This window comes from Typopeltis vanoorti, chromosome 8 (genome assembly GCF_054136105.1).
Source record: "Typopeltis vanoorti isolate ZY-2024b chromosome 8, IOZ_Tvanoo_1.0, whole genome shotgun sequence".
NCBI lineage: Eukaryota > Metazoa > Arthropoda > Arachnida > Uropygi > Thelyphonidae > Typopeltis > Typopeltis vanoorti.
Window position 1 is genome coordinate 12,459,981 of NC_143556.1, and position 458,401 is coordinate 12,918,381.

Here is a 458,401-nt window from a genome sequence, read left to right on the forward strand (position 1 = left end):
AAAATCATTTTGCCGTGTACAGTTTTTTTCTTGCTTGCAGCATATTGAAAGAACTGTTTTGGATTCTCTTTTGCTTGCAAAGCTAGTTTCCTTTCATAATCCGCTTTTGCTTTTTTTACCACACTCGTTATCTTTCTGGCATGCACTTTATACCGTTCGTGTGCCTGCAGGTCACCCCTTTCTTTAAATTCCCTCCACAGTTGTTTCTTTTTTTACAGCTCAAGCTTAATGGTGTTATTCATCCATTTAACCCCTACTTGTTTTAGTATTTGGACCCTAGGTATACAATCAGCCATTACCTCCTGTAAATGCTCCTTGACCACGTCCCATGCTCTATCGATGTCCAGCCCTTGCAGTTGTACATGACATGGCACTGATCCAAGCAATCTCCTAAGCTTGTCATACTTGCCAGCACGGTAATTCTACATATACCCTGTCTTAATCGAAAATTCCACACCTTTAGCCACCTCCCAGGTCAAGACCTTATGATCACTCTCACCAATAGGTGGCAACATGGTCATATTCATTACAGTCAAATTCTCAGATGCTATTACCAGGTCAAGCACTCTCACACCCCTAGTATTTTCAATTACATGCTGTCTCAGATAGTTATCCCTTAATAATTGAATAAAATCCTTTTCCTTCCTCACATGTGTCCTCTCCTCCTTCCAATCAATGTTAACATAGTTGAAATACCCCATAATAATTACCCTCCTTCCACTCATTTCATCAATTTCCCTATGCATACTATTTCCACCATCTATTCCATCACCTGGTCTATAGCAGCACCCAACTGTAGATTTTATTCTGCCAGTCTCAATCTCACACCAAATAGCCTCAAATGAGCTCCTTTCACTATCCTGCGATACAACTTCAATTCTCCTTGGCTGCAGTTCATCAGCTATCATCAATAATACCCCTCCCTCCATTTTATTCTCTCTGTCCCTCCTAAACACACTATAACCTACACATTCTATCCCACTAACTATATCTTCTTCCGTCAGCCATGTTTCACTAATGCCAGTAACCTGTGGCCAGGAAGAGCCAATCAAGGCCAAAAATTCTTCCTTCTTGTTCCTAATACTCCTGGCATTAGTATACATGAAATGCAGTGATCCCTTAGTCCCACCCCTATATCGATACGTTATTCTAAATGACCCATTCCCATTTTTTGTCCTTAGTGCTGGCTCGGGTACATTATATACATTCTTACACTCATCTGTCTCACTGATGTCTGCATATCCATTCCCCCCCCTCCTTGGTAGTTCTAGTTTCCCTGGTTTTGCACATCCATTTTCACTTCATTCAGCAACACTCTTTCCAGTCTCCGCACACCAAGTCCATTCAAATGCAGGCCATCCATCTTGTATAAGTCCTTTCGCCCTTCAAACTCATTCCACACCACACCGTCTGCATAACCTACGCATAATGTCATTTGCGATTATGGCCCTCCTCCTAAACTCCTCTCTGTCATACCGCGGCAAGACTAACCATTCTAACTCTGTCACTCTTTTCTTTCGCTACCTTTAACAATACTTTCAAGTCCTCTCTCATAAAAAATTTATCACCTTTCAATTCATTCGTACCTGCCACAATTATTAATTCTTTCACCCTCTGTTTTTGCACTCTAATACTCTCACTTACATCCTTAAATTTTGCACCCGGTAAGTACGATTTAGTTACACTGCTATCTATCACCCCTCTTAATAATGAGTCACCATACAACACTCTTTCCTTCATTTCAGAAACTCTCTCATTCTTGCACTGTTTTTTTATGTTAGCCGAATCACTCTGGAAAGAGTTTTGCAGGTGCTCTAATTGCCGCTGCGCATTTTGTATCACTGCACGTAACCTAGCGATCTCAATCATTTAGTGATTTGACTAATTTCTCTTTTATTCCACATAAATTTATTCAGTTGACTTCCTATCGTACCAGCTTTGTTGATTCTGTTGTCTATTTCCATATTTAATTTACGATCTTCACTAAAAACAGTGCCGAAGTAGATGAAATTTTACTTGTTGTATAGGTTCTCGATTCACAATGCAGTTAATATTTTCAATGTTTCTGCCTATTTTCATTGTCTGTCTTTTTTATGCTGACCTTCATACCATTTTATATTCCTGCAATTAAAATCTCCACCAGGATTACCTTTTTTTATGCACAACTAATTTGTCTAAACATTTCACAATCAGTATTAATAAATTTAAAACCTTTATATATTATAACTATAAAGAATTTCAAAATCCTGTGTGGGCTATGACTGCTTATTCATGGCTACAAGCATTGGCAAACAACCTAATTAGAAAGTTTCTCTTAATACATCAGTTATAAAAACACTTTTATTTTCTTAAAATATTACACAACAAATACAGATCTCTTTCAAAGTAGAACAGTTAACAGAAAATTATTTTCATTACAAAGGCAATACTGGAATGTTTAGTATGGACGGAAAACTATCACAACCTGTGCATAGGAGGGGGAAAAAAGAGCATATTTACTATCAGATGCTGGTATATTTTACAGTGGTTAGATTTTTAAGTAACAACCTGAGGACTATAAAACTTATTTACACCATAAAAGAAAAAATGGAAGGCATAAATGGAGGGTTAAACATTTTAGATTACCAAGAATATTTCACATATCAAGAATGTTGTTGATTTTGGTTAATGCCAATATTTTTTTTAATGTGATTTAATTTAACATCAAGAACTAAAGCTTGCAATTTTGGTGCAATGGTAAAATACAACATAAAAATTATCATCAGAAAAGCTCTCACCTACAAGTGTAAACAACATTCTCAAAATTTTCTTATCTTTCAGATAACTGCACAGTACTCTTTACAATAATAATGCAGTGAATTCTTTGTTTTTCTCACAACACTTCATTGTAATAATAACAGAAAATAAAAATACTAAATTAAAGGAATAAAAAGAAAAATTCTCTGCTTATTCAAGATAGTAGTACTTATGTCTTATTGAGATTATTTAATTGGAAGGAGATTGCTAAGTGAAGATAAACTGTACAAATATGTATCTACAGGTAATACATAATTTCAACATGATGGAACTAATAAATAAAACTTTGTGAAGAATTAAAATGGGATGAATCAAGTTAAATAAAATGAGATGAGAACATAAAATTTAAGAAATATGCAAGTCTACATGAATAATTGGAAAAGCATCTGACATTTTTTTTCCTCTTCATTTATTTTGATATGGAATTGTTAGGTTGTGTATTAATTTCACTATTAATTTCGATATGCTGGTTATTTAAATATGCAAGTAGAGAATGCTGGAGTGACAAAAATGTTTTAGAATTACAAGTATTTGCTTAATTAAACTCATAAATATATAATTTTACAGCTCCTATAAACTATTATATAAATATTCATATTATTGATAATATTTTAATATTTGTTTATTACTATTATTATTATTTTGGAAACTGTTAATTGCTAAAAAAACAAAAATTAATTTTTTTTATATAATAATACATTTGTTTCACATTGAGAGTAACATAAATGCCATTTTTGTAAAATATACAGAATTCAGGCACATAATTACCCGAAAAGATTACTATTTACAATCCTGTGAAATATACAATATTTATGGTAACTGGAATTACTGTCGTTATTACTACCACAACTATTATTGTATTATGCTATAAACAACAGTAAATAGACTTAAAACATTAGCTCAAAATTATAGCTAACTGTTCTAATTTTCTTAGGCACAACCAAATGTTATTAATATTGCTATCAAAGACTGGAAATAAAAATGAATGGCAAGTCAATACTTTAAATAATTATAATAAAAATTACAGGATATGTGTGTTCATGTGTCATATACAATAGCTGTCAGTTGTTACAACTTTCAGCAGTACATAGATAAAAAATATAACCTATAATCAGATGAGTAACTCAAGATATTTACAACAGACAACACATAAAAGTCACGGGGTAAAGAGAAAGTTCTCTTTCAGCAAAAAATGCTTCAATATCAACAAATATATCACTATTCACTTGTTTGAAGGCAATGTTTAGAGCATACTGATTTTCTCTTGTGTAAAATTACAATACATGGCAGGTTTCATTTAATCACTAAAAAGATGCTAATCAATACAAACACTTGGAAAATATCAATAAATGTTACACATTAAAAATATAGTTGCTATGTGTGAGTGCAGTTAAAAGTAATATAAATAAAATAAGTGAGGTAAAAACAAATTGTCTTTCCTTTATTTTCACATAATGAAAAGGTCAAACTTAGGATGTTATGTGGATAATCATGTCTGAAAACTGAAGGCATTTAAAAAGTATGGAATTTGTGTTTTCGAACCACAAATTATTGAATTCTTACTAACTTTGATGCAGTTCAATTGATAACTGAGTTCACTGGACGGTAATCTAATGTACTGTCAACTTTTACAAATTATGTTGTTCACCTTTTAATGATTATTTGTGGCAGTTTTCTTCGTGTTTATGAGTCCCCGAAAAATTTTTTCGTTATGCATAATATAAAAATATAAAATTTGTATTTGCATTTAAATCAGCCTTTCTTCTGGTGGTGGCTTCATGACATGATTCATTTCCACACGTGAACCAAACATTTCTTGTCTACTTGGACTGTATGTTCCTCTGGTGGCACGTTTCTTTTTAGCAATGCGCAAGAAAATTATGGCACCAATCAAAAGGCACAAGATTAGGATGCATACAACAGGTATGACTATCATAACAATTAAGTTTTCATCTGGACCAAATGCAGTAATCTACAGGAGGAAGAAATAATATATATATACTGATTATTTATTTTTAAAAGAATTTGTAGAAAAAATTATTTTAGTTACATCTGTTAAACATGCATGCGTTTCCCTATTATAGCCATTTTAAAATTAAAGTTGAAATATAATAAATTTAGTTTAATCCTTTACCCAAGTGTAGCACACTTGGGTAAAGGATTAAACTAAATTTATTATAGTCTAACCAAGTGGAAAATAAACTTCCAACATCTTTCTCTAAATCCAGAGTAAATTAATAATAAGGTGGTACACCTTTTGGCAACTCGTATAAGTAAATATGACCCCTCCATTGCTTCTGCCTTTGTATCAATACTCTGGGTCTGCCTTCCACTGACGAGACCTCAATAAAGGTCAAAACTGGTCTGGGTAGTGGCCCTTCCCTTAATGCATAGCATTATACATGTCTGCAAGGAGATGTGCTTTGCATTATGGGAGATACTGAGACAAGGAGTGATGAGAGCTTGGTCCACCTTTGCTACAAGTTGCCTCAGTCCTGAACTACTTCAAGTGTAAACTTTGTTTGCCTACACTTAGGTAAAGGATTAAACTAAATTTATTATAGTCTAACCAAGTGGAAAATAAACTTCCAGAAAAGTTGAAATAGTAATATCATGTAAGACAATCTAAAACACCTTTCAGGAAAAGCATATTTTGTTCACATGAATTATAGGACTTCAATGAGTTTAGAAAAGAAAATTATTATTATTATTATCATCATTGTTATTTTAATTTACTCATAAGAATTTGATCCTTGTGGTCATTCCGAAATTGGTAATTTTATTGGTCTCAGAGAATAATGGCAACGCTGAAATGAACCTTGAAATGTAAAGATAAGGAAGTCATTTTTCCTCTTTACAAGGCCTTGATAAGACCCCACTTGAACTATTGCACGTAGGTCTGGTCTCCTGGTTTCTGTGGTAATTCTGATACAGTGGAAAGAGTGCAAAGGAGAGTATCAAAAATGATATCAGGATTGTAGAATACAAATTATGAATTTGTAAGCTGCAGAGACACTAGCAAACAGGAGAAAGAGGGGAAATGACAGGAGGGCATCCATGAAGTTGAGAATGAATGCTGTCAAGAAGGGGGGTTAGGGGTAGATTTTTCTCTCATTGAGTAGTGTGTGCAAATGGCATAAATGAATTCAAGAACAGGTATGACAGCTGGTGTGAATAGTATGCCCCCCCTTGCTGAGTTTCTGACTCCCTAGAGGTATGTCTCTCTTAATAAGAATAAGATAAATAAATGAAACTAGTTTTGCTGCATATACTTGTGGTTTCTTCTAGGTTAGGATTAGAATGAACAAAAAATTACAATAAAGGGCTAACATAAACCATAACATCACTAAAATACAATAACATGTAGGAATGTTTATAATAAGTTAAAAAGAGAAAATGTGAAGTGTGGAAGCTGGCACAGCTCAGCTATTGTTCAATGATATGAGCACAATAGTTAGCTGAAAAGCTAAAGTTTGATGTGTGAAAAGATCTAATGAGCAATTTCCAAATATCACATAGGATTATTCCTTGGTTTTTATTGAATGTGCCTCGTGAGGAGATGACCATAGTAGATTATTTCATGCTGATGGCAGCGAAGTTGTTCTCTATGTAAGGCAATGGAGTGTTCATCCCATTCAATGTTATGACTGATGTGTATGTGTATGTGTGAGAGAGAGAGAGAGAGAGAGAGAGAGAGAGAAATGAAAAGCTAGGCCTGAGCTGTCTCCTCAAATGTTACTGATGTCTCCAATATGATCTGCCTGAATTTCAAACTTCCTGATGCCTGTCCTATGTAAGGAAGGCAGCAAGAACATAGAATATTATAAACCCAGGATGTTTGCTGAAGGGACTGTGGTCTTTAGATGCATGTAATAAACCTCATAGAGTCAAAATGGGCTTGAAAGTCACTCTAAGATTTGAGGAGGCTGGCAATCTTCAGAGAAGGTCTACCAATATAAGGAATGAAACAGACGTTCTGTAGAGAATGTCGGGATTTTGTTGTGGAGCAGGAGTAGCGAATGTAATTCTTCCTTCAGTTTGGCTTCATCTCTTGTAACAGAGAATGTTCTTCTCTTGAGCATATGTATATTACCTAGTTTTTTTGTGATATATTGTAAAATCTTGCATGATAAGTTAAATGAGTTAACTTTATTGGACTTGGTTTTACAGGGGTTTCAAACATATGTATATATAATGTAAAATGTGAAATTAAAAGTTAAATAATATTTTATTTCTTGTAAAGTGCAAAAAATAATTCCTGTTGAATGTTGTATGAAACACAAAAGAGAAGGGATTAAACAAGATTAGAAAGGTTAATCAGCAAAAGTAAAAGTTTCCAAGGTCTTGCGAACAAAATTAAGCAGCCACATTAGAGTCGTCCAAAATGAGAGAGGTGAAGTGACGTCATCATGCAAAGGGGCAATCACAAAAACTTCAGTAATGAAACAAAGGATTAGAAAGATATTTAAGAGGACTGAGAGGGGACAGAGCTCTCTCTGGTTTTTGTTTTTGTCCTTTATCCTGCTTGGAGCATCCAGTTCCAATGTGAGGGGATGAGGCCATTCCTGTGGGGTTCCTGCTTCAATGCACGGAAGAATAGGGAGAAGGCTACTACCCAAGGATGTGATGGAGAGATCAACAGTTAATTCCTAGCAACCCGATGGAAGATCGTAGCGGTTGTGTCAATGGGATATCTCCCCAATCTCATTGGACTGTTTCCAGGACGAGACCCTCCACATAGATGCAAGTTCTTCCAGGAAAAGACCAAGTGACCAACCAGCGAGGGTAGAGACAGCCTTCTTCATAGGAAATTTGAAGAAAGGATATCGTCTGCAACCCTAGCTTAGAGCACCGTAATTGTCTATGGAGCACCCAAGCGGCTATAGTATCCAAAAGAAAAAAACACATAGGCCAGAAATCTGGACTGAAATGTTATTCATGTGACTGGATTGTGAATGTAAAAGGTACTGTGAGTAGGTACTCTTTGTTAATGTTTTATTTTCTTAGGTGTAAGTATTAGCATGAGTGATATTTGTGCTTGCAGAAAGGAGTTGGTGTGAACTTGAGTTTAGAGCTGTAGGTATGCAAGTGTAAAGTGTTATAAATATGTGCAAAGAGTGGAAGGAACTAAACTAAATAAAAATTAAGGGGAAGATTGCTCCTACGTTGTAAAATTGTTGAGCAACATCCCAAGATTATGTGGAAACTATGTATTTTAACCAATAATTGTATGTTTGGCCAATTCAGCACAGTTTGGTAAAGAGAAGTAGGTTCCTCCTCATGAATGTATTACTTGTATCCTCTAACTAGTTAGAAATAAACTTGTTTTATTTGATTAAAAACTTTAATTTGCAAATTGGACATATTAGTAACCTTAAAGCCTGCTTTGTACAGCGGGAACTAGGGACAGAGTTACGAAAGGATAAAAAAAGGGTCATGTGGAAAGTAGGATTAGTTAAAGTAAAGTAATAAGGAATTATATTAATAGTCCATTATTGAATTTTCAATGGCTCATTCTAGGACCTAATTGAGAGTAATTACATACGAGTGATTGACCCAACACTTGCAATCCAAGTATACAAAATCTGAGAATAACACATAACAATAACACTTGCGGGATATTTATAACAAACGAAAGTATATAACAATATGGTGCAAAGATTATAAATGCAGGAAACAACCTGTATGAGTGGGCTTATTTTTTTCCTTTTCTTTTTTTTTAAATGCGGGCCCATAAGAGAGGTTGGTTGATCAACCTATAGTACATTAGTACTTTATATGGGTAATGCCATAAATGCAAAGAGAGAAGTTTCCTTTGGCTTATTTTGAAATCAAAACATCTAGGAAAGGTAATTTTCCTTCCCTTTCAAGTTCCGAAATGAATTTTATTTTATGGCAGTAGGAGTTGATATATAAAAGAAAATCGTGCAGCTCGGTAACACTGTATTCCAGACAAAAAGGATGTCATCTACATATCTCCACCATATCAAAGGCTTTTTATTTGAAGATGTGAAGAAATGTGTTCCATGAATAAGTCAACATATGGAGGAGACAAAGGACTTCCCATTGTAAGCCAGATAGCTGTTTGTAAATTTTCCCATTCCATCTGAAATAATTGGAATTGAGACAATGCCTAAAAAGTTGAGCAGAGTCAGGAGAGAACAGATCATCTATAAGTTTCATAGTTTGTCCACCAGAATATTGGTAAACAAATACACAATATCTAGACTTGCTAGAATATCTGATGGCATGATAATTTTAACTTATTGATAGTTCATGTAATTTTTTGTTCATCCTAATCCAAACCCAGAAGAAGCCACAAGTATATGCAGTGAAACTAATCAGTTTCATTTAATTGTATTAATAATAAACCGAATAATGTTCCTATCTTATAATTTGATTTTACTGGTCAAAAATCTACATATTCATCATAGATCCACTGCTGTTTATAAATATGTAATAACATTACATATTATGTATTTGGAGACTGTAAAATAACTTCATTTGTTTTATGGTTTCACAGTGAATAACCAGTCGTTTTTTTCAGGAATTTCAATTTTTCTGCAGTATGAATTTTATTCTCATCTTTAATTTTTATGATTCATGTTGGACTTCTATATAACAAAGTTGGTTTCTTCTGTCTGCTTTCAGTATATTTTTAAACAAAAATTTGATATTTTTGTTTAAAATATAAAATTTGCATCTATCTAAAAGTACTTATATCATATAAATTTCCTGATATATACCCTCAAGAGTGTACAGGCTACTATGACCATGCTACATGATTAATGTTACATTATTACTAGTCTCCTATCAACAATTTCCCTCAAAAATAGTCAACTACTTGTTAGAACTCCAATATAACAAATCTTTCTTTTTTCATTCTGTTTAAATGACCATACCACATTAGTTTAGCCCTACTCACACATTCTTCAATGTCAAGTTCCTTTTTAATATCTCCATTTTTAATATTTTCAGGTTACTATTTTTTCTCCCCCCCCCCAGAACTCTCATATCTCTGGTTTTTAATCTTTGATGAAGTGCTTTATTTCTAACTTAACTCTAAGATCCATAACTTATTTAATTTGCCACTTTCACTTGAAATACTGATAAAATATCCTTTACTTATGAAACATTTCACCCGTGTAAAATGTTTTGTTCTTTAGGTTCTCCATTGACAATGCAGCTAAAGTTTTTGATCATTTTTCAATAAAAAGTGATGTTTTTTTTGCCTAATTTGTTATATATGTTGTTCTGTTTAGTCAAAGAACCAGGGGACTTACAACAATGTGTTGGGGAGTATAACAACATCTCCATAATCCAAAGAAATAATTCTGATATCTATGATTCTAATATCAGATTTATACCACTTTGTTTCATAATGCAACCCATATAGATGATGAATAAGTAGAGAAGATCAGCAATAACAAGACAAAGACAATAAAAATAGGCAGAAACAATGAAAATATCAACTGCATTGTGAATGGAGTTATAGAACAAGTAAAACATTTCAGCTACTTAGGCATGATTTTTAGTGAAGATAGTAAATTAAATATGGAAATAGACAACAGAATTAACAAAGCTGGTAAGGTAAGAAGTCAAGTGAATAAATTTATATGGAATAAGAAAGAAATTAGTCAAAACACTCAATTAGCTGTATACAAGACAGTGTTCAAACCAATTTTCACTTATCACTCTGAGAGTCCTGAGAAAGATTAGAGGGGTGAACAGATGGCATTAGTGACAATGTCATATTAAAAACAAGGGTATTAGGAAAGAACAACATTGTTAGCATCCAGTAATTTGTGTCAGCAGAGCTAATCTCAGATGGTATTGTCATTTAAACCAAGTGTTCTCTGCCAGGCTGGCAGGAAAAAGATCCAGAGGAAGACCAAGATATAGGTGGATTGATAAGGTACAAAGTGCCTTAGACGATAGAAATATAAGATCTGATAATGTTGAAATCTTGACAGGTAACAGATTGATTTGGAGGAAAACTGTAGATAGGAAGTTGGTAATGGTGAAAGTTTTTCGTGCTCCTGTACATCCCTTGAGGGTACATATATCAGGAATTTGATAGTGATAAGTAGAGATAGATGTAACACAAGAGTGCACACTAACTTTACATCAAACCATCTTCTTACATTTGCTTCAATTCTAACAGCTAACTTACAATTTCAATATAGATTATGTATTGCTTTCTATAATATTCCATTTACTCCATATAACTGTAGTATTCTAAAAAGCTTCTTTTCACTGAACCTTGTCCTATGTCTTTTCCAGATATACACAACTTAAGTACAAATCCTTGTTATATTCTCATGATTTTTCAACTATTTATTGTAAAGTGAACATCTGATATTGTTTACCTGTTTCAGTCCAAACAGGTAACCTGGTTGGCCTGAAATCCAGCCACGTTCTTCTTCAAGTTTGACTTCTATAATTTTTCATCATCATCAAATTCCTGATATATACCGTCTAGGGATGTACAAGATATGATAGTAACACATGAAAAATTTATATAATTACTAACTTCCTATATACAATTTTACTCCATATCAGTCTTGTTACCTGTCAAGACTCCAACATTATCAGATCTTATATTTCTATCTTCTAAGGCACTTTTTACTGTATCAATCCACCTATATATTGGTTTTCTTCTGGGTCTTTTTCCTGCACACCTGGCAGAGAACACTAGTTTTGCTAATCTTTTCTCTCCCATTCTGTTTAAGTGACCATACCACATGAGATTAGCTCTGCTAACGGATTCCTGGATGCTGACAATGGCAAATTCTTTCCTAATATCATTGCTTTTAATATGATATTGCCATTGATGCCATCTGTTCACGCCTCTAAACTTTCTCAAGACTCTCATATCTGTGGTCTCTAGACTTTGGTCAAGTGTTTTACTTCTGACTCAGCTCTCAGGTTCATAAGTTAAAATTGGTTTGAACACTGTGTTGTAAACAGCTAATTTAGTCTTTCGACTAATTTCTCCATTATTCTATATGAATTTATTCAGTTGACTTCCCACTGTACCAGCTTTGTTGATTCTGTTGTCTATTTCCATATTTAATTTACCATCTTCACTAAAAATCATGCCTAAGTAGCTGGAATGTTTTACTTGTTCTATAGATTCTCGATTCACAATGCAGTGGCATTTTCAATATTTCTGCCTATTTATAAAGTCAGTCTTTTTAATGCTGACCTTCATACCATATCTATTACAACAATTATTCACTTTAGTCAGGGAATCACGCAGACTTGTACTGGATTTATTTAGAAGTATAACATCATCAGCATAAACAAAAGAGCTAAGATTAACATCTACAATTTTGATATCATAATGTGATCTATATATATAATGAATAACAGTGCATAAGGTGCATCCTTGTACATTAATAAAACATTCTCTGACTAAATTGAATAGTTGTTGTAATAGATATGGTATGAAGGTCAGTAATAAAAAGACAAAGACAATGAAATAAACCGAGGTGCTTAAGGGTCAAAGCTATATAACTGAGAGGAGACCTCCACATAGCCTTTAAAGGAATGCGGAGAACTGACCAGGGCTTCTGACCTAATTTCCAATCCTCACCTTCTCGTGGTGCACCCTGTTGAGTATCTACTGGGATACTGAACAAACGAGGATGGGCTGGCAATTTGGGATTTAGCTGACCAAATTGTATTCTTATTGGTTAAACCAAAATAAAAAATGATGCTACAACATGACAAAATTTCACGCTGGCTGGGGTGTTGCCCAGTTAAACAAGGAACTCCGTTGTTTTCGCCAGGGAACTAGGGTGAACAGCGAAAAGTCAGCTACTGCAACAAATCTGAAAACAAACCCCAACTCAACATCACTAGAGTTAAAGATCGGTACTATCAATGTAAGAAGCCTGAATGGCAAAGAAATGGAGCTAACTGAAGAATTAGATAAGTACCAGATCGACATAATAGGGGTGACTGAAACAAAAAAGACAAAAACTGGTGAGATCTTTCTGAGCAATAAAAACAAAATGTTATATTCAGGCAATGACAATCAAGGAAAAGAAGGAGTAGCCATAGTATTTAACACAAAATACGAGGCTAATCTTCTTGAATGGCAGTCAGTCTCAAGTAGAGTAATGTGGGCAAATATGAGAATGGGAACTGCACAATGAGAATTATTTGTGTCTATGGTCCCACAGAAGGTTCTACTAAGATAGAAGTGGAGGAATTTTTTGAGGCTTTAGAAAAAGCAACTGACACAACGAAAAAGGAAAAGTTGGTCCTTGTTGGGGATCTAAATAGCAGAGTAGGAAATGATTGCGAGACATACAAAAATATTTTGGGAAAATTTGGAGAAAAGAGCAAAGCTAATAATAATGGCAAATATCTGTTAGATTTCTGCTCAGGACATGGACTGGTTATTACTAACACCATGTTCCAACATAAAAATGTGCACAAATTCACATGGAGAGAAGAGACTAGGAATAAGAAAAGTCTCATTGACTATGTTATTGTCGATAGTGATGTTTTCTCCCTGGTGCAGAACACCAGAGTATACAGAGGATTTGAAATTGGAAGTGATCACTATTTAGTCTTGAGCAGGATAAAATTGAATTTCATATTGAAAAGAATAACATGTAAGAAAGTTTTAAAGAGAATAAAAGTTGAGCAGCTCTCAGATGTGAACTATAGACTAAAATACACAAAGATTATTGAAGAAAAAATGAAAGAGTTTGAGAACAGGAATCAAACCTTGGAGATTCAGTGGCAAACTCTGAAGAAAACATTGATTGATTCTGCCAGAGAGGCATGTGGTGAGGTTGTCTGCAAGAATAAAAAAAATCAGAACTCCCTGGTGGACACAGGAAGTTAAAGAGGCAGTGAAGGAAAAGAAGAAAGCATATTAAAAGTTCCTGTCAAATAAGTCAGCTTGTGCTCTTAGAGAATAGAGACAAATGCAAGAATTCTAAACACTGTGTAAAACTGGCTAAACAAAAGTCACGGGAGGACTTTGGCAAAAATATAGAAAATAAATATCAAGAAGATGGCAAAATATTCTGGAGGTTGTTGAAGAAGCTTAGGAATGGAGGAAAGAGTGCTGTAAAAGGAGTTAGAGATGATAAAGGTGACATGAAAACGGGAGAAAAAGATATCCTTGAGGTATGGAGTAATTACTTTGAAAAACTGCTAAATGAAATAAGTAGTGATGACAGCACAGTGGTAAAAAACACTGACCAGGCATGCAGCCAGGAATACATATCCATACTTGAAGTAGAAAAAGCCATCAAAGGCTTGAAATGTGGAAAGGCAGCAGGAGTAGATGATATTCGACCAGAAATGCTGAAGTATGGTGGTATAAGAGTCTTACAGTGGCTGCAGTGCATAGTTCAGAAAGCCTGGACAGAGGGGCGAATTCCCGATGCATGGAGTAGAGCTCTCATAGTACCTATATATAAAAAGGGAAATAAAACTGAATGTGAGAATTACAGAAGTATTTCCCTACTGAGTGTTCCTGGCAAGATCTATGCAAGTATACTTGAGAAACGGTTGAGAAGAATTGTGGAAGAAAAGCTTGGTGAAGAACAAGCTGGATTCAGGCCAAATAGAGGCTGTCAGGATCAGATCTTCACTTTACGACAAATAGTCGAGAAAGCATGGGAATATAACAAAGATCTGTATTTAAGTTTTGTCGATTTGGAAAAGGCATATGACAAGGTGCCAAGAGAGAAGCTATTCAATACGCTGCAGTTATATGGTGTCAATGGGGCATTATATCAAGCAATACTTAGTCTTTACTTGAGTTGTAAGTCAGCAGTTAGAATTGAAGGAAGTACAGGAAGATGGTTTAATGTTAAATCTGGTGTGAGACAAAGATGTACATTATCCCCTCTGTTATTCATTATCTATATGGATAACATTATGAAGGAAAGTGGTATTAAACATGATATCAAAATTGGAGATGTTAATGTCAGCTCTCTGCTTTATGCAGATGATGTTATACTTCTAAATAAATCCGCTACAAGTCTGCAAGATTCTCTGACTAAATTGAATAGCTGTTGTAATAGATATGGCATGAAGGTCAGCAATAAAAAGACAAAGACAATGAAAATAGGCAGAATCATTGAAAATGTCAACTGTGTTGTGAATGGAGAACCTGTGGAACAAGTAAAACATTTCAGCTACTTAGGCATGATTTTTACTGAAGTAAATTAAATATAGAAATAGACAACAGAATCAGCAAAGCTGGTATGGTGGGAAGTCAACTGAATAAGTTCATTTGGAGTAAGAGAGAAATTAGTCGGAACACTAAATTAGCTGTATACAAGACAGTGTTCAAACCAGTTTTAACTTATGGATCTGAGAGCTGGGTCAGAAGTAAAACACTTGAACAAACACTAGAGACCGCAGATATGAGAGTCCTGAGAAAGATTATAGGTGTGAATAGATGGCATCAATGGCAATATCATATTAAAAATGAGGATATTAGGAAAGAACTTGACATTGTCAGCATCCAGGAATGCGTTAGCAGAGCTAATCTCAGGTGGTATGGTCACTTAAACAGAATGGGCGAGGAAAGATTAGTGAAACAAGTGTTCTCTGCCAGGTTGGCAGGAAAAAGACCCAGAGGAAGACCAAGATATAGGTGGATTGATACGGTACAAAGTGCCTTAGATCATAGAAATATAAGATATGATAATGTTGGGGTCTTGACAAGTAACAGACTGATTTGGAGGAAAATTGTAGATAGGAAGTTAGTAATGATGTAATTTTTTTTCATCTAGCACTATCATATCTTGTACACCCCTTGAGAGTACATGGCAGGAATTTGATGATGATAACATTAAACCACCTTCCTGTACTTCCTTCAATTCTAACTGCTGACTTACAACTTAAGTAAAGACTAAGTATTACTTCCTTCAATTCTAACTGCTGACTTACAACTTAAGTAAAGACTAAGTATTGCTTGATATAATGCCTCATTGACACCATATAACCATAGCATTTCAAATAGCTGCTCTCTTGGCACCTTGTCATATGTTTTTTCCAGATCTACAAAACTTAAATACAGATCTTTGTTATTCCCATGATTTGTCTACTATCTGTCTAGAATTTGGCTAGAATCCAGCTTGCTCTTCACTAATCTTGTCTTTCACAATCCTTGTCAACTATTTCTCACGTAGACTTGGATATATCTTACCAGGAACGCTCAGTATGGAAATACCTCTGTAATTCTCACATTCAGTTTTATTTCTCTTTTTATATATGGGTACTATGAGATCTCTACTCCAATCATTGAGGATGAATTCCTGGACAGAAGGAATTCATCCTTCTGTTCAGGCCTTGTGAACTATGCAGTACAGCCACTGTAAGACTTTTATACCTCCACACTTGAGAATTTCTGGTCGAATATCATCTACTCCTGCTGTCTTTCTACATTTCAAGCTTTTGATGGCTTTTTCTACTTCAAGTATGGATATGTATTCCTGACTGTATGCCTGGTCAGTATTTTTTTTACCACTGTGCTTCATCACTGCTAGTTTCATTTAGCAATTTTTCAAAGTAATTACTCCATACTTCAAGGAGATCTTTTTCTCCTCTTTTCATGTCAACTTTATCATCTCTAATTCCTTTTACAGCACTCTTTTCTCCATTTCTGAGCATCTTCAACAACCTCCAGAATATCTTGCCACCTTCTTGATATTTATTTTCTATGTTCTTACCAAAGTCCTCTTTTGTTTAGCTAGTTTTACACAGTGTTTAGCTTTCTTACCTTTGTCTCTGTATTCTCTAAGAGCACGAGCTGACTTATTTACCAGGAACTTTTGATATGCTTTCTTCTTTTCTTTCACTGCCTCTTTAACTTCCTGTGTCCACCATGGAGTTCTGATTTTTCTATCCTTACAGACAACCTCACCACATGCCTCTCTGGCTGATTCAATGAATGTTTTCTTCAGAGTTTGCCACTGAATCTCTAAGGTTTGGTTACTGTTCTCACACTCTTTCATTTTTTCTTCAATCATGCTTGAGTATTTTAGTCTACAGTTCACATCTGAGAGCTGCTCAACTATTATTTGTTTTAAAACTTTCTTGAGTGTTCTTTTATTCAATATGAAATTTAATTTTATCCTGCTCAAGAGTAAATGGTGATCACTTCCAATTTCCAATCTCTGTACAATCTGGTGTCTTGCACCAGGGAGAAAACATTGCTATCAACAATAACATAGTCAATGAGACTTTTCTTATTCCTTGCCTCTTCTCTCCATGTGAATTTGTGCACATTTTTATGTTGGAACATTGTGTTAGTAATAACCAGTCCATGTCCTGAGCAGAAATCCCACAGGTATTTGCCATTATTATTAGCTTTGCGCTTTTCTCCAAAAATTTTCCCAAAATATTTTTGTATGTCTCACAATCATTTCCTATGCTGCTATTTAGATCCCCAACAAGGACCAACTTTTCCTTTTTCATTGTGTCAGTTGCTTTCTCTAAAGCCTCAAAAAATTCTTCCACTTCTACCTTAGTAAAACCTTCTGTGAGACCATAGGCACAAATAAATCTCACTGTCCAGTTCCTCATTCTCATATTTGCCCACATCATTCTACATGAGACTGCCTGCCATTCAAGAAGATTAGCCTCGTATTTTGTGTTGAATACTATGGCTACTCCTTCTTTTCCTTGATTGTCATTGCCTGAATATAACATTTTGTATTTATTGATCAGAAAGATCTCTCCAGTTTTTGTCTTTTTTGTTTCAGTCACACCTATTATGTCGATATGGTACTTATCTAATTCCCCAGCTAGCTCCATTTCTTTGCCATTCAGGCTTCTTATGTTGATAGTACCGATCTTGAACTCTGGTGATGTTGAGTTGGGGTGGGTTTTAGGATTTGTTCCAGTAGCTGACTTTTTGCTGTTTGCCCCGGTTCCCTCTTCTTACAGAAAACAATGGGGGCCTTGTTTAACCAGGCAAAGCCCCAGCCGGCATAAAAACTGTCATGCTGTACCATTATTTTTTATTTTGGTTGAAGCCAATAAGAATACAATTTGGTCAGCTAAATCCCAAATGCCAGCCCATCCTCATTCGTTCAGTATCCAGGTGTATACCTAACAGGGTGCACCATGAGAAGGTGAGGATTGGACATTAGATAATGAGCCCTGATCGGTTCTCTGCATTCCTTTAAAGACTATGTGGAGGTCCCCTCTCAGTTATATAGCTTTGAACCCTTAAGCACCCCTATAATTTTTCAGTCTCTCTCTCTCAATTATGCTTGCATAAACCTTAACTCAGACAATTAGTAGAGAATGTCTTCTGTAATTCTCACATTCAGCTTCATTCCTCATTTTACAGATGTGAACTATGGGAGTTCTACTCTAATCATCCAGAATTCAACCATCTTTCTAGGCCTTCTAAATTATGCAGTCCAGCCACTATGAAACTTTTATACCTTCATATATGGGCATTTCTGGTCGAATTTCATCTACTCTAAGCTGTCTTTCCACATTTCTGGTTTTTGATTATTCCTGAATTCCTGACGGCATTCCTGTTGGGAGTTTTCTACCACTGTGCTGACACTGCTTGTTTCATTTAACAGTCTTTCCAAGTAATTATTCTTGACATCTAAGATATCCTTATCTTTGATTGATTTTGTAGTACATTTTCCCCAATTTCAATAGCCACTAGAACATTTTTCTACCTTTCTGATATTTATCTTCTACATATTCTTACTGAAATCTTCCCATGACCTTCATTTAGTACTTTTACACATAGCCTATCTCTCTTACACTCTGTTGTATTTTCTCTGTATTCTTTTAGGGTATCTGCCAGTTTATATGCTAGAAACATTTGGTATGCTTTCTTCTTTTCCAGGACTACTTCTTTAATTTCTTGAGTCGACCATGGAGTTCCTACATCATTAAGAGGACATTATAAAAGAAATATAAAGAACAAGGTGCCCTTCACCAGCATGAGGAGTATAAGGCACAGGCTAGGAAAGTGATAAGTGCAGTGACGAAAGAGAAATTGTCATGTGAAAGGAGACTGGATGAAGCAGTAAAGCAAAATCCCAGAGAATTCTACAATTATGCTGGTAGCAGAAGTATGGAAGAGTGACATCAGTTGATAGAGATGAAACATGGGTCACATCTGCTGACAATATAGTGGAAATGATTAATGAGTACTTATTTCATTAGTGTATTTCATGTGTGTGTGGGGGAAAGGCTTAAGAATAGTGGTAAACAACAATAGGAAAGAGGATAGAAGACTGACAGTTTAAGAAAGGGAAGTGTTTAGAATATATATCAGGTGTAGTGGTGAAGATGTTACAGAGGTTGGTTAGAGACAGAATACAAACTTGAATTGAAGGATGGAAATCTGTTGAAAGAGAAGCACAGGTTTGTTATGTGGAGGATATGATTTAGTAACTTTAGGTTACATTTCATAACAGGGTGACCAGTATAATGGACGGACGAGATGCTCATACGGTGACTGATCTAGATTTTGCTAAAGCATTTGATAGCTTGGTTAGAGGGATAGTTGAATGTTAGGAGCCAGAGAGTTGGATATAGGGCACAGTGTCCCAAAATAGGAAGGTGATGAGTGGAGTATACTACAAGGTTCTGTTCTAGGCCCATTGCTATTTAATTTATATATCAATGGTGATATAGTTCAAGGTGTGAGAGGAGATATTCAGTTGTTTGCTGATGATGCTAAATTAGGATGAGCAAGATGGACACTATGGTTTAAAGAAGCATTAAAGTGCTTAGTGAAAAAAAAGAAAACAGCATTTCACAGATATCTATAAAATAAATCAAATACCTCAATGCATGAAGAATATAAAACTATATAAAATAAAGTAAATAATGAGATAAGTTATTCCAAGAATACTGGAATAACTACTCCAAAGAATTAGAACACGATTTTCATGATACTCGAAGAAGATTATGGAGAATAATACAAACTCAAAAGAAAGAAATGAAAGTATAAAATTAACAAATATTGGCTTGAATAAATAGAAAGATTATTTTCAAAACGTATATAGAAAAAGAATAAAGATAATATAATCAAAGATATGTTTATGAACAGAATAACATACTTTGGAAATAATTCTTTTTCTCTCTCTCTCTCTCTTAAAAACAGAAAATCAGTTGGAAGAGATAAGATACAAAACGAACTATTAAAATATGTTGGGAAACAATTAGCAAAAAGAACGATGTGATATTCCAAATATAGTATTTAAAGAAAGAAATACCAAATGACTGGCAAAAGAGCTTAACAATACCTATTTTTGAGAAAAGAGAGAAATTCATAGAACCAAGAAGAATAAATCTACTCTGTACTACATTAAAATTATACACAAAAACAATTTGAAATATAATAAATAATTTGATTAAATTATCTAATTAGCAAACAAGGATTTAGCAAAAATATATCAGCAGTATATGGAATATTTATATTATATTAAAGCAAATAATAGAGAAATCATTAGAATACAATAAACTTCTTTATATGTTAAACTGTTAAAACTGAGAACTTTTATCGTTAAAAGACCATATTTAATGATTACAAATACAAAGGGCCAACAAGTTTCACTTCTAGCATTTTCAAGGCTGGTGTGAAAACAAATGCATCAAGTTACATGAAAACATATACTTTAGTAACTGTTAAGCCGTTACATTTGATAATTTGTGTTTGATGGCATGCATGCGTTCGAATGCTTCAGTGAGAATCCTGTACATGACCACATGTTGTGTAGTTTTTCGCATATTGTAGTTCTGTTGTTACACCTGATATCTTAAGAATGTAGAATTCTCAGCTATCATGGTGTAACATGAAAAATAAATAAATTAAAAACCCTGCAAAAAAAAAAAATAATAATAATAATAGATGAATTATTTAAAAGAAAAAGAAATATTCTTGCATCCAATAAAATATATAAAGGTGTTTGTTAAACTAACTAACAAAAAAAGAAAAGAATATATTAATGTTGTAATATGGTATAAATGAGAAAATTTAACTGAATAAGACAGAAAAGGATTAGTCATAAAAGATGGTATGTGAGAGGCTAGAGATTAAATTAACATTGTTAAGAAACGAGATAAAGTGTCACGACTGCAACATTGTTTCACTTTCAGACATATTTTAGTTCTTTCTTCTTGTTTTTGTATATAATATCTCAAACTAAATATCCCAAAAGGCGCAGTATAAATACAAATATTAGGGGTACTAAGGGGAGAAATAACTTAAGTAGTAGTAAAAATTTTGGTGATATCTCGTGCGTAGATAATAGTTGAACATAGCTAAGCAGAATTTCTCTAATTGGAATAAAAATCATAAATTGGGACACAACACTGTTGAGCTGAGAGAATTGATGAGATATTTCCATGTCTTTAAGAATAGCACCTTGATTTCTATTAAAATTATTGCCTGTGCATAGCACCACTGCTGCTTCTTTGAAAGTTCTGTGTCTGTAGTCATTCTCGATGTAAGGCACAGAACTGTTTTTCCAATCTATAACGTGATTTGATGTTGAGAAATGATGAGCTAAACCAGATGTGATGATTCTATTGCGATTGACATCCCCCACATGTTCCCTCTGTCTTATTTCAAAAGTTCTAGGGGGCTGTCCAATGCAAGAAAGGCCACACATGCATGGAATTTCATATACTCCAGGAAATATGAAGAAAGGTACCTCATCTTTGGGAGATCTTAAGACTTGCCTGATCGTAGTAGTTGGTTTAAAAACCACTCTGATGTTATGAGCTTTTAACATTCTCACCAATTTTGTGGAAACTGAATTAATATATGGAATGACAGCTGTGAATACATATTGGGACTCTGTTCCACATTGTTGGGGATTGTCTTTAAAAAGCAATTTGTTTAAAATGTTAGAAGGGTATCCATTCAGAGATAGAGTGTTAGCTATTTGTGACAGTTCTCTCTGTACATCTCCTTCTTTCGAAATAGACCTTAAGGCTCTATTACGGAGCATATGAATGATGCTGTGTTTTTGTGATCTATGATGGCTAGACGAATAATGTAGATATCTACCTGTATCTGTGGATTTCTTGTAAACGAACAGTTGGACATTGTTATCTTCTCTCTTCACTAGTATGTCAAGGAAGGGTAGTTCTTTGTTCTTTTCCAGTTCCATAGTGAATTTGATCTTATTATGTAGTGAGTTGATTTTATTAAGAAAAACAAGAAGGTTTTCCATGGTATCCTTCCAGATGACGATGAACACGTCATCGACATATCTCCACCAAATCGATGCTTTAGGTGAAATGATGGAAAAAATATCCTTTTCAAGTTTTTCCATAAACTGGTCTGCGCATGGTTGTGAGAGGGGGGCTACCCATGGCTAGACCTTCTGATTGTTTGTAAACTATGTTATTTACTTTGAAGAAATTTGATTTCAGGCAATGATGAAACAACTGGGTGATGTCCTGAGGGAAGAGATCTTTTAGAATGCTGACCACCTCTACAGCCAGTACATTAGTGAATAAGGACACTACATCTAAACTAGCCATAATGTCAGTTTGTGATATTTTGATTTTTTCCACAAATTGTTGAGAGTTTTTTAATGTAGGTCTCTGTTTGTCTAATTTTTCCTTTCATTAAATTTGCCAGATGCTTTGCTAGTAAGTAGGTGAGGATCTTTCATCAACTATTGAACGAAGTGGTACGTTTTCTTTATGAATCTTAGGTGCCCCATAAAGGTGTGGAGTAATAGGGTGTAAGGATTTAAGTTGTTTTTTTTAGTTCATTCGACCAACTGGTCATATTGCGGATAAGAGCGTTAGTCTCCAGGTGATTACTCATGGGATTTTTATCTAAGACTTGGTACGTGGAACTGTCTGCTAGTAACAAGTTAATCTTATTAAAGTAATCTTTCGAGTTGAGAATGACTGTTGAATTTCCTTTGGTTATTATAATGTCTTTGTTGTTACGTAAATTGCCGATTGCTTTCTTATCATCTGGAGTAGTATTAAGTGTTGGTGGTTTTGCTGAGGCAAGAAAATTGTACTATTGAATCTGATAGTATTTGCTGTAGCCTCTGGAAGATGATAAAGACTTTTTTCTATCCCACATATGAAATCCATTTTAGGAATAAAATTCGGGGTGATAGCAAAGTTAAAATCCTTTTTAAGGATTTCTGATGTGGACATATTGGAACGGAGTCCCAATATGTGTCCACAGCTGTCATTCCATATATTAATTCAGTTTCCACAAAATTGGCGAGAATGTTAAAAGCTCATAACATCAGTGGTTTTTAAACCTACTACTACAATCAGGCAAGTCTTAAGATCTCCCAAAGATGAGGTACCTTTCTTCATATTTCCTGGAGTATATGAAATTCCATGCACGTGTGGCCTGTCTTACATTGGACAGACCTCTAGAAGTTTTGAAATAAGACAGAAGGAACACGTTGGGGATGTCAATCACAATAGAATCATCACATCTGGTTTAGCTCATCATTTCTCAACATCAAATCACGTTATAGATTGGAAAAACAGTTCTATGCCTTACATCGAGAATGACTACAGACACAGAACTTTCAAAGAAGCAGCAATGGTGCTACGCACAGGCAATAATTTAAATAGAAATCAAGGTGCTATTCTTAAAGACATATGGAAATGTCTCATCAATTCTCTCAACTCAACAGAACTACAATATGCAAAAAACTACACAACACGTGGTCATGTACCAGATTCTGACTGAAGCATTCGAACGCATGCACGCCATCAAACACGAATTATCAAATGTAACGGCCTAACAGTTACTAAAGCATATGTTTTCATGTAACTTGGTGCATTTGTTTTCACACCAGTAGTACAACCTTGAAAATGCTAGACAGTGGCTAGTGAAACTTGTTGGCTCTTTGTATTTGCAATCATTAAATCTTATGGTCTTTTAACAATAAAAGTTCTCAGTCTTATATGTGTTGGATTGATTTAACTAATGCATAAAAAATGTGAAAAATACCAAAACAAATTTTAGAATTAAACTAAGAATAGATATACCAATAACAGTTCTATAATTAATAAAGAAGAAGTCAGATTGAAGACATTAAAATAACCAAAGGAATCAGTCAAGGCATTAAGTCCCACCTTATTTAATTTAGTGAAGGATGAAATAATAAAAGAAGTAAACAAATGGGGAAAATATGGAATACAAATTAAAAACGAAAAAATAAGAACTGGATATGCTGATGATTATAATTTTACTAGAAGAAAATAAAGATGATCTATAAAGATTACTAAATACATTTAATAATGCAGAAGAAAAAAAAAAATGAAGATATCAACAAGGAAAAAATGTTAACAATAGCAGTTGCCAAGGAACTAATTAGAAATCAAAGGGTAAGTAATTGAACAAATTAGTAAGATAAAATATTTAGGAATAGAAATAAACAACTATGGCATCACACAAAATGAACTACAAAAACAAGCAATAAAAAGCTAGTAGAATATCTGAATGTCTCAACATTCTCATCTGGAAGAATAAGAACATAAACAAAGAAACAAAAATAATAACAATCTACAAAGGAGTAATCAGATCAGTACAGCCAAGAAATGATTGAATCCAAAAACAGAAAGAAGAAGAATGAAAAAAGCATATAGAAAGAATATAGGATAACAGATGGACAAAGAAAGTAAAGAACTGGATATCAAAGGAAAAGAGATGCAGAGGAAGACCGAGAAGATGGGAATGAATGAATGAGTTAAAAGAATGACAATTTTTTATTTAGAAATCTCCATGGTAATATTTCTGTATATTTGTGTTTATTGTATCAATCTGATGAAGTACACAGTAGTTATGTACAAAACTAGTCATTAAATTTGTTTTACTTTTTTTATGGTTTTTAAGCAGAATTAATTTAAAAATACAGGTACTACTGCAAGTCACAGGAATATAATCTCTATAATACTTTATATTCTAAACAAACATTAGTTGAGTGATCTAAATGTGGGATTTTTTTTTTTTTTTACTTTTATATTTTTGTCACTGTATTATAAATTAACTAAAAAATCTAACCACTGACATTTGTTAGGGCTGCACCCAAAAATACTTTCACCACTCATGCATGCATCAATACATGTTTAACTGTGTCAGTATTCATTACAATATATTCACTAATTTTTTTAAAAGTTTCACGTCAGTAATTTATTATGATGCAATTTAAAACATAAATAATTATAATTATTAGTTGAATGAAATATTATAATTTCTAAACTGCCTTTCCTGTTACTAAAATTTTAAAAGGGGAATGCAGAATGGCTTCCAGTATATCAAAGAAACATAACAAAGCTTAATGTTTGTACACTACTACAACAAATTGCTAATTGCAAAAGAAACCAGATAGTAATAGAAAAAAGGAATTGTTCTAACTTAATATATACAAAAGGTTTAATTTATACATACAACCTATATATATATATATATATATATATATAGGTTGAATATACAGGGTGTTCGGGATAAATTTGACATATTTATAATTAATTATATTTTTCCGTAAGTTACATGTATTAACACACACTTCTCTTCATTTAAAAGTTTGGACCCTTCTTCATTCATATACAAGATGTCAGAAAGGATGGATAGCTGGAACCCACCTGAATCATGGAAGAGAATAACTTGTATCATGATGATTTGTGCCCGCCATCAAAATAAGGATATTACGACTGCTGCCCAATGCTCCCTGAATACAGTAAAAACAATCAGGCATGAACTAGAGACTTGCAATGGTGACTACGAGGATGTAGCAAGAAGAAAGATCCCTAGCAGACGATCTGATTGCGTTCGTACAGCAGAATTCCTCGCAAATCTGCAGGAACAGGTGTTGAAGAACCCTGGCATTGGAATTCGGGCTTTGTTCGTGGAGTTGCTAACTGTAGTCAAGCCCTGGATAACAAGGGTAGCCAATGGTGGGCCGTATGTATGGCAGCAGGATTCGGCCCCTTGCCACACCTCTGGGAAAAGTCAAAAATGGTTGTCTGAAAATTTCTACGACTTCACCAGTCCAAATGTTTGGCCTCCAAACTCCCCAGACCTTAACCCCATGGATTATTTTGTATGGGGCGCAGTTGAAAAAGACACCAATCGCACTTCCAGTAATACAAAAGCCCAGTTAATGGATAAAATTAAAACAGTTTTTGCGGCCCTTCCCAGGGAGACTGTAGCATCAGCTTGTTCGAGGTTCTGAAGCAGAATTGAAGCTGTGATCGATGCTAATGGTGGTTATTTTGAGTAAATCTTGTTGATAGTATTGTAATTAACTCTGCCTGTAATGTTTTTTTGTCAATTCATTAAATTTAATAGATACAAAGAAGATTTTCTTTTTCCTTACGAAACTGTCAAATTTATCCCGAACACCCTGTATATATATATATATATATATATATATATATATATATATATATATATATATATATATATATATATATATATATGTCATAATTAACTATAGCAAAAAAGTACCAAATTAATATGAAGAAAGAAAAATAAATTGAAATATATATATATATATATATTCAAAGAACTGCAAATAAAAATGGATAAATTTATATTAAAGATTACCTTTTCAATAAATTCGTGTAATCATCCTTATCACGTGAAAAAGAAAAATTATGTTTAAAAAAAGTATAAATTATGTCTTGTTATTTCATTGCGAGAACACTATTCTGTAAAATAAATAAATTGAACAGGTCTTACCTTCTCATCACAAAATTCTCCACCATAATTACTTTTACATCTGCATATAGTTCCACTCGTTTCTTCTTCTTCATTGAATATATTAACGCATTCTGAGTCATGCTTGCAAGGAGTGAATTCTGAGCACCAATCTTTTCCTACGCAGTGCATTCCATCATATCCGGTTATGCATTCACATCTATAATTTCTATTATTACTGGTTTCATTTATGCATTTACCATAATTACCACAAATATTTTCTGCTCCTAAATCATTACAATGGGCTATTCCTTCATCACAGTTAGTTCCTTTGAAACCTAAAAGAAGCAAGGCAATGGAAATAGCTGAAGTAACAAATCATAAGTAATCAATATTTGAAAAGCAACTAAGTAAACAACATATCTATTTGTGACAAGACAAATACAACTGTAGATTTCTTCAGCTTTATAAAAAGTTACTGATTACAAACAATCATAAAATGGTATAATTATGTATACTTATTGTATACATAATTGTACCATTAAGCCATTATGTATACTTATTGGAGAGTATGTTCTTTTGCTTCATTCTGGCATGAAACGACAACTTTTGTGATTCTAAGTACTAATTTCATTTAATTCCTATCATGCCAAGCGTTATTTATCATATGGATACTTTCCCTGTATCCATATGATAAATAATGCTTGGGATGCTAATGCTATAGGCCTGGGAATGTGGAAGGTGGTGATGAAGAAATGTATAAACAACTTGGATTAGTGAATAAAGGGTAATTATTATGGGTGATTTTAATTATGAAGCATTTGGGAATAAGGAGATTTTAATTATGAAGAGATAGCATTTGGGAATAAGGAAAGTGAATTTCTCGAGTTCTTGAGAGATAACCATCTCAGGCAGCACGTGAAGGAAGGCACACAAGAATCAAGAGTTCTAGATCTGTTCATTTCATCAGAGGATGTAATTGTTACAGGGGGTTTTGCATTTTCCTCCAGTTGGTGAAAGCAAACATGAAGTAATCATGATCACTTTCGTCATCATGATCAGTTGTGGCTAGTCATATGCAGGCTTTTGTGAGGAAAGGATATATGTGGAATTATAAGGCTGGTGATTATGACAAGCTTAGGAGACAACTTCGAAACTTCGAGCTATAACAGAATAAGGAGTTGAGCGGTAAGGAAATAAATGCTACATGGGAACTTACAAAGAAATACATAACAGCATGAATGTACGAATGTATCCCAAAGGCCAAAAGGCTGAATAAGGTAGGTGTAAAATGGATGAATGTGGAGCTTAAGCATGAAATCTGGAAAAAGGAAAGCACTTTGGAGGAAGTACAAGATGAATAATGGTAATCAGTCACATGAAGAATATAAAGAACAAGTCAGGAGAGTGACTCAGTTAGCAAGGAAAACAAAACTAGAGTATGAGCAGAAATTGGCAAATTAGGCTAAGAAAAACCCTAGAGAGTTTTTTAGATATGTGGCAAGCAGAAGGAAGAATGATCATGGAAAGATGAAGTTAAGGGATGAAAGTGTAGAATGGTAACTGCTGCAGAAGACACTGTTGAGGTATTCAGTGATCAATTTATGAAGAACTTTGATTATTCCACCCTGATCAGGGTGGAATAATGAGGAACTTAAGTGTAGGGGACATGAGGAGAGGATAGCTTAATTGTCAGTGAGCAAGAGGTATTTGAGGAAATAAATAACCTTAATGTTAATAAGGCGATAGGATTTGATGACATATCACCAACATCTTAAGGGAATATTCCAGGGAACTGGCAGTAGCATGCCTGTTTAATAACAGTTATGCAACAGCACAGGTTCCAAGGCAGTGGAAGGAGGGTAAAATTGTTCCACTGCATAAAGGCAGTGATAAGGTTATAGCTTCAAATTATAGGCTGGTGCATATATCTGGTGTTGTGGTGAAGGTCCTGGAGAGATTGGTGAGAAGTAGGATACAGAAATGGGTTGATAACAACAGTATTCTCTGTGGTTATCAGCATGGGTTTGTTAAGGGGAGATTGTGTTTCACTAACATGTACTATAACAAGGTGACAAATACCTTGGACAGAGAAGATGCATATACAGTGATGTACTTGGATTTTGCAAAGGCTTTTGATAGACTGCCACATGAAAAGCTCTTATATAAATTGAAACAGATGGGATTGGATAACAGACTTCTGTTTTGGATCAGTGACTGGCTATCAGATAGGTATCAGGAAGTTGTATATGGGGTTGCAGTATCTTGAAAGAGTTATATGTTATGTTAATGATATTGGGTCAGGTTTAGCTAGTGATATCCAGCTGTTTGCAGATGATGCAAAACTGGGGAGAGCAATGCACAGTCAGGCTGATGTTAATGCCTTACAAGAGGACTTGAATAGATTGCATGAATGGGCAGGTAAGTGGAACTATCAGTTCAATGTTGCCAAGTGCAAGGTTTTGAGATTTGGGATGAAAAGTATACACTTAGTGGGGAAACTTTAACAAAAGTAGAGGAAATGAGAGATCTAGGAGCGATGGTGGACAAGGACCTGAAATTCAGGGGCCACATTGCTCAAGTTGTGAAGACATCACATCGAATAATGGCAATGATGTGGAGAACCCTGACATGCAGAAATAAAGAGGTTATGATTCCACTGTATAAGGCCTTGATCAGGCCTCATATGGATTACTGTGCAGAGATTTGGTCACCAGGTTTTCATGGTGACGAGGATATGTTGGAAAGGGTACAGAGAAGATTCACAAAGATAGTCAGTAGTCTTTGGAATGTGGAGTACGAGGACAGATTGAGAGAATATAAGTTGTAGAGCCTCATGAATAGGAGGAAGAGGGGGGGAGGATGTGATTGAGACATAAGCTGGTCAGGGGTTGTTATCAGGCAGAAGAAATGGAAGAGATTTTTCATAGAATGGGAGAGGGGAGTAGAACAAGAAGCCACTGCTGAAAAATGTATAAGGAGGGTGTGAGAAGAAAGTTCTTTGCATGGAGGGTGGTTGGTCAGCAGAATGCATTGTCTGAGTGTGTTGCGGATGTGGACACATTGAATCAGTTTAAGACACAGTTGGATGAGCATTGTATGCAATAGTGAGTACCTCCCATGAGGAGTCTCTGACTTCATGGAAATCAAATGTTGATAATAATACACCCTCTGTCCAGAAAGAAACCGAACTTTTGATTGAAAATAAAATACAGGCCAATTATAATTATTCAAATCATTTATTTCAATCAGTATACTCTCCGTCAGCTTCGATACAGTATTTGGCATGGTCAATTAATACGTTAAATGAGTTTTTTTTTATATCGGTTTTTGGAATACTGTTGAGGGTTGTGGTTACTGCCACTTGAACATTTTCAATGGTGTCGTATCGCTTTCCTTTCATCAGCAAATGAAATCAGGGGAAAACTGTCTCACAATGTTCGAACGATGAGATGGTGCATTATCGTGCAAAATTGACCAACTGCCTGCATCACGATATTCATGCTGTATGTGATGAATTCTCGCCATCAATCGCTTCAAAACTTCGAGATAAAACTTACCATTGGCCGTTTGGCCATGCAGAATGAATTTTTTGTGGATAACGCCCTTGGAATCGTAGAAAGAAATCAGCTTTACTTTATTTTTTGACTTCTCTAAGTGACTTTTTTTTTTCGGATGTCCCTCTTCTGGTGGTCTCCACTCAGCACTTTGTTTCTGGCTCATACTCAAAATATAATATTTCGTCAACAGTAATGATCGTTTCAAAGAAGTCTGAGTCCTTATGAGCAGTTTTAATGAGATCCTTGCAGTGTTCAATTCAATACATTTTTTGGTCGCCAGTCAACTTGTGGAGAACAAATCGCGAATTCATTTGTGCACAGTTGATTCCCAATTCATCTTCAATCAATCTCATGGATGATTTCGGGTTTTCTTTGATGAAATCACGCACCTTTTGGATATTAACTTCACTCAGTCCAGTTTTTGGACGACCTGGCTTTTTGTCGTCCTCAAGCATCTCGCGACCACTTTGAAATCGCTTAAACCATTCATAAACTTGAGTACGTGATAAGCATCCATCACCATATGCTTTTTGAAGCATTTGATGTGTTTCGGTAAAACTTTTACCAAGTTTAACATAAAAGTTAATCGCAGCTCTCTGTTTGAAACTCATTTTCAGACCGTTTGTCAAAACACATTTTCACTCTTGGCACTATATCTCGGCTTCTAATGAAACAAATGTTATAAACAGTTGACACAACACTAATGAAGGTTGCCGCTTTCCACAACAAAAAGATATAACAGGTGGCACCACTAGTTTCTTCTATTTTTGAAAAGTTCGGTATCTTTTTGGACAGTGAGTGTAATAATAATAATATAATCACATAGCAAAAACATTTAAATCACAAATTTATGTCCAAGTTTATCAGCCACTTGGCTGCCTTTGTCAATACACTCACTAGGTTGAATGGCCTGCAAGGGACGTCTCATAAACTGCATTCATACATGATGAGTCACTGTCTTAGTTGGTGCTTCATTGTTGCAAGCTAGAGTCAAAATGATACCCCAAGAGTGCAAGTGTGTAACACTCCTACCATTCCAGAGATGATTAAGTGTTCACCTGGAATGACGAGGCAGATCAAAGCCAGATGGTCAGCTAGTTGGAACCTTTGCAATTTCCTTGTTGGACAGGATCGATCTCTTTGTTCTTCCATTCATCTTTTCAAGGTATAGGATATACTGAATGCCTCATTAATCAACATTAATCAAACTGTTCCACAGTTTTCAAGCGGGAGTGATGACATCTGAGTCTGCCACATCCTGCCACTTTCAAATCAGTGTGAATCGGCAGTTGTGAATTATTCATAATTTTTTAGTATTCTCTTTTGAGGGATTGCTTCCTACATAAATGCGGTGGAGCAATATTGCTTAAGGCTGGGAACCAATGCAGTGGGTCAATTGATTGTTAAAATCACAAATCTCATGCCGGTATTGAGTATGGCACTGACCTTGGAGGTGGGTGTACTATTCAGCTACATGGGTGCACAATATTTGGAAGAGGCAGGCATAGACCAAGCTGGTAGCTGCAGTCCAAAGCATCTATGCCAGGCTCCCTGTGATATGCCAGCAAGCATCTGAATGATATTATTATGGGATGTCAGTTTATCAATGAGTATTGCAAGATGTTGATGGAATGTTAGGAGCCTATCCAGTGTAGCCCCAGACATTTAGGGTTTGGACTGTACTTTAATGTTTGACTGTTCATCTCAATATTAAGTTTCTCACAAGCCTGCTTATGAAAACACAATGCCTCTATTTTACTTAAGTTTGGTTGCAGTCTGAAATAGATGCTTAGCATAGCAATCTTGTTAATATAGTTTCTGTCACTTTCAGTTGATAATCTTGGGTTGTTATTGCTTAGTCAATGGCAAAAGCAAACATCCTGGAAATGGTAGCAGGCAAGTTACACAGTCCTTCAAAAAAAATATGAAGGGGGTGGGTGTACTATTCAGCTACATGGGTGCACAATATTTGGAAGAGGCAGGCATAGACCAAGCTGGTAGCTGCAGTCCAAAGCATCTATGCCAGGCTCCTATGAGTTGTGAAAAAGTTAAATAGATAGTATAACTTTTTACATGGCATTATGTCATATGCAGCAATGAATACAATAGAGATTTTCAAGCATTTCTGAAAGCTCGCTTCTGTGTGTTGTAAAAGCAAGCACTTAGTGTACACAGCTGTGCCTTTGTCTGAACCCAGCCTGTTCTATGGGAATATATTTTTTAATTACTGAGGTTATGCAATTATAAATGATTCTTTCTAAGATCTTATAGACAGTGGTATAGCTAGAGCTTTTGCTGCCTGGGGCAGTCCCTGAGTTTGCCACCCCTCTCAATACACACCAAAAATACTACAAAAAGTCAAAATGACGTATAGGGAAATAAATTAAAACACTGTTTATTTTTGAAGTAAAACTTTAATTCCAACATTCTTAAATGTTATTTTTCTTGCTTTTCTCTTAGCAAAATCGATGACATTAGCGAAGTCTATTTCATAGTAATATAGGTAATTCTTAATCAATTTTATTTAGAAAAACTCTTCTCACAACTAGCAACACTTACACTTGTGAGGAAAATTCGCAGTAGCATTACAATATTTGGAAATGAGTTCTCGAGACTGTATTTTAGAATTAACTGCAAAAGTTCAAAAAAGGTTCAAACCCACAGCTACGCCTCTGCTTATAGAAGAAGCTAAGCATCTTCAGCAGTAATTTTCAGACCTCACTAGTCAAGATGTTTGAGCCATTCTCAGGCCACTTGCCTTGCATGCCATCTAAGTCTATGGGTTTTCCGCTCCTAATAGCTTGGATTGATTTATCAATTTTGGAGAAGGTGAAAGGATGAGAAAATTCTGATTATATGATGGCTTTGTGATTCACCCAATCCAGTTCCATTTTAACATTTCTCACATGTTTCTTAACATATGTTCTGGAGAGATTAATTATATGATTTACTATTTGGTCCATATTTCGACTTTTATCTGGTATTCAGGGTTTATAGAGGAAATAGCTCTATAATTTTGACAAACTGTTTTGTCATTCTTCTTATGTATCAATCAGATCAGACGTCTCAATTCTTTTGACATTTTTTCTTTATACCATACAGTTAAAATAATGATATATTTTGTCTTCTAGTTGCTTTCAGTAACTGCAGGAATTTATCTATTCCTGGGAATTTGTTCCTGAGTGAATGTATTATATCGTTAAGCTCTTGTCTTGATGGTATCTCTACAGTAGTTAGTATATAATTTTGAGTTAATAGAGGCAGTGCTGTTATTCAGCAATTCATGAAAATATTCTCTCCATATATCTAGCACAGACTTATATCTTCCTTTAATTTGCTTAGCTGTATTATAGACTTGTCTAAGATCGCCCTTGTTTCTTCATTTCTTGTTTCATTAAGGACTTGTCTTTTCTTCCTTTGACAGATTTTATCTGCTTCTTGTCTCTCTTTATATGTTCCTTCTTTAACCCCAGATGTTCCTAGAGTAAATTATTTGCATGCTTTATTTCTTTTTTTTTTATTACTGCTTGAGCGCATTCTTCATCAAATCAGTCTCTTTTCCGTTGCTATTTCATATCCCAGAGTTTCTTCTGCAGTATTCACTATATAATACATACTAAGAACATTTAATACATTATAGTATACTCCCCCATAATTTTTATTTTATAATTCCAATATCGTCTTTGTAACTCTTTTTTGCATCCTCTTTGTGCATGCTACTCCAGGTTTGCTTGTATCCATCTTGTAAATTGGCAAATATCTTTTTATCCTTACTTGTCAACATTTGTTTAAGCCATGCAATCATCCTAATGCTGTACTTTGCAATATTTGCTATGTGACCATTGGAACTTCAACTTCTATCGACAATAAAGGGTTATAGTCCCTGGTCTTATCAGTTTCTCAAGGTATAATCCCACCTAAAATGTCATTGGAAATATCATCATGCCAAAGTGCATAACTTCACACTTGACAGCCATTACCATTTTCCCACAGTTCCAGCCTATTCAAGTCAGACTAAGTGCTGCATATCAGGAATTGCTGGTTGTTCTGTTAATCTTTGCATTGGCAGCAAGTGAACATTTGTCAGGTCTTTCCCAACATCATTAATGTATAGACTGAGCAACAATTCAAGAACTGCTGATCACTGAAATACACTACTGGTCGCCTTAAATATGGCAGAAACAAAAAGAGGAGTCAGACAGGGAAACTCCACCTCACCAAAATTATTTGTTATAGTCCTCGAGAATATGCTATAAGAAAACTGGAGAAAAGAGGACTGAATATTAATGGAAAACACTTAAGTAATCTAATTCCCTAATATCATACTAATAGCAACATCACCAAAAAGAATTAGAACACGTGCTTGTTGAATTAAATGAGTAAGTTTTGGATAGGCCTGCAAATAAATAATATATAGTGAAAATATTCCAGAAAAAAAACAAACAGAAATAAATTAAAGACAAATTGAAATAGTGAGTTTATACAAATCTAGGACATATCATTACTAACAACCATTAAATTAAACTTCAATGATCAGCAGTCCTTGAATTGCTGCTCAGTCTATACATTAATAATATTGGGAAAGACCTGACAAATGTTCACTTGCTGCCAATGCAAAGATTAACATTCATAATGAAATTTCAGCTAAAATAACAATAAAAAATAAATGGAAAAGTTTTATCCATTACAGATGTATTTAAAGGAAAACTGTCATACCACTTAAAAAGAAATATCTACTGTTATAATTATGGCTATTTTGCCTGCTTCAGTTTAGGAGTGCCCCTGTTTAGATGTCATTGGCTATTTGCTCACGGATTCTTAGGGCATTGTAGATGTAAATGTAGCATAAGGAAGAGAAATTTACACATACCTTTTTCTGGGTGTTGCAGCTTTTCCTCTTTCTGCGATGTCAAAAAACTACTGAGTGTGTGGGGGGGTAGGCAATTTGGGAGAATTAAGTTAGAAAAACCTGGGTTTTTTTCAGTAATATATATAAAAACATATATATTATATTCTTATATTATATAGGGTGGAGAAAAGGTGAAAGGGTTGATTTTTTTATATAGGGAAGGGGAAAAGATCTACAACTAGTGTGTACTCCCAGCAATGACTTATGGTAGTGAAACCTGGAGCATGACTAAAAAAATAGCATAACAAAACAAGGAAAGAGTCATTTTTGAGAATAACATAATTAAATACAAAAAATAATACTTGGATGAGGAAGTAAACAAAGGTAATGGACATTGTGTGAATGATAAAAGGCAATAAATGGCACTGGAAAGGATATGCAATGAGAATGTTTCACAATAAACAAAGAACAACAGAATGGACACTAAGAAGTGGTTATCAGAAACCAAGTAGACCAGTGATACAATAGGATCATGAGAAAAAGATGTTATGGACTTTTACAGTGGAGAGATGCACAAGATCGGTCAAAATGAGAGAAGCACAAAGAGACATTTATCCAGCAGGACTAAAGAAAGCTGTTGATGATGATGATGATGATTCACATTTCCCATATATCGCTCTTTAATACATGTCTATCAGCTACACACACACAATTTTTTTTTTTTTTTTTTTAAATGTGGTTCCCACTGTAAGATTGCTACAGTCATCCTACATCTTATTAAGCAAGCAGGTGCCATGGCTGTTTGTTGACTTCTTTCCAAACAGTGCGTGCGTGTATATATATATATATTTATGTTGTGCTCGCCCACAAATGGTTATTAGTAAACCTATAGAACTTTTGTACAGTGAGTGGGCTAAGGATTTTTTCCCCCATTTTTATCAATTTTATATATTTCTTTTTATATAGTCCAGAAACCCTGCTCAAGCCACTTCAGGCCTCCAATAAGCAGGACGTGGTCTCACACTGGGTGATGAAATTCATCTTCAACTTAGAGACAATCACAAATATCCATGTACATAGCAGGATTCAAACCTACAACCTGTTGGTTGGAGAGCAGGTATGCTAACCACTTGGCCAACCAGGTCAGCAGTTGACTTATCCAAGTCATCAGTTTATATTCCAATTTATGCAACAGCCTTTCATGGAGTATTCTGTCAAATGCCTTGCCTGAGAAACCCAACAGTATCATAGTGTATTCATTCCCTTTTCCAAGCCATAACATCATGCATGATGTCACATGACTCACTGTATATATGTATTAAAAAACAGATAATAATAGTAATAATAATAAATCATGTAATACGGAAAATATTACTCAGACCTGTATAGCTATGCACTACAAGATCTTAGTGAATAATTTCAACAGAAACAGAGCTTGAAGAATATTTTATATTAGATTCAGTTTCTACCAAATATTAATCTGTTGTTATATTATTCTCACCTTTCTTATCGAAAGGCTTAGACGTTGGTTATGCATTTTCACTATATAATTTAAGGAAATTACAACGTACTAGGATATACATTAAAATAAATTTTAATATACTTCAATATTTCGGCAATGTCACATTGCCATTTTCAAGAACTTAGGTACAAGACACGTGCACGCAGGCACAACAAAACAATAAGTGAGGAAGAAGTAGAAAGCTATTATTTCTGACCCCAGAATCAAATTCACCCTGGAGGAGGAAAAAAACAACAGCCTTCGTTTCTTAGACACACTAGTTACCCGCCAGCCTGATGGAACCTTGGTTTTCTCAGTCTATAGAAAACCCACCCATACAGGCAGATACATTCACCAACAATCCCATCACCCCTCCTCACAACAATATGGAGTCATTAAGACACTACACAACAGGGCTAAACTTATCTGCTCAAATGACTATGCCTTAACCACAGAACTAAACCACACTCTCAACACTTTCTCAGCCAATGGATACCCCTCCAAAAAATATTGAAACCAGTAAACTACAACCCCCCCTCTCACAATAAGGATTATTCTAAATCCATCAACCATACCCTATATTTGAGGCACCTCGGAAAAAATCACAAAAAATCTTAAAAAAACATAACTTCTTGTTACAGACCATATAAAAAATTGGCATCCCTTATCCGCTCTACTAAAGACCCCCCCCCCAGATCTACCTGGTGTATACCAGGTCCCTTACAGCTGTAAACTGTCCTATTTTGGCCAAACAGGCAGGACAGCAAATATCAGAATTTCAGAACACAAGGACTACATCCGTTTTCACCAATACAGCCACTCTGGTCTTGCTGACCATGTGCTGGATACCTGCCATAGAATACGGTGGAAGAAAGCCAGGATAATACACCGTAGCAAATACAAATATGAAAGGCTTTTCATGGAATCAGCTTCAGCCCTAAGAAACAATCCAAACCTCAACAAATTTGGTTGCATGAGACTGCCTCAAATTTGGGAAACCTACATCAGAAGACCTTCAACCCAATCGCCCAAGAATACCAACATTGCCCACTAGGGGGCACCATCAGGACTTTAGGAGAAATAATAGCTTCCTGCTTCTTCCTCATTTACTGTTTGTTGTGCCTGCATGCATCTGTCTTATTCTTAAGTTTCTTGAAAATGGCAACGTGACGTTGTCGAAATATTGAAGTATATTAAAATTTATTTTAATGTATATCCTAGTTGACGTTGTAATTTCCTTAAATTATTTAGTAAAAATTATTCTCACCTATATTTAGAATGAACTGTTTAGACAATGGGACTTAGCCGATCAAATTGTACTCTCTCTCTATTGGCTTAAAACACAAATGCATATGATGGTACAATATGAAGAGATTTCATTCTAGCTGGAGTGTTGCCCGATTAAACAAGGTCTCTGCTGTTTATGTCAGGGAACCAGGGCAAACAATGAAAAAGTCAGCTACCAGGAACATGCTTTAATTCACCATCTAGAAGAAGAATAAATCCAACATCAGAAGAACTAAAGATAGGAACCATCAATATAAGGAGTTTAATGGAAAGGAAATTGAACTTGCAAAAGAATCGGAAGGCAGTTTCAAGTAGAGTTATGTGGGCAAACTTCAAAATGGGAACATGGAAAATGGTTGTGCTTATTTGCCTATGGTCCCCCCAGAAGGTTCTTCTAAGGAAGAAGTGGAGAAATTCTTTGAGTCATTAGAACCGGCAGTTGACATAAAGAAAATGGAAAAAATGGTCCTTGTTGGAGATCTGAACAGCAGAGTAGGAAATGAATCCCACCAGACATATAGGAACATTTTGGGAAAATTTGGAGAAAGGTCAAAGCTAATAATAATAATGGTAAATATTTATTGGACTTCTGTTCAGGACACTAATCATTACTAACACCATGTTTCAACGCAAAACTGTGCACAAGTTCACATGGAGAGAAGACAAAAGAAATACGAACAGTCTCATTGACTATGTCATTATTGATAGTGATATCATCATGTATATAATAAAATTAGTTTAATCCTTTATCCAAGTGTGAGCAAACAAAGTTTGCGCCTGAAGTATCTTCAGGACTAGGGTAAAGTGATACAACACCAGGGCAACTCGTTGCAAAGGTGGAGAAAGCTACCAACACTCCTAACTCAGTATCTCCTATAATGCAAAACACATCTCCTTGCGGATATGTCTAATGTTATGCATTAAAGGAAGGGCCACTACCCAGACTAGTTTCGACCTTTATTGAGGTCTCTTCAGTGGGAGCCAGGCCCTAGTGGAAATACCAGGCAGAAGCATTAGCAGGTCATCTCCACCTATAGGAGTTGCCAAATGGTGTGCCACCCTTTTTTAATAAATTACTCTGGATTTAGAGAAAGATGTTGAAAGTTTATTTTTTCACTTGGTTAGAGTATAATAAAATTAGTTTAATTATGATACTGAGTTAGGAGTGTTGGTAGCTTTCTCCACCTTTGCAACGAGTTGCCCTGGTGTTGTATCACTTTACCCTAGTCCTGAAGATACTTCAGGCGCAAACTTTGTTTGCTCACACTTGGATAAAGGATTAAACTAATTTTATTATACTCTAACCAAGTGAAAAAATAAACTTTCAACATCTTTCTCTAAATCCAGAGTAATTTATTAAAAAAGGGTGGCACACCATTTGGTAACTCCTATAGGTGGAGATGACCTGCTAATGCTTCTGCCTGGTATTTCCACTAGGGCCTGGCTCCCACTGAAGAGACCTCAATAACTAGGTTTCCTCTAGAATACCTAGAGAATGAACCTGAAGTCAAGAAATTCTTCAGTCAATGGGGGGAAATCCATGAGATTAAAGCACTTGAGCACTCCGACTATAAAGGATGGAAAACAGGAGACGTTGAAATCCTGATTGACATGAAAAAAGAAGTTCCCAATTTTGTTTTTTTGGGGGGAACGAGGGTAATGGTGAACTACCCAGGTGTGAAAAAAAGGTGCTTTAGATGCAATTCGGAGGAACACCTTGGGGCAGATTGCCCTCGAATACAATGCAGAAATTGCAAATCATCAAAGCATAAAATGGAAAGCTGTACAGAACCCTGTATTAAGTGTGGGGCTCTGACCCACAAATTGGACACATGTCCGAACAAGACACACTCAGAAGCAATAGGAGGGACCATAACGCCGATTAGGGCAACGCCCATCGGGAACCCTGAGAAAATATCAAGGAGCGATTTTTCGGAGCTCGGCCAGCAGGCTGAAAAGGAAGCAGCAACGGAAACGAAAACCCCAAAGATACCCAAGGCAAGCCGCCACACACAGAACATCACCAGCATCAATGTGGCAAACCATGAAGCTTGCAGGAAAGAGGAAGAGGTCACACCCAGCGCCCCAACAAAGCGCGCAAGAGAAACGGAATCACAGGAAAAGAAAAAAGCGAAACAAAGCAGCATGATGTCATCGGAGGACGAAACAGAGTACACAGAGACCACAGGTCAACGTCGAACAATAGGCGCAAAGCCCCTCGACAATGACGTTACAATGTTAGAGAGCCTACCCCCAGTAATGGATCAAGTGGCACAACCCCAAGTCCACGAAATGGACTCTGACGAAGACAGGGACTCTACAGACAGGCTCGTCATTGTCTCGGATGCTCAAAGTGCAACCAGCTCCGATGAGGAACCAGAACCGGCTTTCATAAAACAAACAGCAGATAACGCCCCCCCCTCATTCTAACACCACAATGGAAGTTAAAATCGCAACTTTAAACACTAACGGACTATGCAACCCCTTTGCGCAAAGCGCTGTCTGGAGGCTAATGTTAACACACAAAATTAATATCCTCCTGATACAAGAAACCCATTTCTATAAGCATTGGGACGTGGAGAACTTCTCAAGAAGCTATCCGGTCACCAGCTACTGGTGCTTCGGGGACGCTCACTCGCGAGGGGTGGGGATACTAATTCGCCCCCCAATCGCGGGGGGTTCTTCAACGTCCAAAAAGACGCCGCAGGACGCCTAGTAACGGTGGACTGGAAGTACGGTGGCCGTACCATCCGACTTGCTGCAGTTTACGCCCCGAACAATCCATACCACAGAAGTGGTTTCTTCGCTGCCCTTGAAAACTATCTCCTGGGAGCAGAACACCTAATAGTTGCAGGAGACTGGAACTGTGTGGAAGACACACGTCTAGACAAAATAGGCAGGAATGCAAACAACGGAACTGGCGGCATTGCCGCTCTAAATCGATGCTGTATAAATTTTGACCTCGTCGATATCTGGAGGCGGAATAACCCCGCCAAAGTAGAAACTACGTGGGGCCGCGGCTAGATATCGACAAGACTAAACAGGGTGTACGTGTCCCAAAACCTGGAACAATATGTTCAGAGGATACGTCACACCGCAGTGCATAACTTGACAACCGACCACAAGATGGTCATTCTAAAAATCACGCTCCCAGAGGTCATGGAAACAGCCAGAGGTCCTTGGAGGCTCCCTCCCACCTTCCCCAGTCTTTTCAGCGACCAGCTACAGAACCTCTGTGACAGATGGACAAACACCAACTGGGACTGGGAAAACTGGCTGACCTTCAAGAGGCAGGCTAGGGAACTGTTCCAAAAATGTGGACGCGAAAGGGCCTACCAAAAACGCAAACGGCTGAGGGATCTCTACAGGGAACTCGGCTGGTACCGGACAAACGAACGGAGCGGAGTTCCCTGCGGAGATCTCATCAGACAAGTAGAAATAGAACTGCAGCAAGAGCGGCAGAGTAGAGTCGAGGACCTCGACTTTCGAACGAGACTCTATCTCAGACATTTGGAAACACCTTCCGCCGCATTCTACAACCAACAACGGGTGGCGGCTAATGATGAGAAAACGATTCACCAGATCGAGGAGAAGGGCCAGATTTTACGCTCAACCCACGAAATACTCCGTCACTTTCATCAGCAGTATATCGGTATCTTCTCTGACCGGCAGGGCACGGATGACTTCAGTGAGTGGGACGCAACACGTTTTCCCGATCATCTTAGTGCCCTGCAGGACAGGCCGATAACTGCAGCCGAATTAAAGGCCACGTGCAGAATGATGAAAACAAAGAAGACTCCAGGGCCAGACGGACTGGGGATAGAATTCTATAGATCTATCTGGGAATTTGCATTGGCAGCGTTAATAAACATCTTTAACGAATTCCTCACTTCGGGAAACATCCCCGAGGAATTCGTTAAGAGCCACACCATTTTTATCCCCAAGAAAGACCGAGATCGGACTTTGTCGAACAACTGGCGTCCAATCTCCCTAACCAACGTAGACTACAAGATTTTTGCAAAAATTATCTGTACGCGCCTTAAGGGCGGTATCGAAAAAATAATAACAAGCTCACAGGTCTACGGGATCCCTGGTAGATCTATGGAATTCAATCTCTTTTTGTTAAGAGACTTGATCAAACTGGCCAAAGAGAAAAAATACCCCCTGGCACTTCTCTCCACCGACCTGGAGAAAGCGTTTGACAGCGTCAACCACAGGTACTTGCAGAACATCCTACAAAAAACAGGCGTGGGCCCGAGACTTCGGCGTACAATTAAAAACATGTATGTGGAAGCCACGACCCAACTATCTATTAATGGGTTTCTAACAGAACCAATCTGCATAAAGAGAGGGGTTAGGCAAGGCTGCCCACTAAGCCCCCTCCTCTTCTCCCTAGTATTAGAACCTCTAATCAAAAGAATTGATAACACCCCCGCAATTAACGGTATTCCACTGCCCCAAGGCTCCAGACAATGCAAAATAGTGGCATATGCAGACGATGTAGTGGCTACACTCAGAGACTCTGAGTCCATCTATATCTATCTGCACACGCTGCAAAAATTCAGCATAGTCAGTGGTCTTCGCGTTAACGCAGAAAAAACCAAAATCAAAAGTTTCGGAAATTTCCATAGCACTGGACTTCCCTACGGTTTAACGCTACAGACACAGCCTCTAACTATACTAGGCGTGCCCTTTTCAGACACCCTAGCACTACCAATCCAAAAACTGCAGGAGACAAGCAGGGAAAGGATAAGGCTGTTCAAACCAACCTTCTTCTCCTTTTATGGCAGAGCGACAGTAATAAAAACAATCGTCACCCCAATGCTGATGCACACTGTCAATATCACAGGCATCACACTGGCACAAGAAAATAAATTAACCAAAGAACTCCTGGATTTCTTCTGGAATGGGAGAAAACGCGAAGTAAAGAAAGAATACCTACAACTCAAACAGGAAGAAGGGGATTATGCTCTGCCCGATCACAGAAGCTTGCTACAAGCAAACACGTTCAAAACCGTACGGAAGGCCTTAAACTCCAACCACATTTCTGGCCTACTAATTAGATATTTTATAGGACTTTTCCTCCCCCTCTTTGGGATCACGGACTATGCTGGACCCCACGCAAGGGGGGTGCCCAAGTGGTACCGTACAGTAGTGAAATCGATCACAACACTCAGAGACAGAGGAATAGCAATCCTCACACACAAACCCAAAGCAGTATACTGGGATTTCTTCCAACTTTCCAGGCGTGATACACCCAATCTTAGTACAAATAATGAAATTCTCTTCAGAAACATCAAAAATAGCTGGGGACAGCCTTTTCATCGGGATCTAGCCTGGAGAATAGCCTGCGGGCGGCTCCCGGTGAAACAGGTGAAATCCCGGCATGTACCTAACCCGTGCGACCCATTCTGCGATGTCTGCCGGGACGTGGAAACGGTGGACCACTTCTTTTATTTTTGCCCACCAGCCCAACGCATCTGGCGGAGACTCAGCACAGCATTGGGAATTCCCATGCTGACAGTAGAAGAGGTCGTACGACTACAATTCCCGCCACCAGTCCAAAAAACCCAAAAGTTCACTATCTTCCTAATCAATGTACTAAAATATCACATCTGGAAAGTACGGAAAAAATCCCAGGTACGAGACGCAAATTTAATGTATGCAAGAATAAGAAAAGGTTTCTTTTTCTACTTACCCAAATTTCTTGCACAAGAAAGGCACTTACTAGGAGACTTTAAATTTGTGAATCAATACTGCAAACCACCGATAATATGCTTTCTTATACAGGGACGCATCAGGCCCTGTATATCTCTTTAGAACCCAAAAAAACCCACCATCACCCCCCACCCCCCCACCCCAGGAAAAAGAATAACCACTCTGTCTCCCCTAGCCACAAAGCTTTCGCTGGCACGGTTTCTTTACTCCAAACAAGGGGGGGAGAGCTGAGAACCCGGGCGGCGAAGGCTTACTGCGAGGCAGTGCTGCTCCTCGTGAGCGGCATCTCCCGGGCCAGTCTCTTCCCCATTCTAAGTCCCAGTGGTACCAGGTATACAAGTTCCTCAGAAAGTTCCTATTCACTCCTACTTACCGGACCTTAAGTCCTGTTATTTTAGATTTAAAATAAATATTTAAATAAGTCCTATTATTTACATCTTGTTTAAAAAAAAAAAAAAAAAAAAAAAAAATTACCTGGAATAAAAATAAGGATATTATATCTAGTAACATAAAAAGAACCTCCATTAACACTGGAGTAAATCATTACTTTAGATAAAATAATATGTGAACTATAGACAAAAGTCCATCTTTAACCTCTTTTCTGAACAGATAAATTGAGTTATGTTACAGACCAATTAGCCATTAAGGCTAAACAGGTTGACTGAGGCCTCTTTTTACCTCCTACTATCCTACTCTATCTTATATCATACTCCTCTTTTACTGTCTGCTGATCCTCAGCATGCTTTATTCTCCAAAGGCCAATGATGAGAGACATGAACTCCCATTCTACCTCAATAAAGGTCGAAACTAGTCTGGGTAGTGGCCCTTCCTTTAACGCATAACATTAGACATATCCGCAAGGAGATGTGTTTTGCATTATAGGAGATACTGAGTTAGGAGTGTTGGTAGCTTTCTCCACCTTTGCAACGAGTTGCCCTGGTGTTGTATCACTTTACCCTAGTCCTGAAGATACTTCAGGCGCAAACTTTGTTTGCTCACACTTGGATAAAGGATTAAACTAATTTTATTATACTCTAACCAAGTGAAAAAATAAACTTTCAACTTGATATCATCATGCTTGTTCAGAATACAAGAGTGTACAGAGGATTTGAAATTGGAAGTGACCATCACTTAGTACTAAGCAGGATAAAAATGGATATCACATTAACAGTATGTTAGAAAGTTTTAAAAAGAATTAAAGTTGAGTAGCTTTTACAAGTAATTATAAACTCGACTATACAAACATTATTCAAGAAAATGTTAAACAAATTGAAAACAAGAACCAAATCTTAGAGTCTCAGTGGCAAACCTTGAAGAAGACATTGATTGATTCAGCTAGGGAGGTATGCGGTGAAGTGGTGTGCAAGGATAGAAAAATAAGAATACCATGGTGGACACAAGAAGTTAAAGAAGCAGTCCTGGAAAAGAAGAAAGCATATGTCAGCAGATGCCCTAAAAGAATATAGTGAAAAATGTAAGAGAACTAAGCTATGTGTAAAAGTAACTAAACAAAGATAACGGGAAGACTGGTAAGAGTATGAAAAATAAATATCAGAAAGTGGCAAAATGCTCTGGAGGCTATTGAAGCTTATAAATAGAGGAAAGAGCACCGTAAAAGCATTCAAAGGTGACATGAAAACTGAAGATAAAGATATCCTAGATGTCTGGATATCTTTGAGACTGTTAAATGAACCAAGCAGTGACAGAACCATACTAGAAAAAGTTAAAGAGGAATACATATCGTACTTGAGGTAGAAAAAGCTGTCAAACACTTGAAATGTGGAAAGGCAGCTGGAGTTGATATTTGACCAGAAATGCTTAAGTATGGAGGTATAAAAGTGTAGAAGCTCCAATCATTGGATTAGAGCTCTCATTGTATACATCTATAAAAAAGGGAATAAAACAATGTGAGAATTACAGAGGAATTTTCTATTAAGTATTTCAGGTAAGATTTATCCAAACATACTTGAAAATAGGTTGACAAAGATGGTGGAAGAGAAACTAGGAGAAAAACAAGCTGGTTTCATGACAAATAGTGGTTGTCTTCATCAGATTATTAATTTAAGGCAAATAGCTGAGAAATTGTGGGAATATGATAAGGATCTGTATGTAAGTTTTGTAGATCTGGTAAAGGCATATGACAAGGATGCACTTTATCTCCAGTCTTATTCATCATCTGTATGGATCACATGTGAAGAAATTGTTATTAGGTCTGATATTAGAATTGGGGATGTCAAACTTAGCTCTTTGCTTTATACAGATGATGATGATGTACTCCTAAACATATCCAGTTCAAGGATTCCCTAACTAAATATGGCATGAAATTCAGCATAACAAGATCAAAACTACAAAAATAGGTAGGAGCATAGAAAACTTCAGCTATTTAGGCACAGTTTTTACTGAAGATGGCAGGTTAAATTTGGAAATAGATACCAGAATAAGCAATGCTGGTATTGTGAGTAGCCAGCTGAATCAATTTATATGGAATAAGAGAGAAATTAGCCAAAACACCAAACTAGCAGCATACAAGACAGTTCAAACCAATTTTAAGTTATGTATCTGAGACTAGAGACCACAGATATGGTGGTTCTGAGAAATATTAGGGGAGTGAACCAATGGTAGAATCATATTAAAAATGAAGATAATAGAAAGAACTTGACATTATTAGCATTGAAATAGTCAGCAGAGCTAATCTAAGATGGTATGTTCGCTTAAATAGAATTGGGGAAGTGTTTAATACCAAGATGACACGAACAGACCCAGAGGAAGACCAAGGTCTAGGTGGATTGATTTAGTCAGAAGTGCCTTAGAAGCATGAAATGTTAGATATGACAGTATTGAAGTGCTCACAAGTAATAGTTTGATTTGGAGGAAAATTGTTGATAGGAGATTAATAACAATGTAAACTTAATCAGGTAGTGCTGTCATAGTAACCTGAACACCCCTTGGCAATACATATCACAAAATTGATGATGATGTTAGACCAAACAGATTTTATAAATTATATCATCATCAAATTCCTGCCAGGTACCCTCAAGGAGTGTACAGGATATGACAGTATACTACATGAAAAATTTACATCATTACTAACTTCTTATCTACAATTGTAAATTATATACATACTTGAAGTGAAGTCGAAAGAATGCTTGCCTTCTGGAAAGGCCTGGATTTGAATATGGTCTTGAGAACAAATAAACATTAATGTGTTTTCCAACTGAATGTGAAATTACATATGGTGATGGCAGCAGCAAGTTTTGATGTTTGTAGCAGAGCATTGCCAATTCCAACCAATAAATTGTACGTTTAAACTTCACTATGGCATGGGTGTTTATGAAAGTCTTGAAGCAGTAGATGATTTTTATCACCTTGTGTGAGACCACCACCCTAATTATTTTAGAGGCCGGAAGCGACTTGTCAATAAAGCAGGCTTTAAAGATTATATAATTTTTCATCCATCTACAAGTACTAATTGTATTACAGGTTTACATCATCCTTTCAAGGGTCAAATTAACATCACATTTAAAATTTGGTTTAAAAAGCACCACACAAAACAGAAAGACCAACCATGGAGATAGGATTAATTGCCCTACCTAATAAAAATTAGGTGTATAAGCAATCATACTTAATCCACTGCAGGAAGATAACATCAAATATAACTCTCATCATCTTCATATATTTTATAAATGAAATCAAGTATCTACACAATAAACAGATAAATGAATATATTTAAGCAAACTAACCTTTTTGACATATACATTTAGAATTGTCGAGGATACTGCATTTCCCATACTTGCATGGATTCATCATGCAGCGATCAATTTTACTATCACAATTGTAGCCATAATATCCATCATGACAATTGCATTTAAATTTTGGTGGTGATTCAATGATCTCACAAGTTCCATGGATGCAAGTACTGTTAGTACAATAGTTAACTGGTGAATCACATGTTAATCCAGTTTTATCAGGAGGACAAATGCAGTAAAACTGAAATATAATAATGTAAAGAGAAATATAACATACTTAATTTTGTACTAAACATATTCAATGTATTTAAACAACAAGATATTGGCTGAAAAATAGCAATAAAATCACTCAAATCCTTCCTTTTATATTCTAATTGCTTAACCTAAAAATCAAGTTGTTCATATTTAAAACATGAGTTTCCTGCTCTACTAATTTGTCCAAATTAAGGAAGATTATTATCAAGAAATGAAATACTTGTTTAATTCATATATATAATAATATATACACCTCTGAATAAAAAATTAGTATAATCAAAGAAAATGTGTTCAATAATTTGCAATTCTAATTTATTCCATAGAAAATAATTATTATCAAATATGAATTACCATAATCTAAATCTATGTACTTTGTAGATTATATAACCTTGTAAACACATAAAAATATAATATAAATTATAAGAAAACTACTGTTTGAAAATATTCACAAAATTAGAATAATTTTTAAAGTGGTTCAAAATATTAGGATAATGTGAAAATAAATGCACAAGAATTACAAAGGGAAACAACATGATAATTAGTATTTTGTTCCATCCCCCTTATCTTTTATGACTGTTTGTAAATGGCTGGGCATATTATTTACTAGTGGTTCACAGTCTTCAGTTTTTTTTTTTTTTTATAATCAAAACATGTTCATATGGTCTGTAGACTAGAAACAAATTCATTTTTGTCTCTTGGGGTAACTTCTTGAAGATGTTTCTTCATAATTCCCTGCAAATTCTCAATGGGATTTAAATCTGGTGCGTTTGCTGGTCAAGGAATTACACTGATTTGTCTTTCTCTTTCTTTGAGCCAATCTAGTAGTGGTCTTGGAAGTGTGACAAGTTGAATCTTGCTGAAAAAAGAAAATCACCATCACATAAATTGCTCAAGAATTTCTTGGCACACTTTGGAATTATAAATTTCACTGAACGTTTCAAGCATTCTTTATCAACTGCTTCTTGCTTAAGACACTAAACACATATCTCTTGAAGGCCACGGGAAACACAAAACATACTTTCATCACTAAAAAGTACCTTTTTCCGGTCTGACCCCACAACTGTCTGTTCTTACACCATTGCACTCTAGCTGCCTTTTGCTTGGAAGTCATAAGTGACTTTGTCTTAGGCACATGTGATTTAAAACTCAATTTGTGAAGTGGCCTCAACGTTGTAGATTTAGACACATTCACACCTAGTTCTTTCCATCTCCTATGAAAATACCTTACACTTCAGAAGCAGTTTTTCTTTACGATATTCTTCAATATCCTCTCATCTCTTGATGTAGTTATTACCTTTTGATGCTACTGCAGTGATTATTTTGAAAACTCCGGTTATTAGAATATTGTCTGAATACTCTACTCATGCTTACTTGTGAACATTTCAATTCCTTAGTTATAAACTGTCGACTTTGGCCTTCTTTGTGTAGAGACACTATACGAAATTTCTTAGCTTCCGATATGTCACTTATTCGACCCATGTTTGGCAAATGATTAATTGAAATCCACACACAAATGATTCCTCACGCATCTACTGCAATCCCACAGCTACTGAAATATAAGCTATTTCTATGCTCTCCTCAAAACTTATCGGAAAAATCTGGAATATTCTAATATTTTCAACCATGTTAAAAATTATTATAATTTTGTGAATGTTTTCAAATAACAGTTTTCTTATAATTTATATTACCTTTTTATGTGTTCACATGGCTATATAATTGACAAAGCACACAGATTTAGATGATGCTAATTCATGTTTGGTAATAATTATTTTCTATGCAATAAATTAGAATTGCAAATTATTGAACACATTTTCTTTGATTATTCTAATTTTTGATTTGGAGATGTATTATAGTATATTATATAATATTAGTAATAAAATAATATTCATATATATATTATAATATACATACTAGGGGGATCTGCCCCCTGATGCCTATGGTGCCCAACCCCCCATGTCCTGGACTGGTAGGCCGGTTCTCCTGGAATTCTGATGACTCGACACTCAGGGGCTACCCTGAGTGTAGAGTCTTCAAAAGGGGGGGCTCCACCCCCCCGTGTTCCAGAGTGGTATTCTGGAATTCTAATGACTTGACAGTCATTAGAATTCAAGAGTGTCAAAACGTTTCAAATAACTTGACAAAAACGTTACAGCCTAGATCCGTTTCAAGCCGATGTCACGTTCGTTGTGACGTCGTTGCCAATTTCAGCTTATCATTTTATAGTAGAGTAGATATCAGGGGCGAATATTCTGGGTGTGTTAGGTGTGTGGTGCTCATCCACGAAATATCAGTATCACCCATATTATATTTTTGCATTTCTTTCCATTAAAGACTTCCCAATTGTTTGCAGACTTCATGCGATTTCTAAAATTGAACACAATGTACTGTACTAATGCTTCGTTGTCCTCTTCATGAGGATAATAAAGCATGAAGAAGGCACTTTTCGCTGCGTAAACATTGCATCACATTCATGTTAATAGCCCAGGTGTGCTTTCAAAATGTATACATCTTTGAGCCATTTGAAAAGATGTAAAGAGGGCACAGCATGTCAAATTTCAAATTCCTAGCATTGTATTATTTTTAAACCGCTGGGAAGGCATGACTAGGCGAGCTAAAATTTTGAGCTCACTCAGCACCTACCGGCTGTGATTGGTTATTGTGTCAACCAATCCAATTGAATGTTGTCACTTGTCATGAGTTGAGAGATTACTATATCCGATAGCTTTATTACAAACAGTGGTTACACATGTTTTCCGGAACTGAAAATTTGAAAGTGGATGTCAAGAGAAAAATGCTAATTATTTTTTCTTTTGCTTGTGTAGTATAGCATCTGTTGAGGTTGCAAAGTTTTTTAACGGTATATAGAGACATTTTTATTCTAGTCTTCGGAAACAATAGATAGTAAAAAATATCTATTCCTGAATAAAAATGAATATTCTGTGTATTATAAGACGTTGATCTACAACAAAATACCAGCATATGTGAGATTGATAAGACAGAAGAAATGCTGATACTAAAAAAAAAAAAAAAAACTAATGAAATTTAGAATTATAGAAAGAGTGGATAATTCCGATAATGATCAGATGTTATGCATACCAGTCTCAGCAAACAAAATAAAATTCTTGGAAAACAGAAATGTACACAAACCAGAGAAATACACATAACATGTGAACAAATTTTACAAGATGATTTGCTGCTCCATGAAACCATATTTATTCCTGCAATACTCTCTCTCTCTCTCACATAAGATTTTTTTTTAATTATGCCATCATAAATTCGCTTATTCATGTTTAGAATTTATATGATCGTGTTATTTGCTCTACCCGGCAACTTATAGGACACGCATATCACAAATGATAATTATTAATTATTCTTCACCATTAATGAAAGTGTTTCTACTCACATTTATTCTTTCCTTTCCTCACATGTCTTATAAATGATGGTTCACATATTTTCTTCTTTAGGTATTTCAAACATAGCATTTCCTTCATTGTTGTTTTCTAATCAATCCTAAAACAGATTGTTCCCCCACGCAACGCAAAAGTATTCAAAGTTATCCTGCAATTAATTGCATTGGATCAAGTAAAATGAGTGCTGATGCGCTATTCCCTCTCAAAACTTTCGTACATCAATAAAATGCAATCACGATCATGGGCATCCATGGGAGGACACTCCCCCCCCCCCCCCCCCGGGATCAATTAAAAAATCCCACAAATTATAATCGTAAAATTGATTGCGATATGTAATCTTACACCCTTGCCCCTGGGAACGCTTTGTCTGTCTTAAAATTTTATGTGCTGGCCTGTTTCCTCCCAGGATGGGTAGCCATAGAACACCTATTGCAGCAATAAAACGTGTTCCTGTTTTTGGTTCATCTTTTTCTGATTTGTGAAGTGTCTAGTGAGTTACAGAGTGAAGTGTGAATTATAAATTTATAGTGAAGCAAATTTAAACAAAAAATACATTTTTAAAAGGTAAGTAATTTAATATTATTTTACTTGTTAGTTTTATGATTTTTTTTTGCTTTTAAACTGAAATAATTTAATTTAGGATTAATTAATTAGTTGATTTTTAATGAAATATGCCAGTCAATTTTTTAATATATGAAATTGTGCTACAAACTATTAATTCTGAATACCTTTTTTTTTTCTAAAAATAAAAGATCATTAAAATCGATGCAAAATGAAAATAATGTATTTATACTTTACATCGACAAATAATTATATCAAAAAAAGCTAAAAGACGTTTATCGATGTAATTATTTAATTAAAATTAAATCAATAATTATTAAGATTTATTGATGTAATTATTTGTCTCCAAGCTTCCCCCTCCCCGAAAAATTTCTGCGGACATACGTCCATGCATACGGTCAAATCGATGTGAAATTTGTAGCATAACCCACATGACAGCGCACCCAACTGAAATGATCATGCAACGCAACTGATATATATATATATATATATATACGAGGGTGGTCTGAAATGTTCTTGGCTTAACAATGAAAAACAAATTTACAATTTCAAAATTATTTTTTATTTTTCAACATAATCTCCCTTAAGACTAACACATTTATTCCAGCAATGCTCCAGAGCCGTTATCTCACCCTTGTAGTGGTTCTCATTAAGATCTGCAAAATACCCCCTCTAGCTGCAATCACCTTTCCTTTAGTGTTAAATAGTGATCAGCATTCATTTTACACAAATTATGGACTCTACAACCGTGCTATAAATAATTATTATAATTTCCCAATGTTTCGACTTTCATATTAAGGTCATCATCTGGAGTCTTCTTCTTCTTTGGTGCATCAATCCGAAGACCGATAATTATAGCAGCACATCACAACATCCTGTCTTGTAACCTTTTACAGAGATAAATTATATTTCACATAGTATGCTGAAGAGATAATAATTTGATCAATGGTTATTCTACTGGCCTAACCTCCAGTGAAAATAAAATAACATTACAATAAATAAATAAAAAAATTAACTACATCAAAGCTATATTCTATTTAAGACAACATCAGAGAAACATCCTTTCATATAGATAGTTTTGTTACAGTAAAAATTATGTCCTAATTTAACAAGACAATTGTTATATTAGATTTAAGATTCTGGATTACCTATGGTCCTCTTTATAGTTAACTCTTAGGGAAAAAGGTTAAGTGGGTAGAATATGTGCCTTCCATATGCTTGGGATTTTTAGACCATCATTATTGTTAAGATTAGGGAGATTGATAAGAATCTCACAGGCTTCCTTAAATTTATGTTCATAGCATGTTTTGGTGTGATGTAAACAACTGGTGCTTTTCCAGTCAATTCTATGTAAAGTGTTCAGGGCATGATCGGAAAGGCCAGCTTCACCATAGTTATTATGTTTAATGTGTCGTTTACGTTCCTTTTGTCTGATAGGAATTATATGACCTGTTTCCTCTATATAGGTAGAATACAGGTGTAATAAACATGGTATACTCCAGGGTAGGCCGGCGAAGAAGTGGGTCTTTAAATGAGCTGAGTAAGCTCTTTAATTTTGCAGGAGGTTTAAAGGTGGCTTTAAGGTTGTATTTCTGTAGTATTATGTTTATTTTATCTGATGTCCCTTTAATGTATGGAATGGTTACAGTTTTATTGTAGTCTAGTTTATCTTTGTTTTTTAGTGAGGTCTTGTAGAGAATTTTGTTGATAGTATATTGGCTGTAACCATTTTTAGAAAAGTATTTCTGATAACTTGAAATTCATTTTTAAGCACTTGTTCAGTGGAGCAAATCTTCAAAGCACTGTTTTTAAGTGTATTAACCCTCTCATGCATGAATTTCCAAAATGGTGATTAAAAAAATATTTTAAGTATTTTTAGGCTATAAGAAAACACTGTAAATTTTATTTCAATTTTTTTTATACATTGAATCCAATTTTCAATCATGTCCACTGTAGTGGACTATATGCATTTAGGCTTACAGACATTCATTTTTCCAAATGGAAGCTGGCAAAGCAGTCCAGGCACAGTGGTTCGTTGCACTTTACACAAATGTACTTCATTTTTCTTTTGCAGTGTGTATCGTGCAATCTATTTGCATTCTTGATATCTGTCATTTTTTACTAAATAATTTAAGGAAATTACAACGTCAACTAGGATATACATTAAAATAAATTTTAATGTACTTCAATATTTCGGCAACGTCACGTTACCATTTTCAAGAAACTTAAGAATAAGACAGATGCACGCAGGCACAACAAACAGTAAATGAGGAAGAAGCAGGAAGCTATTATTTCTCCTAAAGTCCTGATGGTGCCCCCCTAGTGGGCAATGTTGGTATTCTTGGGCGATTGGGTTGAAGGTCTTCTGATGTAGGTTTCCCAAATTTGAGGCAGTCTCATGCAGCCAAATTTGTTGAGGTTTGGATTGTTTCTTAGGGCTGAAGCTGATTCCATGAAAAGCCTTTCATATTTGTATTTACTACGGTGTATTATCCTGGCTTTCTTCCACCGTATTCTATGACAGGTATCCAGCGCATGGATACCTGTCATAGAATACGGTGTGCGACATCCGGTTTCACCAATACAGAGTGGCTGTATTGGTGAAACCGGATGTCGTCCTTGTGTTCTGAAATTCTGATATTTGCTGTCCTGTTTGGCCAAAGTAAGACAGCTTATAGCTGCAAGGGACCTGGTATATACCAGGTAGGTGTAAGGGGGGGGGGGGGAATTGGTCTTTAGTAGAGCGGATAAGGGATGCCAATTTTTTATATGGTCTGTAACAAGAAGTCGTTTTTTTTTAGGATTTTTGTAATTTTTTCCGAGGTGTCTCGGATATAGAGTATGGTGATGGATTTAGAGTAATCCTTGTTGTGTGTGTGTGTGTGGGGGGGGGGTTGTGGTTTACTGGTTTCAATATTTTTTGGACTTTTTGGGTGGGGTATCCATTGGCTGAGAAAGTATTGAAAATGTGGTTTAGTTCTGTGGTTAGGGCATTGTCATTTGAACAGATAAGTTTAGCCATGTTATGTAGTGTCTTAATGACTCCATATTGTTACGAGGAGGGGTGGTGGGATTATTGGTGAATGTATCTAATGATATCTGTCAGCTTTGCACAGCGATTATCTTCGTGGAATCTTACTTCCGGTGGAGCTTTGGTGACTGCACGTCTTTTCAGACTAGGAGGGATTGAGCTCGGTAGTCTTCTTTTGACTCCTGTCTGGTCGTGTGTGCCGACATTTATTAGTGCTCTTGCAACTGATGTCTTGAAATTCAGAAGGGGTAAATTGCTTCTAGCTGTCCTGTGTAAAAACCAGGCGTTCAAAACTGCAACATCGATGAAATGAAAAAAGCACTGAGGTACCATCGCTTATTGCGACACTGGTGTGGATAGAGTGCTATACAGATACATCGGGTCTACACCTCCAATATGAGTGTTATAGTATGTTACAAAAATGGGCGGGTTTATATTGATTATCTTCTTTTCCTTCTTGCTCCACCATTCAGGTAGGTCTTGGGGATGATATCGGCACATGTTGATGCAATATCGATAGAATTATTATTTACCCACTGCGTAAATGTTACACTGTTCTCATTCGTAACTGATCTGAATGAGCCCCCGGCCTTCCGTTTTCAATTCTTTCTCCATTGACAGTTGTGATTGAGCGTCTCTAATCTGTTGGCCTGACAGGTTCCAGTACCATAAATGCTATGTTTATTTGAGTTCTTCTAGCATGGGAATGCTTGTAAATAAATTATCGAAGAACACTTTGTGGCCTTTATGACGAATATCATCACAGAGATGAAGAACAACATCGGAACACACCAAATTCACTGACATTCTCTCTTCCACCACTCGCTCCTTGGTACACTTTGAACCGATAAACATAACCAGAGCTACCAGCACGAACCCACACTTTTGAGTCCCCATGGTTTAGGTTTCTTTGGCCCATATTGCTTTATCGTGCTTCGACCTTTGAACGGGATTATCTGTTCATCAATTGACCGGGTCAACTGCTCTTAAAAATGAATTTTGTAAGTGATCAAGTACAAACCTGATCTTGAAAAATCTGTCTGTGTTGTTGGGGTCTAGGGCTGTGTTGTCAGTGAAATGCAGAAATCTCATAATTGCTTCAAATCGATTCACTGGCATTGCATTTGTGATCAGATTCATCCTCAGTCCATCATCTGATGATCAATATGATCTAATTCTGGGGTATTTGATGTACGACATCACCAAATTTATTCCCAGAAAAATTTTTAATTTGGCCACTGTAAAACACGAATTCTCTTTCCCGTTCTGTATACAAATTTGTTTCATACACAATGTGTTCTAAAAGTTCTTTGGACACCAATGAAAGAAAGTAGTCGATAGGACTGTCCCCTTGAACATTCAGTGTATGCTTACTGCTGAAAGGCGGAATAGCTCCTGCTAAAGAATTGTCTGTATTGGTCCATGTCTTTTGTCTTCCTCCAAGCACACAGTTCTACCATACGCGGCACAATTCACACTCTCATCGACTTCCTCCTCTGAGCTGGAGCTTGTTTCTGGAATGATAACATTCCGTAGTCTTGAAATATTGAAATGAAAGATAATCTTACATTATCTTTCATTAGCTATTGTATTAGCTATAGTCATTTCTAAAAAATTCAACCACATTTGGTCCACTGAGCAACACTAGAGTGTAAACACTTGGCTTGGTCTTTTATTACCCAACATGCATGCAGTCCACTACAGTGGACAGGTATATATTGTATGATATCAACGTAGTTATAAAGCTTCAATGAAAAAATTACATTTCAGGTAACATTAGATACTATAATAAATTGAAATATATTTATTTACCACACTTGAGGCTTTTCCATAAAATAATCTTGTGGAAAATGTACTGCCATGTGCACCTGCTATCTTGGTATAAGTCCGCCATCTTGGCTACACAGTACAAATTAAAAGCAATTTACGACTGTGGAAGTTGCATTCTTAGCCACTAGGTAACACCACCATGCAGAGGAAATCCACTGGAGTGGACTGCATGCATCAGAGGTTACAAAACATGTCTCATGGAGTTGTGAAGTAAACCAATAGTAGCTGTCCACCACAGTGGACATAATGCATGAGAGGGTTAATGATCCCTAGTTTTTGTGTTAGGTGGTAGGAGTTTTTGTGTATATATTGGCCAGTATGTGTCGGTTTTCAGTAAACAGTGAAGGAAAGACGCAGAAGGAAGAAGTGTGACAAGTGTATCTAGAAACAGAATCTTTCTCTAATTCAGAGTAATTTAATAATAAGATGTGACACCTTTTGGCAACTGGCATATGGAAATTTGACTTCTGCATTGCTTCAACCTTGGTATCACCTCTGGGTCTGGCTCCAACTGAAGGGACCTCAATAAAGGTTGAAACCAGTCTGGGTAATGACCTTTCCCATAAAGCATAGCATCATGGGAAAGTGATGTGAACTCAGTCCACCTTTGCCATGAGTTGCCCCAGTCCTGAAGATACTTTAGGTGCAAACTTTGTTTGCTTACACTTGGATAAAGGATTAAACTAAATATATAATTTATAGAAACAGAGGTGTGTTCTGCTTTTCAATCTCGAATGTGAATTGTATGCATTTGTGTTGTTTGTTTAGGTGGCTGAAGAACGTGTCTAGCGGCCATGGGGTCAGATGACGAAAACATCGTCAATGTATCTAAGACAGACCTTTGGGTTTTAAAGGAGAGGAATCTAAAAAAGTTAGCAAGATGGGGGGGGGGGGGGTGTTAATGGTGAGCCCATGGCTGTCCTTTCTTTTTGTAGGTAGAAAGTGTTTTGCCACACAAAATAGCCAGACCCAGATGTGCATGTATTTTGCCACATGCGCAAAGAGCACTGTGATATCGGGAGGGAATTTTTCCTGAATAGAAGGATTGCGTCATTGATCGGGACATTTGTGAAGATGGCAGAGACGTCAAAACTAACTAATAAATCATTGTTTTCCAGTGTGATGTCTTTGATTTTGTTCATAAAGTGTTGTCTGTTTTTAATATAGGAGGGGAAATGACCTACCAACTCCTTGAGTATTGATGCTAGTTTCTTGGATAGGTGATAATTGGGGCTGTCTACCTTTGACTATCGGCCAGAGTGGTGTGTTTTGTTTGTGAATTTTCCGTAGACCATAAATTCTCGGGGAACAAGAATAGTGAGAAATTAATTTTTAAGTATCTTGCCAATAGTGTTGCCATCTATGGTCGAGATTGAACTTTTCAGATCACCCTCATATATATATATATATATATATATATATATATATATACATCATCAAATTTCTGACATGTACCCTCAAGGGGTGTACGGGATATGATAGTACTACACGAAAAATTTACATCATTACTAACTTGCTATCTACAATTTTCCTCCAAATCAATCTATTACTTGTCAAGACTCCAATATTATCATTATCAGATCTTATATTTCTATCGTCTAAGGCACATTGTACCGTATCAATCCACCTATATCTTGGTCTTCCTCTGGGTCATTTTCCTGCCAACCTGGCAGAGAATATATATATACAGGGTGGTTCAAAATTCCACGTACAAACTTTAAGGAGAGGTAGAGAAAATCAAAATCAACCATATTAACATAGGAAAGCATGACTGGAAACGCCACCAGAAGGTACTAACAAGGACACAAAGATACAGAAATACTACTAGGCAGTAAGTAGTGTATAAAACTTTATTAGGCATAACTGAACAGTTCAATGGTAGTGATACATAAGATGGTTTCACATCAGGTGCTCAAAGTTACGACCGTTAGCAGTGATGCACGCCTGACACCGACGATGCATTGATTGCCGTACATTTTCGAAAATACCTGGAGTTTCCTGGATATTAGCAGGGGCGATGGCAATTCTTGCCACGAGGTCCATGTCAGAGGCATTTCATACACCATGGCTTTAAGGGTCCCCAACAGAAAGAAATCAATGCTTGATAAATCAGGTGAGCATAAAGGCCATGTGACAGGTCCGCCATGCCCAATCCATCAAGCCCCAAAGGACCTGTCCAAATACTGATGCACAGAAATGCCAAAATGAGCTGAAGCCCCATCGTGTTGGAACCACATCTGCTGATGCAGCTATTGGAACATTGTTCAGTAAATCCGGCAGAACTTCTGGGAGTCCAGTTAGGGTGATAACAGGTTTTACACTCAGAGTGCAAAACGCGTATGGACCAACTAAACAGTCAGCGACAATACCTGCCCATACATTAATGGTGAAGTGTTGTTGTGCAGCATGTGATCACACAGCATATGAGTTCCTCATGGGCCCACACATAAGCATTGTGGTGATTGAAGACTCCTTCGCGGGTAAATGAAACTTCATCTGTGAACAAAACACAAGTTGGAAAATCCAGGTTTATGGCACTTTTCTGAAGAAACCACTGCGCGAATTCCACACATCGAGGATAATCTTCAGCCATCAGTAGCTGGACCCGTTGCAGATGAAATGGATGTAAGGACTCAGAGTGCAAAACGCGTAATACACTGGATTGAGATACTCCTATAGCAGAGGCAATGGCACGTGTGCTTGTCTCTGGATTATTGTCCATCACATGCAACACTTCCTCTTCCATGGTGGGATTTCACGTCGATCATGCCTGTGATCCCTGAAGGACCCATAGTCACACAAATTCTGATGCAAATGCTCAAACATTTGGTGGTGTGGTACACGTCTGTTTGGGTACCTTTTGCGATACATTCGTACAGCGGCTTGTCCATTATCATGAGCTAACCCGTAAATGAGGTGCATGTCTGCCATCTCAGCATTCGTAAAACGACGCATGTTCTTCATATGACATCGAAAGCTTGAATGACGAAGCCCCAATTGCTCACCTGGAGCATTGGCAAACAGTGCCACCTATCACTTTTGGGTGGTGTTTCCGGTCATGCTTTCCTATGTGAATATGATTGATTTTGATGTTGTCTACCTCCCCTCAAAGTTTGTATGTGTAATTTTGAACTACCCTGTATATAAGAGAATATAATTTCTTGGCATCTTTAATTTAATTCATAATCAAGTGAAAAAACTTTCAACAAGAAAGATTACAATATTAAGATGTTTTATATACAACAAGAAGTTTTCCTTTGCTGGTGTATCAAGAATCATGGCAGTAAATCTTGACCAAGTACTGTAAAAGTCATCACTGCTACTCTTATTATAAGGATCATTAGGTCAAAAATTGTGATGCTGTAGCTCTGGTTCTAAGTTTAATATTATTAATTCACAGCTTTTATTCTATAGAAGTATTTAACAGCACAAAGTCTGCCCAATAGGAAACATTAAACATCAGTCCCAAATCCTCTCACAAAACAAAGCATAAGTATTCTCATACTAAAATTTAATGGAATGAATAGAGCACATAGAGAAATAATTATAAAGCAGGTTTAATCATTTGACCTCTTCAGGAATACAATATTAATAATAATACACAGAAAAAAAAACAAATAAGTGGAAGAAATTAGACTATTTAAAGCCTAAAGTCCAATGAGTTAAGGAGAGTGAAAGATGACAGTGTGGTAGGTAAGGTAGTCAGAGTGTTGCCCAGGTATGACAATGAATTGAGAAGGTGAGCAAATTATGAATGGTATGCTAGCAAAGGTGTGAAGAGAAAGGAGTTAATTTTTGAATGTGCGGGATGAATATGAGGGATGGATAGAACTGAATAAAAGAAATGGGATACATTTAAATGGATCTGGTGTGAGTCAGCTGAAGAAACTGTTGTTGGAAGAGAAAGTAATGAATGGAATGGAACTGGAGTGAATGGAAGAGATGAGGAAGCCAGATGTGTTATAGAAGAACAGGAGAGTATGGTAGGAGAGTTTGCAAATGGAGAGGGAAGAGGCACAAGTGAAGAGAATGAAACAGAAGGAACACAAGATGGACAGAGATATGGTGAATATTAGGGTGGGAGGTCAGTGAGACACTGCGTGAAAAGTGTATATGATGGTTTCAGGAGTGGATGTGTGATTGTGCAAGAAAGGATTGAGATGGTTAAGGATATGAGGGTTAACACTTAGGTTTGGAGAGAGGTATAATATCAGTGATAATAGATATATAGTAGATATAAGTGATACTGATATCACCTATCTACTATATGAGTTATTGTATATCATTTGAAACAGAAGTATTCAAAACAAGGGGAATGAAACTGTAGCATTGATATGTGTGTGTTTCCTTCGTGTGAAATGAAATATTACTACAATTAGGAATGTTTTTTTGTTTAAAAATTCTAAAAATTAGTATGCAAATTTTATCGAGGAAATTGTCAACACTATATAAATGTAAAGAATTTCTATAATTATCTCAGAAATATAAGAAAACATTCTCTATAATCGTACATGATTTATTTTAAGACTTCATTCATCCAAAAATTGTTGGAATAAGCGAGCGGTAGTTGGATGAGGATGACATCATTCTGACAGGAACAGAGGAAGGATACGTAGTTTTTGGTGAAGATATACAAAGATATACTATCATTGCCATCATCAATGACATGTGTCATTGATGATAGCAAAGGACTTGTGCCCATCTAGGGTGGAGATGCAAGAAGCAAACAGTGACAATGGTTTTGAAGCAGTATGGTATGAAGTAGATGAAATGTTTAGTAGGTATTGCTATAGACCTGGTAATGCGGTGAGAAAGAGAGAGATATATATACATATAGACAAACTGATCTGGCTAATAAGAAAAGGGTGGTGATTATGGGCCATTATCATTATGGTAATAAAGACTGGAATGAAGAGACAGCATCTAGAACAAAGAAAATGAAATTTTTTTGACTTTTTGAGGGCCAACTATCTTAGGTAGTATGCAACAGAGGATAAGAGGATCAAGAGTCTTGGATTTGATTATCTCTTCAGAAGATATTATTGTGAATGAATGAAGTGTCAAATCTTTTTCCAATTGGCAGAAGTGACCATGGGTCACTTTTGTCAATTGGAAAAATGAGGAACAGTGATGCGAACCAAGACATGCGTGTCAGTGGTGACAGGCTATGACATTATGGATGGCATGCCAGCATTCACCAGTACCCAACAACAACTATTCTCCTTGTTTGAGTTCAGTTCAGTTTTTGCAGTCGTGTGAACAAGAAGTGCATTGAATTATTTTGTGCCAGTTCAACAACACTGCTGCAGAGGTAAGAAAACAGTTATTATCAATAAGCAATTGGTTAATACAATAAATAATAATCAAATATTCATTTGATGTTATTGTGTAATTATTACTTAAAATAAATATTTTTCATATCTTGTGAAATTCGTAATTTGTAATATAAAGTTTTTATTTCTTTAACATTCCAGCCCTGTTATGAAGGAACCTCAAAAAAATCCCGACTGAGTGATAAAGGAAGTGGTTGAAGCGTTCAAGAGGCATGGACTGAAAAGTACGGTGTTATTGACAGAAATGGCAAGTCATTGTGCAATGAAACAGTAGTCTGTACAAGTCACAGAGAATAGAGTGTATGCCATATTGTGATATGATGCAAACAGCTGATATGGATGGAATTTTTTTTTAAAAAAAAGTGAGAGATTTTTTTTTTTAAAGAGAGAGAGCGAGAGATATTGTAAAAAAAAGGGAATGGATATAGGAGAAAAAATGGAATGTTGTAAATGATTCCTTTTAAGAAATAAAGAAAATAAATGTAAGGAATGAATGGTGATTTTCGACAGATTCCTTATTTAAGTTCCTTTTGAGAAAATGTATCTTCAGTGTTCTAAATTCTTTTTGACTGAAGACTGGAAAGAAAATTATTATACACTTTATGGACTAACACCTACCAAACACAGTAACATTCCAAAATAGCTTGTGTTCCGTTGATTACTGGAAGCTGAACCTAATGAAATAAACTATTATTGTTTTTGATACCTGCTTTAAATACAAGCTGAATATGCTTACAGTTAAATAAAGTTGAAGTTTGTTAAAGATACAGGTAGGAGTTATTAATTTCTTGTGTAATTATGTGCAAGGAGATTTATAGTCATTTTGTAATCCAATGTTTTAAGGTTTTGAATGCATGTGTGGGTGTGTGAGTAAGTGGAAGAATCACTCTAGTTTTAATATAATCCTCTTTTATATGTTGTGTTTATATATCAGTGGAATCACATGCCCATTTTGGTTGGGTGTGCTGTTGTGTGGCTTATGCAACCCAAGCTATAAAATTCATATCAATCTGACCATATGATTGCATTTTTATCAATGTATGAAAGTGTTGTAAGAGTGCATAGTGCATCAGTGCTCATCTTAATTGGTCCAACATAATTAATTGTAGGTTAACTTTCAACATTCTAATTTATTGATTAATTGTAACCAAATCTGCAAAGAATGGGGATAATGTATTTGTTGATTTAAGATATATTAGAAAACAATAATGAAGGAGAATGCTATATTTGGTTGGTAATATGAATTACAAAGGTGTAAATATAATAGCAAATTTGGAAAAGGAGAATGAAGCTTACCTCCTTTGACTACAATCATACAATCTTCAAACGCTCTGGCAGAAAATAGGATATTCAGTAGATTGTTAGCACTGCTTCCCCATTGTAAATATGGGCAAAAAAAGTTATGAATTATTTATAGAAATTCTATATTAAAAACTTGTGTACATCAGTGTCCTAAACACATCAATTCACACTTCATATATGCAAAGCAAATGAAACTCAGAAAACAAAAACAGCAATTCATGACACAATAACAACTCACAGCCACCTATTTCTGTGAGGTTTAAAACCATTGGAACTCTATGAATTTGACCTGCTGCACCATCTGTACATCTGTTCAAAGTGCTCAAAGGTGTCCATATTTGTGACTGCACACCCAGGCTATTAATGCAAATGTAATGCAATGTTTATGCATCAAAAAGTTATTAAACTCTTCAAAAAGCATTAGTATATTGTGTTTAATTTTAGGAATCACAACAGGAAGCAATTAGGGAAGTCTTTAACAGGAATAAATGCAAAAATATATAGGGCTGGGAATAGAACCTTTAATTAGAAGAAGAGAAATGGCACAGCATGACAAGTTATAGCTTTAACTTTACATTAAATGGCATAGCGCTATAAGATAAAGTTGATAACTGTTAATAATACACTGTATAATGATTCACTGCTTTGTTGACTGGGAAGGAGCTAACTGTTGTAGAACAAAATTCTTCTAAGGATGAAAATACACTCCAGTCAGCCTGATTTATTTTCCACTGTGATATCAGCAGGACTTGGAAATTTTGTGCTAGCTCACCCATGAGACAAATATCTCACTCATCAGATGTTAGCATGGATGTGTTCTAGTCACATAAATAATATACCGTAATCACATGTTTATTCCTGGATCTGGTCATTTTATAAACTTTTATTTGCTTCTAATATTTATGTCTTGAATTGCTTTTATAAAAATAAAGCAAACTTCTCTGCCATTATAAGCAAATGTAGAAAAATTTCAGTGTCATAAAAAACACTATTAATAAAATAAAATGCTTCAATCTTCATATATGATTGAGGATTTAATTGCTGCAATACTTTGTGAGATAGTGCTCAAACTATTAGAAAAGTTGTGAATAGAACCCCCCCCCCCAAAAGGCAACCCAGAAATCAAAAAGTATTTAGATTAGGATCAATATAAAGAAATATTTGGGGAGAATAAATACTATTTTCACAACTTTCTAAGTTTTAATATCTATTATTACTGCTTTTCACTGCACATCTATTCATGTTGCAATTAACTGGTTACCTCACGATATGAATGAGCACACTATAAGATAAAATGGTGCATGTAGCTTATCATCTTAGCAAAGGTTGGGCTATTGGTAGAGCCTCTGCTACTAATGGCTCATGCATAAAATTAAGCAAGTTTGAACATGGTTAGTAGTTGGAAGAGGATCAATTGTTCGATGCTGTTGGCACACTCTTCTTCGATGAGTCTTTGGACTCCCTGGAGGTGTCACATAATAATAATAATAATATTCCAATAATTGACAGATCCTTTATTTGTAATGACCAGCATTCCCCAATAGATGCAATGAGAATGACAAACATACAAAAAAATATTTACAACATAAAGCATGAAAAAGAATGCATGAATGAATAAAATTGATCACTAACTAAACAGAAACTTCTGATTTTTTTTTTTTACTCATCAACTAAAAATTTTCACTCATCGATTATAGACAAGCACATTTTTCAAACCTTCCATAACAGAGATGGAGCACACAGTTGTCCAAAGAAAGTAGTATCACAGGGACATGATTACACCTGTAACAGTGGGAGGAAGGATGGTAAACAAATTATAGTAGTGAATGTATTCACAACTCTTCTAATAGTTGGTGCACTATCCCACAAAGTAGTGCAGCAATTAAATCCCCAAATTAACAGTATATAGATCGCATGGATGGGAAATGAGATGATCACGGATATCCAGGGATATATCTATACCAGGTTATAGTTAGATGCAGCATCTGGTAATATGAGGTCATATTGAGAGGTGAACAGACACTGCTCTATGTTTGTATTAAGTCAGACTTATTGGAATGGGATATCATGGGAGATCACAAGGATGACGTCTCAACAGATGATAGAGATATGTTGCAATGTAGAATCCTCGGAAGTTTCAAATAGGTCTTTTGCCGAGAAAAGCACATAGATTTATGTTTCAACAAGATTTTGATTACCAATGTTGTGTCTCGGAGGGTGCTTAAGGGTCAAAGCTATATAAGGGAGAAGAGACTTCATAGCTTTTATAGGAATGCAGAGAACCGACCAGGGATTCTGACCTAATGTCGAATCCTCACTTTCTCATGGTGCACCCTGTTAAGTATCTACCTGGATAATGAATGAAAGAGGATGGACTGGCAATTTGGAATTTACCTGAGCAAATTGTATTCTTATTGGCTTAAACCAACATAAAAATGATGGTACAACATGACAGAATTTCATGCCGGCTGGGGCATCGCCTGGTTAAACAAGGCCCCTATTGTTAATGCCAGGGAACCAAGGCAAACAGCAAAAAGTCAGCTACTGGAACATATCTTAAAACACGTCCCAACTCAACATCACCAGAGTTCAAGATCGGTACTATCAACATAAGAAGCCTGAATAGTAAAGAAATGGAGCTAGCTGAGGAATTAAATAAGTAACAGATCGACATAATAGAGGTGAGTGAAACAAAAAAACACAATAAACTGGTGAGATCTTTCTGAGCAATAAATACAAAATGTTACATTCAGGCAATGACCATCAAGGTAAAGAAGGAGTAGCCATAGCATTCAACACTAAATACGAGGCAAATCTTGAATGGCAGGCAGTCTCAAGTAGAATGATGTGGGCAAATATCAGAATGGAGAACTGAACAACGTGACTTATTTGTGCCTATGGTCACACAGAAGGTTCTACTAAGATAGTAGTGGAAGACTTTTTTGAAGCTTTAGAGAAAGCAACTGACAAAACTGACAAAGGAAAAGTTCGTCCTTGTTGGGGATCTAAATAGCAGAGTAGGAAATGATTGTCAAACATATAAAAATATTTCGGGAAAATTTCGAGAAGAGAGCAAAGCTAATAATAATGGCAAATACCTGTTGGATTTCTGCTCAGGATAAGGACTGGTTATTACTAACACAATGTTCCAACATAAAAATGTGCACAAATTCACATGGAGAGAAGAGGCCAAGGAATAAGAAAAGTCTCACTGACAATGTTATTGTTGATAGCAATGTTTTCTTCCATGCAGGACACCAGACTGTACAGAGGATTTGAAATTGAAAGAAATCACCATTTAGTCTTGAGCAGGATAAAATTGAATTTCATATTGAAAAGAAGAACATGTAAGGAAGTTTTAAAGCGAATAAAAGTTGAGCAGCTCTCAACTTTTATTCTGTGCTTCATATGAAGCATAGAATAATATACACAAACATTATTCAAGAAAAACATGAGAGTTTGAGAACAGGAACTAAACCTTGGAGATTCAGTGGCAAGCCCCGAAGAAACAACTGACTGATTCAGCCAGAGAGGCATGTGGTGAGGTTATCTGCAAGGATAGAAAAATCAGAACTGCATGGTGGACACAGGAAGCTAAACAGGCAATGAAGGAAAATAAATCAAGCATATCAAAAGTTCCTGGGAAAAATAAGTCAGTTTGTGCTCTTACAGAATAGAGAGATAAATGTAAGAAACCTAAACACTACGTAAAACTAGCTAAACAAATGTCATGGGAAGATTTTGGTAAGAATATAGAAAATAAATATCAAGAAGGTGGCAAGATATTCTGTAGCTTGTTGACGAAGCTCAGAAATGGAGGAAAGAGTGCTATAAAAGGAATCAGAGATGATAAAGGTGACATGAAAACTGGAGTTAAAGATATCTTTGAAGTACAGCATTATCACTTCAAAAAATTGCTAAATGAAACAAGCAGTGATAGCATAGTGGTAAAAAACACCCTACAGGAATGCACTCAGGAATAGATATAAATCCTTGAAATAGAAAAAGCCATCAAAAACCTGAAATGTGTAAAGGCAGCTGGAGTAGATGATATTCGACCAGAAATGCTCAAGTATGGGGGTACAAAAGTCTTACAGTGGCTGCACTGCATAGTTCAGAAGGCCTGGACAGAGGGACGAATTCCAGGCCTTCTGAAGATGATTGGAGTAAAACTCTCATAGTACTCATATATAAAAAGGAAATAAAACTGAATGTGAGAATTACAGAGGTATTTTTCTACTGAGTGTTCCTGGTAAGATTTACGAAAGTATACTCGATAAAGGTTGACAAGGAATTGTGGAAGAAAAGCCTGGTGAAGAACACGCTGGATTCAGGTCAAATAGAGGCTGTCAGGATCAGATCGTCACTTTATGACAAATAGTTAAGAAATCATGAGAGTATAACAAAGAAAGATACGTATTTAAGCTTTGGATATCTGGAAAAGGCATATGACAAAGTGCCAAGAAAGAAGCTATTCAATACGTTACATTTATATGGTGTCAATGGGGCACTATATCAAGCAATACGTAGTCTTTATTTGAGTTGTAAGTCAGTAATTAGAATTGAAAGAAGTACAGGAAGGTGGTTTAGTGTTTCTGGTGTCATACAAGGATGTATATTATCCCCTCTGTTATTCATTATCTATATGGATCACATTATGAAGGAAAGTGGTATTAAACCTAATATCAAAACTGAAGATGTTAATGTCAGCCCTTTGCTTTATACAGATGATGTTATACTTCTAAATAAATCCGCTACAAGTCTGCAAGATTCCCTGACTAAATTGAATAACTGTTGTAATAGATATGGTAGTATGATGGTCATCAATAACAAGAAAAAGAAAATGAAAATAGGCAGAAACATTGAAAATAAAAGATTAGAGCCATGAACAGATGGCATCAATGGCAATATCATATTAAAAATGAGGATATTAGGAAAGAACTTGACTTTGTCAGCATCCAGGAATGCATTAGCAGAGCTAATCTCAGGTGGTATGGTCACTTAAACAGAATGGATGAGGAAAGATTAGCAAAACAAGTGTTCTCTGCCAGTTAGGGGGAAAAAAAAAAATACCAGAGGAAGATCAAGATATAAGTGGATTGATACAGTTAAAAGTGTCTTAGAAGATAGAAATATAAGATCTGATAATGTTGAAGTCATGACAGGTAACAGACTGATTTGTAGGAAAATTGTAGATATGAAGTTAGTAATGATGTAAATTTTTCATATAATACTATGATATCCTGTACACCATTTGGAGATACATGGCAGGAATTTGATGATGATGTTGTTGTTGTCTTGCTTCTAGTTTTGAGACCTTTTACTTTTGTTGGTCTTGGCTTGGATTTTTCCTTTTTTTTTTTTTTTTTAAGAATTGTGGATAGGCAGTGTATCACTTCCCAGGATGCTTGGTATGTACATAGTTTTAGATTTCTTCTGTAAAGTAGAGATATCTATTAGTAGATCAAGAGGCATTTTCATGTTGAGGTGCTCATCCACTATTATAATTAATATAATAATAAATGGAATTCTCATGTAATAGGATCCCTTTTAATGTTGTCAGCAGTATGGCCATTCTTAATCAACCTTCAATTAAATTTTTAAGCTTTGATTCACTCTAGAGAGAGAAACAGAGTAAATCATACCATTCAGAGATTATGTAACCATTGGAATGTGAGACACTCATGCACATTCCACCTCCTCATTCAGCCACAGATACTTTTTTACTGTAATCTTCTCAGAATAATAGGATTTTCCACTAAATATGTGGCATGCCTACTGATACAGAATGTTCACTGCCTTGATCTTTTGAATTTCCTTCTCATTCTTTTACATGCATTCCCTCACAGTTAGTGCATTTAGGCATTTCTGCTTGTGATCTTTGTTTTCATACTATTTACTGCCACATCTAGCAGAGTCACAAGACATAGAGTATGAGCATGATTGATTTTTGTCATAGTACAAAGGATCTGGGATGTAAATCATAACAGGGAAGTTGAGATAATCTGTTTTCACTGATACTAGAGGTTTATGAAAGTTAACATTCAGGATGATATTAATGGTTAATACCAGATCTCCATCCTTACATATGAGAATCTGATTATTACTATCATCACACCTTGATTGTTTAGTTTAGAACAAATCTTCTCATCTGGCATATACTCTATCCTATTCATTTTATTCTTTGTTTCAGTTGATGTGTCAGGTTTCTGAACGGTGTTTGAGCTTGAAGGGAGCAGGTTATGTTAAACTTAAAAATGTCACCATCATCATTATCAAATTCCTGCCATGTACCCTCAAGGGGTGTACAGGATATGATAGTACTACATGAAAAATTTACATCATTACTAACTTCCTATCTACAATTTTCTTCCAAATCAGTCTGTAACTTGTCAAGAATGTAATATTATCAGATCTTATATTTCTGTCTTCTAAGGCACTTTTTACTGTATCAATCCACCTATATCTTGGTTTTCCTCTCAGTCTTTTTCCTGCCAACCTGGCAGAGAACACTTGTTTTGCTAATATTTCCTCTCCCATTCTGTTTAAGTACCACTTGAGATTAGCTCTGCTAATGCATTCCTGGTTGCTAACAATGTCAAGTTCTTTCGTAATTTCCTCATTTTTAATATGATATTGCCATTGATGCCATCTTTTCATTCCCCATAATCTCTCAGGCCTCTCATATCTGTGGTCTCCAGTCTTTGGTCAAGTGTTTTGCTTCTGACCCAGCTCTCAGATCCATAAATTAAAATTGGTTTGAACACTGTCTTGTATACAGCTAATTTTTTAGTGTTTTGGCTAATTTCTCTCCTATTCCATATAAATTTATTCAGTTGACTTCCTACCATACCAGCTTTGTTGATTCTGTTGTCTATTTCCATATTTAATTTACCATCATTGCTAAAAATTATGCATAAGTAGCTGTTTTACTTTCTCTATAAGTTCTCCATTCATAATGCAAGTGATATGTTCAATGTTTCTGCCTATTTTCATTCTCTTTGTCATTTAAATGCTGACTTTCATACATATCTATTACAACAGTTATTCAATTTAATCAGGGAATCTTGCAGACTTGGAGTGGATTTATTTAGAAGTATAACATCATCTGCATAACGTAAAGAGCTGACATTAACATCTTCAGTTTTGATATCATGTTTAGTACCACTTTCCTTCATAATGAGATCCATATAGATAATGACTCTCAGGGGACCCTGTAACCCCTAGAGAGTGCGTCCCCTGGGCGGCGGATAGGGGAGCCCACCATGTGTGTGTGTACATGCGCGTGCGTGTATATATATATATATATATATATATATATATACACACACATGGTGGGGTGGTCCGAATATACTGAATAAGGACTCGTGGACCAACAGGGGCAATCATCTTGATTGTAAGGGAAGCGGCACTCCCATGGACCCCTAGCTGGATCTATCCTCTCTTCCTTCTACTTTGAGGAAGATCCACTTACTTTAATCTTTCCTATAAGGCCTTATCAGCCAACTCTTCTTACTTTATGACCCTTATGCTATTAGAGTACTTGAGGGCCATGGGGTCTTTTCATTTCTGGCCTGACAACTATGCCTTCTCTATAAACCTTACTATATTTCTTCTATAATCTACTCTTTCCCCTCCAATATACCCTATTCCTCCTATGGGTTTAAATTCAGAAGAAGGCTAGTTCAGAAGCCTTAAGGTAGCAGCCCTACCACTGAACTATTCCATCGTCAGGCTAGTCCCCTGCCATGGAGAACATAATCCTACTTGTAAGCTGACAGAAAAAGATAATCGGATCGAATCTATGGGAAACGACCCTGGAATGGAAAAGGGAAAACGAAAATGGAAACGACAAAATATAATACACATAGCAAACTGGAATGTAAGAGGAATAGCATATAAAGAAATAGAATTAGACCAGTTATTAAATGAAAGAAATTTTAAAATAGCAGTAATCACTGAAACAAAAAAGAAATTAAAAGGAACTATGAGAACTGAAAATTTTAATGTGATATACAGAAGAGTCGACAGAGACCAAAGAGCACAAGCAGGAGTGATGATTTGGATTCATAACTCCCTTTCAAAACAGTTAAAACATTATAAATTATGGAATGAAAGAATAAAAATAAATAGAGGCTATTTAACAATAATTAGTTTATATGCCCCAGAAGAAGGAAGAGAACAGGATAATATTGATTTTTATAATCAGCTACAAAACATATATAATAAAATAAATAAAAATGATTACATAATTTTAGCAGGAGACTTAAATGCAAGAATTGGAAACACGAAAATTAATAATAATATAGGAATACATAGAGAACACACTCTAAACAGAAATGGTAAAAAATTGATTGACTTTGTAGTTTATAATAACCTAAAAATAATGAATTCCTTCTATAAACATAAAGACATACATAAATATACTTGGGCAGCAAGAGGATGGAAATCAATATTAGATTACTTCATATTAAATGAAAAGACATCAAAATTTTCACTAGCTGTTAGAGTTCACAGAGGATATGAAATAAGCAGTGACCACTTCCTTGTTAAAATAAAATTAAGATTACCACCTAAATGGCTACAAGTAACAAGAATAGAAAGAAAAATTGAAACATTTGTTTATAAAACTAGACTATTGAATGACACAAATGTACAATGGCTATATGAACAAAGAATTAACCAATATCTAGATAAAATAAAACAAAATGAAGAAATAGAAATAGAATGGCTTAATATAAAAACGATACTAAATGCAGCAGCAAACGAAAGCTTAGGAAAGACCAAAAAATTCAATAAAAGAAAAGAACTGAAGATCTAGGATGATACAATCAAAGAAATAATCAAAAAGAAAAAAGAAGCCTATCACAAATGGTTAAGCAGTAAAAGATTAGAAGATGAAATAGAATATAAAAGAATAAGAGCCATAGTTAAAAGAGAAGTCAGAAAAAGACAGAGAATCATGGAATAAATTTGTTTCTAATTTAGAACATGATTTATATAAAATAAGACCCAATGTATATAAGATTTTGAAACACCTAAATGCAGATACCAAAGAAAACATAAAATTAAACACTGAATTGAAATTAGAAGAATTTCTAAATTACTACACAGAACTGTGTACAGACAAATATTTTAAAAAAGACAACTGGCAAACAATTAACGAAAATGAAAAGGAAATAACTGAAGAAGAATTAGAAATCAGCCTGAAAGAAACAAGAAACGGAAAATCACCTGGAGAAGATAAGCTAGGTTCAGAACTATATAAATACGCAGGAACAAGATTCAAAGAAAGACTCTTATTATTTTTAAATAAAATTTACAACTGGTATCCCCCCAATAGAATGGAAAAAAGCAATTGTGATTCCTATCTTTAAGAAAGGTAATAGAGATGACCCTAAAAACTATAGAGGTATCAGTATACTAAATTCCTGTTACAAAATATATAGCAGAATCTTAAATAACAAACTAATGAAATATACCGAAAACTTTATTCTAGAGGTACAGAATGGATTTAGAAAAGGACGATCATGTATAGACCCAGCCTTTTGCCTAAAATTAATAATAGAGAAAAGAAGAGAATATAATTTAGAAACACATATTGCATTTACTGACTTTGAAAAAGCATTTGACAAAGTTAAAAGAAACATATTATTTAACATATTAAAAGAAAGACAAATACCAAATAATATCCTAAAAGCTATCACAAGTATATATGAAAATAATCAAATACAAATAAGATTAAATCACGAGCTATCATATACAAGAGAGATAAACCAAGGGGTCCGACAGGGATGTCCCCTCTCGGCAACTCTTTTTAATATCTATTTAAATGAAATAATAATAATAAAATGGAGTAAAAATTTACATCAAGATATTAAACTTTCACCTACAGTTAACTTAAACACTCTCCTCTTTGCAGATGACCAAATAATAATTACAAATTCTGAAGATAACTTACAGAAAGCTATTTTAAATCTAAATGAGATATTCAAAGATTATGGTGATAATATCAATGGAAAAATCAAAAACTATGGCCTTTAAAGAACAAGATCCAGCAAGAACTAAAATAATAATAGATAACAAGATCTTAGAACAGGTGAATTCATTTAACTACCTAGGATGTATGATCACATATGAAAATGAAAAAGATATAAACGTAAAAATTGCAAAGTATTTAAAAATAACAGGTGTAATTAACTCTATATTTAAACCAAACCTAGTTCAAAAACAAACCAGGCTAAAAGTATACAATACATTAACCTTACCGGTCTTAATGTATGGAAGCGAAATCTGGACAATAAAACAAAAAGACAAACAAAGATTAACAACAGCAGAAATGAAGTTTATGAGAAAAACTGCAAAGTATACCCTATTTGATCACAAAAGAAACAAAGATATTATGAAAGAATTAAACCAAGAAACAGTAATAGAAAAAAATTAAAAAAATATAAAGATGAATGGATGGAACACGTTCAAAGAATGAAAACAGAAAGATTACCAAAACAAGCCTTAAAGTACAAGCCATTAGGAAAAAGAAAACCAGGACGTCCTCTTAAATGATTCAACGATGACTTCTAAGGCCGGAACAGGCCATGCTAGGCCTAAATCCTTGATACGGATGATGATGATGATGATGATGATATAGATAATGAATAACAGAGGAGATAATGTACATCCCCTTGTCTGACACCAGATTTAGCATCCTGTACTTTCACCAAGAGAGAAGCTATTGGTGCACAAAGCGCCAATAGCTTCTCTCTTGGCGCTTTGTGCACCTTGGCACATATGCCTTTTCCAGATCTACAAAACTTAAATACAGATCTTTGTCATATTCCCATGATTTCTCAACTATCTCTCGTAAAGTGAAGATCTGATCCTGACATCCCTTGTTTAGCATGAATCCAGCTTGTTCTTCACTAAGCTTTTCTTCCACACAATCCTTCTCAACCGTTTCTGAAGTCTATTTTCATAAATCTTGCCAGGAACACTCAGTAGGGAAATACCTCTGTAATTCTCACATTCAGTTTTATTTCCCTTTTTATATATGGATACTATGAGAGCTCTATTCCAATCATCTGGAATTCGTCCCTCTGTCCAGGCCTTCTGAACTCAGCCACTCTAAGACTTGAGCATTTCTGGTTGAATAACTTAAAAATGTCTCTAACTAATATTACAACCTCTTGAAAAGATTTTTTTTGGGGGGGGGGGGGGGAGTTACCATAATGGATATCCCAACCAATGGATGTTTCTCAAAGGGAATGCTCTGAGGGTTTTTGAGAAGCATTTCTACTGTTATAATTCCTGACTGGATTTCAACTGATTTTGGGGAGCCTTCTAATTCTTCTCTAACCTTCTGGGTAAAGAAGAGTGACATTTTGCAAAGAGATTTATGATAACAATAAACTACACTGGAATTGTAACACTTCATGAGATGAAGGGGAGGAAAGCTCCAAAAGAATGGACTGCAAAACTTACAAAACAGTGTAATAAGTAATGTGGGTAAATTACTTATAATATTAACAGAAAGAATAAAAAAAAAAAAAGAAATGGAGAAGATGAGCAAATAGGATTCAGAAGAGATAGGAGTACAGTGCACCAAATATTCATGTTAAAATGGAGAAAATATTAGAAAGGAACTTTCTAATATTTTCTCCATTCTCGAGTAGCACTCAAGAATGTACAAATAGTGCTAAATGAAGATGATAAGGTCACTTGAACAGAATGGGAGAGAAAAGGCTAGCAAATTAGATGTGATTTAGAGGAATGAGATGTTGCATGTGATCATACTAGAGACCTTAAAAATAACAGATTAACCTGGAAGAAGATCATTGATAGAAAGTTAATAATAATTAACCTTAATAACAGCATCCTGTTGACCTCATGATGATACATATCAGGAATGTTGATGATGATGATTCTTAAACAGTAAAGAGGAAAAAAAACCACATTCTTATTCAATTTTTCATCTGCCTAAGCCAATAATTTAATATCAAAATTTAATTTACCATTACTAGTCCATGTTCTTGATTAATGCAAGTTGCTCCTTCTCCACAAGGATTATTGCCACTACTACAATTCTTCATAATCTGGGGAAAAAAAAAAAAAAAAAGCATTAATATTTAAAACTTAAAGCACTGCAAACAAATGTGTTATATTTCAGAAAATAGTGACCTAAAGTATCTATAGTAATCAACACTAGAAAATTTGAAAACCAGTCAATTTCAAGAAGAGTAACGCAAACAAGTTTCACAACACACAATTGAACATTAAGACCTATTGTCAATCACTACTGAAGGTTTCCAATAGAGAAGTGGTAGAGGAATTTCATAAATCATTAGAAGGGGCAACTCACAAAAAAAGAATGGCTGGTTCCTGTTAGAGAAGAACTGCTACTCAGTTCTCCAACAGGTAATTGTTAAGTACCTGAAAAATTTCTATTTGAACTACAGACTAGTCATTACTAACGCTGCATTATATGATAAAATATTCATAAACTCATGGGGAAAGAATACAAATAAAACAAGTAGTCTTATAGAGTACATTATTGTTAATAGTGATATCTTCAGATTGGTACAGGATAGAAAAGTGTACAGAAAATCTGAAACAGGAAGTGACCACCATGTGGTGTTGAGAAGGATAAATAAGAATATCACAAAATATTTACATTTCATTACAATACCAGAAGAGAAAATCAGAATCATGAAATATAATATCTGATAATGTTCGAGTCCTTCACAGGTAACAGATGGATTTGGAGGCAAATTGCAAATAGCAAATTAGTGGTGATGTAAATTTTTCATGCATTACTATCATATCCAGTATACCCCTTGAGGATACACGCCAGGAATTTGATGATGACGACGATAAATTTAAATAAAATAAAAAAAGAAGCAATATGGGTTATTTAAAATCAGACCTATAAAAACCATCTACCACTAAAACACTTTTGTAAATAATACAATTCCACAGTGGAATTCAAGCAAAGCAATCCAAATGCAAAGTGTTGAAAACAGACCAAAACATAGTAACTTGGTAAACAGTCCTCTAATATGAGAAATCTATTAAATCCTTAAATAGCCATTAAATCCTTAAAAGCAACAAAAACAGACTTATCACCAAGGCTGACAAAAAGGGAAGTTACTGTTAAACAGAATGACATACAATGAAAACAATAAACCAATTAGTATCAGACATGCACATAATTAGTAACTTAGAATTCAACCAACAGTATTAAAAAAGTTCAAAAATAATCAAGTTACTGAAAGCCATGTTTTATTAGTACTTTGGTTATCTTTTCTGATGTAATAAAACATGGCCTTCACATCACATTCAAACTGTATGTTAAATTAGCAACTCTGATCTGCTCCCCTAAGGGTGAATTCTATCCTCCAGCATATCCTGGAATGTATGAAGTTCCTTGTGACTGTGACTTAGCCTACTATGAGTAGACAGGAAGATTTGCTAACATCCGTCTTGAAGAACATACAAAATACATCCACTTCTATTATTATGGCATGTCAGGACTGGCAAACCACACTTTGGACACCCCTTCACACAGTATTAGATGGAAAAAAACCAATGTGCTATTCAGAAGTCGTTACAGGTCAGAAAGATTATTTTTGGAGTCAGCCATGGTTATGAAGAATTCTCCTAACCTGAACAAGTATGGCTGCATTAATTTGCCAAAATTTTGGGAGACTTATCTTAAGATTCTACATACCTGTAATACTTTTTATTTTTTTACAACATTAAAGAATGCCAATTATGACTTGAGATATTTTGTCGTTTACAATTTGAATTAATTTTATTTATTCATTGTCATGTATAAACAATAACATGCTGCTCTGAAGATGCTGATTTAAAATTCAGAGAAATATAAGCCAGTTAATAAACATCTTTTTTTTTATATAAAACAGTTCCTTTGATGTTGTTTATACTGTTAAAATAAGTTATGAGTATGTACTCATTAAAATTATCCTTCCCCAGTCATTCTTCCTCCTACTTGCCACATAATTTCCTTTCACCTGCTTGGGCTAATTTCTTCTCATAATCTGATTTTGCCTTTCTTACAATGCTAGTCACCTTTCCTTTTTCCTTATATATCCTCCACAATATTTTCTTTGTTTGCAGCTCAGGCTTAATGAAACTACTCATCCATCTAACTCCTTCGTGATTTAGCCTTGTATCCTTGGTTATACAGTGTGATAATGCTTCCTGCAGATATCCTTCAGGCACTGTGAACATCCTTCTTTTGCAAATCTTCATGCCATGGTGCCTACAAAGTGTATCATAATCACCTGGATTGTAGTTCCAAATTACCCCTACTTAACTGGAATTTTCATGTGTTTTGCTACCCTCTCAAGTCAAGACCACATTATCACTTTACCCAATTGGAGGCAATGTAACCACATTAGTTATGGAAAAGTCTTCCAATCCTATAACCAGATTCAACACACTCGTTCCTCGAGCCCCTTTTGTCACATTCTGTTTCAAGTAATTATTGCTCAGTAAGTATATAAATTCCATTTCTTTCCTGCCATGTAATCTTTCCATTTCCCATCTATGTCTCTGATGTTGAAGTTTCCCATAATAATTACTTAACTTCCACTCACTGCACTAATCTGCTGATGTATGTCTTCCACATCATTCCTGGCACCCACTGGCCTAGCAACCAATTTTATATTTTATTCTTTTGGTCTCAATCTCACAAGAGATTAGCCCGAAAAAACTGCTATTTGCCTGAGTGACTGTCTCCTACTCCTGTTAGTGGCAATATCATCAGCAGTACCCTACTCCCTGTCCGGTCTGCTCAATCTTCCCTGAAAATTCTAAATCCATTGCTATTAACCAAGTCTCACTAATGCCTATAACTTTTGGAGAGGCTGCACTAACCAATGCCAAAAACTTCTCCATCTTATTCCTGATGCTTCTAGCATTAGTATATAGAATTTGTAGTGCATCCACTTAGGCCCCCAACCACTTTAAATCCTGAATTGAGCACCCCAATCCATATTGTTGCCTGAGAGGCTAGAGTCTCTATTTTTTATTCATTCACTCCAATTTCTTTAGTTTTCCTGACTTTGCATTTCCACACTCTCAGTGAACAAAGCTCTCTATAGACACCTAACTCTAAATTCATTTAAGTGAAGTCCATCAGCATTGTACCAAGTACACCCATTAAATTCAGGCCATAGGTCTGCAAATTCTACATAATTTCTTCTGCATAACCTGTGTATTGATTCATTAGCTATCATCACCCTCCTTCTCAGTTTGCCTCTATCTTAGCATGGCAGCAGATTCACAAACTTCACCTTCTTGCTCTTCTTTTTTGCTTCTTCTAATAACTTTTTTCACATTCTCTCTCATATAATACTTCTCACCTCTCAGGTCATTGGGTTCCAGTCAAAACAATCAATTCTTTCTCCTTTCCTTTCTACATTCTGACAACATTGCTAATATTATTAATTTTTGTACCACGGGAAACAAGATTTTGTTGCACTATCGTGAAGTATTCCCCTTATCATAGAATCGTCATAAAAATTAGCTGCTTATGCTCTTTCTCTCATTTATTCTTACAATTTTCTTTTTGGCTTTAGACTTCTTGCTTTTTCTCTTCTCAGTTCAACTAATCTCTTGCTACTTCTGCAGCCTTTCAATCTCACATTTTGTCCTGTGAAGGATTACATGTAATGGCACTATTTCTTTATTAAGGTCTTCTACATTTTTCTGAACTTCTACCACTACACTTTGTATGAATACCAATATTCGAATTTCCAGTGATCCTCTCTACTCTGTAATTTGTTCTCTCCACATTTATTCTCAAAACATTTATTACTTGCTCACCCATTTTGCTCTCCTTCCACAAATTTTACACTGGACAAAATTAAGCAAATTTAACTCGCCCAACAAAGGTGTCTTGGCTGCCACTGTTCTGCTAAGTTATTTATAATAAGTAATAATTAAATAGTATATAACAAGTAATTATCACTAAATAAATACAATTAAAACTTATTTCAAATAAAAAAAAAAGCACTTACACGTTTCTCACAATTTATTCCTTCAAAATCTGGATGACACTCACATTTATAACCACCTACAACCTGTTGACATATACCACCACTCTGGCATGGTGCTGACTCACAATGATCAATTTTAACAGCACAACTAAAAATAAAAACAATAATAATAAATTAATATATATATACAGGGTGTTCGGGATAAATTTGACATATTTATAATTAATTATATTTTTCCGTAAGTTACATGTATTAACACACACTTCTCTTCATTTAAAAGTTTGGACCCTTCTTCATTCATATACAAGATGTCAGAAAGGATGGATAGCTGGAACCCACCTGAATCATGGAAGAGAATAACTTGTATCATGATGATTCGTGCCCGCCATCAAAATAAGGATATTACGACTGCTGCCCAATGCTCCCTGAATGCAGTAAAAACAATCAGGCATGAACTAGAGACTTGCAATGGTGACTACGAGGATGTAGCAAGAAGAAAGATCCCTAGCAGACGATCTGATTGCGTTCGTACAGCAGAATTCCTCGCAAATCTGCAGGAACAGGTGTTGAAGAACCCTGGCATTGGAATTCGGGCTTTGTTCGTGGAGTTGCTAACTGTAGTCAAGCCCTGGATAACAAGGGTAGCCAATGGTAGGCCGTATGTATGGCAGCAGGATTCGGCCCCTTGCCACACCTCTGGGAAAAGTCAAAAATGGTTGTCTGAAAATTTCTACGACTTCACCAGTCCAAATGTTTGGCCTCCAAACTCCCCAGACCTTAACCCCATGGATTATTTTGTATGGGGCGCAGTTGAAAAAGACACCAATCGCACTTCCAGTAATACAAAAGCCCAGTTAATGGATAAAATTAAAACAGTTTTTGCGGCCCTTCCCAGGGAGACTGTAGCATCAGCTTGTTCGAGGTTCCGAAGCAGAATTGAAGCTGTGATCGATGCTAATGGTGGTTATTTTGAGTAAATCTTGTTGATAGTATTGTAATTAACTCTGCCTGTAATGTTTTTTTGTCAATTCATTAAATTTAATAGATACAAAGAAGATTTTCTTTTTCCTTACGAAACTGTCAAATTTATCCCGAACACCCTGTATATATATATTAAATGACTGGAAGCTGAGAGATAAAATATAAAATACTGTTTTTATTCAGCATGACTAGGTTCGTATTTAAGAAGATTTCTTCGGGTACACAAAAAAAGAGAAACAACCAACAAGAACTGTAAAGGAATAAAGCTGAAACCACAAAACATTAGCATGAAAAAAAGCTCAAAATTAAAGCGTTAGCATCTGAATATTTAAAGCTGTTCTCTGTATATAACCTCATTGTTGGGCATGCACATGTGTTTAAGATCTCGTGAACGCCAAAGTTGGATGGCAGCACAACATCTGTCTGAGATATTATAACTAAGGTTGTTGTTAAGATGTATTGGATTAAGGGAGATTTCTTTAGATTCTACTATTCTTCTTTCCAGTTCGTCGTAGCAACGAAAGATTTATCAGAGCACTAGCTCTTGTTCTGCCGTATATAATGTCTCTTTGATGTTCTTCTATGCACAATTCGATGGTTTACCACAGTTACACTAGATCCGGTAAATGCCAGGATATTTAAGATTGTCGTGTCTTTGTTTGGATCGGTTCAGTGCCTCCTTCTGGTCCCTTTCCAATGTCATTGGGTGCAACTTCTGTCCACCAAGGTTTTTTGCCACTCTCACATCTGGATGGTACTATAGTTACCTCGCCTAAAGACAAGGCCAACTTACTGGCATCATGTTTCTCTTCCAATTCCTGCATTGAAGACTGGGGCAAAGTTCCCTCCACTCTACCAAGAACTTCTACCACTACACTTTGTATGAATACTAATATTCGAATTTCCAGTGATCCTCTCTACTCCACTATCATGTAATTTGTGAAGGGATACTCCCTTCATGTCACCTATAGTCTTCTAACAAAAAGAAATCCAAAGAATCTTAAATAACCTGGACACAAGCAAGGCATCTGGTCCTGATGGTATCCCACCTATTGTGTTAAAAAAGTGTGCCCCAGAACTAACACCTATCCTGTAGCACCTCTTCAATCTATCCTACTCAACTAGCATCTACCCTACAATATGGAAACAGGTCCTCATCCAACCCATTCCAAAGAAAGGTGATAAAAGTCAACCACAAAACTACTGTCCAATTGCTCTCACTTTTGTTCTCTCTAAAGCTATAGAGAATGTCATCAACAACATCGACTCTTGAACCAGCTAGAGTTACACCAACTAATCAGTGACCAGCAGTATGGATTTCGTCACTTGTGATCTGCAGCTGATCTTCTTGCTTACACCACTCACCTCTGAACTCAGGCCATGGAGAGATTTGGAGAAACTCACATGGTTACGATTGACAATCAGGTTTGGCACAGGGGGCTGCCTTAACAAACTGCCATCCTATAGTCTGCCTTCCTCACTCTGCAACTGGATTGCCAACTTTCTTAGTGACTGCTCACCACGTGTCATGCCGAATGGTTTACTCTCCTCAGATTTCCCCACTAGTGCAGAGGTACCCCAGTTTTCTGTTCTTTCACCCACTCTCTTCCTCTTGTATAGAAATGAACTGCTCTCTTAGACTTATAATCCTAACCATAGGATTTGCTGATGACAGCACATTTCATTCCTTCTTTTCATCAGCAAGCCTTGCAGTGCTCAAATATTAGAATCCTCAAGATCTATCATGACCAGTGACCTGAACTCAGATCTCCTTGCTATATGTTACTGGTGGAGCAAGGACAACCTTGTAAACTTCAATGCCACCAAAACTCAGTCCTGTCTGATCTTGCAAGAAAGAACTCACATGTCTCCTTTACTGTGATATCCTTCAGTAATACTGTGATATCCAAGCTTGATCAGATGTCTCTTCTTGGTCTCATATGCACTTCAGATCCTTCCTGACTTGTATATGGAAATATTATGACTTCTGCATTACTTCAACCTTGGTATCACATCTGCCCCCCCCCCCCCCAATGAGACCTCAATAAAGGTCAAAACTGTCGAGTAGTGATCCTTCCCACAATGCATAGCATTATACTTGTCCGTAAGGATATGTGCTTGCATTATGGGATACTAAGGCAAATGATGTGAAGTCATTAGCTTCTTTATATGAGTTGCCCAGTCCTGAAAATAGTTCAGGAGCAAACTTTGTTTGCTTACACTTGGATAAAGGATTAAACCAAGAATATAATTTCTTTCCATCTTTAATTTCTAGTATAACCAAGTGGAAAAACTTCCAACAACTATCTCCAATCCAGAATATTTTAATAATAAGGTACGACACCTTTTGGCTACTCATACATGGAAATATTACTTTAAACTTGGTATCACATCTGGGTCTAGCTGCCACTGATGAGACCTCAATAAAGGTCAAAAGTAGTCTGACACATAATGCATAGCATTAAGTCAGACCAGTCATCCCATAATGCACAGCATTATACATGTTGTGCATTATGTGCTTTGCATTATGGGATAATAAGGCAAATGATGTGAAGTCACTAGCTTCTTTATATGAGTTGCTTAGTCCTGAAAATAGTTCGGGTGCAAACTCGGATAAAGGATTAAACCAAGTATATAAGTTCTTGGTATCTTTAATTTATAGTATAATATAACAAAGTGGATAAACTTCCAACAAGGTGTTAACTAGTTTGAAGGCTGTTCTAATGTGGACAGATTTTAATGATTGGGGTATTTTTCTTGATGTGTTGCTAACATACGGTAATGAGATTGTGCCTTTTGTAATGAATTTCCTCATTATCAAAGGATATTCATTGGAAAATAAAGTTTCTTCAGCAACTTTTTTGAGTAGCCATTTTGGAGGAACTTAACTAAATAGAATTTAAAGTTCTTTTCTTTCAATTTCACCATTTGAGTATATTTAAAGCATTAAGAGTTTAATGGAGTGAAATAGCACTAGTAAACAATTAAAAGTAGTAATTAATGCTTCCAATATTCCATCTCAGTTACAGAGACATCATCAGGGAGTACAAAATGAAACTTGTAAACACACACACAGTACAAAACTAACTAAAACACATGGACAAAAGACTACAGTCCAAACTATGTGGGAGTGCCCTTTAAGGACACCTGTCTGGGGCCTAGGATGTAAACTGTCCAATATCTAAAACTTCCACTATTTTTGAAAGTTTTATGCAACCATATTTATTTAAATAAGGCTGATTTTTAAGAGCAGAAGCAGATTCTAAAAAGAGTCTTTCTCTTCTGAATTTACTGTGATGAAGCATGAGCTTTTTGCAATTGCAATTTGTAATCTAGCCTTGCTGATCAAAACATGGTTAGCAAGGCCAGATTGACCTCAGTCATGCCTGAGGATGTATTTTTCATGTTCTTCTATACAGATGGTAGCTGATCTTCTGTCTGTCCATAGTAGGCCAACGTGCATGAACAAGAAACTCTATATACACCTGGAGCTGAGAGGGGAGCAAGTTTTTAAAATTAGCTACCCTGTGTAAGCAGATGGGTAGCTAATTTTAAGTGAGGTTTGAAAGTAGCGCAAAGATTGTATTTCTTTAAGAGTGGATATTTTTTCTGATGTGCCTTGAACACAGGGAATGGTGATAGCATTACAGATTGTGGATTGGGGGAATGACTGATTTTTTTTTATTTATTTTTTTAATAATGTGGGAACTGTAACCATTAGATAGAAAAGTGTGGTATATACGACTGAGTTCTGTTACAAGAGAGGTGTCATTGTGATAAAGGATATAAGCTCTACGCATTAGTATTTTTATTATACCATACTGTTGAGAGGGGAGATGATGGGAAAGTTTGCGAATGTATCTGCCTTTGTGAGTGGGTTTCCTATATACTGAAACAGTAGGTTACCATTAAGTAGTTGGGTGACCAAGGTGTCTAGAAAAGCCAGACTATTTTTAGTTTTCTTTTCCATAGTAAATGGGATTCTAGGATGAAAGATATTGAGGTGACATAGAAAAGTATCGAATGAGTGTGGGCCATGAAACCAAACAAAAAAGACATCTACATATCTCAACCAGATAGAAGGTTTGAGAGGGGGTTGAGTCAAGAGCTTGTTTTTCAAAATCCTTCATAAAAAAATTGGCAGGGGGGGGGGGGAGTGAGAGGGGAGACCCCATAGAGGTAACACTCTATCTGTTTGTAAATTACGATCTTTCAAGAGAAAAAACTGGAATGGATAGCAAAGGAAAAAGAGGTCAATGATATCAAGGGGAAAAAACTTTTTAAAAAGCAATAAGGTGTCATTTAAGAGAATGTTAGTAAACAATGAAATGATGTCAAACTCACTAAGATATCAATATCATTCACAATTATATTTTCAATGGAGATTTTAAAATGGGAAGAATTTTTTACGTATGATGTGGCATGACCAGTAAAGGGGGAATGCAATTTTGCTAACTGTGTGGATAATTTATAGCATGAAGAATCACTATTATCTTCTATGGGATTTTAGGGGAGAATTGGGTTTATGGATCTTAGGTAAGCCATATATCTGGGAAAGGGGGGGGGGTGTTGAGACATGTATGCAGTTTGGTAAAAGTTGATCTTGTTATTTTTCAAAAGGCAATTCCTAAGTCTGGTATATATTATTATTATTTTTTTTTTGGTCTGTAGCTTTTACAATCACTAGGGATTTTGTTAGGTTTTAGTAAGGATATAATGACTGATGTTTTCCAGATTTTTAGTAGTTTTTTTTTTTTTTTAATGTTGGGCCCATATACGAGAGGTTGGCTGGTCAACCTATAGTACTTTAGTACCGTATACGGGTAGTGGGATGGGAAAGGAGAAACTTGTTGACATTCGATTTGAAAGCCTGTATATTGTATTCCTTGGGAAATACATCAGGAGGAAGACTGTTCCACAGTACAGCAATAGCAGGGATAAAGGAGGAGGAAAAGAAATTTGTTCTGTGGGTGTCAAGATGTACTGTGAAGGGATGTTGGGCAGTGGCTGTACGTGTTCCAATGGGTTTAGTACAGAGTGGGAGAATTATTGATGCTGTTTCAGATGAGCCTTTTCCATGAAAATATTTGTAGAATATACAAATTGCAGAGGCTAAACGTCTATATGAAAGGGGGGGGGGGGGGGGGGGGGTGAGTTGGTGAGAGATGGATCATTTATCATTCTAATTGCTCTCCTCTGTATTGAGTCAAGCATTTTGAGGGAGCTTTTAGGAGCCCCAATCCAAATGTGAGAACAGTATTCGATAGCTGGGCGAATTTGCGATTTGTATAAGGTTAACAGCTATTTTGAAGTGAAGTAACATCTTGAGCAAAAGAGAAAGCCTAGTTTTTTGGAAGTTGAGGATGCAATGGTTGTGATGTGTTTATGCCAGGAGAGGCCTGATGTCATGGTAATTCCAAGAAGAGAAATTTCATCTTGTCTGGGAATTTGAGTGTTATCAAAAGTGATACTGTGGGAAAATGGTACTTTTTTGTGGGAAATAAGACAGAACTTGGTTTTATTAGTGTTGAAGTTGATGAGGTTATCTGAGCACCATCGAAGAATGTTTTGGAGGTCCGAATTAAGGGAAGTTGTGATTGATGTTCTGTGGGTTGTAATGAGTTGTGTAGGGTAAGGTTCATCAAATGAAAGGGAGGAGTGCAATGTGCTGTCATATGCAAAATTGTGTTTTGGGTTTGAGATCAACTGAAGTAGGTCATTGATGTACAGAAGGAAGAGGATCGGTGAAAGAACTGAACCTTGTGGGACCCCAGCATTAGTTGGATGGTGGGAAGATGGGGAGCGATCTACCATCACACATCGTGTGCGTCCAGACAGGAAGCTGGCAATCCATCTACAGACTGTCCTGAGACAGTCCAAATGATGGAAGTTTGCTTAGTAAGCCTTTGTGCCAGACCCGGTCAAAGGTTTTAGAGATATCAAGTGCAACTACTTGGAAATTGCCAAATTTTTCTATGGCATATGTCCAGAGATGGGTGATATATGAGAGCAGGTCACCTGTTGATTGGCATCAACGGAATCCATACTGGTGGTCGCTTAATTGCTGGGTACCTTCGAGGTAGAGTAGGAGTTAAGAATTGATGGTTTTCTCCATCACTTTAGATATGATTGAGGGGAGTGAGACAGGGTGGCAGTTAGATGACAGCGATTTGTCACCCTTTTTGGGAATGGGTTGAATATAGGCCAATTTCCAGGCTTTGGGATATATAGTGGAGTAAGAGAGTGTGTACAGATGGCATAGGACAGGAGTCAGTTCTGCTGCACAGAAATTCAGGACAACTGGAGGAATGCCATCAAGGCCAGGAACTTTTTTAGTGTCTAATTTTGACGACAGGTTTAGGATCTCTTTCTGGCAAAAGGATACAGGGGGCACTGTATGTTGGGCAGTTGGAATGACTGGAGGGCATATGTGTGCATTAGAAGCAAAGTGTGAAACTAATCTCCTGGTTTCACACTTTGAGAGCAGGTCAATTTTGCTGTGGGTGATGTTGCACTTGAGTCATCTGGGTATGATAAGGGTGGGAGTAGTGGAGGGCAAAAGTTGTGACCAATTGTTTTGGCAAGAGACCAAAAGGCGTAGCTGCTGCTAGGACAGGCTGCAAGTTTCCTGCTTTTTGCCCGTTCAAATTCTGTTTTGGAATCACTAATAATTTTTTTGCATCTGTTTCGGGCTTCAGTATAGGCACAGAAGGAGGATGGAGTTCTTAATTTGAGTCAGTTGTGATATGACTGATTTTTCATTTGCTGTCTGAATTGCTGTCCGCTATCCAAATCCTGGAGAACCAGGATTTGGATAGCAGATGGCAATTCAGAGAAGTGTGGGGGAATGTATGTTATCATGCCAGTGAGGATTACTTTGGTGATATGTTTGGATTGGAAGACTGCAAACAATAGTCCAACCATGGGAATGGTTGGACTATTGTACAAAATTATAAGTCTTGTTTTGTACTCCCTGATGATGTCTCTGTAACGAGACAAAATATTGGAAGCATTAAATACTACTTTTAATCATTTCCTAGTGCTGTTTCGCTCCATTAAACTTTTATTATTATTATTATCTGAGACCTCCAGGGAGTCAAGGACTCATCGAGGGAGGCTGTAAATTACCCAATCCAGCTATCATACCTTCCCTTAAATTCATTTACACTAGATGCACTCAGTACCTCTAAGGGCAAATTATTCCACTCACTCACTGCTCTCTGAGAGAAAAACCTAGCTCTTGGCTGAGAACAACCTTAATTTTCATGGATGCCCCCGTGTTCTCTCCCCGCCTTCAATATAACGAAAAATTTCATCATTTGAAATACTATAACACCCATTTAAAAGTTTATAGACCTCTATCATATCATATCACCCCTCTTTCTCCTGTTAACCAGAGTCTGTAATCCACATATTCGCAATCTGTCCTCATAATCTAAATCCTAATCCGGATATAATCTTTGTAATTATTCTTTGCACCCTTTCCACAGCTTCTTTATCCCCTTGAAACCTGGGAGACCAAATCTGCAAAAGTTGCAAAAACAACTCAGAGGATAATTTCTATGCTGAAGCGAACCTTGACATGTAAGGATAAGGAAGTAATATTGCCACTTATCAAAGCCTTATAAAGAGGCAATATTACTTCCTTATCCTTACATGTCAAGGTTCGCTTCAGCATAGAAATTATCCTCTGAGTTGTTTTTGCAACTTTTGCTATGTGACCTTTGAACTTTAAATTCTTATCCACCAATACACCAAGATCCCTTGCCTCTTCAGTTTCTTGTAGCATAACCCCACTAATATAATATGCTGCTGGATCTCTAATCACGCCAAAGTGCATAACTTTACACTTACTAACATTAAACTGAGAGCCATTTTCGTTTGCCCAGATTTTCAGTCTATTCAAATCGTTTTGTAATTGCAAAATGATTTGAATATCATTTTGCAATTACAATTAATCAGTATATCAGTAGCATCCCTGATTGCCCTACCTATCTTCGCATCATCAGCAAACAATTGCAAATCTGATGATAGACCCTGCTTGAAGTCATTAATGTATAGATTGAACAATAATGGCCCAAGGACTGAACCCAGAGGAACACCACTGGTTACCTTAAATCTGGAAGATTCACACCCACTGTATACCACTTTTTGATATCTGTCTGTTAACCATCCCCTGATCCAAGTCAATAAATTATATTTCAATCCCATATTCTCCAGTTTAACAGCCTATCGTGTGGTATCCTATCAAATGCCTTAGAAAAATCCAACATTATCATAGTGAATCTATTTCCTTTATCCAACTCGTCCGTAACATTGTTATAAAATATGAGCAAATTGCTAAAACATGACCTTCCTTTAGTAAACCCATGCTGTTCCCTGCAGAGTATAGAATGATTGTCTACCCATTTCTGTATGCAAGCTCTTACTAACTTCTCTAAAATCTTCACTACCACACCAGAAATACTAATAGGTCAGTAGTTAGACACATCAGTTTTTGCACCACTCTTGTGCAATGGAACTATATTACATTCCTTCCATTCCTGTGGGATCATTCCTGAGCTGAGACTCAAGTTATACAAATGTGTGAAAGGCCTAGCCAATTCAGCTGAACATTCCTTTAACAAACGGGCAGATATTCCATCTGTCCCTATTGACAAATTCTTATCCAGGTTATGCAAAAGCTCTTCAACCTCATTTTCATGAACCTCTAACTCTTCATCCAGCATAGCAGTAGCACTGTGCACCATACTACATACACCTAGTTGATATATCTTAGCAAAGTGAGCACTCATTAACTGAACAATCTCCTTAGCTTCCGACACCCATGTACCATCTGCATTCAATAAAGTTATTCTTCCACATTCATTCTTTCTTTTGCTTGCGGCATACCGATAAAATTCTTTTGGATTGCCTTTAGCTTTCATGGCCAATTTCTTTTCATACTTCGTTTTAGCTTTTCTCACAATATTCGTTACTTTTCTGGCCTGAGTTTTATATATTTCATAACTCCTCTCACTCTTATTCTCACGATACTCTTTCCACATCAGCTTCTTCTTGTGGATTTCTAGCTTGATAAGGCTGCACATCCATTTCACACCCAACCTATTTACTCTTCGAACACTAGGTACATTCAGATACCACCTTATTCAAACACTTTTGAACAGATTCCCATGCATTGCTGACATTTTTTCCATTCAGTAACTGATACCATGGGACCAAAGATAATATTCTTCTAAGTTGATCATAATTTCCATCTTTGTAATTCAGCATGTAGCCTGATTTAATCGGAGTTTCAATACAAGTAGATACTTTCCAAGAAAGAACAGCATGATCACTGTCACCAATTGGTGGTGAAATAGCTATATTCTTGACAGAGATCCCTTCTGACACTATGAGCAAATCCAACACTCTTTGACCTCGAGTTCCTTCTTTCACATGCTGCTCGAGAAAGTTATCCCGCAACAATTCAATAAATTCTTGTTCTTTCTGATCATGAGATTTCTCTTCTACCCAATCTATGTTCAGAAAATTAAAGTCACCCATGATGATCATTCGTTTGGTACCCATAAGGTTAAATTGGCGATGCATTTCTTTGTCCCCTATAACTGAGCTGCCAGATCTATAGCAACACCCCACCATATATTTCATTCTGTTAACCTCCACTTCACACCAAATAGACTCAAACTCATCATTACATGGGACATTGTTACCATCATTGTTTTCTTGTATTTCTTCCATAACTGGACTTAAGTCATCTGATATCATTAGTAGCACTCCTCCTATCTCATCTGTCATTCCTAAAAATAGTATATCCATTACACTCGATCCCACTTACCATATCAGATTCTGATAGCCAGGTTTCACTAATTTCAATAATCTTAGGCCACATCGTATTCAATAAAGCAACAAACTCAACCCCTTTGTTTCTAATGCGCCTGGCATTTGTGTATAGACAATAATTTACGACCTAGCCTATTCTTATAATTAGATATGCAATGTATTTGGTCTTGTTCTAGAATTTTCTCTTTTCCCTCCCCAGACATACTTAAAAGGTCTGAACCCAAAGCATATTTTTCCACTCCTACGCCACATACATAACCAAGTTCAAAGGCATTTATATCTTTATCAGGTTTGTATACCATAGCTGAACTTTCACACACATTTTTCCCATTCCTCCCTTGATGTTCTAGTTTCCCTGACTCTCTTGCATTAAGTCTCATACCAAGAAGTAATTTCTCCAGGCTTCTGATGCCAAATGAATTCAAGTGCAGGCCATCATTCTTATACAAATCTTTTCTGCCATCAAACACACCCCACATGTCTAAAAACTCGCATCCATATCTTCTACATAGCCTGCACGTGAAATCATTTGCTATCATCGCCCTCCTTCTTAATTTAGTACTATCACATCTAGGTAGTAATCCTACAATTTTTACTCTCTCACATTTCTTTCTCGCTTCTTCCAACAGACCTTTCATATCTTCTCTCATACTATGTTTGTCGCCACTTAAATTATTAGTACCTACCAGCACTACCATTTCTTTTACACTTCTTTTTTGGTTTTCAATTACATTTGTCATATTTACACTTCTAGTTTCGCTCCTGGGAAACTAGAAGTGGTGACTCCCTCAGCAAGCACAAATTTTAAAATTGAGTCACCATACCATATTACCTCTTTACCATATTTATCATGAGTTCTATTTTGTAAGGTTTTATTGATACCAAATTTTCAATTTCTACTGAAAGAACTCTATGCATTTTGTAGAGAAACTTTTGAACATACGAATTACTCTTTCAAATATATATTAACTAGTTTAGATGTAGTTTCATTGTTTGTAAGCAATGAAACTAGATGTAGTTTCATTGTTTGCAAGCACCTTTGTGGAAGAATCAATAGATATCTTTGCAAACCTATTTTCTCCTGACAATTACACATCTCTTTCATAATTGTCTCAAATCTTCATTCTTTACTTGGAAAGGAAGATTTTACTACCAAAAATATGGTTTAGCAATTGAGGAAGGAACTATAGCAGAGGCAACCCTAAAGCCACAAGTCTGGTAGAAATATATTGATATCTTTATTATGTAGAAGCATGCCCAGAAAAATACTTTGAATATTTTGTACATTTCTTGAATACTCGTCATCCGAAATATAAGAAATTTACAGGAAACATACCTACAAGAGCAGATATTTACATGCAAGTTCTTCCCCTCACTCTCAACAAAAATTAAGTATCGGCAAAACTTAAAAAATAGAGCTTTAAATATACCCGAAAATAATGATATTAAAAGAAAAGAACTACAAATCTTATTTAGTCAGTTCTGCCAAAATGGTTACTCGAAAAAAGCTACTGAAGAAACTTTTATTTTCTGATGAATTGTCTGCTAATAACCTGGAGATTAATTACAAATGCATGGTCTCCTGAAAATAAGTTAGCAACACATCAAGAAAAATAGCCCAATTATTAAAATCAGTCAACATCAGAATTACTTTCAAACCAGTTAACACCTTACAAAGTTTTGTAAGTTCTACTAAAGCCAACATTCCATTCTCCAAACATCCTGGGATATATAAGATTCTTTGTTATATATGGGATATATATAACAGGGAGGAAAGGTGTATGTAAGTCAAACTGGGAGAATTTTGAAATTCATAAAAAAGAACACAAGCAATGCTGAAAACAAGAGAGAAGAAAAAGCAAACTCATTGCACATATCCTCACAGATCATTGTTATTATTATTATTATGGGCTACTCCAAGGATCCTTAGACTCATTAAGGAAGGCCCTAAACATCATGTCAAGAATTATCCAACATTTGCACAGTATCTATCATACTTTGCTTTGACACATTCACAGTCATGGCACCCACAACAGACCCTGGCAACCTATTCCACTAAATCACTACTCTCCAAGCAAAAAACTTCCCAACTACACTCTTACTCAGTTTCCATGGATGGCCCCTAGTTCTCCCCACCACCAGACCTATTCTGAAAAATTTTCTCTGAATTAGTATTGTATAAACCTCTCAGTAATTTGTATGTCTCAATCATATCACCCCAACTAGTTTCCGTAACAGACAAATCTTCAACCATATTCCCGTAAGGTTCATTCCATAGACCTGCTATGCCTCTGGATGCTCTCCACCTCCTCCTCATCACCAAGAAACCCTGGCCTAAATCTGCATGCAGTAGTCAACATAAGGTCTTATCAAGGCTCAATAGAGGAACAATAACCTGCTTGTCTCTGATTGTCAAAGTATCCTTCAGTAATTAAGTAATATGATGAGCTGCTTTAGCCACTTTTGCTATGTGTCCCTTAAACTTTAACTCTTGGTCCATTAACACTCCCAAGTCTCTAGCTTTGTAAATTTCCTGGAGTACAGTTCCACCAATGTGGTATACTGCTGGTAATCTTTTCACTCCAAAATGCATAACCTTACACTTTGCCACATTAAACTGACATCCAATCTCCTTTGCCCAGTCTTCATCACATCCTCACATTGTAAATTGACAAGTTTCCTCCATGCCTTACTCAGAAGAGAATAATTTTGTGAGATTTTCAAGGAGTCTTCTAAGGTCATTTGCTTATATGGCATATTAAAAAGAAACCAAAGACTTGTACTTCATGACATATGGAAGTCATTAATTAGTATATGTAACATATACTAATCAATCTTGCAATCATGTACAGAGTTTACACAATAACGTACAGACTGCAGATGATGTGCTTAATGAACTATCAATCCAGTATTTTTCTTTCAATTTATAGAAATAATGGCTGTTCAGAAAAGTTTGAATTTTTTGTTGTCTTTTGTTTATTAAATATCTTCCTGAAGATGCTGTCAGCCATACAGAGAGAGAGAAACACACCAAAGAAACATTCAATTTTAATGAATAAGAAGTCTACAAGTCAAATCGGGTAAATTATTAAATTAAATTATGATATAGCCAACTGTTCTTGTAATAAGTATGATGCTAGAGTTAACTGTATGTATTTTCAATGATTTCTCAACTATTTGTCACCATCATTAATTTCCTGATAATGTAGCCTCAAAGAATGTACAGGCCACTATGACAGTACTATATAACTAGGTTGTTTACATTATTACTACTCCCCTATCAACAATTTTCCCTAAATTATTATTATTATTATCTGACCACCATGGAGTCAGAGACTTACCGTGGGAGGTACACACAATCACATACAATGCTAATTCGACTGTGCTTTAAACTGATTCAATGTGTCTACATTCACAACACACTCAGGCAGTGTATTCCACTCACCAACCACTCTTGCAAAGAATCTTCTGCTCACACTCTTCTTATACAGTTTCTAGTGAAAGCCTCTTGTTCTACCCCCTCTCCCATTTCATTAAAATTCTGTTCCATATCAACCTGATAACAACCCCTGACTAGCAAATATGCCTCAATCATCCCCCCCCCCCCTATTCGAGAGGCCTTGCCATTTACATTCTCTCAATCTGTTCTCATACTCCACATTCCAAAGACCACTGACCACGTTTGTGAATCTTCTCTGCACCCTTTCTAACATATCCTCGTCAGCAAGAAAACCCAGTGACCAAATCTGTGCACAATAATCCATATGAGGCCTGATCAAGGCCTTATTCAATGTCCATATACTTATTCTTTTTTACTTTCATGATAATGGTTAATGAGATTCAACTGAAATATCTTAAATAAAATCCTTATTTTATACATTAAGTTTCCAAGATGAATTAGAAGACTTTAACACATTAATAACTATTAAAACTAACTTAAGTTATAGTGAAAAACCACATAAGTGTAGAGATATATATATACCATTATATTTTCTATGAAACATGAAGTTTGTCTTCAGAAGGAGTTATGCTACATAATGAAAGAGTTGTAACAACATTAATATAGCAAAGGCCCAGTAATAGTTTCTTATTTGTATAACAAACATTGTTTCTCAGTCTCAATGAGGCATGCAGTGTTATCTCAATGAGACTGAGAAACGATGTTTGATTGTATAATATTCAAGAGGATTTCATTGATTAGAATATCAATAAAAAAAGAGAGTAAAGGAAATAATTTCAATGTCATAATTATTGCTACAAAACAGAAGCAAGTTCACATTTAAATTTAATATCTAGTGACTTTATAACAGTATATATATGTACAAAGAAACATAACACTATTATAAAAATCCACTGATTTCAATGTACTGCTATTAGTAAATTAATAAAATGCAATTTAAAAGAAATACTCACTGAAGTCCAGTAAAATCTGCTGAGCAAAGGCACTGAATATTGTCTTCTGTATGTTTACAAAATCCTGCATTCATGCATGGATTCTCAGTCACACACAAATCAACTTCACAGTACTGTCCTTTATATCCATAAGGACAATGACAATCAAAACTTGACATCTCGTCTTCACAAGTACCATGATAGCAATCATTATCCCAACACAAAATACAACCAATGCTTAATATTTTATTTATTACTGTGAATGGGCTAGTGGTATTAATTAATTCTGATGATGTGAAAAAGGGAAGTAAGATTCCACCAATACGTACTTCATCTATACATCCTTTAAAATATTTTGTATCCTCTGGACCGGAAAAATACCCTAAATATATTGATGCCCCACTATTAATCAGGTCCCCTAAACCATGGGTATAATTATCTTCTGAAAGTCTAGGAGTTAAATTTTCAATAAAAACTTTAACAAAATTCCCTTCGAAAAGTATGGTGACATTATGCCACATTCCATCGGTAACATTCTCAGAAAGATTGCTGGTTTTGATATTCACATCACTTTCACTAGGGCCAAAGTTCCACTGAACAACAAGGGAATCAACAACTTCAACTTTTAAAAAATAATTAGAATTCAATGGACTTCGCAGTTCAAGTAGAGGTCCTGGATTCTGTGTGCGAAATGAAAGAGTGATATTGTTAACAAGATGTCCTAATGGCTGAGCAGAATATTGGATAAAACTACTTCCATTAAATGATGATGATGCAACACCTAAAAAAAAAAGAGAAAAAAAAGGACATTCTCTTAAAATAAAATTATATATTCAATTTTTCATGTTCGAAATATTGTATTCAGACATGTATTTAAATTATACTATAAATTAATTATAGGATGCATTAAAGAATCATGTATTCCTTAAAACACATGAACTTTTATATTATGGGAGAAAATAACAATAAAGATTTTCTTCACTTTGGCAATAGACAAAAAGAATTTTGTATGGAATATTTTTAAATGTATCAACATGTTTCTTCCGTATCGTAAACTTCACTAGTTCCCTGCAGTTTTTATTTTTATTTATCTTATAAGAATTAATGTAGAGAGTGATCCTGATAGAAAGATGCATGAAGAAAAATACCATTCAACTAAAATGAAAAATAACAGTTAGCCACAAGCTAAGATTATGGAGGGACCACAAGATTAGTTTGTTAATGAATGAATTTCTTTTATCATAACATTATATACCTATGGAGCTTTGGTTGGGATTTTTCAATAGTCTGTTGCAGCAGTGTATGCTACAGTGAGAATACTACTTATTAATTAGCAACTGCTCCAAAATAAAGTGTCAGGTCAGGGTATCAAGGCTCTTTTCTTTCTATCTTTCCATGAACACCGTTCTAAGTCAAGTTTCTTTTTTTTTAAATTTTCCTTATTCTCTTGTCTGGTCTCTCCACCTTTTCCACATCTTCCATTTGGCCTTTCTCCTCAATTTTCATTTCAAAAATTTTTCTTTGTCATCATCATCAGCCATTTTCTGTTCACTGTTGGATGAAGTTCTTCATTTATTTCTATCTTGAGCTTTACGATGCTATTGAATTCATCATCTCTTTGGTCTTCCGATACCCCTCTCTTTCCATCTCTGGGATACCATTCAGATATCAACTTTGTCCATTTTTGAGTGTTATATCTTACAATATGACCCCATTGCCATTCGGATCTTTTGATGGAAGGCTCGCCCTAGTCTGACTCTGATCCGAGTACTGCACTTTCTATCTAGAATGGTAATAGTGAGTAATGATCTTTCCATTTTCCTCTGGGTAAATGGAAAGATCATTTTGACACAATTTTTGTGTCAAAGTTCATGTTTTCAGGATGCAATACACCAGAAGTATACAGTTGTCAAATATTTTTACTTTTAAGGCAAATTGGGATGTTTCGTTTAAGTGCTTCATGGTGTTTTCCAAAGGCTATCCAATCAAGTTGAATTCTATGTATAATTTCTTCCTGTAGTCTCCTCCTATGTTTACCACCTAGGAAAATACAGGAGATTACTATATCAATTTCCTGGTGTTCCATTTGTATTGGCTTTTTGGTGATGATTTTATTATAGATTCTTTTTGTTTTGTCTTTGTTTATATGCAATCCTTTCTTTTTACTTTCTGCATTCAATTCACCGATCATTTGCTGAAGTTCTTCTGCAGTTTCCTAGGTCATCAATGAATCATAGGTGATTCAGTTCTTTCCCATTTACCATAATTTCTCTTTTTTTCCAATCGAGGTTTTTAAAATTTTCCTTTAGGGCTGGTGTAAGTAATTTAGGTGAAATGGCATCTCCCTGTCTAAACTTCCTTTCTTATAGGAAATTTTTCTTGGTACACTTTTTAAATTCATTCTCATTATATGTCTAAACCACTTCAAGTGGGAGCGCACCAGCATTTTTTCAACACTTTCTAGTCCCAAAACATTTTTAACATTTCTATGTTTACTCTTTTTCTGCCAACACTCACCTCAGAACTTTAATTTCCAATTGCATTCTGTATATGTCTCTTTTTGTTAGTTTTCATATCTTTGCTATATAAGACAAAATAGCTTAAAAGTAACTTTTGTTAATCAAAAGCTTGCAACTTCAGTGGAACTTCAATGTCCCATTCAATCAACTCTCACTACTATAATGAGAGCTGACTGTATTATATGTTTTAATATATATTAGGTATAATTTCTGTCCATCTGTACTTCCACCTATTTCTTATCCAAATGGTAGTATTGCAATATCATGCAAGAGTAACACTGACCTCTGGCATTATTCTTTTCATCAAAACTCCTATACAGATGATGAAAGCAAATTACCGTATATTATCGCGTATAATGCGAAAAATTTATGGTAAAAAATACTACTTTTAGGGGTTCGCATTATATGCAGATCCTAAAAAATATAACATCTTATTAGACTTGCACACACAATATATACTATCTAATGCCTATGCAACCAAATCTACTTGACCCACTTGCATTCGGCAACAGTGCGCGCATCGTATCTGCACATAAATGTGCGTCGGTTGCCGAATGATAGTGCACAGTGAGATAGATAGAGCACAGTTAGGTATATCGGTTTAACCAGAGTTCATTTTAAATATCATTCGTTAAACAAACCTAGCCTGAAAATGAGCCAACAGAAACATAAACGTTCGTCTTTTGAAGCAGGATTTAAATTGCGTGTTGTGCAGTTTGCAGAAGAAATAATAACAGTGTTGCTATGAGAGAATTTAGTGTAGCAGAGAGTAATATTAGACTTTGGTGTAAGCAAAAAGACAGTCTTGAAAAAATCCCCAAAACGAAATGTGCCCGTAGTGGAGATGTAGCATCCTTTCCAAAACTCAAAGAAGAGCTATATGAATGGATTTTGATGCAATGACAAGATGGCATTATAGTAACAAGAAATGCAATTCGTTTTCGAGCTCTACAACTCAAGAATGGTAAATTCAAGGACACACCAGGTATTTCATCTTTTCTTGCTTCGCCTGGGTGGTGCAACAGATTTATGGAATGCAAAGCATTAACATTATGACACCGAACAAAAATTGCACAGAAGTTACCAAAGCAGCTTGAAGAAAAAGTTCAGTCCTTCCTTAAATTTATCATAAAATTACAGAAGTGTCACGGATATAAACTTTCCCAAATTGGCAATATGGATGAGATGCCCATGTACTTTGATATGCCTGGGAATCAAAAAGTAAACTCAGTTGGTGAAAATGTTGGCTTCATAAAAACAATCAGACATGAAAAAACGCATTTTACCGTTGTTCTAGCATGCATGACAGACTGAACCAAATTAAAGCTGACAGTGATATTTAAAAGGAAGAAAATTCTGAAGCATATGAAATTTCCACCAGGTGTAATTGTTTGAGCCAATCAGAAAGGTTGGATGGATGAAGAAGGTGTACAATTGTGGCTGGATCAAGTATGGAACATACGTCCAGGTAGCTTGTTACATCAACAAAGCATGCTAGTCTGGGATATGTTCCAGGCGCATTTAACGGAGGCAAGCAAAGAGAAAGCACGTGAGCTACGTACAGACCTAGCAGTCATACCGGGTGGTCTAACTTCCATTTTGCAGCCACTTGATGTCAGCTTGAATAAGCCATTTAAAGATCACTTACGTGAAAAATGGAGAGAATGGATGTCATTTGGTTTGGTGAAGATGACAAAGGGTGAGAATTTTCAAAAGCCTGAATCAACCTACTCACCAGCTGAGTTAAAGAAGCATGGGATTTGATACCATCTGAAATGATTCAATGCTCATTTCTTAAATGTGGAATAAGTAATTCAATGGATGGATCCGAAGATCATGTCATATACGAAAGCAAGGATGATGCACAACAAAATGGAGAGCATGAAGACGACGACAACTGCTACACTGATGACGTAATCCCTACAGATGAATTTATAAATGAAATGTTTGATGACTCAAAAGATGAAGAAGAATTTAAAGGATTTTGACATTTTGTTTTAAAATAAATATTTCTTTCGTTAATTCGTATTGTATTATTTATAATGTTAAGGAACAAGATTAACAGATCGCATTATACGTGGACATGGCATTTTAGGACAAGTTTTCAAACAAAATTTCTAGTTTGCATTATACGTGATAATATACGGTACTCTCTTCTTTATCTAGAACACTGCATTACATGCTTTTTGGACCTGATGGAATCCCATGTGCTTAAGAGATGTGTTACTGAACTAAAAGCTGTTCTTTATTATCTACACAATATAATATATTCAGCTGGCACTGTACAGTATGAAAGCAAACTCATATACAACCAATTCCAACTATTAAACTGTTGCTCTCCCATCAGTGTTGTCCAAAGCAATGAAGGACATTAACAACAACTTATTTGACATCTGGAAAACTGTCAACTAATCAGTGACCTTGAATATGGAGTTTGCCAATTGATATCTACAGCAAATCTGCTGTAGATATCAATTTTCTTCTGATCACCAACTTCTGGACACATGCCATGGGAAAGTTTGGAGAAATCTGTTCTGTTGTTGCATTTGACATTTCCCAGACATTTGATAAGGTATTATTTCTAGAAAAATTCCCATGTTACTCCTCTAAGTAAATATTATTTTTATTGCTATTTAGCCTATTTTTGTTTAGGAGTACACCTTTTTTAATGTTATTAGCTTTTACTCGATTTTTAGGGCATTACTGATGTTTTGCTAATTTTACTAATTACTATAGAAATAATTTTTTTTACATAAAAAAGCATTACATATTGTATATAACTCAGAAGAAAATAAAGTGCTCAGCTTGAGAAGATTAACACACTTATGATTTTTTAATGCGCTTTCCTGGCAGAAAACGAAGACAACTTTCAACAATAATTAACACTTTATACGGTAAACAATTGATGCACATGCGTGCTAAAGGATATTTCCTCTAAAATTCGCTACTTCTAACTACACATGCGATACGGGCAGACACAAATTTAACGAAGATAAAATTTGATTTTTAAGTCACACGGTGAAAATTATATGAAAAGATAAAGGATTACTGCAATTTGTAGACCGTGTTATATCGAAACCGCATTGTATAAATACCGCGTTATACGAGGGTTACCTGTATATTGTTTACATATCTTCAGAAATGCTCTAAAAATTGAGTAAAAAGCCAATTATCAACACAATATATTGTGTAGATAACTGTAAGATTAAAAAAGGGGTACTCCTAAGCAGAAATAGGCTAAATAGCCACAAAAATAACATTTGATACAGTTTAGCATCATGGTTTCTCAGCAATCTGAGATCTTAAGGCCTGTCTTCCTCCCTTTATAACTGGATTGACAGTTTTCTTTCATGTTGTTCACAATGTAATAATATTGGAAGGTGTTCTCGCACTTCAGATTTTCTTGTTAATGAAAGCATTCCTCAGAACTATGTTATTTCACCCACCCTCTACTTCTATATATATATATATATATATATACACATACATGACTGATCTACTCTCACTGACCTCAAACCTAATTCACAGTTTTACTGGTGATAGCATACTACACTCATATGACCAACCTTACAGTGATCAAACATCTCAAGCTTCAAGTTCATCTATGATAAGTTGCATTAAACAATGATCATACTATCCCACAATGGGGATGACAATAGCCTATTCACTTTCATTGTACCCAAAACAGTTTTGCCAGCTTTCTCATGAAAGAGATCTTAGTTCTTCTCCACCAGATTTCTCTTCTCAGACTGATTCATACTCCTAGTCTTTCCTGGCATAACCACATCACTTCTATAACATCTTCAGCTTCCCAAGAACTTGGCATCTTTCTTCACTCAAGAAGTTACTTCTCTTCTGTCCAGTTGCTTACCGTGTACAAATTTCAAATCCACCCAACCTTGAGAAAACTGCTCTCAACATTTGGAACAGTGCACTTAACACCTCTCTATAAGTTCTAGATATAGTTCAGAAGAAAGTGATTTGGTTGATTGAAAATCCCTCCTTCAGAGATGCTCTTCAGCCACTGTCTCAAACTGTGAGACAATGTGTCTCTTCTAAATATTTCCATGAGCTCTGTTCACCAGAAATAGCATCCATTATGCCTCCCGTTTCTGCTGTGGAACAGCCTTCTCAATGAAGTATTTCCCAAGGACTACAACCTCCAACTCTTTAAGAAGAATATCAACAGATTACTTTGCTACTGACCCCCCCCCCCCACATACACAACATTTATTTGCTATAGGCTTTGTGGCTTCTTGTCTGTGGGAGTAATAGCAAAGATGGAACTGGACTGCAAGAAACTGATGAAGCTAGGCATTTATGGTAATGGTTGGTAGAGAGACAAAGTTCAGAGGAAATATTGCAAAAGTGGAGAAACTATCTCAAAGGAACACTTGTATGTTAAGAAATATTTGTTAAAAGAAGTCAAGTAAAGCTGGTTCTTGCCTGGCCTCTGTTATTAGGTAATTTTTGGAACTGAGAGATTGTCATCATCATTATCAATTTCCTGATATGTACTCCCCAAGGGGTGTTCAGGTTACTATGGCAGCATTACATGATTAAGTTTACATTATTATTAATCTCCTCAACAATAATTTTCCTCCAAATCAATCTATTACTTGTGAGCACTCCAATACTGTCATATCTAACATTTCGTGCTTCTAAGGCACTTCTGACCGAATCAATCCACCTAGACCTTGGTCTTCCTCTGAGTCTGTTTCCTACCATCTTGGCATCAAACACCTGTTTTGCTAACCTTTCTTCACCCATTCTATTTAAGTGGCTATACCATCTTAGATTAGCTCTGCTTAAACATTCTTGAATGCTAATAATGTCAGCATCCTTTCTAATGTCTTCACTTTTAATATGATTCTGCTATTGATGCCATCAGTTCACTTCCCTACTTTTTCTCAGAACCATTATATCTCTGTGGTCTCTAGTCTTGATCAAGTGATTTATTTCTAACCCAACTCTCAGATCCATAACTTAAAACTGGTTTCAACACTGTCTTGTATACTGCTAGTTTGGTGTTGAGGCTAATTTCTCTCTTATTCCATATAAATTCATTCAGCTGGCTACCCACCATACCATCATCATCATCTTCCTTATACCCTCTTTTACCTTGCGGTGTCGAGGGTCCATTGATCATCGGACCTCACTCCGTTTACAGGATAAGGTGGTCAGCCTTATGCCCCGGTGTATCCTATGGCCTGTAGTGTTGAGTTCTCAAGGCCAGTTTGCCTGCTTTGCGGGATGAAACCCCCCAGAATAAACTGGGGAAAAAACCCTGCTGTCCACGCCCAAGACTGGTTAACTTGGCTATGGCTGAGGAAGATCCTTCAGCTCCTCACGTCACCAACGGGAATCGAACCTAGGACACTCCTTCCCCAGGCATATGGTTGCAAAGGGCATAGCCACTAGGCTAACGCGGACACCCACCATACCATCTTTGCTTATTATGTTGTCTACTTCCAGATTTAACCTACTGTCTTCACTAAAAACTGTGCCTAAATAGCTGAAATATTTTACTTGTTCTATAGGATCTCCATTTAGAATGCAGCTGAAGTTTTCAATGCTCCTGTCTATTTTAATAGTTTTTGGTATTTTTATGGCTGATTTTCATGCCAAATTTGTTACAGCTTATTCAATTTAGTTAACGAATCCTGGAAACTTGCACTAGCTGTGTTTTATGAGTACATCATCTGCATAAAACAAAGAACTAAGTTTGACATCTTAGTTCTTCACTTTATGCAAATGATCTTGTAGTGTAGGATTGTGAATTCCCAAAATCATGCTGTGATGAAGAACTTGACAAATAAAGAGGACACTAAGAAATGTGACCAAGTTACTGCTAGTGGTACATTCAAATGAATTCAGAAAATATTTCCAGTAACAACCGAATAAGCTCAAAAGCATGTAAAAAGCATGTAGCTGCTTAAGCAGATTATTGTGAATAACAAGAAAAACATAATCTCCATATGAAACTTATTATGCAAGTTTGAATGTGAAGAGAGCAGTTCTCAGTTTATTTCTGAGAATAAACTGAAATTTTTATACATCTACATAATTATTCAGTCAATAGTATTTTACTTACATTCATATCCAACTTCCAAATTCCTACATGTAGAACCAGTAGGACATGTGTTAATAGAGCAGGGTTCAGGTTCACTGCAAGTATTGCCTCTGTAGCCTGGTGTACATTCACATCTAAACAGAAGAATTTATTTTCTGAATTAATATTTTATTCTTAAAAATACACAATATCAAAAAACATTACAATTTGCTGTTTTAAGGATACTTGTTACATAAGACTAAATGATACATGCATGTAAACACAAGAAAGATATTTAATTAACCAAATATTTCAGTCTGGAAATAGCAGACCATCCTCAGTGGTATTACAAGAACAGTTTTTTAAAAAATACAAGCTAGAATACTAACAATAATTATACTAATAATTATAGGTTTGAACGTTTGTTCAGGGAAAGCGTGGAGGCCTTGCTCCATCGTCCCAACCTAAATCGCAATGACTGTATATCTATATCAAAAATCTGGGAAAGTCTAATCAAGATTACTCATTAATTTTTTTTTTTTTTTCAGTCATGTCTCTACTTCAAAATATTCCATTTCATACTTAGAGATATAACACCACAAGGCGTGTTCTATTTTTAACGATCTATTGTTAGTATTCTGGCTTGTATTTTTTATATATTTTTTTAAAACTGTTCTTGTAATACCACTGAGGATGGTGTGCTATTTCCAGACCGAAATATTTGGTTAATTAAATATCTTTCTTGTGTTTACGTGGTGCATATATCATTCAACATGGCAATTTGATCAGAAAATTAGATGGTTACAAATGATCACCAATGACAAGTAGTGATAGATGTGGTGTATTTAGTGTTCTTTTTTTTTTTTTTCTTCTTTCATTGCAACTAATATTCATCCACAATATTCAATTGCTCATAAATGAGTATTTACGACTTCTTCAAATGGTTACATACATTACTGTGAATATATAATGGCTTATCATAACATATGTAAAACAAGCAAGTACTACTTTATTACCAATATTTTGCGTCTAGTTAATCAAGCATTTACAACACTAGAGCAAATCATAAAGTGATTAATTGTATCCTGAGTCTAGAGAAGGAAAAGCCTGGATTCAAATGGTAACTGAGTATCAAAAATTGCATTTTTAGCATTAATGCTCTGCTAAATCATTGAGGTTTCTTGACATTTTGAAAATGTTAAGGTTTAATGCTACTAAACAAGATCAATTACTCCCCAAGTGATCCATCTTATGTTTAATATTCAAACAATATTTATGTTTAAACACAACACATTAAGAACAAAAATAAACAAGATTTATTAAGTTGCTGATATTTCACAGGATTTCAAACTAGAATGTTCAGAGCACAAACCATTCCTCACAGTGCAAACACTAAGAATGAAGAGGTGTTGGAAACAATTTCAACTGTAACAGACAAAAGAACAAAAGTCTTATTTTTGTGGTATTCTCTAACATCAGATAAAAAGATATTTACAGCTATTACATTGAAGGTGTTCTTAAAATGATCCCAAATTTTCACTAAATTAATGCAGCCCCACCTGTGGTGATTAGGGAAATGCAGCATGGTGTGTCAGTCTTCTTAATCTGTCATAATGTTACCAGTGAATGCATTTCCTATGTTCTTCAAGGTGGATATCACTCCCCCCTCCTTCCCCACTTCACAATCTGTATATAGTAGGCCTAGTTAAAGTTGCAGGATCACCCAGTTGCCAGAGGATGGAGTCCTCAATGGGTGAGTGCAAGCCTGTGTTGTCATGGAATCAGATTGGGAAAGAGTGATATAAAGAAGCTTTTACAAATCAGAGAGACTATTTTTTTTTTGGAATTGGCAGTGACAAGCTCCAAAACTCAACAGGTGTGGCTACATTAATTTACCAATCATTTGAGAAACAGTCATTTTAAGAACAACTTCAATTTAATCCAACCTATAAACTTCTTTTTGATTAACATTAGAGGGTGCCAAAAAATGGGTTGGTTGGTTTATTGGTGCAAAGACAGTGAAGGTCATACCATGTTACAATTTGAACTGTTTCCAATACTACTTGATCAGTGCATAGCATACTATGACAAGTTGTTTGTGCTGAAGATGGTGGTGGTTTGAAATACAGCAAAATATTAGGAATTCGGTATCTTATTCATTTTTGTTCATATATTGTTCAGTTAAATACTGCAAACACATTCTAACACTTAAGCAATGTTTAAGTGTTAGAATGTGTTGTGTGAGTGTGCGCAGCAATTTGCATGTGTGCAAATTTTGCCTTCTTTTGAAAAGTATGTGCGCACCCATACAAGTCACCATGCTGATCATTTAAGCAATTCACTCTTTACCTTCTGGTGTCAATGGGATGTCAGTCAGGTCACCCCAACTCCCCACTGTGTTCCCACACACGGCAGTAGCCTCCCCAGTAAACAGTCGGAAATCACGATTCACAAGCCTTGGGCAGGACTCGATCCGGGGACTTTGCACATGCGAGGCCAACACGATACCGACTGTACTAGATAGGATTCTAAGTGTGTGTATTATTACCATCACCAAGTAAGTTGTGTAACATCAATCACAGAGCTAACATAAATATTTTATATGTATTTAATATTGATCTGATTAGAAGAAAGAAATAAAGTAAAAAATAAATAAATAAATAACACTAGTGACTGATTGCCTTTAATTATTTCTAACTTTGCAAATAACTGTAAACATACATAATAAAATATTCCCATTACTAATTCTCACCTTGTCAAATATTCATAATAAGTCCGTTACTAATTCTCATCTTGTTTAGTTCTAGCTTCTATCTCTTTGTTTTTTCCTCTCTTCTGTCTTTGGCATTCACCCACTCTTTATACACACTATCTAAATTAATTGAATTTCCATATAATTGGTAACTTTTCACTCTCATTAGCATATCCAAATGACATTCTCCTAAACGGTTTCTAAGTTGGTTTTTTATTTGATTCATTAGACTAAAACCTCACTCACAGTGTGCACTAGATGCAAGGAAGGTTCTTCATCTCAAGGAAGATGCTTTTCTTGATAAAACTGTTTAATAGCTAACACAATGGAGGAGGCATCACATGCCTGCAACTGAATTATTCTGCCAAAATATGTTTTATATTCATTACAATCTTCGTTACAAGCAGTTCGTTTTCGCTTCCTTTGAATTTGACATGGCGCATCAGTTTTTTGCAATTTTGTTATTTGAAGAATGTTTTTTATTGTTTTTATAAATTTACAAATGCACACTATTCACTGAATAACTTGGCAAGGCAAAAGCTGAACCAACACTAAACATTGCTGAGGGCAACTCAAGAGCTAAAAGATATACCTAAAGGCTAGATTTAATTAACTTGGTTGTATCTCATGCATGTACATGAATGTCATTATTTAATCTACTATTTTAAAATTCCTTTTAAGAATTAGAGAATTTTGAAACGCTACAATATTTTTAATTGTACTCTAATTTAAGTTTTTAAAAGTATTTAATTATTTTTATTAAATTTATGAAACCATTGTTTTAATTCGTCATGATCTTGAACTAATTTGATCAGCCAATCACGTTTCAATTTTCCACACCCCCTTTCACTTTGGTCAAATTGCTAGCCTCAAATAGGGTTACAGTTAATAATTTATAAGTTTTGTGCAACTTCGAGAATGTAATAAAAAATGCGAGGTTATAGGCTTGAGCATTGTCGAGTTACCATATTTTTTAAAGAATTTATAGGTTAATGTTTAGGTGGAACTTCTTTAATTAATAAATTTTAATTTCATCTTGAAAATCTATCAGTATGAGCATATTTTTTGCTTTGTGCGCTAGTGTAAAACATGTGTGCGTGCACATGCACACAGCTTAGAGGGAACATTGCACTTAAGCCTGTCTACCTGTAAAGTGAAGTACTGTAACAGCACCCAGGTGCAGTGGGAAATAAACAAGAGTTCAAACATAACTCTGAATAGTTACAGTAAAGAAGGAAGTCAAGAAACTCTGAAAATTAAGACTTAAGAAGTAGTGGTCCTGAACACACAGAAAAACCACTGGAATTTGAAAAGAGGGAAGTTAATGTTTTTAGAATGAAGAATGATGCATAAAGTATTTTGGGAAGAGGATCAGGATAAAACTCGTATGAAAATTAATGAGTAATATGTAAAAGAAATCAGAAAATAGGAACTTGGGATGACAAAAGAAGAAAGTTCAAAAGAGAAACTTTATGGTAGAAGATGAAGTGAAGGAGTCAATTCAAGAAAATAGATGTATTTCAATGAATGGTGACAGGTGACTGAAGAAGAGGATGTGGAAGTATACAGAATGATTAAGAAATTCTTACTCATTAAGCACCCCTCTAAAAGAGGCATGCTTAAGGGTCAAAGCTGTATAACTGAGAGGAGACCTCCACATAGCCTTTAAAGGAATGCGGAGAACCGATCAGGGCTTCTGACCTAATGTCCAATCCTCACCTTCTCGTGGTGCACCCTGTTGGGTATCTACTTTGATACTGAACGAACGAGGATGGGCTGGCAATTTGGGATTTAGCCGACCAAATTGTATTCTTATTGGTTAAACCAAAATAAAAAATGATGGTACAACATGACAAAATTTCATGCTGGGGCGTCGTCCGGTTAAACAAGGCCCCCGTTGTTTTCGCCAGGGAACCAGGGCGAACAGCGAAAAGTCAGCTACTGGAACAAATCTGAAAACAAACCCCAACTCAACATCACCAGAGTTAAAGATCGGTACTATCAACGTAAGAAGCCTGAATGGCAAAGAAATGGAGCTAGCTGAGGAATTAGATAAGTACCAGATCGACATAATAGGGGTGACTGAAACAAAAAAGACCAAAACTGGTGAGATCTTTCTGAGCAATAAATACAAAATGTTATATTCAGGCAATGACAATCAACGAAAAGAAGGAGTAGCCATAGTATTCAACACAAAATACGAGGCTAATCTTCTTGAATGGCAGTCAGTCTCAAGTAGAGTAATGTGGGCAAATATAAGAATGGGAAACTGGACAATTAGAATTTGTGCCTATGGTCCCACAGAAGGTTCTACTAAGGTAGAAGTGGAGGAATTTTTTCAGGCTTTAGAAAAAGCAACTGACACAATGAAAAAGGAAAAGTTGGTCCTTGTTGGGGATCTAAATAATAGAGTAGGAAATGATTGTGAGACATACAAAAATATTTTGGGAAAATTTGGAGAAAAGAGCAAAGCTAATAATGGCAAATATCTGTTGGATTTCTGCTCAGGACATGGACTGGTTATTACTAACACCATGTTCCAACATAAAAATGTGCACAAATTCACATGGAGAGAAGAGGCTAGGAATAAGAAAAGTCTCATTGACTATGTTATTGTTGATAGTGATGTTTTCTCCCTGGTGCAGGACACCAGAGTGTACAGAGGATTTTAAATTGGAAGTGATCACTATTTAGTCTTGAGCAGGATAAAATTGAATTTCATATTGAAAAGAATAACATGTAAGAAAGTTTTAAAGTGAATAAAAGTTGAGCAGCTCTCAGATGTGAACTGTAGACAAAAATAAAGATATATTATTGAAAAGAAAATGAAAGAGTTTGAGAACAGGAATCAAACCTTGGAGATTCAGTGGCAAACTCTGAAGGAAACATTGCTTGATTCTGCCAGAGAGGCATGTGGTGAGGTTGTCTGCAAGGATAAAAAAATCAGAACTCCCTGGTGGACACAGGAAGTTAAAGAGGCAGTGAAGGAAAAGAAGAAAGCATATCAAAAGTTCCTGGCAAATAAGTCAGCTTTTACTCTTACAGAATACAGAGACAAATGTAAGAAAGCTAAACAGTGTGTAAAACTAGCTAAACAAAAGTCATGGGAGGACTTTGGCAAGAATATAGAAAATAAATATCAAGAAGGTGGCAAAATATTCTGGAGGTTGTTGAAGAAGCTTAGGAATGGAGGAAAGAGTGCTATAAAAGGAATTAGAGATGATAAAGGTGAAATGAAAACAGGAGAAAAAGATATCCTTGAAGTATGGAGTAATTACTTTGAAAAACTGCTAAATGAAACAAGCAGTGATGACAGCACAGTGATAAAAAACACTGACCAGGCATGCAGTCAGGAATACATATCCATACTTAAAGTAGAAAAAGCCATCAAAGGCTTGAAATGTGGAAAGGCAGCAGGAGTAGATGATATTCGACCAGAAATGCTGAAGTATGGTGGTATAAGAGTCTTACAGTGGCTGCACTGCATAGTTCAGAAAGCCTGGACAGAGGGACGAATTCCCGATGATTGGAGTAGAGCTCTCATAGTACCCATATATAAAAAGGGAAATAAAACTGAATGTGAGAATTACAGAGGTATTTCCCTACTGAGTGTTCCTGGCAAGATCTATGCAAGTATACTTGAGAAACGGTTGAGAAGAATTGTGGAAGAAAAGCTTGGTGAAGAACAAGCTGGATTCAGGCCAAATAGAGGCTGTCAGGATCAGATCTTCACTTTACGACAAATAGTCGAGAAAGCATGGGAATATAACAAAGATCTGTATTTAAGTTTTGTCGATTTGGAAAAGGCATATGACAAGGTGCCAAGAGAGAAGCTATTCAATACGCTGCAAGTATATGGTGTCAATGGGGCATTATATCAAGCAATACTTAGTCTTTATTTGAGAAGTGAGTCAGCAGTTAGAATTGAAGGAAGTACAGGAAGATGGTTTAATGTTAAATCTGGTGTGAGACAAGGATGTACATTATCCCCTCTGTTATTCATTATCTATATGGATCACATTATAAAGGAATGTGGTATTAAACCTGATATCAAAATTGGAGATGTTAATGTCAGCTCTTTGCTTTATGCGGATGATGTTATACTTCTAAATAAATCCGCTACAAGTCTGCAAGATTCTCTGACTAAATTGAATAGCTGTTGTAATAGATATGGTATGAAGGTCAGCAATAAAAAGACAAAGACAATGAAAATAGGCAGAATCATTGAAAATGTCAACTGTGTTGTGAATGGAGAACCTGTGGAACAAGAAAAACATTTCAGCTACTTAGGCACAATTTTTACTAATGATGGTAAACTAAATATAGAAATAGACAACAGAATCAGCAAAGCTGGTATCGTGGGAAGTCAATTGAATAAATTCATATGGAATAAGAAAGAAATTAGTCGGAACACTAAATTAGCAGTATACAAGACTGTGTTCAAACCAATTTTAACTTATGGATCTGAGAGCTGGGTCAGAAGTAAAACACTTGACCAAAGACTAGAGACCGCAGATATGATAGTCCTGAGAAAGATTAGAGGCATGAACAGATGGCATCAATGGCAATATCATATTAAAAATGAGGATATTAGGAAAGAACTTGACATTGTCAGCATCCAGGAATGTGTTAGCAGAGCTAATCTCAGATGGTATGGTCACTTAAATAGAATGGGAGAGGAAAAATTAGCAAAACAAGTGTTCTCTGCCAGGTTGGCAGGAAAACGACACAGAGGAAGACCAAGATATAGGTGGATTGATACGGTACAAAGTGCCTTAGACGACAGAAATATAAGATCTGATAATGTTGGAGTCTTGACAAGTAACAGACTGATTTGGAGGAAAATTGTAGATAGGAAGTTAGTAATGAAGTAATTTTTTCATGTAGTACTGTCATACCCTGTACACTCCTTGAGGGTACATGGCAGGAATTTGATGATGATGATGAAAAACCATAACCTGGTTTATGATTTTTGAAGCATGAAAATTTGGATACAATGGAAAGTGAAAAGGAAATGGTTAGGCTTGCAAAAATAAGATAAAGGAGTAGAATGTGACATAGAGCATATAAATTCTGTTATTCTTGTAGCAAGGCTTATATGTTGGTCACACATAACTGGTAATTAGCTTAAGGAATTAACAATGCATATAATGGATATTAATTAAAGCAAACTTTAATGAATACCTTCAATATTTCAGCAACGTCACATTGCCATCTTCAGGAACATACAAATATGGTATGTGCACCCAGGCACTAACAAAAGCAAACAAGGAAGAAGGCAAGAAACTAGTATTGTTCCTAGAGTCCTAATGGTGCCCCCTTGGGCAGGCTAATTGGATTGTCTTGGAGTTGTTTTAGAGCTGCTGATGATTCCATGAATAATCTTTTGTACTTGAACTTGCTGCGGTGTATTATTTTAGTTTTCTTCCAATAAATTCTATGGTGGGTATCTAATGCATGGTCTGTCAGCCCAGAGTGGCTGTACTGGCAAAACCAGATGTAGTATTTGTGTTCTGAAATCCTGATATTTGCTGTCCTACTTTGTCCTGTTTGGCCAAAGTAGGACAATTTACAGCTGCAAGGGACCTGGTATATACCAGGTATGTCTAGGTGGGAGTGGTTGGTCTTTGGGAGAGTGGATAAGTGATGCCTTCGCATTGTATGGTCTATGACATGAAGTCAGGTCATATTTTTTGAAGATATTGGTTATTTTCTCAGAGGTGCCCTGGATGTAGGGGATGGTGATAGATTTAGTGCAATCTTTATTGTGGAGGGGGGGGGGGGGTTGTGGTTTACTGGTTTTAGTATTTTTTTGATTTTTTGGGGGTTGTAGTCATTGGCTAAGAAAGTATTGTGGATGTGGTTTAGTTCAGTGGTTAGGGCATCGTGATCTGAGGAGATTAATTTTGCCCTGTTGAATAGTGGTTTTATAACCCCATATTGTTGTGTGTGTGTGGGGGGGAGAAACTGCTGGTGAATGTATCTGCCTGGTGGGTTTTCTATAAACAGAGAAAACCAAAGATCCATCAGGCTGACGAGTGATTCGAGTGTCTAGGAAGGGGAGGGTGTTGTTTTTCTCTTTTTCTAAGGTGAACTGGACTCTGGGGGTGTCGGTTGTTTAAGTGTGTTAGGAAGGAGTAAAGTGTATCTGAGTCACGTGGCCAAATAGCAAACACATCATCCATGTACCGAAGCCAAATAGTGGATTTTTGTGGGGCAGAGTTTAAGGATTTCTCTTCAAAGGTCTCCATAAAGAAGTTAGCCAAGGGTGGGGAAAGTGGTGAACCCATGGATGTCCCCTCTATCTGTTTGTAGAATTTTCCTTGCCAAATGAAATAGCCTGAGTTCATTGTGAATTGAAATAGGGTTGAGATATCAGAAGGAAACTTGGCTTTGATGAGGTCTAGGGTTTCCTTGAGTGGGACATTAGTGAATAGGGAGGAGACGTCAAAACTAACCATTATGTCAGTGTGTTGGAGTGAGAGGTTTCCTATATAGAAGTATAAACAAGTTCAAGTACAAAAAATTATTCATAGAATCATCAGCAGCTCTAAAAAACGTTCCAAACCTCAACAAATTTGGATGCATGAAACTACCCCAAATTTGGGAAGCCTACATTATGAGAACTTCAGCCCAACGGCCAAGACAATCCAATTAGCCCGCTGGGGGCACCATTAGGACTTTAGGAACAATATTAGTTTTTTTGCGTTCTTCCTCATTTGCTTTTATTAGTGCCTGCGTGCACATGCCATATTTGTATGCTCCTGAAAATGGCAACATGATGTTGCCGAAATATTGAAGGTCATTAAAGTTTGCTTTAATTAATATCCGTTATATGCATAGTTAATTCCTTAAGCTAATTACCAGAGCATATAAAGTGTATTAAGAATGAAAATTGAGAAATGCTGATAGAGGAATGGTGAGGTACATACTACTATGAACTTTCTGAGAATGCTGCTTTGATCAAACAATTTGACCATCAAGTGATGATTTGGTAAAGATAAAGAAAAGGAAACCTTTTGGGCTAGAGTGAATTTCTATGAAAGTAATGTGGGACATGGGTAATAATTGGTTGATTACTTTAAAAAAAATGTTACAAACAGGTAAAACACCTGATATTTGGTGAAAGAGTACCAATCTACAAGAATAAGAAAGATATACATCCAGAGTTTCACAACTGTCAAGCCATCAAGGCAATGAGTCATAAAGCTGAGTGGTGGAGAATTTGCTGAAACAAGAATTTGAGATTTCAGAAGAAATATTCATTATTGGGAAATTAGGATAAAAAAAAATCACAAGAAGAAAGGATATGCATACTGATTTTATTGTCCTGCAAGAGAGTTCTAGGGAAGGGTATTGGCAAAGAATTATTTTATGCAAATGTACTCAAATCAATAGTTATGAGAAAGCACAGAAACAGAAGTGTTTCATGCAATGGTGGTTGACATCAAGTATCAATACTGAGCTCGCTCCTACATGTTCATATATGGTTGCACATTCAGATATCCTTGATTCTTTAGCAGGATGTGAATAAACTCATGAATTTCAATCCACCAAAATGCAATCCCACATGAAATTTTCACAAGAAAGAGCTCACTTCTCTTGTTGAACTGATTTACACCTCTAACCTTTCTGGGCACAAACACTTCATAGACTCTTAAAACCTCTAAAAACTAGGTGTCCTCCACTCAACACATTAACTTCTCATCTTTACAAGTTTAATACGCTTATCACAAATCCCCAAACTTGGAATAGCATATCAAAATTCTCCTCTGAGCACTTGATGCTGTCCAGAAGAGGCCAATCCAATTAACCCCTACTAACCACAATGTTTTCACATTCACCAAAATCTGGATGTAAAGCATAAAACATGTTAAAGAAACATGGATAACAAGTGCTAGTATAATTATCTCCATTAAGAGGTGTGATAATCCTTTACACTCAGGAAAACACTTAACCAGATTAATTTACATCTGCGGTTGTAAATTTAAATAGAGATATTAGACTAAATATATAGAGTAGATTTTTATAATTCAAGTTCTTTTATCATATAATCACAGTTTGAATGGAAGGACAAAATAAACAGCCATCGATGGGTGTGGAAAACAGTTGCAATCATTTACTGCATGTAAATCTTGTATTGGAGTGAAAGAAAATGTCACAATTATCTCATCATTATTAATTTTGCCTAATTATGTTAAATAACTCTGCACTTTTTTTCTGTTGTTGTTCTTAAAGAACTTTATTGAAGATAATTACTTTTGTGAAAGAATTATTTTATAAATTAATAACCTATGTATAGGTTTTAAAAAGTGAAGTGCTATGTTTATTTATAAATGTCAGGAGCATCAGAAATAAAGGAGATGAAATTGTTTCACTAAATTTATTCACCCAAAAGTGGTTAGAATAAGTAAAACATGGTCAGATGAGGATGATATTCTGACAGGAATAGAAATGGAAAAGTTTTTCCCCCCCATGAGGATAGAAAGGATAAGAAGGGGGGGGGGGTGTGCTGATGATAGCAGCAGTAGTTTTCATTCAGGTGGTATGGTGTGAGGTGAAGGTTGACCGGAACAGATATTTAGTTTAAAGGTGCTATAGGCTAGGGAATGTAGAGAGCGTGATGAATCAATGTACAGTCAATATGAATTGGTGAACAACAGAAAAGTGATCCTTATGGGTGATTTTAATTATGTTAATATAGACTGAAATGACAAGACAGCATATTGGAAAAAGGAAAATGAATTTCTTGAATTCTTGAGAGAATTATCTTAGGTCGCATATAAAGGTGGGCATGCAAGGATCGTGTCATACATCTAATCATTTCATCAGAGGATGTGATTGTGAGTGGGTTGTCAAATATTTATCAGAGTGATGGCCAGCCATATGAAGACTTTTGTGACAAAAGAATATCTGTGAAACCAAGGCTGGTGATTATGAAAAGTTTAGGAGGCAGCTTGAAATTATAGCATGGAATGAGAAGATAAGTGAGAAGAAGATAAATGCTGCTTTGGAAATGGCCAAGAGATATTTAACAGCATCAATGTGTGAATATATTCTGAAAGTCAAAACACTGAATATGGTAAGTGTCAAGTGGATGGAGAAAGATTAAGCATGAAATCTAGAAGAAGGCACTGTGAAGGCAGCACAAGATGAATGACTTTGGCATCAGAATTCTGGAAAAATTAACTAGTATGAGATTTAACACAGAGAGTCAGATAAACTAGATTATAATGGAATGAATGGTGAGAATATGTGCAAAAGAGTGGCCATATTATGCAATTGTGTTAAAGAGATTATTGCAAAATGATTATAAAGAAAAAACTAATGTGTTCAACTTATTAAACAAGTGCAAGGATGTTGGCATAAGCAAGGCATTATATAATAAAAGTTATCTGCAAATTATTTATCTCCAATTGTAAATAAAGACGACTATAGAAATGATTACACAAAAAAAAAAAAATACAGTTAACTTATTATGTCTGTACACAGATGGCAGTGCCAAGAATATCATAAACAAAGGATTGAGTTTGCTACCTTGGCGAACACATTGGAGTCACAAATAGTATGTATTAGTAAAATCTGGCCATCACAAGAAGATCTACTTACTGGTATCAAGTGTAATGGGTACAGAATTTTTAGGAAGGATAGACAGGAGAGGAGGGACATGTTACTATTGGTACCAGATGATTTGAGTCCATTGAGTGTAGAAAGCAATAACAATAACCTTGCATGTGGGAAACATTTAAATCATGCAACATCAGAATGTGTCCTTACAATTCAAAGAATATAAATGATATTCTGATGTCAGAAATGAGTTTCTGATAAATGATAGAAATAAAATGAATGCGTAATCTTATTAAGCAAGATATTCATTAGAAAAAGATAATGTGGAAACAATGCCATGCCTAAGGATGATGCCAATATGCCAATTATGAAAATTATAAGATGATATAGCCAGAAGACTTACAGTAAAACTGCTATATGGAAAGCAAGCTAAGTCTGAGTATGAAAAGAAACTGGCTCTGCAATCTGAAAACAACCCAAAAGAATTCTATTGTTATGCTTCAAGGACCAGTGATAAACTTAGAATATAGCTTGGAACGGGGCTATGCTAACATCCATGTATTGCTAACATGAATTTGTATAGTTTTCTGTAGTGTGTGTATAGTATTCTGTCAAATAGTATCTTTCCAAGTCTCAGCAGTATAATGGATTAGCCATTCCCTTTATCCAACAGAAGGTTTACTTTATTAGAGAAAGTTAGTAAAGTCCTAAGGCAAGACCTTCACAAACCTTCTAAATCCCAGAGAATACCATATTCCTATCCACACATTCTTGCACTCTGTTATTAATATTTATACACCAATCCCTTGAAATAGGGATTGTTCTGAAATTTGCTGCCTCTATCTTGAAGGCTTTTCTTTTATGCATGGAAATATTTTATCCTGAAATAAGCATGTATATAGACTTCAGTACTGGTTAAAAGTCATTTAATAATTTAATGGAATGAAGACAGCACACAGGAATGAATTAAACATTTTAATGACATTAAAAGATATTAAATGTAGTTTAATTCATTTCCTGAGTGCCATCTTCATTCCATTAAGTTGTTAGTAAAAGTATTTTGCCCTCTCCCACACCTTTAGTGCTTCATCAGAGTTGAGATAAATTAAAAAGTCTGGCTAATTTTGTCTTTTGTTACTATACTGACTACTCTTCTTGCATGTGTTTTGCAAGCATGCAAGAAGAGTAGTTGTTGCAAGGGAATCATGTTAGCAACACAAGCTTGTTAGCATAGCCCTGTTCCAAGCTGTAATCGAAGTTTATCATAATCACTGGTCCTTTAGTAACCATAATTCCCATCCAACACAGATTCCACAACTGTCACTGAGACAGTTCTATAGTATCCTTATCTACAGAGAATGATAACCTCCTGGCCTCTTACTTTTCTTCCAATTCCTGTATGAATGACCTTGACAAATATCCCTAACCACACAATGTCCTATTTAACATTCCATCAGAAAGAAACAGAAAAAATTTAACCAAAAATTTAGACACAAAAAAAATCTCCTGGTCCAGATGGTATTTCTCCAATTGTCCTTCCCTGTGTCACTTTTTCACACTTTCATATTCTACTGGTATCTAGCATGTAATATGGAAATTAACCCATATACAACCCATTCCTAAGAAAGGCGACAAACTACTGCTCAATTTCCCTCACTTTAGTTCTCTCTAAAGTAATGGAGATATTGATTGAATGACTGCTTTCTTGTTTTATGGTGCAAGGACAGCAAAGGTCATACCCCACCAGGACAAGTTACAGAAGTACACAGTGTATTAGGAAATAGTCAAAAGAACCAGTGAATAATATAAAATATATGTACAAATTGTTAAGTATTTACATATCAAAGGTATTAATAAATTTATCTACACTGGGTATTAATAAGTAGTTATAAGGAGTGATAAAGTAAATGTAAAAAAATAGGGTATCCATACATTAAATGTATCATATACAAGATATTCAAAAATAGTTATAAAATATAAACGATTAAACAAAATGTATGTACAAGGTTTAGTATCTACAATATGCATGTAAAAAAAATATAACCAAATGCAATTGAATAAATTAATTCTTTGTAAAAATTTAAAAATATTATGCAGTTTCTCTGAGTCAGATAACATCTGCCTGAGTGTATAGGGCTCAAGCCAGATAAGTGTCATTCCTCTCTCTCTCTCTTTCATGTGAGGTGCTGACACTCCACCAGAATATAACTAGTGGTAAAATGGCTTTGCATTTCTAACACATACCTGGGTCATCAGTCTTCAGAAAAGAATGTGTAAGATGACTGTGACCTATGCAGAGTCTTGCAAGAACAACTTCCTCTATTTGAACTATGCAAAGTCTAGACTGACATAAATTTATTTCTGGTTAAATCTGGTAGAGCTTATTATTAGTCTCTCTGTTTTAAGATAGCTGCCACTGGGATAGGAGTTTATATCTGATAATCTGCCAATACTCTGTGTATGGTATAGCCAGATGGTGGATATTTAAGAAACGAGCTGACATCGCCGCAGTATCTGCATCTTTATTATGCATCTTTGGAAGCAATGGAATCCAGTGTATTTTCATGCAAGCTTTATTGCATACAGCTCTGCTGTAAGGTTGCTACACTCTGGTGGGATTTATGAGAATAAAATGGTGTTCAGAAAGATGGAGAAGACCTACTAGGTCCTCTGATTTTAAGCCATCTGTGTAGACAGGCACAAAATCAGAGTATTCAGTTCTATGAACTTTGAAGAGTTGCTGATAGATGACAGCAGGGAGTGGAAAACTTTGGTGCCCTGCTGAAAGAAAGGCCTACATGCTGGCATGTAAGATTGCCATATTGGAAGTGGATTTAGCAGCATCTGAATTATATTATCTACCACAATTTCTAGAGCTTGTATGAGAGTTTTTATCTGCAAACCAAAAGGTTTTATAGCAGTCTGTTGAAGTGTTGTAGTGATTCTCAAATTGTGGTCGAAAGATGGTAGAATACATGCGGGCGTATGGTAGGGATTTTATTTTAGTTAAGTATACAAGAGACAGCTGTTGGCATCGAAGCAACAAAGCCAGTTTGTTTGCCTCAATGTACAGACTAGGAATAGGTGATGTGCGCAATGCTCCAGTTGCAATTCTGAGAGCTTGATAGTAAATAAAGGTCTAGCCAGTGCAGTGTACTCCCCATGATCAAAATATAGATTTGGGACCAATAGGCAAGTTTTGATCTTATCAATGCTCTGTACAATCAAAATATAGAACATTAGCACCCAGTAGATGGAAGATAGAATGTTCAATGCTTTATGGCATTTGCCCAGTAACTAACATATGTGATGGAGGAAAATGAGTTTACTATCAAATATCAGTCCCAAGAACTTGGCTTGTGGTGCAACTGGGATTACTGATTGTCATAGTCAGAAATCTCGGTCTGGATGAAGACTGCACCTGCAACAAAACTGTACATAAACTATCTTCTGCTGTGAAAATCTAAACTGCAGCAAACCACTGACAGATGGTCAATGGCTTGATGCAGCTGTTTTTCTATGACCCTCATATTACGTGAATGACAGACGATAGTGAAGTTATCCACAGAGAGGACAATACTTCTGCTGGAGGAAGTTGTTCTGTTAATGAGTTGATCTTGATTGCAACAAGTGTGACACTTAGAACAGAATCTTGTGAGACTCCCTCTTCTTGATTATAGGGGAGGGATTAGGCATGGACATGGAAGAATGGGTAGGATAAGAAGTTTTTGATAAAAAGCAGGAGATATCGGGGGGAAAAAAAATAAAGCAGTACTAGATGCTTGTTTTAGGAAAGCATCTCTAACGGATGACTCCAGCCAGAGAAGATGATCAATAGTAGAGTAATATTTTTGGGTGCCAGATTGTGTTCTGGAGAAAAGGCTGTTTCTGGAAAGAAACAGTCTTTTTGCACAAGCAGCTGGAGTAGTTATTTGGGAATTTTGGACCCTGTGCAGCTTAGGCAATGCAATTATAATAATCACCTTTTGCCAAGTATGTGGAAATAAGCTCTCACAGAAAATTCTATTCTAAACATGCAAAAGATGATCCATGGAAATGTTTTAGCATTGTGCAATATTATCAGGTCCAACAACAGTTGGACAACATTTAAGAAACGCAGTTCACTTCTACTTTGGTAAAAGCCCTCTTGTATTCATCTGAGCTATTCAGTAAGAACTGGATGTCGTTTTTCTCCTTTGCTTTTTTGGGAAAGGACTCAGGAGGATAACAAGATACTGCCAATGTTTTGAAAAAGTCTCCTCGAGTGTGTTGGCAATTGTTGCTGGATCAGCAACTGTGCAATCACTGTGCTCAAGAATATAGAAAATGAAAAGCAGATATACCAGAGGGTGGTATATCTGCTTTTCGTTTTCCAGATTTTTTCCCATACTTCTTTGTTGATGGTGAATCTTGATATAGAAGAAGTAAACTGGATACAGGATTCCTTCTGGCTCTGGCGACAGATGTATCTATCTCAAATGTGAATACAGTATGACATCATCAAGGCCATCCTGAGAAATATCTGCAGCAAGAGGGAGGGAAGTAGATGCAGCATACTGTTTTCTGACTGAGAGTCTTATAACAACTGCTTCTATGTTGGTGTTAACGTGGATTTTTTGGAAGGGATTATGGCTGCCCACAATGATGGCAACTCCTGCATGGGCAACTCCATCTCCTACCATGTATTTATGAATAATGGTGATGATCACCACTCAGCTTTAGATATTATTATTATGTGACACCTCCAGGGAGACCAAAGACTCATCGAAGGAGAGTTTGCCAACAGCATCAAATGATTGATCCCCTTCCAACTACTAACTGTGCTCAAACTTGGTTTATACTTCTATGAATGTATTTCCATGTATTACTGAAATACATGGAAGTATTCCAGCAATACATGGAATCGATAATTCCATTATTACTATTACAGGCAAACTCCAAGGAGTCCTTAGACTCATCGAGGGAGGCTCTAAACATCATGTCAAGAACAACTATTCAACATTCACACAGTATCTATCATACATTGCCTTGAACTCATTCACAATTATGGCACCCACAACAGACTCTGGCAGCTTATTCCACTCATTTACCACTCTCCTAACCACACTCTTGCCCAGTTTCCATGGATGGCCCCTAGTCCTCCCACCACCAGTCCTGTTCTGAAATATATCCTCTGAATTAATCTTATAGAAACCCTTCAGTAATTTGAATGTCTCAATCATATCACCCCTTTTCCGCCTATCAACCAATTTCTGCAACCCACAAATCTTCAACCTGTTCTCATTAGGTTCATTCCATACACCTGCTATCATCTTGGTCACTCGCCTCTGAATCCTCTCCACCTCCTCCCTATCAAGAAGAAACTCTGGCGTCTGAATCTGGGCACAGTAGTCAAGATGGGGTCTTATCAAGGCTCGATACAGAGGAACAATAACGTGCTTGTCTCTGCTCATCAAAGTATTCTTCAGTAACCAAGTGATTTCATGAGCTGATTTAGCCACTTTTGCAATGTGCCTCCTAAACTTCAACTCCCTATCCCCCAACACTCCCAAATCTGCAGCCTCGTCAATATCCTGGAGTACAGTTCCACCAATGTGGTATACTGCTGCTCATCTTTTCACCCCAAAATGCATAACCTTACATTTTGCCACATTAAATTGACATCCATTCTCTTTAGCCCAGTCCTCCAATCAATCCAAATCATCCTGCAAAATTTTGACATCATGTGCATTCACTATTGCTCTACCCAACTTTGCATCATCATCAGCAAACAAATGAACAGTTCCTCTCAGATCCTTTCCTATATAGTTAATGAAAAAATTAAATAGTAGTGATCCAAGAACAGAACCGTGTGGCACACCACTAGTCACAGGCAGTCTTTTGGACTATACTCTTGAATAAACTACTCTCTGATATCCCTCCATCAACCACCCAACTATCTATCTCACCAACCCTATATCCATCCCCATATGCTGCAGTTTACTGATTAGAATTCCATGTGGTATCTTGTCAAAGACCTTAGCAAGGTCCAGCAGTATCACTGTAAATCCATTACCCTTATCCAGTTCAGCCGTCACTGTGTTATAAAATGTGAGCAAGTTACTGAGGTATGATCTACCCTTCACAAAAGCATGCTGTCTCCCATACAGTATCCCATTTTCATCTATCCATTCCTGTATTTTTCTCTTGACTACTTTCTCCAAGACCTTGACAACTACTCCTGATATGCTGATCAGTCGGTAATTTGCAACAGCAGTCTTGCAACCTCCTTTATGCAGTGGAACTATTTTCCTCTCTTTCCACCCCCTCGTGACTAACCCAGACCCGAGACTCAAATTAAACAAAATGGTCAAGGGCACTGACAATTCTTTAGCTGCTTCATGTAAGACCCGAGCTGGTATACCATCCAATCCCACAGATGTATTCACATTAAGGTTTTGTAATAGACTATTCACCTCCACCTCATTCACTACAATTCACGTATAAGCTATTGATTCCTTCATTTCTGCAATATCATCGCCTGGATGATATACACTTGCAAAGTGCTCGCTCAGTAATTCCATTATATCAAATGATTCAGTTACCTCCCTACCATCGGCATTCCTTAAAATCATTCTGCCGTATACATTTTAGGAAGAATATTTTTTATGTGAATGGACAGTGTCCATCATTTCTTCTTCTTCTGGAAAAATATCCAAGATGTGATCAAATTGCACATCCTCTAAGAACAATTAGTTGGAACATCCTTGTCAATGTTCCAACTGATTACTGTTGCCTTCTCAGCGTAAGAGGGTTTAGCAGATGTTGTTGCTACTGTGGTATATTGTCTCTTCACCTCCTTGTATGTGATGCATTGTTCTGTTTTTAACTTCTGTATCTCCTTTTCATTTTTTCTTTCCTTTGGTGTTACACGGTGATCAGCATTCATTTTAGACAAATTATTATTATTATGGGTATCTCCATGGGGTCAGTAGACTCATTGCGGGAGACCCAAACTCATATATCTTCTTGAATTCATTTACAGATGAAAAACTCACAACTGAGTTAGGCAATGCATTCCACTCATTCATCATCCTCCAGGCAAAAAACCTCGTGCTCACACCCTTGTTAACCACACTTTTCCTTAATTTCCAGGGATGACCTCTTGTTCTTCCATCACTATCACATAGCTGAAACATTTCCCCTGCATCAATCTTATAAAAACCTTTTAGTAATTTAAATATTTCATATCCCCTCTTCTCTGCCTATCAATCAACCTCTGCAATCCAAAAGCTCTCAATCTATTGATGTAGGGGACATTTTTTACATCACTCACCAACTCAGTCATTCTCCTCTGAACCCTCTCCACAACCTCCTTATCTTCAATGAATTCAGGTGACCAGACCTGAGCACAGTAATCCAAATGTGGAAGTATCAATGCTTCATAAAGGGGAATAATAACCTCTTTATTTCTGGATGTTAGTGTATTCCTCAATAACAAAGTAATCCTATGTGCAATCATGGAAACCTTAGCAATGTGTCTCCTGAACTTCATCTCCCTATCCACCAACACCCCTAAGTCCCTAGCCTCATCAATCTCTTGGAGTACTGTTCCATCAATGTAGTACACAGCTGGTAATCTTTTAATCCTAAAATGCATAACTTTACACTTTTCCACACTGAACTGACATCCATTACCTTTTTCCCATTTTGCCAGTTTATTTAAATCATCCTGCAAACTCTCAACATCAGCTTTATTTTATTTTTTATTTTTTGCTACCCAACTTTGCATCATCAGCAACCAACTGAATAGCTCCCTTTACGCCATTTCCTATATCATTCGTGTACAAATTAAACAACCATGGCCCAAGCACAGAGCCCTCGGGCACACCACTAGTCACCTGCCTCGTCCTGGACTCTGCTCCTCCATATACCATCTTCTGGTATCTCTCTCTGAGCCATTCTCTTATCCATATCACCAGTTTAGTATCCATCCCCCATCTGCTCCAATTTATGGAACAGTATTCCATGGGATATCCTGTCAAAAGCCTTAGCAAAATCCAGAAGTACCACTGTGTAGCCATTTCCTTTGTCCAACTCAGATGTCATTCTATTATAAAAAGTTAATAAATTGCTAAGGCAGGTTGGCCCTTATAGAATATCATATCCTGATCCACCCATTCTTGAATTTTGTCTTTAACCAATAATTTTACCACCACCATTCCTGAGATGATGATTGTTCTGTAATTAACTACCACAGTTTTAGAGCCACCTTTATGCAAAGGAAGTACTTTGCGTTCCTTCCACTCCCTCGGGACCATACCAGAGTTCAAACTTAAACCAAGTAAGAGGCACTGACAATTTCTTTGCACATTCACGCAACACCCAAGCTGATATTCCATCTAAACCTACAGCAGTGTTTGCATTTAAATTTTGCAATATACTAAGTACCTCTGATTTCTTAACTTCAATTCTTACATTAGTTATTGCTACAGGTACAGAGATATCCTCACTTGGGTGATAGACTTTTGAAAACAGTAACTCTACTATTACATCTGAATTTGTCACCTCAATACCATCAGCACCCACTAAAGTTATCCTTCCAAAGTCATTCTTCATTTTACTTGCCACATAGTGAAAGAACTCTTTGGGATTACCCTTGATCTCCTTGGCTAAGGTCTTCTCATAATCTGATTTAGCTTTTCTTACTATGTGGTAACCTTCCTAGCTTGAGCCTTGTACTGCTCGTGGGTGTACTGATCGTCTTTCTCCTTGTAAATTCTCCATAACATTTTCTTTTTTTGCAGATCAAGCTTGATACTACTACTCATCCATCTAATGCATACCTTGTTTGTTTTCCTGACTATGGGGGACACAATATGATACTGCCTTCCTTAGATACCCACTGATTTTATCCCATGCACTGCAAACATCTTTCCCCTGCAATATGTCCTGCCATGGGACAACTGCAAGCTCGCTCTGAAGCTTGTTATAATTACCTAACCTGTAGTTCCATATATATATATATATATATATACACCCCTTCTTAAGAGAGAAATCCACAAATTTTGCAACCTCCCAAGATCCACAAATTTTGCAACCTCCCTCACATGATCGCTCTCACCAACTGGAGGTAACGAGGACACCTTACTTATGCATATATCCTCTGAACCAATGGCCAGGTCCAACACTTTCACACCACGTGTCCCTTCAGTTATGTGCTGTTTCAAGTAATTATCTCGTAGAAGATGTAAGAATTCCATTTCCTTTTTGCCCGTGATATTTCCTCCTTCCAAATGATAACAGCATAATTAAAATCCACCATAATAATCACTAACCCTGAACTCATTGCACTAATTTGCTGATGCATGAATTCAATATCACCCCCTGTACACCCTAGCCTATAGCAGCAACCAACTGTATATTTGGTTGCGTTGGTCACTATTTCACACCAGACCGCCTCAAATGAACTATCATCTTGATATACTACTTTCTTTGGCTGCAACTCATCAGCTATCATCAACAGCACTCTTCCCCCCGTTCTATCTTCTCTATCCTCCCTGAAAATACTGCACTTATCACGTTCAAATCCAGTGACCACATCTTCTGCTAACAGCCAAGTTTCAGTAATGCCTACAATTTTTGGTCAGATTGCAGTGACTAATGCCAAAAATTCTTCCATCTTATTTTGAATGCCTCTTGCATTGGTATACAAAAATTGCAGATTTCCTTCAGTTCTTGTACCAGCTTTGGAACTGATATACATGCTGCTAATTTCAGTAGTCCCATGCCGATTTTTATCCACTCTATTCTGCAATTTATTCTGCGAATAAGGATCAACAAATATACAATCACCGCTAAGTTTCTCCCTCTCAACCTTACACTCAACCTTTTCAATTTTAGTTTCCCTGTTACTTCAACTTGTTCAGAAAACAGTAACTTCTTCAATCGCTTATGACCTTTCATGTTCAGATGCAATCCATCTCTTGCATAGCTGTCTTTTTCCTTCAAACTCACTCTGGACATCAACAAATTTCAGACCCTTTTTTTGGACATTCTTGTATTCATATCATTCATTATCATTGCTCATCTACTTAACTCAAATTATGGACTCTACAATCATGTTATAAATAACTATTTTAATTTCTCGATGTTTCTTCCTTCATATTAAGGTCATCATCTGGAGTATACACACGTATATACAGAGACAACTGAATTACGTTTCAAACAATATGCTAAAGAGACAATGATTCAATCAATGGTTATTCTACTGGCATGACCTCTAGTGAACACAGAATATTAAAAAAAAAATTAAATAAATAATTAATTAAAAAAAATTACATCAAAGCTATATTCTATTTAAGATAACATTAGAGAAACAGTCTTTCATATAGATAGTTTTCTTACAGTAACAATGATGTCATAATTTAACATTACAATTTTTATATTAGATTTAAGATTCCGGATTACCTATGGTCCTATTTATAGTTAACTCTTAGGGAGAAAAGTTAAGTGGGTAGAATATGTGCCTTTCATATGCTTGAGATTTTTAGACCATCATTATTGTTAAGATTAGGGTGGCTGATAAGAATCTCGCAGGCTTAATTAAGTTTACGTTCGTACCACGTTTTGGGGTGATGTAAACAACTGGTGCTTTTCCAGTCAATTCTATGTGAAGTGTTCAGGGCATGATCAGAAAGGCCAGCTTCACCATAGTTATTAGGTTTAATGTGTCGTTTATGTTTATTTTGTCTGATAGGAATTATGTGATCTGTTTCCCCTATATAGGTAGAATACAGGTGTAATAAACATGGTATACTCCAGGGTAGGCCGGCGAAGAAGTGGGTCTTTAAATGAGCTGAGTAAGCTCTTTAATTTTGCAGGAGGTTTAAAGGTGGCTTTAAACCTCCTGCATTTCTGTTGTATTTCTGTAGTATTATGTTTATTTTATCTGATGTCCCTTTAATGTATGGAATGGTTACAGTTTTATTGTAGTCTAGTTTATCTTTGTTTTTTAGTGAGGTCTTGTAGAGAATTTTGTTGATGGTATTTTGGCTGTAACCATTTTTTAGAAAAGTATTGCTGATAACTTGAAATTCACATCTTTGAGCACTTGTTCATTGGAGCAAATCTTCAAAGCCCTGTTTTTTAGAGTATTAATGACACCTAGTTTTTGTGTTGGATGGTAGGAGTTTATGTGTATATATTGGTCAGTATGTGTCAGTTTCCAGTAAACAGTGAATCAAAGACTGCCAGAAGGAAGACGTGTGACAAATGTATCTAGAAACGGAAGTGTGTTCTGCTTTTCAATCTCAATTATGAACTGTATGTGTGTTGTTTGTTGTGGCTGAGGAAAGTGTCTAATGTCTGGCGACCATGGAGCGAGATAGTGAAAACATCATCAACGTATCTAAGCCAGACTTTGGGTTTTAAAGGAGGGGGATCTAGAGTATGTTGCTCAAAATATTCCATATAAAAGTTAGCTATGGGGGGTGGGAGATAATGGCAAGCCAATGGCTGTTCCATTTTGTAGGTAGAAAGCGTTTTGCCATACAAAATAACCAGACCCTAATACATGTACAAAGAGCGCTCATTTTTTCCACCTTTAGCATGCTTGGGAGTATGCTGGAAAGTACAAAAAGGCCCTATCCCTTAGGGCATTTGAATCATCCAAATGATTCAAATGGCTTCAGATGGCTGTACTCCTTGATTCTTAAGTTCGGAACATATCACTTCTTCAGGAACGCCAAGGAGGCCCCATTTGGATACTCCCATTCCCATTCAAGCTATCTCCTATCTAAGAGATTGATGGCATGATTTGTTTCATGGTTAACTATGAGCATTACAACATGTGGTGAGTACCTGTCTCTTCCACATATTGTCATAGGTATTAGTGACTGTAAATCCGTGTATATTCATGAGGCTGGTTGCCTGTTCTGGGGGAAGAAAAACCAGAGTTTCTGGGTGAAAAAAAATGCTATCCCCCATATAAGACTGTTTTCTGTATAAATTACCTTTAGTCAAGCGAGACCAGATAAAATTCCTCATTCCATGGACAGGAATCGAAACCAGGTCTTTCTGACCAAAGGGTTTTGTCTATGCCAAATGAGCTACAGACGCTCTCATTTGGATATTATGTGCATCTAGAAAAGTTTAGTTTTGTATGAGGTGACTGTGATTGATGATAGATGATGCATAGAGTAATTTTTTCCAATTGTCTATAGTTGTTTCAATAACGATATCTCCTGAAAGCGGTTTCTTTACAACTTTTGGAGATCACACCAGACCTTCCAATCTGTTCTGGATGAAGAAAGGTGGCATTTTTCCAATTCAATGTTCACCTGTTGAATGTCATATTAAGAACAGTGATGTATTTATTGCAGCTTCTGATGTTTTTTGTTTCTTACTCTGTTTTTTTTTTTTATGGGATTGATGATAATGTGGTTTCTGAACTTGGTTGGGACTTGCTAAGGACTCCTGATAAACAAGAAAATGAAGAAGTATTAATTCTAAGGAAGTCTTTAGTTTGGTGCCAGGGCTCTCCACCCACTATGGAGCCACATATAGATGCCCTCTGACCTGCAAGCAATGACTACACTCAGAAGTGGAACAACAAGGCTACCCCCACATGCTATACAAGCACCATAGCAGGCCCTTAGGCTCTGTCCCTGGACCACAGGAAAGAAGACTTATTGCAACACCGTTGACCTCTGCAGGCAAGCCCACTAACCAATTGATCCTGGCTGTATCCAGGACTGCCTGTCTTGCCAAAGCAGAGGCTAAAGTAGTGCAAGCCTACCAGCTTCCCCCTTTCTGGATGTTCACTGGTCGCACTACACAGCAAACATGGCAGCAAGACATTGGACCCCGGTGATGGTAGCCTGGAAGATAGGATAGTTAAAAAAAACTCAGAAGTACAGTGTAAAATACAGGAAGAAAAGCAAAGAAAAAAGAAACAATAAAAAGGGCCATTACAACACCTTTAACCTCTGCAGGCAAGCCCACTAACCAAGAGGGGCGAATGCTGGTCTTGAAATTCATGCTTGCTCTTGTTATCATTCAGGCAGTGAGAGGTGTGATTGAAGTCTGATTAGTGGAATAATGAATTACTGACCATTTAAAACTAAATATTTAGAAATTTATGTATATTTAATCATACAAATACAACATTTAGTTTACAAATGATATTCTGTCTTTTTCAATTTAGCTACTTGAATACAAATTCTACTCTACAGTTCTTTTTTATGAACTGGTCAATAACATCATCATAAAAAGTTGGTTGTAACTTAATTTTCCCAAGCAACGTGCACACTTGTAAAGGCTGGCTGAAGCTCACTGGCTAGAGCTATGTTGACTGTATATGGCCTGTATTTAAGCAACAGAGTGAGACGACGTGAAATGGCTATGCATGTGCATGAAATCACAATGCTGCTGTGAGGACCTGGAAGCTCCTACAACCGAGCAAGCCAAGGTAGCTTTGAATAGATGAGCAAGCATCGGCCTTTGATACACAACACAAAGCTCAATTATTGCTGCGCAAGCTTAAGACGTCTTCTGTCTACAAAAATAAAAGCCTAAATTGAATGCTTATAAATGCATGCATTTATTAACAAATAAATATTACTTCTTTCTTAATTAATGAGCTTACGCAGCAAGCATGGAGAATTCGCCCCTGCTAACCAACTGATCCTGGCCAGATCATCCAGGACTGCCTGTCTTGCCAAAGCAGAGGCTGGTAGGCTTCCCTGCTTTCTGGATGTTCACTGGTTGCACTACACAGCAAACACGGTGGCAAGGACCGCGGTGATGGTAGTCTGGAAGATAGATTGTTAAAAAAAAACTCAGAAGTAGAGTGTAAAATGCAAGAAGAAAAGCAAAGAAAAGACAATGAAAAGGGCCAGTACCATCACTGGGAGGTTCCCTCTGCCATAAATAGGTGCCTCACATGGAGGGGCAATGGAGAGAACCATCAACATTCAACTCCTTCATTACATTAAAGCATTCAACAATTAAATGATCATCAATATGGATTTTATCACTATAGATCAACAGGAGATTACTTACCTATGTCATCCACCTCTGGACAAATACCATGAAAAAATATGGCAATTCTCAGATGGTTGCCCTTGACATCTTCAAGGCTTTCAGAAGAGTCTGACACAGAGTTCTATTAAATAAGACTCCATATTTGACCTATCCTTCTATCCTATGACTTCTGCAACTGGATGCAGCTTACATGTGATGGTTGTTATTATGCTAATTATGCAATCAATGCTAGGGTTACACGGGGCTTTGTTTTCTCACCCATTCTCTTTCTTCTATATATCAATGACCTACTCCAGTTGACCATCAGTCCAATACACAGCACATTATGCCACTCCTTTTCATTTGACAAACCATGCCCCACATAAATCACCACAACTTCTACTACTCTAAATTCTAATCTCCAAACCATTGTTTCATGGTGCTTGGACAATCCTGTCAGTTTCAATGCAAGCAAAACAGTTCTGTCTTGCCTGCCATAAAAAATCACCATTTTTCTTCCAGTCTTACTTGACAACATCCAAATCTACAGACTAAATGAGATCTCTCCTATTAAGATTATTCAATCATCAGACCTCTCTTGGCACAGTCACATTACAACTATTGCTGCCTTGGCATTCCAAAAATTAGGATATTTCAAAAGGCATTACTTCACCTCTGAACAGCTAAACCCTATACAAATCATAAATCAGATCAACTATTGAATCTTATTCTCACATATGGAGCAGTAGCTTAAGAGCTTCCTAAAACTGATTCAATAGAGAAGAGCAATTAGATTGATTAATGCCCATGTGTTACCAATTCACTCCACCTGCTCTCACACCAGAACACAGTTTTTGCTGTTTGTCTTCTATAAATACCTGCATGGCCAATGTTTATCTAAACTAGCATCAAATGACTAGAGATTTAATATCCAAATAGCCTCAAATGCTTCTCCCATGTCTTTGCTTTTCTGTTCAATTTCTGCACTTGATGTTTTCAATTCTTACCTCGGCAATATGTTTCCCTCCTATTCACTTTAGAGAGAGAGACTCTCTCTATATATCCTCTCTGAAAATATCATACACCTTACATTCTCACCTATACAATATCATCCTTTGCCAATCAAGTCTGACCAAAGTGAGTAATTTCTGACCATGCAGAACTAATGCCAAAAACTTTTCACTCTTATTCCTGATGTGTCTCACATTACTATAAATGAAGTGCAATGTTTCCATGTTGTGCCCACAACCTGTAGTCTCTCGAATCAAATTTGAGACTGAAGAAACTCCTTTCCGAATTCTCTGATCATTTCTATTTTCATACTCATTAACGTCAAGGGTACATTGCATGCACACCTTTGAATCCTAATATCTCTAGTTTCCCTGATTTCGCACTTCCAATCTCTCAGTAAACAACATTCTCTATTGAAGTGCAAGAATTTCATCCATTTAATTAAGTTCATAGATCAATACATAATGGCTCTTTTACAGTGGCTCATCCTCACAGCCTGAAAACAATATTTAATTATGCTTGCATCAAGAATATATCTTATCAATAAATCAATATATAATACTCCATTACGCTCTCTATCTCAAGTCTGCTATTGTTTTATCTACTTTATCTATATTAGTTTTTTGTTGTATAACTTGTACTTTATGTTCAGACTTTCTTACTATAGCTCACACTCTGTAATTTAATGATTTGTTTAACAATTGCACTAGTTAAATTATTTTTTAAGTGTGAGTTTGCAAGAATCTTAAATGAAGATGAAGCAGATATTATTCCCAATTAACTCTGGCCATTACCTTGTATCGATTATGGCTTAAGCTTATTATTTAGCATATTATAGATACCTAGCCCCCCTCATTAGTCAAATACATGCAGGTTCATAATTATTTTAGAATTAGTGCATTGACAACTCAGCCTCAACATGTTGTTTCACAAGCTAATTTAATTTAGCCAAGAAATCTATTTACAATGTTCATTCTATGGATACAAAAAATTTATCAGTCACAGACAATTCCAATTGAATAGATCTTGAACATAGTTCTCCTATAACCCTGACATTTCTATCTCTTAATATATAATTTAGTAACTCACTAGTCATTCTTATCAATGGCAACCCATGGGGAGGGGGGGCAAGGGGCTCTGCCTCCTCCCCAAAGAAAAAGGGGAAAAAATACTAGAAAAATTTCCAAAAACCTTTTCCTAATTAAAATTAATTTTTTTTTTATTTATGTTGTGTCGTGTCTTCTATTTCTATACTACTTATGAATTAGCGATCATTGCAGATGCTCAGTCATAGGTTGTATGCGATGGGTAGTTTGTATTCTCATATCATCTACTCAACTCGCCCCCAAGATTAAATCCTGAGCGTGCTACTGATGCTTACTCATTAAGCATTAAACTTGCCAAGTATATGCTTAATTAACAATAACTCACATTTGCTATATATAGCAGTTTGCATACTATTATAATAGATACTTATGCAAATACATCATGAATATTTACAAGATCTTAACTGAATATGGAACAAGGACACATTTTTGTGTCCTTGTTCCATATCTCTGTTTCATTTCTTGTGCTGATCTAAGTACTTACGATGAGTTAAATTCCCTATACTTCTTTCATGACAGTTGTTATTCAATTCTTTAGTCTACACGATGATGTTCCTTTTCTTCTGGCTGTATGACTGTTGTCATTGATATTCTTTACCCCCCCCCCCACACACACACAAAAAAAATTACATTCATAAGCAATGTGGAGACCTTGGCCATTTGACAAATGCTTTCTCCACTGAGCTCTCAGTGGCGACTTGTGCTGATCTTTACACACGAGATGATCCGGCACTGACAGTAGACTTCAGATGGCAGTGGACCCTCAGGGGAAAAAAAAAAGGAACAAAAGCCCCATGACACTCTCCTTCCTGACACAATGACTTATATAGTCCAGGACTTCTACTTAGTACGCACGTGTGTCTCTCGAAATTCCCATCTCGGAGAGTCATGTTAACATTGGGAGTACATGCTGACATCACACTTCATGCGACACACATTTCATTAACACAAAGTTTCATAATAGAATTATTACACACAAGGGAAGTTTAGTAATTTTACAAACAATGACAATTCTTTATATACATTTTTCTTCAAACAAAACTTGTAAAATGTACTCGGTACAATGTTAATCATGTGAGATTTTATACTCACTCTCTCTCTCTCTCTTTCTGTTTCTCTTATTATAACCACCTCAACTTTCGTGTTATCAGTATTTTGTTACCTTTCACTCACTCCTTCTGATACATTTTCAAGTTTTTTGTCAGTAATGTACATTATTCTCTGGCTTTTAACATGATCTGGATTTCTGGCATTCAGTTTCAAAATTTAAAAGTATTTTTTCTAATATATCATAAAAAAAATCCAGTACAAGTCTCCAGGATTCTAACTAAATTGAATAACTGCTATAGCAAAAATGATATAGAAGTCAGTGGTAAACAGACAAATACCATGAAAAAAACAGTTGGGATTATAGAGAACATGAACTTCATTCTTGATGAACATGCGCATGTGAATATGAGAGAGAGAGAGAGAGAGAGAGAGAGAGAGAACAAGTACAATATGTCCCCAATTTAGGTACAATTTTTAATGAACGTGGCAAAATAAATATGGAAATATGGACACTAGAATAAGGATCATTTTAAGTTTCATTCCAATCACCGACTAGAGGAACATTTTTCTAAGCTTTTCTTCGAATGGTTTCCAAGTTAGTCAATCTGGCATGGGCAAGCAAGTTTTTTCTCTTAGAAACTTGGGTTTTTCGTCCCACAAATTCAAGAAAATTTACCACAGAACTCCTACTATTTCAGGCATTAATATATTAACTGCATTAGGGTTAGGAACCAGGAGATGGAGACACTTTCCCTTGTTTACCTCTGTTCAATGGATACCATTTATAATTAGTGATAGCTTGGGCCAGCTATTCCTGATTGGCTATCAGTAAAGACTGAAATGCCCTCTTCAGTTTGCAAAAGTTATATATGACTAAAATGGCTTCGTCTACTTCCTATAGGGAGTAAAAACTTTAGCAGATCTCCCGCCACACACATACTAGAATAAACAAAGCTAGTATAGTGGAAAGTAAACCGAATAAATTTAAACAGAATAACAGAGAAATTACCCAAAGCATGCATTGCTACAAGAGGCAAAATACGCAAAATTCAAATGAATTTTAATTTATGGATCTGAGAGTTGGTTAGAAAAGTTCAACGATTTAGATTGCATATGAGAGTTATGAGAAAAAAAATAATAGAAGTGAACAGATATCATTCAAATCAGTGCGAGTAGTTAATCAAAAGTGCTGTAATCATTTTAGATTAACTCTATTACAGAATGGTGTGAAAAAAAATAAAGAAAACAAATAGTACTAAATAACTAGAACAATATATGTTATGAAGTAAACAAGTTTATTAACAAACACATATATGTTTACACTTGATGATATGTATACCTACAACTATCAGTGGAATTTTGGTCGAAAAAAAGCATTAACGATGATAGATTACATGCTTGAAATGGATATCTTGTCTTTCAAGACGGGTTTCGTAGTGCATATGAAGGTTCTGTCATCTTGGAGGACAAGGGTTGGACAAATGTAATTTTATCTCTTAGTTCATGAAGGTTTGAAGGCAGATCATGGTGAAATACCCATTCCTTCAACACACCACCCTCTTCATGAAGTAGGGCCCAATTATGCCATGGCCAGAAACTGTACACCATGCAGTGACCCTCTTGCTGTGAAGATTTTTCTCTTGAACAAATTCTGGTCTCAAGAAACCAAGAAGCTAAATGTAATGGATGTGCTCATTTATTAATGTGCATGCAGTTGAACGGCATACTGCATATACTGAAGGGGGGGTGAAGTTCAGTACTTTTTTTGTGTGTGTGTGTGTGTGTGTGTGTGCATGCCATACCGTATTAACTTCAGTGGTATTCTACTTAAGTGGTGATCATAAACAGAATGGAAGTTTGATACCCATTGATGACAGGCAAAAAGACCTATATTTCAATGAACTGATGCAGTTGGGTGCTTTAGTGCCATCCAGTACAAAAATATAAAATGACTATATTGGAGATCTGACAAATTAATTTGGAAAAATACTGCTGATATTAAGCTAGTAATACTATTATTATTATTATATCACACCTCCAGGGAGTCCAGACTCATCGAGGGAGGGCATCAACTCTACAGCTCTTCGTCTCTCTACTCCACTGATCTTCATCATCTAACATCAACGCCATCTACCGCCAACTACCACCACTAGTACTTTCACAGACAATCACAAACATCCATGCCCACAGCCTTTGGGTTGGAGAGCAGATACGCTAACCACTCGGCCAACCAAGCTGGCTATAATCAGCTATAAACTTAAAATTAAACTTAAACTTAATTATGTCAAAAACAGAGTACATATCAGGAAATGACGATCACACAACACACAAACACAGAAGGTGTGTGTGTGTGTTGTGATATAACTTTTATCTGTCTGCTCATGTATTTTGATTTGAAAGAAAACCATCCTGGAATGCATCTAGTATTAAGGTTATGTGCTTAATTAGGTAGAAATGGATAATTTGTGGAGTCTGTGTGGTTGCCATCCTAAACAGACTTTGGGTAGAAAGTTAATAATAATAAAAAGAAAAATTCTGTAGTGGGTTTGGTTTCATTAGAATTACAGCTAAGACAAAGTCCATGAAGTCAATACATTTTTCAATGTCTGAAAAATTGAGAAAAGAAAGGTTTGCAAAATAGTTTGATGCCATAGGAAAAAATAGGATAGACCTTTATCAAAGTTAACTGATGCAGTTCATAGTAGTCTTTAGAAAACTAAAACACAGAATGACTATAACATGTAAAAGAATAACATGTAAGAAAGTTTTAAAGCGAATAAAAGTTGAGCAGCTCTCAGATGTGAACTGTAGACTAAAATACAGAAAGATTATTGAAAAGAAAATGAAAGAGTTTGAGAACAGGAATCAAACCTTGGAGATTCAGTAGCAAACTCTGAAGAAAACATTGATTGATTCTGCCAGAGAGACATGTGGTGAGGTTGTGTGCAAGGATAAAAAAATCAGAACTCCCTGGTGGACACAGGAAGTTAAAGAGGCAGTGAAGGAAAAGAAGAATGCATATCAAAAGTTCCTGTGAAATAAGTCAGCTTTTACTCTTACAGAATACAGAGACAAATGTAAGAAAGCTAAACAGGGTGTAAACAAAAGTCATGGGAGGACTTTGGCAAGAATATAGAAAATAAATATCAAGAAGGTAGCAAAATATTCTGGAGGTTGTTGAAGAAGCTTAGAAATGGAGGAAAGAGTGCTGTAAAAGGAGTTAGAGATGATAAAGGTGACATGAAAACAGGAGAAAAAGATATCCTTGAAGTATGGAGTAATTACTTTGAAAAACTGCTAAATGAAACAGGCAGTGATGACAGCACAGTGATAAAAAACACTGACCAGGCATGCAGTCAGGAATAATATCCATACTTGAAGTAGAAAAAGCCATCAAAGGCTTGAAATGTGGAAAGGCAGCAGGAGTAGATGATATTCGACCAGAAATCTGAAGTATGGTGGTATAAAAGTCTTACAGTGGCTGCACTGCATAGTTCAGAAAGCCTGGACAGAGGGACGAATTCCCGATGATTGGAGTAGAGCTCTCATAGTACCCATATATAAAAAGGGAAATAAAACTGAATGTGAGAATTACAGAGGTATTTTCCTCTGTATATAGTCGAGAAAGCATGGGAATATAACAAAGATCTGTATTTAAGTTTTGTCGATTTGGAAAAGGCATATGACAAGGTGCCAAGAGAGAAGCTATTCAATACGCTGCAGTTATATGGTGTCAATGGGGCATTATATCAAGCAATACTTAGTCTTTATTTGAGTTGTAAGTCAGCAGTTAGAATTGAAGGAAGTACAGAAAGATGGTTTAATGTTAAATCTGGTGTGAGACAAGGATGTACATTATCCCCTCTGTTATTCATTATCTATATGGATCACATTATGAAGGAATGTGGTATTAAACCTGATATCAAAATTGGAGATGTTAATGTCAGCTCTTTGCTTTATGCGGATGATGTTATACTTCTAAATAAATCCGCTACAAGTCTGCAAGATTCTCTGACTAAATTGAATAGCTGTTGTAATAGATATGGTATGAAGGTCAGCAATAAAAAGACAAAGACAATGAAAATAGGTAGAATCATTGAAAATGTCAACTGTGTTGTGAATGGTGAACGTGTGGAACAAGTAAAACATTTCAGCTACTTAGGCACAATTTTTACTGAAGATGGTAAATTAAATATAGAAATAGACAACAGAATCAGCAAAGCTGGTATGGTGGGAAGTCAATTGAATAAATTCATATGGAATAAGAGAGAAATTAGTTGGAACACTAAATTAGCTGTATACAAAACAGTGTTCAAACCAGTTTTAACTTATGGATCTGAGAGCTGGGTCAGAAGTAAAACACTTGACCAAAGACTAGAGACTACAGATATGAGAGTCCTGAGAAAAATTAGAGGCGTGAACAGATGGCATCAATGGCAATATCATATTAAAAATGAGGATATTAGGAAAGAATTTGACATTGTCAGCATCCAGGAATATTCGCATTAGCAGAGCTAATCTCAGGTGGTATGGTCACTTAAATAGAATGGGAGAGGAAAAATTAGCAAAACAAGTGTTCTCTGCCAGGTTGGCAGGAAAACGACCCAACGGAAGACCAAGATATAGGTGGATTGATACGGTACAAAGTGCCTTAGACGATAAAAATATAAAATCTGATAATGTTGGAGTCTTGACAAGTAACAGACTGATTTGGAGGAAAATTGTAGATAGGAAGTTAGTAATGATATAATTTTTTCATGTAGTACTGTCATATCCTGTACACCCCTTGAGGGTACATAGCAGGAATTTGATGATGATGATGATGATGAGAATGACTATACCAGAAAAAATAAATTAATTTATGAATGAAACCATACCGGTTCTTTCTTTGATAAATTAATTTAATTCTTTTTCTCTTGGTGTTGTTTCTACCATGAGGCACTATTATGAATCTTATGGTTGTCCTTGACAATTGTGGGGTATTTGATTAGTTCTGATACAGAGGCATTCTTAGTGAGTAGCCACCTTGTAGTCTTCCTCATGCCCTTTGAAATTGGATTGCATGTTTCCTCTCATCATATTTCTCTATCAGTGCTGGGTACCTCATGACGCTGTTCTTTCACCCTTACTCTTCCTTCTATGCATGAACGATATTCTCTCTCTCTTTTTCAATAACTTCGGATCCTGTCCAAAATTGCTGGTAACAGTGCACTTCATTCGGGTAACATTATGGTGCTCAAATGATTCAAGCTTCAATATCTTCCATGGCTGATGTTTTAGATACTGATTTCTTACCTTTCTCTAGTGCAGTGAGAATAATCAGTGGATTTTAATGTTGTTTATGTCATCAATTATTTTTATCAGACTGCTAATAAGATGGTCTATGATCCTATTTGTGAAAACCGTTAATCTGATTATATTTATACTCAACATATCTAAAACTACAATTTACAACTGGAAATGAAGTACCTAAATATAGTAAATTTAAATTAATATTTTATTACTTTAAAACAAAAATTTAAGAATACCGGTAATCATTCCAGATGTCATGACATGTTGAGCCAAGTAAACAAGGATTATTTTCACATGGTCTGTCACTAATTTCACCTTCTTTCACATCATTAGAAAGATTAACTGGTTGCAGTGAATCTGGCATTCCTGGAACATTTGTTACATTCAGTGGAAAGAATGCTACGATTTTTTTGCTAATCTGAAATTATTAATACGTTTTAAGTATTATACAATCAGCAGACATAAAAAAAAGACCTCCTTATACTTCATTTATAAAAATAATATTCTTATACACAGCTCTTTAATACTTAAAATGATTAGTTAGCATAAGAGGGTTCAGAAACATAACACTGCCATAAATCACAACAACTGCAATTTGAGGCATTTAGTTGAAAGTAGAGAGTGATTGTTTGGTAGTGTCAAGTAGTAGCAGGCAATATAGAATATGTCAATTTTTTTGTGCAGTGAAATGTTACTAGCACATTACCACATTCACACTGGACTACGTTCTGCATATGTCTCTTCTGTTTTGGATAGGTGGGCACGTTTTCACACACACACACACACACACACACACAGTTGACCCTTGAAGAATGTGGGTCCACTTATATATGCAGATTTTTTTGAATAAATATATCAGAAAAGTTTTTTTGGAGATTTGCGACAATTTGAAAAACTCGCAGATGAACTGCATAGCCTAGAAATATAGAAAAAATTAAGTTAGGTATGTCATGAATGCATAAAATACATGTAGATACTAGTCTATTTTCATTTAATGGCATAAAGCATACACAAATCTATTGTAAAAAAAGTTAAAATTTATCAAAACTTATACACAAACACAGACTGTACACAGTGCCATTTGCAGTCAAGAGAAATGTAAATAAATGTAAAGATGCAGTATTAAATCATAACTGCATAAAATTAAGTTATTAATTAGTTAAATTAATTAATTAGCATAAAAATAAACATTTTATAGCCATACATTCATTAGTGTAGAGGGTTAAGCTATCACAAAGCAATCATACTGATTGTACTAGGCTGCAATAAAGCAACCATGTTGCTTCTTCTTTGTTCTCAATGCATGAATAATTTCTTTTTCACATTAGACATCAAAAATGAAAAGCTAATGTTAATAATATGTATAACATCTAAGTGTTTTGTATCATATAAGACAATATTGATGTAGGTACTGACAGATGTATGATTCATCTTGTGAACAGAAAATGCAAACTTACGGTATTAATAAATGCAGTACAGTACTGCAAAGAGAAAATTTACAGTACCGTACTGAAAAGACAAAATGAAAACTTTTCCTACTTAAACTATTAATTTTCTCTTTACTGTAACAGATAAAGTTCTCTTTACTTATGGTAAAGAGAAAATTATCCAATCAAATATGGACTGTAGATGTAAGTACATGAAAAAGCCAGTAGAACTTGTTATGTCTATACACACAAATATCAGAAGCATCAAAAACAAAGGGATAGAGTTAACTGCCTTAGTGAATATGTTTTGGCCTATAATTAATGGCATTAGTATTCAGATGTCCTAACTGGAATTGAGTGTAAAGGGCAGAGTATTTTTAGGAAGGACAGAAGAGGAGGAAAGGTACCAGTAATGATATCAGATCATTTGTGCTAGTAAGGATAGAAACTCATGAAAGCAATAAGACTGACAATATCCCATGTGGAAGAGAGTTTGAGGCTAATAAGGATGAAATACATGGTGGGCTGTTGCTACACACCTGGTGGTTCAGCTGCTGAGGATGATGAAATGCATCATCACCAAATTATCTTTTTGGGTAGTAAGCAAGTAATCATTTATGGATGGGTTAAATTATCCAAACAATGATTGGGTAAAAGAGAAATCTCATAATAAGAATGAAGGAGAAGTATTGAGTTGTTGCAAAGCAACAACTCAATAACAACCTAAAAAATATCCACCATTTCCCCTGTGGTGGGCAGGGGAAAGTGGATATTTTATAGGTTGAAATGGTCAATAACAACCTAAAAAATATCCACCATTTCCCCTGTGGCAACTACCACCTCTCAGCAAATGCCAATCCTGATGAGGAAATTCAGTGGCATATGAAATGTGCAAAGTGCATTTTTGGTAAATAAGAAAATTAGTCTTTGATGACTGGAACATCTGTGCTACAACTCTTGGTATACAAAACATTTCTCCCAAATTTGTTGCATAGTTGTAAAACACATTACGTACTGCAAGCATTAAAAAAAAAAAAAGAGTATCTGCAAAAACCATTTTGAACCAAATAATAACAAGTGTTGTTGCATTAATTTATCAGAAATTTGGAGAATCACTTTCTAAAACCAACTCCAATAGTTATAAATATCTGTGATATCTATACCTGCATGCTTATAAACTTTTTATCCAACATAAATAGTGGCAAAATAAGACTGATCCAGCAAAATATTAGTAGCTATTCTTCTGGTGTCATTTTTATTACCAATCCAAGATGGATATTAAGTTCAGTTCTTTACTCTATGGAAGTAATGTCATCTTTCTAAATAAATCTGTTTTGAATCTTCCAGAATTTTAACCAAATTAACTTATTGATGTGACAAATCCAGATTAAAAATCAGTCATAAAAAGACAAAAACATTGAAAACAGGCAATAAAACAGAAAACATCAACTACAGTCTCAGTAATGAAGAACAAGTAAGTATGTATGTAACAAGTATGTAGTTACATTCTTCCACTCATTCCAGAATTCTCACTCATTATCAAGCCATGGTTTTTCCAAGAAGTGTGCCAAAGATGGGCCAAAAAAAAAAGCAACATATACTAGTTATTGGCTTCAGATAAAAACAACAGCTTGCCTCCTACACCAACTGCAGTCATGCCTTATGGTCACTTACAAAAGCTGTTGGGCACAAGTTCTGTCTATCTGTGCTCCTGCTTCTCAACTTGTCACTATTGCAACATCACCTAAGATAAAGCTGATATCCTGCATCATTCTGCTTTTCATACAATTTCTGAATAGATGACAAGGTAAATCCTCTGGAGCACTGCCCTTAGAGGTGTAGTAATGCTTTGGCACCAGTGACAGGATAGTTGACCAATTATTGAAATTATCACACTATAAAATGCACTTAGCTATGAATTTGCTAAGCACTCTAAAAGCTTAGTTATGCTCATGATTGCTCTGTATGCTTTTTTTACAGCCTGCTGTCATAAAGACATCAAAAAAATCTAGATCAACCTAGCTACTAAGACTTCTGATGCTGACGGTATCCCAATGATCAGGCTGCACAGATGTTCTCCTGAACTAACACCTGTCCTTTATCAGCTGTACAGTATATAATACTCAGTTGGCATCTGCCCATAACACGGTAGCAAGCCCATATATAGTCAATTCCAAAAAAAAGTATTTACCAAACTCTTGACCTACTGCTCCAAATTCAGTACAGTCCGAAGTAATGGAGAAATCATCAACACCTGGAGAATTGTAATCTAATCTAATCAGTGACCACAAATATGAATTCTTTCAGTCAAGATCCACAACAGATCTCTTTGCCAATGATTTACTTTTGGACACATTCTATGGAAAAGTTTGGAAAAACCTGTACTTATGCTTGATATTTTTAAGGCATCTGACAGGATTTAGCAAAGTGCAACCATATTGCCTACCTCCCATCCTTTGTAATTGGACTGTGTTTCTCTTGAGCCATTCAGTGCATATAATGGTGGAAGATATTCTCTATTCAGTTTTGCCTATTAACACAGGTGCTCCTCATGGCTCTGTCATCTCACCCATCCAGCCTCTTCTTCATATAAATGCAGACTTTCCCTCACTGATATTATGGACCTCATACAGTTTTGCTGATGATAGCACTGACCATTTCTCCTACTCATATGACAAACCATACAGATCTTACTTCTTGGAATGACACTTGTATCTGTGCCAAGTAAGAGTAGAGGTAAATGTCAGTCCATTCTATTTTGCTCAAGATGTTACTTTTCATCTGTCCAGCAATTCATTTTGTACAAATATGAAATGTGCCCAAACTTGGAATAATACTCTCACATTTGGGATGGTACACCAAAAACATCTCTAAAATTTCTTGATGCTATTTAAAAGAGAGCAATTTACATACGTGACCTTTCTTTTTCTCTCTTAAAAACTCCAACACTGTCTCACAGAAACAATTTTCATACTGTGTCTCTTCTACATATATTTCCGTGGGTCTGATTAGTAAGACAAGCATCCACCATGCCTTCCATTTCTGTTAAATTTATAATAATGCAAGAAACAGTTGCCCAATATCCTTTTACAGTTGAACAGCTGACTCCCCAAACCTGCTATTACCATTTTATCTTTCATTCCATCTACCTCAATTCTGTGGAACCTTCCTATGAAGTACTCCCAAGGACTACAGCCACCAGAAGTTTGAAAGCAGATAGAGAGATTGCTTTCACATGATTCCTGTTCACACATGGCATTGATGTACTATAGGTATTTCAGCTTCTCATGTAAGTATAAGAATATTATTAGAATTGAAAAAAAAAAAAAAAAAAAATACTACTACTACTAATAATAATGCTGTTAAGGCAGAAAACCAGACGAATGAAGACATGACAAGAGTAAAGGCAGCCAAAACACTAAACTAGTAATCTAAACTAGTAATATACAGCCATAGTATATTACTAGTTTGCTATATGCTCATATGCTAAAATTGAAGCCAATTTTAGCGTATGAAACAAAGCTATGTTAAAAATAAAACAGTTGAAAAAATAATACTTGAAACAACTGATATGAGAGTATTGAGGAAATTTAATCGAATAAGCAAACTGCACAAATAGCATAACCATATTAATGATATCAGAAAATAACCTTGCCATTATTAATATTTGAGCAATTTATGCAGAAGCAAAATGTTAAGGTCAATCTGATGAAGACCAAAATATACATGGTCTAATATAGTTACAGATACAAGAGAACCATTTAAATTAGAAACCTGAAATTAGGAAAATTAGAAAATAAAATAACAAATTTAAGTATACCTAGCATGTCATTTTTAAATTATTAGATAATTTAAAAACGACAATATACCAACCAGCTTTTTCAATTAGGAAACTATGTATACTGGCTATGATGTACAGATCCTATTTAAAACAAAATTTAATGATTGTTTAAAAAAATATAGTTTTTTAAATAATTTTTTTATACTTACTCGAAGATCACTGATAATTCCTTTAAAATGGGTAACATTGTCTACAGAATAACTGATGACAACTTGAGAATCTGGAAATGTCAAACTTCGTTTTCTTCTGATGCCAGGTATTCCTCCAACATACAATACTTCCATTTCTAAAGTGTCTGATGACACCTCAACAGAATTCTGAACTGATCCATTCACTTTCACTGTCAGCTCTGAGATATTTTTTGCTATCTATAATAATTTAAATCATAAACAAATTAAAAGTGCACCTGTAAAGAAATTATTGTGAAAATACAGAAACAAAGAAAATCCTTGGTTATATATATAAATGAAATGACAAAAATTGTGTTATTTACAAAATCATTTGATAGTTTTAACACCACAGCAAATACAATATGAGAGTCTACTCCTTGAATCTGCATCAGTCCGATTTGGGTGCATGAGACTGCCTCAAATTTGGGAAACACTTATTCTCAGAGCTTCGGCCCAATGGATGAGACCACTTAATCTAGCCCACTAGGGGGTGCTAATTATTACTTTAGATCCAACCTGGTTGCCTTCCTTCATCCTCATTTACCCAGTGTTAGTGCCTGCATGCACATATCATTGTTTTTGTGATCCTGATGATGGCAATGTAATGTTGTCAAATTATAGGAAAGTATAAATTAAGGCATCCTACCTTAACAAGATATTCATAATTTTATATATAACAATTTCACATCTACTGTACCATGTTCATTCAAGCACATGACATGTTTCTTGCTTATGAAATGCATTGTTATTCTACCTTTTTTTGAATTTTTTATTTTTTATCCATTATTATCATGGAAATGAATACAAGGAGAGAACGATTTTGATTCTGTGTTCATCTGGTTCAAAACCATCAAACATGTGCAAAGATGTCTGCATATATAAGGCAGTAGAGAAGAACAGAAATCTGCAAGTTGTTCAACTGGGTCATGCAAACTATAGACAAAAATATGCAAAAGAACATGCAGGTAGCTTATTATGTCTATACACAAATGCTAGGAGTATCAAAAATAAAGGAGCAGAGTTTGTTCATGCCTTGGTCAATATGTGTGGATATCTCAGACTGTAGGCATTAGTGAGACCTGGTTATCAGAATCAGACATTAACTGGTATTGAGCATAAAGAGTACAGTATTTTTAGGAAGAATAGACAGGAAGGAGAGATGGGGAGGGTGCTGCTAATGCTATCTAACTGCTGCTAATCCAGTTAGTGTTGAGACCTATAATTGTAATACTAGTAAGTTTTTCATCTGGCAGTGAGTTTGAAGTCATCTGGTGTGAGAACATGATTAAATACATAATGGGGTGGTGTTACAGACCTAGCAGATTGGTTGCTAGTGATGAAGAAATGTATCACCAAATAAAGATGATGGTGCAAAAAGAATAATAATAATAATGGGGGGGGGGGGGTTAATTATCCAAACATTGATTGGGTAGCAATAAAATCTCATGAGAAGAATGAAATTTAATGAGCTATTGCGAGACAATTTCCTTGGGCAGTGTGTGACAGAAGGAACTCTAAGTCAAAGAATGTTAGATTTGACTATAGTGTCAGAGGGTGTCATAGTTTCAGTTAAAGATGTAACTATTCTGCCTCTGATTGGTGACAGTGGTCATGCAGTACTCACTTGGAAAGTGGCTGAGTTTATGAATGTTTCATTCAGAAGACGTTACATGCTGAACTACAAAACAGGAAATTATGACTAATTATGACCTCAAGCAGGATGCCTGAGGAGTGTACTGAGTTCGATGCAATGGTATTGGTAGCTGGATGGGAAGAATATTAAAAGTCCATGGGAGGCATTTAAAAAAAATACTTGTTGGATACCTGTCGGTGGTCTAGGATGTATCTGGAATCTTGAAGTAGTAGAGTTTCCCTTATTTTGGGAAGTTTTATGTAACCATATTTATTTGCATTAGGCTGATTTTTAAGAGCAGTTACAGATTCTAAAAGCAGTCTTTCTTTTCTAAATTTACTGTGATGGAACACGTTGGTCTTTTTTACTGTGATATATACATAGCACACTTGAAAAATTGACAAAAATTTTAAAGTAAATACAACCTTACAACCACATAAAAAATTGGCATCCCTTATCCACTCCACCAATGACCAGCCACATTCCCTACACCTACCAGGTGTATACTAAGTCCCCTGCCATTGCAAACTGTCCACTATGGCCAAAAACAAGATGGCCAATATCAGAATTTCTGAACACAAGGACTACATCCAGTTACACATTTACAGCCATCAGGACTTGCTGCCCATTCTTTGGACATGCACCACAGGATAAGCTGGAAGAAGGCAACTCTATTATATCACAGTAAATACAATATAAGAGTCTACTCCTCGAATCTGCATCAGTCCTGAGAAACTTTCCAATCCTCAAAAAATTTGGGAAACAATTATTCTCAGAGCTTCGGCCCAATGGCTGAGACCACCTAATCTAGCCCACTAGGGGGTGCTAATTATTACTTCAGATCCAACTTGGTTGCCTTTCTTCATCCTCATTTACCCAGTGTTAGTGCCTGCATGCACATATAATTGTTTTTGTGATCCTGATGATGGCAATGTAATGTTGTCAAATTATAGGAAAGTATTAATTAAAGTTATTGTAATTAATATTTTAGTATACATTGTTATTTCCTGAAAATAACAGTTATGAGTAACCAAAATATAAGCTTGTCTACCAGAATTAATTTTACACTTAACGTGAGAAGCAGCATAATAACTTATGGAAGCAGTCTAGGTATTTTTAGGGCATTTAACCAGATATGATTTTTATGCTGACATTTATTAACATAAAATATTCCTTAACAAAGGAAGGATGTAGTAAATTTGACTATAGAGGAAAACAAATAAGAACTCTGTCATGGTAAAGTGATATTAAACAAGCAATTCATGAAAAGAACTTGTATAAAAAAACTCCAGGTTAGTAAGTATGTGCTATTAGAGAATAGGGAAAAATATATGTGAAAAGTAGCTAAACAAAAGTAATCAATAAATTTTGGAAAGAACATTCAGGATAAATCATGAGGATGACAAAATATTTTGGCCTCTGAATAAGAAACTCACCCACAGTATGCTTCTTCTGATCTTTCATCAGGATATCAGAAAAATACTCAATAGCCTTGATACTAATAAGTTCTCTTGCCCAAATGACATCTCTCTCCAATTGTACTAAGAGCTGTAATCCAGAACTAAGTACCCAGCTAGTAAAGGTGATACAGAAATATTGCAAACTATTATTCTCATCATGCATACCCAACAGCATAGAAACAAGCATTATCCAGCCCTGTTCCTAAAAACAGAGCTAAAAGTCAGGCATCAGTTGTCCCACTGCTCTCCCCCACAGTACTCTCAAAAGTGATTTAAAAAAAAAGTTCAATTAGTTTCTTCCCTACCTAGAGACCAAACAGTTAGTGATCACCAGTATGGATTCTCTCATTCTCATTTTCAGCAGTCCTCTTTGCTACAATTGCCCACCTTTGGACACAGACCATGGAAAGATTTGGAGAAAACTCATGTGGTCATTCTTGATATTTCTAAGGCATTTGATTGAGTCTGGCATTGTGCCCTTCTTACCAAGCTTCTATTGTATGGTCTTTCTCCTACCCTTTGTGATTGTTCATTGCAAGTCGGGGTGAATGGTTTTCTTTTCTGATTTTTTTCATCATTAATGAAGTAATTCAAGGCTCTATACTTGTACATCAATGATCTCTCTCTCTCTCTCTCTCACATCCACTCCACAGCTTTGCAGGTGACAGTACATTCCATTTCTCTTTGTCAGTTTTAAACCATGGCAGCACTCAGATAACCTAAGCTTCAAGATTTTCTGTGACCAATACCTTAAACACTGATCTTCTAGCCTTTCTCATGCGGGAAGAATTTAATTACTTTCGCATCTAGCATAACTTGAATAAGCATATGAGGTTCATAGCCTCTTCGGTCTCAAACATGCTAGGCATTCTTTTTCTTTCTAAATATTACTTCTCTTCTGCTCAACCAATAACACTTTATTGCTTTCCCATAGTCACTTTCAGCATTATGGTTCTTCTACAGTCATCACATCCTTTTTCTTCATTAATACCTCTTTTGGAACAATCTTCCCTCTTACCATTTTCCCCAATGAATACAATCCCAACTTTTCAAGAAACACTATAACAGATATCTTTCTTTTCTCTAATGACTTTTTATATGGAACCCACACATGCAAGGTCACAAGATCTATACAATAAGAGTGCTGCATAGAGAAAGATAGAATATATAATTAACTGTCTATACATGTAAATTACATGATGAAATAAAGAATTTAATATAACTCACTAATATTTTATGATGTATCTCACATCATGAAATATTTTATGCTGACATTTATTAACATAAAATAATGTCTTAACAAAGGAAGCACGTAGTAAATTTGACTACAGAGGAAATTTGACTGCAGCATAAAGAATTTAATATAACTCACTAATATCTTACACCATGAAATATTAGTGAGTATTAGTGAAATATTAGAAACTCACATCACATCATCAGAATGAAACAAAGCAAGAAAAAACTGAGCCAAGGTTAAAAGTGTTTCTATTCTGCCACTCTCCAGCCAGTCACATGTTTACTAATAAGAAAGTGGTAATGTAGCCTTAAGTCATCAACAACTGTAAGCAGCCATAGCTGAAAAGGCAAAGGAGAGTAAGACTACATTTGCTCTCCTTTGCTTTTCAGCTATATGTTTATTTTCTTTTCTTGCATCCAAACTTAGTAGCAAAGTTAGTGTATTTTTCTGTAGTGTTAAAATTCCACTGAGGCCTTTTTATTTCCTGATACCAATAAATATCATAATCAAATAGTTTTAACACACTGTTATCAAAGATAAATATTTTTTAATATAAACTATTAAAGAAATACCAGGTAAAAATAATATATTACATTTTTTCTTTAACGTTTAAATGTAAAATAGAACTAAATTTTTTCTCTTCTCTTATTTCTTTTCCTTTTTTTAATTAAAAAAAAAATTTTTTTTTTTTTGCATAACGTAATTTGCTAAAAGATGTAAAAAAATCCTTAATTAACAAATATTTTAAACTAGTGTCTCTGCTTGTGTGATCCTGAGAAACCAAAAGAAACTAAATACTATGATTTCATGTAACATAGAATAATGCAACATTCAAACAACTTTTCGTAGTAACTAGCACATGCTTTATAATTTCATTTCATCTTTCGCTTTGATCTCAGTTATATATATATATATATAACACAAAGCAATTAACCACAAGAAATAGCTGATTGGGGGGGGGGGGGGAATATATATATATATATATATATATATTTTGGAGTGTTTTCAGATTTTCTCCAGTAGCAGACTTTACACTGTTCGCCCTGGTTCCCTGGCAAAAGTAACGGGGAGGGGGGGGGGGGGCTTGTTTAACTGGGCGACATCCCAGTCGGCATGAAATTATGTCATGTTGAACCATCATTTTTTATTTTGGTTTAACCAATAAGAATACAATTTGGTCAGCAGCTAAATCCCAAATTGCCAGCCCATCCTCAGTCGTTCAGTATCCAGGTAGATACCCAACAGCATGCACAACGAGAAGGTGAGGATTGGACATTAGGTCAGAAGCCCTGGTCGCTTCTCTACATTCCATTAAAGGCTATGTGGAGATCTCCTCTCAGTTATACAACTTAGACCCTTAAGCATCCCAAATCTGAAAACGAACCCCAACTCAACATCACCAGAGTTAAAAATCAGTACTATCGACATAAGAAGCCTGAATGGCAAAGAAATCGAGCTAGCTGAGGAATTAGACAAGTACCAGATTGACATAACAGGGGTGACTGAAACAAAAAAGACAAAAACTGGCAAGATCTTTCTGAGCAATGAATACAAAATGTTATATTCAGGCAATGACAATCAAGGAAAAGAAGGAGTAGCCATAGTACTCAACACAAAATACAAAGCTAATCTTCTTCAATGGCAGGCAGTCTCAAGTAGAGTGATGTGGGCAAATATGAGAATGGGGAACTGGACATCATCATCAAATTCCTGCCATGTACCCTCAAGGGGTGTACAGGATATGATAGTACTAAATGAAAAAAAAATTACATCATTAGTAACTTCCTATCTACAATTTTCCTCCAAATCAGTCTGTTACTTGTCAAGACTCCAACATTATCAGATCTTATATTTCTATCGTCTAAGGCATTTTGTACATTACAAAGTACATAGCAGTCTTTGTATATAACAGTTGGCAGGTCGTTTTGCTGCCAACCTGGCAGAGAAGAATTGTTTTGCTAATCTTTCTTCGCCAATTCTGTTTAAGTGACCACACCACCTGAAATAAGCTGTTAAAGCATTCCTGGATGCTGACAATGTCAAGTTATTTCCTAATACCCTCATTTTTAACATGATATTGCCACTGATACCATCTGTTCATGCCTATAATCTTTTTCAGGACTCTCATATCTGCAGTCTCTAGTCCTTTTGGTCAAGGGTTTTACTTCTGACCCAGATCTCAGATCCATAAGTTAAAATTGGTTTGAACACTGTCTCGTATACAGATAATTTTGTAAATAAGTGTTCTGACCAATTTCTCTCTTATTCCATATGAATTTATTCAATTGACTTCCCACCATACCAGCTTTGCTTATTCTGTTGTCTATTTCTATGTTTAATTTACCATCTTCACTAAAAATCGTGCCTAAGTAGCTGAAATGTTTTACTTGTTCTACAGGTTCACCATTCACAACACAGTTGACATTTTCAATGATTCTGCCTATTTTCATTGCCTTTGTCTTTGTATTGCTGACCTTCATACCATATCTATTACAACAGTTATTCAATTTAGTCAGAGAATCTTGCAGACTTGTAGCGGATTTATTGATAAGTATAACATCGTCTGCATAAAGCAAAGAGCTGACATTAACATCTCAATTTTGATATCATGTTTAATACCACTTTCCTTCATAATTATACATAATAAATAACGGAAAAACTCACATAGAAATATTATTTAATAGTATAATTTTCGCCTACCGAAAATTATACTATTAAATAATATTTCTACGTGAGTTTTTCCGTTATTTATTATGTATAGTTATGTCTACTCACGGTTTAACTCTTTTAAAACTTTTCCTTCATAATGTGATCCACATAGATAATGTACATCCTTGTCTAACACCAGATTTAACATTAAACCATCTTCCTGTACTTCATTCAATTCTAAATGCTGACTTACAACTCAAATAGACTGAGAATTGCTTGATATAAAGCCCCATTCACACCATATAACTGTAGTATTTTTAATAGCTTCTCTCTTGGCACCTTGTCATATGCCTTTTCCAAATCAACAAAACTTAAATACAGATGTTTGTTATATTACCATGATTTCTCCACTATTTCTCGTAAAGTGAAGATCTGATCCTGAGAGCCTCTATTTGACCTGAATCCAGGCATAGATCTTGCCAGGAACACTCAGTAAGGAAATACCTCTCTAATTCTCACATTCAGTTTTATTTCCCTTTTTATATATGGGCACTATTAGAGCTCTACTCCAATCATTAGGAATTCATCCCTCTGTCCAGGCTTTCTGCATTATGCAGTGCAGCCGCTGCAAGACTTTTATACCACCATACTTCAGCATTTCTGGTCGAATTTCATCTACTCCTGCTGCCTTTGATTATTTCAAGCCTCTGATGGCTTTTTCTACTTCAAGTATGGATATGTATTCCTGACTGCGTGCGTAGTCAGTGTTTTTACCACTGTGTTGTCATCACTGCTTGTTTCATTTAGCAGTTTTTCAAAGTAATTACTCCATACTTCAAGGATATCTTTTTCTCCGTTTTCATATCACCTTTATCATCTCTAACTACTTTTACAGCACTCTTTCCTCCATTCCTAAGCTTCTTCAACAACCTCCAGAATATTTTGCCACCTTCTTGATATTTATTTTCTATATTCTTGCCAAAGACCTCCAATGACTTTTGTTTAGCTAGTTTTACACAGTTTTTAGCATTCTTGCATTTGTGTCTATATTCGCTAAGAGCACAAGATGACTTATTTGCCAGGAACTTTTGATAGGCTTTCTTCTTTTCCTTCACTGCCTCTTTAACTTCCTGTGTCCACCATGTAGTTCTAATTATTCTATACTTGCAGACAACTTCACCACATGCCTCTCTAGCTGAATCAATCAGGGCTTTGTTCAAGAATTACCACTGAATCTCCAAGGTTTGATTCCTGTTCTCAAACTCCTTCATTTTTTTTTCAATAATCTTTGTGTATTTAAGTCTACAGTTGAGAGCTGCTCAACTTTTATTTGCTTTAAAACTTTCTTATATGTTATTCTTTTCAATATGAAATTCAATTTTATCCCGCTCAAGGCTAAATAGTGATCACTTCCAATTTCAAATCCTCTGTACACTCTGGTGTCCTGCACCAGGGAGAAAACATCACTATCAACAATAACATAGTCAATGAGACTTTTCTTATTCCTAGCCTCTTCTCTCCATGTGAATTTGTGCACATTTTTATGTTGGAACATGGTGTTAGTAATAACCAATCCATGTCGTCAGCAGAAATCCAACAGATATTTGACATTATTATTAGCTTTGCTCTTTTCTCCAAATTTTCCCAAAATATTTTTGTATATCTCACAATCATTTCCTACTCTGCTATTTAGATCCCTAACAAGGACCAAGTTTTCGTTTTCATTGTGTCAGTTGCTTTTTCTAAAGTCTCAAAAAAATTCCTCCACTTCTACCTTAGTAGAACCTTCTGTGGGACCACAGGCACCAATAAGTCTCATTGTCCAGTTCCTCATTCTCCAACATTACTCTACTTGAGACTGACTGCCATTCAAGAAGATTAGCCTCGTATTTTGTGTTGAATACTATGGTTACTCCGTCTTTTCCTTGAATGTCATTGCCTGAATATAAGATTTTGTATTCATTGCTCACAAATATCTCACCAGTTTTTGTCTTTTTTGTTTCAGTCACCCCCATTATGTCGATCTTGTACTTATCTAATTCCTCAGCTAGCTCCATTTCTTAGCCATTCAGGCTTCTTATGTTGATAGTACCGATCTTTAACTCTGGTAATGTTGAGTTGGGGTGTGCTTTCAGATTTGTTCCGGTAGCTGACCTTTCACTGTTTGCCCTGGTTCCCTGGTGAAAACAACGTGGGCCTTGTTTAAGGCGACGCCATAGTCGGCATGAAATTTTGTCATGATGAACCATCATTTTTTATTTTGGTTTAACCAATAAGAATACAATTTGGTCGACTAAATCCCAAATTGTCAGCCCATCCTCGTTTGTTCAGTATCCAAGAAGTTACCCAACAGGGTGCACCTCGAGAAGGTGAGGATCGAACATTAGGTCAGAAGCCCCGGTTGGTTCTCCGCATTCCTTTAAAGGTTATGTGGAGGTTTTCTCTCAGTTATACAGCTTTGCCCCTTAAGCAACGCAGGGAACTGGACAATGAGACTTATTTGTGCCTAAGGTCCCACAGAAGGTTCTACTAAGGTAGAAGTGGAGGAATTTTTTGACGCTCTAGAAAAAGCAACTGACACAATGAAAAAGGAAAAGTTGGTCCTTGTTGGGGATCTAAATAGCAGAGTAGGAAATGATTGCGAGACATACAAAAATATTTTGGGAAAATTTGGAGAAAAGAGCAAAGCTAATAATAATGGCAAATATCTGTTGGATTTCTGCTCAGGACATGGACTGGTTATTACTAACTCCATTTTCCAACATAAAAATTTGCACAAATTCACATGGAGAGAAGAGGCTAGGAATAAGAAAAGTCTCAGTGACTATGTTATTGTTGATAGTGATGTTTTCTCCCTCGTGCAGGACACCAGAGTGTACAGAGGATTTGAAATTCGAAGTGATCACTATTTAGTCTTGAGCAGGATAAAATTGAATTTCATATTGAAAAGAATGACATGTAAGAAAGTTTTAAAGCGAATAAAAGTTAAGCAGCTCTCATATGTGAAATGTAGACTAACATATACAAAGATTCTTGAAGAAAAAATGAAAGAGTTTGAGAACAGGAACCAAACCTTGAAGAAAACCCTGAGTGATTCAGGCAGAGAGGCATGTGATGAGGTTGTCTGCAAGGATAGAAAAATCAGCACTTCAGGTGGACACAGGAAGTTAAAGAGGCAGTGAAGGAAAAGAAGAAATCATATCAAAAATTCATGGCAAATAAGTCGGCTTTTGCTCTTAGAGAATAGAGAGACAAATGTAAGAAAGCGAAACACTGTATAAAACTAGCTAAACAAAAGTCATGGGAAGACTTTGGCAAGAATATAAAAAATAAATATCAAGAAGGTGTAAGATATTCTGGAAGTTGTTGAAGAAGCTTAGAAATGGAGGAAAGATGCTGTAAAAGGAGTTAGAGATGATATAGGTAACATGAAAATAGGAGAAAAAGATATCCTTGAAGTATGGAGTAATTACTTTGAAAAATTGCTAAATGAAACAAGCAGTGATAGCACAATGGTAAAAAATACTCAACAGGCATACAGTCAAGAATACATATCCATACTTGAAGTAGAAAAAGCCATCAAAGGCTTGAAATGTGGAAAGGCAGCATAATTAGATGATATTCGACCAGAAATGCTGAAGTATGGTGGTATAAAAGTCTTAGAGTGGCTGCCCTGCATAGTTTAGAAAGCCTGGACAGAGGGACAAATTCCCGATGATTGGAGTAGAGCTCTAATAATGCCCATATATAAAAAGGGAAATAAAACTGAATGTGAGAATTATAGAGGTATTTCCTTACTGAGTGTTCCTGGTGAGAAACGGTTGAGAAGAATTGTGGAAGAAAAGCTTGGTGAAAAACAAGCTGGATTCAGGCCAAATAGATGCTGTCAGGATCAGATATTCACTTTACGACAAATAGTCGAGAAAGCATGGGAATATAACAAAGATCTGTATTTAAGTTTTGTCGATCTGGAAAAGGCATATGACAATATACCAAGAGAGAAGCTATTCAATATGCTACAGTTATATGGTGTCAATGGGGCATTATATCAAGCAATTCTCAGTCTTTATTTAAGTTGTAAGTCAGCATTTAGAATTGAAGGAAGTACAGGAAGATGGTTTAATGTTAAATCTGGTGTGAGACAAGGATGTACATTATCCCCTCTGTTATTCATTATCTATATGGATCACATTATGAAGGAATGTGGTATTAAACCTGATATCAGAATTGGAGATGTTAATGTCAGCTCTTTGCTTTATGCAGACAATGTTATACTTCTAAATAAATCTGCTACAAGTTTGCAAGATTCCCTGACTAAATTGAATAACTGTTGTAATAGATATGGTATGAACGTCAGCATTAAAAAGACAAAGACAATGAAAATAGGTAGAATTGTTGAAAATGTCAACTGTGTTGTGAACAGGGAACAAGTTAAACATTTCAGCTACTTAGGCACTATTTTTAGTGAAGATGGTAAATTAAATATGGAAATAGACAACAGAATCAACAAAGCTGCTATGGTAGGCAGTCAATTGAATAAATTCATATGGAATAAGAGAGAAATTAGTTTTAGCTGTATACTAAATTAGCTGTATATACAAGACAGTGTTCAAAACCAGTTTTAACTTATGGATCTGAGAGCTGGGTCAGAAGTAAAACACTTGACCAAAGACTAGAGACTGCAGATATGAGAGTCCTGAGAAAGATTAGAAGCGTGAACAGATGGCATCAATGGCAATATCATATTAAAAACGAGGATATTAGGAAAGAACTTGACATTGTCAGTATCCAGGAATGTGTTAGCAGAGCTAATCTCGGGTGGTATGGTCACTTAAACAGAATGGGCGAGGAAAGATTAGCAAAACAGGTGCTCTCTTCCAGGTTGGTAGGAAAATGACCCAGAAGAAGACCAAGATATAGGTGGATTGATACGGTACAATGTGCCTTAGACAATAGAAATATAAGATCTGATAATGATAATATTAAAGTCTTGACAAGTAATAGACTGATTTGGAGGAAAATTGTAGATAGGAAGTTAGTAATGATGTAAATTTTTCATGTAGTACTATGATATCCTGTACACCCCTTGAGGGAACATGTCAGGAATTTGATGATGATGATGATATATTTTGGCGCACTCATGATATCATTCACACGCACAGTGCTTCATGCCAGAACTAACATTCACACTCAATAAGATGTTGTTTTCTCCATGGTACTGTATTCACCTGAGAAAGTCAGCATTTCCGATGAAACGAGTAGTGAAACCATATTAAATCTCTTGTATTTTTTCTCTGTGTTTAAGTCAGTTAATAATTTTAAACATGTCATTTAACCGGTGTCAATTACTCTGTAAATATATATATATATATATATATATATATATATATATATATATATTAAATATATATATATATATATATATATATATATATATCATTAAAATCTTTATATGTTATCTCGGTCTTGGAGTCATTAAATCTATTTTTTGAAATGTATAACAACCGAGTAAAAACTAATCGCCACATATATATATATATATATATAATATAAAATAAATTATGTATGTTTGATATCATCTGATGTCAAATGTCAATTTGATCACATAATCGAAAATTTTATGACATCAAGGGCTCACTTTAGTGAGTATGGGAGTGACAAACCTAAGGTACATGATGCTGGACCATATATTACTTCACGCAATATATATTTGTTATATTATCTGCAGACTGTATTCTTTCCACTGCTGCATTCTCCATGCTATAAGATTATTTGAGAGTTAGAGGGATGAATCTTTCTTATTTTACTATTTCTTTTGTCTTATGCAGTTGGAATCTGTCTTCTCTTCAAGGTATTTGCCTCACCGAGCAGGCTACGGTTCCAATCCACCTGGCCAATATCTACCCCCCCCCCAAAAAAAAAAAAAGATATGTGGAAAGGGCCTCTGCAACCTACCACTTTTTTTGTGTAGTGACTTCACTCCAAAATCCTAATATGGCTGTGCTTTATAATGTATCTCATGCTGCATCCATTGTGCAGAATAATTAGGGCTGTGTTCAGGGTTTAGACAGAGGCCCCTGTTCAAGAAATATATTATAGTCTCTAGTGTGAATAAGGAATACAAAGGCATGAGATTAACCTTAAAGGTGAACTTTACGTAAGTACATGGAATTTTGTGGTTTACAGATGGGTACTCTTGATATTGTCTGTAAAGTGATGGAGAGGTAAAAATTGACATTCTAAGAATTACAGGGATCAGATGGTAAGCTAGTTGTTTATTCAGGAGGTGATTCATTGTTATTTCCTGAAAGGTAGTAGTTATAAAGTGGAAAAGTAGTGTGCAAGATCACATGAGATGTCCCTTCAGGGATGGTATAAATTGGTCTGAACTGATTCAAATAATCCAACTTCAATGACATATTTTATTCGTTGTTGATATTTATTTAATTGTGCTTTAGGATGATGGTTATAGTAAACTAGTGAAGATTATTACCATCATTTCAAACAACTTTAAAAGAAATTTTAAAATAGCTCTATAAAGATGCTTTTCAAAATGAATAAAATTTTGAGCTAACACAACAAGCAAGATGCAACATTTTCCTATTGCATCCCAAACTTGATTGGGATGCAATAGGGAGTTGTTGACGAGTAGGGGAGATACTTCTGGAGACTGAGGATATTAATTCAATTAAGTGGCTAGCATGCTCCCAGCTCATGTGTGATGTGGCATAGCATCGTTAGCTAAAAAAATGAATTCTTTGCCTACGGCACCACGGAACAATCGTGCATGATGTTGAAGAACTTTGTTGCAATATTGTTTACCAGCCATGGTTCCTTTTTCCAGCACTTGTAGCTCAATGTGTACATTAAGCATAAGACATCCCCATACCATGATTCCAGCCATGCCATATCTATCCCTTTCAAGAAGAATCCTGTGATTTCATGCCAGATCAAGTGTCGCCTAGAATCAGAGGAGAATAAAATGACTCTCATCTGTAAAGAGCATAATTAGCCCATTGGTGTCTTATCCAATTTTTATGGATACAACACCACTGAAAATGTGTTCTATGATGAACTGTGGATAAAAAGATGCAGACTGCAGGCCTTCGGGTGTCTAGGCCTATTTGCAACAGTTTGTTGAGATATCCTCATACCTGTACTTGAATGGAGCCTACTTGCATGCTGACCTGCCGGGGTGTGTTAATTACGTTTTGCTGTTATAACCAAAATCTGTCTTCATGCTCTGTGGTAGACTGAGGATGATCTCTTAGCAAATGTCTGGAACACACTCCACTAGTTTGAAACGCAGCCCAGAGCCTGGATACAAAGCTATGTGAGATTCCAAACTCTATGACAATATTAGTAATCCTGAGGTCTTCTTCAAGCTTTCCAATAATTCTCACCCATATGAAATCATTTAGATGATGTCTTTGAGATATATTACAAGAAATTCAAGTTTGCAACTTTTTTCCTTCACAAAAACAGCTTCTTTCAAATACAATTTGCTTAGCACAGCCTTTTGCCTTTTATCCTGTTGAATGCTACCATATGACCCCTGTGCACATACTTCTAAAATCTGAATGTGTACCCATTTTCTACTCGAAATCATCAGTTACGCAAATTCCAACAAGCTGATTCATCTGAATTTGTGATTGTAATCTTCAGAAATAGTGTTCATCCTTAGGTTGTTTTGGACACCACTTGATGTGTGCTGCAATTTTCCTAAGAATCCAACCCCACAGTAAAGCACACCTGCCTACACAAAAATTTCAAAATTCTATAAACAGTCATAGCTGAAATAAAGAACACGTCCCTAATGATATCAAAAAAGTGTCTTTTAAAATTTTTTTTCTTATTTATTTTTTTTTTATTTTTTGTGCTTGTCTTGTAACATAGTGTTAAGAGAGTCTAAAATGAGTACCTCCAAAAAGTAATAATTGCCATCATCTAGCCTTTTTGATGTCTGTACAAAAACTGGAACATCTGCCTGAATTAGTTTTAGAACAACTTGTAAGTAGCCACCTTCTAGCCTTACAACTAAGAAAGAATTTCCATTTATTGTGCCTTTATAACTCTGGAAACTAGAACCTAAGTAAAGAATGAGACCACTTGCTTCACGAGTTCGAAAGAAAAGACTTATATCAAGATCTGGTTTCTGTAGCAAATCTCGATCTTCTGGGGAAAATTCCAAACTTGCCCAGGTACTTGAATTTTTATATCCAAAAGTAGCAGGAGAAAAACCTAAAAATAAAATAAATTAAAAATTACACTACATAAACCATGACAGAATGAGAATATATATATATATATATATATATATATATATATATATATTCAACTTTAAACGACAAACTCATAAGTATTAAGTTGTTATCTCAATAATAACATTCAACTATTTCTCAAAAAGTTCAGAATTAAGACAAAGAATTCTGTTTCAGTAATTTCAGTGTTGTGTTATGGAATTTAGATGTGTACCAGATGTGTTTACTGGTTTTGCCTGCTTTGCTATTAATGTAGTCGATCGCATATCACCTAATTATTTTCAAACAGCACAGATCTTAAACTCTTAACTTAATATGTAGAATACAGTCAGGTAAATGATTGAACACAGTACAGCATACTACTTTTAAAGCAATTGGTGGTGGGGGGGGGGAGACACACAGACAATTTTAAAGGTTAATCTTTCATAGAAAGGTGCATGTTGGAGAAATGAGATAAAATTTGTCTCAGCGTAAGACTCACTGCGTGTAAGGAACAGGCACATGATTCTTAAGAAACAAACTGACTTAGTTGCAGCATATTAATGATCTTAATGTGACTTGAAATCCAACCAAGGCAAACATCCTGATAGAACAAATACTGGATCTGGGAGAGCATTGGGTGTTGTGGGCATGCCAGACTAAGTACCTAAAGAGAGCTTCCTGAATCAGTAAAAATAATGCACCTGTGATAATGTTTCAATGTTACTGAAATTTAATGATAGCTGTAATGAATGAAGCTCAGCAACAGTGTATATGAAATATTCTGGTAAGATCAAACAAAATATTTCAAATCATATAGATAGATATTAAATCAGAATATTCTGCTTTGTGTGTTTGAAAGAACACTCCTTCCTCTGTTTGCCAGAGGAAGGAGTGGAACATTTAACTATCCTGCACAAGGAGAAGTGCATGATGTGATGTAGCTGTGTAATTGTAATAGCTTATTGCATCATGCACTTCTCCTTGTGCAGGATAATTAAATGTTCACATTTAACTATCCTACACTTTTATTTATTCACATGAAAGGTCACAAGACCTATAGCAGATTAGTGCCATGTATAGGAGGATAAAAAGAAAGAAGAAATCTTGTATATGACCTTTATTTACAATCCATTATTTTTCTAACTTGCAGGGTTTTGATATCGTGGAATTATTGGCATGTCTTCAGGAATGAGGCTATGTTTATTTTTATGAAAAGGTAGGACAATCATGCATGTTAATGAAACTTAGATGTCCCCCCACCTTTTTTTTTTTTTTTACTGTTACCCTACCAAAGAGAGTTTTCCATGAGATTTTTTGTTATTGTGATCTACTTCCTCTTCACTTCTTGATATGGTATGCTCCACTCAGTCTTGACCCTCTGAATCTCCTTTTCATTTTTCCACTTTTGGCATGCTTAAGAGTAGGCTAGTACAAGTTCTCCTCTGAAATATCACATTTTAGTATTTTGCACTTAACTTTTATTAACAGCCATATCAGATATAGATGGTAGAGCCATGACAGGAAGTCTGAACGTAACTACATTTCTGGGATTTGAAGAAATGCAAACACTTTTGGATATAGAGAATAATAGGGCAATTAAGATACACTGCTTTCAGTGATGCCAGGGGATTTGGGGTTTTACATGTAAGGATTCCTGGTGAGTACTTGGGTACAATTCCTATGTAAGATATCATCTTATGGCTGTCACTCTTTGATTTTGGAGTACTTTCTCCGACTTAAAAGATCAAGGAACATCAATGAGGTTCCACTTAAATATCACTCTTCAGAAGCTTTAAAATTTTGTGTGTGTAGGAGAGGGTGGGGGGAGGTATCATAAATGGTATTCCTCCAAATGATGCTGCAGGAAGAAGTTGCTGTGATTGTATGTGGAAAGATGTTTTCATATAGCAGATTTTTGGGATCTTGCCAACATTTCTACTCTTCCAGATAAAGAATGACAACATTTTCCCAATTGGATGTTTGACTATATAATAGGAAACATTTTGAAAAATTATAGAGGCAACTACCGTGTCATAGAGTAAAATTTTAGTTTAATATAAACCAAAATCAACACTCGACGTTTCGACCTTCATATCAAGATCGTCCTCAGGAGCATACACAATATATACAGAGAAACAAACTGCACTACAATCTACATGGTTTGCTAAAGTACTGACCAACCATTACTACATTGGCCTGACCTCTAGTGAAAAAAAAAAAAAAAAAGTGATTATACATATAAATTTCAAACAATTGGTATGGAATAGTTTCCTAAAGTCCTAAAGTATGCTATATACTAAGTGAGCTGAATATGTGCCATCCAAATTCTTGGAATTTTTATGCCACCATTATTGTTGAGATTAGGGTGGTTAATCAGAATTTCATATTCTTCTTTAAATTTTCTTTCATACCAGGTTTTTGTATAATGTAAAGAGCAGATACTTTACCAATCAATTTGGTGTAGGGTGTTGAGAGCGTGATCTGAGAGGCCTGCTTCACCAAAATTGTTATATTTAATATGTCTTTTGTGTTCTTTTTTTACATATAGGTATTGTACGTCCAGTTTCATCAATATAAGGTAAGTTCCAGGTGCAGTAGATGCAATAAACTCCAGGGTGTGCCAATGGGAGGAGAGGATCCTTAGAAGAGTTGAATATGTTTTTTTAATTTTATAGGTGGTTTAAAAGTGGCATTGAGATTATAATGGTGTAGGATTCTATTCATTTTTTCTGATAAGCCTTTAATGTATGGGATGGCTATGGTTTTACTGTAATCTATATTCTTTTTTGATGAAGTTTTATGAAGAACTTTATTAATAGTATTTTTGTTATATCTATTATTTATAAATGTGTTGCTAATAATTTTTAATTCTTGTTTAAGTGCTTGTTGATTAGAGCAAATTGTTATAGCTCTTTTTTTAAGGGTGTTAATGACTCCAAATGTTTGTGATGGGTGGTGATATGAGTTTGAACGTATATATTGGCCAGTATGTGTCAGTTTGCAGTAAACTGTGAAGGATAGACTGCCTGAGGGAAGACGTGTGACCAGCGTATCCAGGAATGGGAGCGAGTTCTGATTTTCAATTTTGATAGTAAATTGCATGTGTTCATGTTGTTTGTTCAGGTGGCTAAGGAATGAATGTGTTTAATGTTTGTCTACCGTGTAGCCAGATAACAAAAACACCGTCAATGTATCCAAGTCACACTGTAGGTTTTAGACTAGAGGAATCAAGAGCACTTTGCTCAAAAGCTTCCATATAAAAGTTAGCAATTGGTGGGGATAGTGGTGAGCCCATGGCCGTACCTTCTTTTTGTAGGTAAAATTTATTTTGCCATACGAAGTAACCGGAACGTAGTATGTGGACAAAGAGGGCCGTAATGTCGGACAAAAATTTGTTACGTAGGAGAAGAATTGTGTCACTGATTGGGACATTTGTGAAAAGGGCAGAAACATCAAAACTAACTAATAAATCATCTTTGCTGAGTGTTATGTTTTTAATTTTGTTTATAAAGTGTTGTGTGTTCTTTATATAGGAGGGGGAATGACCTACCAACTCCTTGAATGTTGACGCTAATTTCTTGGCTAGGTGGTAATTAGGGCTGACTATTTCTTCAACTATCAGCCGAAGCAGAACGTTTTGTTTGTGTACTTTAGGAACACCATATATTCTGGGAGAACGAGCATAATGGGGTATAAGTTTTTTTAATAGTGTCTGATGGCCAAGAAGTGAAGGACTTAAGTAATCTCTCAGTTTTTTTCTTTATTCTGTTCGTTGGATTATAGTTTACAAGCTAGTAGGTGCTGTTATTGGAGACTAGTTTATTCATCTGATGGATGTAAGTTGACCTGTCAAGGACGACAGTGGCATTACCTTGGTCTGATTTTGTTATAATTATATCTTGATTAACTTTCAATGACTTGATTGCTGCTTGTTCTGTTTTTGTAAGATTGCTATATAAGATTTTCTTTTTATTCAGACCATTGCTGGTTTCTAATCGAATTTTATCAGCTATATTAATAAGAAGAGACTTAATGCCTCTTTCTATGTGGTATATAAAATCCAGTTTATTAACAGTTCTAGGTGCTACTGCGAAGTTAAGGCCTTTATCAAGAAGCCAAGTTGACTGTTATTTAAGGTGTGGCTTGATAAGTTGATCACATGGCTATTGCTTGCAGGTAGTTGGTTACTCCTTACTTGTTGTTCACTGTTAGAGCTGTTTACCAGAGAAGAGACATCCTGATTGGCTGGATTAGTATGATTGGCATTTAAATTTCGCCGTTGTTTTAAATTATGAAATTTGGCCTAAGTTTTTCTTTATTATTTTCTAGAATATATTTAGCCGAATTATCAGCAATTCTTTCAAGCACATTCAAAATATCAGAATTCATATAGCTAGATAGTTCAGATTGTAAATTTGAAACCTAATTTTGAGTTATTGCTAAATTTTTGCAGGCTGCTTGAATTTCTCTCTAAGTATTGCTTTCTCTGTGTGAGCATAGATACGAAGTGCTTTAGCAAAAGTAAATTTCTTTTTCGGCTTGATGCAGTTAGGAATAAGTTGTCTCCATAATTTTTTCAAAATGTATTCTGATCACCGTGTAAGCATGAAAGAAAGTATAATAGGAAAAGATGGTATATTCGTAGATATTTCTGATGCTTGTGTTTCTAACTGTTAATTGAAGTTAAAGCTATACTTTAAAGTTATAGTTAAAGCTAAACTTAAAATCCAAGTTATACTTCTTATATGTTGAAGGTATACTATGGTTTCTGTGTACTGATTAGGGCATGTTGAGGGTCTGTTAAACATCAGTGTAAAAGACTCATTCTCAAGTGAAAGGAGAATTCAATGCCAGAGCTCTCCATTCAACAAGCCATGCCTGCACTTGGAAGTGGAATGCCAAAGCTAACTGAGACAGTATACCAGCAGTATGTAAGTCCTGGGCAATGAGGAAGGAGAGGCTGTGACCCCATTGACTTTTTTTGGCAAGCTCACTAACCAAATCATCCAGAGCAGAAAAAAGAAGTGGGATTATTATTATTATATCCCTCTTCCCCCACTTCCTGGATGTGTATGTGTTATAGTGCATTGGAGGAGACCACTGGATCTCTGTAATGGTGGCTCAGAAAGTAGGCCAGTAAAAAAGACTGAGCGGAAGTAGGGAATACAGGAAGAAAAGAAATGACAAAGGTGAAAAATGTAAAGAGCTAGTGCTATCACTGAGAGGTCCATTCCACTCTACTCTACAAAATTGCACTCTACTAGTGCTAATTTTTTCAGCTCATTTAGTAATGCTGATGCCCAAAGGCATCAGCATTACTAAATGACGTGAAAAAAGGAGTGCTGAATCTGATCAAAATCAGAGACATTCACGTCTTTATAGACCAGGTCCTCTTAAAGAGAGAGAGCCTGGTCAGATTGACTTTTGAATGGATGGAGTAGAATTCTCACAGTAATATCAATATAAAAGTGTTATTGCAAGCATACTTAAGAAGAGAATAAGGGGAAAAAAAATTTTATAAGAGATACTTTACTGTCAGGATCAGATTCTTACTTTAAGACAAACAGATGAGAAATTATTTGAATATAATTTTCTCTTGGCTCCTTATCGTATACCTTTTTCAGATTTATATGGAGCAAAGGAACAGTACATATTTAAGTTATAAGTCAGTTGTCAGAAATGAAGGTTATTCAGGAGAATTTGATATAAATCAGGAGAACACGACAAAGACTCCTAACTACTTTTACTGTTATCATTTATATTGGGCATGTTATGAAGGAAAGTAGGTTGTTGGTTATTTGGAATTACAGCCAAACCAACTAAAGCTATGAACTGAGTGTATTATGTCACTGAACTGTGTGTTAAGAATTGTGAATGGTTTACATCATTTGCATGAAAAACATATTTGGAAAGAAACCCTGTCCCAAATCCATAAGATGAACCCATCCTCAGATGAAAATGCAACAACTGTAAAGGTTCTTTCTTTGGATATTAGATGAGATTCCAGAAGATAGCAATTGATTATGGAAATAGACAGCAGAATAAGGAAAGCTCATATAGTGGAGAGTCATGATTATAATCAATTTCCTCATATGCACTCTCAAGGGGAGGTCAGGTTACTATGCCAGAATTACATGATTAAGTTTACATTACTACTAATCTCTTATCAACAATTTTCCTCCAATACTATCATATCTACATTTCATGCTTTTAAGGCTTTTCTAACCGAATCAATCCACCTAGACCTTGGTCTTCCTGTAGTTCTCTTTCCTGCTATCTTGGCATGTTTTGCTAACCCATTCTATTTAAGTGGCCATGCACCTTAGATTAGCTCTGCTTACACATTCTTGAATGCTAACAATGTCAAGTTCCTTTCTAACATCTTAAGTTTGAATATGACTCTGTCATTGATGCGATTGGTTCACTCCTCTAATTTTTCTTAGAACCCTCATATTTGTGGTCTCCAGTCTTTGATCAAGTCCTTTATTTCTAACCCAACTCTCAGATCCGTAACTTACAACTGATATGAACACTCGCAACTTATTTTAATGGTATTAATACCAAATGAACTATTATATATATATATATATATATATATAAAGATGTTTACGAACTGGCATATATATTTCTTGTTGAAAGTTTTTACTTATCATCATCATCATAAAATTCCTGCCATGTACCCTCAGGGTGTACAGGATATAATAGTATTACATGAAAAATTTACATCAAAACAGTCTGTTAGTCAATACTCCAACATTATCAGATCTTATATTTCTATCGTCTAAGAAACTTTGTACATTACAAAGTACATAGCAGTCTTTGTATATAACAGTTGGCAGGTCATTTTCCTGCCAACCTGGCAGAGAACACTTGTTTTGTTAATCTTTCCTCGCCCATTCTATTTAATTGACCATAACGACTGAGATTAGCTCTGCTAATGCACTCCTGGATGCTGACAATGTCAAGTTCTTTCCTAATATCCTCGTTTTTAATATGATATTGCCATTGATGCCATCTGTTCATACCCCTAATCTTTCTCAGGACTCCTATATCTGCAGTCTCTAGTCTTTGGTCAAGTGTTTTACTTCTGACCCAGCTCTCAGATCATCATCAAATTCCTGCCAGGTACCCTCAAGGGGTGTACAGGATATGACAGTACTACATGAAAAAATTACATCATTACTAACTTCCTATCTACAATTTTCCTCCAACTCAGTCTGTTACTTGTCAAGACTCCAACTTTATCAGATCTTATATTTCTATCGTCTAAGGCACTTTGTACCGTATCAATCCACCTATATCTTGGTCTTCCGTTGGGTCGTTTTCCTGCCAACCTGGCAGAGAACACTTGTTTTGCTAATCTTTCCTCTCCCATTCTATTTAAGTGACCATACCATCTGAGATTAGCTCTGCTAACGCAATCCTGGATGCTGACAATGTCAAGTTCTTTCCTAATATCCTCATTTTTAATATGATATTGCCATTGATGCCATCTGTTCACGCATCTAATCTTTCTCAGGACTCTCATATCTGCGGTCTCTAGTCTTTGGTCAAGTGTTTTACTTCTGACCCAGCTCTCAGATCCATAAGTTAAAATTGGTTTGAACACAGTCTTGTATACAGCTAATTTAGTGTTCCGACTAATTTCTTTCTTATTCCATATGAATTTATTCAATTGACTTCCCACGATACAAGCTTTGCTGATTCTGTTGTCTATTTCTATATTTAGTTTACCATCTTCAGTAAAAATTGTGCCTAAGTAGCTGAAATGTTTTACTTGTTCCACAGGTTCTCCATTCACAACACAGTTGACATTTTCAATGATTCTGCATATTTTCATTGTCTTTGTCTTTTTAGTGCTGACCCTCATACCATATCTATTACAACAGCTATTCAATTTAGTCAGAGAATCTTGCAGACTTGTAGCGGATTTATTTAGAAGTATAACATCATCTGCATAAAGCAAAGAGCTGACATTAACATCTCCAATTTTGATATCAGGTTTAATACCACATTCCTTCATAATGTGATCCATATAGATAATGAATAACAGAGGGGATAATGTACATCCTTGTCTGACACCAGATTTAACATTAAACCATCTTCCTGTACTTCCTTCAATTCTAACTGCTGACTCACAACTCAAATAAAGACTAAGTATTGCTTGATATAATGCCCCATTGACACCATATAACTGCAGCGTATTGAATAGCTTCTCTCTTGGCATCTTGTCATATGCCTTTTCCAAATCGCCAAAACTTAAATACAGATCTTTGTTATATTACCATGCTTTCTCGACTATTTGTCGTAAAGTGAAGATCTGATCCTGACAGCCTCTATTTGGCCTGAATCCAGCTTGTTCTTCACCAAGCTTTTCTTCCACAATTCTTCTCAACCGTTTCTCAAGTATACTTGCATAGATCTTGCCAGGAACACTCAGTAGGGAAATACCTCTGTAATTCTCACATTCAGTTTTATTTCCCTTTTTATATATGGGTACTATGAGAGCTCTACTCCAATCATCGGGAATTCGTCCCTCTGTCCAGGCTTTCTGAACTATGCAGTGCAGCCACTGTAAGACTCTTATACCACCATACTTCAGCATTTCTGGTCGAATATCATCTACTCCTTCTGCCTTTCCACATTTCAAGCCTTTGATGGCTTTTTCTACTTCAAGTATGGATATGTATTCCTGACTGCATGCCTGGTCAGTGTTTTTTATCACTGTGCTGTCATCACTGCTTGTTTCATTTAGCAGTTTTTCAAAGTAATTACTCCATACTTCAAGGATATCTTTTTCTCCTGTTTTCATTTCACCTTTATCATCTCTAATTCCTTTTACAGCACTCTTTCCTCCATTCCTAAGCTTCTTCAACAACCTCCAGAATATTTTGCCACCTTCTTGATATTTATTTTCTATATTCTTGCCAAAGTCCTCCCATGACTTTTGTTTAGCTAGTTTTACACACTGTTTAGCTTTCTTACATTTGTCTCTGTATTCTGTAAGAGTAAAAGCTGACTTATTTGCCAGGAACTTTTGATATGCTTTCTTCTTTTCCTTCACTGCCTCTTTAACTTCCTGTGTCCACCAGGGAGTTCTGATTTTTTTATCCTTGCACACAACCTCACCACATGCCTCTCTGGCAGAATCAATCAATGTTTCCTTCAGAGTTTGCCACTGAATCTCCAAGGTTTGATTCCTGTTCTCAAACTCTTTCATTTTCTTTTCAATAATATTTCTATATTTTTGTCTACAGTTCACATCTGAGAGCTGCTCAACTTTTATTCGCTTTAAAACTTTCTTACATGTAAGTTAAAACTGGTTTGAACACCGTCTTGTATACAGCTAATTTAATGTTCCGACTAATTTCTCTCTTATTCCATATGAATTTATTCAATTGACTTCCTACCATACCAGTTTTGTTGATTCTGTTGTCTATTTCCATATTTAATTTAGCCCCTTCACTAAAAATCGTTCCAAAGTAGCTGAAATGTTTTATTTGTTCCACACGTTCTCCGTTCACAACACAGTTGACATTTTCAACAATTCTGCCTATTTTCATTGTCTTTTTATTTCTGACCTTCATACCATATCTATTACAACAATTTTTCAATTTAGTCAGGGAATCTTGCATTGTCGCAGATTTATTTAGAAATATAACATCGTCTGCACATTAACATCTCCAATTTTGATATCATGTTTAATACCACTTTCCTTCATAATGTGATCCATATAGATAATGAATAACAGAGCGGATAATGTACATCCTTGTCTCACACCAGATTTAACATCAAACCACCTTCCAGTACTTCCTTCAATTCTAACTGCCAACATACAACTCAAATAAAGACTAACTATTGCTTGATATAATGTCCCATTGACACCATATAACTGTAGCATATTGAATAGCTTCTCTCTTGGCACCTTGTCATATGCCTTTTCCAGATCGACAAAACTTAAATACAGATCTTTGTTATATTCCCATGCTTTCTCAACTATTAGTCGTAAAATGAAGATCTGATCCTGTCAGCCTTTATTTGGCCTGAATCCAACTTGTTCTTCATCAAGCTTTTTTTCCACAATTCTTCTCAACAGCTTCTCAAGTATATTTGCATAAATCTTGCCAGGAACACTCAGTAGGGAAATACCTCTGTAATTCTCCCATTCAGTTTTATTTCTCTTTTTATATATGGGTACTATGAGAGCTCTACTCCAATCATTGGGAAATCGTCCCTCTGTCCAGGCCTTCTGAACTATGCAGTGCAGCCACTGTAAGACTCTTATACCACCATACTTCAGCATTTCTGGTCGAATATCATTTCCTACTCTGCTATTTAGATCCCCAACAAAGACCAACTTTTTCTTTTTCATTGTGTCAGTTGCTTTTTCTAAAACATCAAAAAATTCCTCCACTTCTACTTTAGTAGAACCTTCTGTGGGACCATAGGCACAAATAAGTCTCATTGTCCAGTTCCCCATTCTCATATTTGCCCACATCACTCTACTTGAGACTGCCTGCCATTCAAGAAGATTAGCCTCGTATTTTGTGTTGAATACTATGGCTACTTGATTGTCATTTCTCTGAATATAACATTTTGTATTTATTGCTCTGAAAGATCTCACCAGTTTTTGTCTTTTTTGTTTCAGTCATCACTATTATGTCGATCTGGTACTTATCTAATTCTTCAGCTAGTTTCATTTCTTTGCCATTCAGGCTTCTTATGTTGATAGTACCGATCTTTAACTCTGGTGATGTTGAGTTAGGGTGTGTTTTATATTATAAATTGAAGATGCCAAGTAACTATATTCTTGGTTTCATCCTTTATCCAAGTGTAAGCAAACAAAGTTTGCACATGTAATCACTTCAAGACTGGGCTACTTGTATATAGAGACCAAACACTTCACATCAATGCCTTAGTATCCCATAATGCAATGCACATATCTTTATGGACATGTATAATGCTTTGCATTATGGGAAGGATCACTACCCTTTATTAATGTAGAAGTCATATTTCCATATATAAGTAGTCAAAAGGTGTCCCACCTTATTACTAAAATACTCTGGCTATAGTATCAATATCAGGTTCAGAAAACTGATATTGAGAGGATAACCAGAGTAATTTGAAAAAAGCTGTATTGTATTCCCAAATGAACTGTATATTAAACTCATAGGAACAGAACTATCTCAAAATCAAAAAATTTGGTTACATGAAACTGCCTCAAATTTGAGAAGCACTCAGAACTTTAACCTAAGTCAAGAAAACTCATTCTAGCCAATTAGTAAAAACTATTTAGAATTTTAGGCTCACCCTTGGTTGCTATGTTGTAGTCTCACTTACTCAGTGTACTGCCTGTGTACTATCAGTTTGTTTATAGGCTATTTTCAGATTATAGCAATTTTGGAATATCCGATATATTATTCACCAAAAGAGTGGAATTAAATTTATTGTATATTTCTACACAACCCTATTTCTTTTGATTTTTTTTTTTTGATAATTTATTATAATGGTGTTTGCTATAGTGACAGTCAAGAGTAATAATCTAAAACTACAGATAATTTGTAATGAGTACATACAGTCATTGAAGTTAAATTGCAATAAAGTGCACTAAAAATTACACTCACTGAATTTACAGGTTTCTCCAAAATATGGCCTGTAACATATGCAAAGATAATCCATCCAAAGATCTTGGCAGAGCCCACCATTTGAACAAGGATTTGGAAAGCACTGATCTTCTCTCAAACATCCTACTGTGACATTCCTGATCAGTGGGCTATGTGCATCAGGAATCATCATAATATCATTCACTTTAACTTCCTGCATGCATCCTGTGAAATCTGGGATTTGTGAAGGAAGATAATGCCTGCCTGTTGAATATGCTGTCGAGCCATGACCAAGTTGAGATGAGAAAATAAGTGATTGTAGTGATACCTGAGCTTCACTAATCACTCCAGAAATGTTTAATACAACTAAATAAGGACTGAAAGAAACTTCCAAATCCTTCCAGTTAGAATCATTAAGACCATAAACAGCAGAAATTAGTTCCATTACTTGTCCTGAATCATTATATATATTGAGGTGGATTTTTCCATTTAACATATAAAGAAAATAGGTTAAATGAGGATGAGCAACAAATCCCTGGGCAAGAAGTCCACTTGGTAGAGTTGTTCTAAATTGCATTTGAAGGTTATAATTATCGGTAACAGACACAGAAGAAAGCTGCCACGTTCCAGATCCATAGAAGGATGCTGTGGTGACTGTATCACAAAGTTCTCCAAAAAAACCTTTGGGACATATGCAGTCATACTTATGAAGTCCACTGTCTGTCAGATATGGTTTACAGATGGCATCATTCTTACACTGATTATTATTACACCCAATTAAAAGAATGCTACAGTTCTTGCCACCATAATGAGAAGGACAGTGACACCTATAATCAGCAATAAGGTCTTCGCAAGTAGCATCATTTTCACAAGGTGTATACCTTTCACATTCATTTATCTCCTCTGAACAAGTTTTTCCTTCATAGCCAGGTAAACATTTGCAGATATATTCATTGATGCCATCAACACATTCTCCACGATCACAAATGTTATTTTCACAGTCATCAATATTAACTTCACAATCCTTACCAGTAAAACCTTCTGGACAGAGACACAGGTAACCGCCTGCTGTACTATAAGAAAAATAAGGAAATAAACCCATGTAATTCATCTCATACAGGGTAGCATTAGATTTTTCAAGACAATTTCCACCATTCTGACATGGAGCAATTTGACATTCTGGAACATCGATTTGACAGTTTTTACCTTCATAACCCACAAAGCAGTGACAGGAATAATCTTTGATTAAATCTTCACATTCTGCTCCATGCTGACAAGGATCTGATTCACAGTCATTAATATTTATTTCACAATTGATACCCATAAATCCTGTATCAGTGCAATTACATATATACCTGGAAAGAGAAATTCAGAAATGAGATTATCAATTTTTATCATTTAAATTAATAAACAGATGCAAATATATTTTACTTCAAGCAAGTAAAAAATTACAGTAATACCTCTGTTAACACACCTCTTTTATAACAAAGTTAGCAACTAACATACTTTGGTGTGTCAGTCAACAGCACATTTTTGATGTAATTATTGTTATTATTCATTGTTCAATGAAAAAAAATTAATCTGAAAATTAAAATTTGGAAAGCTAAAGTTGTCCAGTGTTATGGCCCAACTGTAAATGCATGTTTTGAAGAAAATATGCATTTACAGTTACTATAAAATAAAAGTTTTATAGTCTGCTTGATAAAACCTTTATGATAATGCATGGTAAAGAAAGTAGACCTCTCATGGCCAACTTCAATACTAAAGTTGGTATAAATATTGACGGTCTGAAGTGGCTTAAAGAAGTTCCATGTTTGCTCTCTAGAACAAGATTTGATTTTGCGACTATATAAAAAATAAATAAAAAATGCATAAAATATATAAAATTAATAAAAAAAAAAGAGAGGAAAAGAAGTCCTTAGCCCATCCACAGTACTAATGTACTAGAGGTTACACGAGCAGGAGCCACATAAAAAAAAAAAAGAACATAATGAATAATCATGGTTTGGGAAAGGGAGAGAAAGAGAGAGAGAAAAATATAGATGGTGAATTACTGGTGGAACTGTGTGGCAAATAGACCTTAGTAATACGTAGTACAATCCCTTCCAACAGCCGGCAAAGGTTGGTCGATTTGTAGCGCCTCTGCTACTAATGGCTCAGTTAAATAAGTTTGAGTGCGGTTAGTAGTTGGAAGGGGACCAATCGTTCAATGCTGTTGGCACACTCTCCCTTGATGAGTCTTTGGACTCCTGGAGGTGTCAAATAATAATAATAATAACATAAGAGAATACATTAAGTAACCTGGGTGACACCAGATTACAAAACACAAACCAAACAGATGACATTGTAATCAAACAAAAATGCAGGAAAATGTTATTAGATGTGCAAAATAAAAGAAGTGCTGATACTGGATCAGATCAGCATCTAATAATTAGATCTATGCAGTTATATATTCATAAAAAAATCAAATACAGGGGAAAATAGTTAATAGACACAATTTGATATTGCTAAATTACAAAATATTGAAGTCTGTAAGTAGTTTAAAATAAAGTTAAGGGAAAATATAGATAGCAGTAATTTTGATGAAGACGAGAATATGAAGAATGATGATTTAGAGGCTAGATGGGGAAAAAAGTTATTAATGATACAATAGAAGACATTTTAGGAAAGAAACATAGATAACCAATGTTGTTTCTTTCTTAAAAGAAAGAAACAAGCATGGTTATCAACAGAAACTTAGACTAGTTGATGTAAGGAAAAATATAAAGCTGTAATAATATGCAAGAAATCATCTCCATGAAAAAAATGAACTTAATGATAAATATAATATTTTAAATAAAAAATTTAAAAGAAGTGTTAGAAAGGATAAACAGCAATGGTTCAAAGAACTGGCATCAAGCAAAATATGCTGCAGACAAATATAATGATACAGAGTTATACAGCACCATAAGAAAACTTGCTGGGGAAGCTGTGCAAAAGAATTTCCCAGTGAAAGATCTAAATGAAAAAATTCTGGTGTCAACAGAAATGACAACTGGAAAGGTGGTGACAACATTTCATTCAAATCTTAAATAAAGCATTAACAGAAGACAAATTGCAATAAAAAAAAAAAATCATATCATAAATTAAAGATACCATGAAATAATATTCTTGGTTTAATCCTTTATCCAAGTGTAAGCAAACAAAGTTTGCACATGGATAAAGGATAAATCTTCATGACTAGGCTACATATATATATGGGTTAATGACTTCACATCAATTGCTTCAGTATCCCACAATGCAAAGCATACATCCTTTCAGGTATGCATAATACTATGCATTATGGGAAGAGCCACTATCCAGACCATTTCAGTCTTGATTTAGGTCTCATCAGTGGGAGCCAGACCCTGGAAGGGATACCAAGGTTGAAGTAATGCAGAAGTCGTATATCCCATACAAGTAGGGAAAAGGTGTGTCACCTTATCATTAAATTACTCTGGATCAGGGCACTATGAAAATCAATGTAAAGTCATTAACCTCTATATACAAGTAGTACAGTCATGAAGATAAGCATGCATTAGTCGTTTACAGAATAGCTGTTAGTGGATAACTGGAATGCTAGTCAGCAAAGAGTAGGCAAGTAGGGAAGGAAAGCTGAAAAGGTCTAATAAAGCACCTAGTTCTCTTATTTCAGAAAAGATTTTATATGCATATACTCTCCAAGGATAATATATATCAGGCCTTCATATATGAGAAGTGATATATGTTCCAAGGAGTAAATTAGAATCTGCAATAAAGTTCTTTTTATTGAAAATGCATTTGGAACTGCTCAATTAATGTACTCCTATTGTTTGAATGATTATTCTTCATGCCCACTTCAGGAATTTGAAAGAAAGATGCATTAAGGAAATTAGAAGACCCATCCAAGTATACTAATCAAGTGACATTTTTAGTTCTTGTATTTAAGGAATTTAAGATAAAAAACAGATTCTGTAACAGAAATTTCCATTTGGCCAAGTGAAATTACTAAACTTTCAGCTGAATGCTATGTTCAGTTGTTTTTTAAACTATTCGATGTTGTCTTTCAGAATTATATCTAAGTATGAATCAGAGAATGGAAAAATAAATAAATTTATTGAGCTCATCCACAAGAATGTGATGTCTGATCCAATATACAGGGTGTTCGGGATAAATTTGACAGTTTCGTAAGGAAAAAGAAAATCTTCTTTGTATCTATTAAATTTAATGAATTGACAAAAAAACATTACAGGCAGAGTTAATTACAATACTATCAACAAGATTTACTCAAAATAACCACCATTAGCATCGATCACAGCTTCAATTCTGCTTCGGAACCTCGAACAAGCTGATGCTACAGTCTCCCTGGGAAGGGCCGCAAAAACTGTTTTAATTTTATCCATTAACTGGGCTTTTGTATTACTGGAAGTGCGATTGGTGTCTTTTTCAACTGCGCCCCATACAAAATAATCCATGGGGTTAAGGTCTGGGGAGTTTGGAGGCCAAACATTTGGACTGGTGAAGTCGTAGAAATTTTCAGACAACCATTTTTGACTTTTCCCAGAGGTGTGGCAAGGGGCCGAATCCTGCTGCCATACATACGGCCTACCATTGGCTACCCTTGTTATCCAGGGCTTGACTACAGTTAGCAACTCCACGAACAAAGCCCGAATTCCAATGCCAGGGTTCTTCAACACCTGTTCCTGCAGATTTGCGAGGAATTCTGCTGTACGAACGCAATCAGATCGTCTGCTAGGGATCTTTCTTCTTGCTACATCCTCGTAGTCACCATTGCAAGTCTCTAGTTCATGCCTGATTGTTTTTACTGTATTCAGGGAGCATTGGGCAGCAGTCGTAATATCCTTATTTTGATGGCGGGCACGAATCATCATGATACAAGTTATTCTCTTCCATGATTCAGGTGGGTTCCAGCTATCCATCCTTTCTGACATCTTGTATATGAATGAAGAAGGGTCCAAACTTTTAAATGAAGAGAAGTGTGTGTTAATACATGTAACTTACGGAAAAATATAATTAATTATAAATATGTCAAATTTATCCCGAACACCCTGTATATAAAAAATGGTGTTCGGCAAGGGGATGGCTTAGCTTGCTTCCTGTTTAATATAGCACTTTAAAATCTTTTCAAGTACTATTAAACAGCAAAGATGATGGCATTAATATAAGGGGAGCTATTTTCTACAAATCAGTACAAATTCTGGCATATGAAGACAATATCGATATTATAGGAAGGACACACAAAACAATGAAAGAAACTTTTATTAGTTTAAAAAGGTAGCAAAGAAGATGAATTTGCAGATTAACCAAGAAAAAGCAAAGTATATGCCAGTAATTAGAAAGATTTGTGATAATGATCCCTCTCAAATTGAAATTGGTTCTTATAAATTTGAAATTATACATAGTTTTATATATTTGGGATCAGAAGTTAATTGTAAAAATGATATCAGCACTGAGATTCAGAAACATATTCTTTCTGCAAATAGATGCTTCTGTAGACTTAGGAAACACTTAAAGTCACATCTGATTTCAAGAAAAACAAAGATAATGATGTATAAAATACTTGTAAGACCAGTGTTAACCTCTGAAAACTGGGTATTATCAATGGCAGATGAACGATTGCTATGTCTGTTTGAAAGAAGAGTTCTGAGATATATTTTTGGAGCAGTACAAGAGAATGGTGTGTGGAGGAAAAGACACAACTATGAACTATATAGATTATTTAATGAGCCAGACAGTACTAAGTACATAAAAATAAGTAGATTAAGTTGGGCTGGACACATTATACACATGGACAGTAAGAGAATTGTTAAGTTTAATGCTAAGCTGGAAGGAAAAAGGAAAATTGGAAGACGTGAATTAAGATGGGAAGGTGGAGTGATGCAAAATATTAAGGCTTTAGGAGTCAAAATTTGGAGGAGTTTGGCATTGAATAAGGAAGGCTGGCAGAAGTTTCCAAAGAAGGCCAGGGCCTGCATAGGGCTGGCAAGCCAATGATGACTATGATGACGATGAGGTATAATAAACTGGCCTTCTTCCAGTGGATTCTGTGGGTGGGTGCCCAATGCATGGTCAGCAAACCCTGAGTGGCTGTATTGGTAAACCAAATGTAGTCCTTGTGTTCGGATATCCTGATATTGGCTGTCCTGCCTGTTTGGCCATAGTAGGAGAGTTTGCAACTGTAAGGGACCTGGTATACTCCAGGTAGGTCTAGGGAAAGTGGTTGTTCATTGGTGGAGTGGTCAAGACATGCCAATTTCTTATGTGGTATGTAACTAGTTGTGAGGTCATATTTTCTTAGGACTTTCATTACGTTCGTTTTTTGGATGTACCCAGGATATAAGGGAATGGTGATAGATTTAGAGTAATCTCTGTTATGAAGGGGGGGTTGTGGTTAATTGGGGGGTTGTAGTCATTGACTAAAAAGGTGTTATGGTTAAGTTGAGAAACTGTTATCTGAACTGATTAATTTTGCCCTGTTATATAGGGTTTGATGATCCCATATTGTTGGGGGGAATGGATGACTGCTGGCGAATATATTTACCAATGTGTAGGTTTTCTGTAAACAGAGAAAGCCAGAGATCCATCAGGATGGCGTATAATCAGAATATCTAGGAAAGGGAGAGTGTTGATGTTTTCCTTTTCCAAGGAAAATTGAATCCTGGAACGCTGATCATTCAAGCGTGTTGAGAAAGTGTGGTGTGTATCCAGGCCATGCGGACAAATAGCCAACACATCATCCACATAGCACAGCCAAACATTATTGGCTTGGATGAGGTCAAAGGTATCTTTGAGTGGGACATTAGAATAAAGAGGAGACATTAAAACTGACCATTATGAATTATGAATATGAAAACCTCTCACTCCAACATAAGTTGGAGTGAGAGGTTTTCTATACTGGCTTTAAAATGGGCAAAGTTTTTTTATGTGTGAAGGTGTGTTGCAGTAAATTGTGTGAGCACATTGGCTAAATGTATGACTATGGCAACACACCTAGCAAACTGTCTTCTGCTGTGGAAAACTGAATCCATTTTGAGGGAGCATCAATAGCCTGATCCTCTCTCTTTCTCTGGCTTGCTGCAGCTGTCTTTCTAAGACCCTCATATTACATGGATGACAGAAAATGAAGTCGCTCACATGCAGAATATTACTTACTGTTGAAGGAAGTTGTTCTGTTATTGAGTTGATCCTGATTGCAAAAAACCTGACACTGAATCTTGTGGGACTCCTGCCTCTTCCTTATAGTGGGGAGAACTCCCACTCAGACTTGGAAGATTCGGTTATATAACAAGTTCTTGATAAAAACAGAAAGATTCCCTCTAAGACCAAAACTATGTAAGTCTTACAGTATTCTATATCTCCAAGCAGTGTTGTATGCTTGGAAAAATCCATATAAAAGAAAACCAATACTTAGATGCTTGCATTTTAGGATGGCATCTCTAATGTTTATCTCTAGCAGTCAGACCAAATGATCAGTAAAATGGTATTTTTGGAAGCCTGATTGTGTTCTGGAAAAAAGGTTGCCTCTCTTCAGAAACCATAGGAGAGTTTACCATTTTTTCCAGAATCTCTGGAAATATGTTCTCACAGAAAATTCTTTTGTAAAGGTGCAACAATTAATCCATGAACAATGGTGACTGATGTTTAATAATTTCATAAGGGATACCATCAGGCCCAATAGCAGCTGGACACAATTTAAGCAAACCAGCTTTCATTTCTTCTTTGGTAAATGGCAAGTTGTATTTTTTTGATGCCATTCAAAGAAAACCCTTTTTTCCCCCACTATTGAAGTTGGAAAAAAGGAAGACATTTAACCAGTGCATACTTCCTGTCATCTCAAGCAGTTGTGAAACTTAGTCTCTAACAAAAGTCAGTGATGTGAGTCTGGCTTCTTATCCAGGTGTTTCACCTCTTATCTTTTAATGTGATGCATAGTATAAACCTCTCCATTTTTCTTTGAGTTGTTGTTAGTTTATTTCGAGTGCTTTCGTTAGCTACTAAGTTTCACAACTGCATGAGATGACTGGAAGTATACACTGGTTAAATGTCTTCCTTTTTTAACAGAGTGGGACATCATTGTTTTGAAAAATGCTTTTCAATTTTCTGAATGCACTCCAGGCAAGTTGAACTCTCCTATTTATTTCCTTTTGGAGTCCACAGTTTAGATCAATGAGATGGCCTAAGTATGTATATGAAGAGACTCTTTTCAAGAAATTGTTTTCTATTATTTTAATTGTTTTATATATAACAGAAAAATAGAAAACAATAACTGTTCTACTATAATGTTTAAATTATATATTGCTCTTTGTAAATTGTCTTCCTTATCTGATATTATTACCTGATCATCTGCAAATAATAGTGTATTTATTTTGTTATTCCAGGAAATTTCTATACCTGGATTGTTTAAGGTGCTCCACTATATTAATATTTCATTATTATGAATATTGAAAAGTGCTGGAAACAGAGGGAATACCATCTTACTCTTTCATTTATAGATTGTTTTTTAGATTTTTTTTTATTCATTATCTTTGCAGATATTCAATATTGCATGCAGTAAAATATTAGGCATATTTATTCTTTGTAATATATCAAACATTATATATCTTTTTTGCTTTGTCAAATGCTTTTTCATAATCTATAAATAAAAGATGAGTTTCTACATTAAATTATCTTCTTTTTTCTATAAGTAGTTTTAAACAATAAGCTGCATCCACTATAGAGACTTTTATAAATCCATTTTGACATTCTAATAATATTTTTTTGATGTATATTTTCAATTTTTCAATAGTGTATTATTGAGAACAGCACTACTGTTCTTAATCATACACTATCCTGAACAATCCCCAATGGGAGATTGGAGCTTGTTGAGGATCCTGTTAAACAAAAGGATGAAAAATTATTCATTCTCAGGAGAAGTGCGATTCAGTGCAAGAGCTCCACACCCACTTTAAAACAAGCAGTGACTGATCGGGAGATGAAAGTGCAAAAATAATCATAATTTAAAATTCTGAATATTTTTACATATGGTTTATGTTAGTATGTTTATTAGTTTTAGTTTCATAACACACATTGTCGGCACTTGCGATGTGCCCATTATTAAAATTATTTTGTCAAAATGAAATATAAAGAAGTTTAAAAAATTGATGTATTTACAGGATTTGATATTTGTATTACTTAAAACAATTTTATTGTAGTTTAAAATATTAAGTTGCGTGTTTTATGAAGACATTCTCTTGTAGCTAACGGAGATGTGTCAACCATTATACCCAGTTTCTCATTTGCCATTTTCAAGGAGTGCACATGCTCGCCGAGAAGTTTGATGTGTGATTGACAGCTGACAAGAGGCATTCGGTATCAGAGTAACGGGTGTAAACAAGAGCGTTCGGCAAGAAATAAGAACACAAGCCAGCACATATTTAGAGTTGGAGGAATTTGAGATTTTTTATGTGACAGTCGGAGGAAAATTAATAGTATATTCCGAAAAAGGAATCATGGAACTATGAAGTTTAAAGTGGAATAAGTATTGATAAATAAAAGGGAAATATTGGAGGAAACGCTAATTGGAAGATTTATAGTAGGTTCCGAAAAGGGAATCATAGGACTGTGAATTCTTTTAAAGTGGAAGAGTTAAGACTGTCAATAAGCATTAGTGAATAAAAGAAGAAGTTGCTATTTATGTTCTAAAGGAATGTTCAAGAAAACTCCGATTTGGAAGTTTCATCTGTATTAAGGATGCTGGATCTAACTATTATTTCTACTGGGAAGGAGACAGAATTGAGTCAGGAAGAATTAATGTGTGCTACAAAAGTGATGAGAAAGGATCCTGTGAAAATGAAGAATAAAGTCATATATCTTCGGAAAAGATTGACAGAGAGAGAAACTGACTATGAACATTTTGTCATTGTGCAAACGGTGTTTTTAGTCTAGTCTTAAGTGTAAGTTTATTTTTAAAAGGCCTTGGATCCAATTAAATTTGTATTTAGTTATATAATATTTGCTTGAAGTGTATATATATCGTTTGTGTTTTATTAAATGTGTTTATTTTGTATTTTGGTCTTGAGTCAGTGATTGTTTGGATTCTGAAAGAAATAGTAAAAAAGAGGTCATTGCACCAATCGGAGTGAACCCTTGTGCAATAAATAAATATAATAAAAGCACTCAGAAATTAAAAATAATTGTTAGAAATACAGAGATTAAATAAAATGAATAAAAATCCTATATATAAACAATGGTGCAGCCAGTAGGATTAAAAAAGATAAAAATCTCCTTCAATTAACAAAAGCATGTCCGGACAATTCATCATGGGGACAACTCATTGCATGGAAAATTAATCATGAGAAAATTCTTCGCAAGAAAATTTTAAATCATGTTTCATGTCATTCCCATATATGAAAAAAAAAAAAAAAAAAGAAACATTTTATGAATGATTTAATATTTCAATTATACTTAGCGTTGTGAAATTTTTTATTCTGTATAAAGTTATTAATATTCATTCTTACTACAGGCCGTGCAGATGGAATATTAATTGTTACAAAACTGGGATAGGATAATTAGGGAAAAAGAGCACCATATTAAAGAATATTTAAAGATAATAGTCATATCCAACAAATATTAATAATTAACTATTTATAAATTCCTATTAACTTGATAACTAATAATTAAGGAATTGACAGTGTACACTAGAAATATAAATTAAATATAAATTTAATATATACTTTCCGATATTTCGGCAAATGTCACGTTGCCATCTTCTTGGGAACTTAATACAAAGACAAGTGCACACAAGTACTACATAACAGCAAATGAGAACCAAAGCTAGGAAGCTAACGTTTTCCTAAAGGAATAGTAAAGCTCAAGGCTTGAGTATTAGATCAATCCACTTACCTCCCTATTGAATACAATCCCACCAACTTTCAAATGAGAAAACTCCATATTCTCCTTAAGAAGGTCACTTCTTAGCCTGTGGAGATTACCAACAGACTGAAACCCTATAACTCTAGACCTCCCCCCTGCATATATGGGCTCCCAAAAATACATAAAGAAAATGTGCCATTACGTCCCATAGTGGATGGCATTTATTCCCCCACTTACAAACTAGCCAAGCATTTACCCAAAGCAATCTCACACTATACTGGCAACACACCATCACACATAAAAAATTCAGCCCACTTCAAAGCCAGTATAGAAAACCTTACACTCCGACATAATGACATAATGGTCAGTTTTGATGTCTCCTCCCTATTCACAAATGTCCCCCTCAAAGAAGCCTCAGAGCTAATCCAAGCTAAATTTCCTCCCGATATCTCAGTCCTATTTCAGTTTACAATGAACTCAGGCTATTTCGTTTGGCAGGAAAAATTCTACAAACAGATAGAGGGGACAGCCATGGGTTCACCACTTTCCCCACCCTTGGCCAACTTCTTTATGGAGACTTTTGAAGAGAAAGCCTTAAACTCAGTCCCACAAAAACCTACCATATGGCTTCGCTACGTTGATGATGTGTTCGCTATTTGGCCACATGGCCCAGGTTCACTCCTCTCCTTCCTAACACACTTAAACAACCAAACACCCTAGAATTAAGTTCACCCTGGAAAAGAGGAAAACAATAACCTCCGCTTCCTAAACACACTAGTCACCTGCCAACCTGATGGAACCTTGGTTTTCTCAGTTTATAGAAAACCCTCCCATACAGGCAGATACATTCACCAACAATCCCATCACCCCCCCCCCACACACACACACACACAACAATATGGAGTTATTAAGACACTATTCAACAGGGCAAAAATAATCTGTTCAAATGATCAAGCCCTAACCACTGAACTAAATCACATCCGTGATACTTTCTCAGCCAATGGCTACCCCCCCCCCCACAAAAAAAGAATCCAAAAAATACTTAACCCAGTTATCCACAACCCACAATCTCTTCCCCTCCACAAAAAAGAATACTCTAAATCCATCACCATTTCCTACATCCGAGGCACTTGGAAAAAATCAACAAAATCTTAAAAAAACATGACTTGACTACTTGTTACAGACCACATAGAAAATTGGCATCCCTTATCTGCTCCACTAAAGACCAACCACTTCCCCTAGATCTACCTGGTGTATACCAGGTCCCTTGCAGCTGTAAATTGTCCTACTTTGGACAAACAGGCAGGAGAGAAAATATCAGAATCTCAGAACACAAGGATTACATCCGATTTCACCAGTACAGCCACTGTGGGCTTGCAGACCACGCTCCTCTGGATACTTGCCACAGAATAAGATGGAAGAAAGCCACAGTAATACACCGCAGCAAGTTCACATATGAAAGACTATTCATGGAATCAGCCTCAGCCCTTAGGAACATGCCAAACCTCAACAAATTTGGGAAACATTTATCAGAACTTCAGCCCAAAGGCCAAGAACTACCAATATAGCCTGCCTGGGGGCACCATCAGGACTTTAGGAAAACGTTAGCTTCCTAGCTTCGGTTCTCATTTGCTGTTTCGGAAAGTATATATTAAAGTTTATTTAATTTATATTTCTAGTGTACGCTGTCAATTCCTTAATTATTAGTTATCATGTTTAACCAGCATATAAGCCTCTCAACAAGAATAATTCGTATTAACTGTTCTATTAATAGTTAGAATAGTTATTAGAGAGAGAGAACAAAATATTTAAGAATATCGATTCTTCTAACAGTTCACTATTTTTCTGTTCTGCGCATTTAGACATCCATCCATGTGTGATATAACTTTTATATGGACTAATTCAGAAGGTGACGCGTTTCAGTTATTGAATAAAGTGCATTTTGAAAATCACTGCACTTTTCCTGCATAGTAAAGACATCTTTCACGCTGCTATCATTTGCAGAGCTAGTTTAAGATCATAGGTGCAATTTTGTTGAGCATTAGCTAAATTGCCATCTGCGGTTGCAATACTAGTCTTTACCTTTTCCTCCAATGCTAGTATTTTCAGACAAAATTCATCTCTCACCTAATAACAATTACAAACATCAATGCCTATTGCGAATTTTGAATCCACAGCTCTCTGGTGAGAGAGGGTACGCTATCTAGTCAGATGTTCATCATCATGGTTTATTTACAATTTGTAAATAGGGATACAAACTAAATAAATAGGAATAAGAAAAAGTTAATTATATGTAGTTTTACAGGCATCGCTGTTTGAGCCAGTTGAGTTATTTCTTATGGAGAGAGAGTATCTGTGCTGATAACGTGGTTAATATACTGCTAGAATTGTTTAGTTTAATTTTGAGTAAAGATATTAAAGAAAATGATAATAAAATTATGTAAATGCTATCATCATCATCAAATTCCTGCTATGTACCCACAAGGGGTGTACAGGATATGACAGTACTACATGAAAAAATTACATCATTACTAACTTCCTATCTACAATTTTCCTCCAAATCAGTCTGTTACTTGTCAAGACTCCAACATTATCAGATCTTATATTTCTATCGTCTAAGGCACTTTGTACCGTATCAATCCACTTATATCTTGGTCTTCCTCTGGGTCATTTTCCTGCCAACCTGGCAAAGAACACTTGTTTTGCTAATCTTTCCTCTCCCATTCTATTTTAAGTGACCATACCACCTGAGATTAGCTCTGCTAAGGCATTCCTGGATGCTGACAATGTCAAGTTTTTTCCTAATATCCTCATTATTAATATGATATTGCCATTGATGCCATCTGTTCACGCCTCTAATCGTTCTTAGGACTCTCATATCTGCGGTCTCTAGTCTTTGGTCAAGTGTTTTACTTCTGACCCAGCTCTCAGATCCATAAGTTAAAACTGGTTTGAACACTGTCTTGTATACAGCTAATTCAGTGTTCCGACTAATTTCTCTCTTATTCCATATGAATTTATTCAATTGACTTTCCACCATATCAGCTTTGCTGATTCTGTTGTCTATTTCTATATTTAATTTACCATCTTCAGTAAATATTGTACCTAAGTAGCTGAAATGTTTTACTTGTTCCACAGGTTCTCCATTCACAACACAGTTGACATTTTCAATGATTTTGCCTATTTTCATTGTCTTTGTCTTTTTATTGCTGACCTTCATACCATATCTATTACAACAGCTATTCAATTTAGTCAGAGAATCTTGTAGACTTGTAGCGGATTTATTTAGAAGTATAACATCATCTGCATAAAGCAAAGAGCTGACATTAACATCTCCAATTTTGATATTAGGTTTAATACCACTTTCCTTCATAATGTGATCCATATAGATAATGAATAACAGAGGGGATAATGTACATCCTTGTCTCACACCAGATTTAACATTAAACCATCTTCCTGTACTTCCTTCAATTCTAACTGCTGACTTACAACTCAAATAAAGACTAAGTATTGCTTGATATAATGCCCCATTGACACCATATAACTGCAGCGTATTGAATAGCTTCTCTCTTGGCACCTTGTCATATGCCTTTTCCAAATCGACAAAACTTAAATACAGATCTTTGTTATATTCCCATGCTTTTTCGACTATTTGTCGTAAAGTGAAGATCTGATCCTGACAGCCTCTATTTGGCCTGAATCCAGCTTGTTCTTCACCAAGCTTTTCTTCCACAATTCTTCTCAACCGTTTCTCAAGTATACTGGCATAGATCTTGCCAGGAACACTCAGTAGGGAAATACCTCTGTAATTCTCACATTCAGTTTTATTACCATTTTTATATATGGGTACTATGAGAGCTCTACTCCAATCATCGGGAATTCGTCGTTCTGTTCAGGCTTTCTGAACTATGCAGTGCAACCACTGTAAGACTTTTATACCACCGTACTTCAGCATTTCTGGTTGAATATCATCTACTCCTGCTGCCTTTCCACATTTCAAGCCTTTGATGGCTTTTTCTACTTCAAGTATGGATATGTATTCCTGACTGAATGCCTGGTCAGTGTTTTTTTTTATCACTGTGCTGTCATCACTGCTTGTTTCATTTAGCAGTTTTTCAAAGTAATTACTCCATACTTCAAGGATATCTTTTTCTCCTGTTTTCATGTCACCTTTATCATCTCTAACTCCTTTTACAGCACTCTTTCCTCCATTCCTAAGCTTCTTCAACAACCTCCAGAATATTTTGCCACCTTCTTGATATTTATTTTCTATATTCTTGCCAAAGTCCTCCCATGACTTTTGTTTAGCTAGTTTTACACACTGTTTAGCTTTCTTACATTTGTCTCTGTATTCTGTAAGAGTAAAAGCTGACTTATTTGCCAGGAACTTTTGATATGCTTTCTTCTTTTCCTTCACTGCCTCTTTAACTTCCTGTGTCCACCAGGGAGTTCTGATTTTTTTATCCTTGCACACAACCTCACCACATGCCTCTCTGGCCGAATCAATCAATGTTTTCTTCAGAGTTTGCCACTGAATCTCCAAGGTTTGATTCCTGTTCTCAAACTCTTTCATTTTCTTTTCAATAATCTTTCTGTATTTTAGTCTACAGTTCACATCTGAGAGCTGCTCAACTTTTATTCGCTTTAAAACTTTCTTACAAGTTATTCTTTTCAATATGAAATTCAATTTTATCCTGCTCAAGACTAAATAGTGATTGCTTCCAATTTCAAATCCTCTGTACACTCTGGTGTCCTGCACCAGGGAGAAGACATCACTATCAACAATAACATAGTCAATGAGACTTTTCTTATTCCTAGCCTCTTCTCTCCATGTGAATTTGTGCAAATTTTTATGTTGGAAAATGGAGTTAGTAATAACCAGTCCATGTCCTGAGCAGAAATCCAACAGATATTTGCCATTATTATTAGCTTTGCTCTTTTCTCCAAATTTTCCCAAAATATTTTTGTATGTCTCGCAATCATTTCCTACTCTGCTATTTAGATCCCCAACAAGGACCAACTTTTCCTTTTTCATTGTGTCAGTTGCTTTTTCTAGAGCGTCAAAAAATTCCTCCACTTCTACCTTAGTAGAACCTTCTGTGGGACCATAGGCACAAATAAGTCTCATTGTCCAGTTCCCCATTCTCATATTTGCCCACATTACTCTACTTGAGACTGACTGCCATTCAAGAAGATTAGCCTCGTATTTTGTGTTGAATACTATGGCTACTCCTTCTGTTGCTTGATTGTCATTACCTGAATATAACATTTTGTATTTATTGCTCAGAAAGATCTCACCAGTTTTGGTCTTTTTTGTTTCAGTCACCCCTATTATGTTGATCTGGTACTTATCTAATTCCTCAGCTAGCTCCATTTCTTTGCCATTCAGGCTTCTTACGTTGATAATACTGATCTTTAACTCTGGTGATGTTGAGTTGGGGTTTGCTTTCAGATTTGTTCCAGTAGCTGACTTTTCGCTGTTCGCCCTGGTTCCCTGGCGAAAACAACGGGGGCCTTGTTTAACCGGGCGACGCCCCAGCCGGCATGAAATTTTGTCATGGTGTACCATCATTTTTTATTTTGGTTTAACCAATAAGAATACAATTTGGTCGGCTAAATCCCAAATTGCCAGCCCATCCTCGTTTGTTCAGTATCAAAGTAGATACCCAACAGGGTGCACCACGAGAAGGTGAGGATTGGACATTAGGTCAGAAGCCCTGGTCGGTTCTCCGCATTCCTTTAAAGGCTATGTGGAGGTCTCCTCTCAGTTATAGAGCTTTGACCCTTAAGCATCCTGTAAATGCTATCATAATGATGTAAATCAGAATAATTAAATCTGCTGCTTCAATTTTTCCTCCAATACTAGTATTTTATGACACTAAGAAATTTTACATTTTATATTTAGTCTTTTTTTTTACTGAAAAAAAAAATATATAAATGGATGCTCCCAAAGTGAAATACGTAATTAATTACTTCTCTTGTGAACCATTCAAAAGTAAACTCTAATCAGAAATATCATGTTGTTAACAACTGACTCAACCGGCTAACAACCTCAGCTATGCAGATGATATAGTATTAATAGATTCATTTTAGCTAAGGTGCAACAAGACTTTGACAAATTATGCCAAACTGCAAAAATATTTGAATTGACAGTTAAATGAATTAAAACTAAAATACTCACAAATATACTACAAGGGTCCATCATTACAGAACACAACCAACTTTTAGAAAGAAGTACACTTCCAATACTTAGGGACTCAAATATAAATAATAGTGTAAATGACATATTATTAAGAAAATATAAACTCTCAATCAACACAGGAATCTAAGAAATATATCGAAATCACCCCTCATTACCTTGGAAACAAAAAATTAGGCTTTCAAAGCAACCTCTCAGGCTATCTTTTTGTATCGTGGAGAAACATGGGATGGTTCCAACCAAAAAGCAATAAAAACCATTAATAGCTTTAATACAACGTGCTTAAGATTGTTACTTGGCTACTCTTGGAAGGATCATATTCATAAATCCAGTATTTTAGAAGAGGCAAACCAAAAAACCCTTGAATGAAACCCAATGCAGATGTCAACCTGATTGGCTTGGACATTAACTGAGACATCCTCCTCCTCCTCCATAATTTGACATCTTATTTTTATATGCCCCCTCAAATGGACAAAGATGGAGAGGAAGACCAACTAAACAATTCTAGCAGTATATTAACCACCTTATCAGCACAGATACTCTCTCTCTCTCTCTCTCTCCATAAGAAATAACTCAACTGGCTCAAACAGAGATGCCTGGAAAACTACATATAATAATGAGCTGTGGATTCAAAATTCGCAATAGGCATGGATGTTTGTAATTGTTATTAGGTGAGAGATGAATTTTGTCTGAAAATACTAGCATTGGAGGAAAAGGTAAAGACTAGTATTGCAACCGCAGATGGCAATTTAGCTAATGCTGATTTACACCATTATGATAGCATTTACGTAATTTTATTATCATTTTCTTTATTACAATTACTCAAAAGTGAACCTATGATCTTAAACTAACTCTGTTAACGATAACAGCGTACAACATATCTTTCCTATGTAGGAAAAGTGGAATTATTTTCAAAATACACGTGTATTCAGTAACTGAAAACACCTCATCTTCTGAATTAGTTCAGATAAAATGTGCATATACTATATATGACATATGGATGGGTGTCTAAGTGCACAGAAAACCAGTGAATGGTTCATATAAATATTCTTAAATATGGTGCCTTTTCTTCCTAAACCACCCTATTCCAATTTTGTAAATATTAATATTCCATAAAAAGGCGTTAGCTGATTTTTTTTTTTTTAATATTCCATCACAGGACCTGTAGTATCAAAGTAAGAAAGAATATTTATACCTTTTAAGACAAAAAAGAAATTAAGAAACTCCCTGATCAATAAAATATTACTTTCACTATATAAGAATAAAAATATTATAAAAACCTAATTAAAATCTAAATAAATAATACATAGATCTTTCCCTCTTTTACAGTGTCAAGGGTTTCTATTCTTACCACAACCGGTATATGAGGATAAAGTGGTGTTACACCTGATATCTTAAGAATGTAGAATTCTCAGCTATCATGGTGTAACATGAAGAATAAATAAATTAAAAACCCTGCATAAAAGATGAATTAATTAAAATAAATATTCTTGCATCCAATAAAATATATAAAATATAAAGGTGTTTGTTTTCCCTTTTTTGTTTAACTAACAAAAAAGGGAAAGAATATATTAATGTTGTAATATGATATAAAAGAGAAAATTTAACTAAATAAGATAGAAAAGGATTAGTCATAAGAGATGGTATGTGAGAGACTAGAGATTAAAATATTAAGTAAGTTCATAGAGAAATTTTGGAAAGGGGATTAAGTAAGTTAGAGGCTAGCAAAAGAATTACAAAAGACTATCGCTCAGGGCTGATTCCCGAATTGAGACATCGTTAAGGGCTCGCCGACCAAAGGACGTTTGGCAGAAAAACGCCACCCTAATCGGTCGGTAAAGTCAAGTCAAAAAGGGGGGGGGGGGTGGAGAAAAGAAGTTAAAGAATGTGCCATTAGGAGAGAGGGTATAAAAGGGTTAGAACCCCTTTTATACTTGGGCTTTTGGTTTTTGGTTCTGTTCCAGGAGAGTTCTTCATGAGCTGCTTCATATGGGTTTCACGGTGTTTTCCTGAGTGGCAAGATTGGAGTTATATCACCATCGTCACAACACGGAAACAAAAGTGAGCGGAATTTCGGTTCCGTATTTCCTATGTAAGAAGCGAAGAATGCCATATAGTCGAGGAAAAGAAAGCATATTCTTTGTGTTTCAACTTCAGTGACAACCACGAAAAAAGGAAAGCTGTAAAGAAATCGATATCCACGTCGCGAGTTGCACAGCCGTCATTTAGACGATTCAAAGTGTGTCCTGAATAACAAAAGGTAAAGACTGCGTAGGCATAGTTCAATTTAAAAGGGAACATATGAGAAGCAGATTATCGAAGAGGTTATACCAGGATATTATAATCAAAAAAAGATAGAGGCCCATATAGAAAACTCAGGAAAGAAAGGTACTGTAAATTATATCTCGTGTTAACTAAGATTCGTCTGTATTAGTTATCATTATTCTAATAATGAACTGTTGATGTGACCAAGAAAACAATACTAGGACTTTAGTATCTGACAGAATATATTGAAAGTAAGCTGGCTAGTGTTAATGTTATATGAGTAATTAAGTGTCCTGAGAATTTTGCATGTCTATTATATTGTATAAGAAAGTTTAAATGTCATAGTTATGTGTTAGTGCAGGAAATGGTTTAGTTAAGCTACTTAAGTTTGGATAGTTAAATAGTGTGAATTAATCTTATATGCTCATGTCATATGAAGTTATGTGTTGAATGTGTATGGCGGCATGATCATAATACCCATTAAAGGATCATAGCTTAATGTCAGTTTGTAAATATTTAGTATAGCATTGAATTGAGTAATAACTAAAATTTGAATTGTACCATGTTAAGGAATTTAATAAACCTTTTGTCCAATGATAAAACAGTTGTCTGAAATTGCTGTCCAATGCACCACTTGAAAATTTACGAACCTAATCATGTGGGAAATTAATGTGTTAAGAAACGAGATAAAGTATCACGACTGCAACATAGTTACACTTTCTGACATATTTTAGTTCTTTTTTCTTGTTTTTGCATATAATATCTTAAACTAAATGTCCCAAAAGGCGCAGCATAATACAAATATTAGGGATACTAAGGGGAGAAATAACTTAGATATTAGTAAAAATTTTGGTGATATCTCGAGCATAGATAATAGTAGAACATAGATGAGAAAAAATTATTGGATAGAATAAAACTCATAAATTGGGACACAACAGTGGTTGGCCCTATGCCTCCCAGTGTATCCTATGTCTGTAGAAGCATTACGTTCTCAAAGCAGGTTTGCCTGCTTGTGAGAGGAAAAATCCCTGATAAACTGAGGAGAAAAACCCTGCAGTCCTCAACCAAGACTGGTTACTTGGCTATGTCTGAGAAAGATCCTTAGCTCCTCATGTCAGCGAAGGAATCGAACCCAGGATACTCCTTTCCCCAGGCATATGGTTGAGAACAACCAGTCACTTGGCTAACCACATGAACTAATACATAGATACATAATAAAATCATATTTTGTGAAATTTATCTTGCACTCATTTACTTTTCATATATCGGTATCAATGCAATATCATTTCAATTTTTTAGCGAATAACATTTTCCATTCTCTATGTTGAGGGATCACATTTAAGATTGTATGGGCACCTGGTCAGAATGCCAGAGGGTGGGAGGCCATGAAGAAGGCCAAGGACTCGCTGGATAGACTATATCCAAAACCTTGGGTGGACACATCTTGCAGTCCCACCAGAACGCCTGAGCTTGGTGGTGGAGGATCGTGACCATTGGAGGTCTCTCTTGCAGCTGCTGCCCCCACAACCCAATTAGAGGAAAGGTGGGCCTTGAAGATAGATGGATGGATGGATAACATTTTCAGTGAATTTTTTCCACGATCAATAGTTTTCTGTGATGAATTTTCCTTGCAATGATTTTTCTCCTCGATAAATTGTCCGTGAACCGATGAAAGCAGACTACTTAGAAAACACTCATGTTCCAAACATTCATCTCCAAGATGAGAACTTCTGGGCTTAAAGCAGCCAAACACTGATTAACACTGCTGACAGGAATGAATACATCCGTGGGTATGAAGCTAAAACTAATGCTTGTTTACCATTTTTGAAATACCTTGTGCTATGAAAACTTAACAGAAAAAGGGTAACAAAGGATTTGATTACCATTCAATGTTATTGTGAATGATATAATTTCACACACAAAGTACATTTAATACTGGAAAAATGCTCGGTATCAAATTATCCTTCAAACCTTGACTTCACACATGAATCCCTGTGAAGTAATGTTTCTCCCACCAAACACAACTTTGTTACAACAACCAATGTACCAGGGTGTTAGAGCAGCTTATAAGGCCTCTCACTATCCAAGAAGCTTTCAGTAAAAATGATTGAGGCTAACAATGGTCAACGTGATTTAAGAACTTCTGGAAAATTAACCACATTAAAGGAATCAGCAATATCAAAAAGGCTGAAGTGAAAATTCAGTGTCTTAATAACATCTGACCACATGTCTGGCGCAATGTTAAAAAAACGTGACAGAAAAGAATGCTAAATTCCTGCAATCAGCATAGAAGTTGTTCAAATGCATAGACCAGGGCTGTCCAACCTTAGGTAATCTGAGGGCTGCATTAAAAAAAAAAAAAAGATTTATCCGAGGGCCATATCGCGATGCATATCTAGTAATTTGGTGAGCAGCAGTGACTAAACCTCGAAAGCTGAAGAAACAAACAACACTAACTGCACACTAATGGTGGGAACGAGAGCACCCGGAGCATGAGCATTGGAACAAAACAGTGTAAGAATGCTTCTTTGACACATCTAATATTTGAAAAACATGTGGGTATATAGTGATGTCAAAACACCAAATAAAGTTACTGACATCAAGATTACCGATTAGTGATAGAATTAAAATATCTAATATGCATTCGATTCAAATTGGTATTTTATTTTTTCACTCATGAAAATCAAAACCCACAGGCTGGCAGCACACAAAATCGCACAGCAGGCCACATGCAGCCCATGGGCAGTACTCTGGACAGCCTTGGTATAGACAATAGGCTTTGAAGAAGCTAACATAGTAGACATTTAGGACTTGTTAATCAGCTATGATGAGACACTAACAAATGAGACTTGCTTCTTCATTAACAGTTAATGAAGCAACAAGTAGTATATGGTTCAGAAAATAATGAAAGGGCTCCCCAGAGAGGATATTAACAAGGGATTTCTCTAATGGTTTAAGTGAAGTGACTCGTGATGACATCTTATTGGAAAATTATCCAATTTTGGACAAAGCTGCCTACCGAAAAGGTATCTACTTTAAGCACTTTAAACTCTTGTAGTGAGAGTGATTCTACATAATCATGAAAAAAAAAAAAAAAGTAGGACAACCAAACCCAAGATTTTTCTTTTTGAAAAAGTTTGCAAGGATTGTTGTTCAGTGTTATTTTTCATAATACATTTTGAGTTTACTCTTAACTTGTGCAAAGTCTCTTTTAATATATGTGATTTTCATTTTAGGTATATGAATACACAATATCCCTGCTGTGGTATTTCATCCTCCAGTAATGAGGTCTCTTATAACAAACTAAAGTTCTGGAACACATCTACTTCATTTGCTGAGGTATTACTGTAGATTGCAGGATGCATTCTTATACCAGCCTTCACTGTCACAAGATTACATCCTGTGGCTTTGCATGGCCTGCAGTTCATGTATAAGTTGATTTTCTACCTAGTGCTTCATTCATAATGTTACTACTTGGAAAGGATGATATTTAAAACCTTACTGACTAGGCCAAGAAATATGGTATACAAATGTGTTTGTATACCATTTAGAGCCTCCATAGCTTGGTTGTTATAGATGAAGCCCTTTGGTCAGAAAGACCTGGGTTCTATTGCAGTCAGTGACATGAGGAACCTTTATCTGGTCTCTTTCAATGAAAGGTGAGTTAGCCAGTCTCATGTGGAGGTAGGGATTTTTTAACCCAGAACAGGCAAATCAGCCCCGTGAACACGTGCATCTACAGACATAGGACATACTGAGAAGCTTAGGGGTCAATTACCTTATCCTCGAGACAGTTGCAGTTAATAAAAAAAACCTTGACATTGTAAAATGTAGAAGAGAAGGATTAAGAAAGAAAGAATTGTATACCATTTAAAATTATGTTGCAATTATAGAATTTGAATAATTTCTACTACAACAGAAACTGAAGTGAAAATGGCTTTAGGAGGAAGGATTTTTATTTTGGTAAAGATATAGCAGTGGAAATTCCAATGGATATACAGTTTGTTTGAGTACAGGTTTAATGCACTGAAACTTTCCTAACAATTTTCCTAACAGGGAGCCTGGGGGTTTTGATTTCACACAGTAAACTAAATGCAACCATTTTAGAAATTATGGACTTTACAACCGTGCTATAAATAACTCTTTATTTCCCAACGTTTCAACCTTCATATATACGAGGACAAGCTGAGTTGCATTTCACACAGCTAAAAAAAACAATCATTTGATCACCGGTTACTCTACTGGCATGACCTCTAGTGGGAAAAAAAAAAAATACAGATAAAATTACGAATTAACTAATTAATTAGAAACTACATCAAAACTAAATTCTATTTAGAATAACATGAGAAAACCATTCTTTCTTATAGAAGGTTTTCTTGCAGTAACAATGATGTTCTATTTTTAACATTACAATTGTTATTTTAGATTTAGGATTCTCTTAGAGAGAAAAGAGAAAGGTTCTGTGGGTAGAACATGTGCCTTCCATATGTTTGGGATTTTTAGACCATCATTATTTTCAGATTGGAGTGGTTGATAAGAATCTCACAGGCTTCCTTAAATTTGCGTTCATACCATGTTTTGGTGTGATGTAAACAATTGCTGCTTTTCCAGTCAATTCTATGTAAAGTGTTCAAGGCATGATCAGAAAGGCCAGCTTCACCATAGTTATTATGTTTAATGCGTCGTTTATGTTCCTTTTGTCTGATAGGAATTGTGCATCCTGTTTCCCCTATATATCATATATCACAGATGCAATAAATACGGTATACTCCAGGGTGGGCCAGCAGAGGGAGTGGGTTTTTGGATGAGTTGAGTAAGCTCTTTAATTTTGAAGGAGGTTTAAAGGTGGCCTGATGTCCCTTAAATGTAAGAAATGGCCACAGTTTTATTGTTGTCTGGTTTATCTTTGTTTTTTTATTGAAATCTTGTAGAGAATTTTTGTTAATAGTGTTTTGGCTGTAACCATTTTCTAGAAAAGTATTGCTGATAACTTTAAATTCATCTTTCAAAGCATGTTCATTGGAGCAAATCTTCAAAGCCTTGTTTTTTAGAGTATTAATGACACCTAGCTTTTGTGTTGGGTGGTGGTAGGAGTTTATGTGTATATATTGGCCAGTATGTGTTGGTTTCTGATAAACAGTGAAGGAAAGACTGCCAGAAGGAAGACATGTAACAAGTGTATCTTGAAACGGAAGCATGTTCTGTTTTTCAATCTCAATTGTGAACTGTATGTGTTTGTGTTGGTTGTAGGTAGCTACGGAAAGTGTCTAGTGTCTGGCAGCCGTGAGGTGAGATAGCAAAAACATCGTCAATGTATCTAAGCCAGACTTTGGGTTTTAAAGGAGAGAAATCTAGAGCATGTTGCTGAAAATGTTCCATATAAAAGTTGGCATTCTCGTAGATAGGCTTATATGTTGGTTATGCATTTCTAAATAACTTAGGGAATTGAAACAACGTAGATGTGAATATAAATTAAATAATACTTTAATAGATATCTCCGATATTTCGGCAATGTCTCATTGCCATTTTCTAAGGAACTTACAAAAGGCAGGAGCACAACAGGCTCTAACAATATAGCAACTGGAAATGAAGATATGAAGCTATCTTTCTCCTAGAAGTCCTGATGGTGCCCTCTGGTGGGCTAAGTAGGCATTCTTGGCCGTTGGGCTGAAGGTCTGCTGATTTATGCCTCCCAAATTTGGGGCAGTCGCATACAACCAAATTTGTTGAGGTTTGGAGAGTTTCTTAGGGCAGAGGCTGATTCCATAAATAATCTTTCAAATTTATATTTGCTCCGGTGTATTATTTTTGCTTTCTTCCACCGTATTCTGTGGCGAGTATCCAGAGCATGGTCTGCAAGACCAGAATGGCTATATTTGTAAAACCGGATGTAGTCCTTGTGTTCAGAAATTCTGATATTCGCTATCCTGCCTGTTTGGCCAAAGTACGACAGTTTACAACTGCAAGGGACCTGGTATACACCAGGTAGGTCTAGGGGAAGTGGTTGGTCTTTGGTAGAGCGGATAAGGGATGCCAATTTTCTGTAAGGCCTGTAACAGGAGGTGAGGTTATGTTTTTTTTAGAATTTTGGTAATTTTTTCTGAGGTGCCTCGGATGTAGGGAATGATGATGGATTTAGAGAAATCTTTTTTGTGGAGGGGGGGGGAGGAGGGGGGCTGTGGTTTGTAGGTTTTAATATTTTTTGGATTTTTTTTTGGGGGGTAGCCATTGGCTGAGAAAGTGTTTAGGATGTGATTTAGTTCAGTGTTAAGGGCTATGTCGTTAGAACAGATTAGTTTAGCCCTGTTGTATAGTGTTTTTTACCACTCCATATTGTTGTGAGGGGGGGGGGTGAGATTGTTGGTGGATGTATCTGCCTGTATGGGTGGGTTTTCTGTAGACTGAGAAAACCAAAGTTCCATCAGGCTGGCGGGTGACTAGTGTGTCTAGGAAGGGGAGGCAGCTGTTTTCCTCTTTTTCCAGGGTGAACTTGATTCTGGCGTGTTGGTTGTTTAAGTGTGTGAGGAAGGAGAGGAGTGTTTCAGAGCCATGTGGCCAAATAGCGAACATATCATCAACGTAGCGAAGCCATATGGTTGGTTTTTGTGGGGCAGAAGCTAAGGGCTTTTTCCTCAAAGGTCTCCATAAAGAAATTGGCTAAGGGTGGGGAGAGTGGTGAGCCCATGGCTGTCCCCTCTATTTGTTTGTAGAATTTTCCCTGCCAAACGAAATAGCCTGAGTTCATTGTGAACTGAAATAGGGCTGAGATATCGGGAGAAAATTTAGCTTGGATTAGCTCTAAAGTTTCCTTGAGTGGGACATTGGTGAATAAGGAGGAGACGTCGAAGCTGACCATTATGTCATTATGTTGGAGTGCAAGGTTTTCTATGCTGGCTTTGAAGTGGGCTGAGTTTTTTATGTGTGATGGTGTGTTGCCAGTATAGTGTGTGAGCTCTTTGGCTAAATATTTAGCTAATTTGTATGTGGGGGAATCAATGCCATCCACTATGGGACGTAATGGCACATTTTCTTTATGTATTTTGGGGAGTCCGTAGATACGGGGGGGGGGGGGGTATAGAGTTAAACGGTTTTAATCTGTTGGTAACTTCTACAGGCCAAGAAGTGACTTTCTTAAGGAGGCTGTGAAGTTTTTTAATTTGTGAGTTGGTGGGATTGTAATTGATAGGGAGGTAAGTAGCCCGATCTAATAGGAGAGCATTCAGCTTACCTTTGTAGTCCTTTTGGTTAAGTACTACAGTTGCATTTCCTTTATCCGCTTTGGTGATAACTAATTCTTTATTATTTCTCAATTCCTGTAGGGCTTCAAATTCCTTGTTGGATATATTGGTTTTGGGTGGTTTTGCTATGGAAAGGACACAAGCTACATCCAGTCTTACACTGTTGGCGATTTGATGTGGAAGGTGGCGGATTCCTCTTTCAATCTGGATCATAATATCCTCACTTGGTATTTTTTTGGGATCAATGGTGAAGTTGTGGCCACGTGAAAGCACGTTGAGAGTTTCAGGGTGACTGAAGAAAGGTTGATTACGGTGTTGGTAGCAAGTTCTGGATTGACGGTGGAATTCTTTTTTATTATTAATTTATCGAATTTTTTCATCTGTCGGCTTCGTATCTTTTCAAACTCTTTGTCTGCGGAGGTACACGAGACGTCATGTAAAATTGTCCACAGTTCTTGATTCAAAGTGCACGAAAGTTCCTCTTCGAGGGTACGAATAGCTTCGTTAATTTTGGCTGAGCCTAACCGCGTGGCGGTGATTTGTTCGCGTAGTAACGCGTAGCTAGCGCGGTTGTATATACAGAGCGCTTTTTGCGAAACAAAACGGTGCTTCAATTTCACACAGTTCGGGATTACCTTGTTATTCCAAAGACCAACCACTTCCCCTAGACCTACCTGGTGTATACCAGGCCCCTTGCAGTTGTAAACTGTCGTACTTTGGCCAAACAGGCAGGACAGCGAATATCAGAATTTCTGAACACAAGGACTACATCCGGTTTTACAAATATAGCCATTCTGGTCTTGCAGACCATGCTCTGGATACTCGCCACAGAATACGGTGGAAGAAAGCAAAAATAATACACCGGAGCAAATATAAATTTGAAAGCTTATTTACGGAATCAGCCTCTGCCCTAAGAAACTCTCCAAACCTCAACAAATTTGGTTGTATGCGACTGCCCCAAATTTGGGAGGCATACATCAGCAGACCTTCAGCCCAACGGCCAAGAATGCCTACTTAGCCCACCAGAGGGCACCATCAGGACTTCTAGGAGAAAGATAGCTTCATATCTTCATTTCCAGTTGCTATATTGTTAGAGCCTGTTGTGCTCCTGCCTTTTGTAAGTTCCTTAGAAAATGGCAATGAGACATTGCCGAAATATCGGAGATATCTATTAAAGTATTATTTAATTTATATTCGCATCTACGTTGTTTCAATTCCCTAAGTTATTTAGAAATAAAAGTTGGCAATAGTAGGGGATAATGGCGAGACCCATGGCTATGCCTTCTTTTTGTAGGTAGAAAGCATTTTGCCATACAAAATAACAATGTAATACATGCGCAATGACATGACAATGTATCACTCTGGAAGTTGTGAAAACAACCATCAAAACGGAGTTGGAATAATAATAAACAAAAATATCAATAAGTCACTGTTGAGCTACATCCCTTACTCAGATAGGATGATGTTATTAAAACTGAAAGGACAACCACTACATGGTAATCTTATACAGATCTATGCCCCTACTGCTGACAAGAGTGATACCGAGATTGAAGAATTTTATGATCAATTAAAAGAACTAAGGAAAAAACACAAAAAAAAGCATGATATTAACATAGTTATGGGTGATTTCAATGCTAAAGTTGGGAAAGGCAGAAGTGGAGATGTAGTTGGCGAACATGGACTGGGCACAAGAAATGAGAGAGGTGACTGTCTTTTTCAATTCTGCCAGGAAGAGGAGCTAATAATCACAAACACATGGTTTAAGCTACCACGTCAAAGATTGTATACTTGGCGATCACCACAGGATAATAATGGGGAAATATAGTCAGAAACCAAATTGATTACTTGCTAATTAATTGATTTCGAAGTTCTATAAAGAGTACAAAAACTTATCCTAGTGCAGATATTGCTTCTGATCATAACCTACTGGTGGCAGAGTTACAACTTAGACTGAAAGCTATACTTAAGAAACATCAACAAAAAAGGTTTGATTTGGGAAAATTAAAAAACACAGAGATAAGAAGCAAATTGAGTCAAGATCTGAATCAAGAGGTAGCACTTATCAAGAATGATGACATCATGAGGGTTGATGAATCGTGGGACAAATTGAAATCTGTCTTCATAGAGAAATGTACCAATACCTTATGTCCTAATAGAGCAGTAAAAAAGAAAGATTGGATGACTGATGAAATTCTTTCTTTCATGGATCAATGCAGATCATATAAAAATCATGATCCAACAAAATATACAGAGATTCAGAAAATTTATTAAACACAAGATCAAAGAAGCAAAAGAAATCTGTATGAATGAAAAATGTCAAGAAATAGAAATTCTACAGGAAAAAAGCATCACAATTTTAATCTACACAAAAAGATGAAAGAAACCTCAGGTATATGGAAGAAAAAAGAATTTTGTATCCTTCGAAACAAAAAGGGAGAAATTATATCCAAAAAAAGGATGACAAAATACAAGAATGGGTGAAACATATAGAAGAACTCTTTACTGATAACAGACAGAACCCAGAAAATACTTATGAACATATGGAAGGTCCATGCATTCTAAGATCAGAGGTAGAATGTGCACTAAACTCAGCTAAAAATGGTAAAGCCCTAGGACCAGATAGAATACAAGCAGAAATAGTAAAGTTATTAGAAGGTGACAACATTAACATATTAGTAAAGCTATTTAATAAGATCTACGATACAGGCATAATCCCTCAAGACTGGTTACAGTCGACCTTCATCATGCTACCTAAAAAAATAAATGCGAAAACTTGTAATGACGATCAGCCTAATGAGTAACGTTCTCAAAATGTTTCTGAAAATAATTCAAAAAAGAATATACAGAAAATGTGAAGACACCATCAGTGATACCCAATTCGGCTTTAGAAATGGCTTGGGAACAAGAGAGGCCCTTTTCTGTTCTTAGATCTTATTTCAAAAATGTATTGACCAAAACAAGGTAATATTCATTTGCTTCATCGACTTCGAGAAAGCATTTGACAAAGTCCAACATACTAAAATGATTGTACTATTAAAAAGAATTGGATTAGATAGTAAAGACATCAGGATCATTGAAAACTTATATTGGAACCAAAAGGCATCTGTTCAAGTTGATGACGTTATTACAGACTTCATTAACATCAAACGAGGAGTAAGGCAAGGATGTGTGCTGTCACTTCTTCTTTTTAACATCTACTCAGAAGCCATATTTCAAAAAGTCTTGGAAGGAAGAAAGGAAGGGATTAGTGTAAATGGTGAAATCATCAGTAACATCTGATATGCCGATAATACAGCTCTTCTGGCTGACAATATTCAGGATCTTCAAAATCTTTTGGAACTAATAAATGACGAGAGTGAAAAAATGGGATTAAAAATAAATATCACCAAAACTAAATTCATGGTCATAAGTAAAGAAACCAATTCTTAATTTAGCACTTTCTTTAAATAGGAAACAAATAGAAAGAGTGGCAAGTTTAAGTATCTCGGATGCTGGTTAAATGAAGATTGCAATCCAGAAATGGAAATAAAAGTTAGAATTGAAATGGCAAGAAAAAATTTTCTCTTGATGAAATCGACACTGTGTAATTGCAGTTTAAACTTAGAGCTTAGAGTAAGCATGGTTAAATGCTATGTATGGTCTGTACTACTGTACGGTGCAGAAACTTGGATGTGGTTATACAGACGAATATTAAAAATCCAATGGACAGCAAAAACGTCCAATCAGGAAGTACTGGAACAAATGGGGGAAATCATGTGAACTTTTAGATACCATAAAAAGAAGGAAAACTGCATATCTTGGTCACCTACTTCATAATGAAAAATATAAGATACTTCAACTGATTATAAAAGGGAAGATAAATGGAAGAAGAGGGACAAGGAAGACAAAGAAAATCTTGGCTGGCAGACATCAGACAGTGGACTGGTATGAACTCTGAGAGACTGCTCAGAGTAGCTGAGAATCGCTCAAAATTTGCCAAGGTGGTCGCCGACCTCCGATAGGAGATGGCACTCAATAGAAGAAGTTGGATAGCTTTCTGAAGTTGCACCAAGTGCACCGCTAGCTATTGGGATGACTTTGGTATGTTTAAGCCACAGTTGATCAACTTAGATTACCAGATCTTGATATTTAGTAACTTTTTACCAGTTCTTTGTTATTATCACTGGGTACCGCGATATCAATAATCCAAACCTGTCGTGCTCGATAATTGTGATGTCAGGTCTATTGTGTTCCAAATGCTGATCACTTTCTATTCTAAAGTCCCAGAGAATTTTTGCTGTTTCGTTTTCCAATACGGTCTTTATTTTATGCTGCCACAAGTTATCAGAAGTAGGAAAGCCATATTTTTTGCATACATGCCAATGAATTATTTTGGCCACTTGATCATGGTGGTATTTATAATCAGTTTGAGCTATCTTGCTGCAGGCACTGATTAGATGTTCTACATCTCATCTTTCTGATCACATCATCTGCATTTGCTGTTATTATCAATGTTCAAAATTTTTGCTTTGATTGCATTAGTTTGTAATGCCTGTTCTTGAGCTGCTAGAATAAATCCTGTTTCTTTTTTAATGTATCTGTATTTTAGCCATTGCCACGTCAATTTTGTCCTCAGTATCTCGATGAAATTGACCATGCAAGGGTTTATTTTTCCAGCTCACGTATTGGTTATTTTGTTGTTCCTTTTTGTGATTGGATTTGTTTCCTGTTGCTTTTAGAAGGACCTCTTGTGCAATTGCTTGAAGCATTGGCTCAGAGCTATTATCGTTGTAACTTTTTAAGGCTAACTTCTTCTACTTCCACAGTCTGTCTCACTTGCAGCAGAACCAGTCCACCTATTGTCTTCGGTATGTACAACCAGTCAACATCACTTCATGGACGTAATGCATATAGTAATAAATTTCTAAACCGAATATAGTGAACTATAAAAGTATCGGCAACTACTGGCATAAGCTAAAGGCATAGTACAAAGTAGGGGCAACTCGTAGCAAAGGTGGATAAAGCTCGATCACTATTCTTAGTATTTCCCATAATGTAAAACCCATCTCCTAGGAGATGTATGATGTTATACATTATGGTGGGAGGTCACTACCCAGACCGGTTTCGACCTTTATTGAGATCTCATCAGTGAGTAGGCAGACCAAATTAATATTAATACAAAGGGTATAGCGAAAAGAACTTATATACTTTGCTATACGAGTTTTCAAAAAGGAGCACCCATTAAATTACTTAAATATATATAAAGAGTGAATAGGCTTCACATGAAGCCTATTGGCTCTTTATAGGCTCTTTTTGACAACTCGTATATCAAAGTATATAAGTTCTTTTTGCTATACCCTTGGTATTAATATTAAATTGGTCTACCTACTCACTGATGAGACCCCAATAAATGTTGAAACCAGTCAGGGTAGTGACTTCCCACCATAATGTATAACATCATACATCTCCTAGGAGATGAGTTTTATATTACGAGAAATACTAAGAACAGTGATCAGAGCTTTATCCACCTTTGCTATGAGTTGCCCTACTTTGTACTACGTGCTTTAGCTTACGCTAGTAGTTACCAATACTTTTATAGTTTACTATATTCGGCATGAAACTCTTTGATTCTGATCTTTGAGTTTCTTATTTGGTTTTGAAACAATGTGGGGTGTAATATTCCCTTAATTTAAATAATGTTACATAGCCGAAGTGAAGCCTATTGGCTCTTTATATATATTTAATTAATTTTCTAATTTTGCGGTCTAGTTTGTCCAGATCATCTTTTGTCCAATCTATTATGCCAGTTGTGTATCGGATGACTAGTACAGCCCAAGAATTCATTGCTCTAATTGCATTTAATCCATTTAATTTTGTTTCCAGAATATTTCTAACTCTTTTGATTTACTCTGATGCTGCATATTGTTTAACTTTCGAGTGGAGAATATCATTGGCTTCTAATATTCCTAGGTATTTATAGTGTTCGTCAGCTGAAATTGCTTTTATATACTTCTCTTGATCAAAATTAAAATTGCTAGTGTCATTCATTTTTCCTTGCTTAATAGATAAAATTGCACATTTATCTAAACCAAATTCCATTTTGATGTCCTCACTGAAAATACGAACTGTGTTCAGTAAAGAGTCTATTTGCTGGGTTGATTTTCCATATAACTTCAAGTCATCCATATATACAATAGATGGGAAATTTCAATTATAAATTTAGTTTAATCCTTTATCCAAGTGTAAGCAAACAAAGTTTCCGCCTGAAGTATCTTCAGGACTGAGGCAACCCGTGGTAAAGGTGGACCAAGCTCTCATCCCTCCTTGTCTTAGTATCTCCCATAATGCAAAACACATCTCCTTGCAGACATGTATAATGCTATGCATTAAGGGAAGGGTCACTACCCAGACCATTTAGGAATTTCATATCCAAGTTTTCTTTTCCTCAGAATCATAGATAAAGATATCAAAGAAATGTTGAAGAGCAATGATGACAAGGAATCACCTCCACGTTTAATACAGATATCTCCAAATCGTTCATTATTCATATATTAAAATTGTTTTCCATGATTTCATAGCAGCAGCCAGAAATGAACATATGTTTTTGATAATTCCAAATATTTGTAGTGATTTTAGGATCCAGGAGTGTGGGAGGGAATCAAATGCTTTCTTATAGTCTATACATGCCATGTTTAAGTTATTTTTTCGTCTTTTTGAATTTCTGAGAACCATTTTATTAATAAGGATCTGGTCTTTTGTTCCTCTGGATTTTTGAAAATTGCTTCTTTGTTCAATTGGATAAATCTGATTATCTGATAAGTAGTGGTATATGGAATTTGCTATGATTGCAGTGAACAGCTTAAACATAGTTGGTAGGTATGTTATTGGATGATAGTTACTTGGGTCTACACCCTTATCTTTCATGTAAAGAAAAGTGCACCCAGATATCATCCAGTCTTCCACTAAGCCTGACTGCAACAAATAATTAAATTGTTCTGCCATTCGATCATGTAGGCTAGTTAGATGCTTTAACCAAAATCCATGTAGTTCGTCTTTGCCAGGTGCACTCCAGTTTTTTAATTTTCTAGCTTGTGCATTGACTATTTGTTTAGTGATAATGACATTTTGCATTTGTTATGTTTCATTTCTGATTCTATTTCCTTAATCCATGAGGCAGCTTTACTGTGTTCAATAGGATTATCCCAGATTGCCTTCCAAAGTTTGAGTGTTTCTTCTTTTTCTGGTGAATGATTCTTTGCATTTGTATTTCTCTGGAGAGACTGAAAGAACTGACGTTGGTTCTGTCGAGATTGCATATTTTGCACACGTTGGTTTATTCTTGCTTTCATATCTTTTAATTTTCTGTGCAGCTATAATTCTTTGTTTTGGCTCTTCGGTAACTTCAGCAATTGTTTTGATGACCAAATTATATGTATTAATCAGTTTGTTTTTGATGTGATTAATTTTCAGCCGCCCTTCTTTAAAACTGTTTAAGCTGCTCAAATCAGCTCGGAAGTTTGTTGACTTTCCAAATGGATGCAGATTGTTTCATTCTTGGCTTTTGTTCTTGCGGTTTGCAACCACGCTTCACTGTAACGATATAGGCTGTGCTGTATAGGAGTTTGTTTGTTTCCTTTATGCTGTTGGTAGTGATGGGTTTAATCACAGCATTTGCATCAAAGATAAGTGGTGGCTGTTCTTATACGGTCATTTATGGAGTTCATATGTTCCAATATCCCTGACTTAATTTTACACTGCACTATTATTATTATTAATTACAGTAATACCCCGAAGTCATGTGGTAGGTGGGACCAACAAAAAGTGCGTAAGTCGAATTCATGTAACTCGGGGTATAATTTTGCATGTATGTTTATATATACAAACATACAATTGGGGTCAAAGGTTTACAAAAACACCTATGTTTTTTAAAAAATATAATCATAATTGTAGTTTTTCATACATAAAAAAAGAAAGTTTTTTCGATATCAATGGTCTCATAAAATCTAATAGATTCATCTGATGGCATAATGTCTTTTTCTTGTCACGCAAAATTTCTTCACAGCAAGCTAATAATGTTTTTATTCCTTGTCTTTTGGCTACAATTCGTTCCTCATTAGAATCTATGTCCTCCGAAATCTGTAAACCTTTCTTTTATGATTGTTCTTACTGTGGATTCCTGTAGATCAAACTTCTTTGCTAGCTCACAAATTTTCATTCCGCCTTCAAAATCCTTAATAATGTTGAGTTTTGTTTCCAAAGTCAATGTTTTTCTTTTCTTGCTAGCTGTAGAAGAATCGGACTTGCTTCTTTCGGACGACATTATTATTTTTATGTGATAAAATTTTTATCAAGAACATAACATTAAACAATCGTAAGGTTTGTAGACTATAAAAATTGTATACGAATGGAGACCGTGCGAAACACGTCAGTGCTTGTTCGCAGCATGTGCGACACTGGCAAATGCAGCCGGCACCAGAAAGATACGACTAGTGGTGAGGCGTGAAGTGGGACAGGAATATGTACACATAAGAAACCGCATAACTGCAGATTCGTGTAAGTCGGGGTATGACTGTACATTATTATTATTATTAAGAGAAACCTCCAGGGAGTTGGGGACTCATCAAGGGAGGACACATACTTCACGCACATTCTTGAATTCATTCACACTGCTTACACACACAACATCCAATTACATTATTATTATGCACCACCCTACGAGAGAAAAATCTAGCCCTCACCCCCTTCTTAGTGGCATTCATTCTCAGCTTCCAAGGATGTGCTCTTGTCCTTTCTCCGCCCTTCATAAATTGAAATCTTCCATCAACTGAAATCCTGTATGACCCTTTCAGAAGTTTGTAAGTCTCAATCATATCACTCCTCTTTCTCCTGTTTGCTAATGTCTGTAGTCTACAAATTCTCAATCTATCTTCATAATCAGTATTCCGTAATTCCATAAAATATTCCACATCCTTATCTTTATAGGTGAACGTTCATTTCAGCATTGCAATTATCTTCTGAGTTGTATTTGCAATCTTTGCTACATGGCCTCTGAACTTCAACTTCCTCTCTACTAACACTCCAAGATCCCTAGCATCATCAGTTTTTTCAAGCATAATCTCACCAATATAAATGACATTGGATATTTAATCACGCAGGAATGGACCTCAATATCATAGGTTGGTCATCATAATCAGGGAAGTGTGGAGGTGGAGCAGAAAAGACTGTACTCCAGAATTTGACAAAATCATCATGTAAGTCTGCTAGAGGTGGAGGGGAAGCACCATCAAGTATGGTTTTGGCACATTGTCCTCTATTCTTTTTATAGAGGGCCTGCATACTGCATAGGCCCTTCAATTCTAGCCTGATTTACAACTTAAATATGAATTGTGTATTTCTTGATAAATGTCCCATTTACACCATACAACTGTAGCAATTTGAACAGCTTTATTCTTGGCACCTTGTCATATGCCTTTTCCAGATCTACAAAATTTAAACACATATCTTTGTTATATTCCTATGATTTTTCAATTAGTTCTCTTAAAGTGAAAATCAGATCTTAACAATCTCAATTTGGCTGAATCTAGCTCGTTTTTCTCTAAGTTTCCTTTCCACAATTTCTCTCAGCCTTTTCTCAAGTATGCTTTCATAAATCTAACCAGGAACACCAAGCAGGTAAATTCCTCTGTAATTTTCACATGCAGTTTTATTTCTCTTTTTGTAGATGAATACTTTGAGAGTTCTTCTCCAATAATGTAGAATTCATCCCTGTAACCTGTCCTATTGCAAACCAGGTCCTGTAAAACTCTTTCTACCTCCATATTTGAGAATTTCTGTTAAATATTATCTACTCCAGCTGCCTTCCCACATTACCGTATTTTGTCATCTTTTCCACCTGAAGTATTAATACGAGTGTATATATACCCCCCCCCCCCCCAACTGCATTCCTCTTTAATGTTTCCTACCATTTTACTGTCACTGCTTGTTTGATTTACCAATCTGTCAAAATAATTACTCCAGAATATAGACCATCTTAATCTTCAGTTTTCCTATTACCTTAATCATCTCTGGTTCCCTTTATGGTTCTCTTTCTTACATTTATAGGCTCACTCTCCTCCTACAGTTCACCACTGAAAGCTACTTGATTTTGATTCTTTATGAAACTTTTGCACATACTTTCCTTTGGAGAAATTCATTCAAATGTACTGACTATCCTAAATATTCAAATATTCAAGATGTTTTAATGTTGTCCACATCAGCATAATATTTATAAACTTATACAAAATACAAGGAGGCTTGGCTCCATTATTAGGAAGAAAAATATGAGTTATAAATCAAATGGCATGAAATTGTAAAAGTTTATAAGAAACTCATTATTACTTACCCATTTATCAAATCTATGCATACACCACTGCTAAGACATGGTGAAGATTCACATTCATTAATATTAACTTCACAGTCACCTCCAGTGAATCCTAATGGACAGATACAACGATATTCATTAATACCATCAATACAGGTTCCACCATTCACACAAGGCAGAGGAGAACATTCATCAATATTTACTTCGCAGTTTCTTCCAGTAAAACCAGGAGCACAATCACATCTGTAATCACTGATAAGATCAACACATGTTCCTTTGTTGAGACATGGATTAGAAAGGCACTCATCAAATTCAATATGACAATTATGACCAGTAAAACCAGGAAGGCAATAACACAGATATGAACCATGATTGTTTTTACAAATACCATTTTTACATGGAAAATCAAGGCACTCATCAATATCAACTTCACAGTTTTTTCCAGTTAGTCCCTGTGGACAAATGCACTCATAGTCACCAATTTTATCATTACATGTGCCATTCAAACATGGACTGCTTTCACATTCATTTATTTCAATAGAGCAGTTAAAACCTGTATAGCCATTACGACATCTATGGTGAGAAAAAAAAAAAAAAAAAAAGTAAATGAAATTTGTTGAGGCATATGTATTATTTTCTTAAAAAAACTATTATTATTTTAAAAACAAACAATTTTCCAAACAAAATCTTTTTTTTTTTTTAAAAAACTTTAAGAAAACACAGAAGAATATGCATAATATAAAGGACTATTCTAGTAAGAAAAATAAATATAACAAATTATATTTTCCAAAAAAAAATCCATGTTTTTACTGTTTTTCCTATTATCATTTAATGACTACTTCTTGGAATGGTTCTTAGACACAGAAATATTCTGCACACAATACAGCACCACTAATCAGTTTATGAAACTCCTATTGACTTATTGGAACATATCATGAAAAAAAAAAAAAAAAAAAAAAAAAAAAATGGAGGTGATTTTGGGAATGGAAATTTTTTTTTCATGGTGAATGTGACTTTGCATAATTTGTCAAGTCCTGATAATTCAACTTTTACTAGATAAATATTGTGAAGGGAAATTCATATAGTCAAAGTTGCACATGAACATGAACGACTCTTGATAACTTTTTTTATATATAAAAAATTGCAGTAACTAATGCAGGTACAAGCATTTAGTAAACATTTACACTGCATTCATTTTTTATTCTTCTCAAAAGAGTACCATATAACACGAATTATTAATAAAGTAATCAATCATGCATGAATTGTAATTTTTACCATTGATTATTATATTTGATTAACGCGATTTTGATATAAGCGGTAACATTGAGGGATTAATCAATTGCGTTAATCAAGGGATACCTGTACTTGGTTTAATCCTTTATCCAAGTGTAAGCAAACAAAGTTTGCACCTGAAGTATTTTCAGGACTGGGGCAACTCATAGTAAAGGTGGTATGACTTCACATCACTTGCCTTAGTATCCCATAATGCAAAGCACATTTCCTTGCAGACATGTATAATGCTATGCATTATGGGAAGGGTCACTACCCAGACCAGTTTCAACCTTTATTGAGGTCTCGTCAGTGGGAGCTAGACCCCGCAGGTGATACCAAGATTGAAGTAATGCAGAATTCATATTTTCACATACGAGTTGCTAAAAGGTGTCACACCTTATTATTATAATACTCTGGATTAGAGACAGATAGTTGTTGAAAGTTTTTCACTTGGTTATGCTATAAATTAAAGATACCAAGAAATTATATACTTGGTTTAATCCTTTATCCAGGTATTTCTTGGATAAAGGATTTCTTTGTTTGCACCTGAAGTAGTTTCAGGACTGGGGCAACTCATGGTAAAGGTGGTATGACTTCACATCACTTGTCTTAGTATTCCATAATGCAAAGCACATCTTCTTGTGGACATGTATAATGCTTATACCACTACTTGGATAATAATATTATACCACTGTACTTGAATTAAACCAAGTATATCATTTCTTGGTATCTTTAATTTATAGTATAACCAAGTGAAAAACTTTCAACAAATAAGGACTGTACTACATCTGGCACCATATGGTCACTCAGAACTTGCTGACCAAGCTTTGGACATTCACCCATGATAAGCAGAAAAAAGGCACACTTTACTCCACCATAGTAGCAAATATAAAGACAGGAGACTATTCCTACAATCTGACTCGGCCTTAAGGAACTACCCAAACCTCAACAAATTTGGTTGAATGAAACTATCTCAAATTTGAGAAGCTCATTCTCAGAACTTCAGCCTAACAGCCCAAAACACCCATTCCAGCCCACTAAGGGCTGGAATGGGTGTTTTGGGCTCTTAGGCTTTAAATTACAGGCTTTAAATAAACAGTGACAGCAGGTTTAATGATCCCCCACCACACCCTGCCAATGCAGTTTATTTACAAGGCATATTTATATCTGATTTTTTAAATTATAAAATGTGGTATGGTTTTATTTTTCTTAATAAAATGTAGTAAATATATAATTAGCAGCACTCAGAATACATACGAGGTATGGCTATTAAATAGCGAGACTGGTTGTAAAAATGTTTTATTGTTACAATTGTGCAACTTAATTGTAATCCCCTTCGATATACTCCCTCCTCTATCTATACACTGTTGCATATGAATTTTCCATTGTTGGAAGCAGTGTTGCAAGTCATCAGGTGTTATCTACTTCAGTAGTGCTGCCGTTTTCTCCTTTACCTCATCCACAGACTGAAAATGGGTGCTCTTCAATGTGGATTTCAACTTTCCAAAAAGGTAAAAGTCGGATGGAGCTAAGTCTGCGAGTAAGGTGGTAGCATTTGGTCCAACACTGGGATCTTCTTATCAGCCAGATATTGCTTTACAGACAGTGCACTGTGGGCTGAAGCGTTGTCCTGATGGAGAATCCAAGCGTTGTTTTTCCACAGATTGGGTCTCTTCATCTTCACTTGTTCTCTCAGCTTGGCCAGAACCTCAAGGTAATAATGTTGGTTAACTGTTTGACCCTCTGGTACCCATTCAACCATTATCATGCCACTGATATAAAAAAAAAAAACTATTAGCATTGCCTTCAGTTTTGACTTGCTCATTCTTGATTTTTTTCATTCTCGGTGACATGGGAGTTTTCCAGTGCATCAACTGTCTCTTTGTTTCTGGATCGTACTGGAAAATCCGTGTCTCATGACATGTGATGATCTTCTCCTGCAAGTCTGGTTCCACTATCAGCCAGACTTGCAGTAGATGAGGTAAAGGAGAAAACAGCAGCGCTGCTGAAGCAGATAACACCCGATGACTTGCAACACTGATTCCAACAATGGAAAATTTGTATGCAATGGTGTATAGATAGAGAAGGGGAGTATGTTGAAGGAGATAACAATTAAGTTGTACAATTATAATAATAAACCACATTTTTGCAACCAGTCTCGTTATTTAATAACTATACCTTGTATATTTATTTATTTATTTATTTATTTATTTTTGCTGCATGAGAGAGCCAAACTGTGAGGCAGGAAAATTATTAAATATGTATAAGCAAATTATGTAACTAGCATGCCTTTAAGTAACACCTACTCATCTTACATAAGTCACATGAGCAAAGAGTTCTGCTCAGACTGCATAAGCAAACAAAGCACAGAACAATTACACCATGATCATAGATATAGTAAATAAAGTTTCTCTTTCTTGTCAATCTATAAAGGCAAAATGCAGTGTGAATTGTTATTTAACAGTTTAAGACAGTTGTATGTAAGAAATGAATTAAGAAGCACTAATGTTAAGGTGGCAATTTTTTTCTTACACCTGAAAATCACTGTTATGGAATTTGCACAATAAAAATAACAGGGCTTAAAGGAAAAATAAGGTTGGTGCAGAGCATTCAAAACCTTGTAAGTACTTACACTAAAAAGTAAGAAAAATCCAATAAAAATTCTACTACAGTTTTTAACATTTTAAATTCTTCAGAATAAATAAAGCATAAAATGAGACACTTCTGCAGGATTTGGAGATTTTCTTCCATATGATCTTCATATATAACTAATACTTTCTCTTTGTGAAAAAGCTTTTGATAGACTTTTTATGTCTACAAAAGTGATGGGATGTTAGGTGGATTCTTTTAAGTCTGTTGCTCTTTCGCAATATCATATGTTTTCCCGTTTCATCAAAATATTTTATTTCAAGTTTCACTTTAATATCTAAGGTTTTTTCATTCCCTACATTGTCTTATAATACACGAAGACACTTACTCATATATGGAATGCTGTGTTAAATAACGGTATGAAACTAAAATTGTTGAAAATTATTACATGAATATAACATCTTGTATTTGTTCTAAACAACAAATACAACATGTATTTATATCCAGGCAATAACAATCAGGGAAAAAAGGAGTAGCTGTAATATTAAACAATAAATATGAGGGTAATCTTCTTAAATGGCAGGCAATATCAAGTAGAGTGATGTGGGCTAGAAAACTTCAGCTGCATTCTGAATGGAAATCCTACAGAACAAGTAAAATTCAGCAATTTAGGCACAGGTTTTAGTGAAGATGGCAGGTTAAAATTGGAAATAGACAACAGAATAAGCAATAAGCAATGGAGGTAGCCAGCTGAATAAATTTATATGAAATGAGAGAGGAATCTGTCAAAATACCACCAAACTAGCAGTATTCAATCACTGTTAACTTAATCACTGTTATTAATCTGAGAGTTGGATAAGAAATAAAATACTTGATCAAAAATTAGAGACCATAGATATGAGGATACTGAGAAAAATCAGGGAAGTGAACCAATGGCAGAATCATTAAAAATGAAAATGTTAGAAAGAAACTTGACACTATTAGTATCCAAGAATTTGTAAGCAGGGCTAATCTAAGGTGGTATGGCCACTTAAATAGAATGGGTGAGGAAAGGTTAGCAAAACAGGCATTTGATGCCAAGATGGTAGGAAAGAGGCCTAGAGGCAAATCAAGGTCTAGGTGGATTGATTCAGTCAGAACTGCTTTAGAAGAATGAAATGTTCAATATGACAATATTGGAGTGCTTACAAGTAATAGATTAATTTTGGAGGAAAATTGTGGATAGGAGATTAATAATAATGTAAACTTTAATCATGTAGTGCTGTCACAGTAACCTAAATACCCCTTGGGGGGTACATATCACGAAATTGATGATGAGGGCGAATATCAGAATGGGGAACTGGATATTGAGACGTTTTTGTTCTTATGGTCCCACAGAAGTTTCTATGAAGGAAGAAGTGGAATAGTTTTTCGAGGCATTGAAGAAAGCACCTGACACACAACGAAGAAAGAAAAGTTTGTCCTTGTTGGAGATATAAATAGCAGAGTTGGAATTAATTACAAGACATACATGAATGTTTTGGGAAAATTTGGAGAAAAGAGCAAAGATAATAATAACGGTAAGTACTTGCTGTATTTCTGCTCAGGACATGGACTAGTTATTACTAACACCATGTTCCAACATAAAAATGTGCACAAATTCACAAGGAATAGGAAAAGTCTCATTGACTAAGTTATTGTCAACAGTGGTGTTTATTATTATTGTTACATGACACCTCCAGGCAGTCGATGGACTCATCGAGGGAGGGCACTTGCTCTACAACTTTTTTTCTCCATCACCAACTCCATATACAATGAACTGCATTTACACGAATGCCATCTATCGCCAACCACCACGACTACCAGTATTTCAACAGATAATCACAAACATCCATGCCAACAGTAGGATACAAACCTGCAGCCTTTTGACTGGAGAGCAGATATGCTAACCACTTGGCCAGCCAGTTTTCCCACTGGTTCAGAACACAATAGTATATAGAGGATTTGAAATAGGAAATGATCACCATGTAGTGTTGAGCAGGATAAAACAGAACTTCATATTGAAAAGAAAGGTGTTTCTGAAACAAATCAAAGTTGAAAACATCTACGAGATGTGAACTGTACACTCAAATACACAAGTATTATTCAAAAAAAAAAAAAAAAAATACCTGAAAGAGTTTGAAAACAAGAACTAAACCTTGGAGATTCAGTGGCAAATCCTAAAGAAAACTTTCATTGTTTCAGCCATAGAGACATCTCGTGAGGTAATCTGCAAGATTACCTCGCAAGAGTTACTGAAATTTTCCTGTGCTTCTCAGTTTTAAACTTCAGTGTTTTTATTGCTGTTTCCTATTTTTAGAAGACACCTGAAGAAGGCTATCAAAAAAGAACAGAAAAATCAGAACTCTATGGTGGACTCAGGAAATTAAAGAGTTAGTCAAGGAAATGAAGAAAGCATGTTGAAAGTTCCTGACAAATAAGTGACCTTGTGCTCTTAGGGAATACAGAGAAAAATATAAGAAAGAAGCATTGTGTCAAATTAGGTAAACAAAAGTCATGGGAAGACTTTTGTAAGAACATAGGAAATAAATCTCAGGAAGGTGACAAAATATTCTGGAGGCTATTGAAAAAGCTCAGAAATGGAAGAAAGAGAATTAAAAGGAATTAGAGATGATAAAGGAAACATGAAAAGTGAAGATAAAAATATTTTTGATGTATGGAAAAATTAATTTCAAAGATTGTGATATGAAGCAAACAGCAATAACTGAACAGGAATGTCATCTGGAATATCCATCTGTACTTGAAGTAGAAAAGGCTATCACAAACCTGAAATGTGGACAGGCTCTTAGAGCAGATGATATTCAACTAAAAATGATAAAATATGCAGGTATAAAAGTTTTACAGTGGCTATACTACATAGACAGTGTTCGAGTGGAAAAATGGGTATAGGGTTGTATACTGTCACCCTACCTTTTTTAATATTTATAGTGAACATATTATGAGAGTGGCTGATTTAGACAAAGATCCATCTGGAATTAGGACTGGTAGCAGAAAAATAAATAATTTAAGATATGTAGATGATACAACCCTCTTCCTTAGCATAAACTAAGGAAGACCTGGAGCTATGGATTCTATTTGTTAAGAAAGAAAGTAACAAAGCCAAGCTTAATTTAAACATCTACAAAACAAAAGTGATGGCTTCTGGCAATTTAAATGAATTTAAAATAGAGGAAGATAAAATAGAAATCATTGAAAGTTATGATTTAGTGGGGTCCAGAATCAGAAATTATGGTAAATATGAAGATGAAATTAAAAGAGGAATAGGTATTAAATCTGGAATGAAAGGTTCAATTTGTTATTGAGCATTTCATTCAGGATTTTACTAGGATCTAAAAACTCTATAAGAGGGAATGCTTGTACATAGGTGTAAGTGAAAACTTTAATGTATTAATATTTTATTAACGGAATTTTGTAAGTGATAAATTGTAAACTGTCTTAGAAATAATATACCAGCGTTTAAAAGGTCTTAGTGAAAGTTACTTTAGAAGGAGAAAATTTAAGCTAAGTCCACTTTAGACTAATTGGCTTTTCGACATAACCCCGGGGCATCGCAATGTGAAGTCTGAGACACGTGTATGGCACCCACATGATGGGCTGCATATCGGGGAGAAGCGTAGTGGTTTCCGATGGAAGCAGTTCGTGGCGATAACTAGAAGGAAGGTCAATGATGGCTAAAAGTCAGATAGTGATCCGCTTCAAGCGTAGCAACAGCACAGCTATGCAGCCAGTGGAGACCGCAGCCTTATGCCAAGTCGTACATGCCTATCTGTCGAAGCAGTGTCATTAAAGTTATAGGAATAGCGGTGATTTGTGATCGTAATCACAGGTGGTAAGAAGTCAGAGGAAATTATAGATAGCAGACCTAGGAACCTAACCGAAAGGAATCAGCAAAGATTGATGTTATGCCCACGTGGTAGGTAAAGTAGAAACTTTTATTGTCTTTTGTACTGAGAGCAGGACTAGAGCGAGTGAAAGTGCTAATCGTGTATGTGATAGGACCTTTTTATGACTGTCTGGACTATAGTGTTTTACTTTGTGGCTAGATGTTGTATTTCCAGAAGTTCATTGTTACTAAGTTATGCCCATAATAGAATTTTGGTATACTGTAGTCTAATCTGGGAAGTTGAAGGACTGTTCATTTATATAACTGTGATAAGTTAACGAGAATTAGATTAACTGATCTGTTGGAAATATATTAAGTGACTACTTAGTTATAATTAGATAGATTGTCTGAGAAATTTTGAGATATCCTTTTATGAACAAGTTATTATAGGTCTGAAGCAAAATTTTGATCTCTGCAAAATAAATGGTTTTTTTTTTTTTTTTTTCAGTCTATACCTAAGAAACTTGCCTGATTTCTCATGCCAATGTACCACTTGCTAAAATTAGAACCTGTGTAAATTCAATTGTGGGGGTGCGGGGAAGAAAATTTGGTTACGACTGGTGATTAAGGAATAAACTAATAGGGTATAAATAAATAATAGATTCTAAGGTCGCGTGATTATCTGTGTGTTAACTCTCTGATAGGAATATCCTTCTTGTATAGGAATCAAGCTGTATTAACAAATAAATTTTTCTTGATTCCGAAAAGGAGCGAACTCCAGATCTACAACAATAGAAGAATTTGGTTCTCGCCCGGAGCATTCTCTTTGTCTGCAAGAATAGTACACGTCATCCATTAGAAAGAACAGTGTCTGATAGAAATCGGTTCTAATTAAGACTAAGCATTGCATATTAGCGGCTGGAATAGGAACAGCAGAACAATCGGTAGAAAGAATAAAGAACCATACATAAGATTTAATAAAGCAAAATATAACGAAATAACAACAATTAAAGAAATGTCAAGATATAACATAGGTATGAGAAAAAAGAGCGATGTTAAACCTAACAAAAATTATGAAAGATAGAGGTGTGAGTAAGGCCACGAAAGTTAGAATTGTCAAAGCAAAGGTATTTCCAGTAGTAACGTATGGATGTGAAAGCTGGATTATTAAGAAGAAAGACAGAACGCGAATTGATTCATTTGAATTATGGGTGTCGAGGAGGCTATTTATAATCCCATGGACTGCAAGAATGACCAATAAGGTTTTAGAGAATATAAAGACAGAATGCTCTTGCAGGAAATGATCGCTAAACAAAAGTTGATGTACTTTGGACATATTGTGTGAGCTAATGAATCATTGGAAAAGGCAGTTATGTTAGGGAAGACTGAGGAAATGAGAAAAAGTGGAAGACCACAAAAGAGTTAGATGGACAACATAAAAGAACTTGCCAACTGGAACTTACAATTACTTAAAGAAAGGACAAGATAATAAATGGAATGGAGATTTTTTTTTTTTTTTTTTTTTTGCGCAAAATCACTAAGAGTCGAAAATAGCTAGATGACACACAACAAGAACAACAGCAAGTGCTATATAATTCAGAAGACCTGGTCAGAGGATCAAATTCCAGATGATTGGACTAGAGCACTCATAATACTTTATAAAAAAGGAAATAAAACTGAATGTGAGAATTTCAAGAGGACTTTCCCTACTGTGTGTGACCAGTAATATTTATGCAAGTATTCTTGTGAAACAGCTAAGAAAAATTGTGAAGGAGAAGCATAGAGAAGAACAAGCTGGGTTCAGGCCAAACAGAGGTTGTCAGAACCAGATTTTCACTTTAAGACAAATAGTTAAGAAATCATTATGGGAATATAACAAGGATCTCTATTTAAGTTTTGTATATCTGAAAAAGTACCAAGAGGAAAGTTCTTCAAAATGCTACAGTTATAAGGTGTAAATGGGACACTATATCAAGCAATACTTAGTCTTTATTTGAGTTGTAAGTCAGCAGTTAGAATTGAAGGAAGTACAGGAAGAGCGTTTAATGTTAAATCTGGTGTCAGACAAGGATGTACATTATCCTCTGTGTTATTCATTATCTATATGAATCACATTATGAAGGAAAGAGATATTAAATCTGATATGAAAATTGGAGATGTTAATCCTAACAAAACATCTGTTCACTATCTCCATTCACAAAGCCTACCATTCTGAATTGAGAACCTATAGAACAAGTAAAACATTTCAGCTAATTAGGCATGATTTTAGTGAAGATGTTAAATTAAATATGGAAATACACAACAGAATCAACAAAGCTGATATGGTTGGATGTCACCTGAATAAATTTATATGGAAGAATAAGAGAGAATGTAGTCAAAACACTAAATTAGCTGTATACAAGACAGTGTTCAAACCAATTTTAACTTATAGATCTGAAAGCTGGGGTTAGAAATAAAACTCTTAATCAAAGACTGCAGACCACAGACATAAAGAGTCCTGAGAAAGATTAATATACTGAACAGATGGCATCATTGGCAGCATATTATAAACAAATATATTAGGAAAGAACTTGGCATTGTAAATATTCAAGAATGTGTTAGCAGAGCTAATCTCAGGTGATATGGCAACTTAAACAGAACAAGAGAGGAAAGATTAGCAAAACAAACGTTCTTTGCCAAGATGGCAGGAAAAGATCCAGAGGAAGACGTAGATGGATTGATACAATAAAAAGTGCCTTAGAAGACAGAAATACAAGATCTAATAATATTGGAGGAAAATTGTTAATAGAAAGTTTGTAATGATGTAACTTTTCATGTATTACTGTCATGAGATCCTGTACCCCCCCCCCCCCACCACCACCACCATTGAGGTTATGTGTGAGGAATTTGATGATGATGTAACTAACTGTACTTGTAAACAAAAATATAAAAGATAGTGCTAATAGATATTATCTGCTATATTACTCTTACAAAAGCCTACTCAGAGGATTGTTGCAATACTGAGAAGGACAAAACAGTTGTTGCTGTCTTTTTCAGAAGACATAAAAAGATCATATCACCAGCTTTTTCAAAAGAGTTTAAGATTGCAAGGTTTAAACAGCAAGTAATATTTTCAAAATGAAAGATTTACAGACTGAATTTTCAAAACAAAAATGTTGCCATATGAAAAACAGAACAGTATTGCATCATCATATCATCCTTATGTGTGCCCTCAAGGGTTGTTCCATCTATGACAGCACTACATGAGAAGTTAATAATGTAAACTCCTATCCGCAATTTTCCTCCAAATTAGTCTATTACTTGTCAGCATTCCAATATTGTCATATCAAACATTTCTTGCTTCTAAACCACTTATTACTGAATCAATCCACCTAGACCTTGGTCTTCCTCTGAATCTATTTCCTACCATCAAACACCTATTTAGCTAACCTTTCCTCAATATACTATTTAAGTGGCCATACCGCCTTAGATTAGCTCCACTGACACATTCTTGAATGCTAATAATGTCGGGTTTCTTTCTAATATATTCATTTTTAATATGATTCTGCCATTGATGCCATCTGTTCACTACTCAAATTTTTCTCAGAACTCTCATATCTGTGGTCTCTAAGTCTTTGATCAAGTGCTTAATTTCTAACCCAACTCTCAGATCCATAACTTAAAACTGGTTTAAACACTGTCTTGTATAATGCTAGTTTGTGTTAGCTAATTTCTATCTTATTCTATATAAATTTATTCAGCTTGCTACCCACCATACCTTTGCTTATTCTGTTGCCTCTTTCCAGATTTAACCTGCCATCTTCACTAAAATCTGTGCCTAAACAGCTGGAATATTTTACTTGTACTATACTCCATTCCCAATGCAGCTGAAGTTATCTATGTTCCTGCCTGTTTTCATAGTTTTTGGTTTTTTTATTGCTAATTTTCATGATGAATTTCTTACAGCTATTATTCAGCTTAGTTAGAGAATCCTGGAGACTTGCAGTAGGTATATTTAGAAGTACAACATCATCAACATAAAGCAATAAGCTGAGTTTGACATCTCCAATACTAATATCAGGCCTGATGCCAATTTCTTTCATAATGATGTGATCCATATAGATGATGAATAAGAGTAGAGATAATGTGCATCCTTGTATTACCCCTGAGTTTATATCAAACCATCTTCCTATATTGCCTTCAATTCTAACCGCTGACTGATAACCCCCATTTACTCCAACAGTAATGTTTTGAAAAGCTTTTCCCTGGGTTGTCATATGCTTTCCAGATATACAAAAAATTAAGCACAGATCATTGTCATATTCCCATGATTTCTCAACTGTTTGTCTTAAAGTGAAATTCTGATACTGACAATTTCCATAATTCTGATACTGATAATTTCCACGCTGAGTTCAGGCCAACCTCTGTTTGGCCTGAACTCAGCATGGAAATTTGAACTTAGAATGAGAAAATTTGTCCAAGTTTCTGTTTCACAATCTTTCTCATTCTCTTTTCGAGTATGCTTACATAAATCTTACCAGGAACGTTTATTGGAGAAATTTGTCTGTATATCTCGAATTCAGCTTTATTCTTTTTTAAATAGATAGGTACTAAGAGAGCTCTACTCCAATCACCAGGAAGGCCATCTGAATTATGCAGTGTAGTCAGAACTGCAGAACTTTTATACCTCCACACTTAAGCATATCATGTCGAATGCAACAGAATGCAACATTCAACATCAAAAGCTTAGGCAAGATAGAAATTACTTCACATTGGTTCATGGCCTTTGAATTTACTGCAATTCAGTTTAACTGGAACATTTCTTCAAATACAGGAATGGAAATTAAAAACAAAACATATTACAAAATGTGAAGAGTTGCAATCATCAATCTGGTTTTAAACAACTGCATACATGAAACAAATGAAATGACAGGTTACCACAACCAATGCTGGGAACAACATGCCTCTGGTTTTGAATCAAGAAAGTAGGCACATCTGACATTTGTTTCAGTTATATGAGGTACTTGGTTAAATGATTTTGATAGCACAAAAATCGCTGTACTTTTTGTAGGTCTTTGCTATACCAGTTATTGTGACTTTTACTAGAACAAAGCAGAAAATATAAAAGTAACAGTAAAATTATACTTACCTGCATTCATAACTATTAATTAAGTCAAAACATATTTCTCCTGTAGGGCATATGATTCCTTGGCAATCATCATAGTTTATTTCACACATAGGGCCAAAAAAACCATCAAGACAAGAACAACTAAAATCTTTGGATGGTGGCAGAGTATGACAGTTTCCATTATTCTGGCATGGATTAGAAAAACAAGCATTATAGATTGCAGAACAATTCTTTCCCATATAATCAGGTAAACAATTACAAGTGTAATCATTGATAAGGTCAGAACACTGGCCATCATTTAGACATGGATCAGGATCACAGTCATCAATGTTTTCTTCACAGTGATACCCTGCATGATATAAAATGGTTTAATCAGTTGATTAAAAAAATAAATAATTAAATAAATAATTAGATACAAAGGTGGGGGGACTTCTCCAATGGAAGAAATTTCTGAATCTGTAATAAATATCACTACATTACACTTGTTCCCATCACTACAGAAGGGAAAGAAAAAGAGGAAAAAAATTGCAGTTTTCTGCATTTTTTTTTCTTTTCTTGGAATAAACCACTCCATATATTATTACATGACACCTCCACAGAATTCTAGGTTGCATCACAAAGGTCACTTTACAATACATTGTAGTGTATTGTAGATAGTATTTTGCAGAATACTATCACCATAAACTACAGCATTTCGGTCTATTAATTGCTTGTGTTCAATGGTAGCTTGCCTGTTTATTGGGATGGAAGACTATGCTAAAGTATACGATTGACTAACTTACCTTTAACTGAGAAAAAAAGAAAAAAGCCTACATAAAGATTCCTTTCATCATGATGAGAAATCAAATCCATATCTTTTCTAATCAAAGAGCCCAAGTCCCATCATTCTAACAACATTATGGAAGCAGTTATGTAATGAGATCTGATCCAACTAATGTTCCTGAACGTCAACTGCAGCGATGATTTTTTTAATTTTTTTATTATTTTTTTTATCTGATCCACAAAGAAAAGGCCTATAGCACATTGGTGCCATGTGTGAATAAGAGGAACAGAAAGAAGGCAGAGAGGGGAAAGATTGCTCTGCAGGACAGATTCTTTCATTCCATCTACTAATGGAATGATAAAATAACGTGATGAATAAATAATATGAAAGCTATTAATTCAATCATACAGAACCAGAACCAAATTGCAAAAGAGGTTGTCATTTATGCTATAAAATTTTGTTCTCAAAACATTTTATACCAAGTTCAATAGGAATATGATTAGAATAGTACAGTAAGTTATTTTCTCATCTTGTAATGAAAAATATTTATGAACAGAAGTTATCCCTGCTCAAACAAAGACTTGAACCAATTATAGTATTTCAGAAGTACTAGCAGTGCAGTTTAAGATTGGTCATCTCACACAAAAATAGCAAAGCAAAAATCATAACTGCATCATAACAATAAATATCTCCTCATTACATGAATTAATAGTTGTAATAATTATATGAACAAATTTGTATGGATACATAGCCACTTATCACTCATGTTGAAGTTTAACACATATTATAAGTTAAACTTCAAAGATATGAACAAATAATGATATATTCTTAGTAAAATCAATTCCAATCTATTCAATAAAATACTTATGTTTCCCACTCATGAAAGGTTGCAAAACCTAGAGTACATCATTGGAGTGAACAGGCTATGGATTTTTTTTTAATCTTTTTTTTTTTGTTTTGTATATTTTAATATATATATATATATATATATAAAGTCAGCAGGAGTAGATGATATTCGACTGGAAATGCTGAAATGTGGTGATATAAAAGTCTTACAGTGGCTGCACTGCATAGTTCAGAAGGTCTGGATAGAGGGACGAATTCCAGATGATTAGAGTGGAGCTCTAATAGTATATAAAAAAGGAAATAAACCTGAATATGAGAATTACAAAGGTATTTCCCTACCGAGTGTTGCTGGAAAGAGATCTATGCAAGTATTATTATTATTATTACTACGGGCTACTCCAGGAGTCCTTAGACTCATCGAGGGAGGCCCTAAACATCATGTTCACACAGCTGTTCAACATTCTCACAGTATCTATCATACCTTGCCTTGAACTCGCTCACTGTCATAGCACCCACAACAGACTCTGGCAGCTTATTCCACTCATTTACCACTCTAAAAGTAAAGAACCCAGCTCTAACACCCCTGCTAACCACGCTCTTGCCCAGCTTCCATGGGTGTCCCCTAGTTCTCCCACCACCAGTCCTGATCCTAAAAATATCATCTGAATTAATCCTATAGAATCCTTTTAACAATTTGAATGTCTCAATCATATCTCCCCTTTTCCGCCTATCAACTAGTTTCTGCAACCCACAAATCTTCAACCTGTTCTCATACGGTTCATTCCATAGACCTGCTATCATCTTAGTCACTCGCCTCTGGATCCTCTCAACCTCCTCCCCATCAAGAAGAAACCGAGATGACCAAATCTGGGCACAGTAGTCGAGATGAGGTCTTATCAGGGCTCGGTACAGAGGTACAATAACTTGTTTTTCTCTGCTCGTCAAGGTATTTTTCAACAACCAAGTGAGTTGATGAGCTGATTTAGCTACTTTCGCAATGTGCCCCCTAAACTTCATCTCCCTATCCAACAACACTCCCAAGTCCCTGGCCTCATCAATCTCTTGGAGTACAGTTCCACCAATGTGGTATACTGCTGCTAATCTTTTCACTCCGAAATGCATAACCTTACATTTTGTCACATTAAATTGACATCCATTCTCCTTAGTCCAGAACTCCAATCTATCTAAGTCATCTTGCAAGACTTTGACATCTTCTGCATTCACTATCGCCCTACCCAACTTTGCATCATCAGCGAACAAATGAACTGTCCCACTTAGACCCTTCCCTATATCGTTAATGAACAGATTAAACAGCAGTAGTCCAAGAAAAGAACCCTGTGGCACACCACTAGTCACAGGCCGTTTTTTGGACTCTACTCCTGAATAAACTACTCTTTGATATCTCTCCATCAACCACCCAGCTATCCATCTCACCAACCCTATATCCATTCCCATATGTTGTAGTTTACGGATTAGAATTCCATGTGGTATCCTGTCAAACGCCTTTACCAGGTCCAGCAGTATCACTGTAAACCCATTTCCCTTATCCAGTTCAGCCGTCACCTTGTTATAAAACTTGAGCAAGTTACTGAGGCATGATCTACCCTTCACAAAGCCATGCTGTCCTCTGTACTGTATCTCATTTTCATCAATCCATTCCTGTATTTTTCCCTTGACTACTTTCTCCAAGACCTTGACAACGACTCCTGATATGCTGATCGGTCGGTAATTTGCAACCATAGTCTTGGATCCTCCTTTATGCAGTGAAACTATTTTCCCCTCTTTCCACGCCTTCGGGACTAAGCCAGACCTGAGACTCAGATTAAACAACATGGTCAAGGGCACTGATAATTCATTAGCTGCTTCATGCAAGACCCGTGCCGGTATACCATCCAATCCCACAGATGTATTCACATTAAGGTTCTGTAATAGACTATTCACCTCCACTTCATTCATCACAATTCCCATATAAACTAATGGTTCCTTCATTTTTTCAATGTCACCACCTGGATGATATACTTTTGCAAAGTGCGCGCTCAGTAACTCCACTATATCGACTGGTTCAGTGAACTCTTTACCATCGTCATTCCTTAAAATCATTTTGCCATGTACAGTTTTTTTCTTGCTTGCAGCATATTGAAAGAACTGATTGGGATTCTCTTTTGCTTGCATAGCTAGTTTCCTTTCATAATCGGCTTTTGCTGTTTTTACCACACTCATTACCCTTCTGGCCTGTACTTTATACAGTTCGTGTGCCTGCAGGTCACCCCTTTCTTTAAATTCCCTCCATAGTTGTTTCTTTTTTTGCAGCTCAAGCTTAATGGTGTTATTCATCCATTTAACCCCTCCTTGTTTCACTATTCGGACCTTAGGTATACAATCAGCCATAACCTCGTAAATGCTCTTTGATCACTTCCCATGCTCTATCGACGTCCAGCCTTTGCAGTTGTACATGCCATGGCACTGATCAAAGCAATCTCCTAAGCTTGTCATACTTGCCAGCACGGTAATTCCACATATACCCTGTCTTAATCACAAATTTCACACCTTTAGCCACCTCCCAGGTCAAGACCTTATGATCACTCTCACCAATAGGTGGCAACATGGTCATATTCATTACAGTCAAATTCTCAGATACTATTACCAGGTCAAGCACTCTCACACCCCTAGTATTTTCAATTACATGCTGTTTCAGATAGTTATCCCTTAATAATTGAATAAAATCCATTTCCTTCCTCACATGTGTCCTCTCCTCCTTCCAATCAATGTTACCATAGTTGAAATCCCCCATAATAATTACCCTCCTTCCACTCATTTCATCAATTTGTTTATGCATACCATCTCCACCATCTATTCCATCACCTGGTCTATAGCAGCACCCAACTGTATATTTTATTCTGCTAGTATCAATCTCACACCAAATAGCCTCAAATGAGCTCCTTTCACTATCCTGCAATACTTCAATTCTCCTTGGCTGCAGTTCATCAGCTATCATCAATAACACCCCTCCCCCAATTTTATTCTCTCTGTCCCTCCTAAACATACTATAACCTACACATTCTATCCCACTAACTATATCATCTTCTGTCAGCCATGTTTCACTAATGCCAATAACCTGTGGCCAGGAAGAGCCAATCAAGGCCAAAAATTCTTCCTTCTTGTTCCTAATACTCCTGGCATTAGTATACATGAATTGCAGTGTTCCCTTTGTCCCACCCCTATCTTGATGCGTTATTCTAAATATCCCATTCCCATTTTTTGTCCTTATTGCTGGCTCAGGTACATTATATACATTTTTACACTCAACTGTCTCATTGATGTCTGGATGTCCACTCCCCCCCCCCCCCCTCCTTGGTAGTTCTAGTTTCCCTGGTTCTGCACATCCATTTTCACTTCATTCAGCAACACTTTTTCCAGTCTCCGCACACCAAGTCCATTCAAATGCAGGCCTCAAGTATACTTGAGAAACGGTTGAGAAGAATTGTGGAAGAAAAGCTTGGTGAAGAACAAGCTGGATTCAGGCCAAATAGAGGCTGTCAAGATCAGATCTTCACTTTACGACAAATAATTGAGAAAGCACGGGAATATAACAAAGATCTGTATTTAAGTTTTGTCGATCTGGAAAAAACATGACAAAGTGCCAAGAGAGAAGCTATTCAATATGCTACAGTTATATGGTGTCAACGGGGCATTATATCAAGCAATACTTAGTCTTTATTTGAGTTGTAAGTCAGCAGTTAGAATTGAAGGAAGTACAGGAAGATGGTTTAATGTTAAATCTGGTGTGAGACAAAGATGTACATTATCTCCCTCTGTTATTCATTATCTATATGGATCACATTATGAAGGAAAGTGGTATTAAACATGATATCAGAATTGGAGATGTTAATGTCAGCTCTTTGCTTTATGCGGACAATGTTATACTTCTAAATAAATCCGCTACAAGTTTGCAAGATTCCCTGACTAAATTGAATAACTGTTGTAATAGATATGGTATGAAGGTCAGCAATAAAAAGACAAAGACAATGAAAATAGGCAGAATCGTTGAAAATGTCAACTGCGTTGTGAACCCGTGGAACAAGCAAAACATTTCAGCTACTTAGGCATGATTTTTAGTGAAAATGGTAAATTAAATATGGAAATAGACAACAGAGTCAACAAAGCTGGTATGGTAGGCAGTCAATTGAATAAATTCATATGGAATAAGAGAGAAATTAGTCAGAACACTAAATTAGCTGTATACAAGACAGTGTTCAAACCAGTTTTAACTTATCGATCTGAGAGCTGGGTCAGAAGTAAAACACTTAACCAAAGACTAGAGACCGCAGATGTGAGAGTCCTGAGAAAGATTAGAGACGTGAACAGATGGCATCAATGGCAATATCATATTAAAAACGAGGATATTAGGAAAGAACTTGACATTGTCAGCATCCAGGAAAGCATTAGCCGAGCTAATCTCAGGTGGTATGGTCACTTAAACAGAATGGGCAAGGAAAGATTAGCAAAACAAGTGTTCTCTGCCAGGTTGGCAGGAAAACAACAGAGAGGAAGACCAAGATATAGGTGGATTGATACGGTACAAAGTGCCTTAGACGATAGAAATATAAGATCTGATAATGTTGGAGTCTTGACAAGTAACAGACTGATTTGGAGAAAAATTATAGATAGGAAGTTAGTAATGACATAAATGTTTCATGTAGTACAATCATATCCTGTAAATCCCTTGAGGGTACATGTCGGGAATTTGATGATGATGATATATATATATATATATATATATTTTTTTTTTTTAAGAATTCATTTTTACTCGGAATATTATGAAAAAACTTTATTGACTGATACCGAGAGACAAAAAAAAATGACATGTATATTTTGAAAGATACTACAAGTTTACTAGTTTTGTTGAATTGATCAACATCTTCAGGTATCACAATCAAAGAAATATATAAAGAATTACAGAGACTTAAAATTGTAGTAACAGAACAAGTACAAAAAAGACTCGCATGTTTGAAAACAAAAAGTGAGCTTGAGTTCCAAATAAACATATATTATGCGCTGTCGCGAGTGCGCCAATACTGAACAGAGGCAACGTGTGCATCAGAGAGATTGAAACTTAGGATGTTATTGATATGAGAAGAATCTAGAGAAATTTCTCTAGATTCGACAATCTTTCTCTCGAGTTCATCACAGCACACATGGATGTTAGAAGTTCGAGTCCAGTTCACAATGTGTTGGCGACCTTCGCCTGAGTTACTGAAAAGAGAACGTGGCTAGAGAGAGAGAGAGCAATGGCTCTAGTCCTGTTATTGGATCTCTAAGGTGTTCTTCCAAACATAGAAGGATGGATTTAGCAGTCTGGCCATAGTATGGCTTTCCACAATCACATAAAATCTTGTACACTCCTGGAAACTGAGTTGGAAGATGTTTCTCTTTAGGTTTACTAAGTATTGACCGAAGTTTTGGGAGCGTAGTGAAGCAAGTTCTGAAGTTAAACTTCTTGAGAATTTTTGCCAGTTTTGGTGAAAGAGAGCTGATGTAAGGCAAAGAGATGAAGGCTCTGGGGGAATCTTCAGAAGTAGTTGAATGACTGGGGGAAAGAAATTTGTCAATTTTCTTAGGAGAGAAACCATTATTAATAAAAGTTTTTTTAAGAAAAGGGGGTTCATTTTCAATTTCTGTTTCTTCTGTAAGTAAAGATTTTGCTCGGTGAGCTAAGGTGGAAATAATACCAAATTTTTTTTTGTGGGGGATAGTAATGGGAGGAGGCTTTCTAAAAATTCAGATTTTAATACTCTCAGCACATGTGGTAAGTTTCAGGTCTAAAAAGGGGAGGCAGCCATCGGATTCCAGTTCAAAGGTAAAAGAGATTTTTTCATGACACTTGTTTAGGTGGTCTAAAAATAAATTGAGGTTATTGACACTACCTTCCCAGATGAGGAAAATATCATCAATATAGCGATACCAGAATTTCGGTTTAAGGTGGAAGGAGTTAATAGCTTTTTCTTCAAAATCGTTGAGAAATATATCCCAGAATTGGAGAGCGGGCTGCCCGTGGCCAGACCTGAGTTTTGTAAGTAGATCTTATTCTCATATTTGAAGTTTCCAGACTTTATGCAATCCGAGATTGTTGACAAATGTGAGATTGTTATCAAAGAGTTTTTTTGATAATTTGTTCTTGAGAAGATCAAGGACTTCTTGAGCAGGTACATTTGTAAAGAGAGAAACAATATCGAAACTGGCCATTAAATCTGTTTTTTTAAGTTTGATATCCTTGATTTTAGAAACAAAATATGCAGAGTTTTTAATATGTGAAGAGGAAATTCCAGAAAGATTTCTTAGAAAACTCGCGAGATATTTGGAGGGGATATAGGTAGGAGAGTGTATGCCCTCAACTATAGGCCTGAGTGGGCAGTTTGTTTTGTGCGCATGGATAGGCTTATGTGTTCGTCAGACATGTTGTAATAGGTTTCACGGTATAATAAGAACACATTGCTCTCACTGCTGAACTTTCTCACCTACGTCAAACCTTCTTAATCAATGGTTATAATCCCCGTAAAATAGATAACATACTAAATGCTACCCATAAATCCCCTCCATCTACCACAGAAGAATACAACAAAACCATTACCATCCCATACATTAAAGGCACATCTGAAAAGATATCTAGGGTGCTTAACAAACACCAACTACGCACAGTATTTAAACCTTATATAAAATTAGCAACTCTCATCCATTCACCTAAGGACAAATGCACTCCTTTATCACATCTAGGAGTCTATGAAATGCCCTGTTCTTGCCATCAAGCCTACTATGGACAGACAGGAAGAAATGTGGACATCTGCCTCAGTGAACACAAAAAATATATCCAACACTTTCGCTATGGTAAGTTGGGTCTGGCAGACCATGCTTTGGATATCCCTGCACACAGAATCAATTGGAAAGAAACAAAAGTAATGCACAGAAGCTTCTACAAGTCAGAGAGGTTATTCCTGGAATCAACAGAAGCCTTAAAACATACTCCAAACCTTAACAAGTATGGCTGTATAAATCTACCAAAGATTTGGGAGACAGTCATCCTAAGACCAAATTAATATTTATTACTTTTATTTTTTAATTTATACTTTTCAAACTTTTTAAGACTATCATTTGGACTACTATTTCAAAACTTTGATTTTTTTTTTTTTTACTCTAGATGGCGTCATATTAGGACTTTAGTCTTGTGTTGCATGCTGCAATCACTTTTACTAGCCCCATTAAATTCTGTTACACCGGATTGTGGTTGTCTTGCCTTTGTAACAAACTTTGTGTTGTGTGCTCTGAAGATGCTGGATATAATACCAGCGAAATATTAGCTTTTAAATTAATAAATAGTTATTTTCTTAACCATCTGTGTTCTTATTATACCGTGAAACCTATTACAACAGTTTGTTTTGTGAATCTTGGGGAGACCATACAGTCGAGGGATCAAGGGATGAAGTGACCTAAGAGAAAGACGAACGTTTCCTTGTAACTCCAAGGTGGTTTTTAATAAATTATTTGTTCTATTGTGTAGTTCAATCGTAGGGTCACTATTAATTTCTGAGTAAGAATCACTGTTTAAAAGTTCCAAGATTTTATTATGGTAATCAGACTTGTCTAAGATGACAGTCACATCCCCTTTGTCACCTGGAAGAATAACGATGTTATTATTATATTTTAAAGACTTAATAGCTGCTCTTTCAGAGTAAGAAATGTTGTCTGGTGGAGGTCTAGCTTTATATATGGTGAAAATGGCTTCCATACGAAGGAGGTTAGCTTCTTTGTTAAGAGATGTTCTTTAGGAATGGATGTAGGAGCAGTGACAAAGTTGAGACCTTTAGCAAGTATGCTTTCTTCTGCCAAAGATAGTTGATGGGAAGACTTATTGATAACAAATTTTTTTAAATAGGTAGAATTAAAATGAGAAGTATGGCTATCCTGTATATATTTAAGAGACTCATATTTTCTAATGAGGTTGATTTTATTTTAATTCTGTATTTTAGAAGCTTTAAGAGTGCTAATTTCTTTTATTTTGTTTGGAACTCAAGCTCGCATTTGTGTTCAAACATGCTACTGTCTTTTTTGTACTTGTTCTGTTATTACAATTTTAAGTCTCTGTAATTCTTTATATATTTCTTTGATTGTGATACCTGAAGATGTTGATCAATTCAACAAAACTAGTAAACTAGTAGTATCTTTTCAAATATACCATGTCATCTTTTTTTCTCTCAGTATCAGTCATTAAAGCTTTTTCATAATATTCCAACCGAGTAAAAATGAATTCTGAAAATATCTACTTTCCTGATGACGAGGAATTAAATTCAATTCAATTCAAAGTGCAATTCTATTATTCCACACTTCCTAATTTTAAAGAATTGATAAAAACTGCTAGAGCTAAAAGGATTTACAGGAGAGCAAAACTGGATCTTTTATCAGAATGCATTTGTAATACCAAACGTTGTCTTTCTGCTTATTTCTCTATGAAGACCTATCATGAAACGCATTTATCTCATTTTCTAGACAGTTCATCTTGGACCTATTTAAAAGAAATTAGCACTCTTAAAGCTTCTAAAATACAGAATTTAAATAAAATCAACCTCATTAGAAAATATGATTCTCTTAAATATATACAAGATAGCAAAACTTCTCATTTTGACTCTACTTATTTAAAAAAAGTTGTTATCAATAAGTCTTCCCATCAACTATCTTTGGCAGAAGAAAGCATACTTGCTAAATGTCTCAACTTTGTTACTGCTCCTACATCCATTCCTAAAGAACATCTCTTAACAAAGTTAGCAAAGGCAGCTGCTTTATTACCTGACAAAGAAGCTAACCTCTTCCGTATGGAAGTCATTTGCACCATAAATAAAGCTAGACCTACACCAGACAACATTTCTTACTCTTAAAGAGCAGCTGTTAAGTCTTTAAAAGATAATAATAACATTGTTATTCTTCCAGCTGACAAAGGGAATGCGACGTCATCTTAGACAAGTCTGATTACCATAATAAAATCTTGGAACTTTTAAACAGTGATACTTACTCAGAAATTAATAGTGACCCTACGATTGAACTACACAATAGAACAAATAATTTATTAAAAACCACCTTGGAGTTACAAAGAAACATTCGTCTTTCTCTTAGGTAACTTCATCCCTCGACTGTATGGTCTCCCCAAGATTCACAAAACAAACTGCCCATTCAGGCCTATAGTTGAGGGCATACACTCTCCTACCTATAGCCTCTCCAAATATCTCGCAAGTTTTCTAAGAAATCTTTCTGGAATTTCCTCTTCACATATTAAAAACTGCAGATTTTGTTTCTAAAATCAAGGATATCAAACTTAAAAAAGCAGATTTAACGGCCAGTTTCGATATTGTTTCTCTCTTTACAAATGTACCTGCTCAAGAAGTCCCCGATCTTCTCAAGAACAAATTATCAAAAAAACTCTTTGCTCTACTCTCCCATTGCATAAAGTCAGGATACTTCAAATATGACAATAAGACCTACTTACAAAACTCAGGTCTGGCCATGGGCAGTCCGCTCTGTCAGATATATATTTCTCAACGATTTTGAAGAAGAAGCTATTAACTCCTTCTACCTTAAACTGAAATTCTGGCATCGCTATACTGGTGATATTTTCCTCATCTGAGAAGATAGTGTCAACAACCTCAATGTATTTTTAGACCACCTAAACAATCATCATCAAATTCCTGCCATGTACAGGATATGACAGTACTAAATGAAAAATTTACATCATTACCAACTTCCTATCTACAATTTTCCTCCAGATCAGTCTGTTACTTGTCAAGACTCCAATATTATCGGATTCTATATTTCTGGTGTCTAAGGCATTTTGTACCCTATCAAACCACTTATATCTTGGTCTTCCTCTGGGTTGTTTTCCTGCCAACCTGGCAGAGAACACTTGTTTTGCTAATCTTTCCTTGCCCATTCTGTTTAAGTGACCATACCACCTGAGATTAGCTCGGCTAATGCTTTCCTGGATGCTGACAATATCAAGTACTTTCCTAATATCCTCATTTTTAATATGATATTGCCATTGATGCCATCTGTTCATGCCTGTAATCTTTCTCAGGACTCTCATATATGCAGTCTCTAGTCTTTGGTCAAGTGTTTAACTTCTGACCCAGCTCTCAGATCCATAAGTTAAAACTGATTTCAACACTGTCTTGTATACAGCTAATTTAGTGTTCCGACTAATTTCTCTCTTATTCCATAAGAATTTATTCAATTGACTGCCTACCATACCAGCTTTATTGATTCTGTTGTCTATTTCCATATTTAATTTACCACCTTCACTAAAAATCGTGCCTAAGTAGCTGAAATGTTTTACTTGTTCCACAGGTTCTCCGTTCACAACACAGCTGACATTTTCAACAATTCTACCTATTTTCATTGTCTTTGTCTTTTTAATGCTGACGTTCATACCATATCTATTACAACAGTTATTCAATTTAGTCAGGGAATCTTATTTAGAAGTATAACATTGTCTGCATAAAGCAAAGAGCTGACATTAACATCTCCAATTCTGATATCATGTTTAATACCACTTTCCTTCATAATGTGATCCATATAGATAACGAATAACAGAGGGGATAATGTACATCCTTGTCTCACACCAGATTTCACATTAAATCATCTTCCTGTACTTCCTTCAATTCTAACTGCTGACTTACAACTCAAATAAAGACTAAGTGTTGCTTGATATAATGCTCCATAGACACCATATAACTGTAGCGTATTGAATAGCTTCTCGCTTGGCACCTTGTCATATGGCTTTTCCAGATCTACAAAACTCAAATAGAGATCTTTGTTATATAATTCTGTTATATATTATAATTCTGTTATATAATTATATAACAGAATTATAATATATTATATAATATTATATAATTATAATATATTATAATTATATAATTCTGTTATATAATATAATTCTGACACCCCTTCCTTTCATAATCTCATCTCAAAATCACCTGACTTCCCATTAGAATGCAACACTAAGTTAATGATAAGTGTTGAATATCTTCCAAAGTGATCAACTTTCATTTGTTAATTCTGTGTGTAAGAGAGAGAGATTCTGACACAGGATGCTATGCCTTTGATGAGAGCCAACAGTTCAAATCAACTGCCAAGCCAGTGTAACCTACTCGATGCACTAATAAAATGCAAACACAAGGGCTACTGAGCATAGCTCGTGTCTTTTAAGTAGTGCATGCAATGCAGAATTCAATGCAAGGACTCTATTCTCATAAGTTCTCTAGTACATTTTTGAAACTAAGTTTTTATATATTCAGCTATAAAATAAGGACAGATTATACCCACTATATCTATTATTTTATGATTGCCAAAACAGTCATTTAGGCTCTTTTTCACTTAAAATAATAAAAAAATACATATATACATAAAATAAATGAGCAGGAATAATATATTAAAATAAATATCAATGATACATAATAAATATAGTGTTTAAAATAATGGGGTGAGGGAATTTATAGACAGACAGACATCATAATGATATCTGTGAAAAATTTACAGATTTCAAAAATATCACATTAAACAATAGTGGTTTTATTAATTTTTATTAACTTTATCAAAAGTTAAGTTGTTTTTCATAATGCAAGTTCATGAAAAGTTATTTTTTATGCAGTATCAGGGGACCTGTTCCATACCAACAGAACATGCACCACACCATAATACCTCCAGAACCTTGAGTTGTATTTACAACACAAGCTAGGTTCATTGCTTCATGGAGCTCCCAGCAAACTCTCTGCCTACTGTCAGTACAGAACAAGATTCACTGTGACTCATCGGAACGCATGAATTCTGTGACTTCAACACTGTTGATGATTACTGACCAGCAGTATTCTTGAAAAGTTGCCTAGAACATGTGGTAATGGATGTGACCAAGCATTTTGCATATATGCTGTGTAGGTGACATTTACATATCTACATAAAGGTTTCTAATTCAGTGGCCAGTATGCCTACTTTAATTATAAAGGAATAAGAGGTGCTGAAATTGCAGACGTTTGCAAACTTATTTTACAAAGTTAATTTTTCAGTTTACAATTTTTACAAAACAGTTTGACAACTTTCATGCTCTTTTAATATCATGAGATGCTGTATTCTATGGTGATTTCTAACAGCAGGAAGATAACATAGTGATATTTAAATTAAGCTCATAATTTATGGGAAGAAAAATTGTAACAACTCAAAGTTATAATCCACATTTGGCTCAGAAATGAACAACCTTAATTTCACAGTATACAGTGACATGAAATGTTGAAGAACAATGAAAGGTTTGTTTTAATTAAGGGAGCCATTTCCTACAGAAATGGCTCCCTTAATTTTTTATTTTTATTAATTTTTGTTAAATAAAACCATAATTTTTGTTAAATAAAACAATTCTTCTTCCTCTACGCATTTATCCTGCTTCCAATGCAGAGTCCACGTGTTACATTTTTGATGCGACTTTTTGTTAGTACAATTTCCAACCGGCCTGCCGCTATGGGGTGAACATAGAACATAATTTCTATGTTCACCCTATCCCAAATTATTCTCTGCCCACCTTTAATAATTTAAAAAAAAAAACAAAAAAAAAAAAACAGGTTTTTCAAAAAAAGTTCAAAAAGTTCGTATACCTCACCAATAATTCTCCCACATCTCTCAACCCCCACTTTTCTGACCCCCCCCCCCTTCCGTTCAGTCATACTTTCTTCCTTCAACAATGAATATATATTGCCATACGCCTGGATGCCACTGAAAAAGAAGACAGCCAGCAACATCCCACAAAGGTATATCCGGTTTTTATTCTTCCTATTTTTTTTCTTCCTACATATTTTTCATATATCTCTCCATATAAAGCATGTCATAAAAATAATAAATTAAACCATCTTCCATCTTCAATTCTAACTGCTGACTTCTCAAATAAAGACTAAGTATTGCTTGATATAATGCCCCACTGACACCATACAACTGTAGCATTTTGAATAGCATTTCTCTTGGCACCTTGTCATATGCCTTTTCCAGATCTACAGAACTTAAATACAGATCTTTGTTATATTCCCATGATTTCTCAACTATTTGTTGAGAAATCATGGGAATAAGCCTGTCAGGATCAGATTTTCACAAAGTGAAAATCTGATCCTGACAGGCTCTATTTGGCACAAATCCAGCTTGTTCTTCACCAAGTTTCCCTTCCACTATCCTTCTTAACTCTTTCTCAAGTATACTTGCATAAATCTTACCAGCTTGTCCCTCTGTACAAGCTTTCTGAACTATTCAGTGCAGCCACTGTAATATCATCTACTCCAGCTGCCTTTCCACATTTCAGGCTTTTGATGGCTTTTTCTACTTCAAGTATGGATATGTATTCATACTTGAAATAGAATTGCATACATGTTGAGTGTAATAAATTTAGTTTAATCCTTTATCCAAGTGTGGGCAAACAAAGTTTGCACCTGAAAGTATCTTCAGGACTGGGGTAAGGTGGTACAACACCAGGACACACTCCTTGCAAAGGTGGAGCAAGCTACCAACAATCCTATCTCAGTATCTCCCATGTTGAGTGTTTTTTACCATTGTGCTGTCAATGATTGTTTCATTTAGACATTTTTCAAAATTATAACTCCACATATCAAGGATATCTTTTTCTAAAATTTTCATGTCACCTTTATCATCTCTAATGCCTTTTACAGCACTCTTTCTTTCATTTCTGAGCTTTTTCAACAACCTCCAGAATATCTTGCTGCCCTCTTGATATTTATTTTCTATGTTCTTACCAAAGTCTTCCCATGACTTTTTTTTAGCTAGTTTTACACAGTGTTTAGCTTTCTTACATCTGTCTCTGTATTCTTTAAGAGCACATGCTGACTTATTTGCCAGGAACTTTTGATAAGCTTTTTTCTTTTCCTACACTGCCTCTTTAACTTCCTGTATCCATCAAGGAGCTCTGATTTTTCTATTCTTGTAGACTTGGCTGAGCGCTTGCCACCGAATCGTCAACATTTGGTTGCTGTTCTCAAACTCTTTCATTTTTTCTTGAATAATGTTTGTTGTGTATTTTAGTCTACAGTACACATCATTGTGAGATGGCAAATTAAATATAGAAATAAAAAACAGAATTAGTAAAGATGGTATGGCAGGAAATTAACTGAATAAATTTACCATGGTATACCCCCTTATCCGAAGGTTCTCTTTCCATGGTTTCAGTTATCCACGGTCAACCCAGGCCTGAAAATATTAAATGGAAAATTCCAGAAATAAACAATTCATAAGTTTTAGACTGCACACCACCCTGGGTAATGTGATGAAATCTCGTGCTGCCCTGCCTGGGACATAAATCCCTTTGTCCAACATATCCACGCTGCACTGTATACACTACACACCTGTTAGTCACTTGTACTGGATCAGAAAATTGTAGTTCTGAGTAGTTTAGTTCTTTAGTTATCAGATCGACTATCACAGTATTGCAGTGCTTGTGTTCAAGTAACCCTTATTTTTCTTAATAATGTCCCCACGTGAATAGTGATGCTGGCAATTCAGATATGTTAACGAGAAGTTGTTAAATGCTTCCTTTTAAGTGAAAAGGTGAAAGTTCTTGACTTAGTAAAATAATAAATAAATAATAATAAAAAAGCATGTGCAGAGGATGCTAAGATTCCATTCACATTCATATAACTTTTATTGCAGTATATTGTTATAGTTGTTCTATTTTATTATTGTAGTTATTGTTATTAATCTCTTACTGTGACTGTATAGGAAAAACACATAGCGTATATAGGGTTCGGTACTATCTGTGGTTTCAGGTATCCGGGGGGGGGGGTCCTGTGGATAAGGAGGGGAGTGTATATGGAATAAGAGACAAATTAGTCAATATACGATATAATGCTCAAACCAACTTTAACTTAGGGATCTGAGAGTTCTCTGAGATTAGTGAAGTGAACAAATGGCATCAGTAGCAGTATCATATTAAAAAAAATGTGGATATTATGAAAGAATTTACATTTGTTAGCATTCAAGAATATGCTAGCAGAACTAATCTCAGATGGTTTGGTCACTTAAACAGAATGGGAGAGGAAAGATTAGCAAAACAAGTGTTCTTTGCCAGGCTGGTAGGAAAAAGATCCAAAGGAAGACCAAAATGAAGGTGGATTGATAGAGTAAACAGTGCCTTAGAGGACAGATATATAAGATCCGATAATGTAGGAATCTTGGCATATAAGAGATTAATTTGGAGGAAAATTACTGATCAGAAGTTAATAATGGTGTGACTTTTCACGTAGTACTATCATAATATCCTATACATCGCCTGTGGGTACATATCAGGAATTTGATGATGGTCATGATAAAACTGGTTATTAATCATTAGCTAAAAATTAAAATTCTGAAACTGGCCAGAAACAACAGCATTATAATGGGTATTTTTCTGTAATAGCTTAAGCCTGACCAACTTTGGATAGCAGATGCACTAATATACTAGTTTGATTATATTATTAAATTGCAATATATTAGATGCACTATTATATTACAATTTAATAATGCATGAATGAAATTTTATTACACAGGTTTACAATATTCCAAGCACTGAGACCTTTAAAATTCTGCCAAAATGGAGAACTAAAATTAACTGCGTACACCTTACCAGTATATCCAGGGTCACAAGAGCAAGTATAATTATTCAGAAGATCAATACACTGGCCATTCAAACAAGGTTGAGAGCTGCATTCATCTTGATTAATGTCACAATTTCTGCCCTGCCAACCAGGTAAACATTCACAAAGGTAGCCATTAACCTAATTTTAAAACAGATATTGCATGCATAAGCAAATATTGGAACTTAATTATTAGCTTTGAATACCATGCCTTTCAACATTCTACATTTAACAAATGATAGAAAAAACAGGACACAATAAATTCACAAATGATTCAGACTACAGGCATATGCATTATTAATAAAACTATAGTAATACACAAGCAGGTAACAATTATTAATACAAATAACATGAATTTTCATTCATCATCAGATCATAGCTACATACTTTAAAAAAAAAAAAATTGTAGCATTTTACTATTAATTTCTAATGATATATATATACTATTAAAATTTCCAAACATAAGATTTTGAAACACTAAACACAGATACTAAAGAAAACATAAAATTAAACACCGAATTGAAATTAGAAGAATTTCTAAATTTCTACACAGAATTGTAGACAGATAAATATTTTTTTAAAAAAAAGACAACTTGCAGACACTTAATGAATATGAAAATGAAATAACTAAAGAAGAATTAGAAATCAGCCTGAAAGAAACAAGAAACGGAAAATCACCTGGAGAAGATAAGCTAGGTTCAGAACTATATAAATACGCAGGAACAAGATTCAAAGAAAGACTCTTATTATTTTTAAATAAAATTTACAACTGGTATCCCCCCAATAGAATGGAAAAAAGCAATTGTGATTCCTATCTTTAAAAAAGGTAGTAGAGATGACCCTAAAAACAATAGAGGTATAAGTACACTAAATTCCTGTTACAAAATATATAGCAGAATTTTAAATAGCAAACTAATGAAATATTCTGAAAACTTTATTTCAGAAGTACAAAATGGGTTTAGAAAAGGACGATCATGTATAGACTCAGCCTTTTGCCTAAAATTAATACTAGAGAAAAGAAGAGAATACAATTTAGAAACACATATTGTATTTATTGACTTTGAAAAAGCATTTGACAAAGTTAAAAGAAGCATTTTATTTAACACATTATATGAAAGATAAATACCAAATAATACCCTAAAAGCTACCATAAGTATATATGAAAATAATCAAATACAAATAAGATTAAATCATGAGCTATCATATATAAGAGAGAAAAAACAAGGAGTCCAACAGGGATGTCCCCTCTCAGCAACTCTTTAATATTTACCTAAATAAAATAATAATAAAATGGAATAAAAATTTCCATCAAGGTATTAAACTTTCTCTTGCTGTGAACTTAAACACTCTCTCCTTTTTGCCGACAACCAAATAATAATTACAAATTCTTAAGATAACTTACAGAAAGCTATTTTAGATCTAAATGAGATATCCAAAGATTATGGTATGATAATATCAACAGAAAAATCAAAAACTACGGCCTTTAAAAGGACAAGATCCAGCAAGAACTAAGACAGTAATAGATAACAAGATCTTAGAACAGGTGAATTCATTTAACAACCTAGGATGTATGATCACATATGAAAATGAAAAAGATATAAACGTAAAAATTGCAAAATATTTAAAAATAACAGGTGTAATTAACTCTATATTTAAACCAAACCTAGTTCAAAAACAAACCAGGCTAAAAGTATACAATACATTAGCCTTACCAGTCTTATTGCATGGAAGTGAAATCTGGACAATAAAACAAAAAGACAAACAAAGATTAATAACAGCAGAAATGAAGTTTATAAGAAAAACTGCAAGAAACAAAGAAATTATGAAAGAATTAAACCAAGAATCAGTAATAGAAAAAATTAAAAATATAAACATAAATGGATGGAACACGTTCAAAGAATGAAAATAGAAAGATTACTAAAACAAGCCATTAGGAAAAAGAAAACCAGGATGTCTTCTTAAACAATTCAACAATGACTTCTAAGGTCGGAACAGGCCATGCCAGGCCTAAATCCTTGATTATGCATGATGATGATGATGATGAAAATTTCCAAACAATAACTCATCAATTTAATTGCTGAAAGGCATATGTGAAACTATGTTAATTACTTAAAATACCATCAAGTGAAAATCTAACATAATGATGAGTAGAAAACATGCAAAAAAAGAGATGAGTTAAGATACTAAAAGATACACACACATGCCAAAAAGAGAAAAGACCAAATAAATTGGGGGTCTCAAGTAGTTATAAAAGAAGTTTGAGTCAATGTTGTGTGGTATCATTCATAATTTTACTCTATTGCTTAAGAAGAAATTCAGCAAAGAGAATCTGGATGTAATATGAAAAACAACTGAAAACTGAATTTCAAAATTTCGTACTGAATTATCAGTAAATTATCAGACAAGTAGTACATTGTAGCATTTTTGAGGATAAATACCCAACTGCAGGTTAATGACCATTAAATTCTAAGAAAATAATTCTTTCTTCTGTACTGACCATATATAGATAATTATAAAAAATTAATACCTAACCAATCGTGGATAAAAAAAGTTAAAAATTTATCATAGAGATACATTTTAAAGGTGTTGCTTAAATCAATTTACTGGTATGCCAAATGATACCTGTTATACTTGTTCATGAATGTTGATGATATGAACACATAATCATGCATTTTCTATAATTATTGCTTCTTGTGCAATGTTTTCTGTATTTGATTTTCTTTCTTCTCCCCAGAGAAAATGGAAATAACAGAACCAAAGTGACACTAACATTATTGTCTTGGTTAGATCAATTAATGGTCATTATAATATGTGCACTTCAAACAATACAGCTTTATAGAGCTCAAAAAATTAACAAGCAAACTGTACAGTGAATTAATTATGTCTCTTATTCCAGCATATAAGCATGGCGAATGAAGAAAAGATTTCTTGCATGCATCACATCTATGACATGCAACACACACACACACACACACACTAATTATTTCATTAGGCACAAACTTTTTCAGCAGCAAATGTGAAAAGAATAACTTGATACTGTGATTCTTACCATATGGAAAGAAAGATAGCCTGATGACATTTCTGACCGATGTATTCACTTCACATTACGAGGTATCATCTATTCAAAATATGATGTTTCAGCAGAAAAACCAAAACTTCCAAAACTTCCCTATCTCTGTTTTTTATCACTATACCTCTTGTGCAACACTAAAATCTTGTATCAGGATTCATCAATCTTAAAAAATGTTACTAAATTTTAAGAAACACTACCTTTAATACTGAGATTCAGATTTAGCATAAATAATTCTCTTAAACTCTTACTGACTGAAATTATTTAATTTGATTTATAAAAAAAAAAAATAAAAAACATAAAAACAAGTTCAAGACAATAAAATTAGCAATTCTAATATAAAATCTATACTTTCATCCACACTTGCTGGGTTAATGAACTGACTTTTATATAAACAATGCAACTGAGCATTTAAGACAATATAATTCAAATGTCTTAAAGATGCAATAATATACTCCTTAAGAGATTTAAAAAGATTAGACTGATTTCTTGAACAAATGGATATAAAACTGCTTAAACTTTAGCATGAGTAACTAATTTCAAATCTAATCACTGAGTTTATGTAGTTCAGTTAGTAACAACATTGTATGACCAGAAAGAACCTTATTCAAATCCTGTCCAGGATGTGAAGAAGCTTTATAAGAGGTTTCCACTGAAGCAAGTCAGCCAGTCTCATACAGAAATAAAATGGGTTTTTCCTTCACAAAACAGGCAAACTGAACAGAACAACAAAATTAATAGATATAATGCACTGGCCTGTAAGATTGGCTACTTCAACTATAATTCCAAACAACTGACTAACTCACTTCTAAGTTCAATTCAACCAACTACGGATTATTACAATTCAAGATAATTCTTCATGTCCCACAGATGCAAGGAACCGAGGGTTCATTTATTTGTTGTTGTTGTTGTTTAAGTGTCTTCAAAGAACATGGTGAAAGTATTGAATAGCAAACTTTATATAACGTAAAGATTTAAGCATCAATACAAAATAAATCTACCATACATACATAAAAAGATAAGCTAAAATGTCACGTTTTCCATGTCACTTTATTTAAAACGTTTAGAAACTCAGGGGCTACCCTGAGTGTCGAGTCTTCAAAATTCGAGTCATCAGAATTTAAGGAGAACCGGTCTACCAGTCAGGAAATCGAGGGGTTAGGAGCCATAGGCACCAGGGGGAGAGCTCCCCCCCCCCCCCCTTGAAGACTTGACACTCAGGGGCTACTCTGAGTGTCGAGTCCTCAAAATTTGAGTCATCACCGGAACATGGGGGGTTGGGTGCTGTAGGCGCCAGGGGGGAATAGCTTCCATAGTAAATAATAAATAAAATACAAAGATGTCAGTTATCTTTATCTTCTATGTCTAAACACACCAAAATTATAAATGTTACAAAACCAACACTCGAGATATTCAGAACCCTTAATTGATGTTTCTTATTATACTCTAACATTTGTATCTTTCTTTTTGACTCATTTGATCATAGTTAGAGCTGGCAGTGAAATTTTATGACCGAATGCCGTTCCTGACGTCAACCCTTGCCATTTATCCGGGCTTGGGACCAGCACTTACTGGGGCTAGCTTGCCCCCTTCAGTGGCTGCAATAGGCAAAATGACAAAGCAAGATAGGAAAGATTTACCCCTAATCCTCAAATACACTAATAGCATGCATTGGGAATAAGGAGTGCAAGAAGAGAAGAAAGAAGGGGAGAGGACCAGTCTACAGATAATATAACAGATGTATATTACATGAAGTAAAGCATGGTCCAGCATCAGGTACCTTGGGTTTGAGGTACGCGCTTCCTCTTCCTCGGGGAAGAGGAAACGCAGATGGCCAAAGAAGAGATGGAGGGAGATGGTGGAGAAGGACTTGAGGATGAAGAACTTGGATGTGGCTACAGCCCAAGACAGGAGGTTGTGGAGGAGACTCACCACAAACAGCGACCCTACTTAAGTGGGAAAAGCTGCAGAAGAAGATTATACTCTAACACTTAACTTGAATTTCCAAATATGAAGACATCTAAATTAAATTAATTTTACATAGAATATGTCTGATTCTGTGTAGAGAAATTCTCTATAAAAACAATCTTATTTCATTTGATATATTCTGTTCTCCCAAAATCTAACAGCTTATATCAGTAGAAATACATTATGTGGTGTGCTCATTCAACAATGCACATGTTCTAACAGTATGCTACAATATGAATCAATTAGTAGTAAATTTGGCATACGTTCAGATTTATATATGCCAAATTACTAGTGATTGATTCATATTGTTTGACATACTTAACATATGAGATTTCTTATAGCTCAAAGCCAAATAACCAGAAGACCCATAAGGGTTCTGACAGCAACAGTAGATGGATACATCTTAATGTCAGAAATGACTGCCTGTTCAGAAGAAAATTCAGTTGTGAATGCATGACTCATTTCTTTTTTTGACATCCAACTGTGTTTGTGTGGCTAGTGCTCGAGTGTTAAATTCAGTGCGACTGTGTCCGGGTGAAATGGCTGTCAGAAGGAAACTGACAGGCTGTCGGTCGCTACATTCAACATGTCATCGGCCAACATGTTGAATGCAGAATTCCAGGCATCAACTGGAACACAAATCTGCACGAAAGCATTCAAAACCGAGGCTTACAATGTGGCTTACATAGTAGGATCACAATATGCAAGCCCTACATTGCCCGAACCAACATGTAGCAGCATCATCTTCAGAAGAAGAAGAAAGTGTGCAGTGAGAAGCTTGGAAAGCTTGGAAAGCTGTTATGAAGTGATGAATCATGCTACACCCTCTACTAAGCAGATGCCTGGTGAACATCACTTACCAGAGTGCAATAACCCCAACTATGAAATTCAGAGGTGGTTGGTATGATGGTATGGTCCTGTTTTTTCTGGTTTGGCATTGGACAGCTGTTTATGGTGCCACAAACAATGTTCTCCAAGGGGTATCTCTCAGAACATTCTAGACAACTCAATGCTTCATACTTTATGGCGTTTCTATGGAACTGATCATTGTCTCTTTCAGCAAGAACTGTCATAAGGCTGCTGCTGTAACTGTGTGGTTTGTGGACATGAACATCACCAAACTTGACTGGCCTTCACAGAACCATGATCTCAATCCTAATGAACATCTGTGGGATGAACTGGAGCACTGGGTAAGATCAAGGGACGTTCTCCCCATAATAGTCCAGGACCTCATTACATGCATACAGGAAGAATGGTCCAAAATTCCCACTGATCACTAACATATGCTTGTGAAATGATTGCCCCCATAGGATTGCTGCAGTCATCACAGCCAAAGGAGGTCTTACAAGTACATCTTATTGAGGTGGGTGCCATGGCTGTTTGTTCCTCACACTATGGAAGACATTGACTTCTTTCCAAGCAGTGTACGTGTAGTGTGTAAAACCTAATTTAATTAGGTTCAAGGCTATACTGAGTAAGAATGAATTAAAGATGCCAAGAAATTATATTTTTGGTTTAATCCTTTATCCAAGTGCAAGCAAGGTTTGCACATGAAGTAACTTCATGACTGAGTTACTTGTATGTAGAGACTAATGACTTCATATCACTTGCTTTAGTATCCCATTATGCAAAGCACATATTCTGGTTTCAACCTTTATTGACACAAGTCACAAATGCAAGAAAAGAATTCTGGAAGTGAGTTATGAATGCAATCGATAAACAAAAAAAAAAAAAAGAAAAAGAAAAGTAAATGAGATAGCTGGGGTCATAGGAACAAATGCTTTAAGTAGTGATAAATACAGTGTGCGAATATGAAAATATTGCTAGAAAAGTGACAAAGGAGAGAGAATTGCCAGTTAAGGCAATTCTTTTCTCTTTCATAGTCCTCTTTCTGAACTCAGTTAAGAAAGAGGACTATGATAACAAACTTTTTAATGTCAGGTAGCGTTGAAGAAATGGGTGTGAGATTTTTGATTTGTGGAGTGAGTTTGATGGTATATAAGAGAAATGGACAGACTGAAGTTGAATGGATTTCACGTGAAGAGACTGGAGAAAATATTTACTGGGGGTGAGACCTAATGCAGAGAATGAGAAAAACTAGATCTTCGTGAGATGTGTGTGGGTGGATGGGTGAGTGGGTGTAAGTGCTGCTAAGTAATGCAAAAGTGATATAAAATAAATGGGCATAGTAATGAATCTGTTGAAGGGAAGTACTTGTACACAATGGATTTGGATGTATTGAGGAAGGGAGGAAATACAGGAATTGTGAAACTGGGTTAAGTGGACTGCAGATGTATATAAGTGTTCTTTTTTTTTATTTGTTTAATTACAAAAAATATTATACGTACCTTATATTTTTGTTTTGATCCTTCACTCAAACATAATTTTTTTATTATTACAGATTTTTGGTGTCGAGGCTAGCTGGTGAACGGACGTGCTATCGGAGAGCTCCTGAGAGATTTGTGATTTTTGTTGATTTATTGATGTTTTGGATTCAATGTAATGGACTTAAGTGTGTAATTTTGGTATATTATTGGAGCTTTATTAGCGTGGTTAGGGTACTAAAGTGTTTTATAACATAATCCATGTCGGGAAGTCGCCGCTAGATGAATTCGTAATGTGTAGTGTTCGTGCAAGCTCCAAATAAGATAAGTATCATTTTCAGTTATCGATACAAATTACTTAATATTGTGTAGTTTTGTTTTGTTTGCCTTGCGTATTTTAGTGCGTCTGTTTTTGGTGTGTTATAACGAATAATTTGACAAAACACGTTGCAAATAAGTATGGCACCTGTGCGAAGGAAAATGGCAGCCAGTAATGAAGGTTCGCCATCCTTATCAAAGAACGGTACTATAAACGAAATGAGTCAGTGTACTAGCTGTGAAATGTACGCTTTGCGGAGTGTGGTTAGATGATAATAAAGGATTGAATGTGTGTAGAAAATGTAGGGAGAATGAGGAATTGAAGTGTATTTCGGATCGTGAGTGTGATATTTTTGTCAACCTTCAGAATGAAGGAAATAGGGATATGACAAGAAACAGCACGGTTGTACATGAAAATTGTGAGAGTGTGAATGTAGAAAGTGTGAATGATAGTATAAATAGTTTCTCAGAGAATAAAAAAGATGAGATAGATGCATTGAGTGAGATCGTGTTGTTGAATAGTGCGATAGAAAGAGCAAAACAGCAGCTAGAGTGCATGAACAAAAGTAGACTGAATGAACCAACCAATAATAAAAGGTATGACAGGAAAAATAGACGTATGAATGTGAACATGAACAAAATGAAGGATAGAGTGCTGTATGGAGACTCGTTAGTACGAGGTGTGTTAGTAGAGGATTTGACAAAATCGTACCAACCTGGTGCGACCATAAAGGACGTAACTGAGTCTATTAGAGAACAAAAGGAAAGGGTGAAAGAAATGATTGTTGTGGCAGGTACGAATGATTTGAAAGGAGATAAAATGGAAATGATAGAAGACCTGAATGAATTGTTTGAGGTAGCAAAAGAAAAGAGTGAGAGAGTTAGAATGATTAGTCTTTTGCCACGGTATGACAGTGAAATGTTTAAAAGGAGGGCCATAATTGCGAATGACTTTATGCCAGGGTTATGTATGACGAGTGGTGTGGAATTTGTGGATGTGTGGAGTGAGTTTGATGGGCGAAAGGATCTATATAAGATGGATGGCTTGCATTTGAATGGTTACGGTGTAAGAAGACTTGAGAAAGTGTTGCTGAATGTAGTGGATGTGCAAATTCAGGGAAACTAGATTTGTTAAGTGGGGGGGGAGTAGATATACAGTCCTTATGGAGGCAGTTGAATGTAAGAATGAATATAATATGCCAGAGCAAATAAGGACAACAAATCTGAGTGGGATAGTTAATATAAGGCATCAAGGTAGGGTTGGGGCTAATGGGGGTCTTAAATTCATGTACACGAATACTAGGAGTATTAGGAACAAGAAGGAAGAGTTTTTGGCCATGGTTGGCACTTCCAGACCACAGGTTATAGGTATTAGTGAAACATGGCTGACTGTAGATGATATAACTAGCGGGACTGAATGTGATGGGTATAGTGTGTTCAGGAATGACAGAGAGAATAAAATGGGGGGAGGAGTATTGTTGATGATAGCTGATGAGCTCCAGCCAAGGAGAATAGAAGTTGAATTGCAGGATAGAGAAAAGAGCACATTTGAGGCCATTTGGTGTGAGATTGTGGCTAGCAGAACTAAATATACAATTGGGTGCTGCTATAGACCAGGTGATGGAAAAGATGGTGGTGACAGTATGCACAAGCAAATAGAAGAAATGGGTGGAAGGAGGGTGATTATTATGGGAGATTTCAACTATGGTCGCATTGATTGGAGTGAGGAGAAGACACATGGAAGGAAGGAACTGGATTTTATGCGGTTATTAAGGGATAACTATCTGCGACAGCATGTAATGGAAAATACTAGGGGTCAGAGAGTGCTTGACCTAGTAATTACATCTGAGGATTTGGCTGTAACAAATATGACCACATTGCCACCAATCGGTGAGAGTGATCATAGGGTCTTAACTTGCGAGGTGGCTAAAGGTGTAGAATTTTCAATTAAGACAGGGTACATGTGGAATTATCGGGCTGGAAAGTATGACAAGCTTTGGAGTTTGATTGGTTCAGTGCCATGGCATGTACAACTGCAAGGACTAGAAGTTGATAGTGCATGGGAGGTAGTTAAGAAGTGCTTGCATGAAGCAATGGCTGACTGTATACCTAGAGTCCGAATAATAAATCAAGTAGGGGTTAAATGGACCATTAAGCTTGAGCTGCAAAAAAAGAAACAACTATGGAGGGAATTTAAGGAGAATGGTGACCGGCAGGTACATGAACGGTATAAAGCGCAGGCCAGAAGGGTGACGACTGTGGTAAGAAAAGCAAAAAAGGATTACGAAAGAACATTGGCCATGCAGGCTAAAGAGAATCCTAAACAGTTTTTTAGATATGTAGCAAGTAAAAGGAAAAATGTACATGGCAAATTGATTTTAAAGAATGCCTATGGTAGGGAGGTAACTGAATCAGTTGAGATAGTTGAGTTACTGAGTGAGCACTTTGCAAGAGTATATCATCCAGGTGGTGACATTGCAGAAACGAATAAACCAGTAGATTATACGGGAATTGTGGTTAATGAAGTGGAGGTGAGTAGTCTATTGCATAACCTCAATGTCAATACATCTGTGGGATTGGATGGTATACCAGCTCGTGTTGTACAAGAAGCAGCTAAAGAATTGTCAGTACCCTTGACCATTTTGTTTAATTTGAGTCTCGGGTCTGGGTTAGTCCCGAGCGGGTGGAAAGAGGGGAAAATGGTTCCACTGCATAAAGGTGGTTCCAAGACTGCTGTTGTAAATTACCGACCGATTAGCATATCAGGAATCATTGTCAAGGTCTTAGAGAAATTAGTCAAGAAAAGAATAGAGGATAGATGAAAATGGGATATTGTATGGGGGACAACATGGTTTTGTGAAGGGTAGATCATGCCTCAGTAACTTGCTCATGTTTTATAACACAGTGACGGCTGAACTGGATAGGGGTAATGGGTTTACAGTGATACTACTGGACCTTGCCAAGGCCTTTGATAGGATACCACATGGAACCCTAATCAGTAAACTGGAGCAGATGGGTATAGATATAGGGTTGGTGAGATGGATAGGAGGGTGGTTGAAGGAGAGATACCAGAAAGTGGTTTATTTAGGAGTGAAGTCTAAAAGACGTCTTGTGACTAGTGGAGTGCCACAGGGCTCTGTTCTTGGACCACTGCTTTTCAATTTGTTCATCAATGATATTGGAAAGGATCTGAGAGGAAGTGTTCACTTGTTTGCTGATGATGCAAAGTTGGGTAGAGCAATTGTGAGTGCACAGGATGTCAAAATTTTACAGGATGATTTGGATAGTTTGGAGGACTGGGTTAGGAAAAATGGATGTCAATTTAATGTGGCAAAGTGTAAGGTTATGCACTTTGGGGTGAAAAGAATAGCAGCAGTATATCGCATTGGTGGAACCGTACTCCAGAAGATTGATGAGGCCAGGGATTTGGGAGTGTTGGTGGATAGGGAGTTGAAGTTTAGGGGGCACATTGCAAAAGTAACTAAAACAGCTCACCAAATCACTTGGCTTCTGAAAAATACTTTAACATGCAGAGACGAACAAGTTGTTGTTCCTCTGTATCGAGCCTTGATAAGACCCCATCTGGACTTCTGTGCCCAGTTGTGGGCACCAGGGTTTCTTTGTGATGGGGAGGAAGTGGAGAGGGTCCAGAGACGAGTGACCAAGATGATAGCAGGTCTGTGGAATGAACCTTGTGAGAATAGGTTGAAGATTTGTAGGTTGCAGAAATTGGAGGATAGGCGAAGGAAGGGTGATATGATTGAGACATTCAAATTACTGAAGGGTTTTTATAAGATTGATCCAGAAGATATTTTTGAAAATATGACTGGTTGTGGGAGGACTAGGGTCATGCATGGAAGCTGGGCAAGAGCGTGGTTGACAAGGGTGTTAGAGCTAGGTTCTTTACTTGGAGAGTGGTAAATGAGCGGAATAAGCTTCCAGAGTCTGTTGTGGGTGCTATGACAGTGAATGAGTTCAAGGCAAGGTATGATAGATACTGTGTGAATGTTGAATAGTTGTTCTTGACATGATGTTAGGGCCTCCCTCGATGAGTCTGTCAACTCCTTGGAGTTTCCCCGAACAATAATAATAATAATAAGCACACAAAGTTTGCTTATGAAGCGTTTTTATTGCTAGTCTACCAGTATATATATACATACTATAGAGGTTTGACTTCATATCAATTGTCTCAGTATTCAATAAAGCACACTTCAGCATGCATATATTGCTATATATCATGGAAAAGGTGCACGAGTTTCAGGTCTCAGACTCTGTGTGTAGTAGACTGTGCTCAGAATAGTGAATAGAAGCTACAGGCTTTAAATTTGATATACCTAAATTTGGTAACAACATACTGTAAAAGATCTAGTACACTGCATGCTAAATATTTCTATAAGAGCAACCTAATCCTTCAGCTTTTCTGCATTATCTTCAGCAGTGACATTTTGAGGACATAACGCACGCTTAAACTGCTAATGTAATATTTCTAATATTAATGCTTTAATATTAGAAACATTACAATATTATAATATTATAATATTAGAAGTATTAAGTTGGAATGGGTTAATGTTGGAGTGGAAATAATGGAGAAATTACTAAATAAAATAAGTGACAACCATGATTTTATCATATAATTCATTCTTATGGTATGTTCAAAAATTACTGACTGTAAATTAGAAATTCTGAAAGCAAAAATTTTGTATGAGCAGTTACTAGGCACCTGTGCTTCTTTTTTGACTGGTGATGCTCACACATGCATACAGCTTAGAGGAGAACACTGACTCAGACTATTTTCAGCCTTTAATGAGGCTTCACTAGCAGGAGCTGGACTCAGTATGGACTACTGAGGCAATGTTGATGTAACATCAACAGCTGATATATATACAAAAATGGTTGCATAAGTTTCCAGACTGATTAACTTTTAGAAGTGATAGAAAAAAAACAACTGTGTCACTTGTCAACAAAATGTCCCTTTACTTAAAAGTGTGAAAAATGTCCCTTTGAAGTAAAGGGACATTTTTCACACTTTTCACGTCTTTGAATTAACATTTCTACACCTTCGAAAAAATAGTCTGTACTTTTCTCTGCAAAATGGCCTAAAACTGCACCTTTCACCTCATTGTCATCTGCAAATTTTTTTCCTCAAAGGTCTTTCTTCAGTTTCGAGAAGAGGTAGTAGTCACTGGGTGCAAAATTTGGCCTGTAGGGTGGGTGCTCAATCTCCTGGAAGCCACAGTCCTTCACTGCAGCATTTGCAAAATAGCTGTATGGACTGGAGCACTGCTGTAAAGCAAGCAAACACCATGACTTAGCATTCCCCGTCTCTTTTCTTTTATGGCATTGTGCAGGAGTGCATTCTACATTCACAGTGGTATTCCTTTCTTTGAAGTCAATGAAGAAAATTCTCCAGCAATTCCAAAAGATTGTTGCCATGATCGTCTTGGCGGATTAAGTAATGATCTTGGCTTTTCTCTGCAGTGCTTTGCTTGGTTTTTACCACTCCATGGATTCCCTTTTAGAAAGAGGATCATACTAAAGGAGCATGGTTTCATCCCCAGTGACAGTGGATTCCAGCACTTCTGATACTCTTGACAAAGTTCTAAAAACTTGTGGGAATAGGTCACACAATGCTCCTTCTGAATTGAAGAGAGAAGTTGGGGGGGGGGGCACCTTGCACTGACCTGTGTCATGTGAAGCTTCTCATAAATGATGCGAAAGATGGTTGTTATAGAAAGCCCTAACCTTGCTGAGATTTCTTTGAGCTTCAGCCGTTTGTCATTGAGCAGTTCCTCGTCAACAAGAGAGACATTTTTCTCAGTCATCACTTCCACAGGCCAACCATCACGAGGATTATTGTCGATGCTTTCTCTTCCTAGGCAAAACTGTTCAGCCCATTCCTTCATGGTGGAATATGAAGGCCCCATAAACAACATTCACTCGCTCTTTGATAGCATTTGGAAAAAGTATCACAATGTGGTACTTTATTTTTAGCATTACAGCCACTTGGTGTGCTACATATTAAATCAGTGCCTCCAACTGAATGATGCAGGTAGAGAGTTGGAACTGGCACACTAACCTTCCCGTGGATGGTGCTATATGTCACGCATGCCCTTTTGAAATTGGCATGCATTTTTGCATGTCAGGCTGGAAACTTTTGGAACCTCCCTTGTACAAGTAGACTTGTCATGAAGATACCTCCCATGCAAACTTTGTTTACACTTGGGTAAATTATTAAAACAAGAATATAATTTTTTTTCATGTATAATATACTTTGTAGCCGTGTGAAATAAACTTCCTACAACAATCTGTGATCTAGAAAGTATTTTTAACTTGGGTATAGTTATGTTAAAGATACTAAGCAATTTTAAACCTGGTTTTACTCCATTTTTTCCAAGTAAGCAAACAGACAAATGTCAAGTTTGCGTCTGCAATTTATGCAGGACTAGCTGATCCCACAGGTAGTGCAAGACCAAGGCAACTCGTGGTAAAAGTGGAGCAAGCTCTGATCACTAATCTTAATATTTACCCTTAATGCCAAAACACATCTCCAAGAAGGGGATGTATGATGTTTTGTATTAAAGGCAAGGGGCCACTACCCAGACCACTACCCTGATGAGACCTCAATAAAGGTCGAAACTGATGAGACCTCAATAAAGGTCGAAACTGGTCTGGGTAGTGGCCCCTTGCCTTTAATACAAAACATCATACATCCCCTTCTTAGAGATGTGTTTTGGCATTAAGGGTAAATATTAAGATTAGTGATCAGAGCTTGCTCCACTTTTACCACAAGTTGCCTTGGTCTTGCACTACCTGTGGGATCAGCTAGTCCTGCATAAATTGCAGGCGCAAACTTGACATTTGTCTGTTTGCTTACTTGGAAAAAATGGAGTAAAACCAGGTTTAAAATCTGTGATCTAGACTATTTTACTAATATGGTGATACATTTTACTACCTGTATATGGAAAATAAGTGATTTACACATTGATTTAACCTTAGGATCTTCCTTCACCAATGAGACCTAAGTAAAGGCCAAAAACAATCTGGGTAGTGGCCCTTCCCATAATGCATAGCAATATACAAGTCCAAAAGTAAGTGTGTTTTCATTATGGAATACTGTGACAATTACTGTTGAATTTGTATATTGAGGCTGTTGACTTAATTGTCAACAGCCTCAATATACAAATGTGAAGATACTTCACATTCAAACTTTGTTTACACTAAAGTAAATGTTTAAAATAAGAATATAATTTCTTGTCAAATTCAATACACTGTAGATGTAACTATACAAAAATAAAAAAGCCAAGAGGTAACATGTTATATCTATACACAAATGCCAGCAGCATCAGTCTTAAAGGGATAAAGTTTGTTACCTGAGTGTAAAGGATATAATATTTTCAGGAAGGACAGAAGAGATAGAAAAGGTTTAATAATGATATCAGACAATTTAAATCCAAGTAGCATAAAAACTCATGCAAGCAATAATGTTCCATGCAGCAATGAGCTTTAGGCTACCAGAGTGTGAAATGGAGATTAAAGACAAAATATATCATTGTGTGTTGCTACAGATCTGATGGATCAATTATTGGGGTGATGAAATACACCATCAAATTAACCTAATGGGTACTAAACCAATGCAGATAGATTTCTCATAGCATGGATCTTATTTAACAATGAGCCTGTTTTGCCATCAGCTTGTGATAATAATCATGCTGTATACTGACCTGGTAGTAGCTAAGTACATAGATGTTCCAATCTAGATAGGATACATGCTGAATTACAAATAAAAATTATGGCAAACTCAGGAGAATACTATGTTCAGTTCAATGATATTAGTTACTGACTGGGAAGGAATATCAGTAATGCATGGAAAGTGAAAAGATGCTTAAATGATGCAGTATCTAAATCTGTTCCTGGAGTTTGAACAACAAATAGGTGGGCGTAAAATGGATGTGCAATCTTATCAAGCAAGATATACATACAGAAGATGATATGGAAAGAATATTGTGAAAATAAGATCCAAGGAGTACCAAAATATGTTAACCACAGTCAGAAAAGTAGCACGTATTGCACAGAAACAAAGTTGGAGTATGAAAAGAAACTGGCTAAGCATTCTAAAGACAACTGACAAGAATTTTATCATTAATTAGCAGGTAAAAGAAAGAATGAATATGGAAGCATATTTTTAACAAATGCAGATGGTATGCTTGTGTCAGATATCATCATCACTGTTCAAATAATGAGCACCCACTTTCCCAAGCTCTATCAACCCTGTGCATGCAATGGTTCCCACCACTACAATGGATAAAAACAGAAATGCATAAGTAGGATAACCTGGATAAGAGTAATTTGGGATATCAGCATGTATTCTAAAGAAATGTTCGGCTGAACTGGTTAGGCTACTGACATGGTTGTAATTCATGTCCCAGTTTAGGAAAGAATACACGATAGTCGTGACCATGTCTAACTACTGATCTATCAGCATCTATGGAGAGGCAGTGAAAATTTTAGAGAAGTTGGTAAGAACTTATACACCAAAATGGATTGACAGAAAAGCTACATATTTTATAATAATGTTATTGCTTAGTTGGATAAAGGAAATGGATACTGTTGGACTTCGCTAGGCATTTGACAGGATGCCACATGAAAGGTTGTTGCATAAACTGAAGAATACAGAATTGGAATATAAACTATTGACTTGGACAAACAGTTGGCTGATGGACAGGTATCAGAAAGTGTTATACAAGATAAGGAGGGAAAGGGGGGGTGAATCTGCCAAATTTAAGTTGATCAGTAGCATTCCTCAGGAATCACTTCGTGACCACTGTTGTTCAATTTATGCATTAATGATAATGGAAAGGACCAGACATGTCCAATTGTTTGCTGATGATGCAGAGATAGGCAGAGGGATAAAGGATGCTACTGATATACAGCACTTACTGAATGATATGGATGGAACTGTGGGAAGTATAGATGTCAATTCATTGTTAGCAAATGTAAAGTTATGCACTTTGGCATGATGAGATTTCCAACAGAATATTGAACAACAATCTCCATTGATTGAAGAAATTGATGAGTCTAGGGTTCTTGGGGTTATGGTGGCCAAGAAGTTGAAGTTCAAAGGTCACAAAGTAAAAATTGCAACCACAACTTAGAAGATAACTCAGAATGTTGAAAGGAACATTGACATGTCATGGTAAGGAAGTCGTTTGCTTGTTTACAAGGTATAGATGTGACTGGACATGGACAATTGTGAGCAGATTTGAACTCCTGGGTTCTGAGGGATGACGAGGCAGTGAATACCATACAAAGATCAGCTAAAAAAAATAATGAGTATTAGATGTAGACTATGAGGAAAGAGAGAAAGAATATATAAACAGGAAAAAGAGGGATGATATCATAAGAAATTTATAAACTAATGAAAGAATGTTATAAAATACCAGCTGATGAAATTTTTTATTATATGGAAGGTGGTGAGAGGACAAGGGGGAAATCTCTGGAAATTGAGTTTGTATGTGGTTAAAAACAGGGATAAGAGCTGGATTTTTCTTTTTCAATGAGTCCTTGACTCCCTGGAGGTCTCTGATAATAATAGCAATAATAGTATTGAAGAGATGATAAAATACATCTGATACCAGCCATACTGCTCACAATTGTCCATGTCCAGTCACATCTATACCTTGTAAACATTTCCTGATAAGTGTTCTAATTTGAGTGCTAATTTATTTCCTACACTGAACAGACTGGGAGGTGGTCTGGTATATTTAAATTAGCAAAAAAACTTTTTTTTTTTATTAAATAGTAATAAACTCCTCTTGTAATAAACTTTTTACTAAATTTGAAAAGAATTTCTCTAATTTTTAAAAGCAGATATATTCTATTTGGCTCTTTACTTTAAGCAGATGATATTATACTGCTAAATAAATCCAGTGTAAGTCTTCAGGACAAAAGTGAACAACTATTTAACTAAAGTGAACAACTTACTGTAAGAAATCAGCCATGAAAATCAGAAATAAATTTGTTAATTTAATTCTGATTTTCAAAAAAGTTTATTTGCTAATTAATAAGATATCAACTCAAATTTGGAAATCGATCTGGGGAAGTGAACAGATGGCATCAATGACAGATTCATACATCTTCTGTCCAAAAAAGAAACCAAACTTTTGATAGAAAATAAAACACAGGCCAATTATGCAAATCATTTATTTCAATCAATATACTCTCCCTCATCTTCGATACAGTGTTTGTCAAGGTCAGTTAAGTCGTTAAATGAGTTTTTTATATCGGTTTTTGGGATACTGTTAAGGGTCATGGTTACTGCCGCTTGAACGTTTCAATGGTGTTGTATCGCTTTCCTATCATCAGCAAATGAAGTCGGGGGAAGAGAAAGAAGTCACAGGGTGCTAAATCAGGTGAATACAGCAAGTGATCCAACACACAAACTTGGTTTTTGCTCAAAAACTGTCTCACAATGTTCGAACAATGAGATGGTGCATTATCGTGCAAAAGTGACCAGCTGCCTGCATCACAATATTCATGCCATATGTGACAAATTCTCCCTATCAATCGCTTCAAAACTTTGAGATAAAACTCACCGTTCGTGGTTCAGCCAGGTGGAAAGAATTTTTTGTGGATAATGCCCTTGGAATCATACAAACAAATCAGCATTATCTTAACTTTTGACTTCTCGAGCGACTTTTTTTTTGGATGCCCCTCTTCTGGTGGTCTTAACTCAGCACTCTGGCACTTTGTTTCAGGCTCATACTCAAAACACCACGTTTCGTCACCAGTAACAATAATTTCAAGGAAGTTTGAGTCCTTACGAGTGGTTTTAATGAGGTCCTTGCAGTGTTCAATTCGATACTTTTTTGGTCGTCAGTCAACTTGTGGGGAACAAATCGTGAATTCAATTTACGAAGGCTCAAACTCTCGGTCAAAATGTTGTGCACAGTTGATTTTGGAATTCTCAATTCATCTTCGATCAATCTCATGGACGATTTCAAGTTTTCTTTGATGAAATCACGCACTTTTTTGGATGTTAACTTCGTTCAGTCCAGTTTTTGGAAGGGGCTGGCTTTTCGTTGTCCTCAAGTGTCTCACGGCCACTTTGAAATCGCTTAAACCACTAGCAAACTTGAGTACGGGATAAGCATTCGTCACCATATGCTTTTTGAAGCATTTGATGCATTTCAGTAAAACTTTTACCAAGTTTAACACAAAATCAATCGCAGCTCTCTGTTCTGTTTGCAACTCATTTTCCGACCGTTCATCAAAACACACTGTCACTCTTGACACTATAATTCAGCTTCTAATGAAACAAATGTCATAAACAGTCGACAACAACATAATGAAGGCTGCCGCTTTTGACAACAAAAAAGATACAACAATTGGTGCCACTAGTTTCTTCTATTTTCAAAAAGTTCAGTTTCTTTTTGGACAGAGGGTATATTAAAAATGAAGATATTAGAAAGGAGTTTGAGTATTAAGTGCTCAAAAAGGTATGGGTGGACAGAGCTAATTTAAAGTGGCATGACAGCCCACAAAGTATATGATGCCAGGAAAAACAAATAGAGGAAGACCAAGACAAATACAGCTAGGAATGCCTTAGAATAGTATCTCTTGATACTTTTCTGATCCCAGCCACTTGAACAAGGCATGTAACTCAGCAATCAACTACTCCACCATTTACCAACAGGTGATATTTACAACCTTACATTACACAACATACACGACCATAATATTTTTCAGCAAAAAATTAAGTCTAGTGGAAAATTATGATAGCATTTCTAAGTGCATTTCTCAACTCACCATAGCAACAAGTGGCTGATTTTATGTACCCACTACGCTCATCTACTGAGATATACAGAATGTGGCAAAATATTATGCATGTTATAATGAAATGAAATAAATTATCCAAAAGAGCTTTTTAATATGTATTCCTGTGGTCCACTAGGAAAACCATGCAAGCCGCAAAAGTTGACTGTCGACCACATCTTTGAAAAATGTTGCCTTAAAAGGCTGAAATGAAAATCTGACAATATTAGAGTCCTAACAAGTAAATTAATTTAGAAGAAAACTGTAAATAGTAAGTCAGGTAGTACTACCATACTAACCTAAACATCCAATGACAGTAAGTGTTATGAATTGTATGAGATATGCTTATATGTAATACCTAAAGAACTTGTATATGCTCATAAAATTGCCTATATATCTATATGCATGTATATGATATTGTAAACAGTTTAATATGAGCATAATTATTTCATTAAACATATTACAATCAAGGATAATTGGCTGACTTACCAGATCTGTACATCGAGAACTGTTTCGGCATGGATTAGATGCACATTCGTTGATATCTACTTCACAATTCATTCCTGTATAGCCAGGTGGACATTCACAACTATAACCTGGGGTAGTGTCTATGCACCTAGACAAAAGTATTCCAAATTTATCAAGAAGATAATCAGTGTTAAAACTATGAAACAAATGAGAATGCATATGTAACCTTTGTACTGCAATAACCTATTTCAGTAGTACAAGAGGTTAGTATAAAAATGCATAAAAGCATAAAACACTTCAGGATAAAATTTGCAAACACTCTAATCTGATTTCTGCTTTATTGTAATAGCAATAAATCATACTGTCATTTTCAGAAAACAATCTATAATTCTTTATTTTATAATGAATTGTTTGTTTGTTCAAGATCAATTATCATTAACATCTTGGAAAATTTTCAGTGCCATATATTTGAATACTTTTTTATTTTTTTAGAAAACAGAGTACTTTTTATTTGTGATATAACTGAATATTATAAATAATTTTTCACTCATCATTTGTAAAACATCAGCTACTTTTTATTATTATATGACCCCTCCAGGGAGACCAAAGACTCATTGAGGGAGGGTGCCTACTCTACAACTCTCCATCTCCACCAATGCAAATACCTTCATCTACACAAGGATTTCTCAGATTTTTCCTATGATGGAACACTTCACAAATCCTGAAATTTTTACGGAATACCTTGGTTATTTTGTTATGTATTAATAATTATGTCATAATTAATTTAATCACAATACTTTATGATTATGCCAGAATTATCATGGCATACTCATAAAGAGTATTAGTACACTTATGTATACAGTGTGACATGTTGACAAATATAAAATTACATTTAAATCAGTTATCAATCACTGGACTAATGAAATCTTATAGCATATTGTAGTTTCCTCAGGCTGACATCATTAAATTAATTTCTGCTGATTTTCATTGACATATCCCATTCTGATCACCAAAAATTTATAATATTATTATAAGTACTTAAGAGTGAATGCAGACTTTTTCTCCTGTGTGCTGATAGTTATCCCCTCCTTTTGTACATCCTGGAGATCGCTTTGTAGGCTGGAGATGGATGAATCACTATCTGTTGCATCATAAACACCTTCAATAAGAGATTTCTTAAGATCAAAATTAAACAAAGTCCCTTGTCACTTATTCATATTAAAATTTAAATCTGTAGGCCTATTACTTTTTAAAAATCACAGCACTATGGTTTTGAAACAAGCACTTTCACCCTACAATACAAACTTGCGAAGAAAGTATTCAGTATTACTAGATTTGAGAACTGGATACAGACTACCTTGATCTTCCATTTCAGTGGAAAAATTTTCTTTATACTTCCTTGCTGATTGGTCACTTTGCAACACAGATGTTGTTTCGTTCAGTTTTGAGAACAGAGGATGTGTCGTCCATTATTGTAATCAGCTTGCAGGCAATTTTCATGACTGGTCATAAACAGCGGTATTCTCTTTCCTGAATTACTTCCATGTTTAAAAAAACATGGCTCAGTCACTGACATCACAGAACACTTATTCACTTTCTGCAGAACACAATTTGGAAAACCCTGATCTACGCCAACGCCAACTGCTGATCACCACCACCACTAGTATTTTCACAGACAATTTCTCTTGAAATTTGGATACACTTCTAGCATGGGAAGCCATTTGGGATTCAGCTTGCAGAAAGTAGAACATTAAAAGGAGCCAACTCTCACTATACCAAGAAACTGTCATTAGCACAAACCACTAAAGAGTCCCAATGAAAGCCCATAGGCACAATGCAATTTTAAAGGAAATTCAATATAGCAAAATACTTCTGTAGTCTCTACAAGTTAGCTATAATGAGAATTAACCATGTATGTAATAACTAATATTTAAGGAATTGACAGCGTATACTGGAAATATAGATTAAATAAACTTTAATATACACTTTCCGATATTTCGGCGAACGTTACGTTGCCATCTTCTTGGGAACTTACTAAAAAGACACGTGCACACAAGTACTAATACAACAAATGAGACTGAGGCTAGGACGCTAGCGTTTTCCTAAAGTCCTGATGGTGCCCCTGGCGGGCTATATTGGTAGTTCTTGGCCTTTGGGCTGAAGTTCTTTTGATAAAAGTTTCCCAAATTTGGGGCAGTTTCATGCATCCAAATTTGTTGAGGTTTGGCATGTTCCTAAGGGCCGAGGCTGATTCCATGAATAGTCTTTCATACTTGAACTTGCTGCGGTGTATTACTGTGGCTTTCTTCCATCTTATTCTGTGGCGAGTATCCAGAGCGTGGTCTGCAAGCCCAGAGTGGCTGTACTGGTGAATTCACAAGAAAGCCACAGTAATACACCGCAGCAAGTTCAAGTATGAAAGACTATTCATGGAATCAGCCTCGGCCCTTAGGAACATGCCAAACCTCAACAAATTTGGATGCATGAAACTGCCCCAAATTTGGGAAACTTTTATCAAAAGAACTTCAGCCCAAAGGCCAAGAACTACCAATATAGCCCGCCAGGGGGCACCATCAGGACTTTAGGAAAACGCTAGCGTCCTAGCCTCAGTCTCATTTGTTGTATTAGTACTTGTGTGCACGTGTCTTTTTAGTAAGTTCCCAAGAAGATGGCAACGTAACGTTCGCCGAAATATCGGAAAGTGTATATTAAAGTTTATTTAATCTATATTTCCAGTATACGCTGTCAATTCCTTAAATATTAGTTATTATGTCTAACCAGCGTATAAGCCTCTCAACAAGAATAACCATGTATGACTACTACAGAAAAGGGAGAGAGGGATGGAGTTTGAAACTTCAATCTGAAAAGTTCATAGGAACAAGTGTGTATTAAAACTAAGAACTTTTATTGTTAAAAGACCATAAGATTTAATGATTACAAATACAAAGAGCCAACAAATTTCACTAGCCACTGTCTAGCATTTTCAAGGCTGAACTGGTGTGAAAACAAATGCATCAAGTTACATGAAAACATACACTTTAGTAACTGCTAGGCCGTTACATTTGATAATTCGTGTTTGATGGCATGCATGCGTTCGAATGCTTCAGTCAGAATCTGGTACATGACCATGTGTTGTGTAGTTTTTCGCATATTGTAGTTCTGTTGAACTGAGAGAATTGATAAGATATTTCCATATGTCTTAAGAATAGCACCTTGATTTCTACAGAGTAACTATGGAGAGACTGATTGGAAGTAGGAAACATCACATGGAAGAAAAGAAGTGGAATTCATTCACATGCTAAGAGTTAATTGCTGAAAAAGCATGTTAGGGACAGGACTCAGGGTTTGAGAATATTGGATGTGGTCACCTTGGTTATGGATCTTCTGATTAAGATCAGAAGATCCATAACCAAGCTGGTCGAGTTGCCTCCAATTGAAGAGAGAGAGTGATCATGCAGTCTTGACTTGGGGAAAATGTGCAGAGCATAAGAACTGTTACTTATATTTTTTTATATAAGTAACAGTTCTTCTAGTTGAAGAAGTGAATAAATTTTATAAAAATTTTGAAATTTTATACGTGGGACATCCAATACAGTCTACAACTGGCCTTAACGAAATACCTGGTTCAAGAACTTTGGGAAGACCAAAGAGGATTTTAAGTGTTTTTTTTTTATCTTCATTCCATGTAGATACATTATTGATAAGAGAATTAAGTCTGTTCATTTGACTACCAGTAGGATCCGAGTGAGAGGCCTGTAAGTTGAATAGTCTTAGAGTAATAGAGGTATTTTTCTCTCATATTCTCTTCTATCCTGAATAACAACAGCCTTTCCCTTGTCAGCTTTCATAATAATTAAATTATTATTATACTTCAGTGATTTCAGTGCTTTAAATTCAGAATAAGATATTAGGATGTGGAGGCTTGGCATTAGAAAGAATTTTTGCACATTCAAAACCTGTTACAGCCCACCGTTTGTAGGTCCCTGTTTCGCGTCTTTCCAAGAATAGTCGATTCATGCTGAAGGGGAGAAAGAAATGAAGGACGTCTGAATTGGTCACCAACACGCGAAATCACGTGCTTTACAGGTAAAATTTTCCAACTGTTATACAAGCAACATAGTTAACTACAATAATAATAAAAGAGAAGTTAATTTTCCGACTGGTAATAATAAACAACTCATTCCACAATACAGACTGATTACCCTATTATCGGAATGGATTCTCCTTTTTCTGAGATGTGCAGAAGTGTCGAAGGATCTCTAATCGGTGGGCGAACTATACCTGCTTTTTGGGATAAGGATCAAATACCTTTAGTATATGAAATATCTATAAATATATAGATATTTCATGCTATAGATCAAATATCTATAGTATGAAAAAAATTCATTGCTCCTTCTTTGAAGCAATGGCAAAATTATGTCCTTTTGATAAAACAAAATGTTCATTCTCTGTTAGTGGACAGCCAGAAATACTGATGACTAGTCTATCCATATCACAGACATTAGTACTAGTACTAAAGTAGCTCACCAGCTTTAACTTATCACAAGAAAAAACCTTTAGGTATGAAGTCAATGATATACATAAAATAGTGTTAAAAGTTTCACCCACTAATACAGATTTTAAGGGATTCTTGATATAAACAATTTCTCTATTTAAGAGGGCTAGAGATTTTTTAGCTTCATATAGCTGATAATTTAAAAGTGACCAAGTAGCCTTTAAATAAATCCGATTAGCTTTATGAAACCTAATTTTTTTTTTTTTAAATTTACAACAAGTAGAAATAATCTGAGCTATCTTATAGTGCTTTAGGAATATTATTCTGTTAATGCATTTAGCCTTCTTTATAATACTTTACCATATCTAGCACACTGTTTGGAAGTAGACTCTACGTCAAGTCTTGATACGTGTTTCAATAAGGAAATACCGTGAGTAGGCATATGCAAATCAATTATAATACTGGAATAAACTCACATAAAATATTATTTTATTAGTATAATTTTTGCCTAAGTATCAAAGGCATCTTCAGTACAAACCTAATCAATAACTAACAATTCCAAAAGGCGCAACCTAAGTTAGCGAATGTAAGATGTAAGATTTTTATATAAATTTTATTTTATTTATTTATCTTTTAACTGTACACACACACACACACACACACACACACACACACACACACACACACACACACTAGTGGCCAAAATTGTGGAAACCTTTTGGAAAAAGGTTTCCACAATTTTGGTTATGAGGTTTGATGACTCATAACACCACTTTTTTTTGGTGTAATACCATAAAATTATATATCAATGGAAAGATAATTTAATCAAGAATGTAATGCAGCTAAGTTCGTTCAATTTTCTGTATTCTATGAAACGTTATAGTCAAATAACCAGAAAAAAGAAGCACAAGTTGCTTAGGTTGATATGAAGTAGCTTTCCTTCATTTGAATGTAACCAATGAGCATGAGTGTTTAGAGAGCCAATCAGGTGTCATCTAGTTTTGGCAATGAGCCAATAACGTTACAGTAGGATTCAGCTATTGATGTCATGTATTGGAGCTGAGAGGAGGACATTTGTCAGTGTGTTATGTGATTGCTATCAAGTTGGTTGGTTTTTTTTTGTGTTCTTTCATTTAGTGAGCTTGTAAAACATAATAAAATTAAAGAAATGGTGCAAAGAGTTGACTGGTCACCTAGAAAGTGAGGTAAAATAGTACTATTAAGTGAACAAGGCTAGAGTTATGAAGAAATTAGAAGAAAAATTGGTGGAAACTTAACCAAAGGTGGCATTTCTAAATTTTTGAAGCAGTATAAGGAGACTCAGTCACTACAAAACTAGACTGGTAAAGGCAGGAAAAGGTGCACAGCAAGTGATGATAGAAGAATTGAGAGACTGTGCCTACATGATGGAAGAAAATCATCTGAGTGTATACAAGATGAAATGGCGCAATACAATGTGAAGTTGAGTGCAAGGACTATTCGTCACAGACTGCAGGAATTTGGTCTAAATGCTAGAATTCCAGGAAAAAAGCCATTTTTATCTCTCAAAGAAAGGTTGAAAAGATTAAACTGGGCTAAAGCCCATGTTAGCTGGATAGTGGAACAATGGGACAGGTGCAATACAATGTGAAGTTGAGTGCAAGGACTATTCGTCACAGACTGCAGGAATTTGGTCTAAATGCTAGAATTCCAGGAAAAAAAACATTTTTATCTCTCAAAGAAAGGTTGAAAAGATTAAACTGGGCTAAAGCCCATGTTAACTGGATAGTGGAACAATGGGACAGGAGTGATGAGAACAAAATCTCCCTGTTCAGTAGTGATGGCAGCATAAAATACGTAAGGAGAAGAATCGGAGAAGATTTGCATCCTGATTGCATTACTTACTGTGAAACACCCACTTGGTGTTATGATCTGGGGTTGTATGACATTAAAAGGTGTGAGCAGAATTTGCATGATTAATGGGAATATAAATGCCCCAAAATACATAAATGAAATACTTGAGCCCAAACTGGAGCCTTCCGCACGTGATTTTTTCCAAGATAATGAAGCATTTGTATTTCAACAGGATTCAGCTCCATGTCATGTTGCTGCTGTGTGCAAAAAGTGGTTTCAAGATAATGATATTCCACTGCTGGAATGGACTGGGAATAGCCAAGACCTTAACCCAATTGAAATCTATTGAGCCGACTAAAGAAACTTGTTAGTCAGAAGCAACCCACCAATAAAACCCAATTAATAGAAGCAATAATTCAATCTTGATTTCACATTATAACAGCTGCAGAACTAAAAAAACTTGGTTCACTCCATGGGAAAGCGTTGTAAGGCCATAATTAATGCTAAAGGTTACCCAACTAAGTATTAACTCACATTGTGAGAATTTTTGTATATCTCATTTTTTCTGTGTTTCACTTTTCTTCTTTATAACTGCTGTTCTAATAAAAAAATCCTTCATAAAAGTTATTGCATTACATTCTTGATTAAATTATCTTTCCATTGATATATAATTTTATGGTATTACTCAAAAAAAAAGGTAGTGTTATGAGCCATCAAACCTCAGAAATACACTTTTTCCAAAAGGTTTCCACAATTTTGGCCACTAGTGTGTGTATATATATACACACACACACTAGTGGCCAAAATTGTGGAAATTTTATATAAAATTTAATTAAATTATTTATTTCATATTTTATATTTATTTATATGTTTTTAATAAGTTAGGAAATTTAATGACATTTTTTAGTTATCTGTCAAAAACTAATTTAAATTGCTTGTATTCTACTTAGTCTCCATGTCTTTGCTCCAAAAATCAAAATGGGAAAAATGCAATGTTGGTTATTCAAAGGACCTATTCAGTTGTTTGCTAAAGATGTGAAATTGAGTAGAAAACTCATGTTTAAGTTACTAAAAGGGTTTTATAGGATTGATGAGGAGGAAATATTTCAACGTCTGGTTACAGGGGGCAGAAATTAGCAACAGTATAAGAACGAGAATTTTCATTTGGAGAGTGGTGATTAAGTGGAATTGATTGTGAAGTTTAGTTGTGAGTGCTATACTACACCATAAATTCAAGGAAGGGTACAACAGATACTGTGTGGATAGCTTGGGTTTGCTGCAATGTCTTGAGATTCCATGAAAGTGCCGATGCAAAATTATAATAATATAAATCACAGTAAAACAACAATAAATTAAAATTAATTCCAAATATTTTGTTTTATATCTTGTAAAAGATCTTTAGTATCTGAAGAGGACGAACAACAGAAATCTTTTATATGCAGTCCTTTTATATAAAGTATGACATTATTGTAATTTAATAATTCCAATAATACACCATAAAAACTATATCTGTTAACTGTACACTAATGGTTACTATCACTTTCAAAGTAATTCCTTCCTATAGGCAGCAATGCAGTTAGTCAGATGATCTGCCATTTTTCAAAAAAAATTCTCGATTTAGTCTTCTGGAATGCTTTTTATTAGTCACCACATGACAATGGAGGTCAGAAATGACCTCTTAAGTTTTCAAAAACCCAAAGTTTGCAAGAGGCAAACTGGTGAATGCGGAAGATGGTCCAATTTTGCAACTGATTTTTTAGTAGAAATTCACAGATGGCTACTGCATCAGGAAATTGGCATGACAGATAATCCAAATGTTCAGTGAAAGTTCAAGTCCCTTCTTACAAACAGCTTCATGCAACTTTGAAATAACAAAGCTGTTTCACCGTTCGTCCTTGTTTAATGAATTTGAAGTGAACTAAGTCTTTACAATAAAAAATTAAAAATGAAAAAAAATCAATGTCTTGGTCTGCAGTTCACATTCTTGCCTTCTTTTGGTCTTGATGGTGATGTTTTCTGCTGCATGCTTTTAACATTTTATTTCACAATCATACTGAAAGCACCAACTTTCATTACTAGAAATTATCAAAAAGAGCCTATCGTAAAGAAAGATCAGAATAAACAGCAAGCTGTCACTGCTTCAGATCTTCATTCAAAATTTGCAAAATCATCTTTGTAGAATTCTTTATTTTAACATTACAATATTAAAATATGACAGATGGAAGTATATTGGGAACTACCCTTGTAACATTTGAGGTAGACATCTGAAAAGAATGTTTCGCACAACTCTTTTCACAGATTACTTATGGATTTAGAAAATTGATTATTTAAGAAAGGATTGTAATTAATAATCTGTACATCACCAAATGGCAAAAAACAGCACCAACATAAGAAATCCTGACAAATGGTTTTGAATTCTATTGCTGAAATCAGAAATAACAAAGAACACAAGGAAGATCCTTTTATTTGTTCAAACAGTTTGTACATCCAGGTAAAATAAGAATTAATAAGCTTGAATACTTTTACAATGTCCACTGAAAAATCAATGGATAAAAATTCTGCATTGTCTATAAATAGAACACCAGCAACAAGGGAAGTAATATCAAAGCTTACCACCATACTAGAATGATCAAGTAATGAGTGAGGTCTCCTTCCAAATGACTAGGAACCAAAATGAGATCTGCATGTTGTCTTTAAGAAATGAGAAATGCACAGAACCAACTGGGGCTTCTGACCTAACATCCAATCCTCACCTTCATGAAATGTGCACTGTTATTGGTATCTGCTGGGTACTGAATATGAGAGAATGGGCTGGAAATTTGGGAGTCACCTGACCAAGCCACTGCAGTTTCTCTCAGGACACCAGGGAGAACAGTGAAAAGTCAGCTGTAGGAACACCATCAAGAAGAAGAAGAGCAAACTTACAGTCAGAAGAAATGAAGACAGAATGCATCAACATAAGGAATATCAATGGAAAGAAAACTGAGCATGAAGAAGCACTGGAAAAGTACCATGTGAACATAACTGGTGTTACTGAGACAAAGTCGACTAAAACAGGTGAGATCCTATTAAATACTAAGTATAGGAATTATACTCGGGCAATAATGATCAAAGAAAGGAAGGAATAGCGATAGCACCAAATGTAAACCAAGTGGAAATGTAAACAGCAGAGTATGAAATGAATTCCACCAGGAATATAGAAACTCTCGTAGACAGGCTCATACGTTGGTATGCATTACTAAATCACTTAAGGAATTGACAACGTAGATATGAATATAAATTAAATTACACTTTAATAAATATTTCCGATATTTCGGCAACGTCATGTTGCCATCTTCAAAAGGAACTTATAAAAAAAGGCACGTGCACGTAGGCACTACAACACAGTAACTGAGAATGATGTGATGAAGATATTGTTCTAAATTCCTGATGGTGCCCTCTAACGGGCTAAGTGGGTGTTCTTGACTGTTGGGCTGGAGGCCTGCTGGTGTAAGCCTCCCAAATTTGGGGCAGTCTCATACACAAAAATTTGTTGAGGTTTGGAGAGTTTCTTAGGGCTGAGGCTGATTTCATAAATAGTCTTTTGAATTTGTATTTGCTACGGTGTATTATTGTAGCTTTCTTCCACCGTATTCTGTGGCGTGTATCCAGAGCATGGTCTGCAAGACCAGAATGGCTGTACTTGTGAAAACGGATGTAGTCCTTGTGTTCCAAAATTCTGATATTCGCTGTCCTGCCTGTTTGGCCAAATTAAGACAGTTTACAGCTGCAAGGGACCTGGCATACACCAGGTACGGCTAGGGGAAGTTGTTGGTCTTTAGTGGAGCGAATAAGGGATGCCAATTTTCTGTATGGTCTGTAACAGGAGGTCAAGTCATGTTTTTTTAAGATTCTGGTAATCTTTCTCGAGGTGCCTCAGATGTAGGGAATGGTGATGGATTTAGAGTAATCCTTGTTGTGAGGGGGTTGTGGTTTGTAGGTTTCAATATTTTTTTGGATTGGGGGGGGGGGGGGGGGGCATTGACTGAGAAAGTGTTGAGGATGTGATTTAGTTCAGTGTTTACGGCCATGTTGTTAGAACAGATTAGTTTAGCCCTGTATTGTTTTCACCACCCCAATTGTTGTGGTTGGTGGTGGTGGGGTGGGGGGGGGGGGGGATTGTGGTGAATGTACCTGCCTGTATGAGTGGGTTTTCTATAAACTGAGAAAACCAAGGTTCCATCAGGCTGTCGGGGCGACTAGCGTGTCTAGGAAAGGGAGGCTGTTGTTTTCCTCTTTTTCCAGGGTGAACTTGATTCTGGGGTGTTGGTTGTTTAAGTGTGTTAAGAAGGAGAGGAGTGTATGAGACTCATGTGGCCAAACAGCGAACACATCATCAACATTTTTTTTGTGGGGAATAGGCTAAGGGACTTTTTCTTCAAAGGTCTCCATAATGAAATTGGCCAAGGGAGGGGAGAGTGGTGAACCCATGGCTGTCCCCTCTATTTGTTTGTAGAATTTTCCCTGCCAAATGAAATAGCCTGAGTTCATTGTAAACTGAAATAGGGCTGAGATATCGGGATAAAATTTAGCTTGGATTAGCTCTAAAGTTTCCTTGAGTGGGACATTTGTGAATAAGGAGGAGACATCAAAGCTGACCATTATGTCAGTATGTTGGAGTGTAAGGTTTTCTATGCTGGCTTTGAAGTGGGCTGAGTTTTTTATGTGTGATGGTGTGTTGCCAGTATAGTGTGTGAGCTCTTTGGCCAAATCAATGCCATCCACTATGGGATGTAATGGCACATTTTCTTTATGTAATTTTTGGAGTCCATAAATACGGGGGGGGGGGGGGGGGGGGGGGGGGGGGGGGAATAGAGTTAAATGACTTTAATCTGTTGGTAACTTCTACAAGCCAAGAAGTGACTTCCTTAAGGTGCCTGTGAAGTTTTCTGATTTGTGAGTTGGTGGGATTGCATTCGATAGGGAGGTAAGTAGCCCGATCTAATAGAAGAGAATTAAGCATACCTGTGTAGTCCTTTTGGTTAAGTACTACAGTCACATTTCCCTTATCTGCTTTGGTGATAACTATTTCTTTATTATTCCTCATTCCTTGCAGAGCTTTATATTCCTTGTTGGATATGTTGGTTTTTGGGTGATCTTGCTTTGGAGAGGACACAAGCTACATCCAGTCTTACACTGTTTGGCAGGGAGAAATTCTACAAACCGAGGTGACAGCCATGGGCCCCCCACTCTCCCTACCCTTGGCCAATATTTCTTTATGGAGACCTTTGAAAAAAAAAGCCTTAGCCTATGCCCCACAAAGACCAACCATATGGCTTCGCTATGTTTTCGCTATTTGGCCCACATGGCTCTCATACACTCCTCTCCTTCTTAACACACTTAAACAACCAACACCCCAGAATCAAGTTCACCCTGGAAAAAGAGGAAAACAACAGCCTCCCTTTCCTAGACACACTAGCCACCCGACAGCCTGATGGAACCTTGGTTTTCTCAGTTTATAGAAAACCCACCCATGCAGGTACATTCACCAACAATTCTTCCCCCCACACAACAATATGGAGTGGTGAAAACACTATACAACAGGGCTAAACTAATCTGTTCTAACAACATGGCCCTAACACTGATCTAAATCACATCCTCAACGCTTTCTCAGCCAATGGCTACCCACCAAAAAAATCCAAAAAATATTGAAACCTACAACCCCCCTCTCCCCCACAACAAGGATTACTCTAAATCCATCACCATTCCCTACCTCTGAGGCACCTCAGGAAAGATTACCAGAATCTTAAAAAAAAGGCTTGACCTCCTGTTACAGACCATACACGAAAATTGGCATCCCTTATTCGCTCCACTAAAGACCAACCACTTCCCCTAGCCGTACCCGTTGTATACCAGGTCCCTTGCAGCTGTAAACTGTCTTAATTTGGCCAAACAGGCAGGACAGCGAATATCAGAATTTTGGAACACAAGGACTACATCCGTTTTCACAAGTACAGCCATTCTGGTCTTGCAGACCATGCTCTGGATACACGCCACAGAATACGGTGGAAGAAAGCTACAGTAATACACTGTAGCAAATACAAATTCAAAAGACTATTTATGGAATCAGCCTCAGCCCTAAGAAACTCTCCCAAACCTCAACAAATTTGGTCGTATGAGACTGCCCCAAATTTGGGAGGTTTACATCAGCAGACCTTCAGCCCCAACAGCCAAGAACACCTACTTAGCCCATTAGAGGACACCATTAGGACTTTTAGGAGAACAATATCTTCATCACTTCATTCTCAGTTATTGTGTTGTAGTGCCCTACGTGCACGTGCCTTTTTTTATAAGTTCCTTTTGAAGATGGCAACGTGACGTTGCCGAAATATCGGAAATATTTATTAAAGTGTAATTTAATTTATATTCGTATCTACGTTGTCAATTCCTTAAGTGATCTTAGTAATGAATATTAGAAACATTTTTAGAAAATCTGGGAAAAAGGGAAAGGATAATAAAAACAGTAAGTACCTGCTGGACTTCTGCTAAGGATACAGACTACTCATTGCTAACACCATATTCCAACATAAAGATGTGTATAAGTTAATGTGGAGTGAAGACACAGGATATAAAAAATCTCCTTACTGACTGATATCCTCATGATGGTTCAAGACACAACAGTATAAAGAGATCTGAAATTGGAAGTATTATCACTTAGTTTTGAGCAGGATAAAAATGAATATCCCATTGAAAAGAACAATATCTATGAAAATCTTAAAAACAATTAAAGTTGAACAGATTTTCCAGGTAAACCATAGACTCAATTTTATAACATTATTAAAGAAAAAAAATGAAACAGTTTGAAAACAAGAGCAAATCCTTGGAGTCTCAGTGGAAACTCTGAAAAAAACATTAACTGATTCATCTAGAGGGGCATGTGGTAAAGTTGTCTGTAAGGATAGAAAAATGAGAACACCATGGGGAACACAAGAAGATAAAGAAGCAGTCAAAGAAAAGAAGAAAGCATACCAAAAGTTCCTAGAAATAAATTGGCAGGTGCCCTAAAAGGATAAAGAGAAAATAAATGTTAGAGAGCTAAGCTATTTGTAAAAGTAGCTAAACAAAAGCCATGAGAAGGGAAGTTGATAAGAACATAGAAGATAAAGTCAGGACGGTGGCAGAATGTTCTGGAGGCTATTGAAAAAACTTAACAATGGAAGAAACTGTACTACAAAAGGAATCAAAAATGATCAAGGTGACTTAAATATATTCTATATGTAAAAAACAATATCAAATTCCTGAAATCTGGGAGAGCAGTTGGAGTATAAGATGTTCAACCAGAAACTCAAATATGGAGGTATAAAAGGTTTGCAATGACTATACTGCATAATTCAAAGGGTCTTGTCAGAAGGTCAAAGCCATATGATTGGAGTAGAGCTCTCATAGTTCCCATCTATAAAAAACAAGAAACAAAGCTGAATGCGAGAATAACAGAAGAATTTCTAAAGTGTACCTAGTAAGACTGAGAAGAGCTTGAGAAAAATTGCAGAAGAGAAACTTGGAGAAGAACAAGCTGAGCTCAGGCCAAACAGACTGTCAAGATAAGAATTTCCCTTTACGAAAACAATTGTAAAACTGGCAATAAAACTGAATTCTGTATTGTGGAAAAGACATGTTAAGGTGGCAAGAGAAAAGCTGTTCAAAATGCTACAGTTAGCTAGTATAAATAGGACATTATATCAGGCAATACATAGTCTATATTTAAGTTGTAAGTTAGCAGTTAGAATTGAAGGAGGTACAAGAAGATAGTTTAATGTTAAATCAGGTGTGAGACAAGGATACACATGATCTCCACTATTCTTTATCATCTATATAGATCACATTATGAAAGAAAGGGGTATTAAACCTTATATTCAAACTGGAGATGTTAATCTCAGCTCTCTGCTTTATGCAGATGAGGTTATACCTCTAAACAAATCTGATACAATTTTGCAGGATTCCCTGAATAAATTGGATAACTGCTGTAATAAATTTGATATGAAACCAGCAATAAAAAGATAAAGAGAGAAAAAGCAGGTACTAGTTATATCTTAAGTTGACTGTCTCCCAGATCTTAGGCTAATTTACACAGCCATATTTGTTGAGATTTGGAATCTGTTTCAAAGCTTCTGTTGCTTCTAAGAACAATCTCTCTGACTTGTAAGAGTTTACGTGCAGTACTTTTGTTTTCTTCCAGTTGATTCTGTGTGCAAGGGTATCCAAAGCATGGTCCGCTAGGCCTTACTTCCCATAGTGATAGTGCCGGATGTATCTTTTATGTTCACCGATGTGGATGTTCACAGTTCTTCCTGTTTGACCGTAGTAAGCTTGATCACACGAGCAGGGTACTTTGTAGACTCCTGGATGCGATAAAGGAGGGATGCTGTCCTTGGATGAACGGATGAGAGTTGCTAATTTGACACACAGTCTGAATACTGTGCATAGTTCATGTTTATTAAGAATTCTAGATATCTTTTCTGATGTGCCTTTAATGTATGGGATGATGACTGTTTTGTTGTAGTTCACTGTGGTGGATAGTGGGAGGGGTTTGTTAGGAGCATTTAGTATTTTGTTCATCTTATAGGGATTATAGCCATTGGCCAAGAATGTGTGATGTAAGTGAGCCAGTTCAGCAGTAAGAGCATTGTTATGGGAACAGATTGCTCTTGCTCTGTGGGTTAGTGTTTTTAAAATACCATGCTGTTCAGAAGGGTGATGATGTGATTGTTTGTGTAAATATCTCCCTGTATGTGTGTGTTTTCTAAAAACTGAAAATGATAAGGAAAAATCTGAAAACGTGTGATAAGTGTACCCAGGAAGAGCAGACAGTTATTAGCTTCCAGTTCCATTGTAAAGTGGATTTTAGGATAAATTAAAGACTTAATTCTGTATGTTAGTCAAGTAAATATTAGTTTAATATCCAACATATCACTGACTGATATCTGTCAGCATTTTCAAAGGAATTCACTGGTAAGTAATAGAAAGTAACAAAAACTATCCCATACATTAAAGGCACATCAGAAAAGATATCTAGAATTCTCAATAAACATTAACTAAGCACAGTATTCAGACTGTGTGTCAAATTAGCAACTCTCATCTGTTCACCCAAGGACAGCATCCCTCCTTTATCACATCCAGGAGTCTACAAAGTACCCTGCTCATGTGATCAAGCTTACTACAGTCAAACAGGAAGAACTGTGAACATCCGCATCTGAACATAAAAGATACATCCGGCACTATGGCAAGTCGGGCCTAGCAGACCATGCTTTGGATATAACTGCACACAGAATCAACTAGAAGAAAACAAAAGTACTGCACATAAACCCTTACAAGTCAGAGAGATTGTTCTTAGAAGCAACAGAAGCTTTGAAACATATTCCAAATCTCAACAAATATGGCTGTATAAATTTGCCTAAGATCTGGGAGACAGCCATCTTAAGACATAACTAGTACATGCTTTTTCTCTCTTTTTTTTTAGGACTTTAGTCTTTGTGTAGTAACAACAATTTTGTTAAACTAGTCCGTTGATTACACCATGTTGTTGTAGTCTCGCGTATTGTGACAAACTGTGTTTTTGTGCTCTGAAGATGCTGGTTATAACACCAGCGAAATATCAGCAATAAGTCAATAAATTATTATTTACTTAAAATTTTGTGTTCTGATATATACTGTCAAAAATAAAACAACAAAAACATAAAATGAATGAGAAATGCAGAAACATTGAAAATATTAACTGCATCCAGAATGAAGACCCTAAAGAACAAGTAAAACATTTCAGTTATTTTAGACACAAGTTTTAGTAAAGATGGCAAATTAATTATGGAAACAGAAAACTGAATTAGCAAAGCTAGTAGAAGGTAACCAATTTTTAGTTATGGTTCTGAGAGCTAGATTAGAAATAAAACACTTAATCAAAGATTGGGGAACACAGATAATTGTTCTGGGAATGATTAGGGGAGTAAACAGATGGCATCAATGGCAATATCATATTAAAGAGGATATCAGAGAAAGAACAATGTTTTTTGAATTCAAAAATGTGTTAGTAAAGCTAATCTCAGATAGTATGGTCAACAGAATGCGAGAGGAAAGGTTAGAAAACAGTCTCCCCGACACACACACACAAATCACCTCCAAGATGGTAGGGGGGAAAAAAAGAAAAGATCAAGATCTGGGTGGATTAACACAAAAAGAAGTGCTTTAGAAGACTAAATATAAGATCTGATAATACTGGAGTCCTGACAAATAACAGATTAATATGAAAGAAAATGTCAATAGGAAGTTAATAATGACAAACTTTTTATGTGATAATCTTATTATATCCTCTACAACCTGTGAGGGTACACATCAGGAATTTGATGATGGTTATGGCAGTCTTATGAACTGGAATATATCAACATTTTAAAGTTTGTTTGTCATAACAGGATGATGAATAGATCGTAGTCCTGCCAATAGCAAAATTGCAGTATTTTTTTAAAGGTTATTGACAGAAGTTGTATGAGTGAACGTGGTCTTTAAAGTTTGAGTATAAGGTACTTCAAAGTATAAGGCCTTAATCAGACAGCATATGGACTATAATACACAGATTTGGTACCTGGTTTTCAAGGGGATGAAGATATCTTCTAGAGGGTCCAGAGAAAATTCAAAAAGCCAGTTCTCTTATCCTACATTTTACAGAATGTGGGATATAAGAACAGGTTGAGAGAATGAAATTTGCAGAGCACTGTGAACAGAAGAAGGAAAGAAGACATGATTGACTGGCACAGGTTGTTACCAGTTCAATGTGGAGATTTTTCATAGAGGGAGATAAAGATTAAAACAAGAGGATATCACTAAAAGCTATATAAGGAGGATGTGAGGAGTAGGGTCTTTGTTTGGAGAGCAGAATGCATCTGCTCATGTTAATCTGTTTATTTATTATAATTTTCAGAGAATTTTGAAAAACAGACTATACAATTAATTTAGGCTATTATCACTTTATTATGCAGTTAACTACATGGTACTATGATAAATATATTAGATGTTATCCTTTTAAGTTTATAAATATGCAGAGGGAGATGGATATAATTAGCTGACATAAGAAAGATAAAAATCTTGGCTTACCTTCCTCCATTAACACAGGGATTTGAAATGCAATCCTTCAATGTTTCATCACAGATGCTACCAGAATATCCATCTGGACACATACAAAGAACTCCACCTACTATAATAATAACATGTGTATTGCATTTCTGTTAAAGTTATCAAATGTGAAAAGCATATATTAAGTTTTATAAAATGATGAAGTGAAACCAAACCTTGTAGTCTCAGTGGCAAACTCTAAGAGAATGATTGATTCTGCTATGGAAGTATGTGCAAGGATAGAAAAATAAGAACACTATAGTGGGCACAAAAAGTTAAAGAAACAGTCCTGAAAAAGAAGAAAGCATACCAAAAGTTCATACCAAACAAGTCGGCAGATGTCCTAAAAGAATACAGAGAAAAATGTAACAGAGCTAAGCTATGTGTAAAAGAAGCTAAACAAAAGTCATGGTAAGACTTGAGTAAGTGTATGGAAAATAAATATCAAGAAGGTGGCAAAATATTCTGGAGGCTATTGAAGAAGCTTAGAAATAGAGGAAAGAGCATTGTAAAAGGAATCAAAGATGATAATGGTAATGTGAACACTAAAGATAAGAATATCCTAGATGTCTGAAGTAATTATTTTGAAAGACTGTTAAACAAAATAAGCAGTGAGAAAAACCATAGTAGTAAATTTTTCTAGAGGAATGCAAAGAAGAGTACATATCCATAATACTTGAGTTAGAAAAAGCCATCAAACACATGAAATGTATTCGACCAGAAATGCTTAAGTATGGACATATACAAGTTTTGCAGTGGCTACACTGCATAATTCAGAGCCTAGTCAGAAGGATTGAATTCCTGATGATTGGAGTAGAGCTCTCACAGTACCATCTATATATATATAAAAAAAATAATTAAAAAAAAAATGGAATAAAGCTGAATATAAGATATACACACAAATTTCTCTAATAAATGTTCCAGGTAAGATTTATGCAAGCATACTTGAAAAGAGAATAAGAAAGATTGTGAAACAGAAATTTGGACAAGACCATGCTGAATTCAGGCCAAACAGATGTTGTCGGTATCAGAATTTCACTTTAAGACAAACAGATGAGAAATTGTGGGAATACGACACGGATCTGTGCTTTATGTAAATCTGGAAAAGGCATATAACAAGGTGCCCAGGGAAAAGCTTTTCAAAATGCTACTGTTCTATGGGGTAAATTAAAATTTACTCAAATGGAACAGTAGTTCTATGGGGTAAATTAAAACTACAGGGCAATAAAAAGTCTGTATTTAAGTTGTCGGTCAGCAGTTACAATTGAAGGAAATATAGGAAGTGGTTTGATGTACAATTAGGGGTAAAACAAGCATACACATTATCTCCATTCTTATTTATCATCTATATGGATCACATTGGGGCGCTTAAGGGTCAAAGCTGTATAAATGAGAGGAGACCTACACATAGCCTTTAAAGGAATGCAGAGAACCGACCAGGGCTGCTGACCTAATGTCCAATCCTCACCTTCTCGTGGTGCACCCTGTTGGGTATCTACTTGGATACTGAACGAACGAGGATGGGCTGGCAATTTGGGATTTAGCCGACCAAATTGTATTCTTATTGATTAAACCCAAATTAAAAATGATGGTACGACATAACAAAATTTCATGCCGGCTAGGGCATCGCCCGGTTAAACAAGGCCCCCATTGTTTTCGCCAGGGAACCAGGACGAACAGCGAAAAGTCAGCTACTGGAACAAATTTAAAAACAAACCCCAACCCAAAATCACCAGAGTTAAAGATCGGTACTATCAACGTAAAAAGCCTGAATGGCAAAGAAATGGAGCTAGATGAGTAATTAGATAAGTACCAGATCAACATAATAGGGGTGACTGAAACAAAAAAGACAAAAACTGGTGAGATCTTTCTGAGCAATAAATACAAAATGTTATATTCAGGCAATGACAATCAAAGAAAAGAAGGAGTAGCCATAGTATTCAACACAAAATACGAGGCTAATCTTCTTGAATGGCAGTCAGTCTCAAGTAGAGTAATGTGGGCAAATATGAGAATGGGAAACTGGACAATGAGACTTATATGTGCCTATGGTCCCACAGAAGGTTCTACTGAGGTAGACGTGGAGGAATTTTTTGATGCTTTACAAAAAGCAACTGACACAATGAAAAATGAAAAGTTAATCCTTGTTGGGGATCTAAATAGCAGAGTAGGAAATGATTGTGAGACATACAAAAATATTTTGGGAAAATTTGGAGAAAAGAGCAAAGCTAATAATAATGGCAAATATCTGTTGGATTTATGCTCAGGACATGGACTGGTTATTACTAACACCATGTTCCAACATAAAAATGTGCACAGATTCAAATGGAGAGAAGAGGCAAGGAATAAGAAAAGTCTCACTGACTATGTTATTGTTGATAGTGATGTTTTCTCCCTGGTGCAGGACACCAGAGTGTATAGAGGATTTTAAATTGGAAGTGATCACTATTTAGTCTAGAGCAGGATACAATTGAATTTTATATCGAAAAGAATAACATGTAAGAAAGTTTTAAAGCGAATAAAAGTTGAGCAGCTCTCAGATGTGAACTGTAGACTAAAATACACAGAGATTATTGAAGGAAAAATGAAAGAGTTTGAGAACAGGAACCAAACCTTGGAGATTCGGTGGCAAGCCTTCAAGAAAACACTGACTGATTCAGCCAGAGAGGCATGTGGTGAGGTTGTCTGCAAGGATAAAAAAATCATAACTCCCTAGTGGACACAGGAAGTTAAAGAGACAGTGAAGAAAAAGAAGAAATCATATCAAAAATTCCTGTCAAATAAGTGAGCTTGTGCTCTTAGAGAATACAGAGACAAATGCAAGAATGCTAAACACTGTGTAAAAATAGCTAAACAAAAGTCATGGGAGGACTTTGGCAAGAATATAGAAAATAAATATCAAGAAGGTGGCAAATTATTCTGGAGGTTGTTGAAGAAGCTTAGGAATGGAGGAAAGAGTGCTGTAAAAGGAGTTAGAGATGATAAAGGTAACATGAAAACAGGAGAAAAAGATATCCTTGAAGTATGGAGTAATTACTTTGAAAAACTGCTAAATGAAACAAGCAGTGATGACAGCACAGTGATAAAAAAACACTGACCAGGCATTCAGTCAGGAATACATATCCATACTTGAAGTAGAAAAAGCCATCAACGGCTTGAAATGTGGAAAGCTAGCAGGAGTAGATGATATTCGACCAGAAATGCTGAAGTATGGTGGTATAAAAGTCTTACAGTGGCTGCACTGCATAGTTCAGAAAGCCTGGACAGAGGGACGAATTCCCAATGATTGGAGTAGAGCTCTCATTGTACCCATATATAAAAAGGGTAATAAAACTGAATGTGAGAATTACAGAGGTATTTCCCTACTGAGTGTTCCTGGCAAGATCTATGCCAGTACTTGAGAAACGGTTGAGAAGAATTGTGGAAGAAAAGCTTGGTGAAGAACATGCTGGATTCAGGCCAAATAGAGGCTGTCAGGATCAGATCTTCACTTTACGACAAATAGTCGAGAAAGCATGGGAATAAAACAAAGATCTGTATTTAAGTTTTGTCGATCTGGAAAAGACATATGACAATGTACCAAGAGAGAAGCTATTCCATATGCTACAGTTATATGGTGTCAATGGGGCATTATATCAAGCAATACTTAGTCTTTATTTGAGTTAAGTCAGCAGTTAGAATTGAAGGAAGTACAGGAAGATGGTTTTATGTTAAATCTGGTGTGAGACAAGAATGTACATTATCCCCTCTGTTATTCATTATCTATATGGATCACATTATGAAGGAATGTGATATTAAATATGATATCAAAATTGGAGATGTTAATGTCAGCTCTTTGCTTTATGAGGATGATGTTATACTTCTAAATAAATCCGCTACAAGTCTGCAAGATTCTCTGACTAAATTGAATAACTGTTGTAATAGATACGGTATGAAGGGCAGCAATAAAAAGACAAAGACAATGAAAATAGGCTGAATCATTGAAAATGTCAACTGTGTTATAAATGGAGAACCTGTGGAACAAGTAAAACATTTCAGCTACTTAGGCATGATTTTTAGTGAAGATGAATTTATTCAATTGACTTCCCACCATACCAGCTTTGCTGATTCTGTTGTCTATTTCTATATTTAATTTACCATCTTCAGTAAACATCGTGCCTAAGTAGCTGAAATGTTTTTCTTGTTCCACAGGTTCTCCATTCACAAACACTGTTGACATTTTCAATGATTCTGCCTATTTTCATTGTCTTTGTCTTTTTATTGCTGACCTTCATACCATATCTATTACAACAGTTATTCAATTTAGTCACAGAATCTTGCAGACTTGTAGCAGATTTATTTAGAAGTATAACATCATCCTTTTTTATTTTCCTTTTTATATATGGGTACTATGACAGCTCTACTCCAATCATCGGGAATTCATCCCTCTGTCCAGACTTTCTGAACTATGCAGTGCAGCCACTATAATACTCTTATACCCATACTTCAGCATTTCTGGTCGAATATCATCTACTCCTGCTGCCTTTCCACATTTCAAGCCTTTGATGGCTTTTTCTACTTCAAGTTTGGATATGTATTCCTGACTGCATGCCTGTTCAGCGTTTTTTACCACTATGCTGTCATCACTGCTTGTTTCATTTAGCAGTTTTTCAAAGTAATCATTCCATATTTCAAGGATATCTTTTTCTTCCATTTTCATGTCACCTTTATCATCTCTAACTCCTTTTACAGCACTCTTTCCTCCATTCCTGAGCTTCTTCAGCAACCTCCAGAATATTTTGCCAGCTTCTTGATATTTATTTTTTATATTCCTGCCAAAGTCCTCCCATGACTTTTGTTTAGCTATTTTTACACAGTGTTTAGCATTCTTGCATTTGTCTCTGTATTCTCTAAGAGCACAAGCTCACTTATTTGCCAGGAACTTTTGATATGCTTTCTTCTTTTCCTTCACTGCCTCTTTAATTTCCTGTGTCCACCATGGAGTTCTAATTTTTCTATCCTTGCAGACAGCTTCACCACATGCCTCTAGCTGAATCAATCAGGGCTTTCTTCAAGGCTTGCCACCGATTCTCCAAAGTTTGAATCCTGTTCTCAAACTCTTTCATTTTTTCTTCAATAATCTTTGTGTATTTTAGTCTACAGTTCACATCTGAGAGCTGCTCAACTTTTATTTGCTTTAAAACTTTCTTACATGTTATTCTTTTCAATATGAAATTCAATTGTATCCTGCTCAAGACTAAATAGTGATTGCTTCCAATTTCAAATCCTCTGTACACTCTGGTGTCCTGCACCAGGGAGAAAACATCACTATCAACAATAACATAGTCAATGAGACTTTTCTTATTCCTTGCCTCTTCTCTCCATGTGAATTTGTGCACATTTTTATGTTGGAAAATGGAGTTAGTAATAACCAGTCCATGTCCTGAGCAGAAATCCAACAGATATTTGCCATTATTATTAGCTTTGCTCTTTTCTCCAAATTTTCCCAAAATATTTTTGTATGTCTCACAATCATTTCCTACTCTGCTATTTAGATCCCCAACAAGGACCAACTTTTCCTTTTTCATTATGTCAGTAGCATTCTCTAAAGCCTCAAAAAATTCCTCTACTTCTACCCTAGTAGAACCTTCTCTGGGACCATGGGCACAAATAAGTCTCATTGTCCAGTTCCCCATTCTCATATTTGCCCACATTACTCTACTTGAGACTGCCTGCCATTCAAGAAGATTAGCCTCGTATTTTGTTTTGAATAGTATTTTTCATAATTTTATTAATTTCCTACCTATTTTCATAATTTTATTAATTATGAAAATATGTAGGAAATTTTCATAATTTTCATTTTTAGAAAATGGGAACATAGAAAACTTCAGCTGAATTCTGAATGGAGATCCTATAGAACAAGTAAAATATTTCAGCTATTTAGACAGTTTTAGTAAAGATAGCAGGTTAAATCTCGAAATAGACACCAGAATAATCAAAGCTGGTATAGTGGGTAGCCAGCATTATAATAATAAAATTTAGATGGAATAAGATAGTAATTAGCCAAAACACCAAATTAGCAGTATTCAAGACAGTGTTCAAATGTTTTAAGTTGTTAGTGATAACATGGTGTTAAAAAAATACCTAAATAAATTAGCTTATCATAAGTAATGAGATCCAAACGGGCAGTTATTGTAACATTTTATTAATTCAGTGTATTGCTATTGGCTAAAATGCATGTTTTTTGTAATAAGTGTACGCTCTTTGGCCAATCTGTCTGTCTTGTGCGGTGTAACCCCAAGTTTCCAGGTGGAAAATTCTACCACTTCCATATGAGAGGATAACTCATATCCTCAGTTGTTAACAAGTGAGCTATGAATGAACACACACACATACACAAAAAAAAATTACCCAGGAAATGCATACAGAGAATGAAGCACACGATACTTGTGATTAAATATGACCTGAAACTTCATTTTTTAGAGTATATATATATATTGCAAAATTCCAAATATAGCTGAAGGTCAAATTCCAGATGACTTTAATAAATCTCACAATGTATGAATATGAATTTAGGGAATATAAGCGCCTCCGTAGCGCAATTGGAAGAACGACGGTACATTGCGCCCTTCGATTGGAATAGGCCTAAGTTCGATTCTCGTCGCGACGGGAGGAATCTTTATCTGGTCGATTTCAATCGAAGGTGAGTTAGCCGATCTCATACGGAGGTAGCAGGGTTTTTTCTCCCGGAAACTCGGGTTTTTCATCCCGCATACATACAAATCGGCCCTTCAGAACACACGCAATTTACAGACAAAAATTACTAGTTGTGGTGGTGTTGGAGGTGGGCGGCAGATGGCGTTGATAGAGATGATTCGTAGTAGAGGTTAGGTGCAGAGACAGTTGTAGATGTCCTCCCACGATGAGTCTTCGGACTCCTTGGAGGTATCAGGAATAATAATAATAATAATAATAATAATGAATTGATAATGACAGCCAAATGACCATACTGAATGTTCTATGCAAGATTTTATACAAGGAACAGGCTTTTAAATAACCCATGTTGAATACCACTGTTAAATAATTAGTAAATTATTTTCTATATTAATTACTATATTTAAAAAGTAATAATAAATAAATTCTTCAAAATTCTGGATTTCATTATTCCTATTTTAAGTGCATATTTATATCATTAATTTTTTTTTTCCAATTAACTATTATTTTCAGTACATATTTATAAACATATATTGTTAGCAACTTTTTTTTGGTATCCCATATATGATATATGAGTCTTCTAGGTGGGCATCCTGTTTTCCAGCCAACCATCTGGATGGTATAATAAAGTATTTACCAAGTGCAAAATGCTAATAAGCAGTAATAGGACTAATAGTGTAATGCAAAGGGTAAAAAAATAAAATAAAATAAAATAAAACTGAAAAATAAATAAACCAAAAACCCCTAAAACATAGCACTTCTCAGAGAATTTTATTTGACTAATTGTATTTAGGGAATGGATGCTGTTGAATTCACATCCATTCAACAGCATCTATACAGAAATAAACCCAGATGTGAAGACACTTCTTCTTTAAGTGCCATATCCTATCAGAGGTCAGACCACCTTGGCAAATTTTGAGCGATCCTCAGCCACTCTGAGCAGTCTCTCAGAGTTCATGCCAGTCCACTGTCTGATGTCTGCCACCCAAGATTTTCTTCATTTTCCTTGTCCTCTTCTTCCATTTATCTTCCCTTTTATAATCCATTGAAGTATCTTATATTTTTCATTACGAAGTAGGTGACAAGATATGCAGTTTTCCTTCTTTTTATTGTATTCCAAAGTTCACGTGATTTGTTCCAGTACTTCCTGATTGGATGTTTTTGCTGTCCATTGGATTTTTAACATTCATCTGTATAATCACATCTCAAAAGCTTCAAGTCTTTTTATTGATATTGTCTTCAAGGTCCAAGTTTCTGCACTGCACAGCAGTACTGACCATACACAGCATTTAACTATGCTATGTTAAATTACTCTAAGCTCTAAATTTAAATTGCGGTTACACAGTGTTGATTTCATCAAGAGAAAATTTTTTCTTGCCATTTCACAATTCTAACTTTTATTTCCATTTCTGGATTGCAATCTTCATTTAACCAGCATCCGAGATATTTAAACTTTGCCACTCTTTCTATTTGTTTTCTATTTAAAGAAAGTGCTGAATTAAGAATTGGTTTCTTGCTTATGACCATGAATTTAGTTTTGGTGATATTATTTTTAATCCCATTTTTTCAGTCTCTTCATTCACTAGTTCCAGAAGATTTTGAAGATCCTGAATATTGTAAGCCAGGAGAGCTGTGTCATCAGCATATCGGATGTTACTGATGATTTCACCATTTACACTAATCCTTTCCTTTCTTCCTTCCAAGACTTTTTGAAATATGGCTTCTGAGTAGATGTTAAAAAGAAGAGGTGACAGCACACATCCTTGCCTTACTCCTTGTTTGATGTTAATGGAGTCTGTAATAATGTCATTAACTTGAACAGATGCCTTTTGGTTCCAATATAAGTTTTTATATTGAAGATATATTTATATCTCATATTGGAGTAGAGTTCTCAAACAAGAATATATTTTTGTGCCTATCATAATTTATAGTGACTCTCCATTGCACATCATTTCCTTGGAAAGGACTTCTATCTGATGACTGTCATAATGTGAGAAATCTTTACATGGCTATGAGAAAGCATGGGAATATAACAAGGATTTGTATTTAAGTTTTGTATATCTGAAAAAGGCAAATAATAAAGTGCTAAGAGAAAAGCTATTAAATTTTCATTATATGGAAGGTGGGAGAGAAAATGGTTGAGGGAACATCCTTCAAAGTTAAGTTTGTGTGCAGTTAAGAAAGGGATGAGAGCAAGAGCAGTGAGTGAGTGGAAGAGTTTGCTTGTTAGAGTAGTAAGTACATCCAGTGTGAATGGTGTGATCTATGGCCTCCCATGATAAGTAATTGACTGCCTGGAGGTTTCAGCTAATAATCATAATAATAAGTAACTGCCAGATTTTTGCTCAGGATATGGACTAGTCATTACTGCCATTCTGCATTAACCATTCATTATGGACAAGCCATGTTCCAACATAAAGATATGTAGAAGTTCATGTAGAGAGGAGGCACAAAAATAAGAAAAGCATCATTGACTATGCTATTGTTGATAGCAATATCTTCAAGCTGGTTTAGGATAAAAATTTGTACAGAGAACTTCAAATTGGAAGTGACCATCACTTAGCTTTAAGTAGGATAAAGCTGAACATCACATTAATAAAAATAGCATGCAAAAATGTGTTAAAAAGAATTAAAGTTGAGCAGCTTTTAAAGATAAACTGTAGACTCAACTATATAAACATGATTGAAGAAAGAATGAAACAGTTCAAAAACAACCACCAGACCTTAGAGTCTCAGTGGAAAACATGGAACAAAACATTGACAGATCCAGCTATTGAGGTATGTAGTGAAGTTGTGAGCAAGGATAGAAAAACAAGAACACCATGGTGGACAAAAGAAGCAGTCCTGAAAAAGAAGAAGAAAGCATACCAAAAGTTCGTAGCAAATAAGTCACCAGATGCCCCCTAAAAGAATGCAGCTGTAAGGGAGCTAATGTGAAAGTAGCTAAACAAAATTCACGGGAAGTTTTTGGTAAAAACATAGTAGGTAAATATCACGAAGGTGGCAAATGTTCTGGAGGCTATTGAAAAAGTCTAGAAATTGAGGAAAGAGTACTGAAAAAGGAATCAAAGATGATAATGTGATATGAAAACTAAAGAAGAATACATATCAATAATATTTGAGGTAGAAAAAGCCATCAAACACTTGAAATGTGGAAAGGCAGCTGGAGTAGATGATATTCGACCAGAAATGTTTAGGTATGGATGTATAAGTTTTGCAGTGGCTACACTGCATTATTCAGAGGGCCTGGTCAGAAAGAGGTCGAATTCCTGATGATTGGAGTAGAGCTCTCATATTATCCGTCTATAAAAAAAAAAATAAAGCTGAATGTGAGAGATATACAAATGAATTTCTCTACTAACTGTTCCAGATAAGATTTATGCGAAATTTTTGAGAAAGATTGTGGAACAGAAACTTGGACAACACCAAGCTAAGTTCAGGCCAAACAGAGGCTGTCAAGATCAGAATTTCACTTTAACATAAACAGTTGAGAAATCGTGGGAATGTGTCAAGGATCTGTGCTTAAGTTTTATAGATCTGGAAGAGGCATATGACAAGATGCACAGGAAAAGGCTTTTCAAATGGGGTAAATGAAACATTATACAGGGCATACATAGTCTGTATTTAAGTTGTTGGTCAGCAGTTAGAACTGAAGAAAATACAGGAAGATGGTTTGATGTGAAATCAGGGGTAAGACAAGGATACACATTATCTCCACTCTTATTCATCATTTATATGGATCACATTATGAAAGAAAGTGGCATCAGCCCTGATATTAGAATTGGAGATGTCAAACTTGGCTTTTAGCTTTATGCAGGTGATGATGTACTCCTAAACAAATCCAGTACAAGTCACCAGTATTCTGTAACTAAATTGAATGATAGCTGAAAAAATATGGCATGAAAATCGGCAATAAAGAGAATAAAACTGTGAAAACAGGTAGGAGCATATAAAACTTCAGCTGCATTCTGAATGGAGATCCTTCTTCCTTTTCCCCTCTTCTACCTTGTGGCGTCGAGGGTTTTCTATTCATTTAACCGCAACCGTACGCAAGGATAAGGTGGTTAACACTATGCCTCCCAGTGTATCCTATATCTGTAGAAGCACTGAGTTCTATAGAATCTCCATAAATGTAATGTGCTGAATAATACCGATACTTAAACTGAAACTTTTTTTTTTTTTACTTTATCACTAAAAATTTCATTGCGCATGTGTGTACACACACACACACACACACACACACACACACACATTAACTTGTATATCATTATCCATTTCCTAATATGTAACCTCAAGGGATGGTCAGGCTTCTATGACGGCACTGCATGATTAAGTTTACAGTAATGATCTCATATCAAATACTGACAGTTTTCCTCCATATTAGTCCATTACTTGTCGGCACTCTGATATTGCTGTATAGTTCTCCATGCTGCTCCATGCTTCTACAAGAAGCATGGAGATTCTATAGAACAAGTAAAATATTTCAGCCATCTAGGAATAGTTTTTAGTGAAGATGGCAGGTTAAATCTGGAAATGAACAACAGAATATACAAAGCTGGTATGATGGGGAGCCAGCCGAAGTTATAATAAGCTAAATTTCTAAGACAGAAATTAGAAAAACGCTAAACTATCAGTATAGAAGACAGTGTTCAAACCAGTGTTAAGTTATGAATCTGAGAAATAAAGGTTAGAAATAAAGCACTTGATCAAATATTACAGGCAACAGATATGAGAGTTCATAGAAAAATTAGGGGCCTGAATCAATAGCAAAATCACATTAAAAATGAAGACATTATGAAGGAACTTGACACTGTTAGTATTCAAGAACGTGCAAACAGAGCTAATCTAAAGTCTGTGGTCACTTAAACAGAATGGGAGAGGAAAGGCTAGCAGATCAGGTGTTTGATACCAAAGTGGCAGGAAAAGGATCCAGAGGAAGACCAAGGTCTAGGATCGATTCAGTCAGTAGTGCTTAGAAGAATGAAATGTTATATACAGCAATATCAGAGTGCTGACAAGTAATGGACTAATATGGAGGAAAATTGTCAGTATTTGATATGAGATCATTAATGTAAACTTAATCATGCAGTGCAGTCATAGAAGCCTGACCATCCCTTGAGGTTACATATTAGGAAATGGATAATGATATACAGGTTAATGTGTGTGTGTGTACACACATGTGCAATGAAATTTTTAGTGATAAAGTAAAAAAAAAAAGTTTCAGTTTAAGTATCAGTATTATTCAGCACATTACATGCAGTGGTATTTTCAGGTGGCTCTCCGTTCACACTGTGTGTCATTGATGACCCACACTGCAAACATTTGTAATATATGTTGTATATTGTGAAGAAGAGGATGCAACATACAAAAATGTGCTATACAACAAAAAAAGGATATGATAATCATGCAAACAGTCTCACTCTGCTTCAACTATTTTGAAACTACTTTTTTTGAAATTCTGCAACCTTTTTTTCCCCTTTCTTTATACATTTTGGAAAATAATGGAGATAACTACCGTGTTTGAGTAATACTTTAGTTTAATATAAACCAAAATCAACACTTTGTGTGTGTGTGTGTGTGTGTGTGTGTGTGTGTGTGTGTGTGTGTGTGTGTGTGTGTGTGTGTGTGTGTGTGTTCCTATCAGGGTATTTGCATAAAATAACTTTGTTGACAAGTCCATAGTCATCATGTACCAACTATCAGAACATAATATGTGTCCTTTTTCTCATATATTTTCATAAGGACACCTCATAATGTTTGCAGGAATTGTCCTTTGCATATGTGATCTTCTATTTTGTATATCTAAAAATTTTAAGTATATCCTGGAGCAGAACATAATCTGAATAACTTGTTGCCACAACTCTGCTATTTACATACTGTCTAAAGATGGCAATGACCACAAAATGATATCAATTCATCTATGCAGAAAATTTCAGCTGAATCATAATATTACTGGAAATTTTGATTCAATCCATCAATGAGAAGTCTGATTTTACACGAATGATCAGTAGAACTTATTTGTTCATTATTTCTAAAATGCAGCATCCATAAAATAAATTCAAAATGTTTCTGAGACATAACAGCAAAATTTGTGCAAATGCAGGATATCTGGACCAGTAAAGATATATTTCAGGAAGCTTTACTGATGCCATCTTTATAATAAGGCCAAAAAAATCTTTTGTTCTCATCTTTAATGTTGGGGGATACAATTAAGGAAGCCTATTAATAATTTTTCAGATTGCAAACAAATTAGTCTACTCTGCTATTAATTCAAATATTTCTTCTTAAACCTAGAAAAAATAAAAAGCTCCTAATTTCTTAAAATCTTGTATGCTAACATCTCATAACTTGAAACCAGAGATACCTATGGAAGGTATCAGATGAGGCTGTTTCCAATAAAACAATTAAAAGTTTTTTAAAGTACCACATAAAGAGTGAAATGTCAGATCTCACCAAGTATATCAACTGAAACAGAATGATTTTTCAAACAATTCATCAAGTAGTACAGGATGATACAGGTATCATCCTGTACTACTAAACATTGTCAAAAATTTTATCTAGTTCTGAGAATGAAGATGACAGACAATGATAGCAGTATTCATTATTCACTCCGTCTCGCTTTTCCTTTTTTTAAATTAATATTTCCATCAATACTGTGGCCATTGTCTCTGTCTTCTTTACTCTCAGAACTAAATAAAATCTGGTGGTGTTTAGTAGGAGAAGATGATACCTGTATTTCACATTGTCCATTGTTTAAAAAATCATTATTCTTCAGATGATATACTTGGTGAGATATGACATTTCAATTTATGTGGCAAAACTATTTCATCAGATGTACCATTAAGGAACTTTTCTTATAATGGCATATTCCTTATAAGAGCACTTTCAATAAATAATTTATAGGCAAAAAATCATTTAATGCCTAGAAGGCTCATACCTCACTGTAACAATGAATGACAAATTGCTCAACATAAGAAATATAAACAAAAAGAACCTTGTACAACAGTTGAATGCAATGACAGCTTTCATTAATTCACATGTAAAATCTTCTTCTCCCATAGTCCTAAATGAACCATTGGGTCATTCATGGCTGGTAGGTGATACTCTTTGCTAACCTCCTCCAGTCGTCTCAGTCTCTTGTTCTTGATGTCAATTGAGAAAGGGAGGAATTTGTCCATTTTAATTGAGGTTGGCCCCTAACCCTTAGTCCTGGAACGATTCCTTCTAGTGCTTGCTTTGGAATGCCAATTAGCCCTCCACATGTCCGAACCATTTCATCTGTCTTCTTCTGATGACAGATTCAGAATATTTTCCCTTTTTCTCCCATCTATTGAGCCAATCAGTTTTCGGACATTTTCATTGGTTTTGTGAGCGGCATAGGGAATTCTCAAACGTCTTCTGTAAGTTTTCATTTCGAAAGACAGGAGTCTCCTCTCATCTTCCTTCAATAAAGTCCAGGCCTCACAACCATACAAAAGGACAGAATTCACCAAGGTGTCAATTAGTCTTAGTCTGGTTGTGATTGCTATTCTGTTATCTCCCCACAATGGTTTTAACTTCTGTAAGGCCACGGTTGCCTTAGAAATTCGGTGATAAGTGAACTTCTTTACATTCTCAATTTGCTTATTGCCAATTTGTATTTTTAAGAATTCGATGTCTGATTTTGAGGTTATCATTGTTTTTGTTTTTTGTAGGTTTATGTATAATCCATATTTTTTTAATGTTCCGAAAACACGGCTGGTTATCTCTTGTAATTCTTCTTCACTTTCTGCCAGAAGATCGATATCGTCAGCGAACGTAAGTTATTTATTCTTAGTCTGCCAACTACTATTCCAGTGTCATATTCATAAACAGCTTCATCTATGACATATTCCTGAAAACAATTAAAAAGAAAAGGGAACAAGATGCATCCCTGTCTCTGCCCCAATATTATAATGAAGAAACATTGCATTATTAATTATTCATTAATTCTATTTAAAAAAAAAATAAATGAAAACTTTAATGATGTGTAATGAGCTTGCTCCACCTTTGCATGGAGTTGCCCTGCTGTTGTACTACCCAAGTGATCAGTTACACTTGGGCTCGCCGATAGTTTTTTCGGCATGAAACTCTATGGATTTCGATGGACTTCGATCCTAGTTTCATACCCGGCTATAAAATAAAACGGGATTTACCATCTCCCTTTTACTTGAAAAATATTATTGTTATGGCAATAACATCTTCTCTTTACTGTTTTTTGTTTTTGTTTCTTTAACTTCTGAAAAAGCTCTGCTTTCTCTATTAACTTCTCTTCACTTATTTTCCCTTGATATAATATTAGAAATAATATATCACATGCACATTCCAAAATAGTTCACCACTTATAATATTTAATAAAAAAAAAATACTTACCATAATAACCTGGCAAACATGCACATGAATAAGTATTGATACCATCCTTACACGTGGTATTAATTGGACAGGAGACTCCCACACAGTCATCAATATTGATTTCACACTGTGGACCGCCAAAACCACTGGGACAGATGCAATCATATCCATTAAAAATTTTGATGCAAGTTGCATTATTTGCACAAGGATTTGACAAACATGCATCAACATCATAATCACAGTTCTTGCCACCAAAGCCAGGGGGACACAGACATACATAATCACCATAACGATCAAAACATGTACTTCCTATACGACAAGGATAATATTCTTCACATTCATTGATATTCGCTTCACAATTCATGCCGTTATAACCTACATGGGAACAAAAGATGTTATGTAATCATATTTATAAATGTATAATAAATATTATACTTTGTTAATATTAAAAAACATTAAGAACATTTTCTAAGAGAAAGTTAAGGTATTTTTTTTTTAACCAAGTGATTACTTACACTTTGAAGGAAAGCAGTTTCTTGATAATTATAAAAATTTAATTCAAAGACAATTAATTACCAGCATAGCAAAAATCCTTTATAGTGAACTTACAATATATATGCATTATATAATTCTACTTGTAGTGAATGTATAAGTAGAATGATATGAACTTTAAAAATTAACCAGGTTTGACTTGCAAGCATTTTATTCATTAAAATTGAATTTTTCTCTGCAATGTTTCGCTGTCTATGTGGGTGACAGCATCTTCAGGAAGATACTTAATAAACAAAAAACTAAAACACACTAGTGAAGCTAATGGAGAGAGCTCAATGAGTGAGAATTCTTATAGAGCCAGAATTTGATAATGAAGACAGTGAGATTGGGCATTTTAAAAAATTGAGAACCGAAGTCACTTAAGGAACCTGGGTCACATAAGAGTCAAAGCCAAATAACTGGGAGAAGACCTCCGCATCGCCTTTCAGGAATGCAGAGAACCTACTGGGACTTCCTATGGTGCACCCTATTAGTGGATATCTACTGGATACCAACAAATGAGGATGGACAGGCAATTTGGGTCTTAGTTGACCAAATTGTCTCTACTGGCTTGCATTCAGAAATGGGTTGAGAGTGAATATCAGCAAGTCAAACCTGGTTAATTTTTAAAGTTCATATCATTCTTTGCAATGACAGCATGGGTCTACTAAGGGAAGGTCATGCTTTAGCAACTTGCTCACATTTTATAATAATGTTACCATTGAACTAGATAAGGGGAATGGATACACTATGATACTTTTGGATTTTGCTAAGGCTTTTCACAGAATACAGCATGGAAGACTGTTGCATAAATTGGAGAATATGGGTTTGGATTATAAAATATTAGTGTGGATAACATCTGTTAACCATCCTTAACAGATTCCCTAATAGTCAACATCATCCTACATTAATAGAGATAGGAACATTAATCCCAGTCATCAGCAGAACACCAATCGTTAGATGAAATCTTCGCAGGTCCGACTGGACAGTATTTCAGAAACAAATCGAGCAAACCATTAGAGCAATTCCACCCACTCCTAATTGCTATCCCAGATTTGTTAAATTACTCAAATCTGCAGGAAAAGCCTCTATCTCTAGAGGCTACAGAAAACAATATATCCCATGTTGGAGTAGAGAAAGTGAGGAACTCCTAACCAAATATGAGGAAACTGAAGATCCAACTATTGCTAAGGAGCTCATATAAATCCTGGATAAAAACAGAAAGGAAAGATGGATCTCAACCATCACTGAACTCGATTTTGCCACATCTAGTCGGAGAAGCTGGTCACTTCTGAGAAAATTAGGTGGATCAGAGCCAACAAACACAAAACAACAGAGATAACTCCTGATCAAATGGCTAACCATTTATTGAAAACCTCCAAGATTCATCCCAGCTCTACCAGGAAAATTGCTGTATAAGCTTCCACCACCAGACAAATCCTGAAGATGGAACTCGAGCTTCCTGAACTCGTACACCCAGTATCTCGGGAAGAGGTACAAATAGCCTTAAAACTTACCAAGAATGGCAAAGCTGCAAGATTGGATGGTATACTCCCTGAGTTCCTAAAACATCTTGGTCAACATGGCCAAATATGGCTGGCTACCCTTTTCTCAGAAATCATCATGACTGGTAAACTACCAAAGCTATGGTGGGAAGCCAAAATAATTGCCATGCCCAAACCAGGGAAAGATCCAAATGTTGTGAAAAACCTGCACCCTATCTCCTTGCTTTGCACCACCTTTAAGCTCTTTAAAAGAATTCTCCTTAAAAGAATTTCACCAATCATCGAAAGAGCACTCCCGACTGAACAAGCTGGCTTCAGGCCAGTAAGAAGTTGCTGTGACCAGGTCCTGGCCCTGACAACTCAAATTGAAGCAGGCTTCCAGAAGAAACTTAAATCTGGAGCCACTTTCTTTGACCTAACATCTGCTTATGACACTGTCTGGATCAGGGGCATCTTCCTAAAACTAGGAAATATTATAAAGTGTAAAAAAAACTTTACAACTTTTTGATTCTATTCTCTCCAACAGAAAGATGAGGGTCCATATTGGCGGAAAAAAAGAGCAGGCCCAGATTCCTTCACAACGGTCTTCCTCAGGGCTCTGTGTTATCCCCTATACTTTTTAACATCTATGTGTATGATCTACTTAATACCATATCAAACAAGTATATGTATGCCGATGACCTAGCGAACTTACATCAATCCACCTCCTTTATCAACCTAAAATACAGACCTGAACACCCTGGAAGAGTACTTTAAGCAGTGGTACTTGAAGCCAAATCCAACGAAAACAATGTTCTCAGTATTCCACCTGTACAATGCAGAGGCGAATCGACAACTCAACCTTTCTTTCTGTTGGAAAATGGTAGACCACGAGCCTCACCCAAAATACCTTGGGATGAGCCTGGACAGAAGCCTAACCTATAAAAGGCACATCATCAACCTCTAATAAAATTAAAACCAGAAATAATATCATTTCAAGGCTTGCTGGAACAACCTGGGGTTGTGGTGCAGAAGCCCTAAGGTCGTCTGCACTAGCCCTCGCATTCTCTGCAGCAGAATATTGTGCCTCTGTCTGGGAAAGAAGTATACACACTAACATTATAGACACCCAGCTAAACTCTACCATGCGCGCAATTAGTGGGAAAGTGAGAAGCACCCCTCTCTCCTGGCTGCCTGTTATATCTAACATTGCTCCACCACACATACAGAGAAGACAAGCCTCGATTAAAGAATTTAATACAGCAGTGAGCAACCCACTCCTGCCACTACATCAGACTCTCATAAACCCTCTATGACTCAAATCTAGAAAGCCTCTCTGGTCCATGGACGAACTCTCTTCAGCTCCGCTGCCATCAATATCTGACACAATGGAGAGAGAGAATACTGGTCCAACAATCTACCAACAAACAACTTTCTGGTGGAAGATCCCTGTGCTCCATAGCCTGGTTTTGATCTTCCTAGGAAGATTTGGTCATCAATAAACAGGATCAGAACTAGTCAGGGCAGATGTCTCTACCTGCCCTGACTAGTTCTGATAAATTCGATAAATTCTATGGAATTTATCGAAGAAGCTGAGTGACCAATGAGGGGACAGAAAAAGTTACACTAGATATTTTATACATAGGACTGTCTATAGAATCTACAACAGATCTAAGTGGACAGTTACTTTTATGTAATTTTAGTGAACCATATACATAAATGGGGGCTGTCAGATCACCCTGATTGTGAGTGTTCTCCCGTGACTCAGACGATTACTCATATTGTGTGCGACTGCCCAAGGCACCAATTTCATGGTGGTGGCCTACAGGACATCCACAAAGTGATGGATGAGGCCTTGAATTGGCTTTCCAGCCTGGACCATGACCTGTAGTTGGTGTGGCGGTGATTATGGAAGAAACAGGAGATCATGGTCCCGTCTCACCACAAAGACGTTATTCTCATGGTCATAGTCCTCGTCATGGTATCAACAGAACTCCTCCTCATGTTAGAAGATGATAATGTAATGTGAAATGGGCCCCCTCTCTAATGGATCAAATTTTCTCACACAACTGCTCTCTAATTAAACCTAGGATACAGACACATTTATGTTGTGAAGCATTGTGAGCACATGCAGCCTTGTCATACTTGTTACAGTAGGATGATAATTGCCCCTGGCTTGATTATGACAAGTTACTTTTGCTTTATTTAAAAAAAAAAATTTAAACAAGGAAAGACTTAGAAAGCTGGTCGTGCCTTTTATGTAATGAACTTTTATATGTTAAGATTTTCATCATTTGTTGCTGGAAATTGTGATTGTGCTCTTCATTTACCAGTTTCATGAAGTCATAAGCATAAATAAATAAATAAATTAATTAAATAAAAGTGTGGATAAGAGGATAGCTGACTGACAGATATCAAAAACTGGTATATGGGGTGAGGTCGTATCAAGAGCTTGATAAGACCTCACTTGGACTATTGTGTGCAGATCTGGTCTCCTGGTTGCCGTTATAATTCTAATACAATGGAGTGAGTGCAAAGGAGAGTGTTAAAAATTATATCTGGATTGTGGAATACTGATTATGAAGACATATTGAGAATTTGTAGATTGCAGACACTAGCAAAGAGGAGTGATGTGATAGACTCACAAACTTCTGAAAGAATCATACAGGAATTTCGGCTGATGGAATTTTTCATTTTATGGAGGGTGGGGAAAGGACAAAAGAGAATCCTTGGATGCTAAGAATGAATGATGCTAAGAAGGAGTGAGGGCTAGATTTATCTCTCATAGGGTAGTGACTAATTGGAATGGAATGCCATTGGATGTTGTGTGTGCAAGCAGTGTGAATGAATTCAATAAGCATGATAGCTGGTGTGTGTAATATGTCGCATTCCTCAATGAGTCCCTGACTCCCTGGAGGTCTCTTAATAATAATAATAATAACAACAACCATAAAAGCATATGATGGCACAACACGATGAGATTTTATGCCAGCTGGTACATCACCCGATTAAAGAAGGTGCCCAATGTTTTCATCAGGGAACCAGGGCAAACCAGGGAATAAGTTCTAACTCAGCATCTAGAAGAAGAAACCAACATGAGAAGAAGTGAAATTAGGAATCATCAATAATAAAGAGTATTAATGGTAAGGAAATCAAACTTACAGAAAAATTGGAAAAGTATCTTGTGAACATAACCGTGTTACTGAGATGAAGAAGACTGAGCACTCAAGCATAACTCAGGCAGAGTTATGCTTTAGTCCTAAGAATTTAAGATAGGAATCATCAAATTAATAAATTAATGGAAAGGAAATTGAACTTGTAAAAGAACTGGAAAAGTAGCAAGTGGAGATGATTGACATTACAAGACAAAGAAGACAAAAACAGCTGAGATCTTACTAAATAATAAGTAAAGGATGTTATATTCATGCAATAATAATCAAGAAAAGGAAGGAGTTACAATCACATTCAATACCAAACAAAAAGATAAACTTCTTGATTGGAAGGCAGTTTTAAGTAGAGTGATGAGGGCAAACTTCAAAATGGGGAGATGGACAATATACCTATGGTCCTACAGAAAGTGCATCAGGAAGAAGTGGAAGAATTTTTTCCAGTCATTAGAACAGGCAGCTAACATAAAGAAAATGGAAAAAGTGGTCCATGTTGGAGATCTAAACAGCAGAGTAAGAAATGAATCTCACCAGGCATACAGGAATGTTCTGGAAAAATTTGAAGAAAAGAGCAAAGCTAATAATAATGGTAAGTATTTACTGGACTTCTGCTCAGAAGATGGCAAATTAAATCAAGAAATTAGCCAAAACATTAACAGTATACAAGATAGGTTCAAACCAGTTTTTATGGATGTGAGAGTTGGGTTAGAAATAGAGCACTTGATCAAAGATTAGAAACCAGGGATGTGAGAGAGTTCTCAGAAAAATTAGGGGCCTGAACAGCTGGCAACAATGGTATAATCATTAAAAATGAAGACATTATGAAGGAACATGACATCGTTAGCATTCAAGAAGTGTAACAGAGCTAATCTAATGTGGTATGGTCAATTAAATAGAATGGGAGAGGAAAAGTTAGCAAAACAAGTGTTTGATGCCAAGATGGCAGGAAAAAGACCCAGAGGAACATACCAAGGTCTAGCTGGATTGATTCAGTCAGAAGTGCATTAGAAGAACAAAATGTTATATACAGAAAATGGAAAAAGGCATTGGAGAAAATGGTATTGGAGTATGGACAAGTAATAGACTAATTTGGAAGAAAATTGTTGATAGGAGATTATTAATAATGTAAACTTAATTGTGCGGTGTCCTCATAGCAGCCTGAATCAGGAAATTTAAGGCTGGTTTGGCCAAGTGGTTAGTGGACCAAACTCTAACCAACAGGTTGCAGGTTTGAATCTGTGTGAAAATGGATGTTTGTGCTTGTCTTTAGGTGGGAGATGAATTTCATCACCCAGGTGGGACAATCACTGCCTGAAGTCGCTTGAAAAAAAGCTCCATGTTTGGTCTCTAGAGCAGGGTTTCTGGACCGATGTAAAAATAAATAAAAAATTACAATATATATATATATACACACACAAGGGTGGTCTGAAACGTTCTCAGCCTAACAATAAAAAACGAATTTATAATTTCAAAATTATTTTTATTTTTCAACATAATCTCCCTTAAGACTAATACATTTATTCCAGCGATGCTTCAGCACCATTATCCTATCCCTGTAGTGGTTCTCAGTAAGATCTGCTAAATACCCCTCTACAGCCACAATCACTTCTTGATTTGAAGAAAAATGCTGACCAGCGACGAAGAGTTTTAATTTTGGGAAGAGAAAGAAGTCAGAGGGTGCCAAATCTGGGGAATAGGGTGAATGTTCCAACAATTCATAGTGCAGATCCCTTAATTTTCTCATTGCCTGAACACTTTTGTGGGCAGGTGCATTGTCCTGATGAAAGACGATTTTTTTCTTCTGTAAACCAGGTCTTTTCTCAAGAATTTTTTCATCTAGTTTGGTTAAAAGACTGGAATAATACTCCCCAGTTATTGTTTTACACTTTTCAAGATAATTAATAACAAAGTGCCTTTAGCATCCGAAAACACCGATGCCATGACCTTTCCTGCTGATGGACCCGACTTTGTCTTCTTCGGCATTGAACAACTGGCTTCTGTCCATTGTTTTGACTGCTGTTGATTCTGGTGTGTAATGGTGAATCCACATATCATCCATAGTAATAAATCAATGCACAAAATCAGTTTTATTCTTGTTAAAATGCTCCAAGCGCTGTTCAGAGATTTTCATGCGAGTGCGTTTTTTGATCTGCTGTGAGCAAGTGCAGCACCCATCTTGTGCAAAGCTTTTTCATGTACAATTCTTTATATTCTCCACATTCTTTTGAAATGCCTATAGTCTCAGCAATTTCATACATTTTTGACTCGCCAGTCAACCAATACCATAACGTCCACTCGATCAATGATTTCTGGTGTTGTTACACTTTTTGGACATTCTTCACGTGGATCATCATCAAGCCTGGTATGGCCATGTTTAAACTCGGCAGCCCATTTCTTAATTGTTGAAAATGAAGGAGAAGAGTGCCCATAAACTTTTATGAACTTTGAATGAATTTCTTTTGGCATGAAACCTTCTTTTATAAAGAATTTTATAACCACACGATACTTAATTTTATCCATTTCAAGGGATACAGACAACACTTTTGCTTCAGATAGCTGTATAAAACAAACTACTTGACAGAATGACTTGCAATTTCCATGGATGCTTATGACAGATATACTAACTTAGAAAAAAAAATCTTGCAAATAGTGTTGCCGTCTATGGTCGAGAACTTTTCAGACCACCCTTGTATGTTTGATAAATGTGAAAGAAAAATCCTTAGCCCACCCAAGGTACAAATTTGTAGATTTTTTATTTGGTTCCCACCCATATAAGTTTATTAATAACCTTTCATGGGTGGGAACCAAATAAAAAATCTCATTTCTCATTTTTTTGCTTCTCTCATCTTTTATTTTAGAAGTAAGATCAAGTTTCTTCTAGGGTAGTACTATGGAATATAGAGTATTTTATGGAAATCTGTGTTCATGAGATTACTGTGCTGTTAATTTAAAATTCATTAGGAAAACAATGAAATATATATTCTTGATTGTACCATCTGCTTTAAATCAGAAATTGATTTCATATTTCATATTGATTTCATACTGATTCACATAACACTAGATTTTATAGCAATCACAAAAATCTAGCTTTAAAATTTATTTGTTATATTATAATTTAATTTAATTAGTTTTACTTTCATAAATTTAACTGAGGATAACAATTTCCCAAACTTTTGAAATAATGAGGCAGTTGTTCCTATTAAGTCTATGAAGCATGGCTTCAGCACTTTTTTTATATAAATGTTCATGTGTATATATTGATCTATGTAGCAGCTTAGCATTTTACCAGTGGATCCTATGATTAGCAATTTCAATTGCATGTTGTGCAATATCAGATTCTTGAGGTTTGACAAGAATGATGTGGTCTTGGTGTTCAGAGATACGCTTATTTATAGATCTTTCTGTTTGTCCATAGTAAGACAAGTTACACGAACATAGTACTTCTTTTATGCCAGGTAGCATCATTGGTGAGAGTTTGTCTTTTGGAGAAGGAAGAAAGTTGTGAATTTGGATGATGAGCTCATAGGTAGTAGCAATGAGTTGATATTTTTTCATAATTTTTGCTATATGTTCAGAGATGCCCTTAATGGTATAGGAGACTTGTGGGCTTCTTTTTGTTTGGGTTGATTTGTATGAGAGTGGTTAATTATTTTTGGGGTGATTATTGGATTATATCCATTTAGTAAGGCTGTATCTTTGACAATTCCCACTTCTTGTTTTAGAGATTCTTCAGAAGAACAAATCGTGTGTGCTCTGGATTTTATGATGATGGATTTTAGATTTTATGATGCCATATTTTTGAGATGGACGGTGAGCTGATGTATTGTGAATATAACGACCTGAAAAAGTTGATTTTCAGTAGACAGAAGTGGAAATGGATCCATCTTTTTTATGCTGGATGGTGTACATCAAGAAAGGAAATACCTTTTGATAATTTTTTTCTTGTGTGAACTAGATAGGCAGATGTAGGGTGTTGATTTTTTGTAAAAATAACTAGAATTTTGGTTCTGTGTGACTCCAAACTGCAAAGATGGTTTCAGGTGAAAATTCAAGAGTGAAAATTCTTTCTTCTAGGTGTTCAAGAAAAAAGTTGGCTAAGTTAGGGTGAGGCTACTGCTGTTCCTTCCTCTTGTTTATGTATTTTATCTTTCCATGTGAAGTAACCTGATATAATTGCAAATTTGAATAATTCCACTATGTCCGATGGAAATTTTTGGGTTAAAATTCTATTGTCTCTTTGTGAGGGATATTAGTAAAGAAAGAGAGAGAGAGAGAGAGAGAATGTCAAAGCTTACTAACGTGTCTGTATCTGCTAGTTAATGTCTTTTATTTTTGTATGAAATTCTATGGAATTTATCGAAGAAGCTGAGTGACCAATGAGGGGACAGAAAAAGTTACACTAGATATTTTATACATAGGACTGTCTATAGAATCTACAACAGATCTAAGTGGACAGTTACTTTTATGTAATTTTAGTGAACCATATATATTCTAGGAGGTCTTGCATGATATGTTATGAGTCTTTTGATGGTTTCTTGATCCATGGATGCAGTTTCATCCAATAACTTGATGAATTTTTTGAGCTGACTTTTATAGGATCATTATTAAGCTGGAAGTATGTATTGTGATCATGAAACAGTAAATTTATTTTCCAATCATATGATTTAGCATCTAAGATATCCAACCATCAGAATTGAATATTCCACTATCTTAATTAAAAGTCCTGAATTCCTTAAGATGAAATAACATAGTTATTTCATCTTAAGGAATAAGATGAAATAACTATGAAATAACCAAAGCTAACGAAAACAATACCACCGTAGTCTTGTTCAATAATTGTACTGATGTCATATGAGACATATGACAAAATATTTACATAATAAAAAAGTTATTTACTGTGGCATGCATGTTATTCTAGAGTTATGGATACTCCACAGGTTTTACAATAAAAAAATTCCTGGAATTTTAGATGATAACATAGGATTCTTTTAGGTTAGGAATAAACACAGTAATATCACTTTCAATAGCCTATTAAAAATCTTCAAATAACACAATCAAAATAAATAGGTTAAAAAATAATTACTGTTTAATAGATAAAATTAACAGTTTACATTTCTTCAATTTCAAGAGGCTTTGTGAAAGTTGTAAAAAAATAAGAGAAAAAAACATTAGCTACATTTATATTCTTTCTTCCTCATGAGTTAAAAAAACTCACTTTTCCAGTCATAAAAAATGTTTTCACTTGGTTAAACTGTAAATTATATTTGACAAGAAATTACATTCTTCTTTAATTATTTAGACAAGTATAAGAAAAGTTTGTGAATGTGAAGTATATTTGCAACAAGGCAACTTCTACATAGAAGCTGTTGACTTCACATCAGTTGCCTCATTAACATTATGGGTAGTGACCCTTCCTATAATGCAAAAATATTATGGGGAGGGCCACCACCAGACCAGATTTGACTTTAATTGAGGTCTCATTAATGAGAGCTAGTCCCCAGAAGATACCACCAAGGTTGAATCAATGCAAAAGTCATATCTTTTTTTCACATACAAGTAGTAAAAGGATGTATCATCACATTATTAAAATACTCTGGATCAGAGAATACGAAGTGAAAGTTTTTTCATTTTGTAACCAAGTGAAAAAAAATTTCTATCAGCCAATGAGGAAGAAAGGAAAAATATATGGACCTTAGTTGATCTGCCCTATTGTATCTTAACTGATTGAGCCATTTGTAAAACAATTCAATTCACAGAAACAGCTATTTAGTAACTCAGCATTATATGGGATGTAATGTACACTAAAACAAGAATAGAATAATTAAAAACACAAACTTATTTAATAGTGACCATTTACAAACATCTTATATTATAGCCTACCAGTTTCGCCAGCAAACTGGCTAGCTTTTTCAAGGTGTTTACAGGAAGACATAAAAACTAGTAAATGCAAATTCAAAGGAACATAAAAACGTTGTAAACAAACTAGTAGCTAAGGTTACACGTTCGCGTGACAGAGACTGAAAGGACTTATTGTTCTTATTCATTATCACGCATGTGTGTTTGTTGTAAACATGTAATGTGATTACCGGCTAGCTGTAGTTCAGGTGGATTCAGAGAGAGGATCAGGTTTTTCCACGAACTGTTTAGGATTGCACCCTGATTTCTGTTGAGGTTTCTGCTGGTTATTAACACTATTGGCTTCCTTGAAATCAGGGTGCAATCCTAAACAGTTCGTGGAAAAACCTGATCCTCTCTCTGAATCCACCTGAACTACAGCTAGCCGGTAAACACATTACACGTTTACAACAAACACACATGCGTAATAATGAATAAGAACAATAAGTCCTTTCAGTCTCTGTCATGCAAACGTGTAACCTTAGCTACTAGTTTGTTTACAATGTTTTTATGTTCCTTTTAATTTGCATTTACTAGGTTTTATGTCTTTCTGTAAATGCCTTGAAAAAGCTAGACAGTTTGCTAGCGAAGCTGGTAGGCAATAATGTAAGATGTTTGTAAATGGTCAGTATTAAATAAGTTTGTATTTTTAATTATTAAACAATCAAATATGTTTAGTTTAAAGGATAGAATAAGGTTTTTTTTTTTTTTTTTTTTTCCACAAGGTTGGCTTAGTTGTCTGAACAGATAGCATCTTTACTCTCCAACCAACAGAATTTGAATCCTGCTGTGGCACATATGTTTCCATATGTCTTTTAGGCAGAAGATGATTATCATTGCATAATTCAGGTCACAGCAGCTGCTAATTAAAAGATCTTAATAAAATTGCATTGCTGCTGCTGGAGAGATTCAAAAGCATAGGTGGAATGCTGTTATTTCTGCTCCTCTTTAATATTATTTTGTATTAATTTTCTCAGTGTAATTTTAATCCCATTGTTTATGTAATTCATTAGTGTTTGTGTAGTCATAACAATACATTAATTTACCATTATTAAATCTTACAATTTTAAAATAGCTAACAGTTATTCACGTACATTTTGCAATTGGCCATGATAAGTATGCCAACTAATTTAAATGAAAATTCTTCACTCTTCACTTGTCTGTTACAGCTCCAATGATAGATCTTGAAACATAAGTTAATTTTATCATTAAACAGTAATACTTTTATTATGTGGTATCCATTTGTCATCAAATCCTTGAATTCTTTCTGCCATAGTTCCTTGATATGCATTCATTTTTAAAAAAATTATGAAAACAACTACTGCATTTTAGTAAAACTTCAGTTTAATATAAATCAAAATAATCATCTGACATTTCGACCTTCATATCAGAGATAAATGCCACAGGAACTTGAGCAGAAACATGTTGTTTTTGCAGCAATGCACTTACTCGCACTGCTCATGAAACCCAACAGATAATACACAACTTGGGCTTTCAATGTCTGCCTCACCCACCCGATTTGCCAGACCTTGTCTAATCTGACTATTTCCTATTGGCAAATTTAAAGATACACTTGAAAGGAACAAAATTTACCACAAATGATGAAATCATATCTGCAACCGAGAACTGGTTTGTGCAACAAGGGAAACTCTTTTTTCCTCAGAGGATTGCAAATGATGCAGCAGCATTGTAAAAAGTGTATAACACTTCGTGGGGAACATGTAGAATAATGTGCAAGTTATATGGTTCTACTTCAATTCCTTAATGGTGATTATCATAACTTTCCAGCACATCCTTGTAGATACCATGATAGCACAACATGACTAGGTTTACATTATTACTAACTTTCTATGAACAATTTTTTTCCAAATCAGTATTATTTGACAGTACTACAATACTATCAGATCTTATATTTTGGGAAATGATAAAACCACATGGCTACAATATTTTCAGAGTTTACTATGAAAGAACTGCAAATACTGCAATTCCAAATAACCTGGTACAATATATTTCTATACAGGAATTGAAGTTATATTAAATAACTTAAAAACAATAAATTTAAAAAAAAAATGGCATTAACATGGAACTTTTCAAAAACGAAACTGATGAAACTCTTAAACCAAGACTTGCAGATTTCCTGAAAAGAATATAGGATGGGAAAGAACCCATCAGAATCTTGCACTAGTTACTCCAGTTCATATAAAAAAAAAAAAAAAAAAGCACCTGTAAAAATTAACATGGAATTGATATTCAAAATGGTGGTTAGAAAACATATTGCAAATATTATAAAAGACAAACCAGAGTCATTATAGTGATAAGATAGGTGACAAACACAATGGATCCTGAAAATGCAGGTCCTCCTGGGCAGATGATTACTTTTCTTTAAAATTGCTAATTGAAAAGTTTGTTTAATGAAGAATTCAATAAATCAATACATTTACTACAGGAAAGCTTCTGTGTGAACAGAGATCAACGTTTAAAAACACTCAATGACAATAAAGTGTTTTTTATTGTCAAAAAACCAAATAATAGTAACGATCTACAATCTTTTTGGATATAATCTCAAAACAGTGAAACTGGGAATTGAAATATTAGCATACTGGAAACTGATAAACTGTGGGGGGGGGGGGGGGAAGCACTTTGTCTTCATTATTAATTTAAAATTTTTATATGAATCCCATTGTCAGACAGAGAGTAACAGTTGATGGAAATATCTCATGAAGTAGCAATAAACACATCACATATTCCTGGCTAATAATGAAGATGAATTTCAATATTCTGTGCATCATTTAAATAAACCTTATTGCTAAAAAATTTTTCCAATTTTTAGAATTACAATATGAGATGTAACACACACACACACAAACAAAAGCAACACAAAATTAAGTGCTATACATAGATGAAAGTCTAGGCAGAAAGGCACCTGTTGGTGGCCTAAGATGTAAAAGGGAATCATAGGGTATTAGTGTTATTTTGGGAAGTTTCATGCAATCATATTTATTCAAATTAGGCTGATTTTCGAGCACAGTAGCAGATTCTAAAATTGGTATTTCTCTTCTAAATTTGCTGCAATAGAGCATAGTGGTCTTTTTCAAATTGATTCTATCAGCTGTATCCAAAGCATGGTCTGCAAGGCCCATTTAACCATAGTCATGATGGCAGATGCATTTTTTTTAAGTTCTTCCATGAGAATAGCTGTTAATCTTCATGACTACCCATAGTAGCCCAACTTAACCAAATTAATAACTTAAGCATGCTATGTAGTTTGTAAGATGGCTTGTTTCTTTATATATGCATGTACTCTAGATCAGGGTTTCTCAAACTGTGTTCTGCAAGAAGTTCTGGAATTTGTCATTTTAGTTTTCTAAGCATTTTTCATTAATAAATATTTTATAGCAGAAATATTCTGAGGAGAATAATATTCATTAATATGTCAAAAAGCTCAGACCCAGAACGCCTAATAACATCTGTGTATCGTTAATTTTTACACATCGAAACCTTTCAACATTTGGGAAAGGGAGTACCGCTGTTCATGATGGGTCATAAAAACTGCCCGCAAGTGGATTATAACAATGAGTGGCATATCCTTTGTTCTCAAAACTGAAGAAAATGACATCTGTGTAGCAAATGTCAGTGACTAAGTGGCATATTTTTAAACACTTATAATATAAATTTTTGGTGATCAGAATAGGATATGTCAATGAAAATCAGCACAAATTAATTTAATGGTGGTTTAATTGGCGTTAAATTAATTATTAATTAAAAATTAATTATCAATCATTAATAAAAAATCAGCTAAATTACCAATTAATTATTAATTAATACATTACAAACTAACCAAGGTGTTCAGTGAAAATTTCAGGATTTGTGAAGGGTTCCATCACAGAAAAAGTTTGAGAAACCCTGCTCTAGATGATGACCTTGATATGAAGGTCGAAATGTCGGGTGATTATTTTAGTTTATAATAATGAACTCTATGTACAGCAGAAACTGAGAAAGGAGGGACTTTGTCTTTAGTGGAAGCAGATAAGGGTAGCTAATTTTACACAGAAAACTGCTTTAACTATCTTAGTTATAATCTGACTTAAAAGAAGAAACTGACAATAATAAAATTGAAAAGTACAGCAGAGCATTTAATATAATCAATTTTTAATTTAAAAAACAGAATTAAAGCATACAAAACATTTGCAAGACCAATGGAAGTGAAGCTTGGACATCAGAAAATGAGATGAACAATGACTTACATCAGTTAAAATAAAATTTATGAGAAGAACTGCAGGACATCTGTTACTGGACCAGATAAAAAGCAAAGATATAATGAATAAACTAAATACAATATCTATAATACAGAATCCAGCAATATAGACAAAAATTATTACATCATGTAAACAGAATAGACAGAACCAGAACATCTTAAAAATTGCTTTGATGATACTTTTGGACTTCTATGGCACTCCTAGAAGATCTTCCTCTGGTAGTTTATCCTGCCATCCTGGTTTCAAACATCTGGTATGCTAAACTTTCTTCCCTCCCCCCCATCAATGGTTAAGTGACCATGCTACCTCAAAATTAGCTTTGATTACAATGCTATGTGAATTTCCTTCCTAATATCTTTATTAGGAAGGAACTTAATTTGATTTCTAACCCAACTCTCAGATTTAAATGATTTTCTACCAGCATTGCTAATTCTGTTGTCTATTTCCATATTTAATTTTCCATTTTAATATGGCAGAATAATAAAATCCTATGAATGGTTCATGTTGAATTATGGATGTGAAACATGGATATATACAAATTCCATAATCAGGAAATTGCAGGCCTTTGAGATGTAGTACTATGGGAGAGCACTGAAGATTCCTTGCAAGGAGAAAAAAAACTAATGAAGAGGTATTAAAGTTAATAGGAACCAAAAGAGCATTCATGAAAGACCTTATAAAGAGAAAATGCAAGATGACAGGATACATATTAAGAGAATCAGCAGGAAAAACATCTCTGGAAATAAAGGAGGGAAAATTATAGAGAAGATCTCTTGGTAAACCAAGAACTTCTTGGGTTGATGAGGTAAAGAAATAAATGAGTAACAAGAGCTATTATGGGATCAAAAGGAAGGCAGAACAGACACTCCAGTGTACCATGATTGCTAACTTCCAAATTGGAGAAGGAAGGAAGAAAGGTTCTCCACTGAGATTGGAGGCAATGATTTCTACATTCTAGCCTATTTTCAGTTTTTATCTTTATATTGTTGATTTTCATGCCAAATTTATTATAGTAGTTATTCAATTTAGTTAAAGACTCTTAAGTCATTTAGTTAAAGTTAAATACAGTCTTAGTTAAAGACTGTATTTGTTTTTATGCCTTCTTCTTCTTCACTTCACTGGGCATCTACAGATGCCATATGGTCACTCCGATGCTCGGTGATGTGCCAGGCCTCGCCATGTAGTCCTGTTGTTTGCTTTTCTGGTGGCCTCAACTCTCTGAAGATCAGTCACTCCACACATGCCATCCATCCATCTCATTGATGGTCTATCCCTGCCTCTTTTTCCAGGAACTTTATCTTCTATTACTGTTTTGAGAAGTCCCCCATTCATCCTTTGTATGTGTCCAAAATATTTTAACTTTCTTCTGTCAATGTCCTTAAGAAACCTTAAAGTTCTGCTGATCTTTTCTAACACCCATTCATTTGTATGCCTTTCAGTATATGATATCCTCAGCCTTCTGTAACACCACATCTCAAAAGAAGATATCCGTTTCTTATCTGACTTCTTTAGGTTCCAAGTCTCACATCCATAAGTTGCTGTTGGAAAAACTATTGCATCCAAAATCCTCAACTTTGTTTCCATGGAGATAGATCCATCCTTCCAGATTTTAGATAGGTCTCTGACTGTTGCTTTAGCAATTCCTAACCTTTTTCTGACGTCTTCTGAACAGCAATTCTTCACATTAATAATGGATCCCAGGTACTCAAACTTGCTGACTTCCTCAATTCTTTCTCCATTAAGGTACACTTGTTTCTCAAGAGCTTCTCTGTTTGTATTTCCTTTCAGAACCATAATCTTTGTCTTGCTAGGATTGAGTTGAAGTCTTCTGTAATTACTGATCTTGTTAACTTTGTCAAGAATAATTTATGCCTAATTATCAATATATAAATATACATGAGTGTAAAATCTTTAAAGAGGTATGCTGATGATTTATTTAAACATCACCATGCTTCAAAGTTTAATTTTAACAAATGAATGACTTCCTAATCAATCACTGTTTATTTTTCAATGTTTTTTTGGGGCATGTCTGAAGAAAAAAGTAGTTACATAAAAAAGTATTTTCTTAAAGTAAGTTATTAAATGATGATTGAAGAGAACAAGAAAATCAACAATAGCAAAAATGAGATGAGAGAACAAAGTTTTAAATTCCAGTTACAACCCAAAATATGAATCTTGAAGTATCAGTTGGTATGGTCATTAGCAGGAGCCACCTTCAAGAGTTCAAGGAAAAATTACAAGAAACTATTGTATCCACAAATGAGCTAATTCAACTATGCTCTATAACAGGGGAGCCCATGAGAGGTGTGTGTGTGTGTGCAGGGAGTACATATTACCTGGGCCTGGAAGTGAAAGGAAGGGAGTTGGAAATTTCCTGGGATTTCAGAAAATGTTTACATATATTGTGTGAAGAATAGGATCCTCATTTTGTGTAAGTCTACATAAACTGAGTTTGCTTTGCATCAAGAAGACCCCTAATATCTCGTTGGTCAACCTGTGTCATCTCAGCTCGTGGATGCATAGGAACAGATTCCACAAGGTGTCAAACATCCTCCATGCATAACTCAACCCATGTCCACAACTCCATCAGTTCACACTCATTCCATGGAGGAGGATCAGCAGTTCTCACACCCCATTCTAGCATATTCTGCACATGATCCACTAAATTACAGTCAGGGGAATTTGGGGGTCAAGGCAATGTGGTGAATTTGTTCATATTTCTCCAACCACTCAGTAGTTGTATGAGCCCAATGACAATGCACTGTCCTGTTGAAAGATGGTACTGTGGTCAGGGTCAACCTCCTGCAGATATGCATGGAGATGGTCAGCTAGTGGGTCCCTGTAGTGTTCATCATTCTGTGTTTGTGGGATTATAACCAACAGACTTAGGACATGCTAGGAAAAAGCTTCCCAGACCATAACACCACCTCCATCATCTCTTGAATCCTAACTGTGCAACAACGGAATAGGGCCTCATGCTGTTTATGTCAAAATGCAAACCATCAGCATGGTGCAGAAGGAAATAGGACTTATCACCCCAGACAACCTTATTCCAGCTGTTGAGGGTCCATTGCCAACATTCCTTGGCCCATGGAAGGTGTTTGCAATGCCTGACCATCATCATGGGAACTTGGTCTCCAGCTGTGTGAACCCCAGGCAAAACAAGGTACAGGGGATGATGCATGTGAAAATGGGCCAAACTACCATGCTGTAGTACTGGTGGGTGAGCTGTGTGACTGTTGCATGCCATATAAATGGGGAAGGGACCCCAAAAGAAACTTTGTATCTCCTGATAAACTTCCTCTCAGAGGCCCTGCTTTATAACAAAATATTCCTGCAGTCATTATGAGCTTGTGATAAGCGAAAGTTACTGTATACTGTTTAAATGTTCAATGAGTATATCTTCTCCAAACTGCAGATTAGTTTACCTGCATAAATAACAAAACCTGTTTGAAAATAAAGAACATATATTTCCCTTTTAAATTCTATCTCAGTTTAGATAACCACACACTTTTATTGAATATGGTAAGTTACACTTTTAAGTTTGTTAAAATATTGGCAAGCATTCATTGCTTACTCTGAAATCTGAAACTAAATTTTAGTTCTATTTCAAAAGTCTTATATTATAGTGTGTAAAATCATAATCAAAGGTAAAATCTGATAGCATTTTTTTTTAAATTAGAAATTAATGGAAAATTTTGTGCTGTGAATTTTCTAGATCAAAACTATGATATCACATTTAGTGGTATTTTAAACTCTTAAGTAGTACATGTTGTTTATTATTTTAACGGTATAATAGAACACAGAAACTAAGTAAATAATTAATTTATTGACTTGATGCTGATATTTCGCTGGTATTATAACCAGCATCTTCAGAGCACAAAAACACTGTTTGTCACAATACGCGAGACTAAAACAACATGGTGTACTTAACCCAAATTGTAGCAGCAACACAAAGACTAGAGTCCTGATTTTGGTGCCCTCTATCTGAAAAAAAAAAAAAAAAAAAAAAAAAAAAAAAAAAAAAAAAAAAAACACTATCATATATTACTAGAGTCCTAGAAAATCCTAGAGTGCTTGCTATTTGGCCACATGGCCCTGAGACATTGAAAACATTCTTAGCACATTTAAATAGCCAACATCCAAAAATCCACTTTACTATGGAACTGGAAGCCCACAACTGTCTGCCCTTCCTGGATACACTCATCACACGTCTCCCAGATGGTTCCTTATCATTTTCAGTTTTCAGAAAACCCACACATACAGGCAGATACTTACACAAACAATCACACCATCATCCTTCTCAACAATATGGCATATTAAAAACGCTAACCCATAGAGCGAGAGCAATCTGTTCAAATGACAAGGCTCTGACTGCTGAACTGACTCACTTACGCCACACCTTCTTGGCCAACGGCTACAATCCACAAAAAATAAACAAAATACTAAACACTCCTAAGAAACCCCTCCCACCATCTACCACAGAGAACTACAACAAAACAGTCACCATCCCCTACGTTAAAGGCACATCCGAAAAGATCTCAAGAATCCTCAATAAACATAAACTACGCACCACATTCAGACCATGTAGCAAATTAGCCACCCTCATCCGCTCACCCAAGGACAGCATTCCTCCTTTATCACATCCAGGAGTCTACCAAGTACCCTGCTCATGCAATCAAGCCTACTACGGTCAAACAGGAAGAACTGTGAATATCCGCATCAGCGAACATAAACGATACGTCCGAAAATATCATTATGGGAAGTCGGGCCTAGCAGACCATGCTCTGGATACCCCTGCACACAGGATCAACTGGAAAAACACAAAAGTACTACACAGAAACCCATATAAATCAGAGAGATTGTTCTTAGAGGCGACAGAAGCCCTAAAACACACTCCAAATCTCAACAAATATGGCTGTATTAACTTGCCGAAGATCTGGGAGACAGTCATATTAAGAAAAAACTAGCACTTTTCTAGGACTCTAGTAATATATGATAGTGTTTTTTTTTTTTTTTTTTTTTTTTTTTTCAGATAGAGGGCGCCAAAATCAGGACTCTAGTCTTTGTGTTGCTGCTACAATTTGGGTTAAGTACACCATGTTGTTTTAGTCTCGCGTATTGTGACAAACAGTGTTTTTGTGCTCTGAAGATGCTGGTTATAATACCAGCGAAATATCAGCATCAAGTCAATAAATTATTTACTTAGTTTCTGTGTTCTATTATACCGTTAAAATAATAAACAACATGTTCGACGAACACATAAGTCTGTCCATACGTCTTAAGTAGTACATTAAAATTAACTAGTTGTCTTACTTTTTTGTCTAATTTCTCACAAGCAACATTTCATATCACTTCCCTTACCTTTGATAATATCCAGATCTCCAAACACAATCAGATTTCTTTTCTGAATTAAATTACACTTCCAACTTCTCCTGGTGCAAACACATATTGCATTTTTAGACTCCAAGAAACTTAGTGTTTCTGTTTAAGATTACCCTAATCCTCTCATTTGGGTAATCCCAAATCCTTGAAGGATTATCCAACCCTCAAGGATTTGGGCCTAGATTGGCCTGTTTAGGCCTTAGAAGTCATTGTTGAATCTCTTTAGAGAACGTCCTGGTTTTCTTTTTCCTAATGGTTTGTAATTTAGTACTTGTTTTGGTAATCATTCTGTTTTCATTCTTTCAATGTATTTCATCCATTTATGTTTATATTTGTCCAACCATACAACCTGCTCACCCATCTGGGGCCACCAAAACCTCTCTAAGATCTCAATGCTACACAGAAGAGGATAAATCTGATTAATAAGGATAAAAAGATTTACCAGTATCATACTAAATTCAGTAAAACATATATATTTAAATAAGTTAATTACCTGTAATCATCATTTTGCTTTCAATATTTAAAAATTTTCTTTTAAACATTACCTGTTCCAGTACAGTCACAAGAATAAGAATTGATTTCATCAGTGCAGGACCCATTATTCTGACATGGTGTTGACTGGCATTCATCTATATTAAGTTCACAATTGGCACCAGCAAATCCTAATTTAAATATGAAATCAAATATAGGTACTATGAATGAATAAATGAAAGACATTCTTTTATTTAACAATCTCTAACATTGTGCATGGATGTTGAACATGCTTTAAAAAAAATTTATAGGTGAAAAGCATACAGATTCTAAAAAATATATACATATAGGTAAGAAGTACTGTCTTCTCACCCCTATAGATTTTTTGTCATTTCTGTTGGAAGCTGAGATAATAGAGGCAATGTGTTTTGCTGGGAAAGGTTAAAGATGCAAGTCAGTTCAATTAGAGAAATATGATCTTCACAGAAGATCTAAGTATTATCAAAGGTAAAGTGAAGTGAGAACCTATGAGAAATAACAGAACTGTGTGTTGGTAAAGTGAACTTCACCAAGTTGTCCTTACCCAATTGAAGAATGGAATGGAGATTAATGTTTAAGATAGTAAGTTATAAAAGGACAATCTTGAAACCTGGATCATAAGGAATTGGCCTGCTGTGGTTTACTAGTGCATGGATAACAAAAGTAATACTGCACCAATACAAAGGTTAAAGCAGTAAACAAGGTAACAGCTACTTAAATAACTTATATCTAGGAAAAAAACTGGTATTTAATGCAGTGCATAAACAGGTGTAGAAACTGTATAAAAACACCTATAAAACAAGCGTAAAAAAATTATATAAAAAACAGTATAAAAACAGGTAGAAAAAAAATTGGATCTATATACAATATGTACAGTCTATAATAAAACATAATTTATAATGATTAAAATAGTGACTGTGCTCATTAATGTGCAATGAAGACAATCGATTAGGATTTGTCTTAAAGATGAAATTACTCTACAAAACCACATAGGCATGTAATCACCACTCAATGGGAAGGAGTGTGTAAGATGACTATGACCTATATGGAGGTAAATAAATAAATAAGACTTCCTCTTTGTGGTCCTTACATAGACTAGACTGGCATAATTTGATTCAGGATTCATCTGATAAAGCTGCTTGTTATCTCTCTATTCCATAATGCTTGCCACAGGGATAAAAGTTTAGTCTTATAATCTGCCTGTAATAAAGTGTGTTATGGGGGGGTAGAAGATGATATCTTGAGAAACAAGCTAACCTAGCTAAAGTACCCACAGCCTCATTTTCCTTAATGAGCAATCTATTGGGAACTAACAGAAGCATATGTCCAAATGTTGTCTCTTTAACTGAGAGATTGGAGATGAAAATGAGAAAGTACTGGATGTGTTTTTGAAGTGTTCTAAACTTCTTACTGCCTACACTGATCTATATAAGAGGGCTGTTCAATAAGTAATAAGACTAATTTTACTGTCATGAAACCACTCATCACAATATTAATTTCTGTGGAATAAAGAAATGTTGCTGTCTGTATTAACAAAAGAGGCTGACAGATGGCGTATACGGGCTGATGTGCCAGAGTGTCACGTGACTAAACGCAAGCTTGTTTCTGTGCACCTACGTGCCATGACCAGTCATCGAAATGGAAGCGTCCTTGGAACAGCGTTATGCGATTAAATGTTGTGTGCGTTTGCAAAAATCAGCATCAGACACTTTTAACATGATACGCGAAGCTTTCCACGATGAAGCAATGTCGAGGGCAAGTGTTTTTCGCTGGCATAAAACTTTTAAGGAAGGAAGGCAAAATGTGGAGGATCTTGAACGTGAGGGAAGACCTTCAACGTCCATCACAGAGACAATGATCAACACAGCAGCGATTATCATCAAGGAGGATCACAGAATTACAGTACGCCAGCTGCATGTTGTCTTGAATATTTCTGTGGGAAGTGTTCACTCAATCATGGCTGAACATTTGGGACTGAAACGTGTTTGCGCCTGATGGATTCCCAAAATCTTGACACCGGAGCAAATGCAGCATCGAGTGGATGTGTGCACAGAATGGAAAGAAAGACTGGAACAAGAAGGCGACAACTTCTTAAAACGCATCATTACAGCAGATGAAGTTATATCACTATGACCCTACAATGAAACAACAAAGCAGTGAATGGAAGCATCCGTCTTCGCCTACCCCCAAGAAAGCAAAAACTGTAAAATCAGCTGGTAAAGTTATGACCATAATGTTTTTCGACTACGAAGGCATTGTTTACCAACACGCTGTAGAACCTGGAAATACTGTAAACGGCTCATACTATGCAGATGTTTTATGGACAATGGTACAGCACGTCAAAAGGAAGCGTCCATTGCTGGTGGTGTAGTGGACATTTTGCAGAAGAACAACATAGATATCCTATCACACCCTCCATACAGTCCTGATCTCGCACCATGTGATTTCTGGCTGTTTCCAGTCAAGAAACCACTAAGAGGCCGCCATTTCGAAAGCAACGAGGCATGTGTAAAAGCGGCAGAGGCGGTTTTGAAAGAACTTTCAAAAAACAGACTTTCACATGTGTTTAAGAAGTGGATGCAACGTTGGGACAAATGCATCGCGTCTCACGGTAGTTACTTCGAAAAAGACCATGTAAATGATGACAATTAAAGGTAATCTGTTTTCTGTATAAATATAGTCTTATAACTTATTGAACAGCCTCCGTAGATAATGCACCTCTTGGTAGAATTACAATTTACAGTAATTTAATGTAAGCTCTATGGCATGCAGCTCAGTGGTAAACTGCTATATTCTAATGGGATCTTGAGTAGATGTTATGATGTCTGGGAAGACAGCCGAAGACCCAACCAGAGCCTCTGATTTTAAACCATTTGTATAGACAGGAACAACACCAGAGTATTCTGTTCTGTGAACTTGAAATAGCTGCATGGTGGAATGCATGAATACTATGGTTATCATCTGTATAGTTATCTACCCATATTTGGAGGTTCTATGGATGTTTTTGTTTGCAAACCACAAAGATGCATGTCTCATGAATGTTGTTCAAAATCTCCCAGTGAGGACAAAAAACAACCATATGGGATGGTCTGACAGGAATTTTATTTTGCTTGTGCAGTGATAAAAATCAGGCTACAAATCATAGGCCAATGTTTGTGTCTGGAGTTAAGATAAAGCATACTACTACTAGCAAGACTTTCATACTAAAACAAGGTGATGCATACAGTGGAATACTTGGATTTTTCAAGGGCCTTTGATAGACTGCCACACAATAAGCATGTAACTAAATTAAAATGGAAGGGAATACATAAGAAACTAGAGAGTTGGATAGCTGACTAGCTGCCAGATTTGTAACAGATGGCTGCATATGGGGGGGGAGGGGGAACAGCACTTTGAACCTTTTTGAACTTTTGCACTTAATTCTAAAATACAGTCTCGAGAACTCGGTTCCAACTGTATTGTAATACTACTGTGAATTTTCCTCACAATGGTGTAAGTGTTGCTAGTTGTGAGAGGAGTTTTTCTAAATAAAATTGATTAAGAATTACCTACATTACTATGAAATAGACTTTGCCAATGTCATCAACGATTTTGCTAACAGAAAACAAGAAAAATAACATTTTAGAATGTTGAAATTAACCAAAATTTAATCAAAAATAAACATAGTGTTTTAATTTATTTCCCTATACGTTGTTTTGACTTTTTTTTATGTGTATTGAGAGGGGTGGCAAAAGCTCTAGTTACACCACAGGGGAGGATATCGCAAAACAGGAAAGTCACTAGAGTGCTGCAAGGGTCTGTTTGCAGATCATTGTTTAATTTGTACTTAATGATACTGGGACAAGCTTAACTGGAGATGTGCAGCTGTTTGCAGATGATGAATAGTTGGGAAGAACCATGAGGAGCAAAGAAGATGCTGTGTCCTTAGAGAAAGTTTTTAATAGATTTTATGAGTGGAGCCATCAGCTTAATGTTGCAAAGTGTAAAGACTTAAAATTTGGTAGTTGTGAGACTGATGAAATTGATGGAGAAATTTTGAAAGATGAAAGATCTACGAAATAATTGGGACAGAGATTTGAAGTTTAGGGGTCAATTGCTAATACTGTGAGAACATCAAAATGAATACATAGATATATATCTATGTATTAATGTGCACAGATCTTGTCTCCTAGTTTTCAAGTGGATGCAGATATCTTCATATATATTTAGAGAGTCCAAGAAGGTTCACTAAGTCTGTGTTGGGTCTATGGGATATGAAGATAGATTGAAAGAGTGCAATTTGCAGAGCCTTGTGAACAGAAGAAGGAAAAGGGATATGACTGAAAAATTAAGTTGGTGAGGGGTTAATTAATGTGATGGGTATTTTTCACAGAGAAGAAAGAGACAAAGGTAGAACAAGAGACCATTCCAGGAAGCTGTATAAGGTTTAAGGCACAGTTTCACGATCGTTTTGCATCAGTGTGTAGACCTTCTGTGATGAAGCTTTTGACTCCTTGGAGGTCTGATGTTAATAATAACACAGACACTGCTGGCATCAAAGTGACAAAGGTGGTTCGTTTGAATTGACATAAAGACAAGTAGGATTCAGTGAAGTTGGAAATGCTGTAGTTGCAATTGTTATTGTAGTGTACTGTCTCTAATAAAGGTGTAGACTTCATGCCCAGTCAAGTTTTGATTTGGTAAGTGACTCTTTGCACACTGATGCAAAACAATTTGATAGCAATGAACATCTGTTAGCACTTCAAGAGGTGGAAGCCAGGGTGCAAAGAGTGTTCACTGCTGTCAGCACTTTTCACACAACAGGCATATACGCAGGAACACTAAGTTTTTTTTTTTTGTCAAATATAAGCATCATGAATTTGGCTTGTGTTACAATAAAGATTAGTTTCTCCTAGTCTTATTCCTAGATCAGGGCAAATACCACATTTGCTGAAAAAAAAGACACACAAGCAGATTTTTGTGATAAAAATCTGAACTCATTTGTTAGCATCCATTTTGAAAGATGATCAGTGGCTTGCTGATATTTTTTTTATAATCCTCATACTGCACAAATAAAAAATGAAAAGATGGTAAAGTTCAGCTACACAGAGGGCATTATGTACAGCTGGATGACATTGTTTAGATATCATGTTAACTTTGATTTTAAAAATTTTGAATTTTGAAAATTGTGATTTTAAAAAAAGCATGACATTTAAAAATGAACTGTGCCAGATTATCTCCTCTTGGATGTAGGATGAAGAAAGAATGGTTCCCACTGGGACAAGGGAGGTTCAGTTGGATAAAAAGTCCTTGATAAAAGGAGGGAGGTACATCTTAGATCAAAGTTGTGTAGGTGTTTTGATATTCCAAATCTCTGAGCAGTGTCATATGCTTTTTCCATATCACACGAAAACCGATAATAAGTGCTCGTGTTTTAGGAAGACATCTCTAATGGATGTTTCCAGTCCAATCAGATGAATGATATCTGGCAGCTGCTAAATAATATTTGTGTTCTCAAGAAACCATAAAAGAGGAGAGCCGAGTCAGAGCATTTTGTTGATAGTTTACTGGGATTTTCCATTTTTATAAAATGATGGAGTCTAATTGGGTCTGTTAAATCTTGAGTGAAAGGTTTAAATTGTCATAAAACATTTCATTCGGAATTTAACTAGGATACAAATAAATTTTCCTAAAGAAGTACAAATGAAATTGTAAATAACGTATTAGTCTTTTGTTTTGTGAATTCTTCTGTTTTGCTATATTGTTAACTGTCCTATGTATAACTGAAAGGAATCAGATTTTTGTGAGAATTATATTAGAATAGGAAAGGTTAGATCGAAGTTCACATTGAAAAAATCGGCTTAAAGACATAACCCGAGGCACTCACGAGGTCCGAGGTGCACGCGAGACATCCACATGGAGAAGATAGTACCGAGTGCAAGGGACTTAGGTGCCGAGCGGAATCAGTGACATAGGGGGGGAGCAGAAACACGGAGGTATAAGAAGCTTAGTGGCGCAGGCTCGAGGCTCTTTTTTCTCTTCATCTCCCCTTAGCTTTCGGGAACTGGTAGAAGTGACACGAGCGGTCGGGAAGGACGATGGTCAGCGGCAGCTAAGCGACCAGGCAGCGGTCCAGTCCAGGCATATCTACGGTACAGCTAGACAGTCAGCGAGAACCGAAGCTTCTTGCCGAATCACAAGGACCTGTACAAGCAGAGCAGTTTCGCCCACATCGGCAAGAGGGTGATTCATGAACGTAGTCTCTAGAGGGTCATATCCGAAGACAACAGACCATAGAATGAGGTGACAAGCCATGTGCTCACAAATGACTGATTGGGAGAAGATACCGCACAAACCGGATGGTTGGTAATGTAAAATCTTTCTAGTTCCATTGTATTCTGAACTAAGCTGAAGTGCAGAAAGGTGCTGATATATTATGTGATAAGACTTGATAATTAGTAACAGGACTCTAGTGCTAAACCTATCAATAAATTACTGCAACTCTAAAAGTGTATAGTAGTAGAGTTTGACATTGAATTTGAGGTATGCCTTTGTCTGTTAGCCTTAGATGAATGAGATAATCGCTTGCTTAATTGTGTTACATGAGTAGAAGCAGGACAACTTAAATTTGATTTTGTCTCATAATGTGATGTATTGATTGTAGTTCTATTTTGTCTAGTTAATGATTGTTACATGCAAGTGCAATTCAGTTTAGTTAAGTGAACTTTTGATAAATGTATATTGAGCAAAAGAATGAATAAATATTCATGTTTTCTTTACCTTATAAAGCTGCCTGATCTTTATAATCAATGCACCACTCACTAAAATCAGTGAGTGGTGCAAATCACTAAAATGGCTGCATGTAGAATAGGTTTGTTAAGGACTTGTAATTGGGATTGCTGTTTGCTAAATTCTAGAATCATAAAATATTCTGTGTGTTAACTCCATGACAAGGAAATTTCTCTTGTATAACAAATAAGATGGCGCAGCATTATCAAACAAATTTTTCTTAATTCTGAAAGGGAGTTAATTCCAAATTTTGCATTCAAAGAGGATTGACTCTAGCCTGAGGCAGACTCTTTGTTTGCTGAGCTTTGCACTCATAACCAACTGAAGGAACGGCCACTGAAGGGATAGGATTTAGCTAAGGCAGATTATAGTAGCAGAGGGGGTCAAGGATAGATAAATTACTGTGTTTGTAGGTACTTCTAACTATTTTCGAACATGAGTAAGGATAAGGGAGAGGTATTCTAGCATACCTTGAAACACTTAAACGCAAGAAAACAAATAATAATAGTGAAAACTAACAGTCATCATCATTGTACCATCAGGAATTTTATTTTCTCACTACAAGCCAGGCCAGTTAAATACATGATTGATCAAAATAGTGTCACCATGGCTTGACTTACTGTTGAATTGTAATGTAACTTGTTTCTATACCTATACTACAGACGACCTTAATATGTAGATCAAAAAGTCAGGAAATTATTCTTAACACAGTAGTAATCTCCATAATTTTATCAAAATGAATGCTGATCACCATGCAACATTAAAAGAAATTCCTGCCTTACATTTTTTGGAAAAAATGTAAGGCAGGAAAACACAAATTCTGTTCTAAATTAAGGGGATAAAAACCCCTTATTATTTTACAGTCAGTATGCGAAACTCTAAGATCGAAAACTACGATCTAAGAGTTTCATGCCGAAGAACTATCGGCAAATCCAAGCATAAGTGACCACCTGGTAGTACAATACCGAGGCAACTTGCAAGGATAGTGAGGGAGCTTGTTTCACCTTTGCTTCGACTTGCCTTGGCGTTGTACTACCAGGTGGTCACTTACACTTGGATTCGCCGATAGTTCTTTGGCATGAAACGCTTAGATCGTAGTTTTCAATCTTAGAGTTGAGCATAATGGCTGTAAAATAATAAGGGATTTTTATCCCCTTAATTTAATTAACTTTGCCAGAAAAAATAGCCGTTTGGTTTTCATCTTAGTTATAATATATGGGCACACCTTTCTGTCATTTGTATAGTAAGTTCTTTTCACTTAAACTTTGATATTATTCAGGTCTACCTACTCACTGATGAGACCGGTCTGGGTAGTGACCTCTCCTCATAATGTAATGGCAGTATTACATCTCCTAGGAGCTGTGTTTTTACATTATGAGAAAATATCAACGATAGTGAGGAAGCTTGCTCCACCTTTGCTTCGAGTTGCCTTGGTGCTGTACTACCAGGTGGTCACTTATGCTTGGATTCGCCGATAGTTCTTCGGCATGAAACTCTTAGATCGTAGTTTTCGATCTTAGAGTTTTGCATACTGGTTGTAAAATAATAAGGGATTTTTATCCCCTTAATTTAATTAACTTTGCCAGAAAAAATAGCCGTTTGGCTTTTCAACAAATTCTGTTCTCTTTAAGGGACTACAACAGGCCATTTGATAAACAAGAAACGAAAGCTGCTTTGCTTAAATGTTGCCCAACAAGTTCTTAGAGAAAATTTTGCTGAACATGTAGAGCAGTTAATCCATAGCATACAGTGAAAGGTGCTTAATCACTTCATAATAGATGTTATCTGGTGCAAAAGTAGTTGGGCAACATTTAAGCAAAGCAGCTTTCATTTCTTGTTTATCAAATAGCCTGGTGCAGTCCCTCAAAGAGAACAGAATTTGTGTTTTCCTGCCTTACATTTTTTGGAAAAAACTCCAGGGGGGATACAATGATGATGCTGATGTTTTTTTGCAAAAATTCCCTGAGCATGCTGGCAACTGATGCTGGTCAGAACTGTGCATCCATTATGTTCAGGTGATGTAGAGTGAGAGGGTAGTACATCAGCCCTTTTCCAAATTCCCTAGATTTTATCTCAGATCTCTGTGATGTTGGTTGATCTGATTACAGAGGATGTGTATTGGATCCAGGGCTCTGATGAACCTTGCTCAGGATTGAGCATGTCTAAAAGCAATGAGGTTGGTTATTGTTGTGGGATATTTGCAGAAGATACTCCAGGCTTTGTTCTAAGCTTCCTTGAATGCCATGCAATCAGCATTCTACCACAGTTCAGTGAAAACTGGAAGTGGACTAGATGTTTAAGGTACCGAAGTTGTGGCAGCGTATGTAATACACTCTGTCACATGATTCAGTGTGTTGCTGATAGGAGATGAACTGGTTGTTGCAGAATCAAATTCTGCTAATGATGCGTAACATTTTGTGATACAGGTGATGCAATACATGGATGCCCATGCAGAAAGATAGCTATCACAGGGAAATTATCACTCTCATAAAGGTGGTTATCCATTTCCCACTTAAACAGTAGGAAGAGGGGATGGTAAGCAGAAAGTCCATGACAGTGAATATTTGGATAGGCATATGGAAGGTAATGTTTCCTGTGTTTAAGAGAAAGAGAGAGAGAGAGATTATTCTTGAGTATATGCTCTACAACCCCCCCCCCCCAACCCCGATGTTAATAGAGCATTATTGACACAAACTGTTCTGAGGTTATCTGAATTTATCACTCTGTGAGATATCTGAACTAGGAGGTAAGTAAATGCAGCATATTATGATAAGATATCCAACTGAGAGGCGGATGGCAACTACCTCTATGTTTGTGTTGAGTGAGACTTGGTGGAAAAAGGTATGGCTGTTCACAAGGATGATTGCTTCTCTGTGGATAGGTTTATCCGCATGTCTTTGCAGATGATGGTAACACTGTATATTGCAGGATCATCATTGGACTGGGGATATATATGTCTTTAATTTCTTACAAAAGGCACACCTTTGTGAGAAATCAAAAAACTTGCCTGCTATTTGAGAAGGCAAATTTTCTGCATTTGCTCTTTTTTTCACCTGAGTCTAAAGAATTTGCTCATTGTTTTTCACAGAGATGTTGCAAACTGCAGTAAAGATCAAATGTAAAACTGGGATATGGTGAATACTATATGGATAATAGTAGTAGTGGGGGTTTGGGGCAGAGTGGGGAATGAAAGTAATCATTTGAGTAAGAATCATTTCCACTATTCAGTTAGGGCAAGTGTTAAGATCAGGCAAGTGAAAAAACAGTATTCAGAACCAGAAATAGAGTGTAGAAATCACAGAGATAATTCAAATTATCATAGAAACCACAGAGATAATCCCAATTATCATAGAAATCACTGAGGTAATCCTGTGAGATAATCCCTCACAGAGATCCACCAGCAATTATTGGCCAGCAATATGGATTATGTAACTCTCAATCCACAGCTAATATTCTAGCTTTCACTACCACCTCTGAACACAAATATTATGGAAAGATTTGGAGAATCTCACTTGGTTGCTCTTAACATTTCTAGAGCATTTAATTGGATCTGACATGGCCTATGTGTAACACACAGCCTTAACATCCTATGGCCTGCTTCTACTTTATTGCAACTGGGTCATCAGCTTCCTCTGTGGTGGCTCACAATGTATTGTCATAGATGGTTTCCACTACTCAGATTTCCCCACTAATGCAATAGTATCCTAGGGCTCTTGTGCCCTGTCCCATTTCTTTCTTCTGTATATAAATGATCTCCTCTTAATGACTTCAAATTCTTTCACAATTTTGCTGATGTGAGCACGTTCCATCGTGCTTCCTCATTTGACAAACCTTGAAGTGCCCAATCATTAGAAGCCTCAAGATCTTCCAAAACCAATGTTCTGAACTCTGGTCTCCTTACTATTGTTCAGTGGCATAAGGATAACCTTATAAACTTCAATGCTGCCAAAACAATCTTGTCCAATTTCTTGCAAGAAAGCTCTTACATTACTTCTCCTTACTTCTGATAATATCCAGATCTCTAGCCTTTCTTGGCACAAACCATCTCAGCCATAATTCTTCAGCCTCCATAAAACTTAGTTTACTTTTTGATTCAAGACACTACTTCTTGAATGTACTACTTCTAACCCATACAAATCCAATGAACTACTGCTCTCTTGGATGAATTCAAAACATCTTTAGGATTAGTTGGATTATTGGATTATCTTCTGAAAATGCTATACAGAAGATAATCCAATTTATCAATGATCCACTCAGAGATTCGCTGCAGTCACTATCTCACTGGCATTAATTTTTCCCTATATCTTTTGCTAGATGTTCATGGACAATGTTCTGCAGAACTGGCACCATCCTTTCTCTTTCTCCTTTTAAGACTGTAATAAGAAGAGCAACCATCAATCAACATCTCTCACTCTGTCTTTCCCAAAGACTACAACCTTCAGCTGTTTAAGAAACATGTCAGCAGATTCTTTCTTTTTATCCTTTAACCCATATAGCACTAATGTGCTACAGGTATAGTGACCATTTGTGCATGGGTATGATATTTAAAAAAAAAAAAAAGCTGTATCATTGTATTGACAAAGAACATGAAGATGAAATGGCAAGTCAAAGGATGAGCTGAAAAAACAGAAACATGGACATCATTATGTTGTCTATGTCACCAAGACAGCTGACATCCACAGATATTTGGGAAAGGTATGGTACAGAAAAGGACCAGAGTTGGGAAAACGATGGAGATTATCTAGCATTCTAGTTGTTAGAGAGAACTAACTTTTGTGTCAGATCATTACAAACATCAAATACTTAGACATCCTTCTTTCAGATTGATCTGTAAAGTTAGAGAAGGAAACCACCTTGAATCATGAATACTAAAATGTCTCCAAGAAAAGATTATCTAATTGTTTGGATTATTATTGAAGACTAATCTTCAGAGAGAGAGAGAGATATAATCAAAGAGCTCAGAGTGGTTATTGGAATTAAGAGAGCAACAAAGGTAGCAAATTAAAGCAACAGTGTGGTAAAGAAAATTTTGAGCAAGAGCAGGTGATAAAGAGGAAATTCAAGGTACAGCAATCTCTAGCATGAATTCATTATCAGCTCTGACAAATGCACATGTTGTTTGTAGGGTTTTTATAATACCCATTTTTGTGATGAATGGAAGTGGGACTTTGCATGAAAGTATCTCCCAATGTGTGCTGGTTTTCCACAGACTGAAGTAAGTTTATCATGTTCGAAGACCTACAGAAGAATGTCTAAAAAGGCAGAGACTTGTTATTTTCTAATTCAATAGTGGAGATGAATGTGGCTAAAATGAACATCCGAGTCTTGTTGTTTTGCAGACTGAATCATATGATGAATGCATCATCACACATAACGCAGCCAAAGTTTGGGTCATAACTTGTAATTCCCCAAGACTTGTTTTTCAAACAATTCCATAAATAGGTTAGCCAAAAGTAGAGAAAGTGGTGAGCCTATTGCTAAACCTTCTTTCTGTTCATAAAATGTCTTGGAATTAGAAGGTGCTATTGATGTCACAGAAACAGTGGAAACAGTTCTTGTAGTAGTCATATAATTCCTGTTTGACATAGACTGGTGAACAGGATGTTGATGGCCAGACCTGCTAGAAGGGCAGACAGGTCTATTACAAAATCCTGTTTTGTTTTTGTTTGTTGTGTTTCTTGTGTGGATGTCTGTTGATCTTGCCTATAAGTGTGACTATCAGCTGTGCAGATATTTAGGGAGAAGAAATAGACAATATCTGACATCTGCTATAGCTTGCAGTGGTATGTCTTGTTTGTGTATCTTAGAAGCTCCATACATTTTGGGAACTAGAGGATTTCTAGATGCAAGGCCTTACTTAATATCCTCAGGCCAGTTGCAAAGGTCTTCAAGTTGTTGGTCATGTTGTGGGAGTGCTAATGGAGTCACATTGATTGAAGCTATCTCTCTCCACAGTCACCATTGTGTGACTGTGGTAAAAGATGGCTTCAAAGGTGTTTAAAGAAGCATCATGGAATTTCTATTCATAAAGTTTGTGGTGAAAAACATTCTACAAACCACAAAGGAGTTATTGAATATGTGGAGCAATTTGGTAAACATATCTGATGAACACTCAGCCCCTAGCAAGTGTATGATGCAGATAAAACTATTTATATTGTCAATGCACACTGCAAAGTATATTAACAGCAAAAGACAAAGAAAGGCTCATGGGATTCAGTCAACCTAAGAATAGAGTTACTTTCCTAGTGTGCTCAAATGCAATAGACAGGTACAGGTGCAAAGCCTCTGATGATAGAAAACAATGGAATGCCATATGGCCTTGAAAGGCATTAAAATTTACCTTAACATACAATGAAAAAAAAAGGCTTGATTACCACCAAGATTATATTATAATGGTTCAAAAGTCTCCTTAGCTCAATAAGTATAGATGAAACGAAGCCCTTTAGTCAGAAAGACCTGGGTTCAATCCCCCGTCTATGACACGAAGAATCTTTATCTGATTTTTTTCGATTAAAGGTGAGTTAGCCAGTATCATATGGAGGTAGAGGGTTTTTTCACCTGGTTACCTTGTACTAATAAATAAATGGTTCAAAAAACCTGAAGCTGCACATCTATAGGTCTACCAGAAGATTGCAAAAATCTTCTCATTCTTGAGAACTGTTCACTCGCACCAGAGCTGAACTTGTATATACAAAAGACAATTGTGCATTCCTTACCAACTCCAGGACCAAGGAATATTATGCTGTGTGAAGGCCTAGTATGCTTGCAAGCCTGTAGAGACATTTATTAAAGAATGAATTTAACATGAAAGAAGTGTTTTGTTCCTTGCTAGTGAATGGGAGTGGCACAAGTGTCAACACTAAAGAAATGCTGGCATAAGTTGTGGCCTATCTTGACATTTGATAATTCCCCTAATGAAAATGTTGGCAATAATTTTACAGGATTTAACATACCAAATGAAAGGAGAAAGAAATTTGTTCTCGAGTTTCTCGAGTATGCAAAAAGTGTTATGGAACCTGCTTCCAAGGGTACAGTAAGTAGGCTTAGTGCAGAAAATATGGAAAATAGATGAACAATAATGAAGAAATGCCTGTTGTTTAATACTACACTGGCTCTGAAGTTCTGAATCTGGATAAAAACGTCAAAGAATTGCACTGCATCATTTATGCTAATACATTTCATCACTTAAATTACATTTAATTTATCTAGGTCCAGGTGCTTTATAGACATGGGAGAATTATAATTAGTGGATGAGGGATGTACTGGTGAATTATTATTACATGAACTCGGTTGGTCTGGCAAAGCTCTGGAAACCAAGGGTGCCAGAAAATCACTGGTATACCTGTATATCATATATAAATGAATAAACATAAAGATAATAATTTATTGCAGAGTGTTTTCCCCAAGATCTGAAAATTATTTCTAGGATAAAATTACCGTGACGGTCTAGACTCTAGACCATACAGTCACTTGAACTCGGTGATGGATTTTTGTAGCTATGCTGATTTAAGCGAATTAAAAAGGCACAGAATTTCCTATTCTAGAACTGACAGAATTTGTTTATAAACTACGTGTATATGCAGTATTTAAATAGCTGAAAGAGTAAGCATTGATTCTATGATTATAGAAATATTTAGCATGCAATGTACAAAATATTTTAACAAAGATGTCACCAATTTTAGGCATATCAAATGAAGAGTTTGTGGCTTATGACTTTTGCCAGACTTCTGCGCGCGCGCGCACGCACGCACACGCGCGCACACACACACACACACACACACACAGAATCTGAGACCGGAAACTTGTGCACAAAATTGTTTTCATGCACACCTGGGCAGATAAAAATTGGAAGGACTATTGATCAGGGCATATTTCTTCCTCCTCCATTTGTTGTATTACATTTTTGTTTTTATTGATCTAAGTTTTAAGAGACATCATATAATTTGGCATAGAAAGTTTTTTTCATCTTATGATCTGTTCTTTGTCTTACTCCATTTTCATCTTTATGACTATTACTAGAATTACTATCATCTACGGAGATTCTATCGCACGCAAGGCCCGCCAATATGGCAAATTAAAGCTGAAGATATCAAGAAAACTTAATCATCTCACCTTCTTAAAATGCTGCCGAGATAATAAGGTAATCCCAAATTGTGTGAAATTAAAGCACCATTCCCCCCCAAACAGGCTATACATGTAAATTCTCTTTATTGACTCTCTGCATTTATAATCGCACTAGCTTCACCATACTGCCCAAACAAATTGCCGCTACCCACGTTCTCTTTGCCGATATCAATCAAGCTATCTAAATGTAGAAAGTATTTTTAACTTGGGTATAATTATGTTAACGATACCAAGTAATTTTAAACCTGGTTTTACTCCATTTTTCCCAAGTGAGCAAACAGACAAAATGTCAAGTTTGTGCCTGCAACAGATGCAAGACTAGCTGATCCCACAGGTAGTGCAAGACCAAGGCAACTCGTGGTAAAGGTGGAGCAAGCTCTGATCACTAATCTTAATATTTACCCTTAATGCCAAAACACATCTCCAAGACGGGGATGTATGATGTTTTGTATTAAAGGCAAGGGGCCACTTCCCAGACTGGTTTCGACCTTTATTGAGGTCTCATCAGTGGGAGCCAGGCTAGTAAAACTAGGTTTAAAATTACTTGGTATCTTTAACATAATTATACCCAAGTTAAAAATACTTTCTACATTTAGATCTCCTCCTGAGATTTTTATTTAATAAGGTTAAAACACCTTATGGTAACTTGTTTTGGTAAAATACTTATAAGCTCTGCATTACTAAATCTTGGTATTTCTAGCCTGGCTCCCACTGATGAGACCTCAATAAAGGTCGAAACCGGTCTGGGTAGTGGCCCCTTGCCTTTAATACAAAACATCATACATCCCCGTCTTGGAGATGTGTTTTGGCATTAAGGGTAAATATTAAGATTAGTGATCAGAGCTTGCTCCACCTTTACCACGAGTTGCCTTGGTCTTGCACTACCTGTGGGATCAGCTAGTCTTCCATCTATTGCAGGCGCAAACTTGACATTTTGTCTGTTTGCTCACTTGGGAAAAATGGAGTAAAACCAGGTTTAAAATTACTTGGTATCTTTAACATAATTATACCCAAGTTAAAAATACTTTCTACAATATGGGATTATAAAAACCATATATAACAGAGCAAAAAATAATCTGTTCAGATTACAATGCCCTAACCACTGAACTTAACATGTTCTTACCTAATGGCCACAATCCCCAAAAAATCCAGAAAATATTAAAACCAGGTAAACCACAACCCCCCCCCCTTTCATAACAAAGATTACACTAAATCTATCATCATTCCTTACATCCAGGACAAGTAAACCAAAATCCTAAACAAATATGACCATGACCTGTTACAAACCATATAAGAAATTGGCATCCCTTATCTGCTCCACCAAAGATCAGCCACTTCCCCTAGACCTACCTGGCGTATACCAGGTCCCTTGCAGCTGTAAACTATCCTACTATGGCTAAACAGCTAATATAAAGATATCCAAACACACAAAAACTACATCCAGTTTCACCAATATGGCCATTTTGGGCTTGTGCACCATGCTCGGGTATCCAGAGCATGGTGCACAAGCAGAATACACCCGAGCAGAATACTATGGAAGAAAGCCACTTTACTACGCCACAAAAAATATAAATACGAAAGATTGTTCATGGAATCAGTCTCAGCTCCAAAAAAAACTTCCCAAACCTCAACAAATTTGGGTGTATGAGACTGTCCCAAATTTGGGAAGGTTGCATCATAAGAACATTAGCCCAACAACCAAGACAACCTAATATAGCCCGCTAGGGGGGGGGGGGGTACCTTTAGGACTCCAGGAACGTTAGTTGCTCTCTTCTGCCTCATTTGCTCGTTGCTAGTGCCTGCATGCACATATCATAGTTTTATGTTCCCATGAAGATGGTAATGTAACATTGCTGAAATATAGGAAGTATTAATTAAAGTTTTCTTTTAATTAATATTTAGTATACATTGTAATTTTCTGATGTAATTTAATAGTAACCAATGTATAAGCTTATCTACTAGAATTATTAATTTATGTGTCCTATGGCTAACTCCTCAACCCTTTTAGTTTTCTATTGCTTCCTTTTCCATGGTCCTTCTGGTTTTGTATTGTTTTCCTTTCCTCAGTCCTATAGCTTTCTAAGTTTTTCTTGTTCTGAAGTTTTAATTTCTATATTACTTTTTTCCTTACTGTTTTGAATTCTATTCTACTAAACTTATCTGGATCACTTTTTATTAGTAAATTCTAAATCTTTCTAAAAAAGATTTAGAATTTATTTGGATACTTTTCTTTCATCTTTCTTTTGATAAATTTTACCAGTCTCTCTGGCATTATTTAATAAGGTTTCTGTTATAATTTGTTTATACAAGCATCAACATTAAATTTTTTTTCTCCTATCTTTTTTTTTTTTTAAGAAGATCATCATACCTCTACCCTGCATACAGATATGGTAAATTAATAGTCTTAATTTTAATCAGTTTCCATCTTTCGCATATTTTGTTGATAACAAAAACAATTTTGGATCTTACTAGTCTATGGTCACTACCTGTATTAAAACTATTTATTATATCTGTGTTTTGGACAACATATTTTCTATTAGTTAAAATATTATCTATTTCATTAACACATCTCCATTTGCAATTCTCCATGTCCTTTTCTGATTCTTCCTTTTTTGAAGAAGGTACTTATTATGCAGAATCCTTTGCTTTCAGCAAATTCTATCAGTCTTTCTCGTTTTCATTCCTCTGGCCCACTCCATGTTTTCCATTTGCTACTAGATGGACACTGCTTTCAACTATTTTAGCATTCTTAACAATTAAGAAACTGAAAAATTCTTAACAATTAAGAAATACATGCATTCGTTCATAAAATATATGTATTTCTTCCTCTGTGTAAAATGAGGTAAAACATAAATTTGTGTCTCTACCTTAGAATAAACAAATGTCACTTTTTGTGTCTCTACCTTAGAATAAAAAATACACCACAATTACAGAACAAGTTCTGTAATTGTGGTGTATTTTATTTCTTAGAGATTAATTATTTATTAATAATATATTAAAAGTAATACATAAAAACATGACAGATAACAGTAAAGATAATAAAGGATTAAAAAAAGATATAATTATAATTTATATATTACACCATTTAATAGATAGAATGTTTAGTGGATTTGGGAGACGTGGGAGATAGGAGAGTTCTGACTCTTCGGGTCCAAAGCTATATTCAGAAAATGGATCTGCTGCTGCCTTTCACCAATATAGCAAATTTCATTAAGGTCAGAAGTGTTCAAAACAGAATACAGCTTATAATAAAAATAGTATATTAATAGGCAGTACCTTAATCTTTAAAAAAAAGCATTGGAAGAATGTCCAGAGGGAATCACAATAAATGGAAAGATTGTTAACAACCTACGATATGCAGATGACACCGTGCTAATTGCAGATAACATTATGGATCTCCAAAAACTCATTAACAGAGTATACATAGAAAGCCAAAGAATGGGAATAAATATAAACATCAAGACAAAATACATGATCATCAGCAAACATCCAGCCTCATCAATGAAACTGACACTCAATGGGAAAAATATTGATCAAGTGTCAAGATATAAATATCTTGGTTATTGGCTTAATGAACGGTGGGATCCAGAAATAGATATAAAGACAAGGATTGAAGTTGCACGGCAGTCCTTCATGAAAATGAGAACACTATTCTGCAATAAAGACCTAAACATGGAAGTCAGATGCCGAATGCTGAAATGTTACGTGTGGTCTATTCTGCTCTATGGAGTTGAAACATGGACATTGAAGGTGACAACCATCAAGAAAATCGCAGCCTTTGAGATGTGGCTATACAGAAGAATGCTAAAGATATCATGGACAGAAAAAATTACCAATGAAGAGGTCTTAAAATCCATTGGCAAAGCTAAACATCTTGTACTAATAATCAAGAAATGAAAAACATCATATCTTGGCCACATCATGAGAAACAGCAAATACCAACTTCTACAAACTATTTTGGTAGGAAGAATTGATGGCAAAGGAACTAGAGGAAGAAAAAGAATATCATGGTTTGACAACATCAAGACGTGGACAGGAAAGAGCAGTGCACAACTGCTCAGATTAGCACAAGACCGCAGTTTGTTCGCCAAGATGGTCGCTGACCTTCGATAGAAGATAGCACAATAAGAAGAAGAGGTAGTACCTCCACACAAAGTCTAAATAACTTACTACAGGAAGCTGCTCTGCTCACTGTATTTTTGTCTACAAACTCCATGTGGTCTCCAGCATTTTTCCTGTTTTGTAAGAGGAAATATTAGTTTCTAGCATATAAAAATCCTACCTTCCTCTCAGTTTTCTGCATCAGGTTTGTTGTTTTCTTCAATGTTACATTGTGGCTGGGTTGTTTTCAATTACAGTTGAAGAAACTAAGGCAATGAAGCCAGTATATCATTGTTTCTGTTAACCGTATTTGTATGGTTACAAAATTACCTATTTTGAAGGAGGAAAAATCCTGAAATGTCCACATTCCATCTGGGATATGAAGAATCTTTAATAGCTCTTATAAAGATTCTTCATGTCCCAGATGGGATGTAAACCCTTTCCAAGCAAAGGGTATCACTACAACAATGCTATGATAAATTTAGTTTAATCCTTTATCCAAGTGTGAGCAAACAAAGTTTGCGCCTGAAAATATCTTCAGGACTGGCGTAAGGCAACATGGGCAATTCATAGCAAAGGTGAACCAAGCTACCATCGCTCTTATCTCAGTATCTCCCATAATGCAAACCACATCTCCTTGCGGATATGTATAATGTTATGCATTAAGGGAAGGGCCACTACCCAAATGCATGTATAATGCATAACATTATACATATCCGCAAGGAGATGTGGTTTGCATTATGGGAGATACTGAGATAGGAGTGAAGTTAGCTTGGCTAACTTCACTCCTTTGCTACAAGTTGCCCGATGTTGTACTACCTTACCCCAGTCCTGAAGATATTTTAAGGCGTAAACTTTGTTTGCTTACACTTGGGTAAGGGATTAAACTAAATTTATTTTAGTCTAACCAAGTGAAAAATAAACTTTCAACAATGCTATGGAGGCACTAATGGTTTGATCTATATATAATTTATTGAGCAACCTATTATGATAACTGTTTAGGAAAAATCAATGTGACACATAAATACGTGAATAAGGTCAAATATATATATATATATATATATATATATTCCTAAGTAAGCAAACAGACAAACAAGTCAAGTTTGCGCCTGCAAGTGTTGCAAGTCTAGCTGACCCTGCACGTAGTGCAAGCCCAAGGCAAAAAGTAGAATAAGTTCTGATCACTAATCTTAATATTTACCCTTAATGCAAAGCACATCTCCTGAAGAAGATGTATAATGCTTTGTATTAAAGGCAAGGGGCCACTACCTAGACCGGTTTCGACCTTTACTGAGGTCTCATCAGCGGGAGCCAGTGTCTGTCTGTTTGCTTACTTGGGAAATGGAGTAAAACCAGGTTTAAAATAGCTTGGTATCTTTAACATTTATTATACCCAAGGTAAAATACTTTCTACATTATATATATATATATATATATATATATTAGTATAACACTTACAGGTTCAATTAACACGTGCAATTAAAAACATAATTTGTCATTAAGAATGATATACCACACTTTGCTTACTATAAAGTGTGAAATCCATTCTACTGAGAAAAATTCTTAATGCTAATATTGCCTACATACCTTCTTTACAAGTGCACACATAGCCATTTCGAAACTGGTTGACATGGCAACTTCCACCATTGAGACAAGGTTGTTCTAAACATAGAGAGGTATCAGTCATAATTTCACAATATACTCCAGTATAATTTGCTTGACAAGCACAAGTTGTAAAATTTCCTGTCCTATCTTCTTGGCAGATTCCACCATTCTGACACTGATTATATTCAACTTTTTCACATAATGGACCTATAAAACATATTTGTTTATTGAAAACTGCATAATTTTTTTAAACTTGTTACATTAACAAAATAACTATTACACTCAGAAAGTTGATATAGAAAATTTATTTCACTGGAACTTCCATATGGACTTCATAGTAAAGATACTATGAAGTCCATTCTAAACTGTCCTGTCAGTATTGTGTATTTCCTCCTTCTATAGTTTCCCGATAGCCTCCTTCCTATCAGCAATTTTCTTCCAAATTAATCTGTCTTCTGTCAGGCCAGATATCAGAAGAAAACTATTAGTAGTATTCTGCTGTCTTGGTATCAAAAACCTGTTTTGCTAATTTTTACTCTCACATTCAGTTAGCAAACAAAATACAGCAAAAGTTATCGTAATATTCCAGATTAGCTCTGATCGAAGGCTCCTGAACACTAATGAAGTTCCTTTCTAATATGATTCTGCCATTGATACATCTGTTTACTCTCCTAATTTTCCCCCCACAACTCTCATAGCTATGGTCTCTTGTCTTTAATTAACTGTCACTTGTAACTCAATTCACAGATCCCTAAATTAAAATTCATTTCAACACTGTCTTGTATTCTACTAGTTCTGTATTTTAGCCCATCTCTCTCTCTTATTCCAAATAAATTTATTCAAATAGCTTCCCTCCATACTAGCATTGTTTATTCTATCTTCTATTTCTGTATTTTTCATTTGACAATTTAGTGGGAATTTGTAAGTGCAACATAATTTTCATAAAGTAAAAAGCAGAGTTTGGTATCTCCTCTTTTGATACCAGGTTTCTAATGTGATCCATTATAAGATAAGACTCGACATGAGCACAGTGTGCAATCCAATTTCACATGTGACCTACTTGTGAATTCTTCAGTTCTAAATACTGATTTAACTTAAGCATCAGGAATCACTCACAAACAACTATGTTTATCTTCCAAAGTTGGCCTACTCGTAAGTCTGGATATGACTGATAGATGAATGAATGATCGTCCTACTCATTTGGAAGACACTTGTGCGACTGTTTTAATTAAGGTGAGAACACTAGTGAATCGTAACAGACACTACTTAAAAGCTTGGAGATCAAGACAATTGATCTATTCTATTATGGTTTATTTTGTAATTTTGGCCATGGATAATGCTGTCTGGAATCTACAAGCTTCACCTTGCCACATAAGGTCCTATCAGATATAAGGTCTGATGGCATAGCTCTCAGGATCATAGGAAGATGCAAGCCTCTCCAACCATGACAAGGTACAAAGCCATAGCCTGTACTTAAATTCTTCAGCAGTCTTTATGTATCAGCTACACATTGCTGTGAATAAAAATCAAATCCTGCAACTAAAAAACTGTAGTAATGTCTTAGAGCATTTTTTTTTTTAAGAAATAGAAAGTATATTACATTTGAAGCAATTTTCTTATTTTCTATTCTATACCTTAGTGTAAGCAAACAAGTTTACTTTTTAGTGGACAGTGAAATACCATCATTGCTAAAATTATTTGCATGTAGAGAAAAGATGACTCCACATGAAATCTACCTTTGTATTCCACAAGACACATGGCACCTTTCCTTTGAGATGTGTATATGGGTTGTAGATTCCTAGATTAGTTTCTTTATTTGATTAACAGTAACTTTTTCTAATAATAATTTCATTCCTAGTGAAGTTCATGCCTTCACCAGAAGTATGACTGAACTAGACAAAATGCAGCATACTCAATTATCCAACCTTATAATACTGTTTTGAAATTATTTCAAGCAGTACATCAAAAGCTATCTTAAACTTTCTTGCTGTCCAGAAGAGGCAAATCAGTTGAATAATTACCACTTCCCCTCTCTCAAACATGCAATTTCTCACAAATCGCCTGTTCCAGTGAACACCTTTTTTCAAAGTATTTTCTTGGATACATTTCTACCAAATTAGGTTCCACTCTTCTGCTTCCCCTCTAAGGTCATAAAAACAATAACAGCTATTATTAAGATTCACTCAGTCCAATTTCAAACCCACCAAACTAACTCATTCTCTCTCATTCCATGCCCTCCAAAACAGCCTTCCTTGCTAGATAATCTTAAGATGTAATCTTAAGGATTACATCTTCCTCAAAAACTGTTAAAAAGGTTCCTTCTCTTTGAAACTCTCTTGTTTTTCATCCTCTCTTGTGTTGGATTTAATAGAAAAACAAATTTTCTTAAAAAAAACTTTCACACTAATGATGTATGATCAGTTGGAAGTGTTTGACATTATTGCTTTGCTATGATGATGGTATATTACATCAGTTAATAAGTTTTTGGCTAGTATGCAAGAGAGGAAATCCATATGATGCCACCTAACCAATGAGCAGCATTTTTAAAGAACCTTCATATGCTACAGAGGATTCAAGTCTGATCATTTCAAACAAAAGGTAAATGTCACAACAATAATACTTATATAAAGGGTCACAATCTGTTTATAAATGGAAGAGTGACAAAAGAGAGATTTTGGCATCATAGTTACAGCTCTTTAAGATAAGATATGTAACATTTCTCTTCTCTGCTTGGATTAATGATAAAGACATGATCATGCTCAATCTTTTAAGGCCATTTCTTTCTAATGCAGTTGTCAGTTTGAATTTCCATGATGCATTATCAACTGAGGCTATGAGTTCCTTAGTCAAGGTTTATAAATCATTATAACTGTATATGTAACTGTATGTAAAAATAAAAATATATATAATACATAATGCTATAACACAGAAACTGAAATTAATATAAAAGTTATAAAAAATATAATCTATATATATACATATACTGTATATCACAATCTTGTACATAAATTGATTTCTAGTAAATATTTAAAACATGATATATCTGTTATATTGGATAACATTTCCCTGAGCTGATAAGAGCTCAGAGAGATTATTATTTTCTCTATATAATTTAAGGAAATTACAACGTACTAGGATATACATTAAAATAAATTTTAATATACTTCTTAAGTATAGTCTCTGGGAAAATCCCATGTTACTCCTCTTAAACACTATTATTATAATTATGGCTATTATAGCCTGTTTTTGTTTAGGAGTGACCCTTATTTAAATACATTGGCTATCAATACTCAAAGGGGTATGTATATTTAGGGCATTATTGGTGAGTATAGAAGGCAATTAAGGTAGAATAAATGAGAAGTGGAAGGCATCATAGAATCAATAAAGGTATGTACCAAAATTTTTCCACCTCTTTTATTCTATCTTAATTGTCTTCTATACTCACCAATAATGCCCTAAATATACATACCCCTTTGAGTATTGATAGCCAATGTATTTAAATAAGGGTCACTCCTAAACAAAAACAGGCTATGATAGCCGTAATTATAATAATTAATATACTTCAATATTTCGGCAACATCACGTTGCCATTTTCAAGAACTTAGGTTGTGCCTGCGTGCACGTGTCTTGTACCTAAGTTCTTGAAAATGGCAACGTGACGTTGCCGAAATATTGAAGTATATTAAAATTTATTTTAATGTATATCCTAGTACGTTGTAATTTCCTTAAATTATATAGTGAAAATGCATAACCAACGTCTAAGCCTTTCCACGAGAGATTATTAAAAGCAGTAAAATAATGACTGTGCTCATTAAAATAATAATGACAGATGATTAACAAAAATATGATGCACAACACTCATGCACATTATCATCTTTCAACAGGAAGGAAGATGAGTATGACCTACATGGAGAAGAACAACTTCCTCTCTACGAAACCTATGCAGATAAGACTGTGAATTTTAAGCTTAATTTGATATGGTTTGTTATGATTCTAATTTTCTATGCCATAATGTTTGTCATTAGCATTAATTTGTCTTATAATATGTAATCCAAAAGGCAGATGGTTGTAGCTAGGTCATATCTTTCTCTAAAATGCTATCAGTTGCTGACCTAAAAAGCAATTATAAATACTCTCTGGGAGAGTTTTCCAAAATATCAGCAATATCTTCTTACTCCTTTCTTATACCCATTAAAAAAACAAAGCAGAAAAATATCAATTTCTGTTCACTATAAACAGTCTGGAACATTATAAGTGGAAAGGATGTGGTTACCTACAAGTATGGTTGAAGGTAACATTTCATCACGTAAGATCTTCATCTTTTGGCTTTAAGTATATCTCTGCAGGAAAAAGAAGAACACTGGCTTACACATCTGCAAGAAGGCCTTCATGTTGTCCATATTCAGGGAAATCCATGAAAATTCCATTGTAGAAATAATTTTGTTACTTATTTAGGGTGGATCTGTCTGGCTTCTGGTGTGTGAGGTCTATTTTCTTCCCCCTGTTAACCAGTCTGTAATCCACATACTCACGAACTGTCATCATAATCTCCTAATCTAAATCCCATAATCCTGATCTAATCTTTGTAACTCTTCTCTTGAATTCATTTTTGCATTTTTGGAAATTATGGAGACAACTACCGTGTTTGAATAAAAACTTTAGTTTAATATTACAAAAATTTTTTACAATTCGACGTTTCGACATTTATGTCAAGGTCATCTTCTGGAGCATACAAATATACACAAGAAACAAGCTATACTACAATCATACTGGTTCGTTAAAGACACTGACTAACCGCTACCACGATTGTTGGCCTGACCTCTGGTTAAAAAAAAAATAAAAAAAAAAAAATTATACATCAACGCTAGAGTCCTATTATTTGTGGTGTCTACTATATACATATATTAACATCATTCCAGCCAGCTGGAGTGGAATGGTTTCTAATACTAGCGGAATGGCTAGAGTCCTGACTTATGTTGAATCTTTCATATTAGGTTGGCTGAATGTGTGCCATCCAGATCCTTGGAATTTTCATACCATCTTTATTGTTGATATCTGGGTGGTTTATCAGGATTTCGCAGGATTCTTTAAATTTTCTTTCGTACCATGTTTTCGTGCGGTGTAAGGAGCAGGTGCTTTTCCAGTTGATTTGGTGTAAGGTGTTAAGTGCATGGTCTGAGAGGCCTGCTTCACCATAATGGTTATATTTAATGTGTTCTTTCTTGCGTATAGGGATTGTCCGTCCTGTTACACCAATGTACAGTAAGTTACAGGTGCAGCAGGGGATGCAACTGCATTGTGAACGGAGAAGCTGTGGAACAAGTAAAATATTTCACCTACTTAGGCACGATTTTAGTGAAGATAGTAAATTAAATATAGAAAGAGACAACAGAATCAATTAAGCTGGTATAGTAAGAAGTCAATTGAATAAATTCATATGGAATAAGAGAGAAATTAGTCGGAACACTAAATTAGCTGTATACAAGACAGTGTTCAAACCAGTTATAACTTATGGATCTGAGAGAAATAAAACACTTGACCAAAGACTAGACACCACAGATATGAAAATCCTGAGATAGATTCGAGGGGTGAACAGACAACATCAATGGCAATATCATATTAAAAACAAGGATATTAGGAAAGAACTTGACACTATCAGCATCCAGGAATGCGTTAGCAAAGCTAGTCTCGGGTGGTATGACCATTTAAACAGAATGGGCAAGGAAATATTGGCAAAACAAGTGTTCTCTGCCAGGTTGGCAGGAAAACAACCCAGAGGAAGACCAAGATATAGGTGGATTGATACGGTACAAAGTGCCTTAGACAACAGAAATATAAGATCTGATAATAATGGATTCTTGACAAGTAACAAACTGATCTGGAGGAAAATTGTAGATAGGAAGTTAGTAATGATGTAAATTTTTCATGTAGTACTATCATATCCTGTCATCTCCTTGAGGGCACATGGCAGGAATTTGATGATGATATTTCTATCGTCCAATGCACTTTGTACTGTATGGGTTTAACTAATGGATATCATTAGTTAAACCCAACCGAATATCATTAACATACAAATTGAACAACAATGGCCCCAAAACTGACCCCTGTGGCACACCACTTGTGACCTTTCACTTTCGAGATACTGCACCTCCATATACAAATTTCTGATACCAATGTGACAGTCAGTCGCTGATCCAACACTGAAGTCTGTTATCCAATCCCATCTCTTTCAATTTAATTAAGAGCTTGTCATGTGGCTGTATTTAAGTTTAGTAATCTCGAAAAAGCCTATGACAAGGTGCCAAGAGAGAAGCTATTCAAAATGCTATAGTTATATGTCAATGGAACATTATATCCAGCAATACTTAGTCTTTATTTGAGTTGTAAGTCAGCAGTTAGAATTGAAGGAAGTTCAGGAAGGTGGTTTAATGTTAAATCTGGTGTGAGACAAGGATGTACATTATCCCCTCTGTTATTCATTATCTATATGGATCACATTATGAAGGAAAGTGGTATTAAACCTGATATCAAAATTGGAGATGTTAATGTCAGCTCTTTGCTTTATGCAGATGATGTTATACTTCTAAATAAATCCGCTACAAGTCTGCAAGATTCTCTGATTAAATTGAATAGCTGTTGTAATAGATATAGTATGAAGGTCAGCAATAAAAAGACAAAGACGATGAAAATAGGCAGAATCATTGAAAATGTCAACTGTGTTGTGAATGGAGAACCTATAGAACAAGTAAAACATTTTAGCTATTTGGCACGATTTTTACTGAAAATGGTAAATTAAATATGGAAATAGACAACAGAATCAACAAAGCTGGTATGGTAGGAAGTCAACTGAATAAATTCATATGGAATAAAAGAGAAATTAGTCTGAACACTAAATTAGTAGTATGAAAGACAGTGTTCAAACCAGTTTTAACTTATGGATCTGAGAGCTGGGTGAGAAATAAAACACTTGACCAAAGACTAGAGACTGCAGATATGAGAGTCCTGAGAAAGATTAGGGGCATGAACAGATGGCATCAATGGCAATATCATATTAAAAATGAGGATATTAGGAAAGAACTCGCCACTGTCAGCATCCAAGAATGTGTTAGCAGAGCTAATCTCAGGTGGTATGGTCACTTAAACAGAATGGGAGAGGAAAGATTAGCAAAACAAGTGTTCTCTACCAGGTTGGCAGGAAAAAGACCCAAAGGAAGACCAAGATATGAGTGGATTGATACAGTAAAAAGTGCTTTAGAAGATAGAAATATAAGATTTGATGTTGGAGTCTTGACAGGTAACAGGATGATTTGGAGGAAAATTGTAGATAGGAAGTGAGTAATGATGTAAATTTTTCATGTAGTACTATCATATCCTGTACACCCCTTGAGGGTATATATCAGGAATTTGATGATGATGATGAATATAATATTCAGGCAATAACAAGTTTTCATATTTTTTCACATTTTTTCATATTAATTCAAGTAATAATTTTACTTACCATTGTCAATCTGACAATTTCTTCCAGAATAACGAGTAGTGCACTGACAGTAATATCCATCTGGTAAAGAAGTACATTTGCTATAGCTGAGACACGGCATGCTGAAACAATGATTGTCCAAATACCCATCTAAAAGAAAGTTCAAAATGCTTGAAATCATGGAGAACATAAATCAAATTTATGAATGCAGCTGTGTAGTCAAAAATCTGATTAGAAACATACCAATTCATAAATACTTAAAGTTAGTTGAATATGAAGAAATATGAAGATTTGAAAATGGTCAATTCATATTATTACATTATTATTATTAGGTGACACCTGCATGGAGTCCAATGACTCATTGTAAGATGCTGCTCTTACCACATGACCTACCATTCAATGCCATACTATCCAATGTAACAGTGCCCAATCCAACATCTTTGCTGTGCCATCTACCAACCAAATAGCATGGTTTAATCGCATTTGTTCTCAGGCTGATGTGCCTGTTTTGTTAAAGTGGAATAAGATTGGTGTATCTCAATCTATAGCAATACTAATTGGACCTCTAAATTTTCAGAGTGCTTATAATGAATTATTGAGAGTTGAGTTTTGGAAATGTAATGCTTTTGCACCACAGACAGATTAATTAATCCTTTGATTATGGCCAAAGGATTGGATGGTATACAGTAAACTTTTTTTAATGCTTCTGATTGCACAAATTTCATTTAAATATTTAATATAACCATGAAAATTTATTTTATTACTTATTAAATAAATGAAGGTAACTCCATAATGTTAGCTCAGCAAAAGAAAGACACATCATAGGAATGCACAACAGTAGTAAGCAACTAGAGGAGATTTTGTCTGAACTTTTTTTTTTTCAGTTAGTTTCAAGCTTCTGTGCAAGTAATTAAGATTTTTTTTTTTCTTCTTCTGAAAAGAAACTAAGGTTGTTAACCCTATAAACCTGAAAAAACTGACAGCAGAACTCACACAAACATAATAATGCTGTCTTAAGGTTAGGAACAAAATGTGGTGGCAGTTTTTAAATATAGCAACACTTTTGGCCATATTTTTGTCATTTTCATCTATGCATGCTAGCCAGAGATTACACTTCTGCCAATGATTAAGGTGGACAGCAGCTACCAGCTGATTTCCAAAACTTAAGGGATAAGGGGGTGCAGCCTACTTCATTTGGAAATAAAAGAAATTATAGAAAATAAAAAATAAAAGAAAGAAAGAAATAGAATCAAATAAATGATGAATTAGGAGTCAGTGAAATAATAACCAGTAAAATAAAAATAATATAAAAGAAATTTGTTGAACACATTCTCGTTGGAATGCAACATAAGGCATATTGCACACAGCCCAGCATGAAAATGTTTAATTTAAAAAATTGTAATGCATTTATTGACTTTATGGCTAGTTTAAGAAAGATTTTTGGGATTTGTAGAGGAGTGTACTAAAGCAATCAAGGGAACAGATGTGTACCTATAACATGCATGTGTTCTCTAGTTGGCTTGCATGGTTTGCATTGCAGTGCAAATTTTTATTCATTAATTCATTCATATGTCTTCACCAATTCAGAGATTGGAAACATTGGTTCTACTCTTCTTTCTAACTTATGTATTTCTAAAAATGCGGATGATACTTTTGTCTGGCCAATATTCTATGTTTTTATATTGTACATACCCAGGTAAGGTTCCTTTTCATCTTCCTTGAAGTTTCCTGCACTAATGCCATGGATACAGATCACTAGATCCATCCATCACAGCACTACATTCTCCAAACTTAGGCAAGTTTTGGCTGAGTCAAACTATCAAAAATCTGGAAGACCATAATTATAAGACCTTCAGCAAGATTCCAACACCACACTCTAGAAGGTGCTAGTTAGGACTGCAGGAGCTCACCTTTTACAATCAATCTGTGTTTGCCTCCTTGTTAGTGTGTCTACACATACACAAGTAAACGTCTTTGTGCCTATGAAGATGCCTTGGTTACCAAGATATCTTCATGGGCAACCCAAACTTAGTTCCATTCCACAGTTAGATCTGCTTTCACTCTTATGACAAACCACCTGCATTACCAAGTTACTTGCAAAGGCTATCAGATGCAACCTCTGTTCACCTGTGCTTACATTCTCTCTCTCTCTCGTTCAGATGACACTACTGTACTTATAGACTCCCTTTAGTAACTTATAATGTAACGATTACCTGCTAGCAACATTCTTCTCTCCCAACTCCTGAATAGATGACCTAGGCAAATCATCTCTTTGCCATATCAGAAACTAACATATGCCTACAGTGAGTTTGCAGAAAAAAAAGACATCAGAAGACTATAAAGACCTTAGACAATAAAAAGTCTTCTGGCTCTGATGGCATCTTCCCAAATGTATTCAAACATGCTCCAGGGATAGCACCTATCCTCCCATATCTCTATAATATTCTATACATACCTCGCTCTTACTCCCAGTGCACTGAACATATGCTCAGTAAATTTTCATCCTTGGATCTAGTTATCATGCTCTATAACTGGGTAGCAGGTTTCTCTCTGGTGGTTATTGTATGCTGTGTTGGATGAATCCCTCTCTTTGAACTTCGACTGATGTTGAAGAACAAAGTAAGGGATTCATTCTCCAGTGTAGCAATGTCTAAGGACTCTGTTCTATTACCTATTTCTTTCTCTTATACATAAATGATCTACTCTGAATCACCAAAAATTCCACCCACAGCTTTGTTGATGGCTGTACGCTCCATTCACCATACTCGTGATAAATCACACAGTGAGCAGGCAACCAAACTTCAAGATTATCTGCAACTGCTGCCTTAACACTGATCTCCAAATCATCCTTCACTGGAGGAGGATAACCTGATCACCTTCAATGCTGGCAAAATACAGTTGTGCCTTTTCTCTCATAAAAGAGAGCTCAGCTCACCTATTTGGGTAATACACAGATCACCAGACAGAATCAGATTTTTTTTCTCCTTGGAATGATATTAACCCCCAGCATTTCCTAGCATAAACATCACATCACATCATTTGCTTCACTAGCCTAAAAAAAAAAAAAAAAACTAGGCATTCCTTTCTGTTCAATATTATTATTATTTAAATTGGTACCTTATTGGGTTAAAAGACTCATCATAGAAGACCAACACTATCCATTAACACAATACTTATCATATATCTCCTTAAATGCAATGGCAATCCATTTCACTCATTCACCACTCTCCAAGTAAAGAACCTACTCTGCACATCCTTACTAACCACCTTCTCAGACAACTTCTAAGTGTGACTCCTTGTTTTTCTCCCCTATTCACTATATATTGAAAAATAACATTTGTGTCCCTCTTACAGAATCCCTTTAGTAATTTATAGGGGTGCTTAAGGGTCAAAGCTGTATAACTGAGAGGAGACCTCCACATAGCCTTTAAAGGAATGCGAAGAACCGACCAGGGCTTCTGACCTAATGTCCAATCCTCACCTTCTCGTGGTGCACCCTGTTGGGTATCTACTTTGATACTGAACGAACGAGGATGAGCTGGCAATTTGGGATTTAGCCGACCAAATTGTATTCTTATTGGTTAAACCAAAATAAAAAATGATGGTACAACATGACAAAATTTCATGCCGGATGGGGCATCGCCCGGTTAAACAAGGCCCTCGTTGTTTTCGCCAGGGAAACAGGGCGAACAGCGAAAAGTCAGCTACTGGAACAAATCTGAAAACAAACCTCAACTCAACATCACCAGAGTTAAAGATCGGTACTATCAACGTAAGAAGCCTGAATGGCAAAGAAATGGAGCTAGCTGAGGAATTAGATAAGTACCAGATCGACATAATAGGGGTGACTGAAACAAAAAAGACCAAAACTGGTGAGATCCTACTAAGCAATAAATACAAAATGTTATATTCAGGCAATGACAATCAAGGAAAAGAAGGAGTAGCATAGTATTCAACACAAAATACGAGGCTAATCTTCTTGAATGGCAGTCAGTCTCAAGCAGAGTAATGTGGGCAAATATGAGAATGGGGAACTGGACAATGAGACTTATTTGTGCCTATGGTCCCACAGAAAGTTCTACTAAGGTAGAAGTGGAGGAATTTTTTGACGCTCTAGAAAAAGCAACTGACACAATGAAAAAGGAAAAGTTGGTCCTTGTTGGGGATCTAAATAGCAGAGTAGGAAATGATTGCGAGACATACAAAAATATTTTGGGAAAATTTGGAGAAAAGAGCAAAGCTAATAATAATGACAAATATCTGTTGGATTTCAGCTCAGGACATGGACTGGTTATTACTAACACCATGTTCCAACATAAAAATGTGCACAAATTCACATGGAGAGAAGAGGCTAGGAATAAGAAAAGTCTCATTGACTATATTATTGTTGATAGTGATGTCTTCTCCCTGGTGCAGGACACCAGAGTGTACAGAGGATTTGAAAGTGATCACTATTTAGTCTTGAGCAGGATAAAATTGAATTTCATATTGAAAAGAATAACATGTAAGAAAGTTTTAAAGCGAATAAAAGTTCAGCAGCTCTCAGATGTGAACTGTAGACTAAAATACAGTAAGATTATTGAAAAGAAAATGAAAGAGTTTGAGAACAGGAATCAAACCTTGGAGATTCAGTGGCAAACTCTGAAGAAAATATTGAGTGATTCTGCCAGAGAGGCATGTGGTGAGGTTGTGTGCAAGGATAACAAAATCAGAACTCCCTGGTGGACACAGGAAGTTAAAGAGGCAGTGAAGGAAAAGAAGAAAGCATATCAAAAGTACCTGGCAAATAAGTCAGCTTTTACTCTTACAGAATACAGAGACAAATGTAAGAAAGCTAAACAGTGTGTAAAACTAGCTAAACAAAAGTCATGGGAGGACTTTGGCAAGAATATAGAAAATAAATATCAAGAAGGCGGCAAAATATTCTGGAGGTTGTTGAAAAAGCTTAGAAATGGAGGAAAGAGTGCTGTAAAAGGAGTTAGAGATGATAAAGATGACATGAAAACAGGAGAAAAAGATATCCTTGAAGTATGGAGTAATTACTTTGAAAAACTGCTAAATGAAACAAGCAGTGATGACAGCACAGTGATAAAAAACACTGACCAGGCATGCAGTCAGGAATGCATATCCATACTTGAAGTAGAAAAAGCCATCAAAAGCTTGAAATGTGGAAAGGCAGCAGGAGTAGATGATATTCGATCAGAAATGCTGAAGTATGGTGGTATAAAAGTCTTACAGTGGCTGCACTGCATAGTTCAGAATGCCTGGACAGAGGGACGAATTCCCGATGATTGGAGTAGAGCTCTCATAGTACAATTATATAAAAAGGGAAATAAAACTGAATGTGAGAATTACAGAGGTATTTCCCTACTGAGTGTTCCTGGCAAGATCTATGCCAGTATACTTGAGAAACGGTTGAGAAGAATTGTGGAAGAAAAGCTTGGTGAAGAATAAGCTGGATTAAGGACAAATAGAGGCTATCAGGATCAGATCTTCACTTTACGACAAATAGATGAGAAAGCATGGGAATATAACAAAGATCTGTATTTAAGTTTTGTCAATTTGGAAAAGGCATATGACAAGGTGCCAAGAGAGAAGCTATTCAATACGCTGCAGTTATATGGTGTCAATGGGGCATTATATCAAGCAATACTTAGTCTTTATTTGAGTTGTAAGTCAGCAGTTAGAATTGAAGGAAGTACAGGAAGATGGTTTAATGTTAAATCTGGTGTGAGACAAGGACATACATTATCCCCTCTGTTATTCATTATCTATATGGATCACATTATGAAGGAAAGTGGTATTAAACCTGATATCAAAATTGGAGATGTTAATGTCAGCTCCTTGCTTTATGCGGATGATGTTATACTTCTAAATAAATCCGCTACAAGTCTGCAAGATTCTTTGACTAAATTGAATAGCTGTTGTAATAGATATGGTATGAAGGTCAGCAATAAAAAGACAAAGACAATGAAAATAGGCAGAATCATTGAAAATGTCAACTGTGTTGTGAATGGAGAACCTGTGGAACAAGTAAAACATTTCAGCTACTTAGGCACAATTTTTAATGAAGATGGTAAATTAAATATAGAAATAGACAACAGAATCAGCAAAGCTGGTATGGTGGGAAGTCAATTGAATAAATTCATATGGAATAAGAGAGAAATTAGTCTGAACACTAAATTGGCTGTATATGAGACAGTGTTCAAACCAGTTTTAACTTATGGATCTGAGAGCTGGGTCAGAAGTAAAACACTTGACCAAAGACTAGAGACTGCAGATATGAGAGTCCTGAGAAAGATTAGAGGCGTGAACAGATGGCATCAATGGCAATATCATATTAAAAATGCAGATATTAGGAAAGAACTTGACATTGTCAGCATCCAGGAATGCATTAGCAGAGCTAATCTCAGGTGGTGTGGTCACTTAAATAGAATGGGAGAGGAAAGATTAGCAAAACAAATGTTTTCTGCCAGGTTGGCAGGAAACCGACTCAGAGGAAGACCAAGATATAGGTGGATTGATACGGTACAAAGTGCCTTAGACGATAGAAATATAAGTTCTGATAATGTTGGAGTCTTGACAAGTAACAGACTGATTTGGAGGAAAATTGTAGATAGGAAGTTAGTAATGATGTAATCTTTTCATGTGGTACTGTCATATCCTGTACACCCCTTGAGGGTACATAGCAGGAATTTGATGATGATGATGATAGTAATTTATAAGTTTCTATTATATCCTCTCTCCTTCATTAGCTAAAGTCTGCAACAGTCATACTCTCAAACTATCTTCATAGGGAACATTCCACAGACCTGTCACAAGCTTGGTCACCCATCTTTGAATCCTCTCCATCATCTCCTGATCCTCAAGAAATGGAGGTGACCAAACATGCAAACAAATCAACCTTATAAAGAGAGATAATAACCTCCCTATCTTTACATGTCAATGAGTTCTTCAGCATCCAAGCAATCCTGTGAGCTATTTTGCCAACTTGTGATGTTGGATAGACAATTTCAAATGTCTATCCACCATCACAAGCAGTCCGTAGTCTCTTCAATTTCCTGTAAACTAGTACCATCCATATGACACAGAGTGTGTAATCTTTTCATCCTGAAGTGCATTATCTTACATTTTACAACAATGAGATGACAATCTTTGCCAACACTGCCAATTTATTTCAATCATCCTGTAAATATCTACATCACCTTTATCAACAAGTCCTTTATCTTTATCAACAACTGTCCTCCCTAATTTTGCATCATCAGCAAACAACTGAATCCTCTTCTTCTTTCACTCTGCCTTATCCCATGTTAAACGGGGTCGGCGCATCAATCTTTAACCTTCCTCTTCCAAGTTCCCCAGTCCAGAGCATCCTTCAGACTCCATCCTTTCTCCCTAAGATTCTCTGTCATCTTATCCCTCCACCTGAGCTTGGGCCTGCCTCTTTTCCTCCTTCCCTCCAACTCCATATACTCCACTCGTTTACCAACATACTCCTCACCCTTCCTCCCAACATGTTCAAACCACCTCAGCCTACTTTCTTGTATCTTCTTGCCAATTGGTCCCACCTTAACTGTCCCTCTGATGTAGTCATTCCTTATCCTGTCCTTCTTTGTCACACCACTCATCCATCTCAACATCTGCATCTCTGCTACCTCCATCTTCCTCTCCTGTGCCTTGGTTATAGGCCACGTCTCCGCACCATGGAGCATTGCCGGCCTCACCACCATCTTATAGAGCTTTCCTTTCCTCTTACAACTCACTCTCTTGTCACACAGGACCCCGCTCATCTTCCTCCAATTCATCCAACTGCATGTTTTTCGGTGCTGTATTTCCTCATCCAGGTCACCATTCCTCTCGACAACTGACCCAAGGTACTTGAATTTCTTCCCTGAAATTAGCCTTTCACCCTGGAGTCGTATGACGATATCCTCGTCACTCCCCGTTGACATATATTCAGTCTTCACCCGGTTAATTCTCATGCCGCTCTCCTCCAATGCCTTTCTCCATTCTTCCAGGGTATTTATAAGCTTCTCTCGGGATGATTCACATAGAACAATGTCATCGGCAAACAGCATGCTCCATGGTGCCTCCTTCTTGACATCCTCCACTAGTACATCCATGACCAGGTCAAAGAGGTAGGGGCTCAGAGCTGACCCTGGGTGTAGCCCTACGACAATAGGGAACCCTTCTGTCATGCCAACACTAGACCTGACCTGAGTTTCTGTTCCCTCATACATCTCCTTCACCAACTTCACGTACTTCTCCGACACCCCCCCTTCTTCCTCATACACCTCCATACCTCCTGCCTGGCCACTCTGTCATATGCCTTTTCCAGGTCTATAAACACCATGTGCAGATCCACTTGCATCTCTCTATATTTCTCCATCAATCGCCTCAGCGCAAATATTGCATCCGTTGTCCCTCTTCCTGGCATATATCAAAACCTCACCAATTTTCGTTTCCTGCCGTAACCTTGCTTCAATTACTCTTTCCCATATTTTTAATGTGCGTGACATGAGCTTGATTCCTCTATAGTTGCCACAGTCTTGAACATCTCCTCTTCCTTTGTAGATTGGGACGAGAATACTTTTCCTCCATTCCTCTGTTATCTTTTCCTGTTGGGCTATTTTACACATCAGATCCCATAACATATCCACGCCCTCACTGCTCAAACTTTTCCACACTTCCCCAGGTATCTGGTCTGCTCCCACAGCCTTTCCATTCTTCATTTTACTCAGTACCCAAACCACTTCCTCTCTACTTATGTCTTGCACCAGTCTCTCATTTACCTCTCCATCCTCGCACCTCTCTCTCTCTCTTGGATTCTCCTCATTTAGTAGTTTTCGGAAATATTCTTTCCATCTTCCTCTGATTTTGTCCTCGTGTTGTAATACGACTCCTGAAGCATCCTTTATCTGCTTGACTGATTTTTGTCTTTCGAGGCCTTATCTCTGGCTTTCGCTATTCTCAACAACTGAGAGCTTTGTCACCGTTTCTCTCCAGTTCTTCATAAACCTCATCAACTGCCCTTGCTTTCGCCCTTGCCACAGCTCTCTTTGCATTTTTCTTTGCTAATCTATATGCCTGCTTGTCGGCTCTAGTTCCAGTCATGTCCCATTTTTTCTTTGCCTCTTTCTTTTCCTTGATCTCCAACTGCACCTCCTCATTCCACCACCATGCCTCCTTATCCTCAGGTGGTCCCTTTCCTGATGTTATACCAAGCACCTCTTCTCCAATTTTTCTAATATTCCGACTATTAACGTCCCACCATTCTTCCACATCCTCTGGTAACTTCATTTCTTTCAATACCTCTTCTTTAAACTTATTCCTTGGTCCTTCCTCTTCCAATTTCCACCACTTTATTCTCCTCTGTACCCACCACTTCTGTCTATTCTTCTTTTCCCCTTTTATATCACAGTCTACCACAACCAACCTGTACTATGCTGCTACACTTTCTCCATTAATCACTTTACAGTTTTTCACCTCCTTCAGATGTTTCCTACGGCACATAATATAGTCAATCTGACTCATTCTATCCCCGCTCTTATAGATTATCAGATGCCCAACTCTCTTCTTGAACCACGTGTTAGCCATAGCCAGATCGAAAGCCACAGCATATTCTATGATTTTTTTACCTTCTTCATTTCTTTCACCACTACTCCAACCTCCATGTACGCTTTCTTCACCACTTCGTCGCCTTCCTACGTGCCCGTTCAGATCTGCTCAGACGATCACTCTCTCACCATCAGGGATTCCCATTACTGAATATTCTCCTTCAAATCTGCTCTATCGTTAATATACAAATTAAAAAGTAGTGGGCCTAGTACAGAGAGTCCTGGGGTACTCCACTAGTCACCCTCATTTGCCTTGATTACACTCCATTCTATACCACCCTCTGATGTCTATCAGCCACTCTCCTATCCATACCACCAGCCTAATATCTATTCCCATTTGCTCCAACTTATATAATAGTTTTCCAAGTGGTATTCTGTCAAATGCCTTTGCAAAGTCCAGCAGTATCATGATGTATCCATTTCCTTTATTCAATTCTGCTAAAACCTTATTATAAAATGTGAATAAATCACTGAGGCAGGACCTATCTTTTACAAAGCCATGCTGTCCCCTATAGAGTATTATATTCCTATCCACCCATTCCTGAATTTTACTTTTAACCAACTTTTCCAGTAGTTTAACCACCACCACTTCAGAGATATTAACTGATCTGTAATTTGCTACTTCTGTCGTGGAGCAACCTTTATATAATGGAACTATCTTACCCTCTTTCCACTCCCTTGGAACCTTGCCAGAGCTGGGATTTAGATTAATCAACTTTGTCAGATGCACTGCCAGTTCACTTGCACATTCTTGTAGCACATGGGTTAAAATACTATCCAGGCCCACTGCTGTATTCATGTTTTCAATATATTGAGTACCTCCAACGACTTTAAATATTTCAGTAACAAGCAGTCAGGAAATGACAACGTATACTAAAATATTAATTAAAAAACTTTAATCAATCCTCTTCTTCTCTTCCGTCTAAGACGGGTTGAGTCTTCTCTTGAGCAGGATCTTCCAGTCTTCTCTATTCCTTGCTGTTCGAAAAAGTTTCTTATATGTTCTGCATCCCAAGATGTTCTTTATTAATTTCAGCCAGGTAATTCTTGGTCTTCCAGGTCTTCTTTTTTCAGTTGGAAAAGTATTGATTACGACATTAGGAAGTCTGTCTGCATCCATGCGTACAGTGTGTCCAAACCATCTCAGTTGTTGTTTTCTAATTTTTTCTATTATTGTCTTTTTATACAATAGTTCTTGTCTGACTGTGATGTTTGTTTTCTTTTCTATCCAATTTGTTCTATTTATTTTTCTTAAGCATTTCATTTCAAATGCCAGCAGTTTTTTCTCCTCTCTTTTTTTAACTGTCCACGCTTCTGCTCCATAGATGACTGTTGGTATAATTATTGCTTCATATAATTAAATTTTGGCTTGTTTAGATATCTTGTTTGTTTTCCAGATTTTCTGTAATTTTCCCATGGTGGTCCATCCTATCGTTATTCTGTGTTTGATTGTTTTGAGTTCATCTATTGTTTCTGTTAGTTTTGATCCAAGGTATATGAGGTTGTCTACTTGTTCTATTTGTTCTCCGTTTAGGGTGGCTGAGATGGTAGTTCTGTTCCTCCCTATTTTCATCACTTTTGTATATTTATTGTCATGTCATATGTTTTACAGGTTTTGTTTAGCTCATTGATCAACTTTTGTAGTTCATTTGGGGTTCTTGCAAGAAGGACGAGATCATTTGCATATTTGATATTATTTATGTTTAAACCGTTGACATTGATTCCAAGCTCATTGTCTATTGCTTTCTTTATAACTTCTTCTAGATATATGTTGAATAGGCATGGGGATAATGGGCATCTTTGCATTACTCCTTTTTGGATCTCTATGGGTTCTGTTGTGAGTGTGTCCTTTTTAATTATTGCATTTGTCTTAGAGTAATATTTTATCAGAAACTGTATTATATATATGTCTATTGCTTTTTCTAGTAGAATTTTAAGAAGGATTTCTCTGTTGATTATCGAAAGCTTGTTTAAAGTCCACAAAACAACAACATAGTTCTTTATGGTCTTTCCAGCTGAGCTCTGCTAGTTGGTGCAATGTGAAAATTTGGTCTATTGTTGAATAGTTTCCTCGGAAACCAGCTTGTTCTATGCCTATCATTTCTTCATAGGTGTTTTTTAATCTACTTGGTATAATTCTTATGAATATTTTATAGGTGTGAGGGAGTAAATTGATTGGTCTGTAATTTCTGCAGTCTCTTTTGTCTCCTTTCTTGTATATTGGGATGATCTTTACAGTTCTACAGTCATCTGGGATCTCTCCTGTTTGTAGTATTTTATTGAATAAGGTTGTTAAATATTCTATTGATATGCTGCCTCCATATGACCACAGTTCAGTAGGGATAGTATCAATGCCTGGTATTTTATTGTTTTTCATCTGTTTTATTGCACATCTAACTTCTTCTTGTAAAATTTTTGGGTGATCATTATTTTCTTCTATTGTTGGCATTGTAGTTTTGTTTCCTTGGTGGAAGATAGTCTTAAAATGGTTTGACCAGATTTTTCTTATATATTCAATATTCCCAGTTTCAGTCATCTTGTTATTTATCATTATTACTGCTTTTGCTGAGAATTCCTTTGTAATTTCTCTTACAGTATCATGGAAGACTTTTAGGTTGTATTGTTGGTATGCTTCTAACCATTTTTCTTTGGCTTTTTTGCATAGGTTATCAACTTTATTTTTTAGTGCTCTGTATTTTTCTCTATTCTCTTCATTGTTTTGTTGGTTTACAAGTATCTTGGCCTCTCTTTTCTCTTCTATGGTAGCTATGATTTCTTGGGTTATCCACTGTTTGTTTATTTTGGGTTTGGAACCTAGAGTGTCTTTTGCAATTGATAACACTGTTTCTTTTCCTTTTTCCCAGTATTTTCCGCTGTTCTGGAAGATGGAGGGTTTTAATTTCAAGCACATCTGTTCTAAAAATCGACTTCTGCTTGAGCTATCTTTTAGTTTTGATAGGTTGATGTTTTCTTCTTTTCTGATATTATTTTTCCTGTGGAATTTTATCTTCACTTTGGCAGTTAATATTTCGTGGTCAGTGTCAAAATCAAAACTTCTTAATGTTTGTACATTATTTACTGATCTTTTCCATTGTTTGTTTATGATGATATAGTCTATGCAGTTCTTTATATTACCATCTGGGGATGTCCATGTATATTATATTTATTATTAGGGCATCGATAGAACAATGTATTTGTAATCATCAGATCGTTTGCTTTACAGAAGTGGAGTAATTGTTCTCCTCTGTCGTTAAGCTCTCCGTATCCAAATTTCCCCATCACATCTTTTTTGTCTGCTGTAAACTGTCCTATTTTAGAATTAAAATCTCCCATCATTATCATGAGTTCTCTATTTTTGGGATTATCTATTTCCTGTTGTAGTTCTTCATAGAAATTTTCTATTTCTTCCTCTGAATGGTCACTGTCTGGTGCATATATTTGGATTATTTTAATTGTTTGACCTTTTTCTTTTGCTTGAAGTTTGGCTGTTATTATTCTAGGAGACACTGGGTTTATTTCAATTACTGAGTGTGTAAGTTTCTTTTCAAGTAGTAATGCAACTCCTTCTCTGTGTATGTTATCTTTTCTTCCTGAGAAGTACAGTCTTCCTTCTGGTAAATCCATGAATCCATCTCCGCACCAATGTGTCTCTGATAAACCTTTAATCAATACCTTGCTATATTTCGGCAATGTTACATTGCCATTTTCTGAGAACATAAAACTATGAGATGTTCATGCAGGCACTAACAATGAGCAAATGTGGCTGAAGAAAGCAACTGAAGTTGGTCCAAGAGTCCTAAAGGTGGCCCCTAGTGGGATAATTGAGTTCATGGCTGCTGAGCTGATGTTCTTAGGATGCAAGCTTCCCAAATTTGGGGCAGTCTCGTGCATCCAAATTCGTTGGGGTTTGGGAGGAGAGGAGCTGAGGCTGATTCCAGGAATAATCTTTCATACTTATATTTGCTGCAGTGTAGTAAAGTGGTTTTCTTTCAGCATATTCTGTGGTGGGTATCTGGTGCATGGTCAGCAAGTCCTGAGTGGCTGTAGTCTTTGTGTTCAGATATCCCGATATTAGCTGTCCTGCCTGTTTGGTTGTATTAGGACAGTTTACAACTGCAAGGGATCTGGTATACTCAAGGTAGGTCTAGGGGAAGTGGCTGGTCATTGGTGGAGTGGATAAGGAATGCCAATTTCTTATATGGCTTGTAACAAGCAGTCAGGTGCATATTTTTTTAAGATTTTTGTTAACTTTTCAGATGAGCCACGGATATAAGGAATGGTGATAGATTTAGTGTAATCTCGGTCATGAGGGGGTAAGTGGTTTTAATATTTTCTGGATTTTTTTGGGGTTGTAGCCATTGGTTAAGAAGGTGTTAAAGATATGGTTAAGTTTATCTACAAGAATTGAGTACTCCAGCTCATCTATCTCAATTCTCACATCAGTCTCTGTCATAGCAATAACTGTCAAGTCACCACCGGATGATATACCCTTGCAAAGTGATCACTTAGTAACTGAAATATTTCTTCTGCTTCTGTCACTTTCCTACCATCAACACTGAGTAAAATTATCATTCTTTCTCTCACTTGCTGCATAGTGAAAAAATTTTGGATTTACTTTGGCCTGCTTAGCTAATTTTCTCTCAAAATCTGATTTAGCCCTCCTTACCATACTTGTTACCTTTCTTGCTTGTGCTTATTATTGCTCATTAGCAGGCTGATCACCTTTTTGTTATATTCGTTACGCAATGTTTTCTTTTTTTTCCCTGCAGCTCCTGCTTTATATTGCTACTCATCCACTTAATCCCTATTCAGTTTATCCTCGTAATCCTGGGTATGTAGTCTGATACTGCCTTGCTCAAACAATTCTGGACCGCTTCCCATGCACTAATGATATGTATTCGATGTAGCTTCTTATGCCATGGCACTGTTCCAAGCTGACTTCTAAGCTTGTCATAATAAATTTAGTTTAATCCTTTATCCAAGTGTAAGCAAACAAAGTCTGCACCTGAAAATATCTTCAGGACTGAGGTAAGGTGGTGCAACACCAGGCAACTCCGAGCAAAGGTGGACCAAGCTCTCATCACTCCTTGTCTCAGTATCTCCCATAATGTAATGCAAAGCACATCTCCTTGTGGACATATATACTGCTATGCATTAAGGGAAGGGCCACTACCCAGACCAGTTTTGACCTTTATTGAGGTCTCGTCAGTGGGAGGCAGACCTAAATGTGGAGATACTAAGGCAGAAGCAATAAGAGAGGTCATATTTTCCTATACAAGTTGCCAACAGGTGTACCACCTTATTATTGAATTAATCTGGATTTGGAGAAAGATGTTGGAAGTTTATTTTGCACTTGGTTAGACTATAATAAATTTAGTTTAATCCTTTATCCAAGTATAGGCAAACAAAGCTTGTGCCTGAAAATATCTTCAGGACTGAGTTAAGGTGATGCAACACCAAGAACTCCAAGCAAAGGTGGACCAAGCTATTTACTCCTTGTCTCAGTATCTCTCATAATGCAAAGCACATCTCCTTGCATTAATGGATAGCAGGAATATATGTCTGCAAGGAGATATGCTTTGCATTATGGGAGATACTGAGACAAGGAGTGATGAGAGCTTGGTCCACCTTTGCTATGAGTTGCCTGGTGTTGCACCACCTTACCTCAGTCCTGAAGATATTTTCAGGTGCAAACTTTGTTTGCTTACACTTGGATAAAGGATTAAAGTAAAATTTATTATAGTCTAACCAAGTGCAAAATAAACTTCCAACATCTTTCTCTGAATCCAGAGTAATTCAATAAGGTGATACACCTGTTGACAACCAAACTTTGTAAGCAAACAAAGTTTGTGCCTGAAAATATCTTCAGGACTGAGGTGAGGTGGTGAAACACCTGGAAACTCCGAGCAAAGGTGGGCCAAGCTCTTCACTCCTTGTCTCAGTATCTCCCATAATGCAAAGCACATCTCCTTGCATTAATGCATAGCAGTATACATGTCCACAAGGAGATGTGCTTTGCATTATGGGAGATACTGAGACAAGGGGTGATGAGAGCTTGGTCCACCTTTTCTCGGTGTTGCACCACCTTAACTCAGTCCTGAAGATATTTTCAGGTGCAAGCTTTGTTTGCTTACACTTGGATAAAGGATTAAACTAAATTTATTATAGCCTAACCAAGTGCAAAATAAGCTTCTAAGCTTGTCATAATCCCCAGCTTTGTAGTTCCATGTAAACCCTTTCTTGACTGAAAATTCTACATGTTGAGTAACCTTTCTGGACAAGACTGCATGATCACTTTCCCCAATTGGAGGTAGTGTTGTTACCATAGTTATAGATAGATGTTCTGATACTATTACCAGATCTGACGCTCTAATAATAGATTACTTTTTGGCCTTCCAGCTATTAATTGTATACAAATCTCAAATCTGCACATCCTTATCTGTTTACATTGGGGGCAGTGCCTCTAAAACTTTCCTAATGATTCTCAATGCTATCTCCAGAGGAGAGGAATTCGGTTCATAGATCAATGGTCATTCACTTCTACCTCTATCTAATAGAAGCGATGTTTCAGCTCTATCTTTTCTAGAGGTAACCCTCATATAACGTGGTACTTATACAATGCGGTTTCGATATAACACAGTCTACAAATTGTAGTAATCCTTGTTCAATGCAGTACTTATACAACGCAGTTTCAATATAACACCGTTTACAAATTGTAGTAACCCTTTTTCTTTTCGTGTATTTTTCACTGTACGAATTAAAAATCAAATTTTATCTTCGTAAAATTTGCATCTACCCGTATTGTGGATGTAATTATAAGTAGTGAATTTATATTAGGGGACATACCCTTTGGCACGCATGTACATTAATTGTTTACCGTATAAAGTGTTTATTATTGAAAATTATCTTCGTTTTCTGACAGTAAAAGAGTATTGAAAATCATGTGTGTTAATCTCATGAGCACTTTATTTTCTGGTGATACACGTTGCATGTAGCAACGTGTAATGCTTTTTTATGTAAAAATTTTATTTTTATAGTAATGGCCACTTAGAGGGCTTTTGCAATATAGTTGAAAACGAAATTAGTGGATTAATTTATGGGGAAATAGATTTATATGAAGAGGAACTGGTACAATTAATAGATGATGTCGAACCAAACAGCAGGGTAAGTTCTCCCGAAGATTCTGATTGCGATGAATCTGTGAAAGCATTCAGTTTAAAGAAATTTGCAGAAGGAATGGACTTGGCAAGAAAGTTACGAAGTTATTTTATGGATAACAATCCCTCAATGGAGCGCTCTGGAAAATTCACAAGACAATTGAATATTTGTTTAGCTCAACATTATGAACTTAATAAAAAATTGCAGCATAGCAGTAAACAGGATCTTATTACTGACTTCTTGATAACTAAAGCCGAATGATAAATGCACGTAAACACAAGAAAGATATTTAATTAACCAGATATTTTGGTCTGGAAATAGCAGACCATCCTCGGTGGTATTACAAGAACAGTTATAAAAAATACAAGCCAGAATATTAACAATAGATCGTTTAAAATAGAACAGATCGTTTAAAATAGAACAAGCCGTGTGATGTTATATCACTAAGTATGAAATAGAATATTTTGAAGTAGAGACATGATTAAAAATAAAAATAAAAAAATTAATGAGCAATCTTGATTAGACTTTCCCAGATTTTTGATATAGATATACAGTCATTACGAATCAGGTTGGGACGATGGAGCAAGGCCTCCACGCTTTCCTTGAACAAATGTTCAAACCTATAACGGGATCTATAAGAGGCGAGTCCTGGACCAAAGGATGTTGTGGTCAGTTTCAATCCCGTGCTGAGCCAATCCAGACTTTTCAGGTTTGTTGTGAATTTTAGAATTAAAAAAATAATTAAAGAATCAGCCCATCATCCATGTCAAAAAAACAGGAATCATAAAATGCCTCATTAGAAGAGCAAAAACTAATTGTTCTACCTTTGATTATCCACAGAAAGAACTTTTTACTATCCAACAACACATGAAACTCAATGGCTTTTCTGAAAAAAGTACTCATCTTCTCAATTCTTATTCAATTCATCTTCTCCACAAAACAACAAAGTTTCAATACGTCGAGTGCCAATTCCTTATATCTCTGGTATTTCAGAACCTATCACAAGAATTTTAAAGAAATATGATTTAATAGCTACTTATTCACCTATTAACAAATTGTCTTCTCATTTTCCTTCTCCTAAAGACAAACGTTCAACTTTATCTCTTCCTGGAGTTTATCAAATTTTGTGCAACTGTGATCTATCCTATTTTGGACAGACTGGACGTTCTCTTGAAAAAAGAATCCAAGAACATCAATCCTCCATTCTTCACAACAAACCTGAAAAGTCTGGATTGGCTCAGCACGGGATTGAAACTGACCACAACATCCTTTGGTCCAGGACTCGCCTCTTACATAGATCCCATTATAGGTTTGAACATTTGTTCAAGGAAAGCATGGAGGCCTTGCTCCATTGTCCCAACCTGAATCATAATGACTGTATATCTATATCAAATCTCTGGGAAAGTCTAATCAAGATTATTCATTAATTTTTTTTAATCATGTCTCTACTTCAAAATATTCCATTTCATACTTAATGATATAACATCATGTGGCTTGTTCTATTTTAAACGATCTATTGTTAATATTCTAGCTTGTATTTTTTATAACTGTTCTTGTAATACCACTGAGGATGGTCTGCTATTTCCAGACCGAAATTTTAATTAAATATCTTTCTTGTATTTACGTGCATTTATCATTCAGTCTTATGTCACAAGTATCCTTAAAACAGCAAATTCTTATCCTTCACGGGGAAAATGCTACCAAAATAACCGGTAAATTAGGAAAACTTTCAGTTATACAAGGTAGATTACAAGCAAAGATTGATTTCTTAAAAAAATGCCACGACAACAAGATTATTCCCAATTTCGCTAAGATTAAAGAAACAATAAAATCTCCTGGAGCTCATAATATTTACCGGAACACCAGTTTATCTCTAATCCGTAACCAACTTAAAGCTGCTAAACATGACCTAGCTATTCAGTCATCTTATTTCTAATCTTCGCACCTATATTTCCAGAAATTTGGATTCACATCTTTCTCACATAGTTCTAAATGTGGCTAAATGTTCTACTCAACGTGCTTATAATAAACTAAATCAACATCTAAACTGTAAATATGAAGCTCTTTCATCTAGATAATCCAAGCCCTTCATAACTCCAGATAATTGGATTGTCAATATATCCGGACGTCCTTTAACCGAAAACGAAACCCTCATCCTATCAAAAGGACATGATTTTTCTACTGTTCCTAATAAGATACCATATCTAGATTTTCTAGTTAACATTGAACGAAATCTCAGTCATCTAACTAGTGATAAAGCTAATGCTCTTCACCTAGAAGTCGCTTCTTCTCTACTTAAGGCCAAGCTTCATCCTTCCAACATATCTCCTTCTGAAATGAAATCTTTACAGTCCTTGAGAAAAAATAATCACCTCATTATCACCAAAACTGACAAGGGAAAAGCAACTGTAGTTATGGACTGAGCAAATTATAGAAGAAAACTTTCTCTTTTGCTTCGAGATCACTCCACATATCAAGAAGTTCATTATAATCCAACCAACAGACAAGTAAAGAAATTAAATTCTCTCTTAGATGAAGTCATCAGTTTAGATAAAGACACAATTGAAAGACTTAAAACTCATTTCGCAAGAACTAGATTTTATGGTCTTCCAAAGATTCATAAGATTGACTATCCTCTCCATCCAATAGTAGATTGTATTGATTCTCCTACTTACCATATAGCCAAATATTTAGCTAAATTATTGAAATCTTACATTGGCAACTCATTCTTTTTTAAAGAACTCTTCACATTTCTTAGAAAAATTAAAAAATGTCTCATTAAACCTACAGATCTTATGGTTAGCTTTGATATAGAATCTTTATATACCAATGTACCTCTCAAGGAAACTTTAAAATTACTTGCTGACATCTTTCCTGAAGACATTATAACTGTTTGATTTCGTAATACATTCTGGATATTTCATATGTCAAAATAAATTTTACAGCCAAGTAGAAGGAATGGCCATGGGAAGTCCTCTTTCTCATGCCTTAGCTAACTTTTATTTAGAACATTTAGAAAAAGTTCTCTTCTCATCTATTTTCCCTCAACCATTTTTTTGGGTAAGATATATAGATGACATCTTTACTATTTGGCCACATAGCAAAAACTCTTTACCTTCTTTTTTAAACAGTATCAATTCCTTGCATTATCATATAAAGTTTACTATGGAAATAGAAGAAAACAACCAGTTATCTTTTTTAGAAGTTCTCCTCATCAGGTCGCCTTCAAATATTCTTATATCTACAGTATACAGGAAACCAACATTCACAGGTCGTTATATAATTAAAGAATCAGCCCATCATCCGTGTCAAAATACAGGAATTATAAAATGCCTCATCAGAAGAGCAAAAACTAATTGTTCTACCTTTGATTATCTACAGAAAGAACTTTTTACTATCCAACAACACATGAAACTCAATGGCTTTTCTGAAAAAAGTACTCAACATCTTCTCAATTCTTATAATCCTCCACAAAACAACAAAGTTTTAATACGTCAAGTGCCAATTCCTTATATCGGTATTTCAGAACCTATCACAAGAATTTTAAAGAAATATGATTTAACAGCTACTTATTCACCTATTAACAAATTGTCTTCTCATTTTCCTTCTCCTAAAGACAAACGCTCAACTTTATCTCTTCCTGGAGTTTATCAAATTCCGTGCAACTGTGATCTATCCTATTTTGGACAGACTGGACGTTCTCTTGAAAAAAGAATCCAAGAACATCAATCCTCCATTCTTCACAACAAACCTGAAAAGTCTGGATTGGCTCAGCATGGGATTGAAACTGACCACAACATCCTTTGGTCCAGGACTCGCCTCTTACATAGATCCCATTATAGGTTTGAACGTTTGTTCAAGGAAAGCATATCTATATAAAAAATCTGGGAAAGTCTAATCAAGATTACTCGTTAATTTTTTTTTTTTTAATCATGTCTCTACTTCAAAATATTCCATTTCATACTTAGTGCTATAACATCACATGGCTTGTTCTATTTTAAATGATCTATTGTTAATATTCTAGCTTGTATTTTTTATAACTGTTCTTATAATATCACTGAGGATGGTCTGCTATTTCCAGACCGAAATATCTGGTTAATTAAATATCTTTCTTGTGTTTACGTGCATTTATCATTCAGTCTTATGTCACAAATATCCTTAAAAGAGCAAAGCAGCCGAAGTATGCCATGAGATTACACAAATGATGTCCAAGAGATTTCGAGTGATGACAACGTCTGGCCACTTCTAAATAAAGAACATATATGAAATGTTATTTTTGAAGACAGTGATGATGGTTAAAATATGCACTTTATTTTATTCAGCCTAAACATTTGTGTTATGTGCAATGAAGTGTACGTAAAAATTGTAATTTTATAAGTTTATACTATGTATTTGTTTCACAGTTTATATGTTTTAACCTATGTGAATTACCTGAATTAAACAAAAATATATTTTTGTTGGGTATGTCATTGTTGTTTATATCATTAAAAAAAAAAACGATTTCAGAACATAACCCTACCTTTTCTATGTGATCTGAGTCTCACATAACACGATTTATATAATGTGGCAATTTGATGGAACCTAACATTCGCATTATACGAGGGTTACCCGTACTTTCATGCCGAATCATCCACTAAACTAAAAGTCATCAACTGCCTATCATCCCTTATCAGTACACTGAGAACACAACAAAACTTCTTTTCTTCTGCCTCTTTTATTTCATTTATCTCTGTTCTCTGGAACAGCCTTCCTAAAGAAATATTCTTAAGAATTACAACCTACAACTCTTCAAGAAAAATGCCAAACTTCTGTTCCATCTGTCACATGTACTCCCATGTAGCAATGATGTGCTATAAGGCTCCTTTATCTCTCATATATGTGTGTGTTTAATATATATATAAAAAAAAAAGATTTTCTTCTGGTTCAGTGAAAACAGAGGTAGAGGTGTTGCCATTTTAATTTATCCCTCAATTCTTGGCACTTTCCTTTCTATAACATACAAAAAGATACAGAAGGGTGCATAACTGCAATGACTGGAGATGGAAGGGGAAAAAAAAAAAAAAAAAACATTTGACTGATTGAGATCTACCATCCATCTTCTCATCCATCAGTAACAATTTACATAGTACCTCCAACAATATCACAGCAAGGAAATTGAAATAAAATCAAATTGAGCCTAGCACACTGACAAGGAAATCACTTGAATTCGTCCAGTGTCACAAATGCATCTAGACTGATTAGATATATCCTAATCTACAATGTCCACTACATTTGTCATGTCAACTGTCAACAAAGGGAACTAACATGACGGATCACAAGCTTGTCCTACTCAACCAGAACATAGAGGATGATACTGCAACTTGCTTGAGATGCTTGGAGAATGGTAGGAAACTTTCCTGAGCTTTTCAGAAAACAACCAGATAATTTATGCAGAACATAAACCTCGTCCAACTGGAATTGAGAAAAGTGACTCGCTCCTTCAAAACAACGTAAAACAGGTCTTATTCAATTGGGGAAGGGAGAACAGTGTTTGCAAACTTCAAAGAGAGCTGTGCTTCATCAACACAAAGAAATGAGAAACAAGAGACTGTTAGGTGTCTCTAGTTTCTCACTATGAAAATAGAAGCAGGATATGACTTCAACATCATGCTACACTACAGACCTACAAGCATCTCTTCTACTGCCTTCTATAATAGACAAATGACTAGATCACACAATGGAGTAATAAGCAAAATCTCCATAAATAGTTGAGATTTCACAAATAGAAAATATCTCAACTGCTTTCAGCATCAGAAATGGCTTTTCTCCAATCCTTTGCAACTATAATGAATGGCCTACTCAAGTTTTCTCGAATACCCTTTTGGGTTTCAGGACAGATCCATAACATCTCAAGAAGTCACATATTTGTATAGGCAGCACCCCCACTTAAAACTTCATGGGCAGCCACTGATACATACATTATGAAAGAGAGACATACATGTTGGTAAGGGGTTGTTATAGGATAATGTTGAAGAGATTTTTCATGAAATGGTGGGAGACTGAGGGAGAACAAGAGGTCATCCCTGGAAGCTGTATAAGGAGGGTGTGAGAAGCAGGTTTTTTTGCATAGAGAATTATAAATAAGATTGGAATGCATTGTCTAAGAGTGTGGTGTCTGTGAAGAATTTGAATGTGCTTAAGTGACTCCGTGGGGCCTTACGATAATAATAATAATAAATCCATTTCAACATATTTTAACCTTCCTTCTAACTCGCTCTGTCCACAACCTCTGATACCCATTCATTTCTTTCACAAAGCCTCAGTGACCTGTTTGTTTTATGTCCCGTTAATCATCATGTTGCATGATCATCATCGACACTTTTTTTCATCCTTAATTTCTCCTTTTCATTCACATTAGTCATTGACTTCTACATATGTTCTATTATCACACTTCATTTTTCATCAATTCTTTGCTAAATTCTTATATTAAACTTTCATTAGCATCATTGCTAACAATTTCACTTGTTTCTGTTTGCATTTTGGTTGGTCAGCAATATTATATTATTTTGTAAATGCTCCAATCTATTATCACATCTTTCAATGTTTTTGCACAAAAAAAATTCACAGTAGTCCAACAATAAAACCTGAAATCAAGTGAAACTTTTTTTTATACTGCAGGCTTATACTGACATACTAAGCATTCTTTTTAAAATTTTGACAGTCTTCATTAAACAATTCAGAAACAACCCTAACCAAGGTGGTTTTTTTTTTTTTTTTTTTTTTTTTTTGCATAGTTTAGAAAAGTAAAAACCAAAAAACACCATAAAATTCCAACTGCAGAATGTAACTAAACAATACAAGATTTAAATATTTTCTCAGCAATTCAAAATACCATAATACTTCATAACAATCCCAGTGACACATTATTTAAATATACTTCCTAATTCAATTACTATTCAACATTTTCTCAAATCCACTGCTTAACTGCCCTAGCTTGGTACTGTTATTTTAATGCGATGAAAGCTTAGGAAAAATATACAGATTCCTTAAAGAAATAAGTCAATTTTTTCTTTCTTTTTTTTTTCTTTTTAATATGCATATTAGTGACTTTTTTCCCCTTAATACTCAAATATATCCTTACTTTACATTAAACAATTTGTTTATTTTTGTGTTATTTAATTCAATTTCAGTGTGGATAAGGATAGTCCCTTTTTGTGGATATATATTAACAATCATTATAAAATTATTTTTAGTCAACAATATCATAGCCCTATTAACACTTATTTCACTCAATCTCATTCAATAATACTGAAACATGTATTGAACTGTACTCAATGAACTGTGTTTCTCTACATGGCTAAAAATCAATGTATATGAATGCATAAACACTACTTACCACATCCACCTGTATTAGGTAGAGGACATTTTGTCCATTCAGCACCAAATGAATGAACATAAGAAGAACTAAGTACAACTCCAGCCCCTTCTAGTAGACATCCAGTGAACTGCCTTCCAATAAACACATTTGGGTCACTACTTTGCAAACTGATATTCAAGAGTTCACTTCTAAAAAAATTATTAGCAACAATAATTTGCTGGTCATCTACACTTAATGTTATATTTCCTAAATGATACATTAGGTCTACATTATGCCACTGGTTATTTGCTAATGCTGTTCCATGTCTAACGGATTCCTCCCTTCCCTGAACTTTCCAATGTAGCTCAATTTCCCCTGATGATAATAATGAAAACTCCAAGAAATCACCACTTATCCCTTCTTGATAAATAAGCTGTCCATGAGCACAAGTCCTAAAACTAAAAAATAGCCTTTCATGAATAGAAAGACTATTTTGCAATACTAGATAAGAAGAGCCATTAAAGTAAACTTCTGAACTCCGAGCTTCAACTGAACGATGAAAGATCACTTGACACAAGAGAAGTAGCCAAAACATATCCACCACTGTAAAAATAAAAAATAAGGTTATATGAGTATCTATAATTCACTTATACACATATATAATAAATCATTTACAGAAGAGTTATATATTTGTTGTTATCTTGAGTATGTGAAATGTATCTGCATGACCAGATTTTGTATACTGTTTTCTAATCATGCTGTGGTCCTTTTCTCTAATTCTAGTATTCTTAACAGTCAAAATTTATATTTTTTGCTCATGACATAAAAAAGAGGCACACGAATCTCACAATCTCAAATAAACAAATTGCTTAACTACCATAAGTTATGGAGTAAACTGTGAGTTAACCATAAGTTGTGGTAGTCAACTGCAGCTCATGTACATCTTTTTTATTAGCATGATTCTTGCAATAGGGTGAATCCCAAAGTGGAAAAAATTGTTCCACTTTAAAAAAGAAGGGTGGGGGACAGGACCAAGGTTGCAAATTATAGGCCAATTTATGTCTAGAGTTCAGAATTGGGATGACAATAGCAGTTTTGTTTCAGAATAGGTACATAAGCTGATATCCTTGTGAAAATAAAGACTGAAACCTATGTGAAATTGAATTTACTAGATATAAAATTTTCACCTTAGTATCTAAGGTATCTTCAGTACACTGACAATGGAACACAATGAAAATGAAAATGCAAGAATTTTAAAAAATGCCAGTCACTAAACTATTTGATTTGCTTCTGTTACTTCCCTATCATCAACAAAGTCATCCTTCTATAGTTATTCCTCCTTTTACTTGCCACATAATGAAAGAACCCCTTAGGATTTCTTTTGGACTCATCAGCTAGCTTCCTCTCATAATCAGTTTTAGCTTTCCTTACAACACAGATCACCTCTTTGCCTGTACCTTGTACTGCTCATGGGTATGAAAGAGAATGGGAAGATTTGTTTATAACTATTTCTTGTAGAAGCATGGAGATTCTATAGAACTCAGTGCTTCTAAAGATATAGGATACACTGGGAGGCATAGGGTTAACCACCTTATCCTTGCATACGGTTGCGGTTAAATGAATAGAAAACCCTCGACGCCACAAGGTAAAAGAGGGGGAAAGGAAGAAGGAAGGATATATTTTTTTGAAAAAGTAGTTCATCGGTGGAAGAAAGTGTTCTTGCAAAGGGCCTCAATTTCATTCTCGCACCTACTTCCATTCCAAAAGAACTTTTCCTCACAAAGATGGAAAAAGTTGCATCGTCACTGCCAACCCAAGAAGCAAACCTTCTATGTATGAAAGCTATTTTCACGATAAATAATGCTAGATCCCTTACTGATAACATTTCTCATAGTGAAAGATTAGCCATTAACAACTTAAAGAAGAATAAAGATATCATAATTCTTCCAGCTGATAAAGGGAATGCCACAGTCATCCTGAACAATACTTGAATTATTGGAGATAGACACTTATTCTGAACTTAATAATGATCCCACAAGAGAATTTCATAACAGGACCAACAATCTTCCTAGGCACATCCGTCTTTCTCTCAGATCTGTTCACCCTTTAATCCCATGATTATACGGTCTTCCAAAGATCCATGAAATCAATACTCCCCTAAGAGCAATAGTTGAAGGTATCGACTCACCAACTTACAACGTGTCTAAATATCTCGCCTCTTCCTTGAGACATCTAACAGAAAAATCTTCTTCTTATATAAAAAATTCAGCTGACTTTGTTTCGAAGATCAAAGACCTCAAACTAAACAAATCAGATTTAATGGCAAGTTTCGACATAGTGTCTCTTTTCACGAATATGCCAACCTAGGAAGTTCTCAATCTCCTCAAGAACAAATTATCTAAGAAATTCTTCGCCTTACTCTTCCACTGTGTCAACTCAGGATACTTTAGATTCGAGGACAAGATCTTCAAACAAAACTTGGGATTAGCTATGGGCAGCCCACTCTCCCCGGTACTAGCAAATATATTTCTTGAAGACTTAGAAGAAAAAGCGATCAGTTCATCAACACTAAAACCTAAAATCTGGCTGTGTTTTATTGATGATGTTTTTCTCATTTGAGAGCACGCCTAGATAACCTTAATGTTTTTATGGATCATCTTAAAAACTTTCATCACAAGATTAAATTCACCTATAATTGTCTCGCTTTTTTAGACTTAAAACTTACAAGATGCTCTGACAATATCAAAATCTCCATCTTCAGAAAGCCTACACATATGGATAGATACCTTCATGCATCCTCCTCACTACCCTCCTCAGAAATTTGGCATTATCTTCACCCTGGCACATTGAGTAAGATCATTATGGTCAGATGAGATAGAACTTCAAAATGAACTTAATTTTCTAAAAAAGGACCTTTCTCAACAATGGCTTCACTCTAAAAAATATTGAGAAATTTCTTTCCCGCCATCATCGTCAACCTACTATAGAAGACTCTTCTTCCCCCAGAGCATATATCTCTTTGCCTTTTATTAGTTCCCTCTCTCCCAAACTGGCTAAAATTCTTAAGAAGTTCAACATCGAAACATGTTTCACTATGTTTCCTAAACTCCGTTTCATCCTCAGTCGACCTAAAGAAAAAACATAACTTTCTTCAGTAACCAAGAGTTTACAAGATTATTTGTGATTGTGGGAAGCCTTACTATGGACAGACTGATAAATCTATCCTTTTCCGTGTTGAGGAACACAAAAGAGATATTTCCTACAACAGAACCAGAGCTAGCGCTCTCTCCAGCCATGTTCTGTTCTCAAAAAACTTCAACGAAGGCCGTCAACATCTTATAAAGTTCAAACATGCATAAATGTTATGATGAACTTGAGACACGTATTCTCGAATCTAAAGAAATTTCACTCGATTCGACCCACATGAATAGTAGCTTCAGCTACAATTTATCTGATACGCACATTTCTGCTGTCCAGTACTGCTGTTCTCGCGATATCTCATGCACGCAGTTTCATGCAGCTGGAACTATAGCACATACTCCAGTTTAAACTGTACTTCAGTTTATAGTAGATCTGTTGTCATAATTATGTAACGTTTCTGTCATTTTTTGTTTATAATTCTTTGCACTTGAATACCTGAAGAAGTTGTTTTATCAACGAAACTAGTAGTGTTCCTATTAAACCCCGTTCTTTATTTTCTCGGTGTTTAGTCATTTAAACTTAATTAATTTTCATATCATATCATTTAAACCGAGTAAATATGAATTCTAATATATATATATATATATATATATATATAAAACATACAGCATTAAAAAAAAAGAAAAGAAAAACATGTTGAAACACTGATTACATAGAAGAAAAGTTTATTTTATAGCCTAGTCATTAAGCATCTACTTTCGGATTACAGCTTCAATAAGATTTGATATAAAGTAATTTTAGTAAAATAAATAAAAAGGGCAACTATATCAAAATAACTATATAAATGTTATGATGAACTTGAGACACGTATTCTCGAATCTAAAGAAATTTCACTCGATTCGACCCACATGAATAGTAGCTTCAGCTACAATTTATCTGATACGCACATTTCTGCTGTCCAGTACTGCTGTTCTCGCGATATCTCATGCACGCAGTTTCATGCAGCTGGAACTACAGCACATACTCCAGTTTAAACTGTACTTCAGTTTATAGTAGATCTGTTGTCATAATTATGTAACGTTTCTGTCATTTTTTGTTTATAATTCTTTGCACTTGAATACCTGAAGAAGTTGTTTTATCAACGAAACTAGTAGTGTTCCTATTAAACCCCGTTCTTTATTTTCTCGGTGTTTAGTCATTTAAACTTAATTAATTTTCATATCATATCATTTAAACCGAGTAAATATGAATTCTAATATATATATATATATATATATATAAAACATACAGCATTAAAAAAAAAGAAAAGAAAAACATGTTGAAACACTGATTACATAGAAGAAAAGTTTATTTTATAGCCTAGTCATTAAGCATCTACTTTCGGATTACAGCTTCAATAAGATTTGATATAAAGTAATTTTAGTAAAATAAATAAAAAGGGCAACTATAAGGCATGAAGGTTTTTCTTGTCCAATGAAATATACATAGAGAAATGCTACGAGTTCAATATCAATCTGCACCATTTGTTTGTGGACTTTAAACAAGCCTTATTTTATAGCCTAGTCATTAAGCATCTACTTTCGGATTACAGCTTCGATAAGATTTGATATAAAGTAATTTTAGTAAAATAAATAAAAAGGGCAACTATAAGGCATGAAGGTTTTTTTTTGTCCAATGAAATATACATAGAGAAATGCTACGAGTTCAATATCAATCTGCACCATTTGTTTGTGGACTTTAAACAAGCCTATGATAACATCGATAGAGATAAGCTATTTAAAGTCATGAAGGAATTCCACCTAAATTGATAAGATTAGTTAAAATGACACTCAGAAATACCATGGGTAGAGTGCAAATACAGGGCGAACTCACACCTGAGTTCAGGATTACCAAAGGATTACGACAAGGAGATCAACTATCAACAATGCTTTTCAACCTATGTCTTGAAAGGGTAATATGAAATGTAATTATAAACAGAGGTGGAACTATTATGAATAGAAGTCTACAGCTTTTGGCTTTTGCGGATGATGTAGACTGTATTGCAAGGACTGAGAGAAGCCTTAGAGAAGGTTATAGACAAATGAGAGAGGAGGCAAGGAAAATGGGACTACAAACAAACGAAACTAAAACAAAATACTTAATTGTTGCCAGAGATAAACAAAAATTGGGAAACAGCCAAAGTTTCACAGTAGATGAAGAAACCTTTGAACGAGTCCAGCATTTTAAATATTTGGGTTCAGTAATAACAGAAAGTAATGATATGTCAGTTGAAATTACCTATAGAATAGCTGCTGCAAATAGAACTTATTATAGTATTCAACCACTATTAAAATCGAATTTGATTTCAATAAAAAGTAAAATCCAGCTATAAAGTAATCCTCAAACCTGTGCTTTTGTACGGCTGCGAAACATGGACAATGATCCAGAGAGATCAAAACCAATTACAAATATGGGAACGAAAAGTATTAAGAAAGATCTTTGGCCCAGTTAATGAGAATGGACTTTGGAGAGTGAGGAATGACAAAGAAATAATGGAGAAATTCAATAAAGTGGATATTATTACTGAAATAAAGGTGAGAAGACTGAGATGGCTAGGACATGTTCAGCGAATGGGAGATAATAGAGCCGTAAAAAAGGTCTTCATGTCTGGACCAGGTGGATCTAGGTCCAGAAGACGACCGAAAAGGAGATGGCTTGACGATGTGGAGGATGATTTAAAGAAAATGAGAGTAAAGAACTGGGGGAGCAAGACACAGAATCGTGAAGAATGGAAAGTCCTAAATGGACTGTAATGCCAAGGAGTAGTAGTAGAAATATACATAGGCATGTTTCAATGAAACCAAGTCCACACGGTTAGCCTAGTAACTTTGTGCTTCGCAACCATATGCCTGAGGAAGGAGTGTCCTGGGTTCGATTCCCATCACCAACATGAGGAGCTTAAGGATCTTCCTCAGCCATAGCCAAGTTAGCCGGTCTTGGGCGTGGACAGCAGGGTTTACCCCCCCCCCCCAGTTTATCTGGGGTTTTCATCCCACAAGCAGGTAAACCGCTTGTGGGATGAAAGGGGCTCAACATGAAGGGGCTGAACTCGCGCCAATAGGGACGGGGGAGAAAAGGGAGGAAACTCCATATGAATAAATAAAATGAAACCAAGTGGCCACTGTTGTATTGCAGAGATGCTAGAATATATACAATTTAGTCCCTACAATTTAGTAAAAAATATTAACTAGAAAGCATGGGCAAAGGTAACACTGACTGCAAGTAGAGAAAAAAAAATGCAGCAGGAGTACACACATATATATATGGCATATTACACACACACAATTATTAGTAGTACGTGACACCTCCAACGAGTCCAAGGATTAATCGTGGAAGAGGAATTTAAATATAATTAATCATATTATATCTAAATTTTTTTTAGAACCCATGGATTCTATGAAGCACAGATATAGCTATATGATTGCGTTTGAGCGTAGTGTGATTGAGTACCCATAAAAGAATGGCAATAGGGCAGCAAAGCAGAACTTTGGGCCTCTGCCTACAGAAAAAATGGCACAAACTTGGAGGAAACAAGAGCAGCAATTAATAGAAGCAAATTCTAAAAAACAATCTTTGCAAAAACCCAGCAAAATGGCCAGAAATTGAAAATGAATTAAAAAGTTGGATAATGGATCATAGAAGATCAGGTTGCTGCGTACCTACAAAAATGATTATTCAATGAGCAAAATTATTCTCAACAGAAAAAAATATAATCAAATTTACAGAGTCAGCATCATGGTGCTTTAGATTTATGAAGAGAAACGATTTATGCATGCATGCAAAAAACGAAAATATCACAAAAAATGTCAGACAAATTCAAAAATAAAATTATTGAATTTCATAGATTCATCATGAATGCTAGAAAAACACAAGAATTTTGAATGAACTTTCACAGATGGTTAATACGAATGAATTGCCCTCGAACAAGCCTGCTGACTCCAAAAGTAAAAAAAAATTATTGTTAAAACTTTTGGTCACGAAAAAACCAACTGTACGGTTGTTTATATATATATATATATATATATGACGATCTGTAATATTAACTCAGAATTGGGATATGTTCATAATTTATATATACTGACTTAGATCCAAGTACTAGAAATAACAATTAAATTTATTCAAAACGCAAGATGTTTCATCGGATTGTCTGACTTCTTCAGGCGTGGGAACATAGAAAGCAAATAAAAACACTATAAGAAACATCGTATCACTATAAAAACGGCCATTATAAAATTCAGTTAAGTTTGCTGATAGCGAGTCCAATACTCTTAATAATCTTCTTAATAGTCTAACACTCTTCCCACACCTGAAGAAGTCGGACAATCCGATGAAACATGTTGTGTTTTGAATAAATTTAATTGTTATTTCTAGTTCTCGGATCTAAGTCAGTATATATAAATATGAACATATCCCAATTTTGAGTTAATATTACAGATCGTCATCATATCCTTTCTGACGGGTATAATTTCCAATCTACGAAAGCTTATGAGAAGACACTTAAGAGTATTGGACTCCCTATCAACAGACTTAACTGAATTTTAAAATAGTCGTTTTTATAGTGATACAATGTTTTTTATAAGTGTTTTGATTTGCTTTCTATGTTCCCTGGAGGTATCACGAATAATAATAATAATTATTATTATTATTATTTGTCACCTCCAGGGAGTCCAAAGACTCATCGAGGGAGGGCATCTACTCTACAACTCTGCTTCCACACTCACAATCCACCAACTGACCACACTACACCAACGCCATCTACCGCCGACCACCACTAGTATTCTCACAGACAATCACAAACATCCGTGTCCACGGCAGGATTCAAACCCGCAGCGTCTTGGCTGGAGAGCGAACACGCTAACCACTCAGCCAGCCTGGCTGGCAATAATAATAATAACAGTACAATCTAAGCAAAATATTTGGAAATTGCTGCAACTATATTCGGATATGAATACTAAACAAATATTAAAAAAAGAGAAGCTGCATGTCATTCAATAAATATGAAACTGTTTTAAAATCACAAAATTTTTATATCTACATCTTTCACATTGTTTATAATTTTGCCAATTTATATGACTTTCGATATTCATTCGTTTAATTTCATCAAGCCTAGGATATCTCTAAAAATAACTAATTTTCCTTCAAGCGAACCTTCAGCACATTTTGTAAGCAATTATAATGCTTATAAACCAAGTGTAGCAAAAACAATATTAGCCGATATCTAAATTAAAATGCTTATATAATTATCGGACAACACCTGCTGATCAAAAATAAAAGATGGTTAATATTGTTATTATTATTACAGTATCTCTCTTAGAGTTAAAGCCTCATCGAGGAAAAGTGGTGTATACCATTAACATTATATCGATCGTGAATACTTTCTGCAAAGGGCAGTGTTTTAGTAGAGGAGAAAAATTATGACTTCTCATGATTAATTTTGAAACGGGCTGTTTGATTACCCCACATAAATTTTTTTCGGAGCAGAAGCAGAATGATCAACTTTCTAAAAACAAGGAATACATGAAAAGTAACAATGATTTGCATTGCATTGCTCCAATAATTTTTCCCCTCTGCGTTGACTGTCCCAAAATCTAGATTGACGTAAAAAAAAAAAAAAAGAATATGCGTAACTACTCGTACAGCGACTAAGAATATTTTATTACAACATAAGCACATACCGGAATATTTCTTAGAATTACGGTCTTAGCAACTAAATTTATGATGCCAATATTCTATATTTGTTAATACATACGATTTCTAATGAGATTAACTTACCTTCAAAAAAGTCATTATAAAGATTCTTCATATCCTGGAGAAGAGATTCGAAACCAGATTTAAACCGAAGGGCTACTCTCGTGTTGTGGAGATGCTAGAATATATACAAAGTGGCAGGATGGGGGGGGCATAGAAAAAGGCCAAGTGGGTAGATTCTCAGCTCCGACTTACAGGCCGTGGGTTGTTTGAATTCCATTTTGACATAAATGTTTCAGAATGTGTTTTTGAAATTTTCATTGCCTGGTATATTTATTTATTTAGTATGAAGATTATGATGGCCGTGGAGCCCATACGAACAGGTATGGCACCATTTTATTAAACCAATATATTTAACAGTTGTATTTTAACTGCGTTATTTTGTGTGTATTCTCTGGCCGATATGTCTATTTTGCGGAATGAGAAACTCAGGTTTCCAGGTGGAGAAAACCACAGCTGTATTCATCTTTAGTTGAAAAAGTGCTTATACAGGTTCTTGCATTTGGATAACTAAAGCAGCTTGAAGAATACCACCATATTTTATCTCTTTGTGAAGGAATTCCCGTATTAGACCTTAATTTCAGACGTCTTATATTAGATATGTTTTCCAACCCTTTGTAGGTGTGATGGGTATTAAAACAGTAAATTACGAGAAAGAAAAATGTGAAATTCAAATGCTTTAAACCTCCTTGGGAAGAAGATTTTCTCTTAGGATCCTTTTCGAACGATTTCGATTAGGATCCCTACACATGGATCCTAATCAATAAAATGCAATAAAAATTAAAGCTTAATTTTACATCAAGTATGGTCTACTTTCATCAAAAATTTAACTGCCGCAGACAGCGCCAGCGCCTAGTCTTTGTCTTGTGTATGCGATTAATGTTCGTCGCCTTTCCAAAAAAGTTTTTTTTTTTGAATGAAGTGCGAATAAAACGAACAGGATATGAAAAACAAATGAAAACCACTTTACAGTATAATGTTACCTACGGATTAGTCCTGCTTATACATTTTTTTTTTTTTACACGGAACTCAACAATTAATCATAAGTTGATTTATGATAAATCAAAAAATAAAGAACTATTTTAGGTATTTGAGATTGCTCTTTTTGGAAATTTTTACAGCTTTCTTCAATTAAAGCATTAAGTCTTTCAGCTTTCAACTCGATTTCTCTCTCTCTGTTCTGAAGTTCTTTTGTTCTTTTCTCTAGAGCTTCATCCTCTCGAAAAAGTGCAGATTTTCTGCTCAGCAGTTCTTGTCTTACAGCTTTTTCATGTTCATACAAGTGATCAAATTCCTCTAAGAGTTTTTGCTTCATATGTAGAATATCAGCTTCATGGCTTTCTCTTTCATGTTTCAAGGCTAATCTAATGTGTTTCTCTTTTTCAGACAGATCTTGCATTCTCTTAAAGTATTCTCCTGGATTTAATATTGGCAAAACATTATGATCATTATCTGTTGCACCACTGTGTCCAAGTGAGGTATAATATAAAGATTTTGAAGAAAGTTGATCTTTATTTTTGTCATTTCCACATACTTGGCATATAGTTCTGTCTCCTTTAGCTAACTCATTAGTTATGTACAAGTCCATAAGAGACTTTATAAATATATATAGAAAGTTTTCATTTTTTGCTGATAAATACTTTTCAGTAATGAGCTTATAATGATTAGAATTCAGGGTAACCCCCATAATATAGAGTACATCATAGATGCTTAAGCCTCACTTTGGAGTTGACAACAAACCAGACTCACTCATAAATGTTGATAATGTATACTCATAGTTTTGTCTAAGGAGATAATCATGAACCAACCATTCTGAAACCTGAAGTGGCAGCAATCCCTTCTTTCCTCCACTGGTATCAAAAGGAATCTCTTGAGGAGAAGAATTTTTGTATAATTCTTGGGCAAGCTGATTTCTCAATTGGGCCTGTAGATCAGCGCTTCCCAAACTGTGGGCTGCGGCCCCCTTGGGGGCCATAGGTTTTGTTGAGGGGGGCCGTGAAATAATGAAAACAAATTTAAAATGTTTTAAGACTAAGTAGATTTTTTTATTTTAAAAGAAACATATTTAACTTTTATTATTTCTTTTTTGTTATTTTTTATATTTTAATGGAAAAATGCACACATTGGTGTTGGTTCACAAACTTTGTTTCCTGCGTATTTCGGCGCTTAATGAATATTAGAAAATATTGCTTATTCATATGTTTCATTTCAAAGCAGTGGTTAATTGTATTTACTTCGAATGCTCTCCAGGGAAGCTCCAAATCTTCCTGTCCCTTTCATCACGCGTTCGTAATCAGGGACTGTTCATATTGACTTTATATACATATCAAAACTCGTTTTATATTATCACTGTCATCCGAGCTAATTTTCTGCTACCAATAAAAGTTTCGCATATACTTCACACATGAAAAAAAGCTTAAACAAGTTCATGTTGGGACATAGTAACTCCCTTGCAGTGGTAAACAACACACCCTCCTTAACAGTCACTATACTGCAGAGGCAATAAAAATAAGTACTTTTATTATGCCAGTGAATAAGGTATGAGCAGTCCGTGTAATATATTTCTCAACAAATAGTGCAATTAGAGACAACTGGGATAAAAACACACTAATTAATGAATCACGTGTCCCCTCATACAGAAACTATGCTGTATAGACTGAAACAAAACCATATGTTGCATGGACAAACACAGAGTCTAACTAAAAACTATTGTTATTAATTAGATGTGCATGAGTTTGATTTCCCAAGGCAGCAATAAAATTCAACCAAACGTGTTAAAATTCGTAAAAGTGTTAAAACTAAGTAATATATATAATGAATGTTATGGCAGTTTCACATATGGAATTCGGTTGAAGAGAGTTAGCATTTCAACTCAATTGTCAGCTATGATTTTATCTTTCGGTTGTGCGACCTTTTGTTAATACCACACCTATCATATGCACGTTTTAATAACCTGCCTTTGCTGTCTGTTTTGCGTTAGGCTTAATTACCGTAAAGGGAGAAAAGTCACAAAAGAGAAAAATGTTCCTGGTCCGGTGATTTCCTTATTCAGGTAATATTCACTAATTTCATGTTATCAGTCTGTGGTGTGCCAGTATCGGTAAGTGGTGATATTATTTGATCGATTCTACGTTAAAAAATTTAACCCTGAGATGGATAAGTGGCTGATAAAAAATATAAAAAAATTCCTGCGAACAATCAGAAGAAGCAGAAACAGACTCAAAAAATAAAAAGGACAGTATTTCATATTTTAACAGAACAGCCCGCATCGTCTTCAGAACCAAATGGTAAGAGGCAAAAAATGTAATATTTGCATTTGATTTTTGCAATATTCGCTGTGCATGGTTTGTATCGAATATAAATACAATAAATATTATAATAATATATCTCTCTATTACAATTTTTTTTCGAGGGGGGGGGGGCGTGAAATATTTTAATTTTTGCAAAGGGGGCTCCAACATCCAGAAGTTTGGGAAGCACCTGTAGATGATTCAGTACACCTCTTTTTTGAAACCTCTCATAGAGCTTATGCTTCAGTTCATCTGCTGACAAATGCCTTTCCAATTCTTGTTTTAACTGATTATTTTGCTTCTCCATGTCAAATGCCTAATTATGAACTATAACAGCTGGATCAAATGACGCTTTAGATGAGCCTGTTCAAATGTGGATGTTCGGGTACACATCTTTTTGAAACAACAAAGCTGACATTTCTTTTTTCCATTTAAAAATTTCAGAATAGCATTGCAATTTGTAGGAATATCTTGAAGGATTATCCTTATTTTTGTTTTAATTATGCATTTAATCCAGCTGTTATAGTTCATAATTAGGCATTTGACATGGAGAAGCAAAATAATCAGTTAAAACAAGAATTGGAAAGGCATTTGTCAGCAGATGAACTGAAGCATAAGCTCTATGAGAGGTTTCAAAAAAGAGGTGTACTGAATCATCTACAGGACCAATTGAGAAATCAGCTTGCCCAAGAATTATACAAAAATTCTTCTCCTCAAGAGATTCCTTTTGATACCAGTGGAGGAAAGAAGGGATTGCTGCCACTTCAGGTTTCAGAATGGTTGGTTCATGATTATCTCCTTAGACAAAACTATGAGTATACACTATCAACATTTATGAGTGAGTCTGGTTTGTTGTCAACTCCAAAGTGAGGCTTAAGCATCTATGATGTACTCTATATTATGGGGGTTACCCTGAATTCTAATCATTATAAGCTCATTACTGAAAAGTATTTATCAGCAAAAAATGAAAACTTTCTATATATATTTATAAAGTCTCTTATGGACTTGTACATAACTAATGAGTTAGCTAAAGGAGACAGAACTATATGCCAAGTATGTGGAAATGACAAAAATAAAGATCAACTTTCTTCAAAATCTTTATATTATACCTCACTTGGACACAGTGGTGCAACAGATAATGATCATAATGTTTTGCCAATATTAAATTCAGGAGAATACTTTAAGAGAATGCAGATCTGTCTGAAAAAGAGAAACACATTAGATTAGCCTTGAAACATGAAAGAGAAAGCCATGAAACTGATATTCTACATATGAAGCAAAAACTCTTAGAGGAATTTGATCACTTGTATGAACATGAAAAAGCTGTAAGACAAGAACTGCTGAGCAGAAAATCTGCACTTTTTCGAGAGGACGAAGCTCTAGAGAAAAGAACAAAAGAACTTCAGAACAGAGAGAGAGATAAATCGAGTTGAAAGCTGAAAGACTTAATGCTTTAATTGAAGAAAGCTATTTTAGGTATATTTTCGTAAATTTTAATCAAAAATTACAGTGATATAATCGGGTCCAGGATACAATTTCAGAATTTATTTGTTCGTTTCCGGGAAGATCCGAAGGGGCCCGAACGGAAGACGAAGTACATTCATAATTATATGTACCATTCTGTACCATTCGTTGTTCGTTTAAACTCTTATCTCATATTTTTGACATCTTTTAGGCGCCTTTTCTTCTGCGGTGCCTGTGTATATTGCACACTTCGCACACGCCACCAGCCTGGCCGCGGACCTAGGATATAGCAGGCGTGATACCACAGAACGTGATAGCAACAAGCAGCAATGTTCTAACATGCATACAGTAACGAATTTACCATTTGTATTCTGGTTTATCAATTAGGCCCTCTGTAGATCAATCGGTATAGACGAAGCCCTTTGGTCGGAAAGACATGGGCTCGATTCCCGTCCATGACGTGAGGAACCTTTATCTCTTTCGACTAAAGGTGAGTTAGCCGATCTCATACGGAGGTAGAGGATTTTTCTCCCGGAAACGCGGGTTTGCCGTCCCTCAGAACAGGCAAACCGGCCCCGTGAACACACGTTGCTACAGTCAAAAAATATATCCCCCCCCCAGCGGCAGGTCGGTTGAGCAGGGGGGGGGGGGTGCTAACAAAGTTGCATCAAATGCAACATGCAGACCCTGCATTGGAAGCGGGATAAAAGCGTAGAGGAAGAAGATTCTTCTTGTTTATCAAGTACGTACTGTATATGTAGCAGTTGTGAAGTTATCAAAACATCTAATATGTGTAATTAATTGTTAATAGACTTTTGTTGTGTAAAACTGTTATGTACCCCTGATGATGTAAGTCTTACGATGTACGAAACTTGTCGAGTTTTAATTGCTTATTTTTTGTTAAATTCCTTATTTATATTATAATGTGGTCTCAATGCCGAAAACTTCCCACAGAACGTTTAAATTTGTTCAAGAGAGGCAGAATTCGATTACTAATTTAGCTTTATGATTTCGATATACCTAGAAGTTATATATGTATTATATGAATCTCACAGAAGAAATGTGAACTTTTATTATCAGTATTAATGCCATAAGGCTGGGATTAGATAATCCTGCTCAGGAGACCAAGCAAACCATTAGTTATAAATGTAGTTATATATAAATTTATTTGAAAATGTTCAGGTTAATTCATCTTCGTGTTATTTTTCCTTTTTTTTAGAATAAAAAATATCCGACATCTATGGGACACATTATGACAAAGGGGTCGGAAATAAAAATTCCATAAAAACAATTAAAGATATTTCCAGTTTCATGTACATTTGTACATGAAATCGATAAAAGCAATAATACTATTCTATTACATAGAATTTATACAGCATTTTGCGTTTTAAAATTACATTTTCGTATTTTTTGTTCATGTTTTGTTCACATTAATTAAACAGCAGTTTAATGTATGCCATCCAAAACTGCGTTGCATTTCAATTATACAAAATAAAAGGGGAGGATTCGATGAATTATGTAATCGCAGGTGTTTCTCATTTAAACTTTTCAAAAGTGTTTCTCAGTATATAAGATTTTCAACTTTATGCGCTAGGCGTCGTTAACTAACACCAGTAACTTTGTCCGCTACATTTACTGCGAACACACTCATGAGCTTTCTGATCCTGCGATTTTCGACTAGTCACTAGATGACTTTTCACCTCTGGATCGCCTTCCTATTACACATCGAATATCCCGATCTTTATATGAAAGCGCTATTGCAATATTTTATATATAACTGGTACATAATAGTGTTACTGTAGCAAAAGTCGACAGCAGGACGTATCTTGCGATTGAAAAAAGCCTCTTCATAACGAGAGGAATCTTTATAGCGCCCCTCTCCGCCACCAAATGAACCTAAGGCATTTGTAATGTATATATGATTTTGTTTTGCAGCATGGTTGTCATACAACATCAAAAAGGACGACTTATATCATATCCCAGCATTATGAAGTAACATTGAAATATCATGAAAATAACAGAAATGGCTTCCCTTTTTACTTTTTTATTATGAATGTCTTAGACTAAAATTTACTCTTCCATTTTTTTTTTTTTTATTATTATTTGTGCCGAATAAACACATTACGACCTGCCTCTCTGGTATCCTTATCATTTTCTAAGTTATTGGTTGTATAATTTCAAAACGCCAGAGAATATTCTTCCTGAACCCGGAGAGCAGCATACGAATACGATACAAAACACCTTTGAAAAAAAAAGAAAAAAGTTCGCTCTAATACGAGTTCAAATAAAAGAAAGTGCACATTCTCCAGTAATTTAAATACAAAGTGTGCAGATTATGCTGCTTCTTAGAGGGAGGGAGAAAACATACTTTAAGATTTTTTCCCCTGTATGATTTATGTAATGGGGAATACCAAGAGTTGCTCATATTTAGGTTTACCAGCCTGTTCAAAATCTAGTTGCCAAAACAAGTATGGCAGCAGATAGTCTGACGTTTTATTATTAAAATTAAGCTGGTTCAATCTTGCAAGTCTGAAATTTTACTAGTAAAGTAATAATATACCAAGTAACTGGGCCACGGATCCTCCGTAGCTTAGTTGGTTTCGACAGAGCTCTCTAGAAAGACATGGGTTCGCATCCTGTGACGCAAACAACCTTTATCAGGGCTTTTCAATCAAAACAGTCAACCAGCCACGTGGGAAAGGAAGGCAACGGAAAATCACCTTCTTTTATAATAATTATTATAATAAGTACTGCTATCCCACCAACTAATGGGTTGAGGAAAAACGCACACAAATAGACCACATGCAATAACCAAATCAGTGACGATTTACGTAATCATATCCATATTGTGTGTATCTATGGATGATAGCAATCATAGCGTGCAAAATCTTTTTCTTCCTATAATCATTCAGTATTTCAAAAGATAAAAGTGGATATTCAAACTTTGTTGGATGTTACTCCCATTCAAATGAAAGAATACCAAACTATAGGTATAGTTTGGTGTTTTGTTTTTTTGTTTTTTTCACGGCTCCCTTAGGTATATACTAAGGGAGCCGTGAAAAAAAATCATTTATTTTGATCCATAATTCATACTACAGGTGGCCCGTACCGGAAGGACTGCATGATCATCTTGCAGCTGTCTTTGTTTTAATATTGATTTACTGATATTTTGATAATTACCGATTGTAGTATTCCTGTGTGTGTGTGTGTGTGTTCATTTTTGATATATTTATATCGCGTGCGATAGATAAACTGTTATTCATGACGCCGATGCAACCAAGAACAATAGCGGCCAAGACATCATTGTGCAGTAGGTGTTTAACATGGGGGATTTTGTAAATGTAGTGTGTGTGTGTGTTCGTTGCCAAAAGAAAATGGATTGTGGTATGAGAGTGGAAGTGGAGAGAGAGTGTGTGTCGTATTATATGTTTTACGAAAGCCAGAAAATGAAGTAGCGGAAGTTAGTAATGAAAGCCACGGAACAGAAAGTATTGGAGTGAATGGAGTTCCGGGTTAAAACGATGGTGAAAGAAATAGGAAAGAATATAAATGAGGCAACTGAAAGGAGGAGTAAGATAGTGTATGCGAAAGTTCCGAAGTTCGGGACAACGTAGAAGACATGAATAAATAAATAGCTCGCTTGCATATAATCCTTCACAGTACAAATCTCGAGATCGAAAGAATGCAGAAAGAGCAAGAGATTAGTTGAACTGAGAACGGAAAAAAGCAAGAGGTTCCGAAGCCAAAAGAAAATTGTAGGAATAAACGAGAGAGAAAGAGCTTAAGCAGATAATTTTTACGGCGATTCTATGATAAGGGTATACTTCGCGAAAGCACCACAAAATCTTCCCTGATGCCAAAATTAATATTATTACTAACGATGTCAGAATGCACAATGGGAAAGTGAAAGAATTTATTGTTTTGGCTGGAACCAACGACCAGAGACGTGAAAAGTACGGCAAGAAGGAACGTGTGCGTTATTGGAATAAGCGAAAAAGAAGAGCAAGAGGTTACAGTTTGTAAATCTGCTGCAAATTATTCGAAGGCGAACTGAGAAGAAGGGCGATGATAGATGAATGAATCAATACGCAGGTTGTGCAGAAGGAATTGTGTAGAATTTGTGGACCTATGGCCTGAATTTGATGGATTTGAGTTAGGTGTCTACAGAGAGCTTTGTTCACAGTGTAGAAGCGCAAAGTCAGGAAAACTGAAGAAATTAGGGTGGATGACAGACGAGTGCGTTGTGGGCAAGTGTGAGAGTGACCAACAAGTGCGGAATCCAGTCTCTCGAGCAAAAATACTGAATAGGATAGTCAAAGTGGGTGGAGGCCTAAACGGATGCTGCAGTTTCTATATACTAAGAACAAGAGGAAGGAGTTTTTGGCTTGATTAACGCAACTTTGCCAAACGCTATAGGCATTAGTGAGAACCAGAGGAGACAGGACAGTGGGTGGGGTACTGCTGATGAATTGCAGCAAAACAAGAGTGTGAGTCGATCGGATAGATCACAGTTCTTTTGAGTTAATTTAGTGAGAGATTGAGGCCAATAGGATGAAATATAAAATTGATCGCTACTCTAGGCCAGTGGGCAGGGATGATGTGGAAGACATGCATTAGCAGATTAGTACAATTAGTGCAAGTCGAGTGATTATGGACTTCAATTTCGAAGACAGACTGGAAGGAGTAAAAATTACATGGCAAATAAGGAAATGGAATTTATACACCTACTGAGACAATTACTTGAAGCAGAACGGAGGGGGACTCGGGGTACGAGAGCACTGGACCTTGTTATAGGATCAGAAAACTTGTCCATAACTAAAGTGGCTACATTGCCTCTGACTGGGGGAAAGTGGTCATGTCTTGACTTGGGAGGTAGCAAAACGTGGAAATTCCAGTTAAAGAATATATGTGGAACTACAAGGCAAGTGGTTATGAAACACGAGCAACTTGAAGCAGTACTATGGCATAAAGATCTCCTAGGGAAGTGTGTTCACAGTACAGGGGAGAGATAGTCAAGAGACATCTGGAGGAAACAATATCATACTATATATCCAAGGTCGGGTAGGAATTAGCAGAATAGCTCAGGCAAAAAGGTAACCAACATGGTAAGGAAGGCAAAATCAGATTATGAGAAGTAGCTAAACATGCGAAAGGAAATTCCAGAGTTTTCTTTGTTATGTGGCAAGTAGGAGGAAGAATGACTATGGAGGAATAACTTTAATGAGTGCAGATGGTAGAAAGGTAACAGAAGCAGGCGAAATTGTTGAGCCACGTGATATTTTACAAAGGTATATTATATCATCCAATTGAAGTTATTATGACAGAGATGGATATGAGAACAGAAGTTGAAGAATGGGAGGTACTTAATATACTGTAGAATCTGAATGCAAATTCAGATTCTGCAATATACTAGCTATGGGATTGGGTGAAATATCAGCTCGCGTTTTATGACAATGTGCAGGGGAACTGACGATGCCTTTGAGTAGGCTGTTTAAGCCTACTTGGGACTGGCAAAGTCCCAAGAGAGTTGACGGAAGGCAAAATAATTCCTTTGCATAAAGGAATTATTTTGCCTTCTTTTGAGGATCTACGTCTCTGGCAGCAAATTATAGACCAATTCGTATCTCAGAGTGGTGGTAAAAGTATTGGAAAATTTGGCCAAAAAGAGAATTCATGAAATGATGGGTAAGAATATGCTACTCTATGAGGGGCACAGCATGGCTTTGTGAAGGGTCGGTCATGCCTTAGTAATAAGCTACCTTTTTGTTTTTGTTTTTCCAATATAATAGAGTGAAGGCCGAGTTGGATAAAGGGAATGGCTACACTATGATGCTGCTGGATTTTGCAAAGGCGTTTGACAAGATAAAACGTGGAACTCTTATGCAAATTGCAACAAATGAGGATGGATATGAAACTGGTAATATGGATAAAATGATAGCTGATGGACAAATACCAAAAAGTAGTGTATATGGAGGAGCAGAATCTAGGAGACTAGTGGTGCTGCAGGGCTTTGTGCTGAGACCACTACTGTTAAATTTGTACATAAATGATATACGAAATAATTTGAAGGGAGATATTCAGTTGTTTACTGATGATGCAAAGTTGGATAAGATTAGCAGTTAATCAAAGTGATGTAGAGTTCTTGTATGATGATTTAAATAGGCTAACAGTATGTGCAAAACATAATGGATATCAATTTAACGTGGAAAAGTGTAAGTTATGTATTTTGGGATACAAAGATTGCAAGCAGGGTGTCACATTGAGGGAACTGTACTCCAAGAAATAGATGAAGCCAGGGATTTGGAGATGGTAGTAGATAGAGAACCGAAGTTTAGAGGCATATTGCTAAAGTAGCACGGTAGGTCACAGGATTACTTGGTTATTTAAGAACACACTAACAAGCAGAGATAAGGAAGTTATCAATACTCTTTATAAATCCTTGATACAACCACATCCGGATTACTGTGCTCAGGTGTTTTTACCTGGATTTCTTGGGGATGAGGAAGTGATGGAGGGATCCAGAGGAGAGTGGTCTGTGGAATGCACCCCATGAAGATACATTGAGGGTTTGTGGATTGCAAAAGTTGGCTAATAGGCGAAAACAAATGGATATGATATATAGAAACATTGAAGTTACTCAAAGTAACTTAAATTATTTCAAATTTTATAGGATTAATGCAGAGACAATGTTTCTGCACTTGGCTAGTGGGGGAAGAACAAGAAGTCATGCCTGGAAGTTGAATAAGAGTGTGATTAGCAAGGGCATGGGTACTAGATTTTTCGCTTGGAGAGAAGTGAATGAATGGAATGGATTGCCTGAGTCAGTTTTGAGTGCTTTGTCTGTTAATGGTTTCAAGAAGAGATAACGTTTACATTCATACATGAAAATGCCAATGTTAATTCGGAGGCACTAACAGATACCTCCGTACAAGACCAATTAACTAACATTCAAATGAAAAGTCCATACAATGATCCCTCGCGTCATGACGAGAATCGAACTGGGTCCTTTGCAATCGAAGGGCGCGTGTCACGGTCAACTGGGCTACTACGGAAGCAAAGTTATTAGAATATATTATTACGTGATAATGATATATCTTTCCATTAACAGAATAAAGTTATTACTATACGACATTTATATCTCATTCCCCTTAAGATGGTCGAATGGCATGTTTCGCGAAGTAAGGTTGGCTTTCGTAAATTTTATTTTCTTTCAATCATGCTACCACCATATGAGGAAAACTCACCTTCGATTGAAAAGCCCTTATAAATGTTCCATTCCTCCGCACCAAGCTTCATTACATTGGTACTGTCAATTTTCCGACCGCGCTACAAACACAAAACGGACTTTGAGGTTAGGTTACTCTTTTTGAAAATGAATGAAAATGAACTAATTAATCACACGGGAAATATCAGCAGTTTCGTATCCACATTTTAAAGTAATAAAAGGTGAAACTGATAATGCACTGTTTAGCAAGTATGTCATTTATTATAATATGTTATTGGGTGTAGGCTTTCTTTATTCTTTTAAGTAATTCCAATCTAGTAAAGTGTGTGTGCTTAACTCAGCGAGACAGGAAACCTGCACGATCTTCTAACTTCAAAGAATATAATGTAAGCTTAATGAACTTTACTGGTCACCCATTGTGAAGAAAAACCACGCGGCCTTCCGGTTTTTTGTGAAGCAAGCCTTTTGTTTTATATCGGACATTGCTTGGCGAACAAAGCTAGACACCCACCACTTCGTATAGACTTAAGATCTGTAGAGCGTTAGCATATATGGACATGAAAGAAAAATTCTTCTTACTTTGTGAATTTGGAAAGATTAGTGACGAACTTCTGCATTATTAAAAAAAGTGATAAATACATTCTGAATAAGGTCAATAACATCATCGATTGTAAGACTCCTATAATGTTCAGTGAAATCTGATGTTTTAAAGAAATCGCACGTAATATAAGTGTTAAAATTTTCTAATGATAATAAAAATAAATAAATAACAAATAATGAAGAAAACCGTCAAACGTGATGTTCTAGCAAACGATCTCCGACTTTTGCAACAGGATGAAGTGATCATAAATATTTAGTATTTAGGATAAATATAAGTTGCAGCGTGTAGGATGGTTTTTAGTGTGATTCTTTTTAAAATGAAGTTATAAAAATAACTGTATAATCCCCAGTTAGATGCTTCTCTTAGAGTGTGGTGTGTGCACTTTTGTATTGAGTATTTTGGATTTGTATTGGTACAGCATCAGTTTGTTATAAATGTTGAATCGGTTGTGTTTAAGCCTTCCGCTATCTCTGTACGTTGATAACATAATATTACATTTATTTGTTTAATGGATTCACGTAGCTGTTAATGCTTTAGTCATTCACGTTGTTAATTAGTTATGAGAAGAATAAGCAATGAAAATGGAACAGTTGTGTTTAAAATGGTACAATCATCAGTCCAATGTTACCTGTATGTGAACGGTTGCGTTCTAGTGAAGTGCATATTGGTGTAACTTTGGAATGTGCAGGATTAAGTTTTAAAGCTCATAAAATAGTGCTGTAAGCATGTAATTTATCTCTTCAGACTATTGTCATAATGAAAGATATAGGTTACGCAGATTTAAAAGCGGTTATAGATTTTAAGTGTCACGGTGAAGTCAATGTATCCCATCAGAATTTTAGAAAACTGCCGAAACACTTAAAGGTGAAAGGTCTTGCACAAGTGACTGGCGGAAATCCGCAGAGCGAAAGGATGATTGCATTGTGTGTCACAAAAAATAACAAGAATCACCAGATGATAACGAAGTTGTTAGCGATGTGAAACGAAGGTACCGAAGTAAGACACATGGTTTCGTTCTGTTCACACCCTCGGACTACTGATCTTCATTCTGCCTTTGCACGAATCATCTGTTTATGATGCACTCGAGTTGTCTTCATTGCTGGCTGCACCTATCCCGGTTGCTGATGTTGCAGAAGAGCCTAGGTTTGGCAGTAAAAGTAGAGTGCTAAAGTCGAGAGTTATTCAAACGTTATCTCCCGATAGGTGCTGGAAAGCATCGGATGCCTGGAAGTAAAGGAAAGGTTATCGGTACATGACCAACCACATATTCTGATATCCATTCCTTTAGTCGATCTGGAAAGGAGGATTGCACCAGCCACTTGTCCATCCAATTTGGATAGTTAAGATTTTGTAAAGATTGGTTTGGAATAGGATACCGGACTGGGTAGATAATGAAAAAATTCCATACAGAAATTAGCACATCGAGGTCTTGTTTGACTTATATTATATAAGGTGATTACAGCTGTGGTCCGCGCGGTTAGCCTAGTGGCTTTGCGCTTCGCTTGCCTGGGGAAGAAGTGTTCTGAGTTCGAATCCCGTCGCCGACGTGAGGAGATTAAGGATCTTCCTCAGCCATAGCCAAGTTAGCCGGTCTTGGGCGTGGACAGCAGGGTCCCCCCCCCCCCCACCCAGCTTATCTGGGGGGTTTTCAACCCGCAAGCAGGTAAACCGGCCCCGTCAACACACACACGGATCTACAGCCATAAATATCTAACCCCATGAGGGGGGGGGTTCAACTCGCCCCAATAGGGAGGAAACTACATATGAATAAATAAATACTGAATAAATAAGCTGTGGATAGGGGTAATTCATATAAGGTGATATTTCTGTATTTTGCAAAGGTATATGACAGTCTACCGCATAATAAATTGATGTATAAGTTACGGCAAAAGGGCTTGGATAATCGGTTAGTTGATTGGACAGGAAGCTAGTTCTCGAATAGATATCAAAAGATTATGTATACGGAGGAGATGTGTCTATAAGGAAAGTTGCCAGCAGTGATCCACAGGGGTCTTACGATCATTACGAGTATACACTGTATTTAATCCGTTTGTAATAAGCGATTTGCAAGCATATATTCAACTGTTTACAGATAATGCAAAGTTGGGCAAAACTGACAGCAATAGTAGGGGAGGCACTCTGAACCAGATCAAGATAAGAGATCATGACGTCATTGTGTGAGATGCTGTCCATGACGTCATGAGATTGGAATGTTTGGAAATTCCCTGGGGGCAGATGTGTTATTGAGGTCAGGTCGTGTGTTTTGGTTCGCATTTTTTTTTTTTTTTTTAAACTTGACAACACATGCTATTCCATTAGGAGAACAAATAATAAATAAAAAAAAAAAGACAGATGTGATAGCTAATAATGTAATTGTGTCTTTTGAAATGAATAAAGTACAAACGAATTTTTTTTTCTTGTGAAATTTCTCTTGCCACAAACTAACCAGACTTTTTTTTTTTTTTTTCTCGAAAATCCACTCAGTGAATTAAGTCTAATTTGTTCATGCAAGCTCTCAATATTTCAAGAAATTAAATTAATACCCAGTATTTTTAGTGGAGAAGATTTCACCAGAAAAGTGATAATTTTGTTACTATATCTGTAGATACCTCCACCAGACTAGGGGGGAAAAAGTGGGGAAACTGATATCCTGTAATTAATTAATTTAAAAAATTTACTAATGCTACTGACTGACATTGTTTGAGTTATCTCTAAACATTTCGTTCAAATACTCGAAAACCTCGAGGTGATAATCTCTAATAGAATGTTGGTGTCATAAGAATGGAGAAGGACCACGCAAAACATCAAAAGGGAAGATATGATCATGAAAAGACAACATGCTGGAACTTGGTAACATGGAAATTAAACTAATTACAAAGTTTAATTACTGCATTAGGATTATAGTAATCTGTTAACTTTTCCAATGGGAAGCAGTTTCAATATCACCCAACCGCACATCTCATCAGAGAAATGTTACGAAAAGAAAAACACCAAATACAGTGGTGATGTTTGTAAATTCCTATTTCTACATATTACATTGTAAATAATATCTGTGAAAAAAAAACCGTAAACTTGATTGAACAAATGGTGTCGATGATATGTTATGCATATTTAAGTAAGAACACTTTTGAAAGCACAGTGAATTCTAACACAGTTTATTTATTTATTAATTGAACTTTAAGATCTTAAATTTTAGACAAATCAAAATATTCAGATGAGTTATGAATAAAATATGAATTAGAATATAGAATAAAATATGGATGAGTTATGAAAAAAAAAGTGCGTGTTTGAGGGGACACCAGCATATAATTAATTATGTGTGTGTCACCCTGGGAAATTACAAGATATTTTATCTTGTAATTTCTTAATCGCCCACAATTCCACAGGCAAACCAAAACACCACGTGATGTCATAGAGACATGTTTCCTAGAAATTTCAAAACACATAACTCACGATTCGTTATCTTGAAACAGCACCCACAATGCTTTACGCGAACCAAACACACCACATGATGTCCCTGACAGATTTGGGACCCCAGCGAAATTTCAAACATTCAAAACTCTATCTTATCACTAAGCATCACCCATAATGCCATATACGAACCATTTACTTATCTACACCACAAATGCACATCCCCCATTCACCCTATCCCTGTTTGGTTTAAAGTGTTCCACCAATCACGGCACGAATCCTTATCCACTAAAATATCTTCCTTTTCCATTCAAATCAACATCACTCATTTACAACTAACAAATGACGTCACTTATCTTCATCTGATAACAACACACATCCAGGACACGGACGTCACTTCCCCATACACCCTACCCCTATTTTCCACCAATCACGACACGAATCCTTATCTCTAACCATTATCCACAAGGCCATACGCGAACCAAAACACACAACCTGAACTCCATGACACATCTGCCCCCAGGGAAATTCCAAACATTCCAATCTCATGACATCACAGACAGCATCACACACAATGACGTCGTGATTCCTTATCTTATCTTGATCTGGTTCAGAGTGCCTCCTCTACTACTGACTGCCTATGCAGGCAAACAAGTAGAGGTACCAATTTAACACCAATAAATGCAAGGTTTTGCTCTTTGGAATTCAGAAATATAACACTGTGTTTCAGATTGGAAGTGTTGTATTACAGGAGGTGAAAGAAGCGAGGAATCTTGGAATATTGGTGGACAGAAAATTGCAGTTCAAAGAGTAGACTGCAAAATGATAAAACAGCAATAAGAACACTGACATATGGAATGCTGCACACAGATTTGTCACCTGGATTTCTAGAGAGGAACAACTTCTCGAAAAAAGTTCAGAGGTGGGTAGCAAAAGCAGTATCGAGTTTTTGGAATACTGGCTATGATGACAGGAATGTAAATTGTAAGGTTTGGTAAATATGCGGAGGAGGGGTTATATCACTGGGACAAACTATTAAGAGAAGCTTGCCAAATAGATAACCAAGATATTTTCCAAAGGATTGAAGGAGACAAAGGATAGGGACAAGAGGTCATTCTTGGAAATTGTGTAAAGATGTGGTGCATAAGAGCATGAGGCAGGAAAGTGAAATAATTTGCTGATGAGTGAATGGTAAGTGCACAAACATTGAATCAATTCAGAATGAGGTAGGTTGGACGTTATCTCTGTTAGACTGCATCTTACTATTATCTCTCTCGATGAGCTTTTAACTTCAGGAAGTGTTTGTATAGTAATAACAATATTAGCGATAGAAAAAGGCAAACAAGCTAGACCAACAACAACTGAACATGTTTAAATGGAAATAAATTATTTCCTCTCAAAGATAATATAACAAAGTATAAAGGGAGAAAAAAAAAAACTAGGAGCAAAATTTCTTCAGGTCCTTAATGGCCCCACCTTTCTAGTATTGCCAGAATTATAAGAGCATAATTCTGCTGGAAATCCGATAAAATAATCGTTGATTGTAGTTTTGAATTGGTCGGATATTTCTTGTAATTACAAAATAGGATAGCCTTCATCCGCATTAAAAACGCAAGAAAAGTCTGCCGATTGGATCGAAATTGATCACCACATCCCTCGAAGCTTTTCCCAACAGAGATGAGCTATTAACGAAGGTTATAGATATTAAAAAAAAAAAAAGGAAGACTGGAATGCATGAGCTGCAGTACTTAATTAAGCCAAACTTGAAGGTCAGATATGCTGAAGGAATAATGTTTAAGCCAATGCAATCCGGGTGTATGATGATCTTCGTAAGTCCAGTGATCGCTTTTGTTTTGGAATTATGGCCAAATCAACTAAAGCCTATAAGGCCAGTGTGTGTGTGTGATATCTGTTAATTGAGCGTTTTCTTCTGGTCAGCTTGCCTGTTTTGAGTCAGTTTCACCTCCGTATGAGACTGGCTAATTCACTAATTAAAACACCCTTATAAAGGTTCTTTGTTAGAAAAACTGAAGTTTTTCAAAAAAAAAAAAAAAAAAAAATGGAGAGTCTACAAACAACTGATTCCTCTGCTTATATTCTCACAATGATGGGTCTGCTACGGCCCTACATTTGTCTCCAGTTAACAGGCAGTAAAACATCAGAAACCTTTATGTAGATATACATAAACGTCACATACGCAGCATATATCTATGCAAAATATTTGTTCAAGTGTGCCACCACGTGTTCTAGACAACTATTTAAGAATGCTGCTGGTCAGTAATTGCCAATAGTGTTGATCACAATGGGAAAAACAAAGGATCGTTTGAAGTTCGATAAAGGGATTATTGTGGATGTCCGTCTGGCTGGAGCAACGATTTTGAAAAAGCACAGCTGACTGGTTTCTCAAAAGGCGTGATATCCAAGGTGTTTAATCAGTGGAAAAATAACCACTTCTGTTTGTCTAAGAGGCATAATAACTATGGTCCTAAGATAGTGTCAGGAACGAGATCGCCGTCGTCTGAGAAGGCTTGTATGGACAAACAGAACTTCCTGTGTGCAATAATTGAGGTATGACATTGATCTACCCTCAAACAAAACAGTAGATGTCAAAGGTACAAAAAAAAAAAAGTATTACTGTTAAAACTTGTGGCCACGAAAAAACCCATTACAATGTCGTTTTGTCATGCCGAACTGATGGCACAAAATTGTCGCTTTTTTTCTTTCTTTCTTTTTTTTTTTTTTTTTAAGGAAGACATTGCCCAAGCAAAACTTGCCTACTGGAGTTTATATTCATGTCCACCCTTAAGACTGGATGGATGAAGAAGGAATGAAATTGTGGATAGAAAAAGTATGGTCCGGACAGCCCGGTGGAATATTAAAGAAACGAGCTTTGTAGTATGGGATCAGTTTCGTTGCCACAGAAATTAGATTATTAAGAATAAACTTAGCCAGTTGAAATTTCGGTTAGTTTTAATTCCAGGAGGTAGATGTCGCCATTAATAAACCATTTACAGGATTCATGAAGGAAAAGTGGAATAGCAGTCTTCAGATTCTGAAAAAGCTGACACCAATTAGAAGAAGAAAGAAATCTACAATTTTAAGAATGTGTGTGTGTGTGTGTGTGTGTGTGGATTAAAACCTCACGGAATGCAATAAAACCAGAGATTATTATTGTCATTTAAGAAGTGTAATGCCCTTGATGGTACTGAAAATGATTTATTGTTTGAAGAAAGCAACGACTGTTTCAAATACGGAAGAGATTTCAGAACATAATTTGTCTGAAGATGAAGATTAAAAAAACCGTTATTATAGTCCTACATTTTTTCCTTCATACATAATTATTTTACACTCAAATTCTCTGAAATTGGTTTTCAATCAATGTATGATAATATGTTATAATTATTTTCAAAAATGTATAACTTTTTTTCAATAAAATAATCCCCCCCTCCAAAAAAAAAGCTACTTAAAAACGGTTGCGTCTTATAGCAGAATGATGGTGTGGAGCTTGTTTATATGTATTCTTATGTTTAGCGTTTTATTTCTTACTTTTTTCATAAAAAACAATATCAAAAATATGAATTACTTTGTTACATTTATTTTCCTGCTATTTAAGGTTTCCGTTCCCGGAATGCCCAGGAAATTTTCGAATTTCTTGGCGCGAGTCCTGAGAAAAACAGCTCGAGATCTTTCCTAAATTTAAATTTACAATTCTGAAACAGAAAATGTAGAATTTATTATCATTTTTAATTTTAAGAAAATACGTATTGTATCATAGAAATTATACATGTTGATTAAAATTTTATTATGAATTAATAAAACAATTTAACGACTGCAATACATATCACGTTATTTGCCAATTTATGTCGATTTGTGTTTCATTTAAATATAATATTATATGATGCGGAAACAAGCTTTTAGCTTATATCTTTAAAGAAGACTATAAATCAAATGCAATGAAACAGCCAACACAACAGACATTTTTATTATACTTAACCAGTACCGATTTTGTTTCGTTTAAAAACTACCCCTCTTTTAGGCAATTTGTTAGTTAAACGAAAATAAAATATTACCAACAGACTTTAATGCTATGATGTACTTGTACGTTGAAGTTTTTATTTTTCATTTTTAAATCTGAATCAAGGATAACTTGTTGGTAACATAAAATTATTTTATGATTTTAATATTTTCATTTTAGCTTCAAAATGGAAACAAATCAGCCCAAACTTTAGAAACGAAAATGGAATCTCAATTAGAACAATTGTCAATTGCCATTTTATACATGAATACATTTCAAAGCAAAATATTACCAAAGAACCATTGAGATGTCATAATTCTGCACTTCTGTGAACATAGAAAAGACAAATGTCAAAAATTACATAATTAACAGAATCGGATCAAGAATTTGGAAGAAGTTTGAAAACCTTCCAAATTCTTGCATTCCACATATTGTGGCTATACAGACAGGTGGAGGATGCAGAAATTTGGACGTGAAATCTCGTTTGAAAATTTATTAATCATCCTCTTCATTTAGTAGATGAAATATCACAAAAAGATGACTCTTCCCCCCCCCCCATATATATTTTTTTCCTATCTCATACAAAACATAATGAAAGCAACGAATTCAATACATCAGAAAATGAAATAGTATGTCTATAGAAAAAGAACTTAATAGTGCTATATTAAATATGCAACATCAGCAAACATCCCCAAAAAATAGCGACTACAAAATAATGAAAACAGAATTTAGCATCTTGGAATCAGATGGAAAAAGAAAACAGATACTTTAGAACTATTATACAAAGCATTGCTTGCAGTTAAAACAAATAATACTGAATGATACAGAATATTTTCGGTGGCAGCTAATTTTGTCACTAAAATACGTAGTCGATTAGATAGATGAAGCCGTCAATTCCATAATGTTTTTAAAAACTTATTTTACAAATGAACTAAATTTGAATTAAATGTTCTTCATTTGGAATTTTTCTATTATTACATATCAACCTGAAATCTCATTTTGTTTGAAATTATGAAATGAAATTATGCTTAAAATTTTACATGCGGTAAATTAATTCAAAATAAAATTGTCATAATAAAACTCTGAAACCTGTATTTTATTCATTGCATAAATGTATTAATAGCAATAAGACAATGAAAAATGACAATGAAATGTATTGGAATAGAATAAATATATTCAAAAAGTAATCTTCGTGAGTAAAACTGTACAATCCCAGGACTCTGAAAAAAAAAAAAAAAAGTCACGTCTTCGCCTAGGAACAGAAAAACAACCGAGACTAAGAACCCTATTTCATAGTTCCATATACATGTACTGATTCTCATCTTTCATTTCCCTCCCCCTTCTTACACTAATTCTGGCACAATTTTAAACTGTGCTGTATACCGAAAAATTACTCCCTCCACGTATGTTCATATGTGTTCTCTTTATAATGCAATTAAAACTTTAATTAGCAAATAAAATATTAATATGTAGCCTACTGTTGGTATTTTAACAACAGCTCCATTCTATTTATAATCTTTGCTAGCCATACTTCAAATAATTCAATGTTTATTCTTCCGTCCATATCAACCATTGCGGTATTATTAAAACCGACATCGATATGATCAACCAGTTGAGGCTACCAGCAGAGGAAGGTGCGGGTGGGGTGGGGAAAATCACGATCCAAAATTACCTGTCATTGTTTCGATTCCAGGTTAGCGTGTCTAGCACATCCGTTATTAGAAACGCCACCAGAGAAAACAAAGCTCGGGGAACGAGAAAGTCACTTCAAATAACCTCCACATAACAACATAACGAGCTGTGACTCACGGCACCCAGCTACAAATAAGGGAAATAAAATCATATTCAAAATGCATATATTCTATTTCCGCTTCTCGAGCAAACCACCACCTACCTTAATTTTCTCGTAGTATTGTTCTAGTCACTGTCTCAATCTGTCAATCACGTGAAAGGAATCCGTTAATTTTCTCTGAGATTATTATTAAATAATAATGGTTACCAGTGTTGCTGCTGCGGCGCACATTAATAAAGGTTAAGAGAGAAAGGCAAAACAGCCATTATTAAAACATTAATTATGCGAGAGATTAAAGATGAAAGCACCTCGTTTAATAATTGACTAATGAATCAAAAATTCGGACACCGAAGCTACAAACTTCCTAGCCTCTCGCGACCTCACGTTTACAGGAAATTCACGTAATTGTAACCTTAGCTAATTTCGTAAATTTTCTCGCACTTAAACTACGGATATGGAGTGTTTTTATTGGGGGGGAGGGGGGGACGCTGTTGGCTTCCGCAATAGTCGAACACGAACAAAGAACATAATGCACGTTAACAGCAAGCAACGAAGAATATATAATGCTATATACATTTTCAAAACGTTTAAATTTACTTTTGATAAAAAACCATCTCTTAATATCAAAAACAGTTTGGACTTCAAAGAAAAAAAAAAAAAACTTCAAAAGTCTGAAATGACGGTTTCACTGTTTACAAATATACCACTTGAAAAAACTGTGCAGCTTTTACAAGTGGATTTCCCTGATGACATCGTCAAATTATCCAAGTACTATCAATACTGGTTATTTTATTTGGCGTAATGAATTATTTCAGCAAATTGCGGATACTGAAATGGATAGCCATATATCACTTGCTTTGGCTGATTATTTTATGCAGCTTTAGATCGGATTTCTAACACTGTTAGAAATTTAGAGTGAATGTGTATAAAACACATTCACTCTAAATTTATCTTCTGGCGATTGTAGCGTTTCGTCATGACGCTCGTAGTCAAATTGTCGTGTCTTCTTTCGTCGTTGAACTTCCGTACTAGTTTTAAATCTTGTTCTCCATCCACCTCTTTACTCGGTTCTTTTGCCGTTTGTAGAACTTCTTTCAAATTTGTATCTGATCGATACTCTTGTAAGAATATTTTTAAGTTTTCGATAGATTCTAAAGCAAGTGTAATGTTCATATTTTTGTCTTGAAGCATTTTACTCACAGGGTTTATTCAGTTAAGTAAATCATGCCAAGTTATAAGAGAGCAAATAAATTTGTAGTCCTTTATTTTAGCACATAATGTTTGTGCTTCATGCTGAGTTTCTTTATTAAAATTTTCATTATTTAAAATTTCAAAAAGTGCATCGTAAATTTCTCCTAACTGATATCGTCGAGGGTGGATTGCATTAATTTTACTTTCCCATCGCGTTTCTGATGGCTGTTTCAATGTTAATTTTTTTTACGAATTTCAAAACGATTGCCCAACGTTTGTAAGAGAATGAAAAGAAATTGTATATTTCTTGAATAATTGCAAAGAAACTAATTGTATTTGCATTCACTTTGGCTGCATCGTTAATGATTAAATTTAGAGTATGAGCAGCACATGGCACGTAAAAAGCTCGAGGATGTTTGTTCAAAAGCAAATTTTGGAGCCCATATGTTTTCCCTTTCATATTTGCCCCATTGTCATACCCTTGACCTCGCATGTCTTCAATGGGAATGTTCCATTTTTCCAGTTCTATTATTGTTGCACATAAACCACGTCCTGTGGAATCTGATACATCTGCAAAACCTAAAAAGTTTTCCCTGATCTTGACAATTCCATTGTCACAGGAAACAAAGCGAATAATAATGGTCATTTGTTCTGTTTTACTTGCATCAAGTGTGCAGTCTAAAATTATGGAATATTTAGATTTTCGAATTGATAATAAAATTGTATCCCTGATTGCGTTACTTAAAGTTTCCAATATTTCATTTTGACTGTCTTTACTCAAATAGTGTACTCTATTGTTTCGTTGTAGAGCCCTTTCAACATGATTTTCCATAACGGGATCAAACTTCGCAAACAGTTCAACTAATTTTAAAAAATTGCCATTATTCCTTTCATATAATTTATCAGATGATCCGCGAATTTCAATCACGCGTTCTAAAACACTCGTCCAATGTTTCTTTTCCATTTCATACATGCTTTGAGTCTGGCAATCAATAGTAGTTTTGTTTTTTAAATTTTTATCAAGTTCCTTCCATTTTAAGAAATTTTTCATGTGAGTTAAACTAGTCTCATGTCTATGCAAAGTTGTACTTACATTTCTCCAATCGTTATAACCTTCAACAAGACTACTTGATTCAGCAGGTGCGAAAAGTTTGCAACAAAAGCAAAAAATAGACTTTAATAAGCCATGTTCTTGGCACGAGCTCCCCGTTTTCCATTTTTCTATTATAATACGTGTTGCCAAATTTACGACCATGTGTATCTCTGGGATATATTATATTTTTCTTTTGGACAGGCCCCATTTCAATTAAAACAGCTCGTAATTTTTCAGCAATATTTCCCCATTCACCTGGATCTTCTGAATTTACAGAGACTAACAATGTGTTAGTTTCGTGGTCAACTACAACTAAATCTTCTCCTAACTGTTTTTCACTTAAATCATGCGTCTTGTTATCTTGTTCAACAGTTGCAATAGTATTTTCATGCAAACTGGATGATGTGCACGGTTCTTCAACTCTGATTTCTGATGTATCGAGTTGGTTACGATCTGCATCAGAATATTTTAATAAATTTATTAAGAGCCCCAGTTTGTTTCTTAATATCTGCTTCTTTCGCAGCATGACGCTTACGATTTTGTGCACCGGATAACTTTTTTTTAATTTTTGATTACATTTCTATTTTATACCCACAAGAAATTATTACACAACACGACACAGAGACGAAATAATAGTCCGCACTTCGCTACTGTCAGTAGCCTACTGAGATGCGTACCATATGACTGGTTAACTAGCAACAAATGTTTTGTACGAAAATTCGTTTCTGCGCATAAAACCGTTCACCATTTCACTTTAGATAGACTGCAGTAGACACAACAATCTGCAGGCATTTAGCCTGCTCTCGCTGCAAAATTGTAAACAAGCCGGCTGATCAAAGAGGCGGCTGTTTAAATTTTTATTTCGGTGTATCCGGCATTATTTATCTTAATATTGATCATTCTAAGAATTTTTTTTTTTATGACAAAAATTTTGTTTCTTAAAAATGAACTTATGAACCATGCCCCAGCGACGGCGCCCCCTTAGTTGCGGCGCCCGCATGCATCGCATGCCCGCTTCCGCCGCCGGCCCCCTGGAAATATGGTATATAGGAGTAATAAATTCTATTTAGTTTTCTCTTAATATGTGAAGCCATTATTTAAACCGTTATACTATGTCTAATGCGCATGTCTCTATTAAAGATTCAAGTATCTACTGAAGAATACTTTGACGAGCAGAGACAAGCAAGTTATTGTTCCTCTGTATCGAACCTTGATAAGACCCCATCTTGACTACTGGGCCCCTGGGTTTCTTCTTGATGGGGAGGAGTTAGAGAGGATCCAGATGCGAGTGACCAAGATGACAGCAGGTCTATGGAATGAACCTTATAAGAACAGGTTGAAGATTTGTGGGTTGCAGAAATTGGTTGATAGGCGGAAAGGGGGTGATATGATTGAGACATTCAAATTACTGAAGAGTTTCTATAAATTAATTCAGAGGATATTTTTCCGAATAGGACTGGTGGTGGGAGGACTAGGGGCCATCCATGGAAACTGGGCAAGAGTGTTAGAACTAGGTTTTTTACTTGGAGAGTGGTGAATGAGTGGAATAAGCTGCCAGTCTGTTGTGAGTGCCATGACTGTGAATGAGTTCAAGGCAAAGTATGACAGATACTGTGTGGATGTTGAATAGTTGTTCTTGATATGATGTTTAGGGCCTCCCTCGATGAGTCTAAGGACTCTTTGGAATTGCCCATAATAATAATAATAATAATAATAAACGTCTAGTAACAACAAGTTGAAGAGTTTTTCATGTGTGAAATTACTATGAAAAAACGCCACTCTCCAATATGCAAACTAGAAAGTTATTAAAACCTTAACAGTCAGTCGATAATAAATTGCAAATATGACAATATTTTGTATTCATTATTGCCTGGAGTAGCAAGATAGAATCTTGTTTTGATACCCGCTGGTCCGGTTCCTATTATTGCCTTAATGATTGTAGCTTTGAAACTATGATGAAGCTGTTTCTTCCGTCTCAAGCTACTCTATAAAATAAATTTAAAAAATACAAATTTCTATGGCATTCCCATCACAAAATGTTGGTAATCTATAATTAGGCTAGAATATGTGAAGCCTAACCTTTCGGATGACAAAGCACAACTTTTTTATTGCCAATAGTTTCAAAGCTTTCAATAAGCGTGGTAGTATCATAGCGATAAAAATCAATATCACCTACAGACTGTCACAAACATCCCTACCATAGTGGAATTCGAACCTTGGTTGGACAGTTAATATGATGTTCAGCAAGTTACTCTATGAAATGACTGTCTTATGTATAGAAATCGTTAATATACTCTGTGGCATAAGAACAAATTTTTGTGGACACACTATGAATTCTGCAATCAATAATTAGGTGGGTGTTGGTTTCACCACCGGATTACCTGGCGATGAAACCAGCATCCACCTGATCATTGCGGCAAAAAAATCTCCAGAAGAGGATATTTCGTGTGCTGTAGAAACAATAACATTCGTTTAGTGCACGTCATGAGTGATAGTCAGCATAATTTACACAAACTACAAGTTGTCGGATTTCAACTAAAGCTAAAATGGATCCTAAATTTATATGCTATCAAATACGGACGCATATATTAACAATTATTGCTTACAATGCTTTTCTAAAATTCACCTTTAAAAAGAATCATAAAAACGCATCTATGAAATATATGGAGGTTTTTGAATTCAATCGCTAGGAGTGACTAAAAAGACTGATTGTCAAACAACGCCCTAAATGGATGAAAACCACAGCAAAGCCTCTTCAGCGACTTTACACTGGAACGGAAGCCATACAATCTTCTAATACTTCGTGAGGGTAGGATCTCATTTTATAACTCGATAAGGGAGACTTTTTCTTGCAAGGCGACCCTAGTGAAACCATGCAATTTCCGCATTGTGAAATTGGCCTAATAGTATACTTCACCGATATGGAGCGCATCTGTATGCACGCCACGTCAAGGCTGTCTAAACAGCGGAAGAGATTCTGAAAACAGGCCTATATATTTATGTACATTTTACATGTTTAGGTCAAATATTATGTCAGTAAATTAAACTGGACAGCATGTGGCTTCGTCGGATATGCTGGTGCTGCAGCAAGCGCATATATACAGTATCTACGTTAAATGGGGAAAAAAATCAGATAATTACCCTTGATGCTATTTATCGTACGTTCATCTCACAGTCTAGGATTTCTCCCAAAGTAAAACACGCCTGAAGGAATAATGGCAAAGAAAAGTTCGCGCTTGCTCATGAAGTATTTCATTCATGACCGCAAACGATTTCCGGAAATTCACAAGTGATTAAGTAGGTTGATGATACCCTGAATGGAGTACCGTGCACAATTATGATAAACTATATCAAATTTTATCTTAAAACGCTTCATTTCCGAAACTCATTGAATCTGCCTTCCTTCTTGACGTAACAGACGGTCTAAATCTAATTATTTTACTTCAGCCGGAAATGTCCACAAACTTTATGAACTATCCCTCGATCAATTTTTGTTTTAATGTGGTTCCCATCTATCTCACGAAAGGTCACAAAACCTGCGGTACACTAGTACCTACCGGTATTTTTTCTTCTACTTTTATTTTTTCTTATATATATATATATATATATATATGTGTGTGTGTGTGTGTGTGTGTGTTACCGTGAAAGACGGAAATTAGAGAATGTCAATATTCTCAGGTGAATGTCGATATATACCAAATAGGTTGTGAAAGACCGAATATTTGGTTATATTATTATTATACATTCGAACCATCGCCGGTATATGTCGACAAGCACAGATAAGCTCTGGTGGGGGTCGAAACGACAAGCCGAGAAGACAGCCAGAGAAACCCAACAAAAACGCCAAATCCTCTGCCGTGATTGAGCTCATGTTGCATCTATTTGTTAGACTCTCGAACACACTGCTGTTTGTCAGTCTTATGCAAGGTTTGTTGGTGCGTGCAACAAGTGACCATACCGAAAACCATATTCCAAAGGAAAATATTGAAGAGGAGCTGCAACCTATCACGTCTTCATATCAAGCCCTGACTGAACAGCACGAGTTTATTTCTATAAAAAGAGCGGCCGCGAAAGAGAATCTTCTACTGCAAGAAACGAAAATGTTACGAATCTCAAAAAGAAAATTTCCTCCTGCTCAAATTGGTGATACCGTACGAATACAAGTCCCTGATGTCGACCGTGTCGTACAGATGCCCGAAATGTGTTGGCGGTTGTTGTTGGAATAGAAGACTCCGACTTTTATAAATTAGCAAATAAAAATGGTTCCCTCAAGCAGCTTTATACCCGTAATCAGCGTAATTTGTAAAGAAAAGTTACTTTCCATAGATGAGATTTCTTCTCAAGAAATGTGACGCTGTAATTGCCAAAAGAAGTGTTCCACGACTAAATGCAGTTACGACTAAATGCAGTTGTAAAAGCAAGGGACTCTTGTGCAATTCAAAGTGCCATAACAGTTTAAGTTGTTGTAATAAATAAGACTGTATAACGTTAATCACATAATTTATGTGTAAGTTTATTATTGGTATTATTTTCTTTTCTGATTTAGAATGTACTGTTCGTTTTATGTTCAACAGTCTATTTACATGTGCTGTTACTTAAGCTTTCTCCTATTTTGACATATATCGTATATTAAAAAGTTGCATTTTTGTCTTAACGTAATAGAAATATTTTTATTCAACACTCACTATCAGTGCATGCTGAATGTCGACATTTGCCGGTGTAAGTGAGAAATAATGATATTTAGCAAATATTTCGTACATACACCAAGCGACTATGTGAATGACTATGCTGACATTCACCGGAGAATATCGACATTTGCCAGATATCGGTCTTTCACAGTAACACACACATATATATATATATATATATTTCTGTTTAACATAATCCAGAAAGACCTCTAAAGACCAAACATAAAAGTTTTTCAAGCCACTTCAGTCCTCCAATAAGTGGAACGGTGGTCTTAAACAGGGGCATGAAATTAATCTCCCACCTAAAGCAGTTATTGAACAACTACTGCGACGTTTCAAAACATTTCACGTATTTCGTTCTTATGTTGAACGAAAGAAGTTCAACGTAAGAACTGTTGAAATCTTAAGTATGGTGACATCAGCGAAGTTATACAAATAAACAATACCCGGTAAACCTGTAGATTATGCCAGTAACCATCTACAAACATTACAGAATAGTATATGTTTACACACAAACAGATGGAGTTCATGTGTGTAGAAGTTTTGGGATATTGGATGTTCTCTATTGTTTTTATTCATATCGATGCTGCTAGCCAATCGACGGCCAAACATTTAAAGTTTGATATCAAATTGACTTATAAATAAATTACGAATTTATCCCGCAGTTTATTTGTATATCATTAATTATAATAATTTTGGAATTGTGATTATATATATGAAAATAAAAATGACATTAGAAGGAAAAAGCTTTTCTTTTATGAAATACAAATTTTCTGTTAAGTTCGAGGGGGGGGGGGAATGCAAAAGCCAACAGAAATGGGAAGATAAAAATGTTTGCTTGGGGGAAGACAAAAACTGGATCCGGTTCTGGACGAATTATAAGTTAGAATGGGAATAAACACAAATGAAACAATACAAAAACGTTTATTTTTGGAATATGGGCCAAATATACTTAAAAATTATCTGTAGTGTTAGGACTTGGGTTACTGAAATTTGATCACGTGATATCATGACTGGTTCATTCGTTCTAACCACAACTGGAAAACTACGTGTGCACTGCTCTCCGACTTGGAATAATGCCATTCAGCAAATTATGTATTACATGATACATAAATAAATTCGTGTTTCAGAATATGAATTGGAAAACTGATATACAGAGAGCTAGTTATCATTTATTCGTACAGAAATGAGTGCAAGGAATTAGGCCGAGACAACTAAAAACATGAAACCAGTACATGTGTTGTACGTCTGTCCTCAGGCCAATTTATATACTTTTTAAGCAGCGAAAATTAACCTGCCGCCTAACTCCTAAAGATCTCAGGTGTCATACAGACCTCTAGTCTTTTTTTTTTTTTTTTTTATCTGAGGACAAATATCAAGTGTAAGGAATACACTACTGAAGAACTATAATATACATAAAATTCTTCCACAAACTTTTCACCAAATAAATAAATGCTCACTAGTGCCTTATGAGATGGCTACACGAGCCTTACATCACGGACATGCTTTTACAAAATGGCTTGGAAGAAAAATAATTTAAAAGGCTTTTTTAATTAAATATTTAGCAACAGAACTCGAAAACTGTTCAGGAATAATAACAGCGATTTCTATTGTTCTCTATCCGACAAGTTTTCATTGAGGCATAACCAACGTCTGCGAAAAACTGGATTATACGTTACATCTGAAGGTGACGTTAATCACCAGCGTCGTACTAAATAAAGTGCTTCGAGCAGTACAACGCAGTCTTGCAAGAACTATTCAGCGGATATCCGCCCGCATTGATGTGTTCCTAAAACGACTATTTGGAGGTCGTTAAATACAGCATATTAACATTTTCGTATCATTTACAATACAACATCTCCAAGAAACAAACTATGAGCTGAGAGAGTTTTTTTTTCTTTTCTGGCGTATTTGTATTCACTTATATGCACTACCACCACCACACTTGAGTAAATATAGGTGTATTTTTGTTTACGTTAATTAAATGCTTGAGAAGAGAAAGAAAGATATGCGAACTGTTGTAGTATAGTTGGCTAATATTCTGCTAAGTCATTTTCCCCATCATCGCACAACTGCATCTTTATCAAACGCTTCAAAGATTTCGAATATGGTGGAAAATAATTTGGTCATTTAATGTAACTTTCAAATTCATCGAAGTCCCTTAATTTCATAACGTGATAAAGCTGTGAAACTTACAGTTCTAGAACAAACAAGAACGAAGCCATTTGATCACTACAGACTACTGCACGTGTTGTTTAATAAGATGTGCCAATAACCCAAACTGGAGGTTATAATTTATTTATTAGTGCACGCGCCGAAGTGAAAAGACGACAAAACATATACCTGTAGAATTAACTGGGTATGGATAGTACTTAGCTCCATGACATGACGCTGCAGCTAGAGCCTCTATAATTAACAAGCACACATACTAGAAGAAATGCGGGATAATAACAACAGTCAGAACAAATAAACTGAAAAGGAAGAGGGAGGGGGGGAATAAAATCACACAATAGTGGTGAACCAAGATTTTTCGTCCTTCCAGTAACAGGGTTTTAGCAAGACCTTGAGCGTTTTCGAAGAAGTCTTTTTATACTTTTGTCGAGTGTTTTCAGGGCTAATTAAAACTCTCGGGGATCCCTGCAGTGCGGAATTTCGCAGTATGGTAGGTATGCCACTGAGACCACTTTTAAATTCACTTAAGTGGAGCGTATTGCAATTAATTTTTGTTACTTCTGGCTTAAAATCACTTTTCCACCAAAAAAAAACTGTCCTTCAAAATTGTTTTAAATTAAATTAGCTCGACCATGGCGTAAGGCAGTGGCGCACCCAGAAGGGGGAGAACCAAAGGCCCTGGTCCCCAAAGAAAAAGGTATAAAACACTAGAAAATTTTCCAAAAATCTGTTTTTTTTATTTATTTCTGTTGTGTCGTGTCTTCTATTTCTATACTACTTATGAATTAGCGATCATTGCAGAAGCTCAGTCATAGGTCGTATGCGATGCCACTCAGATCGGACCACCCCCAAGATTAAACCCAAGTGCCCTACTAGCGTAAGTTTATGTCAATTAACCCACAGAATATTTATTAACAGCTCAATATTTCAAAGCGCTCACAACGGTGCCAACATCAGAAGTTAATATTAAACTTATTAACACCAGTAGAGATATGTTATTATATACATACAAAAGAAAGCCGAAAATATAGTAAAATGTCTCTGGGCAGCAGCAGCGGGTTATTACAGGTAAGAACACAAAGTAAATGCAATATCAACCGCCAATTCATCACCCATAAATCTATCTACAAATATCAGTAGAAATGAATTCATCTCTGTGAAGAATGGTAGAGACAGGGCTACAAACGATTTCAAAAAGTTTGGGCTAAAAGTTGCACCTACTTCCTCTTGGGAATGAGAAGGAAATTTAGATTGAAATTAATAATTGTTTCGATGAAATAATTCAAATAATAATAAAGCACTCTAATTACGTGGACAACAGCAACGACATCCAACTCATAAGGAATTTTCGAATGAAGCTGAGTTAGAAAATAACAAGCACGGCACACCACGAAGATGGAATTAACCTCCATATCAATCACCAAAACATGTTTATAAGAATTACGTCAAATTAGTTTTGACGTAATAAGCTAAATAATTATTCGATTTTTAAAATAGTAAGAAAAACAGAGTATCATTGAGTTTTGAAATTAAAAACGATTTCTACTTGAGCTTTATCAGTAGATGATTAGGAAATGATGGTAGCTAAATATTATTTCGTGTAAGTGGCTGTTTCGGACATTGCAATTTTATAAAGACTCGAAAATTTTGGGGAACAGACTTGGGCAGATTTCGAATCAGAGATCCCTACAATAAAGCAAATTCGGGGCGATGGGGGAGAAGAGAATGGGTGTTCAAGTTTACATTGAACTAAGTAATAACACTATCTATTATTAGTTATGTTTGTCGTTATAATTTCTCAGCATATTAACATAGATTAAATACATCATGTTTCATTACAGTTTGAAAAATGCAACTAAATACAGTAAATGTTCGTTATCCGTTTGGCAATACAGCAAAGGAAAGCGTAACGTTACAGGAACAACGATAGCCATAAAAACAGGGTGTAGTCGAGAAAAACCACATAGGATATGTACTCAAGAAATCCGCCTCGCTGAATATACAGGAACACGCCTTTACGACACTGGAAGACTTGCGAAGAACCAGCACAAAATGCCCGCCCTCAAAAACATGAACAAAAAACTACTTCTAAACTATGAGCATGAATTAATTCAAAAATGAAGAACATGTAAAAAAAAAAATTTTTATTTTAATTCTTTACTCTAGGAAATAAAGTATGCAAGTGAAGTACCTTCACGAGTAGGCTACTTATTGCCTTGGTATCCCATAATGCAGCACACCCCCCTTTCGGACATGTATACTCTACATTATCGAAGGAGTCATTACACGGATCGGTTTCGACTGAGGTCTCATCGGTGAGAGCTAGATCCGGGATGATACTAAAGTTGAATCAATGAAAAGACAGTATTATATTAAGTTGCAAAATGGTATATCACTGCATTATTAAAATACTCATGGATCGGAGATGGTAGTAAAAGGTTTTTACGTTTTTTTCCACAAAGTGAAAAAAAAAAGCTATCTACAATTTTTATCTCATCCTAAAATTGAATTTCAAGTGAAACCATTCATGAAATTCAGAAATGGTGATTGCAATCAGAATACTTATAACGTATCTGAAAATAGAGAATCACTATTAAGCAAGGGAAAATAGTGACGACAGCCATTTCTCGAATGTTGAGAGTATTAATATTAGAGACCTTTACTTAAGAGGTGCAAGCTAATATTTCATATTATCTCTGAATTCAAAAGAATACACTCAGCTCCTCTTTTTAAAGTTCTTACGTATCAGTGCTTTGTCCTTTACCATTTTCGGACAAGCCACAAGCTTTTCAAACGTCTCTTCCCTTCTCATTGCGTGAAAGGTCAAGTACCAGAGAACCACTTACTGGGGCTCAAAACTCTTCGAAGACATAATGTCCCCCAAAGAGCAACGGCACTATTGTGTATCAAAGCACTGATGCATTGCGAATTGTCTGTGCACCTAATTAGCTGAACCAGCGAAGCGTTCACAGATAAAAAGAAGCTGAGTTACTATGTAGAATGCCAAATGTCTTCACTTCTCCCACCAACGGTATCGAGAATCTTCGACCATAATATGAAAGGAGGGAGGTATGGACAAAGCAAGAGATGGTTCGCTTTCTGTTGTAGACAAATGGAAAGCTTTGGATTCAAAAGGATGAATTTATATGCCGTCCTGTTTTTGTTTCCTTTCTAACCGACATGATTATCAACGGGGGAAGAGAATCAATTATATCACTGTATGCAACTGGACTATGAATTAAATGTCTTGTAGAATTGAAAGTATGGTATGACTTTTGCATACTTGACACTTAAAAACATTCGTTTATTTAACTGGGGGGGGGGGGGAATTACTCACTTTTTTTTCTACATCCTTAGTGTTGTATATAACATACATTGTAAATGTATTATGCATTAAAAATGTATAAGATTTATATAGTGTTATATAATGTAAGTGAATGGTCTTTGTATGTATCTGCTCTGCATTGACATTTCATTTTCATTTATTTCGCCTACATTACGAAAGAATCTTGGCCGCATCATATCGATAATATCGATAACTTAAATTCAAAAAGTATAGAAAACATCACTGCAGTGTATATGTGTGCACGTTTCGAACTATGTAGGCCCTCTGGAGTGCAGGAGGTAATATCCAAATAATTTCTATCACATAATTAGCAGCACATTACCTATCACTGCTTAGATGTCATTAAAAGTTGTTATAATCATACTGCAAGTGATACGCTCTCATTTTTTTTTTAATTTCTCACAAGCCTGTTTTCTTCTTTAAAAAAGCTGCTGCCACAGAAACTGCCATGTCAGGAAGATCTCAATTTCTTTCTATTCTCCCAAATTCTTCCTTCCTGAACACATGCCAGTTCACTTTTCTCTATCTTCTCTTATCTGTCTCTCCACCTTTTCTGTGGTGTTCCACTTAGTCTCTTTTCCAATTTCTTTCTCATTAGATGTTCAAACCACTTAAAGCGAGAGTTCTTCAACACCTTTTTTTCTAAAACTATTCCTAATGTTCACATTTCGTCTTGTTTTCCTTGTTTTTGCCAACACGATTCTTAAAATTTATTTCCATTGCTTATATTTCATTTGTATATCTTTTTGTTAAGTTTTTGTTCTGCATAAGCCAAAATGAGAACATCACTTCAACGCAACCCTTCTGTTAATCAAAAACATGCACTTAAATGGGACCTCCCTGTCCTATAGTCGACTACTTACATCATTAAAAAAAGTTTATCCAGTGAAACCCTCCTCATTATCTCCTGGTCTAAACTTCCATCACAATAAACTTACAAGATGTTTGAAGTTTTCACTGATCTTGCCCATTGATTCTAACACCATTAATGTTTACATTTCCACTACGATTTTAAAACAAGCTCTCACTCTTCCCTAATAATATGTACATGGTTCTAGTTAAGATAAAAAGCCAAATGGCTAGTTTTCTGGCACTTAATATTAATTGCCTTCGCCGATAGTTTTTCGGATCTTTAGTTTCGCTTACTGGCTATAAAACAACAAAGGATGTTTATCCCCTTATTTTCTATGTACATGGTTCTCTATCACACTATTCCATTTGTCCAGCTTTTTCTGTGGTTCTTCTGAATGTGCCCAAATCACATCTACAAACGCATCTGTTTCTCCTTTCTGGTCATTAACCATTTTCAGGACACTTCATTACCACAATGAACAGCAATTGCGATTAAACACTTCTTTGTCTGGGGGGTGCAATTTTAAGTGTAAACCACTTCGAATTACTAAATTTTGTCTTGACGCAGCTTTTAAAAAGGTACATATTCTTTATTGACTGTTTCTTCTTTTTTCTATGCTTATCGTTTTAAAGGCCTTTTCCAAATAAAGAAATGACAAACACTTTTTTTTTTTTTCAAAATTCCCAGTGTCGTTCCATCATTTCTCTTACAGAAAAAAAATCAAACTAACATCTGATCGTCCTTTTCTAAAACCAAATTCCTCATCTCTTATAACTTCCTCTATTTTATCTCTTCTTGCCAGTATCCTTTCAAAAACAGATAATGGAAAGTTGGATCAAACTGGCAGTTACACGACGCAAAAAAAAAAAAAAAAAAAAAAAAAAAAAAAAAAAAAAAAAACGTATTAAGCCGTTTCCACCTCCCACTCTCCATCGCCACAGTCACTACAGTTAAATGAGTTTATGGGGCTTGCTAAAGTAGCTTTCAAGAATTCCCCTCCCACTTAAAATTGACACACTGATAATACGCAATCATCTTGTTAATACGCTTTTATGCACATCCACGGGAATTTTTTTTTAGTACACAGCATTCTTATAACTAGTGAAGCTAATTTATTGGTGCAGTGTTGCAATTTACGCGCACACGTAATAGAAAATAAAAGATTTGTTATCTAGATTTTGCTGGCTTTACGGCTGCCTTTAGGAATGCAAGCATGAAATTGCTTGCATTATCCTGTGATGCAGTTTCATAGCTGCGTTGTGAAGTGCATCTTGGATGCGTATGATGGAATCGCATTTTATTTTATACAGGTATTTCGCATTCAATTTAAATCTATCCTCCAACTGATAGCGGATTTCCATGTATATCGAAACATTACTCATACTTCATACCCGAAGTGATGATGTAATTATAGGAGTAGTCTCCGTTGAACCGGGTTATGGAAATTTAACTGTCAGTAGAAAAGTTTTTTTTTTAATTGTTCACCATAAAATGGTGAACAATAAAATACTACAGCATGTTTCTAACTGGATAAACATATTTATCCAGTTAGAAACAAACTATATTTTGTAGAAGTGGCCACAGATGAAAATTAAACCAGCAAGTTTAATTTTCATCTTCGCTGATCAATTTTTTTTATTAAAATATTTCAAACTATTTGAAATATTTTAATAAAAATAAAGCATCGGTAACTATCTCGTGAAAAGCTTCACCACATTCCGAATGAATCAGTTTTACCGAATTTTTAACTAAATTCTTATTCCTTATGGTTGGCTTAGAAATAAGAACCCTAATGATCATTATCAATAACGCAATGGATAATTATTTCAATTATTAGATTCCTTTCTTTGTAGAGTATGGGGAGAAGAAAAACTAGTTAAATTGCAGCTGACTTCAGAACAGCTTTTTAAAAGGAAAACTGAAGCGAATTATAGTTCTATCTGTATTTGGGTATAGGGAGAATTTTGCTGTCTGTGTTTCCTTTGTTAAGATTTTCCCACCAAGGAAACTTATCGGCTTACAAGCTGCTGCGTGAAGGGTGTTTAACCCCTTCGGGGTCACATTCCGAAGTATACATACCTCGCGGACAACATTCCCGTCGCTAGCTCGGAAATGAAAAGGTCTTCTTATCTTCTGCGGAGGGATAAGGTCCATTTCCGACAACAACACTATGGCAGCCTAATGACGTAGTATTCTCATGGGTGTTGCCCTGCGAGGTGCCAGGACTAACGGTTGGGAGGAGTTAAGTGTCTTCCAAGAAATGCCCTACAGTACGATCTGGTGTGTCATGAATGACATGGGATGTCGCTTGTAAGGGTAGCTTACGGAAAAACTTTATAGGCTAAGCGATATTCAACGGTTTGCTAGAAACAGAAGAATACACTAGATATTAAATTACGTTGTTGAACGTACCGAAATTATATGTCCAAGCGAAAAATCGTGGAGGGAGTGGGGGTTTGAAATCTAGTTTGTTTCTTCTATGTCACTATATCTCTTACTTCCATGTACTAAAAGAAACTTGGATTTAAATATAATTGCTCCAGATGACCATTTATTTATTTATTCGTATGGAGTTTCCTCCCTTTTCTCTCCCGTCCCTATTGGGGCGAGTTGATCCCCCCTCATTGGGGGGTTAAGTATTTATGGCTGTAGATCCGTGTGTGTTCACGGGGCCGGGTTGCCTACTTGCGGGATGAAAAACCCCAGATAAACTGGAGGGGGGGGGGGGGAGACCCTGCTGTCCAGATGACGATGGGACACGATGATTAAGAAGGAGGATAGATAGATAATTTTCACCGTAACTGTTAAGACCAGTGGCCTGTCACGGTCAAGCAATTTGGTTCTGTAGAAAATTAATACTGTAAGGCAGTTAATTTTACCTGCATAATCTGCGTCTGTCAATTGTTGGTATTCTTTGGCTAATTTGTCTGAGTAGAAAATGCACTTCCATCTCTGCATGAGACCGGATAACTTAAGCTGTAAGCCCTTATGAAGGCTTTTACTTACGTCCTAGACAGGATTCGAACCCAGGTCTTCTCAATCCCGACTGAACTATGGAAGCATTGTAGTGGAAATTGTCACTATTTTCTAAGTGTATTTCATAATACTGTATTTAAACTGTCGTACTATTATCTCAGAGAGAGAAGATAGAAAAAGAAGAGCATGTGAGTGAAGGAATGAAGGTTTCCCTGCGTTGAGGAAATTTTATGGAATAAACGTCCAGAACTAGGAATTAAATGTACTTGTAATTTGGCTGTTCAGTGAAATTCTAGTAGCAGTAAATGCGAATTGAAAAAAAAAAAGGGGGGGGGTCAACATAGATATTCCCAGCAGGTGTTTTCAGAATGATAGTGAAAATCTTAGAGAAATGTATTATCATTAAAACCAGATGTATTTGCTGAGAGAAGAAATCTTTCCTATGACAGCATTGATACGTTAAAGGAAGGCCTTGATTTAGCAATTCAGTTACCCTTTTCAACAACACGGTGAATGGTTTCACTGTAGTATTCTTGGATTTTTGAAAAGGTCTCTCACAAAGTTCTGCACGATCGTTTATATTTGAATTTCTGGAAGTGAATAATAGATTGCTGACCTAGACAGGCGACTATTTTCATTGTAGATATTAATGTGTGCATTTGGAGGTGGAAGTTGGGGGAGACAGAAGTGTCTCGGAGAGGGGAGAGAGACTGACTTGTGGTATCGCAATATGGGCCGCTGCTTATATTGATGATATACAGTATGTGCTTTAGGATGAGAGGAAACATGAAGTTGTTTTTCGATAACAAAGTTGTGGAAAGATAAGAAAAATAACTGGTATCGTTATCTGTTCAGGAAGATTTAAAATGACTGTGTAGGTAATTAATGGGGATGTCTGCTCCGTGTTGTCAACATGTATAAGGTAAATTTATAAGTGTAACGGCAAATGGATTCTCTTCTTAGTGCCTGCACTTTGCACCCATGAGATTACAGTAGCTGAAATGCACTACAAGAAGCTGAAAGAGATTTGCCTGTTAGGAGTTCAAATTCAGTTGACATACAGCAGTTAGTGAGGATTAAAGGATTGTGGGATAATTAAAACCAGTAAACACTGCGAAAAAAAAAAAAAAAAAAAACAATTGTCATTTTAGGTGTGAGTACAATGGATCCTCCTCTACAGTCATGAGTTCAGCGCGATATTTTGCCGTACAGCTTAAAAAAAAAAAAAAAAAACTTTTTTGGCCAGTCTCATTCAGATAAAGCTTTTTTCTTTTTTTCCTGTCGGATTTTTTTTTTTATCCTGCAAAACAGACATGTTACATATCATAATTTATTTTAAGTTTTAAAAGAGGTAAACCGTGAGTAGACATAACTATACATAAAAATATAACGGAAAAACTCACGTAGAAAAATTATTTAATGGTATAATTTTCGCCCGTGTGTCACAGGCATCTTCAGTACAATTAGGCACAAAAATTAAACATTAACTGACAATTCCAAAAAGCGCCACCTAAGTAGCTGGTGTAAGATAACTAAAAAGGTCAATAACTTTCCTAAAAAAAAAAAAAAAAAAAAAAAAAAAAAAATTAATACAATAAAAAGTTAGGAAAGATTAGCTGATTTGTAAAGTACTATCTCCCATAAAGGGGACAGACGTAAGCCGTCGGATCTGTTTAAGTTAGGAGAATGAAGTAGAGTTTCACATGCTTCTTTATAAAGGCGTTCCATGAGAAACTGACTTTTGTGAAGAACTCTTGTCTTTTTCCAATGAACTCTGTGTCTAGTGAAGATGGCATGTTCTGCAAGTCCAGACTTTTCAGGTTTAAAGTATTCAATATAAGATTGGTGTTCTTCTAGCCGAATGGAGGCAGATCTTCCCGTTTGTCCGAAATAACATAATCCACAAGAGCACGGAATCTGGTAGACACCTGGATGATTGAGATGTGGAAGCTTGTCCTTTGGAGAAGCGAGAAAGGTGGAGATTTTTCTAAAAGGTCGAAAGGCAACAAAAATATTCAGTGGTTTTAAAATTTTTGCTATACGTTCACTGATGCCTTGTATATAAGGGATGGTAATGCGCGTTATTTCCTCTGTGTTTGAAGAGGGAGACATATTAAATCTACTCAAAGTTCTTTTAATGAAGCAATTCTTATAGCCATTAGATAGAAAGGAAGAAGTTATATATCGTATTTCTTTCTGTAAAAGATCGTCTGTAGAACAAAAGGAGTGGGCCCGATGAACCAGTGTTTTAATAGTTCCTGCCTTTTGACTGGGATGGTGATGAGATTCCGCATGGATATAATGGCCTGTATGAGTCTTCTTTCTATAAACTGAGAAATGTAGGTTACCATCTGGTTGGCGAAGAATTAGAAGATCTAAAAAGGCTAACTGCTTATTTGATTCTACTTCTAGGGTAAACTTGATCCTAGGATGAAATGCGTTTAACTTATTGAGAAATTGTTGAAGTTCATCAGAAGAGCCATTCCATACAGCAAAAATGTCATCGACATATCTGAACCAATGAGTAGGTCTGGGAGAAATATTGTCAAAGATACGTTGTTCAAAATGTTCCATAAAGAAATTGGAGATAGCAGGAGAGAGAGGATTACCCATTGCTGTTCCTTCAATTTGTTGATATAACTTATTTTTAAAAGAAAAATAACCAGAATTTATTACAAAATCAAATAAGTTTACAATGTCTGAAGGAAATTCCTGTTGTAGTAATTCAATACTTTCCGAAAGAGGCACATTTGTAAATAAAGAAACAACATCTAAACTGATCATGATATCAGAAACGTCCAAATGAAGATCTGAAATTTTATTTTTAAAATCCAAAGTATTTTTTATATAAGTATCAGTTCTTCTAGTTGAAGAGGAGAGTAAATTAGATAAAAATTTTGAGATTTTGTAAGTTGGGCAACCTATACAATCACAACCTATACAACCTAAACCAGGCATTCCGTTAAGACCAGTCGTAGATTGTATAGGTTGCCCAACTTACAAAATCTCAAAATTTTTATCTAATTTACTCTCCTCTTCAACTAGAAGAACTGATACTTATATAAAAAATACTTTGGATTTTAAAAATAAAATTTCAGATCTTCATTTGGACGTTTCTGATATCATGATCAGTTTAGATGTTGTTTCTTTATTTACAAATGTGCCTCTTTCGGAAAGTATTGAATTACTACAACAGGAATTTCCTTCAGACATTGTAAACTTATTTGATTTTGTAATAAATTCTGGTTATTTTTCTTTTAAAAATAAGTTATATCAACAAATTGAAGGAACAGCAATGGGTAATCCTCTCTCTCCTGCTATCTCCAATTTCTTTATGGAACATTTTGAACAACGTATCTTTGACAATATTTCTCCCAGACCTACTCATTGGTTCAGATATGTCGATGACATTTTTGCTGTATGGAATGGCTCTTCTGATGAACTTCAACAATTTCTCAATAAGTTAAACGCATTTCATCCTAGGATCAAGTTTACCCTAGAAGTAGAATCAAATAAGCAGTTAGCCTTTTTAGATCTTCTAATTCTTCGCCAACCAGATGGTAACCTACATTTCTCAGTTTATAGAAAGAAGACTCATACAGGCCATTATATCCATGCGGAATCTCATCACCATCCCAGTCAAAAGGCAGGAACTATTAAAACACTGGTTCATCGGGCCCACTCCTTTTGTTCTACAGACGATCTTTTACAGAAAGAAATACGATATATAACTTCTTCCTTTCTATCTAATGGCTATAAGAATTGCTTCATTAAAAGAACTTTGAGTAGATTTAATATGTCTCCCTCTTCAAACACAGAGGAAATAACGCGCATTACCATCCCTTATATACAAGGCATCAGTGAACGTATAGCAAAAATTTTAAAACCACTGAATATTTTTGTTGCCTTTCGACCTTTTAGAAAAATCTCCACCTTTCTCGCTTCTCCAAAGGACAAGCTTCCACATCTCAATCATCCAGGTGTCTACCAGATTCCGTGCTCTTGTGGATTATGTTATTTCGGACAAACGGGAAGATCTGCCTCCATTCGGCTAGAAGAACACCAATCTTATATTGAATACTTTAAACCTGAAAAGTCTGGACTTGCAGAACATGCCATCTTCACTAGACACAGAGTTCATTGGAAAAAGACAAGAGTTCTTCACAAAAGTCAGTTTCTCATGGAACGCCTTTATAAAGAAGCATGTGAAACTCTACTTCATTCTCCTAACTTAAACAGATCCGACGGCTTACGTCTGTCCCCTTTATGGGAGATAGTACTTTACAAATCAGCTAATCTTTCCTAACTTTTTATTGTATTAATTTTTTTTTTTTTTTTTTTTTTTTTTTTTTTAGGAAAGTTATTGACCTTTTTAGTTATCTTACACCAGCTACTTAGGTGGCGCTTTTTGGAATTGTCAGTTAATGTTTAATTTTTGTGCCTAATTGTACTGAAGATGCCTGTGACACACGGGCGAAAATTATACCATTAAATAATTTTTCTACGTGAGTTTTTCCGTTATATTTTTATGTATAGATAATTTATTTTGGCTTAATTCTAAGTTTATACTCGCTCTTTGGGCAGGATTCATATTAAAAATAAAATAAATAACTATACTTTATAGTCTGAAAATTCGCAATTCTGAACCTTCAACAATCCCATACTGATAACCATGACATCCTGAGATCCTTACGAAATTCTACATCGTTGGAACTACGAGAGAGAGAGAGAGAGAGAGATGGGTGGGGCTTACAATCTAGAAGATGTTTAAATCATATTTTTAAACTTGTTTTAATCTTTCTGATTGCTACACAGGCTATGCCTCAGCAACTTCGCAAGCGAGAGAATAAACTCGTACATAAAACATTTTAAATTACAACACACTCCATTTTGTTAATTAACACCAAGGATTGTTGATGCTTTTTTTTTATGTACGTATTTAATTTCCTATATCTTAAAATTCCTTTGTGATAATAATAATAATAATAATATTTTTGCTGTTGTTTGAAAATACTCTGCACCTTTTTTTTTTTTTTTTTTTTTTTTGCTGCTGTTGTCGAAAGTGTGCGTGGTCTTGTATCCGCCATAACTGAACAGCTGTATCTGAGGTTTACTCAGATGGTCAAGGATTCCACTTTATTAAGTGTATAATAGATTCGCTGTCGTTTGGATGTGCAAATTGAGTACATGACAGAATAGAGATGAGGCTAAGAATCGCACATATATTTCTGTTTTCTCTGTGTTCTGATTTTTCTATTTGTCCGTAATAAGGGGCACTGAAATACCTGAAGTGTACCCAGGTGTTTACCACTAAAGACAGTACATAATGGGGGTACTTACGCTGCAGCATTTTGGTTTCGGTGAACGAAGCAAGGATTGTAGTGTGGTTAGAAAGAAGTGCAGTATATATAATATAAAGTTACACGTGGAGAATATTTACAAATCCATCGGCATCCGAAACGCAAAGACTAAAATACAAATCTCGCGATTTTTAAGACATTAAATAATGGTGAAACTATTATTATGAATTCTAGTTGTCTAGATAACTGCAGATTAACAAAATCAATTAAACTGCTTGGTAACAATCATAAGTGAACAAAATGTCTTTATAATTAAATAATTTACTATATAAAACAACTAACAGAAAATATTTCGCAATTATGTAGTTTTGTATATACACACAGGTATCCCTTGCTTAACGCGAGATTTGATTAACGCGGCGAGATTGGTTGTGGCAATCCCTTGATATACGCGGCAAGAGTTTTGATTAACGCGCCTTTAACCCTGCGGAGCTCGCAGCTGATCTGTAGCTTGGAGGTCATGAGTAGCTGTGCATTCATATGTTACGAGTGATATTCCGCACTGTTTTTTTTGCTGTTAGTTTGGTTTAACATGTTATGTAAAGGTTTGTGATATTTGACAGCAAATTGTATCTGAGAGATACTGCGACCTCCGATGTCAGTAGTGTTTTTTTTTTTTTTGTTGTTCAATAATTTCTAGATTGTAACTGAAAGTGAATAAACCATCATGTATTACTGAAATAGAGAGCCGGAGACTTATTTATCATACATGTCCTTTGGAGATGTGCTTTACATTATGGAAAATACTAAGGAAAGTGATCAGAGCTTACTCCACCTTTACTACGAATTGCCCATAAGGTTGCTTATGCTTGCATCCGCCGAAACTTTTAGTTTCTATACGGCACGAAACTCTTGTAGTTTCTATATTCGGCTCTGAAATAATGTTGAATTCAATATCCACTTAATTTGTACCATCATGTATTATATTTGCAGTGTTTTTTCTTTATGTGTTACTGCTTGTTTGCCGAGGTCTGGAGAGTCATTTTGCTTGTTATCGTAGAATTTATGCCGATAAGAAAAAACTAAAACTGTTCAAACGACTCTTAATAACTTCATTGTTCCACCGAATCTGCGCAGGACTAAAGCTCTCTTACATGAGTATAAGAAAATCTTGGAGAACACAGCCTTACCAATACATTTAGATCTCCCAGACTTAAATGTACGACAATTGAGATCAAGACATCCACCACTACGATTAGCCCAACTACTACCACATTCTAACTTTGACTTGAAGCAAAAGTGGCAAGAACAGTGGGAGAGCCATACAGATGACATCACAAAATTTTCTCTCAATGAATTACAAGAAAGTTTTGATGCTTGCTCACACCTCCCACGAAAATCCTGGACTCAGCTTAATAGAATACGAACTGATCATGGTGTATGTGCGGACATGCTTTTTAAATGGAGTAAACGACCATCCCCATTGTGATTGTGGAGCTCAGAGACAAACTGTGAACCATATTGTGACTCAGTGTTATCTCAGAGCATATTCAGGAGACAAATTGGACTTTTTAAGTGCTACACCCGAAGCTATGAACTATCTGACCAATATGGATGTAACCTTTTAATTTTATTGGTTTTTAAAATGACTTTTGACTTTTAATTTTATATGTTATTAAAGTGTATTGTACTGCATGTTTTGATATTCATGCCATACGAATAAATAAATAAATAAATTTTAGTGACATGATGGTCCAGTGAATGAACGGATGCAAAGTTTCCGTAAACTGTTTACGACGTCGTTGCCCGCTACATTTCGTTGTTTTGATGTCTCGCTAAGAATTATAAACTAATGTATTCATAATTCTTATTTTATTTTACAAAAATTCAATATACATTGTTACGTTGTTCAATATGCTGTTGCTCAAGTGAAAAGAAGATGACGCGTACACCTACATTACATTACATACTAAGATTAAAATTATTAAATTTAGTGACGTTGGTGTATCGAACACTGAGAGACAGGAGGCCGCAAGCTAAATTTACCTTGCGCTATTGTTAAAGTTGAAAACAATGATAAAGTTCTTAGCTAAATGAAAAATGCGATAATAATTAATACCGCTGCTATCCGTAAACGTGATACTCTTATTGCAGAAATGGAAAACTTTTAATGGTGTAGACCAGCGCTTCCCAAACTGTGGGCCGCGGCCCCCTTGGGGACCGTGAAATAATGAAAACAAATTTAAAATGTTTTACAAATGTGTATGTAAGATGCTAAATTGTAATATTTGCATTTGTTTTTTGCAATATTCGCTGTGTCTGTTTTGTATTGAATATAAAAAACAATAAATATTATAATAATATATTTCTGCATTACGATTTTTTTCGATGGGGGCCGTGAAATATTTTAATATTTCCAAAGGGCTTTTACATCCATTAGTTTGGGAAGCACTGATCTACACCAACGCCATCTACTGCCCACCACCACTAAAATAAATAAATAAATAAAAACCCTGTTACCCCCGTATGAGATCGGTTACCTCACCTTACGCCAATCAGTTTGGTCATCAGTCTACACCAGTGCTTCCCAAACTTATGGATGTAAAGCCCCCCCCCTGGAAAAATTAAAATATTTCACGGCCCCCCCATAGAAAAAAAAATCGTAATACAGACATATATTATTATAATATTTATTGTGTTTATATTCAAATACAAAACATACACAGCGAATATTGCAAAAATCAAATGCAAATATTACATATTTAGCATCTTACATGGCACACTTAGTGTTAAAACATTTTAAATTTGCTTTCATTATTTCACGGCCTCCCTCAGCAAAACTAACGGCTCCCAAGGGGGCCGCGGCCCACAGTTTGGAAAGCGCTGCTCTAATGGACTATTTTTTAAATCTGAAAATTTAAATAATTTTTAAATTTTCAGATTTAAAAATTATTTTTTCAACACTCTTTTCTATAAATGAAAAACAGAAATGGGCTTAACATGGAGTTGGATACGAGACGAAATTTGGAACCTGACATATTTACTGATATCTTAAATAAAAGTGCCCTTTTTCGCATTAATATCCCATTCCAATCCGCATTTAATTTAATTTTCCATTGTAAATATTGAGGTTATGTATTTTATGATAGAAGTGCGGCACAAAACAGTGTTGACAATTCTTAATAAACGGAAATGTCAGGAAACAGCAGACTTGCAACCATAGTGGACAGCATTCTTATGGTCTCTTTGTGAATAAAAGTCAATAATATTAATTCACCTCTTAATGCACAATCATTAGCATCAACGGTGGATCATAAAAACGCAGATATTTTGTTTGCTGATCCTTACATATATATCCCAGTTCACTAGTTCTACATAATTCTTATACATTTATTACGATTTCTGCTCTTTTTTCTATGCCTCATCCTCTCCCTACTATGAGCATCATCATTATATATCAACCCTACATACAAAACGTTTCAAAAAGATCATATATATCATGTATATATAATGTGTCATCTGATATTTAAAAAATGTAAGGGGAGTAAGGTAGATATTCCAATGTTTCCTTTATCAGTTGGACAGGTTCCACTGATTGCCAAACACCACACATAAAAGTTAGAAGTATTCAACAAATATTTTTTGTTATCACAATTTAGGTTGCAAACAATGACAAAGATACACGATAATGCCGTGTATTGAACACACGCGGAAGAAAATATACCTTCAAAGATAACGATTAAATTGACTTTTACAGTATTTTCGCATGCCATTTTGGGAGCAGACACTTTTGACGGTGCTACTGGTAGCTTGTCAGTATCAGTTCTGGTTTGTAAGACAGCCAAAATCTCGACTGTACTGATCTATGAGTGCTGCAGCTGCTGTTTTCAGTTTTGTCAACATGTTTAAAATCATTCACGTAAACGTTTAATCTATCACGAGATGCAAATACTGCTTCAAAATATGAATGATATAAATCCTAACATCCGGATGCTACGTATACATAAACTCAAGACAGTCGGCAAAGGTGATTTACGATGCTACTACTGCCTTTTCCTCAACCCTCATGTGTGAATATGCACGCACCATAAGAGAAGTGGAGGGGAAAAAAAATTCTTTCATTGCAGATTGGGTAAATGATTCAAAGGAATAACTATCAAAATCCTCCCTGTACACGTGTGTGTGTGTGTGTGTGTAGAACGGTTTAAAAAAAATAAGAACGAAGTAGCATTCCCAGGTACAAAATCCAAGCTAGAATTCAACACTTCAGCTGCTAAAAATTATCAAAAATCACTTTCATTGGCATCTGCTTAACCATGATGTTCAGTGAAAAATGTCACTGACAATAATTAAAAACACAATAACGATTGTTCCAACCTTTATAATTAGCGTATGCGAAGATAGGCTACTTAGAGGTTGGAGGTGTGATATAGACGAAGTCCTTTGGTCATAAAGACCAGAGTTTTAATCCCAGCTATGGCGAGAAGATTCCTCATCAGTACTTCTCAACTGAAGTTGAGTTAGCCGGTCTCATACGGAGGTGTGAGGTTTTCCCTCCCGCAAAACAGATAAACCGTCATCAGAACACACGCAATTAACAGATTCAATACACTGACACCATAGCCTATATTGATTCGGCCGTGAATCCAAAATAATCTAACCTAAATTTACGCTCTAAAAATAGTGTGGTGTACGGTTGATCCGAGTTGGTGTGGGATTTACTGTTCGAGTCGACTATATTGCATATATTCTTTGTCTGGTTTGTAAGAATAAAAACACGAATTTCAGTAGGAAAACATTCGGTCTTCACACCTACCTCGCAAAGGTGAAAGTCCTTTTTAGTGTTCCTCGCATCAAGACTTTTCCAAATAAAAAGAATATACGAATCCTCACACCCGAGCAATGGATGAAACAAAGTGCTTGAGAAGACTGCAATGAATTATTATCGTTTCTTCTGAAGATAATTGATACTGTATACTCAAGTTCGTCCAAACAACATGACAGTTGCGAGGTAGATGTGAAGATCGAATGTTTTCCTACTGAAATTCGTCTTTTTATTCTCACAAACCAGACAAAGAATATATGCAATATACTCGACTCGAACAGTAAATCCCCCACCAATTATACAAATACACCTTTATGGTGTATAAATCGTGTTGAATTGTTCTAAAGGAAAAATTATATCTTGAAAAGATATAAATAATTGCTCAGTCTCCAAAAGTTAGATAGGGCTAAAACGGCCTCACCTACTCTCTATAAGGGAATAACATGCGTTAGCTGAAGCGTAAATTTCAATCATCTAAACATACAATTTGTATTTTTTTTTGAGTCATCATAATGCACAAAGCAAGTATGTTTGTTCTGAAAAGTAAGAATGTTTCGTAATTTTGCTTGCAAAATGAAAAATGATCCACAGAACACTGACCTAATGACTGAGTCACAACACTTGAATACCGTATATGTCGGCATATAAGAAGATATTTGAAGTAAAAAAAAAAAAACTGCAACGTGGGGCCGTCCTATACTTCGGATAAAAAAAATCTGAATATTTGAATTCGGCAATGGAAGACATCATCTAGCGATGGTGTTTGTACTTTTGGGGAATGGGGGATATCATCACACACACAAAATCAGTACGTCATCAAGTTTTTTAATACACGGTGTCTTAAATGACGAACATACTAATAAAACATCTTGTAAACTATTTTTAGGGTAAAGTGGTATCTCGCTAATCCGAACCCTCCTGTAACCCGAACTGCGTTTTGAAAGAAAAAAAAAATGTTTTATTTATTACGTATTATTATTTTGCCTCCAAACTGTACTCTATTATTGCAACCAATGGATCAGAACATAATACAATCCATTAAATTAAAAGATCGTAAAGACCTGCTTTTAAATGTAATTTCCCAAAATTATGACGTTACCACATCAAAAAAAATATAAATTTGAAGGATGTAGCATTCTCAGTTGCTGCTGCTTGGGAAGCCTCGAACCTGAAGCAATTTGAGCGCCATGGAAAAAAATTCTGGCCTTATTACAATTTACCAAGAAAACTACGGTGATATACAAAAAGAGGAAATTCAAAACGTGCATGATTTAGTTAAAAATATAAATTCAGATGTTGATATTTCACAGATATTACGGAATGAATTACAGGTAGAACCGAAAGTGAATTCGAAATCAAATCAGATGCTGAAATTAAAATATGACGCCACAGAATGAATTAGAAGCCGATGATGACGATAAAGAACTCGAAAAAAAAAAGTAAAACATGAAGAGGCAGTTGACAGTTTAATATGTGTATAGAATTTGCTAAGCAGAATGATACGCCATTCCACAAAATTTTATTGCTAATGCAGCTCCGAGAAGAAGCATTCGAAAAGAGTTTAGCTTCCAAGAAGCAAAAGAAAATCATCTTTTTACAGAGAAATAATAAAAAAAAAACAAGAAAATGATATTGTTTACGCAAATTAAGTTAGTTATGTACTAAACCACACTATTTTATTAAATCAAAATCCTCAACAATACAGATACTGTATATACAAACTAAATTTTTTACTAAAATAAACTTGTATTATTTTTTAAGTTTCACATTGCAGTACAGTAGCTTTTTTTTCTATCAGTTACTTCATTTATTTACAGAATTAAATTGATGTACCATTAGAATATGATTATTTTTGTCTTAAACGCTAGTTATTGTTGTCTCTTGGGGGTAAATTCGCTAATCCGAACAAGCACGGTTTTATTAGTTCGGATTAGCGAGATATACTACTGTAATTGGAAATTGGCTTTGATATTAAGTTAATCAACATGTTAATACAATAATTATTATATTAATATATTTCTTGTAGAAGTATTTGTATTTACTAAACGTCCGCAGGGTAACCATGTACTTTTCTTTAAAATGTTAATAAAACCTTACTGGCTAAATCACATGAATTACGATGTACGAAACCAAAGACTAGTATAAACATACGAAACAATTTTTCCTATAATCTCGTAAAGGAAGGCATCGTTCATAAATTACACTAAAGAAAATATCCGTGATTAATATGTTTTATATTTACACATTACTTTTACTTATAGTAAAGTAACACGTAAGATGTCAGCAGTTAACACAGAATTAGTTCTCTTATACGCGAGTATAGCACAAAATAAACACTGAAAAGATTTGAGGATCGTCTTATACGCAATCGCCTTGTTTTATTAGAATGTTTCTTTATCACAATGATAAACAATTGGTCATTCATTTTTATTTTCCTAATAGCAACGAATTCTGCATGCGGTTGTTGGTGTTTATTAGTCCTATGACTAATAAAAATCTTAGTACTTAGGGGGAGAAGGATGTCATTTCACACAAAATAGATCATTACGTCATTAGGAAATAAGTTATAGCCTATCATAAACAAAGATAACAATACTGCATTGCATCATTTGTCCTATGTTGAACCAGCAGATATAAACGCATGAATATGAAAGTGTGTGATTAATACGCGCAAAAAGGTGGGATGCTTATGGGTTTGATAGGAAGCGGATTAATGTGCCAAAACATCCCTTAAAAATAATAGCAAAGTTTCCCCACTTGACATTATAGATTAAGTTACATGAATTCCGCATGCGGTTGTTAATAAGTGATGCAATCAGACTTATAGTTTCATGACCAAGATTTAAAATAAAATAAAATAAAAACTAACTACTTGCAGGTAAATTATTTTGCCTGAAGTGTTAGTTGCTAGTATTCATATTTGTGAATGCCACACTCACAAATGACACCTGTTACAGCATTGCTGTCATTGTCAGTTACTTTCTATTGCCAGAAATACGGACCTAGATTTGATCCTAGGTAATGTCATACGGCCTTTGAAAAAACAAAGGCACTGATCCTGGTTAGGAGTTAAGGCCAAACCAATTAAAGCTATTTAAGATAAGTAATCACATTTGTCTCATTAGTCAGTTTCGAAGTATTCAAAAATTAAATGCATATTAAATATGCAAACGGACAATTTTTCATGCATAAAAAAGTTAGGAATTGTTCATCGTACGTAAAACAAGCAAACAAGTCGGAAATTACGGATAATAATATACTGGATTTATAACCTTAACTGCTTTGGCCATAATGGCAAACAACTTATCAGGTCAGTTTGCTTGTTTTGAGGGGAAAGGTCCCCCTTTCCTCGAATGAGTTTATTTCGGTTACCCTATGAGAACAGCTAATTCGCTAATGAAATGACCTTATAACAGTCTTTTCAATAGAAAATTTGTTCTCGCGTGCTAAACGGATTCAACCCAAAGAACAAATGTTGCGTGGTCTTCATGACTGATCTTACGAAGGATTCGCAAATATTGATAATATTATTTTATTTTTTTCACCCTAGGAAAACGATGCGCATCCCACATCAAATTATGAACCCGGGGTAAAATGCTAATTCGTATTAAATTCGAGGACAACGACGTCAAAACACATACAAAATCATCATCATAATGCCATCATCACGCATCAACTGATAAAAGTGTTGTAACAAAGTAAATAAACACCGTTCATAATAAAATTGTTCTGTGGAAATAAAAGGAATAGAATACTAATCATAGTAAAATCAGTAACTTCTAGGTGTTTGTCAAGAATCTTTCACTTGACAAGCACCTAGAAGTCAGTTTGTTCAATAGTCATCCACTGAAAATATTTTCAGTGGATGACTATTTCATTTAGCGAATATTTCCTAAGTCCAATCTAAGTGAACGTTCGTCATTCACCCTTTAAGTTAAAATAGCTGATATTCTAGAAGTTTTAATGATTTGTGTAGTGCAAGGTTTATCAATGTGTATTTACAATCACTTGAGGATGTCACTGTGGAAAGGGAGGAAAATGGAGCACTACTGTACTCCGGCATTGGTCAAATTTGAAGAAGATTCATCACGCATAACGTGTGACCAAAGAGAAGGTCGGCAATCTTATTGCAGTTCCATTTTACTTAATAGGCAGGTGCTAAATCAGGAACAAATGCCTTGTAGATAAAGTGCAACCGCAAGACTTTCTCCAAACTGTTTTCGTGGCACTTATCCAAGGTAGGCAACGTGAACAAGAAGATTCACTCTTAATCCCCTACCGGAAACCATTCTAGCGATCGTTTATTAGTTGAAAGACTGGTTTCCGTGTAGAAATTGACAGGTAATGGATTTCATTACTTCAGAAACAAATGAAATGTGAACAAATTCAGGTTGAATATAGGCTAATTTCCAAGCTGCAGGAAAAAAATAAAAAATAAATAATGCAGAAAAGTATAAAAAGTCGACAACACCAAACAGAACAAATTCTGAAACACTCGAATACCTCAGATTCATAAGGTTTTTTTGTATCTATAGTGGACAAGATACTCCAGATATCTTTCTGGCAAAAATCAAAGGGATCACTGAATAATAATTCATTTACCGAGATCATCTACGCAAGAAAATAACATTATCAGAGCTCGCTCTAACAAGAAACTAGGAGATATACTTTTTCTTCATATTCTACTTGCGTGTTGAGCTGAGCGACTCATCGTGGCCTCGGCTTCATGCAAACTTAGCTCATCTTCAGTTGAAAGCCCTTAAGCAGGTTCTTCGTGTTCTACACGAGAATCGAACTCCGGTCTTGCCAACCAAATGACATTGTCAAAACTGACTGAGTTATGACACTGTGGGGTAACAACTCAAAAGAACAATTCCAGTGTAAATGAAGTGGCAGGAAGAACCAAAAAGAACGATTGCAAGTTAGATACGTAATTTTGCATTTGGTCCTTTCAAACTCAATGTCGGATGGGCTGATAATTATCTGAGATCATTAAAGATGTCTGAGACATCGATAACGGTTGTAGCGGTCAATTGATGTCCACTAAATATGAAATATAGCACTTTCTGAGATTGTATGAAATCCAATCGAATTAAAATGAAGAAAAAGTTGTGGAATTTGCCTCTGCCACACACTTCTACAGATTTCGACACTTTTTGAAATACCATTTCTTACGTCATCGGAAAATTTCAGCAAATTCAAACAACCAAATTGTGGAGGAAGGGGGGAAAGAGCTGTTCAGAAGAGACAAGTAAAATGTCTCATCGCTACACGCAACCGATTTCGACCAGGTGTTATCTCATTTAAGTTATACTATAGCTACTATCCGCCCACAGATGCGAGACCCCTCAACACTTCTGCGCATGACAGAAGGCGAATCCATTCCGATAATAGGCTAATCAACATCGGAAAATTAGCTTTTCTTCTATGAAAATTCTAGTTTTTGAAATAGTAACTATTTTATTTGTATAACAGTTGGAAAATTTTGCATATAAAGTACGTGATTTCGCGTGTTGGTGACGAATTCGTACATCGCCTTATTTCTTTCTCCTCTGTAACATGAATTGACTCTTCTTGGCACTGTGCCAGCCAAGATTCTCACATGTGTGGTTGGACAGAATACTATTACAAGAACAACAGGGCTAAACTGATTTTAAAGAGATAAAAATGTCAGCAAAGTAGACACCTAAATTGCAGTCAACATGCTGCTTTTTCAGTGCATGAAGCAAATTTTTGCATAATAGTTTAACTGTAAGTTTAACTCGTGATAATTAATGGTTTATGATTCTTTCTTGAAATACTTGTTTATGTTTAGAAGATTTTGAAAAAATGTTAAAAATCGTAGGCAGAGGCATGTGTAGCTCAATGGAAGTGCCGTTTGCATCCTCTGCACTAGGTTGTCCAAAGAGACTTAAGTTCAAGTCTAGTCACTGACTACAGAAACATTTTCAAGCCTTTCTTTGACGGTTCCCAAGTGAATCAATCTCTGGTACAGGCAAAATCAGTTTTCTCTCCAGAAAACTGATTTTCTGTTCTAAACTCAGCAAAATCGACCATAGAACCCACACTATTTCAGACAATAACATATCCTGTTAAGGACCACGAGATGGTAACATTTGTTTGCCAGTCTCTTCATCGGATGTTGTTTATAATCAGTGATAGTCTTTGGCCAGTATCTCTGATTGGCTGCACTGCCCACTCAGTCTTCAAAAGTGACACAAGGCTAAAACAGTCTTGCCTACTCCCTATAAGGTAATAAAAGGCATCAGTTGATTTTTTTTTTGAAGAAATTAAACTGCAACCTCTAGTGCAGGGGTCGACAGCCAAACTGCTTTGACTGTCGACCCCTTCAAGAGTTTCTTGACTTTTTATTGCCCCCCTCTATTTTACTATTACGTAATTATAATAGGACAAGCAAAAAAGATGCTTATGTGAGTTTTTAGATTATTTATTTTATAGTTACAGTATTTATTGTATGTATAATATAGTATATATTATTATATTGGCTTAACGTCAAAGGGATGTTTTTGTTTTTGACATCCTTCTTAACATTACATATTTGATAGGAGGGATAAATAATATATAAAATTTAATTTAGATAACAAAATAACCATAATACAATCTTCCTTACATATATGAAAATAAGACTTTTATTAATTTAGTATACAATTTATTAACGTTGTCAATGTGAAGGGTGTGCTTCGTTGCCAGGTGGGAACCCCACCCCCCCGACATTTTTTTTGGTAAATATGTTATTTTGGCCTACTTGATTGGCTTCCGTAACTATTTTCATGACCTTTCTCCATTTTACAGGTCCTATTCATGTCACTGTTCCCACGATTCACTCTTAATTGCATTGTCATTCAGGATGGAGGTAATCCAAGTTAACCAAATTAAATATTACCCGTAAATTGATGTCTTATATTTTTTATCGACCCCTAACAATGTTATATTTAATTATTTTCTCATAGTAACAACTATTTACTTTTTTAAAGCAAAGAATACTATATAATATTTTTAATTAGTTGTTCTGGATTCCACTGTATATAATTCTGGTATGCAACTTACTATGGCAGAAATCTGAACAGCTATCTTTGCCATAAAAGGTTGTCCCTTTCACAAATCAGTTAAGATAATTAATGTCCAATAACCTATTCTGTTGCAGCATTCCGATGATAAACTTGATTCATTTGTAAGGTGAAGTAAAATATGATTAACTATGAAGTAGATAATCATATTTTGCTTCAAAAGCAAACTCATTGAGAGAGAGATAACACGTGTACCTCATTGTGGAAGTTGGTTTTGGTATGCTCTTTTAAACTGAGAAATGTGTAGCATGTTTCTCTTGGGAAAATGAACATTTGGTTGGATATTTTTGGTTCTGTATTTTAAGCATCTTTGTAGCACAATTGAAAGCATAACTGGACACTGCACCCTTCGATTGAAAAAAAAACAAAGTTTGATTCTCATCCAAAATCATATGTGATCAAATTTAAAAGCACATCAAATAGTGTTATCAGCAGGTAGTCCATTTTTCTTTTTTGTACTTTGTTTCTGAAAAATTCACGTAAGTATCCCATTGTAATTATGAAAGATATAGGCTAGGCAAATTTACATAGTTATAGATTTTATGTATTATGTGATAAGTTGCACAAATTCTTGAAACTACTGAACAGCTTAAGGTTAGCAGCCTTGCACAAGTGATTGGTGAAAGTAAGCAAGGAAGTATAGATGAATAAAAAATAGTTACATATAAAGGAACCCAAATACCAGATGCTAAGGAAGTTAAAAAATAAAAAAAATCAGCTAATGCATTTTATTCCTATATAGGGAGTAGGTGCGGCCGTTTTAGAACTATCTAACTTGTAGAGACTGAGTGGACAGTTCAATCTCCACTGGGAGCCAATCAGAGATAGCTTGCCCAAGGCTATCACACTAATTTAAGCAGCCTGCAGTGAAGAGACAGCTCAACAAGTGCCACTATCTCGTGGACCCTAATCTTAACATAACATTTTCAATGTCTGAAATAGTGTGGGTTCTACGGTCTATTTTCTTGAGTTTACAGGACAAAAAACCAAGTTTCCCGTAGAAAAAACCCACTTGCCCATGCCAGACTCGAGAAATGGCTCAGAAAAAAGTTCCACTACTTTCCGAATAGACTTGAACTTAAGTCTTTGGGTAGATTAGCACTAAGGAGAGGAAAGACCACTTCCACTGAGCTACACATGCTAATGAAGTTATGCAATTGAAAATTGCTAGTAAAGTAAAAAAAAAAAGTTTCCTTATCTACACAATCTCATGCTGTTTAGCATTTTGCATAAATTATCTGTTTATGATGTGCTTGGATCAGCTTCATTGCCGTCTGCTGCATTAAAGTGCATGTCTGAAAGCAGAAATTTTGATTTATTCCTCAATGTCAGGAGATATTCAAATCTTGTTTCTTGGGGATAGATGGAAGGCATCTGTTGATGTGGAAGTAAAGGATAAGTTAAGGGCACATGACTGACCATCTTCATGGTAAGCATGGAAGTTTCCACTGCTTCATCTAATAGGCCCCCACTCACACACACATATCAATGACATAGATTAAGGTTTGAGAGGAGATAGTCAGTTGTTTGCTAATGATTACTATTACTATTATTACGGGCAACTCCAGGGAGTCATTAGACTCATCGAGGGAGGCCCCAGATCATATTCATCACAACTATTCGTCATTCATACAGTATCTATCATACCTCGCCTTAAACTCATTCACCATCACAGCATCCACCACAGACTCAGGGAGTGCATTCCACTTATTCACTACTCTAAAAGTAAAGAACCCAGCTCTAACACCTTTACTAACCACACTTTTGCCCAGTTTCCATGGATGTCCCCTAGTCCTCCCACAACCAGCCCTGTTCTCAAAAATATCTTCTGAATTAATTTTATAGAAACCCTTCAGTAATTTGAAAGTCTCAATCATATCTCCCCTCCTCCGCCTATCAACCAATTTTTGCAACCCACAAATCCTCAACCTGTTCTCATAAGGTTCATTCCACCGACCTGCTATCATCTTGGTCACTCGCCTCTGGAACCTCTCCACCTCCTCCCCATCAAGAAGAAACCTAGGTGACCAAATCTGGGCACAGTAGTCGAGATGGGGTATTATCAAGGGTCGATACAGAGGAACAATAACCCGCTTGTCAACGTATTCTTCAGCAACCAAGTAATTTGATGAGCTGATTTGGCCACTTTTGCAATGTGTCCCCTAAATTTAAATTCCTTATCCACCAACACTCCTAAATCTCGTGCTTCATCAATTTCCTGGAGCACAGTTCCACCAATGCAGTAAACTGCCACCAATCTTTTCACCACAAAATGCATAACTTACATTTTGTCACATTAAATTGACATCCATTCTCCTAAGCCCAGACCTCCAATCTATCCAAATCATCCTGCAAAATTTTGACGTCATCTGCATTCACTATTGCCCTAACCAACTTCGCATCATCCGCAAACAAATGAACTGTTCCTCTCAGATCCTTTCCTATATCATTAATAAACAAATTAAACAGCAGTGGTCCAAGAACAGATCTTTGTGGCACACCACTAGTCACAGGCCGTCTTTTGGACTCTACTCCTGAATAAACCACTCTCTGATATCTCTCCGTGATATCAACCACCCTCCTATCCATCTCACCGATCCTATATCCATCCCCACGTGGTGCATTTTACTGATTAGAATTCCACGTGGTATCCTGTCAAAGACCTTAGCAAGGTCCAGTAGAATCACTGTAAACCCATTACCCTTATCCAGTTCAGCCATCACTGTGTTATAATACGTGAACAAGTTACTGAGGCATGACCTACCCTTCACAAAACCATGCTGTCCCCGATACAGTATCCCATTTTCACCTATCCAATCTTGTATTTTCCTCTCGATTATTTTCTCCAAGACCTTGATAACGATTCCTGTTATGCTGATTGGCCGGTAATTTTCAACAGCAGCCTTGGAACCACCTTTGTGCAGCGGAACTATTTTCCCCTCTTTCCACCCTCTCGGGACTGACCCAGACCCGAGGCTCAAATTAAACAAAATGGTCAAGTGCACTGCCAATTCTTTAGCTGCTTCACGTACGACACGAGCTGGTATACCATCCAATCCCACAGATGTATTGACATTGAGGTTCTGTAATAGACTAGTTACCTCTACTTCATTCATCACAATTCCAGTATAAGCTGTTGGTTCTTCCATTCCTGCAAAGTCACCACCTGGGTGATATACTCTTGCAAAGTGCTCACTCAGTAATTCCACAATATCAACTGAATCGGTTACTTCCCTACCCTCAGCATTTTTTAAGATCATTCTACCATGAGCATTTTTCCTTTTACTTGCAACATATTGAAAAAACTGTTTGGGATTCTCTTTAGCCTGCATGGCCAATTTTCTTTCGTAATCCGCTTTTTTCTTACCACCCTTGTTACCATCCTGGCCTGAGCTTTATACTGTTCCTGCGCCTGATGGCCACCTTTCTCCTTAAATTCCCTCCACAATTGTTTCTTTTTTTGCAGCTCAAGCTTAATAGTGTTATTCATCCATTTAACCCCTACTTGATTTATTATTCGGACTCTTGGTATACAGTCAACCATTGCCCCCTGCAAACACTTCTTAACCACCTCCCATGCACTATCAACATCCAGCCCTTGCAGTTTTACATGCCATGGCACTGAGCCAAGCACACACCTAAGCTTGTCATACTTACCAGCCCGGTAATTCCACATGTACCCTGTCTTAATTGTAAATTCCACTCCTTTAGCCACCTCCCAAGCCATGGCCTTATGGTCACTCTCACCAATTGGTGGCAACATGGTCATGTTCGTTACAGCCACATTCTCAGTTGCAATTACTAGGTCCAGCACTCTCTGCCCCCTGGTATTTTCCACTACATGTTGCCGCAGATAGTTGTCCCTTAATAACCGCATAAAATCCAATTCCTTACTCCCATGTGCCCTCTCCTCTTTCCAATCAATGTTACCATAATTGAAATCACCCATAATAATTATCCTCCTTCCACTCATTTCTGCCTATGCATACTATCTCCACCATCTATTCCATCACCTGTTCTATAGCAGCACCCAATTGTATATTTTGTTCTGCTAGATTCTATCTCACACCAAACAGCTAAAGCTAAATGATATTGATAAATTGATACTAAATTACCACACAAAATAGATGCCACTGTGTATTAACAGTAGTGCTGTTGTAGTTGGAGGATTAAATAGAGGAAATAGTGAGTTATGTACAGTAGAGTAGTACAGTGCTTCCCAAACTTTTGGATGTCATGGCCCCCTTTGCAAAAATTAAAATATTTCACGCCCCCCCCTCGAAAAAAAATCGTAATAGAGAGATATATTATTATATTTATTGTATTTATATTCAATACAAAACATACACAACGAATATTGCAAAAATAAAATGCATATATTACATTTTTTGCCTCTTACCGTTTGGTTCTGAAGACGATGTGGGCTGTTCTGGTAAAATATGAAATACTGTCCTTTTTTTTTTTTTTTTTTTTTTTTTGAGTCTGTTTCTGCTTCTTCTGATTGTTCGCGGGAATTTTTTTTTATTTTTTATCAGCCACTTATCCATCTCAGTGTTAAATTTTTTAACGTAGAATCGATCAAATAATATCACCACTTAGTGATACTGGCACATGCCAGACTGATAACATGAAATTAGCAAATATCACCTGAATAACGGAATCCCCGGACCAGGAACATTTTTCTCTTTTGTGTCCTTTCTCCCTTTACGGTAATTAAGCCTAACGCGAAACAGACAGCAAAGGCAAGTTATTAAAACGTATACATGATTGGTGCGGTATTAACAAAAGGTCGCACAACTGAAAGATAAAAGCATAGCTGACAATTGAGTTGAAATGCTAACTCTCATCAACCGAATTCCATATGTGAAACTGCCATAACATTCATTATATATATTACTTAGTTTTAACACTTTTACGAATTTTAGCACGTTCGGTTGAATTTTATTGCTGCCTTGGGAAATCGAACTTGCACACATCTAATTAATAACAATAGTTTTTAGTTAGATACTGTGTTTGCCCATGCAACATATGGTTTTGTTTCAGTCTATACAGCATAGTTTCTGTATGAGGGGACATGTGATTCATTAATTAGTGTGTTTTTATCCCAGTTGTCTCTAATTGCACTATTTGTTGAGAAATATATTACACAGACTCCTCATACCTTATTCACTGGCATAATAAAAGTACTTGTTTTTATTACCTCTGCAGTATAGTGGCTGTTAGGGAGGGCGTGTTGTTTACCACTGCAAGCCAGTTACTATCTCCCCACACGAACTTGTTTAAACTTTTTTTCATGTGTGAAGTATATGCGAAACTTTTATTGGTAACAGAAAACTAGCTCGGATGACAGTGATAATATAAAACGAGTTCTGATATGTATATAAAGTCAATATCAACAGTCCCTGATTACGAATGCGTGATGAAAGGGACAGGAAGATTTGGAGCTTCCCTGGAGAGCATTCGAAGTAAATACAATTAACCACTGCTTTGAAATGAAACATATGAATAAGCAATATTTACTAATATTCATTAAGCGCCGAAATATGCAGGAAGCAAAGTTTATGAACCAACACCAATGTGTGAATTTTTCCATTAAAATATAAAAAATAACAAAAAAGAAAGAATAAATAATAAAAGTTAAATACGTTTCTTTTAAAATAAAAAAACCTACTTAGTCTTAAAACATTTTAAATTTGTTTTCATTATTTCACGACCCCCACCTCAACAAAACCTATGGCCCCCAAGGGGGCCGCAGCTCACAGTTTGGGAAGCGCTGGAGTAGTATACCCTCCCATGATGAGCCCTTGGACTCCCTGGAAGTGTTACATAGTAATAATATTCAATAAGAAAAACTTGTTTTCTTTTTCAATTTAAATCATAATGAAACCAAAGACTGGCATAAATGTAACAAACAATTTTACCAATCATCTCATACTGGAAGAGATCTTTCATAAATTACAATAAAACTGAGGTGAATGTTATGCAGTCATCATTATGGAAGAACAGGAGTACAACTGATCATATATTTGTGTTCCTTATCACTGGAGAAAAATATGTAGACTATAACAAAGTAATGTGCCATAATTTTATTAACCTACAGAAGCCTTTGATTCTAATTGGCATAAAATCCTACAACACTGTGGAATAGACAACCAAAATAATATGACTGAATGAATCCCTGTACTTATCTTCTGAAATGATGGTTGAAATCAAGAGGAATAATAGCACTCCCTTTCCAATGGAGCATGGAGTGAGACAGGGGTCAAATTATTACCAACAGTAACTACTTCCTCAAATAGTTGTAAACGAAGCCCTGAAGAACTGTAATATTGGAGTGACAGTATGAGGGAGAAGAATAAACCATCTAAAGTTTACTGATAATGTTGATCTTCTAGCGGAATGCAAATCAGATCTTCAGGAAATGACCACAAAATTAGTTTATACTCTTAAAACATATGGCTTAACAATAAGTATCCAAAAATCAAAACTATTCGGAGGACTCATCTGTCTTGGTATCATCAGATCAAACTGTCTACCAATGCAAGTTCTTGAAGGACTTATTTCAGGAACTCAAAGAAGAGGCAGCCCTAGAATAAACTGGATAAAAAAAGTTGGACCAGTGCTTCATTTACAGATCTGAAGGTAACTGTCAATCAAGGCCCGAGGAAGACTTCTATAAGGAACATTTTCCAATATCTACTCTACAGTTCTTTGTGGATTATGGGATGAAGAAGAATGTGTAAAAAGCTTCAATGATGTGTAAAATTTGTGTCTTACGCAGGGAGTATACCATAAAATAAACATTCTGAATAAAGTTTAGGGATCATTTTATATGCCAGAATATACAGTAATTATCTTATGGAAGAATGCTTATACAAAGAGAGAGAGAGTTGCAAAATCTTGCTTCATCATCTGATTGTGAACAGAAATTATGGCCTTAACTCATCCACCAAAGGTTGGTCGATTGGTAGAGCCTCTGCTACTAATGGCTCACAAAACATTAAGCAAGTTTGAGGTTAAGTTTGAACAATGTCAAGTTCCTTTCTAATATCTTCATTTTTAATATGATTCTGTCATCGATGTCATCAGTTCAATCTCCTAATTTTTCTCAGAACCCTCATATTTGTGGTCTGTATTTCTCACCCAACTCACACATTCATAACTTAAAGCTGGTTTGAAGACTGTCTTCTATACTGCTAGTTTGGTGTTTTAGCTGATTTCTCTCTTATTCCATATAAATTTATTCGGATGGCTACCCACATACCAGCTTTGTTTATTCTGTTGTCTATTTTCAGATTTAACTTGCCATCTTCACTAAAAACTGAACCTATATAGAAGAAGTCTAGAATAAAAATTAAAAAGTCACTAATGTATGCTACGGGTTTGAATGGATGTTTGTGATTGTCTATGAAAATACTAGTGGTGGTGGACAGTAGATGGGATTAGTGTAGATGACATGGTTCGCTGTAGTTAGAGGATTGAGTGGTGGAGTTGGAGAGCAAGTGCCCTCCCTCAATGAGTCTGGGACTCCCTTCAGGTGTCAAGTAATAATAATAATAATATACAGTAGGAAGTACTAAAGTGCTATACTTGATCAACCTAAAGGTTGATCAAGTGATCAACTATTGATACTATTGAAGTGATATGAGTCAAATGAGCAGTAGTGTTTATGTTCAAAAAAGTGGCCCTGTGAATTACTATTCTAGTTATATACAAGGGTGTGCTGAAAAGTTGTGATAATCACCATGAAGAAATCGAGGTAGAACCATGTAACTTGCACATTACTCTACATATTCACCATGAAGTTATATACATTTGTTACAATCCTCTGAGAAAAAAGTCTTTCCATTGTTGCACAAACTAGTCCTTTTTGTTCTAGGTGTTTATCAGAACTTTTCAGCTCCACACATATATATTTATTTCATAAATAAAACAGACAACAGAATTTCAGTTTCAGAAGTTTAAAAAAGTGGGAAAACTAACATTTATGATAAAGATGGAAAACCATGCACTAAAATCCACTTGAATTCCGGAAATGATCTAGAATAACAAAGGTAACTTTAAGACACCTGTTCATTACATCATAAGAAAGAAGTACACGATACTGTGTACTTAACTTGATCAACAAGTTAAGATGCTGCATTGATGCATGATGTTCTCAGGAATACTGTCCCACCTACAGATAACCTATTTGTAAATTTCAGTTGGAAAATTTAACACTATACATGTTTCACAACCCAGTGAAAAAGCATTTAAGTGGTCAGTGATTTTTGTAGCTACAAAAATATTTTATAAATCTTAAAATAGCTGTGAAAATCCTCAATTACCATGACAACTCTAGAGCAAAGTAATATCAATAAAAATTTGAGTTACATTTATGTATGCTTACTTCCTAATCAGCATGCATTAGAAATTAGATAAGGTGTCATAAATGCATACATTGCTCATTATATTCTTTTCAAAAAAATAATGTAACAACATCAAATCAACTAAAATGGAAACAAATATCTCAAGGTTATTAAAAATCAAATAAATTACTGAGTTTGACATTACAGCCAAAAAAAAAAAAAAAAAAGATGAATTGAAGGATTATTTTCCAGTTCATTTCACATCGAATGATTTAATCAAAATAATCCATACCTAAGAAATAAATTGCAAAAAAATTATTCATTTCACAAAGACTATTCAAATCTAATTAGTGAAGCTATATTTATGATCCCACAGAGGTTATGAATAATAAAAATAATATATAGTTGTATAGTGTATGTGCACATATAAATGAAAAAGAACAACAGTACATTTCCCCTTCAATTGGAATAGAACAGAGCTCAATTCTCGTTGTGAAGACAGGAATCTTTATGTAGGTTTTTTGATTAAAGCTGATCTAATAAGGAGGTAGCAGGGTTTTTTTCTCTCCTGCATACAGATAATTGGGCCATTCAAACACAATTTACAGACAGTATATATATATATATATATATATATATATATATATATATATATATATATATACTAGTGTTGGTAGATAGTGGTGTGTGTGTGTGTGTGTGTGCATGGTAGTAGTATCATGTACTTTAAAGATTAAATAAAGAAGCCAGTAAGTTGTAGTAGTGAAGTAGCATGCCGTCTCATAGTCCTTGGAAGTATCACATAATAATATTAATGTTGTGTACACACTGCTTGGAAAGAAGTCAATGGACACCCCATGGATAAGGTGCATCATGCCATATAACAAGTCACATGTTTGTAACCAGTAGAAATTGGAGAAATATGATGTTCCCAAGTCAGTGTTACTGTGTCCAGATGAAACAGCTACAATAAGGAAACTGATGGAGTTCGAAAGAAGCATTGTGATGGGATGCCATGTTGCAGGTCTATTTCAGCAAATTGTTGACAAACTGAGCCATCCTGGGTCAGCAATCAGTGATACCATACCGAGATGAAAGTGCGGGGAGTCAACTGCAAGTGTTACTTGCAGTGGACAATACACCACACTGACCAAATGTGACTATAGGGTGCTATGAAGGATAGGATGCTACAGTCATTGCAGTGAAAGGAGATCCTACATCTTATTAAGCCAGCCTGATTGGCCGAATGGTTAGCATATCTGCTCTCCAGCCAAAGGGCTGTGGGTTCGAATCCACCATGGGCATGGATGTTTGTGATTGTAAAAATACTAGTGGTGGTCAGTGGTAGATGGTGTTGGTTTAGTGATGATGATAGTTGGAGAAAGTTGTGGAGTGGGTGCCCTCGAGTTACATAATAATAATTAAAGTGGGCACCATGGCTGTTTGTTCCTCATACTATGGTGTCCGTTGATTCTTTCCAAGAAGTGTTTTTAATCCATGCATCTTAAACTATTTTAGCTTTAACAACTCCAATATAAATGATTTTTTTTTAATAAAATTTCTTGAAGGAGAACAAAGAAAAAGCATAATGAAGAACAAATAGCATTGATGTGAATTTTTTTTAAAAAAATAAATAATATCTTTAATATGAAACTTTATTTTACATTTCTTCTATTCTCTTTATCGTTTTAAAAGAAAATTTTGTTTTTCCTCAAACGCAAAAGCTAGAAATTTTGGTAGTATTTGCAACAAAAAAAATAATAATAATAATAAATAAAAAAAATAAAAATTGGCAATAATCATTTACACTAAAATGATATGGTATGTGGGGATAAAATATTTAGATTATTCTATGGATGCATTAACTTCCTTCCTCTTAACATATGAAAACTTAATACAGCCTGATATATTTGTAGTGTTGTAGAGGAAAATCTCTACAAAAGATTTACATCCATTACTACGATTCACATCCAAGAAACTTCTTTTCAATGATGTATGAAATGCTATACACACAGACCTTTTCTTAATTATCATAAATATAATTTATTTTTCCTTCTTTCCTGTTATGCCATATCACAATGAATATATCTTCTAACATTACTTCCTTCACTGTGACAATCTGAAATGCACTGAAAGCAACATCTTTACTTCCAACTTACTTCCTGGGTCAGAACATAAGCAAAAACTTTGCCAATTACATTAATCAGGAAATGATTATTTCCTGGTTAATGCACTGATCAATTAAACACAAACAATATGTTAATTATATTGCATGCTGCAAATATCAATGTTAACAACAAGAACGAATTATTATTACTATTACAAATGAGAATGGTGTGAGCAAGGGCACAAAGAGCAGGTTCTTTGAAAGGAAAGTGGTTGGTGAGTGGAATGCATTGCATGACATTGCGGTGAATGCAGATGCATTGGATGAGTTTAAAGTGTGGTTTGATGGTCTTTGTGTGTAAACAGTGATTGCCTCATACAAATGAGTCTTTTGACACCATGGAGATCTAGTATTAATAATATGGACAATAAATACCTCCTGGAGTCAACTCATTCATTACATCATCATCATCATACGTATCAAGGATTTAGGCCTAGTATGGCCTGTTTCGGCCTTAGAAGTCATCGTTGAATCGTTTAAGAGGACGTCCTGGTTTTCTTTTTCCTAATGACTTGTACTTTAAGGCTTGTTTTGTTAATCTTTCCGTTTTCATTCTTTGAATGTGTTCCATCCATCTATGTTTATATTTTTTAATTTTTCAATTACTGGTTCTTGGTTTAATTCTTTCATAATATCTTCATTTCTTTTGTGATCATATAGGGTATACTTTGCAGTTTTTCTCATAAACTTCATTTCTGCTGTTGTTAATCTTTGTTTGTCTTTTTGTTTTATTGTCCAGATTTTGCTTCCATACATTAAGACCGGTAGGGCTAATGTATTGTATACTTTTAGCCTGGTTTGTTTTTGAACTAGGTTTGGTTTAAATAAAGAGTTAATTACTCCTGTTATTTTTAAATATTTTGCAATTTTTATGTTTATATCTTTTTCATTTTCATTAGTGATCATACATCCTAGGTAGTTAAATGAATTCACCTGTTCTAAGATCTTGTTATCTAATACTATTTTAGTTCTTGCTGGATCTTGTCCTTTAAAGGCCATAGTTTTTGATTTTTCCGTTGATATCATCATACCATAATCTTTGGATATCTCATTTAGATTTAAAATAGTTTTCTGTAAGTTATCTTCAGAATTTGTAATTATTATTTGGTCGTCTGCAAAGAGGAGAGTGTTTAAGTTAACTGTAGGTGAAAGTTTAATTCCTTCATGTAAATTTTTACTCCATTTTATTATTATTTCATTTAAGTAGATATTGAAAAGAGTTGCTGAGAGGGGACATCCCTGTCGGACCCCTTGGTTTATCTCTCTTGTATATGATAGCTCATGATTTAATCTTATTTGTATTTGATTATTTTCATATATACTTGTGACAGCTTTTAGGATATTATTTGGTATTTGTCTTTCTTTTAATATGTTAAATAATATGTTTCTTTTAACTTTGTCAAATGCTTTTTCAAAGTCAATAAATGCAATGTGTTTCTAAATTATATTCTCTTCTTTTCTCTATTATTAATTTTAGGCAGAAGGCTGGGTCTATACATGATCGTCCTTTTCTAAATCCATTTTGCACCTCTAGAATAAAGTTTTCGGAATATTTCATTAGTTTGTTATTTATGATTCTGCTGTATATTTTGTAACATGAATTTAGTATACTGATACCTCTATAGTTTTTAGGGTCATCTCTATTACCTTTCTTAAAGATAGGAATCACAATTGCTTTTTTCCATTCTATTGGGGGGATACCAGTTGAGTAAATTTTATTTAAAAATAATAAGAGTCTTCCTTTGAATCTTGTTCCTGCGTATTTATATACAGGGTGTTCGGGATAAATTTGACATATTTATAATTAATTATATTTTTCCGTAAGTTACATGTATTAACACACACTTCTCTTCATTTAAAAGTTTGGACCCTTCTTCATTCATATACAAGATGTCAGAAAGGATGGATAGCTGGAACCCACCTGAATCATGGAAGAGAATAACTTGTATCATGATGATTCGTGCCCACCATCAAAATAAGGATATTACGACTGCTGCCCAATGCTCCCTGAATACAGTAAAAACAATCAGGCATGAACTAGAGACTTGCAATGGTGACTACGAGGATGTAGCAAGAAGAAAGATCCCTAGCAGACGATCTGATTGCGTTCGTACAGCAGAATTCCTCGCAAATCTGCAGGAACAGGTGTTGAAGAACCCTGGCATTGGAATTCGGGCTTTCTTCGTGGAGTTGCTAACTGTAGTCAAGCCCTGGATAACAAGGGTAGCCAATGGTAGGCCGTATGTATGGCAGCAGGATTCGGCCCCTTGCCACACCTCTGGGAAAAGTCAAAAATGGTTGTCTGAAAATTTCTACGACTTCACCAGTCCAAATGTTTGGCCTCCAAACTCCCCAGACCTTAACCCCATGGATTATTTTGTATGGGGCGCAGTTGAAAAAGACACCAATCGCACTTCCAGTAATACAAAAGCCCAGTTAATGGATAAAATTAAAACAGTTTTTGCGGCCCTTCCCAGGGAGACTGTAGCATCAGCTTGTTCGAGGTTCCGAAGCAGAATTGAAGCTGTGATCGATGCTAATGGTGGTTATTTTGAGTAAATCTTGTTGATAGTATTGTAATTAACTCTGCCTGTAATGTTTTTTTGTCAATTCATTAAATTTAATAGATACAAAGAAGATTTTCTTTTTCCTTACGAAACTGTCAAATTTATCCCGAACACCCTGTAGTTCTGAACCTAGCTTATCTTCTCCAGGTGATTTTCCGTTTCTTGTTTCTTTCAGGCTGATTTCTAATTCTTCTTCAGTTATTTCCTTTTCATTTTCGTTAATTGTTTGCCAATTGTCTTTTTTAAAATATTTGTCTGTCCACAGTTTTGTGTAGTAATTTAGAAATTCTTCTAATTTCAATTCAGTGTTTAATTTTATGTTTTCTTTGGTATCTGCATTTAAGTGTTTCAAAATCTTATATACATTGGGTCTTATTTTATATAAATCATGTTCTAAATTAGAAACAAATTTATTCCATGATTCTCTATGTCTTTTACTGACTTCTCTTTTAGCTATGGCTCTTATTCTTTTATATTCTATTTCATCTTCTAATCTTTTACTGCTTAACCATTTGTGATAGGCTTCTTTCATTCATTCATTACAAAAACTGAATTCATACAGTGGATTGCTTACACCCTTTGTTATTTTTCCATAAATAACCTTCAAATGACGGCAAGTGTGTAATATTAAAACTATTATATATTTATTGTTTTTTTTTTTAATCTTCCCAGAATAGTAAAATAAAAACTGGTGTTTGAAGATCTTTATATAATATCACGTAAATAATGACATAAACCATCTGGTTCGAAATGCTGCTGCCGAAAACTATTTAATAACTATAGCATTGCGATAAGGAATGGAATGAGACATTATTCAGTATAACAGTGTTGATAGGAGCAGTCCAGCGTTTATGATTAATCACATCAGCTGGATACTGTGGCAACTTCTTATAATAGTGAAGTCAAAAAGATCGACGCGACATGCGCCCTTAGGTGGGAAAACACATGCATTCGAATCTCGTCGTGTTAATGTTTCAACTAACGATGTGTTCGCCAGTCTCGTGAAGTGTACTATTATTATTATTTTGTTATTGAATTATCCATAATAAAATTAAAAACAAAACAAGACTAATCCCTGTAAAGTAATAAACGTTACTGCAATATATACAGTATTATATATCAATCTGTCCTTGATATATACTTGGCAAAAATTTGGTATTAATGCAGTTAAACTTTTAATGTAAGCGTTGCTTTGTATTTTTATTTTTCTCTACATGTGATCATTCCCTAAAGTTCAAATAGTTTTGCTAGCTAATACTGAATATTAAATGTAAAACTGCAAAGATCAAAACATTACATAGTCAGACATTCTTGAGGCATGCTCCATTACTGTTTACTAATTTCTTAAAATTTACTAATTTGTTAAAATTTTAAATCCAGCTACATTTATGATAAAAATCGACACCAACATGACAGCGGTTAAGGTTTATACCAATACGTTAGTATTGGTATAAACCTTAACCGCTGTCACTATTATCAGTTACTCTTTGTATGTATATAAAATGGAAAAAAGATTCATAAACACTTACTAAACACTAACCTTAATAATCAAAATAAAAGCCGTCTCTGTAATGAAAACTAATACGATCATATGCACGAGATACCGTAACTATTATCATTAACAATTAATAAGAAATTAACACCCACCTGCTACACCAACTCGTTGTTTCCATAGATCCATTGCTCAAACTTGTAAGACTTATGGGCATTATCTGTTTCATATAAAATCCAATGCTTTGTTTCTACTTTAAAAATTCAATAAAAGTGCACAAAAAGTACATTTCAAAATATATTATCAAGACTTATAATAAAAGAGAAGAAAAAATATATGTATATATTATATCTGGACGGTCATTAACGAACCACCGTTCGTCTCGTTCAGCTTACTTTCCACTTACTACTTTTGACGATTTCACATACTGTGCAGGTGTCATAGGACAATAGCACCGGAAGTAGCGATCACGTGGTCAGAAGTTTCCTACCACCAGAGGGGAGAAGTTATGTACATTTAAAAGAACATAACTTGACGTTTTCGCAAAAGATCGGGGAAAAAAAAAAAACATCAACAAAACAAAATATTTTGAAATTAAAAAAAAAAAAACGCTGAAACCTCTTTATTACACATACGGAGTAGACGAAGCCATTTAAGACTTAACTTTCTTTCAGAGACTTTAACTCTAACTTTCAGAGACTGAGAAACAATAAATCTACTATATTAGCCAATAATAAACAGCTGGTTCTGGATTATGACTAATTTCAGATGGCACCTGGAATTAGTGATAACTAATTCAGAAGCAAGTAACTGCGCCATCTTGTAGATTATTTTTTTACTATATGAAGAAGCAGCTCTGGTGTATAATTATGACCAGTCAATAAAAAATGATTATAAATTAACAAAGTGATCATAAAGAAATGAAGAGTGTCGCCGATGAAACTTAATACATTAATGCCGTTTCTAACGGGTATTTGATGTCTACATCATAGTAATAAATAAAAATCTACTAATAATAATGATATATCCGATTATTACTTTTAGTCCGCAAAGGGACTAGGCTAGGACATTGACCATAACTAACTTTGAAGACTACACTCTACCATGACCGAATCACCCAACAACTGGATCAAGACTGTCACTGATTTTAACTGCCTTCCGCCTAGGAGAGTAAACCAAGCAAGTGTCTACTCTCTCATTAAACCCAATACTGTAAAATCTTATCTAAAATAGTGTGATTCCAGCCGTCGATTTTCTTATAATAATATAAATAAATTAAACAAATCCGCTAACGCCTTTTATTCTCAAAAGGTATAGCGAGGTTGACTTCCCTAACTTTTGGAGAAGAGAAGACGAAAAGAGCTTGCTGGCATTTTAAATTCAGGTGCTAAAGAAGACTGATAACGATACATTATATACTGACCACATCACAAACTTTGAAGTAACAAAAAGAATCAGTTATTTCACTAGGATAATATGGATATGGAAGTTACCTCTTTAAAAGGCCTTGATACAACTACATCAGGACTACTGTATTTCGATTTCGTCAACTGTGATCCTTTGATCACAGGAGACCAGAAGGATAAAGCAGCTATTGAAAGGCTGTCAAGAAGAGCTAAAATGATGATATCGGGATTATGAAATATAGATTGAGAGGATAGGTTGCAAGCACGTGGACTACACAGACTGTTGGAGCGAGTTTGAAAGAAATGTGATATGATTAAAGTCTATAAATATTTCATTGGGCTTTATAGGATATCGGCAGATTATTTTTTTTATTATGTGGAAGGCGGGGAATATTTACGGGAGCATTCGTGGAAGGCAAGTTTGTTTGTTTGTTTGCAGTTAGATTCTTCTCTCATACAACCATACGTAGAACAGATTGTATGTTGAAGTATTAGTTCTTGACTTACTGGAAGTCTAATAATAACAATAACTTGATAACAAAAATTGGTAGCATCTTATCTGGCTTAGTCATACCATCAGTTATATTTACATCCGAATACTAGTTTTGAAGGATTTATTCGAGGAACTAGAAAATGAGGAAGACATAGAATAAACTGGATAGATAAAAATATTTCCAAAAAAGGCTTTGAAATACTGGTATTAAATGACACATGATAATTTTGTAGTAAAAAAAAGTCTATTCAGACACTCTTTCTTAAATTATTTGCATTGTGATTATAACCCATTTTCACCGCATCACTTTGTAAAATTTTATTGAGCATAATATAATAATTATTATTACTTCAGGCAGTCAGAGACTCATCAAGGGAGGTCACATACTACACACGCACACCAACTGTCATACTTATTTTTGAATTCATTCACACCGCTTGCACTCACAACATCCAAAGGCAATCCATTCCAATCACGCACCACCCTCAGTGAAAAAATATAGCCCTCACAACCTTCTTGGAGGCCTTCATTCTCAGCTTCCAAGGATGCCCTCTGGTTCTTTCCCCACACTCCACAAATTGAAAAAATTGAAATCTTATATGATCCTTTCAGACGTTTGTAATTCTCAATCATATCACCCCTCTTTCTCCTGTTTGCTAGTGTCTGCAATCGTCTGCAAATTCTCAATATGTCTTCATAATCAGTATTCCACAATCCTGATATCATTTTTAACACTCGCCTTTGCACTTACTCCACTACATCAGGATCACAACGGAAACCAGGAGACCAGACCTGCGCACAATAGTCCAAGTGAGGTCTTATAATGGCCTTGTAAAGAGGTAAAAAAACATCCTTATCTTTGCATGTGAACATTCGTTTCGGCATTGCAATTATCTTTTGAGTTGTATTTCCAATCTTTGCTACATGGCACCTAAACTTCAACTTCCTATTAACACTCCAAGATTCCTAGCCTCATCAGTTTCTCTAGCCTAATCCCACCAATATAATATGACATTGGATATCTAATCACGCCAAAGTGAATGACTTTACATTTACTCACATTAAACTGACATCCATTTTCCTATGCCCACAATTCCAGCCTATTCAAATAATTCCGCAAGTTCTGCATATCAACAGCATTCATGATTACCCTACCTGTCTTTTCATCCTCAGCAAATATCTGTGTGTCGCTTGTCAAATCCTTCCGAATATCTTTAATATGCAGATTGAATAACAGTTGACTAAGTGCTGATCCTTATGGTACACCACTTGTTACCTTAAACCTTGCAGACTTAGATCCTCTGAATACCACTTTTTGATATCTGCCAGTCAGCCATCCTCTTATCCATGCTAATATTGTATAACCCAAACACATTTTCTCTAATTTATGCAAGTTTACCATGCTATATTCTGTCAAAAGCCTTAGCAAAATCCAAAAGTATCATGGTGTATCCATTCCCTTTTTCAATGGTAACATTGTTTTAGAATGTGAGCAAGTTGCTAAAACATGACCTTCCCTTAGTAAACCCTTGATGTTCATTGGAAAGCAGAGATTCGCTGTCAACGCATTTCTGAATGCGAGCCCTATCAAATCCTTCCCAATATCATTAATGTACAGATTGAATAACAGTAGACCAAACAGTGATCCTTGTGGTATACCACTTGTTACCTTAAACCTTGCAGACTCAGATCCCACGTATACTACTTTTTGATATCTGTCAGTCAACCATCCTCTTATGCCATGCTAATACCTCGTGAAAAAGTAAAACATGGTTATTATACACGAACTAGTTTGTTTTATTATTCGTGTAGGGTACCCCCGTTCCTCGACCACCCCTTAGGACTGGTTAGGCCCTCAATGATGGATTAAATATGTATTTTTTGACTGTAGCCTGGGTGTTCATGGGTCTGGTTTGCCTGCTTGCGGGATGAAAAACCCCAGATGATCTGCGGGGAAACCCTGCTGTCCACGCCCAAGACCGGCTAACTTGGCTATGGCTGAGAAATGTCCTTAAGCTCCTCATGTCTTCGACGAGAATCGAACCTAGGACACTCCTTCCCCAGCCATATGGTTGCGAAGCGCAAAGCCACTAGGCTAACCGCGTGCACAAAACTAGTTCAGTGTCCGAATAAACATTTTTGCTACCAAGTTATTCTAAATAATTTAAAGTGGGCATTACAATTTCATCCGACATGGACAGGCACTTCATTGCAGATATGAAAGAAATATTTGTAAGGAATACATCCTAATATCTACACAGTTGTCCTATTATGAACTATAATTTCTCTTCCATCTCCCCCCCCCCAATCTTTCATATTTTACTTTTCTTCATCTCTTGCAGTGGAGAGTTTCCCTTCCCTCCTAAATATTTGCCTTATCTAGTAGGCTAAACAAAAACAGAAGAAAGCAATGGCAAGCCTATATATATATTTTGCAAGAAAATCCTATGATTCAGAGACTTAAGTTGTTGTGTTATAGTGCTGAAAGGCTTAACACCCAGGTTGAAAGGCATTGAAATGACTACTGGAGAAAGTCAGAGAGGAACATCCAACGAAGTTAACAAAAATGACGAAGCTGGATTAAAGCCTTCTGGAAGTTTACCTTCTAATGGTGGTAATCTCTGAACAGTAGATTGGTTCAGTGGATTGGAGATTGCTTGTCTGATAGGTATCAGCGAGTTGTCTATGGAGGAGCGATATCCCAGTAGATGAAAGTTACTAGTGGTGTACCTCAAGGGTCTGTTTTGGGTCCATTGCTGTTTAATTTGTATGTAAATGATATCTGGAGAGGACTGAATGGTGATGTGCAGTTGTTTGCAGATGATGCAAAGTTAGGCAGAGCTATCAGGAGTAGTGTGGATGCTGTAGCTATGCAAGAGAACTTGAATACACTGCCTGAATGGGTAAATGAGTGGGGATGTCAGTTCAATGTTTCAAAGTGTAAGGTTTTGAAATTTGGGAAGCAGAGATGGGATGTAAAGTACACAATCGGTGCGAATATCTTGGAAGAGGTAGAGGAAATGAGAGATCTGGAAGTGATTATAGACAAGGACCTAAAATTTCGGTTACATATTACTAAAATAGTGAAGACAACACAGCGGATAATGGGAATGATACGGAGGACATTGACTTGTAGAAGTAAGGATGTTATGGTTCCTTTGTATAAGGCTTTGATCAGGCCACATGGATTACTGTGCACAGATCTGGTCACCTGGTTTTCAAAAAGATGAAATTGCATTGGAAAAAGTTCAGAGGCGATTGACTAAGGTGGATTCTGGTCTCTGGAATGCAGAGTATGAAGTCAGATTGACAAAATGAAATTTGCAGAAATTAGTGGATAGGAGGAGGGGGATATGATTAAGACATATAAGCTGTTAAGTGGTTATTACCAGATTAACGTCGGGGAGGTTTTGCACAGAATGGGTGAGGATAGCAGGAGAACAAGAGGTCATTCCTGGAAGCTGTATAAGGAGGGTGTGAGCAAGGGAGTGAGGAGCAGGTTTTTTGCATGGAGAGTGATGAGTGATTGGAATGCTTTGCCCGAGAGTGTGGTGTGTGCAGAGACAGTGAATATATTTAAGGCACAGTATGATAAACTGCGTGAATAACACTGGACCTCCCACGATGAGTCTTTGAATCCATGGAGGTTTTTATAATAATAATAATAATAATAATAATAATAATAATAATAATAATAATAATAATAATAATAATAATCTCTGAAGAAGACTCTTTGGATTTACTGATTTACAACAAAAATAGGAATATGGAATGTAAGAAGCATGTACCAAGGAAAACTTAAACTGGTAAAGAAAGAATTCAAAACTCTAGTTCAGATTTTAGAAATCAGTTAATTGAGATGGACAGGAATGGGTTATCATGATATCGATCATTTCATGATGTATTGCACTGGACATAAAACCTTCTAAGAAATGGAGTAGAATTCATAGTTAGAAGAGAATACACAGAATATATTTTGGGTCACAATCCAGTGTCTGATAGAATAATTCTAATCAATCAAAATAAAGGCATATCCAGTGAGTGTTACACTCATACAGGTGTTTAGCCCACTACAAATTCAAGATCAGATGAAGGCGAAGAATTTTATAGTTGCATGCACCAAGTAGTATACACTCTGATAAAAACATATTTTTTATCTTGATATTATGTGACTGGATTGCAAAAGTGGGAGAAAAAGAAGATCTAGGCATCACTGGAATATTTGGTTTAGAACTGAGGAATAAAGCTCGAGAAAGGATGGTGGAGTTTTGTGTTGAGGACAGTTGCTTTATTGCAAACACTTGCTTTCAGCAACACAAAAGAGAATTGCGCACATAGACTTCACAAATAGCGAATAGAGCAATCATATAGATTAAAGCTAGCTAGCAGAAGGTGGAAAAGTATTATCCAATCAGCAAAAACATTATATGGATGTGGGACAGATCATGGGTTATTGATACCTGAAGTTAATTGAAATGGACAAAGAAGAAGAAAGAAAAGAACAATATCAAATTTGATTTAAAAATGAATCATTTGAAGTAGAAATCGGTAAGAAATTAAAATCTTTGGAGAAGACAAGAAGAAAATTACAACTGTGGGTAGAAATAAAATGTACAGTTGTAGAAGTAGCAAGGAAGACTAAGTAAAGCAACATGAAAGAAAGATTGTAAATAGTTGTCAGATGAAGCTATACAAATAGCAGAAGAAAGAAGAAATGAAACTTCAGAGAAACAAAAAATGGGTTAGACAACTGAGTGAAGATTTCCAGATGCTAGGAAAGATAATGAAAAACATCTAATGAAACCGTGCAAGAAAATTGAAAATGCAATACTATCAGTAGAACAAGATGTATTTAGAAAAATAAATTATGTTATTACAGGGAAGTTCATCCCTTTATTATGAGTCAAAAAAATGGAATTCTGGAAAATGCTGGATGGAAGAAGCAGTGAAAAAAGATGGAATGAGTATATAGCGGATTTCTTCAAGGAAGATCATAATATTGAAGGAGAATTTAAAACGCAAGAATTTGTTGGGGAACCCATTATAACAAAAAGTGAAGTGATATCAGCAATGGAACAGCTGCCAAAAGGCAAATCTCCTGGAGGGGTGTCAGTAGAATTACTGAGAGTACCTGAGGATGAAATAGTAAATATATTGACTGAAATTTGTCAAAACAGGTTGTAAGAAAGTATACTGGCCTACAGGTTGCAAAACATCAGTATTCATCCCACTTCCAAAAACCCTAATCGCAGAGTTTGTAAGAATTATAGAACCATCACTTTAATTTCACATGCAAGTAAGGATATGCTAAAAATGATCCAACAAAGGCTGTAGCTATATATGAATAGAGAAATGCCACAAGGACAGGCAGACTTTAGGTGAGAGAAACGAGAGACCAAATAGCAAACATTCGATGTATTAAGAAAAGAACAAGAGAATTTCAGAAAGAAGTATTCATCTGTTTTATTGATTGCAAAAATGGTTTGATTGCATAGATCGCAACAGACTGTGGAATGTAATGAGATCAATGGGAATTCCTGAGCATCTAATTCTCTTGATTAAAACAGAGCTGTAAGACAACCAAAAAACTTCAGTAAATGTTTTGGAGAAACAGACAGTGTTCAAGTGGCAGAAGGTGTGCGGCATGGTTCTATATGGTCGCCTTATTTTTTTTAATATTTATAGTGATTATATTATGAGAATGGCTATCTTAGACAAAAATCCAGTAGGAATTAAGATTGGTGACATAAAATAAATAATTCAAGATATACAGATGATACAATCCTCATAGCAGAAACTAAGGACAAGCTGGAGCGGTTGTTCCTATTGATTAAGGGAAAGTATATTCTCCACATATAAACCGAGCTTAATAGTTTTTATAATCATCCGCAAAACAAAAGTGGTGGATTCTGCAATTATAATAGACAAATAGAGTGAAATAAAATAGAAATTGTTGAAAGTTATGAATTACTGGAATCCAAATGTGAAGTTGAAATTGAAACGAAACGATAGTCATTGAAAAAAAAAACGATGTTTAATCTGACAAAAATTGGGAAATATAGAGGTGTGAGTAAGGCTACGAAAGTTGAAATTGTCAAAGCAATGATATTTCCATTAGTGATATATAGATGTGAAAGCTGAATTATTAAGTAGAAAGACAGAAAGCAAATCGAATCATTTGAATTATGGGGGGTGGGGGAGTGGACACTATCAAGAATCCCATGAACTGATGATCAATAAAAATATTTTAGAGATTATAAAGACAGAATGCTCCTTGCAGGCCATGATCGCTAAACAGACGTTGATGTAATGTGAGCATGTTACACGGGCTGATAAATCATTGGAAAAGGCAGTAATGCTGGAAAAAGATGTAGGGAATGAAAAGAAGTGGAAAACTAGAAAGAGTTGGATGGACAACATAAAAGAACTTACAACTGCTGAAAGAAAGGATAAGAGACCGAATGGAATGGAGGAAAAAACTCCTTCCCTCCCCGTATATTATTATTATTATTAATACGGGCTACTTCATCGAGTCTCAGACTCATTGAGGGAAGCCCTAAATATCATGAGTCTGAAACTCCATGGCATAGCCTGTAATAATAATAATAATAATATACGGGGGAAGTCCTGATAAATACCCAGAACAAAACGATATTAAAGAAATTGATATAACCACAGGAAAGAGCGTTCTAGTATAGCAGAGTTATGAAAGTAACTCATGTTTAATATTATTATTATTATTATTATTATTATTATTATTATTATTTATAGTTTATATATTTTTATAGTTTTTTATTTTTTTATAGTTTAAATATTTTATACTATATTTTTTAATATATATTTTTAATATATATTTTAATATATAATATATACTATATATTTTAATATTTTATATTATATAATATATATAAATATATTATATAAATAAATATTTTTTTTATAGTTTTAATGTGGTTCTAACTCCTGTTTTTAATTTAAAAGTGCTATAAAGAAGCTCTACTTCTCACGCTGAAGACAGTGACACATAATTCATATAAACAAGAAAACAGTGACCTGGTAATAGTATCTGAGAATTTGACTGTAATGAATATGACCATGTTGCCACCTATTGGTGACAGTGATCATAAGGTCTTGACCTCGGAGGTGGCTAAAGGTGTGCAATTTGTGATTAAGACAGGGTATATGTGGAATTACCGTGCTGGCAAGTATGACAAGCTTAGGAGATTGCTTGGATCAGTGCCATGGCATGTACAACTGCAAGGGCTGGACGTCGATAGAGCATGGGAAGTGGTCAAAGAGCATTTACAGGAGGTTATGGCTGATTGTATATCTAAGGTCCGAATAGTGAAACAAGGAGGTGTTAAATGGATGAATAACACCATTAAGCTTGAGCTGCAAAAAAAGAAACAACTATGGAGGGAATTTAAAGAAAGGGGTGACCTGCAGCCACACGAACGGTATAAAGTGCAGGCCAGAAGGGTAACGAGTGTGATAAAAACAACAAAAGCCGATTATGAAAGGAAACTAGCTATGTAAGCAAAAGAGATTCCCAAACAGTTCTTTCAATATGCTGCAAGCAAGAAAAAAACTGTACATGGCAAAATGATTTTAAGGAATGACGATGGTAAAGAGTTCACTGAACCAGTCGATATAGTGGAGTTACTGAGCGCGCAATTTGTAAATATATATCATCCAGGTGGTGACGTTGAAAAAATGAAAGAACCATTAGTTTATACGGGAATTGTGATGAATGAAGTGGAGGTGAATAGTCTATTGCAGAACCCTAATGTGAATACATCTGTGGGATTGGATGGTATACCGGCACGGGTCTTGCATGAAGCGGCTAATGAATTATCAGTGCCCTTGACCATGTTGTTTAATCTGAGTTTCGGGTCTGGCTTAGTCCCGAAGGCGTGGAAAGAGGGGAAAATAGTTTCACTGCATAAAGGAGGATCCAAGGCTATGGTTGCAAATTACCGACCGATCAGCATATCAGGAGTCGTTGTCAAGGTCTTGGAGAAAGTAGTCAAGGGAAAAATACAGGAATGGATTGATGAAAATGAGATACTGTACAGAGGACAGCACGGCTTTGTGAAGGGTAGATCATGCCTCAGAAACTTGCTCAAGTTTTATAACAAGGTGACGGCTGAACTGGATAAGGGTAATGGGTTTACAGTGATACTGCTGGACCGGGCAAAGGCGTTTGACAGGATACCACATGGAATTCTAATCCGAAAACTACAACATATGGGAATAGATATAGGGTTGGTGAGATGGATAGCTGGGTGGTTGATGGAGAGATATCAAAGAGTAGTTTATTCAGGAGTAGAGTCCAAAAGACGGCCTGTGACTAGTGGTGTGCCACAGGGTTCTGTTCTTGGACCACTGCTGTTTAATCTGTTCATTAACGATATAGGGAAGGGTCTAAGTGGGACAATTCATTTGTTCGCTGATGATGCAAAGTTGGGTAGGCGATAGTGAATGCAGAAGATGTCAAAGTCTTGCAAGATGACTTAGATAGATTGGAGTTCTGGACTAAGGAGAATGGATGTCAATTTAATGTGGCAAAGTGTAAGGTTATGCATTTCGGAGTGAAAAAATTAGCAGCAGTATACCACATTGGTGGAACTGTACTCCAAGAGATTGATGAGGCCAGGGACTTGGGAGTGTTGGTGGATAGGGAGATGAAGTTTAGGGGGCACATTGCGAAAGTAGCTAAATCAGCTCATCAACTCACTTGGTTGTTGAAAAATACCTTGACGAGCAGAGACAAGCAAGTTATTGTACCTCTGTACCGAGCCCTGATAAGACCTCATCTCGACTACTGTGCCCAGATTTGGTCACCTCGGTTCCTTCTTGATGGGGAGGAGGTTGAGAGGATCCAGAGGCGAGTGACTAAGATGATAGCAGGTCTATGGAATGAACCATATGAGAACAGGTTGAAGATTTGTGGGTTGCAGAAACTAGTTGATAGGCGGAAGAGGGGAGATATGATTGAGACATTCAAATTGCTAAAAGGATTCTATAGGATTAATTCAGATGATATTTTTGAGATCAGGACTGGTGGTGGGAGAACTAGGGGACACCCATGGAAGCTGGGCAAGAGCATGGTTAGCAGGGGTGTTAGAGCTGGGTTCTTTACTTTTAGAGTGGTAAATGAGTGGAATAAGCTGCCAGAGTCTGTTGTGGGTGCTATGACAGTGAGCGAGTTCAAGGCAAGGTATGATAGATACTGTGAGAATGTTGAACAGTTGTGTGAACATGATGTTTATGGCCTCCCTCGATGAGTCTAAGAACACCTGGAGTAGCCCGTAGTAGTAATAATAGTAATAATAATAATAATAATAATAATTCATCGAAATCGCCAAGTGGAATCCAAAATCGGAGTGTGCTAAAAAAAATTGAAGCTTACACCGCGGTTGCTAACGAGTACAGAACAATGGATGTCGCCATCTTTGCAGCTGTCCAGAGGAAGAAAGGAGAGTCATGAAGTGCAACAAGTGTCAGAAGGAATTGCCGTCCGACGGATGTTACATAACCTGCAGGAAATGCCATAAGAATCTTCACTTTATATGTTCCGGACTTTCTGAAACAACCTGGCCACGCAAATCCAATGCCAAACGAGAAGAATGGAAATGCCTAAACTGTAGAGAGAACAAAGAAACGCCACCACCCACGACGCAACTGATTACGCCGGAGGCAGAATCGGACGATGAACTGAACAGACAACAAAACACCTGTGAGTCTTATAATTTAAGTTCCCTTAATTTATTACTAGAAAAAGGTTTAGAAAATGTAAAAGCCAGCTTGGTAGATCTTGTCCAAGAACTATTTGATAAACAGAATAAAGAAATAACAAAAAAAAAATTAGCGAATATAAAGAGTTTGTTAAATTTAATAATTCAAATGTCGAAGAAGTCTTACAAACGGTAAAAGACATTAAAACCCGCATTAACGCATTAACTGAGAGGCAGCACAAATTGATAAAAGACATATCGGAACTCCGTCAAGAATTTAATTCCCTGAAACAACAATACGAAGTTTTAAACCAACAACAATATAAAGAAGACCTTGTCAAAAACGGCCTTCCAGAAACCGAATCCACAGAAAATCTCAGAGACGTAGTTCTAAAATTAGGCCATGCAAATGACATCCCCTTACAGCATAATGATATTCAGACCATAAATCGGTTTCCCAGGAAGAACAGAAAACAAGGTTTGCCACGATCGGCACCAGTCATAGTTCGTCTGACAAGCAAGGCTACAAGAGACAATCTCATAAAAGCCAGCAGACTGGAAAAACCAGTAGTCAAGGATTTAAATGCATCGCAAGACAATACGCCAATCTTTCTATCTGAATAATTAACACCTTTCAATCAGAATCTTTTGTACCAAGCAAGAAAGGAAAAAACAGAAAAAAAGTATCAATTTTTATGGATCAAAGACGGCAAAATATTCTTGAGAAAGTCACAGACTTCAAAGTCTATAAAAATAAAAAGCTCTGAAGATATAGACAGGTTGCCAGAGTGAAACAAAAGACTCTAACTTAGTTCAATAAGAAGATCTCAACACAACAAAAATGAATGTGAACCACCAGATAGATGTAATTACACCAGAATACATCAGTAATTGTACTTTCGAATCTCTTAATGCATGGAAACAAAACACATTACAAGCGAGAGGTCTCTCAATCTTGCATATTAACATCAGAAGCATCCGAAAACATTGATTATTATTACAGCCTTATCTGAGGAATTACACTGATATTATTGATATATATTGATTCTTACAGAAGTATCCATAACTAATGACGAAGCGACTGCTTTCCAAATTCCAGGCTTCCAACAACATAGGCCATGCCGCCAAACAAGAAGAGGGGGTGGAATACTAATATTTATGAAACAAAAATTAATACCAAAAGAAATGGCCTATCAGTTTGAGTATGCTGAAACCCTCTGCCTCGAAATCATTAATACCACGAATACACAGCATCCCATAATACTAAATGCTATTTACAGGCCACCAAACCTAAACATGATAAAATTCTTACACGAACTCAACTGCTGGCTTTCAAGCCAAGAAATATGCTCAACCGAACACCTAATGATAATTGGCGACATAAACATAAATATTGCAAATGAAAACCAGAACAACACTGTACAATACCTAGACAAATCCATGTACAATCTAATACCAACAATAACATCATGTACTAGAGAAGAAATATTCGGAAATATTATCACTGCCTCCTGTCTAGACCATATAAACGTCCGAACATCAGCAAATAGTTACACTGCATCAGTCATAAAGTGCAAAGTAGTAGACCATTACTTCATCGCTCTAAACCTGCACACCAAGACAATACCCATGCAATGTCCCACAGAAGAAAAACGACAGAAAACAATAATAGACGAAGAAATAGTCAACCACGAAATAAGAAAAACAGACTGGGAACACCTGGCATCAGATTAAGCAGATATCTTATACAACAACATTAAACTCACACTGGAGGAAATATAAAAGAAAGCTACAAAGAAAGTCCGAATTCGATCAAAAACAACACAAAATCCTTGGATAACACAAAACGTAATCCTAGAATTACACAGAAAGGACGCTTTATGGAAAGAATTAAAGCGATGTCCAAATAACACAACTTTAAAAACTGAATATAAGATAACAAGGAATCGCCTTACAACACATATCAGAAATGCAAAAAGAAACTACTGCAGAGACAAACTAACCTCTGCACAAAACAACATGAAACAAACCTGGCATATGATTAATGAGATGCTAGATTCTGTTCCCAACACCACTGCCTCCGAAACCATAAAACACAGCTTCATGAAAGACGCAAAACCTATCCAACAACTAGCAAATGACTTTAACCAATACTTTGCAGACGCCATCCAAGAACTTCACAGAAATATTCCCCCAATCACAAAACGAGACCCTCCACTTGGCCCGCGATCAAAACAGACATTATGGTTCCCAACCATAAAAGAAGCAGAACTTCTCTCAGCAATACATCAAATCAAACCAAACAAAGGCCCAGGAATAGATGGTATCAGACCTAAAGATATAAAGCAACATGCAACTAGTTTAAGTCCTATCCTACTAAAACTAATAAATAAAATATTTAAAACACGACAGATACCAAGTATGCTAAAGACCGCCATAATTACACCAATATACAAACAAGGAAAAAGAAATTTAATCAGCAATTATAGACCCATAGCAACATTACCAATTATCAATCTAATTATGGAGCGGATCATACTGAAGAAACTCACAGCATACACTGAGATCTTTAATATTATCCCCAAAACACAATATGGCTTTCAGAAAAATAAGGGAACAACATCTCTCTTGGAAGACTTTACAGACGTAATTAATACCGCCTTAGACAAAAACAAAATAGCCATGGTAGTCTTTATAGATCTAACCAAAGCATTCGATACACTCACACATCAAACCTTGTTAGAAAAGCTGGGGCATGTTGGAATAGACGGGCCTCTTCACAGGTGGTTTACAAACTATCTCCAAAATAGAAAGCATATCACACGTATCGGATCAAACCGAAGCAAAGAGCTACCAGTAACCTGTGGAGTGCCACAGGGAGCTGTACTCTCCCCAACTCTATTCAACATTTACACGCACGATATTAATCAGTTACCACTCAAAGGTGAGATATTCCAATACGCAGACGATACAGCAATAATATCCATCCATAATAACGCAAGCATAGCCCAAACAAATATGCAACATGACATAAATCTGATCATAGACTGGCTCACGAAAAACTCCATACACCTAAACTCAGAAAAGACAAAATTAATGATATTCAGAAATCCACTGACTCGACCAGTTGATAACAAATATATAACCATCCAACATCCACTTTCCAACACAAAAAACACACAGAACAGCAAAACCACTACAATCACTCAGGTTGAAACAATACGATACCTTGGAATTTACCTCGATGCAGATATGAACTGGAATAGCCATATAAAACATCTACACAATAAACTCCGAGCAATAAGCAAACTCTACAGATTAAAAGACATAGTTCCCATACGCCTAAAAACACTAATATACAAAGCGCTATGTCAAAATATACTAAGATACGCTATAACAACATATGCTTTCTGTGCACCCTACAAATTAAATAGATTAATGTCGCTACAGTGCAAAATGACAAAACTGATCTTTTGGGAACAAAGAGAAAATCACGACCTTATAAACATTGTAATGGCAGAACACAAAATACTGACAGCAAAACATTTATGTCACTATGCAGCCTTGCTAAAACATTATTTCGATGCCAACTACAGGACAGTTAGAAATACATACCATATAACAAGACCTCAGACTACTAATTATATCACATATAAATACAATAATCACTACGGAAAGGCCACGCGAAACTTCTACATCCCAGACATAATAAACAAATTATCTTTTGAATACAGAAACCTTACAAACTACAATAGCCTGAAAAGAGCTCTAAGGACATACTACGAACAAGAAACACGCACCCAAAATACCATACAAACTTAATGAAACATAATATATTCGCTCAGGCTTCCAGTTCAGCGATGCATCAGTACATTCCATTTATTGTGGGGGGGGGAGACATGCGCGCGTGTATGTGTGTATGAGTGTGCGTGTGAGTGCTCGCGCGCGAATTTCGCAATCATAGATTCCGTAGCATCCTAACAAAGCAAAAAAAAAAATACATAATAACCAACTGGTGTCATCCTCAGATAAGCTTACATTTAAGCTTCGAGGATGAAAGGAAAAAAAAATTAGTTCTCATTCAAGATGTATCATATGTAACCAAATGCATGTAATGTACGTATCACAAGAAAACCAAACAAATGTATGCAATGTATATAATTACTGTAACAAATGTATGCAATGTAAAAAAAAAAAAATATTTTAAAAGTAAATCATGAGTTTACACCGTATGTTTGTGAAAATAGGGACACATAATATTCAGATTGCACATGTGTAAATACTGTTGTATAATCACACCTTTTCAAACTTAAAAAAAAAAAACTAGCAAACTACAACATGTAATATTATACAACTTATGTAACTCTGAACAATATAATTGTAAATTATTATTATGATTGTTATATAAAAAAACTGTTATTATCATTACTATTTAAATCTCATTATATGTAGCACCAAGTGCTGAACCTTGTAAAATAATATACTGAATAGATGATCATTGTACATATGTAAATATTTGAAAGAACAATAAAAAAAATAAAATAAAAAAGGAAAAAATTATTATTATTATTATTACGTGACATCTCTAGGGAGTCTAAAGACTCATTGAGGGAAGTCACTTGCTCTTCAACTATCTATATCCACCAATCAACACTCAATTCACCAACTACAACGAACCGCAACTACACCAGTGGTGGCCGGTGAAATTTTAAATGGGGGTGCTGCAGTGGCGTAGCTAGAGCTATTTCAACTTGGGGAGGTCCCTGAGTATGCCGCTCCTCTCAATACACACCAAAATTACTACAAAAGGTCAAACAACGTATAAGGAAATACAAACAATATGTTTATTTTTGAAGTAAAACTTTAATTTCAACATTCTAAAATGTAATTTTGCTTGCTTTTCTGTTAGCAAAATCGTCGATGACATTGGTGAAGTCTATTTCATGGTAATGTAGGTAATTCTTAATCAAATTTTATTTAGAAAAACTCCTCTCACAAATAGCAACACTTACAGCAATCGTGAGGAAAATTCGAAGCAGTATTACAATATTTGGAACTGAGTTCTCGAGACTGTATTTTAGAATTAACTGCAAAAGTTCAAAAAGGTTCAATGGGCCGCCCCCTCGGCACCACCCTAGTTACGCCACTGCCTATACAAAATAATAAAACAAAAAATTCTTTTTTTCCTAAGTAGTAACCAATTTATTAATATATAAATATGTAGATTTATTTATTAATAAATTGGTTACTGATTAGGAAAAAAAGAATTTTTTAATTTTGTATAGACAGCACCCCCA

At 35.6% G+C, this 458,401-nt stretch overlaps 1 protein-coding gene across 1 annotated transcript; it reads right to left on the reverse strand.

Annotated features, from left to right (window-relative positions):
- Positions 1-2,322: 2,322 nt before the first annotated feature.
- On the reverse strand, positions 2,323-441,757 carry crb (cell polarity complex component crumbs). Its single transcript, XM_090397137.1, has 22 exons — positions 441,624-441,757; positions 362,676-363,239; positions 338,547-338,675; positions 331,031-331,255; positions 310,486-310,602; positions 289,244-289,597; positions 274,142-274,241; positions 256,717-256,843; positions 236,727-236,877; positions 219,457-219,784; positions 206,627-207,178; positions 169,717-171,050; positions 157,771-158,090; positions 142,850-143,068; positions 137,669-137,850; positions 102,693-102,805; positions 94,101-94,860; positions 78,885-79,011; positions 74,853-74,933; positions 47,117-47,363; positions 26,504-26,799; positions 2,323-4,768 (listed from the first exon to the last, which is right to left on the reverse strand). Exons 1-22 carry the CDS (start codon positions 441,655-441,657, stop codon positions 4,544-4,546), a joined length of 6,585 nt encoding a protein of 2,194 aa, XP_090253263.1. The 5' UTR covers positions 441,658-441,757; the 3' UTR covers positions 2,323-4,543.
- Positions 441,758-458,401: the final 16,644 nt, after the last annotated feature.

Excerpts from the sequence above, each read along its gene's own strand:
- crb (XM_090397137.1), bottom strand. The coding sequence starts at position 441,657 with ATGGATCTATGGAAACAACGAGTTGGTGTAGCAG. Across the intron at positions 143,069-157,770 it reads GCAATTATTACTTTTTGGAG|ATAGCAAAAAATATCTCAGA; the intron begins GTACTCATTTTA and ends AAATTATTATAG. Across the intron at positions 47,364-74,852 it reads AAGAACATGGACTAGTAATG|TTTTACTGCATTTGTCCTCC; the intron begins GTAAATTAAATT and ends ATTATATTTCAG.